We start from the raw sequence: 477,419 nt of genomic DNA, 5'->3' as shown, positions 1-477,419 counted from the left end.
AGAAGGAACAACTGGGGGCTGGGGGGCTGGGGGCCTAAAGCCTGGAACTGGGAGTTGGGGAGGGAGACTCTCAAGAAGGCTGCTTCGGAGGAGTTCGCTTGTGGTGCAGTGGGTTAAGGATCTGGCATTGTCACTGCAGCACTGCAGCGAAATGGGTTGCTGTGGTGGCTTGGGTTCTGTCCCTGGCCCAGGAACTTCCACATGCCTGCTAGCTCAAACAAAAGGAAAAAAAAAAAAAGGTAGCTGCTGGGGATTCAGACTCCTGGTTCCTGGTGGGGCTAATTTCCTAATTCTTTCTTTCTTTTTCAACGACAAAAACCCTAATACTTTAGAAAGGAGAGGCCTGAAGTTTCAGATGCCTAGACTTGAGGGAGCAAAGCTTGAGGCGATGGATTAAGGGGAGAAAGGAAATGGGTGTCTTGAACTCTTGGGGTCTGAGCTAGAAGGAGATTGGGATTTCTGAGCCTTGTGTCACCCGGAGGTAGGGGTGTGGGGGTCTGGATTCCTCAGCCTTTGGGAGGAGAGAGCTGTGGGGTAGGACTCAGGTCTCTGCTTATTGAGGATGGAGCTGGGGTCCCAAGGTCTCAGGGGCTGGCCTGAGAGCAGAGATGCCTAGGTCTGCAGTCAGGTCGAGGTGGGGCTGGCAGATCCTCAAATGGGACAGGATCACTTGGGGTTCTGGGGGCCTTACCTTCTCAGTGGGGTCCAAGATAACAACAGGTGAGCAGAGCTGGATACGGAGATCGGTGACTGCTGCAGAATGGCTCTGGGCGGGGTGGCAGGAGGTAGGGTCCCAGGAGTATAGGTGACGCATCTGACCCCCTCCCTGGGGATGCTGGGAGCCTAGCGACAGGCTTGGGCTTTTAAAGGGACAGAGGTAAAGGACTTTGACTCTGGAGTGGGGAAGGGACTTAGGGACTGGATCTGGCCAATCAAGCTGCCTTCTGTGGGAAAGCACGGGCCGAGCTCTCTGCCCTCTCCTAAGCCTGAACGCAAGAATCCAGGTCTCTGCTAGTCTCTCACTTCAAGACCCAGGAATCACACCTCAAGACATCTTTGCTCAGGTCCAGAAATCCAGGTCCCCAGGCCTCCTCTCTGGGGAACTAGGAGGCCAGGTTCCCATGTCCTGTCAATCACAGACCCAGACTGCTACTGCCCTTTGGGGTTTCCTTTGCCTACCATTCCATGTCTTAAGATCCAACTGGGGGATCTGGGCCTTACCTTCACACCACATCCAAATTTCCCCCGGGAAGGCCTTGGACACATTCTCAGGGTAGTCAGGTCCTCTCTGTCTCTTACCCCTCTTCGCAGTGTCTCCAAGACTTCCCAGATTTTGCCAGCACTAGACTTGCCATCACACCCACTTCCACACATACCCTTTGCCTTCTCTTGCACCCCCCATCTCTCACGCTTGCTGCATCTGCAAAATGCAGAACTTCCCAGGCAAGGGATCCAACCTGTGCCACATCCATGACCCTAAGCCACGGCAGTGACAATGGCAGATCCCTAACCCACTAAGCCACCAGGGAACTCCTCTCACACTCTCTTTAATCCAGGTTCTCGGCAGTGACAATGGCAGATCCCTAACCCACTAAGCCACCAGGGAACTCCTCTCACACTCTCTTTAATCCAGGTTCTCATCCTGCCTGGATTTATCGCTGGATAGCTCTGTCCAGGCTGCTGTCCTTCTCTGTCCTTCTGCCTTCCTGAGAGCACTTTACCTCATCCCTCCATCTCTAGCTGGTTCTCTTGGTTCCTTCCTCACTCTTTTCTCTCATCCTTTCTTTCCTTTTCTCTGTCATTCTTTGTCCTTCCCTCTTCTGGTTACTTCATCTCTTTGTTTCTTTGCTTCTCCTCATCAGTCCCTCCTCTGTTGCTTCCCCTCTCTCTCTCTCTGCATCTCTGGCTTCTGCTCTGATGGTCCTTCCGCCGGCCTCTATTTTTATCCCTCTGACACACCCCCTGTGTCCACTTCTCTGTCTGTCTGTCTCTCCCCCTCCCGATTCTCTCGGGTCCCAGCTCCTGGTCCCAATTAGTGAGTGGCCGCCAAGGCAGCGGTGAGGCCCCCACCCCCGGCTCATTACCGCTGGCAGCTCCTAATGAGCCTGAGGGGGGCTGACCCCGCGCCCCCGGCCCCCTGGTCTGCGTCATTGCCCACTGCGGGGGTTGTGAAAGCGATATAAGGGGGCTGCCAGCCTCGCTGCCTGCGGAGCCCATTGTGCGGTAGGAGGGGGCCCTGCAAATGGGCTGCTGGGAGTGGCTGGATGGTGGCGTAGGGGTTCTGGGCCAGAACGTGGGCCTCATTGAGCTCTTTCCTGTCTCTCCACAGGTGATGGAGACCCACCAGGTACCCAGGAGCCCCCGGGTGCAGCTGCTGCTGCTGCTCCTGCTGCTTGTGCCCTGGGGCCACCACGCTGCTTCAGGAATCGCCTTGCCCCCTGCGGGGGTCTTCAGGTACAGCGATGTCCAGGTCTCTCAGGAAGGGGTGGGGACTCAGTGGTGGGAAGAGACCCAAAGAGAATGGGGAGGGACTCAGTGGAACAGTGACCTAGAGGGAGGAGGACAGAGATGGGGGGTGGACAGGGAATGAGCAAGAAAAAGATACCAAAGGATTCTGAGAAGGGCTTTGAGAGACTTGAAGGCAGGAACAGATTCGTCTCTTGAGCAGCGTTTATTGGGTCTCCGGTGTGTGCCAGGCATGCGCTGAGCGCTGGGACCCGACAGGTGCATCAGATTCGATTTCTGTACTCAAGCAGCTCCAAACCTGGTGAACATAATAGAGACAGAGACCCACACAGAGAAAGAGAGAGACGGGAGGACAGAGAGAGACGGCGCAGTAACAGGGCTTCCAGTTAGCCCGAGAAGAGGACAGGAGGCGGCAGGCGGCGGGCGGCGGGCCGGGGGGCGCCGACACTCGGTAACCTCTCTCCATCTCCCCGCAGACTCCGCACCCCCGACGGAGCTTGGGCGGGTCCTGCTACCCCGCAGTCGAGGCGGAGCTTGGCGCTGGCAGACGACGCGGCCTTTCGGGAGCGCGCGCGGCTGCTGGCCGCCCTCGAGCGCCGCCACTGGCTGAACTCGTACATGCACAAGCTGCTGGTGCTGGACGCGCCCTGAGCGCCCTGCCCACCCCACCTTAATAAAGACCCTGCTGTTCGGATAGCGTCTCCTTCCTGTGCGTCCAGTGTGTGTGTGTGTGTGTGTGGGGGGGGGTAAGGAGGAAGGCCCTGTATCAGCTACGCTGGTGTCTGGTCTCTCAGTCCCCTCTCTTTTTTTCTCATCTTTCTCTCCACGCGTTCCCTCTCTCTCTGTCTCTGCTGTACATCACCGGTCCCCCCGCCCCAGCACTGTTCCTTCCTCTCACTCTGGGCCTCTGTCCCTCTCCACCATGCGTGTCTGTCCTCGTTCCTGGGAATCTGTTTTCTTCTCTTGTTCTCTGCAACCTCCCAGATCTCTGTCCCTCTCTGACTTACTGCCCCTTTCTCTGGGTCTCTGTCCTCTTCTGAGTCTCTATACTTCTCGTTCACCCTCCCGGCTTCCCGGCCCTATGGGGATCTTTCTCCTCTCTCTGGTCTTCTGCCTAAAACTCTTCCTTCCATTGTTAAATCACTCCCCCACCTTCTTTTTTCTCTGCCTGACTCCTTTGTGTCTTCCTTTTCTTTGTTACATTAGGTCTCCGTCTCTTTTTATCCCATCTCTGAATTTCGCTCTTTCTGCTCCCGTCACTTTCCCATTTCTCTTTGGACACAGTGGGAAGATGTGTGTGGGGGTGGGGGTGGGGCGGGCTCTAGAGATGCATCTGCCATTCAAGACCAGCTTCCCCTAAAGCTATCTTGTGCAAGTGGGAAGGGCTTTTAACCTTCTAGCCTCCTTTTCCCGTTTGAGACTTAAACCAGACACACCATGAGAAGACTAAGCACGGGACTCGTCACGAAGCAAAACTCATTATAAAAAGGTTTCCGCCTCGCGGTAGCGTGCGGCAGTTTCTTCAGGGTTTTCTAACTGCGCCCTCCCCGGGGGATCATCTGGGCGCCCCGTAGGGTGGGAGGAAAGGTGAGCGGGGACCAGCGTCAAGATCCGGGAGGCAAGGGGCGAAGGTTGGGAAACACCTGGGCCACCCATGAAAGAAGCGAGGAAGCAGCCAATCAGAATCTGCCTCTCTCTCTCTCCTCCTCTCTCGGCTCCGCCAGACCTTCAGCCCCACCCCTCAGTGGTGACCATGGTAATGCACTCACAACCAGGCGCTGAGCTTTCGGAACAGCTTTCCCAGGGAGCAGATCGTGCGGACCACGCTCTGATTGGTCTAGAGAAGAAGGTGGAGCTGGGCGCGCCGGCTTGGGGAGAGGGGGCCGGGCCGGCGCTTTGTGATTGGCACACTCTCCCGTAATTTGCATTCCGAGAGGCGGACCGTGCTATTATTGGCCCTTAGGCTGTGGGGTGGGGCCTGTTTCCCGTTACTCGGATATACTGAACTATGAGTAAGGGCATTTCTAACCACCAACCATCTGCAGTTGGCCAAATTTTACAAATAAACAAGACTATGAAAGTCATGAGTAATCTCCCCAAGTTGTCAGCACTAGCAAAGGCCAGTAAGATAATCGGAACTCCCAAACCTGTGCAAGTTGAGAAGTATAGACAATTCCACTACTTTCATAGAGAAATATAATTAAAATGTTATGTGCAATTACTATATTTTGGGCACACTTCCAAATACTGATGTATTGGTTCTTTCACCCTCACAACAACCCTGTGAGAAGCCTCATCCTCTCTTTTCTGGAGGGCCTAGTATCTGGATCTTGGCCTGTGCTCCTCCTGTATTTCCTCCCTAGATCTCTTGCCTAGCATTTGAGGCTTTTCACAAGTGGTGTCCAGAACTCTTCCCTTCTCACTCTACTCCCGTCCTCAGGACCCCCAGACACCCATCTCCAAACTGAGAACTCAAGGCTCAGAGCTCCAGCTGCTTCTTCTCCCTCCATCCCATATGATCTCAGAGTGTTCCCCCAAACCGACTTCATCTCATGGGCTCCCTATGCTGGGACTACTCCACTGTCTATTAGGCACTGGGTCAGATGCAGGTGCTGTCCTTGCCCCTTCTCTCCTCATCATCCTCCAGAGCCTGTCAGTACTTGGCTCCATCCTTCCTGCTCTGCCTCTCTCTATCCTTCCCTTCTTTCCATCCATGCACCTGGCCCAGCTCAGGCCTCATGCTCTCTCTCCTGGACCATTCTCCTCACCTCCTGCCTCAGCCTCAATTCATCATTCATCCCCTACACAGGGTCAGAAGGTCTATTTTCCACCCAGAGTTGATTCTTCTCCTTCCCTGCTCACAAACCTTTCTTGGGCACTTGTAGTAGAGTTAAAGCTGGTGTTCAAAACCTTTAATGGGAGTTCCTGTTGTGGCTCAGAGGTTAACCAACCCAACTAGGATCCATGAGGATGTGGGTTCGCTCCCTGGCCTCGCTCAGTGGGTGAAGGATCCAGCATTGCCGTGAGCCGTGGTGTAGGTCACAGATGCGGCTCAGGTCTGGCGTTGCTGTGGCTGTGGCTGTGGCTGGCAGCTGCAGCTCCAATTCAACCCCTAGCCTGGGAACCTCCATGTGCCTTGGGTGTGGACATAAAAAGACAAAAATAAATAAACTAAAAATAAAACCCTTAATGGGCTCTTGCCTCCCTCTCTACCTTATCTCTCACAACCCAAGCCTCAAATCCTTCTCTGGCTTCAATATTTTAAAAAATTCCAGCAACATGGTGCTACCTGTGGTTCTCCACACACAGAGGCTCTTTCCAACCACCTGATCTTTACACACTTTTTCCCTCTGCCCGTGACACCCTTCACTGCCTCTGCTCACTGTAATCAATCTCACCCATCTTTCAAGACTAAATGCAGATGTTTCTTATTTGGGAAGAAATACCCAACCTCCTGCACTAGGTTAGGTGCTTTTTCTGAGCTCCCACAGAGCCTGTAGCTACCTCTACGACTGTCCCTCCCTTGCTCAAAACTCTCCCAAGGAAGCCTCTGCTGAAACTGTTCTACATCTTGACCTGGATTTTGGTTTCTTGGGTGTTTTCATGAAATAATTTATCCAGCTGATACTTAAGGTTTGTCCGTTTATCACTGTATGCAAATTACACCTCAATTACAAATAACCAAAACCAAGTAATAAACATCCCCAAACTCTCATCATCCTTGGGAGAAAAATGCTTCTCAGCCTGGCATTGGAGGGTCTATTTTTCTATCTTGTAAGGTCTAACTGTGGCAAATAGATGACCACTAAGTGTTTGTTGAATGAACAAATGGCAGACCTTTTCTGCTGGCCATTGGCACTGCAGCGACAATCTGTGGTGTGTGACTGGTCCAAATCTCTCTCTCTTTTTCTTCCAGAAGAGGTGCTTGGTCTCCAGCTGCCCTTGTAGCAAGCGGTGGTCATGCCAAACAGTTCTGGCTAGTGAGACAGTCTCTTGCGGGCTCTTGGAAGCCTAGTGCTTTTCTTTATAAAAAGGAAGGGATGTGTCCCCTTCTCTCTGCACATATGACATATGAAGCTAAAATACCCACCATCTCCTGAGCACAAGAAAGGGGCCAAGAGAATCACAGAGAATTCACAGCCTGCTGGCCCAGGTGCTGTGGAAACTCTGAGCTGTGGGCCCACAGCTGCCCTCCTCCAGACTTGTTTTATGAGGAAAATATAACCCCTCGTGCTTAATCCATTATTGGGCGTTTTGCTATTGTTAAGAAATGTAGTTGCCAGTGTTAAAAAGCCAAGAGACTGAGAGTTCTCTGTGGCACAGTGGCTTAAGGATCCACCATTGTCACTGCAGGGGCTTGCACCACTGCTGTGGCGCAGGTTCAATCTCTGGCCTGGGAACTTCCACATGCTATGTATGGGCGTGCCCCCCCCCCCCCAGAGGAAAAAAACAAACAAACAAGAGACTTCACATTAAAAAAAAAAACCCGAAAAACAATACAGGGGTGTGGATTCTGGAGCACAGTGTCTGGGGTCCTAGCAATGGGTAATCCCAAGTCACAGTGGCACAACCATGGGAATAACAGTAACAAGAGCTCTGGGAAATTCATTGAGCCAGACTTTGCTCTGAGGCGGTGGGGAGCACGGCTCACACTGGAGGAGGCTGGAGGTAGCAGAGCTGGAGGTGGGGCCAGGTGGGGGGCGGAGACTGGCCCAGCAGCAGGACCGAGAGCAGCAGCAGCAGCAGCAGGCCCAGGACTGGTACCGGGATAAGTGGGTGCCGAGTGACCCTGCTGGGGGGCAGGACAGTGCTTGGGGGGGTGTCCAGGGGAGCCCATGGTGTCCCAGCAATGCCCTGATGCCTGACCACCACCCTCCTTCTGCAGATACCTTGGGGTGCACCTGAGATGTTGGGAGTGCAAGGGGCACAGGCAGAGCTGGCTCCAGATGGGCCTCCTGACTGGGACCAGCTCCCTCACCACCGGCACCAGGGCTAGCTGCGGCTCTGGCTCTGAGGGACTGCTGGCGAGAAAGGAAGGCAGGGCAGTGGCACTGGTGCCCCCAGGTCCCCTCCCGGGCCCTTGGGTCCCACTACCTCTCAGGAGGGGTTCCTGGGATGTCTGCAGGGTCTGAGTCTCCCAGAGGGATGGGTAGATCCACCTTGAAGGAAAAAGGAGACAAAGCTGAGGCACTGGGTCCTGGAATGGGAGAGGTGCTCAGTTCAGCCCAGGAGACAGAAGTGACCACACAGAAGGGGTGGAACACAGAGATTCAGTGCCTGAGCTTCTCTGAGCTCACTGCAGCGCTGGGCTCCCCGCTCTGCCAGCTGCCTGCTGTGCGTCCCTTGGCATGTCACCCCACCTCTCCAGGCCCCATTTTCCCATCTGCCAGACAGGGATGAGAGGGCACTCACCACACAGGCCTGAAGTGGAGAATGAATGAGTAAATGCAGGAAAAACCAAAGTATGAGGAGGTGGGCTCAGAACAGTGCCTGACAAACAGTGAGCCCTCGATAACTGCGTGAGCTCCTCAGTATTATTATTTCCATTTTCTATCTGATTCTGGAAGTATCCAAGCCCCTGAGGGCAGAGCCCCTATCTTCTCCAGGAGCCCAGGCCTGGGCTGGGCCTGGTCCAGCATGGGCCCTCCTCAAGCCCATTGCACTGCCCTGTGCCAGGTCCAGCAGGTGATTTAAGGTTAAAGCCCCAAATATTCCACCAGGGGCTTTGCTCTGTGGACGATGATTACGGCAATAGCAATAGATTTAGAACGGTAGAGTTCCAGCAACACCAGTCCGAGCCCCTCTCCTCGCCGTTGTTGCCTACCCTGCCTCTGCTCTGGCCAGGCTGGCCCTTGTGATGCGCTGTGACTCTGAGAGCTGACTACAGATCAAAATCACACCAGCCGTGAGGAAAGTGAGGTGGGGCCCCAGCCTCCAGGGACGGGAGCATGCTGTGGTGGGAAAGAGGTGGGCTTTGGGGTCAGGCTGCCCAGAGAGACCATCTCAGATGGTTTGGACCCTAGTCTCCCGATTATCTGGGTGCTCTCCTGGGCATACCTTGAAGGGTCCCGGACTCTCATGTTTTTCTTTCTTTCTTTCTCTTTTTTTGTCTTTTTAGGGCCACACCCTCAGCATACGGAGGTTCCCAGGCTAGGGATCCAATCAGGGTTGTAGCCGCCGGCCTACACCACAGCCACAGCAACACGGGATCCAAGCTGTATCTGCGACCTACACCACAGCTCAAGGCAACGCTGGATCCTTAACCCACTGAGCAAGGCCAGGGATCGAACTTGTGTTCTTATGGATGCTAGTCAGGCTCACTAACTACTGAGCCACAACGGGAACTCCTGGGCTCTCACGTTCCTTATCTGAGGACCACAGGCTTCTGGCCTCACCAAATTTCCTTTCCTCCCTTCCCTTGCCTGAGAATCGGGATAGTCGCCTGCGGATTTGAGGAGCAAAGGAGCCTGGGTATGTGGTGCCAGTGTGTGTGGTGTCGGACAGGGCAGCTGTGACAGGCGTGGTGCCCCAGGGGAGTTCTGGGGCTGGAGGGGAGGGTCCGGCCCTTCCTGTGCAGGGTGCATGTGCGTTTTTGCAACTTGGGGGTGTAGCATGACTGTGAGGCCTGTGGCATGGTGGCTGCAGCCCTGAGTGTGAGCTGGTGGCGGAGGGGGAGGGGGGGTCCCTTGGGAACATTCTGGCCACCCACTGGCTGCAGCCTCCCTCTACAGCATTGTCTGCTCTCATTAGCTACCGAGAGGGCATTGTTATCTCTTGGCTAAACGATTTTTCTGTCTGGTGGGTGGAATGGGGGTGGGGGTGGGGGCTGGGGAGGAGCTGTGACTACAGCAGCCTCGTCTGAGGGCCTGGAGTGGATGGTGCTGGGGACTGCCTACCGTCACCTGGCTCTCCGCTTCCTCTTCTTCCTCTCTTCTGGGCAACCTGGGGTGGTGACAAGAAAGCCACTGAACACATTTGTCATCCCTGCCTGGCTCCCTTTTGCCTGCCCTGTGGTGGAATCTTTAAAGCAGGGGCCTGGAGGTGGAGGGGCACCAGGGATGGACCTGGAGGGTACTCTGGACCCCCATGAGCAAACTGGTGTGTGTACGTCAGTGTCTGTATTTTTCAGGGGAATTTTCACCAAATTCTCCAAAGAGTCTGTGATTCCTGAAAAGGATCAGGGGCCTCTTCACCTCACTGGCTTTTTCAGCTGCTACTTTCCCAGCTGATCTCCCAACTGGGAACTGAGGCTTCTGTTCTCTCACACTAAACACCGGAGACTCGGACCCGAGACCCACCCACTGCCCCAACTTCCTGCCTGGTGGGTTGGCCATTTTCAGTGAGTCTCACTGAAACTCTTCTCTGAGGCCTGGAACTCCAGCTCAGACTTCCCCGAACCCAGCATCCAACTGTGTGAGCCCTACACCCACCCCAAATCATTTCTCTGAGGTGCCAGCCCCCAGCCTCTGTGCCTCCTATGGTCACAGCTGACTGAGCCCCTGAAAGGCCTCTGTGGGGACTCAGGCCTCAAGCTGCCCAGCCCCAGTGCCCCTTGGAGACTCTGCTGTCCACATCATCCACTGGCACCTTCACTGGGGAGCAAGGATCCAGCCCTCCAGCCTCGGCCACCAGCTGCAGACCCAGCACCCTCGGGATACAGCTGTCCCCTCAGTTCCTGCTCAGGAAGGCAGCTTGGCTCCTGGGCCCCCAGCCTCTGCCCCAGTCAGACACACGGCTGTCTGATCCTTTGGGACTTCTATTCAGGACCCCCGGTCCCTCTCAAAGTCCAAGCCCTTGGGAGTTCCCGTCGTGGCGCAGTGGTTAACGAATCCGACTAGGAACCATGAGGTTGCGGGTTCGGTCCCTGCCCTTGCTCAGTGGGTTAACGATCCGGCGTTGCCGTGAGCTGTGGTGTAGGTTGCAGACGCGGCTCGGATCCTGCGTTGCTGTGGCTCTGGCGTAGGCCGGCGGCTACAGCTCCGATTCAACCCCTAGCCTGGGAACCTCCATATGCCGCGGGAGCGGCCCAAGAAATAGCAACAACAACAACAACAACAAAAAAGACAAAGTCCAAGCCCTCATCCCTGGTGACCTCCAGGGGACACAGAATTCACCACTTCCCTCACTCCCAGCTTCCCAATCTATAGCTCATGTTGCCCCAGCATCCCCCTCCCCGAAATCCAAATGTCTAGCCCCCACACCAGCTTCTGTCCCCGCAGCTCAGCCCCATCTTCCTTCCTTTCTCTGATGACACAAGCAGAGGTCACAGCTCTGGGGCCCCCATCCTGCCCCATCTCAGCTTTCCCAGACAAGCCCAATTAGAGGCCGCGGCAGCAGCCTCATTAGTGGCCAAAGCTGGGAGCCTGAGGGAGGCCGGGGGCGGGGGGCGGATTGTGGGGGGGAAAGAGGCACCACAGGAAGGCAGAGGCCCCGAGGAGGAGGGGCGACCGGACATCTAGTGCTTTCTCTGTCCTCAGAGGTTGCACGTGAGCCTCTAACGGTCTCACCGGGCAGAGGCTCACCCCATCCCATCACAAAGCAGCCAAGCTGGGATCTGAACCCAGGCTGTCTGATTCCAGAGCCCCTGACGTCTCCCAATTGTCTGGCTGCTCTCCTAGGGCACAATCTGAGCCTCATTCATCCCAGGAAGCCGTGGGAGGGGTGTGTTCAGTGACCGGGACTGAGTGCCTGAGCTGTCCCCCTTGCCTGACAGCTGTATTCTTGTGTAAGGGTCTCCTACATGAATGCCAGCCCTGCTGGACCCCAAGCAGGGCCTCCCGCAAAGCCACCCCCTCTGGGTGTCCTCCCAGAACCGTCTGGGTCAGGGGCTGTCTCCTCCACAGATGGAAGGTGCTAAGGGCAGGACTGGGTCTGACTCAACCCAGTCCACGGGCCCAGGGTCGCCGCAGCATGAAGGAACGAGGGCAGGAGTGACCCACTGCTCCCTCAGGGCTCTTCCGGGCTCTGTACTCTATCCACTAAGAAGGTGGCGTCGCCCCGAGGCAGAGCTGTGGCTCAGGGAGGACCACTCTTCTCACCACATCGATTGCTCCTTCCTTTCGTCAGGAGGGTGTGCTGGTTCTCCCTGCAAGTTGTTCTGCGGGAAAGAAAAGCTCAGGTTTCTCAGGCTGCAACCCTGCACGAATTCACCGGCTGCTTCTAAGACCTGCCTCCCCCTGGGCCCCTTCTCAAGGATGGCTCTACTACCCCTCCGGGGGCAGAAACCAGACACTGGACGGTTGCTCTGGACCCCACCAAGCCTCCTTCCTCCTCGGGACCCGGGACCCAGGTCCTCCCAATCCTCTCACACTCACACAGGCCCCAGAGAGGCTCAGCGTTTGCCCTCCAGGCCCCTGCTCCTCCCAGGTTCCCAGTCTTGGGGCGGCCCTGCCAGCTGCTCTCCCTCAGGGCCCAGGTCTCTTTCCATTTTCTGACACCCAGCCTTGACTCTGTCCTCATCCACCCACTTGGTGCTGTTTACTAAATCCAGCCCTGAGCTCCCGCCTTGTGCACCCGCTGCCCCCAAGCAGTGCCCCCCACCCCTCAGGGCGCCCACCTTAGGAGGTCAGGAAAGGAAAGTTCAGCATCTTGCTGTCTACGCCCTTCCCAGCACCCAGGCCCTCAGCAGATCGGCAGCCCTATCTTCCCGGGCCCAATTCTCTCTGCCCGTCCTTTTTGCTCCAGCCCCAAGCCCTGGCCTGGCTCAAGCTTCATCCGCTATCTCTGGACCACTGCCCCAGCCTCTTTCCTGGCCTCCCAGCCTCCGGTGGGTGCCCACGTGGCCCTAGCCAGCTTCCCACATCTAGAGCTGACCTGGTGCTCCCCACTCACAGCCCTCCCGTGCTTTGATGGAGAACAGCGCAGTCTCTCAGCTTCAGAGACAGGGAACGCCTTTCTTGGTCTGGTCCAACCTCATCTCTCGCTCGCCACCCCCAGCTGCCCTCTACTCCCCAAACATGTTATGTGCTTTCACGCTCCCATGTCCTTGCATGTACTGTTCCTGCTGCCTGAGAGGCCTCTCCTTCCTCACCCCACTTAACTGCTCTCTCTCTTTTTATTTATGATTCACCTGCGCCATATGGAAGTCCCTGGGCCAGGAATTAAATCTGAGGCACAGCTGCAACACAGGTCACAATGCTGGATCCTTTAACCCACTGCGTTGGGCTAGGGATCAACCCTGCACCTCCACCGCCATCCCAGCCACTGCAATCATATTCTTTTTTCTTTTTTTTTGTCTTTTTAGGGCCGCACCCGTGGCATATGGAGGTTCTCAGGCTAGGGGTCGATTCGGAGCTACAGCCACCAGCCTACACCACAGCCACAGCAACACAGGATCCAAGCCTCGTCTGTGACCTACACCACAGCTCACGGCAACGCCAGATCCTTAATCCATTGAGCGGGACCAGGGATCAAACTTGCAACCTCATGTTTCCCAGTCAAATTTGTTTCCGCTGCACCAGGACAGGAATTCCTGCGGTCATATTCTTAACCCACTGTGCCACAGCGGGAACTCCAACTTCTCTCTTTTTCTCTTCAAAATAAACTCAAATGTCGGTTTCCCTGTAGAAACCTGTGGTTCCTTTGTGGTACAGCGGAAACAAATCCGACTAGGAATTATAAGGTGTGGGTTCGATCCCTGGCCTCAATCAGTGGGTTAAGGATCCGGCATTGCTGTAGTGTAGGTCACAGATGCAGCTCGGATCCCACCTGAATTGTTGTGGCTGTGGCGTAGGTCGGCAGCTGTAGCTCTGATTCGACCCCTAGCATGGGAACCTCCATACGCCACAAGTGCAGCCCTAAAAGGCAAAAAAAAAAAAAGATAAACGCTTAATGTACCTTTATGGTGTGTCAGGAAGAACAATTCACATACCCCCTTCTCACTGTAGTACCATTTTATATAAGGTGATTCCTGCCAGTGTTTTTGAAACAACCATCACCACCACCACCATGAAATCTATGTGTTTGCTTTGTTTACTTTTTTTTCCCCTCTTTTGGAAGCGCCCACGGCATGCAGAAATTCTCAGGCAGTGACAATGCCAAATCCTTAACCACTAGGCCACCAGGGAACTCTCACTATGTTCATTTTTATTTCCCACATCAGCTGGCAAGTGCCTAGAGAGGTGGTGTCCCGTTGGGCTTGGGGCTCCATGGCCAGCACCTAGCGGGCCCTTAGCCAACCTCCGCCCTGGGCTGGGGAAGAGGGATGCACATAGTGTCCCAGGCCCATTTCCCAGCCCCCGGACCTGGCCCTTTCAGCACCCTTCCCATGCTCACCTGCCCCCCAGGTGGGGCTTCAGGTGGAAACTCAGCTTCCTCATCGCTTTCATGGACGACCTCCTCCCACCGCCACACTCCACACAGAGGGCTGGAGAGACCTGAGGCTGCCACTTCTTGTTTCTGGGAGAGAAGTTATTTCTGAGGCCAGGGAGAGTCAGATTAATGCAGAAGATAGGCAAGAGGTGGGCTGGACATGAGCTGAAGTGTGAGGACAGGAGGTGGAAGGGAGCTGGTGTGAGGCTGGGTTGGGGAGTGGGTGGAGGGAGCACCAGGAAGGGTTTGGTGCCCAGACAAGGACTGGGTTAGGGATGAGGTTAAAGACGGAGATGGTCCTGGGGAACCGGGATGGGGTGAAAGTCAGGGGTGGGTCAGAGTTGCGGCTGGCAGTGGGTTGGGCGTTAGGCCCACCTGTTGAATGGCCTGGATCTCCACACCCAGTGATGGTGGCAGCAGCCTGGTCCAGTCCACTCTCCTCACCTGAGCCCCTTCGGGAGGCCTGGCCACACAGTTGGGAGGGGGAAGGCTACCTCTGAGCCTGCCCGCCACCTGTCAGTCAGCCTATGCTGGGGTCGCTGCACTGCCCATTCAGGGCTGGAGGCCGGGGGGCCCTGTCCTTGGGGTCCCCTTCTGCCTCCTCCACCCCTACTGTTTCACTCACTCATCCAGACCCTCATGGGTCTGACTCAGCTGCTCCTCCAAGTGTGAGATTTCCAGCCTCAGTTCCTGCAAAGGAAGGAGTGGGGGCCCACTGGCTCTCCATTCTTCCCCATTCCCCCGCCCCCAGGCTCCTCTTTCAAGGTCAGCAGCAATGAAAGCATCAAATCCCAGCCACCAGACCACCAGGGAACCCCCTCACTTGACCTTTTTGGGCTCCTCCAAACACCAAGGGAGAAGGGGAAGAAACAGGGACAGACACTTAGGAAGCCAAAGAGAGGCAAAGAGCAACAGGAACCCTGAAGGTAACCTACCCTCCAGGAAAATTCAGAAAAGAAGGCAGAGCTGGAAACACATGGAAAATGACACAGATGGAAACAGATTCACAAAGAGGCAAGAGACACAGGGGGTATAAGAGACTCTAAAGACCAGAGACAGAGAGGGGAGTCACCCCAGGAGACAGACTAGACCCAGGGAGATGCAGAGATGAGAACCTAAACAAGCCAGGCAGAGATACAGAAATAGGAGGCTGTGGTGAGAATTCACCCCCAGAGAATGCAAGTGGCTGAGATACGGAGATACAGAGAGAGAGAGAGAGAGATAAAGGAAGGGACAGAGGAAAAGTGAAAAGGCCAAGCGACGAGAGGGGAAGACACACAGTCAAACAGTAGAGACAGTAAAAACAAGACGTGGAGACTCTGAAAGAGACTGACGGAGACAGAAAGAGGCAGCAAACCCCAGAGACGGCAAAAGAGAAGTGAGGGGAGTGAGGCCGCCGGTGGGTTACCTGGGTTGTGGTTCTGTAATCCTCCAAGGTCTTGGCCAGACTCTCGGCATGGCGAGTGCGCTGGGAAACGCCAGAGCTGACTGAGACTGGGCCTAGGCCACCAAAGGCCGGTGCTCGGGGGGAGGGGTCTGGCAGGGCGGGCTTGGGGGAAGAGCTAGGGTCTGAGGGACAGCCCCGGTTTCCCGGGAAGCCCTCTGATCTCTCCGGACTGCTATCCAAGGATTAGAGCCAAGCAGGACTTCCCTTTTCAGACTCCAGGCAGGAGACACACAGAAGGCAAATGTTTCTCTGCCAGACCCCTCACCTCGGAGAGGATGGCATCTCGTTGGCAAATGAGGCGTTCACACTCATAGAGCTGCCGCTGCCAAGGCAAGAGTCAGTCTGTCTGTCTGGCCTGCCCTCCCTGGCCCGCCCTGCTCTCCCAAGCCCCTCTCCTCAACCCCCTCCATGTCTCTGGACATCAGCCACACTGAGGGGGATTTCAGCTGGTTTGCCCATGGGACCTGGGAACCTGATGGCTTGATCGAAGTCCCTGCTCTCTCCAGGGGTGGTGGGAAGTTGTCAAGGCACTAGGGAGGGGTGGCACCTTCAAAGCATCCTTCTCGGTGGCCAGCTCCTCACTCCTCCTCTTCACTCCATCACACTCAGCCAGTAGCTTCCCGTTCTAGAAGAAAGCACCCAGGTTACATTTATATCAGCAAATGGCCATGTTAATACTCTATTGACATGGAGTGTCAATATCAACATCTACTGAGCACTTGATGTGCACTGGGCCTCATGCTCATCTCTTTATATGTTGTAGCCTATTTAATCCCTCCATCCAACCATCCTATGGGATCCCAAGTTTGACTTGCAGATGGAGTTGGTCCTCTCCCTGCAAAAAGAGAGATACAATAGGATGCATGGGGTGGCTGGGAGGATTAAATAAGCTAGTAATTATTGCTAACATTTACTGAGCACCTTGCCAGGGTTAGCTTGTTTCTTATCCCCTATTTTATTTTTATTTGTCTTTTTGTCTTTTCTAGGGCCGCACCTGTGGCATATGGAGGTTCCCAGGCTAGGGATTGAATGAGAGCTGCAGCCGCTGGCCTACACCGCAGCCATAGAAACTCAGGATCTGAGCCTCATCTACGACCTGCACCACAGCTCATGGCAATCCCGGATCCTCAAGCCACTGAGTGAGGCCAGGGATCAAAACTGCGTCCTTATGGATGCAAGTCAGATTCATTTCCATCTAAGCCACGATGGGAACTCCCTTATACCCCATTTTAAAGATAAGGACAACTGACAGAAAGGTTGAGTAATCTGGCCCAGGTGGGAATTCATAAAAATACATGTTTCTGAATGTTAATGAGCACAAAACATTTGGAATAGTGCCTGACATATACCAAATGCTCATTAAATGTTATATATATATATATTTTTTTTCTTTTCTTTTCTTTTCTCTTTAGGGCCACACCTGTGGCATATGTAAGTTCCTGGGCTAGGGGTCAAATTGGAGCTGCAGCTGCTGGCCTACATCACAGCCACAGCAATGGCTAGGTCTGAGCTGCATCTGTCACCTACACTGCAGCTTGTGGCAACACCAGATCCCCAACCCACTGAGAGAGGCCAGGGATCTGCATCCTCATGGAAACTAGCTGGATTCTTAACCTGTTGAGCCATAAAGGGAACTCCCAGTACATGTTATATTAAAGATATTTCTAGGAGTTCCCTGGTGGCTTAGTGGGTTAAGGATCCAGCATTGTCACTGCTGTGGCTTTGGTTGCTGCTGTGGTTCAGGTTCCATCCCTGACCCAGGAACTCCCACATTCCGCAGATGCAGCTGAAAAAAAGAAAAAAAAAAGAAATTTCTAAAACTTTCTATTATGAATTTTTAACACACAAAAGTAAAAATGAAAGTGTGATGAACTTCCATTACTCATCACCCAGCTTCAATAACTATATACATTTCCTATTTGTTTCTTCTCTATTCACTGTTCTTGTTTTGATGAGGATGATGACAATGATTTTTTTGGCAGTGCCCACAGGATGCAGAAGTTCCTGGGGCCAGGTACTGAACCTACACCACAGCTGTTAACCAGAGCCACAGCAGTGACAGTGACAGATCTTTAACCTGGTGATACACAAGGGAACTCACTTGTTTTATATTAAAGCAAATCCCAAGCATCATATTATTTCTCCTTTGCACTGATCACTCTCTCTCTCTCTCTTTTTTTTTTTTTTTTTGCTTTTTAGGGCCACACATGTGGCATATGGAGGTTCCCAGGCTAGGGGTCTAATCGGAGCTACAGCTGCTGGCCTGTGCCGCAGCCACAGCAACATGGGATGTGAGCTGCGTCTGTGACCTATACCCACAGCTCAGGGCAACGCCGGATCTTTAACCCACTGAGCGAGGTCAGGGATCAAACCTGCAACCTCATGGTAGCTAGTCGGATTTGTTTCCGCTGTGACACGACAGGAACTCCTGCATTGATCACTCTTAACAAAATCATTAATAATTCCTTAATGTCAGCATTCCTTGCATGGCTCAGCAGTTAATGAACCCGACTACTACCTGTGAGAATGTGGGTTCGATCCCAGGCCTTACTCAGTAGGTTAAGGATCCGGCATTGCCATGAGCTGTGGTGTAAGATGCAGATGCCACTTGGATCCCGTGTTGCTGTGGCTGTGGTGTAGGCCGGAAGCTGCAGCTCGGATTCAATCCCAGTCTGTGAACCTCCATAAGCCACAGCTGAGGTCCTAAAAAGCAAATAAATAAATAAATAAATAATCCCTTAATATCATCACCCACTCAATACTCTTTGGGTTTTGGTTATCTAACAAATATCTTTGCACTTTTAGTTTGTTTGAATGAGGATCCAAACAAGGTCCACCATAGCTTTTGTTTGAAATGTCTCGTTTCTTTTCATCTGATGGTAACCTCCCAACTTCCCAATCCTGGCACTTCTTCATTTGTGGAAGAAACCAGGTTTTTTTTCCCTGAAGAACTGGCGCATTTGAGCTTGGTTCACTGCCTTGTTTCCTGTGCAGGATGTTCACCACGTTCCTCCCACCTCATTATTTCCTATAAACTGATGGGTAGATTCTGGACCTTGTCTAGACTCTTGTTCAATATTTCTCTTGTTCAGTTTTTTGGCAGCAAGGTTTCATGGGTGCTGCTATATGTGTCATGCTGTGCCATTCAGGAAGAATGTCAAGTCTGGCTGTCCCAACTGCTGATGTTTACACTGTCATCATCCCCAATTTTACAGAGGAAATGGTGCAGTGGAGGGGCTGAGGTCAGATAGTGAGTAAGTGGACTCAACCCAAATCTGATTCCAAGTCTGGCCCTTTTAACTCCCAGACTCTCCTCTGAGCCAGATGCAGTGCTGGGTGAGAAGGGGGAACTGGCTTCAGCCCTCGTCTCAAGCTGCTCATCACTGGACGTGAAGGCAGACACAGAAGCAGATGATAGCAATGCATGAGGTGGGGCTCTGAAGAGGACTAAGTCCTGGGCCTTGTGGGAGCCCAGATGAGGGGTTTTGCAAGAAGGCTATACCTGGGCTGAGTCCTCAAGGTTGAGCATTATCTGGGAAAACAAGGGGGCCAGGAGAGGGCAGCCCATACCAGCCAAAAAATGGGACCCGAGAATAAAGTGGACCAAATTCTAGTCTGGAGTTTCTGGGCACCAAAAACCTAGGAAGTTGCACTGAGTTTCCACATGAGGTGGTCACTGGGGGAAAGCACTCTGGAGCAAAGAGGCAGTCTGAGTTCCCTTTGCCACACCCCTCCTCCCGGCGCCCCTGGGGATACTGAGGCCGGCTCCTCCCTCTCTCCAGCCCGGCTCAGCTCCTCAGCTCCAAGTCCTCCATCGGCTGCCTCCCTCCTTCTCAGTCTCAGCGGGCCAGGGCTGCCAGGTGAAGGGCAGAGGAAGGACGGGCCAGGAATGCTGTGTCAACATCTGTCCACCTGGTTGGGATCTGCAAGCTGGATCCTGGGCCACTCAGCAGGGAACCTGGTTACTCAGCTGCTCCTGCCTTCTTCTGCAGTAACCTGAGCCTGGCTCTGTAGGTTAGGTTCTTGTAGGGAAGCTGAGTGTCTGCGTGTCCCTTACTCCAGCATTATTCTACTGTAACTTGAGAACTCCATCTATAGATGCTCTGTAGCCGGCAGGCAGCCGAGAAGGAAAAGGTGGGGGTAGGGAACCAAGAATAGCTTGTTTATCGAGCACCTAGGATGTCCCAGGCGCTGCTCAAGGCACGTGACCTGGCAGCAGGCCTTCTGGGCTGGGAGGAGGCCGAGACCGTTGGCTGCCATTCACTCTGCTTACACCTTCTCCTGCTTTCTTTGAGGGGTCCACTCTCTACATGGGTCCCAGCCCCAGCCCTGAAGGTGAATCAAGATGGAAATCTCTTGGCTGGTTAACTAACCCGAAGCCATTCTCGCCCCCTCTCACTCATTTGCCGCCCACTCGAGGCTGAGACGGTCAGAGATTCTCCCAGCCTCTCGTGTGGTATGGTTCAGCTCCATCCAGTGAGCTGTCAGAGGACTGCTGGTGTGTGTGTGAGGGGGTGTACTCCGGGAAAAGCTTTTCCCTCTGATGAAAAGAGAGAGCCGTGAGAGGAGCACTTGCCCCTCTCTGTCCTGCTTTGATTGAGAACATGAGGTCTGGGGCTGCTGCAGACATCTGTGATCCCGAGGCTACAGGCAGACAAAGTCAAAAAGCTGCCAAACTGGCCCAGAACCTTCAAAAATGTCTTAAGTAAATGACTGTCTTTCAGATTGAAGCCATAATTTCTTCCGTGTTTTCTTCCTTGGAGCTGAAAGTATTTCAGACCTATCAGTGGCTGTGTTACTCATGCCAGGGAGTGGTTTGGCTACAATCATTTGCTGTCACTTTGGCCAGTGACATCTAAGAGGGAGGTCCAGCCATGGGGCTTCAGGGAAAGTTTCTCCTTGTTCTTCAAAATGCTGTTCTACCTGTACCCCATGCTTCATACCACAGCAGCCATCCTGCTGCGAGATTGCCATTGCTCCAACAGGGAGAATTTCCATGGAAGAGCCAGAGAACAACTGTGGGAAATTTTTTGGTTTAAATGTAAAAGCCATAATACAGATGTAGGACAAAGAGACTTGGAGGGATCAGGCAGAATGAGTATCATTGCCTGGACTGGGCAGAGGTCCTTATGGCTGAAGGAGGGTTCAGGAGAGTCAAAGAAGAGAGCAATAGAGGGCAAATGGGCCCTGAGCCAGCCCCAAGCACCAGGTTAGCTATGAGAGGTGGATGAAGTTGAACCACAGAACCCCTGGGATATCTGGGAATCTGAGCATCTCAGAGCCAACAAGGTGTGCAAATAACAGAATAGAGGTGGCCGTGTGAGGAGTTGAGGCCCAGTAAGAGCCCAGTAAGGCCCCTGTGGTCTCAGAGTCACAGCTAAACCTCCTCTGTGCCCCTTGAAGATTGTGGAGGATCCCAAATGGCACTTGTGGGTTGTGGGGTGCAGATGAGGGCTACCACCAACAGATACAGTGAGGACAGTACGTCCAGAGACCAGAAGTCAATGTCAGCCTCCTGGTGGATGCCAGCGTGCAGTGGTGACTAAGGCTGAGGACCAGATGGGACAATGAACATCAATCTTGTGACTAGCAGAGAGGACAGACACTGAGTGAGGAGCACTGAGACACTGCGTGGGTCTCCAGCAAATTAGAGGCCACCTTGTCGTGTGTGAGGGGGTCAGTGATGAGCTTCATCATCGGTTGATGAGTTTCAGTTTCCACCTGAAAGGACTAGGTGGACCCAGAATGAACTAAGATGATGCTTCCTGTCTCAGACAGAATGGGGCTTGAATCAGACATGAGGTTAGACTGGGCCTGTTCATGTTATGTGCTAGGCTCTGGGCTAAAAGTGGCCATTTAATTCCCACAACAATCCTAGTGAACAGATTCCCTTCTCCCCTGTTTTTAGAGAATAAAATTAAGGCTGGGGACGGGGACATCACATGCCTAAAGGTTGTCTGATGTGTAAGTGGCACAGATGGGATTTGAACTCAGGGTTGACTTTAAGGCCTGTTTCTTTTTTTTTGGTTGCACCTGAGGCATGCAGAAATTCTCGGGCCAGGAACTGAACAGCTGTGGCAACGCCAGATCCGTACCCCGATGCACCACATGGGAACTCCCAAGACCTGTGTTCTTTCCACCATAAAAGATACTAGTATATGAACAATATCAGCTAACTTTTTTTTTTTTCTTTTTTGCCTTTTCTAGGGCTGCTCCCGTGGCATATGGAGGTTCCCAGGCTAGGGGTCCAATCAGAGCTGTAGCCGCTGGCCTACACAGCAGCCACAGCAACGTGGGATCCGAGCCACGTCTGCGACCCACACCACGGTTTACGGCAACGCCGGATTCTTAACCCACTGAGCAAGGCCAGGGATCGAACCTGCAACCTCATGGTTCCTACTCAGATTCGTTAACCACTGCGCCACGACAGGAACTCCAATACCAGCTAACTTTTAATGAGCTCTTCCTATGTGTCCTGCCGTATGCCTAGGACTTTATATAAGCATCCACTTGTTTAAATTTCACACAGTCCAACCAGGGAGATCCTATTATTTTGCCCCCTTTCACAGGTGAGCACAATGAGGCACAGAGAGGGGGCAGATTGCCTCGGGCCCCACACCCCACGCTCTTACCAGCTGTGAGGTTCTCACATGCAGCTGTGTAACCTTCAGGGCCAGCCCTACATTATTGGGATTCTGAGATGTCCATCACCAGACTGAAGGGTGTTGTCACAGGCTGCTGGGGATGTTTGGGGCAGCAGGAGGAAGGGCAGAGAAACTGCCGACTAGGGGAAAGGTCAGGGTGGACACTGGGCCTCTCACCTCCTCCTGCAGAATCACCATCTCAGCCACCAGGTGCTGCTGCTCCTTTTCCTGACCGAACCCAGAGAGAGAACAAAGGCTTCTTTTCAGGCTTCCTTGCCTCTATCTTGCCCCCCTGACCCCAAGAACATGACTCGGGCCTGGGTCACTGAGGAGCAGGACAAGGAGAATGGGTCTGGGGAGCCCGGATGGCTCCTGCTGCCTCTTTTGTCATGAGAGGATGGCAAAAAGATCTGGACCCAAATCTGGGGTGAGTGGGACCTGGACTGAGGGAGGAAGCCCAAGTGACCTCTGCCCTTTCCTGATCTATAGTCAGGCTCCGCTGCTCAGACTTCAAGGACGTAGGAAGAGTGCACTTTTGTGCCCCTTGCCCAAAACCCACCGTCTGCCGGGCCTGGGCCAGAAGGCTGCGGTTCTGTTCCTCCAGGCTCTTGGCCAGAGTCTTCAGATCCTCTAGCTCTTCATCCACAGCCTTGGCAAACTGCAGAGCCTGCTGGGTACTGAGTGGGTTGGGGGCATGAGAGAGAGGAAGAGAGAGATCACAGAGATAGACCTGTTCAGAGCAACAGAGAAATCGCAGGCAGAGGCCTGGAGAGAGAGGGACTTCAAGAAACCCAGACAGCAAAGGAGGGAAAGAGCCCGAAAGTGGGGGACGGAGACCCAGTTTATACCTAAAAGATGAAGGGACTGGGAGCAAGCCTGGGCCTGTGGGAGGTGGGACACGGGGGTGTGGGAGGTTGGCCAGGGGACCTGGCCTACCTGCGGAGCTGCTTCCGCAGGGCCAGAATCTCTTCCCCAAGGCGCGCGGACGCCTCCTCGGCTGTCTCCACACTGCGCTGCAGTTTGGCATTCTCCCCTGCCAGCCGGCGGTTGCTGAGCTCCAAATCCTCTAGGCTGCTCAGCAGGTCGGCAGTGGCGGGCCTGGGGGGAGGGAAGGTCCAGGGTCACTGCCCACTGCCCTGGCCTCCTTTCCTTGGGTGGAGGGGAGATGCAGCTCCTCTAGAGAAACAAGACTGCCCTGCTCTCCCTGAGTGACTGGCTCAGCCCTGTCCCTCACCCACTTCCCAAAGGACCCCAAGCCCCAGGCCAGGCCCGGGGCCCCGTGCAGGCTGGAGGGCACTGGCAGGGGCAGACAGGGAGGGGCTGAGGATAGGTACAACTCAGGTCTGGGGTCTTCGCCTCCAAAGCTCTCCAGGTTGGCTGGGTCCTCAGCTTCTGGGCATCCTGGAGGGGGAGAGACAGGGGGTGGTGGGTCCCAGGTGACCTCAGATGTTGGGCTGCCCCAGGACCCTGGGCTTGGTCCTTCTTTGGCCTCCACCCTCACAGCATTCTGGGTGATTCCACCTGCTCCTGAGGCTGCAATTACATCCGCCATCCCCAAAGCCTCGTGCTCCTATGGGTACCTTGAGCTCAGGCTGGATCTCCCTACAGCCTCCAACCACCCTGCATTCATCATGCCTGACACTGAGCAGCACCTCAAAGGCCCCAAACTTGTCTCTCCTCCCCGTTCCCTGGTCACTCACCCTCCCAGCCCCCAGGCTGTCCTGTCTCCCTCCCTCCTGCCTCTGGCCTTGCCTTTTCCCCTGGAGAAGAGGAGCCTCCTCCCTGGCCTCCTGGCCTCTACACTCTCCCTGGTCCTTTTCCCATTTGGCCCCACAGGGGTCCTTCCTCCCCTGGAGCCGACCTGATTCTCCTCTGCTCACAGCCCTCCCCTGACCCCCAAGCCTGATTAGAGCAGGTTCAAGAGAATGTCAAGAAAGCTGTATTTTTTTTTTTTCTTCAGCTTTTGTTTTTAATGAGACTGGAGAAATATAACACGAATGCTTTTTTTATGGAGCACCTCCTATGTGTGAAGGCTTTTGGGACAGAGTGGTGAGCATACCAACCAAACAGCAGCAGAGGTAATCAGATTTCTGCAGGGAAGGCCCAGAGGCCTGTGCTGAGGGCTGGAGAGTAAGGGACCTTAGCCTTCGCCATCCCAGGGCGTCTCCACCAGCTGTGGAGGCGGAGGGGCGGTGTGGAGGCAAGTTCAGGCTGAGAAAATAGCCAGAGCCAAGGCCCCAGGCGGGCCAGGCCAGAGGGACTAGAGTGCAGGGAGGGGCAGGCAGAGGACCAGGGCGCTGAGGCGGGAGGGCCTCTGTAACAGGGCTGGTGTTAGGAAGAGGAGTTGGAAACAACCTGCAACAGAAAAAAACCCAAACAAACCCCAAAGCTCAGGGCAGGGGAAGAGGCAGTCATGGAGGCACCTGGAAAAAGCCAAACTCACAGCACCGGGTCCCACCCTATTCCCTGCTCCGTCCCTGGGTGGGATGGTCCGAGCACTGCCTGACCTGGGGTCTGCCTGCTTCATTCTATATATAGCAATCTCACCAGATGGCAGTTGCTGGGAGGTCATGGCTCCCTCGAAGGCGGTCTCCTCTTCCAGCTCTAATCCCCTGTATCAAAGGGATGAGGCTTAGAGCCCCCTGCCGCCACCCCCTCAATCCTGACCAGCCCCGGTGGGGGGGTGGCGGGTGGCGGGAGGAGGGGCCGGGTCAGGTGAGAGGGAGCACTGTGGGGCGGAAGGTGAGGCCAGATGGCAAGCGCCTGGGGCCAGATGGAAAAGCAGGAGGGGCAAGGACTGGGTTTGCAGGAGGGATGGGGAGGGGCCCCTGTCAGCCCCTCAATATCCGCCTTCTCTTCCTTGGATTTCTGACCCCCAGACTCCCTCTGCCTCCCTTTGTCCTCAGACCCTTCACCCCTCCTCAACCCCTCTCTTTACTTTCCTCTATTCCTCAGCCTCCTTCCAACCACAGCAGGTCCCTGTGCCCAAAGGGTGCTGGCTGCAGTAGGAGGTAGGAGGTTAGATCTTAGGAAGGGTTTCCTGGGAGAGGGAGGTGTGGGGACCCACCCATTCAGCTGACAGGTGGCGATCCAGTCCCGCATGACGACCAGGAAGGTGTCCAAGTCCACGGTGGCCTGAGGGCCTTCTCCATGGGGGTCCAGGCTGCAGGCCAGTGTTTGGAGGCGTGCATCCTGGGGGCTCCGTCCCGTCACAGCCTCCAGGTATGCTAGTATATGGGTCACAGCCACAGTGCCTAGGGATCGAGCATGCTGTGAGGGAGTGTGGGGCAGGTGAGGGGCAGGAGATGGCGTCGACGTGGGACCATGGCTCTTGGGCAACTCCTTTCCCTCCCCGAGTTGACTCTTCCACCCCGCCTCAGAGGGTGGACCAGAGAGGACCAGCCGTGCCCCGCCAGGCCCACAGTGGCTGCACTTCCTGCCTCTCCCCGGCCCCAAAGCTCCCCCCTCCCCCTCCACTGTCAATGTCCCCCAAATTTTCCTCCCCCCACTGTCCTTGTCCTGAAAGACCTCCATTCCCTTATCCACGTCCCTCCTGGCACTTCCCACAATCACCTGCATTGCCCCAGCCCATCCCTCTCCCTGCAGCTCCCTCATTCCCAGCCCCCACCTCCATCACTTCTTATTTCTTGTCTCTCTGACCTGTCCTCTGAGGGTCACAAGCTTCGAACGTGGAGTTGAGTATTTGCTCCTCTAAGCTGAGTGTCGTCCCCAGGCTCCCCTCCTCCATCTGGTCCCAGAGGTACACTGTGGAGACAAGATGGCCAGCCTACCCTGAGGAGGGGGAGCCCAGGACCTGGGCTCCTGCTGAAGGGAAGGAATTCATTCTGAGCTGCCTGGAGTTCAGGCTGGTGGGGAACAACAGGACGCTTTGGGTTGGGGAAGCAATGTTAGGGTCTTTGAGTCACCTCCTCCACCCCCTGACCTGGGGATGTGGGCCCCTTCTTTGGGGCCAGAAATTGTCCCCTGTTGTATAATCCTTTGTGTCCAATCCACTCAGGAGCCCAGAAAACAAACGCTCTGATTACAGCCTTTTCTCCTCTCTTCCCCTGCTTCCCAGGCTTGGCTCAGAAGGAGTTAGGGGTGGAGGAGGGCAAAGAAGAGAGGATTCTGGGAGATGCGGAGGGTGAAAGGGTTCCCAGGAGCCAGGAACAATCCGATAACGCGCGGGCAGCCTGGATCGATCCTGCCCGCATCGTCTCCGGTCTCCCAGCCCGCCGCGGGCTGGGTATCTCTCCTCCTGATAGACACCTCTGAGACTGGCGTCATCAGGGGGCCAGAGCTCCCCCTTTCCGCCTCCCCACCCCCAGGTGAAGGTGGATGGGGGCAATTCAGGCAGGGTGGGTGGTGGGGGATCGATTAGAAGCTCAGAACCCAGTTGCATGACTGTGGGCAAGTTTCTTCTGCTTTGGAGCCTCAGTTTCCCCACCAGTAAAATGGTGAACAGAGTGCTCCCCATCCCCAGGGCTGGGAGGGTCGGGTCTGTGTGTGTAAAGCACCTCCCTGGCCCCCGCCACACACACACTGTGAACATCCTGGGGTCGGTCTGTCCACTGCTGTACCCACTGTGCCCACACATGATAGGCACCCAATAAATGCTCCAAGATACAGGAGGAGTCTATAGATTCTCTACCCCAGGAGCCGCGGGGCCAGCCCAGCCTCTTCCCCAGGGCTGGAAGTGACCTTGGAGCCTCCCTCCCCTGCCCTTGGACAGCTGGGAACCGCAGCAGCCGGTTGGGATCAAGCAGACCCCAGGGGGAACAGGGTAAGGGACTCAGCCTCTGAGGGACTCAGTTTTTTCCCTCTGGAAAATGAGGGAAGGTTACTTCCCTTCTAAAGAAGAGATGAAATAAAATCTGGAAAGACCCCAGCAAAGGGCCTGGCCCCTGGTTGAGACCCAGTAATGGAATTGAGCATTTATTCAGCATTTAATAGGTGCCAGGCCTCTTCTGAGCCTTTTGCATGGGGACCACAGTGGCTGCGATGATCAGCCCCACCTTACAGACAGGATACTAGAGAAGCTCCCAACCTGCCCAAGGTCGCATGGGCAACATCCGAGTGCCCTTTCTTCCCCCTTTAACTCTTCAGGGGTTCTCGGCAGTGAGCTAAAATTCAGCCCCCTTGGGCTTGAACCCACGCTCTTGGGGGAGGGGAGCGGAACAGGTGGGGCGACACCTCCTCTCACTGCGCCCCTCCCCATGTTACAGAGGAGGAACCTGGGGCCCAGTGAGGTCACCCAGGACCATCTGGCTCCAGTTGTTGTGGGCCGTGAGGATCTGTGAGTATCTGCAGTGCAGATGTGACATTGCCTCCTGAGGCCCCTCAGGAAGATGTCACTCTGCTTCTCTCCTGTTCTCTTTCCTTCATCTTCTTCCTCCGTGTCACTATCTCGGTGTCTCTGTGCCATCCCCTCTCGAGTTTTCTTTCTGGCTCTTTCTCTCCATCCTCCTCTCCATCTCTCTCTCCCCTGTGCCCCACCTCTGTCTCCATGTCCCTCACTCCCATTTTCTTCCCTGTCTCTGTGCTTCTCTTCCCCTAACTCAGCAACTTGCTGTTCCCTGAGCCTTCTCCCTCCTTCCTTCGCTCCCTCTCTCTCTCTCTCTCTCATCATCTCCATCTCTCCTGGGTGTGTCCCTTCCTTTCCTTCAGGAGCCTCTCAGTACTGGCTCAGCCCTTGGCCACCAATTTCTCGGTGGCCGCACGCCCTCTGCTGGTGCAGACAAAGTTTAGCTGCTGGTCACTCGCTCAGCCCGCCCCACCTTCCTGAATGCCGGTGTCTGCCTCTTGCCTTCCTACCTGGAGAGTGTCCTAAAGCCAGCATCCAGGTCTGCGGCCTTGAGAAAAGATGCAGGTTCTGCAGCTGGACGCTGGGAGCCCCTAAGAAAGGGGCCCTGCCTCCCATCTAGGCTGGGAGCCTCCTGCCCCATGGCAGTGGACTCTCTGATGAGCTTCAGAAAGGGCACAGAGCATCTTTCCCCTGAAGCCCCCTTCACACCCATTTGGTCTGCATCCATCCAATTACTCAAGGACTGATTAACTGCCTTTCTATTACATGTCAGACATTGATCTAGGGCAGCATGACCAACGGGGTAGCCATTGGCCACAGTGGTTCTTGAGACCTGAACTGTGGTGAGTAGGAATTGAGATGCTCTTACTGTAATGTATACACTGGAAGACTTAGTATGAAAAAAAGAGAATAATTCCAATACTTTCTGGGGGGCCGCGCTCATGGCATATAGAACTTCCCAGGCCAGGGATCAAACCTGTGTTGACCAGTGACAATACTGGATCCTTATCCCACTAGGCCATCAGGGAACTCCATCCATTTTCTTTTTTTTCTGTCTTTTTAGGGTCACGCCCTTGGCATATGGAAGTTCCCAGGCTAGGAGTCGAATCGAGCTACAGCTGCCAGCCTACACCACAGCCACAGCAACGCCGCATCCTTAACCCACTAAGCATTGAACCTGCTTCCTCAGGGATACTAGTCAGGTTCGTTACTGCTGAGCCACAATGGGAACTCCCCCATCCATTTCTGTATTTATTACAGGCTGAAAGGACACTGTTTTGGACGTATTGGATTAAATGAAATCTATTACTGCCATTCATTTCATCTGTTTCTTTTTTTCTTTTATTTTTATTTCTTTATTTTTGTCTTTTTGCCTTTTCTAGGGCCGCACCCGTGACATATGGAGGTTCCCAGGCTAGGGGTCGAATCGGAGCTGTAGCTGCCGGCCTACACCAGAGCCACAGCAATGCAGGATCCGAGCCGCATCTGCAACCTACACCACAGCTCACGGCAACACCAGATCCTTAACCCACTGAGCAAGGCCAGGGATCGAACCTGCAACCTCATGGTTCCTAGTCAGATTCGTTAACCACTGAGCCACGATGGGAACTCCTCTTTTTCTCTTTTAATGTGGCCACTAATAAACTTTATAATTACACATGCGGGATGGTTGTCCAGTGCTGCTCTACGGACCAGGAATACCAGAGTGAATAAAACTGAGCCTGCCCTGTGGAGCTCATGTTCTAGTGGGGGAGACAGAGACTAGACAGACAAGTGGATGGCAGTGCCGTGAAGAGAAGGAAAGCAGGAAGAGGAGAGAGGGCCATAGGGCAGTGGCCTTACAGGAAGCAGAGCTCTGAGTGAAGTGAGGGGTGAGAACGTGGGTCACCGGAGACAGGAAGGCGCACAGCGCATACAGAGGCTTCGGCTCTCGCGCTGTCCGGCCTCCCCAGGGCAAATGAGATACGGTGTCCAGACAGGTGGGGACACAGCAGGCACTTAATCAATGGTCACTCCTTCCCTACCACTCAGCATCAAGGTGGAGGCTCAGTCACCCCAAGCCACCTCTCCCAAGTCCCCGGGACACAGCTTGGTGTCCCCGTCACTCACTGCTTCCTCCTCACCCTCCCAGGGGACAGACAGGGACCCGGCTACTTACTTTTTGCAGTGGTGCCACCTGCAGGGCCCTCAGGCAGGTCCATGGGGCACCCCCGCTGCTCTGCAGCTGCCGGTGAAGCTAAGAGCTTCCCTCAATCAGTGGGAGGGATGGCGAGGGAGAGGCTGCTCTGAGAGCTCCTGGAGGGACAAACAGGGGAATGGCCTCTGCAGACCAGGCACCCGCGGATGGGGACCTGGCTGCCCCACCCCTGCCCCAGGCCATTCTGGGTTCTCAGAACCCGTTTGCCCACCCTAGCCTGGACCAGAGCAGATCCCTGGTCCGACCTGTTTTATGGATGCCGGGAAAACAGGGGCCCAAGGACTGGGCGGCAGACGTCAAAGGGGGGCTTGTGGGTGGGGGGGTCACTGCCTCTTGCCATCCCTCCTCTACACCATTTGTCAAGCTCCCCGGCCCTGTCCCTTCTGCCCAGTGACTCCACCCTGTCCCCTCCTCTCCTTCCCTCTGGCCCTGGGTCAGCCCTTGGCCTTGTCCCCCCCCACCAGGATCTTGACCCAGCCTCCTGCCTCTAGCCTCCTGCTCTAGTCCCTCCTCACAGGGCTCCAGAGCCGCCCTGCCCCTCAGCTGCCCAATGTCTTTCCATGGCTCCCAAGCACCCCAGGGACAAAGCCTCAAACCTGGACTTGATATCAAAGGCCCTGAATGGCCTGATATCACCACTTGCCTCCCCCAACCCCAAATCCCATGCGCTGTTCCCCAAACTGGACTGGCTCTTCCCACTCCAGGTCTCTGACTCGGACACCCTCCTTGCTGGCCCTTCCTGTCCAGCTCATCCCTCCTCTGGAAAACATTTCTTTCTTTTTTGTTTTTGCGTGTTCTTTTTTTTTTTTTTTTGTCTTTTTGCCATTTCTGGGGCCACTCCCATGGCACATGGAGGTTCCCAGGCTAGGGGTCCAATCAGAACTGTAGCCACCGGCCTACACCACAGCCACAGCAACACGGGATCTGAGCCATATCTTTGACCTACACCACAGCTCATGGCAACGCCGGATCCTTAACCCACTGAGCAAGGCCAGGGATAGAACCCGCAACCTCATGGTTCCCAGTCGGATTCGTTAACCACTGCACCACGACGGGAACTCCTGTTTTTGCTTCTTAGGGCTGCACCTGTGGCACATGGAGCTTCCCAGGCTAGGGGTCGAATGGGAGCTGTAGCCGCCAGCCTACACCACAGCCACAGCAACGCCAGATCCAAGCCACGCTTGTGACCTACACCACAGCTAATGGCAATGCTGGATCCTTAACCCACTGAGAGGGGTCAGGGATTGAACCCACTGAGAGGGGTCAGGGATTGAACCCACATCCTCATGGATAGTAGTTGGGTTTGTAACCCGCTGAACCACAACTCCCTTGAAAACGTTTCTGAATGATGCACGGTCCCTGGGCTCCCACACTGCCCTGGGGCACTAACATCCTTGCTCTATCAGCTTGTATTTGAACTGCTGGCCTCCGCTGTGAGTCTGACCCCTGTCTCTCTCCAGCTCCCAGCCCTCCCATGGCTCCCTAGTGCCCTCAGCCCCTCTCTCTTCATCCCAGCTTCTCAGGCTGGTGTGACACAGAGTGGTCCCTGCAGCTCCTGGCTTCTGTCACCCTTCTTTCCACTGGCCAACCTCTAGGTCCCTCACTCTCATCATGGCCTATGGGGACCCAGCATTCTCTGGACCCAGCAAGCTCCTCTGGGGAGTCTTCCCGGAGCCACTGGACGCCCTCCTTTGCGCCCTGACGATGCCCCGTCCTGTCTCATTCATCACCAGCTTGACCTATTGTCCCAGCTCCAAGAAACTTTCAAGAGTGAAAAGCATGCTATGAATAATTACATGGGACAATGGTGCCCACAGGGCTGAACTGGGCACGCTGGGGCTAATGGTCATCGCAGGGTTGCCTGGGGCCTCTCTGTCCTCACCCCACCCGCACAGCCCCTTTCCTCACCCAGTACTCCCCATACCCCCTTCTCCCTGGTGCCAGGCAACAGCTACAGCTATGGCATGCACGCTTCCTGGCCATTTTTAGAAGGTCCTAGAAAAAGGGATCTTTGAAGAGAGACCCTTTCAGGGTGTGGACAAGGCGGGGGGGGGGCAGAAGAGGGTCAATGGTTGTGGGGCCTGTGTGGGGAAGGGTCTCTGAGAGTCTCTGACAGGGTTTGGGGGACACACTCCTGGTGAGGGACCCAGGGAGGCTATGGGGTCTTTGATGGGGAGATTCTAGCAGGAGGACCTGGGCAGGAATTCTGGGGATATAAGGGGGTCTCTAACTGGATTTCAAGAGGGTCTCTGACTGGATTTCTGGGGAGTCTCTGGGTTTGGGGGGGCGGGCATTTCTGACAGGATTTTGGAGGGGAATCTGACATGATTTTTGGTGGATGTGACAAGACTTCTGGAGATCTCTGGGAGGACCTTGGGGGCTTTCTAGTAGGATTTACACAGGGAGTGAAATGGGACTTCAGGGGGGCTCTCTGACAAGCTCTGAGGGGGAAGACTACAGAATTTCTAGAAGATTCTGACGCGATTTCAGGGGTCATCTATAAGATTTCGGGGGGTTCCTTTCAGTAATTCTGAAGGAATTTGGTCAGGATTTCAACAAGGCTTTTTACAAGGCTTGGGAGGCCTCTACATTGGGGCTCTAGCCTATGATTTGGGGGCTTCGCTAGTCAAGAGGAGTTCTGACACGGCTACTCTGGGGAACCTCGCTAAGGCCGGAGCGCACCTGAGGCCACGGCCCAGTCTCGGGACACAGCTGAAGGCCACGAACGGGACAGTCTCGGGACACAGCTGAAGGGCACGAACTGGAAAAGGCAGTTGGGGCGTGAGGAGACGCGCGTGCGCTGTTCCCGCCAGAAAAAGCGAAGAGGCAGAGGCGTGACCGAGAGCAAACGCGGCGCCTAAACCACGCCCCTCCCGGGCTCCTCCCCCGACGCAGGCGCACACCGGGGCGAGGCGCGCGCTCGTGCCGGTACCTGCAAGGCTGCGCATGCGTAGAGATGCCCGCGGGCGAGCCCCGCCTGGTGGGGCGGGGCGGGCGCATGCGTATTGGCCGAGCGTCTAAGGCAGAAGGGGGTCCCAGCTGAGAGGGGGCGGCGGGGTCACCTGCGTCCCCTGTACTGGGTCTTCTCTGCGGGCTCAAGCTTCGTTGAAACGGACCCCAGTGAGGGAGAGCTGGACTGAGGGACCCCCTTGTCCATCCCCCACTTCTTATGAGCCACCAAGTTTTGCCCTCTGTTCAATGCTGGGCTGCCGGTCACCGTCACAATGCCGTCCTGCCTCACCCCTCCGGAGCCGTTTTGGGGCTCCAGTCACGAAGGGGTCATAGATCCCCGAAGGATTTTTTTCCCAAACCGTTTAATTCATTCCCTTTCGGAGAGAGTGGAGAAAAAATACCTTCAGCTTTTCTGGCTAGAGAGAGGAAGAGGATTACAGCCCAGATTGACTCCCTGGGAGGGGCATTTGGGGTAAAAGATGTTATGCCCACTCGGCCTCTTTGCTAGCCCAGACAGAGAAAAGGCATCCTTTTTCTTTAATTTTTATTTTTTGTCTTTTGTCTTTTTAGGGCCGTACCCCGAGGCATAGGGAGGCTCCCAGGGTAGGCGTCGAATCGGAGCCTACGCCACTGCCACACCAGATCTGAGCCGGGTCTGCGATCTACACCACAGCTCACGGCAACACCGGATCTTTAACTCACTGAGCGAGGCCAGGGATGGAACCTGCATCCTCATGGATGCTAGTCAGATTCCTTTCCGCTGAGCCACGACAGAAACTCTGAAAAGGCATCCTTTTGCATCCTCTTGTCCATCTCACCATCATGCGTTCAGCGGTCACTTCCTAAGAGAGGCCTTCCGCTGACACACTGTCTACACTTCAGATCCTCATCTCTATCCACTTACTGTTTTTTAGTGGTCCTCGTGGCACGTCTACTCTAAGTTTGTGCACTGTCACCTCCCTCCACCCCCACCCCCCACGGTCTCCCCCGTTGCGAGCTCTTAGCAGTAAGAGGTTGTTTGGGAACCAAAACATAGCTGGTCCAGTGTGGACACCCCAAAATTTTTTGTTGAATGAATGGACGAATGGATGGACAGTATCCTTGCCTCTGAACTGCTGGGCAGTGTAGAGTGATAAGACCAGAGTCAGACATTCTTGGGTTTGAATTTTGGCTCCATCGCTTCCTTCCCGTAACTTTGGTACAATGGTTTACTCTGAGCCTCAGTTTTCCTCCCGGAAATGGAGATGACAATTGCTTCTCAGGCTACCTCAAGGACTTAAGGTGGTAATCCTTGTTAATTGATGGTTATTATTTTGGCTATTAGATGGTGGTTTGTTAAAAATCTGGGAAAGAACCTGTTTGGTAGGTGATGTGGTGAGTGGTGAAAAGCATGAGATGTGGAATCAGACAACCCAGTGCCATTGCTGTGTGACTTTGGCAAGTGATTTCACCTCTCTGAACCTTCAGCATCTTCCCTAAAATAAGAACAAATAATACCCACCTCAGGGGTCTTATGAGATTCAAAAGAATGTTTGCCACGTGTTTTCTTAGCAGTGGCTCTCAAGTGGTGGACCCTGTTAACTTTATTAGTATGATGTAATTCTTTCATTTTATTCCTTCAGTATTCCTTGCTTTTTCTTTTTCTTTTTTTTTTCTTTTCTTTTTTTTTTTGAGGAAGTTAATTTTGTGAAAACTAAAATAATTAAAAAACTGTTTTAGGAGTTCCCATTGTGGCTTAGCAGAAATGAATCTGACTAGCATCCATGAGGATGTAGTTTCTTTTTTTTTTTTAAACGATTCTTTTTTTTTTTTGTCTTTTTGCCATCTTCTTGGGCTGCTCTCGCGGCATATGGAGGTTCCCAGGCTAGGGGTCAAATCGGAGCTATAGCCGACAGCCTACACCACAGCCACAGCAACGTGAGATCCGAGCCGCGTCTGTGACCAACACTGCAGCTCACAGCAATGCCAGATCGTTAACCCACTGAGCAAGGCCAGGGATTGAACCCAAAACCTCATGGTCCCTAGTCAGATTCGTTAACCACTGCTCCAGGACAGGAACTCCCATGAGGATGTAGTTTCCATCCCTGGCCTTTCTCAGCGGCTTAAAGATACAGCGTTGCTGTGAGCTGCGTCGTAGGTCAAAGATGTGGCTCAGATCTGGCGTTGCTGTGGCTGTGGCATAGGCCAGTAGCTACAACTCCAATTCAACCCCTAGCCTGGGTCTGCAGTAGCATAGGCTCCAATTCGACCCCTAGCCTGGGAACCTCCATAGGCCGTGGGTATGGCCCTAAAAAGACAAACAACAACAACAACAAACAAACCTGTTTTATAGTCACATAAGTAAAGTGCTAAATCTTGTTATAGCTCAATTACATTTTTATAGAGTAATGCATTAATGAAACCACCCAAATTAAAAAAAGAATATTACCTGCAGCACAGAAGCCTTCACACCTCCTCCTAATCATTGCTCTCTAAAGGTGAGCCATTTTTTAAAAATTTATTTAATTTTTGGTCCATACCTGTAGCACCAACAAGTTCCCTGGCCAGGCATCAAACTTGAGTCACAGCTACGGCAACGCCGAATCCTTAACTGCTAGGCCATCAAGGAACTACATCAAATCATATTTTAAAAAATTTCACCAAAAATCTTTTGTTGAGTTCCCATCATGGCTCAGTGGTTAATGAACCTGACTAGGATTCATGAGAATGCCAGTTCGATCCCTGGCTTCTCTCAGTGAGTGGGTTAAGGATCTGGGGTTGCTGCGAGCGATGGTGTAGGTTGCAGACAAGGCTTGGATCTCGAGTTGCTTCGGCTGCAGTGTAGGCCAGTGTCTGTAGCTCTGATTCAAACCTAGCCTGGGAACCTCCATCTGCCATGGGTGCGGCCTTCGAAAGCAAATACATAAATAAAATAATCTTTTTGTTCCTAATGTCTAGGGGTAGAATTGATTTTGGTTAATCTTTTTTTTTTGTCTTTTTGTTGTTGTTGTTGTTGTTGTTGTTGCTATTTCTTGGGCCGCTCCCGCGGCATATGGAGGTTCCCAGGCTAGGGGTTGAATCGGAGCTGCAGCCACCGGCCTACGCCAGAGCCACAGCAACGCGGGATCCGAGCCGCGTCTGCAACCTACACCACAGCTCACGGCAACGCCGGATCGTTAACCTACTGAGCAAGGGCAGGGACCGAACCTGCAGCCTCATGGTTCCTAGTCGGATTCGTTAACCACTGCGCCATGACGGGAACTCCGATTTTGGTTAATCTTATATACAGAGAAAGGTAGCAGACCACACCACTCCAAGATATCCTCCTATGGCACAAGGATCGTTTTTCTTTTCTTTTTTGGCTGTTGCGTGGCATGTGGAGTTCCCAGGCCAGGGATCGGCTCTGAGCTGCGCTTGCAGCAAAGTGGGATCCTTAGCCAACTGTGCCAGGTCAGGGATATAATGGAATATTTGTCCCAGGCCTCCCAAGACCCCACTGATCCTATTGCACCACAGCAGGAGCTCCACAAGGATCATTTTGAGCTGAAGACAGTTGAGAAGCAGATACAAGAAAAGCTCTCTGCGCTTCCCCTATCTGCCTAAAAGCTGGATATAGATTTGTAAAGGCATTCCCTCTTCTCTTCCTGCCAGAAAGGACAGAAGTTATTAATAAGTCTAGACTTTTTTTTTTTTTGGTCTTTTTGTCTTTTCTAGGGCTGCACTCGCAGCATATGGAGGTTCCCAGGCTAGGGGTTGAATCAGAGCTCTAGCTGCCGGTCTATGCACAGCAACGCGGGATCAGAGCCACGTCTTCAACCTACACCGCAGCTCACGGCAGTGCCAGATCCTTAACCCACTGAGCGAGGCCAGGGATTGATCCTGCAATGTCATGGTTCCTAGTCAGATTCATTAACCACTGTGCTACGATGGGAACTCCAATAACTCTAGACTCTTATCAACCCAGACACAACACCCAAAGAATCTGTATAATAACTCTACTAGCCAGCCCTTATTCTCCATTATTTCCCCTGTATATTGGCGTTCTTACAATTTGCCACCCTAGAAATGCAAGGTCATTTTTCTCTCTCTTGTAAACTGAGACATAGCAGTGATAATAATAATTTCCATGTATTTTATGACTGTCTAGTTATCTTTTTATTGTTGGTTTCTATTTAATTCCCTGTGGTCAGAGAGTATACTATGTATGATTTCAGTTCTTTGAAATTTGTTGAGACTTGCCTTATAGTCAAAGATTTGCTCTTTTTTAGCGAATGCTTCGTATATCTGAAAAGAATGCATATTCTGCAGGTCATGTCATGTCATGTCAAGTTTGCTAATCATGCTGTTCAAATCTTTAATGTCCTTACTGACTGTTTCTTTTACCAGTGACTGAAGTCTATGTGGCTTTTTCCATTTCTCCTTTCAATTCTGTTGGTTTTTACTTTCTATGTTTTGAAGCTATATTATTAGGTATATACAGGCTTATTTTACTTATTTATTTATTTTTATTTTTCTCATTTTTGGGCCACCCTGTGGCATTATGGAATTTCTGGGCCAGGGATCAGATCCAAGCTGACCTAAGCCACAGCTGTAGCAACACCACATCCTTAACCCTTTGCACAGATTTAGAACGCTTGTATCTTCCTGGTGAATTGACCCCTTATCATTATGAAATATCCTTTTTTACTCTTTTTGTTTTTCAGTCTTTTTGTCTTTTTCAGGGCTGCACCTGTGGCACATGGAGGTTCCCAGGCTAGTGGTCCAATCAGAGCTGCGGCTGCCAGCCTACACCAGGGCCACAGCAACGCAGGATCCAAGCTGCATCTGTGACCTACACCACAGCTCATGGCAACACTGGGTCCTTGACCCACTGAGTGAGGCCAAGGATTGAACCCGCACCCTCATGGATGCTAGTCAGGTTTGTTAACCACTGAGCCACGACGGGAACTCCTCCCTTTTCACTCTTAGCAATGCTTTTTGGTCTGACACTTTGATATGCAAAATAGGTACTCCAGCTTTCTTTTTGTTATTGTTTGCACAGTATACCTTTCCCATCTTGTAACTTTCCATCTTTCTGTGTCATTATACACACACACACACACAAGTGTATTTTTTTGGCTGCACTTGTGGCATATGGAAATTCCTGGGCCAGGGATGGAACCCAAGCTGCCACAGAGACAGTTCCAGATTCTTAGCTTGCTGTGCCACAGTGGGAACTCTTGTGTGATTATATTTAAGATGTGTCTCCTGTAACAGCATATAGTTGTTTTTGTGTGTGTGCTCTGCTAATCTTTGACTTTACAGAAGTTTTCATTGAAGTATATATCCATGTAGAAAAGTCCTTAGGAGTTCCCATGGTGGCGCAGTGGGAAGGAAACCGACTAGGAACCATGAGGTTGCAGGTTCGATCCCTGGCCTCTCTCAGTGGGTTAAGCTCAGCTGTGAGCTGTGGTGTAGGTTGCAGAAGAGGCTTGGATCTCACATTGCTGTGGCCGTGACGTAGGCCAGCTCCAATTCGACCCCTAGCCTCGGAACTTCCATATGCCACGAGTTTGGCCCTAAAAAAGCCAAAAAAAGAAAAAAAAGAAAAGCCCATAGATAATTGGTGAATTTTCAGAAATTGAGTGTACTTTTTTTTTTTTTTTAAAGGAGAAAAAGATAGCTGTAGTGCTTTGCCAGGCAAAGGGGGCCACAGCAGGCTAATGCCTCAAAGTCTGTGCCCAAGTGTACGTGTATTATCAGAACTCAGATCAAGAAACAACACGCTATCAGCCTCCAAGAATCTTCCTTGTGGCTCCTTCCATCTCTACTCTCTGCATGGGTACCCCCACCCTTCTTTCTAACAGTATAGATTACTTCTGCTTGTTTTCATACTGCATAGAAGTGGAACCACTTAGTTATAAACTGTTTTCTGATCTGGTTCTTTTACCCGGTATTTTGTGAGATTCAGCTATACTGTCGCATATAGTTTTATTTATTTATTTTAATTTTTTTAGGGACACGCGCATGCATATGGTAGTTCCCAGGCCACAGGATCCAACGTGCGCCACAGCAGTGACCTTAGCAGCTGCAGTGACAACACCAGATCCTTAACCCACTGAGCCACAAAGGAACTCACTCCCTTTTCCTTTTTTTTTTTTTTTTTGGTTTAAGAGTCAGCTGTCAGTCCTACCATTGCCTCTTTGAAGGTGTCCTTTTCCTTTGGTTGCTTTCAAGATTCATTGTTGTTTTAGGTTTTCATAGGTTTTAATATGCCTAAGAGTGGTTTCTTTGTGTTTATTCTGCTTTGAGTTCCTAAAGCTTTAATTTGTGAGTTGATGTCTCATCAATTTTGTAAAATTTTTTTTTTTTTGCTTTTTAGGGCTGCAGCTGTGGCATTTGGAGTTTCCCAGGCTAGGGGTCAAATTGGAGCTGTAGCCACCGGCCTACACCACAGCCATGGCACGTGGGATCCAAGCTGAGTCTTCAACCTACACCACGGCTCACAGCAACTCGGGATACTCAACTCACTGAGAGAGGCCAGGAATCGAACCTGAGTTCTCATGGATACTAGTCAGGTTCGTTACCACTCAGCCACGACAGGGACTCCCTGGATCACCTATGGATGCACACTTCCATTGTTCGATAGATGGGGAAATATCAGGTATGGTTAAGGTTTATGGAGTTCTTATCAACTGTCAGAGGGAGTAGACTTGTCAGAACATTCTACCTAATAAAAATAGGTAGATGGGAGTTCCCGTTGTGACACAGTGGAAACGAACCTGACTAGGAACCATGAGGACTCAGGTTCGATCCCTGGCCTCTCTCAGTGGGTTAAGGATTCGGTGTTGCCCTGAGCTGTGGTGTAGGTCGAAGATACGGCTCAGATCCTGCATTGCTGTGGCTGTGGTGTAGGCCGGTGGCTACAGTTCTGATTGGACCCCTAGCCTAGGAAGCTCCATATGCCACAGGTGCGGCCCTAAAAAGACAAAAATAAAATAAAATAAAATAAAAATAAGTAAATAAGATTTGGTGACTACTTGAAAAAAATTTTTCTGCTGTTTAAGACATAAGCCACCTAGTCTGTGGTGTTTCTTACAGCAGTCCTAGCCAACATATTCACTTACCAACAATACACATTAAGCATGGAAATCATTGTCAATGGCGGGAAAATGAATGGGCACGGGGGATGGGGAGAGAAGATATAAAAATACGAATCGAGTTCTCATATCGTCCATGAGGACATATCAATGTTTATTCGGAACAATCAAAAATCTGTTTCCCATCGTGGCTCAGTGGCTAACGAATCCAACTAGGAACCATGAGGTTGCGGGTTCAATCCCTGCCCTTGCTCCGTGGGTTAAAGTTCTGGCACTGCTGTGAGCTGTGGTGTAGGTCACAGACATGGCTCGGATCCCACGCTGCTGTGGCTGTGGTGTAGGCCGGCAGCTGTAGCTCCGATTGGACCTGTAGCCTGGGAACCTCTGTATGCCACGGTTGCGGCCCTAAAAAGAAAAAAAAAAAAAAAAGATGCTGTTAGCATATAAACTGAGAGTCAGGGAATGAGAAAATAAAGAGTGAAGATGGGGTGTGGTTGTAAGAGACGGGGCCGGAAACACAGACTTGGGGGCTGGAGGTGACAGGGTCTAGACCTGTAGTGGGCATAGTGGCCACCCAAAATGACCACCCTCTAATTCCTGGTCCAGATGGGCCCAATACAAACCCATGAGCCCTTCAAAGCAGAGAACCATCTCTTTCTGCAAGAGGAAGAGGAAGCCGTGGGGAGATGGGGCAGAAGGGAAATTCAGAGAGATTCCACGTATGAGATTTGAAGTGTGGGATCCACGTGCAAGAACCGGAAAGAGGCCTCTAGGAACTCAGGGTAAGTGGCCCCAGGTGACATCCAGCAAAGAGGCAGGGATGTCAGTCCAACCCCAAGGGACACGATTGTGCCAACAACCCGAATGATCTTGGAAGCACAGTCTTGCTAGAGCCTCCAGATAAGAACCTCTCTGTCCGGCTGTACAGCACAGGAAACTGTAGCTAATCACTTGCTATGGAACATGATGGAGGATAATATAAAAAAAATGTATATATATGTGTAACTGGGTCACTTTGCTGTACAGCAGAAATGGACAGAACATTGTAAATCGACTATAATAAAAAATTAAAAAAAAAAGGAGTTCCTATCATGGCTCAGTGGTTAACGAATCCGACTAGGAACCATGAGGTTGCGGGTTTGGTCCCTGCCCTTGCTCAGTGGGTTAACAATCTGGCGTTGCCGTGAGCTGTGGTGTAGGTCGCAGACGTGGCTCGGATCCCGCATTGCTGTGGCTCTGGCGTAGGCCAGCAGATATAGCTCCGATTCAACCCCTAACCTGGGAATCTCCATATGCCACGGGAGCGGCCCAAGAAATGGCAAAAAGACAAAAAGACAAAAAAAAAAAAAGAAGTCAGTGTCTGAATGAGAAAACTGAGCCTGGAGACAAGAACTAGTAGCTCAGCCAGAGGTCAGGCTCAAAGCTAGGGTTGGAGGGGACCTGCCATGGCTTGGTTGGCTGAGGCTTGGGACAGATTGCAAAAGAAGACAGTGCTGGTGGATATAAGAAAAAGTTTAATGGAAATGGAGCTTGGGGTGAAATCTGGTAGTGGTGGGGGGTTATATTATATGGATGTGTTCCGCTGTCCTTGCTCCTAAAACTGCTGGGAAGGTCTGAGGATATAAAGGAAGTGGGTCTTGCGAGCGGACAGCTTGGCGTGGGAGGGGCTCTGGGTCCTGTCTTTGAGGACATCCTCGTGGGTCCCCTCTCGGAGCCCATCCCGGATGGCCTGCAGGCGGTGTCGCTTCTCACTAAGCCATCGGCTGCCCTCCTGAGCATCCTGGTGGGACCTCCGCCGTGGCAGTTTCATGATCCAGAAGGCCACTCGGGGATGCGGTTCCGGGTGGAAGCTGTCCACGGCCTTCGGGACAGGCGCCAGGGCCTCCTTCTCCTCTATCTTGGGTACCTGGCGAAGAGGGACAAGGAGACCCTCTCAAATTCCAAACGGCAGCCTCAGGATGCTCAGTCCTCCTGGCATATTCAACCCACTTTTCCACCTATGGGATGCCTTGGGAATTAGAAGCTCGCTTTGCTGTTTACAAAGCACTTGGGTTTATAAGAGCTTTAGAATTAAAAATACTCTGAGGTTTATAGAAAAGTCTAGGATTGAAAGCACATTTTGGAGGCTTCAGAAGCACTTTAGGATTAAGCATCCCTTGAGGTTTAGAAAGCAGTTTGAAATGTACAAAGGACTTTGGGATTAAAAGCTCGTGGCTTTATTAAAGAATCATGACAGGAGTTCCCGTTGTGGCTCAGTGGTTAACGAATCCGACTAGGAACCATGGGGTTTCGGGTTAGATCCCTGGCCTTGCTCAGTGGGTTAAGGATCAGGTGTTGCTATGAGCTGTGGTGTAGGTTGCAGACACGGCTCGGATCCGGCATTGCTGTGGCTGTGGTATAGACCGGTGGCTACAGCTCCGATTGGACCCCTGGCCTGGGAACCTCCATATGACGCAGGAGTGGCCCAAGAAATGGCAAAAAGACAAAAAAAAAAAAAAGAATCATGACAATTGCAACATGTGACCCTTGATTGAACCCTGGATCAAAAATCAAATCAACTTTTTTTTTTGTCTTTTTGCTATTTCTTGGGCTGCTCCTGCAGCATGTGGAGGTTCCCAGGCTAGGGGTTGAATCGGAGCTGTAGTCACCGGCCTACACCAGAGCCACAGCAACGCGGGATCCGAGCCGCATCTGCAACCTACACTGCACGCAGCTCACGGCAACGCCGGATCGTTAACCCACTGAGCAAGGGCAAGGACCGAATCCGAAACCTCATGGTTCCTAGTCGGATTCGTTAACCACTGCGCCAAGCCGGGAACTCCCAAATCAACTTTTTTGAGAGTTCCTGTTGAGGCTCAGTGGAAACGAATCTGACTAGCATCCATGAGGACACAGGTTCAATTCCTGGCCTTGTCCAGTGGGTTAAGGATCCGGCGTTGCCGTGAGCTGTGGTAGCAGATGCAGTTTGGATCCTGAGTTGCTGTGGCTGTGGTGTAGGCCAGCAGCTATAGCTCTGATTAGACCCCTAGCCTTGGAGCCTCCATATGCCACGGGGGTGGCCCTAAAAAGACAAAAAAGAAAAGTATAAATAAAAAAAAGTAGCAATAAGGCTACTTTTTTGGACAGCTTTCCATCCAGCAGGGGCATTTGACTGTGGTCCTTGCCACTCAAGGTGAGGCTGTAGACCAGCAGCGTATGCAAATGAGCCCCATTCCATCCCGCCCTACTGAAACTGAAATCTGCATTTCAGTAAACTGAGGTTTGAGAAGCCCTAGAGCAGATTGTTAAGGGTTGAACTGTTTCCCCCCCACCCTCCCATTCCTATGTTGAAGTCCTAATCCCCAGTAGTTCAGAAGGTGATCCCATTTAGAAATCGGGTCATTGTAATTTTCATTAGTTGAGGTCAGAGTTCCCGCTGTGGTACAGCTGGATTGGTGGCATCTTGAGAGTGCTGGAATGCAGGTTCAATCCCTAGCTCAGCACACAGTGGGTTAAGGATGCCATGTTGGAGTTCCCATTGTGGCGCAGTGGTTAACGAATCCGACTAGGAGCCATGAGGTTGCAGTTTTGATCCCTGGCCTTGCTCAGTGGGTTAACGATTCGGCGTTGCCGTGAGCTGTGGTGTAGGTTGCAGACGCGGCTCGGATCCCGAGTTGCTGTGGCTCTGGCGTAGGCTGGTGGCTACAGCTGCAATTCGACCCCTAGCCTGGGAACCTACATATGCTGTGAGAGCGGCCCTAGAAAAGGCAAAAAGACAAAAAAAAAAAAAGGATGCCATGTTGCCAAACCTGTGGCTTAGGTGGTGGCACCTGCAGCTCGGATCTGATCCCTGGCCGCGAAACTCCATAAGCCAAAAAGATGAGGTCATTAGGGCGGGTCCTAATCTAATATGATTGGCATCCTTAGGCCAAAGGGAAATTTGGGAGTTCTCTGGTGGCACATCAGGTTGAGGATCTGGCATTGTCACTGATGTGGCTTGGGTCATTGCTGTGGTGCGGGTTTGATCCCTGACTGGGAAATTTCCATATGCCTTGGGCGCAGCCAAAAAATAAATTAAAATAAAATTAAAAAGGGACATAGAAATGCACATAGGGAGAACCTGTATGAGGATAAAGGCAGAGGTGGTGATGATGCACCTGCATGCCAAAGAACGCCAAAGATGCTTATGGAACCACAGGCAGCAAGAGGAGAGCCTGGAATAGATTTCCCAGGAAGGAAGGAACCAACCTGGCGGGACCATGATCTTGGACACGGAGCCTCCAGGAACTATGAGACAATCAAGTGTTTTTTGTTTGTTTATTTGTTTTTTGTTTTTTTTGGTGTTTTTAGGGCTGCACTTGCAGCATATGGAAGTTCCCAGGCTAGGAGTCAAGTCGGAGCTGTAGCTGCCGGCCCACGCCACAGCCACAGCCACGCTCAGATCAGAGCCCCGTCTGCGACGTACACCACCGCTCACAGCAACGCCAGATCCTTAACCCGGTGATCGAGGCCCGGGATCGAACCTGCATCCTCATGGATACTAGTCAGGCTCATTAACTACTGAGCCATGACAGAAGCTCCGAGTCAATCCATCTTTTCCTCCTAAACTATAGAAAATGTTTGGACTTGGATACTCTTAGGGGACAGGGGTGGGTCCTAACCTTCCAGTTACCCTCCAAGCTCCTCTCTTCTGGATCAATGGATGCTACTACCTTCTCAGAGATCAGCACCTCTCCTGTCTTGTTGTCGGTCACCTGTGAAGACAGAGCAGAGAGGGAGAACAAAGCCGCTTTCCTCTATTGCCCCTTTCCCGAAAGATACTGCAGCATGAGGGATCTTGGGGTGACTCCAAGAAGGACTTCCTGGCATAGACACCTTGTCAATCTGGAGGTGGCTGGAGAGAGTGTTGTTCCCCAGCCTGCGCTCCTGGTTCTCTTCTTGGTGGTAGTTCCTGGGGAGGCCCCGGAAGTCCATCGGGGCAGAGAAGAAGCTGTCCATGCCCCGCAGCAGGTCATCCTGGGGCCGGAGGAGGAAATCGGTGAGCTGCTGGAACTCCAGACTCCCCAGGACATCTGCAGCCTTGTCAGGACCCCCTTCCCTCTCTGCCCTCTGACTCTCAGGGCTTAACCAGCTTACCTCCTGCCCCCATCTGTCCCATTACTTTCCTATTCCTGCCCCCTCATTTGTCTTCTGTCTCTCTGTCCCCATTCCCCTCTCCTCTTGTCTCTCTCTCTCTGCTTGTCTCCCTCCCTTTTTTCCTCTCGGCCTCCCAGTCACTTGCTGTCTTTTGACGCGTTCTCTTCCTATCTATCTTTCTACCTGGCCGCGACCCATCTCCCCACTCTGTTTCCCGGAACCCCTTCCAGCCCTCGGTCACCATCTGCCCCTGTCCTTCTCTGCTTTTCTTCCCCCGCGTCCATGCCATCGCTCACTTTCAGAAAAAGCCGGGTGAAGCCTTGGAGTAGACTGTGGAGGCCTAGAAAACTCGAGGAGCTCTCCTGGGCGTCACCATCGCGGATCGGGGCTGCAGTGGAGGCGGGCAACGAGGCAGAGGGGAGCAGCAGCAACAGGACCAGCGGGTGCCACATGGCGGGGCGGGCCGGGAGCCTGTGGCAGGGTCAGGGGTCAGAGCCCCTCCATCCCCGATCAAGGCCCCGCCCCCTAAGCGCCCAAACCCTCGCCCTAGAGGACGACCCCTTCCGGGCCCAGGAACTCCTCGTACCCCGCCCATTTGCCCCCTCCTCTTACCTTCCACTCCAACCCCCTCCATGAGTCAGGCCCCGCCCCCCCTCCGAGGACCGCCTGATACTGGGATCTCAATCCTCTCCTTCGCCAGCGTTCATATCCACATCTCTTTCATATCCTGGTCTCATTCCTCCTCACCTTCTCCCACGCCCCGCCCCTTCTTCTGGGCGCCGCCTTTATACTACACCACAGCCTGGTCCACCGGACTCTCAGACTCCCGCAGTCCGCGGACTGTTATATCTAAACAGTTCTGGTCTCGAGCCCAGGCAGGATACCTGGGGCGTTGGGTGAGCTCCGCGAGCCTTGGACGCGGCCCTATTTGCTTGACCACGCCCCCACTTGCTGACCTCACCCAGGAGCCGGGCCCTCTATTGGATAGTCCCGCCCTTAAGGGAAGAGCCACACCCTTTAAGCCAAAGCCCAGCGTACTTTTCAAGCACACACCCCCATAGTCAGACCACGCCCCTGTCCGTTGACCTTGGCCTTGGAGACCCAGTGTTGCCCGCATTCTCCGATCGTGCCCATCTTGCCGGAGTCTTGCTCCAATTGCAGATGGCCCCGCCCCTGACTTAGAGCCACGCCCGCACACCTAGGCCCCACCTAAGAGCCCCAGATCTTGCCCCTAGTGCCCTCAGTTCCACTAGTCTGCTGATGAAATGCCCTACTCTGAACAGTCCTTCTGATTCGTCCACTGCTTAATTTTCTTTTTCTCTGTCTCTGAGTTTCTCCACGTCCCTTACCATCTTCTCCAGGTTTTGAAAGGATTAACGCGCTCAATAGAAGGCTATGTAGGGACGCTGAACACGGAGCCCTCTTGCTACCACTCGGGAAACCCTAAATCCAGTCCTAAGTTCCATCTTCCAAGGAGCCCGGAATCTCGGCTCCCCTCTACCTCAGGACCTCAGAGTCTGGACCAGCCCCTCTAGTCCCGTATTTGAACACTTAATCCTCATCTTTAAGGAAACCTTTTTTTTTTTTTTAATTTTAAGTGGCATGTGTAAATTCTAGGACGAGGGATCGAACCAGAGCCGCCATAGCAGAGACAAGGCATGTAGTCAGCCACAGAGGAAGCCCAAAGGGCCTTTTTAAGGGACTCTTATCTCTCTCTTCAGGCAGCGAGGCTCTCTCTCCTGGTCCTGAGATACCAGCTACCTCTAGTCCACTATCGCGTGTGCATGAGAGTCTCCATCTCCGTGAACCTCTAATAAACTCCTAGTCGTCTTGCCTTCCACCCTTAACTCTCAGGAAGTCACAAGGAAAGCAATCAATGGGGGAAAAAAAATCAATGGAAATCGATAAAAAAAAAAAATCCAGCCTTATACTTCAATCCTGAAAAATACACTTGAGGGCTGAACAGGAAAGTTTCTTTTGTTTCTTTTTCCTATCAATCTTCCCGCACACACACAGCTGGGTAGAGCCAGGCGTCCAGGCCTCCAGACCCTTCCTCTCTATACCCAGGAATCCTGGCCCCCAGTCCCTCCTCCCTCAGATCCAGGTTTCCTGGCCCCCATCAATCCTCCCTCAGACCCCTGAATCCAGACGCCCAAGACCCCTCCTCTCTCAGGGAATTTTCTAAGCACCAGAATCTGGACGTTCTCACCAGGCCCCAGCTAGACTTCACCTTTTTTTGCCAAAGCAAAAATCTTCCCCTAAATTGTCACCGTCGGATCCCCCTTCCCGCTGTCCGGCGCCCGGACCCGCCCCCCCTCCGGTCCCTCCCACTTTTCCCAAACAAAGCTCCCGGGCAACTTTCTCCCTCGCAGCGCCCCGCCCGCCCGCGGCTCCCCAGCCCCAGGCCGGGAGGTAGGAAGGCGCCGGCGGGAGTCGGGGATTCTGCATTGGGGTGTGTGAGTTGGGGTGGGCAATTATGCGTTACGCTTTGAGGTGTTTGTGGGCCCATCTCTGAACTGCTGGCCGCCCTCTTCTTTACCGGGGGTGGGCCCGAGGGTGCGCTCGTGACCGAGGCTAAGTGTGGAGTTGGAACTTTCGCCACACTCGGGGTGTTTGCTGATGGGTCTGAGTTGGAGACTGTGCGCCTGGGAATGGGTGAGGGCTGGGGACTCTGGCGGGTGTGTGCGCCTGAGTGTGAGTGTCTGTGGAGGTGTCGGTTTCACGTGAGAAAGGACCCCGGGTTTGTTTCTGACCGAATTGGTTTGTGTGTGTCATTTGTGGGCGCCTGGTTCTCCTCGTGGAGAACGGAGGCCTCCTGGGTAGCCGAAGGTGGGCTACGAGGTTTCTGGATCTTCAGTCTTGTCGCTTTGGAGGTTTGGGGCCTGGGGCGGGGAGTTAGGGGGGACTTTTCTGACTCGGCTCCTCCGTCCCTTTGTCTGGCCACATGGGGGAGAGCTGGGCTGGGATTTTGGCCTACGGGGGTCCTGACCGCCGCAGCGCCACTGGGCTCGGCCTGGGGTCTTTGTCTATCTCGGCCGGGGCTCCGGGGTCCGAGGGAGGAGGGGGATGGGGGTCTGGACTCTGGGGTCCTGGGAAAGCTGTGGAAGACGTGGAGCCGCCAGGGAGGCGGGATCTGACTGTATTGGAAAAAGTTTTCCCCCCGTTCCCGGCCCCCGGAAAGTCACTGGGAACTTGAGTTGGATCTGAGCCCACAGTGCCGGGGGCGGGGGGGTGGGGGGGAGGGGAACGGGGGGGAAGGGGCGGGGCTGGGGCCGGAGGGGAGGCGCCCTCGCCGGCCAGCCCCTCCCCTGATGGGGGTTGTGGGAAACTGGGGGAGGGGACGCCTGGGCCCTTTGTTCTGGCGCTCCTGATGGCAGAGCGCCTCTGCCCCCCAGTCTGTGGTGCTGTGGGTCTTTCCTGGTCTTGGCTGGAGTTTCTTCCCTGAGTCTCTGTCCCTCTCTCTCTGGGTCTCAGTCCTCCTCTCCCTGGGTCTCTGTCCCCTACTCTCTGGGACTCTGTCCTCTCTCTCTCTCTCTCTCTGAGTCTCTGTCCCTCTCTCTCTGGATCGCCCCTCAGCCTTACTCGGGCCTGGGCCCCTCCTTCTTTTCTGGCAGCTGCTGCTCACATCCTAGCACCTGTTCTGGGGGAGGGACTGAGCAGATTTCACCCACACCCCCCCTTCCCCTCAACTAGGCCCTGACGCCTGTCTTCTTTAAACCAGTAATCCATACCCAAAGTTTCAGCCCTCGTGGGCCCTAGGCATTCCTCCGGGGTCTTAAGACTTCATCACAACCCCGGCTCCCTTGAAAACACAGAGGATAATGTTCTCACCCTAAGCTCCCGAGAGATCCAGCCACTTTCTCCCCTAGGACCTAAAAGTCAAGGCCCCCCCCAGGCTCTTGCTTCCCTCAGACCTGGGAGTTTGGCTTCCAGCCCCCTCCTTTCTCAGATCCAGGGGTCCAGGCCCCCAGTCCCCTCCTCCCTCAGGCCCCAGGATCTGGGTACCCCTGCCTCCTCCCTCAGACCCAGCTCTCTGCACCCCCAGCCCCCCCAGCCCTGAGGTCCCTCTGGGTGGGTTGTGGGAACCTTGGTGACCTCTGTGTTCCTCCAGGCCCAGATGGGGGAACCCCGGGCTGGGGCCCCCCTGGACGATGGCAGCGGCTGGACAGGAAGTGAGGAAGGAAGTGAAGAGGGCACTGGTGGCAGTGAGGGGGCTGGGGGAGATGGGGGCCCAGACGCCGAGGGTGTCTGGAGTCCAGACATCGAGCAGAGCTTCCAGGAGGCCCTGGCCATCTACCCACCCTGTGGTCGGCGGAAAATCATCCTGTCGGATGAAGGCAAGATGTATGGTGAGTTCATCCTCTCTTTTTGCCTTGGCCCCCACTGGTTAATACAAATTTTAGATAACAGGAGTTCCCTGGTGATTTGACGGGTTAAGGATCAGGTGTTGTCACTGCAGCAGCTCAGGTCACTGCTGTGGTGTGAGTCTAACCCCTGCCCTGGGAACTTCCATATGCTATGGGTGTGGCTCCCCAATAAATTAAGCAACATTGGTGGAGCTGTAAACACTGTTCACATAAAAGCACGCTGTATCCTCACAGTGACTCAGGCAGGGGCTAGCATCACTGTTTGCACAGATGAGGAGACCAAGGCCCAGGAAGGCTAAATGATTTGTCAGAGGCCACACAGAACAAGCTGTGGCAGAACTGGGATCTGAATCCGGGCAGCCGGGCTCCAGAGTGTGCAGTCATAATTCCTCTCCCATATAGCTTCTGGGTTGCTGTGGATTTCTGGGAACTGTTCCTTCTTGCTCCTTCCTCCCGGTCCTCGCTGTTGGAAAGTTCTGCTGAAGGTCTAACTCTCTTCCATCTTTGACCCTTCAGGTCGGAATGAACTGATCGCCCGCTACATCAAGCTGAGAACGGGGAAGACCCGAACTCGCAAACAGGTCTCAGGACTGACTTGTGGGCTTCTGCTTGGGGTGGGCTTGTTTTCTCAGGGCCATCTGATTGGCAGATTCAGGTTGGAGGAGGGGTTTGCTCCTGTGCTTTTATCTCTCTTGGCCTTTTTGTTGGTTTGCTCTAACCATGCCTGTTCTGGTATAGTTCTCTTAGCAGTTGCATGAGAACCAGAGGGTGAGACCAAAAGAGCCAAAGAGAGGTGTTCTCTTGTGGCACAGTGGGTTAAGGATCTGGCGCTGTCACTGCAGCGGCTGGGGTTGCTGCTGTGGAACGGGTTCAATCCCTGGCCCAGGAACTTGTACATGCCACGGGGTCTGCAAAAAAAAAAAAAAAAAAAAGAGAGAGAGAGAGAGAGAATGGAGAAGAGAAATAAGACCTGGGTTTGCTGGGGCTGGGGCTGATCAGCAGTGTTAGTGAGAAAAGAATAGCCTTTATAAACACATCTGTGTTCTTATGCTCTAAGACAGCTCTGTGTTTGTCACCTGTCATGTTTCAGCAGCTCCGTGGGTCACCTGGAGGGAGCAGCAGGGAATGCAAGGGGCGAGTGGCTGTGGCCTGACTCTTCTTCTCTGTTACTTCCCTCAGGTCTCTAGTCATATCCAGGTTTTGGCCCGAAGGAAATCGAGGGAAATCCAGTCCAAACTCAAGGTAGGATCGTGGGAGGGAGACAAAGACCCTGAGAGATGGGGACAGGGACCCAGAGAGAGGGAGACAGGGACCTGGTTGGAGGGCTCAGAGAGAGAGAGGGCAACAGAGATCCAGAGAAAAGGGCATAAAGAGACCCAGGGTGGGGGACAAAGCCCCACAGATGGGGCCCGAGTCACACAGAGAGGAAGACAGAGTGGGGGAGCAGAGACTCAAGGTGGGGGTTAGCGGCCCAGCACAGGTGTGGATAGAGAGCCTGGGTTGGAAGGGTTTCACAGAGAGAGGGGGCCAAGATTTAGCTTTCAGACAGTCAAGAAGGGTTGGACGTTGGCCTTCTCCTCTGGCTCCTGCTGTCCTTGCCCTCCCTCTCCACTCCTCTCCTCTAACCATCCCTCCTTTTGCTCTGCCTGGTCCTCATGGACTGTTCCCTCTTGTGCCCTGAGGATCTCCTCTTCATCTTCCGGTTCGTCTTCCCATGCGACCTGCCTGCACTTCCGGTGCCCAGACATCTCCATTTCCGTTCAGAGATGTTCATATCCCTTTTCTTTTTTGCTTTCTCTGGATTTCCTGGTCCCTCTTGGCCTGAGACCCTCATTTTCTACTCCTCCAAGAGTGGGGTCTTTTCTGCCTCTTCCTCAGGACGTGGGGACCACCACTTCCTGTTCTTTTTGTTCCCAGAAACCTCTGCTTCCTTTTTTCTTTAAGTCTGAAAACGTTCACTTCCGGTCTTTGGTCTTTTCCTGGACCTCGCTTCCCCCCGCCTCTGTCCCCTCCAGACTGGGAACCCTTCACTCTGTCTTGTAGGTCGATCTAAACGTCTCACTTCCTGTTGCCTGTGTATTCAGAAACCGTCACTTCCGGCTCTTTCTGAACCTAGAAACCTTAGTGGCTGCCTTTTATTCTGGGCAGGGGGACCCCTTTCCCCTTCTAGGCCTGGCCTTCTCTACTTTCCCTATTCATCCCTTCCTTCCCCCGGCTCCCTTTGCCCGGCTCAGGGTGGCTGGGCTGTAGGGTTGGGAGGACAGGAAGGTGTGTGTGTGGGGAAGTCCAGGCCTCATTTCCTAAATCATGTTTTCTTTCCTCCTTTGGCACCCTCCCCCACCCCCATGGGCAGGCCCTGAACGTGGTAAGTCCCCCTGCCCATCCTCCCACCCCGTCCCTTACCCAGACGTCCCTGGGGAGGCCAGGAGGGGCAGGGGGCTGTAGTGAGTGGGATTTGGACCCTTTCTCATTCTTTTGCCTTGGCTCCCAAGCTCTGCATCTCCCCAGGCTTGCCCTACCCTGTCACTGTCCCACCCTTCCTGTATTCACTGGGACTCCCCAATAACACGGACCTCCACTGTTTCCTCCAGGACCAGGTTTCCAAGGATAAGGCTTTCCAGACAATGGCCACCATGTCCTCCGCCCAGCTCATCTCAGCACCTTCCCTGCAGGCCAAACTGGGTCCCGCTGGTCCTCAGGTGGCCTGGGTTGGGGATTGTGGGGTTCAGGGCTGGAGGGATGGCTTCATAATTTCAGCAGAAAATTGATTAACCCTGCCCCCTTCTTTGTCTCTTCTTCAGGCACCAGAGCTTTTCCAGTTTTGGTCGGGGGGTTCTGGGCCCCCTTGGAATGTTCCAGAGTGAGTACTTGTTTGTTTGTTTTTGCTTTTTAGGACCACACCGGCAGCATATGGAAGTTACCAGGCTAGGGGTCGAATTGAAGCTACGGCTGCCAGCCACAACCGGAACTCCTAGAGCAGGGGTCTTTATCTCCTCTCTGAGTCAGAGGAAGAAAATGGGGTCCAGAGGTACATGGAAATGTCCTTTTCAGCTGCTAGAGAGCTCTGAGGGTGACAGGATATGTTTCTAGTCTAGAAGAATAGAAATGGCCCCAGAGGCTCATGGGAAATGGAGCTTTCAGCCCAGAGAGGAGACAGTGGGTCCAGGCTGGGCATTGGTAGGGCAGTGTGGCCTCAGGATGTTGAGGCAGGAGCATTGAGGGTGTCATCAGACGAAGAATAAAGTGATGGGCTGTGGGATCCAGGCTGGGAGAAAGGAAAGTTCACTGGGGAAGTGTGGCTGGATTGGGACATGGAAAAGGGTCAGAGCAAGTCCCTGGGGGCCGAAGGAACCACAGGTTTGCAGGGGAGGGGCTTGAGCTGGAAGGAGGGGTACTTTAGCAAGCATCACACCGGGCACTGGGGTCCCACCTTTTATGGAGCTGATGGTCGATCCGGGGAGACGACTGTTAATTGAATCGTCACCTACATAAACGCAAAATTGAAATGTGCCGTGGTATGAAGAGCTGCTGCAGGTTCTGGGGTGAGGGAGAGAGTTCTAGGGCTTTCTCTGAACAGGTAACATTGAAGACTGAGTAGGACTTAGGTATTTCATGAGGTTGGGACTATTTTAGGCAGAGAAAACGGCAGGTGCCAAGGCCCTGAAGTGTGAAAGCTTGGTGAATTCCAAAAAACCAAGAGAAGTATTAAGCCATTGGCTGATCAGTCAGATGTTTATTGCTTTTATTTTTTCCTTTTTTATTTATCTTTTTAGGGCTGCACCTGCGGCATATGGAGGTTCCCAGGCTTGGGGTTGAATCAGAGCTGTTGCTGCTGGCCTACGCCACAGCCACAGCCACGCCAGATCTGAGCCGCATCTGCCACCTACACCACAGCTCACGGCAACACCAGATCCTTAACCCACTGAGCGAGGCCAGGGATTGAACCTGCAACCTCATGGATCCTAGTCAGATTCATTTCCCCTGCGCCATGGTGGCACCTCCTGCCTCTTTCCTTCTTGCTGACCCCCAGCTTCTTCTCTCCCTCAGCGTGAAGCCATTCTCGCAGACACCGTTCTCCCTGTCACTGACTCCTCCATCTACTGACCTCCCAGGTAAGAAAGCTGTTCTCCGCTCTCCCATTTTCCCTCTCTCTTCTCAGCCTCAACTGCCTTTCCTTCTACTTTCCATTAATTGGGATACTTTTTTTTTTTTTTTTTTGCTATTTAGGGCCATACCTGCAGCATATGGAGGTTCCCAGGCTAGGGGTCAAATCGGAGCTACAGCTGCCGGCCTACACCATGGCCAGAGCAACACAGGATCCAAGCTGCATCTGTGACCTACACCATAGCTCTGGATCCTTAACCCACACAGCAATGCTGGATCCTTAACCCATTGAGCGAGGTCAGGGATCAAACCTGCATCCTCATGGATACTAGTCGGGTTCGTTAAACACTGAGCCACAATGGGCGCTCCAGGGGATACATTTTTCCTGGGGTCCAGCTCTTGAGGCAGTGCCTTTGGCGGTATGGATAGATGAGTGGCATAATTTTAGTGGTGAAGAGCACGGCCTCTGTAGAGGCTAGATATACCGGTTTGTGTTCTGTCACTTGCTACCCTAAAGGACATTGGGGAAGTGTATTAATCAAGAGTCTTTCAGCTGCAAGTGACAGAAACTCAAATCAAGGTAGATGACCTCTCCCCAGAAAAAGGGAAATGTATTGGTTCAGGTAACTCGTATTTCAGGAGTTATGGCTTCAGGCATGGTTGGATCCAGGGGCTCAGATGGTAGCATTGGGACTTGCTTGTTTCTGTTTTTCTTCGTGGTGGCTTCATTCCCAGGCAGGCTCTGCCCATCCATGCTGATGTGGTTCTAAGAACTCGCACTGGTGAGCTCTCAGTTTCCACAGATTCATCACTTGGCTTTTGACTGCAAGTAGCAGAGTATCCAAATTAATAGTGCCTTAAATAGGAAAGGCTTTAATGATTCCACATAACAAAATGTCTGGAGGTGGGCTGCTTCTGTGCTGGCTCTGCAGTTCAGCAGTACCAGGGCTGGCATCTCTATAGATCTTTTGGCTATTATGACTCCAGGCATTACATCCAAGCAGGACTTGGCCAGGGCCAAAAGCTTTCTCCTGCCAAAGTTCTGTCTTTTTCATTCAGGAAGAAACTCCTTCCCAGAAGCCCCCCAGCAGATTTCCCCTAACGTCTCATTGGCTAGGACTGTGTCACATGGCCACCTCTAGCTGCAAGGGAGGCTGGGAAAGTGAGTATTTAGCTTTTTCAGCTTCTAAGTGGAGGCAGGCAAGAGAGAACAGTGCTTGATATATTCAGTAAATGTTAGCAATTTTTATTGTTTGCTCTTCTTTCTCTCTCTTTAGGGTACGAGCCCCCCCAAGCCCTCTCACCCCCTGCTTTGCCCCCACCTGCCCCATCACCTCCAGCGTGGCAGGCTCGGGCTCTGGGCACTGCCCGGTTGCAGCTGGTAGAGTTCTCAGCCTTCGTGGAACCACCGGATGCAGCTGACTCTGTGAGTGCAATTTTGGGACAGTCGCTGGGGGGTTTTTGAACGTAGAGGGTTATAGGAAGGAAAATCATAAAGCAGAGCTTCTCAGATTTCAGCATGTATTAGAATAACCTGGAGGGCTTGTTAAAACACAGATTGCTAGGCCCCATCCCTGGAAATTCTGATCTCAGGAGGTCTGGTGTAGGACTTGAGAATTTGCATTTCTAGCAAGCTCCCAGGTGATAATTGATACTGCTGGTCTGGGTACCACACTTTGAGAACTACTAGAATAAAGAAACTGGAAGATCATGGCGTCATGTGTTGGGTGGGTCAGAAAAATCCCCCAGGACATCATTTATTCATTCATTAAACTTTTCTGAGTGCCTATGGTGTGCCAGGCTTTATGGTGGATCCTGGAAACCTGGACAAGATCTGTTTCTAGGTGTGAACTTTCCTGGCCTAGGATGGAGACAGATGCTATATTAGGGTGGGCTGACTGTTAGAAATAACTCCCAACCCTCAGGGACTGAATGTCACAGAAGTTTCTCACTCCTTTCAGTGTGGCTGCTAAACAGCGGGAGCCTTCTGTGTAGTGATTTGGGGAATACAAGCTTCTCCCATTTTGTGGCTCTGCCGTTTTCTAGGGCTTCAGAAGATGCTGCTGGATGCTCTGCATCTGGCTGGCAGATGGTGGAAGGGAGAGAGTCAAGACTTGTGCAGATTTTATGAGTCTGGCTTGGAAGTGGCAACTGTCAGGTCTGCTCACATCCCATTGGACAGAACTTAGTCATGTGATCATGCCTGACTACAAAGGAGCCTGGGAAATGTAGTTTAGCTGTGTGAAAAGGCATTGGGGTTTGTGAACACAGCTGTCTCTGCCACAGCCACCTAAACACCAACGCTATCTATAGTGGTCCTGGTCAAACCCAATCCAATCAGGTTAAAACCCTCCCATCTCACTTGGACCAAAAGCTAAAGTCCTTTCAGTTGCCCACAAGGCTCTACATGATCTGACCCTCATTCCTGCTGTTCTTACCTCTTGCCTTCTCACCTTTGTTTACTCTGCTTTGGCCACATTGGCCTCCATGTCTTTTTTTTTTTTTTTTTTTTGGTTACACCTGCAGCATGCGGAACTTCCCTGGCCAGGGATCCAACCTGTGCCACAGCAGTAACAACACCGGATCCTTAACCCACTGAGCCACCAGGGAAGTCGCCTCCATGTCCTTTTCAAACCTGCCAGGCCCCCTCAGCATCTGCTGTTCCTGCCTCGGCATGTGCTTCCCCCCACTAGCACAGCTGCAGTTTCTCCCTCCATTCATTCAACTCTTTGCTTATCTTTTCACACTGGCTTTCCCAAACCACCTTGTGGAAAAAATGCCAGCTGCTGTCATTCTTGACTCCCTTACTACACTTTATTGGGGTTTTTTTTTTTTTTTCAGAGCATGTATCACTCTCTGAAGTTTATATTTTTCGTGGAATGATTTTTTTTTGTCTTTTTTTAGGGCCACACCCATGGCATATGGAAGTTCCCAGGCTAGGGGTTGAATCGGAGCTACAGCTGGTGGCCTACACCACAGCCACAGCAACCTGGGATCCAAGCCGCGTCTGTGACCTACACCACAGCTCACAGCAATGTAGGATGCTTAATCCACTGAGCTGAGGCCAGGGATCAAACCTGCATTCTCATGGATACTAGTTGGATTTGTTACCACTGAGCCATGATGGGAGCTCTGAGAAGGGGAATGTTTTCAGGGGTGGGACCAGAAATGACAAGAACAGGAACAAATAGAAAGCCCCGATGTGGGGAGTTACTGTCGTGGGGCAGTGGAAATGAATCCAACCAGGAGCCATGAGGTTGCAGGTTTGATCCCTGGCCTCTCTCAGTGGGTTAAGGATCTGGTGTTGCTGTGGCTGTGGTGTAGGCTGGTGGCTGCAGTTCCAATTCAACCCCTAGCCTGGGAACCTCCACATGCCACGGGTGCTGCCCTAAAAGGACAAAAAGACCAAAAAAAAAAAAAGAAAAAAAGTCTCGGTGTGGGCTGTGTGGATTCCCATCCTTCCATCCATCCGTCCATCCATGGAACATTCACGAACACCTGTTCAATACAGGGCCAGGTTGAAAGGGGGTGAGCTTTGGCTTAGGGGCACTGGGAAGCCATGGGGGATTATGAGCAGGAGAGGACCAGCTCTGGAGCCCTGTGAGTGATGAACTGGAGAGGAGAGATTGGAGGTTGGGGGGCCAGGGAGAAGGCTGGGGTGAGGCTAGGAGAGGGCAGCACTGAGGGGACGGAGAGCAGGGGACAGGGCAGAGAACTGGGCAGTCGGAACAGGGCTTGGGGACTCAGGTACTGTGGGAATGAACAGGCGGCAGGGAGAGGAGACAGGCCCCGGCAGCTGGGCCGAGTGGAACAGCCAGCAGGAGCCATGGTGATGGTGATGGTGTGGGATGGCTGGGGCGGTAGGCCTGGGGGCCCAGCCCATCTCCCACTCCTCACCCACGGCGGTCCCTCCTCAGTACCAGCGGCACCTGTTTGTACACATCAGCCAGCACTGCCCCAGCCCTGGAGCGCCCCCTCTCGAGAGTGTGGACGTCCGGCAGATCTATGACAAATTCCCTGAGAAAAAGGGCGGGCTGCGGGAGCTGTATGATCGTGGGCCCCCCCACGCCTTCTTCCTGGTCAAGTTCTGGGTGAGTCCCCCCCCCCCCCCCCGGAAACAGAAGTGCTGCAAAGTCATGTGATCCTAGCTAAGGCCTCTGGCTCTAATGGAGATAGACAGTCTCAGGACCTACCGGGGCAGCCTGGGCTTAGCAGTCCTCGTGGCTCAGAGTGTCAGCCCCCTTAGCAACAAGGAGTACAGTGGGGACCTTCAAGCACCCCAAATCCCACTAGACTTGGCTGTACCCGGTCACATGACTGACATGGCCCTGGGGATTGGATGGCATCCTTTCAGACGTCCTTATGCCCCACCTGACCACACCAAGCCTCGTTGCTAAGGAGGGGCCTCTTCCCCTTATCAAAGGAGTCCTGGTGTTTTTGGTCGCCAAAGAGGGGTCGAGAATTTGATGGGTTCCACCAGACCCTGCTGCTGGAGAATGTCTGGGCTTGAGGAAGCTGTGGAAGGAGCTAGGGGTTGGCTTTGTAAAGCCTTGCATTCATGTAACAGTCATTTATTGAGCACTTACTATATATATATCGACCCTGTGCCGGGGATGTGACTGTGAATGAGAGCCTCCATCTTGGGCCTTTCTCTAGCTCATTTGGTTCGGTGTCCAGTATACCGACTGATACTACAGGGGTTCAATACTTAGGGGGTGCCAATGCTTACGGTAACCCAGGCTGTGGAAGGATCTATATACTCTCTGAGAAAGCAAGCCTGTAGCCACCATGGTTATAAAGATTCCGATATGTGAAGTGGAGGCCAGATAGCTCTGGGGATGTGCTGCTGGGGTCTTAGGTGTTGGTTGGGCTTAAGACAGACCTCATAAGGTGCCAGGTCTGAAAAGCAACCCTTTAGAAGCCCAGTGTCTGAAGGGATGCAGGGGAGTGGCCGGGAAGACCTTTAGTTTGGCCTGGCTTCACAAGGCCCTGTTGTCTGGGTGATGGATGGAGTCAGGCCTCTGAGGAGAGGCATGAACCAAACTGGAGAAGGACCTGGCCAAGTCAGCAACTAAAGTTAGAAGGAAACTAAAGAAAAGGAAGAGCTGTGCCTCCCAGGAAGGTGACCAAGGGGCTCAGACCAAAGGTGTGATGGGGTCTTTGGCTTCTGTAGGCTCCACTTGGCCTAATGGATTACCGGTCCACTCAGCCACTGGGGTCATGGAGGGGTCTGACCTCTGAAAATCAGCTGAAAGGGCTTGGGAGTTTTCGAGTGGCTTCAGGCTTCCCTGGGCCTCGCCTGGCCCTGTTGCTAGGGAGTAGCCATGTGCCTTAGCAACCACCATCCTGAAGGGCTCCGAGCAAGGCCTCTGGTTGCTAGGGAATAATTGCTTCCTTAGTAACCAGGCCCTTGGAAGGGGCTGAACTCCTAAGCTGTGGGCTTCAGGAGAAAAAGTTGAATTCCAGGGCCTCTTTGGTGGGGCAGTTACCAGGGCGAGAGGGGCAGGGCCATTTGGGTACCCAGACATTTTTAACACTGATGGAAGGAATGGTGGGTCTTCTTCAGAAACTGGCCCAGGGAGAAGTGGGGGCTCTGAATATTGAGGAATTGAGATGGGCAACTGCAAGGCAACGGGAGACACCAGGCCATGGATAAGGGTTCCCACTTTAGAAGGGACATCCTGTCGTTTATAAGGGACATCCCCTCCAACTTACCCGTGCCTCCCCACCCCCCAGGCGGACCTGAACTGGGGCCCGAGTGGCGAGGAGGTGGGGGCCAGTGGCAGCAGCGGTGGCTTCTATGGAGTGAGCAGCCAGTACGAGAGCCTGGAGCACATGACCCTCACCTGTTCCTCCAAGGTCTGCTCCTTTGGCAAGCAGGTGGTGGAGAAGGTGGAGGTGAGGCTGGAGGGGTGGAGCTCTGGGCAGGTGAGCGCCCAGCCACCTGCCACTTTGGGGCTGCAGACTAGGTGCCAGGATAGCTCAGGCCTTTGGGGGTCTGCCCAGTGGGGGGTGGGGTGGGGGTTTCAGCCCCTTTAGTGCATGGGCTTAGAGCTAATCCAGAGTGTCAGAGTCACCGAGAGGTGTCACTTTGAGGGTTTAAAGATAAGGTGTGGCTCAGAGCTTTAGAGTCACTAAGAATCAGAAGGTCCTTGTGGACATGATATCTGCAGGGCAAGGAGGTTCAGGGGTCACACTTCGGGGTTGCAGAGGAGGGCCCTCATCTCATGGAGGGGTCTTTGGAGGTTTTTAAGGTATTTGAGGGCCTGGAGGTCAGGAGTTCAGAGTACAGCTTTTTTGGGGGAGTCTTTATATGGCTATACCCACAGCACATGGAGGTTCCCAGGCTAGGGGTCCAATTAGAGCTACAGCTGCCGGCCAACACCACAGCCACAGCAAGTGGCCAGGGATCGAACCTGCATCCTCATGGATACTAGTTGGATTCATTTCCGTTGAGCACAGCTTTGAGAATCTGAAGGGTGCCTGGTTGCAGGCTCAGTGACTCTGAGTTGGGCCCCTGAGGGTTCCGGGTCCCATCTCTAGTCTGCGGGTGGGGCAGTGGAGGGAAGATGGCCCGGAGTGGGGCTCAGTTTCTGGGGTGACCCCTGTGTCCAAGTCATTGTCCTCCCCACTCCCATGGTTCAGACGGAGCGTGCCCAGCTGGAGGACGGGAGGTTCGTGTACCGCCTGTTGCGCTCACCCATGTGCGAGTACCTGGTGAATTTTCTGCACAAGCTGCGGCAGCTGCCCGAGCGCTATATGATGAACAGCGTCCTGGAGAACTTCACCATCCTCCAGGTGATGTGCTGCGCCTGCGCCTGAGCAGGGACCCCGATGTGGAGGGGACCCTTCACCTCGGGAACTGACATAGTGGGCGCCTCACACTTGACCCTTAGCCTAGGGGACCCCTTTGACGAGGGAAGTGACATGATGGGAATGCCACAGCATCCTCATTAAGGGGATCCAGCTACACTGGGAACCCACCTGCCTCACAATGGATCTTCAGCCTGGGGGACCCCCTTCACTGGGAACTAAGCTTAGCCCAGGGGACATGATATGGTAGGATCCCCTTTAACTTTGGGGAGGGTAATGTGCTGGGGACCCCCTTGACCCTGTAACATGAGATACCATCTGATGGGAAGCCGCTCACTGCTGACCCTCAGACCTGGAACCAGCTGTGTTGGGCATCCCCTTTAACTGGGGGAACATGACATGGTGGGGACCACTCTCCTGGGTCCCCTTCCCTGCCCTCCCTTCTAAGCTTAAACCCGTTCTCCTGGCCTCCTCGGCAGGTGGTGACAAACAGAGACACCCAGGAACTACTGCTCTGCACCGCCTACGTCTTCGAGGTCTCCACCAGTGAGCGGGGGGCCCAGCACCACATTTACCGCCTGGTCAGGGACTGAAAGGGGACCCCCCAGAGTGGCTCACCCCCGGAATGCCCTCCTCCCGAGAAGGAACTTCCAGCTTTTCTCGAGCTTCTTACTTGGGGAGGGGGCTGCTCCCGGTTAGGGCCTTAAAAGCTGGGTGGTGAGTTGCATGGGCTGCGACTGAGAAGAGAGGATGGATCCTGATTTGGGGACCTCACAGGGGTGCCTGAAAGGACAGATCACTCCAGAGCATTAGACACTGGGGACAGGAGTGAGACAAGCCCTGGGACAGTCCTGCTTTCTGTCTCTGACAGGCGCCCTCCCCTCCTCTGTTTTGGAGGACCCTATTTACACATTGGCTTGTCTCTCCCTGTGTCCCCCCACCCGAACCTGCCTCTCCTTACCAGCCCTACCCCAGGGACCCTGATATCAAATATTGAAGGTTAACCCTTTCTGTGCAGGAGCAGAGCCAGTGGGCCCTGGAAATATTTTTTTTTTTTTAATATAACAAGAGATATTTATAAGTGGGTGTTAGGGTCGTGACTTTTTCTCAGCTGGGCAAGCAGGGAGTGAGACTTCTAATCTCATGCCCTCTTTCTTCTAAATGAGCCGTGGGGCTAGACTGTTGCCTCCCCCTCCTCCCCTCCCCTCAAAGTATGTTGGTTTGTATTTTGACAGAGGATAAAGCTATTTTACCAAAACGCAGGGGATTTATTTGGGGTTTGGGCGAAAAATAATCTCGTGGGAGATGGTAAGCTGATACATGAAGCAAGAAAATGGGGTATCTTTAGGGGCAGGAAGCTGGTGGCCGGAAACCCCAGGCCCCGCGGGAGAGCTGACTGCCGCGGGTCTGGCAGACATCTGGGCTGGGGATGGGGGTGGGGGAATGAGGAGGCAGAAGGGCCCAGTGGCTGGGGCGAAGTGGGGATTAAACTAATATTTACTGGCTCCAGGGAACTAAAGGCCCAGGCACTTGAGGGGGTCAGGGCGGGGCTTCGGGAAGGATGGGGCCTAGCGGTACCGAGCAAGCCGGTCGTAGACGTGGTCCAGGTTTCTGCACAGGAATATGGACAGCGTCATGAAGCTGAGCTATAGAGAAAGGAGACTTGGTCAGAGAGGTCGAGTGGGTGCAGGAGGGAGTGGGGCGGCATATTGGGGGAGGAAACGGGGTGGGGCCAGAGGAAGAAAACCGGGGCTGCATCCCCGGAGCGGTGGAGAAGGGAGTAGGTAGAAGATGGGCGGGACCAGAGGGAGAACTGGGCCTGGTTGTGGAAGTCCGGGTCAGGGAAGATAAGGGCAGTGGAGCGTGGGATGGAATTAAGAGTAAAAGGGCAAGAGGTCATTGGGCAGGACATCAGAGACGGCGGGCGGGCCGGGGAGGACTGGGAGCAGAGTTGAAGCAGGAAGGGGAGTAGGGTAGGGGGAACTCAGCTGCGTCTAGCGCAGGTCTAGAGTCTGAGAAGGAGTGAGATCTGGAGCACGCCCAGGGTCTTTTATTCCGGAGGCTCATCTATCTCCCTCTCCATCTCGGCCGCAAATTCCACCTCGGCTACCACCTCCGCGCCTGCACTCCCGGTCTCAAGATGTTCCTCGTCTTGATCCCAAAGCGGCCAGGGCCCCAGAGTCATGGGCAGCTTGCCCTGCGGGGCCCTGTCTCCCCAGTTGGGGCAGGCACCCGCCAGGCCCCAGCCACCCCACAGGCTGCAGCTACGCCCGCTGCTGCTCAGCACACCGCAGCGCCCGCAGCAGCCATCAGTGTTTGGGCCGGGCCTGGGGTTCGAACAGTAGGCACAAGGGACCTGCGGTTGGGGTTCCCGGTGGAACATGCTGCGAGGTACTAGAAAGCTCAGCCCCGCCACACTCACCTGCGGGGAAAGGGGAGGGATGTTGCGGCCAATAGCGGGAGACTGAACCGCCAAGGAGGGCCAATGGGAGCCTCGCGAGAAAGGGAGGGAACGCCTGGCCCCTCCGTGCAACCAATCAGGGCTCACAGAGGCTGGGCCTCCCTAGACCGCGGGGGCGGGAGGGTCTAGGTTGACTGACTTTCCATCACGCGCGCGCCTTTCCCCAGAGACTGGTTGGACGCGCAGCCTGGGGCGGGGCCATCTAAGCCAATCGCGAGTAGGGGCGGTACCAGATCACCTCGAGTAGACCGACGCCGAGACAAATGCCCACTATGGAGATGAGGTTGTTGTGCAACCAGTTGTTGAGGCTCCCCTCGCAGCCCTAGGGATGCAAAGAGACGTTATCGATAGGGTTCTTTTTGCGTTTCGTCCTCAAGCCCTGGTCCACTGTTCTCAGGCCAGCCCTAACCCCTCCTTAGGGCACTGCCTCGCTTTCCTGGTTATCGCCATGTCTCCTCTTCAGCGGGCCCAAGCCTTCCCCTCCCCAAGCATCAGCGTTACAGGTCCTGACTTTTCGCTTAGGCCTTTTCTTTAGACCTCGCCCTTCCAAAAGACCCCGCCCCATGTAGGGGCTCTGGCCCTCCCCTTGTACCCATCCTTCTAGTAACCCCACCCTACTGTCAGACCCCTCCAAGATCCTACCGCTCAGCATATAGGGACCAAGCCCCTCCCAGCGGCATTATCCCTCCCACAGGCTTCTTCCCTTTCTAATGGCTCCAAATCCTCCCCACCTCTCTGTAGATGTGGCTGTTTGCAGGGACCACGCAAATGTCTGCATTGTGTCGGGACTGCGCCTGTAGTCTGGGCCGGCTGAACTGGGACAAGTAGAACGTATCGGAGATTGCAGAGTCGTTGGTCGCGGATGAGTTATAGCAGGAGCAGGGCACGAGGTGCACGTCCGACTCGTTGCTCCTCAGGGTGGGGATACGGAACCAATCCCGAGGAGAGTTCCAGCCGCAGCAGCGCAGCTGGGGGAGGGACAAGAATCAGACGAACAGCGACTGGAGGGATGCAAGATGATTTGGGGGGCCAGGGGACTAGGTGATGGGTGTGAGATCGTATTGGGGAGTAGAGGGCTAAGTGGTGAGTGCAGGGTAGGGGACTGTGGGCTGCACTGGGGTCACGCCAGGCCAGGGGACATTAACGGAACATGAAGTTGGGAGAGAAGAGTCATGATGGGGTGAGGAGGTCAGGGGGCTGGAGGAGGAGCTGCAGAATCATGCTGTGAATGCGGGTAGGCAGTGCAATTCAGCCTCAGCTAGGGGACAAGTGGATGAGAGGGCGGGATCATGTGAGTGACCAGGGAATGGAGTCTCACTTGTGCCGGGTCCCTTGAGAGGCAGAGTCACAACTGGGCCTGGAGTAGGGCACGCTAGGGCCTTGGGGCTGAGGGCGGAGTCCTGTCGAGGCAGGGGGCGGAGCCACTGCGGGGTTTGGGAGCAATTGGGCCACCTTGGGGCCAATTCTGTCAGGCAGAAGGTACCTTAGGTAGGTAGGGCTACATTAGAGCCCTTGAGCTGGGGGCCCGGTCACGTTGGGGCGGAATCTTCCACGCAGAGAGCCGAGACACATCTGAGTCCCAGAGCTGGAGGGAGGCAGCCTCACGCACCTGAAACTGTACGTAGTCCCAACTCTCCTCGGCCGCTGTCTCCTCCGGGTGGACGCGGTAGTTTTGGATGGTCTTCAGCACGATGTCCTTCACTTTCCGCACCAGCTGAGAGGCCCAGAGTGAGGCTGGACCCCCCCACTTGCCTCCTCACAGCCATCGGCCCCAACCCACTCCAACCACTCAGCCTCAGGTGCTCCCTGAACGTCTTGTCTGCATTGATTTTTCAACGAATGGCTTGCTATGTCTCTATCCCTGAAAATCTCTGCTGGTTTCTTTTAATTTTTTTTTTAAAGTTTTTGAATTAATTATTATCTTTTGCTTTTTAGGGCCGCTCCCGCGGCACATGGAGGTTCCCAGGCTAGGGGTCTAATCTGAGCTGTAGATGCAGGCCTACACCACAGCTCACGGCAACGCCGGATCCTTAACCCACTGAGCAAGGCCAGGGATCTAACCAGAATCCTCATGAATCCTAGTCGGATTCGTTAACTGCCGAGCCTTGAGGGGAACTCCATGGCTGGTTTCTTTTTTTTCTTTTTCAGGACAGCGCCTGGAGCATATGGAAATTCCCGGGCTAGGGGCCAAATCTGAGCTGCAGCTGTGGCTTAGCAACCTACTCCACAGCCAGAGCAGCGGGATCTGAGCTGCGTCTGTGACCCACACCACAGCTCAGGGCAATGCCAGATCTTTAACCCACTGAGTGAGACTAAGGATCGAACCTGCATCCTCATAGATACTAGTCAGGTTGTAACCCGCTGAGCCACAATGGGAACTCCTCTCTGTGGGTTTCTACCATCTGTCTTTCCATTCCTCTGCTCTCCCCCACGGTCTCATTAGGCTTCTTTCTCTTTCTTGGAGCCTTCTGTTTCTCCAAGTGGTGGGTCCTTCCTTCTTTTTCTTTCTTTCTTTTCTTTCTTCCTTCCTTCCTTCCTTTCTTTCTTTCTTTCTTTCTTTCTTTCTTTCTTTCTTTCTTTCTTTCGCTCGCTCGCTCTCGCTCTCTCTCGCTCGCTCGCTCGCTCGCTCGCTCTCGTGTCTCTACCATTCTCTGTAAATGTCTCTCTCTGGGGAGTTCCCGTCGTGGCTCAGTGGTTAATGAACCCGACGAGCAACCATGAGGACGCGGGTCCGATCCCTGGCCTTGCTCAGTAGGTTATGGATCTGGCGTTGCTGTGAGCTGTGGTGTAGGTCACCTATGTGGCTCGGATCCCACATTGCTGTGGCTGTGGCGTAGGCCGGCAGCTGCAGCTCCAATTGGACCCCTAGCCTGGGAACCTCCATATGCTGCAGGGGCGGCCCTAAAAAGACAAAAGACAACAACAAAAAGTCTGTCTGGCTTTCTGTGTCTTTATCTTCACTATTTCTCGCTGTTATTTCTTTGTCTACGTCCGCCCCGTTTGTCTGCCTTTGTTACTCGCTTCCTCTGATGACCCCCCTACCCACCCACTAGCTGGGGGAGGGGGAGGAGAAGGAGAAAGTGAGCTCACCTGGACTCGCTGTGTGGAGATGAGGATTCCCAGGGTGATCTGCGTGGCAAACAGGAGCAGCAGTGCCCCAAAATACTGGCGAGGGGGGCAGAGTGGAAAGCTCAGGCTGAACCCCTCCCCAGGATGAAGGGGCTGCCAGGTCTCTCTCTACATATAGTTTTAATTTTATGGCCATACCTGAGGCATATGGAAATTACTGGGCCAGGGACTGAATCTGAGCCACAGCTGTGACCTACACCAAGCTGTGACCTATGCCCCAGCTATGGCAATGCTGGATCCTTTAACGCACTGTGCTGGGCTGGGCATAGATCCAACACCTCCACAGCAACCTGAGCCACTGCAGCTGGATTTTTTTTTTTTTTTTTTGTCTTTTTAGGGCTGCACCTAGTGGCATGTGGAGGTTCCCAGGCTAGGGGTCTAATTGGAGCTGTAGGTTGCAGGCCTTTGCCACAGCCACAGCAATGTCAGATCCTAAGCCATGTCTGTGACCTACACCACAGCTCACGGCAAAATCAGATCCTTAACCCACTGAGCGAGACCAGGGATTGAACCCGCAGCCTCACGGTTCCTAGTTGGATTGTTTCTGCTGTGCCACGAAGGGAACTCCTGCAGTTGGATTCTTAACCCACTGCACCACAGCAGGAACTCCCAGGGTTCTATCTGAGGGCAGGGAGTGATCTAGGGATGGAGAGGGGGTGGGGCACTCACCAGGCCCAGCAGGCAGCGGAACTCCTTCAGGGCCCCCACACAGCCCAAGAGGGCAAGGCCCATGGTGAGGATTCCTGAGATGGCCAGGGCCTTGGACCATATCTGCAAGGGCACGAAGGACAAGCCTAGGGGAGGCGAGAGGCAGTGACATTGGGCTCTGTGTGTGCAGCTCCAGGCAGCCCCATTCCCCACACGCTCCCGCCAGTGGGGAACAGTAACCTTGGGGGGGGGGGTTCTTTCTGGCTCCTGCCCCCTTTTCTCAGGGTCTGTGTTCCCTTCTTTCTGGGTCTCTGGCCCTCTTTCTTCCTGGTTTCTGTCCCTCCCTCTTGCTCTCAGTCTCTTTCCTCCTTCATCCCCCAGTAGTTTCCACCCCATCACTTGTTCTGTGACATTGGATTCATCACCTAAACCTTTCTGAGGCCAAGGGGATAATGATATCTGTTTCCTAGGGTTGTTCTGAGGGACACATGGGAGGCATGTGTTCAGTCTGGTCCTCTACACAGGGCAAATATTTAATACACAGGAGCTATGAGGATTTTGACTATTGTCCCAGTATTATTTTCCTACAATTATTATTAGTGTTAATCTGCTGTTTTACTACCTTGCTGTGTGACCTGCTGGAAGTGGCCTCCCCTGTCTGAACCTCAAGAGAGGTAAGCTTTATGGGAGAATCTTTTTTCTTTTTAGGGCCGCACCCACAGCATATGGAAGTTCCCAGACTAGGGGTCGAATTGGAGCTGCAGCTGCCGGCCTACACCACAGCCACATCCACTCAGGATCTGAGCCACATCTGCGACCTACACCACAGCTCACGGCAACATCAGATCCTTAACTCACTGAGCGAGGCCAGGGGTCAAACCTGTGTCCTCATGGATACTAGTCGGATCAGTTAACCACTGAGCCACAAGAGGAACTCCTTATGGGAGAATCTGATGGGCATGTGCATAAGAGCTGACATATAGGACGGGCCTGAGAAATGGCTATTATTAGTATTATTGGTATGTACACAATGCATTCGCCAGAGGAGGAAGCTGAGGTTCAAGGAGTTGTGGCCACAGCAAGTGGAGGAGCAGAGCCTGGGGTTAGACCAGGGAGCTGGGCACCACGGACTTCTTTGGGACAAGGGAGACCCCAGGAGGTGCCTTGGAGGGGAGCCCCGTTCACGCCTGCTCCAGGAAGTCCCCCCCAGGCTGCCCCAGCCTCCTTACCCACAAAGGACACGAAGCTGGTCTTATCAATGAGTATCCAGATGCCGAAGCAGAAAATAAGGCTGCCTAGGACCTGGGGAGAGGAGACGAGAATGTGGCTTCGGGGGAAAGGGGGCTGGGAGGAAGGCAGGTGGCTGCGACAGGGGCTGGGGAGCCGGGAGGCAACTCACGAAGAAGAAGAGGTTGAAAACGAACAGGAGGTACTTGATGAAGCTGAGGCAGCTGGCCTGGGCCGACATCTTCTCCTAGAGGGGACGAGAGCAGTGGGAGGAACACGACAGAAGGGGTGTTGGCAGCAGGGGACACAGGCAGAAAGAGAGGCCGGGTGAGAGGGAGGGAGGGAGAGAGGAGAAAGGAAGAACTCCGAGAAAGAGGAAGTCGAGCGTAGAGCCCCACCCCACCCTTGACAGGCGAGGCCACTTTCTTCGGTGTCTCCCTGTCTCCCTCACCTGTCCCACTGGGACGCACACCCCTACCAGAGGGGCCTTGGGATTTGTGGATCCCAAGGACACGCCGTGCAGTCCCTCCCAGGTCTCCATGGCTCAGGCTGGGGGTGGGGACCCACAAGAAATCCGGATCTACTTCCACCCACTACTCTGGGCACCAGGACCCCAGGCTGGCCCTGGACAGTGGCCGACCTCATAGACACTCTGACCTCACCGTCTGGAAAGCACTGCCACCTCTACAGCCACCTCTGTCCCCGCGGGGGCTCCCATCTCCTCTCCCTGGCTCTCTGTTCTTTTCTCTCTGGATCTTTATTCCCTTTGGGTCTTGTCATCCCGTCCCCCCCACCCCGTCCCCCACCCCCTGCCCAGGTCTCTGTCCCCTCTCCTCTGGGTTTGTGGCCCCTTCTCTCTGCCTGCCTGTCCCCCTTTCTCTGTTGATCTGCCCCACCTTCCCATCACTGGTCATGGCCCTTCTCTCCGAGTCTGCGATGTGCTCTTGGCAACCAGTTTGAAGACCAAGGTGCTCCTGAGCTGGGGCAGGGGCTGGGCACCTGGGGGAAGTGAAAGTGCAGCGAGCCCCCAGTGGGAAGGTCCCCGGTGTGAAGGGGGTGACTTGGCAGTACCAAAACACCCAGAGCGGAAGCTGAGCCTCGGGCAGTACTTCCTGCTTCTGCAGTGAGGCCCCAAGGGGAGGAGGCCCCACGGGAGTCAGGATAGAGCCCAGGACCTTGGCTTTTAGAACTGGGTTTGCAATACTCGATCCTCCCTAGGTCTCAGCTGCATTCCCAGCAGCCTTGGAAGGCTCTCCCGATGCCCTGCAGACTCCGCACTTTTGTCAGGTCCCCAGCACCCACAGATTCCCAACATTGTGGATGTTCCCAGCATCCTGACATTTGCCCAGGACCTGGAAAGCCAGACCCTCTTAAAGAGCCTGTACCCTCTCTCCCTTCTGAGCCATCTCATCCACTGTTTTCCCCCTGAAGGCTCCCACTGTAACTTATTTTCTTAAGAATGTCATCAAAATCAATTCATATTAATACCATTCTGATTTTTGACTCTGGGCTTTCTTGTCTCTTTTTTGGCCACAACATGCAATGGCTTGATATGGGATCTCGGTTCCCAGACCAGGGATTGAACGTGGGCCGCAGTGGTGAAAGCGGTGAATCCGAACCACTAGACCAGCAGGGAACGCCCTGGGCTTGCTTTCTTCCCCCAACTTTGTTGAGGAATAACTGCCAACCATAACTGTATATGTTTAAAGCGTGCAGCATGGTGATTATCAAGCTCAAGAGAATGGACACATCCACATCTCACAGAGGAAACCGTGGGTATGCGTATGTGTGGTGAGAACACTTAAGAGCTAAGCGCTTTCCAGCACACACTACTGTATCATTAACTACAGGCACCACGCTGGATGTTCGCTCCTCAGATCACAGCTTGCTTTTCTTATAACTGAACGTTTACATCCACAGACCTACGTCTCCCATTTTATCTACTCCCCAACCCCCGAGAACCACTCTCTGTTTCTGTTTCTACGAAACTGGCCTTTTTAATTGTCTTTTCTTTTCTGGCCACCCCATGGCATATGGAGTTCTAGGGCCACAGATCAGATCCAAGCTGCAGTTTCTACCTAAGCCGCAGCTGTGGCAACACCAGATCCTTAACGCTGTGTGGGGCTGGGGATCAAACCTGCATCCCAGCACTCCCAAGATGCCGCTGATCCTGTTGTGCCACAGCGGGAACTCCTGAAATTGGCCTTTAAAAAAATGGAGGAAAAAAAAGATGCTATATATAAACAGTACCAGTATTTGTCTTTCTCTCTCTTGTAATTTCACCTAGCATAATGCCCTCTGGGTTCATCCATATTGTCCTAAATGGCAGGATTTTCTTTTTTTATGGCTGAATAATATTCCATTGTGATACATAAATCATATATAATATATATGTCATATATATGTGTCATATATATATATATGGGTTGGGGGTGTGTGTATATATTCATCTAACCTTTCCTGATCCAGTCATCTGTCAAAGGACATTTAGATTTCTTTTTTTATCTTGGCTATTGTGAATAATGCTGCAATGTGCATGACTCTATGGATATCTTTTGAAGATATTGATGTCATTTCCTTTGGGTCTATACCCAGGAGTGGGATCACTGAAGCACAGAGTGGTTGACTTTTAATTTTTTTTTTTTTGTCTTTTTGCCATTTCTGGGGCTGCTCCTGCAGCATATGGAGGTTCCCAGGCTAGGGGTCCAATTGGAGCTGTTGCTGCTGGCCTACACCAGAGCCACAGCAACGAGGGATCCGAGCCGCATCTGCAACCTACACCACAGCTCACGGCAAGATCAGATCCTTAACCCACTGAGCAAGGCCAGGGATTGAACCCGCAACCTCATGGTTCCTAGTCGGATTTGTTAACCACTGAGCCAGGATGGGAACTCTGGGTTTTAATTTTTTGAGGAACCACCATACCGTCTTCTACGGTGGCTGTACCAATTTACATTCCCATAGCAGTGCACCAGCGTTCCTTTTTGCCACATCCTCGCCAACACTTGGTGTCTCTTATCTTTCTTTCTTTTGTTTGTTTTTTTGTTTTTAGGGCCACACCCACAGCATATGGAAATTCCCAGGCTAGGGGCTGAATTGGAGTTACAGCTGCCGGCCTGCACCACAGCCACAGCCACAGCCAGGCAGGATCTGAGCTGCGTCTGTGACCTACACCACAGCTCATGGCAATGGCCAGATCCTTAACCCACTGAGTGAGGCCGGGTATCAAACCCGCATCCTCATGGATCCTAGCTGGGTTCGTTAACCTCTGAGCCATGATGGCAACTCCATTATCGCTTGTCTTTTTGATAACAGCCATCCTAACAAGCATGAGGTGATGTCTCACGGTTGTGATTTGCATTTCCCTCATGATTAGTGATGCTGAACACTTCTTCATGTATCGTTTGGCAGTTTGTGTGTCTTCTTCGGAAAAATGTCTATTCAGGTCCTTTGTCCATTTTCAAGTTGAGTTATTTGCTTTTTTGCTGTTGAGTTACATGAATTTTTTTTTTTTTTTTTAATGGTTGCACCCATGGCATATGAAAGTTCCCAGGACAGGGACTGAATCTGAGCTGCAGCTGCAACCTACACCACAGCTATGGTCACGCCAGACCCTTAGTCCTGTTCTGGACCAGAGCTCGAACCTGAGCTGCCACAGAGACGATGCCGGATCCTTAACCCACTGGGCCACAGCAGGAACATGAGTTCTTTATGTAATTTGAATATTAACCCCTTATCAGATACATGGCTTGCAAAATTTTCTCCCATTTTCCATCGAAAAAGTTGCCTTTTCACTATATTGTTTCCTTTGCTATGCAGAAGCTCTTTTGTTTGATGTAATCCACTTGTTTATTTTAGCTTTCATTTCCTGTGCTTTTGGTTTCTTAGCCAATAAACTATTGCCAAAACCAACTTGGCAAAACTAGAGGAGGTGTTTCCCTATGTTTTCTTCTAGGACCTTTACAGTTCCAGGTCTTACATTTAAGGTTTTTTTTTTTTTGCTATTTCTTTGGGCCGCTTCTGCGGCATATGGAGGTTCCCAGGCTAGGGGTTGAATCGGAGCTGTAGCCACTAGCCTACGCCAGAGCCACAGCAACGCGGGATCCGAGCCGCATCTGCAACCTACACCACAGCTCACGGCAATGCCGGATCGTTAACCCACTGAGCAAGGGCAGGGACCGAACCCGCAACCTCATGGTTCCTAGTCAGATTTGTTAACCACTGCGCCACAACGGGAACTCCCACATTTAAGTTTTTAATTCTTTTCAAGTTAATTTCTGTGAATGGTGTAGGATGGTGGTTTGGTTTCATTCTTTTGCATGTGTACATGCAGTTTTCCTTTGCCCATTGTGTGTTCTTGGCACACTGGCCAAAACTTAGTTGATCAGGGAGTTCCCATCGTGGTGCCGTGGAAATGAATCCAACTAGGAACCAAGAGGTTGCAGGTTCAATCCCTGGCCTCACTCAGTGGAATAAGGATCCAGCGTATCTGTGAGCTGTGGTTTAGGTCGCAGAGCCGGCTTGGATCTGGCGTTGCTGTGGCTGTGGCGAAGGCCGACAGCTGTAGCTCTGATTCAACCTCTAGCCTGGGAACCTCCCAAGAAATGGCAAAAAGACAAAAAAGAAAACAAAACGAAACAAAAAACAAAACTCATTCATTGACTATATATTCTTCTATACCTCTGTCCCACTTCTTCCTCTTCTTGATAACAAAATCCATTAAAAATGTATCTATGCTCACTGCTTCTACTTCCTCTGTTCGAGTCCCCCCTCAATCTCCTCCAATAAAGCTGACTCATCCACCAGAGCTACTTCTGTCCAAGTCACCAATGATATCCACATGGTCAATTTTTTTCTTTTCTTTTTTTTTTTTTGCTTTTTAGGGCTGCACCTGTGGCATATGGAGGTCCCCAGGCTAGGGGTCAAATTGGAGCTATAGCTGTGGCCGACACCACAGCCACAGCAACATAGGATCCGAGCGGCGTCTGTGACCTACACCACAGCTCACAGCAACGCCAGATCCTTAACCCAGGGATTGAACCCACAACCTTGTGGTTCCTAGTGGGTCCTTGTAGTTTCTGCTGTACCACGATGGGAACTCCACATGGTCAATTCTTAGCTCCCATCTTACTTGACCTCTCTACACCATTGTGCATGGTCCCCAGGCAGCATCAGCCTCAACTGGGAAGTCGTTTACATATTCTCAGTCTTCACCCCAGACCTAGTGTAGTGAGTTGAAGGTGGTCCCCCTAAAGATATGTCTCTGTCCTAACCCTGGAACCTCTGAATGAGACACTGCTTTTTTTTTTTTTTTCCTTTTTAGGGCCAAACCCGTGGCATATGGAGGTTCCCAGGCTAGGGGTCTGTGCAAGACATGTTTCTACAATCTTTCTTAGCCTCTTTGCTTCTATTTTTTATGCTGAAAACTTCATCTTGTCCTGCCTTACTTTACCCCATCTTCCTGCTTGAAAAACAGTCCCAGTGCTGGTGAATGACTTAAGCTTAAGCACAAAGCATAAGTTATTCATAGGGTCAGCTGAATGGGTCTAGGCACGATGGACCTGTACAGATGGGCACGCCGTTTGCACGAGCATGATATGTCCTCTAAAGAATGAGAGAAAGAGGAACCTCATGGCCACAAGTGGTTTATGAGGGGTTGTTAGCAGAATATGCTTTAGCAAAGAGAACCGAGGTGTAAACCTAGGCATGCTGGGTTGCCGCAGATAGGCAGATAGGCATGCCGTTTGCTGCGGAAGCACAGTGAAGATTCTCTGAAATGCTCTACATAGATAGCTAACGCCAAGCTTCCTCAAATGCTAATGGCTATTAAATGCCTAAAGGTCAGAGCAAAAGCTTAACCATCTACCAGCTATGCGGCTTTTAAAATAATAGAAGAACTTATAAAATAATAAAAAAAAAAACCCTATATCCTCCACCTATAGCCCCCTCCTCACTTGACGTCATCCTCAAGAGCACAATAAAAGCAGTGTGGTTTCTTGAAGTGGTGCTCTTGGTCCCTGAGTCCCCCAGTTCCCACCTTTACTTAAGATAAATGCCGCTGTGTCTTTTTCTATGTTAACCCTTTTCCTTAAGTTTCACAGCACCCGTTCTTCAGACCCATCCTGATAAACTGGTCTCGGCAGGGGTCTAATCGGAGCTATAGCTGCCAGCCTACACCACAGCCACAGCCAGGCCAGATCCTTTAATCCTATTTGGGAAAAGGGTCTTTGAAGATGTAGTTAAGGATTTCAAAATGAGACTATCCTGGATTATTTATTTTATTTTTTTTTGTCTTTTTTTTTTTGCCTTTTCTAGAGCCATTGCCTTGGCATATGGAAGTTCCCAGGCTAGGGGTCTAATTGGAGCTGTAGCCCCTGGCCTACACCGCAGCCACAGCAACGCAGGATCCGAGCCGCGTCTGCCACTTAAACCACAGTTCACGGCAACGCCGGATCGTTAACCCACTGAGCAAGGGCAGGGATCAAACCCGAAACCTCATGGTTCCTAGTCAGATGTGTTAACCACTGCGCCACGACGGGAACTCCTGGATTATTTATTTTAGTGGACCCTACGTCTAAAGACCAGTGTTCTTAGAATAGATGCTCCAAGAGGAAAAGAAGACGGAGGCAGAGATTGGAGTCACGCAGATACAAGCCAAGAAACGCTTGCAGCCACTAGAAGCCCACACATCCTATTGTCTGCCCAGAGGTCAAAGAGATCCTCCTGCTAAAACATGAATCACTTCTTTTTTTTAATTTTTAAAATTTTTTTTGGGTCTTTTGGATATTTCTTGGGCTGCTCCCGCGGCATATGGAGGTTCCCAGGCTAGGGGTCCAATCGGAACTGTAGCCACCGGCCTACGCCAGAGCCACAGTAACGCGGGATCCGAGCCGCGTCTGCAACCTACACCATAGCTCACGGCAACGCCGGATCGTTAACCCACTGAGCAAGGGCAGGGATCGAACCCGCAACCTCATGGTTCTTAGTCGGATTCGTTAACCACTGCGCCACGACAGGAACTCCTTGAATCACTTCTTGACTCAGAACCCTCTAATAGCTTTTTATCTCACTCAGAAAATCCCCTACTTCCTACCACAATCTAGAAAGACCTCCATACAATACTCTGGCCCCTGCCCGTCTCTCATCCTTTTCCTATGGCTACTCTTCCCCTCAGTCACTGGAATCCAGCCATATGGGCTTCCTTGCTCTTTCAAGAACCTGTCAAGTACACTTCTGCCTCCAGGCCTTTGTCACTGCTATATCCTCTGCCTGGAATTCTCTTCCTCAGGCGGTTCCTAGCTCCTTTCCTCATCTTCGCCAAGACTGCCAAATGTCACTTCTTCAGAGAGGTCTTTCTTGACTACTGTCTACAGCTCTCTGCCCCTCATAACACGTTGTTTTGCTTTCTTTCTTTTTTTTCTTTTTGTCTCTTTAGGGCCGCACATGCAGCATATATGGAAGTTCCCAAGCTAAGGGTTGAATTGGAGCTGTAGCCACTGGCCTATGCCACAGCCACAGCAATACCAGATCCAAGCCGCATCTGCAACTTATACCACAGCTCACTGGCAATGCCAGATCCTTAACCCACTGAGCAAGGCCAGGGATCGAACCCGCGGCCTCATGGATACTAGTCAGGTTTGTTACCACTGAGCCACAATAGGCACTCCTGTTTTGCTTTCTTAATAGCACTCCTCTTCTTGGAAATTATTATTGTCTTTTTAGGGCTGCACCTGTGGCATATAGAAGTCCCCAGGCTAGGGGTCGAATCTGAGCCATAGCTGCTGGCCTACACCACAGCCACAGCAATGGGGGATCTGAGCGGTGTCCATGACCCACACCGCAGCTCACGGCAACGCTGGATCCTTAACCCCCTGAGCAATGCCAGGGGTCAAACCTGCATCCTCATGGATGCCAGTCAGGTTCGTTAACCGCTGAGCCACGACAGGAATGTCTATTCTTGGAAATTCTTATTTGTTTTTCCTGCTTTTTGCAAGTAGAATGTAAAATCTTTTCCCTAACAGTATCCTAAGGGTCTACGGCTGTGCAGAGCACATCATTCAGTAAACATTTATTGACTGGTAATTTTTCTTGATGGGTTGAATTCACAGATTGTCCCGCCTCTCAGTGCCTTTAAATAACCTCAGGGCCTGAGATGTTCATATTCCATTGTTCACCTATTAAATCATCCTTCAAGTCTCAGTTTCAGTGTTACTTCCTCAGACAACTCTTCTTGTAACAGAGAAGAACAAGCCTGACTCCATACTGGATCTATTCCTTTAGCTCTAAACCTTGTACTCTGTTGAATGTGCTTAGTCATGCTGGCTCTGTGTTTTGTAAAACAATGTTGTCCACAGCCTGAAGTATACAGGCTAACCCATTCTCAAGGCCCTGACCTTTAAAAGTACAACACTCCTCTATTTCATATAGAGAGAAAAAGTTGTAAAAACAGAAAGAACAACCGTCTTGCTGGAGGTTAATGGGAATATCATGATCAGACCTACAGGGAGAGCTTGCAAGAACCAAGAAGTCGGCAACGACCAGCCACAGCCCCTCACCTGTTAGTATAAAAGAAGTCTGATTTCCAACTGGGGTAAGATGGTTCTTTGGGACACTAGCCCACCACTTTCTCCATCTGCTGGCTTTCTGCTATTCCTTGCCCCCAAAACTTGTCTCTAGATTTATTGGCCTGTTGTGTGGTGAGAAATACGAGCTTGGACCAGTGACACTCTTTCTAAATGAGGTCTCTGTGTTGAAGGATTGAATAATTTCCCCAGATCGTGATGTATTCTTTCAGCCCCTGGACATTTTCCTTTCTAGCTCTTTGTTCAGTCATAATGATCTAAGCCTGTGGTTCTCAAAATGTGGTCTGGGGACCACTGGCGGTTCCTGAGACACTTTCAGGGGTTCATGAGGTGAAAATTATTTTCATAATCCCATTAATATGTTATTTGTCTTTTTACTCTCACTTTCTCCTGTGTATACAGTGATGTTTGATGTTGTGACAGCACAAGCTTTTTTTTTTTTTTTTTTTTTGTCTCTTTAGGGCGGGACCTGCAGCATATGGAGGTTCTCAGGCTAGGGGTTGAACTAAAGGTGAAGCTGCCAGCCTACACCACAGCCACAGCAACACAGGATCCTTAACCCACTGAGCTGAGGCCAGGGATGGAATCTGTGTTCTCATGGATACTAGTCAGACTCTCTTCCATTGAGCCATGAGGGGAACTCCAGCACAAGCTATTTTGACAAGCCCCCTGCAGAAGCAGATATGAGAATCAAACTGTCTTTTATTAAGCCAGGCATTAAAGAGATTCACAAAGATGTAAAATAGTCTCACTAAGTTATTTTTTGGGTGAAATTATAGCTATTAAAAATGTTATTGATGGAGTTCCCATCACAGCTCAGTGGTTAAGGAATCCGCCTAGGAAGCATGAGGTTGCGGGTTCGATACCTTGCCTTGCTCAGCAGGTTAAAGATCCAGCGGTGCCATGAGCTGTGTTACAGGTCGCAGACTCGGCTTGGATCTGGTGTTGCTGGGGCTCTGCATAGGCCGGTGGCTACACTCCCATTAGACCCTGAGCCTGGGAACCTCCATATGCCACGGGTGTGGCCTTAGAGAAAGGCAAAAAAAAAAAAGAGTTATTTATGCCTGAGTTCCTGTCGTGGCACAGCAGAAATGAATCTGACTAGGAACCATGAGGTTGCAGGTTTGATCCCTGGCCTTGCTCAGTGACTTAAGGATCTGGCGTTGCTGTGGCTGTGGTGTAGGCCAGCAGCTATAGCTCTGATTAGACCCTTAGCCTGGGAACCTCCATATGCTGCGGGTGCGGCCCCAAAAAGACAAAAGACAAAAAAATAAATAAACAAATAAAAATAAAAATTTTATAAAATGTTATTTATGTTAACAAAATGGATTTTTGATAATATATATTTTGGAAATTTCCCAGTTTTCATATTCATAGATATAACTCATATAAACACAATCCACATAAATTTAACCCACATAATTTGATTGGAGTTGTTCTTTTTTTTCCCTTTTTTTTAGGTCCACACCTGCACCAGTTGGAAGTCCTCAGGCTAGGGGTCAAATTGGAGCTTTAGCTGCCAGCCAATGCCACAGCCACATCAAGGCCAGATCTGAGCCAGTCTGTGACCTACATCACAGCTCACAGCAACTGCGGGATCCTTAACCCACTGAGCAGGGCCAGGGATCCAACACGCATCCTCATGGATACTACTTGGTTTCCTCACTGCTGAACCACAGTGAGAACTCCTAGGTCCTTCATTTTTAAGGGAATAAAAATAGTCCTGAGATCAAAAGTTTGAGAGCCACTGACCTAAGTAAATCTTTGGGCTTTCTGACTCTCTGCAAGCCCAGCAGATAGTGTAATGCTCTGAAGGCAAGGTCCCCGTCTGTCTTGTTCATATTTAAGGTTTGACTAGCGCTATGGGAGCCTTAAGTAAGTGTCAAAGCTTTGAAGGCAAGAAGGAATGAATGGGAAGAACAAGCCTCCCACCTCAGACTCACCTCCACATTGCTTGGGGGATCGGAAGCTAACCCAACGCTCCACACCAGGTACTCCTCTGAGAGACGGGGGAAGAGGATTGGGCACGCGGTCGAAAAGGAAAAGAGAGGAGGAGTTCCCGTCGTGGCGCAGTGGTTAACGAATCCGACTAGGAACCATGAGGTTGCGGGTTCGGTCCCTGCCCTTGCTCAGTGGGTTAACGATCCGGCGTTGCCGTGAGCTGTGGTGTAGGTTGCAGACACGGCTGGGATCCCGCGTTGCTGTGGCTCTGGCGTAGGCCGGCGGCTACAGCTCCGATTAGACCCCTAGCCTGGGAACCTCCATATGCCGTGGGAGCAGCCCAAGAAATAGCAAAAAGACAAAAAAAAAAAAAAGGAAAAGAGAGGAAAGATGCGAGCATGTGTAGACGGAGGACGTGCGTGCTGGAGGGTGTGCGCGTGTGTGCGCCTGCGCCGTAGGGTAGGCGTAGGTGTTAGGGAGGGCGGAGCTACGGACTCTGGTTAGAGGGCTCGCGAGGGGACCAGCGGCGCATGCGCAGAGAAACGCAGGAAAGGCGGCACCTGAGGCCGAGCGAGGAGCGTCGTGCGTTCAGGCCTGAGGAGACCTGAAAGGGCCGGAAATGGTCGCTAGCCTTCTCAGTTGAGCCTTCTTCACTTTCATTATCGCCTGACTGACCAGACTGGAGACCCCAGGCCTCGAGGCTACGGTGAAGGTGACTTGGTTCCCAAGGGCTCCCTGAAACTTGGGGTGTGTGAGTTTGGGCCCTGGACCCGGCAAGGGATAATTTTTAGGCCGCAAGACGGAGCCTCTCAGATGCCCTCCTTGGCGTCGGCCCCTTGGCTCATTTGATCTCACCCTGAGCCAGTTCCAAGGCTCGACCTTCCGGGGAGTCGCCTTCGGTCCCTGCCCAGTTGGGGATTCCCATTGGTTCAGGCTGCCAGGCGGTGGAGACCGGGCCCAGCCCTGTTGCTGGCCTGTGAGGGACAAGCAGTTACGGCCTGCTCCTTGAGGATGCACCAGGGACCCTCCTTTCAGTTTTGGAGTTGGCGGGTCCAGGAAGGAGGTAAACTGAGAGGCACGGGGCCTTTCCGGAGGCCCCCCCCAGCGCTCCCCAGAGGGAAGGATGCTGGAGGGTGTCACACAGTCAGCCACCCTCAGGGCGTCTCCAGCCTGCGAGGAAGGGTTTACCAGGGGACCAAGGGTTTTTTTTTTTTTTGGTTTTTTTTTTTTTTGTCTTTTGTTGTTGTTGTTGCTATTTCTTGGGCCGCTCCCGCGGCATATGGAGGTTCCCAGGCTAGGGGTTGAATCGGAGCTGTAGCCACCGGCCTACGCCAGAGCCACAGCAACGCAGGATCCGAGCCGTGTCTGCAACCTACACCACAGCTCACGGCAACGCCAGATCGTTAACCCACTGAGCAAGGGCAGGGATCGAACCCTCAACCTCATGGTTCCTAGTCGGATTCGTCAACCACTGCGCCACGACGGGAACTCCTAAGGGGGTTTTAAGTGTTACACGTGGCCAGTTTGCAGAATCTCTTTGCTAAAACTCAGTTCTTTCAGTGAGTCAAATTTACCGATTTACCAGAAAACTCGTTTTAAGGATACACTTAAATAAATTTTTAAAAATTGAAGTATAGGCGTTCCCATTGTGGCTCAGCGATTAAGGAGCCCTGCTAGGATCCAGGAGGACACAGGTTGCCTCGCTCAGTGGGTTAAAGAGGCCTGCGTTGCCGTGAGCTGTGGTGTAGGTCGAAGATGCGGCTCGGATCTGGCGTGGCTGTGGCTGTGGTGTAGGCCGGCGGCTACAGCTCCAGTTGGACCCCTAGCCTGGGAACCTCCCTATGCCGCAGATACAGCCATAACAAGACAAAATAATAATAATAATAAATAAATAAATAGGAGTTCCTGTCATGGCTCAGCATTTTATGAACCCGACTAGTATCCATGAGGACGGGGTTCCATCCCTGGCCTCGCTCAGTGGGTTAAGGATCTGGCATTGCCGCGAGCTGTGGTGTAGGTCCCAGATGTGGCTTGGATCTGGCGTAGCTGTGGCTGTGGAGTCGGCCGGCAGCTACAGCTCCGATTTGACCCCTAGCCTGGGAACCTCTATGTGCCCTGGGTGCGGCCCTAAAGAGTCAAAAAGACTACACAAACAAACAAATAAATAAATAGATAAATAAATTTAGATAAGAACCCAATTTAAAAAATTGAAGTATAGTTGATTTACAATGTTGTGTTAATTTCTGCTCTACAGCAGAGGGATTCAGTTATATATATATATTCAGTTTATCTATATGTATATATATTTTTTCATATTCTTTTTCATTATGGTTTAGCACAGGATATTGAATAGAATTCCCTGTGCTATACAGTAGGACCTTGAAAGGAGTCCCTTTTTGAATATGTTCAAGAAAGATTGATATATTTTTCATGAGTACCCCCCCCCCCTTTAAAGTGGAACGGTGGGGTCAGGGTCATTGTTAACATGAATGATGGGAATCAGAAGTACTTATTATTTTGAGTTATGGTTCATTTCAGCTGCTGGCAAACCACCTAGTAGTAGTGAAGATTTGTGTTTCTTAGGTAAGCTGCCAATTCTTAGATAAATGTCCCCAGCTTTCTCAACTTGATTAACTTTTGAATGAATTGAATTAAGATTTGGGGTTTCTTCCAAAGCCCAAAGGAAAGAATTCATTATGGACACACTTTAGAGTTTATCTTATTTGATTTTGTGTTGATTATCTGAGGCTCTCTGTTGCTTTGTCTTTAGCTTTTGTGACAGCATTTCCTTCTGGCATTTCTCCTTATTCTTGAGCCATTTCTTCTCTTTTTCTTTATATTTTATTTTTAACATTCTAAATCATGAAATATGCATCCACGAAAGTGCATAGAACATATAAACAGAGTTTTAAATGAATAATTATAAAGCTTATATCTGCATAACTGCCAACAGATCGAGAACTAGAATATTACCATGACTCTGGAAGATCATCTCAAATTGTCATTTCATAATCAAATACCTCTTTTTCTCTTTTAGAGATAACTTCTAGTCTGACTTTTGTGGTAATCATTTCTTTGAATTTCTTTTTACTTTTACTATGTCTATATGCATCCTTAAATTATTAGTTTAATTTTGCTTCTGTTTTGAACTTAGAAATATGGACTTATTGTCTCTGGAATATTTTATGTTGTGCTTTTGTTCAACACTGTGCAATTTTTACTGTTGAGTGTAGCTACAGTTCCTTTATTTTCTTCATATATGCGTAGTATTCTTTTGTTTGAATAGTCTATGATTTATTCATTTTACTCTTGAGGGGCATTTGCATTTTTCAACTTTATGACAATTATGAATAATGTTGTGGGGAACATTCTCTCTCTCTTTTTTTTTTTTTTCCGTGGCTGCACGCGCGGCATATGGAAGCTCCCTGGGCAGGGATTGAATCTGAGCCACAGATGCAAACTACACCACAGCTGTGGCAGTGCTGGATCCTTTAACCCATTACTTTGGGGCCAAGAATTGAACCTGTGCTTCCTGAGCTGCTGGAGTCTGGTTCTTAACCCACTGTGCCACGGTGGGAACTCCACTGAGAATGTTCTTGTGAGAAGTAGAAAAATGTTTAGTTGGTAAAGAGCTCTTTCTGGAATCAGACTATGTTAAATCCTGACTCTGCCACTCATGGGCAGTGTAACCTTGAGAAAGTTGTGTAATTTCTTTGTGTTTCAGTTCTTTCACTTTTGTAAAGTGGAGGTAATTATAGTACTTACCTCGTAGCGTTGTTGTGAAGAGTAATGTAATATAAAAATGAAGCATTTAGAATAGTGCCTGACACAAAGCAAGCACAATGTGTTAATTATTGTTATTGTTACTATATTCTGTTGCACAAGTGAAAAAGTTTCTCTGGGGAATATACCTAATATTGGGAGTTGTTGGGCCATAGGGTATGTATGCATTCGATTTTACTACTAAATTGTTCTCCAAGTAGTTTTAACAATTTATATTAACATCGAGGATAATTCTTATTTGCTCTGCAGCTCATCAATATCTGGTATTATTTGACTTTTCCATTTTTTACCAATCAGATTGTTTTGCAGTGGTATTTCTTTTTTTTTTTCCTTCTTTTTTGACAAAGAAGGAAAAAATAGCTTTATCACTTTGCCAGGCAAAGGAGGCCACAGCAGGCTAATGCCCTAAAGACCATATCCTCATTGTTATTTTAATTGCCTTTCACTGATTATTAATGACATAATATTTGTATTATGGAATTTTATATTGATTTGAATAATTTAACTCCATGATGCATGTCATAATTATTTAAATATTATAAAATATTTGTGAAGTGCTGCTCAAGCCTCTTGCCCATTTTCCTATTGGGTTATCTGTCTTTTTTTTTTTTTTTTTTTTTGGCTTTTCTCTTTTTAGGGCCACACTAGCAGCAGCATATGGAGATTCCCAGGCTAGGGGTCTAATCTGAGCTGCAGCTGCCTGCCTACACCACAGCCACAACAACACGGGATCTGATCTGTGTCTGCAACCTACACCACAGCTCACGGCAACGCTGGAACTTAACCCACTGAGTGAGGTCAGGGATTGAACCTGCAACCTCATGGTTCCTAGTCGGATTTGTTAACCACTGCGCCACGACGGGAACTCCTCATCGCGTCTTTTATAAAAAATCTTTTCCTCTACCAAGGCGTTGTGCTTCAAGGGGCAGCATTCACATCATCTGCAATTTTTTTGCCTGGAGTAATAGAAGACAGTGATCCTCCATTCCTTCATATTTTCTTGAATTTTATGCTATGGCTTTTCACATTTTCTTCTTTCTTCTTTCCACCTGAGACAGATTTTTGCATGTTATTTGAGGTAGGGGTCAGTTTCTTTTTTTTTTTTTTTTTGTCTTTTTATTGCTATTTCTTGGGCTGCTCCTGCGGCATATGGAGGTTCCCAGGCTAGGGGTCTAATCGAAGCTGTAGCTGCCGGCCTACGCCAGAGCCACAGCAACGCAGGATCCGAGCCGTGTCTGCAACCTACACCACAGCTCACAGCAATGCCGGATCGTTAACCCACTGAGCAAGGGCAGGGACCAAACCCTCAACCTCATGGTTCCTAGTCAGATTCGTTAACCACTGCGCCACGACGGGAACTCCAGTTTCTTTTTTTTTTGTTATATGGATACTCAATTGTCCTAACACCATTTATTGATAATTTAACCCTCTATTCACAGGTCTGCTATGGCATATCTATCCATGTATCAAGACTCCATATATGGGAGTCTAGTTTTAGGCTCTTGATTCTGTTCCATTAGTCTATTTGTCCCTGTCTCAATTCACATTGTCTTACTACAAATTTATAATAAGCTTAATACTTGTTAGAGTGTATCTTCTCATTTTGTTTTTATTCAGGAGTATCTTAGCTATTTGGGGGCTTTCGAGTTTTCAGGTAAATTTTGTTATCAAAGTTGAGGTGTCCTTATAAAATAAATGGAGGAGTGTTCCTCTTTCTGTTTTCTGGAAAAGCATATTTAATACTGGAATTATTTCTTCCTTAAAGGTTGGTAGAATTTGCCATTAATGATATCTGGTATTAGAAATGTTTGTATGTGTGTGTGTGTGTGTTTGTGTGAGTGAATATGTGTACGTGCATGTATGTGTGTTTGAAAGATTTTTTTTTTTTTTTAGATTGTGTCTGTAGCATACGGAAATTCCCAGGCCAGGGATTGAATTTGCACCACGGCAGCCATCTGAGCAGTGACAACACTGAGTCCTTACTTGCTGAGCCACAGGGAACTCCTATTTTTAGTTTTTTAAGGAAACTTCATACTGTTTTCTGTAATGGCTACACCAATTTGCATTCCCACCAACAGTGTAGGCGGCTTCCCTTTTCTCCACACCCTGTGCAGTCTAACATTATGTGCAGATTTTTTAATGGCCATTCTGATTGGTATGAGGTGGTACCTCATTGTAGTTTTGTTTTGCATTTCTCTAATAGTTATCAATGTTGAGCATCTTTTTGTGTGCCTATTGGTACCTTAACTGATTTTTTTTTTCTTTTTAGGGCCTCACCCACAGCATATGGAAATTCCGAGGTTAGGGTTTGAATTGGAGCTGCAGCTGCTGGCCCATGCCACAACCACAGCAACACCAGATCTGAGCCGCATCTGTGACCTATACTGCAGATTACTTCAATGCTGGATCCTTAACCCACTGAGCAAGACCAGGGATTGAACCTGCCTCCTCTTGGATGCTAGTCAGATTTGTTTCTGCTGAGCCATGACGGGAACTCCCCATTAACTGATTTTTGAATTTTTTTTTGTCTTTTTGCCTTTTCGGGGGCTGCTTCCCGCAGCATACGGAGGTTCCCAGGCTAGGGGTCGAATCAGAGCTGTAGTCACTGGCCTACGCCAGAGCCACAGCAACGTGGGATCCGAGCCACGTCTGCAACTTAACACGACAGCTCTCAGCAACGCCGGATCCTTAACCCACTGAGCAAGGGCAGGGATCGAACCTGCAACCTCATGGTTCCTAGTCGGATTCGTTAACCACTGCGCCAATATGGGAACTCCTGATTTTTGAATATTGAACCAGCCTTGCATACTTGGGATAAATCCCATTTGGTCATGATGTATAATTCTTTTTTTACATTGTTGGATTGTATTTGCCTTTTTTTTTTTTTTTTTTTTTAATGGCCACACCCACAGCATATAGTCCTGGGGCTAGGGATTGAATCTGAGTTGTAGCTAGCCTATGCTGCAGCTATACTGCCTACACCACAGCCATAGCAATACGGGATCTGAGTCACATCTGCAGCTTACACACAGCGCATGGAAATGCCGGATCCTTAACCCACTGAGCAGGGTCAGGGATTGAATTCAAGTCTTCATGGATACTAGTTGGGTTCATTATGGCTGAGCTGCAGTGGGAACTCCTTGCTAATATTTTATTGAGGATTTTTGGTCTATGTTTATGAGAGTTTTCTCTTCCTGTAATATCTTTGTCTGGTTTTGGTATCTGGGTCATGCTGATTTCATAGAATTATTCCCTTTGCTCTATCCTTTGATCATAGGGAACTGTATAATTTCATCCTTAAATATTTGGTAGAATTCATTAGTGAGCCCATGAAGACCTTGTGCTTTCTGTTTTGGAAAGCAATTAATTATTTATTATTTCTTTAATAGAGAAAGGCCTATTTAGATTATCTATTTCTTCTGTATGAGCTTTGGAAGATTGTGTTTTTCAAGGAATGGTCTATTTTATCTAGGTTATCAAATTGATGGTCATAGATTTTTTCTTGGTATTCCTTTATTATCCTTTTAATGTCCTTTGGATTTGTAGTTATGTCTTCTATTTCTGATGTTAATAATTTGTGCCCTCTTTCTTTTGTCATTACTCAGCTTGGCTAAAAGCTATCAATTTTATTGATCTTTTCAAAGAACCAGCTTTTGATTTTGTTGATTTTCACTACTGATTTTTGTTTTCAATTTCTACTCTAATTCTTTTTTTTTTTTTGTCTTTTTGCTATTTCTTGGGCTGCTCCCGTGGCATATGGAGGTTCCCAGGCTAGGGGTCCAATCAGAGCTGTAGCCACCGGCCTACGCCAGAGCCACAGCAACTCAGGATCCGAGCCGCGTCTGCAACCTACACCACAGCTCATGGCAACGCCGGATCGTTAACCCACTGAGCAAGGGCAGGGACCGAATCTGCAACCTCATGGTTCCTAGTCGGATTCATTAACCACTGTGCCACCACGGGAACTCCTCTACTCTAATTCTTATTTGCCTTTTCTTCAGAAGAAAAACTTTTAAATTCTTCTAGTTTCCTAAGGTGGAAACTTAGATTATCAATTTTATATATTTTTTTATTTTTTAAATATATGCATCCAATGCTATAAATTTCCCTCAAAGCACTGTTTTTGCTGCATCCCAGAAATTTTGGTGAGTTGTTTAATTTTTATTTAGTTCAAAATATTTTAAATTTCTCCTAAGGTTTATTCTTTGGCTCATGTGTTAGAAGTTTTTTTTTGTGTTTTTTTTTGTTTTTGTTTTTGTTTGTTTGTTTTAAAAGTTTGTTGTTTAGTCACCACGTATTTTGGGATTTTCCAGTTATCTTGTGTTATGTAATTCTGGTTTAATTTGATTGTGGACTGAGAGCAGGCATTGTATGACTTCTTGACTTTTACATTTGTTAAGGTGTTTTGTGGCCTAGAATGTGGTCTACTGTGGTGAATGAGCTTGAGAAAAGTACGTATTCTTCTGTTACTGGATGAAGTAATTGGTAGATGCTAATTATATCCTGTTGATTGGTGGTGGTGTTGAGTTCAACTATATCTTTACTGATTTTCTGCCTGCTGATTTTCAGTCTTTGATCTCTTTGCATTTCAGTTTTGGAGGTTTCCATTGAGATAGCCTCAAGATCAGAGTTTATTTTCTTTATTAGTAGAGTTTATCAGAGTTTATTTTCTTTATTAGTAGACGTTTCCAGTCTACTAATATACCTCTCAAAGATATTTCTCATTTTTGTTATGGCATTTTTTTCTTTGTCTCTATCAATTCTCCTTGGTTCTTTCTTAGGATTTACATCCTTCTGCTTACATTGCTCATCTGTTCTCACATGCTATCTACTTACTTAATCCATTAGAGCCCATAGCATATTAATCATAGTTGTATTAAATCCCTGGTCTGATGATTTCAGTGTCCCCGCCATGTCTGGTTCTGATGCTTGCTGTCTCTTCAAATTGTGCTTTTTGCCTTTTGGTATGCCTTTTAATTTTTTTTCCTTGATAGCCTGAACATGATGTAATGGGTGAAAGGAACTGCTGTAAACAGGCCTTTAGGAGTGCGGTGGTAAGGTGTAGGGACAGGATGTGTTCTGCAATCCTATGACTAGATCTCAGTCTTTAGTGAGCCTATTTTTCTGGACTGTGAATTTCACAAGTTTTTCTTATATTTTTTTCCCCTTCTTTTCTTAGGACAGGATGGCTAGAATGGGCTGGAGTTGGATATTTCTTTACCCTAGGTCAGTTTGACTCTGATATTACCCCAAAAGATTAGATTCTGGTTAACTAGTTTCTCCTGAGGACTGGAGCCATTCAGAATGGTTCTTTTTTCCTTCCCCCTGCTGGAAGCACAAGGGATTTTTCTCTGATATCTTCTAAGAAACTGGTCAGGTTCCTGGAGGTTGAACTCACAAATGGCTAAGTCCCCTTGCAGTTTTAAACTCTCAGAGTTGTCCACACAGAGCCTCCAGAAATTTGTCACTTATAATTCAAGTTTCCTGTCCTGGTACTGGTTCCATGGTGATTTGCGCTCAGGAGTCTGCTCTGCTCTGTAATCAGTGAATCTGTATTTGCCTGTCTTTCTGGTCTTGAAGGCAGTGATTTGCCCTGTATCCTCACCTCCCTTAGGGATCCAAGAGTTGTTAGTTTTTCAGTCTGTTCAGCTTTTTACTAGTTAGGATGGAATGGCAAATCCCCCCATCTTTAGATGGGAACCAGAAACTCACAGTCCAACTCATTTTTCGCATTCCACTTTAACTTCTTCTTCTTCTTTTTTTTTTTTTGTCTTTTTGCCTTTTCTAGGGCCGCTTCCTTGGCATATGGAGGTTCCCAGGCTAGGGGTCTAATTGGAGCTGTGGCCACTGGCCTGTGCCACAGCCATAGCAAAGCAGGACCCGAGCTGCGTCTGCAACCTACACCACAGCTCACAGCAACGCCGGATCCTTAACCCACTGATCGAGGCCAGGGATCAAACCTGCAACCTCATGGTTCCTAGTCAGATTCGTTAGCCACTGAGCCACAATGGGAACTCCTGAGAAACATTTTTATTCATTCATTTAACATATTTTTTGAGTATTTGATATGGGCCAGGCACTGTTTTAATCACCAGGGATACAGCATTGAATAAACAAGCATCCTTGTTGTTAGGGAGTTTACATTCTAGTGGTGGAGATAGGCAATAACCAAATGAACAAATAAAAATATCAGGAGGTGATAACTGACATGAGGCAAATCAAAAGGTAAGGTAGGATGATCAAGAGGAGGAGTGTGTGGGGCACTGATTTAGATAGGATCGCAGGGAAACCCTCTCTGACAAGGTGACATTTGAGCAGACTCCTGAATACAATGAGAGGAGGAACCATGACAAGATTTCGAGAGAGAGTTCCAAGCAGAGAAAACAGTAAGTACAAAAGCAAGAGGAAGCATCATGCCTGGAGTTTTTGAGCCACAAGGAGATAAGAGGAATAGCAGGTTAGGAGATGAGGCCAGAGAGATAATGGGAGATCATGTAGGGCCTTTTAGGCCATAAAAGTAGGACTTAGGTTTCTATGCAGAATGAGAAAGGAGGCATGGCAGGGTTTTGAGAAAGGGAGTAACATCAGATTTGTTTTTGAAAAAGATTCCTGTGACTGCTCTGTGGTGAATAAACTATGAGGAGTCGAGTGAATCAAGGAGAGTAGTTGGGAGCTATTCTGACGTCCCACATGGAAGCTAGCAGTGGCTTGGGCTGAGATGGTAGAGGTGTATGTAGGTTGCAAGGAAGAGCTAGCTACCAGGGAAGGGGAAACATGATATTCAGGGATATAGTAGACATCACTGTGGAAGGAAGAGTGGGAAAATCCAGATAAAATACAAGAAACTCCCAGGACCAGTTTTTAAACAGGCTGGTGTGTGGTCATCCAAGTAGTAGAATTCCAGGGCAGAAGGTTCAGGTGGCAGCATTTTCAGGTGATAGTGGTTCTTGGAGTCAGTTCACTTATTCATTAACTCACTCAGCATGTATTTCTTGAGATTTTCTTTGTGTCAAGAAAGCCGTGTGGTACTGAGATACAAATGGATAGAATAAGCTCCTCCTCTCAAAGAGCACAAAGTCTAAGGAGCAAGACATATACCAGCAGATAATCCCAGTACAAGGTGGCAAGCGTATAGTTGAGGTTGCCAGGGACATCTAGGAGCATCTGGAGAGTCGGAAAAGGCGTCTCAGGTGAGAAGATGGTTGGGCATAGTCTGGACAGATGAATAGGTAGGTGGAGGGAGAGAGAAGGATATTCTAGGCCAAAAGACCCCACTTATATATTTATTGAAATTGAGAACATGCGGTAAAGGAGGCTGGATACATAGTGTGAGAAAAAGGGTGAATATATACATGTATGACTGGATCACTATGCTGTACAGCAGAAATTGACTCAACACTGTGAATCAACTATACTTTAATAAAAAGGTTTTTTTTTTGGTCGTCTTTTTAGGGCCAGACCTGTAGCATATGGGGGTTCCTAGGCTAGGGGTTGAATTGGAGCTGCAGCTGCCGGCCTATACCACAGCCACAGCAATGCCAGATCCATCTGAGCCACATCTGTGACCCACACCACAGCTCACAGCAACACCGGATCCTTACCCACTGAGTGAGGCCAGGGATCGAACCCGTATCCTCATGGACATTAGCTGAGTTAGTTAACCACTGAGCCACGATGGGAATTCCTCCAACAAAAAGATTTTTTTTAAAAGTTAAAAAAAAGAAGAGGCCGGATACATAGACTGGAAGAACTAAGAATAGCTCCCTGAGGGTCAATTGTTAGCTTTTTTGGAGTCTGTGTTGTTCACTACGGATACTCAGCACCTAGCAGAATCCCTGGTACATCATAGACACTCTCATATTCATGGAACGAATGAAGGCGACTTGGCCTTTATCCTGAGGGCACTGGTACCCGTGAAAGGTTTTTGAGCAGTAGAGAAATGTTTGAAAATTTTTCTTAGCTTGGAATGAAAAATGAAAATTTTTCTTAGCTTGGAATGGAAGAAGTTAAAGAGGATGAGGCTTAACCTAAGACAGAGGTTTGGAGGTGAAGTAGAATATTGGAAAGATGCTAAAGTCAGGTTGACCTTGTCCTCCAAGACTGGGTAAGGCCCAAGTGTGCCTTCTACAGTCTCGTGGCCCTTCCTCCCAGTTTCTTTGCAGCCTCGGCTCTCCTGTGGGGCCACCCCTTCTACCCCATCATTCATGGGCTGTGGTCCTGTCTGTGCCTTCTATGTTTCATCTCTCTCTGACGACCATCATCTACCTGGCCTGGGACTCAAGTGCTGTAAGCCTCCCTCCCCAGGCCCCAGACCTTCACGGGGAGTGCGAACCAGATTTTTCCATCCATTCTTGGTCTAAAGACCATGTTATCTTCTTCTCTGACTCCCTGAAGACTCTTAGTCCTCTGCCCTGGTTCCCCTCCCACCCTTCCTTTCCACAGTCCTTCCTCTTCTGGGAACTTTGATGTTCTGAACCCCATTCCATCTCTCCACAGTCAAAACAAGTGGTCTGGAGTTCCCGTCGTGGCGCAGTGGTTAACGAATCTGACTAGGAACCATGAGGTTGCGGGTTCGGTCCCTGCCCTTGCTCAGTGGGTTAACGATCCGGCGTTGCCGTGAGCTGTGGTGTAGGTTGCAGACTCGGCTTGGATCCTGCGTTGCTGTGGCTTTGGCATAGGCCGGTGGCTGCAGCTCCGATTCGACCCCTAGCCTGGGAACCTCCATATGCCGCGGGAGCAGGCCAAGAAATAGCAGCAACAACAACAACAACAGACAAAAAAAAAAAAAAAAAAGTGGTCTGACAACACCCACCATGGGGCTGTTCACAGTGATTGCCCTTTCACTCACTGTCATCCTCCCCATCCCCACCTACCTTGTATATGGCCTCATCCGTGGGATTCCTGTCAACGCCACTAACTGGGGCAGGCCTGTGATAGCTTCCAAATCCCGCCCCCCCCCACCGAGTATCCAAAAGGAGGAAATCCTACAAAGCCATGTTCAAATTGCTGATTAACCTGGTGTGGGACTTTCTAACTTTATCGCTTCAGCCTGGCATCATATATCCCTCAGAACAGACCTAACAGGCAACTCTTAATACCAACTTGCAACTGATGATGTCCCTGGACCCGGAAATGCTTTTATTCCCAAAGATAGAGACATTTTTTTTCGGTGGGGGGGGGGGGCAGGGTGGGGAGCCCATGGGGCCTGGCTTTGCACTTCCCTTCCCAGGCCCCATCCTCCCTGGTTACCACTTTCGCTGTGTTTTCTCCATCCCCTTCCTCAGTATATACAAATGCCCATTTTATATGCCATCAGTGCTGCCTGCAGAACCTGTTTCTCAACTGATCTCCCTGGCTCCTGGAATGAAGTTGGGGAAGTAGGTGGTCAATAAATCAGTCCACTGGGATTCCAAGCACTGGGTGTGAGCAGATTTTTTTCTACAAATGTATCAAATGTTCAGTTTTTCTCTCATGAGTGTCTTTTTTTTTTTTTTTTTGCTTTTTAGGGCCGTACCTGCGGCATGTGGAAGTTCCCAGGCTAGGGGTCAAATTGGACCTGTATCTGCTGGTCTACACCACAGCCACAGCAACTTGGGATCTGAGCCGCATCTGTGACCTACACCACAGCCCATGGCAAGGCTGGATCCTTAACCCACTGAGTGAGGCCAGGGATCGAACTTGCATCCTCATGGATCCTAGTTGGGTTCATTAACTGCTGAGCCACAAAAGGAACTCCCAAGTCTTCCTTTCTTTTCCGAGCCAAATGTCCAGCCCTGAGTTCCAACCCTCCCCTTGCTGTGGCAAATTCAGGTGCTAGATTATTAGACTTGCTTTATCCTTGAGCCAAGAGAAACCCAGGAAATGGTGGCTTCAACAAAGATGGAAAGGATATTAATGCACTTGCTCATGGGATGTGGTAATCCTATCATTGGTCTAAAAATTATTTTTTAAAAAGAGGTTCCAAGACTGTTGTGGACTGTGTATCTGTGAGCTGAGTTCCAGGGAACTAATGCATTGTTTTGCTGAGCGCACCAGGGGCCCCTATCTGCTCGGTAAGAGACATGGCAAGTTTTACCACGGGGCTAAATCAAATGAATTTGCCTAGCGGATGATAACGGCCTGGGTGTCTCAGAACCTGTGGAGGAGTAAGTCCCTAACTGAGCCTCAGCACTTCCCAAAAGGAGGTGGGGTCAGTCAGCCACTGATGGAGGCTGTGGGTGGAGGTTTGGAGGACTTCCCCAAGATCCAGGGAATGGGTTTTGTTTCCCTTAAATGTGCAAGAGATCCCAGGACTTCAGATTGCTTAGGGGCCCTCTGGGAGGCTGCTCCTGTGTAAGTTTCCATGACGGAGAAAAAGCGGGCATCCCCCCACCTCTTGGAGGAGCGGGTCTGGCGAATGGAAAGAGCAGAGCCCCATTGTTTCTGGCCCTCTTGAGTTTAGAGCTCCTCAAGCTCGAAGATTGGAGGCCTCTGGGGTGGGGGGCAGTGAACCTCCGTGTCATCAGCCATTGGCTGGGATACCTCGTAGTCCCACCCTCTCATGCTCCTTCCTTCCTGTCACCCCCCCACCGCGTCCCCACCCTCCCCCCCAAACGATCAGGCGGCTTCAAGACCCGTGCTTTTGAGTCGGGTAAGGTGAGAATCAGGGAGGAGGCTGTTGCTTTCTCCCCTGATCAAATGGTCTGAGTTTTGGGAACCTGTTTGGGAACCCAGGAGCTCATCCTCCTTTCTGCCCTCTCCCCACTCCTCCAGTTCCGGCTTTGGGATTGGAACTTGTTGGGGCGGGTGCATTGGAGAGTAGGATTTTACCGAATAAACCGAAGGGAGTGGAATGGAGATCTTGGTGGGTCTCCACTTGCTACTCCAAAATTTTCTTTCCTCTGGCCACTTGTTGCATGTCCTTTGGCACCAAACTGCAGGGTTGTTTGAATTGGGAATATCTCGTTTTGTTGTAGGGAGCACTGATCAGCGCTAGGAGGCTGATTTCTATAGCAGGTACTTCTCTACAAAGCTCTGGGTCCTTACTGTCTGAGTTTAGTAGCACCCTTGTGTGTGATGCTCGGGTTTTCTTTTGGACTGCTGTTGGGAATCTGTTTCTTGGTAAGGTACCTTACACTTGTCCTCACAGGACTGGTGTGAGAAAAAAGTATTGTCATCCTCAGTTTTAACCAGGAGATCCAGAAGTAAGAGAGGTCCACACAGTGAGTCAGCGGTAGAGCCTGGCAAAGGTTCTTGTCTCAGCACTCCCTGTGGTTTTATTCTGGACATTTACAAACACATACAAAAACATAATGTAATGAATTACTTTGTACCTGTCACCCATCTTCAGTAATGACCAACTCGTGACCAATCTGGTTTTATCCCTCCTCCCCACTCTGCATGCCTCCCCATTATTTGGAAGCAGATCCCAAATTTACCATTTCATCTACAGGTATGTCAGTACATTCGCTAAAAACTAAGAACCCTTGGGGAAAAAAAAACTGACAAAACTATTATCACATCTAAAACAAATAACAGTAATCCTTTAATATCATTAAATACCCAGTCAGCGTTCAAATTTTTCTGGTTGTCTCATTTTTTTTTTTCTGGTAGCTTTATATTTTTTAAAACAGCTTTATTGAGACATAATTTATGTATCATACAACTCACCCTTTTAAAATATACAATTCAGGAGTTCCCGTCGTGGCGTAGTGGTTAACGAATCCGACTAGGAACCATGAGGTTGCGGGTTTGGTCCCTGCCCTTGCTCAATGGGTTAACGATCCGGCGTTGCCGTGAGCTGTGGTGTAGGTTGCAGACGCGGCTCGGATCCCGAGTTGCTGTGGCTCTGGCATAGGCTGGCAGCTACAGCTCCGATTTGACCCCTAGCCTGGGAACCTCCACATGCCGTGGGAGCGGCCCAAGAAATGGCAAAAAGACAAAAAAATGAAATAAAATAAAATATACAATTCAGTGGCATTTAATATATTCACAGATTTGTGCGTCTATCACTACAATTTTTGCATATTTTCATTACCCCTAAAAGAAAGCCCACATTCCTTAGCCATCACCCCAAGTGTCCCAGCCCACAACCCCAGCCTTAGACAAACACTAACCTACTTTTGTTCTGTAGATTTGCCTATTCTGGACATTTCTTGTAAATGGAATCATGCAGTAAGTGTAGTTGTTTGTGACAAGACTCACTTGTGTAGCACATATCAGTACACACTTTATTTATTTTTATTGCTGAGTTGTGCATTGTATGGCTATACCATGTTTTATTTATCCAGTTATCAGTTGGTGAACATTTTCTGTTGTTCCCACACTGGGACTGTTGTGAAACTGCTGCTGTGAACATTCATGTAAAAGTGGGGTTTTTTGTTTGTTTGTTTAGACATATGTTCCTATTTCTCTTGACATAAATTTAGGAGTGGAATCCTGGATCTGTGTTTAACTATTTGAGAGACTGCCTCATAATTTTTTAAAAGTTCATTTGAATCATCAGCCAAATAAAATTCATATGTTGCAATTCATTGCTATTCTTCTTAAGAATCTTTCAATCTGTAGGTCTTTCTCCTTCTTTTTTCCCTCTTGAAATATATTTGTTGATAAAACTGGGTTGTTTGTCCTGTGCAATTTCCAGCCATCTGAAATTTGCTGGTTATCTGCCTGTGATGTTATTTAGTATATTCTCTGTCCCCTGTATTATTTCTAATATATTGATAATTAGGTCAAGTTGATTGTTTTGGGTTCGATATTCTGGCAAGAAAAGTTGGTGAATGGTTTTATGTACTTCTCCTAGGAGGCAAAGAAAAAAAAAAAAAAGCCAAGTGCCTGGAGGTCTCTATTTGAGATGTTGACAGCTGTTGAAGATCACTGTCTAGATTCATATATTTAATAGAAATTATAAAATGCCAGTATTCTAAGTTTATTATTACCTCCTTTTTTTTTTTTTTTTTCTTCATTTTTGGCCACCTCGAGGCATATGGAATTCCGGGGCCAGGGATCAGATCCGAGCTGCAGTTGCGACCCAAGCTACAGCTGAGTCAACATGGGATCCTTTAACCCACTGTGTGGGACTGGGGGCTGAACCTGCGTCCCAGTGCTCCTGAGACGCCTCCAATCCCATTGCACCACAGCAGAAACTCCTATTCTTTCTTTTTTTTATTAGCTACACTAATTCTAGGAAGATACATCACTTGTCAAATATTCATTAATTATCCTGGCATACACTTTAAAAGGCACAAGAACAGTGAACTTTTTGATTTTTTTCTCTTTATTTGCCAGCTTATAAATGAGTTGTTGCCTAATATCCTTTGAATATGATCATTGAAATTTTTAACTTTTAAAAATTTTATTTATTTTTCCCTTTTCTTTTTTTTTTTTTTTTGTCTTTTTGCTATTTCTTGGGCCGCTCCCGCGGCATATGGAGGTTCCCAGGCTAGGGGTCCAATCGGAGCTGTAGCCACCGGCCTATGCCAGAGCCACAGCAACTAGGGATCTGAGCCAAGTCTGCGACCTACAGCTCACAGCAATGCCAGATCCTTAACCCACTGAGCAAGGGCAGGGACCCACTGAGCAAGGGCAGGGACCAAACCCGCAACCTCATGGTTCCTAGTCGGATTCGTTAACCACTGCGCCACGACGGGAACTCCTATTTTGCTCTTTTCTTAAGGACTGCTTTTCTCTAGAGCTCATCTCTGAAAGCTGTGAGTTCTCCTCAAAGGGCTCAGTCTGCTTTATGTTTTTCTCTCTCTCTTTTTAACATTTTTATTAAAGTATAGCTGATTTACAATATCATGTTTGTTTCAGCTGTGCAGCACAGTGATTCAGATATTTTTTTTCAGATTCTTTTCCCTCATAGGTTATTACAAAATATTGAGTATAATTCCCTATGCTGTAAGTAGGTCCTGAGATTTTTAATATCTCTTTGAACTCATTGATTTTAAACATATTTGTATTTCTCTGAACTCATTGATTTAAAAATATTTGATATGTTGGTTTTTTGTTTTGTTTTGTTTTTGTCTTTTTAGGGCCGCACCTGTGGCATATGGAGTTTCCCAGGCTAGGGGCCTAATTGGAGCTACAGCTTTGGGCCTACGCCACAGCCACAGCAACTCAGGATCCGAGCCGCGTCTGCAACCTACACCACAGCTCACAGCAACGCCAGGTCCTTAATCCGCTGAGCAAGGCCAGGGATCGAACCTGAAACCTCATGGTTCCTAGTCGGATTCGTTTCTGCTGTGCCACGACGGGAACTCCAGATATTTGATATGTTTAAGTCCCTTGCAACCATTCTTATTGATGCTCAAATCATCTCATCTTTGGTGTATTGGGAATGTCTTCAGGTTTAATCCTGAATCCTTTTGGTAAGACTCCAGTGTGTTTTATTTATTATTTTTGGCCACACTCCATGGCACGTGGAAGTCCCTGAGCCAGGGATTGAACCCAAGCCACAGCAATGATAAAGCCAAATCCTTAACCACTAGGCCACCAGGAAACTCGCAACCTCAGTATATTTAAAAATTTTCTTGCTTTCTGGCATGACTGTATGATCCAGGATTAACTTGTACATTTCATATGCCAGAACCGAAATCAGCTATTTTTCTAAGAATACCTAATTCCTTCTAATGAAAAATGGTATTTAGAGATTATTCCTACTGCATTGGCCATCATTTCTAGGCCTTTTCAATAGATAACAGCTAGGAAAGACTTTTTTCCCAAAGATAAAATGCATTGTAAATTCTTACTCATTTTTTCAATTCAAATTTAAGATCAGGAGTTCCCGTCGTGGCTCAGTGGTTAACGAATCCGACTAGGAACCATGAGGCTGCGGGTTCAGTCCCTGCCCTTGCTCAGTGGGTTAACGATCCGGCGTTGCCGTGAGCTGTGGTGTAGGTTGCAGACGCGGCTCGGATCCCACGTTGCTGTGGCTCTGACGTAGGCTGGCAGCTGAAGCGCCGATTCGACCCCTGGCCTGGGAACCTCCATATGCCGAGGGAGCGGCCCAAGAAATGGCAAAAAGACAAAAAAATAAAAATAAACAAATTTAAGATCATAGGGTTTCTACTTAGCTTCTTAGGTCTTACATGTATATATATTTCTCTCATGTGTAGTTTGAGGTTCTTTTTTTTAATCACCTTTGGCCACACCTGCAGTATGTGAAAGTTAATGTGGTGCACACGCACGGAGACTGGAATATTACTAGCCCTGGGATTTCCCTGGTGGTTCAGCAAGTTACGGATTCAGCATTATCATTGCTGTGGGTTGGGTCTATTCCTGGCCTGGGAATTTCCACATGCCATGGATGCCACCAAAAAAAATAAGATGAAATATTATTAGCCTTAAAAAATAAGGAAATCTGGAGTTCCCATTGTGGCTCTGTGGGTTAAGAACCCAAGCAGATCAATAACTTAAATCACATTGAAAGGTCACTTTTGCCATGTAAGGGACAATATTCACAGGGTTCTAGGAATTAGGCTGTGGCTCTCTTGAGGAACATTATTCTATCCACTGCATATGTTGGAAATATCTTCTACAACTCTATGGCTTGTCTGTTTACTCAGTTAATGGTAACTTTTTTGTTGTCCTTTATTTCTTTTATTTATTTATTTCCTTTATTTCTTTTTTGTCCTTTTTTTTAATAATATTTATTTTTTTCCATTATAGCTGGTTTACAATGTTCTGTCAATTTCTACTGTACAGCAAAGTGACCCAGTCACACGTATATATACATTCTTTTCCTCACATTATCCTCTGTCATGTTCCACCAAAAGTGAATACATGTAGTTCCCTGTACTATACAGTCAGATCTCATTGCTTATCCTTCATGTACATTTTAGAATTAGCTTGTCAGTTGCCACAAAAACCCTGCTGTGATTTTAGTAGGAATTGCATTGAATCTATAGATCAAATTGAGCTATAACATTGTTATGTTATGCAGACTTCCAATTCATGAACATGTTCCTCCCTTAATTTAAGGCTTCTTTATTTTCTCTTGATAACATTTTGTAGTTTTTGTGTACATGTAAAGGTCTTGCTCATCTTTTGTTAAAATTATTCCTCATAAAATTATTTAAATTTGGAGTTTCCGTTGTGACACAGAGGAAACCAATCCGACTGGTAAACATGAGGTTGCGGGTTTGATCCCTGGCCTCACACAGTGGGTTAAGGATCCGGTGTTGCTGTGGCTGTGGTATAGGCTGGCAGCTGTAGCTCAGACTCAACCCCTAGCCTGGAAACCTCCATATGCCGTGGGCATGGCCCTAAAAAGACACACAAAAAATTATTTAAGTTCTTGGTATTATTTTAAATTATTTTCTAGAGATCCTTTTCATGTTGGAGACTCCACATTAGGATAAGAGGGTTGGGGAGGCCTCCGGGGTGCTTGCAGGATAAATCTCGTCTTCCCTTCACTCCTATTCCTAAAGTCTGCCATTCTTGATGTCCTTAAGGTCAGCAAGGAAGGAGGTCCCATACCTGCAGACACAGGAACTAGAGTCCACCCAGGATGACAACTGTTAATGACAACATGGAGGCCCAGAATGAGGAACCTCAGCTGTCTAAACCCTCGGATTCCAAAACCATGGTTGTTACTACCTCAGCTTTCCAGTTCTTAGTGCCCGAGATGTTGCCTACTGAGGAAGTACCTGAGGAGAACCAGACTTTGGACCCTCTGTCAACATACCTTTGGTCCGAAGGAGAGAATGAAGACACATTGGAGACCCTAGACAAAGACGAGCAGAAAGACGAAACCCCCCATGACCGACCATACTGGACCAATAAAACTGAGTACTTCCTGGCCCAGGTGGGCTTCTCTGTCGGGATGAGCACCATCTGGCGCTTTCCTTATCTGTGTTTTCACAATGGAGGTGGTAAGCCTGGGGACCAGGAATCATGGACCCACAGGGGCTGGGGGGTGGGGGGGTGAGGAGTCAGAAACCTATCCTGGCCACTCCAGGGCCTTTGAGTCATGAAGGGGCTGAGGATCTGGGAAACTGATCAAGGTGGGGGCCAGGTACCTGAGTCCCTAGAGCCTTGGGAGTATGGGAGCAGGATATCTGAAATCTTAGTATGGTGGGGCTGGAGGCCTAGGTCAAGGGTAGAAGTGGAGACTAGGTATCTGGGTCTTCCTTGAACTGGAGATTGGACACCTGGGACTGTGAGGGGTGTGGGAACAGAGTCACAATGCCTGTAGCCCTGGTGGGGGGCCTATTTTCCTAGTCCTATGAAGATGTCCAGGCCAGATGGTTCTCAGAGCCCCTCCCTGAACCCCCTGCACAGGCAGTTTTCTCTTCATCTACATCCTCATGCTGTTCTTGGTGGGGGTTCCTCTCCTGTTCCTGGAGATGGCAGCTGGTCAGAGGATGCGGCAGGGCAGCATCGGCGTGTGGAAGGCCATCAGCCCCTGGATTGGAGGTTTAGGGTATACCAGCTTCATGGTGAGGAGCCCTGGGCTGCCCAGGCCTAACCTTTACCCCCACCCCCATCCCAGCCCGTGTCCCTCAGTCAAGTCCCTTCAGGTTCCCAGTCCGCTGTCAACCCCCTTCCCTTGGCTGGCGCACCTCTCTTCCTCATCCCCAGAACGCTTCATGGTCCCTAGGTGTGCATCATCGTGGGCTTGTACTACAGTGTGCTCCTGGCCTGGAATTTCTTCTATTTGGTCCAGTCTTTCCAGTCTCCACTGCCTTGGTTATTGTGCCCCATAGCCAACAACCTCAGTGCTTATGGTGAGAAGGGAAGGACGAAAAGGGCAAATGGGGGAGGGCTGAGAAACAGACAGGGGAGGGAGGAAGATCATGGGGAGACCATGGTGAAATGGGATCGGGGTGGGGGGGGGTAGATGTGAGGCCGGGGAAGCGCACCTGGTCTTGCAGTTCCCTCCGCGGCCGGTCCACCTCAGATCCCGAGTGTGCACGGACCACACCCGCTACCTACTTCTGGTACCGGAAGGTACTGAAGGCCACAGATGAAATCGAGATGGGTGGGTTGCCAATCCTGCATCTCAGTGTCTCTCTCTTTGTGATCTGGTTAATTATCTGCATCTCCATGATCAAAGGGCTCAAGTCCACTGGGAAGGTGAGCCACCCTCTAACTCACTAATCTAACGGACGTCCTTCTCTCTGAGACCCCCCCCCCCCATAGTCTCCCGACTTGATGCTTGTAGGTCTCCAATCTCTCATCCCTTCTAGTCTGACCTCTGATTCCCAGTAGCCTTTGAGCCTGCGGTACAAACTCCCGCCTCTGCTGAGCTCTGTTTCTGCATCACACTTCCCACACAGATGCTGTATGTCTCAGTACTCCTCCCCTACGTCATCCTTTTCTGTCTTCTTATCCAAAGTCTGAAGATGAAAGGTGCAAATTTTGGTCTCAAGAATTTGTTGGCTGCCAAGGTGAGGCAGCTGCCACCCTTTATTTCTCTTATTCAAATGGGGGCGTCAAGGGCCGGTAGGTTGTTTGTCTGCCAGTGGCCCTCCCAGCTCCCTCCTTCACTCCCTTGTCCGTGTATATCCCTCCTTTTCTATGCTAGTTTGCTTCTCCTCCTCAGGTGCCAGCCCTGTACTCTGTGGAAGTGTGGCGCCGAACAGGGAGCCAGCTCTTTTTGTCCCTGGGCCCCGGCTTTGGCAGCTTCACAGCAATCAGCTCATACATCCCTCGGTCCAATGACTGTGTCATTGATGCCTTTGCTGTGGCTTTTCTCAACTTGGTTGCCTCGGTGACTATCACAGTGTTTGTATCTGCCACCTTGGGCCACTTGGCCACAAAGGACAACGAACTCTGTTACATGATGTGAGCCTAACCTTTCATTCGGAGATCATCACAGAGACCAAAGTCTTAGAAATAGCCCACAGAACTCCAGGCTAGGCCCTCTTCCCTCTGGGACGTTGGCTGTCAATATGGGGCCCTCACATTGGAGCATCCTAAACTTTAGAAACACCCGAAGCTCACCACCTTTATCTCTTTCAGAGCTGCCTTTCTAAACTAGGAAGGCCCCAGAATTAGGTTTTCAAAGGTGGGTTCACCCCATTCTTAACTGGGGCTGTCAGGGAAAAATGAAAGGCTATCTTCAGCTGAACCATAGACAAAAAAAAGGGCCCGCTGCCCCAGAGTCCTCATGGACTCTCCTGCAACTTGCATTCCAAAGACGCTCATCAGACATTTATAAAATGTCTATCTGCCAGCCCTGTGTTGAGCTCTGGCGACACAGCCAGTGGTAAATTGGACCACCAGCCCTGACCTCAAGAGAATCACAGTCTTTTGAGGAAGTAAATACTAAACAGATAATCAGGAACTAGATAAGGCCTGGTAGCAGGGCTGGTGAGGAGATGGAGAGAAAGGAGCTATTAACTTCCTGGGGCCATCAGAGAAGTCTTCCTAGTAGAAGGACTTCTGAGCTAAGTCTGTCTCCTGACAAGTAATCACTGTTAGTGTTCTTTCAAATATCTCCAGTTCATAGACCTATATAAAAAACCATTTTAAAACATTAGATCATACCAAACTACTTTTCTGCAGTTTGTTGATTTGCCCTTATGAAAACAGATCATGAGGGTGTTCCCGTTGTGGCTCAGCGGAAACGAATCTGACTAGTATCCATGAGGACGCAGGTTCACTCCCTGGCCTCACTCAGTGCATTAGGATCTGGCGTTGTCATGAGCTGTGGTGTAGGTTGCAGATGCAGCTTGGATCCTGTGTTGCTGTGGCTGTGGTGTAGGCCAGCAGCTGTAGCTCCAATTGGACCGCTAGCCAGGGAACCTCCATATGCCATGGGTGCAGCCCCAAAAAAGACAAAAGACAAAAAAGAAAGAAAGAAAAGAAAAAAAAAAAAAGATTATGAAAAGATTTTCATGGCAGTAAATAGAGTTCAGTGAGCTGGAGTAAGGCTTTGTAGGTGTTTGCCGCATAGAGACTGCTTAGGAGATGGAACTGGGTAGACTGAATGGGGAGAGAGCAGGGTCGTTCTAGGCAGAGAAAACATCAGGTATCAAAATACTGAGATAACGGAGCGCATGGCAAGTTGAAGAAGGTTGAGTGGTTGAGTAGGGCTAACCTGCAGAAGGTTAAGAGAGTTGCGAGTAAAGAGGTTGAGAGGGCAGTGGGTCAAGAAAGCTGAGAAGCCATAATGTTACCCTGAGATTGTCTAGTAGGAGGTCAGGGTCCTAAATCCCTCAGTGATGCCGTAGGAAAGACCCCTCCAGGAGGCTACTCAAGTCGGAAATTCTCTAGCCTCCCACAGACATCACCGTGGTTATGAAAGTAGGTGTCAGGCAGTAAATGCCAGGCTCAGTGCAGGCTCTCCTTCAATCAGATTGAAACTTCCAGGCTAGTGATTTCCCTTTTCACCTAGGAGGCTGTCATAAAAGACCACATGGTTTTATAGAATTCTACCTCTGTCCCCAGGAATATTATGACATTGATAAACATGGTCGATGCTGAGATGATCCCCCCTGAGGCCAAGCCCCCAAAGAATGTGTATCAAGATCCAAGCTCTCTCTACCCCTCATGGCTCAACAGCCTCCCTGAACACATCAAAATCTCTATCCTGCCCTATTTGGTGGAGTGTGACTTATCTGAGCAATTGAATAAGGCAGGTAAAGGTTGGGGATGGGACCCTAGCGTTCCTCATCAAAGCCTCTAGTGCACCAGAGGCTTCCGCGCTGCTTAGGTGTCTGTAGAATTCCAAAAGGCAATTCTCAGAAGCATCTTGGACAACCAAGGCCAAGGCTCACAATATCCTGGTGCCTTAAGGCAACCTGCCTCTGCAGCCCCAAGCACAGGAGTTCACATCAGCTTGTTCACTCCAACCCCAAAGAGGGGCTAGACCAGCAGCTTGGATTTTTTGTTTGTTTGCATTTTAGGGCTGAACCCGCGGCATGTGGAGGTTCCCAGGCTAGGGACTGAATCAGAGCTACAGCTGCCGACCTACACCACAGCCACAGCAACGAGGGATCCGAGCCATGTCTGTGACCTACACCACAGCTCACGGCAATGCTGGATCCTTAACCCGATGAGTGAGGCCAGGGATCAAACCCACGTCCTCATGGATCCTAGTCAGGTTCATTACCCCTGAGCCATGACGGGAGCTCCCCAGCAGCTGTTTTAAGAGGAAGTCAACATGTCTCAAGGCCAGATGAGTGTGATAATGTCCACTCACAGTGCTGCAGACAATTGCCTAGGGGCAGGGATGGGAATGGAGTTAGGACTCTAAAGACTGAGCTCGGAGCCCTCACTCCCCCTCCTTTCATACGCAGGTTATGGTGGGTCCAGGCGTGGCCATCGTGGCATTTAGTAACATCATCACTGTGTTTTCTGGATCCACCTTCTGGGCCATCGTTATCTTCACGTTGCTGGTGAACCTGGGGCTGAGCACCATGGTAGGGATCATACAAGGCATCATTACCCCTCTCCAGGATACTTTCTCTTCCCTGAGGGAATATTCAAAGCTGCTCCCAGGTACTCTGACCTATGACCCCCATCCCACCTATGGCCATGGTTTAGTTTAACCCCACTGGGACTCTTCCACAGCCCATGATGAGTTCTGACCTTGATCTAAATCTGATGTTTGCCTCCAGTGAGCGTCTGTGTGCCTATGTTCCTGGGAAGCCTCCTTTTTGTGAGGCCCTCCGGCTCCTACTACGTGAACCTGCTGGATGATTACTGGGCATCTCTGGCCCTCTTCTTCATTGTCATCTTGGAGTCCGTGGCCATGGCCTGGATCTATGGGGCCAGGAGGTGATGTCCCAAGCCCAGGATCTCCTGCCCTGCACAGTTAGGGTTCCTATCGAGCGTTGGTTCCTCCTTTTACTGCCAGGTCTCTTATCCCAGGGCTTACAGAGCACCCCCAGGAGGGTGGGAAGGAGAAAAGCATGGGCTGGTTCCAGGGAAAATAGCTATAAAATGGAAAAGTGGTGAGCAGTCTCTCACAAGTCCTGGGGGCTCCTGAGCTCTTTCAGGGTATCTTGGCTATCTGAGACGAGTAATCCCTTGCTTCTCAAAGTGGGCTCTGAGGGAGTTCTTGTCGGGGCTCAGCAGAAACGAATCTTACTAGCATCCATGAGGATGTGGGTTCTATCCTGGCTTCGCTCAATGGATTAAGGATCCGGTGTTGCCCTGAGCTGTGGTGTAGGTCGCAGATGCAGCTTGGATCCCACGTTGCTGTGGCTGTGGTGTAAGCCGGCACCTGCAGCTCTGATTTGACCCCTAGCCTGGGAACTTCCATATGCCGCTCCTGCAGCCCTAAAAAGAAAAATGTGTGCTTTCTGAACTAGCAGTGTTGACATCAGCTAGAAGCTTATCAGAAATGCAGACCCTCAGGCTCCACCCCAGACATTTGACTCTATCTATCTGTATTTTAGCAAGAACTCCAGGTGATTTGTATGCATACTAACATTTGAGAATCACCATGTGATCCAAGAGTGGCAGTGGTTACAGGTGATAGTGGCTCTTGGCATCAGTTGGTTCATTCATACACCCAATCACTCTCAAATATTTCTTAGGGGCTCCTATGTGCCAGGCAGGCCTTGCATTGAATACCGAGGATACTGGGATAATTAAATTTAGTTCCTGCTCACAGAGTCCGAAGAGGAATATCCTTGGGCAGGGTGGTAAATCTGATAGAGGCTGCAGGGGAGGGCACTCTAGGAACACAGACTTTTATCTAAAGAAGATTGAAGTCAGCCAAGGAGAGGAATCTCGAAAGATGAAGGGGGGAGTTTGCCAAGGGAGAGAAAGAAGGGTGCTCCAGGCAGAAGAAACTGCGTAAGTGTTGGGATGAAGAAGGTGCACCACAGAAAGCTGGCTATGTGGCCTTGAGGAAACTACATTTAGGAAATTGGTTTTTATCCTGAAGGATGATAAAGGAGAGAGAAAAAATTATTTAAAAAATATCCTGGGGCTTGGACCAAAATCAGGCTGAAAGGAGATGAATTAGAGGGCAGAAGACTGGTTGTGGAGGTGAATAGAAAGGTTTAAGAAGTGTTAAGGGACCTCTCCCAGGCTGGGTTTGGACTGACCCTTACACCAGGCTGGGTAAGGCCTGGACGGGCCTCTCAAAGTCATGTGGCCCTTCCTCCCAGGTTCCTTGCAGACCTGAGTATCATGCTGGGCCGCCCCATCTCACCCATCTATCGTTGGCTGTGGTGTTTTCTGTCTCCATTTGTGCTGCTAGTCCTGTTCTTAAGCACCCTGATTCACCTGTCTGTAAAGAAGATCACCTACTTCGCCTGGGACTCAAGAATTGTGAGCCTCCCCTCCGCAGACCCCATATCCCCCCAAGGAGTGGAGAAAAGACTTTTCTTTTCTTTTTCTTTTTATTTATTTATTTTTTTAATTACTCAAATGAATTTATCACATCTGTAGTTATATAATGATCATAACAATCTGATTTCACAGGATTTCCATCCCACAGCCCAAGCACATCCTCCCACCCCCCAAACTGTCTCCTCCGGAGACCATAAGTTTTTCAATGTCTGTGAGTCAGCATCTGTTCTGCAAAGAAGTTCAGTCTGTCCTTTTTTCAGATTCCACATGTCAGTGAAAGCATTTGATGATGGTGTCTCATTGTATGGCTGACTTCACTTAGCATGATGGTTTCTAGGTCCATCCATGTTGCTAAAAATGCTTGTATTTCGTTCTTTTTTTTGTCTTTTTGCTATTTCTTTGGGCCGCTCCCGCGGCATATGGAGGTTTCCAGTCTAGGGGTCTAATCGGAACTGTGGCTGCCGGCCTACGCCAGAGCCACAGCAACACGGGATCCGAGCCACATCTGCAACCTACACCACAGCTCACGGCAATGCCGGATCATTAACCCACTGAGCAAGGGCAGGGACCGAACCCGCAGCCTCATGGTTCCTAGTCGGATTCGTTAACCACTGCGCCACGACGGGAACTCCTATTTCGTTCTTTTTAATGGCTGAGTAATATTCCATTGTGTATATGTACCACATCTTCTGGATCCACTCCTCTGTCAATGGACATTTAGGTTGTGTCCTCGTCTTGGCTATTGTACATAGTGCTGCAATGAACATTGGAGTACATGTGTCTTTGCGAGTCGTGGTTTTCTCTGGATAGATGCCCAGGAGTGGGATTGCTGGATCCAATCAATGGTAGTTCTATGTTTAGTTTTCTGAGAAAGCTCCATATGGCTTTCCACAGTGGTTGCACCCATTTACAATCCCGCCAACAGTGTACTAGGGTTCCTTTTTCTCCACACCCTTTCCAGCACTTCTTGTTTGTCGACTTTTGGATGATGGCCATTCTGGCTGGTGTAAGGTGGTACCTCAGAGTGGTTTTGATTTGCATTTCTCTAATAATGAGTGATGTTGAACATCTTTTCATGTGTTTCTCGGCCATCTGTGTGTCTTCTTTGGAGAACTGTCTGTTTAGATCTTCTGCCCATTTTTGGATGGGGTTGTTTGTTTTTTTGGTATGGAGCTGCAGAAGGTGATTATAAATTTTGGAGATGAATCCCTTGTCCGTCGATTCACTTGCGAAGATTTTCTCCCATTCTGTGGGTTGTCTTTTTGTGTTGTTTAGGGTTTCCTTTGCTGTGCAGAAACTTTGAAGTTTGATTAGGTCCCATTTGTTTATTTTTGTTTTTATTGTCAATACTCTAAGAGGTGGATCTGAGAAGATGTTGCTGTCATTTATGTCAGAGAGTGTTTGGCCTATGTTTTCCTCTAAGAGTTTTATAGTGTCTGGTCTTATATCTAGGTCTTTCATCCATTTGGAGTTTATGTTTGTGTATGGTGTTAGGGAGTGTTCTAATTTCATTCTTCTCCATGTGGTTGTCCAGTTTTCCCAGCACCACTTATTGAACAAGCTGTCCTTTCTCCATTCTATATCCTTGCCTCCTTTGTCATAGATGAGTTGGCTGTAGGTGCGTGGGTTTGATTCTGGGCTTTCTATCGGGTTCCACTGATCTATATTTCTGTCTTAGTGCCAGTACCATACGGTTTTGACGATTGTTGCTTTGTAGTATAGTCTGAAGTCCAGGAGCCTGATTCCTCCAGGTCCATCTTTCTTTTTCAGGATGTCTTTGGCTATTCTGGGTCTTTTGTGCTTCCAAACAAACTTTAAAATATTTCGTTCGAGTTCTGTGAAAAATGTCCTTGGTAATTTGATAGGGATTGCATTGAATCTGTAGATTGCCTTAGGTAGTATAGTCATTTTGATAATATTAACTCTTCCAATCCACGAGCATGGTATGTCTTTCCATCTATTTGTGTCATCTTTGATTTCTTTCATCAGTGTCTTATAGTTTTCAGAGTACAGGTCTTTTGTCTCTTTAGGTAGGTTTACTCCTAGGTATTTTATTCTTTTGGATGTGATGGTAAACGGGATTGCTTCCCTAATTTCTTTTTCTTCTCTTTCGTTGTTAGTGTATAGAAATGCCGTCGATTTCTGTGTATTAGTTTTGTATCCTGCCACTTTGCCAAATTCGTGGATGAGCTCTAACAGTTTTCTGGTAGAGTCTTTAGGATTCTCTAGGTATAGTATCATGTCATCTGCAAATAGTGATAGTTTTACTTCTTCCTTTCCAATTTGGATTCCTTTTATTTCTTTTACTGAGAGAAGACTTTTCAATCCACTCTTGCTACCAGGACACAGTCATCTTATTCCTCGACTCCTTGGGGATTCAGTTATTTAATCTCTTGCCTTGGTTCATCTCCTACCCCACCCTCTTCAGGCTCCTGCTTCAGAGAACCTGGGCCTTCTAAACTTTCCTCCCTTTCTCCACAGTCAGATGAAGTGACTCGAGCTTATCCATCATGGGCTAAAGTCTTGCTTACAGTCCTCATCCTGGTCACCATCCTGCCTGTCCCTGCCTACTTCTTCCACACCATCGTCAGGCAGCTGTCTTCTGCCACCGTGATCCACAGTATGACCACGGTAGTCTTCAAACCCGAAGCCAAAGGAGGTTCACCAAAGGGACTTCCACGGCTTCAAGTGAGGCAAAGCCTGAAGAAGATGAATAAAATGGATAAATAACCAGGGTAAAAACTTTCTACCATGTGAGTAATTCCTCTTGGAAATAAAAGACTTGGTTCTTTTGGCACAACTGTTCTTTATCAAAGCAGAAACTCCCTGGCTGGCAACTTGACATTGGAAGAGGTAAACGTAGCAACTGCTAAAGTAACTGGACACAGAGAGCTTTTGTTTTCCTGGACTGGGGAAGTTTTTCTGGCCTGATAGAGATGAACATAGCAGCCATTCCCTACATGTCCCACCCTTCCCCCACCAAACATGCAGTAATGCTGCTTGACTTCCAGTATTTGGTTACTGGCGGCTGCTGATCCTTCTTCTCCCAGGCTACCTTCCCCTGGGACTCGGTCTGTGCAAGATCTGGTCCCTGCGAAACTAGAGTAAAAGCGGTGCTGGTAAATGAATCTTGGCTTTTGTCATAAAAAGAATGTCTAATCCCCCGTCTTCCCTTCCATTGACTATCAAATTCAAAGGCTAGAGTCCCGGGTCTTCTTCGCCTGGCTTCCTGTAAGTAGACTGGACCAGATAGAGTGGAATCACTGATTATGGCAAAGTGGTTAACGCTGCTGGTTGGTGCAGATAGTTAAGCACTAACTGATAACTGTCTCCTAAATATCTGTTAAATACTTGGAATGGTCGATTGCTTTCCCCTGTACACCAGGGAGCTTACAACTTTACACAACATCATATTTTCTACTAAGGTGGTCTAGGAGTTTGGAGGAAGGGTATTTGGCAGAGAATAAGGAAGAGAGTACAAGTTGACTGCAGAGAATGAAGAAGACCCAGGGAGAGGACTTTATTTGGGGCAATGTGAAAATCAGTAAGACAAAACACACCATATTACAAGACCTTTAAAATGCACAATCCCCTTCAAATGCATAGATGAGCTTAGAAGAAATTAAATCTTTAAAAGGCCAAAAATTAATCTTAAACTTGAATTAAGATAGTTAAGCAAGTGTAAAAGCTAGTAATCCCTTTAGGAGAATTGCCACTCTGATGACTTATGGATTTTGGTTTTAAAGGCTAGGTGAAGACAAAGCCTTCAGTCGGATTTTTTTTTTTAAAGGAAACTCTTTTACATAGAAAGCTAAAGGACTGGGCTGTACATCCATGAAAGAGTTAGATAGCAGTAAAATGTGTATGTCTTATTCCTGTCTTTGATAAGAGGGAAATAGTGTCTTTTTTGAGAATTTGCAACTCTTGCATGGGATTTTGGTTCAAATTCACACAACTTGCATAATCTGAAAAATCCAAGTAAGTATTAACATAGGAGTGCCCTGGCGGCTCAGTGAGTAAAGGATCCAGCACTGTTACAGCTGTGGCTCAGGTCATTGCTGGGGCGAGGGTTGGATCCCTGGTCTAGGAACTTCCCTATGCCTTGAGTGTGGCCAAAAAAAAATTATTATAAAAAGTGCCTGGTGGATAGCATCTTGCCCCCAGCACCTGTATGTATAGATAATGTCTGGGGGAAACACCACCTCTACCATGCTTCCTGGGATTCCCACCAATAAACTATCAATGAACATGAGGTCACAAAAAGAAATCACAAAACATGCAAAGAAACAAGGCACTCTAAAGGGAGGATTAGCAGAATTAGACCTGCAAAGACCTTATATATCAGAATTATCATGATATATTATTATAATATAAAGTAAATATGCATAATGTATTTAAAGACAAAAAGAGGAAGTTAAAATTAAGAGCAAGAAACAAGAGATTCTCAGAAATGATCAGGTATTTGAAAAAGAACCCAGAAGGACTTTTATTGAATTCAAGCTGCAGTTCGAACCTATACTGCAGCTGTGGCAACGCTGGATCCTTAACCCTGTGCTGGGCTGGAGATCAAACACGAGCTGCCGAAAAGACAGTGCTGGATCCTTAGCCTGCTCTAACACAGTGGGAACTCCCCAAACAGAACTTTTAGACATGAAAAAAAATTAAGGAGTTCCCTTGTGTCTCAGCGGTAACAAACCTGACTAATATCCCTGAGGATATGTATTCGATCCCTGGCCTCGCTCGGTGGGTTGAGGATCCAGCATTGCCAGGAGCTGTGGTGTAGGTTGCAGACGCAGCTCGGGTCTGGCCTTGCTATGGCTGTGGCATAGGCCAGCAGCTGAAGCTCCGATTCAACCCCTAGCCTGGGAACTTCCATATGCCATGTGTGCAGCCCTAAAAAGACAAAAAAAAAAAAAAAAAAAAAAAAAGAAAGAAAAAGAAATGAAAGAAAAAGACCCTAAAAACATCAGTGAATGCAGAGTGGTTTAGCAGATTAAGGATCCAGCCTAGTCGCTGCTATAGCTCTGGTCACAGCTGTGGCCTGGGTTCAGTCCCTGGCCCAGGAACTTCTGCAGGAGAAGCCAAAAAATAAAGAGAGATGGAGAATGGTGGGAGAAAGTCCAACATATATCTAATGGGAATTCCAGAAAAAGATCATTGGAAGAATAGGGGAGAGGCAATACACAAAGATAGAAAGCTGAACATATTGCAAAATCAAGGAAAGACACAAATCCTTGGGCTGAGGAAACACAACAGATACAAAGGAGGATAGATATGAGGAAAGTGCAATACACTAAAAATAGCTATAAAGAGCAAGCAGGCAGAAAAGACATGAAGTGTCACCAAAAAGAATAAACAGTTTATATTAGGAGTAGAAAAGAATTTTATTTGAGCCCTACTGAAAACTAAAGCCTGGGAGACATAGATTCAAGGAGTGCTTGAATTGTGTTCTGCTAGACTACAAAATGGGGCAGGCTTATAAAGGGAAAAACTGCCAAATTACATAAGTTGTTTGTCAAGAATTATAATTGGAGGTTTTGTGAAGTAAGGGTGCTAATTAAGCAAGGATTGGGGTCTGAAATGGTTGCAGAGTTACAAAAGGAGAACTTGAGATCATAAGGTTGCAGCTGGCAACTGCTAGCAGATATTGTTTTTTCAAATTATCATTAATTTTTTTTGCCACACCCACAGTATATGGAAGCTCTCAGGCCAGGGGTCAAATCAAAGCCTCAGCTGTGACCTATGCCACAGCCACAGCAACACCAGCTTTTTAACCCACTGCACGGGGCTGGGGATCAGACTGGTGCCTCAGCAGTGACCCCAGCCACTGCAGAGACAACACTGGATCCTTAACCCATGCCATAGTGGAAACTATGCCAGGCTGCATCCTCGGCATGTGGAAGTTCCCAGGCCAGGGATCGAACTCAGCCGCTGCAGTGACAGCACTGGGTCCTTAACCTGCTGTGCCACAAGGGAACTCCTACCACATCCTGATTTTTTCTTTTTTTTTGAATTCAGATGTAGTTGGAGTTCCCATCATAGCACAGCGGAAACGAATCCCACTAGAAACCAATCCCATGAGATTGCAGGTTCGATCCCTGGCCTTGCTCAGTGGGTAAAGGATCTGGCATTGCCGTGAGCTGTGGTGTAGGTTGCAGACACGGCTCGGATCCTGCATTGCTGTGGCTGTGGTGTAGGCCAGCAGTTGTAGCTACGATTTGACCCCTAGCCTGGGAACCTCCATATGCCCTAAAAAGCAGAGAAAAAAATCCAAACAAACAAAAAGAGAGGTATAGTTGATTTACAATGTTGTATTGAGTTCCGCTATACAGCAAAGTGATTCAGTTACATATATATATATATATATATATTTTTTTTTTTTTTGTCTTTTTGCCATTTCTTGGGCCGCTCCCGCAGCATATGGAGGTTCCCAGGCTAGGGGTTGAATCGGAGCTGCAGCCACCAGCCTACGCCAGAGCCACAGCAACGTAGGATCCGAGCCGCGTCTGCAACCTACACCACAGCTCACGGCAACGCCAGATCCTTAACCCACTGAGCAAGGGCAGAGACCGAACCCGCAACCTCATGGTTCCTAGTTGGATTCATTAACTACTGCGCCACGACAGGAACTCCTATATATTTTATTTTATATTCTTTTCCAATATGGTTCATCACAGGATTTTGAATGTAGTTCCCTGTGCTATACAGTTGTTGGTTATCCGTTCTATATATAATAGTTTGCATCTGCTAACCCCAAACTCACAATCCATCGCTCCCCCGTCCACCCTCCTCCTTGGCAACCACAGGTCTGATGTCACATCCCGATATCTGTCGGTACCCAGGTCCTCTTCTAGAGTTTGTATTCTGTGCCATCAAGCTGCTTATGTAACTTTACTCCCTGTTTTAGATTTTGAAGCTGTACGCTATGTTGAATCTTTATAGCACCGTGGTTAAGAGTGTGGACTCTGAAACAGGTCCCCCGGGTTTCTATCTTAGCTCTCCCCTTCCCTCAGACCGCGAAGTACGGTAACGCTAAGCTCCTGGCCCTGCTGAATCTGCTTGGCTACCGGTGGCCTCCCTCCACCCACAGCAAAGCTGGTTTGGCCTGGTACCTGGGACCCCTAGGGATCCTCCTTGGAGAACAGACTTGGAGAGAAGATGCTCCAAGGAGGCAGGGATGTTGGGGTGAAAAAGGAGGGGGAAGAACTGAACTGTTCTTCCCACTTCAGCGCGAATCGTTAGGTTTCAAAGCTCTTGGGAAGCGGGAGTGCGGGGGAAGGAGGCTCCCTTCAGAGAGAGGCCAAGAGACACCCCCCCCCCCCCCCAGATGGGAGCATCTCCAGGGCAAATTGCCTAAATCACCTTCCGGCTACAGTGAAATGTTAAAGCCATGGTGGCTCCCACTGACCCTCGCATCTCGTCCTCCCGTCGCGCGCCCAGGCTGCCCGTCACCCCCACCCCCAAGCGCTCGCAGAAGCGACCGCTCTTGGGTCTTAACCAGACTCGCGCGTCAGTGACGGGTAGGTAAAGCGGGGTGCGGTAGTCCTGGTCCCTCTCCCGGAGTCCGGCTTCCGTTCCCCGGGTTCCCACCCCTCCGCCTCTGGACGAAGACCTCGGAGCTTCCCCTCCCATCTCCCTTTCTTTCTAGGAATTGAGGGATCCGGGCCGCCCCCGGCGGGCGGAAAGGGCGGGGTAGTTGTAGACAACCAGAGGAACCGCAGTCCCGTGGTCCTCTCGCTGCCTCCCCGCTCCACCCCCTTCTCTCCCCTCCATCGGTTTCGGAAGGGCCCACCCTGGAGACAACTACTTCCCCTGCCGGGGATGGGGGCTGAGGCCGGTGGGGTTCGGATGCGGTAGGCGCGTCCTTCACTGGCCGGCGGCTCCGAGGTGGCCTCCTGGTACTCTCCCGTCTCGATCAAAGAGTTTCTTAGCTGGCTCTCAAACAGGCTGTCGCTCCTTTGTTTCTCCGAGGGCCTGGCGGAGAGTAGACAAAGCAGGGGACACGGAGGCCAAGAAACATCAGGTGCACAGATCCTGACTGGGTCTGACTGGTGACAGAGACTATTATCTGAGGCGGGTGCACCCTGGGCTGACACTTCCCTGGGGTGAAAGGAGAGGGAGCATCCCCAACCGGCAACCAAGTAAATTGCAGGTAAGAACCCTCGAAAGGGTGACAAGGGACTGGCTGTGGTTGAAGGCAGGGGAGGGAAGCTCTGGGCTATTCCTGGAGGACCCTGGGTGCTATGCTAAACGGGGCTGTGAGGCATCTTCCAGAAGATTTCAGCAAGCGATAGATTTGGTCATGTTTATATAGTGACTCTGGAATATTAAGTAGCCATTAAAAATTATATTTTTAAAGAATGCTTTATTACATAGAAAATACTCAGGATATACTCATGACATAATGGATATCTATGTATGGTATATCCATGGTATATATGCAATATATCTCCAATCTTTAAGAAACACACACACATATATTAATATACAATTATATACTATACATTACATTTAACAGTATATCCAAGGTATATAATCTATAATCATAGCTAATTTTTAAGAAATATACTTACAGGAGTTCCTGTCGTGGCTCAGTGGTTAATGAATCTGACTAGCATCCATGAGGATGCAGGTTTGATATCTGGCCTTGCTCAGTAGGTTAAGGATCTGACATTGCCATGAGCTGTGGTGTAGATCTCAGACGCAGCTCAGATCTGGCATTGCTGTGGCTATGGTGTAGGCCAGTGGCTACAGCTCCAATTCGACCCCTAGCCTGGGAAACTTCTACATGCCACTGGTGCGGCACTAAATAAATAAATAAATAAATAAATAAATAAATAATGGTTATCTTTTAAGATTGTGTAGGCACCTAATTAGTTTAAACTAAGATCTCAAACTTAAACCAAGAGGAGGCCAAATGGTGCCCTCTTGCACATAGCATCTTCTCAAGTCCAGGTTTAAATGACCTCGATTGGAGTTCCTGTCGTGGCGCAGTGGTTAACGAATCCGGCTAGGAACCATGAGAACCATGAGGTTGCGGGTTCGGTCCCTGCCCTTGCTCAGTGGGTTAACGATCCGGCGTTGCCGTGAGCTGTGGTGTAGGTTGCAGACGCGACTCGGATCCCGAGTTGCTGTGGCTCTGGCATAGGCTGGCAGCTACAGCTCCGATTAGACCCCTAGCCTGGGAAACTACATATGCTGTGGGAGCGGCCCAAGAAATAGCAAAAAAAAAAAAAAAAAAAGACAATAAATAAATAAATAAATAAAATAAAATAAATGACCTCGATTGTGTGCTGCTTTGCTCCAAGAGCTGGCGCTGGTCCCCGCACTGCCCATGGAGGCTGGAAGGCGTTTGCAGGGCAGGATGACTGTCTCTCTGGCTGGAGTCTGTGCAGTGGGCTCTAGAATGGGTTGGGGAGGGGGGGGAGCAATTTTTCAAACCAGAACTAGAAACTGGTTACCTAACAAGAGCTATTCTAGTGAGAGTTGTGGGAGTTGTGATCTGAATGCCAAAATAGCAACATTTCCAGATTTCAGCAGTTGATGGAAGCGTTCTAATCAGGACTGCCCCCCAGATGGGGCCTATTGGGGTCATTACACTGGGCAGGTGAAAGGACTTTTGTGTGTAAGGTGCTTGTAATAGAATCTTAAAAGATCTCTAGCGAGCGCGAACTCCACATCAGGCACCACAACAGGGAAGTGACAAAGGTGAGCAAGGTTGGTTTTCTAGAGGAAGTTTGATCTGAGAGGAGACATCAGTGCTAAGTTGGAGTTATCTGGATGAGGGAGGATGGGAAGGAACAGAAGGAAGGGCATTAGTGTGAGAAAGAACAGCCAGAACAGCGTTCTCTACGAACTTCCATGCACATGTATAAACACTTATATACTTTTTTTTCGGAGTTTCTGCCTTGGCTCAGTAGTTAACGAACCTGACTAGGATCCATGAAGATGCGGGTTTGATCCCTGGCCTCAGTCAGTGGGTTAAGGATCCAACGTTGCCATGAGCTGTGGTGTAGGTTGTAGATGCAGCTCGGATCTGGCGTTGCTGTGGCTGGGGTGTAAGCCGGTAGCTGGAGCTCCGATTTGACCCCCTAGCCTGGGAACTTCCATATGCCGAAGGTGCGGCCCTAAAAAGGAAAAAAAAAAATCTATAGAACTGTACATTCAAAAAAAGAGTTAAGTAATGCATGTTAATTTAAAAAAAAAGAAACTTTTTTTTTCTTTTTGGCCACACCACTGGCAAGTGGAAGTTCCCAGGCCAGGGATCCAACCTGCACCATAGCAGCGACCTGAGCCACTGCAGTGACAACACCGGATCCTTAACTGCTGCCCGGAGAGGGAATTCCAGAAACATGGTTTTTTTCTTTGTGAACTTTTTTTTTACGTAAATGGCATTTTACATTTTATATTCTGACTTAACTTAGTGTGTTTTAATGACTTTATTATGTTTTTGCATCTGTATATGCTTTTATTATAAAACATAATACATATTGGAAAAAAGTGTACAAAATAAAAACATTCAGCTGAATGATTTTTTATAAAGCAAATTCCCCAACCATCCTATTCAAAAAAAGAGAACATCGCCTATATCCTAGAAACACTCCCTTGAGCCTCTCCTAACCACCAGTCCCTCCTGCCCTGCGCTGATACTTATGGTCGTCACTTCTTTGCTTTTATTTTTTATTTTACCACCTCAGTGTGCACACCTAAATACTTTAATTTTGCTTATTTTTTGGACTTTGATATAAACAGAGTAATATGATATGTAGTCTTTAGAATATAGCTTCTTTCACTCAATGTTATGTTTTTGAGATTCATCCATCTCGTTAAGCATCATCGTAGTTCATTTCTTTACTGTGCAGTAGTCCATTGTACTGGCTCTGTCGCTCCATAGTCATGCTACTGTGATGGATTTCTGGACTGTTTCCTTTTGGGGTTGTTGTAAGCAATGCTGTTAAGAAAAAGGTGTCCTTTGGTGCATATGTAGACTTTGATGCCTATGCAATTACACCTAGGAGTGAAATTGCTGTTCATGAGCTCTGTATACCTTCAGTCTTAATAAGTAATGGCCAGCCCATCTCTCAAAATAATTTTTGTCAGTTTCCATTCAATAGCAGTGCATAAGATTTCCCGTGACTCCTCATTTTTGCTGGTATTTGGGAATTCTTATTCAAGCAGTCTGGTCTTAAATTACCATTTCCTTGCTGTTGAAATAGCTTGAGCACTTTTTCACATGTTCACTGGCCAATTGGAAAAGCACTTTGGAGAAAGATCTCAAGTTTCCTGAGTGTTTTTTGATTGGGTTATTTATATTTTTCTGATTACTTTGGAGGAGCTTTTTATAGATTCTGGACAAAAGCCCTCTATCAACTATATGTGTGGCAACTTTCTTCTACTCTGTAACTTCTGGCTCTTTCTTTCTTTATAGTTGATGTACAATGTTCTGCCAATTTCTGCTGTACAGCAAAGTGGCCCAGTTATACATATATACACATTCTTTTATTCACATTATCCTCCATCTTGATCCATCACAAGTGATGGGATATCGTTCCCTGTGCTATACAATAACTTCTGGCTCTTTTAATAGCATCTCTGGATGAACAAATCACTGAATTCTAATGAACTCAAATTTACCTACTTTTTCCTTTATGGTTAGCACTTTCTTTAACTCTTTTCTTTTTTTTTTTTTGGTGTGTGTCTTTTGAGAACCACACCCATGGCATATGGAAGTTCCCAGGCTAGGGGTCAAATCAGAGCTGTAAACACCAGCCTTTGCCACAGCCACGCCAGATCCGAGCTGAGTCTGCGACCTACACCACAGCTCATGGCAACACCAGACCCCTGACCCACTGAGCAAGGTCAGGCATTGAACCTGCGTCCTCATGGATACTAGTCAGACTCCTTTCCACTGTGCCACAACATTGTTAAACTCACTAATCCTAAATATGTATTTATAGATTTTTTTATTCTTCACATGCATAGTCATATCTGTAAATAATGACAGTTTGACTTCTTTTTCCAAACTTTATACTCTAAAAAATCTTACTGGAGTTCCCGTCGTGGCGCAGTGGTTAACGAATCCGACTAGGAACCATGAGGTTGCGGGTTCGGTCCCTGCCCTTGCTCAGTGGGTTGATGATCCGGCGTTGCCGTGAGCTGTGGTATAGGTTGCAGACACAGCTTGGATCCCGCATTGCTGTGGCTCTGGTGTAGGCCGGTGGCTACAGCTCCGATTCAACCCCTAGCCTGGGAACCTCCATATGCCCCGGGAGCAGCCCAAGAAATAGCAACAACAACAACAACAACAACAAAAAAGACAAAAGACAAAAAAAAAAATCTTACTGTACTGTCTAGGACCTTGTGCCAATTATCTGTTGCCATCAAAATGCTGTACAACACACTACCTCAACATTCAGTGCCTCAGAGCAACAAGAATTTATTATTATATCTCATGAGTCATTAGGCTGGGCTCAGCAAGTATATGAGGGGATTGACTGGCTCTTGATTGATCTCAACTAGTTTGAGCTGGGACCACTGGAGTGATTCAGCTCTGATTTATATTCTCATTTTCCAGCAGATTAGCCTAGACACATCCTTATGGTGACAGCAGAAGTGTGACAGAGCAAGCAGTAACAAGGAAGGTCTTTCGCTGCTGGGGCTCTGAATTGGCACCCCGGCCCAGATTTGAGGGATGGGAAAGTAGATTACAGCCTCCCTTAGAGAGAGGATCTGCAGAATCATGTTGTAAAAGGGGTAGATACAGGAAAAATGGAAGACTTGGGGCCATAAATGCTGTTAATCCACCCAAACTTTAAATTTTATTTGACTAGAGGGGATTGTAGTGGACATTTTTGCCTTATTATTGAGCTCCAGGGGAAAGCCCTCAAAATTTTATTGCTAAATCTGATATTTGCTGTAAGATTTTTTTTTTTTTTTTTTTTCAGGGCTGCACCTGTGGCATATGGAGGTTCCCAGGCCAGGGGTCCAATTGATGCTGCAGCTGCCGGCCTACACCACAGCCACAGCAACACCAGATCTGAGCTGTGTCTGTGACCTACACCACAGCTCACGGCAACGCCAGATCCTTAACCCACTGTTCAAGGCCAGGGATCGAACCCGCAACCTCATGGTTCCTAGTCAGATTCCTTAACCACTGAGCCACGATGGGAACTGCGGATATTCCTTTTTAGTCCTAGTTTCCTAAGAGTTTTTTAAATGAATGGTTATTATCAACCCCACAGTACATTGCTATAATCGTGGCTTTAAGCAGTCCATGGTGTCTTTTTGTCTATGTATTCACCTCTTCTCGTGGTCATTATTCCATCTTGCATGCCTCTGCTCCATCTGGGATAATTTTTCTTCAGCCAAAAGGTTTTCCTTTAATATTTTGTGTAATACAGGTCTACTCATGACAAATACTCCCAACTTTTGTTTGTATGATAGCTATTATTTCACTTTTTAATATTTTAAGGTGAAATTCACATAGCATAAAATTAGCATTTTAAAGTGAAAAATTTGGGAGTTCCCGTCATGGCTCAGCGCTTAATGAAGCCGACTAGCATCCATGAGGATGTGGGTTCTATCCCTGACCTTGCTCAGGGGTTTAAGGATCCAGCGTTGCTGCAGCTGTGGTGTAGGCCGGCAGCTATAGCTCCAACTCGACCCCTAGCCTAGGACCCTCCATTTGCCGCAGGTGTGGCCCTAAAAAGACAAAAAAAAAAGTCTGGTATCTGAGACAGGTCCCTTAAAGTCTGCTATTCTTGCTGACCCCAAGATTCCCTCAGGAGTTAGTGGCCTATAAGAAGAAAGTCATGGAGTCCCTTGAAGAAATATCAGAGGAAGAGGTCCCCAAAGAACACCAGACTTCCTCGACCCCATCCTGGAAGCTCTCGGCCAAGGAGATTCTGGCCGCCAAGACCCAAAACTACTTTGCTCAGACTAAAAGAACCGAGAATGTCTTGGTCCAGGTGGCCTTCTCCGTTGGGCTAAGCAGCATATGGCGTTTCCCATACCTGTGTCATCGGAATGGAGGCGGTAAGGCCATGGGCCCGGATCCTGAGTTTGGGAAAAGAGTTTGAAGGCTGGAAGCCTAGACTCCGAGGCCCTGGGGGCGGAGACAATTGGAGGGGAGGCTCCCAGACTCCCTGAGGATGAGGAGGGGGCCCAGAACTCCTGGCTGCCTGAGCTCTGCTCCCGGCTCCCCTCTTCAGGCAGCTTCATCCTGATGTACTTCTTCATGCTGCTCCTGTTCGGGATTCCCCTCTTGTACATGGAGATGATCATGGGGAAGTGGCTGCGTGTGGACAACATCCGGGTCTGGAAGCAGCTTGTCCCCTGGCTGGGTGGCATCGGCTACGCGGGCTTACTGGTGAATGAGGGGCGGGGGCCAAGAGGCATCCTCGCTCACCCCCCGCGGTCTCCAGGTTTCCTGTCTCCACCCGCCCATCCCGCCCCTCAGGCCCCATGTGTCCACCCCCAGGTGTGCACCTTAGTGAGCCTGTATAACAGCAGCATCATCACCTGGAGCCTCTCCTATTTGGGCAACTCCTTTGATCATCCCCTGCCCTGGAACCAGTGCCCACCGATGAAGAGCACCAACGTCACCGGTGAGGAGAGGGAGAGAGAACGTGCTGGCAGAGCCGAGGGAGGCAGGGGCACCCCAGAGCCAGACAGAGGGTGTGAGATCTGAAGGGGAGGAAGAGCACAGGCGGACACCAGGCGAGGTGGTACCTGAGCGCCTGGGTCCCCCAGATGTCACCTGCCTTCGGACGGTGTCCCACCAATACTTCTGGTACCACAACACCCTGAATGCCTCCAACAACATTGAAGAAGGGTTCGAGGTCCTCGTCCTGAATCTCAGTCTGGGCATTTTTGCGGTCTGGCTCCTCCTCTTCTTAATCTTGGTTACAGGGCTCAAGATGTCAATGCAGGTAAGTCACCCTCCTCACTGATCCCACTGCCACCTCACCTGTGCAAGTCCGGAGACCCTCAGGCTCCTGGCCCCACACCACGCAGCTCTTCTCCAACCCCCATGACCCACCCACCTGCCCAGAGGGTGAGCTCTGATGTGAGCATCCAGAATCTCCATCAGGGGTCCTAAGGAACAGGCTGTGCTCTCCCTAAGCAGCTGTCAACCGCTCCTCTTGCAAAGAACTGCTCTTCACCCACCCTTGGCATGGAGGAGCCCCTGTACCGAGCCGACTCCCCTGCCCCATCCCTCATCTGCTGTCACTGCAGGTAGGGACCTGCACGGAGCCTTTTAGATGAAACCACAGCCTCACGCCCAGAGCCTGGCATACTCCACCTTCCTGCATTTCCACAGTGCCTGTTAACCCCTAATGCTTCTAATTGAGAGTACTTTAGCCAAAGTTTCTCATTGAGAGTACTTTATCCAGATCCATACTTCAGATCTAGCCCCCTGGAGCCTGGATATTTTCCTTCTGTGGAAAAGTTGTTTCAGTGTTTATTAGCTCATGTTGGTTCACTTTACCTGTACCTTCTGGCCCCGTATCTATGCAAGCAATCCACGCGCCTACCATGCATCCCCTGGGGCCCACTCACCATTTCTTTGCCGCCTTTAAAACAAACTGTTTAGGGGTCCCTGTTGGGGTGCAGCAGAAACGAATCTGACTAGGAACCATGACGTTGTGGTTTCGATCCCTGGCCTTGCTCAGTGGGTTAAGGATCTGGCATTGCCGTGAGCTGTGGTGGAGGCTGCAGATGTGGCTCGGATCCCACATTGCTGCGGCTGTGGTGTAGGCCAGCAGCTTTAGCTCCAATTCAGCCCCTAGCCTGGGAACCTCCATGTGCCAAGGGTGTGGCTATAAAAAGCAAATAAAATAAAATAAACCATTTACACAAAGGCAGATTTTACTAAAGGCTTAGTAAAGCACCCTGGGAGGGAGGGGGGCCTTCCCTCCCTTATCCCTGAGCAAAAAAAAAGAAGAAAAACTTTAATTCCTACTAAACATGTTATTTTCCCCCCAAGTCTCTCCTCTATTTCTTTCTTCCCCCTTCACCTATGAAGTTGTTCTCTGCAGCCTACAGCCTCAGGGGCTCCTCCCCCCTTGGCAGTTCCTGTCCCTAAGCTCACAGATAGGCCATAACACCAAGGCCCAGGAACTGACCAGCTGCACCACCACTAAAAGCAACCTTGACCGGGGGCCTCATTCTTCATCCTTGAGCAGCTGATGGGTGGATTTTCCCCAAAAAACAATATTATTGTCTCCCTAGAGTAACCCTCCCATAGCTCCCCCCCCCCTTTTTTTTTTAATCTTTTTAGGGCCACACTGGTGGCAAATGGAAGTTCCCAGGCTAGGTGTCCAATTGGAGCTGTAGCTGCTGGCCTACGCCACAGCCACAGCAACACAGATCCTTAACCCACTGAAGGAGGCTAGGGATCCAACCTGCATCCTCATGGATGCTAGTGAGATTCATTTCTGCTGAACCACAGCGGGAACTCTACTTCTTGTTACGCCTGGGCCACTCTGACACTGCTCACCTCCACGTCTCGACTCCTGCTGACCTGCAGTCCCCCTCGAATGCTCGCCTCTGTCCCATCCCCCATTCTCCTCCCTTCTCCTGACCTCTGGTTTCTGTCTCGACCCCCCTGGGCAGATGCTGGTGTTCTCAGTATTACTTCCCTACATCACCCTCTTCTGCTTCCTCATCCGAGGGCTCCTTTTGGAAGGTGCCACCACCAGCCTCAGACGTATGGTGACCACAGAGGTGAGGCGGCAGACTCCAAACCTTCCCCCCTGACGGCTGCCCAGGCCTTCTCTGCCTCTCCTTCCCCTACGTCTTCTTTCCTCCTGCTCCCTGCCTCCCCTCATGCCCCCTGTCTCCCACCCAGCCTGCCCCCTCTGCCAGCTCCCACCGCCAGACTCCTCTCACCCACTCTCGCCCACAGCTCTCGGCCTGGGCCTCGCTGGACCTGTGGTGTCAGGCAGGAGGCCACGTGCTCTACTCTCTGGGCCTGGGCATGGGCACTATCATCTTATTCTCCTACGACGCTGGAGGTGACAACTATGCCCAGGTGGCCTCTCTGGTGGCCCTGGTCAACCTGGTGACCTCATTGCTGACCACATCCATCATCTTTATGGTGCTGGGGTTCTGGACCACCACCAGTGGCCACGCCTGTGTCAAGCAGTGAGTACTCGCAGCCCCGCGGGTCCAAGAAGAGGTCCCCCTCCCTCTATCTTAGCAATCCCCCAGCCTCATGACCTTCACACTCAAGCCTTTCCAATAACAACAACAATAATAACAGCACTTCTCTTCTCAGAGAAAACAGCCAAAAAGGAATATTCTAATATTCATCACTTTATAGATAAGAAAATAGTCTCAGGAGTTCACACTGTGGCGCAGTGAGTTAAGAATCCGACTGCACATACTCTGGTTGCTGCAGAGGTGCAGGTTTGATCCCCTGCCCGGTGCAGTGGGTTGAAGGATCTGGCATTGCCACGGCTACAGCATAAGTCGAAGCTGTGGCTTGAATTCAATCCCTGGACCGGGAACTTATGCTGCAGGTGCAGCCATTTAAAAACAAACAAACAACAAATCACTTCCCATTGTGGCTCAGCGGTAATGAAGCCAGCTAGTATCCATGAGGATGTGGTTTGATCCCCGGCCTTAATCAGTGGGTAAGGCAGAGCAAAGTCTGTTCAATCTTTTTTCTCCATCTTTGAAATGACCTTTTCTCTTTTTTTTTTTTTTTTTGTCTTTTTAGGGCTGCGCCCATGCCTACGGAGGTTCCCAGGCTAGGGGTTGAATCGGAGCCATAGCTGCCGGCCTACACCACAGCCACAGCAATGCCAGATCCGAGCTGCGTCAGCATCCTACACTACAGCTCACAGCAATGCTATATCCTTAATCCCCTGAGCGAGGCCAGGGATCAAACCTGCGTCCTTATGGATCCTAGTCAGATTCGTTTCCACTGCGCCACAACGGGAACTCCGGCCCTACTTCTAAGTAAGATCCCATTCTGGAGTTCCCGTTGTGGTGCAGTGGTTAACGAATCTGACTAGGAACCATGGGGTTGCGGGTTCGATCCCTGGCCTTGCTCAGTGGGTTGGGGATCCCGCGTTGTTGTGGCTGTGGTGTAGGCCGCTGGCTACAGTTCTGATTAGATCCCTAATCTGGGAACCTCCATATGCAGCAGGAGCAGCCCTAGAAAAAGCAAAAAGACAAAAAAAAAAAAATCCTATTCTGAGGTACTGGGGAGGTTAAGACTTCCAACATATGAATTTGGGAGGGGTGGGCACATAATTCCATCCATAACACTGAGGAATTAGCTACTACAAATGTATCATCTGCCCCTCAGGTGGGATGCCCAGGGCAAGTCACCCAAGTTCATGTGGTTAGCTTCCGGTTCCTGCCCTGGCTGCTCAGCTGCACTCACCTGGGGCAACTCCCTTTGCTCTCCATCCTCAGTATCCCCCTTTGCTGATAGCAGAGGGGCCAGTCTCTTCTCTGCCACCTTTCCTCTTGTCTGCTTCCCCTTCAGGAGCGTCTCCAAGCTGATGAAACTAATAGAACAGGGGGTGCTGTCTCAGGATGCCACGCCCCCGGAAGACATCCTGCTCCTGCCCTCCCTGGACTACCTGGACTGGATCAGCAGCCTCCCAGACCACCTCCAGCACCAGATCGTCTACTTTTCCCCCTCCTGCAGCATCAAGGCACAGAAGGAGAAGGTGTGCCTCCCGCCGGCCCCAGAGGACCCTGGGAAATGTATTTTCCGGGGCCTCGGGGGCTGCCTATGCATCTTCTGAGGCAGGGAACATTTATAATCACTTTTCCACCACTGTTTTGTATGTGACAGGGCCTAAACTGTCATTCTCCTGGGATTCTCACATCAGCCCAAGGATCCTTATTTATTAGAGGAGGAAACTGAGGCCTCAAGAGATTGAACTCATGTAGCTTATGAAACCAAGAAGGGCAAATGCTCAGCACTCTGGCCACCCACCCACCCCTCTGTGCCTCACTCCTCTGCCCAAGACAGACGTGGCTAATCGATCAGTGCACCAGTTCCCGCCCCCATCCAGTCCTGCCACAGCCTCAGAGCCCTTCTCCCCCACAGTTCATGGAGGGCCCCGGCCTGGCCTTTGCAGCCTTCTCACAGATCATCTCGTTGTTCCCTGGTGCCTCTTTCTGGGCCATCCTCTTCTTCATGGGCCTGCTCATCATAGGGCTGAGCACCTTGATAAAGCTCTTGGAAGGCATCGTCTCTCCCATTCAGAACTCCATCTCCATCTTCAGGGATTATCCCAGGATGCTCTCAGGTATGGGGCTCCTCACCCCAGTGACCACCTTGCCCTGGCACCCCTCCTCACCAGGCCACCCCCAGTCTCCAGGGCTCACTTTGACCCCTGACCCAGCCCTACACACAGACCTCAGTGGGGCCAAACCTGCCTCTGCCTTAGCCATCGTCTGCTTGGGAGGTTTTCTGGGCAGCCTCGTCTTCACCAGTCGTGCTGGCAGCTACGTCATGTCATTGTTTGACGACTACCTGGTCCCAATAAGCATCATCATCGTTGTGGCCTTCCAGAACATGGCCCTGGTCTGGATCTACGGAGCTAGGAGGTGACGTCCGGGCCCTGGGATCTGCCAGCCAGGGACCCCATCCCAGGTCTTGGGGGAAAGGGGGGGATGGGGGCATGATCTGCTCTCAGATCATGCACCCTCAGCTGAGGGTGCAGGGGTGCAGGAGTGCAGGAGGGCCTACCCGCCCCCCCCAAGGGCTCCAGGCCCTGGTGGTTACAGTTGGGCTCCTTCCCAGACTTCGATGCCCATGGCCCCCACCCCAGGTTCCGGGAAGAGCTGTTCAGTGAGCTAGGCCACCCTCTGTGGCCCTTCCCCACATTCCTGTGGTGCTACGTGACGCTGCCGGGGCTGCTGGCCCTCCTTGCCCTCTGCCTGGTGCAGTTCTACCAGAGCACACACCTCTACTATATCGCCTGGGACAGCAGTGCGGTGAGACTCCCCCACCCTGGCCTCCAGCCCCCACCCTGGGGACCCCTTGTCAGAACCCCTCTGCCAGGACCCTAAGTCTGGGCTCCTGGCCTCCCTAGGGACCCTTTGACTGGCTCCCCAGCCCCCGGGGAATCTGATCCACAGCATCACGTGGACTGAAACCCCACCACCACTACCTCTTCATCCCCTCCTCTGCCCTCAGAGCCAGGAAGTAAAACAGCCCTACCTGCAGAGGACTCTGGGCTGGGTCACCTTTCTCAGCATCCTCACCTTTCTGCCAATCCCAATCCACCCACTTCGCCAGTGGTGGTGCCTCCCGGACTGTATGGCCCCTGATCCCTTAGAAAATCTAATGTCCAAGAAGATGACCTTGGTGTCCCCCCAGCCAGTACAGTGGCCTAAGCACCACTCAAAGTCCACCTTCACAGAGAGAAAAAGCGACATGTCATCAAGAGGCTTAAGTCTGCCCTCATTCAGGGGGCCGAACTGGGGCTCCTGGCACTTCAGCCCGGCCTCAAGTAGGAGTGGGAGTTCTTCCTGGTTCAGCCTGCCTCTCCCGGCCTCTGTGACATCGGCCTTGTCCATTAGGAGTGCCAGCCTCCCTGCCTCCAGGCAGGTGAGCCCAGTCTCAACAGCCATAGACAACAGCAACGAGGGCAGGGAGGCCAAGGAAGAAAATGCGAAAGAGAAATCTAGTCAGTAACTAGAACACCACTGGGTTTTTCCCAAGGCAGCAAACCTGGCCGATAACTGGCAGCATTAGTGACTGTTTGGCTACAGAAATAGTTGGTTCTGCCAGCAAGGGGCGGGGGGAGAACAGGAAAAACTTGCCTAGCAACCGATAATCACTCACCTGACCTTGGAAGGAAGTGGTCCGCCTAGGAGCGCCTTCCTCCCCTGGAATGGTACCGTCTCAGCGACGTGGAGCGCTGCTCTGGAACAGCGGAACTCAGAAGGAGCAATCTTTGCAGCTGCTCATGGGACTGGCCCTGGTGCCCTCTTCCTCCTTGCGAAGTGGGCACCATTTTGCTCGGATGGGATGGGCGTCACAGCACCTTCCAAGACCCAACCTTCCCAGTTATCCTGGAGATGGATAGTGTGTTCTCTCCAACTTCCCACATCCGTCACCAAACTGGATCAGTAGGGTGGCTCACTTCTCCGGGGCAGTCCTCTCAGAATGAGGCTGAGATGACAGGGCCATGGGTCAATAAATGGGTCCATTGGGACCCCACGCACAGTGTTCTTCTGGTGAGCAGCTCAGGCATCAACCTCCTCCGACACACGTACCCTCCAGACCGCCAGCCTCTGGCAAACCAAGCGTCTAATCTGGCGACCCCAATTTCCCCCTCCCTTTGAGACCCCTCCTTGTCTGGGAGTTGAGCTAAACTGTGGGGGAACAACTTTGCAGCTCTCTGTCACTCAGATCTAGAAAGTGTGTTAATCCCTAAATCTAAATCCGTCATTGGTGACCATACTCAGCCTATCCCATAACTCTGATCTCACTGCTCCTACCAGGAGGGAGTGTGCCTGGAACATCTAGATCCTCTCCAGCAGGCCAGCGGGCCTCCCTCCCACCTGGGTAGGGTTCCTCAGCCACTTGGGCATGGGAGGTGGGTTGCCTGGTTTCCATGGGCTCAGGACCAGGGAATCTGGAGAACCCGGGCTCTGTTAGGGTTGTCTCGGGAGTACCTAACGCTCTGCCTCTCTGAATGTCAAACAGTTACAGCAACATGGGTGGAGGACTGAAGCCCCTTCTAGAAGCTGTACCTCTTAGTGACTTCCTGGGCAAAAACTCTTCTCTCCTGCCCCCTACCCCCAAAGGTCATGACCTTGAGAATCCATGCCAGCTCCCCTTATCACCCACTCTGGTTCCCAGTCGCTTCTTGAAGCTTCACCTACTTTTTCACAGCTTTCATTTACCTCAAAGTCCTCTAAACATCTTTTATCACATTCCCCATCAGTGACAACTTTTGAAAAAAATACCGTCAACATATGTAGCAAATTTACCTGTGAACTGACATGCTACATACTTGATATCAGTAAAGTTTCATTTGTTTTGCTTATTGATTTTTTACTTTTTTTTTTCTAGAGCCGCTCTCACAGCATATAGAGGTTCCCAGGCTAGGGGTCTAATCAGAGCTGTAGCCGCCAGCCTATACCACAGCCACAGCAATGTCAGATCCAAGCCACATCTGCAACCTACACCACAGCTCACGGCAATGCCGGATCCTTAACCCACTGAGCAAGGCCAGGGATTGAACCCGCAACCTCATGGTTCCTAGTCGGATTCATTAACCACTGAGCCATGATGGGAACTCCCACCTTTTTTTTTTTAAGGGCTGCAGCTGCGGCATATGGAGGTTCCCAGGCTAGAGGTCTAATCAGAGCTACAGCTGCCAGTAGACACCACAGCCACAGCCACGCTGGATCCCAGCTGTGTCTGTGCCCTATACCACAGCTCACAGCAATGCCAGATCCTTAACGCACTGAGCAGGGACCAGGGATCAAACCCACATCCTCATGGATACTAGTCTGGTTCATTACCGCTGAGCCATGACGGGAACTCCTGCCTACTGATTTAAAAAAAAAAAAATAGATGTAGGAAGTTCACTTGTGGTGCAGCAGGTTAAGGATCCAATGTTACTGCAGCTGTGGCGCAGGTCCCAACTGCAGCTTGGGTTCGATCCCTGGCTGGGGAACTTTCGTGTGTAACGGACTCAGCCAAAAAATAAATAAAAATGTTTTTTAAAAAGATGTAAGTAGAAATTCTAAATTATTCTTCCTGCATTCCTGGTGTATTGGCTTCTCCAACTCAATTTTGAAAGCCCCCAAAAGGTCAGAAGCAGAGGCCCCCTGAGACGCAGCTCATGGCCTCTTGCCTCCTCGCTTCCCCTCCAGGGATCCTGGATCTAGGACCACCCAATTCTGGGAACTGGAGGTGGATAGAGTGGGTTTGGTCTCCCTTCTTCCCTCCCCCTCCCCCTCCCTCTCCCCTCTGTCTCTCCTCCCCTCTCAGAGTCAGGATGGACCACCATAAACCAGTGCTGCCAAGTGTCTGGTGGGGTAAGAGAAAGGCCAGCATAAACAAGTCCTCCCTGCAGAGCTGTAGCTGTGAGGTGGTGGCTTTGTGAGGCTGTGGGTGAGAAGTCCTGGCACAGAGGACACCTCCCCAGATGCTGTGAGAAGCCCTGCCCCCTTGTTCATACCTGGACAGTGTGCTAACGGATGGGCCCTCGGCAGGTCTCCTCCTCTCACCTCTCCTTTCAGGAAGCGGATACTGTCAGAGGCTTGGAGAAGAGAAAGGATGGGTCTGCCGTCAAACAACCCATGACTGAGCTGGAGATAAAATCGAGGTCTTCAGTCTGGCATCCTTTCTTTTTTTGTTTCCTCACCAGGTTAAATGCTTCTTGACCCCTGTGGCTAGGGTGCCAGCACGGGACCTCCATCCCCAGTCTGAGGTGCTCCCACAAGCTTGAAGGGGGAACCAAGGACATTTGCAGCGGCCTCTGCATATGGGGAGCTTGATGGCCTCGGTGAATGTGGGGTGGAAGTCTCGGTCCCTCTGCAGTAAAAAGGGCCAGATGCTAAATATTTTTGGCTTTTCAGGAGATGGTCTCTCTGGCATACACTTGTCCTCAGGATTGGTTCCAGGACCCCCTCCCCCAGATTCCAAAACCTGCAGATGCTCAAGTCCCATAAATAAAATGATGTCGCATTTGCATATAACCACACACTTCCTTCCCTTTCATTTTAAATCATCTCTAAATTACCTAACACCTAGTATGACATACATGCTATGAAGATAATTGTAAATACAATCTAAATGCTATGTAATATTAACCAGTGTGGCAAATTCAAGGAGTTCTCTGGTGGCTGAGAGGTTAAGACTCCAGCATTGTCACTGCTGTGGTGTGAATTTGATCCCTGGTCCTTCCACATGCTTCAGGCATGGCCAAAACAAAACAAAACAGTAGCTGGTGTGGCAAATTCAAGTTTTGCGGTTTGGAACTTTCTGAATTTACCTTTTTCGATCCACGTTTAGTTGAATCCATCGATGTGGAACACATGGATAAAAGGAGGCCAACTGTGTTCTGTTATTTGAATTTTCACAACTCTTTAAGAATGCAAAAACCATTCTTAGCTCACAGGCCAGATTTATCCCACTTACAACACCTATGGTTTGCCAACCCCTAATCTAGAGCCATGGCAGGCCTAAAAGAGCATGCTGGTGACTGAACCAGAATCTGGCTTGACCTCCCTAGTTGGCCCACTCTGGGCCAGGCAGCCACTTAGAGGATGTAACTTCCAGGATGTCCAGCAGAAAGGTGACCACAGAATGGTCGGAGGACAGAATCCTAAAATTTCAAAATGGTCTAAAACTCCCCCAACCCCTTAGATGTCAGGAGATCGATTATCCAGGAGGCAGCCACCAAGAGATGACACCTCTCTGGGGACACCCATATTTAGCCACCAAGCTGCCTGACCAGGAGGCGGTGAAAAGGTAGAGTCAGAAATCTATTTGAGGAGTTCCTGTCATGGCGCAGTGGTTGACGAATCCGACTAGGAACCATGAAGTTGCAGGTTCGATCCCTGCCCTTGCTCAGTGGGTTAACGATCCGGCGTTGCCATGAGCTGTGGTGTAGGTCGAAGACGCAGCTCGGATCCCGCGTTGCTGTGGCTCTGGCTTAGGCTGGCGACTACAGCTCCGATTCGACCCCTAGCCTGGGAACCTCCATGTGCCACAGGAGCGGCCCAAGAAATGGCAAAAAGACAAAAAAAAAAAAAAAAAAGAAAAAGAAATCTATTTGAGCTGATTTTTTCAGGAGACGGTTCCAAGAATCAAGAACACCAGAAGTTGGAGTTCCCCTCGTGGCACAGCGGAAACGAATCCAACTAGTATTCATGAGGATGCAGGTTCCATCCCTGGCCTCACTCAGTGGGTTAAGGATCTGGTGTTGTGTGAGCTGTGGTGTAGGTCACAGACTTGTCTCGGATCCCATGTTGCTGTGGCTGAGGTGTAGGCCAGCAGCTGCAGCTGTGATTCGACCCCTAGCCTGGCAGCTTCCACATGCCACAGGTATGGACCTAAAAAAAAAAAAAAAAAAAAAAAAAAGAGGCAAAAAGAACATCAGAAGTTCCCTGGTGACCTAGTGGTTAAAGATCTGGTGTTTTCACAGCTGTGGTGAGGTTTTGATCCCTGGCCCCAGGAACTTCTGTATGTTGCGGGAGTGGCTAAAATTTAAAAAGAAAATATTAAAAAAAAAATCTTTAGGGCCACACCTGTGGCATATGGAGGTTTCCAGGCTAGGGGTTGAACAAGAGGTGCAAGTGGAGCCTACACCACAGTCACATCAATGCCAGACCTGCACCACAGCTTGCAGCAACACTGGATGCTTAACCTGCTGAGCAAGGCGAGGGATCAAACCCACATCCTCAGGGATACTATGTTGGGTTCTTAACCTACTGAGCCACAAGAGGGACTCCCAGAAAAAAAGAGAAAAATCTTAAAAAAAAAACAAAACAAAAAACCTCCAAAAGTATAAAATACCTAGGAGTAAACCTACCTAAAGAGACAAAAGACCTGTACTCTGAAAACTATAAGACACTGATGAAAGAAATCAAAGATGACACAAATAGATGGAAAGACATACCATGCTCGTGGATTGGAAGAGTTAATATTATCAAAATGACTATACTACCTAAGGCAATCTACAGATTCAATGCAATCCCTATCAAATTACCAAGGACATTTTTCACAGAACTCGAATGAAATATTTTAAAGTTTGTTTGGAAGCACAAAAGACCCAGAATAGCCAAAGACATCCTGAAAAAGAAAGATGGACCTGGAGGAATCAGGCTCCTGGACTTCAGACTATACTACAAAGCAACAATCGTCAAAACTGTATGGTACTGGCACTAAGACAGAAATATAGATCAGTGGAACCCAATAGAAAGCCCAGAATCAAACCCACGCACCTACAGTCAACTCATCTATGACAAAGGAGGCAAGGATATAGAATGGAGAAAGGACAGCTTGTTCAATAAGTGGTGCTGGGAAAACTGGACAACCACATGGAGAAGAATGAAATTAGAACACTCCCTAACACCATACACAAACATAAACTCCAAATGGATGAAAGACCTAGATATAAGACCAGACACTATAAAACTCTTAGAGGAAAACATAGGCCAAACACTCTCTGACATAAATGACAGCAACATCTTCTCAGATCCACCTCTTAGAGTATTGACAATAAAAACAAAAATAAACAAATGGGACCTAATCAAACTTCAAAGTTTCTGCACAGCAAAGGAAACCCTAAACAACACAAAAAGACAACCCACAGAATGGGAGAAAATCTTCGCAAGTGAATCGACGGACAAGGGATTCATCTCCAAAATTTATAATCACCTTCTGCAGCTCCATACCAAAAAAACAAACAACCCCATCCAAAAATGGGCAGAAGATCTAAACAGACAGTTCTCCAAAGAAGACACACAGATGGCCGAGAAACACATGAAAAGATGTTCAACATCACTCATTATTAGAGAAATGCAAATCAAAACCACTCTGAGGTACCACCTTACACCAGCCAGAATGGCCATCATCCAAAAGTCGACAAACAAGAAGTGCTGGAAAGGGTGTGGAGAAAAAGGAACCCTAGTACACTGTTGGCGGGATTGTAAATGGGTGCAACCACTGTGGAAAGCCATATGGAGCTTTCTCAGAAAACTAAACATAGAACTACCATTGATTGGATCCAGCAATCCCACTCCTGGGCATCTATCCAGAGAAAACCACGACTCGCAAAGACACATGTACTCCAATGTTCATTGCAGCACTATGTACAATAGCCAAGACGAGGACACAACCTAAATGTCCATTGACAGAGGAGTGGATCCAGAAGATGTGGTACATATACACAATGGAATATTACTCAGCCATTAAAAAGAACGAAATACCGGCATTTTTAGCAACATGGATGGACCTAGAAACCATCATGCTAAGTGAAGTCAGCCATACAATGAGACACCATCATCAAATGCTTTCACTGACATGTGGAATCTGAAAAAAGGACAGACTGAACTTCTTTGCAGAACAGATGCTGACTCACAGACATTGAAAAACTTATGGTCTCTGGAGGAGACAGTTTGGGGGGTGGGGGGATGTGCTTGGGCTGTGGGATGGAAATCCTGTGAAATCAGATTGTTATGATCATTATATAACTACAGATGTGATAAATTCATTTGAGTAATTTAAAAAATGCTAAAAAAAATAAATAAAATAAAATAAAATATGGGGGAAAAAAAATACCAGATGCCTGGGCATGGGAGGAGAAATAGAAAGTCCCACCCATGACCTTAACTATCCATTGATGGTAATCTGTCTTCCCAAATTGGCTCTGAGGTTGGATAGCTGTGTGCTCTGGTGGACACCACTAGCTTTTAACTTAGCCCAATCAGCAGTGAACCAGGCCCAGCCACTTACCAGAACCTGTGTGAACGGAGGGCCCCATGGAGCCAGCAGCTTTGCTTCAGGCAGTGGAGTGAGGGATAGAGTTTTCTCCACAGGGGGAGCTGCTACTTTTCATTGCAAAACGGAGAATACCTGAGGGCCCGCCCAGCGGCGCCCTTCGCTGACATTTAACTATTTCAGACCTTACTCGTCGTCAAGTTCCAGGTGACCTACCGCCAAAGGGATGTGTCAGGCCAGGGATTCACAAGGCCTCTGCGGGCCAGGCACTCCCTAACAACAGAACTTAATAGCAATTAACAGGGGCCTTTTCTTAAAAGGGGCGTATGGAGCGGCTGTGTCGACAGGTGGCGCTGTTGTACTGGAAAATGGCTCCTGAGGATGAATGGAATGATTTTCCCTCTCTCCTCTAGGATCAATCGCTTCGGCAGTCTGTCAGGGGGAGCACCACACGCGCTGCAGTCCCTGGATGGGAGGATGCCCTGACATTTGTGGGACAATCACAGTATGAACACATGCAATATCAATACCAATTATATATTCAACAGAGGAAGCCTCGCGTTCCCACAGTGGAAATGAATCTGACTAGAATCCACCAGCACACAGGTTCCATCCCTGATTTCGCTCAGATCTGGCGTTGCAGTGAGCTGTGGTGTAGGACACAGAGGCTCGGAAATGGCTGTGGCTGTGGCGTAGGCCAGCAGTTACAGCTCTGATTCCCCCCTCCAAAATAAATAAATAAAAAGGCATAGGGGAAGCCTGAAGGGCACAATAAATTGGCCCAAATGCCCCTACCCTACAAGGTCAATTCTGCTTCCCTTCCACTGAAGGGAGCTTTATCAGTTGAACTCAGGTGCTTTTTCTGCCCAAGGATACACACCTGAGTCAGGTACTACAGTACCAGTTTTAGTGCAATTTTCACCTGGGAGATATACTGCCTGCAAGATGCAAAAAGGCTGATCCTTGTTGAACATCCTTTGTAGTTAGAGACTGCACGACCAGCAGTGTGTCTTTTCTAAGCTGTGAAATGTCTATTTGAGCCTAGATAGTCCTCAAGATGATGACTTGAATAGTGGGGGTCTTCATTTTTGTCTTCACTCAAGACCCATCAATTCTCAGTTAATGGTGACTGGGTGGGGAGTTCCCGTTGTGGTGCAGAGGAAACGAGTCCGACTAGTGTCCATGAGGATGCAGGTTCGATCCCTGCCCTCGCTCAGTGGGCTAAGGATCCAGTGTTGCTGCAGTGTAGGTCACAGATGCGGTTTGGATCCTGTGTTGCTGTGGCTGTGCTGTAGGCCAGTGGCCGTAGCTCTGATTCGACCCCTAGCCTGAAATTTCCATATGCTGCAAGTGCAGCTCAAAAAGCAAAAAAAAAAAAATGGTGACTGGGTGGCGGGTAGTCCAACACAAGAAGTGGAGGTCATTACTAAAAACTCATTCCTTCCTAAGATGTACAAATGGCCAAAAAGCTGGAGTTCCCATTGTGGCTCAGCAGAAATGAGCCTGACTAGCATCCAAGAGGACTTGGGTTCAATCCCTGGCCTCGCTCAGTGAGTTAAGGATCCAGCATTGCAATGAGCTGTGGTGTAGGTTACAGATGCTGCTCAGATCTGGCGTTGGCTGTGGCTGTGGTGTAGGCCGGCAGCTGAAGCTCTGATTCAACCCCTAGCCTGGGAACCTCCATATGCTACAGGTGTGGCCCTAACACAAAAAAACAATTTTTGGTTTTCAAATTGAGGTATATATGGAAATGAAGTGGAGGCCGTCTCTCTCCATTTTGATGACTCATGTCAGATTTCTACCTGCCAGCCCTGCTGCTGTCGTTGCCGCTGTCACCATTGTCATTACTGTTATTATTACTACTTGGGTTAGTGTGAATTGATTCGGTCTCTTCCAGAGAAATCTGGTTGCCACACAACAAACACTTGGCGATGCTTCAAAGCTGCTGTGCACCCAAAGTGGCAGACAGTCGGAATTCCTCCAATTTGGAAAAGGGATGTTTTGGTTTTCCTTTTTGGATGTGTTGGTTGTTGGTGGCTTTCTTGCTATTTTACTAATAATTGCTGTCGGTTCAGCCTTGTCATTACCGGTTTAGTTTGTTATGGGTTGTTTAGTTAAACGGCATGTATAATGATGCATATTTGCCTCAATTCCAAGTGTGCGTGCCCTGCAATTTTCCACTAATTAGACTTTTTAAAGACACATATGCAGTTATCTACTCTAATTTGCATCATCTGTTCCCCCTATTGCCAAAGCAGATGTACAAAGCGCCCACCCACCCCCACTCCAGGAAATAATTTGCTTTTTAGCACTAAGTTCTTTTTTCACTGGTAGACAGGAATGGGGAGAAAGGGGTACAGACGGTTGAGGTTCTTGTCCCCCCCCACACACCCGAAGTGAGAGTCATCCAAATAGTGCAGACAAGAGGTGCTGAGCCTGAGTCAGGCAGGAACAGTGGGGCTGAGAGGAGGAGACGGCCCTGGAGATAACTGAAATACAGCAGCAAATGGACCAAGGACCCCAAACAGCTCCCCACACCCCTGGCTTCAGCCCCCAGCCCCAAAGGATCTAGACACCCACCACTTCCCCAAGAATCAAGCATCCAGACCCTACTCTTCTCAAAGGGCTTTATTTCCCCAGTGTGGGGAACAGCGAGTGGGCTCTGTGGTTTCTATACCTTGACGACCCCGCGGCCTTCTCCAGCCCGGTGGGCTGCGATACAGCCTTCAGAGAGGCAAGGCCTGGGCTCCAGAGGCTAATCCACCCAGAGTGGGGCCGGTTCTGGGAGAAGCCGGGCCTGCTGTGGTTTGCACGGATGACACTCCCTGCAGTGATCCTGAGAGTATCGGCCAAAGTGGTGGTCCAGAGCCATGGGGTTCACCAAAGGACAAGGTTGCCAGGTACAGGGGTTAGGGACCTTCTAGCCAGGTGCAGGGGTCACAGACCAGCTAGGCCTTATTCTGGGAGCAAAACTCCCAATGGCTGCTACTCCTTGAGGTCCCCCAGCAGAGTTCAGTCTGAGGGAAGACAGAACAGGTCGTGGGCATGGAGGGGAGAACAGAAAAAATTAGACACTAGCAATAAGAAAGACGCACAAAAAGCCCAAAGGAGACCCGGAGGGAACCAGGAACAAAGGAAGGGCAGTAAAAGATTAAAACAATCAGATACAGGAACAGAGGCCCGGAAAGCAGGGAAACAGACGTAAGGAGTGACAGAGGCTGCAAATACAGGCAGGTAGACCCTACACACTAATCTTTGGGCCCAGACGGGCTTGGGGGCGGCGGTCCTCCTGGGGGAAGCAACGCAGAGCGGCTCAGGGCCTCAGCGACCCAGCCCAGGACGCGGCTACAGTGCTGGACCTGGAGAGCAAGGGGGGACATCAGGGCGCTACACCGAACCCTACTGCCCCTCCCTCCAGCCATACTCCCCTGGCGTGGCCCGGGATCCTCACCTCCTGTTCCAGCCCTTTCAGGCGCTGCTCATACTCGCGGATTTGTCTCAGCTGCTTCAGCGCTGTGTCCACCCTGGGGATCCAAAGGTTCAGGTCTGCGCAGCAGCCTAACAGCTCCGCCCACCTTGGAGGACGCAGCCCCTGGAACTCAGCTGTCCTCCCCAGCCTTCCAGGACCCTACCCCCTCAGGCTCCGCCTCTAGCCTGGGTCTTTACAGGTCCTAAATCATGGGATCCGCCCCTGAGGCCAGAAGCCCCACCCACACGCAGGCCCCGCCCTCACTTCTGGGACGTGCGCTTCAGACGTTCCGAGTCGCTGTCCCGATTGTCCCGAGCACAGGCCAGCAGGAAATTCTCCTTTTGCACTGACTCCCAGGTCAACAGCCTCCGTTCCGCTTCCTTCGAGAGGATGACCCCTGGGTGGTGAAGTCAGGATGGCGTCAAAGGGCCCGCTGGTCCTCGGGCCACGCCTGCTCCCAGACCCAGCTACCCCACCCAACACTCAGTAGCATTTGTGATCTCCCAGAGCACGCCTCGCTAACACCCCACGCCCCGCAGTGGTCCTGGCCGTCCCCCTCCTATGCATGCCCTTCTCTTTCTCCAGGTCCCACTCCCTGGGTTTCTTTAGGGCCAAGCCCGACTCTCACGAAAATGCTCGGAGTCTGGGGAAGATGGCAAGCGGGCCCAGCGCCTTCGCAGTCGACGGATGAGGGAGCGCACGTGCGAGATGACGATGAGGGGCGGGGCCAGCGCGGGCCTAGAGTGAAATTCTCGGATGAGGCTGTACCGCTGCGCCTTCCAGTAGAGGTCGCTGTTGCCCTGAACTTTGCCGAAGGTGTGGCTGTGGAGACCAGAGGTCAGGAGGTCAAAGCCCCTTCAGAAACCCAGGATCAGGGTTAGCTGTAAGGCAACGGCTGTTTGAAGTCCAAGGCGGCAGGTGGATCTCAGGATTCATACAGTCAGTGGTTAGTACAGGATCTAATCAGTAGTTGGGTTAGGAGGGTCCAGGGTCAGATGTCAAGTTGGGAAAGCTGTCATGAATTAAGGTAGAGGTTGGAATCGGTTCAAAAGTCAGCCTGGGAGTTCCCGTCGTGGCGCAGTGGTTAACGAATCCGACTAGGAACCATGAGGTTGCGGGTTCGATCCCTGCCCTTGCTCAGTGGGATAACGATCCGGCGTTGCCGTGAGCTGTGGTGTACGTTGCAGACGCGGCTCGGATCCCGCGTTGCTGTGGCTCTGGTGTAGGCCGATGGCTGCAGCTCCGATTGAACCCCTAGCCTGGGAACCTCCATATGCCGTGGGAGCGGCCCAAGAAATAGCAACAACAACAACAACAACAACAACAACAAAAAAAGACAAAAGACAAAAAAAAAGTCAGCCTGGACACCAATAACTAAAATCAGAAATGAAAATGGGGGAGTTCCCGTCGTGGCGCAGTGGTTAACGAATCCGACTAGGAACCATGAGGTTGCGGGTTCGGTCCCTGCCCTTGCTCAGTAGGTTAACGATCCGGCGTTGAGCTGTGGTGTAGGTTGCAGACGTGGCTCGGATCTTGTGTTGCTGTGGCTCTGGCGTAGGCTAGTGGCTACAACTCCGATTTGACCCCTAGCCTGGGAACCTCCATATGCCGCAGGAGCAGCCCAAGAAATAGCAAAAAAGACAAAAAAAAAAGAAATGAAAATGGGGACATTGCTATCAACATTATAGAAATAAAAGGGATTATAAGAGAATACTATCGATAATTGTATGCCAGGAAGTTCCCATTGTGGCGCAGCAGAAATGAATCCAACTAGGAACCATGAGGTTGCGGGTTTGATCCCTGGCCTCACTCAGTGGGTTGAGGATCTGGCGTTGCCATGAACTGTGGTGTAGGTCGAAGATGCAGCTTGGATCCTGAGTTGCTGTGGCTGTGGCTGTGGTGTAGGCCGGCAGCTGTAGCTCTGATTCGACCCCTAGCCTGGAAACTTCCATATGCCAGGAGTGTGGCCCTAAAAAGACACACACACACACACACACACACACACACACACACACACACACACATACACATACACACAAAGGCAGTCTTTATGTTACATTTATTTTGCCACAATAAAAAGAAATTAAAATATTCTAACGGGGCTCAGAGAGAAGATTCCAAAGTCCAGGTCAGGAGCAGACTTTGGCTGGATTTGGGGACAAGCCAGCATTAGATTTGAATCAGAAGACTTCCTGCTTGGCTCAGTGGTTAACGACTCTGACTAGCACCCATGAGGACGCAGGTTCGATTCCTGGCCTCGCTCAGTGAGTTAAGGATCTGGCGTGGCTGTGAGCTGTGGTGTAGGTCACAGACGTGGCTCAGATCTGCAGCCAGCAGCTGCAGGTCCAATTAGACCCCTAGCCTGGGAACCTCCATATGCCTTGGGTGTGGCCCTAGAAAAGCCAAAAAAAAAAAAAAAAGATTTGAGTCAGAGTTCAGAAACTAAAACTAGAATTGCTTAGAACGGGGGTCAAGAATCATGCTGGGTTCAAAAGTCATGCAGGGGTCAAGGGTCATGCTGGGTGAGGTCAGATCAGAAGGAAGTGGGGACTCACCTGAACATCGCGATGAGCAAATTGAGCAGCAGGATGTTGGCCACCAGCAGGAAGATGACCAGGAGGAGCACTACCAGCCAGTTGGCGTAAAGTGAGACGCAGGAGCCCGCCTGGGCTCCCGCTGGGCGCGCCCAGAAGCCCGGCTCACTTGAACAGTTGACATGCTCCATGAGGGCCACTGTGAAGGGAGATACTCAGAGATGGAGCCAGAGAGACCTAGACCTTAAGGAAGTCAGAAATCCAGGGGGGTGCGGGAGAGCAAAGACAGGGAGCGAGGGAGACAGATTCCCAGAAAGGGAAGAGTACCGAGACGCAAGGAGACAGAGGAAGAGTCAGAGACTCAGAGAGGGGGAACGAAGGCGGGGGGCCGGTGAGGGACGGGAGGGGGTCCTCAGAGGGAGGGTGTCAGGCACTCTCATCCCCTCTCACCATCCATGTCCTCCTGGGGGATCTGCCCAAAGATTTGCAGGTAGGGCCGGTAGAAGACGCGGCGCAGGATGCTAGGGAGACTACGGTCCTGGGGCCGAAGGAGCCCCTCCGTGGCCACCCCGTAGGCCATCAGCCACACGCCAAGGAAGAAGAGGAAGAAGAACACGTCCTTCATCTGCAGACGGGGACGATGAGACCAAGTCTGGCCCCGCCCCTGCCCCCAAAGCCCCGCGGCCATCCCTGACTTTGAGCCCCTGTGCTTCCAAGATACCTCCCTGGCTCCACCCCTTCCCTCCTCCGGCCCCGCCCACTCCTCACCATCTTGCTCACGATGACGATCTTGGGCCCCAGCTGCTTATTGACGGTGAAGATGTGCAGCAGCCTCAGCGTGAAGATCATGAAGTCGAGGCAGAGGACAGAGCGGCCCAGGTCATACAGGCCCGAGGTCAGCCTGTGGTGTGAGGAGACAGGGTAGGTTACAGACTCAGAGGTTACAGGGTGCAAAGGAAAACCCCGAGTCTTCCCAACACCAGGCTTAAAGCGAGGATGTGGCCTCCCCAGGGCCAGAACTGAGACCCTCCGATTCCCCTGGCATTCACTCAGATTTGAAATTTGGCACAGTGACGGTGACATTGCCAAGCTGCGCCACGCAGGGCGCTGGCACCCATTAAATAATGGCTGGATGAATGATGGCCTTAGCAGAAAGCTGGGAGGTCCCTGCAGCAATCAAGTTGGGAAAACTGTGGAAATATCTGTCCAACCTATAAAAGGCAAAATGCACAGAGTTCCAGCAAACCAATCAGCAGAAGACAAACGACCTAGGAGGAAAGCAGATAATGGACAACAACCCAGAATTCACAGAGGTAGGTCAAATGGCCCACCGAAAATATATATGCATGCAAGAGATCAATGAACACAGTAAATTAAAAACTGGGGGAGTTCCCGTCGTGGCTCAGCAGAAACAAATCTGACTAGCAGCCATGAGGACTCAGGTTTAATCCCTGGCCTCTCTCAGTGGGTTGAGGACTGGGCATTGCCATGAGCTGTGGTGTAGATCACAGATGCAGATCAGATCCTGTGTTGCTGGCTGTGGTGTAGACCGGCAGTTACAGCTCTGATTCAACCCCTAGCCTGGCACCTCCATATGCCATGGGTGCTGACCTAAAGAGACAAAACGGAGTTCCCGTCATGGCTCAGTGGTTAACGAATCCGACTAGGAACCATGAGGTGGTGGGTTTGATCCCTGGCCTCGCTCAGTGGGTTAAGGATCCAGGGCTGCCGTGAGCTGTGGTGTGGGTCACAGATCAGCTCGGATCCTGCGTTGCTGTGGCTCTGGCATAGGCTACAGCTCCGATTAGACCCCTAGCCTGGGGTGCGGCCCTAGAAAACACACACACACACACCAAACACTGGGGCAGGAGTTCCCGATGTGGCACAACGGATTGGCACTGGAGCCCTGGGGCACAGGCACAGCCCAGCGCAGTGGGTTAAGGATCAGGTGTTGCCACTGTCTTAGACGCGGCATAGGTCACAGCTGAGGTTCAGATTCAATCCCCGGCCCAGGAATATGCCGTGGGATGGCCAGAAAAACAAAGCAAACAAAAAACTGGGGCAAAGGATATGAAAAGACAGTTGACAGAGGACATGTGGCCATTAGATATAAAAGATGCCCAACTTACCCAACTAGGAGTCAGGGATGCATAAATTAAAACAAGGAGAAGTCATTTTTACCCGTAAGATTGGCAAAACATGTAAAGGTGAAAATGAGAGCTACAACATTTTAAAGATTCAAAATATCAGCTATTGTGAAGCATGTTCTTAAGAGGGTGTTGTCTTACCTGGCTGGTAGGTGTGTGGACAGAAGGTATTTTACAAGGAAACCAGTCCACATCAAGAATACATATACCTTTTGACCCACAAAGTATACATCTCGAATGTAAACTTTTTTTTTTGGCCACACCCGAGGCATGCGGAAGTTACCAGGCCAGGGATCAAACTCACAACAGCAGGGGCTGGAGTCACAGCAGTGACAATGCTGGATCTTTAACCACTAGGCTACCAGGGTTAAACTTTATGAATGGATGTAAACTTTATTAATTTGGAATCATAAACAATGAGAAACAATTGAAAGGCCCATCCAGGAGGGACTGGCAAGAAATGAATTAATATTATATAGCCCAGTCTGAGCAATGCAAATTTCTGAGGGTAATTCTTCACAATTTGTTTTTTATAAATAAGCAGAAAGAGCCCAAGTTTTACAGAGTAAAAATTTGGCAAAACACTCAGGCCTCCCTGATGAAATTTAAAACTAAGAAATTTGACCCAGGAGCACTGGGCATGAAAGAAAAGCCACAAAGTAAAATTCACAAACACAGATCCTAGACTTTGGAAAATCTGATATGGACAAAACCACAAATGATGGGCCAAATATTTGTTGTAAAACTTAACCTGAATCATAATTAACCTAGTTGAAATAATTTCAGAAACTTTTTTTTTTTTTTTTGTCTTTTTAGGGCTGCACCCTCAGCATTTGGAAGTTCCCAGGCTAGGGGTTGAATTGGAGCTACAGCCGCCAACTTACACCACAGCCACAGCAATGCCAGCTCTGAGCCTATCTGAGACCTACACCACAGCTCACAGCAACATCGGATCCTTAACCCACCGAGCGAGGCCAGGGATCGAACCCGTGTTCACATGGAACCTAGTCAGTTACTGCTGAGCCACGATGAGAACTCCAGTGTCAGAAACTGAAAAAGAAAATAGCTGAAGCTAATTTCACTGCCCCGCAATATAAAATTGATCAAGGAAGTTTAAAATAAACTAAAATACTTCCTTGGTAAGAATGTGTGGAGGTTCGCTTGTAGCACATAGTTAAGGACCTGGTGCCACCACAGCTGTAGTGCAGGCTGCAACTATGTCATGGGTTCAATCCCTGGCCCTGGGAACTTCCACATGCCTCAGGTGTGGCAAAAGAAAAAAGAAAAAAAGAAGAAGAATTCATTAGTACTGGTAAAATTCTGATTACAATATTATTTTATTTTAATTTTTTTGCACTTTATCATCATTATTATTTGCTTTTTAGGGCCGCACCCACAACGTATGGAAGTTCCCAGGCTAGGGGTCAAATTGGAGCTGCAACTGCCGGCCTACACCACAGCCACAGCAACATGGGATCTGAGCTGTGTCTGTGACCCACACCACAGCTCATAGCAGCGCTGGATCCTTAACCCATCGAGTGAGGCCAGGGATCAAACCTGCATTCTCATGGATAATAGTCAAGATTTGTTTCTGCTGCGCCACAACGGGAACTCCCCTGATTACAATTTTATAATTACGCAGATTCAAATACCGAGGATCAAAGTCAAAGCCACTGTCTTGTTTTGTTTTTTGTTTTTTGTTTTTTGTCTTTTTGCCTTTTCTAGGGTGGCTCCCACGGCATATGGAGGTTCGCAGGCTAGGGGTCAGATCGGAGTTGTAGCCGCCGGCCTACGCCAGAGCCACAGCAACTCGGGATCCAAGCCACGTTTGTGACCCACATCACAGCTCACGGTAACGCCGGATCCTTAACCCGCTGAGCAAGGCCGGGGATCGAACCCGCAACCTCATGGTTTCTAGTTGGATTCATTAACCACTGCGCCATGGGAAGTCCAAAGCCACTGTCTTGTGATGAAGGAACTGCAAGTAGCTCTCAGAGAGCCCAGAGTGTAGATGAAGAAAAGAGACAGACATCAGGAGGCAGCCCTGCAGCGAACGGTTGACCCAGACCAGATCTAGGGCCTGGGGCTCTGTCCAGGGGCTCTGGGGAGCCCCAAGAGGAAGAGAAGGACAGACCAGATTTGGGCATGAAAAAACCCCCTGTGGGGGACGGGCGGGAGGGAAGAGAGTGGAGTCCAGGCGGCTGTGGCAAGGTTCTGGCTGGGGGTGGGAGAAGCAGCCGTGGAGGTGGAGACGGGGATGGGACACGGAGAGTGAGGGGCCAGGAGGTCTGGACCTGGGACCACAGGCTGTGGATGAAGAGGAGGGATGAGGTGAGGGTGGCACCCAGTGTGCGGCCTGGTGTCTGGCAGCTGGGCCAGGCTGGGGGCTGCAGAAACATCCTGTAGATCTAGAATAAAGAGCAGAGCAGTGGGGTTCTCACCTTATCCCACCTGCCCTAGGAGCCAGACACCAACCATGAGCACACTGCTTAGACTACCTTCATGCGGTACTTTCAATCAAGAAAGGACTTTTGCTTTTTTGGTCCACACCTTTGGCACATGGAGGTTCCCAAGCTATGGGTGCAATCGGAGCTACAGCTGCTGGCCTACAGCACAGTCACAGCAACGACGGATCTGAGCCACATCTGTGACCTACACCACAAGCTCTTGCAATGCCAGATCCTTAACCCACTGAGTGGAGCCAGGGATCGAACCTGCATCCTCGTGGATCTTAGATTCTTAACCCACTGAGCAACAATGGGACCGCCAGGGTTTTTTGTTTTGTTTTGTTTTTTGGTTTTTGTTTTGGTTTTTAGGGCTGCACCTGCCTTATATGGAAATTCCCAGGCTAGGGGTCCAATCGGAGCTGCAAACACCAGCCCAGCCTAGCCACAGCCACAGTCAAGCAGGATCCAAGCTGCGTCTGCGACCTACACCACAGCTCACAGCAACGCTGGATTCTTAACCCATTGAGCGAGACCATGGATCGAACCCGTGTCCTCGTGGAACCTAGTCGGGTTCGTTACCGCTGTGCCAGGAAAGGAACTCCAAGATTCTTTTTTTAAAGAAGGTATTTCTGGGAGTTCCCATCTTGGCATAGTGGTTAACGAATCCGACTAGAAACCATGAGGTTGTGGGTTCGATCCCTGGCCTTGCTCAGCGGGTGAAGGATCCAGTGTTGCTGTGAGCTGTGGTGTAGGTCACAGACACAGCTCGGATCCCACATTGCTGTGGCTCTGGTGTAGGCCGGCGGCTACAGCTCTGATCCGATCTGACCCCTAGCCTGGGAACCTCCATATGCTGAGGGTAAGGTCCTAGAAAAGGCAAAAAGACCAAAAAAAAAAAAAAAGAAGGTATTTCTGTTTGTTTCTTAAGAATAACCAGGGTTGTTTTAAAATTGTCAATCACTAGATTGGACCCCTATAATAGTGTACCTCAGCTGTACTTCAATGAAAAAAAGACAATAAGCCGAGTGGGGCTTAGCGGCTGCCGGCCCCAGAAAAGCCACGAGGGCAGAGCCCTCTTGTCCCCACGCCCAGCCGGGTCAGGAAGGAAGAGTCGGGGGTTGCCGTGGGCGGGAGTGGGAGGTCGCAGGGACACTCACCGGCAGCCCACGCCCAGCAGGAAGCAGGTGAGGGCCACCAGGTCGCACTGGTTCCAGGTGTCGGAGAGGTAGAGGTGCAGGCGGCGGTGCAGCGGGGCCTGGTGGGAGTCTGTCCCGGAGCCCCCCAAGGCTAGGCTGCTCCAGCCGCTGCTCAGGCTCTGGCGGAACTCCTCACACAGCAGCGTGAAGGCCCAGAAGTAGAGCAGCAGCTCCAGGGCGCCGGGAGGCTCGGGCTGGAAGTCGATGAGCAGCACGCGGGCGAAGAGCAGCAGGAAGAGGAGGTAGCTGACCACGTTGCCCATGAAGGCCGTCACCGGCGCCCCCCAGAACTGGGGCCAGCGGCGCAGGCGCGGGGGGCACCCCCCACAGCAGCTCCTGTGGTTGGGCCGCCTCAGCATCCCCAAGGGCATCTTCTCAGGTGGGTCTGCTGGCCTGGGGGAGAGAAGAATGGACTTAACCTTCACCACTATCCCACCTCTAACCTTTTTTTTTTTTTTTTGTCTTTCTAGGGCCGCCCCTGCAGCATATGGAGGTTCCCAGGCTAGGGGTCCAATCAGGGCTATAGCCCCCGGCCCACACCACAGCCACATCAACTCAGGATCCGAGCCACATCTGCAACCTACACCACAGCTCGTGGCAACACCGGATCCTCAACCCACTGAGCAAGGCCAGGGATCGAACCTGTGTCCTCATGGATGCCAGGCACGTTCATTAACTGCTAAGCCATGACTGGAACGCCCCGCCTCAAACCTTTTCACATTCTCCTCATCCTCCATCATGTCTGACCCTGCTTGACCTGAAACTAAGTGATGTCTGCCATCTCCTTGACTTTTTTTTTTTTTTTGGTTTTTAGGGCCGTTCTCACTGCATAGGAAAGTTCCCAGGCCGGAGGTCAAATCAGAATTACAGCTGCTGGCCTACACCACAGACACAGCAACGCAGGATGATCCAAGCTGCGTCTGGGACCTATACCACAGCTTGCGCAGCAACACCGGGTCCTCAATCCACTGAGCAAGGCCAAGGACGGAACCTGCATCTCACGGATTCAAGTCAGGTGTGTTTCCGCTGTGCCACAACAGGAACTCTCATTTTCTTGACTTTTGACCCCTGTATTTAACTTCTGACCTCCGAAATCGGAAATCCGCTGTCAAGACTGCTGACCTTCCACCTCTGACGACTTCCATCCTTCTGCCCTCTGGTCCCTGGGCTGAGCTCTGACTCTTGTGTCGCTTTTGGCTTCTTTCACTTTTACAACTTCTGAATCTCTTGGTCGGACCTGGGACCGTCCACCCAGCCTCGGGCCCTCAAAGATGATCTCTGACTCCCTCACCCTCATGGCCTTGATTCCCCAGGTCTGACAACTCCATCCCTGCATATTAACCCACACATTCTGCTATCAGAATATCCAGCCGGATAACCGTCCTTTCCCTGTAGCTGATCTCCAAACACACAGTCATCTTTGGCTTCTGAATTCTAACTTTCTTGGTCCACTCATATCTCTGACTCCTATCTCCTCTAAGCTCTAAGCCTCTGTCTCAGTTTTATCCTAACTCTTCAATTCTTTTTTTTTTTTTTTTGGTCTTTTTGCTATTTCTTGGGCCGCTCCCGCGGCATATGGAGGTTCCCAGGCTAGGGGTCCAATCGGAGCTGTAGCCACCAGCCTGCGCCAGAGCCACAGCAACTCGGGATCCGAGCCGCATCTGCAACCTACACCACAGCTCACGGCAACACCGGATCATTAACCCACTGAGCAAGGCAGGGATCGAACCCGCAACCTCATGGTTCCTAGTCGGATTCGTTAACCACTGCACCACCACGGGAACTCCTAACTCTTCAATTCTGACCTCAAATCGGAAACTGCAACGTGAATACTACTACTTCCAATAAATTCAGTAAAGCTAAGAGGAAAAACAAACTGGCTTGGAGAAGCATCCTCTCTTTATGAATAAGCAGAAAGAAAACTCACAAGTGGAAACAACCCACATGTCCATCAACTGAATAGATAAAGAAAACGTGGTGGAGTTCCCATCGTGGCGCAGAGGAAACGCATCCAACTAGGAACCATGAGGTTGCGGGTTCGATCCCTGGCCTTGATCAGCGGGTTAAGGATCCGGCCTGGCCGCAAGCTGTGGTGTATGTCGCAGACGTGGCTCGGATCTGGCGTGGCTCTGGCTCTGGCGTAGGCCAGCAGCTGCAGGTCCAATTTGACCCCTAGTCTGGGAGCCACCATATGCTGTGGTTGCAGCCCTAAAAAGAAAGAAAAAGGGGGGGGGGAAGAAAGAAAGAAAAAAGAAAACATGGTAGATCCATACAGTGGAATATTATTCAGCAATAAAAGGTAATAAAGCGCTGGTACATGCTACGAAGCAGAGTCACTGTGAAAATATGACGCTAAGTTAACGAAGCCGGTCAAAAAAGACCACATCCTGTACCACCTCATTTATATAAAATTTCCAGAAGAGGCAAATGTGTAGGGACAGAAAGTAAATTAGTGGCTGCCTGAGGCTGTGGGGGAGGGAGGAGTAGGGAGTGACTGTTAGTGGGTTCAAGGTTTCTTGCTGCAGTGATGACAATGTTTTAAAATTCATTTTGTGGGAGTTCCCGTCGTGGCGCAGTGGTTAACGAATCCGACGAGGAACCATGAGGTTGCGGGTTCGATCCCTGGCCTTGCTCAGTGGGTTAAGGGTCCGGCGTTGCTGTGGCTCTGGCATAGGTCGGTGTCTGAAGCTCCGATTGGACCCCTAGCCTGGAAACCTCCATGTGCCGTGGGAGCGGCCCAAGAAAAGGCAAAAAAAAAGACAAAAAATAAATAAAATTCATTTTGTGGATGCAAACCGTTACATTTATTTATTTATTTATTTATTTATTTGGGAGGGGTGTGTTTGTTTTTGCATTTTTGGCCACCCTGTAGCATATGGAGTATGCACAGGCAGCATGAAGAAAACTGATTTCCAGTGAAAACTCCTTGGTGGCAGAACCACACCTCGAACCAAGCCTTGAGCTTGGCCTTTGGGAAACCTCCTCGGAATTTTCGGTGGCTTCCTGAAACCACCCTCTCTGGAAGCCGCACTTCTCCCTGGTCTTGCTCCCAGGACCTGGGGCTCCTGGAGCCGCCAAGGGTGCCCCTCCCCACCCCCAGCACAGGGCTGGTGCTTCACTCACCCGACAGGCCCTTCCCCATTGGTGCCCCCGTCCTCGTCAAGCGCCAGGTCCTTCTGCGTGGGCTCCTCATCCGACTTCCTGGCATGGAGGGACCCACAGAGTGAAAAATAGAGGGAGCGGAGGCAGGGAGAGGAATGCTCGACGGAGACCCACCCTCAGCCACCCAGAGACATTGCAGGGAAAGAAAGGCATCACCCCAAAGGGACCTTTCCCCAGAGCCATGGCCAGAAGGCTGAGGATACCACAGCGAGCACCCCGAAAGCTCACCTCCCCAAACATGCCCCCAGGCTGGAGGAAGGAGAGGATCCCCAAAGGCCAGGGAAGCTCTGGGCAGACGGAGGAGAAAGGCAGCCAGAGCGGAGCAGGAGGAAGAAGCTGACTCCTGCCCCCACCTCCTGCCAGTCCCACCCCAGGAACTGACCTGAAGGTGATGAGGTTGGTGTAGATGAGTGGGGGGCAAAAGAAGGTGAGAACCAGGGCCCAGATGGGCGTGGTGCTGTCCATGTGCCCCCACCACTTCTGTGTCAGCAGAGACTGTGGAGTGGGGCAGGATTAGGAGCCCTGAATCGCCCCACAGCCCCCTCCTGAAGCCCCCAGGCAAGGACGGGGCCAAGGCTCCAGAGTCCAGGGCAAAGGCTCACTAGGGGCCAGAACTATGGGGGGGTTGTCAAAAGCAAGGGTCACCTGTCTCAGATTTTAGAGGTTAAACAGTCAACATTTGTTAACACAATATACCGACTCCCCAGCTGAGCGCTTTCCACAGACGAGAGCGCTGAACCCTCGCCACACCCCCAGGAGGAGGACAGGTACTAGAATTTTCCCCTTTTTCATGGATGGAGCACGGGGAGGTTTCGGAAGGGGCAAAAGCTGGAACTCCTGACTTTAACCATCATTTAAAGCAAAGGACTCTGGGCAATTATCTGAAGTACCAGCCACATCACCCCAGCACGGCTGGGTGAGCGGAACGTCTCGTACTGAGGGTCAGGCTCTCTTAAGTCCCTGTCGCATTTAGACGAAGGAGACTGAGAGAGTTTTCGAAATGTCGGGACTGGCAGGATGGGAGAGGCGGTGGGGGCGAATGGGACCTCCCGCAGGAAAGGATTTCCCATAGGAAGGGTGGGAGCTCCTAAACCAGGGTTTGTCTATACCCCGGAACACCAGCTAACTGCACTGACGTCATTCTAACTGATGACACCTGGAAATGGGTCTCCTCTGTGGGAGCCTGGGCTTCCTCCTAAAGTCACCAGGGATTCCCCGATCTGGAATGGAACCTTTGAGGAGGGTGGGCTTTGCTGTGGGGAGCTTGGCTTTCTTGCTGCAGAAGGTGGAGCTTCACGTGGGAAGAACAACCCTTCCTGCAGGGGGCTTAGACTTTCCAGGGGAGTGGGGGGGGTCTCTGGAGGGAGGGGCCAGTCAAGGCCACAGACTGGAGTCCCCCTGAGACCCGTTTGGGATGTTGGTGTCTCAGATGCTCACCTGTACCCCATCCTGGGCGAAGAAGGCCCGGGCGTCCGCCTGCGTGGCAAGCTGGAGGCAGGTGGCATCTCCCCAGAGTGGGCAGCGCCGAAGGAGCAGGCGCGCGGCCCGGTCCTCACTGCTGCGGTAGCACTCGCCAAAAAGGTCTGGGTGCCAGAGCGAAAGGAGTGGGGCGGGGATGGGAGGGAAGAGGAGGGAGGGTGGGGGGAGCAGGGTTAGGGGGAAGGAGAGGGGAGCTGTACACCCCCTTCACTGCGGCTCCCAGGCCCTCCCCCAGGCACCATGCCCCACGCACCAACACCCAGCCCCTCAAACTTGGCTGCCAGGTCCTTCCTCTTTGCCGCCTCGTCCGCCTCAGTCTCCAGGCGAGCCAGCACTCGGAGCAACAAGCAGGCCCCAAGAGCTGAGGCCACGGAATTGGAACCCTGGAGAGACAGAGGTGGGGGGTCACAGGTAGGGTCTGCGTTTAGAGTGAGATTCCCGGAGGAGTGCAAGGATGGGGGCCGAGCTTGTGATCGAGGGAAGGGACAGGGCCACACGTGAGAAATTAACCAACGTCGGAGTTCCCGTTGCGGCAGAAATGCATCCGACTAGTCACCATAAGGTTGCAGGTTCGACCCCTGGCCTCCATTAGTGCGTTAAGGATCCAGCATTGCCATGAGCTGTGTGTAGGTCACAGACTCAGCTCTGAGCCCACACTGCCGTGGTTGTGGTGTAGGCCGGCAGCTGTAGCTACAATTCAACCCCTTGCCTGGGAGCTTCCATGTGCCACAGGTGTGGCCCTAAAAAGCAAAAAAAGAAAGAAAGAAATTAACCAAGTCATCAGAGGCCAAGAAGAAAGCAATGTTTGCAGGTGGATCTGGAAGAAACCCGACATCAGCAGGAACTGTCAGAAGTCAGGTGGTTCTGATACCAGGGGCTTAGCTGGAGTTAAAACAACATCGGGAGGTTACAGAGAGGCCAAGAAGCAGTTGGAGATGTCTCCTAAGACGGCAGAGGAGAGAACTTCAAGACTCTGTCTCAAACCACAACAAAAACTCCGACCCTCCATACAAAGCAACAAGTAAGCTGGCAAAAACTGTTGGAATCAACTTTTTCAGAATTCTGGAATCTAACATAAAATTTACAACACATGGGAGAACGCTTAAGGAAGAGAGAAAATGCTGTCTTTTAGTAGAAGAGCATTGTGGCATTCAACTCACCCACTTACCATTGCCAATTCCCCAGCTCAGTGGCTGCCTTGAAGGCAGCAGCCCATGTTCCTGCTGCAGGTTCTTGGTATCAGAGGGAGCAATTCAGAGCCTACTTTTTTTTTTTTCTTTTTGCCCGTGCCCACAGCACATGGAAGTTCCCCAGCCAGGGATCAAATCCCAGCTGCAGCTGTGACCTATGCCAAACATCAAGAACTCTCAGATCGTCTTCTTAAATAATTGCTATTGTGTGTACAAACCTAGCTGATCGTTCCCTGAAGGGACGGCTCAAAGGTTGGCCTTTATTGTGCTATAATTGGAGCTTCCCTAAAGCAGAAGTGGCTTCCCAGGTGGTGTTTGAAGGTATTTAAAAATAAATGTAGGATTTCCCGTGGCACGGTGGTTAACGAATCTGATTAGGAACCATGAGGTTGCGGGTTCCATCCCTGGACTCGCTCAGTGGGTTAAGGATCCAGCATTGCTGTAGCTGTGGCGTAGGCCGGTGGCTACAGCTCCAATTAGACCCCTAGCCTGGGAACCTGCATATGCCACAGGAGTGGCCCTAGAAAAGGCAAAAAAATAAAAAAAATAAAAACAAATGTATTAGGCTCAGCTACCTGAGGCAAGGAATAACAGTCTAGGCAAGCAACAGATATCCTGAACAGCTTGGGAGAGAAGAGGGATGTAGTTGGAGGAAGGAGATACTTGGGAGGAAAAGGGGTTTAAAAAACTCCTACGTGGGGAGTCGCCCTTGTGGCTCAGCAGGTTATAAACCCGAATAATATCCATGAGGATGCAGGTTCGATCCCTTTTTTTTTTCAGTGGGTTAAGGATCCAGCATTGCCGTGAGCTGTGGTGTAGGTCAGTAGCTGCAGCTCTGAGTTGACCCCTAGCCTGGGAACTTCCATATGCTGCGGGTGTGGCCCTAAAAAGAAAAAAAAGAAAAAAAAAAGTCCTACATGGAAGTTCTTTTTTGGCACAGCAGGTTAAGAATCCAGGGTTGTCACTGCAGAGGCTTAGGTCACTGCTGTGGCTCGGGTTTGACCCCCGGCCCAGGAACTTCCACATGCTGCTGTGGGCATGGCAAAAAAAAAACAAACAAACAACCTCCTACATGTACTAAGGAATCTAGAAGGCCATGCACATGCCTAAGACTGGATGTGTGCTCAGAAAAGACTAAAGGAAACCCTAAGCTTTTACCTCTGGCTGACCATTAGGCTTAGCAAAAGCAGGAAGCAGAAGCTAAAGCAGCACTGTAAAGAGCCTGCCTAAGTATTGATAAACATCTCCAACTAAGAGCCAATCTGAAAAGCTGGAGAGTGTTATTCCCTCAATCAGTCATTTGAGGACATCTCTGCTGCGGTACTAGCTAACCACTAAGCTGAAAACAGGACTTCGGTGGCCATGTATGACAAAGAACACAAATTTTACAAAAGTAGCTGAGAAAAGTCACTAAACAAACAACAACTCACAATAAGCAGCAGCAACAAGCCCTGGAAGGATTGAGCTGCTTTCCAGAGTTGTCATAATATTCCAAATGTCCAGTTTTCAACAACAAAAACATTTATAAAGCCTGCAAAGAAACGTGAAAGTATGACCGGTTTACAAGAAAAAAGGAAACTAGGAAGCTCAGCCACTGGGCTTACTAGACAAAGAATTTTTTCTTTTTTTTTCTTTTGGCTGGCATAGGGGGTTCCCAGGCCAGGGATCAGACCCAAGCCACAGTTGCAACCTATGCCACCACTGCAGCAATGCTGGATCCTTAACCCACCACACCAGGCTGGGGATCAAACCCGTGTTCGGGCACTGCAGAGAAGCCACTGACCCCTTTTTGCCACTGCAGGAACTGCATAGACAAAGACTTTAAATCCACTGTCTTAAATATGCCCCCCAAAATTAAAAGAAATCATGAACAAAGGAAGCCAGGAGAATGATGTCTCAGGAAATAGAGCATAGAAATAAAGAAAAAGAAATTATAAAAAGGAACCAAATAGAAATGCTGGAGCTGAAAAATACAATAATTGAAATGAAAATTCATTTAAAAGGCTTAACAGCAGCTTTGAAGAGGCAGAAGAAATAACTTGTAAACTTGAAGATAAGTCAATTGCAATTATCCAGTTTGAGGAGTATGAAGAAAAAAGATTGAAGAAAGAGCAACAGACCCTAAGAAACCTGAGGGACACCATCAGTCCTACAATATATGCATAATGGGAGTCCCAAAGGGAGAAGACAGGGAAAGAGGGACAGAAAGAATATTTGAAGATATAATAGACTAAAACGTCCCAAACCTGATGAAATACATAAATCTACACATCCAAGAAGATGAAATAAGTCTAAGTAGAATAAGTTTCAAAAGATCCTTACTGAAAAATAAAACAAAATAAAATAAAATCCACACTAAGAAACATTATAATCAAATTGCCAAAAGCCAAAAACAAAGAATCTTTTTTTTTTTTCATTGTTGGCCGCCCTGAGGCATATGGAGCTCCTGGGTCAGGGATCAGATTCAAGCTGCAGTTTCAATCTAAGCCACAAGTGCGGTAACCCCAGACCCTTAACCACTGTGCTAGGCTGGGGGGATTGAACCCACATCCCAGTGCTTCAAAGATGCCGCCAGTCCCAGTGTGCCATAGCAGGAGCTCCCAAAGAATCTTAAAGTCAGGAAGACAGAAGTGACTCTTCATATGTATGGAATCTCACTAAGATGAACAGGTAGGATTATATAATTATATATAATAGTTATAGAACTCTTACTCTTAGAATAAAATATAGGGATAAACTTAATGACCTTGTATTTTGCAATCATTCTTCGATACGATGCCAAAAGAATAAGCAAAGAAAAAATAGACAAATTGGATTTCATCAAAATGTAAAACTTTTGTCCATAAAAGGATGCTATCAACAGAGGAAAAAAACGACCCACAGAAAGGAAGAATCTGTTTGCAGATCATATATCTAATAAGGGATCGAGGGAGTTCTCTGATAGTCTAGCAGGTTGAGGCTCCTGTATTCTCACCGCTGTGGCTCTGGCTGCTGCTGTGTAGTGTAGGTTCAAACCCTGGCCCAGGAATTCCCACACACTGACTGTGTGGCAAAAAAGGAAAAAAAATACCAAAAAAAAACTTTAATAGGGATTAATATGCAGGCCATATGAAGAATTCTTAAAATTCATCAACAAAAAATTTGGATCAACAAGCCAATTTAAAAAGTGGGCAAAGGACTTGAATAGATATTGGTATATAAACAAATATTGACAGCGGTGCTAAGTCACAATAGCCCTAAAGCAGAAACAACCCATATACCCATCAACTGATGAGCAGATAAACAAAATGTGGTCTATCCAGACAATGGAATATAATTCAGCAACAAAACAGGATTAAGATAGAGGTGGTGGTTGCATAACATTGCGAGTGTATTAGAGGCTACTGAATTGTACCATTTTAAGTGAGTTAAATGCTTCAGCTTTATGTTATATGACTTTTATCTCAAAAAAAAAAAAAAATAGGCGTTCCCATTGTGGCTAGCAGGACATGAACCCGACAAGTATCCATGACAATGCGGGTTTGATCCCCGGCCTCGCTCACTGGGGTAAGGATCTGGCGTTGCCACAAGCTGCTGCGTTGCTCACAGATGTGGCTTGGGTACCACATGGCATTGCAGTGAGCTGCAGTGTAGGTCACAGAAGCAGCTCAGATCCCACAGGCTGCGGCTGTGGCGTAGGCTGGCAGCTGCAGCTTGGATTCGACCCCCAGCCCAGGAACCTCCCTATACTGTAGGTACGGCCCTTTAAATTTGTATATATATATAATTGTATGTATTATATATATTATATATAATTATATATATATTTATGTTATAGAAATATTTTGACAAGAGTCCTTCAGCCTTGGGTTGTTTTCAGCTCATCAGGTCATCAGTTAAACATAATAAGCTCTGTTGGAGTTCCCTGGTGGCCTAGTAGATTAAGGACCCAGCATTGTCACTGCTTGAGTCACTGCTGTGGCAGGGGTTCAATCCCTGGCTCCAGAACTTCCATATGCCACCGGTGGGGGGGAGAGGCTTTATCTTTGATCCTATTTGAATACCATGACTTTTTTTTAACTTCTCACGTGTGTCCCAACCCCTCTGTGCCACCTGCTTTAGTCCACATCCTCATCTTGGCTGCCTGAAAGATCCTAGCTTTACCTTCTTTTTTGTTTTGTTTCGTGTGTTTGCTTGTTGTTGTCATTTGGTTTGTTTGTTTGGCCACTGTGCCTGCAGCGTGTAGAAGTTCCTGAGCTAGAGAACAAACCCACACCACAGCCGTGACCCGGACCACAACAGTGACAACGTCAGGTCCTTAACCGCTAGGCCACCAGGGAACTCTGCAGCTTTATCTGCTTACCTGGTATTCTTGTCCGAGTTTTGCCCCCTTCTGCATTGCAACTACAATTATGCATCTAAATTGCAAGTGTAAGTATGATGAAATGACTCCCCATCAGCTGCATATAACGTCTGACTTCCTCATCCAGGAGACTATTTTGAAAGGATGAGATTGTTGCACAGGTATGTTCAAGGGGAAATGCCCAATACATATATTATGAACGGAAGAGGCAAGTTACAAGAAAAGCGTGAAATGGGGACGGGGGAGGAAGCAGCACCCAGAGTCATATATCAAGAATGGAGGGCGGGGCGGGGGGCGTCAGGGGACATTGTCAGGGCATCTTGCTCTTCAGGCGTCAGAGTCGGTAGAAATAAAGGACTGGCACGTAGGAGAGAGTAGAATCAGAGACCAAGTCAGCACTTACCATCTCCCAGAAGTACACGGCCATCGGAGCTCTGTTCAGTAGCAGCGCCCAGAGGAGCAGGTCGCTCCAGGGAGCCTGCCCGGGGACGGCTTCCAGCCGGGGTTCTGAGGTAGCCTTGTCCGACAGCAGGTGTGACTGCAGGGAGGAAGGCGTGGTGAGGGGTGGCCCCGCCCCACGCCCTGCCTGGCCCCGCCCCTACATCAGCTCTGCCCCCCCAACCCCCCTTCAGTCACACGCCGGGGTCCCCAGCCCCGCCCCCAGTCCTTTTGTGCCTCCCCCGCCCATCCGGTTCCTTACATTCTCCCGGCTGCCTTCACCGCGATGGGTGCCCCCGGCTGGGAACGTGGGCGCACACGTCTTCCCCAGCAGCATCCGCAGCACCTGCCCCACCCTGGGAGGTCGTGGCTCCGCAGAAGGTTTGACGGCTGGGGTTTTGGTGCCTGCACCGTGGGACACCTGGTCCAGAAGACTGCGGATGAGCGAGTTGGGGGGCACTGCGCTGTAGAGCTGGGCCAGGCGCGTCGGGGTCAAGAAGTGGCCCAGGCTAAGGCCGTGGGAGATGAGCAAGCGAACGAATTCCGGCCGGTCATTCAGGAGGGCGTCCATGAGGGAGGCCTCCAGGTGGAAGGACTGGCAAGGGCGAGATGAATGGGGAACAGATGAGCACGGAGACAAGACAGATGGCCAGGAGAGGTCAGAGGTTAAGGCCAAGAGATGAGGGCGTTCCTATCGTGGCTCCGTGGAAACGAATCTGACTAGTATCCATGAGGATGCAGGTTCGATCCCTGGCCTCACTCAGTGGGTTAAGGATCCGGCATTGCTGTGGCTGTGGTGTAGGCTGGCAGCTACAGCTCCGATCCAACCCCTGGCCTGGGAATTTTCATATGCCGTGCGTGCGGCCCTAAAAAAAAAAAAGAGAGAAAGAGAGAGAGATGGAGGCACAGAGCTGTGAGTGACGGAAGGATGGGCAGGTGAATGGACAAGTATATGGATGGAAGGATGGATGAGTGGATGGATGGATGGATGGGAACAAGATGGGAACAGATGAACATCGGGGATGGCTGGGAGTTCCTGTAAGTGGCTTAGCAGAAACGAATCCAACTAGTAACCATGAGGTTACAGGTTCCATCCCTGGTCTCACTCAGTGGGTTAAGGATCCAGTGTTGCCGCGGCACGGATTCCACGTTGCTATGGCCGTAGCCGGCAGCTGCAGCTCCGATTCGACCCCTAGCCTGGGAACCTCCATGTGCCTCAGGAGTGGCCCTGAAAAGCAAAAAAAAAAAAAAAGAGAGAGAGAGAGAGAGAGATCACGAGAGAAGGCTGGATGAGCCGTAATGGATGATAGAGCTGGATGTCAGAGGCATGAGGAGGGAGAAGAACGTACCCCTTTTGTCGGGATCCCCAACCCCTCACCCGCCATTGGATGTCCCCCCGGAAGAGTTCACTCTGGGCAATGTCCACACGGTTCCAAGCCACAGCCAAACGCAGCTCATCCAGGTAAGCTGATGCTTCAGAGCTTCCACAGGCTGCAGAGGTGAAAGGGAGGGGGGACAAGGGGTCAGGGGGCAACTGGGAACATCTGATGGCTGTATCGCTTCTACTGGAGATGCCTGATATTCAAACTCTGTGTAAGGGGAGCGTTATTGGGAAGAATCTGCCGTCTTTAAGAAGTCAGACTAGGAGTTCCCGTCGTGGCTCAGCGGTTAATGAATCCAACTAGGAACCATGAGGTTGCAGGTTTGATCCCTGCCCTTGCTCAGTGGGTTAAGGATCTGGCGTTGCCGTGAGCTGTGGTGTGGGTCGCAGATGCGGCTCGGATCCTGCGTTGCTGTGGCTGTGGTGTAGGCCAGCGGCTACAGCTCCAATTAGACCCCTAGCCTGGGAACCTCCATATACCACAGGAGTGGCCCAAGAAATGGCAAAAAGACAAAAAAAAAAAGTCAGACTGGGAAGTTTCCTTTGTGGCTCCGTAGTTAACAATCCTAACTAGGAACCCTGAGGATGCTGGTTTGATCCCTGGCCTCGCTCAGAGGGTTGAGGATCCGGCATTGCTGTGACTGTGGTGTAGGTCGGCTGCTGTATCTCCAATTCGACCCCTAGCCTGGAAACTTCTATATGCCATGGGTGCAGCCCCAAAAAGCAAAAAAAAAAAAAAGAAAGAAAGAAAGAAAGAAGCAGCCAGGCTAGGATTTCCCTCTGTGGCACACTGGGCTCGGCATCTCTGCAGCGCCAGAATGCAGGTTCAATCCCCAGCGGCAGCGCAGAGTGGGTTAAAGGTCTGACATTGCCACAGCTGCAGCACAGGTCACAAGCACAACTTGGATATGATCCCTGGCCCCCCTGACCTCCCTGGCCAGGGACCTCCACATGCCACAGGGTAGCCAAAAAAAATGAAAGAGGAATTCCCATCGTGGCTCAGTGGTTAACGAATCCGACTAAGAACTATGAGGTTGTGGGTTCCATCACTGGCCTCGCTCAGTGGGTTAAGGATCCAGTGTTGCCGTGAACTGTGGTGTAGGTTGTAGACGTGGCTAGGGTCCCGCATTGCTGTGACTGTGGTGTAGGCCAGCGGCTACAACTCCAATTAGACCCCTAGCCTGGGAATCTCCATGTGTCACGGGAGCGACCCTAGAAATGTAAAAAAAAAAAAAAAAAGAAAGAAAGAAAGAAAAAGAAAAAAAGAAAGAAAGAAAGAAAGAAAGAAAGTCAGGCTATTACAAGCATAAAGTCATTCAACTCAGGGACAGGCATGGTTTAAAGGCCCCCCAAAAAGGAAAGGGACCCTTTTATTCATTTAACACTTACTGAGGTAGAATAAGGGCCAGGCAGTAAGAGGGATGAAAGAGAAATTATATACAGTCCCTGCCCTGAAGGATCTCACTCCAGGGAAATATGTCCCAGGACCACATAACTGCCCTCAGTGACTGGTGACCTTGGAGATGGGCCTCGCAGGCGATTAGGACCCGGGGAGGCTACAGTCGCAGAGGTAGGAGAGATCCAGGGAGCCTCCCAGAGGGTGAGTACTGAGGTTGGGCTTTTGAAAGACTGGTAGGATTTGGCAGGCATGCTCCTAAGCTGAGAAAAGAACCTGCAAGGCAGCAGGAGCAGTCTGAGCAAAAGCCTGGCTGCAGGAAAACATGGAATATGAGGGCAGATCTGAGTTAGCCTGATTTCCTGCAACTTGGGAGTATTTGTGAGAAGAAAGAGGAGACAGTAGCAGAAAAAGCCCAAACATTAGAGGGACTCTGGAAGATCCTGGAGGTCATTCAAAAGCACAACAAAGGGAGTTCCATCTGTGGCCCAGTGGGATCAGCAGCATCTCTGCAGTGCCAAGACGCAGGTTCGATCCCCAGCCCAGCGCAGGGGGTTAAAGGATCTGATTCCAGGCCTGGGAACTCCATATGCCGTGGGGCGGCCGAAAAAGAAAAAAGGAACAAGGAAGAACAAGTGGCCCTTAAACTTACATCCAACTTTTTTTTTTTTTGTCTTATTAGGGCTGCACCCACAGCATATGGAGGTTCCCAAGCTAGGGGTTGGTCGGAGCTGCAGCCACCAACCTACCCCACAGCCACAGCCACAGCCACAGCAATGCCAGAATGGAGCCACGTCTGTGACCTACACCACAGCTCACGGCAACACAGGATCCTTAACCCACTGAGCAAGGCCAGGAATTGAACCCACATCCTCGTGGATCCTAGTTGGGTTCATAACCCACAGAGCCACAGTGGAAACTCCGGTTCCTAGACTCTTAGGTAGCACGCATCCTCTTTCCCCTTCCTTCCTCACCTGCTGAAACCCCATCCCTTCAGCTCTGCTCTCACGGAGCCCATCCAGCCGCCTCCGGTTTCCTCGGCTGGGGGTGACCGCTTGCATTTCTGCAGGCAATGGACTTACACCGCCACCCCCTCAAACCACATCTTACAGGGCTGCTGTGTTTTCTCCCAGGAGGCTGGCGAGTTAACTTCCGTACAGTGCATCACATTTGCCCACTGACTACCATCCTCTATTAAAGGATGTGTCCCCACCAGAAATGGAATCATACTAAGAAGCGCTCCTATTTCTTAGCTCCCCGAGAAGACCAGGCACTGCCTGTCAACCGCCTCCGAGGCTCACAACACTCCTGCCAGGTAGGATCTCTAGTCTTCAGAGAGAGAAACTATGGCCCAGAGAGGGAAAGTCTCTCAAAGTCACATAGCAGAGGGGGGCCAAGTTGGTATTCAAATTGCAGTTTCGGAGCTCCCGCTGTGGTGCAGCATGCTAAGGATCCAGTGTTGTCTCTGAGCTGGTGAGGGCTATCACTGGCCCGGCCCACTGGGTTAAGGACCCCACTGTGGTATAGGTCACGGCTACGGCTCCAATTCGACCTCTGGCCCAAGAACTTCCAGATGCCATGCTTGCAACTGAAAAAAAAAAATTTTTTTTTTCCAATGTTATCTGATTTCAAAGTCAAAAGTCCTTCTGCCACACCACAGAACATGGTGGCTGTATGGGGTGGGGACCTGGGGCTCAGAACACACTGGAAATTGACACTATGCCTCTTGGGAGTTCTTAACTAAGTGGGTGTTTTCCCTACAGAGCTACAGCTGCCAGCCTACAGCCACAACCACAGCAATGCGGGATCCAAGCTGCATCTTTGACCTACACCACAGCTCACGGCAACACCAGATCCACCACCCACTGAGTGAGGCCAGGTATTGAACCTGCACCCTCACAGATCGTAGTCGGAATCATTTCTGCTGCACCACAACAGGAATTCCCTCAAGGCCCAATTTAAATACCACCTCTCTGTTAAATTTTTCTCTCCTTTATGACAGCAGTTCCTCTCCCATGCTTTTGTCTTTTTTGTTTGTTTGGCCACGCCCAGAGCATACAGAAGTTTCCAGGCCACAGTGACAACATCGGACCCTTAACCCACTGAGCCACCAGGGAACTCCCCATACTTTTGTCCTGAGTTAAGGTTGTGTCCAAACAACCCTGGTAGGATCTTGGATCCTTGAGAGCAAGAAATGGGTCTGCTTTCCTCTCTGAAGTCTAGGATAATGTTTGTTGAATGAATAATGAACTCCATCCTCAGCCTCTACCATGTGGTCATCATGTTGCCTACCTTTAGGTTTTCATCATTCATTCCGCGACTGAGACGATCAGGAGTTCCTCAGTGGGAGTCAGCGCTCGGATTCACCTCTGACTCCACCACCCCTCAGGGCTTAAAACATATTGGAGGAGTTCCCATCGTGGTGCAGTGATTAACGAATCCGACTAGGAACCATGAGGTTGCGGGTTCGGTCCCTGCCCTTGCTCCGTGGGTTAACGATCTGGCGTTGCCGTGAGCTGTGGTGTAGGTCGCAGACACGGCTTGGTGGCTACAGCTCCGATTCAACCCCTAGCCTGGGAACCTCCATATGCCGCGGAAGCGGCCCAAGAAATAGCAAAAAGACAAAAAATAAATAAATAAATCTTTGATCCATTAAAAAAAAAAAACATATTGGAGGCACGTCGGAAAGGAAGAAAGCGTGAGTGGGTGGATAGATGGATGAACGGATAGATGGACAAATGGAAGCATGATAAGCGGATGGAATTGTCAATGAGTGTGTGAATGGATTGGTAGAAGCATGCGTGGATGGCAAGAGGGCTGGATGATTAGACAGATGGAAGAATGAAGGGTGAGTGGAACAATGGGTAGGTGGGAAGATCAGTGTACACGTGGCTGGATGGCTGGCTGGATAAAGGATGGGTAGGTGGATGCAACAGAAAGAAAGCAGGGAGTTCCCGTCGTGGCGCAGTGGTTGGCGAGTCCGACTAGGAACCACGAGGTTGCGGGTCGGTCCCTGCCCTTGCTCAGTGGGTTGGCGATCCGGCGTTGCCGTGAGCTGTGGTGTAGGTTGCAGACACGGCTCGGATCCCGCGTTGCTGTGGCTCTGGTGTAGGCCGGCGGCTACAGCTCCGATTAGACCCCTAGCCTGGGAACCTCCATATGCCATGGAAGCGGCCCGGGAAATAGCAACAACAACAACAACAACAACAAAAAAAGACAAAAAGACAAAAAGGCAAAAAAAATTTAAAAAATAAATAAATAAAAAATAAAGAAAGAAAGAAAGAAAGCAGTGTTGGAACATAATGAAAGCATCTTGGGAAAACTATCCAATAGTATCGGGCAAAGCCCCAAAAGGCAATGATAAGAGAAAAGAGATAAAGGGAGTTCCCTGGTGGCCTAGTGGGTTAAGAACCTAGTGTTGTCATTGCTATGGCTCAGGGCACTGCTGTGGCTTGGTTTTGATCCCTGGCCTGGGAACCTCCATGTGCCACGGGCTCAGACCAAAAAAAAAAAAGAAGAAGAAAATACAGAGATAAAAGGAGCACAACTTAGAGAGGATGAATAAAGTGCCAAGGCCAGGAGAGGTGTCTCAAGTTGAGCTGAGGGCTGAGGGAGTTCTTGTCGTGGTTCAGTGGGTTATAAACCCAACTAGTATCCATGAGGATGCGGGTTCAATCCCTAGCCTCTCTCAGTGTTGTTGTGAGTGATGTAGGTCGAAGGTGAGGCTTGGATCTGGCGTGGCTGTGGCTGGGGTGTGGGCCAGCAGCTGCAGCTCCAATTCACCCCCTAGCCTGGGAACCTCCATATGCTGCAGGTGAAGCCTTAAAAAGAAAAAAAAATTAAAAAAAAAAAAGGTTGCGCTGACAGAGAAGGAGGTTTGGGAGTTCGGGTCTTACCCTTGACAAGGGCCTTCAAAACGATTGTCTCAAATTCCTCAGGCCCATCTTCAGTTGAATAGACTGTCAGCAGCTCCTTCCGGGTCATAATCCTCTCCACCTGCAGAATACCAAATTCTGGGAGTTCCTGTCGTGGCTCAGTGGTAACGAACCCGCCTAGGATCCATGAGGACGCAGGTTCCATCCCTGGCCTCGCTCAGTGGGTTAAGGATCCGGCATTGCCGTGAGCTGTGGGGTAGGTTGCAGACGTGGCTCGGATCTGGCCTCACTATGGCTGGGGTGTAGGCTGGCAGCTACAACTCTGATTCGACCCCTAAGCTGGGAACCTCCACGTGCTGGGGTGCGGCCCTAAAAAAAAAAAAAAAAGCCAAATTCCGCAACCCCCTCACAACTCCATCTGGGCCCTGTCCACAGAGATTCAGGAGACCATTTCCCTCCAGGACCTAGTAGTCTAGGCGTCCATCGCCCTCCATTCCCAGAACGAGGATTCCAGGCCCCCAAGCCTCTCCTCCCTCATACCAGTCAGGCTGGGCCCCATTTCCCTTCTCTTGGATCCAGGACTCCAAATCCTCAGCATCATCAACTCTCAAGACCCAGGAGCCCAGGACCCAGTTCCCTCCCATCCCAGGATCCAGAGGTGGCCCCTAGCATCAGACCTGGGCCTGCAGGACCTCAGGGTCTCCTTTGGGGAAGAAACGCTTAATCAGATCTCGCGCTTCACGTCTCCTGCCCACTCCACTCCCCGGAACCAGAGTGTCTTCTAGAATCTCTGCCAGGCAGTCTGCAGCTCCCCCAGACCCGGCCACCAGGAGGCAGGGGAGCTGGACCTGGGTGGCATTCTCGATCCGCTACAGGATAAAAGGGGAGTCAAGTTAGGAAAGGAAGGTATTCACCCTACCTGGAGTCTAGATCCCCAGCCCCCTCCTCCCCTAGGACTCAAGACCCAGGGGTACAGCAGGGTCCACCGCCCCCCTTGACCCAGGCACCTAGGCCCCCATACCTTCAACATCTTCTCATCACCATCAATCAGGAGAAGGAGGACAGGGATGTCAATTCCAGTCCCTGAAGAGAGAAGAGAGCAGAGCAGAGGGCTTGGTCACCTCCCATCAGCTTTGCCAGGGATGCAAGAGAACCACATTTCCCAGGAGTCCCTGGGGCAAGTGCTGGCTTCTCCTAATCCTCTGTCCCCGAGGCTCCTGGGAATTGTCATGCCTTCGAGGACATTGGGAGGGGCTGGATCCTGATGACCATCTTGTTGGACTTCTCAAGGGAGGAGAGGGCTGGGGACCCGGACTCCTGGGTTCCTGAATGAGGCGTGAGTCAGTCCTGCAACTGATTAAACCTCCCAGGAGCCAGGAGAAGACGAAAGTTCAAATAGAAAATGAAGGAAATAAAGAAGGGAAAGAGCTATCCAAATATAATAAAGTTATTTATCAAGCCCAAGAGCAAAATCATGTAAGATAGTTTCCTGCTAATGCCATTCCCACTTAAAAGAGAAGTGAGACAATTTAGCTACTAAGCCACACGTAACCAGGAGTCTTGTGCTAATGTAATAAGGCAAGAAAATGAAATAACTGGAATGAAGACTTGTACTTTTTTTCATTTTGGTCTTTTTAGGGCCGCACCTGCTGCATAAGGAAGTTCTCAGGCTAGGGTTCGAATCTGGGCTGTAGCGGCTGGCCTACACCACAGCCACAGCAACTGGAGATCTGAGCCTCTTCTGTGACCTACCACAGCTCACGGCCACACTGATCATTAACCCACTGAGTGAGGCGGGGGTTTAGCTTGGATCTCTCATTGCTGTGGCTGTGGCATAGGCTGGCAGCTGCAGCTCCAATTCGACCCCTAGCCTGGGAACCTCCATATGCCTGGATGTAATTATGGATGTTCATACAAAGATATTTATTCAGCATTGTTTGTATTGCCAACCATTGATAGAACTTTAAGTATCCACCAATTGAGAAACATTTAAATATGGTACAACCATTATCAAGGAATATCATGCAACTATTAGAAGGAGATGCAAGATAGAGAAGTTTGGACCTAGAGGGAAGGTTGTAAAAAAAAAAATGATATGTATAATGTCTAGTATAAAAGAGAAAAAGAAACAGCATGGTGATGTAAATATAATTACATAGCATACTATGGCCTGGGAACTTCCACATGCAAAGGCAAGACCAAGAAAGACCCACAAATGGATAGCGTGACTCCATTCATACGAAACTCAGTCAGAACTACTTTATGCCAGGACGAGCAGGACAGGGTGGTACTTGGTGGTGGGCAGGAGAAGGCTTCTAGGGGCTGAGAGTCTGTTTCTGGATCTGGGTGCTGGTGCATAAACAGCCTTTGTTAAAAATTCATCAAGCCATCTGCATTTGTTGTGTGTTGTAGGTTTCAAGATAAAGTTTTTTGGTTTTTTTATAAACACAGCAAAGGATGACGAAGGCCACCACCTGACCACAGGAAACTCCTCCTGGCCACAACCCCCACATTGCAACCAGAATTCCAGATCGCACCCCTGGGATCCTGAGCCTCGGGCGGTGAGTCCCCCCGTGGGAGGAGCCACTTGCCTCCCACGCCCGTCTTCTGCTGGGCGACGTAGGACTCGAAGCCCAAGCGGAAGCGGTTCTCACCACCCAGGCGACCGTGCGTCCCGTCGTCCACCAGGAGAAAGGCCGAGTAGTTGTAGTCGAGGGGAAACTGGAGCTCATCCTCTGGTTCCCCGCGCCACTGGTACTTCGCGGGGAAGGAGCCCTGGGGGAAGAGGGGCCAGACCAGGAGTCTTTTCCTCGGACGACGCAGGATCCAGACCCCCAGCCCCCTTCTCCCTCAGACCTGAGATCCCCAGTCCCCCCTCTCTCAGACCCAGGATCGGGGACCCCAGCCCCCTCCTCCCTCAGAACTGAGACCCCCAGCCTCTCCTCCCTCAGACCCAGGATCCAGGACCCCAGCCCCCTCCTCCCTCAGACCTGAGACCCCCCAGTCCCCCCTCCCTCAGACCCAGGATCCAGACCCCCCAGCGCCCCCCCTCAGACCCAGGATCCAGAACCCCAGCCCCCTTCTCCCTCAGACCTGAGATCCCCAGTCCCCCCTCTCTCAGACCCAGGATCCAGGACCCCAGCCCCCTCCTCCCTCAGAACTGAGACCCCCAGTCCCCCCTCCCTCAGACCCAGGATCCAGCCCCCAGCGCCCTCTCCCTCAGACCCAGGATCCAGACACCCAGCCCCCTCCTCCCTCAGAACTGAGACCCCCCAGCCCCTCCTCCTTCAGACCCAGGATCCGGGACCCCAGCCCCTTCCTCCCTCAGACCTGAGACCCCCAGTGCCCCCTCCCTCAGACCCAGGATCCAGACCGCCAGCCCCCTCCTCCCTCGGACGTGAGATTCCCAGCCCCCAGCCCCCTCCTTTTCCAAGACTCTGGGTCCCACCTTGGGGTTGATGAGGTTGTGTCTATTCCGAACCACACCCCAGGGGGCCACGCCCATGGCCACCACCTTGTTGCCCCCAGTGCTGGCCGTCTGGTGGTCCCGCACAGCCACACCGACATGCCGGCCAATGCCCTTGTGCAGCCCTCCGGTGACGATCCAGGCCCCTACCCGGGGACACAGAGGGTGGGGTGAGATCCGGAGACCCACGGGCTTGTGGACTATCATGCAAGAGAGGGAGAAAGAGAGAGACAAAAAGCCACCCCGAGACGGGAGCGGGGAGACAGGATTCCAGAGGTGTGTGGGAGCCGGGCGGCCGCCCCAGGCCCCGGAGGCACCGTCCCCACCCACCCTCAGTCACCTGTGCTCTGGGCAGCCCGCACCAGCCCACGTCGAAGCAGGTCCTGCAGCCACGTCTGGAGGATGGGACTCCCCGACCCCCCCAGCACTGACACCACCAGGTTCGGGGCCCGGAAGCCCCATATGTGCGTGACCAGATTATAAACTGTAGCTGGATCCGTGCGGTCAGAGAGTCGGAGGAACTGTGGACACACGAGAGGCAGGGACACAGGGAGGGGGACAGAGACAGAAAGGGACAGAGATGCAGAGAGAGAGGAGGACAGAGATGGGGGAGAGGGGACAGACACCCAGAGAGAAAGGGACAGAGGTCCAGGGAGACAGACCGAGCCCCGAGAGAAGAGGACAGACAGAGGACAGACGCGTGGAGGGGACCGAGGTCCAGGAGCGGTGAAGACAGGAATGGGCAAATGGGGAGACACAGCGCTCAGCGGGGGCGCCCCCAGACCTGGCTCTGGAAGCCCCCGAGGTGTGAACCCCCCAGCCAGCCCTGGCCCTGCCCGGACATGCAGGCCTCACATTGCTGGCCCTGCGGCCGGAGCCCAGGAAGTCCAGGTCCCCGAAGGCATCTGTGGGCTTCTCCGTGGTATGCAAGTTACTGTCCCATACGGTCACCACAGCCGCCCCGAATGCATCCTCCACAGCCACTTGAGGGTGGGCACGCTGGGAGTGCCCACACTGGCACAAGGTGCCCCTGGGGGGAGGGGGGAGGGGGAAGATGAACCCCAGGGGTGTCCACACAGACCCTAAACATCCTGTAGAAATGTCCCTATTTCTGCATGTCCTCCCAGAGGGGGTCCCAGTCCACGCTGACCCTTCCCTGGTTCCGACCAGTCTGAGGGAGAGGCTGGGGCAGGGAAACAGTCACAGTCACCTCACCCACCAGCAGGAAGCCACAGTGGCTCAACGAAGCCTGAGCTGGGAGGTCTACAGGGCCCCAGCCTCGCTGTTGCTTCTTGTAGGGCCTGGAGTGGAAAAGCGCAGGAGGCTAAGGGGACAGGGTGGGGGCGGAGGGGGGTTGTCCTGGCTGCCTCCAGTCCAAACATGATATGACAGTCACCCAAAAAGAAAAATCCGGAAGTGATTCAGAGAGCAAGCATGCACTAGAGGCTGAGGCCGCTGTGTAACTTTGGGCAAGTGGCTTCATCTCTCTGCGCCTAAATTTTCACCTTGAATGCAAAGACAATAACAGCAGCACCTACGGGAGTTCCCATTGTGGCTCCGCAGTTAAGAACCCTACTAGTGTCCATGAGGATGCTGGTTCAATCTCTGGCCTCGCTCAGTGGGTTAAGGAGCCGGCGGTTGCCACGAGCTGTGTGTTAGGCCAGATCCTGCGTGGCTGTGGGCGGCAGCTGCAGCTCCGATTTGACCCCTGGCTGGGGAACTTTCATATGTCTCCGGTACAGCCCCAAAAAGAAGAAAAAAAAAGGACAGCCTACTTCATAGAACTACTAGGAGCCAATGAAAGAACACACATTTCTTGAAATGGGGGCCGCATACCAGACCCAGTCCCCGTGAACTTCAGACAGAGCTTTAAATAACCTTGAATAACACAGTGAGAAAGCCATTCCTTTTTGAGTTCTCCTGATTACTGTCAAGGAGAGAAGCTCAGCTGGGTGCCAGAATATTTTTAATGCCTAACTCTTTACTACGCTTTCTTTTTTTTTTGTCTTTTTTTGTTGTTGTTGTTGTTGTTGCTATTTCTTGGGCCGCTCCCGCAGCATATGGAGGTTCCCAGGCTAGGGGTTGAATCGGAGCTGTAGCCACCGGCCTACGCCAGAGCCACAGCAACTCGGGATCTGAGCCGTGTCTGCAACCTACACCACAGCTCACGGCAATGCTGGATCGTTAACCCACTGAGCAAGGGCAGGGACCGAACCCGCAACCTCATGGTTCCTAGTCGGATTCGTTAACCACTGCGCCACGACGGGAACTCCTACGCTTTCTTTTTAACAGAGAAAAGCTGGCCCCAGGCTCAGAAAACTGCGCCGGCAACAACATCCAATTGGAAGATAAGTATTTTTATTTGGTTTTCATTGTAATTGTCTTTTATGGCTTGTTTTTTTCTTTGTGTGGCAGATGGAACAGGTTTTCTCTTTATAGTGATCACAGATGAAACTTTTACTTTTTTGAAATAAATATACACGTATTCTTTCTTAGCTAATGTAATTGGCACCGGAGTTTATTTTATTTATTTTTCTTTTCCGGGCCACAGCTGTGGCATATGGAAGTTCCTGGGCGAGGGGTAAAATCGGAGCTTCAGCTGCCAGCCTATACCACAGCCACAGCAACGCAGGATCCTAAACCCACTGAGCGAGCCCAGGGATTGAACCCACATCCTTGTGGATACTCGTCGGATTCCTAACCCGGTGAGCCACAATGGGAACTCCAGAACCTGAGTTTTAAAGAGCAAGCAACATGGGTTTGGAGAATGAGGGATTTCTTTGAAAATGTGTCTAAATCTCTTTGTCCCTGATTCCAGAAGGGATTCAGATGTGGGCAGAGACCTGTATTTATATAAACAGAGTCAGCCATGATTTAAGGCCTGATTTTATAGAAAGAATAGCTCAGATGGTCTGTGAAGTTGGCAAAAGTTGTGAAGACACTAAAAGAACGGCCAACCCATCCACACAGAGTACACCGGCTCTTGGCGCAGTGAAAGCTACAGGAAGAGCACGTGCCCCCCCTTTCTGAGTCGACCTCCAGGGTCCTGGAAGGCCTCAGTTTACCCACTTGATCCTTTCACCCATCTCAACTTTATCCCTGGACCCCCCTGATTCCTGTCCATCTACTTCCCAGGAGACCTTCTGGCAAAATTTCTTCATGGAATGTTCCAGAACCTGAACTGTTCAATACAGTAGCCTCTAGCCACACAACACTTTTTTTTTTTTTTTTTGCTTTTTAGGGCCACACCTGCGGCATATGGAAGTTCCAAGGCTAAGGGTCTAATCACAGCTACAGCTGCTGGCCTACACCACAGCCACAGCAACTTGGGATCTGAGCCGCATCTGTGACCTACACCCCAGCTCACAGCAACACCAGATCCTTAACCCACTGAGGGAGGCCAGGGATCCAACCTGCCTCCTCATGGATACCAGTGGATTCATTTCCACTAAGCCACGTCGGGAACTCCTCACACAGCACTCTTTATATTCAAATATATAGAAAATTAAGTACAATCAGGAGTTCCTTTGTGGCACAGCGGGTTAAGGATCCGATGTTGTCCCTGCAGTGACTCGGTTGCTGCTGTGGCAGATTCGATCCCCGGTCTGGGGAACTTGCACATGCCGCAGGCATGACCAAAAAAAATGTAAAGACAAAAATTAAGTACAATTAAAAATTCAGCTCCTCGGTGGCTGTGGCCACAGGTCAACTGATCAGGAGCCACACGTGGCCAGTGCTGCCATACTAGATATAGAACATTTTCACCATCACAGAAAGTTCTGGTGGGTGGCACTGGAACTTTCCACCCTTCTCTGCAAGTCTCATCTCCTACTCCTCTTTCTTTCTCTGTGGCCACCAAAACTGAAATTGCTCCCGATAAAATCGGCAATGACCCACGAGTCCTCAAATACAAGGGCCTCTATTCAGGTCTCATCTGACTCTGACAAAGTGGCCCGGGTCATAGTTAAAGGGCTCTGATTCTAGAAAGCGCTTTCCTTGGCAGAGCGCACCCGTTCCCCTGGCCGCCCTGTCTCTGCCTCATCTGTGGCTTTCTCTTCTTCTGCGCCTCCCTGGGCGTAGTGTTCCCCAGAGTCAGAATCACTTGTCTTCCCTTCGTGGGGCTTAAACTCAGGGCCCCTGGAGGACCAGGCAGGTAACTTAAGGATAAGAGGCATCAGGTGGAAAATACAAGAGGCTGGAGGCTGTGGTGACTTGAGGCAGCATGTTAGTCTTTTGTTTTTTGGTTTTGTCTTTTTAGGGCCGCACCCCCGGCTTATGGAGGTTCCCAGGCTAGGGGTCTCATTGGAGCTGTAGCCACCGGCCTATGCCACAGCCACAGCAATGCAGGATCCCTAACCCACTGAGCGAGGCCAGAGATTGAACCCGAGTCCCCATGGATGCTAGTGGGGATCACTAACCGCTGAGCCATGACGGGAACTCCCTAGCATGTTAGTCTTGAGACATTCAGAGACAAGTTTTTAGAAATCTCTTCCAGGCCAAAAAAAAAATCCACCATAGAATTGCCAGTTTGCTGGCTCCTCTGACTTTACACGTTCTCAGCCCAGCACACACCCAGTGACGTCTCACCTCCTTCCCCAGGTTCCAACTACAGCTAGGACTTCTCAAGTCTTGGATGGAAGTCCCAGATTTTCCTGAGGCCCTGACCAGGTCTGCGACACTGCTGGCTCCCCCGGTGCCCCCCACCTACGAAATCCCACTCTGAGCTCAGTGACATTTCCCAAACCTGCTCATCCCCCTGGGTCCCCATCTCAGGGACAATGCCACGGTCTCCCAAGCTCCAGACCTGATGTCTGGGGTATCGCCCTCCCCTCTCCCCTCACTCCCCAAATCCATGGGTCCCCAGGCTCCTGCCCCCGGAATCCTCGCCCCATCCCCTCCTCTGTGTCCCCACAGCCCTGGCCTGCCTCAGGCCTCTTCTCCTCCCGCCTACCCTTGCCCAGCCTCTTCTCCAGCTTCCTGAACTTCTAGTCATCCCAGGAGGTCTTTCCATGCCCAGAGCTGACCCTGCCCCTCCCATAATTTCCTGGAACACCAGGACAGGGTCCCAGCCCCTTGGGGTAGCATTTGAGGCCTTGTGACCTCTGGCCCCACCCTCCTCCTCTGTCTCCTTTCTCAGATGCTCCTTGCACCCTGAACTTTGCCCCACTGGCAAACCACATGGCAATGTCAATAGGGGGCAGCTTATACTGCTGTTCCCACCCCTTCCAAGAGCCTCTCTTCAGCCTGCTTTCAACTGTCAAACTTTTTTTTTTTTTTTTTGCTTTTTAGGGCCACACCTGTGGCATACAGAAATTCCCAGGCGAGGGGTCGAATTAGAGCTGCAGCTGGTGGCCTACATCACAGCCACAGCCTCGCCAGATCCAAGCCAAGTCTGCGACCTACACGGCAGCTTGGGGCAATGCCAGATCCCTCACCCATGGAGTGAGGCCAGGGATCGAACCCACATCCTCATGGATACTAGTCGGGCTCATTTCCACTGAGCCACAAAGGGAACTTCTCAAACTCCAACTTTGTCACCTTTAAATGTCATCTCACTGGCCCCCCCTCCGGGAGCCATTGGTGACACCCCGAGGGCCTCCGCAGCCTCAGCCAGATGCCTCCTCTTGGCTCCCACCAGGCCCAGTGGCATGTCTTTGGCAGCTCCCATCCTCTCGCCTTAGAATCCTCTTCCTCCCACCAAAGCAGAGGTTCCTAAACTTTCTGGACCACACTTCCATCTGCAAAAGGTTTTGAGCACTCACCCCTAAATAATATATGTCTATTTATACATAATTCAAGCCATCCTCCACTAATAAATTCATAATAATACGCATACCAAGTTAGGAATGTTGGTATTTCCCACACCCCAAAGATCATCTTGAGGACACTAGGAAGCCGGAAACCCCTTGAGAAAACATTGCTGAAGGCCAGGAGTCCCTAAGGGTGGCCACCGCCCAGCCACGGAGCACCAGCTCAGAGCCTGCGCACACTAGGTAACTGCTACCTTCCTGGAGGAACCAGAGCTATTTTCCAGTGCTTACCATGTGCTGGGCACGTTCGGAAGTATCACAAGCATGAACTTGTTTAATTCGCACAAGAATTCCAGGAGGTAGAGCCAGAGCCTGTTTTTATGCCCAGATGACGGATGAGGCCCAGAGAGGTGAAACGTTTTGCCCAAAGCCACACAGCACGTGTCCCAGCCGAGATTAGAACCCTAGCAGGGCCTGTGCTCTTGAAAATCATGCCCCCCCTTGGACGTGCAGAGTGAGGGTTTCTTGGAGGAGTGAACGAATGAATGAAACAGCGACAGTCGAGAGAGAAAAACAGAGAACGTGACACCAGGAGGCGGAGACACACGGAAGAGACACGAGGAAGGAAAGAAACGGAACCCAGCCCTGGGGCTTTAACACGGACCCTGAGCATGAGAAGGATTAGTTGGATGTGTTTGCAGAAGGACCGAAGCCCTCCCCGAGGGAGAGAGCCACCAGGGAACGCCCTTGGGAGTGTCTGCGGTGACAGGACTGGGGGAGGGGAGGAGCCGAAGGGCGGGGTCTGAGGTGGGCGGGGTGGACATCTGGGGTCGGTCCCCGGGGTGGGCTCCTCACCCCGGATCTGTGGGGTCAACGATGAAAGTTGTGCACGTCTTCTTCTTGAAGATCTTGGGGATATAGCTCTGGGGACAAGAACAAGGGGTGAGGGGGAACCAGTTCAGTCCTAAGGGACATAGAGTGACTCACCCGCGCCCCAGCCTAGACCTAGGAGTCCAGGACCCCAGCGCCCGCCTCCCCCAAACTCAGGAGACTCGATTCCCCCCAGCCCCCATCTGTCCCCAAGGACCCAGGCGTCCGAGGCCCCAGCAGCCCCCTTCTTTGACCCAAGAATCTGGGTCTCCAGCGCCCTCCTCTCCGGGAACCAGGGGTCCAGGCCCCCAGCTCCCTGTTCCCTCAGACCCGGGGGCCGGCCGCTGTACCTGCTCCTTCTCCGCACCCACCATGCTGCTGCAGCCTCTGCAAACTATCCGACTCCCTGCATTCCCTCAACCAACCCGGGCTCTAGATGCGCCCGGGACAAACCGGATCCACTACGTCCCAGCCCAACCTGGGCGGGGCCAGGTCTAGGGGGCGGGGAATCTCGGAGACGCTGAGCGGGAGGCGGGGCAGAGGGTCTGAGGGGACCGGCAGGCGAGACCCAGAGAGAGGGGGCGGGGAAAACGGGGTGGGGGCCAGGGGCCCAGAGAGACAGAGGGGGACAGGGACTCGGAGAGGAAATGCCAGTGATGAGGGAGAGGGCACACAAAAAGGGGATGGGATGGGGACAGGAAGCCTTAGGTAGGGACAGGGAATCGGAAAGGGGGGACAGAGATTGGCGAGGGGCTACATCGACCCAAAGCGAGACGGGGGGGGGGCTTGGAAGTTGGCGGGGGGCGGGGGGGAGGGCGCGGCGGAGACACTCAGACTGAGAGGGAGAGACAGAAGCCTAAGAGTGAGAAGGGGACAGAATCCTGGGGAGGGGGACAGGGACTCCGAGAGAGCGGGTGAAGAAACAAGAACTGAGAGAAGGGAACCCACAGAGAAGGCTGGGAACCCAAAGAGCGAGGAGTGAGTGCAGCAGTGACAGGATGAAGGGGAGGTACTGATACACAGGCAGGGCCCCCATGTCTCCTGCTAGCTCTCCAGGGACAGGGACAGCTGCGGCCTCCTGAGTAACCTGAGCCCCCTGCACACACACACCCCCTGCTGTATTTATAGCCCTGGCCTGGCCCCATCCCCTGCCCCCAGATCTGAGTTCCAGGGACAGGAGGTCATGAGTACGCATGCTGGAGCACAATTCCTCTCACCCCTGTCCAGGGCTTCCATATGGGCATCCACCATCTCAGCAAAGTCGCCCGTCTGGCCGGAAACTCCCCATAATCTAACCCCCAATCCTTCTTTGGCAGAGGTCTCTCCCCTCAAATACACCCCTCCTGCTCCCCTTCTCCCATGGCCCAGGCTCCCCCCACATTGGCCCACTGAAAATTTGGCACCATCTTTGCAGCTGCCAAACCGGAACTTGTCGGCATTCAAAGTCAAGTCCCTCGGCCCCCTCTCCTGGCCAAAGAGAGACCCCTTCTCTCACCCCCTCCCCAGCTGAGAGGAGAAAGAGCCGGAGGGGGAGGGACAGGCGGGGCCTAACCCAGAATAACTCCGGACAGAAAGTAAATTTAGCCACAGAGAGGGGAGGGGAGAGACCCTATTGGCTGGGGAGCGGGAGGGAGGGGCGGAGAGGGGGGTCAGGGGGTTCTGGAGATTGTCTCAGAGGGGTGTCCGGAGCCTGGCAGTGAGGGCCAGAGGGCAGAGACAGAGAGAGACACAGCAAAGGAAAGACACAGGGAGAAAGAAAGAGAAGGACCCCAAAGGGACAAGGACCCCAGTATTCATCAACATAGCCTCAGCCACAGCGGAAGCCAGCCCAGGGAGAAGCTCTGCTGCTGGTCTGTCCCCATGGGCCACCCTGAGCCATGGCTGCAGGCGTCTCTCCTCTGGGCTGCCATGGCCAGCCTGCTCCTCCCCCCTGCTATGACCCAGCAGCTGAGAGGGGCTGGGCTGAGCCCCAGCAACTGGAACAACAATGCAGGCGTCCCCGGGCCCACAGAGGACGCATCAGGCAAGTTCGGTCACTCCGGGCACAGCCATAGAAGCCATGGGGATGAGAACAGCGATGTCTCCACAGAGAGTGGGCATCATTTCTGGGCCTCTGGAGACCACGGAGAAGAGGAAGAAGATGTCTCCAAAGCAGCCCATCCCCGCCAAGGCCACAGGTACCAAGGCCATGAGGTGGGAGATGAGAACATCTCTGAGGAGGAGGGAACCACAGAGCACGCTCCGCAGGCGGGTGGGCACAGAGGCCGTGGGAGCAAAGACGTGGATGATTCAGCTGAGCCCAGGCACCACTTCCCCAGCCGTGGGAGCCACGGCCACCAAGATGAGGATGAAGATGAAATTGTGTCCAGCGAGCGACACCATCGTATCATCAGGCATGTATGCCGAGGCCATGGAGAAGAGGGGGAGGAAGAGGAGGAGGAAGGGGGCATCTCCACCGAGTATGGACACCAGGCCCACGGGCACCGAGACCACGGGATGGAAGAGGACGAAGACGTCTCAGCTGAACGTCACCATCATGGTCCCAGCCGTGGGCACCAAGGCCACGAAGAAGAAGATGATGATAATGATGTCTCCACTGAGCACAGACACCAGGTCCACGGGCACCGAGTCCATGGGATGGAAGAGGACAAAGACGTCTCAGCTGAACGTCACCATCACGGCCCCGGCCACAGACACCGAGGCCATGAAGAAGAAGAAGATGACGACAATGATGGTGACTCCGCTGAGTACAAATATCAGACGCACGGGCATCAAGGCCAAGAGAAGGAAGAGGATGGAGACGTCTCAGACTCGCACCACCGTCATGTCCCTGGCCACGGACACCCAGGCCACAGAGATGAGGAGGATGAGGATGAGGTCGTATCCACTGAACACTGGCACCAGATTCCCAGACATACCCACCATGGCCTTGGAGATGAGGAGGAGGAAGGAGAGGAGATCACGGTCAAGTTCAGCCACCATGCTGCAAGCCCCCAAGGCCACAAGAGCACTGAGGAGGAGGAGGACTTCCCAAACGAATATACGAGAGAGAGCCCTGGTCGTCACCACCCCGGGGTCCCCAAGGAGGAAGATGAGGACATCTCCACCAAGCTTGGCCACCAGCCTGCCAGCCACAGGCAGCAAGGCCACAGAGGATCCATCAAAGAAGAGTCTAGCTCCCACCCCCGGGAACACATGGGGGTCAAGGATGGAAGCCATTTAGGGGAGGGTGATTCCGAGGAGGAAGAGGAAGAGGACCACAGCTCCCCTGAAGAGGATGATGAAGGTTCAGAAGAGGAAGGAGAAGGCACCCACCAGGGCAGCCTGGACCGGGAGGATGAGGAAGACGAGGAGGAAGGTCATGGCCTCAGCCTGAGCCAGGAGGAGGAGGAAGAGGAGGAGGAAGAGGAGGAGGAGGAAGAGGAGGAGGAGGAGAGGAGGGAAGAGAGGGCTGAGGTTTGGGTCCCACTGAGCCAGGACCACCAGGAGGAAGAGGACGAGGAGGAGGGGCTGGAGGAGGAGGAGGAGCTGCCCGTCACCATCATCCCCAACCCACTGGCTGGCAGGGAGGCGGGAGGTGCCTCCAGCGAGGAGGAGAGTGGTGAAGACGTGGGTAAGTGATCTGACTAGGTGGGGGTGGGGAGGAGCAGAGTCAGCCCGGGTCACTGCTGCCCTCTTTCTTGTCCCCCCAGGTCCCCAGGGTGCCCAGGAATACGGGAACTACCAGCCAGGATCCCTGTGTGGCTACTGCTCCTTCTGCAATGTACGTCCCCAACCCAGATCCATCCACCCAGCTGTCCTGAGAATTTCTTCCAGGGCTCTGGTGTGCCTTGGGAGGGCCTTGAGAAAAGGAGGGTCAGGGACAGTTCTGAGTGAACAGCGACACTTCTGGGGCTCTGTGGGGGACATCTGGAGGCCAGGAAGCTGGGGAGGAAGCTGGGACAATGGTCCAGGAAAGAGAGGGTGAGGCATGAGCTGCAAGGCTGTGGGAACGGAGAGGAGGGTGCAGGGAGGCAGTGGGGGCAGGAGGACTGGAGACTGACAGGCTGGGAGGAGCGCATGGAGAGAGGAGGTGAAGAGAGGACAGGGGGTGGGGGGCCCAGGCCACAGTGATGGGAGGCCGCGGTGGCGCCCTGCAATAGGGAAACGAGGGGGCGGAAAGCAGACTGGTGGAGATGCTGAGCTTAAGGTTAGAGGTAAAGAGGTTGAGAATTGGGAGTTCCTTTCGTGGAGGAGTGGTTAATGAATCTGACAAGGAACCGTGAGAGGTTGTGGGTTCCATCCCTGGCCCCGCTCAGCGGGTTAAGGATCTGGCGTTGCTGTGAGCTGTGGTCTAAGTCGCAGGATCCCGCGTGGCCGTGGCTGTGGTTGTGGCTGTGGCTGTGGCGTAGGCCGGGCAGCTACAGCTCTGATTAGACCCCTAGCCTGGGAACCTCCATGTGCTGCAGGTGCGGCCCCAGAAAAGCCAAAAAAAAAAAAAAAAAAAGACAAGAGGTTGAGAACTAAGTCAAGTCCAGGGGGCAGGTTGGAGGGCTGCCCGGCGGCTCCAAAACGCTTCCATTAACCAGGCTCCTCTGGTCCCCAGCGATGCACTGAATGTGAGAACTGTCACTGTGACGAGGAGAACATGGGAGAGCACTGCGACCAGTGCCAGGTGAGACTTCTCCCAGACTCAAGGACCCGCCAGGCTTCAGGATGGCTCGGGACCATCTGAGCACCCCAACCCCAGCCCCAAATCCTGGCCTCTGTCATCAAACTCGCCTAACCTTTCGGTCCTGTTGCAGCCTTAACTCCAACTGACCTTAACCTCCAAAGAGCTAGCCTCCTGCCCCTGTACCACCCACGTCCCATCCTGACGTCCCCTTGCCACCACCGCGTCCTACCGCTCCTTCTCTCTCCCCATCCCCACCCCAGCACTGCCAGTTCTGCTACCTCTGCCCGCTGGTCTGTGAAACAGTCTGCAGTCCAGGTGAGCATGGGCGGGGCCCAGGAGAAACCTTCCGAAGGGGCAAGTGGGGGCGGAGCCAACCTGTGGCAGGCCTAGAAGGCCTGGGGCGTGGCTACATGGGGAGGCGTGGCCAAGGCACGGCATCGGTGGCTCTCCAGGAGCACGGAGGGGCGGAGCCTGGGCCGAGGGAAAGTCGGGGATAGGTGTCAAAGCCTAAGCGTTTAGGATTGGCTGAAGGGTTGAGGGGTGGACCTAGAACCAAGAGGGTGGGGCCAAAGCAAGAGGAATTTGAAGGACGGGGCAGGGGGTGGGGCTATTGGAGAATGGGAACCCCCCAGAGCTAGGAGGAGGGAGGGGGACCCTCAAAGGACTTCCCATTGTGGCTCAGCGGAAACGAACCTGACTAGTACCCACGAGGACGCAGGTTCGATCCCTGGCCTCGCTCAGTGGGCCCTTAACCCACTCCAAATGCCGGTGAGGCCCTAATGAGACAGAAGACAAAAAAAAAAAAAAAAAGAGTCCCAGTGGAAGGAATTATCTTGACTCCAGTAATCAGGGAGAGGGGGCGGAGCTAGTCCTGATCCCAGACTGAGTGAAAAGTGGTCCCCTAATTTCACCCCCTCAAGCTTCTTCTTTCCTGCAGGAAGCTACGTCGACTATTTCTCCTCTTCCCTGTACCAGTAAGTGTGCGTGTAGTGGCGGGGCGGGGGTAGTTTAAGGACCCTGCCTAGGTGCTGTCCCGCAAGGAATTACTGGACGACCCTGGGAGAAATGGGCAGGTTAACGATCCTTAAGTGCCCTGGGGGAGCTTTGGACACTTGGGCTGGGTAACCTCTGCCTCTTACTCTCCAGAGCCCTGGCAGACATGCTGGAAACTCCAGAAGCCTGACCCCCACCCCCCCACTACCCCCGCCTCGCGGCTGCGGAGCAGACACATCTCCCTGGCCCTCCAGCCCCTTTCCAGAGCCATATTTATTTCTCTAAATAAACGTGCTCCCCGAAACCTCATAGTCAGGCCTGGGGTCTGGATCCTCTGGACACTGGGGAACGCGGGTGGGAACTGGGATCTTGGACTCTCGAGTCTGAGGGAGGAGAGGGGTCCTCGTTGGTGTGCTAGGTCCTGATAAATAAATCAGTCGACACGGGAGCTTTTTGAAATAGTTCTCTTTACCCGTGATCACTGAGTGACGCTTGGGGCAGGGAGGCCGATCAAGAGTCGGGGGCGAGGGCTCCCCCACGGTCCTTCCTCCCCTTGTGCCACGTCGCCCAGTGGCATCGTGGAAAGAGGATTCTCCCATGCAAACCCCGGAGCCGGAACGGAACGGGGAGCGCAGTTCGGCACCCCCCACCCCCGGGGCACGGACACGGCCACAGCACGGGGGGTGGGGAAGGGCCTCCGGGACACGAGACACTGGGAGAGGGAACCCCGCCCGCAGCTGACCCCAGGCACCGGCGACTGGACACGGCGGGGCAGGGCTGAGTGGCACAAGGGGCGAGGCTTTTAGCAGCGAGTCCCCCCTCCCCTCCTTTCGGATGAAGAAGGAAGACTTGGGCCCCGCGACCCGGAAGAAGGGGGGCAGCCTCTCCACGCATGCGGCCTGGGAGGGAAGCCCCGCCCCCTTCCTGCGGGGAAAGGGCACCCGTCTCCCACTGGAAACTGATCAATAAATTACAAAGTAGAGGAAAGGGAGGCGGAAGTTTGGGGCGGGACTTCTTCCTGCCCTTTTCTTTCCCCCTCTCAGTCCAGTGCATGTGGTTTGGTCCAGGCCCAGTCCATTTGTGAGGCGGGGACGCGCACTCCCCGCTTATCTGTACAGAAGGTCCAGTCCGTGGCGCGAGCTCCCCCGCAGGCTCTCTTGGCGAGACCAGACTCTGGGCAGGAGGGGGAGCAGCCCAGCCTCAGAAAGGTTCTTCCGTCGGAGTGAGGTCACCTGCATTGACGCCAGGCGGTACGTGCAGCTGTGAAGATCCATTGTGCTGCCCCAAACCCCAAGGTCGCCCAGTACAGTCCTCACCTTGGAGGCCCACACTAGCAGGAATAGGTCCGGACAGAAACGCCGTCTGCCCGGGAACTTCCAGAAGTCTGGCCTGGAGAGAAAGAGAACAGCAGCTCAGCCTGCAAAGAGCAAGTGTGTGCGCAAGTCGTGCCTGGGAAGCGCGCGCGCGTGCACACACACTCACACACGCCCAGTTCCTCCCCCCATTGTTTCTCCAATCCTTAACCGTCTGCCCTAGGATTTCGCCTCCCGAGATAACGAGGACTGCCTAGCTCCAAGCTGGTTTCCCTCCCTTCCCCACAGCCTTGGATTCCTCCAAAGTGCCCCAGGTGACACTGGAAGAATTCATTTCTTGCCCTGGAAAGGGGGTATAGGATTAATCCATTCCGGAGGAGGACGCTGGCTTATTGGAGTGGTCCATTTGTCATGGGTGGGGGAGAAAGGACTAGGCCATTTCAGAGCCCGGAGAGGGAGGCTTCTGGAACGTTGAGTTGATCCATTTCCCAGCCCCAGGAAGGGGAGGGGAGGAAGGGCTGTAGCATATGGGATCCGCCCACCTTCCGGCTGCAGCTTGCGGAGAGGGAGCCCCGGCGAGCCCAGGGCCCCTGCTGCGGCCGAACGAAAGTTGGGGGGCAACATCTCAGCTGAGTCGGGGGTTACGCCTCGGAGGTCCTTCTCTCGGAACATCTTCCGCCAGGATGGGGAGCGGCTGAAGGACTTGGCGCTGTCCTAGGTAGAGGGGCCGGCAGCCGGTGAGGGACTCGGGTGGTGTTTCGACTCCACCCCTCTCAGGGTCCCGTCCCTCCTCTAACCCCGCCCCTTCCCTGGCACCCCCTCCAACCCTAACTGGAGGGCAACGTCAAGCCCCACCCCTTCAGCTCGGAGCCTACAGGTGCCGCTGGGAGTGGAGTCTCCTATGCCGCTGCGGCGCCCACCTCGTCCAGCCGCCTGTCTGTGCCCAAGGAGATGAGGTTGCTGAATTCCTTCTCCAAGAGTTGCCGGGCCTGAGGAGGAGAGGTGGGAGAGGGGTCGCAACGTGCAGTCTACGAGATGGGGATGCCCACTATGCCCCGGGCCTAGCGGTTGCTCACCTGTGCATTCTGCGTGGGGATCTGCAGCAGCAAGGCCAGGTCGGAGTAGTCGAAGGTCTCGTCCAGGGCGAGCAGTGCCCCGTGCACCCCGCTCTCCGTAAGATTCGTGGCGAATTCCTTCAAGCCCAGCCCGGACACCCAACCCATGACCCGCTCATTGGACCACACCATGACGTCTGGGGACAGAAGGGACACTCAACCGCGCCCCTCCTGGGGGCCTGGCCCTTCCAATGTATTTCATCTCTCCACCCCTCTTCCTAACCATGCCCCCATGCTGGCCCCACCCCCTTTCCCCGGCCTTCCTCCCCCTCCCCTATTTGTTAGATCTCCTCCAGCCCTGCCCCAAATCTCCTCCAGCCCTGCCTCCACTTTTCTACTCACCTCGGATCTGAGTCTGACTCTCTTCCCGCCTCCGCTCCAAGTCCTTCCGGTCATAGTTGAGCCGTTTCAGACACATGATCCCATAATGCAAGCTCACCCTGAGCAGCAGAGACAGTGGAATCACAGAGGAGCCCTCATGACCCCACTGACTGCTGCTCCTATTGGGCCCCCCTATTGTCTGGGGTTTTCTCGGAGAGGTGGCAGAATTGCTCCATTGGCTCTGTCCTATTAATTGCTGACCCTCCCAAGAGTTGGCATATTTTCAGCAAGCAGCTCCTATTAGCCAAACGGTGAGCCAGCTTGGTCAACTGGCCAAGCTGTCTCAGGACTTCGACTGTTCCTAGTGGGCCATCTTATGAGTGCAAGGGGCACAGGAGTCTGGATTTCCTGACAGTCGGCACTAAAAGACCTAAGATAGTCCAAGGAATTCCCCAGCACTGGTCCAGTTTGCCAAAGACTCTCTAGGAATGGGGCTTCCCTCCTTGGACTGGCACCTGTTGGCCAGGCAGCCCCCACCTGTGGAAGCTGTCCACCATCTTGAGTTGGCCCCGGAGCTCCTTCTTGTTAAGGTGATCTAACATGCGGGCATCCACCAGCGACTCCATGAAGTAGCTGCGGTACTGGGGCAGCCCCAGGCTGGGCAGCCAGTCGTTCCCCACCCACTCGTGGTTCATGTCGCCATATGCCAGGATCTGGGGCCACGGGCAGGTGGGGGAGGGGTCAGGGCCTCTGACCCCTTCCCAGGTATGTATGAAAGGGTACATTCACCCCCCCCCATCCAAGGTTGTTCTTTCTCCATTCCACAGCAGGACAATGGCCAATCGCCGCTCAGGACAGTGGACAATCCAGAATTGTCTCTTTGTCCTTCATAACGACAGCATAGACCGTTGTCTACTGGAAAGTGTGGTCCTTGGACCCACAGCATCACTATCTCTTGGGAACTTGCTGGAATTGCAGAATCTCAATTCTAGCTACTAAATTCTAGGCTACTGAATCGAAAATTCTGCATTCTCACAGGATTCTCAGGTGCTCTGAGATGCATGTTAAAGTTTAAGAAGCACTAGTCTAGCATTGTCCCAACTCAGAACAATGGATTCACCCAACACCACTACTCCAAGTCAGGACAACGGATTCTTCCAACAGAGCTCTCTCCCCAACAAAGGATAGCATGGCTATCCACCACTCTGCACTGTCCCGAAAATACTAGGCTAATTGTCTACCTGACCCAGGACGATATTCTGGATCAACACTAAGCCCTTGATGCCTCTAAACATAAGGAAACAACCCAGACTCTCCCCTAATGGAAACAAAGACCCGACGTAGCTCTTCTCCCTCAGGTTAGTTCACACCTCTCCCCTCTTGAGAACAAAATATTGCTCCTTTTTCCCAACTTCTCAGCCTGACGGGCCGTCCCCTCCCCAAAGGCTTTCCCTTTTGCCCAGAGCCTGAAACAGCCCCTGGAGCCCCCCGCAACCCACCATAATGGAATGACCCGTGCACCACTATCAATGGAGCAGTTGCGCTTCTGCACCGACCCCAATGAAGCCACAAGGACCCGCCAGAGCGGAGCTCCGAGCAGCTCCCGCCCCCCACCCCCACCGCCCCGCTGTGGTGATGGAATAATCCGGCGAGGGTGGGGGCGGGGCTCGGAGAAGGAGGGGCGTCCATGCAGCGTGCACAGCCTGTTCATGCGCCCACGCCCCGCCCCGCGCCCCCTACCTGCTCCCAGCTGATCTCCTTGGTCTCCTGACCAGTTAGTGGGAAGAGGGGAGAGAAGGGGTGGGTTAAGGGGCAGGTGGAGGAGGGTGGGAGGGACGAACAGACGGACAGACAGCCACAGACTCCCGCCCACTCCTCCCGAGGGAAAGTTAGTGCCACCCCCAGGGCCGCCGGCAGGGGGCACTCACAGGCTTGGTCGTGGCCGTCAGGGACTCCATCTCTTCGTGTGTCATCCACACGTTTCCTGTGGACTGAAGGGCGAGGGGTGTTAGGGAGATTGAGAGAGGGCTTCTGGACTAGAGAGGGGAAGGGGGTCGTGCTCCTGGAGGAGACGAATCAGGCCTGGGAACACATATATTTCTATGCGGAATAAAATGATAAAATATTAAAAGGCAGTAAATGCCATGGGAAATAAGGATGGAGAAGAGTCTGTCTCCTGCGTAAGACAGACTGAGGGTTGGGAATAGAGGGGAGGCAAGGAGACCCCACTGCAGGGATAATCCAGTTAAGAGACTGCGGAGCTGGGTCGACCAGATGGAGCTGGAGGTGAGCAGGCCCATGATTGGCTACTCTGAGGACAGTAGGCGGAGCCCTGAGGCAGAAAGGGCTGCGATTGGCTCCTGGACACTCACCGTGCGGGAGGAGGCAGGAGCGGAGGGTGAGGTGAGTGAGACCATCTCCTGGATGGCGAGGCGCAGCTTGAGCCGGTGCAGTGGGTTGCTGATGCCGATCTCACGCTGGATCTCCGTGTCTGACAAGTTGGCCATGATGGCACCACTCTTGACATTGGCCCGGCAGGCAGCCACATACCACGCAGGCATGCCTACCCAGAGCTGGACCAGAGAGAGGCAGAGATGAGGGGAGACACACAGAGGTGCGAGAGAGATGGGGAGTGAACCGAGCAAAAGACATTGAGAGAGGGACATGGGGAGACCCAAAAGAAGGGGAATAAAAAAATAAAAAAAACAACAACACACAGAGATGGGAAGAGAGGCAGAAAAATAGAGACGGAGGATCCCGGAAAGAAACATGGGAAAATACGAAGAGACAGAGACATCAGGACCAAGGTGGACAATGGCCAGAAAGACACAGGCGAGGGGAGAAGGGAAAAAGAGCAACGGGAGGATGGACAAGAAGCCTGACCCCTCCGGGGACCTTACCCTCCCCCTCCCCCACCTCTGGGCTAGGAGGATGGTGTTTGGCCGGTTCCATCATCCCTAATGGTGGCATCCTCAAAAGGGCAGGGGCTCAAGAGTCAGGATGGTTCTGGGCCTCAGTACCTCCAGCCAGGAGACCACAGTGGGCCCATCCCAGGCAGCAAAAGGTAGGCCCTGGCGGCAGGCCTCTTCCAGAAGTTCATGCCTGGGGAAAGGGGGCCAGGGCAGGAGCTCTCAGGGGTAGAGACACCCAGCCCTCTTGGGTGGCCCCCTTTAGCAACCCCCCCACACACACAAAGGCACTGTATGAATGTAGAAAACATAGCAAAAGGTTCAAAAAAATTACACGGGAACCTCTGTGATCCTCCCCACTCCCCGCACCAATCAAGAGAAAAGAGAAAAAAAGGAAGAAGAAAGAAGGAGAGCTCTAGGAGTTCCCAAGTTGCCAAGCAAGTTGAGGAGCCCAGACTCTCTCCCCATCCCAGAATTTTCTTCTCACATATGAGCACCAACCCTACACACACACACACACACACACACACACACACACACACACACACACACATGCTCTCACACTCACTCACTTCCTCTTGTTCCTTCGATCCTTGTCTCCTGGGCCTGTCAGCTTGGCTAGTCCCAGAGGATCAGCCGCCAAGGTCTCATCCGAGGGCGTTCCAGCTGGAAGCAGGGAGGAGCCAAAATTTGGAGAGTCCATAGGGGAGGCAGAATCTTTGAAGCCGGGGGTGGGGGAGGGAGGGAGGATGCCAGGGAAGCAGAGGCCTGGAGGGATTTGCAGATGAGACCACACGGAGGGGGTGATAAAACAGACAAGGACCAATGACACCTCCTGGGCAAGGAATTGGAGAAACCCCCAAAATGGGGCTGGATTCACTGGGCTGGCCTTGGTAAGCTGGCCGTGGTGTGCTGGTAGCATTTCCTGATTTGTAGCGTTTGCCAATTTCCATGGCGTAAATTACCCCACCAATATCAAGCTACCAATGGGATGTCAAAGCAGCTGGTAAAATGCCTAAAAATGTAACTAACTTGGATTTCACAAGCCAGACAAGCAGGCGCTAGGTATATCGGGTGCCCTGCCTTTAGGATGCTCCTCCCTCTCTCTCTCTTTTTAAAAAAATAGGGAGTTCCCATCGTGGCTCAGCAATTAATGAATCTGACTAGCATCCATGAGGATGCAGGTTTGATCCGTGGCCTCGCTCAGTGGGTTAAGGATCTGGCACGGCCATGGGCTGTGGTGTAGGTGGCAGACGCGGCTTGGATCCTGCGTTGCTGTGGCTGTGGTGTAGGCTGGCAGCTGTAGCTCTGATTGGACCCCTAGCCTGGGAACCTCCATATGCTATTGGACCCCTAGCCTGGGAACCTCCATATGCTGTGGGTGTGGCATTAAAAAAATTTTTTTTTAATTAGGTAAATGAAATAAATTCCTTTGCCCACCAGTCACTCAGGCAGGCTTCAGTGTGCTGTTTCCTTGTCCCTTCTCCTCCCCTCTGCCTTGGCTGGCCGAGGTGCTAAATGAATTACCAAACTTTGAATGAAGACAGGAAGGAAAGTCAAGTGAGTATGTAGAGAGGAAGGAAGGATTAAAGGCAGCAGGGGAAGGGGCGAGGGAACCAGGGTACTCACCCAGAGAAGAGCTGTCCCGACCTGGTGGCCCCATTCGTCCCTTCTCCTTCTTGCCAAAGAGGCGTCCTATGGACGACTTGATGCTCTTCTTCTTGGGAGCTTTGTGCAGGGAATCCGGGGTGCCCTCACTGGGTGAGCAGGACAGAGTGATGGTAGATCCCATCTGAGATGCCACCACCTCTCATCTCAAGTCTTTTGTCCGCTCGCATCTCACCCTCTCAAGCAAGCGCCTCCCTTTCCCACCCCTTGTCCTTACTGACCCCCGTGAGGGCCCTCCATCTTCCAGGGACCCCGCCTGCAGCGCCAAGGCCTGGGTCATTCTCTCAAGCCGGGCGGAGCGGGGAGTGGGAGGGGGGGTGTCTCCTGGGATTGCTGGTCCTTCCCCTCGTGGAGCCCCAGCGTCCTCCTTGGGGACATGATTCTGGAGACAGAGAGGCACAGGTGCTAGATTGAGTTTGAGGGGTCACGTGGGCAGTTCCTCCCTGGCTGCCATGTCTACTAGGTGTCTGGGATGCCCCTGATTTGAAGCATCCAACCAGGGATCAAACCCGTGCCACAGCAGTGACGCAAACCATTGCAGTGACAATGCTGGATCCTTAACCCACTGTGCCACACGAGAACTCCTGGAGTACTGCTTCTAAGGGTAGCCTAGATTAAGTGGGGGTGGGGTCTGGAACTATAAAGGCAATAAGAGCATCCCCCAGAGCTTGGCAAGCCCATATTTATAGCATCTTAGCTTCAAGCGTCAAGAGCGGGATCTTCTCAGCCTTGAGGAAAGTTAATGAGTTACCGGTTCTGAAAGTAGGAAAGCTGGGTTTAGGGCAATGAAATGGGGCGTAGAGCTCTTGTCCCCTCCACAAAGGTCAAGGTGGAGGACCTAACACTGGTTCTCGATTGTACATTTAGTCACAGAAGCACTTAAATCCTACGCGGAAACTTAATATATAAAACAGGTAAAAGTAAATCAGATCTGATTAAAACACAAGTTAGGGTTCCGGAACCCAGGGGCTCAGCCTCCCCTTTTCCCTCTGCTTTGGGACTTTCAGGGAAGGCTAAGACTACTTTTGGACACTGCGGGCGAGGCTGTCACTGCGGCTGTTGGTCAAGGAGCCCTGTTTGTGACCCCCCCACTGCCACCACCACCAGGCTGAGGCGACTTAATACTCACAGCTTTGTCAGTGCCCTCCCGGGCAGGGCTAGGGGGGGCCAGACGGGGTGTTGAGTGGCCTGAGCTGGGAGGGGAGGGGCTGGCGAGGGTAGAGGTGGTGAGGGAGGGGGGCAGTGAGCAGCTACTGCGGTAGCGGCCCAGGGAGTCCAGGCCAGAACCCGACACCCGGCTCTCCAGCTCCTCTGCCCTTTGTTCTGTTGTCTCCTTCTCCTCTTGAATTAGTCTGAGGAGGGAAAGGAGGAGAGGGGGTGAGGGGACTGAGGCAGACAACGGGAGAGGGAGCCTGGGGATCCCAATGGGCCAGGAAGGCTTGATGGAGCAAAAATAATTCTGGGGAAGGCACAGCGAGTTCAGAGGGCCTTGGTGGATCCATGATGGCCTTCCAGCTCCAAAGGGAGTCAAAGGGTCATGGGAGACGCAGGAGGCAATGGGGAGATTAGGATGACATAATTGGGGTCTGCACCAGGGGAACCCTGAGGACAACCAAGGGGACCTGGAAAATCCTAAATGGATTACTGTGGGCAAGAGGTCACGTTCTGAAGAGGACAGCAAGAGCAGGGTCATAATAAGAGCATGGTGAGATCCGAGACTCTCAGGTCAAGGTTAGGCTCTGGGAAAGTCACAAAGTCAGATGGCCAGTCAATTTCTCAAGTCACAGTGAGTTTGAATGGAAGATGGTTGTCATGTTGATATATTTGCTGGGGCCCTTAGAAAGGGTGTCATTAGATAATTGCTAAATAGGGTGATGGCTGGGGACTCAGGTAGACTTTATGTGATGGAGAATTCTTAAACTGAGAATTTGTGTATCTAAATTAGAATTACATAAGATGGAATTCTTATATCTAAATTGAGGATTCTTGTTATATGAGGTTCTTAGATAGCAAGAGAAATTCTTTTTTTTTTTTTTTTTTTTCACTTTAGGGCCACACCCGTGGCATATGGAGGTTCCCAGGCTGGGGGTCAAATCGGATCTACAGCCGCTGGCTTACACTGCAGCTACAGCAACGCAAGATCTGAGCCACATCTGTGACCTACACCACAGCTCATGGCAACGCCAGACCCTTAACCCACTGAGCAAAGCCATGGATAGAACCTGCAACCTCATGGTTACTAGTCAGATTCATTTCTGCTGTGCCACAACGGGAACTCATGGGAAATTCTTGGTATCTAAAGTTGAGATGCTCAGGGTGTTTTGGATTGGGGACCTTGTGTTGTGTTGAGATTCTTAGGGTAAGGGGAGTGTCTGGATCCTGGTTACAGGATGCCGTGAAATCCACGATCCAAGGTTCTTGATGTATCGGATTGTGGATTTTGCTATTTGGGATGCAGCCTTGGGTGTGTTGGGAAATTGTGAGTACTGCCTGAGGGGTATATAATATCTATAGCACATAGGAGACATCTGGGTATTTCCTCAGGGATTCCTGGATAGCGGAGGGAGTGCTGGGCTGGGAGAATTCCCTGAGGATGGGAGGAGAGGAATTGGGCTTCAGCTCAGGCTCCAGAGCCAGAGGGGCTGTGGGCTTCAGCTCAGACGGGGTGGAGCAGAACGGGGCCAGTGCTCACTTGATCTCCTTGTTGATGGCCTCCAGCTGCTCCTGAAGCATGATGGCCAGCGTCTGCACATCGGCCTGACCACTGGGGGAGAGCAGCTCAGCTCCAAACATCCCCTCTGCCTCCTCTTCATCGGAGCCATCCAGCTCCCCAGGGAACGGAGGTGGCATGGACCCCGCGGGGGCAGAACGCTCCCACTCCTGTCTCTGTGTGGGGACAGAGAGAGGCCGGGTGGACAGGGGCCCACCTGCTATGGCTATGCCCAAGTCACCTGACACGGACAGCCCCCCACACTCTTCCCAGACCAGCTTTCTCTCTCGATGGCTCCCTTTTCTGCACCGCCCGTGACCCCGCCCCCTCCTAGGATGCTACACCCTGGGGCTGTTCCCCCAAACCCAGCCCTCTGCCCACCCCATCGTTCCTCTGGAGTTCTCACCAGGCGGCAGGACGTCCCCGTGAAGAGACATGAGGCAAGTGGCGATGACGGAGTTGTGGAAGAAGGAGAGAATACAATGTGAGGCCAGGGGACCCTGCTTCTCGATTCAGTCCCCTCCCAGAGCCCTGTGTATAGGGCTCCATCCCCCCTTCCCGCGCTGCTCTCTCAAGCCCTGCTCAGTCCCAGCCCCAGAAGCGGCTGCTGACCTTAGAGGGCTCGTCCTTGACCCCCGACCAGCGGCCCCTCTTGCTTGCTCGGCCACTGCCAGCCCCATAGGGATCCAGGTGGGCGCCAGAAGGCAGTGTGGGCGCCTGAGAGTAACGGAGCTCCAGGGCACTGCCAGGGAGAGACCTGCAGGCATGGAGAGGGCCATCCGAGACCAGGGGGTCAGGAAAAAGAAAGAGAGCACCGATCACGGGGGAGAGCTTGAGGACAGGGGACCCGGGGGAAGGATATGAAGTCAAAGGTCGGAAAAAGGGTCTGGGGTCAGGAGTCATGAAGGCAGGGGTCAAAAATAAAAGGGATGATGGAGTTCCCATCGTGGCGCAGTGGTTAAGGAATCCGACTAGGAACCATGAGGTTGCGGGTTCGGTCCCTGCCCTTGCTCAGTGGGTTAAGGATCCGGCGTTGCCACGAGCTGTGTTGTAGGTTGCAGATGCGGCTCGGATCCCGCGTTGCTGTGGCTGTGGTGTAGGCCGGCGGCTACAGCTCCGATTCGACCCCTAGCCTGGGAACCTTCACATGCCGCGGGTGCGGCCCTAGAAAAGGCAAAAAGACAATAAATAAATAAATAAAAAATAAAAGGGATGAGTGGAAGTCTCGGGACAACGAGTGGGGGTGGGAGAGACTTGGGGTCAGATGGGATGGAGCTTGGCCAAGGGGGCTCCCTGAGCAGAGGTAGGGCAGGAAGACATTGTCACCTCGAATAGGAGGATGGTGGCCTCCCCCGCAGCTGGTCAATCTCCATCTGCATCCGCTCCATCTCTGCCAAGAGCTGCTCCTGCGGGGAGGAGGGGGGAGAGGCGGGGTCAGAACCTGCCCCTCCCACGATGATCAGCCCCTCCCAGCTAGGCCGGTTCACCTGCTCCAGGGGCCAGGTCTTCATCCTCCCAGCACCCTCCCCCAGGCCTCTTCCTACCTTGTTTTTTGTTTGTTTCTTTTTTTCTTTTTTTCCTGCCTTTTCTAGGGCCGCACCTGCAGCATATGGAGGTTCCCAGGCTAGGGGTCTAATCAGAACTGTAGCCACCGGCGTACACCACCGCCACAGCAACGTGGGATCCGAGCCACTGGTCTGCAACCTACACCACAGCTCATGCCAACACCGGATCCTTAACCCGCTGAGCAAGGCCAGGGATCAAACTGGCAAGCTCATGGCTACTACTCAGACTCGTTTCCGGCATGCCAAGACAGGAACTCCTATTTTGTTTTTTGTTTGTTCGTTTTTTGTTTTTCTTTTTTTTTGGTCTTTTTAGGTCCACACCTGCAGAATATGGAAGTTCCCAGGCTAGGGGCCAAATCAGAGCTGCAACTGTCAACCTACTGCCACAGCCACAGCAACACTAGATCCGAGCCACGTCTGAGATCTACACCACAGCCCACCGCAACGCCGGATCCTTAACCCACTGAACGAGGCCAGGGATCGAACCCACATCCTCATGGATCCTAGTTGGGTTCATTACCGCTGCTCCACCACGGGAACTCCCTCCCTACCTTGTTGAGCAGCAGCTCATCCTGAAGCTTCTTCATGTTGGCGATCTCCTCGCTTAGTGAGTTCTGTGGGGGACAGGGGTGCAGTGAGGGGACAGAGCCTGGAAGCAGCCTCTAGGGCACAGAGACAGGTCTGAGGGGACCCCAAGGGCAATGGGGAGGGGCTGAATGGTGAGCTGGAGGGGGAGAAGATTGTGGAGCTGAAGATGAACTGGTGAGGGGGCATCTCAGGGAGCCCAGAATTCAGCATACTGTGTAACCTCAGAGGATCCAGAGTCTGAGGGCCAGGGAAAAGTCAAGAACTCAGGGTACGGTGGCCCCTGAATTCAGCTCCAGGGTGTTTGTAGTAGAAGGAATGGTGGTCCCAGACACAGAGCAGTCTGACAAATTCAAATTCGGGATGCTGAGACTTGGAGAGATCTCAGATAATGCTTGGGGGAAAGGCCTGGGGCCCCCAGATTCCAGCTTATGGGCGGCCTAGGATGGGGTGCACCTTCTCCTCCAGTGCCCCCATGCGCTCCTTGAGGTGAAGCTGCAGCCGTTCGTTGGACTCGCTCAGCAGCTTGTCCACCGTCTCGGACAGCCGCTTATTGTGGTCATCGTTCATCTTCTCCCGCTGCCGGGCCTGCCCAGAGGAGAGCAGGGCAGAAGGGCTCCAGCTCAAGGCTCCGCCCCTGGGCGGAGCTCCGTCCTCCCCACCCCTACCCGCAGCCCCGCCCCACCCGCAGCCCCGCCCCTCCATCTAGGCTCCTCCCCACAAGCCCCACTCACCCGCTGCAGCTCCTGGTTCTTCTCCTCCAACTGGGCCTCCAGCTGCCGCAGCCGCTCCTCAAAATTGCCGTGACGTTCCTCAGCCTAGAGGATAGAACTCTTGACTACGGGCTTTGACCCGCTGGGACCGCGTCGGGCTCCAAGCCCCACCTCCTCCAAGGCTGGCTTCCAGGCCCCGCCCTGGAGCTCAGGCTCCTCCCCCACAGGACTCCTGACCCCGTACTTGCGATTCAGAGCCCTGCCCTCTTCTCCCATCTACAGGCCCGTCCCTTTCTCGGTTCACGGTCCACCCATCCTTTCAGTCCAAACTAAAGAACACAACCCACCACCCAACGTCCAGGCCCTTCCTCCCCAGGTCACGTCCTGTTCCTAGACCCCAGGCCCTGCCCTTTTCTGCAGAAACCAGGCCTCAGGGCTCCTATCGTTCAGACTCAAGGACCCGCCTCCTCCAAGCTCCACCCCCTGACCCCAGAGACTGAAGATCCAGCCCCAGGCTTCCCCTCACCACGTTTCTTTGGGTTTGTTTTTTACTTTTTTTTTTTTGTCTTTTTGCCATTTCTAGGGCCGCTCCCGCGGATATGGAGGTTTCCAGGCTAGGGCTCGAATCGGAGCTGTAGCCCCCGGCCTACACCACAGCCACGGCAACGCCATATCCTCAACCCACGAGCAAGCCTGGGAATCGAACCCGCAACCTCATGGTTCCTAGTCGGATTCGTTAACCACTGCGCCATGACAGGAACTCCTGTTTTTTACTCTTTAGGGCCGCACCCGCGGCATATGGAAGTTCCCAGGCTAGGGGTCGAATAGAGCTGTAGCTGCTGGCCAGCGCAGGATCTGAGCCGCGTCTGCGACCTACACCACAGCTCACAGCAACATCAGATCCTTAACCTACTGAGCGAGGCCAGGGATGGAACCCTCAACCTCGTGGTTCCTAGTCGGATTCGTTTCCGCTGCGCCATGAGAGGAACTTCTCCCCTTACCTTGTTGAGCGCAGCCACACGCTGGGCCAGCTGAGCCTCTATCTCGGGCAAGGTCTCCGCCTTCTGCAGCGTCTGCTGCAGCTTCTGCTTGGCATCATCCAGCCACTCTGCCAACTGACGGCTCTTCTCTTCACTCTGGGGGACACAGACAGGGGGAGGGGAGGAGCTAGGTCACAGGGGCCACAGCCTCGCCCCCATCGCCCCTCCCTGGCCATGCCCCCCACCTGCCGGTACAGGGACTCTTTGCTGGCCAACTCGTTCTCCAACTTGTCGTTGGCATCATGCAGAGATGTGGCCTCGCGCTGGGCACTCAGATAGCGCTTCTCCAGCGTCGTGATTCGCTCCTCCATATCCTCTCGCTGCGCCAGTGCCTGCAGAGGTGATACAGGGCCACGTGGACTCCAGCTCCCAGAAGGCCCTGAGGGTAGTAGCCCTGGCTTAGAAGCCCGGTTCAGGCACCCCAGGGTATCCTGGGAAATGAAGTCCCCTGTCCTCTGGGCGTCAGAATGATGGAACCGCATCTGCCAAGAACTCCCAGGGATAGCCAACCTGATAGTTAAAATGGTGGTACAACCCCTCCCATAAGCTTCTGGGGCAGTAATGGCTTAGACCCTCCTCATATGGATGACCTAAGACCCATGGAATGGAAAGTCTCCACTCTTCTTGGCCCACTTGCCTCACAAATCCAGGCCATAGATTTTTTGGCAACTTCTGGCATGGCTCAGATTTAGAATCACAGAGCACGTGCCCTAGGGCCTCATAGAAAACAAAGGTCCCTTCCATCTGGGAGGAAATATCTCCTAAGAGCCCCAAGGGTAGCGCAGGCCTAAGCTACCAGAGAAGGTGCTCCAGGGTCTCATGGGTGATGGACTCCTGTCTGGGAGCCCGCGTGCTGAGACCATACTCCCAAGAGGCACCGGGGCCATCCCCACTTAAAATCCCAGGTAAAAGCCCCAGTGGATGATGAAAACGAAAATGCTCACTCTTCTTTCTCATCCAATGCCTTCAAGAATCCATGCCCTATATTTCCTAGCAGGTCCTCGAGTGGGGGAGTTAAGAACAAGGAGCCTCAGCCAGGATGGGGCGAAATTCAGACAATTAAGAAGTGCAAGAGGAGAGCTCCTGTTGTGACTCAGAGGATACGAATCTGACAGTATCCATGAGGATGAAGGTTTGATCCCTGGCCTCGGTCAGTGAGTTAAAGATCTGGCATTGCCATGAGCTGTAGTGTAGGTCACAGATGCAGCTTGGATCCAGCATGATCTTGGCTGTGGCTGTGGCTGGAAGCTGTAGCTCTGATTCGACCCCTAGCCTGGGAATGTCCATATGCCACAGGTACAGCCCTAAAAAAGCAAAAAAAAAACAAAAAACAAACGAAAAAACAAACAAACAAAATGTGCAAGAGAATTTCCCAGTGAAAATGTAGTAACTATGACCAGTTACTGGGCATGCCTACCATGTATGTGCCATGTGCCAACCCTTGGACAAGTCATAAATCCCATTTTACAGGTGAGAAAACTGAGGCTCAGAGAGGAGAAGAATCCATACAGCCTGTGGACTGAATCCAGGTTCATGAGCTCTGTGACTATGGGCAAAGGGGGACAGGGAGGGTTAGGGGGAGGGGAGGGACAGAGGGCAGCCCACCAGGGGTTCCGGCCTCACCTCCTTGAGGTCGCGCTGGAGCTTGGCATTAGCTTCCTCGGCCTTACCCAGCTCCCGGTGGGCGGTGCCCAGCTCCTCCTCCAGCTGACTCATCTGGCGGCACAACACCGCCAGGCGTTCCCGCAACTGGCACACCTCTGCTCGCTGCCGCTCCAGCGCCTCCTCCAGCTCCGCTGTGCGCCGGTTCGAATCCCCGCCAGGACCCAGGCCATTGGCAAGGGTCTGGAATGGGGACGGTGAGGGAGGAAGGGGCAGAACTCAGAGTGGGGAACACAGAGATGGAAAGGGAATGCAAGGAGAACACATCTGCGAGGGGGCATCAAAGATCAGTAAGGGCCACGGAGGTCACAAAGGTTAGTAGCTGACTTGAATCAGAGGTCAAAGGCCAGGCAGGGTCTTAGGGCTTCAGATGTCCTAGGATCAGTGAGAATCCTACCAAACATTAAAAGGGCCATCACCAAGTCACAGGGACGGGGACCAATGAAGGGCAAGAGGAGAGAAAGACTTCCACCTCTTACCTGTCCGTCTCCATCCTTGCCCGGCTCCTCTAGCCCCGATCGGCGCCTAGACAGCTGCTCCCGAAGACTCAGAGTCTGGCAACGGGAAAGAGATATCAGAGTAAAGGGGGTCCTAGAACCCCCCTTCTACTTCCCACTGGCTCTGGTTCTGCTGGGGCCACCTCCATCCCACAGTCTGCCCTTAGACCCTGTGCCCACTTTTTATCTCTCCTTAGCGGCTCGCCAAAGAGCAAACTCACCGTTATTCTTAACCTCAGCCTCCTCCTGGAGGTGCCTCTTTAGCCCTGACCTTCCCCCACCCTACCATTTCCTCCGCTGTCAATTCTGTCTCTTAGCCCCAGCCCTGCTTTATTCCTGAGTCTCGCAGCCAAGGGGCAGTACCCCCCTTAGTCCTGCCCAGTGAGTGCCTCCTTGGCAACCTCACTGGTTCTCTCCATAGTCCAACCCGGTTGGTCATCCGCCCTAGTCCTGTCCCTAACAGATTCTGGGACCTCCCCCCCCAATCAGCTCCACCCCATTAGTAGTTCTTTAGTCCCGCCTCCTTCTTGGCCACGCCCCCACCTCTTGATTACTCAGCTCCAACTCCTCCTCTAGCACTGCCACTCTCTCCAGGGCCATTCGCAGCCGCTCCCGGACCTGGGGATGGGGGCAAGTTAGTGAGATGGAGATCAGACCCAGTTGAGAACAAGTGAAGCAGAACACCTTTGAGACGGGCCTGATAGAGCAACATCAGCACTCCGCTATTTATAACAGTATGCAGCCTCGACCAGCAACCAAGGCAGCCTCACCCACTGGAATCCCCCGTCCTAGGACATTTTATCACCTGCTCAGGTTCCGATCTGCGTAGCTTGTCTAAATCAATTACAGTCAACATTCTCCCCCTTTGGGACATCCCCAATCAGAGCCAGAATTTCTGCCATTCGAGTCAGCCCTGAGAAACCACGAGTTTCTGTTCTCCAGGCTCTTCTGATTCTCATACCTTTTCATCCAGGGCCTTGTGGTGCTCGAAGAGGGATTTTAGAGCCTTGAGTACCTCCACCTCGGAAGAGACACCGCCTGGGGACTGGGCCTGGCGCTTCACCACGGTCATGCGCAGTGACCTCTCGTGCCTGGACACCAGGCACTCCAGGTGTTCCAGGAGAAGCTACAGGGATAGGGCACCGGGCCAAGGAAAAAAAGCCAAGGGAAGGGAGGCAGAGTAGAAGAGGATTCAGACAGGTGGCGAGGGCACGAGGAGGAGGAGCCAAGTAACGGAATATGGAGAAAGACAGGTTAGGAAAAGAGGGATATGGAGGTAGGGTCGGGGTCAAAGCAAAGAGTGTTACGGGATCGAGAACAGTTATGGAGATAGAGGAGGGGACATGGAGGGGACCCGCCAGAATGTGGGAGCATGGGGACAACAGGAAGGAGAGAAGGGAAAAAGATCCGTCAGGCTGCACCACCCGGGGCCCCGCCCACCATACTTAGGCCCCGCCCCCAAGGCTCTCACCCGCGTGTTGTTGCGCTCCGCTTTCAGCTCTGCAATTTCTTCTTCCCGTTCCAGTAGCTGCTCCCGACATAAGTTCAGCTCCTTTGTCAGAGCTGCGAACTCCTGTTCAGATATGAGCAGGATTGGGACCATCAGGTCAGTTTTTTCCCCATCTCCCTCATTCCATAGGACTGGGAAGTCTGGAGGCCCCGCCCTACCAAGCCACGCCCCTTTAGCGACTCAGGTCCCGCCCATCACCGACCGGCAACTCCCCCCTCTACAAGCGCCAAGTCCCGCCCCTTCCGGACGGCCCTCCCCGAGCCTTCGCGGGTCAGGGCCCTGCCTCCCGAAGGCCCCGCCCAGGCCCCGCCCAGACCTGGGGCAGCGCGATGCTGAGCTGGCGCTGCAGCGAGTCCTTCTCATGGCCCAGCTCGCGCAGCCGCAGCTGCGCCGTAGCCAGCCCGTCCTGTGCCTCGCGCAGCGTCTCCAGCAGGCGCTCGCGCTCCGTGAGCATCGTGACCATGAGGCGCTCCAGCTCGCCGCCCGCCTCGTCCGGGCCCAGCGCCGAGCCCCGCCGGCCATCCTCGCTGATGGTGGGCATCACCTCGCACATCATGGCGGCGGTGCTGGCCTGCGGGCACGGGGAGGGGGCAGGGAACCGAGAGCGGCCTCGTCAAGGCGCAGGCAGGATACTACCTAGGGAAAACTGAGGCAGGACAACCCCAGCACCGCACAGAAGACACTGAGGCCCATGATCCAGTCCGATCATGGCACAGGAGAAACTGAAACCCATTGCTCTCAGGAAACCAGGCCCGGTCACCTGGGTGAGTGCATCTGGGGGACCGAGGTCAGACTCCATCAGGCACTGGCAGCATATCTGGGCCCAGCCTAGTCAGAGAACCCGAGGCCAGGTGACCCATTGCCTGAGGAGATGTGGACAATTCAGCCTGCTTATTCTGGCCCTGCAAAGCATCCCCCTCAACCCGCTGCGTGAGTGAGACCACTCAGGTCCAGGCGAGAACCAGGCCTTTGCGAGGTCACAAAACCAGGGTCACAGAATTAGGTCACTGATACATAGTTAGCTTTATAAAGCCCAACTCCTGCCTCCTTCAACTTCCCAGATATCTAGAAATCTGGACACCAGCTGCAGGAGAATCTAAGGACCCACTCCATTTCTTTCTCTCTCTCTCTCTCTCTTTTTTTTTTTTTTCCTTTTTCTTTTTAGGGCAGCAGGAGGCATATGGAAGTTCCAAGGCTAGGGGTTCAATTGGAGCTATAGCTGCTGGGCTACACCACAGTCACAGCAACGCCAAATCTGAGCCACATCTGTGACTTATGCTGCATCTTGTGACAATGCCAGATCCTTAACCCACTGAGCAAGGCCAGGGATTGAACCCGCATCCTCATGGATACTAGTCAGGCTCTTAACCCACTGAGCCACAATGGAACCCCACTCCAAGCAGGGGAAAAAAATGGAGGAGGTCCTGCAAGCCATCTATCTCCGCTACACAGGAGCCCAATATCCAGTTCCCTTTCCCCCAGATCACAGGAGTCTAGGTCCCCCTGTCCCTTCCCTCCCCCAGACCAAGGTGTCTGAGCCTCCAGCTTCCCCCTCCTCCATCCCCCCCCCATCCCCCTCCTCCCAGGACAGAAGAGTCTGGGATTTTAGGCTACAACCTTAGACCCAGAAATCCCAGCCTTCGGACTTTTCCTCCCTCAGAACCCAGGAATCCAGGGCCCCAGGACCCAGGAGTCCGGGTGAATATGAGCTGTGGGTGGAGATGAGCCACTCCCTGACACACATCAGGTCGGACAGGTCCAGCTGGCCCTGCTGAAAGCAGGAGGGACTCTCACTCCGTTCCCCCTTTCCTTCTGTCCCTTCAGGCAGAGGCATAACCGGTTCTGAGAGTGGATAATTCCCAGCCCCACCCAATATTCAGACTATGTTCAAAGCCTGGGACAGGGGCCTTGGACTCCTGTGAGGAGAGGAGGGGACTGCGGGTCCTGGGACCCAGGGAAGAGGCATCTGGGGGCCTGTGCCTTTGGGTCTTTGAAGAGGTGCATCCGGGAATCTAGATACCTGAGTCCCAACTCAGAGGGCAGATTCATGAAAACATTTACAGGAGGGCCAGCCAGCCTTAGGCCAAAACCCAACATGGTATCTAAAACTCAGAACCTGGAGTTTCCTTTGCAGTTCAGTAGAAACGAATCCAACTAGTAACTATGAGGTTGCGGGTTCGACCCCTGGCCTTGCTCAGCAGGTTAAGGATCTGGTGTTGCTGTGAGCTGTGGTGTAGGTTGCAGATGTGGCTCAGATCCCGCGTGGCTGTGGCTGTAGTGGAGGCTGGCAGCTACAACTCCAATTGGGCCCCTAGCCTGGGAACCTCCATATGCCACGAGTGTGGCCCTAAAAAAACAAAAAATAAATAAACAAATAAATAAATAAAACGCAGAACCTACTCATTAGATGCAACACATAAGGAGGCTGTTCTAGAACTTCAAATTCACTGAGAAGGAAACAAAATTCACCAAGGCTGGGTAGAGAATCGGGAAAGCCACTGGCATGAAGACACAGCACGGAGCACAGAAAGGACAATTACAGTGCACTTGGGGTAGGATCCACACTCAGGGCCATTTAGAGGAGCACATTCTAGAACCCAGGACTGGAACCCTGACCTAGCCAAGAGCAATTCAATAGCTTAAAAGAGTATCAGCAGGTTAAGGATCCAGCATTTTCACTGCTATAGCTCAGGTCGCTGCTGTGGTGCTGCTTCGATCCCTGGCCTGGGAACTTCCACATGCCACCAGTGCAGCAAAAAAGAAGAAAAGTGTCTGGATCATCTTAGAACCCCAAACACAGAGGGGAAAATAATGATATTCAAGAAGAGGCTTAATGAAATGCATAACAAATCCACTCAGGAGACATAATCTAGGACTCAGAACCTACCAGGGTGAGGGTATAACACAGTATACAGCAGACATCACAGGCATGGCTTCACTGTGTGTCTAGATAATGCTAGAGCTCAGAAGGCAGACTCTATGCTCTAGAATTCAGAATATCCCCTGGAGGCAAAGAAAAACCTAGAAAGTAGCAAGGAGTTTGGAACTTAGAATTGCCTGGGGGAAGATGCAGAAGGAGGCATTCTGGGAACAGAGAATTTACTGGCATAAGGAGTGAGCTGGCAAAGGAGATGGGGGTGGGGATGTTCTAGAAATGAGGACGTTTCTAGGCTGAAAACTCCAGAAGAGGAAAGAGCCTAGAGCACGCTTAGAATGCTGAAGTGGCAGATGGAGAAAAAGCCACGATCCTTCAGGGGCACAAGTTCTAAGCCAAGGTCCCCCTAGGGCAAAAGATGGACACAGGACTTGGGACTGGAAGGGCCTAGAATGTAGACCCTATGGAAGACATAATGTATGACACTTCAGTGGGGATCCTTGAGACCTAAGGCTGTAGAATCGGATGGAAGCTAAAGTAGGGAAGAGCATTCTAGAACTGATAGCACAATTTAAAGTTTAGAGCACATATATGGAACACACACATTCTAGCACTTAGAGTGCCCCTAGGAAGAGAAGGGAATCTAGAACAATGCCAAGGATGTGGCTAGAATGTAGAACACACCCAAAAGGAAATTTTGGCAGGAAATAAGAAGGACCATCTTCTAAAAAAAAATGGGACATGTCTGAGAGGGGGAGGATGGGGATCGGAACCTGGGTTGGGGAGTTCCCTGGTGGCCCAGTGGGTTAAGGACATGGTGTTGTCACTGCTGTGGCTGGGGTTCAATCCCTGGCCCCAGGAACTTCTGCATGCCTGGGTGCAGCCGAAAAATAAAAATAAAAAGGAATTTGGCTTGGAAGCATTATCTAGATATTTGAATCTACCTAGGAAAAGCCATACCTGGACTTTAGCATCTAGCCTAGAATTTAGAACATACCTTGGGTGAAGAAGGAACAGAGATGTAGACTGGGAGTGTTCTAGGCCTCAGGAAGAATCTAGAACATGAAGCATTGCCAGGGCACATGTTTAGCTGGATATGTGGAATGGCAGACAGTTCTCGATCATGAAACAGGATGCATGTTTGGCTTGTCAGCCTGAGCATGTACATGAAGGATAGAGCATCACGCTATGAAAATGGGATGGGATCCTGGAAACATCTCAAGAGGCTGGATCTCAGGGAGAAAGGAGGGAACTCCAGGGAGCCTGGAACCTGAGATGATATGGGGATACAGCAGGGCTTCTTCAAGGCCGCCAGAGACATCCAAGCTGTTGGCCTGACATCTGGGGCCCTAAGAGCTAAGTGGCTAGGTTCTTGCGGGGAGGACAGAGTGGGGGGAACTGGATTCTGGATTCTTTGGGGAGACAAAGGACAGGAGATAGAAGTTTGGAGCCAGAGTCCTTGTTGGAAGGGAGGGCAGGGGTAAGATGGCTTTGGTGGCAGTACAGAAGTTGGGGTCCGAACTCCTGGATTCCCTGAGGGGAGGCAGGACCAGGGACAAGGCGTGTAGGTCTCCAAGGGGGAGTCAGAGAATTACATTAAGAATTGCATTCTGAGTCCCTGAAAGGGAGAGAGTCATGGCGCCTGAATCTCTAAGGGGGCAGATGCTGGGGTGCCAGGAGGCTGGATATATTTATCTGAGGGTCTCTAAGGAGGGGAAAGGCTAGGAAACTAGATTCCTAGATCCTGAGGGGGTGAGGGCTACCAGCCGGGGGCCTTTCGCCAGAGGAGGTGAGGATTGACAGGGCTTCCAGAGCCGGGTGGGAGCTGGATCCCCGGATGCCAAGATCCCTAAGGTGGACCAGGCAGGAACATTCAGAAGCTCTGACTCCTTAAGAAGCAGTTGGGGTCTCTGAAAGCTGGGGTGCTGAGGATGGAGCTGAGATCTTAGCCAGCAGAACCCTGAGGCCCCGGCGCCCAGTTCGGGGAGGGCCCGGGTATCCCCGGGTCAAAGGCGCGGCGGGGGGGATCCCCGCGCTGCCGGCGCCCCCTCCCCCGGCGGCGGCGGCACCAAGAGATGGGGGAGGCGAGGCTGCCGAGAACGGTGACCATGGACAGCTCCAGAGCGGGCCTGTGTCCAGGGCGGCCGCCAATCCGGCCTGGACTGAGGGACTCGGCCGGCTGTTCAAGCCGGAGGACCGGAGATGGGCAGACGGGGTGCACCAATGGGGGACTATGCGGACGCGACGGGGGGGGGCGTCCGGCCCTAGCTGGGGGAGTCTGACACAGCCGCGGCCGGCGTCTGGAGCTGCCAGGTCTGGGCCGAGGAGGAGGATCTAGGTCCAGGGGGGGTATCCAGGGCTGAACTGGGAAATTCAGGCTCCTGGGCCCCGGAGGAGGCACAAGGCGGCAGTACGCCTGGGATTCTAGGGTTCTGCTGGGGACTCTGAGAGCCGGGAGGGGCATGCCTTAGTCTCTGGGTTCGGGCTGTGAAATCTGGGCTCTGAGGTCCCCGGGGATGAAGAAGGGAATCCAGGTTCTTGGGAAGGTGGGGGAAGCTCGGTGAGGGGTCCCTGGGGTGGGCGCTGCCAAGCGGGCCGGGCTGGGCTCTTACCTACCTGGTCCGCGGCGGCTGCGGGCGGAGCTGGGCTGCAGGAGGGACGTGGGGTGGAGTGGGGGGACCGGGCGGGGCCCCTGGCGGCGGCCGGGGCCCGGATCTGTGGCTCCGGAGCCCTGTCTCCGCCGCTCGCGCGGGCTCCGCGTCTCTTGCTCCGGCTTAGGCGCTGGGGACCCCTCTCCCCTTCACGGTCTCGCAACCCTCTACCCCCTAAAACAGCCCCCTGCCCCTGTCACCGTTCAGCCTCCCCCCGCGAGGCCGCAGCCGCCAGAACCAGGGGCGCTCACCAGCGCCCCCCAAATCCCACCTTCCCCCGCCAAAAAATTCCTCCTCCCTCCTCCCCCCAACCAGCTCCCAGGCGGTCGTGGCCCCTTTAACAGGAGACTGACAGACGGCGCCGAATGGCCAATGAGAGGCGGTGTTGGCGCCGGCCGGCGGCTAAACCCCGCCTCCACACTGGCTGGGCGGGGCGGCGCGGGCGGTGAGCGGGAGGCGGAGCTCAAGGAGCGTGGGCCAATAGGCACGCGGCGTGAGGCGGCTGGGGCGGGAGGCGGAGCCCGGCAGGGGGATGATGTCACCTGGAGCGAGTGGCGCGCGGCGTGGAATACGAGTCGCGACCCCGGATTCCGGCTCTGGCGCTCGCCGGTCCTTACCCGGCACGGGATAGGAGGGTTGGGCGGGCGGCAAGGTGGGAGTAAAGGATGGGTTTTAAGGCGCAGGAGGCTCCCGGAGACACGCGTTTGGGTTGGAAGGTGGGGTGAAAGCCGGGTCGGCGTGCACCTTTTTCTGCACCCCTTGCGCCCGCCTCGGGAACTGCACGTGGCATCCCCCACCCCCGCCTCCCACGCAGACGATTGTAGGGCCGGCAGGGCTCCCCCGTCGGACTAGGCTGATGGTTCGCTCCGCCCCGCCCACACCGAAGCCGCCCACTGACTCGAGCAGAGTTTTAGGACTCTTCTGTCCGACCAGTTACGAAGGAAGGGGGCTTGGCCCCTGCCCTCAGGATCTTTGAGGGGTAGGGGCTACTGTCTGCCGACCCCCGCACTCATTCCCCGACTGGGTCCCAGCCGCCGTCCTTGGACTTGTCGCTCCGAAGCCGACCTGGGGAAAAGTCTTTACCTCTGCTCTTAGAATCTGAAAAGGGCTTCTTCAGGGTCTAGTCTCCACCTCAGCTTCTCTCCCTCCCCATCTCCAGACACTCAATCCCTGATGCAGGACAATCACAGACACTCAATGAGGGTCAAAGATCTTTAAATAAGGAGCTGGTGACAATAAATACTGTACAGGGGAGGGGGTGAGGGTGAGGGTCCAGATCTGTGGTTTCAGCCTCGAGACTCCAAGGACCTGCAAGTAGGGTGAAGAGAGGGGAGCTAGGCTCAGGGGAGGGGACCTGGGGAGGCACTGGGACAGAGCCAGGACTAGGGTTCCCGAGCCAAGGACCCAGGGAAGGGGGTTGAGGGATTCCAGAGAGAGCAGGCTGCCGATCTCGGGCTGGGAAGGAGCTAGGGATCCCCAAGGTATTCAGTTCAAGCAGCTTGGGGTGAGAGCCTGGGTCAAGGGTCAGAATCCCAGGGAAAGGAGCCAGGGAGGTGGGAGGGGGTGGGGGTAGCAACCAAGGTCTCAGAAATCATTGGCTTGATGTGGGAGTGTGGAGGTAGGGGAGGCAGTGAAGGCCCCAGGGGTATGGTGGCAAAGGGCTCACGAGTAGCTCTGATGTTGCTGGCGCCGGCGGGCAGAGCGCATCTTCTCAAAGCGAGCCTCCATCTCCTCCAGTACCCGAGGGGTGTAACGCACCACCAGCTTCACAGAGCCCTGGGCGGCCTTCAGCAGCTCCACTGCCTTCTCGTGCTGCTCACCCTCCACACTCTGCAGGGGCCGTGCAGACAGCTGGGCCTGGAGCCCACCACCCTCACCCCGCCCCCACCCTGGAAATGAGACCAGCTGTAGGTGAGCCTGGTACCAGCCCCAAGACACCAGGTCTTCATGTCAGAATCACTAACACTTGGCTTGACGTCCTTCTCCCAAACCTTCCAAATGCCCCATATGCTCCCAGTCACGGAGCCGACCGCCAGGCTCATCTTTATCTGCTCCCTCCCCACAGCTCGACAGCCCCCCGGCCCCAACCCTCCTGGCCTGACTCCCTCTTCTTTGTCCCCACCACCAGGCCCCAGCTCAGGCCTCGTCCTCTCCCCAGTGGACGCTCACCCTCCTTGCCCTTCTGGCCTCCAGTCTCTTTCCCCAGTCCATCCCCAACGAAGCCACAAAGGGACAAAGAGGTCTTTCTACAACTCGAGGCCGAGCATACCCCTCCCCTAGTCACAGCCCTCCCACTGGTCACGAGCAACCCTTGGGACAAAGTCCCAGCTTCTCAGGCTGGCCCCAATCACCTGTCCGGTTGTGCTTCCAGCTACTCTAACCACAGTGATTTGCATTGTCTGCCCCAGCCTTCCATCAGAACCAAGCCCCTTCTCTTCGGCACATAGGAGTGCAGAGTCATGGCCCCTACCTAAAACATCCCCAGCCAGCAACACCCTTTTCCCCTCTCATTTGCCCAGAGAACTCCTACTCATCCTTCAAAACCCAACTCAAAATGTGCCTTCATCTGCAAAAACATCCCTCATTTACACTGGTCTGGTGCCACACCCAGGCCCTCACAATGCTTTGTGCTGCTTCTTCATTATTATCTCTCCGGTTTAGGACTTTTCAGTGAGGGTCTGTCTCCCTCACCAAAGAAGGAGTCCTTGAATGTAGGACCAATTACTCTCAGGGTCTGCAGCAACGGCCAGCACAGGGCTGGTCGCAGCGGCAGTGCTCAGTGTGTGTTGAATGACTGTCAAAAAACGGGGACTGTGGGAATTCCCTTGTGGCACAGCGGGTTAAGTATCTGGTGTTGTCACTGCAGGCCTGGGTCGCTGCTGTGGCTCAGGTTCCATCCCTAGTCTGGGAACTTCCACGTGCTGCAGGCGCAGCCAAAACAAAAACAAAAACAAACGACTCCAGAACCACCACCACCCCCAAAAAAAAACAGGCACCGTGCTACCCTTGACAGACGGTGACCCCAGCCCCTCCTCAGCCCCCTACTCACCACACCATTCACTGACAGCAGCTGGTCCCCACGCTTGAGGCCTCCGTGGCGGTCAGCCACACCGCCGGGGATGACCCGGGAGATGTAGATGGGCGAATTCTGCTCCTTGCCCCCCATGATGTTGAAGCCCAAGCCCTCGTCCGTCTTGGGCAGTTCGACTACCCGGGGATGTGCGTGGCCCTCACTGGCTGTGAAGGCAGCCACCGTGGCCTGGGAGAGAGAAAGCCTCCGGAGGTTGAGGGCCACACCACCACCCCCGGCCCCATGATGGGCGTGCAGACTAGGGTGGAAGATCTGGGCCCTCGAGCTCAGGGCGCTTCCACCATTCAACACAAGAGCACTCTGTAGCGACCGTAAGTCCTCTTTAGTCCCTCTGGACCCCATCAAAGAGGAACGTCTCCACGTGGCATGCGTGAGTCTCGGAGACTCAACACTCGCCAGTCTCACTTTTTAACAGAGAACAAGGCCTGGACAGAGCCAAGAGCCTCCACGAAGCCGCAAGGGAACAGCATCTAACTGGGGTTTAGTAAGATTTCGGGGTTTAACGCTATTTCACTGTCGAAGGTCAGCTTCCCGTCAGGCATTTGGTACTAGTTTCTATTTCTAGTGACCAAAGACGCCTTTATATGACATTTAAGCGAAAGATGGGCGCGTATGTAAAATGCCTTATACTTAAGTAAGGCAGGTACACAGACACGGCAGAAGCCTGAAACACGGCTGACCGACGTGGGGAGGACGCTGAGCCAGCCCATCCCATTCGGAGGATGCCAGGCGCAGTGGGGCGGGGGGCGCCTACCTTGGCCGTGGCGTGGGCCCGGACCTCAGCACTGCCGGTGATGTCCAGCGTGTCATAGAGCTGCTCATACACCTGGTGAGGACGCAAAAGCGTCGAGGAGCCTCCAGCCCCCGCCTGCCTTCAACCCAGGAGTCCGGGCCTGCAGACCCTCCCACCCGCGGATCCGCCCCGCCCCTGCAGCCCGGAGGCCGCGGGAACCACAATTCCCAACGGACGCCTGAGCTGAAGCGCGGGCGCCCCAAAGGAAGGCCGGCCCGGTCGCTGCTGGGAGGCGTAGTCCCCAGGCTCGGGGCGACCCAGGAAGAGGACAACAGCCGCCCGCCCGCCCGCTCGTGCCCTGGCGCTGCGTTGCTCTCACCTCCCGGATGGCAGAGCAGAAGCGGCTCTGCAGGACTCGCTGGAGGGCCTGCAGCTTCTGCGGGGGCAGCTCCCCGCTGCGCTGGAGCCGCTCGAGGAGCTCCACCGCCCGGGACACGTCTGCGGGGCGGGGGCGGGGCGCACAGACACAGAGTCAGAGACTGGAAGACGCAGCGAAGCCCGGAGAGATGCGGCCGGAGACCGAGGAAGGGCGAGCGCAGACCCGGGGCAAGACAGCCAAGTCCCAGTTGGACACCCGCAGAGCTACCGGCGGCAGTGGAGAGACTGCCACCAGTCACCCTGCGTCCCCAGGATCCCCAGGCACACACGGGCGGAGGTGGGCGGCGGGCTTCCCCTCGCTGGCCCGCGGGCCCACCGACCCTCCCACGCCCACCGACGGCCTGACTTGCTGCGGCCCGCCCCGCCCACCCCCGCCGGGCCCGCCCACCCGCCTGGGCCCCGCCGGGGGAGGGGCGGGGCCCGGGGTCCGGGGCCCGGGGTCCCGGACGCAGGCCGCGGCCGGGTGGGCAGGGCCGCCTGGCGCACTTACCCCGCTCCAGCCCCAGAGGCTCCACCAGCGCAGCCATGTCCGCGCCGCCGCTGCGAGGCACCCGCCTGCCGGGTCGCCGGCGAGGAAGGCGGGGCTGCGCGAGGCCACGCCCCGGCGGCGAGCGCCCCCTGCGGAGGCGCGGCCTGGCGTGCGCGCCGCCCCACCGGCCTCCGCTCGGGGCTCGCTCCCCTCCCCTCAGACTCCAACGGTCCGCTGAGTTTGTGACCGTCCATTGCAGCGTCTGCACCACCGTTCATCTCAGTCTATCTGAGCTGCCCGCCACACCTGTCTGTCCCCTGTCTATCCCTTTCTCCCAGATTTATTAGACAACTTGTTAAACATCTCGGCCCAAGATGACGGGCGTGATGATGAGCAGGGCACACAAGTCCACTGCCGTCCTGGAGCTTAGTCCAGGAGGGAGGGGGGGGTAGACACTAAACTACGACCGTGATCAGAATGGGGATTCAGGAGGGACATTGACATAGAGTCCTTGGAGGAGAGCTCCAGAGGTGGCTCGTGAGTCACTTTCTAGACCGAAAGAGCCCACATGGTTGGATAGCAGAGTAAGAATTGGAGTTTTCTGGTTTTCTGTTCTGTCTTTTTTGTCTTTAGGGCCGCACCGGCGGCATATGGAGGTTCCCAGGCTAGGGGTCCAATCTGAGCTGTTGCTGCCACCCTACGCCACAGCCACACCAGATCCGAGCCTGGTCTGTGACCTACACCACAGCTCACAGCACCGCCAGATCCTTAACCCACTGATCAAGGCCAGGGATGGAACCCGCAACCTCAATGGTTCCTAGTCGGATTCGTTTCCGGTGCACCACCGGGGGAACTCCAAGAACTGGAGCTGTTTATGAGGAAGGTGAACAGGTCGGCAGGATGCGGTTGATGCACACAGCCTTGTGTGCTGGCATGCTCCTGCTGAGGATTTTGGACTTCATGGTAACCCCTAAGAGTAAAACGCGACATTGAAACATATATTTTAAGATCACTGTGGACACTGTGTGGAGCCTGGATTGGATGGGAACGAGAGTGGAAGCAGGGGGGTTGATCAGGAAGGCTCTTGCAGGAACTCTGTGATGGCTTGGACCAGGGCAGAGGCGCGGAGGAAAAGTGGACAGATTTGGAAATATTTGGACGTGTCTTGCTGATTGACTGTATCCGAGGACCGGGAGGTGGAGGAGAAGGGGGTACAGATGCTTGTGGGGCCTTTTGCTAACATGATCTATGCTAGTAGAGGGAGAGTCGATATTTCGTCTTTGAAGAGCTGGTGCAGTATCCAAGACCTGCAAGCAGTTTTGAGAATTTGCACAAAGATGGTAAATAAAACCCTAAATGCTGGAGGCGAGAGAATACAGACCAGAGAGGACCTAGGACTGAGTCTTCAAAACTAGCATTTAAAGGTCAGGAAGGGGAGTTCCTGTTGTGGCTCAGTGGTTAACGAATCTGACTAGGAACCATGAGGTTGCTGGTTTGATCCCTGGCCTCGCTCAGTGCGTTAAGGATCCCGTGTTGCGGTGAGCTGTGGTGTAGGTGGCAGACAGGGCTCGGATCCAGCATTGCTGTCACTGTGGTGTGGATCAGCAGCTGCAGCTCTGATTGGACCCCTAGCCTGGGAACCTCCATATGCCCCAGGTGCAGCCCTAAAAATGTGAGGAAAAAAAAAAAAAAAAGGTTCAGAAGAAGACAATGACCAAAAAGTAGGAAAATCAGCTGGGAGAAACCACGAGAAGAGAGTGTCTCTGAAAAAGGAAGTGGGCAGTGGTATCAGAAGTGCTACAAGAGGCCAAAGAAATGCAGACAGAGGCCAGGCTGGCGCGGTCTGGCCGTTGGCTCACCATTGGCTGGATGGGCCAAGTGTATCTGGGATTAATTTCACCATTAGCAGAAGGGAGTCCAGAAAAAGGCTCCTGCAAAGTGAGAGGACCATCCCTCTCCCTTTCATAGTGCTCTTCTTTTTTTTTCTTTTTTTTCAGGGCCACACCTGAGGTATATGGAAGTTCCTAGGCTAGGGGTCCAATTGGCGCTGTAGCTGCCGGCCGACACCACAGCCGCAGCAACGCCGGATCCTTGACCCATTGATTGACGTCAGGGATCCAACCTGTGCCTCATGTACGCTAGTTAGATTCGTGTCCACTGAGCCACGATGGGAACTTCTCCTTCTCATTTTAACAAAAAGTAACTGCCCCATCCCTGTCCTAACTCGCTCCATTGCAAGAGGCAACAAGATATGGATGTTTCACCTGCTAGTTGCTTCTGTAGCTTACATACCATTTCTCCAAGTTTGCAAGTTCAGATGTTAGCAATATATTCCACATCGATTTTCTGCTTTTACAACCTTTCTCCTCCTTTCCCATTGTAGTTCTATGGTACCAGTTTTTAGGTCAATCAATAAAGTACTCGCATTATATTTAAGTACTTACTCTTTACTGTAGAGTTTGTGTCCTGTGATTAAATTTCCTTTCTCAAACAGCTTCTGTTTTTTCAGTAACGTCTCTCTCTTTTGTGTCCTTCATCACTTTCCTAGTTTCTTTCGAAGTCTCCATCCCAAGAGATATTTTACTGAGTCTTTTCCTTCTGTAACTCCTTGGAAACGTCAGTCCTCTGACCCCGACCTGGACCAAATGCTCTCTTAAACTGCCATCCTGGGATTTCCCTTTGCTGCTCTGCTCAACTGGATACTCTTTTTTTTTTCTTTTTTTTTTTTTTTTAGGGCTGCGACCTGCAGCATATGAAGTTCCCAGGCTAGGGGTCAAATCAGAGCTGCAGCTGCTGGTCTACACCACAGTCACAGCAATGCTGGATCCGAGCCATGTCTGCGACCTACACCACGGCTCACGGCAACGCTGGATGGATCCTTAACCCACTAAGCAAGGTCTAGGATGGAACCCGAGTCCTCATGGATACTAGTTGGGTTCATTAATCATTGAGCCATGACGGGAACTCCAGGATCCTCTCTTATATCCATCAATTTGGTAAGGTATGTCTTCGGTTAACTTCCTAAAAAGATTGAGGTTTCTTTTTCAAGAAAGTTCCTTTAATTCTCCCCCCACCCCAAAACTTCTAGTATCTAGTCAATTGCAAAATGCATCTACTAATTAATTTTTTCTTTTTAGGGCCACACCTGTGGCATGTGGAAGTTCCTGGGGTAGGGGTGGAATCAGAGCTGCAGCTGGAGCCCATGCAACAGAGACACTGCATCTGAGCCACATCTGCAACCTATGCTGCACCATGTGGCAACACTGGATCCTCAACCCACTGAGTGAGGCCAGGGATGGAACCTGCATCCTCAGACACTATGTCAAGTTCTTTACCTGATTGAGCCACAGTGGGAACTCCAGTCTACTAATTAATTTCAGCTGCTGTTTTCCAGGTGTAAAATCTCCATTCCTTTTCTTTGGCTGCCTCTCTCTGCATGCACGAGAGTGCCCAGGCCAGGGATCAAACCTGAGCCACAGCAGTGACAATGCTCGATCTTTAATCCGCTGAGCCATGAGGGAACCCTTAATTTTTTTAAGATTCCTGTTAACTTTTAAACATTTAAAGTTCTCCTTTTGTGAATATAGTTATTTCAGTCTGATAATTCCAGCAGTGGAACCATGCCTGGGTCTGTTTCTATTGTCTAATTTTTTCTCTTTGAAGAGATGCTCAGCCTTGGTACTGAAAACCATACAGGTTCTGACTATCTTCAGCCAAAGGTTACGTTTTCTTTTGGCAGGCAGATCACCTAAATCCTAGTAAGGATTGATTTGGGGTTTTCTTAGACCTGGTCTCTCTCACTTGTAGCCTAACTCCAATATCATGGCGCTCTGGGGGTCTCAAGTGCAGCCCTTCCACCACTGCAGGCCTTGAACCCCAACCTGTCTCCCCTAGGTCCACATCTCTGCTCAGCAGCTTAGCCTGTTACTGCTTCTTTTTCTTTTTTTGGGGGGGGGGGGCTTTGAAGTTCAATTAGGTCTCATTTGTTTATTTATTTGCTTTTTAGGGCCACATGCATGGCACATGGAGGTTCCCAAGCTAAGGGTCAAATCGGAGCCACAGCTGCCAGCCTACACCACAGCCACAGCCACGCCAGATCCAAGCCACATTTGCACCTACACCACAGCTCACACCAATGCCGGATCCCCAACCCACTGAGCAAGGCCAGGGATGGAAATCTTCATGGTTCCTAGTCGGATTTGTTTCCGCTGCACCGCGACGGGAGCTCATTTTTGTTTGTTTCCATTACTCCACTCAGATCCAAAAAAAAATACAATTGTTTTGTTACAATTGATGTCAAGGGTCCTGACCATGCTTTTCCTCTACAGGTTTTATAGCATCTGGTCTTACATTTAGGTCTTTAATTCATTTTGAGTTTTCTCGCCTCTGGTGTTAGAGAAATGTTCTAATTTCTTTTTCCACATGCAGCTGTCCTCTTCTCCCAGCACCGCTTACTGAAGATTCTTGTCTTTTGTCTTCACCTTTCTATCTTGCTCTCCGGCTTCCTCACCCTTTCCCTGCTCTCCAACTCGGACTAGTTTCCCTTGCACACGTTCGAAGCTGCAGCTTGCACCGAGTGCTCTAGGGCCTCACACCCTGCCAAGAGTGGAGTAAGAAAAGCCCCACAGTGAATGGGCTGGAGAGGTAAAAAGAAGGAAAATACAAAAGGGATCTGTCAAGGACCCTCAGGAAGGGCTTCCTCAAGGCCATTTTAGACAGCCCCAATGTCCTGGGGCTGACCCCGGCCTTAGGTCACAAAGGTCAAGTCCTGGGCCCACAACGGAAACCAATCAAAACAAGGCTGTCCCACGTCAGGTGGGAGTTCCCGCTGTGGTGCAACGGGATCAGCAACATCTCCCGACACTCCCACGAAGATCTGATCCCCGGCCTGGCATCTCCCCAGCACTCGCACGAAGGCCTGATCCTTAGCCGTGGGTTAGGGATCCAGCGTTGCCCCAGCTGCAGCCTAGACTGCAACTGTGGCTTGGAGCTGATCCCTGGCCCAGGAACTCCACACGCCACGGGGCAGCCAGGACAGAAAATCAGTCGGAAGGTGACCACCTCTTGGGGGAGACAGTAGGAGCAGTGAGGAAGGCGCATGCCCGCTATCAACAAGAAATTAATTTTATTTTTAAATCTGAGACCAGAACAAATAGGAAGACTCCTACCCTTGGCTGGCAAACTTAGGTGGTGGCCAAGAGGTGGGGGGAGAGGTCGGCAGCAACAGGGAGGGTAGGAGCACGTCCCAACTGCTGGCAAGCGGCCCTCTTCACTCTGGTGCCGCCTCCATCAAATACCCGTTCTCTGGAGCGAGATACCCGTCGCCGCCCTCAGCCTCCATGTACATGTCGCGGCTGTCGTTGCCCAAACCCTCTAGCCCGTTGTCCTGGCCACCACCGCCACCCCCACCCCGGGCCTCATCCCTGCCCCGCTCTCCACCCCTCTCCCCCCGCTTGTGGTCCCTCTCCCGGTCTCGATCGCGGTCCCGACGCCGCTCCCGCTCGCTCCGGTGGCTCCGACGTCGTTCCCGGTCGCGATCACGGCCCTTCTCCTCAGGGCCCTCTGGGCCGTCGGGACCCAACTCCCCGGGAGGCCCGTCGTCAGGAGGCGCGTCGCCCGCCTCGGAGGGCTCCGCCGTGTCGCCGCCGCCGCCACCGCCGCCGCGGAGCTCCTCCTTGCGCTCCCGCTCCCGCCGCGCGCGCTCCCGGCTCCGGCTGCTCCGCCGCTTCCGTTCCCGGTCCTTGTCCTTGCTCCGCTCCCGGGAGCGCCGCCGCTCCTCCTTGTCGCGACTCCGCGAGCGCCGCCGCCGGTCCCGAGAGCGGGAGCGTCGTCGTTCTCGCTCCTTGTCGCGCTCGCGGCTTCGCTCCCTGCGCTCCCGCTCGCGGTCCCGGTCCCGGTCCCTGTGGGGCAGCGGGGAGGGCCCGGGCCTGGATGAGGGGGGCAGAGGGTTGCAGCCGGATGCCCCGCACGCCCGCCCTGGCCCAGGAGCCCCGCGGCGACCTCACCTCTCGTCGTAGCGGGAGGTGTCGTCCCTGCCCGAATGCCGGATGTTCACGTCGGCCCCACCTCGCCGGGTCCCGCCGAGGCCCCCTCCTGCGGCAGGGCGGACGCGCGTCAGGCCCCACAGGGCAGTGCGGCCCGGGGCCGAGGGACGGGCGCTGGGAGAGGCCCGCAACCGGCCTCTGCAGCGCCCTCCCCTCCGCCTCAGCGGACACTCGGCCCGCGGGCCAGCCTTGGCCGCCGGCACCCCCGGGCCTCCAGCCCAGCCCCGCAGCCGGCCCGCCGCGGCCCGCGCGACCCCTCGGAGCCTTCCCACCAGCCGCAGGCCGCAGGCCCGGGCAGGTGGCTCCTCCGGAATCTTCCAGAGCAAGGGGCCCGGCTCTCCACGCTCTGGGCGGTTGTTCAGATCTCCCGACTCTCCGCTTCCCTCCTGCCCCCACTTTTAAGATCATTCACCTCTTTCCCTAGAATCCCAGCTCCCTCGTCTATAGAAGTCCTGCTCCCCCCTTGCCCCTTTCCTCAAACAGCACCTCCTCCGGAAGCCTGGCCTGCCCTTCCCCAGGAAGCTGCAGCACCCCCCCCTCCCCCCACACCACAGCGCTCCCTCCCAAAAGGTCACGGTGAGTTTCCACTTTTTTTTTTTTTTGCTTTTTAGGGCCACACCTCAGCACATGGAGGTTCCCAGGATAGGAGTCGAATCGGAGCTATAGCTGCCGGCCTACGCCAGAGCCACAGCAACGCGGGATCCGAGCTGCGTCTGCAACCTACACTACAGCTCACGGCAACGCCGGATCCTTAACCCCCTGAGCGAGGCCAGGGATCGAACCTGCGTCCTCACGGATACAAGTCAGACTCATTTCTGCTGAGCCAGGACAGGAACTCCTGTGTGTGTACATGATTAACAGCTGCCTCCCCCACCACCCAAGTCAGAACAGGGTCTGCTTCGCTCACTGCGACGTGCACGCGGGGCAGCCTCCAGGATGTAAACTGACCGAGCGGCAGTTGGTCACTAACGACCCTGAGGAGCAGCGGAGAGTCTCCTCCTTCAGATGGAGAAGCAAACTCAGCTAAAGTCACTAGGGCACAATGACTCCAGGACCTGCCCGCTTGTGCGCCCCCTGTGCCTCGGTGCACAGGGGGAAGCTTCAGGGAGGCGAGCTTGGCGTCCACGACAGGAGTGACGCTCAGCAATGAGGGGGAAGAGAAAGAGGCCACTGGATGTCAGAGACACTCAGATTGGGATAAAAAACCGACCAGGCAACGGGACCAGCACAAGCCCAGGGCAGGTAGATGAGTGTTTGTTGGCCGCTCTCACAGCATGAGGAAATTCCCAGGCCAGGGATCGAACCCGAGACACAGCAGCCACAATGCCAGATCCTTAACCCCGAGCCACCAGGGAACTCCCTAGATGAGCGTTTTCAACGTTCAGGGCACAACCCACCAATGAGTCACATCATTAAATCTGATGAGTTGTAACCAACATATACAAAGACAAAACAAAACAACAGAATGTAAGATACTAGCAGGTACCGCCTGTAAAAAAGATAATTACTGTCTCATAAAATTTTCATTTGGGTTAAGGGTATTTCTTCACATGCACACTGGGTCAAGATGCAGCAGGCAGCACTACTGCGAAGTCTGAAGGTCAATTAAACTAGGAGATTCTGGGACTCCAGGGTTCTACCACGACGGGGGACAGCAGCTTCGGAAGGACTTCCTCCAACCAGAGAAACCAGACAGTGAGCTAAGAGCCCGTCTACCAGGCTCAGAGACTCGGCAGAGGAGCGTGCGGTCTACTCAGCACGCAGGTCGAAAGCGAGAACAGTGGCCTGGGAGGACAAAGGACGGACCATAAGGGACCCTCCTGGGACGTCCACCCAGGAAGATGGTTTTCTCTGACAACAGCTTCTCCCGTTCACAGGACCTCGTCCTCAACAGCCATGTCTGGATGGCAGGACCTCAGCCCAATGCTGAGCCATTTTGATTCACCCACCTGGAAACACAGACTCACCCAGGGCTGGGTGCAAAGCGGGCACTTGTTTTTTTGGGTTTTTTTTTTGTTTGTTTTTTGGGGCCAAACCTGCAGCATATGAAGTTCCCAGGCCAGGGGCTGTAATAGAGCTGCAGCTGCCGGCCTCCACCACAGCCACAGCAACGCCAGATCAGAGCTGTGTCTGCGACCTACACCACAGCTTACAGAAATGCCGGATCCCCAACCCACTGAGTGAGGCCAGGGATCCAACCTGTGTCCTCATGGATACTAGTGGTGTTTGTTAGTGCCCAGCCACAACAGGAACTCCAACGCAGGGAGTTTGAAACAGCACACTGGACCAGTGTAGGTACCAAAGAGTCTGGTTTACAGGAAGAGTGAACAGCGTGGAAGCAAGCTGCCACAGGTGGTTCCTGACAGTTAAGGTCTGGCCACGAGGCCGTCAGAGGACGGTCACAGGCATCACATACCTCTAGGCTCCAAAAGACACTAAGATTCTATATCAACAAGGCCCCTTTATACTTTAGGAAGCACAAATGTCTTTTTGGGGGGAGGACGTGCCTATGGCACATGCAAGTTCCAGAGCCAGGGACTGAACCCGTGGCACAGCAGTGACACCACCAGAGCCTTAACCCATTGTGCCACAAGAGAACGCCCAAGGAAGCACAAATTTCTCATACGTGTTATCCAATTGACCTTGACTGAGACGGTGACCGATAATCAGAGACAGTGAGGGAACTGGACGGAGGAGGCTTTGAGGACAGAGACGCCATCTGTGAACGTCCTGCTTTTGACTGGGAGCCTGGTACACTGCTGGTGACCAAAGAGGCGTTTGCTAAACCAATGAATGAATGATAGAACAATGGAGAGGAGGAAAGCATAAACAGATGAGAGTGACTCCAAGACCCAACAAATGCCCCGCGCCCAGCTGGGTATCTAACGGTTGAGCTCGGGGACCTGAGGTTAGCCCCACTTTCCAGGAGGAGGGAAAAGGAGGGATGAAGAGTGGAAATCCACCAGCCAGGAAGCTCAAAAGCCAGAATTCGATCCTGACTGGCTTCTTTCTCTAGGTCAGTCCTCCTGCTCCTACTGGGTAACCCAGAACAAGCAGATAGACCAGAAGAATGACGTTGAGAACAAAGGACGAGCCGGCGCGAGGGAGAAAGGATGGGCGCAGCCGGGAGAGAAAGAGACGACAGAGCACGGGAGGAGGTGCAGAAAAGAGCTAAGAAAGGAGCCCCCAAGGGCAGGACCCCGAGCCCAGCCTCAGCAGGACGTGCTCACCTAGCCGCCGGGGCCGCCAGCCCTTCACAGTTCGGCCCCTCTCCACGTCCACGAGGACTCTCCTACCGTCAATCTTCTTGCCGTCTGCGTGCTTGTAAGCGGCTGCAACAGACGCGGGGAGGGGGAGGGGAGGAGTCCCCAGAGGGTCCTCTAGTCAGGCTGAGGCCCAGCCCTGCGGCATCCCCGCCCCCCGGGTCCCCATCAACACACTTGCACACGTGCACACACACCCCCACACACACACCCCCCCACACCCACCAGACAGCCAGGCAACTGCCAGCCAGACCCATCCCTTCCCAAACAAGGAGGGGCCTGCTCCATCGGCAGCTGCTCATCACCCCCAGTCGCCACTGGGGGGGCAGACCACGCGCCCCCCCGCCCCCCCCCCGGCTCCCAGGCCGTCCCAAGTCCCCACTCCCATTCGACAGAGCAGCCCCCCCCTGCCAAGGTGGCCAAAGTCGCTGCAAAGAAACCAGAGGTTAACTTAAGGCTGGACTCTGCTGCGGGGGAGGGCTCCCCCACAACCCCAGGCATGCACCCTAAAACATCATGCTGGGGGAGGAGGCCCAGCCGGGCCCCTCCGCACCCCAGTTCACAACGGTTTCCTTTTTCTGTGGGTTTTTTTTGTTTTTTTTTTTTTCCGGGGAGGGTGAGCGTGGGGGGAACAGACATCAAAACAGAAAATGAACCAGAGGGGGAGGGAGATCTTTAGGAGATGGAGGAAGGGAGCAGAAAGGCGGGCTATGGGGCTCCCAGGGGGCCTGGAGGGGCCCCTACAGCAGGTGGGGCTGAGGAGCAGTGGAGGGAGATGTGGGAGACGTGCGGTGCTACTGCAATGTCCTGCCTTACCTGAAAGGCCTGCGCCCAGCCCCAGCCCCATCCCACCGCTCCCGCAACACCTCCAGCGCAACAGGCCCTGGGAGGCCGGCCCCAGCCTGAGCCTCCCGGGAGGCGGAGGAGCAGAGGGGAGCTGTGGGCAGAGGCCCCCTCCCTGGCCTATCTCATGGGGGGCGGTTGGGAAGGCCAGAAAAGAGTCCCTGTTGCCCACACCCGGCCCTGGCTAGGGGGCTGTCCTCAACCAACCACAATACCCTGCCCCGCCCCAGCCCTCGCCCCCCCCAAATAACAACCAGAGGAAGAGAAAAAGGTGCCATTTACCGATGCCGGCCTTGCGGGTGTCCAAACCGAGCGGGATGGGGGGGGCTCGGCAACTCCTGGGGGCCTGGCGAGGAGGCGGGCTTCCCGGGGGGGGGGACACGGGACCGCTTACCTGGAGCCCCCAAGCTTACCTGAGCACGCGCACAGACCCCACACCCACCACCACGGGGTCAGCTAAAGCTACAGGGAAGGGGAACCGGGGCCTCTAGGGAGCCACGGGAAGGAGAGGGGCCACACCTCCTGCACCACCTGGAGACAGGCAGAGGAAGTGGCGGACCCCAAAGAGACCTCGTGGAGGCCTTGAAAGGGGGACACGAGGACTCACGCCAAGCTTGGGAGCTGCAAAGCCAAAGGCCTATCTTGTTGGAATTTAAAAAGAAGGCCAGGGAGGCCTTACGAACCTGTGCACCTTCCCTTTCTCCCAGCAAAGTCCGAGCTACACTAGGCACACGCCCCCGCCCGGCACACGGAAGGCCTCTTCCGCCTCGAGCTCCGCACTCCCTCCCACCACCTGCTTCAGCCCAAAGGCTGGCCCGCAGCAGACAGCCCTGGGGGTCCAGGAGACGGAGCGCTGTCCGCGATCCGAGGAGGGGCCACGCGGCCCCTGCGCCCAGAGGAGGGGAGCAGGGGAAGGCGTTTAGGGACTGGGAACCCAGTCAAGCAAAGGAGCCCTGCTCTTGGTTCGGAGTCCCAAACCCCAGACGAGGCCCAACCCGGGAGTAACAGTAAAGAAAACACGTGCCGTGTGTATCTAGGCTTCTCTCGCTCTCCCTCTCTCAGGTCTCTCGACGGTGGAGGGGCCTTAGCTGTGTTCCAACACCTTCAGCGGTTTGTGGCCTGGTGCCTGGGCCCTCCCGCACCCCCGGCCCCAGTTCCATGCACTCTGGAGAACGGCTGGGCTCCACAGCCCCTCGGGAGGAAGCCTCGGCCACGACAAGGGAGACTGGAAGGGGGCAGAGCACCCTGAAGCCAGCAGCCAAAAAGACGCTCCGGGGCCACTGCACTGGTGGCCCGCAGAGGGCAGGGGGAGGGAGCGAAGGCCGGCCAGGTTCCACCAGGAGCCCGGGCCCTAGCGCAGCCCCTCTTCGGTGTTCCCGCCGCCTCGCCGCGGACACTGTGAAGCCAGGTGCCTCGGGGGGACTGGGGTGACGGAGCCCACGTGGAGAGGCCACTGCCTCTCCCGTCAGAGTTCATCTTTCCCCTCCTGGGACCGGCAAGACTACCAGAGAGCGTCTGGATGGGGACAGAAGTGACAAAGGGCACCCCAACGAGGAAAGGGCTCGGGGTGCGGGGCGGCTGAGGGGCGGCTGGGGGGAGGGAGGGGCGCCTCGCTGCTCCTGAGCTGCCTGGCTAAGCTGGGCTGGTGTGCGGTGCTGAGTGAGCTTACCCATGATACAAACCCTTATACCAACCATACACTGAGGTGTTGTAAGGGGAGCGTAAGCATCAGCTGCAAGCCAGCTGCGTGGTGGCTGCAGTGACAATAAGAACAGTCAATTAATACGGCGGCCCCTGGACACGCCGCAGCCCTGCCCGCCCCCACCCACCCAGCCCTGCCCATGTGGACGCCGCCGCAGCCTCAAAGGGGGCTTTGGAGAAGGGGGGGGCAGGCGCCAAGCACGCCCACCAGCCCACTGCCCGCTGAGGAACGGGGCCGGGGCTGGGGCGGGGAGGCGGAGGGTCGGGTGGTCCAGCCCCAGCCCAGCTGGGGGGAAGAGAGGGCAGGTTCAAAGGCCAGTCCTCGTTCCAACCTGGCCGTCCCAGCTCCGTGGGGCGGGGAATGGGGAGAGGATCCCCGAAAATCCGACCCCTCCCCCTGCCTCCAGCTGGCCCCAGCCCCCACCCGTTCCCTGCTTGCCCCTGAGGTTCAACGTGTGACACTTACCTCCCCAGGTTCACACACACACACACACGTTGTGGGGGATTTTGGTTTTTGGTTTTTTAAAAAAACACGTATATAAAAAAAAAGAAGATATATCAGAAACAGAGGGAGGAGGAGAAGAGACACGGCTGAGGTCAGGTTTGGCGGGGTGGGGGTGGGCCAGACGGCGGGGAGGGGCCGGGGCAGCAGAGAAGAGAGTGGGCCAGAGGGAGGGCGCAGGAGGAGGTACTCACAGTGCATGTCTCGCTCGTGTTCGTACTCGATGAAGGCGTAGCCCCGGGGCTTCCCTGACCGCTTGCTGTAGACCATGTGTATCTGTGGGGGGGGGGGGCAGGTGAGTTCTGACACAGGCAAGCACCCCCACCACTCGCTCGGCCCGGGGGCCAGGCCCTGGGCCGGGTGATGCCAGCAACAGATGCTCAGATGCCCCCTCTGTCCCTTCAAGGACCCAGAGTGACCGGAGCTCCCGGTCACGGACACAGCGGTTTTAAGGGAAAACAAAAAAACAAAAAAACCACCCAGAGGGACAGATGTGCTAAGGGCCCTGGGTGCAGCACTTCCCGTGCAGCGTGACCTCAAGGCCAGAGCACTGAAGTGACTTAAATTAAATGAAAGCATGTCAGTTAAACACAAAGCCTTGGTCTCCAACAAGAGTCGGCATCGTCTTCCTTCAAGGGCCTGACAGGAGCGACTCCCAGCTCCAAGGGCCAGTCTGTGCCGCGCCTGCTCGCCCCTCCCTCGCAGCGACAGCAGCCGCGAACACGCGGAAACGAGTGGCCCGGCTCAGCAGCGAGGAAAGTGGACTTGCAAACACCAAGTCTGGAGCCTGCCCACCTCTGCTCTGAATCGGCACCAAGTCGTCACTGCCTCTATCCCAAGTCACGCACGCAGGGCAGGCCGGACCCAGGCTGCTGACTCCGAACCCCAGAAATGACCTGCGGTGTCCTCGGGGCAGCGAGCCAGGCTTCTCCCTCCCCCAGCACACCTGCCACTCAAAATCCGCCGCCCAGGCCACTCACCCTCTTGATGGGTCCGTACACCTCAAACTCTCTGCGGAGCTTGGACTCTGTTGTGTCATAGTTCTATGAGGAGACAGGGGTGAAGTTAACCAGGAGCAGCCCTCAGAACATTCCTGAGACAGAGCCTCCTGTCCACAGCCAAGCCCCCAGCAGCCCAGGGTGCCAGGCTCTTCTGGGGCTCAGGGTTCAGGAGCTGGGGACTCACCACTCTGGCCACAAAGAGAGTCTTGAAGGCATCACCCTGAGCATTGGGATCATTGTGCGGGTCCCCTGTGCGGGAAAAGCAAGAATCTGTAAGGAGGAAGTGCCGACGGTCTCACAGAGCAAGACAGATACGGGCAGAGGGCCAGAATTCATGGTCCCCTGGTGACCTCGGCATGTCCCTCTCTGAGCCGTGTCCCTAAAGCACAACAGCTTTTATCCGAGTGGCCGACTTCGGCTGGAGGGCGGGGAGAAGACTGACTTCAAGCTGACAGGCCAGGGCCAGCCTCTTTCAGACCTGAGGCCCAGGTCCCTTCCAGGTGCACCTAAGTCCAAAGGGGCATCTCCAGAGAAACAGCCTGATCCTTCCCGGTACAGAGCGTCCCCCCTCACCCGCAGGGCCGCCATGCCACCCCCTGGCAGGGCCTGCAACTACAGCCCGCAGGGAAACCGGAGCTGAAGCCGCCTGAAGCCCGAGACGGGGAGCCTACTGGAGTCCGAGTCCTGCTTTCTTCCTCCCGAGGCCGCGGGGCATCGGGGAGGAACCCAGGGCTGGTGCTGGAGCTCAGAAGCGGCTGACCAGATTCTCAGGCCCAACCTTACTACCACCAGGCCACTGAAGAATTCCACCACCACAGACAGAAGCCAGGATCTATCTCAAAAACAATTCCCACAGCGGACTCCGATGGCTCAGGCCTGCGAAGAAGTCCTCTTTGCCAAGCATGGTGGCCCAGCATACACGATGGCTCTTGATTCCCACCAGAACCCCAAGGCACCCTGCCCACCGCGTAGCAGAGACGGTTCTTCTACAACACAGTGCCGCCCGCAGAAGAACCTGCCACCTCTGGGGAGAACGGGAGGCAAGGAGTTGTGCAATCATCTCCAGAACACACGGTGGGCCAGTCCTGCTCGAGACGGAGTTATTTACCACCATTTTTCAAAAGGAAGTAACACCAACCCCTGAGGCATGGGAGAGGGGCAGGCGTCAGAGCAGCACAGAAGCCAAGGCTGGCTTTCAGCCCTCACAGCCTAGCCCCCCACGGAACCCCCTGCCTTGGCCTCCCGGGAAGAGTGTGAGTGCTCTAAGAAGCCACTGCATTAAAAGTCACAGATCTGTTTCCCATGAGAGGATCTAGCTGCAAAGGTAAATGAAGTTCGAGACGATCTCAGGGAATTCCTCGAAAAGCAGAAGACTGAACCCAAACTTAAGAAAAACTACCCGGACACTGCTGGGACCTGAACGTGATGGTAACCAACACTGCCTGGAAACTGGTGGCGGCCTGTGACAGTAACCCCATCTGTGCCTGCCCCGCGAAGCCTCACCCTACCTCTTCCCTCCAGGCTGTCATTTTCTGTGCCCAGATGCCCCCACCTGCATCCATTCATCCAAATTATTCTTTGTCAGTGCTCTGCACCTGGAACTCTCGTAGGTGCTGGGGAACGCGACAAAGAGGCCCCTGCCTTCCCGGCGCTCATGTACTGCTGAAGGAAGACTGACAGATGCCACGAGTGCCCAGCAGATGAAAGCAGAAACCACGCAGGCGTACTGCACGAGCACCATGGTTTCTGCTTAACCCAAAGGTCAGGAGTGGGACCAAAAGCAAAAGCCAGCACAGCTGAGCCAAGAGCACCCACGTAGCTGAAGAAAGGCCAAAGCGCAGCAAGTTTCGGTACCTGGGGATGGAGGCTCTCAGGAGCAGAGAACCCTACTGCACTGGATCCCTCCCCCCTTTCTATCACAGGGACGTTCAAACAGCGAAGGAAATGGGTAACAGAAAAAATGAACCCCCGTGAACCAGCTTCAGTTAGCACCACATGGCTACAGCACTTGTGAGAGGCTCCCACTCTACCCCGATGGTTTTTTCATTTTTTGTTTTACGGCCGCACCCGCAGCATAGGGCAGGTCCCAGGCCAGGGGTTGATCAGAGCTGCAGCTGCTGGCCTGCGCCACAGCCACAGCCACAGCACCACGGGATCCAAGCCCCAAGGGGACTCCTCCAACCAGTATTAAAATCAAACCCGGAGTTCCCATCGTGGCGCAGTGGTTAACGAATCCGACTAGGAACCATGAGGTTGCGGGTTCAGTCCCTGGCCTTGCTCAGTGGGTTAAGGGTCCAGCGTTGCGTGAGCTGTGGTGTAGGTCGCAGACGTGGCTCGGATCCCGCATTGCTGTGGCTCTGGCGTAGGCCGGTGGCTACAGCTCCGATTTGACCCCTAGCCTGGGAACCTCTATACACCGTGGGAACAGCTCAAGAAAAAGGCAAAAATACAAAAAAAAAAATCAAACCCCAAGTAAGTCACTGTAGTTGATGAAAACTTTGGGGGGGGGGGAAGTAACCATACTACTGTTATGACACCTTAAAAAATTATGGTTAATTCCTTAACCTGAGACCCAGCGTCCAGTGTTCAAACATCCTGAGCTGTTTCAAAAACTGGATTTTCAGTTGGCTCATTTAAACGGATCCCCTTTAATCCATTTGATTTTCCTTAACCACTTCTTTAAGAGTAAAGAAACTGGATCACAAGTTTGTCCTATACAATTTCCCACGTTCTAAATTCAGCTGACGGCTTCTGCAGCATCACTTAACATGCCAAGACCCCATTCTTAAAGTATGGAAAACAATTTCCAACAAAAGCGATTTATCCAAGGCCACACAGCAGTAAGTAGCAGCAACGGGGTTAAAACTCCTAGGGATTGGACTAGAAGGCGTGTACCCAGCGGCAGAGCTGAAAGGTTCCCCTGAGTTAACTGTGCCAGCAGTTCTGAGTGCCAGGTCCTCTAAAAGCAGGGGCCACAGTTGAGAGCAAAATTCCATGCAAACCCTGCCTCCCCGGAGCCCCTGGAAGCCACTGTGGAGATACGTGCTCATCAGCGAACCTCTCCTGCAGACTGAAGTGATCGGCCTGCAGCAGGAACCAGGGTGTTCAGTGTACAAGGGGACCCCACCCGAGCAAGGGAGTCACAAAAGGCTTTCCTGAGGAGTGACTCGGGCAGAGACAAAGGGCAGTTCCATATAAACCAGGGTGTCCATCATCTAAGACTGGGGGAACACCCTGGGCAAAGACCCAATAACAGGAGAGCCCCCAGAAGGATGTGACAGGAGAAGAGGCCCGAGTTGCCTGGAGCAGGGGGAGCAGAGGCAGAGCGCCTCCTCGCTGGGCAGGGGCTCTGGTCTTTATGCTGGAAACAAAAAGCTGCTAGCAGAGAAAAATACCATCCCAGAGTTATTGTTTTTTTTGCCTCTTCTAGGGCTGCACCCGAGGCATATGGAGGTTCCCAGGCTAGGGGTCCAATTGGAGCTGTAGCCACCAGCCTACGCCACAGCCACAGCAACGCGGGATCCGAGCCATGTCTGTGACCTACGCCACAGCTCATGGCAATGCCAGATCCTTAAACCGATGAGGAAGACCAGGGACTGAACCCGCAACCTCATGGTTCCTAGTAGGATTTGTTAACCACTGGACCACGACGGGAACTCCCAGAGTTTTATTTTTAAAAGCGGTGGGGACAGAGATGTAGGTAAACCTGCCTGACCAGGCTGAGGGGCCCTGGATGGTGAGGGGCACAGACAGAAGGCTCAGATCGGTAACACTGAGAGAATAATGGGGAGAGGGCTGGGTGACAGACTGAGGAACAGTAAGAAAAAGGTGTTAAAACCAGCAGAATGGCAACAGCTGAGGTTATAACTCGCAAAGCTAGATGACCACGTTCCAGTGAAGGAAAGATCCAAAGACGATCGGCTTGGCGGGGAGAGGAAATCCTGACTGTGGTTTGCGATGCCTTTGAGGCATCTGGAAAGACAAGAAGGCAGTGAGTGCCAGGCTCAGAGAGCTCTCGCTAGATCTACCCAAGGCACTGGCATTAGCTCCCTGAGGAATGAGCAACTCTGGGAATGAGGTTCTTAGGGAAGTGATTCACCTCAGCCTCTCGAGTACAAGAGGAAAGAAAACCCAAGTCTTCACACTATAAAGCCCTCGCTCTAACAAGAAAGGGCCATGTGAGCTGACGTATGACCCTCTTGTAAAGTCTGATAAACAGCTGCCTATCCCGGACTCCAATTCCTCCTGCGCCTGGAAGGGAGGAAACACCCCCAGCCCAAGGGTGCTACGGTGGAGCCAGGACCCTTCACTCGGCCAGACCTCGCTGCCTTACGCTGGCAGATGCGGCCGGGCCGCGGTGGCCTGTCCGAGGGCAGGCCCCTGCAGGATGCAGCCCAAGGCTCCCTGGCTGTCCACCCTTACTCCACACTCGCCTGCGTAAACGCCTAAACCAAATACAGTGCTTGGCAAAGGGAGGGGGCTAAGAAAGTGAACTGAACTCACTTTCCCAAATTAGAGTCCTGGGGTGGACCTGGGGGAGAGAAACACAAGCGTGCTCGACTTGGACACATGAAAGGAGGAGAGAGAGACTTACACATTTTGAGTTCTGTCTCCACTTCCTGCTGTCGCCGTTCAATTTTTTCTCGTCTCTGTGAGGAAAAAGGCAGACCACTGAATACACAGAGAAGTGCCCTGATGTCAGGGAACACCCTGAAGGGAAGAGGCAAAAGGAAGATACGGGGCCACGAGGCAAACGTGACATACCTTCCTCTCCATTCGTTCCTCCCGGGTTTCTGCTCGAGTTGGAGGAGGGGCATCTCGAGGGTCCTGGGAACAAAAAGAGGTGACAGGGTGGGAGGGACAGGGGAAAATAGCAAGGGACGCCATCCAGGAAATAATGAGCATCTCAGCCACGCCCCTGTGCTTGTACACACACGCATGTGTGCAAACACGGCCAGTTCCTAGGCCAGTGGAGGTGGGGGAATGGTGCAAATCAAAGCATGATCCATGCCCCATGCTATCTGGGAACTGTTACTGGTCTGTGACAAGAGAACTACAGAAACTGGCATTAAGTATTCAGAAACCTCGACAGCAATCTGACAGAGTAGCTTTATATCTGTTGAACTCAACAAATGAAATTTGATTTGCTTTTTTTTTTTACTTTGTAGCCTTTCTCTAAAAATACTAGAAAGTGAAAATAATCCTTGTGTTTACCAAAAGCACCACTCTGCAGCAGACTTATCCTTAATTGCAGATAAGAATTGGGACCAGGCCTGAAGCAAAAGAAGCTGACAGTGCAGTGCTCGGAGGCAAACAACTGGACACCTTCTGAGGGCCAGGGTAGTTCCTGAAGGTCTCGGCAGCACTCATTAAACAGTAACTGTCACATGACCACATCTGCCGCCGGCCTGTAACTACTGCATTGGCTTAACTGGCTAGTCATATTTTCCAAATACCGGTTCACAGAGGCTGGCAAATACTACTATAGAGTCAACCTCCTGTCACCTCTGTACTAAACTTCTGCTCCACAACTTCCTTCACCTCCCCATTCCCACCTGATGCCAGAACTTTCTTCTTCTGACTCCTGTGTGCCAGCACTTCTTGGGTGTCCGCCGATGCACCTCAACAGGTGGATGTTGTTAACCCAATTTCGAAAATGAAAAAATTGAGGCCCATAGGCCAAAGCCATTTATCTCTGTTCACCCTGCAGGTACAAAGCTGCAATTCTCAAGCCTGTGGTCTTCAGTGCACCAATCACCAAGTGCTAACCCTTTACAAATTTCACCATATTAATGACCAAAATGGTCATTAAACATTAAGAAATAATTGATGTTTACTGACTGCTTGGCGTCAAGCCCCATAACGTTAAAAAAAAAAAAAACAGTCAATTCTCCATCAAATTACATCAACGACACTAATATTCCCCTGCTAAACATGGGGGGAAAAAATCACAGCAGTTAGAGGATACACCTCTTGCCCAAGATCACGCAACCAATAAATGGCGCACCAAGGACTAACTCAAGAGTCTGAATCCTCAACTGGTAGTTACTGAATTTTCACAAAAGTCCTACAAGGGCTGTGTTACCAATCCAACTAAGACAGGGAAACAGGATAAAAGTCACCTGCCTCAATCACACAGCTAGAAAATCGCCAGAGACCAGACTCTCCGACCCAGCCCACTCCAAGCCTCCTCAGTGAACTCACCTCAAACTCTCGGATGTAGGGCGCAATGCCACAGTAAGGTTGATTGTGGTGTTTTTCATGTGGCAGTTTCTCCAGGGGTGGCAGGTATGGGATGGGGTCACGGGGAGCAAAGAGGGCCAGAAGGTTGGGCGGCAGGAACTGGGTCATCGTGCCAAGTCTGAGAGCAGAAACAGGACCATCTTATGTTAGGGTGAGCTGGGGGAGATGAAGCCCCTATCAATCCCTTGCCTCCCAAGAAAAGAGAGAAACACGGACAAATATCTCAAAGTCGCTCCTGTAAGGGCACAGAGCGATCGATCCTTAATCACAGGGGCAAGCAGATTCTAGAGGGAGGGCTGTGTGAACGGGAGGGGAGGGGGAGGGCAAGAGAAGAGAAACAAAGACTGAAAACAGGTTTCCGAGCAGTGAAGTCCTGAGCAAGGAACTGTGGGGCTGAAGGTCCCTGCGGGCTTGTGGGGCATCAAGGATCCCGAGGAAGGAGGTCCAGGGCCGTGGCGGCTGGTGGTCCCGCACCTTGGATAAAAGGTTATAGGGGGAGGACCGCAAGAGGTCTCTAATCAGGAGAAGGGGTCAGTCATAAACAGCAAACCTCTCAAGCCAGGGGGTTGTGGGTAATAGAGCTAGGCCCCGCAGGCGAAGTGGATTGTGGGTAAGGGTCCAGGACGGAAGGGAAGCGAGGACGAAAAGAGGCAACACAGCGCAAAGGCCTGTGGGTAAGTGACCGCTGAGGGCGGGGGAGGGGGACTATGGAAAAAGCCTAAGTGACCGGAGAACTCTGGGTAAGGCGTGCAAAAAGGTGCTGTGGTGGCGGCGGCGCGGGAAGACGGCCCGGTCCCGGGGAAGGGACTGGGATCCACCGCAGGGGCTTGTGGGTAGCGGCCCCGCACCCGGTAAGGCCACTCAGTCATACTCACCCGCCGCGCGGCGCCCTCCTCGGCCTGGCGACGGTCCAGGAGCTCGCGGCGGCCCCACAGCAGCAGGTACTCTAGCTCTAGCTTCGACTCAGACAGCGACCGCGTCCCTCAGTCTCTGTCGCCCGCCCAGCGCGCGCACCAGGCCGCAGCTCACGAGCCCGCGCGGCCTCGGCTCGCGACAGGGGCAAGGGGGTGGAACCAGCCTCAAATCCCTCCGCCGACCCTACTGCGCACGCGCCGCGCGAGTCAAGTGCAACCCACACACAGGAACCTTGGCTCCGCTGCGAGCACTGCGCACGCGCGAGGCCACTACCCCCGCCTTCCGGCACCTTAAACTCCCTTGCCGCGGCGGGATGAAGGTCACAGTGCGCACGCGCGCTCCGTCCCAAGCGGTCCCCTTTCACCTCGCGCTCAGGGCTCCAACTGCCTCTGTCCGCGAGACTCTTGATGCTCCACGCCTTTTCTTACACACTTCCCGGATCTTGCGCGCATGCGTCTAATGTCTTTCACACTGAAATATCCTTCCGCCGCCTGGCAAAGAGTTCCTACGTGAACAGTGTGATTCCTTAACCTAGGAAAGCAGTAACTGTTCATTGAGCGCCCAATGTGTGCGTGGCGTTGTTTGGGCTCTGGGGATATAGCATGCGACTGAAGCAAAGTCTTTTCCTTTTTGGAGCTTACATTGTACTGAGGGAGACAATAAAGGCATTTAAAAAGATAAATTTAATTTCCGACGGTGGCCAACACAGTAAAGAAAAATAGGGCCGAGTACGGGAATGGGCGGGGATAGAGGGGTTATTTTAGAACTAGGTCCTTCTGGAGAGGTGAACAGAGACTGATGGAAGGGAGATCTGGGCGGGTTTAACAGCAAGTGCAAAACAAAGGTCCTGAATTGGGGCGGAAAGTGGGACTCTCATGTTGGCTGAGAGAGCAGAGAGCTGGCGGATTATTTAGGGCCCTGTAGACCTGTAAGAAGTTAAAATATTTGAAGTTTGGGGAATATATTCAATTGCCTGTTTGATAATAATTACAGAAATTACTACAAAATTTAAATGACTAATATGCTACTTAAAAAAAATATCTTGAAGCGTTCTCTCGTGGCACAGCAAGTTAAGAATGAGCATTGTTACTGCATTGGCTTGGGTTGCTGATGTGGAGTAGGTGCCACCTCTAGCCAGGGCACGTCGACATGCCATGGGCATGGCTTAAAAAAATAGATACGGGGAGTTCCCGTCGTGGCGCAGTGGTTAACGAATCCGACTAGGAACCATGAGGTTGCGGGTTCGGTCCCTGCCCTTGCTCAGTGGGTTAACGATCCAGCGTTGCCGTGAGCTGTGGTGTAGGTTGCAGACGCAGCTCGGATCCCGCGTTGCTGTGGCTCTGGCGTAGGCCGGTGGCTACAGCTCCGATTCAACCCCTAGCCTGGGAACCTCCATGTGCCGCGGGAGCGGCCCAGGAAATAGCAACGACAAGAACAACAACAACAACAAAAAAAGACAAAAAAAAATAGATACGTATACATAGACACGTTTGCTTTCTGTGTGTATGTATGTGCACTATTTTTTGGAACTTTTCCATAATTCTAAAATTACTTCAAAATTAAAAAGTTTGAAGAAAAATAAAGCTAAACCCACCTTAATAATGTATTTTTTTTTCAGTACCATTGGATAGATAGTAAATGGCTGAGACACTGCACCTCTAAATGCTTCAGCATGTCTCCTAAGAATAATGGCATCCTCTGCCCAACAACACAGCTATTTTCACCTCTTAGAAAGTTTATCCAGCCCCTATTCAGATTTTCCCAGTTGACCCATGAGAACTCTATCTTAATCTGAAATAGGAGCCAGTCAATGTTCACGCGTTTATTTGGTTATCATGTCTCTTTCGTCTCTTTAATATAGAATAGACACACACACACACCACACACACACACACACACATTGCGTTATGTTGTTGTTTTCCCCCGAGTTTGGTGTGCAGTCCTATGCCCTGCATTCTGGCTTTGTCTGATTATTTCCTCGTGGAATTTAGTTCGTTCCACTATCCCCATTTTGCCCATAAACTGGAAATTGAGTCTAAAGGTTTTCATAGACTGATATTGAACATTTTTGGCGAACATTACTCGGGTGATACTGCAGACTTCGTATTACATCATGTCTGGTATTTCATCACATCTGGAAGTGCCTGATGTCAGATGGTCCTGGTATTATGATGCTGAGTTAGTCACCTGGTCAGGGTGCCAGCTACCAGATCTCTCCTGGCAAAGGTACATATTCTTCTTGGTAATCTGAGCAGTGGGACTTTGCTACTGTTCCCAAGCTCCTCTTATCCTGGTTGTAGCAGCCATTGCGGATCCTTGCCTGAATAAAGTGTTCCATGAGAGAGAGGGCAGATTTTATTGGAAATGAAATAGGAAGTTACTAATGGGTTTTGATCAAGAGACGGACAGACCTAATTTGCATTCTTTAAAAAAAAAAGAACAGGAATTCCCGTCATTGGCTCAGTGGTTAACGAATCCAACTAGGAACCATGAGGTTGTGGGTTCGATCCGTGGCCTTGCTCAGTGGGTTCAGGATCTGGCATTGCCATGAGCTGTGGTATAGGTTGCAGACGCGGCTTGGATCCCATGTTGCTGTGGCTCTGGCATAGGCTGGCGGCTACAGCTCTGATTAGACTCCTAGCCTGGGAACCTCCATATGCGGCGGGAAAGGCCCTAAAAAAGACCAAAAAAAATGAAATAAAATATAGGGAGTTCCCATCGTGGTGCAGTGGTTAACGAATCCGACTAGGAACCATGAGGTTGTGGGTTCAATCCCTGCCCTTGCTCAGTGGGTTAACGATCCGGCGTTGCCATGAGCTGTGGTGTAGGTTGCAGATGCGACTCGGATCCCGCGTTGCTGTGGCTCTGGCATAGGCTGGCAGCTACAGCTCCGATTAGACCCCTAGCCTGGGAACCTCCCATATGCCGCAGGAGCGGCCCAAGAAATAGCAAAAAGACAAAAAAAAAAAAAGAAAGAAAGAAAGAAAGAAAGAAAATAGAAAGAAAGGAAGAAAGAACATTAGTGGAATATTGGTGAGATTCAAATAAGGTCTGTAACATTATTTGCTATTTTATTTTTATTTTTTTTGGCTTTTTGGGGCCGCACCCACAGCATATGGAGGTTCCCAGGCTAGGGGTTGAATCAGAGCTGTAGCTCCCAGACGATGTAGATCCCAGTAGACTTTCAGCCTACACCACAGCTCACGGCAACACCGGATCCTTAACCCACCGAAGCCAGGGATCGAACCTGCATCCTCATGGATGCTATTCAAATTGGTTTCCACTGAGCCACAATGGGAACTCCACATTATTGGTTAATAGTACTATACCATTGTTAATTTCCTGACAAATAATTGTACTATGGTTATGTAAGGAGTTGGCATTGGCAGAAGCTGGGCGAAGGATTTGTGGGAAAATTGTACTACTTTTTGCCACCTGTCTGTCACTCTGAAATGATTTCAAAATAACAAGCTTAAAGAAAAAATTTTAATGACGCTAATCCTCCATTAATAATAATAATCCTCTCTCCCAGATTTGTAGACTAAGCAGCTGGCTGATTGATGGCGCCAATGGTTTAGAGAGGGAAGCCAAGGGAAGAGTGGGATTGTTGAGGAGTTCTGGGTTTGGACATGTCAGAGATGTCTGTTTGGGAGTTCCTGTCATGGCTCAGTGGTAATGAACCTGGCTAGTATCCATGAGGATGTGGGTTCAATCCCTGGCCTCGCTCAGTGGTTTAAGGATCGGTATTGCTGTGAGCTGTGGTGTATGTTGCAGGCACAGCTTGGATCCTGCATTGCTAGGGGGCTTAGGTTTTTGTTGTGTCATGGGCTGGCAGCTGCAGCTGCAGCTCTGATTGGACCCCTAGCCTGGGAACCTCCATATGCCACAGGCGCTGCCCTAAAAAGACAAAAACCCCCCAAACCGGAGGTGTCTGTTTGCCACTCAGATGGAGCTGTGGAGTTGAAAGTTGGAAGATACGGCAATCATGGAAGAGCTTGTGACTGGAGACCTACATTTGGGAGTCACTGGAAGAGAGATGGTATTTGAAGCCATGTAACTGGATCAGCTCAGCTAAGAGAAGAGAGAAGATGGAGAAGGGAAGAAGTCTAAGGACCAAGTCCTAAGACCCATCAGAATCCAGATAAAGCAGGGAGACTGCAGAGGAGACAGAGTAGGCATGATGGCAAATGTAGGGGGGAAATCAGGAAGCCAAGAAGGCAAGTGCTTCAAGGAGGAGACAGTATCAAGATATGGAAGCAACCTAAGCTGCCATCAACAGATGCATGGATAGAGACAGTGTGATCTGGGAGTTCCCGTTTGGGCTCAGCAGGTTAAGAACCCGACTAGCATCCATGAGGATGTGGGTTCGATTCCTGGCCTCCCTCAGTGGGTTAAGGATTCGGCATTGCCACGAGCTGCTGCCTAGGTCTCCGATCCACTGATGGGATCCCACATGGCTGTGGCTGTGGCATAGGCCAGCGGCTGTAGCTCCAATTCAACTCTTAGCCTGGAATCTCCCATATGGTGCAGGTGCAGTCTTTAAAAAAAAAAAAAAAAAAAAGTGTTGGGAGTTCCTGTCATAGCTCCATGGGTTAAGGATCCAGTGTTGCCGTGATCGGTAGTGTAGGTCGCAGACGCGGCTTGGATCCCATGTTGCTGAGGAGTGGCGTATAGGCCAGCAGCCACAGGTCCAATTCGACCCCTAGCCTGGGAACTTCCATATGCCGCAGGTGCGGCCCTAAAAAAAAAAAAAAAGAAAATCTTCCATGAAGGAGGGGGAGTGGCCAGAAGGGAAAAGAATGATTGGGCGGGGGGCCAGGCCTGCAGCAAGTCGAAGTTCCAGGCCAGGGATCACTGAACCCGAGTCATAGCAGCAACCTGAGCCGCAGCAGTGACCACACCAGATGCTTAACTCGCTGAGCCACCAAGGAACTCCAGGGGTGAGTTCTTTAAGGAGGGCTGGGAACAGGTGTTCATGGATAAGCTTGAGCTTCAAAGGAGCTGAGGGAGGAAGAACTGCCTGGAAGGGGCAAGAAGGAGCACCCATCTTGAGGCTCAGAGGGTGTAAGAGATAGGGCTGCTGGGAGGAGGAGGAGGAGGAGGAGGAGGAGGGATCACTTCACACCGGGAGTTCAGAAACCCACAAAGAGGGGCCTCTGTGGGCTCTGAGAATGGGGAGAAAGAAGAGGGAGAAGAAAGGACACAGGGGCCAGAGAGAAGGGGAAAGAAAAAAACCAGAGAGATGTGGGGACAGAGGCCCAGACACAGGGAGGGCCAAAGACCATGAAAGAGAGGGACACAAACACAGAGACGGGGACACCAAAATCCGTATGGATGATTACATTGCATCTCAGACTGTAGACAGGAAGAGAAAGTGCCAGAATTCCTAGGGAGTTGAAACCTTTAGTGTCGCTCTCTACTCTCTCCAGCAGAGGGCGCGCGGGGCCTCATTTCCAGTAGTCCCAGTGACCAAGCCCCATCACTTCCCCCAAAGCGCATCCGATGGCTCTATTTTTACGCAGTGTCATAGGACACCGGTGGCTGGAAGGCCATCGTCTGTCTGTCCTTCGGTCCCTTCGAGTGACCCTGCGGCTTCTCCCAAGCCCACCCCTTTCCTGTTCCTGGCAGGCCCAGCCTCCTTTTGCACTATTCAGGGCTACAGCTCAGGCCTTGCTAGTTCTCGGAAAATCTGGCAGAGTATCTAAGTGGAGACCCTGGGGGGAGACCCGAGCGAGGGGACCGGGTGTGTGTGTAGGGAGGCGAGACGCGCGCGCGGGGGAGGGGGGGGGAAACATGCTCGTGGTTTGCAGCTGCTGGAGCGTCCCCAGTTTAGGGCAACCACCAGGACAGCGGCAGAGCCAACCTAGAGTGCCAGACAGAGAAAGATTCAGAGATACGACTCCAAGACCCCAAGTCATCCAGAAGCCCGGAGACAGAGAAATACAGAGAAAGACGCAAAGGGGAGCCCCGAAAATCCAGGGGCAGAGACAGAGAGCTAAGGCATAATGAGAGAAGAGTCCCAGTCAGAGGGGAGAGACAGAGACCAAGGGAGACGAGAGATAAACAGAGACAGACAGACAAGAATTAAAACGAAGACGAAGATCTGGAAAGACTAAGACTAGAGAAATCACCAGACACAGATGACCCTACAACGGCAAAATTCTGCTACATGACCCATAGAGATAGAGATAGATTTCTGAGATCAGAGATACAGAACGACACAAAACGAAGATAAAGCCAGTCGCAGGGACAAACAAGAGAAGGAGGTGGGAATTTGTGACTGCAATAGATAACTCGTTAAGAAATAGACGAGACACGCACACGGAAACTCGGAGAGTCGAAGGACAGAGATCCTAAGCGGCAGACAGAGGAAAAGGGGGCCCGAAGAAGGGATGGACCCAGAGAAAGCGCAGCGCGGCAGCGGCTGGGGGTGGGGGGTAGGTGGGAGGGCGGGCACCCCAGCAGAGGGCGCGCCGCCGCTCTCTGCCCCGCGGGGGTCACGGCGCCCCCTCCCCCGCGCCCTGGCCGCACGGCTGGGCTATTTTTACGCGTGGACATCGGACACCAGGCTGGGGCGGCGGCGGCGGCCGAGGCGGGGCCGGGCCGGGCCGGGTCGGGCGTCGGGGCCACACGTCCGCCCGCGGGTCGCCGGGGCAGCGCGCGCCATGGAGCCGTGCGGCTGCTGCGAGCGGCTGGTGCTCAACGTGGCGGGGCTGCGTTTCGAGACCCGGGCGCGCACGCTGGGCCGCTTCCCCGACACGCTGCTCGGGGACCCGGTGCGCCGCAGCCGCTTCTATGACGGCACGCGCCGCGAGTACTTCTTCGACCGGCACCGGCCCAGCTTCGACGCGGTGCTCTACTACTACCAGTCGGGCGGGCGGCTGCGGCGGCCAGCGCACGTGCCGCTCGACGTCTTCCTGGAGGAGGTGGCCTTCTACGGGCTGGGCGCTGCGGCGCTAGCGCGCCTGCGCGAGGACGAGGGCTGCCCCTTGCCATCCGAGCGTCCCCTGCCCCGCCGCGCCTTCGCGCGCCAGCTCTGGCTGCTCTTCGAGTTCCCCGAGAGCTCGCAGGCCGCGCGCGTGCTCGCCGTCGTCTCCGTGCTCGTCATCCTCGTCTCCATCGTCGTCTTCTGCCTGGAGACGCTGCCGGACTTCCGCAATGACCGTGACAGCCCGGGGCTCGCTGCTGTTGCAGCTGCTGCTGGCCCGGTGAGGGGGCGGGGCCTGGGTGGAGAGGCGGGGCTTGGGAGGAGCTGGATGGGATCCACGGGGTCCTGGCCAATCAAAAGGTGGAGTAGGGGCAATGGGAGGCGGGGCCCATCGGGAAGGTGGGGCCTTGCTGTGGGTGGGCAAGGGATTGGGCACCTAGGGAGAAGGACCTGGCCCATCACTGGTGAGGAAGGGGCGTTGAGAGGCTCTACCGTTAAAGGCTAGGTTGGAGGCCCCGGAAGTCATAGCTTCATGGAGTGGGGCCTGAGGATCTGAACAGGAGCATCTGACTTATGAGAAGATATGGTAGGTGAGAAACCAAGCTTGTGAAGGGCCAGGAGCACAGGAAGACAGGTGTACTCAGAAGTCAAAACTGGAGTTCCCATCATGGCTCAGTGGTTAACGAATCCGACTAGGAACCATGAGGCTGCAGGTTCGATCCCTGGCCATGCTCAGCGGGTTAAGGATCTGGCGTTGCTGTGAGCTGTAGGTCGCAGACGCGGCTCGGATCCCGCGTTGCTGTGGCTCTGGCGTAGGCCAGTGGCTACAGCTCTGACTAGACCCCTAGCCTGGAAACCAACCTCCATATGCTGCGGGAGTGGCCCTAGAAAAAAGGCAAGAAAAAAAAAAAGAAATCAAAACTGAGGAGTTCCCATTGTGGCACAGCAGAAAAGAAGCCGACTAGTAACCATGAGGTTGTGGGTTCGATCCCTGGCATCGCTCAGTGGGTTAAAGATCTGGCATTGCTGTGAGCTGTGGTGTAGGTCGCAGATGGTCGGATCCTGCATTGCTGTGGCATAGGCCGGCAGCTGTAGCTCCCATTTGACCCCTAGCGTATCCCGTGGGTGCAGGAAAAAAAAAGGCAAAGGAAAAAAAATCAGGGAGTTCCCCTTGTGGCACAGTGAAAACGAATCCGACGAGTGATCATGACGTTGCGGGTTCGATCCCTGCCCTCGCGCTCAGTGGTTTAAGGATCTGGCGTTGCCATGAGCTGTAGGTCCCAGATGCAGCTGGTATCCTGTGTTGGCTGTGACCGTGGCGTAGACCAGCAGCTATAACTCCGATTCGACCCCTAGCCTGGGAACTTCCATATGCCCCAAGTGCCACCCTAAGAAAAGAAAAAAAAAAAATTCAAAACTGAGCTGTAAGGAGATACTGAAACATCGGGGGGGGGGTGGTCTCTGCGGGTGGAGTTAACCAATAGGAAGGATGGGCTGGAGGCACGGAGAGCTGGGGACAGGGAAGGAGGGCTGGAGAAGGAGGAATCCATTTATCATAGAGTGGAACTAAGGGCAGTGAGAGGATGGGCCCGGGATTTAGCATAAAGATAAGGTGGATTCGGGCTGGGTTTGCGGAGGGCGGGGCACTGGGGAGTAGGGCCAGGGCTGAGACCCTCCCCATCTGGAAATTCAACGCTGGGAGCAAGATGATGGGAGGGAAAAGGTTGAGCCCCTCAGGCATCACTTCAGGAGGCCCTGTCAGTGAAGATCGGGGACCCTAAAGTCAGCCTTCCAGGGAGGATCCCTGGGGTCCTGGGAGGGAGTCTGTGACAGCTGGATCACTGGGGTTCTGGGGGCAGCAGCTATTGACCAACTTTTAAAGAAATGGTTGGGAGCTGCCTGGTGGCTCAGTGGCTTAAGGATCAAGCGTTGTCACCGCTGTGGCTCGAGTTCAATCCCTGGCCCAGGAGTTTCTGCATGCTGTGGGTATGGCCAAAAAAAAAAAAAAAAGTAGTTGAATATTTAAACAACAAATATGGCCATTCCAGTGTGTCTCAGCCCTGGCATGGTCCTCCCTGAACCCCTTCCTCCCTGCAGTTCCCAGCCCGGCTGAACAGCTCCAGCCCAGTGCCTGGACCCCCACCTCGCTTGCCCTTCGATGACCCGTTCTTTGTGGTGGAGACATTATGCATCTGTTGGTTTTCCTTCGAGCTGCTGGTGCGCCTGGCCACCTGCCCAAGCAAGGCAGCCTTCTTCAAGAACGTGATGAACCTCATCGATTTCGTGGCTATTCTGCCCTACTTCGTGGCACTGGGTACCGAGCTGGCCCGGCAGCGGGGGGTGGGACAGCCAGCCATGTCATTGGCCATCCTGCGCGTCATCCGACTGGTACGTGTCTTCCGCATCTTCAAGCTGTCCCGGCATTCAAAGGGCCTGCAGATCTTGGGCCAGACCTTACGGGCCTCCATGCGCGAGCTGGGCCTCCTCATCTTCTTCCTCTTCATCGGCGTGGTCCTCTTCTCCAGCGCAGTCTACTTTGCTGAGGTCGACCGGGCAGACTCACATTTCACCAGCATCCCCGAGTCCTTCTGGTGGGCCGTGGTAACTATGACCACAGTTGGCTATGGAGACATGGCGCCCGTCACTGTGGGTGGCAAGATAGTGGGCTCTCTGTGCGCCATCGCCGGCGTGCTGACCATTTCCCTGCCTGTGCCGGTCATTGTCTCCAACTTCAGCTACTTTTACCACCGGGAGACAGATGACGAAGAGGCTGGGATGTACAGCCATGTGGACACGCAGCCCTGCGGCCCACTGGAGGGCAAGGTCAATGGCGGATTGGTGGATGGCGAGGTGCCTGAGCTCCCACCTCCACTCTGGGCCCCCCCCGGGAAACACATGGTCACCGAAGTGTGAGGGACAGTTGAGGTCTGCAGGACTTCATACTTCCTCGGAGGGAGGGAGGGAGGGAGGGATGGAGGGAGGGAAGGGCAGAAGGGAAAGTCGGGGGGAGGGCGCTGAGTTTAGGAAGGACTAAGTGAAGTCAGGAAACACAAGGTCTTGTTGGCTCTTGAGTTGTGGTTGGGTAGTTCCTGCAGGTACCTACTTCGGTGACAGTGAACGGCAGTGGGTTATGCCCAGTTGAGGGGGAGGCTCCATTGGTCTGTATTGCATTGGATGGTGCAAAGCTTATGGAGTCTGCTGGGGTGGCCTTGAGGTAGGTTTGCTCACACAGTTTTGTGAGTTTCTAAGTTCCGCGTTGGGTTGGGTTGGGTTGCAAGTCAAGTGAGTCTTGTCCAATTGCCTTGTGCAGGATTCTGTGGTTTTAGGAGTCCCCTAGGGCCATGTCGGATCAAATAAGATGGTCACGCATGGCATTGTTGGCACTGATTTTGTGTTCATGCATGGTGTTGTGGAGTTGAGATGTTGGAAACTGCGTGGCTTTGTGATTCTTCTAGGGCCATGTTATTTTAGGTTCTGTGAACTTGTGAGTCATGTAGAAATACGAAGAGTCGAGTGAGAGAACGCGAGCTGTCTAGGTCACATTAGGTTAAGCTGGGTTGGAATGTATAACCGTAGGAGTCTTTCAGTGTTCCGTTGTGTTGAAATGTGCAGGGTTATGTGGCTGGAAGCTTTTCGGGGCCATGTTGAGTCGAGTCGTAATGAGTTGTCTAACCAGGTGAGTCTCGTACGGCCAGTTCAGTTGGCTCATCCCACGGTTTGAGTTTCGTGGGGCCCTACTGAGTTGAGTTACCGTTACATCAAGGTGTGTCATTGAGTCCTGTCACTGAGTCGGACCGTATCTGTGAGCTCCATAGGGCCATGTTGGTTTGTTTTGCATTTAGCGGTAGCACCAGTACCCAAGGATAACAGCACTGGGGAGGAATCATGTATCAAGGAGTGGATGTGGTGTGTGGACTCTGGGAGACCCATGGAACTGGCTTGTCCCGTGTCATGACACTCGGGACGGGGCTAGGTTCTGTATCCGTAGATTCAGCTGTTGACACAGAAGGCTTCTGGGTGAACTAGGATGACGGAGATGCCCCTTCCATTCACCCCTCACCTGCTTCGTTTTGACATTCAAACCCCTTCTGTGTGGGTCTTCCCCTAGGGCTTTGCTTCCAGACACGGAGATCAGAGCCACAAGGGAAGGGGGAGGCTGGAGGAACTGCTCTGTCCAGACATGACAGGGGTCGGGGGGGACAGAAACCCAAAGGAGGGGGGCAGAGCGCCAGGGAGGGACCCTGAGAGACCCCGAGAAAGAAGGACAGAAACCCAAAGAGGGAGCAAAGACCTAGAGAGAGGGGAAGACAGAGACCCAGAGGGAGAGGGACAGAGACCCAGAGTTGGAAAGAGACCAGAGCACCCCGAGAAAGAGAACTAAAAAAAGAAAAAGCCAGGGAGTTCCCGTTGAGGCTTAGGAGGTTAAGACCCTGACAAGTATCCATGAGGATGTGGGTTTAATCCCTGACCTCGCTCAGTGGGTTAAGGATCCTGCGTTGCCGTGAGCTGTGGTGTGAGTCGTAGAAGCGGTTCAGACCCTGCGTTGTTGTGGCTGTGGTGTAAGCCGGAAGCTGCAGCAGCTCCCATTCGACCCCTAGCCTGGGAACCTCCATATGCCACAGGCACGGTCCTAAAAAACAAAACAAAACAAAACAAAAAAAAGGAGAGAGAGAGAGAAAAGAAAAAGGCGGGAAAAAGTCAGTGCCCCTGAATCAGAGAGAGACACACGACACACAGTCTATTCCATGGAATCACAAAGGGATTCCCAGGCAGGGTGTGCCACCCCACCCTCCCGCAGCTCAACAAGTCCCTAAGACAAGCTACGGGGCCCACTCTCTTTCCCTGGGGGGAGACCAGCATCTTAGAGCATGGGAGTGGCTTCCCAAGGTCGCGTGGCAGGTGCCGGGGTGGGGGTGGGGCAGGACTGTGGGCCAGCTGCCTGACCCCACATGGCCCCACCAGCCTGCTGGTAGGCACGGGACCTCCCGAGTCCCACAGTCTCGTTTCTCGCAGATGAGGAAACAGGCTCAGAGGGGAGGGTGTCACCTGAGGTCACAAAGCGAAACCTTTTCAGAGGTCTTTCTGTGCTAAAAGGGCATATTTGGCGGAGGATGTGGAGGGGAGCGGTGAAATCCCTAACACATGTCCGGCTTCTTATGCGCCAGGTATCATTCAAAGTACTTGTATTAATTTATTAAAATCCGTTCAGTGGTTTACAGAGAGTTGTTATTTTTAGCTCTAATTCCTGCTTTTCTTTTCTGGTCAAGTGAAATCTTACTTAGAGCCACCAGTGTGGAGTTCCTGCCGTGGCGCAGCGGAAACGAATCCGACTAGGAACCATGAGCTTGCAGGTTCGATCCCTGGCCTCACTCAGTGGGTTAAGGATCGGCGTTGCCGTGAGCTGTGGTGTAGGTCGCAGACCGGCTCAGATCTGGTGTTGCTGTGGCTGTGGTGTAGGCCGGCAGCTGTAGCTCTGATCAGACCCCTAGCTTTGGAACCTCCATATGCTGAGGGTGTGGCCCTAAAAAAGCAAAAAAAAGAAAAAGAAAAAAAGAAAGAAATTCAGCTTGGAACCCCTGATTTAATCCACCACCTTTTTTATACAGAGAGATGAAGGTACAGATTGTGGGAAGCGTTTGGTAAAGGTCAAAAATAATATAACCTTTAAATAATATAACACTTCTCCCCGAAATGGAGAGAACGACACATTTGGATATAGAAACGGAGACGTTTGGAGACAGACCCCCCTCTCAGCGACAGACACTGAGGCAGAGTCTGAGAGGCAGGCACAGAGCCCAGCACCGGGACCCAGATAGGATGAGGCCGTCCAGGGAGGAACTGCAACACGGAGAGAGGACAGGGGCACCCAAGGGGAGGAGGGAGAGCAGGAGAGGAGAGGCAGCAGCCTGGGAGGGGGTGAGAGACACGCGGCAGGACCGAGACCCAAGGAGGGGGACGAGACCAGAGATCTAAAGAAGAGGCAAAGACAGGGACGCAGACAGGGGGGGGGCAGAGACCCAGGAAGAGGGGGACAGAGACCCAGACAGAGGGGGGCAGAGACCCAGACAGAGAGGGACAGAGACCCGGACAGAGGGGGACAGGGCTCTAGACAGAGGGCGCAGAGACCCAGACAGAGGGGGACAGAGCTCTAGACAGAGGGGGACAGAGATCCAGACAGAGGGGGGCAGAGACCCAGGAAGAGGGGGACAGAGACCCAGATGGAGGGAGGCAGAGACCCAGACAGAGGGGGACAGAGACCCAGACAGAGGGGGACAGAGACCCAGACAGAGGGGGGCAGAGACCCAGACAGTGGGAGAGAGAAACCTAGACAGAGCGGGACAGGGATCTAGACAGAGGGGGACAAAGACTTAGACAGAGGGGGACAGAGACCCTGACAGAGGGGGGCAGGGATCCAGATGGGGGCGGGGGGGGGGACACAGAGACCCAAGGAGAGAGGAGGGGACAGAAATTTTTTCCCATTTACTCTTCTTTGAACACTCACCCCCACTGCCCCTTCAGAGGCTGGAAGTTCCACAGAGTTCCTCTGGTAGGGGGTGGGGCATGTGGGGTGCTCAGGGATGGGGGGCATGGAGAATTCAGGAAAGTGACCTGAGTGGACACTCAAAGACTGGGAGGCGCCCGTCCCCCACGGCCAATAAACAACTGCTGCCGCCTTCTATGTAGCCTTGGCGGGCACTGGGGAGAGGTGAGGGGAACACCCTAACCCGGGGACACCCTTCCTGCCACCTTGCCATGCTATATTTAGGCTGAAGGAGGGGTAGGGATGAGCCTGCCCCCCCCCCCAAGGCAGTGTCAGCTTTCCTGCTGAAAATAGCTGCAGGGGGAGAGGTGAAGGGCCAGCTCCCCTCTGATCTGCTTCTGTCTTAAGGTCTCTCTTTCTCCGGGTCTCTGTCCCGCTTGTGGGATTCTGTCCCCTTTTCTGGGGCTGCGTGTCTGGATCCGTGTCTCGCTCTGTCTCTCTCCCTCTCGGGTCTCTGTCTCCCTCTTTGTCTGGAAATCTGTCCCCCTTTTCCCTTATCTCTCTGCCTTCCCCCGCATCTCCCTTCAGCTGTCACTTTGCACGTTCTTCCTCGAAGCAGGTCATTCTGTTGCCATGTCACCTCTTTGTCTACCTCGGGGCCCTAGATACCTTGAGTTTCTTTTATCTGAACTCAGGACGAGCCCCTCTCCCCAGTCCCCACCCAGGAAATTCCAGCAGAGAGGGCTGCTGTGGGAGAGCCCCCCACATCCCGGCTCCTCCTGGGGCGCGTCGGGCCTTATCGCTGCCCGAGCCCAGCTGGTTAATGTCTGGCTCGGAGCTCTTGGGAGAGTCGGGGATGAGCGCTGAGGGTGGGAATCTGCCCGGGATTGACACTTCACTGGCAAAAGAACGCAAAGGAATCTCAGGCCCAGACTCCTGGGTGTGAGAGAGGAGGGGGCTGGGGGGCTGCGCTCCCTGGGGCGGAGGGGGGAGGGGGCTGGGGGTCCAGCCAGACTCCTGGGGCGGAGGGAGGAGGGGGCTGGGGACCCGGACTCCTGGGTCGGAGGGAGGAGGGGGGGCTGGCGCCTGGCCTCCTGGGACTGAGGCGGACCGAGGGCTGAGCGAGCCAGGCCCGGCTTCCGAGGTCCCGGCACGCGTGTGGGAGGCGGGATCCCCCGGCCCCTCCTCCGCCGTCGGGCGCCGCCCCGCCCCCGCCCCCGACCCGGGCCCTCCGGAGCTTGTGCAGCGAGGAGCCGGCGGGCGAGCGGGCGTCCCTGCAGCCAGCGAGCAGGAGCAGGAGGAGGAGGAGGAGGAGGAGCCGCCGCCGCGCCGGGGGCAGCCGGGGGAACCGAGGAGGGCGCCCCAGGTAAGAGGCTCCGCGCCTCCTCCCCCGGGATGCGGGTGTCCGGGTCGCCCGGCCCCCGGGTGGGGAGGGGCGGGGGCGGGGCCGCGGGGGCGGGGCTTGGCGGAGGAAACTGAGGCAGGAGGGAGGTGTCCCCGCTGGACAGCCGGTCACCCGCGGCGCGGTCTCCGGCGTCCGGGCTCCCAAGTTTAACTTTCTGCGGGAGGACGGGCCTGGGAGTCCGTGTTTCTGCCTACCTGGGAAGGACGGGCTTGAATCCAGAACTCCGGGATCTGAAGGAGGAGGGCACTGGGGGGCTGGACCCCTGGGTCTGGGGAAGAGGGATTTAGGGGCCTGGACTCCTGCATCTGAGGGAGGGAGCTGGGGGCCTGGGCTCCTGAAGGAAGAGGCGGCCGGGGCCCCCGGGGCTCTTGGGTCGGAGGGAGGAGGGGGCGAGAGCCTGGACGCCTAAGGGTGGAGGCAGCTGGGGCCCCGGACTCCCGATCTTAGCCGGGAGTCGGGTCTCCCGATCTAAGAACAGAAGCAGCCGGGAACCCGGACTCCCGGTTCTGCTTGGGTCAGTGAGTGGCCCTCTTCACACTTCCGCCTTCCCCGGTTCCCCATCTCCCAGCCGGGGCAGGCAGCCACTCCAGGTATGTGCAGCAGAAATCTTGGACGGGCCCTGGCCTGTCCTGTGAGGAGAGAACATTCCAGCAAGCAGCCTCCGGGGACCCAGGGCTTCTTAAGTGTGGGCCCTCAGGGACCCGGGTGTCCAGGCCGGCTCCGCCCCCGCCCCGTCTGAGAGATGAATGGGCCTAGGAGGCTGTAATCTTTTCCAGCCTCCATCCTCAGCGTCTCCCCTCGGCGCTCCTCCCCCCATCTGCTTTCTATCCAGGAGCCATCACCTGAGCAGGGCAGGGGCCTCTGGGAGGGGGGTGCAGCCTTGAGTCTGGGTACCCTCTGCTTTAAGAGGAACACCCACAAGGGGACCTTTCAGGGGTTCAGGCCCCCTCCCCCACTTGCCTCTGTAACCTGCCTGTTCCCTTCTTCCCCTAGGTGGTTGCCCCCTCCGTCTCCTGGGATGTCAGGAAGGAGGGGGCCACCTGTGTCCCCCACAGGGGCCCCCCGGAGCCCGGGGGCCCCCAGCCCTGGAGCTCGGAGGCGGAGGAGGTGCTGACAGGTCTGGTAACCACCCGCCGCCGCTTTTCAGTCCTCTCCAGGCCACCCTGTCCCAGAACCCACAGGCTTGCAGAATGTTCGAGAGAAATGGCAACATCCAAGCCCCGCCCCCTGCCAGCATCTCCAGGCCTTGGGTCGTTTTCACGGACAGGGAAACCAAAGCCCCACCTGAGAGGAAGTGTCTTACCTTCTTAGTGGCCGTTTTAAGCTGAACGTGGGTCTCCCTGGGATTCTGGGACTTGATCTTTCTCAGAATTTTGGAACCTCAAACCTCCTCCAGGCTGCCGGGCTTAGGGTTCCTGGAAGCTAGAGAGAGGCAGGATGGCAGAGTAGAGTGGCCTGGACAGGCTGAGAGTCCCATCTCTGGCATTCGCTGGCTGTGTGACCTGAGGCAAGCCATGAACCTCTCTGAGCCTGTATGTTAGCGCTTATTGGCCATTCTCAATAATGGAAGAAGAATTAGCATGAATCTGAAAGTGGGGCGTTATCGAAGTCCTAGAATACCGGGCTCCAATACAAGGGCCTCCCCGTGATGGTGGCACGCAGGTCCCCCTGGAGTTCCCTTCGGTCCCTCCACTAAGCTATCTTCCTCTCTAACTGCAGGTTCCCTCTCTGTATCCTCAGGTGCTCAGCGAGATGCTCCCCCACCCCTCAGGCTCCCTCCCCATCCTCCTACTTTTCCTCCTTCCCAGTGTCCCCATGGAGCCCTACCCCCCGCCCTCACCACTGCCCCCATTTCCAGCCGCAGAATGGGACCTCTTGTCGCCCCGAGTAGCCCTGTCCAGGGGTACCCCCGCGGGGCCTCCCCTGCTCTTCCTGCTGGAGGCTGGGGCCTTTGGGGAGCCAGCTGGCAGCCCGGCCAACCGCAGTCGGCGGGGGGTGAGCGAGACAGCACCAGCAAGTCGCCGGGGAGAGCTGGCCGTGTGTGATGCAGTCAGTGGCTGGGTGACAGACCGCCGGACTGCCGTGGACCTGCGTGGGCGTGAGGTGGAGGTGCTGGGCGAGGTGCCTGCGGCTGGTGGCAGTCCCCTTCGCCAGTACTTCTTTGAAACCCGCTGCAAGGCTGACAGCACTGGGGAGGACGGCCCCGGTGGGGGTGGAGGGGGCTGCCGGGGCGTGGACCGGAGGCACTGGGTGTCTGAATGTAAGGCCAAGCAGTCCTACGTGCGGGCATTGACTGCTGATGCCCAGGGCCGTGTGGGCTGGCGATGGATTCGAATTGACACCGCCTGCGTCTGCACCCTCCTCAGCCGGACTGGCCGGGCCTGAGGCCTATGCCCAGGCACTGGGCAGGCAGAAGAAGAAGAGAGCTGGATGCTGAGAGACCTCAGGGGTGGCCTGGCTGCTGTGGGCCTCCGTTTGGGAACTTGGCAAATGGTCACAAAAATCACAGCTCTCTGATTTTGAGAGCTTACTCTGGGCAAGATAGATTGTGAAACCCACCGGGGTTTTGAAGGATGAATAGGAGTTCTCCTGGATGAACTTGAGGATGAGGATGATAGCCATTATTTTCTGAGCGCCTACTGTTTATCAGCTCTAATACACAACTTGTCAGATCAATGCTGGTGGATTTGACCATTGGAGCCCCTCAGCTTCTAAATTGCTGACCATGTGATCTGAGAGCCCACCACCTTGCCCACCATGGAGAGAGTGTCAAGAAGTTTATGGGGCAAGGTCTCGTCACGGCGCAGAGGAAATGAATCCAACTAGGAGGTTGCAGGTTCGATCCGTGGCCTTGCTCTGTGGGTTAAGGATCCGGTGTTGCTGTGAGCTGTGGTATAGGTCGAAGACTTGGCTTGGATCCCACGTTGCTGTGGCTGTTGTGTAGGGTGGCAGCTACAGCTCCAATTTGACCCCTAGCCTGGGAACTTCCATGTGCCACTGGTGTAGGCCTAAAAAGACAAAAAAAAAAAAAAAAGTCTGTGGGGGATGGAGTTCCTGCTGTGGCACAACAGGATCGATGGCATCTTGGGAGCGCTGGGAAGCAGGTTTGATTCCCTGCCCAGGACTGCAGCTTAGATCGAGACTGCATCTCGAATCTGATCCCTGGCCCAGGAACTCCATATCCTGTGGGGTGGCCAAAAGAAGGAAAAAAAAGAACAAGCGTGTGGGGGATGGAGTTCCCTGCTGGTACAGCAGGTTAAGGATCTTGCATTATCACTTCTGTGGCTCAGGTCACTGTGATCCCTGGCCCAGGAACTTCCACATGCTATGGGTGCAGCCAAAATATTTAAGAAAAAAGAAGAAGGAGTTCCTGTCATGGTGCAGTGGTTAACAAATCCGACTAGGAACCATGAGGTTGTGGGTTTGATCCCTGGCCTTGCTCAGTGGATTAAGGATCTGGCATTGCCGTGGGCTGTGGTGTAGGTTGCAGACGCAGCTCGGATCCCGCATTGCTGTGGCTCTGGCATAGGCCGGTGGCTACAGCTCCGATTGGACCCCTAGCCTGGGAACCTCCATATGCCACAGGAGCGGCCCTAGAAAAGGAAAAAAGACAAAAAAAAAAAGAGAGAGAGAGAGAGAGAGAAAAGAAGAAGTGTGTGTGGGAGCATAAAAGCTGGAACACATAACCAGCTAGTTGAGAGCTGTTTGAATGAGAAATCTTATTGGTCAGATGGGGCAAGTGTTGGCTTAGAATGTTCTGTTTTGAGGGAATGAGCTACTTGTCACAGTAGGTATACAAACAAGGTTGAATGATAGAAGATCAGGATGCTTAAGAGTTTGGCCCTGGTGGGGAGTTGGAGTCAGGTTTCTATCCCTCTTCGCTGTCCCAACCTTTGCCCTCTGCTAGGAAAGAAATCGCCCTTACTGTTGTCCACCTTGCGTAGGGCATAAGGTTTTGACCAACTGGCCTGCCCCCTGGCTTCGGTTAGGGGTGACTTGAAAACCGATCAGCTTAGAGTGAGCCAGAAAATTCCAGCAGATGTGGCCCCGAACGCCTGAATGAGGGGGTCCGAGGGGGTCGGGCGGACCCTGGACTGGGCTGCAGAAGCCAGCCTCAGTTTTCCCTGTCTGAAGAATGGGTTTGTGGGTCAAACTAAGGGAGGCTGAGGAGAGAGAGGCTTTATCCAAAATGGTTTTAAAGTGAGGAAGTGATGAGAGGTCAAGGGTAGACTCATGCCCCTTCATATGTATATGTCTATGCAGCCTCATGCCTTTGCCAATGAATCCAAACACACACTTTCTCTCTCTTTTGTCTTTTGTTTTTTATCTCTGTCTTCTCTGTCTGTGGTTCCCACTCCCTTTCTTTTCTTTTCTTTCTTTCTTTTTTCTTTTGTCTTTTTGCCTTTTCTAGGGCTGCACCCGAGGTATATGGAGGTTCCCAGGCTAGGCGTCTAATAGCTGTAGCCACCAGCCTACACCATAGCCACAGCCACGCGGGATCTGAGCCATGTCTGCGACCTACACCACAGCTCACGGCAATGCCAGATCCTTAACCCACTCAGCAAGGCCAGGGATTGAACCTGAAACCTCATGGTTCCTCATCGGATTCGATAACCACTGAGCCACGACGGGAACTCCCCCACTCCTTTCTTCCTCTCTCTCTCTTTGTTTTGGCCATGCCTGTGGCATGTGGAAGTTTCCCAGGTCAGGGATTGAACCCGGGCCATACCAGTGACCCAGGCCGCTGTGGTGACAGTGCCGGATCCTTAACCCACACGCCACAAGGGAACTCCCCGACTCTTCTCTACCACCTCCTTTTCTGTCTCCATTCCCATCTTCCCATCATCTCTGGGTCAGTAGCTCTCTTTCTGTCCCTGTCTCTCACTCACTGTCTCTCACCCCTTCTTTTATCTATTTCTTTCTCATTCATCAACGTTCTTTCCACACCCCTGTCCTTTTTGCTAAGTATTTCCCTGTGGGTCCCTCCTCCGCCCACCCCCATACCCAGGTGGAAGTTTTCAGCCAAATCAAAGGCAGGCAGGCCAGAAGAAGCCGAAAGGGACTCCTTCAGCACATACCGGGAGGGAGGCCGAGCGGGGGGATGTCTGGAAATCGTTACCCACCCCCTCACCACCCCCATCCGCCGCCGCCGAGGTGGGCTGAACTGGCAGAGGGAGGAGGTGGCCCAGAGCACTGGGACCCTATAGAAAAGGGGGATGTTTCTGGTGGATTCCCTGATGTTCTGGGTGACTCCGCCCTTCCTCACACTCTCTTCCTTTATTTCTGGGTCTCTGTCTCCCCTATCCTTGGGGGGGGGGGGTTCTCTGTATCTCAAACTCTCTATACTCTGAGTTTCTATTTTTCCCTGCCCTCCCCCCTTCCTGCTGTCCTCTTCCTCTAGCCACCCCCCCCCACCCCGTCTCGCTTTTTCTCTGAGTTTTTGTGCCTCTTTTGAGGTCTCTACTCATTCGTCTCTCAAAGTCCCAGTCCCTCAGTGCCTGGATCTCTTTCTCACTAGAGTGAGATCTAGCCATCCACATGCCTGCAGGCCCTGCAATTGGCTAGGCTCCGTGTGGGCGGGTTCTGTCACCCCGGGCAACGGCAACAACAAGCCGGCTTGTCCTAGGCTCTGGGGCGGGGCTGGGACCATGGCGGGTCGGACCCTAGCTCTGCGCTATGGTCCTCCGCAGTCCCCCGTCTCCGAGACCGAGGTGTCTGGATCCTGGCCCAACTGGCATCTCACCAGCAGTGGCGTCGCCCACCACTTCATCCCGCCTGTGCCCTTTCCCCCGCCCACTGTGCAGGTGAGAGGAGCACAGGCTCTTGGTCAAGAAGAGTCTGGGAGCCCAGTCTGAAGAAGGGGCCTGGGATTCCAGAAAGGAGCTGAGAGAAAAGGGGATTGGGGCTTGACTCCTGACTGACCGAAGAAGGGGATCCTAGGGTCTTGGGTCTGAGAGGGGAGGGGTCGGGTAACCCGGATGCCTGAAACTGGAGGGAGGAAAGGAGACTGACTGGGGGAGATCGCGGCTCGTGGGCCAGACTCCCGAATCCTTTAAGCCTACGTCCCCCACCTTCCGCCCAGTGCACGGTCACAGAGCCCCTGCCCCCGGCCCCAAAACAGGATTTGCATATCTGGGCTTTCGACGAGGTCATCAGCAGATGGGAGACAACCTCGGGCTCAGCTTACACGCCCAAGACCCTCGGCGGGCCATACGCGCAGCCGAAGGCCCCAGAACCTGCGGACCCCACGCGGGCTGTGGGGATCAAGGATTTGGGGGAAAAAGTAAAGTTCGGCGATGCCCCGGTCCGCGGTAGACAGGAGTGGGGTCACATTGGAGTTCCGTGCGCCCTCACGTTGGGTCCCTGCGTCGCCTTCCCGCAGCTCAGACACCAGGGCTGGCGCCTCCCTCGGATCACAAAGCACCAGTGCAGTGAGGCCAGGGCGCAGTACACCGGCTGGCCCGGCCTGGACGGGCCTACAACCTTCCATATCGGGCCCCAGCCCCCAGAGCTTGCGGACCACCACCGCGGGGGCCCTTCCCAGGTAGAGAAGACCGAGCTGGCGGGTCCGGCAGAACGTGGAGCGTCTGGGGCGGGGTCAAGGGCGCTCCGAGTCTGGGGACGGGACAGAGACCCGGAGGCAGGAGTCAGAAAGAATTTTGCTTCTGGGAGTGTCTAAAGCGTCTGGGGCCGAATCAGGGGGGCACATAGCCTGGGGGCGGGGCTTTGGACCTGTTGAGGCGGGGCCAGAAGGAGGGAACTGGAAACCCGAAATCGCCGCTCTGAGGCTGGGGGCGCAACTAGTAAATTCTGGGGTGGGTCTAGGAGGCACTTCTGAGGCTGGGGGGCAGAGCTAAGCAGTCGACTGTGTGTGGGCAGAGCTTGAATATTCCGAGACTAGTTTGGGGACGGGAGGCGGGGGTCGGCTTTCTCCTTCCGGCAAGGAAGGCAGTGGCTTATTCCAGTAGCGGGACCGGAAAGATTTGAATCTGGAAGCGGAGCGGGTTAGGATCTTTTTTTTTTTCTTTGATGTTTGGGGGCTTGGCTTTGCGTTCGATGACGGACAGAACGTATTTGGATTTTGGAAGTGAGGTTCGTAAAGGTTCCGATTTGGGGAGCGAATCTGAAGTGCCCCGGCAATGCGATTGGTCAGGAAGGGTTCTGATCTGGCGGCAGCCGTCAGCGCCTGGTGCAGGACTGTAGACTGTAGAGCCGAAAGAAGAGTTCTCAGTCTGGGACACAGGGCATGGGACGGGGGTGTGAAACTTTTCTTGCTCATCTCTCCTCCCCGGTCCTCCTCAGGCTCTCATCCCCTGGACGAAGAACCCCGAGCTGAGCGGCCGGCCTTTCGCAGCATCTGATCAGGGCATCCTGGACTGCCATCAGCTCTATATGACCACTTCCGCTCGGGACTTCCGAACCTACTCGAAGTGAGCCTAGGTCCTCACTTGGGACCGTCCCCTGCACAGCCCCACCCCCCGCTCCCCCCCGCCTAGGCTAGTGGGTCGCCGGGCCGCCTGGTGTGGACTCCCCTTCTCTGACTCAGTAGTCTCCACTTTCGGCTCCTGCACACTCAGAAGTTCGGACCTCTGCCCCTATCTCTTTTAGAGCCCTAGGATCCTTAGTCTCAACTCTCAGGAACAAAAAGGGCCCAAGAGGGAGTTTGGGATCTGGGGGTGTGGCCCTCAGGGTCTAGGGAGGGCCTCGTTTGGTATTTGGGTCCCCAGATACTTCTTTCAAGGATGCGAAAGTCCCAGATTTCAGGTCCTTGAATACCTCGAGGACCCAGGAATCCAGGCTAGGAGTCCCCAGTCCCTACAAATGTATCCTAGCCTCGAATCGCAGAAGTTCAGCAGCCTCCTCAGGACCCGGGGTCTAAACCTCAGCCTGGTCCAGAGGATCCAGCTGTGCCCTACCTATCCTGCCTCCACCCCGACTCCCAACAGGAAGGAGTTGTCAGGATACCCTCGCAAGGACTCGCTGACCTACTGGAGCTTCAAGGAGACGCCCCAGGCCTGGGGCCACGGCCCAAAGCAGCCGTCCTATCCGTATTCCTCTTGGCCACCCGGGCCGCCGAAAACCCGCGTGCCCCGCGCCCGCCCAGTGATGCCCGCCGTGCCGCACCGCGGGGCGCAGTCTCTGGCTCAGGAATCCTACGGCCCCCCGCTGCACCCACTCCGCCGGCTCGACCGTTTCTGCCCGCTGAAGCTCCCTTGGGGAGGCCCCCACTGCAAGCCCGTGTCAGGCATTTACACCGTGCCGCAAGCCTACGGCACCGAGAACTCCAACTACGGCAGCTTGAAGCCGGCGCTCGTCTGAGCGGGCGGGGCCGGCCGGGCCCCATACCCGCCCCCAAGCGGAGGCGGAGCCGAGCCTGGCCCGCCGCTACTGGGGCCACACTGGGCGGGGTCAAGATCGCGATCCCCGCCCTCCACGTGGGGAGGGGACAGCGTTCGGGACCCGCCCACTGAGGCCCTGGCCCACTCAGTTGCAGGGGCGGGACTGAACCTGGAACCTGTACTCTGGGGCTGTGGGGATCGGGAGGGCCGCACCCTCTGCGGCAGAGCTTATTTTAGTGACTGAGTTAAATACCCTAAACCACGCTCTTTGCTGGGTTTGGTTCAAGCATCCGGGCTTTCGAGGGCTTGAGCGCGGGGGAGGTGGGGGTCTGGCCGGATTCACCGTGGAGGCACGGCGCATCTGGGCCCGGGTAGACCCCTCACCTCCGGGCACAGAATCCAATAATGAATACAGGCGCCTCCTAAGAGGTTAGACTCAGCCTAGGACGGGTGGAGCAGGGTAGAGGCTTCAGCCAATCACCATTCGAGGGTTGTCAGAGGGGCGCTGCTCCAGCCTCAGCCTCCCTCAGGATGGGCAGAGGGGGATCCGCAGAGCAGGGGGCGCAGCTGAGGGCTTTCTATACCTTATTTCTTGTGCCCCCATCGCGATCTCTTTAGCACCAGTCTGTGAAGTCACCCTCAACTTGGCCGTCTTCTGCTTCTTGGCGAGGGAGCGCTCAGGTGGGCGGATGGGGTGCATCGCTGAGCCACTGATGCACCTCCCTGACCTTGCCTGCTTCTCAGCCCCCGGGGGAGATTAGTGTCCAGGTTACCCCACTTCCAGTGGCCTTGCCGCCCCCACAGCCTGCAGGTATAAGACCAGGTAAACACGGCTTGGAGACACCAAGGATGGAGATGCTCCAGGTAAGACTGTTGGGAACCCGCGGCACCTGGTGACTCCATGTAGCCCTCAGCTGGCAGGAAGAGGGAGAGTCCTGTGATCCGGTGAAGGAGGCCTCTTTCTAGAAGGCTGTAGACAGCCAGCAGGAGGGAAGCTGGTGGGGCGGGGCCTGAGGGTGGGCATCTGAGGTGCTGGGGTATCCAGGGTCCCTGGGAGGGGGGAGGGGAGATCCTTGAATGGCAGATGTCAGGCAGAGGAGCTGTGTCCCTGAGTGTCTGATGCAGAGGGTGGAGGTGGGGTAAGGACTGGGGGCGGAGGTCTCAGGCTGGCCCTGAGGCACTGGCCTTGTCCCAGGGACTGCTGTTGTGGCTGCTGCTGAGCATGGCCGGGGTGTGGGCATCCAGGGGGCCACTGCGGCCTCTGTGCCGGCCCATCAACGCCACCCTGGCTGCTGAGAATGAGGCTTGCCCTGTCTGCATCACCTTCACCACCAGCATCTGTGCCGGCTACTGTCCCAGCATGGTGAGCTACGCGGGGTGGGCACCTGCAGACGGGTGCCGCCTCCACCACAGATCCGGGTGGATTACTCAGGGCCAGGCCCACAGAAGACGGAGGTGGCACCGGGACGGCAGGGTGGCCTGCCCCTCTAGGCAGAGGCTGGGGAGTTGGAGTCAGAGTGGGGCCTGTGGGTGGGAGAACACAGAGGGTCCCCCGGACACCTGAGTCTGGGGTCTGTGGGGTACTGAGGGGGGACCTTGGGGGAGGGCTGGGCCCCAGGTAGACACCCAAGCCCCACCCCCACCCCCTACAGGTGCGGGTGCTGCCGGCTGCCCTGCCACCCGTGCCCCAGCCAGTGTGCACCTACCGAGAGCTGAGCTTTGCCTCCATCCGCCTCCCTGGCTGTCCGCCCAGCGTGGACCCAACGGTCTCCTTCCCCGTGGCTCTCAGCTGTCACTGCGGGCCCTGCCGCCTCAGCAGCTCTGACTGTGGGGGTCCCAGAGCCCAACCCTTGGCCTGTGACCGCCCCCCACTCCCAGGCCTCCTTTTCCTCTAAGGACTCCCGGCCTCAGCCTCCTAGGCCCACAGATGCTCCCCCCCCCCCAATAAAGGCTGCTCCACCTGCACTCTGGGGTTGTCTATTCTGGGGACTGGGGCGTGTGAGCATGTGCGTATGTACACACCCACACCCACACAGTGGGCCCAGTTTCGGAACCATTTTATACAAAGTCACAGTGTCAGAACTCTGGTAGAAAACAGGGGAGGTGGGGGAGAGGGTGACACGGGCTCAGGAGGTGTCCATGGTCTCGCCTTCTGTGGGGAGAAGGAAGGCCAGGTGGTCGGTGTGGCCCAGAGGGCAGGGCCCGAGCTCTCCAGGCCGGGCTCCCCTCCCTCTGTGGGCCGGCGGGCCGGCGGGCGGGCGGCGGGGCCGATACTCACTGAGCTCGTTGAAGAGGAAGGCGTCCTGGTACTCCTTCATGTACTGCGTGGAGCGCGACTCGTCCAGAAAGAGCGAGTAGACCCGCTTGATGTCGTCCACCTGGACCTCCGTGCCCTGATGGGGGTGCCAGACCTCAGAGAGGGACCCCCGGGGGCGGGAGCAACAACTCTGGGGCCAGGTCGCCTGGGGTCAAATCCCAGCGGGGCCACCGCCCGGCCATGGCCCCCACCTCTCCACCCCTCGGTGTGCTCATCTGTAAAAGGGACTTCACGGCATCCGCGTGCAGCCAATAGCTATTCAGTCGGCGCCTCCCGGGCATCCGGCCAGGAGACACAGCGACCAAGCGCAGAGACCGGAAGCTCCCTGTCTCTGAAACCCAAGTCCTAGGATGAAAGGCTGCGGCCCAGGGAAAGCCCCTGGGACCAGCGGGGGGGCCCCCCCCACACTGCTCCAAGCCCCCGGGGCGCCCTCAGCAGCTGACCTTGCGCTTGCGGCACACCAGGCTGGCGGCTGTGATGAGCTGGATGGCGTAGCGCAGGGAGGTCTCCAGCCCGATGCGGGTCAGCACCGTGTAGGCGTCTTCGCTCATCTCCACGTCCTCCTCCTCGCACCTACGGCGGGGGCGGCGGTCAGCCAGGGTGGGGACTCTGCCCGCAGAGCCCTCCCCCAAGGGGCGCTGCTGCACCTCCTGGGGCCACGTGGAGTCTCACCCTCAGAGGCACAGGATGCTGAGTGCCAAGGGCCGCTGAAGCACCGGCTGAGCCTAAACCTGGGGTGGGCCTCCCGACCCTCCCGCTCCCGGGCTCCCCCCCACCTCCCCCCGCCGTGTCACCAACACCCCCCTCCTTTCTCCAGCCCCCACAACCTCCTCAGAGGCCACTGCTTCGATGCCCAGCCCAGCCGGACTTCTGGCGGGCCCAGCGACCTCCCCTTCAGACCTCGGGGTCCCCATGAGCCAAAGAGGGTGGACACCAGCCCCGCCCGCACCGGATGCGGAGGATCTGCTTTGTGTCTTTCTCGCTGTAGGGGGAGGTGGAGACGATGAGCAGTCGGTCCAGCAGATCGATGGGGATGCCGTGGGGGCTCTGGTAGCTGGTGCCCCGGATCCTGGGCAGGAGGGGGAAGGGAGGGCGGTCAGGGTGGTGCTCTTAAGAGCCCAGCTCCCCATTCCCCTTACCCGGACAGCCCTCCCCACCCCTTCCGCCACGGCCCACTCACTGGGTCAAATACCACTCGCTTGGCCTTCAGCTCCCGGCCGGCCGGCGTCACCGCCTGACGGCACAGCTGGCCCCTGACTGCATCCCTCCCCCTCTAGAGCTGGGCTGGATTTAGCTAGAGATCTATGTCTGGGATTAGCGGCTCAAGGTCCCGCTTCTCTGCTTGACACAGAGCTCCACTGGCACAGTCCTGTCCCCTGCTGCACATGGCAGGTGCCAGGAAACAGCAGATTCCTTTTTTTTTTTGGCTACACCCGAATCATATGGAAGTCCCCCGGCCAGGGACTGAACTCGAGCTGCAGCTGCAGCAACTCTGGATCCTTAACCCACTGCACCAGACTGAGGATCAAAGCCACGCTGCTGCAGAGACAACACTGGATCCTGAACCCACTGCACCACAGCAGGAACTCTAGCAGATTCCATAGCAACACGGGCTCAGCTCAGAGCCCCATCTGCGACCTACACTGCAGCTCATGGCCTGAACCCACTGAGTGAGGCCAGGGATCGAACCCACATCCTCATGGATACTAGTTGCGTTCTTAACTTGTTGAGCCACAAGGGGAACTCTGTCAGGAATTTTTCCTTAGCATCCTTGGGCCAAGGGGAATAAGTTTTGTTCTGTTTATTCCTAAGTAGTTGGATCTAAGTGACTTAATTGGAGTGGTTTACAGAGCACCCGACTCATGTCACGAGGTGTCCCTCAAACACTTGAAAACACCCACAGCACTCCTGTGTTCTCTGCAGCACCCCGCGTGCCTGCCTGGGCACACAGTTTGGAATCTGTAACCTTGAGGCCTCTGGGAACAAGAAAAGACAGAGCATGCCGGGTCCCAGAGCTGCCTGTGCAGCTGGGCACCCACCGGCCCTGAGCGTTCGCCTGCTTTTGTTTGAGGGAAAGTACGCTGGCCGCCCAGGCCCCAGCACCCGAGGGCAGCCCACTACAGCAGCGCAGCTCCCCAACGAGGTGCTCCGCAGCCCTGGCCTGTTTACCCTGTGGCCTTCCTGCCACCCAGCGCGCCTGTTCTCACCGGGTGATGCCACGGTTGGTGGCCATGATGAGGACAGGTGCCATGTCACTCTCCAGGGCCCGGTTGAGGAAGGAGAAGCTCTCGATGTCCAGCATGTGGACCTCGTCGATAAACAGCACCTGGGGGCCGTCAGGGGGGACATGAAACCCACCTCCCGTGCCCCCTCTTCTCCTGCGAACCCCCGCGGGCCGCCTGCCGTGGCCTCGGCCAGGTACTCACGCCGGGGATGATCTCCGCCTTGCCCTCCTCCCGCCACTCGGCCACCTTGGCGTTGATCTGCTCTCGGACTTCTGACTTGATCTCCCCCGTGTCACCTGCCGGTTGTGGAGGGTGTCAGAGAGAAGACAGGGATCCAGGGCCAGAGGCGGGACGATGACCCAGAGAGATGGGAGGCTGGGCACAGAGGGAAGAGAGACCCAGACTGGAGTGGCTACGCGACATGAGGGCCGGGGAGTCGGAGGGGTCCCAGAGAGGAGGAACAGAGGCAGAGGGGGTACAGGGGCGCCCCCATCAGACCACCTAAGAGAAGGACTCAGGCAGGAGTGGGGAGGGGGCAAACCACACACCGAAGGAGAAAAAGATACAGAGGGAGACGGGGACGCCATGGGCACTGGCGGGTGGGAAGAGGGAGCTCAGGGCCGGGGGTCGGGTGGGTGGACAGACGGCCTCACCTGAGAAGAGGGCCAGGAAGCCCTGGGTGCGGGAGTTGATGACATCGATCTCGTGCAGGGACACGGTGTGCACGACTTCCTTGCGTTTCTGGAGCTCCCCATCCGGGCACTGCACAAACTTGGTCTGTGGGACCAGGGGCAGGGTTCAGGCGTGGACAAGGGCAGAGAAGGGCATGGGGGGTGGGGGCAAGGCGCTGTCTGGGGGAGACTGGGGCGCGCTGGAATGAGGTGAGGAATCCAAAGGGGGTTCTCCAAACCCCCAAGCCCAAGAGGTAGTCAAAACAAGGGCACGTTTCTTTCTTTTTTTTTTTTGCGTTTGAGGGCCACACCTGCGGCATATGGAGGTTCACAGGCTGGGGGTCAAATGGAAACCGATGCAGCTGCTGGCCTACCCCTCGGCCACAGCAACATGGGATCTGAACCGTGTCTGTGATTTACACCGCAGCTCATGGCAACGCTGGATCCTTAACCCACTGAGTGAGGCCAGGGATCGAAGACATAACCTCATGTCTGCCAGTCGGATTGTTTCCACTGTGCCACGATGGGAACTCCGAGGGCATTTTTCAATACTCTTCAAGAGCCCTGAGGGACATGGGGGTGCCTGGAGGACACCGGAAAGCCAAGTGCCAAGCTGGGCACCCCAGCTGTCCTAGAGGGTATGGGGAAGAACCAGGAGTAGCAGGGACACGGGGGTAGGGGGTGACAAGAGGATCCCAGGCCTGGCCCCCTGGGGGGAGATGGAGCGGAGAGAAATATCCTGGCACCTGATGAGGGGACCCCGGAGCCCAGCTCACCTGGGAGCCCATGGCATCATAGTCGCGAGCACGGGTGAAGGAGCGTCCCAGCTTGGATATCTTGCCCGTGGCTTTGTCAATGGTGATCACGTCCCTGCAGGGTAAGGGGGCGGTGGTGAGAAAAGGAAGGGCTAGAGTCCCCTCTACCCCCAGCCACCTGGTGCCACCCCCGCTGCTCACCCAGCCTGGACCTTGTCCTTGGTCAGGGACTCGATCATCTTGGTACCCAGGTCATATATGGTCTCCATCTCTGTGGTCTTGAGGGTCAGCTTGCCCACCTTGGAGCCCTGACAGGGGACACGCCAGGCACAGGGCTCAGAGAAGGCCCCACGTGTCTCCCCAACACAGCTTCAACATGGGCATGACAAAGGGCAGCTTTGGGGGCTTGATGGGGCTATTCATTGACAGCACAGCAGCGACAGTTTCGTGGGTGCACGAAAACCTAACATCCTACAGACCTTCAAGGGTGAGGCTTATTGGATGTCAATTGCTCCTCAATAAATCTATTACTAAAAGCTCAATATGGGAGTTCCCGTTGTGGCTCAGCAGGTTAAGAATCCGACTAGTATCCCTGAGGATGCGGGTTCGATCCCTGGCCTCGCTCAGTGGGTTAAGGATCCCCCACAAGCTATGGTGTAGGTCCCAGATGTGGCTTGGAGCCCCTGTTGCTGTGGCTGTGGCATAGGCTGGCAGCTACAGCTCTGATCTGACCCCTAGTCTGGGAACCTCCATATGCTGCTGGTGCAGCCATAAAAATTAAACAACAAACAAAAAACAATAAAGGAACAAGCAAAAACCTCAAAGACAAAGTGGATAAAAACAACAGGGACCTGAGGTCCCACAGAGCGGCCAGTGCCCAGGAGGGTCCCGCTCTTTATACCCAAATAAAAGGTGGTTTCTGACCACAAACCCAGAAAGTGGAGCTGAGCTAAACACAATTAAGAAAATAAAACTGCCAAGCCTTTCCCACAAGATAAGCTAAGACAATAAAAGTGCCACAAGCTCTCCCCATGAGATAAGCTAAGAAAACAAAATGCCTACAAGATAAACAGTCACCTAGCCTGGGCTTTTCCCAGAATATCCAGGTCTTTGCCGGTTCCCTGAATTGTTTCCACAGTGAGGTGCTCCCTTTGCAGGGACAGGTGGCAGGATGAAGGGATAGAGGTAGGGGTGGGAGTTAAAGGGAATTCTGCTGTTCATTTTTTGGTTTGCTTTTTAGGGCCGATCCTGCGGCATATGGAAGTTTCCAGGCTAAGGGTTGAACTGGAGCAGCAGGTGCCAGCCTACAGCTGCCACAGCCATGGCAACGCCAGATGCCAGTCATATCTGGAACCTACGATCCAGCTTGGCAATGCTGGATCCTTAACCCATTGAGAGAGGCCAGGGATCAAACGACATCCTCATGGATACTAGTTGGTTCTTAACCTACTGAGCCATGATGGGAACTCCCTGGCTGTTCATTTTGATTTTTTTTTGTCTTTTGTCCTTTTTTAGGGCCGCATCTGTGGCATATGGAGGTTCCCAGGCTAGGGGTTGAATCCGAGCTGTAGCTGCCGGCCTACACCAGAGCCACAGCAATGTCAGATCGAAGCTGTGTCTGTGACCTACACCACAGCTCAGGGCAATGCTGGATCCTTAACCCACTAAACAAGGACAGGGATCGAACCCACAACCTCATGATTCCTAGTCGGATTCGTTTCCACTGTGCCAGGACGGGAACTCCCTATTTTGATTTTGATTTTTGATTTTCAGGGACACACCTGGAACATATGTTAAGTTTCCAGGCTAGGGGTTGAATTGGAGCTGCAGCTGTTGGCCTACACCACAGCCACAGCAACGCAGGATCCCAGCCACGTCTGCGACCTACGCCACAGCAACACTGGATCCTTAACCCACTGAGAGAGGCCAGGGATCGAACCCACATCCTCATGGATACTACTCAGATTTGTTACCACTGAGCCACCCCGGGAACTTCCATAAAACAGGTTTTTTTCCAAGCCTGACTAGGAATTCACTGAGAGAAACTTCCAGACCTTCTCTGACATTCCACAGCCTGGCTATAACTGCTCCCAATATCCCTCACAAATGGACAAACTGCTGTCCGCACACGGCCATCCCCAATGTGTGGCATCTCAAATGTTCCATAGGATTCGGACCTCACCTCGGACCCCACATCCCCACCCTCCAGCCCCGGGGCAGACTCACCGTCCCGGTTGCCGGCCGATCGATCTGGATCTCCACCACCTCCCCTTCGATGATCTCCGTCTCCTCCCTGGCCAGAGAACAGACCTAAGGAGCGCGCCTGAGTGCGGGCCCCGCAGGAGTCTGTCCTCCCGTGAGCCCTTGGGCGCGTGCAGGACATGCTGGCCAGGGCCGGGGTGGGGTGGAGGGCTATCCCAGGGCTGCTGGGAGCGGGCAGCACCCCCTGCTTACTTGATGCGCACGCCGATGGAGCGCCGGAAGGCCTGGGTCAGCGCCTCCGTCTTGCTCATCTCCAGGGAGAAGATCTCACTGCCAGCGATGGCCGTGAATGGGGTGTCAGGGCCCAGGGCCTGTGCCATGCCTGCGGGAGGTGGGGCAGTCTGGGTCAGTGGGGCCGCCCAGGCCGCAGGAACCCAACACCCACTCCGGGGCGAGCCAGCTCCTCCTTCCTCAGGCAGGAAGAAAGGAGAGGGGCTGGGTGCTGCGTGCAGACAGGGAGACAGAGAGAAAGCAAGGCCAGCGGGCGGGGGCGGGAGGGCTCGAGCCCCGCGCTGCCCAGAGCGCAAGCACCACGACTCTGGCATCTGGCCAGTCCTGCCTCCCAGCCTCTCAGGGCTTAGGGCTAATGATCAGGGCCTAGAGGCCAAGGGGCTAGAAGAGAAGGTAATCGAGTCAAACGGCCTAGGTTCAAATCCCAGCGTCACGACTTAGCACCGAGTGATCTTTTTCTTTTTTCCATTTTCCTTCTTTTTTTTTTGTTTTTAGAGTTAACACAGTATATTTATTTCAAGTGCCATTTATGCATATCACTGGCAGCAACAATCCTAATGACACCTGAAATATTTCTTTATAGCACTAAACAGTTACAAAGAATGGGTGCCGTTATGAAATTGTGCAACAGTGAAACTGTGGAAATATTAAAACACTGACTGTCCAACAGCAGTATTTTTTTTCCATTTTCTTTCTTTTCTTTCCTTTTTTTTTTTAGGGCTGCACCCACAGCATATGGAGGTTCCCAGGCTCGGGGTGGAATTGGAGCTGTAGCTGCCGGCCTACACCACAGCCATAGCCACACGGTATCTGAGCCGCATCTGCAACCTACACCACAGCTCACAGCAATGCCAGATCCTTAACCCACTGAGCGAGGCCAGGGATGAAACCTGCATCCTCACGGACGCTATGTCAGGTTCTTAACCTGTTGAGCCACAAGGGGAACTCCTCAAAGACATTTTAATGTCTCACTCACCTGGGCAGCAGAGTGTGGCCATTTATTGCTCTAGTCAATAATATATGAGCAACCGTGTGTGGGAGGCCTAAGACAGCGGCTCAAAGGGAGCCACCTCCAGGAGGCACACCCTCATTGCAATTCCTCCTTCGCCTTCTATTTGGAGTATGGGTACGAAGGCTGGCATGTAGGCCACCTTCTTGCAACATGAGGTGACCCCGACATGCAACGCATGTTGAGGCAGGAAGGCAGGAGTGTCCATGGGACTGCTCGACAAGCCTGAGCTGGCCTACGTTCTGAATCCTCTAGTAAGAGAAGGAACCCTTAGGGGTGAAGCCGCTGCTGTCTTGTTGAATGTGGCTGAACCGGACCTTGACCTTCACGGGAGGGACCATCTGGCGAGACCAGGCGCGCTCTCCCCCCGAGAGGTCCCTTACCCATGGCGATGGCCGTCTTCCCGGTGCCCGGCTGGCCAGCAATGAGGACCGCCCGGCCGGCGATCTTCCCTTCGCGGATCATCTCCAGCACCACGCCGGCTGCTCGCCGGGCCGCCAGCTGGCCCACCATGCCCTGGGAAGCCTGGCGGGGAGGTGACAGAGCACATCAGGGGACTTCCTTGCTACGGGTCTACCCCTGTGTTTCTACGGCCTCCAGGCTAGTGAGCTCAAAGAAGACGCTGGTGGCTGAGACTTCAGAAAAAAGCCAAAACAGCCTTTTCCACCCACATTGTTTTTTTTTTGAAAGACCAAAATAAAACTCCACGCGTGGGGAAATTTTACAGACATGCAGCCAAAGGTCTAGAAAGTCAGAACACAGTCCCCACACCCCCTGGGGTCCCCTCCACCCCAGGCCTCCGGGGAGCAGCCTTCCCACCACAGCCCCCTGGGCTCTACCTGCCGTGGCTCCAAGGCATCGTCGAGCCCCAGCCCTCGGATGTGGGAGTGAGCGCCTGCGTGCGGGGAAGGAAGCAGAGGCGGTTACTGGCCAGCTCAACTGGTTACGGGCCAGCTTGCTGGTGGCCATGTGTGGCCTGAGGGGAGGGGTGCCCCTACCCAGTGCTGGTATCCGCCTTGGCCACAGTCCCCTCTCACCCCCCAACACACACGTCCCCACCTCACTGGGACGATGGCCAGACACGGTCAATGCTCAGTAAACAGAGTGGCTCCTAGGCTACATGGTAGCCTGAGGGACCTCCCAGGTTCTAATCATACTTCACGGGACCTGGGACTCGGAGAAACACGAATCCCAGCTATTATTATCAGCCTGGAGCCCTGCTGGGGCTCAGTAATCACCCCAGGCCCTTATTACTACCTCTCCTGGAAGCTGTGGATGAATGAGTGAACGAACAGGAATGAAGGAATGAATGAACGAATGAATGAGTGGTCTCCTCCCTGCAGGGCAGGCTCTCTGCAAAGGCTACACCCTGCTGAACCCTCTACACCCCCACTTTCTGCTCCCGGGGAGCTGGGACCAGGGGCTTGATTGCGTCACTGAGTCCTGGTCCCTTCAGCTAAAAATGGGATGACAGTGGCGGGAGGCACACTGCAGGGCTACGCCAAGGATTCAAAGGATGCAAACTCCTGTGTTCAGTGGTGACCTGTGGAGCCTCTGGCCTGCCAGGACCTGTGCCGGGGACACTGCTAGGAAGAAGCCGGGTCCCCGCCCTCTCAGAGCTGAAGCCCCAGTGTATGCTGGCTGGATGGGACATTTGCTGCGGGGCCAACCCCTGGAAGATCTCAGCAAAAACCCCCTTTCACGATTTCCAAGCAGGATGCTGGGGCACCCGGGAGGCCCATCAGGGCAGCCCAGCCAGCAGTGGTAGCTTGGGGTTGGGGCCTGACATGGTTCCCCCCCACCTCTGAGTCATCTGGGACTAAGGCCTCCCTCCTTACGGTGGGGTGGGGGAGTGTGCAGGCTGCCCCCCTCCAAGGGTCCCAGGTAGACTGGCTCTGGCAGGGGGCAGGGGACAGGCAGGGGCTAGATCCTGTTCCTGACCCACGCTTACTCACCGATACGCTCGATCCTTGTCACATCGCGGATCTCTGGGACCTTGGTTGTGGCTGTCTGGCGTCAGAGGAAGAGGCGTCAGTTGAGCTTTTGCGGTCCCAGCTTTCACCAATCCCTCCTCTGTCCCCCTGCCCACCCCACACGCAACAGTTCTTTCCTCTCCTCCCTGCGGGCAGGAGTTGTCACCCATGAAGGCTGGTGGGTTGATCCCATTACACAGTCAGGCTCAAGCGGCCAGAGACTGCGTCTGTCTTGTTCATAGCCCCGCTCCCAGGGCCGGGCACACACTTGGTGCATGGAAATTATTTGCTGAAGGAAGAATTCCGCCTTGTCCCCCAGAGCTGCAAGAACATACACAGAGCACAGGGCAGGCATCAACCTGGGACATGTTCTGGCCCCTGTTGATCTTCCAGTGCCACCTCCCCACTGCTTGTACCTCGCTGTCCCAGCTCTGTCACTAGACCTTTGCAGGTCCCTGGGTCCAGCTTGCTCTCTTCTCTGCCCTGACTGAATCGGATCAAGCATCACTCATTAAGGGAGGCGCTCCCTGACCTCAGCCCCTGCTTGGCTAGTTTAGGGTCTCTGGATGTATAGACTGAAGGAAGGGCCTCTTGGGAGTTCCCATCGTGGCGCAGCGGAAACAAATCCCACTAGGAACCATGAGGTTGTGGGTTTGATCCCTGGCCTCCCTCAGTGGGTTAATCATCCGGTGTTGCCGTGAGCTGTGGCGTAGGTCACAGACGCAGCTCGGATCTGGCATGGCTGTGGCTGTGGTGTAGGCCGGCAGCTACAGCTCTGATTGGACCCCTAGCCTGGGACCCTCCATATGCCGTGGGTGCGGCCCTTAAAAAAAAAAAAAAAAAGAAGAAGAAGAAAGAAGGGCCTCTTTGGGGAACCCACTCTCCCTGCCGAGTCTCAGATTCTCGAGGGAGACTGTGGATCGATGTCCTGGGCTCTAACAGATGGGAGTCCCATAAAGGGCGCGGTCCACATCTCACTGTTTCCCTGCAGGGCTCAGTGTTTGGGGTTGGACTAAAGGATGACCTGAAGCGTTGAGCTCATTCAACAAGCAGGTATGGAGGCCGCCTATGTCCCCAGCTCTCCAGGGAGAGAAGTCAGCCATCATTGCTTCTCATGTGAGGGAGAGAGATGAGTAAACTCCACCTGGGACAGTTCTAGAACTTCATGGAGTTCCCACTGTGGCACAGTGGGTTAAGGATCCAGCGTTGCCACAGCCATGGTGGAGGTCGCAGCTGTGGCTCGGATTCGGGATCCTTCGCCCGGGAACTTCCAAATGCCATGGGGGGGGGGGGGGCAAAACCCAAACCAAACCAAACCAAACCAATGGAGATGCATGCAAATGTTCATGGCAGCATCATTCATAACCAAACAGTAGCAACAACCCAATACATCTATCAATGGATGACTGGATAAGCCAAAGGGGGTTATCCATACAACAGAAAGTTATCCAGCCGTGAAAAGGGATGAAGTTCTGATCCATGAACATGGATCAACTTTGAAAACATGCTGAGTCGATGAAGCAGCCAAAAAAGGTCACGGGCTGTAAGAGTCCGTTTATATGGAATATCCAGAAGAGATAAATCCAGAGACAGAAAGAAAGGGAGGCCTAAGAAGCCAGTACACCGACCCAGCTCCTTGGCCACCCGCCCCCAACCCTCTTCCTCCCCCAGGTCTCTCTTCTTCCACCAGCCCAAAGAAACTCTCCTCTTGGAGTTCCCATCGTGGCTCAGCAGAAACAAATCTGACTAGCATCCATGAGGACACAAGTTCCATTCCCGGCCTCGCTCAGTGGGTTAAGGATCCAGTGGTGCGATGAGCTGTGGTGTAGGTCACCGACACGGCTCGGATCCTGTGTGGCTGTGGCTGTGGTGTAGGCCAGTGGCTACAGCTCCAATTTGACCCCTAGCCTGGGAACCTCCATATGCTGCGGGTAGGGCCCTAAAAAGATAAAAAAACAGAACAAAACAAAACAACCTCTCCTCTCTATGGAACCAAGAGTTCAGACTTCCTGGCCACCACATGGTCACAAGTGTCCTCTCTTTCTGTTTGTGACCCTCACGCCTATCCTTCCGCATAGGAGGCTGGTCACTGCACCCAAACCACTGTCAAGACGACTGAGAACAGACCTCCATCCACACCTCCCCAGCCTATCAGACTCTGAGACAAAAAAAAAAAAGACATTGATCCAGGAATTCCCAACGTTTAGCAACCCCATAAACAGACCTGCCTTCCTCAAAACTTTTCCTTTCACCCTAAGCCTCTCCCACCTCCCTCCTCCACACCCGGTGACCCCATGGAAACAGAGGTCATGTCATTACAAAACTCCTACCATCCCCCTCACGCTTCCACTGCTTCATCCATACCCGAGGGAACCGGGTCTCACTGCCCTTCCCTCTTCTACACTCTTGGCCATGACCACGGACTCACATTTCGCCCCCTCAGACACCAGTAACTGTCACCCCCACCCAAGCCCCATCTTGACCGGGGTCACCACAGGAATGGAGGCATCTAGAAGCCATGTAGCCACGTCCAACCCCCCAAGGTAAAACCACATCCCTTCTTCATTCAGAAGTCTCTGGAGAAAGAACTTGGTGCCTGGTCTAGTGTAACTTGTCTTTCCTCTACGGCGTTCACGTGCATTCATTCAAGTGATAACATCCTGATCATCACACTGAGCATACCTCGGTAAAGCGCTTGAAATACGAAAATGGTCAGAACAATCCCACGACAAGATCCCAAGATGCCCCGCGTTCTTCCCCTCTTTCTGTTAACACCCTCTGTGTTCTCAACATTTTGGCTCAAGACTCAGGAAGCAACTCCACGATCTGAAGCACACAGGACGGGTCCCCGCTGCCGTTTCATTCACCTCATCAACAACCCAAGACTGGATGGCTTAGAGCCCAAGACACTGCAACCCTCGTCAGTCTTTACGACAGCACAACTGGCCACTGACTGCGCCCAGAGACTTGGAAGGTGGCGATCCTATCATTAACATGATGGAATCAGATGTGACCACTGAGACCGTAAATATTCACTTGAACCTAGGAGTCCCTCGGATCCTAGCCCCTTTTTCTCTCTAGAAGCCCGGGCCCCTAGCTCCCTCCTTTCTCAGGCGAGGAGTCCAGGCCCCCAGCTCCCCCCACCCCGCTAAGATCCAAGAGTCCAGGTCCAGCCCCCTGCTGCTTGAAACGCCTCAGTCCTCCGCACGCCGACACTCACCACGGTTGCCATGATGCTCACCAACCGCCAATATCCTAGCGGAAACGGAAACGTGCTAGGAACGAGGCGTTCTGGCCCCTCTAGTCTCCCAAGTCCTCCAAGAAATCTCGGTGGTTCTTTATAAATATGCAAACTTCTCCTGGTGGGGCGCGGCGTCACTTTTAAGGCCCCGCCTACTCGCTGGAAGATGAGTTCCCGGAGCTTCGGGGTCCGTTCCCCACGCCTCCTGGCTCCTCCTCCTTTTACCCAGGCCTCATTGCTAAGGCCTATTGCAAAATTCTTAGCACTTCTTTGGGGAACCACACGTCCCCCACGCTTCCTTTCCTCCTTATCCACCGTCTTCCCTCCCCCGCCGACTTTGGGGCCTCAAGCTTCGTATTGACAGAGCTGAAGACCAATCAGCGGAAGCAGCGGTAAGCCCCGCCCCCCCAGAGCTCTTCCCGCCAGCCAAGGAGGTGGCGGGGCCGAGCGAATCCTACACTGTCCACCAATGAGGGGACTCCGGAGCCCCGCCCCCGGACGCTGACCAATGACACTGGCCCGGGGGCGGGCGCCGCCTCCTGGCAGCAGCAAGATTTCACTGCGGGAGCCCCCCTAGGCTCAGTGACGCTGCGGCCGCCTGCAGCACTGGTTCGAGCGCTTCGGGCGGGGGTGCGGTCGTGCAATAGGAAGCCGAGGGCGGTGCAAGCTTCCTGTCGGGCAGCAGCTACCTGGCCCAGCGCCCTGCCCAGGGCATTCCTCAGACACATCCTGGGCCCCCACCTGCGGCTCCCCGGAGCCCTCCTTTCGCGTCGGCCATGCCTCTAAACCGCACTTTGTCCATGTCCTCATTGCCAGGACTGGAAGATTGGGAGGATGAATTCGACCTGGAGAACACAGTGCTCTTCGAGGTGGCCTGGGAGGTGGCCAACAAGGGTGAGCACGCCGAGCAGAAGGGCCGGGACAAGAAGGGCAGTCGGGGATGGGGGCCCGGAACTCTTGAGTAACAGGAGGGTGAGGCTGCAGGACATGACTCTTGGGTCCTGGGCAAGGAGCCTATGACTCCTGTGTCCTTGGGGAGGAGCCGGAGTTTGTTTCCTGGGCCCTGGAGGGAGGTGTGAGCCGCCTGACTGAGGTGAAAGGAGGTTGGAAACCCAGGTCCTGGGTCCTAGGGGAGAGGGGGCTAAAATGAAAAAGACCAGAGACGTGGGTCCGCAATAAGGAAGGAACTGGGGGCGGGGAAGGTTGTCACTTCAGAACTGTGGCCCTAGCACGGAGGGCCTTAGGATACACTCCGGATTTGGGCAGGAGCCCACTTGGAGAAAGGATGCATGAAGCATGGTGGGAAAACTGCGGGAACTGGTCTTCTTAGATTAAAGGTGGGAGGAGGCTGGAGACCCTAATTCTTGGCTTCTAGGGTGAGAGAGAGTTGGGGCCTGGACGCCTGGGCTTTGAGCGCCTGAGCTCTGGGTTCCTGAGAGTAGCGGAGCCCGTGGCCTCAGACACATGCGCACTGGAATAGCGGGAGGCTGGGAAGTCCTAAGTTGGTCAGGGGCTGGGCCCTGGGATGGGAGTGGCTGGGGGCCAGGATTTCTGGGTCCCAGGCTCCAAAGGGCCAGAGCTTCTGGGTTTGCAGAAGGCTGGGACCGGACTCCCAGGAGCTAGGCAGTCTGGCTCCACAGAAGGAAGGGAGCTGAGATTTTGCTTTGCTGAGTCTTGGGAGAGACGGGGGGGGGGGGGGGCCTGTGAACACGGAGCCATGGATCTCCAGGGCCCAGGCTCCAGGAGGTAAGGAAGCTGGAGCCCCAGCCTCCTGGGTCTGGATGGGAGTCATGGGAGGGGCAGGGCCCTGCATTCCTGTGGGGACAGGTTGGCAGAGTCCCGGGGGTGTGTGGGGGGGGTGAGGAATGATAACTCTGGCTTCTTTCGGACAATTGTGGGAACCTACAAGAAGAGGGCTTCTCCCTTACTGTGTCTTAGAGCTGCACTGGGGATTTAACCCCAGCTCCTGTGAGTCAGGAACTCAGGAAACCTGGGTGTGGCCTCTTTGCCAGCTTCTGTCATCCTTGGCCCCAGCCCCTAATTCCTTGACACCTAGGAGCCCAGGCCCCCAGCTCCTTCTCTCAGACTCAGAAGTCTAGCCTGAGACCACTCCCCTCCTCCCTCCAAGTCCTGACCCTAGCCCCCTGCACTCACAGACCCAGGAGTACCACCCTGCAGCCCCCTTTCCCCTCCTTCCTCTGACTCGAAAGGAGGGGCTCGCCGTCCCCTCTTCCCTCTGAGCCAGGGGTCTGGGGCTCCTAGGCACCGCACCCCCATCCCCCTGCCTTGCCCCAGACCCCAGACCTGTTGGCCTTGGCTGAGGCCTGCCCTCACACACTTGGGCCCACAGTGGGTGGCATCTACACGGTGCTGCAGACGAAGGCGAAGGTGACCGGGGATGAATGGGGCGACAACTACTACCTGGTGGGACCGTACACGGAGCAGGGCGTGAGGACCCAGGTGGAACTGCTCGAGCCCCCGACCCCGGCCCTGAAGAGGACCCTGGATTCCATGAACAGCAAGGGCTGCAAGGTGGGACATGGCCCGGCCAAGGACAGGGTGGGAGCAGCAGAAGAAGCAGGGGGTGGACCGAAACTCACGATCGATATTAATGAATGGAGAGACAGACAGCAGGAACAAAACAGACTGAAAGATGGTCCCACGAGGCCAAGCTCCTCAGATCCAGAGAGAAAAAGAGCTAGAGGGACAGCCAGACACAACCAGGGGTGAGGCCGGAGGTCGGAAGAGGCGTTCTGGAACCTGAAGTCCAAGTTCACCTTCTCCGCTTCTTGCCGCCTGACCTTGGCTAAGTCACATGCTTATGGCATCTACCTTGTAGGTTTCTTGGTAGGATTAGTTCGTAACGTCTTCGGCCCAGGTCCCGGCATGTAGTTAGCCCTGTCTGTGAGCTATTTGTCACCAGGAGTATCATCATCATCCTTTTTACTAAAAACAGCCAAGCTTCCAGAATGAGGGGGACAGACAGAGAGCTGGATGGGGAGAGGCTGAGTGGCCCCAAAAGTGATGGTGGCCCCAGTAGTTAGAGCAGCAGGGAGAGAGACAGAGATACCGAAGGGAGGGGGCCCAATGTTATAGAGAGAAGGATCTCGAAGGAGACAAGAAAGATGGATGGTTGAGGAAGAGAGAGAGAGGAGAGGTAGGCATGCAGACCCAGGGAACAGGGCTTCCGCTGGGCAGCATCAGGCATTCAAGAGAGGGGGGGAGAGTCCCAGGCACCAAAGGAGGATTCAAGAGTGATGACAGAGAAATGGCTGGCCCCCAGGGAGAGGGCCATGAAGCAGCAGGAAGGAGGTGCACACGGGGTGGGGTCTGCGAGGGAAAGCTGCCGCGCTGCCTTCATTCATTCACAGCCTTTGGTTGGGGGTGCGGTCTGGAGTTCCATCAGGCAGGGCTGTGTCCCTAAGGAACCCTGGGGCAGCCCAGGCCCTCCCCCACGGCAGCTGCTGTCCATGTGCTGGGGGCCTAAGAATAGCCCCCCCAGCAAAAGGGCAGACAACAGCTGGGAGGGGGAGGGGCATCAGGGTCAGGCACCCAAAGCTGGGAAAAGCCAGGTTGGGGAGGAATAGGATGGCTTGTTGGCTGGATAGAGCTGTGGCAGCAGGCACAGATCCTGGGCCATGGTCTCGGGAGGAAAGCAACAGATCCGAGAAACGGGGCAGGGGCAGAAATGAGACCACAAGGCTTAGAAATAGGCAGTGGGTAGGAAAACATAGCCCCAGGGCAGAGAAAGTGGGTGGCCAGTGTTAGGAATGAGGCCACAGGAATTTCCGTTGTGGCTCAGCAGTAAGGAACCCGACTATAATCCATGAGGATGTGGGTTCCATCCCTAGCCTCACTCCGTGGGTTAAGGATCCAGTATTGCCATGAGCTGTGGTGTAGGTCGTGGATGCAGCTCAGATCCCGCGTTGCTATGACTGGTGTAGGCTGGCAGCTGCAGCTCCAATTTGACCCCTAGCCTGGGAACCTCCACATGCAACACATGTGGCCCAAAAAAAAGAAGAAATGAAGCTGCAGAGTACACGATGGGCCTGTGGGCAGAGGAAAGAGGAAGCGGGTGACAAATATATGGTGAAAGGATCAGAAGCAAGGCAGTGAGTGTGGCAGCAAGAACAGTACAAGTAGCATCCCATGGAAGGAGTCAGCAGCAGAAAGGAAAGATAATGGGAGAAAGCAGCGTGATGGGTGGGGAGAGAAATACGGTGGCAAACACAGAAACAAGGCGGCGGCTTGGAGAAATGATTAGCAGGATGGAAAAGTAAGGCAGCGGGGACACTGAGATAGGACATGTGCAACATGGGGTTATAAGTGATGGGAGGCGACCCAGCTGTTACAGAAACTAAGCAAGGGACACAGAGATGCTGCTTCGGAGATGGGAAAAGTTTGTGGTGGGAATAACCAACAGCAAATAGAGAAATAAGGCAGTGGGTGAGAAATCAGCAGCAGATTCAGAAACAGAAGAGGTTGGAAGAACCAAGGCCATGATATCTGCCCAGGGACTGGAGAAAAGCAGACGCTGTGCTCAGGGACATGTGGCCCAAACTCTAAGCCTCCTTATGGGTCCTCCCCAGGTGTATTTTGGGCGCTGGCTGATCGAGGGGGGCCCGCTGGTGGTGCTCTTGGACGTGGGGGCCTCAGCCTGGGCCCTGGAGCGCTGGAAAGGGGAGCTGTGGGACACGTGCAGCATCGGGGTACCCTGGTACGACCGCGAGGCCAACGACGCAGTCCTTTTTGGCTTCCTCACCACCTGGTTCCTGGGTGAGGTAGGCCCCACTGCCACTCCTTGCCACTCCTTTTGACCCCAGGCCACAAAATGACAATGGCTGTGAGCCCCTGACTGGAGTGTCTGTTTTCTCCCAGAGCTTTCTGGGAGTTGTAGTCCTTTAATCCAAGGATTAAAGGAACATAAACATACGAGGTCCCAGATTCTTCTTTCCTCAGAGATCTAGGCTCCCAACCCCACCTTTTTCTGCTCCAGTCTCCCAAATATAGGCATTCTAAGCCTTAGCTCTTGGAAAGGCAGGCTTGACAGGAAGGCTCGTCCCAGGGAATTCTGGGAATTGTAGTTCTCTAATCTGTTACCAGTTAGATGTGGCTCTCAGATGGGTTCCCAGGTATTTGGGAATCTGCAGCCTATCTGAGCACCAGGAATCCTGATTCTTCCCCTCTTTTAGGTTTTAAATGGTTCAAGAAACTTTGTTTCCCCTACCCTGGGAAAAACAGTTTATGAACTGATTGCTCCTAGGGCATTCTGGGGAGTTGTAGTCCTTCTGCCAGTATTGGGTACATGTCTACTCTTGATAGATGTAAAGCATTTCCAAGAATTGTGTTCAGGATTTGGGGCACCAAAACTTCAGTCTTTCCAACTCAGCCCTCTTGGGACTTGGAAGGTTGGCCCAAAATCCCACATCTCCCATCAGCCTCTGGGAATGAGTCAGCTAGTCTCTCCAGTGGGGATTGCAGTGAGCCACCCCACGCTGTGTAGTAATGGAGACAGATCTACCTCTCCCCTGCTTCCTCATCCATCTTGGGGATTGCTGGTTGTCTTCGCAACACACATGGAGACACAGTGGCCCTGTCCCTGTTGCCCCACAGTTCCTGGCCCAGAGCGAGGAGAAACCACATGTGGTCGCACACTTCCACGAGTGGCTGGCGGGCATCGGACTCTGCCTGTGCCGTGCCCGGCGACTGCCTGTGGCTACAATCTTCACCACCCATGCCACGCTGCTGGGGCGATACCTATGTGCTGGTGCTGTGGACTTCTACAACAACCTGGAGAATGTGAGCTGGGAGTGTGGCACATGGGGGGCTGCTGATATTTCAGGACAACCCAGAAGTGTCTGAAGTCCAAGGGGATCAAGCTCCCTCTTCCCCCAGGACCCAGGAGTACAAGTCTCCAGCCCCAACCTTCCCAAAGACTCTAGAGTCTGGGCCACCGGTCCTCTCCCCAGTACTTCTAACCTGATTGCCTTCCCTCCCGGCCCAGTTCAATGTGGACAAGGAAGCAGGTGAGAGGCAAATCTATCACCGCTACTGCATGGAGCGGGCAGCAGCCCACTGCGCTCATGTCTTCACTACCGTGTCTCAGATTACTGCCATCGAGGCTCAGCACCTACTCAAAAGGAAACCAGGTAGGAAATAGGCTGGGGTCCATAGACATGAATGAGGAGTCAGTCTATGCCAAACCCTGTCCCAATTTCTTTGCTGTAAAGAGCAGAGGACTACAACTCCCAAGAAGACCCATATTGGCGACCTGAATATGAAGCCCCTTGGCTGTATACCCTAGAGGCTAATGGGAAGTGTAGTTTCTTTAATATTTCAGAAATGGTAAAATTCGCTTATTGACTAATGTCAGTATTGCTCTTCTGAAAGAGGAAGGAAGTTCATTGGATTTTATTTTTGAGAAAAGTAGTATTGGAACAAGTTACTCTTCCAAAATGATAGCATCTACTCCCAATGGGTATAAATGAGAACTACAGCTCCCAGAAGGCCGTTGGCTGGTCAGCTCTTTATATTCCTGGAATTTTGTCCAAGGAGCTGATGGGGGTTATAGTTTTTCACTGACACGTGTTAATTTCTATGAGAATAGGAAATAGTTGGGGCCCTAAAAGAGGCTTGAAGGTAGAGAAGCAGGATGGAGATGTTAAACCGTTTCCCCGAGCTCAGAGTCGGCCAGAGGAAACAAAAGAACTACAACTCCCAGAAGCCCCAGTGTTGATCTGCTCCCTGTTTGGTTAGCCTGAATGGCTAGTGGGAGTTGTAGTTAGGCTTGTGAACATAAGCAAGAAATATTGGGTAGGAAGGCATCGGAGTGGCAGGGCATTTAGGTCACCACAGGAACACTCAGAGAAGCTATCAAAACAAAGCTATTGTGAAAGGGGTCTTTCCTTCATTTCTTCATTCAGCCACGTTGATCTGAATGAAGAAATGAAGAAATGAAACGCAGAACCTTCTCCCCCAATCCCAGATATCGTGACCCCCAATGGACTGAATGTGAAGAAATTCTCTGCCATGCATGAGTTCCAGAACCTCCATGCTCAGAGCAAGGCTCGAATCCAGGAGTTTGTGCGGGGCCATTTCTATGGGTATGTAGGACAGATACCTAGGTCTTGAGAGAGGCGGGGGTTGGGAGCTCAGACTTCTGGGGCCAAAGAGGTGACAGCTAACGGCTCGGACTCTTTTTTTTTGGGGGGGCACACCCGCAGCATATGGAAACTCCCAGGCTAGGGGTCAAACCAGAGCTGTAGCTGTCGGCCTACACCACAGCCACAGCCACACACCAGATCCAAGCCACATCTGTGACCTACACCACAGCTCAGGCAACGCTGGATCCTTAACCCATTGAGCAAGGCCAGGGATTAAACCTGCATCCTCATGGATACTGATTGGGTTCTTTACACGCTGAGCCACAGCAGGAACTCCAGGGCTCAGCCTCTTAAGTTCTGGAGCTCCAGAGCAATGGCTGAGTATTTAAGGAGAGCCCCATCTAAGGAGAAAAGAACCACAGTTCCCGGAGGTTCCCATGATGCCTCTGACTTAAGATGTTCTTTGCCCCTGTGCCTTCTGGGGTTTGTAGTTTCGAGGCCAGGGCTAGACGGTAAGGGACTGGGCTTCACCCTGCCTTGTGGCTTTTTTAGGCACTTGGACTTCAACTTGGACAAGACCTTGTACTTCTTTATTGCGGGGCGCTATGAGTTCTCCAACAAGGGGGCTGACGTTTTCCTGGAGGCTTTGGCCCGGCTCAACTATCTGCTCAGAGTAAGGCCTGGGGTGTAAGGGGACAAAGGCGGGTGAGAGAATTGGCACATGACTGGAGAGAATAGAGACCTGGGGAGGTGGGGGCAGGGACACCCCTGTGTGAAGCAGGAGTGTAGGGATCCAGGAAGAAGATCAGAGTCCCGGGGGGGATGGTAATTCTGTCCTATGATTCCCCTTGACAGGAAGGGGCATGGCAGGGTCCTAGCGGTCTTAGGGGCTGGAAAACAGGGGTAGGGGGCTCAATCTTCTCCCATGTGACTTTTTCACACTCACACACACACACACACACACACCCCTTTCCTCTGTCCCAGGTGAACGGCAGCGAGCAGACAGTGGTTGCTTTCTTCATCATGCCGGCCCGGACCAACAATTTCAACGTGGAAACCCTTAAGGGCCAAGCCGTGCGCAAGCAGCTTTGGTCAGCAGCCCTTGGCCCCGCATCCCTGCCGGTCCCACTCCCAGCTGTGTGCTCTGGGTCCCCTGTTTCTCCTGGAGTCTCTGTTTTGTCATCTGTAACATGATCCACCCCCCCCCCCACCAACTGATTTCTAAGTCACTTGCTTCAGTTGCCTCCAGCTCAGGGGCACGATGAAGTCACAGTTGCCGGCAGGATGAGTGTGACAGCACAGCCAGGCCCCGTTCCTCTCTGGCTTGTGACTTTACGCAGATCACTCCCTCTCTCCAAGCCTCAGTTTCCCCATCTGTAAAACCCATTCATTAGCCATCAGAGACTCAGTGAGCTCCGACTGTGTGCCAGGGGCTATTCCAGGCACTGGGAACATAGCTGTGAACGAGAAAAGATAAAATCCCAGCCCTCATTGAGTTCACATTCTAGAAAGTTCTATAGAACATGCTGTGACAAAAGAAGCAGGGCTGGAATATGAGACAGCGTTGACAGGACAGGCCACACTGAGCCCCGAGAGGAAACGAGGGAGGGAGCCCTGTGTGTATCTGGGGACCAGCATTTCAGGCAGAGGGAAAAGCAAGTGCAAAGGCCCTGAGGCATGTTTGAGACAGGCCTCAGCAAGGAGGCCAGCGAGACTGGAGCAGAGTGCCCAAGGGAGAAGGGGTGGGAAATGAGGCCAGAGCTGAGAGGACCATGAACAGAGGAGTAGCCACCAAGCTGTCGGGTGGCACTCTTTGTTCGCTTTACTTGTGTCCATACATTTTCCTCTCTCGGAACATGATTTTCCCTTTCTATAAACTGGGGCTTAGCATCGCCACAGCCGGGACTAGCACACGTCCTAATAATAGCCAACATTTCTGGAAGGCTCTCTGTGTGCCGGGCACTGTGCACTTTTTGTCATGACCTCATCGAATTCTCACAGCAAACTTTTGAGGTTGCTTCTATTTTTAATCCCCATCTGACAGATGAGTCACTGAAGTCAGAGAGGGAAGGCCACCTGTCTCTGGCCACACAGCTCAGGCAAGACGCAAGGGATTCCAGCTTTCCAGGGCCTATTCGCCGAGTCCCTGTCCTCCAGCCAGAAACCCCCCCAGGGCTTCTCTGCCCGCAGCTCAACTTCCCAGCTGCCCCAGAAGCCTAACAATAAATGGTAGCTGGTGCTGATGGAATGTTCTGCTTCTTCCAGGGATACGGCCAACACGGTGAAGGAGAAGTTTGGGAGGAAGCTTTACGAATCCTTGCTGGTGTGAGTGTCCCGCCCTCAACCCTGCATCCTCCCGAGCTCTGGTCTCTCCTCACCCATTCCCAGATGCATCCCCCTGCTCACCTTACAGGGGAAGCCTCCCAGACATGAACAAGATGCTGGACAAGGAGGATTTCACTATGATGAAGAGAGCCATCTTTGCCACGCAGGTATGGTTTGGCCTCCTGAGTAGAGAGACAGTGATTCCCGGCAGCCCCAGGACAAGCTTGCCATGTTAGCTCTGACCCCAGAGATTGCTGGGAGTTCTGCTTTATTGGCAGTTCTTGTTCCAGGAATCCACAGGAAGGTGTGAGCCGACTGGTAAAGGCTCAATTCCCAGAAGCCCTGAGGGCAGCCTGTTTTTCCCACAGCTTAGTCTCCTACAGGGCCTGCTGGGAGTTGTAGTTTCTTTGAGTCCTTGGGAGTCTATAACAAAAGGTGAAAAGAACTGTAGACTAACGGCAAGAGCCACAAAAGAAGAACTACAACTCCTAGCTGTCCTTAGGACTTGCTGCATGCTACCTCTGCCTCTTCCCCCAGAGACTACTGGGAGTGGTAGTTTTGTTGAGCCTGTAGAGACTAGAGCCAGGAGATCAGCTAAAACATTTATCTCCTGAAGAACAGTGAAACCTCCTAGCAGCTGCTGTTTCTTATCCTGCTGGCTGTGTCTCAGTCCCCAGACCCATTGAAAAACTGGCAGTCACTAAATGAGAACTACAACTCCCAGCAGGCCCTGGTGCTTTCTACTATGTTGACTTCCCTTGCCCCAGAGACTCCTGGGAATTAGAGTTCTTTTATTCTTTGGCGTCAAGGGTCTTTGGTACCCGTGGTCAAGACTGCTGATCCATTTCCTGGGGAATGGAAACCTAGACAGGCAAGTTGCATAAACAAGGTATGAACTGCTTTTAGCCAAATTATAATTTCCAATAGTCCCTAAGGCAGTTGGCGTCACTGAGGATGCTTCTGCTATGGGGCTCCTGGGAGTTCTAGTGTCCTGGGCTCCTGGAGTCAGACTGAAGATGAGAAGTATCTTTTAATGAGATGAAAAATGAGGAGTGATGGGACAGCTGCAAAGAACTGCTATCACACTCACCTTGTCTTCTCCAGTGACTTGGAAATTTTGGTTTCCTTGGGCCTCTTTTTTTGGCTGCATCTGTGGCATGTAGAAGTTCCTGGGCCAGGGATTGAACCCATGCCACAGCACTGACAATGCTGGATCCTTAACCTGCTGAGCCACCAGGGAACTCTGTCTTTCGGCCTCTTTTGAGGGTGAAGGTGCAGGGAATTCCATGGTGGAGAGTAAAAGGGACTTGGAGATAAAGAGATCCAGGATTTTCAAAAGGAAATTGTAACATCCAGCAAGCAGCCCATGAAGGGCACAGACTCTGGCCCCATCAACTGCTAGGAATTACAGTTCCTTTGGGTTTTTTTCTTTTTTCCTTTTTTGGCCACCCCATGGCATATGGAGTCCCCAGGCCAGGGATCAGATCTGAACCACAGTTGCAACCTAAGCCACAGCTGCAGCAACCCCAGATCCTTAACCCACTGTGCCTGGCTGGGGATCAATCCTGCATCCCAGCACCCCCAAGACACTGCTAATCCCATTGCACCACAGTGGGAGCTCCTCCTTTGCATTGCTCTGTGCATAGCCCAGAGTACAGAACAAGATAGCTCCCACTCGCCGTAGGCGTTTTAACACTGGCTCTGCCTCAAAGACAGCTGGGGATTGTAGTTTCTTTTTGGCTCCTGGTGGGCTAAAGGGAAAAGAAGACCTTGATGGAGAGAGCCAAGTGGGAAGTCCGTAACTGCTGGCCATCTCCTGGGTTTGTGGCTCCACATCCTGCTAGGGATTGCGGTCTCCTGGGATCCCCAGGATCCACATGGCTCATGGGGCAGTAGGGAGCCCTCTGCCCCTTCCCTAACCGCCCCGCCCCACTTGTGGCCCCTATAGCGGCAGTCGTTCCCCCCTGTGTGCACCCACAATATGCTGGATGACTCCTCGGACCCTATCTTGACCACTATCCGGAGAATTGGCCTCTTCAACAGTAGTGCCGACAGGGTCAAGGTGAGGGCACTGGCCAGGGTGGGTTGGGCATGGTGATACGGGCTCTTGGGGGCGGGGGAAAGAAAGCCTGGGGGGTGATGTGGGGGCAGAGCCTGGGGTGATATGGGGGTGGAGCCTGGGGTTGATATGGGAGCGGAGCCTGGGCCTCACATTCCCCGAGTCCCCTAGTTTATCAGAGGACTGCTATGTTTAGAAAGATTCCTAGCTTCTGAGGCAGACAGGCTTGGATTCCAGTTGTTGTCCTGACACTGACTTGGGTGACTTTCGACAATTTTTTCATCCTCTCTGGGCCGCCCTGGAATCCTCAGGGAGTAGCTGGGTGAGGTGCCTGGGCTGAGCCTTTGTTTTTCACTGCCAGGTAATTTTTCACCCGGAGTTCCTCTCCTCCACAAGCCCCCTGCTCCCCGTGGACTACGAGGAGTTTGTCCGTGGCTGCCACCTTGGCGTCTTTCCCTCCTACTACGAGCCTTGGGGCTACACGCCAGGTGAGTGCAGCATCGGGCCTGATCCCAGGACAAGGCACTCAGCCTCCCTAAGCCTGAAGCTTCTCTGCAAAAAAGGAACAAGGACAACAGTCTGTTCATGTGTTTTCGTGGCAAGGAGCTCATGTGATGAGTAATTAGAGGACTGATGATGTCAGGGTTCCCACATGACTTCCCCCTGCAGTTCCCTTTGTGGCTCAGCGGGTTCAGAACCCAGCTAGTCTCCATGAGGATGCGGGTTTGATCTGCAGCCCCGCTGAGTGTGTTAAGGATCCGTTATTGCCGTGAGCTGCTATGTAGGTTACAGATGTGGCTTGGATCCTGAGTTGCTGTGGCTGTGGTGTAGGTCGGTGGCTACAGCTCCGATTTGACCCCTAGCCTGGGACCCTCCATATGCCTCGGGTGTGGCCCTGAAAAGACCAAAAAAAAAGTTACTTCCCCGAGTTTGCTACTGCTGGGTCCCCCCAAGAACAGCTACACTCCTGTGTGACTCCTGACAGTCACACTCCTTTCCCTTTTTTTTTTTTGCTTTTAGGGTCGCACTTGTGGCATATATAAGTTCCCAGGCTAGGGGTCAAATCGGAGCTGCAGCTGCCAGCCTACACACAGCCACAGCAACACAGGATCCGAGCCGCATCTGCCACCCACCTACACCACAGCTCACAGCAACACCGGATCCTTAACCCACTGAGCGAGGCCAGGGATCGAACCGCATCCTCACAGACACTAATCAGATTTGTTTCCGCTGTGCCACCACGTGGAAGATCTTTCCTGTGTTTTTAATTGTTTCGCTTTTTAGGGCCACACCCACGCACATGGAAGTTCCCGGACTAGAGGTCCAATCGGAGCTACAGCTGCCGGCCTACACCACAGCCACACAGCAATGCCAGATCCGAGCCGTGTCTGCAACCTACACCACAGCTCTTGACAACACCGGATCCTTAACCCACTAAGCGAAGTCGGGGACCTCATGGTTCCTAGTGGAATTTGTTTCCGCTGCGCCACAATGGGAACCCCAAGACTTGTTATTTTTAGTGAAAGGTTTTTAGGAACACTCATATAAGAGTAATAATAAACTCCCTGAAACGTTTCTCAGCGTTATTTAAGGTAGTAAACAAGGCATAGTGGGCGCTCTGGACACATCAATAGTAATAACGAGAGACCCTGCCTTATCTCATGTCAAAACAGGCTCTAAAGGTATGACAAGTAAAACCGTTTAGTCTGGCACAAGAAAGTATCTTATAGGTTATGAGGAGTAATTGAAATGGCCCCCAAAGTCCCTTGTTAAATAAATTAGGATCCTTATTGCCCAGTTATAAACTCTTCCTTACCCTGAGGTCTTGGGGCAAGTGAATTAACTCCCTCTTCGCTGCCTCTTGGCTTCTTCTCTAAGAAACGTCTAAAGCGCAGCCTGATTTTTCTGGCTCGTGACTTGCTCAGCCCAGCACCACCCACCCCCGCACTTGGTAAAGGCACCAGTAGAGGGCGCCATTGCGGCTTTTACTGGGATTTAAGAGACGAAAGAGGAGGAAACCTTAGCGGGCCTTTCTCACGCCTTCCCGCAGCTGAATGCACGGTTATGGGTATCCCCAGTATCTCCACCAACCTCTCCGGCTTCGGCTGCTTCATGGAGGAACACATCGCAGACCCCTCGGCTTACGGTCAGCGCCCGGACTGAGAGCTGGGACTCTTGGATCCGAGGGAGGAGGGGAGGGGGTGGACTCCTGACTCCCACTGGGAGGAGGCGTCTTGGTGCCGCTGAGTCTCAGAGTGAATGGAGGTTTCCCCAGTCTGTTTTCTGAGACCCCCGTCCTGGCCCTGACAGGCATCTACATTCTGGACCGGCGGTTCCGCAGCCTGGATGATTCCTGCTCGCAGCTCACCTCCTTCCTCTACAGCTTCTGCCAGCAGAGTCGGCGGCAGCGCATTATCCAGCGGAACCGCACCGAGCGCCTCTCCGACCTTCTGGACTGGAAATACCTAGGCCGGGTATAACTCCCTTCCCTGTCCTCTGCTGCTGAATCAGCCGCTCTGGCTCTGGGTCTCGGCTTTCGCAGTACTAAAAGCCTGGTCTCTTTCCAATTGTAATGGTTGCGGCCCCTTTAAGAAATTAATCCAGGAGTTCCCAGCGATTTAAAGGTGATGAGAGTGGAGTTCCCGTCGTGGCTCAGCGGTTAACGAACCCGACTAGGATCCATGAAGATGTGGGTTCGGTCCCTGCCCTTGCTCAGTAGGTTAAGGATCCGGCGTTGCCGTGAGCTGTGGTGTAGGTTGCAGATGCGGCTCGGATCCCGAGTTGCTGTGGCTCTGGCATAGGCCGGTGGCTACAGCTCCGATTAGACCCCTAGCCTGGGAACCTCCATATGCCGTGGGAGCGGCCCAAAGAAATAGCCAAAAAAGACAAAAAAAAAAAAAGAAATTAATCCACATGGGTTGGAAGACCCTCTGGGGTGGTTCTCTATTTGCATAGGAGTTTGGACCGAGAGATTACCTGATTGAAGAGTTCTGCGTTCATAGGGTGTGGCTCAGAAATTTCTTTCGCAGCTCTGCTCATCTATATAAGGGGGTGGAGCCAGAAAGGGGCCAATTGAAAGACCACTCAGCGTGCACTCATCTGCATAAAAGTTGTAGCCAGCGTTTTCCCGAGACCCAAATCTGCCCCAGCGGGGGCAGATTTGACTCCAGCCCTCTGATGCCCGCTCTCCTCTCTCCCTGCCCCCAAGTACTACATGTCTGCACGCCACATGGCACTGGCCAAGGCCTTTCCAGAACACTTCACCTACGAGCCCCACGAAGCTGACGCAGTAAGTGGACCTGTGTTCTCTCTGGAGGAGAGGTGGGCCAGGGAGCTAGAAGGGTTGGGTAGGATGCCCTGGGATCCGGTGGGGTTTCCCTCCTGAAGTTGCAAGGGCTCAGGGACGCCGCTGGACACCCAGGCAGGCTGTAGGGGCCTCTGCTCACTCTGCGGTCTGTGACCACATCCCGCCCGCCCCCCGCCCCCCGCACACAGACCCAGGGCTACCGCTACCCACGGCCAGCATCAGTGCCACCATCGCCTTCGCTGTCGCGCCATTCGAGTCCACACCAGAGTGAGGATGAGGAGGAACCGCGGGATGGACCACCTGATGAAGACGGCGAGCGCTATGACGAGGACGAGGAGGCCGCCAAGGATCGGCGCAATATCCGCGCCCCCGAGTGGCCTCGACGCGCGTCTTGCACCTCTTCCACTAGCGGGAGCAAGCGCGGCTCCGTGGACACAGGGCCATCCAGCTCACTCAGCACCCCCAGCGAGCCCCTCAGCCCCGCCAGCTCCCTGGGAGAGGAACGCAACTAAAACCCCAGCCCCACACTCCCAGCCAGCCTTGCTTCCCTTATCCAGAGGGTGGCTGCAGAACGGCGCTGTTTCTAAACTCCACTCCAGATCCCCAACTCTCTGTGGGGTCCACGGCCCCACCACCTCCGCCACACACTCCAGCCCCTCTCTCCTCTCCCTTGGAATCCTCAATACTCCGGAATCCACAAAACTGTGCCTTTCTTGGGTTCCAGAATGCATAATCTGTGCCCTGGAGTCCCCTCCCCACCCCCACCCACCTGGCCTGAGTCCCAGAGGCCAGGGATATGCCATTATTACCCTGCTGTGGTGCCAGAGGTTTTCAGAAACCTGCTCTGTTGCCTTCTGTGCTGAGGCTCATAAGCCCTTTGAGCCTTGCTCCTTCTGCAGCATTCAGAACCTGCCACGCTCAGGCCTGACCTGGGGGCCGCCAAGCACTGGAAACCACGTGGCATCCCTTCTAATGAGACAATCAAGTCCAGAGCTGGGGCACTTTCAGGGACATAACTGATCGCGGGCGCTCCATTTGGACTCCAGGACTCGGGGTCCAGGCCAGTGCCCTCGTGTTTACTCTGATCTTGATCTAGCCCTCTCTGGGTGTTGGGCTCTGCCTGGAGGATCTCCCCCCCCCCCCCACTTCCTCCTTACTTTGGTCAGGCAAGTTGGTGCAGGAGCACTTGGCTTCTCATTCCTTCTGGAGAACATACTGACATTGGTCTGGATGCCTTTCTGGCCTTTTCTGGACCAGGCCCTACTCCTTCCCTGAGTCTGAATGCTTGCCCATATTTCTAGACTCCTGTGCCCTGCAGGAAATCCCTCTGCTGAGGACAAGTGTCTCTCTCCCCCCCCCCGCACCCTCCCCCCCCCCACAAGCCCTGTCTGCTAGACGCATCATGAAACCACTGGGTTCTAGGTCCCGGCTGTCGGATCTAGAACCTTGCCGCTGTGCTGCCTCCTGATCCCTGCCCCCTGGTCTAGAACTCAGCCCACTGGATTCTAGATCCTCCATATTTACCTCGAGGCTCTTCCATCCCAAGCTGTGCCTGACCCCCAGCTTTGGTGAGAGGGAGGGGCCCCTCACGTGTGCTGTGCTGTTTCTGCTGCACTTGGTTTGCAGTTGGGAGGGGGAGGGCGGAAGGGTTGCGATTGAAGTGTGTCCAGAGATGAAAAAAATACATCTATATTTAAGAATATCAGGTCTAGTCTGACGGGAGGGCTTCATGGGCCTCAGTCCCGGCCCCTCCCTCCTCTTAACATCCTATTCCAACCCCAACCAACAACTGGGTCCCTGATCCCCTGTCTCATCCTGCTGTCTTGGATTGCCATTGGATTTCAGTGTTACTCCCTTCTCTTTGCTTCTTTTGCTGTCTTTTTAGGGCCACATATGGAGCAGCATATGGAGTTTCCCAGGCTAGAGGGTGAATCAGAGCTGCAGCTGCTGGTCTACACCACAGCCACAGCAATTAGGGATCAGAACCATGACTGTGACCTATACCACAACTCACGGTAAAGCCAGATCCTTAACCCACTGAGCAAGGCCAGGGATTGAACCCCGCAACCTCATGGATACCAGTCAGGTTCATTATCACTGAGCCATGCTGGGAACTCCAGTGTTATTTCAAAGGAAGACACCTCTTGTTTTTTTTGTTTTCTGTTGTTTTCTGGCCATGCCTATAGCACGTGAAAGTTCCGGGGCCAGGGATCCAACCCTCCTCACCTTAGCAGCTGCCGGGGCTGCCGTAGAGATGCCATATCCTTAACGCAGCATGCCACGAGGGAACTCCTATATAGAACACTTCTATTAGTGCCAAAAGCTTAGAGCATGTGTTCAGGACTGTGACTTCTGGACTTTGGCCCTCCTCTTCTCTGAATGACTCTTGTTTTTGAGAAAAAAAATCTCAGTCCTAGTCTTCCCTCTGAACCAATTGCTTTTCAGGGGAGTCAAAAGCTCGATTGTTAGAATTTGGACATGTGATCATCCTTCCCCTTGGCCACTGTCTTTGCCAGACACAGGAGTCCCCTCCCCCACCAGAATCACCAGGCTTGGTGCAGAGCCCACAAAAGAACTGGTATCCAGTGGCCATTTCACCTACCAAAAACAGGATGGACCCAGCGGTTGCCTGCTAAGCTCTCCAGCTGCCATTTGGACAATTTCACATTCTGTTTCTGTGCTGAGCCAGCAACTCTTAGATCACTTCCTCTTTCATATCACGTGCCCCCAGCTGCTCAGAAGTGAGTCAGGTTTTACGCAGAGTTGCCTTGGATCTGCAAGGCAGATCTTAAGAGGTCAGACCTGGGGGTGCCCCCTGGTTGCTATGGGCAATTTAGAGTAATTGCCTCGGAGTTCCCATCGTGGCTCAGTGGTTAACGAATCCGACTAGAAACCATGAGGTTGTGGCTTCGATCCCTGGGTTCCATCCCCGGCCTTACTCAGTGAGTTAAGGATCGAGCCTTACCGTGGTGAGCTGTGGTGTGGGCCGCAGATGTGGCTTGGATCCGTAGTTGCTGTGGCTGTGGTTTAGGCCGGCTGCTACAGCTCCGATCAGACCCCTAGCCTGGACACCTCCATATGCTGTGGGTGTGGCCCTAGAAAAGGCAAAAAGACAAAAAAAATAATTGCCTCAACTCACCCATATAAGGATCTCCAAGCCGCCTTAGTTAGGCCAGACCTGGGTGTGCTCCCTGGTTGCCATGGCCGATTTAGTTAATTGCCTCAATTCACCCATTTAATAAAGCTCAGTCCTCCTTAACCTCTCAAGATTGAGTCAGAGTACTTTCAGAGGTTGGCAGTGCCTGGCAATATAATCACTCATCTGAACCAGTTTCCAGCTACTGTTATCTACCAAGCCCAGGTCTAATTAGACCCTCCCTGGAATCTGGGCTCTACCATCTAGTTGGAGCAAGATGACAGCTCCCCAAAGCAGAGAATCTGCTACTGCCATCTTGCTGTAAAAGACACAGCACCTTCTCTCTCCCTACCAGCCCAATCGGGCCAGAAGCTTTGTGACAGTAGATCCCACCTCGTATTATTTCCCCCATTACACACACAAAACCAAAACGAGCTGCTGCAAAAAGCTTTTATTGTTTCCATTTGGTCCAAGACTTGGGAGAGGGCTCCAGGGTGGTTAAAAACGGTGCCTCGTGGCTGCAGAAAGGGGCTTCTGGCAGAAGCCCAGGCACCAGAGGAGCGCCTCCAAGGCCCCTGGGCTCCAGAGATTCCTAGTCATGCTTGAGTGTGAGCCTTTCAAAGAGGTACTCGCCCAGCCCAGCCTGGGGACCAGAGAGCCTGCGCAGGTTGGTCAGGTGGTCTCCCATCTTCTTGATGAGCTTCACCTCCTCATCCAGGAAGTGGTTCTCCAGGAAGTCACAGAGCTGAGTGATAGATTTACAAATGGTAACATTTTCTCTTCTAACAATGTGATGGATGGGGGAGGGAGGCTCAGAAGGCAATGAGCCCAATCAAACGTGGCCAAGGTTAACTATTAACTCAAGACGCAGGCTTCCTGCCAGGAAAGGTCTTGGGATGGGTAGGGAGAAAATGGAGATACTCACGTGGGGGTCTGCGCGGGCAGAACCCAGCGCATGCAGATCCAGAAGAGCCTGGTTCAGTCCCTTCTCCAAGTGAAGGGCGGCTTCCATAGCGTCCTGGGTTTTACCCCACTCATCTTGAGATGGTTTCTATACGGAAGGCAGAGACCGCTCAGTACTAACCACGCACACACTGGAAAGGACTAAAAACTAATTTCCCAGTAGTGACGGGAGTTAGGGCTTAAGCCGAAAAAACGTCTAAGAGCTTAAATCGATCACCCTCAGTGTCTCACAACCTTACGCTCCAGGATACCACACGCTGCGGTCTGGACCGCCACGTCGTGGGGAAACTGAGCCCGCCTCCGTTTCCAGCCGTAATACAACCACCCACACAAAACTGAACTCCATCTCCCAGAAGCCTACGCCGTGCCTGAACAGCCCTGGTCAAGGGGCTTCAAGCGCAGGGACCGCTGGGAGTCGTAGTCCGCTGCTCACACTGTTTACCTGAATGTCCTGGAAGAGGGCGCGGCCACCGCGCTGGTTTTGCATTTTCAAGAGACGCTCCGAACCCTCGCGCTTCTTCTCGGCCAATTCGCGAAAAAAATGGCTCACGCCCTCCAGAGCCACATCGTCGCGGTTGAAATATAAGCCCTGCGGGAGAAGAAGGCGTGAACAATGGTTAGCCGGAGGCGAGGCAGGGCTTGTGGACTCCGCCTTCCAACTACTCAGTGGGACAAAGAAGGCCAGCGCGTGCGCAGAGGGCCAGAGGTGCGCAGCTAAGGGAAACTTGGGCCGGGGGCGTCTTGGGGACCCTTACCAGAGAGAGGTAGGTGTAGGAGGCCTGCAGATGCATGTTGATCAGGCGGTTGACGAAGGCCTCCACCTCGGTGGAATAATTCTGACGAACCTGGGAGCTCATGGCTGGTCGGCAATAAGGAGCTAAGCTCAAAAAATGGTGTTGGCTGGTCCCGGAGACTGAAGATAGCTGAGAGGCCGAGTCCGAAGGTTGCGACTGGAAAAAAGGTTGGAGGGTAGTCGGAGGCTGGAGCAAGGGGCGTCCCTGGGTCTGTTCCGTCCAAACACTGTTGAAGCAAGAGACAGCTCCGGGGGACCGCCGAGCGCACTCCGAGAGGCTGTGGCCAGGGCGGCTGCTTTTATAGCGCGCGGGGAAACCTCAGCAGTGGGGCGGTCGGGGAGAGGAGTCAGCCAATCTGCGGGGGCGGGAGGCTGGACTTGGAGCTCGCTCGTGACCAATCAGGAGCAGATAGGAGCCCCAGCCCCCCGCCCGGAGGTGGGGAAGTCACGCGCTCTGAGCGCGAGGTTGTTGTGAAAGGAGAAATTGCGGGATGGGGGGTTTCGTGGGGAGCAAGGGTTCTGGGACTAAATCTGGGAAGTGAGAGAATTCTAGGGGTACTTCCTGGTAGTGAAATATTAGTGAGAGCACTGGGAGCCCTGGAAAATAATGATTCCTGGTTCCTGAGGATGTCTCAGGAAAGTAGGTTGGATGCGGGGGTTGTGTCAGAGCGAGGACTTTTCTGGAGCCCTGGGGGTTCCTCAGAGGTGCAGAAACGTCCAGATGAGTGGGGCTGCCCTGGGAGATAAGGGGTCGGGTTGGGGGGGGCCCTCGATCATTGGGAAGTTTGGAAGGCTGTGAGATACTTCTAGATACTTAGGGCGCTCTCTGTGAAATGGGTTGGCTGGGGCACCTGGAGACTTGGGGTTCACTCAAAAGTGACTTCGGAAGACCATGGAAGTCCCTATTTTTCTGGAAACTTCCAGGAGGAAGTCTTATGCCCTTGAGGTGATCTGCAAGATTAAAAGAGACAGTTGGGGAGTTCCCGTCGTGGCGCAGTGGTTAACGAATCCGACTAGGAACCATGAGGTTGCGGGTTCGGTCCCTGCCCCTGCTCAGTGGGTTAATGATCCGGCGTTGCCGTGAGCTGTGGTGTGGGTTGCAGACGCGGCTCGGATCCCGCGTTGCTGTGGCTCTGGCATAGGCCGGTGGCTACAGCTCCGATTCAACCCCTAGCCTGGGAACCTCCATATGCCCCAAGAAATAGCAACAACAACAACAATAACAACAACAAAAGACAAAAAAAAAAAAAAGAGACAGTTGGAGAGCCCTGGGATTCAGCCTGGGAATAAGGGAGAGGGATGTTTCTGGAAGCCTAGTGGGATCTTCTTAAAGAGGTGGGGGCTCTTGGAGAGCCCTTTGGGAGCCCTCAAAAGATTGGGCCACTTGGAATCCTGTGGGGTTTTTTGAAAGCCCACTTTTTTTGTGGGAGCTGAGATGGAAAGGGGTGAAAGGACATCGGAACTTTGGAGGTTTCTCTGAGGTTGCATATCCTGGCTCCAAAGCAATCTCTCTGAAGCTGCCTCTGTCTTGCCTGACACATGCTCCTTCAAGATCACAGAGATGGGGGAGTTCCCATCATGGCGCAGCAGAAACTATCCAACTAGGAATCATGAGGTTTCAGGTTCGGTCCCTGGTCTCGCTCAGTGGGTTAAGGATCTGGTGTTGCCCTGAGCTGTGGTGTAGGTTGCTGACCCAGCTCGGATCACAGCTGTAGCTGACTCACATCCTAGCCTGGGAACTTCCATATGCCACAGGTGCCAGCCCTAAGAAACAAACAAAAAGATCAGAGACAGGTGCTGAGGACTGGTGGCTGGGATGTCTGTCTTTAACTAAGGGACATTTTAAAATTGTGTCTGGTCCAGGTTGGTGCCTGGGTGGCAGTGCCGGCTCATACAAAGGTTCTTGCCTTCAAGGAGCTCCTTGTTGTTGGGAAAAAGGAGAAACAAAGACAGGAACTTGACCCTATTTAGGCGCCCTTAATGCAGGCAGCTGGAGGCTGGGGCAGGGGAGCTGGAACCGCTGGGGGTCGTCGGGTGGGGGAGGTCTGGGCCTGCCTCGCGGAGAAGCCTTTCCAAGCAGCCCAGGCAGGACACCCCCTGATCAAGGGGGCTCCAGCCAGGCTGGTATCTGGGGTCCTCCAGGGGTGCCTGGGCCAGTGGCCAGGAGAGCAGCCATGCTGAGTCATGCTGAACTCAGCGCAGGAAGGGGCGCTGGCAGAGGAGCGGGGTGGGACCGGCTCGCCAGCCTCATCTCCACGGGGCGGCTGCAGCCTGGGCCAGGGCCCTGGGAGCTAGGCCTAGCCGGGCCCTAAGTCTGGCCCCCTCCCCCAAGGCACTGTATGGCCTTTGCTTTTGTCTCCGAGTCTTACTGTCTTTTTAGTGCCCGTGATGGTCTCCCTGGGCTCCCGCCTGTGGCCATAATGTCCCCTCTGGGCCGGTGACTCTGTCTCCCCTTGCTGTCTTATCAGACACCTCTCCCCAGACTGGGTGGCCCTAGGGGTGGGGCAGTGGCCCCAGGCACACAGTCACAATGGGGTCTGGGTTACTCATTCACCAAATTTCATCCCTCCACCCAAAGACCTTTAGCCTTGGGCGGCCCCGCTGGTGGACAGGCAATCTGGAGAGTGTGGCAGGATAGGCGGGGGTGGGGGGTGGGGGTGGGGGGATGAGACAGAGATGACCGAGAGAAGGATGACGATTGAGGGGAGATCACAAGGGCTGGGGACCCAGGGAGACAGGGACAGAGGTGGGGGAGGGGCAGAGGCTCAGAGAGGGAGAGAGAGAGACAGGAACAGAGGAGACACAAGGACCCAGGGAGAGGGGGACAGAGACAGAGAGACAGCCAGAGAGCTAGAAAGGGAGGTGGAGACAAAAACAGAGGGGGACAGAGACCCAGAGAGAAGGGAGCACAGACTGCGACACTCCCAGAGGCCTCATTCTCTGTAAGCCCCTTTTCTGACGCCTGCTGTCTCCTGAAGGGCCAGACCCCAGGGCTGCTCCTCCAGCCCCACCCTCTGAGGCCCGCCAGTCTCCAGCCGGGATCCCTCCTCTCTGGCCACACAGCCCAAGCTCAGGCCTCTCTTCCAGTTTCCAGAAGCTTCCCCCCAAGGCTTCAGGGCCTCTTCCTGCTCCCCAAGTCCTCCCAAGGTCTGCCCCACACTCCTCTGCCCTATTAGTCTCCAGTTCTCCACCTCAGTAAACGTGCGATTTCTGGCGGTCCCACACGTGGAAGCTTCCAGGTCCCAGTTGCCGGAGATCCAGGAGGCCTGCACCCGGCCACCCTGATCTCTCTCACTCCTATGCCGCAGCCCCCGCCCAGGCCCCGGGCTCATCTGCAGGCTTGGGCCTGACCCAGGGTCGCCTCTAGCACAGTACCCTGGGGCTGTGACACAAGACACACGTGGTCTCAGGTGGCCTCTCTTCCCCTGGGGACTGTGGGCTCCTTGAGGGCCGGGACCTCACTCACCACTTACCCACCGAGGGGACCGGGAAGCCTCAGAAGAAGATGCGGCGGCGGGTGAGGCCCAGTCTCCTGTGACAGCCAGGGAGGGGGCCCAGGGACTCAGACGCCAGAGTGTGGCCCGAGAGAGGTTTATTGTCCTCAGAGACCACTCCTCACTCGCCCGCCCTCCAGCCCAATAATTACAAAAGTAAGAAAAATGCCCCCGTGGCCCCCGATCCCCCCACCCCGCTGGAAAAATTCCATAATTTATGCAGAAAAGACACAGTCCAAGGCGGCTGGCGGCCTCAGCCCATCTTCTTCCAGATGGTGAGCGAGGCGGTGAGCACTCCGGCCACGAAGATGGTCACCGTCTGCCACGTGGGCGTCCCAAAGTAGGAGAGGAGGCCGTCCTGGGGACAGGGACATCAGGCACGTCAGGAATAATGTGGCCGCGGCCCACGCACGAGGGGTCAGGGAGAGGTCAGAGGGCATGAGTGGGGGGCAAGGGCCCACGGTTAATGTAAAGGTACCGAAGAGCTGGGGGGGGTCAAAGGGTTATCCTAGAACCTGAGCTCTTCCAGAGGAAGTGGAGGCACCAGGGAGGGCAGAGGGCATGAGTCAGGTCAAGGGTCACCAGGAGGTCAGAGGTCACCAGGAGGTCAGGGGTCACAAAGGGGTCAGCACGCACCTTAGGAACCAGGGACTGACACATACGGTCAGACACATGACAAAACATGTTATAGAGCAGATCTGGTGACCCAAAAATGAGGAGGGGGGCACCATCGTGTGGGGGCTCGAGAAGGCCCAGGGCTCCCAGAGGAATGGAGGATGGGGTGGGGTTAGGGCCTCACCCAACCACCCTGGTCCTGGATCCAGCCCAGCAGCCGATCTCGAAGGAAGTCCAGTGTCCAGCCCATGATGGTCCTGATCAGTTCGGGCACCCTGGTGCACAGGGCCTGTGGGAAGTGGGGTGGGCCTTAGGGACTGCGCCTTGTCCCCCCTGCCTGGGGACAGTGGCCCCCAGCCTCCTTTCTCAACTCTGCCTCCCCCCTACCCTTCTGCAGTCTCTTTTCCACTCAAGAGTCTGAACGAGCTTCTTGTCAGCTGGATCTCATCACTGTCAACTGCCCTGCTCACAAATCTTCTATGGCTCCCTAGTACCCCCCCGGGATGAACATCAAAAGCATGGCTCGGTAGGAGTTCCCGTTGTGGCGCAGTGGAAATGAATCCAAGAACCATGAGGTTGCGGGTTCGTTCCCTGGCCTTGCTCAGTGGGTTGAGGATCTGGTGTTGCTGTGAGCTGTGGTGTAGGTTGAAGATGCAGCTCGGCTCTGGCGTGGCTGTGGCTGTGGCCAGCAGCTGTAGCTCCGATTGGACCCCTAGCCTGGGAACCTCCATATGCCATGGGTGCAGCTCTCAAAACAAAAGACAAAAAAAAAAAAAAAAAAAAAGCACAGCTTGGCCCACCAGGCCCTGTGTGAAGGCTCTGACCTGATCGCATTCCACTTTCCAATGCTTTTGCTGTGCCCCGCTGCCCTTCTTCCAGATCCTCCCTCCCACCAAATTCTTCCCCTGCCTCAGGACCTTTGCACAGGCTGATTGTCCTCAAACGTGGGAATTTTCAGTCATCTCAGGTCTAACATCACTTCCCAAGAGAGGGCTTTCTTTTAGTTTTTTTTGCTGCTTTTTGGCCCCACCCACAGCACAGGAAAGTTCCTCAGCCAGAGATCACATCCAGCCTATGCACCGGGCCAGGCACTGAACTGGCAATGTCACAGAGCCAGGTCAGATCATTAACCTACTGTGCCACAGCGGGAACTCCCCAAGAGAGGGCTTTCTGACTTTCAGATCAGGTAAGAGCTGACACTCCCCATATCCTTGACCTACTCTCATCACCGCCTTAAGCTTCCCTTCCCGCCCGTTATCTGACCACTTCTCACCTGAGGTCCCCAGCTCCATATGCAGCCCTGCCATCATCCAGACTGCTGTCCCCTCACCAGCGGTCCAGCCCCAGCCGTTCAATTTTGCAAAGACATCGAGAAATCTGTGTCCCACCTCCACTGCAGCCACCGGAGTCCAGATTAGGCATCCTTACCAGGGCTATTATATATTTACATATATTATAGACCTATATCTTTATCTATATACTTATTCCTTTTTAAAAAGGGCTGCATCCAGGCCATATGGAGGTTCCCAGGCTAGGGTTTAAACAGCAACTGCCGCTGCCGGCCTACTCCACAGCTCACAGCAACACCAGATCCTTAACCCACTGAACAAGGCCAGGGATCGAACCCACATCCTCATGGATACCAGATGGGTTCTTAACCTACTGAGCCATGATGGGGACTCCCACCAAGACTATTGTAAGTGCCCTGCTTCCCAGTTTTTGCCCTTGTGTCCTATAATCCTTTTTTTTTTGCCCATGCCTGTGGCATGCAGAAGCTCCTGGGCCAGGGATCGAACCTGAGCCACAGCAGTGACAATGCTGGATCCTTAACCTCTAGGACACTAGGGAACGCCCCCATAATCCCTTTTTCTTTCTTTTCGACCTTTTTCTTTTTGTTATTCCCACCTGTGGCACATGAACGTTTCCAGACCAGGGACTGAATCCGAGCTGCAGCTGTGATCTATGCCCCAGCTGCAGCAACGCAGGATCCTTAACCTACTGCAGCACAGCAGGAATTCCCATAATCCCTTTTTCTACCCACAGTGGCCTAAACAATTTGTTGGGCTTCCCCTCCCACAATATTTTAGCATGAGAATCTTTATAGAAAAGTTAAAAAAAAATTCACAGTGAACAGGCATATATATATACAACCTAGATTCTACAATTAACATGTTGATATACTTGCTAGAAAAAAATCTTTTCTATTTAGGAGTTCCCGTTGTGGCTCAGTGGTTAATGAATCCGACTAGGAACCATGAGGTTGTGGCTTCGATCCCTGGCCTTGCTTAGTGGGTTATGGATCCTGTGTTGGTCTGGCATAGGCTGGCAGCTACAGCTCTGATTCCACCCCTAGGCTGGGAACCTCCATATGCAACGGGTGCGGCCCTAGAAAAGGCAAAAAGACCAAAAAAAACCCACAAAATAATCTTTTCTATTTATAAATCAGGTCTTATCACTCTCAGCATTCATCCCACAACCTGGGCTCCATGAGAGCAGGGGCCCAGCCTGTTCGGTTCCATGCCCAATGAACGTTTAAAACTAGCTGGGAGGAGTTCATATATTGGCTCAGCAGTAATGAGCCCAACTAGTATCCACGAGGATATGCGTTCGATCCCTGGCCTTGCTCAGTGGGTTAAGGATCCAGCATCGTCATGAGCTGGGGTGTAGGTCACAGATGCAGCTTGGATCTGCTGTTGTGCGGCTGTGGTGTAGGCCGGCCACTATAGCTCTGATTCAACCCCTGGCCTGAGAACTTCCATATGTGGCCCTAAAAAGCAACATTCAAACAAACAAACAAATCCCCCCAAATAGCTGGGAGTTCCCTGGCAGCCTACTGGGTTAAGGATCCAGTGTTGTCACTGCTGCACATGGGTTGATCCCTGGCCCCGGAACTTCCACATGCCGAGGGTGCGGCCAAAACAAGCCCCAGCCAATCACTCTTATCTCTCACTCAGAGTAAAGCTAGTCTTTACAATGACCCGTAGGACGCCTCGCACTGTCCCTGGCCTCTCACCTTCTCCCCCTGTTCTAACCACAGCGGCCGATCATGGCCCTCAACATACCGGGCTTGGTCCTACCTCAGGGCCTTTGCATTTGCTGTGGCCTCTACCAGATGCCTTTCCCCCATCCTTATATTTCTTGGCATTCCAACTTTAGCTTTTTTTTGTCTTTTTAGGATGGCACCTAAAGGCTCCCAGGCTAGGGGTTGAATCGGAGCTGTAGCTGCCGGCCTATTCCACAGCCTCAGCCACATGAGATCCAAGCCGTGTCTGCAACCTACACCACAGCTCATGGCAATGCCGGATCCTTAACCCACTGAGTGAGGCCAGGGATCAAACCTGCATCCTCATGGATCCTAGTCAGGTCCATTAAGCACTGAGTCACGACAAGAACTCCCCAACTCTGGCCTTGATGTCATCTTCTCTTAGCAGACTTTCCTGACCGCTTCATATCCCATCACCCTAGTTACTTTGCTCACCACTCATCCTACAACCTGGGCTCCGTGAGAGCAGGGGCCCAGCCTGTTCTGTTCCATGCTGTGTTCTGGGTGCTGGGTCTAGGCTGCACACACCATAGGCCCAATGAATGTCTGTTGCATGAATAAATGAATAAAAACACAGATAACTGGCCCACAGCGGACTCTCTCCGTTCCCCTCTGTGGTTCCTAGGCTGCCACAGGGCTTGGCCTCACAACTCCCAGGTCCTCACAGGTCTGAGGGGAGCCTCGCTGGGCTCACAGCCTTGCAATTGCCCACCTTGAGCACCAGTTTGCTGGCAAAGTAGAAAAGTGCGACCACCCGGCCCCAGTTGAAGTTGCCGTCAGCAAACATTTCGGCCGCCACTCGGAAAAAGACTTCTCGGGGGGAGTCCGTGTCCACGGCTGCGATCATCCTACAGGGGAGAGAGTCGTGCTGGGGAAGGAGGATCGGGCAACGTGTGGAAGCTCTGGCGTCCAGCCCATACCAAAGACAAGAACACTGAGGCCTGAGCCAGGCTGAAATCAAGAGGGCACCATGCAGGAAAGGGACAAGATGGACCTTTAGGAAACTGACTCCCTGAAGGAGGGTTTCCATATCTTAGGGGAGGGGAGGCCTGGGAGTTCAAAGCACTGAGCTGAGGAGTAGCGACCTGGACCCCTTGGGTCTGAGGGAAAAGGGGCTGTGGGCCCGGACTCCAGGCTCCCAGGGGAAGTGGCGATTGGGTTCTGAGGGAGAAGAGACCACTCCTGGGTCCCAGGGGCCACACCTCTGCAGCTCCATGTTACTGTCCAGTTCATCTCCAATGCGCTTGAGACACTCGCTCAACTTCTTGGTAGATGCATCCTGGGGCACCTGCTCCAGGCCCAGCTCAGGTGTCTCTCCCCCCATTCGCCCTGCTCGATCCTGGATGAAACTAGAGTGGGGATGGAGTTGCGGGGGGCGCAGAATCAGAATGGGGCATCACTCCTCAAATCCGCTCCGCAATAATCAGACCTCACACTCACCCCTGAAGCAAAAGGGCCCCTGTCTTCATGATCTGCTCAGAGCTGGTGGGCCCTAGAGGAGAAAGGAGGGAAGAGGTGCCTGGACTCTTGGGTCCTAGGGGATCCAGGGAACTAAAGTGGCTCATGATAACTGAGGGAGGACAACACTAAGGGGCCCTGCGTTTCTGGGTCCCTGCTAGATAAACTGAGTGGGGTCCCAGGCATCCGAGTCTCTGATGAAGAGGCAGGGGTCCTGGGCCTGTATCCTTCATTCTTCCGGGGAGAGGAGGCTGAGGAAAGACTGAAAGCATCCAAACCCCAGGCCTGAGGGGAGACCCGCCCCTCCCACCAGGAAGTGGTGCCGGCGACAAGCCCGGGCCTGCCCCGGGGCATGGATTCTGGGGTTCTCCAGCTTCTCGGGGTTCCGAGAGCGCCAGACAGGAAGGGATCCGGACGCGGAGGCCAGAGAACCGGAGACCCCGGGGAGGGAGGGGGGTGGAGCTGGCAGCGTCGGATCCAGGAGTTTCTGCCCCCAGTGCCTGGAGATCGCACGGCCCCAGACCGGCAGGAGGGAATCGCGGGGTCGGCCGGCGAGGGGCTCCCCCTCCTCCCGCCCGTCCGCCTCCCGCCTCACCCCCGCCTCTGGGTTGCTCCCCGGACCCGTCCATCACCGCCGCTCCCGCCGCCGCCTCTCGCCGGGTCCGCCCGGGCGGCCGCAGCACGCCCCCGGTCACGTGAGCGCCCCGCTAGGCGCGTCCTGTCACGTGATCGCCCCGCAAAATGGCCGCCACCGGCGGCTGCCCTGCAGAGCGGCCCCAACCCTGGACCGCACCTGCCGTACCTGCTCCGGGAAGGCTCGGCCCCATCACGTGACTGTTCAATCAGCACTTGCCTTCAGGAACTGGTCGGGGCGCCTTTCCCCCCGCCACGCAGTCAGTCGCAGCTGTAACTTTTATTCATTCATTCATTCATTCATTCCCGCAATATTTCCCCAAGTTTTCGGGCGGGGACTTGAGCCCTTCCCAAGGCAGGAGGAGCGTGACGCCAAAAATAGCATTCAGTGAGGCAGGCCGTTCCAGATGACTAAAGTCTATGAATGTTTATGTGTGTTTGTGTGAAATCCAAGGATCGATTGGTGATAGGTTGGCAGGGAGTGGACAGGGAAGGGCTCGTGAGGTGCTGGAAATGTGCTATATCTTGATCTGGGCGGTGATTACTTGGACATACACTTATTTAAAAATTCACTGAGCTGTACACCTAAGATGTGCACTTTTGAGAAAGCATTATAGCTCCTTTTAAAAAGAAAATTGTAAGAAAAAAATAAGTCCGATTAGAAAAATAAGCTGGGGGGGGGGGAAGCAATGAGATCCTGCTGTGTAGCATGGGGAACTATATCTAGTCACTTATGATGGAGCAGGATAGTGTGAGAAAATAGATTCTATACGTGTATGTGTAACTGGGTCACCATGCTGTGCAGCAGAAAATTGACAGAACACTGTTAAACCAGCTATAATTAAAAATAAATAAAATTAAAAAGAAAAATAAGCTGGGGTTAGATGATGAATGGTTTGGGCATATAAGAGAAGGGAATTTATGTCCCAAGGGCGGCTGGGAGCCATGGCAATTGCCAATTATAGGTGTGTCACCTTAGCACCACCAGGAACATAGTCTGAAAATGTCAAGTTTATTGACCCATTAAGCTATGGAGACCATACAAGAGAGAAATGATGGAGCCTCTTGACAAAGAAAAGACAGAGTTATTATAGGATTTGAAGGAAGAGTGAGGTCTAGGTGACAACTAAATGATAAGCTGAAAGCAAAGCAGTGTGTAAAGAGGAACCAGGGTCCTGTATCCTGGAAAACTATGAGACTGTAGATGTGGAATGTTGGTCCAGAAATTCTGCTCTGCACCTGGGTTGGAAATCCAGGCTGCTACGCTGTATCAAATGACTTAGCTCCCACAGGCAAGAGTAGGATGTTTCATTTTTACTGATAGAATTTCCAATACTTGATGATTTTAGAGAACAAAGTTTCTCTGTAAGTAAGAAAGCATGTCCTTGGGAGAAAGAGTGTTTCCTATTAACTTTGAAGCTGGCTTTATTTGTGTCTGTTATTCCAGCCCAGTGAATGAGCCCTCCCTCCATCCCAGTTACAGAGAAAAAAAAAAAAAAGAAAGAAAGAAAGGGCTTTTAATGCAACCACTTTCCTCTAAACAGTACAGCTGCTGGGAGTTCCAGTAGTGGCTCAGTGATAATGAACCCAACTAGTATCCGTGAGGATGCAGGTTCCATCACAGGCCTTGCTCAGTGGGTGAAGGATCTGGCACTGCCAGGAGCTGTGGTGTAGGTTGCAGATGTGGCTAAGATCTGGCGTTGCTGTGGCTGTGGCATAGGCCAGCAGCTGTAGCTCTGATTCAACCCCTGACATATGGAAGTTCCCAGGCTAGGGGTCAAACTGGAGCTACAGCTGCCAGCCTACACCACAGCCACAGCAATGCCAGATCCAAGCTGCATCTGCGACCTACACCACAGCTCACAGCAATGCTGGTTCTTTAACCCACGGAACAAGGCAGGGATTGACCCCGCAACCTCAAGGTTACTAGTTGGGTTCATCACTGCTGAGCCATGACTGGAACGCCAACAATTATTTTATTATCTTTGATAGGCCTGTGGGTAATGGGATTGGGAAAAGCTCTCTGGGCAGTTCTCACTGTCATTGTCTGCAGTCAGACAATGGCTGGAGCTGGAAGAGCCAAGAGGGACCTGATACAACACCTCTCTATTTTCACGGAGCCTCCACCGTTGCTTGTGGTTTCCTTGAGTGGGATAGTTTGGGCTTCCTTACAGCTTGGAAGCTTCAGGACAACTGTTTTAAGAGTATTTCGGCCAACAAAGAAGCAATTGCATTGCCTATCCTGATCTGACCTCGAATCACGCAGCATCATTTCAGCCATGTTGCAACAGCTACATCTGAGTCACGAGCACATTCTGCTTCAGGGGAAGGGGAACCAGACTCTACTCGTCTGTGGCCATGCCCGCAGCAATGCCAGGTTCCCAGGCCAGTGACTGAACCTGTGCCACAGAAGTTATGAGAGCCACAGCAGTGACAATGCCAGATCCTTAACCCTCTGCAGCGCAAGGGAACTCGAAGAAAGAATGCTTTCTGCCTGATGACCTTAGAACAAAGAACATCAGCTTCCTTCCTGCCCTTGGACTCAAACGGAAACCCTGGCTTTTCTTGGGTCTGGAGCTACCAGCCTTCAGAAAACTATGGTACCACCAACTGTCCTAGTCCTCAGGGCTTCAGTCTTGAACTGAAATTAAACAACAGCTCTCCTGGGTCTCCAGGTGGCCAACTCATCCAGAAGATCTTGGGGTGTGCCTACCTCCATAATCATGTGTTTCTTCTTTTTTTTAGGGCCGCACCTGCGGCATAGGGAGGTTCCCAGGCTAGCGGTCCAAGCGGAGCTGCAGCTGCCGGCCTACACCACAGCCACAGCAATGCGGGATCCGAGCCACATCTGCGACCTACACCACAGCTCATGGGCCTTAACCCACTGAGTAAGGCCAGGAATTGAACCTGTGTCTTCAAGGATTCTAGTTGGGTTCCTTAGCTGCTGAGCCATGACGGGGAACTCCTAGCCTTCTAGCTTGTTGCCTGACCGTTCATAACACAGGGCTTCCACCTCATCGCGCAAGATGGTCACGCCAATGTCCAACTCATCCCCACTACAGTAGGAGGAAGGGAGAGATTGAAAAGGGACGTCATCCTCCTTGCCTTAAAAGGCCATGATTCAGACACTGCAGACATCTCACTGGCCAGAAGCCATTCACATGGCAAGAAACGATTGCAAGGGAGCCTGGGAAATGTAGTCTTCATCTGCGCAGCCATGTGTCTGGTGAAACTTCCTTATCAGAGGTGAATAATAATAATAATACCACCTTTTTTCTTTGGGCTACAGCTTGTGAAAGTTCCTGGGCCAGGGAATAAACCTGTACCACAGCAGTGACAATGCCAAATCCTTAACCCACTGAGCCGCAAGGGAGCTCCATAGGTGAATAATTATTAAGGGGACCTCTAGCCCTCCTTGCCACACAATTAAATGATTGAAACCAAGCAAGCAGAGGACTGAAACCAATGCGGTGATAGCTGAATGATGTGTAATGGGACTCGGAATAAGCAAGCAACCGAAGACTCATTTGATGGCTAATCTCTGAATGTTCTGAAATTCCTACCAAATTGCTTATTTGCTCAGAGCGAGAGTTATTAGCATCATAGGCCCAATATTATCCATCTCTATCTTCTAGAATGGGTAGAATTGAATTTCGCAGACTCTTTGTGGCTTGTCGCGGTCACATGACTAGTTTGGGCCAATAAATTCTAAGAGCTTATGTATTTTTTTTTTCCCCACACCTGCAGCGTTCAGAAGTTCTGGGGCCAGGGATCGAACCCTACACCCTAGCAATAACTCAAGCCACAGCAGTGACACCAGATTCTTTAACTGTCAGGGAACTCCTATGTATATCATTTTTATGTCAGAGTGCTTAAGTGTTATTACAAGAGCTTCTGGGGGTTCTTTCCCGGTGACCTTGACCGGCCGGACTCTGTATGGTGCTGGCTCTGTCAGCATGGGTCCCAGACAGACACAGTCCAGAACCCTCAGCCAACATATAACACAAGTGAGGAAAAAAACTTGTGTGAAGCTGAGATCTGGGTTTTTTTTTTTTGTGTGTGTGTTTTTGGCTGCAGCCATAGCAGGTGGAAGTTCCCAGCCCAGGGATTGAACCTTGGCCACAGCAGCAACCTGGGGCTGCTGCAGGGACAACGCTGGATCCTTAACCTGCTGCACCACAAGGGAACTCTTTGGGGGTTGTTATGACAGCATAACCTAACCTCTACTCACTACTGTAGCAAAATTCAAAAGTTAGATCTTTCCTAGAGCACAGAGTTAACCCTAATTTGTTGACTAAGCAGCCACATATAGCCCCCTTCCAAGTGCTTGTCATTTGGGTGGGAATTACCTCCTACCCCTGCCACACAAATAGGCTTTGCCAGGGACCCAGGCTTTGCTAGTCAGGCCATGGGAATGCTCCGGAACACTTCCACTGAAATGCCTCTCTGTACCTTAATGGAGGCCTGGAGCTTCCAGAGGCCTGACCTCAAAGTGAATGGCAGGAGTTCCTGGCACGACTCAGTGGAAATTAATCTGTCTACTATTCAGGACGCAGGTTTGATCCCTGGCCTCGCACAGTGGGTTAAGGATCTGGCATTGCCATGAGTGTGGTATAGGTCACAGATGTGGCTTAGATCTGGCATTGCTGTGGCTGTTGGGTAGGCCAACAGCTACAGCTCTGATTGAACCCCTAGCCTTGGAACCTCCATATATTGCAGGTGCGGTCCTAAACACACACACACACACACAAAGTGAAGGGCCAGCAGCTAACATCTATTGAGACCCTACTGTGTGCTTGGGCTTGTTCATATACCATCCCATTTCATCCGCATGTCAGTGCAGTATCTCCCCTCTACTGATGAAGAGACAAAGGCAGAGGGAGGCTGGGGGCGAGTGCAGTTAGGGACACTTCCCATCCATGGACTATTTCCTGTTCCAGGTCACAGAGGCTGAGGCAGGCAAACTGGCTCTGCCCACAGATGTCTGCTCTGGGAGCTTGTGGGAAATGCAGTCCTGACCGCACCTCCCCACCCCCCGCCCCCCCATCCTTCCACCCAGTTATTCTCTAGTGATCCCTTTAATGGTGGGCTTTCTCCAGCTCCCAGCAAACCATCATGATCTCTGTGGAAAGCACGTCTTTATTTATTCAGGGTATATATCAGCATTTATCCTGGGGAAAGGTGATTCCAATAGCCTTCCTCACCTCCTCAAGGATGTCAGCCAGGAGCTCACTTTCAGCCAGAGTAATCATAGGACTTTCCTTCAGGCCTGGGGGAGAGTGCAATTAAGAACCTCTCCTACTCACGTCCCCAAAGAACTACAATTCCCAGAATCCCATGAGGTATGATGTGGGCATATGGATGCCCCCAAGGGCTCCTGGGAGATGTAGTTCTACATAGCTTCTTGAGTGGCTAAGGGGTGGGGAAGATACCCACCTCAGTATCAGGCTTGCCCTGCCACCCTGCCACCTGCCACCCCGTCCTCCACATTCTTACCCTTCTTCAAGCATTCCCGGACGTGCTTGGCCTCGTAACACATGCCCATTCCATTTGTATAATTGAACTCCTTGCCTGGGGCTGAGGGCAGTGGGAACTCCTTATGCTCCCCCTTCACCACCAGCTCTGTTGGGCACCAGCAGGGGTCGAGGATCTGAGGGGAGATAAGAGGTGGCCCTACTGCTCTCACCAACAGGGGGCTCCTGCTTGGGGATGCTCGGGAGCCTCCCCCTGCCACCTGGTGGCCAAGGACGGATCGCCCTCCATCCTCAAGGTTTGGGTCCCCACCCCACCCCTGGTTGCTGGGGGGTTGCTCCCTAGCAACAGTTGCCGCACTAGAAACCTGTCCTGTCTGTTTCCCAGGAGCAAATCCCTCTCTAACACCTTGCTCGGGTCTCATGAAGACGGCTTCTCTTCACATCTGTGTGAATCCCCTTTGCAAGGAGGCGGCTTAGATAATCCAGCACCTTCCTATCTACTAGGAGACTTTTTTGGGGGGACCCCCAGGGCTCTTGGAAACCTAAATTATTCCGTACCCAAGTCATGTAGGTCAAAATGGAAATATACCCGGGGCAAGGTCCAAATTCTGTTGAGAATAGAATTTCTGCCAGCAACAGGGCTCCAGGAAGATCAGTGAAACTGCTCTTTGGTCCTGGCCATGCTCCATGGTGAAAGCAATTCCAAAGGTTACAGCTGCTTTCCGAGGATGGTTGATAAAAACTGGTTTCTTCGAAGAAAGGACTAAAGGCTTTCTTTCTTTCTTTCTTTCTTTTGCCTTTTTGTCTTTTTAGGGCCGCACCCACGGCATGTGGAGGTTCCTAGGCTAGGATCGAATCAGAGCTGTAGCCACCAGCCTACACCACAGCCACAGCAACACGGGATCCGAGCCGTGTCTGTGACCTATGCCACAGTTCTCAGCAAAGCCGGATCCTTAGCCCACTGAACGAGGCCAGGGATCGAACCTGCGTCCTCATGGATGCTAGTCGGGTTTGTTAACTGCTGAGCCACGACGGTTAAAAGGACTAAGGGCCTTTGACAGACCAATGGTTCGCCCTCGGGAAGGAACCTAGAAGTCCAGACCCCATCCCACGGCCTGGTGGTTGAGGATGGGTTCCTTAGCAACAGGGCGGGGAGAGGTTAGTTCAGTCCACATCCAGCTGCAGCAGCCACAGCTGGGCCCTTCCTCGGGCTGAGAGCCATGGCACCCCTCCCGGCTTGACCAATCGCACCTCACCTGGGCCATGCCCTTGGTACCGCTCACAGAGACCATATTGGAGAGCTGGGAAGTGATGCTGCAGGTGAAGCTGCCCTGGACCCCTCCTGGGTACTGGAGTAGCACGCTGACCGTGTCGTCCACACCTGGGGAAAGGCACAGGACAGGGCAAGCCTGGCCTCACATCCTGCCTGCGGAACCTTGGCGGGAGATCTCATCTCTAGCATGGCCAGGAAGGAGACTGACATGGCGATGAGTGCTACCACGGGGAGGGACACGACCCCTTTCCACTCTTCGTCAAATGAAAGCAGACAGACGCCAAAGGTCACATGGCACAGGATGCCATCCCTGTGCAGTGGCCAATATTTGGCAAATCCACAGAGGCAGAGAGTAGATCTGTGGTTGCTTAGGGCCCAGGAGGATGGGAGAATTAGGTGTGAGGTTTTTTGGAGTCATGAAGATTTTTCTTTTCTTTTTTTTGGGGGGGCGGGGGGCTCACCTGCGGTATATGGAGGTTTCCAGGCTAGGGGTCCAATCGGAGCTGCAGCTGCCAGCCTACACCACAGCCACAGCAATGTGGGATCCAAGCCACGTCTGCGACCTACACCACAGCGCATGGCAATGCTGGATCCTTAACCCACGCATCGAGGCCAGGGATTGAACCTGCAACCTCATGGTTCCCAGTCAGATTTGTTTCCGATGCACCATGATAGGAACTCCAAGATTTTTTGAAATTGATTATGGTGCTATATGTTCCCTACTCTGTGACTCTACCACAGCCACAGAATTTTATATTTGTGTGTGTGTGTGTGTATGAGTGTGTGTGTGTGTGTGTGTGTGTGTGTGTGTGTGTGTGCTTTTTAGGGCTGTATTTGTAGCATCTAGAGGTTCCCAGGCTAGGAGCTGAATCAGAGCTACAGCTGCCAGCCTACACCCCAGCCACAGCCACACGGGATCTGAGCTGTGTCTGCGATCTACACCAGTGTTGCTGGTCACAGCTGCAGCTCGGATTCAGTCCCTGGCCCAGGAGCTTCCATATGTCACAGATGTGGCTACAGGGGGTCAAAAAATGGGGATAATAAGAGAATCTGTCTCATGGGGCCAGTACAAGGATTACATTAAATGATATAAAATGGGAGTTCCCGTCGTGGCGTATTTCTATTTAGGGACGGCCTGCCTACCATTTGCCTCAATAGTTCCTCCCCTCACTCCTTGCGGCAACCCTATTATTGACATTTTGCCAGGAACTGAGACTCAGAGGTGTTGTGTCTCCTGGCCATGATCACACAGCACGTCCCAGCACAGAGCCTGTCCACACTCAACTCTGATCCTCTTGGACTTCCTCTGGGAAGTTCCTCCAGCTGTCTAACCTGACTCGCATGGGTGAGGAGACTTATTCCCAGCTCAGTGCTCGCAGTAAGAGAGGATCAGTCCTCCCATCACCACATCGTCCAGGAGAGACCGTACCTGTTTCATAGCGCCTTCCCACCGCCGAGATCTTCTCTGGCTTCTGCCCCCCGTAGACCATGGAGATGAACTGGAGGCAGTAGATGCCAAGGTCTAGCAAGCTACCTCCAGCCTGGGCCCAGTCTACGGATCGGGGCACATCGGCGATACTCTTCCCAAAATTTGCCTGAACCACTCGTAGGTCCCCCAGAGTTTCCTGGGCCAGAACAGACCTCAGAGCCTCTACAGCAGGAAAGAAGCGGGTCCAGATGGCCTACGGACCAAAGAGGGAAGAGAGAAAGATGCAGAAAGGGAAGGAGAGAGGTCAGGACCCAGGAGTTAACGGACCACTTCTTTTCCTTCAAGGGTCCAATCTTTTTTTTTTTTTTTGTCTTTTTAGGGCCGCACCCCAAGCACGTGGAAGTTCCCAGGCTAGGGGTCGAATCGGAGCTGCAACTGCCGGCCTCCACCAGCTCACGGCAACACCGGATCCTTAACCCACTGAGTGGGGTCAGGGATCGAATCCAAGTCCTCGGCGATACTAGTTGGGTTTGTAACCCGCTGAGCCACAACAGGAACTCCCCAAGGGCCCAGTCTGGAGGAGGTACGTGTTGCTCCCCCGACTCCAAACATGACCCCTCCCTCTTTCTTCCACAGCCTTTCAGTCCGCAGGCTGTGTCCTGCCCCCCTCTTTCTGTCCTCCGTGGTCCTCTTCGTTGTCATTACCCCAACTCTGGTCTTAAGCTTTTCCATTTGGACCATTGCACCCATCGTCCAATGTTATGATCTGAATTGTGTCCCCACAAAATTCATGCAGAGGTCCCAGGCCTCAGTACCTCCCTGGCTCCCCAGGTGAGTGTATTTGGAGATGAATTTGTTTTTTGCTTTTTTTGGTCTTTTTAGGGCTGCACCTGTGGCATATGGAGGGTCCCAGGCTAGGGGTCGAATCGGAGCTGTAGCCGCTGGCCTACACCACAGCCACAGCAATGTGGTATCCGCGCTGTGTCTGCATCCTACACCACAGCTCATGGCAACACTGGATCTTTATCCCACTTAGCGAGGCCAGGGATCGAACCTACATCCTCATGGATACTAGTTGGGTTTGTCGACTACACCACAATGGGAACTCCCAAGGGGCAGCTATTGTGACTACTGGCAGAACCTACGGCAAAGTATGTTAGAACCAATATACTCTAACATGAAAAATAGCTTCCAGGGAGTTCCTGTTGGCTCAGTAGGTTAAGAACCCAAGTAAATAAAGAAAAGAAAGAAAATAGCTTCCAGAGCTCATCTGGTAGCCATTTTAACTGCTGGCATTATTCAATGCTGTTTGGTGGCCATTTAATTTATCATTTTTCCTTTTTATTTTTGGGCAGTGTCCTCGGCTTGTGGAAGTCCCCTGGGCCAGGGATCAAACCCATGCCACAGCAGCGACCAGAGTCACAGTTGTGACAATGCAGGATCCTTAACCCACTGAGCCACCAGGGAACTCCCTGCCTTTTTTTCCGGTGGCCATTTTAATTATTGGCAATCTGCAAGATGTCAAAGGCCCCCATAAGTAGACAAGTCTCAAAGGCAAAAAAAAAGGGCACTTTGACATTGAGGGATATTGGTAGGGGATTCCTCCGTACTTCTGACCTCTATCCCTAGAAATCCATCCAAACTAAGCTCACCGCCATTTTTTGCCACTTTCACTATTGGCATCTTTTTCTGAAAGGCTGACAAAGGATCCTTCAGGCGGCCATGTTTGCTAAGAGCCAAAAGCAGTGGCTTCTACCCATGGGAAATATTGCGAGCAGATTCCAAGGAGTAGCCCAACTACATCCTGACAAACCCAAGGACCTTGGTTCAATTTGTAGCCATCTTAACTCTTGGCAAACCCATGCTTGTGCTCCTCCGCAAATAACCACCAGTGACCTGCAGCCAGGTTGGGTAATAGCAAGTAGCGCCACGATGGGTGTTGGAAGGGCCCCTGCACCCTCACCTCCATTAGGAAGAGGCCTCGGGATCGGGCCTCGGCAACCATTTCACGCACTTCCGCGGCGTTCACGCCCATGGGCTTCTCACACAGCACGGCCTTGCCAGCTGCCAGGCAAAGCAACACCGTAGCCTTGTGCTGGGGGTGCTGGGTGCCAATATAGGCCACCTCTAGGGAGGGAGAAAAGAGGTCAGGAGATCGGCAGCCCCGCCCACCGAGCCTTCAGGGACCGCCCACCACTAAAAGCCCCGCCCCCAGCATCCCAGGAATCGTTTTCCCTCCAAGCTTGGCGGACGTCCTACAGCGGTGACCAAACACTAGCCTCCCTAATACGTAGAAACTAACCAATCATCCTCTACCGTCATTCTGTTTTCCTCAGATTATTTCCAGCCTTCTAGAATTAACGTATTAAATCATTTAATTCTCACACCACCACCAAGAAGTAGAGACGATTATTTTGCCCGTCTTTCAAGTGAGGTAATTGAGAAGGGCGAGCAGAGAAGAAAAAATACCACCTCAAGCCACCAGACTCTAGAACTGCACCGCCCCATCCAGGCTACTCTGGTAACGCAGAACCCGAGCTTAAGGTCATATTTAAACCCTGAAGGATTTCCTGAGAAATTCAAGCCTTGCCTTTAACCGCGGAGGCAAATCCTCCTAACGGTAATTTCACGTTAGACGCTTAATATCAGACAAAACTGATTCGTATCACTCCGCCGCCCAGTTCAAAGTTCTTCCAGAAGCTCTGAGAGAGGGGCTCAACCCGCCGCCAAGTCTTGCATCTCCCACGCAGCAGCCTAGAGGCAGCGTGCCAGTGGTGCCCGAGAGCCCTGGCAACTCACCCACGTTCGGGTCCTTGGCCAGCTCCTCATAGGAGCCATAGGCCTTGGGGATGTCGTGTTTCCGCGCAAACTCCTTTGCCCGGCTCAGATCCCGGGCCGCTACCGCCACCACCTGGAGGGGCGCCACGGTCAGACTTGAGGGGCTGGGATGGGTGTTAAAGACAGATGTATGGGGGCGGGGAGGAAAGAGGTGATGGAGACGGCCTCGATGCGGGGAGAAATTACAGCCCCCCCGAGACGGGGGTGCAGGGAATTTTAGGTTGTTTCACCGACTTGGAGACTCAGAAGTACAGAACCCCAGCTCCCTCCTCCCTCAGACCCGGGAGTCCCCCTCTCCGCCCACCCCTCGCCTGCTCTTCTCCGGGCCTCCGGAGGGAGGGCGGACCTGGTGCTCAGAGCGAGGCAGCAGCCGCAGCACCGTCGTGAAGTCACTGGAGATAAGGCCGGCTGACACGATGCCCCAGCGAAGCGCCATCGCCCCAACCCCGAGTCTCAAAGGCCCACACTTTCTCCCGGAGCAAGTCAAAGACCGGAGGCCCCTCGCTCTGAGGGTTGGCCCTTTTCTCCGCCCCCATCGCCCTTACGTTACTCCTCATTGGCCACTGGGCCGGTGCCCGCCTTCATTCCCAGAGCCAGGCAGGAGGTTATTTAATTCTCGCGTCCCCATTGGAAGAGCTACTGTTGGCTCCGCCCAATGGGGGGTGGGCCAAAAACACTTCGTTCTTCGCCCTGCGGCAGAAAGGGAGGGGGCTTTCTGTTCTTGCCAACTTCGACCCCAAGAGCCCTGTCGCCTTTCATCGCTCCGCCGACTCTTTTGCTCAGAACATCGTGTTTCCGTGCAAACTCCTTCGTCCAGGAACTGGGAACTGCCGGGCTAGAGAGGAAGAGGGAGAGGAGGGGGAGGAGGAGAGGGGATAGTAATAGCAAAGATAACATTTTTACTGATATTTATTACTTATTAATATTTATACAACTCCTGTGGTAACCCAGGCAACCGAGGCTCCCAGCTCCGAGCTTTACTTTCCTCATCCCCAATTTCTTACTTTATTTTTTACCTTCTGCTTTTAAGGGCCGCACCCGCGGCATATGGAGATTCCAAGGCTAGGAGTCGAATCGAAGCTGTAGCCGCTGGCCTACACCACAGGCACAGCAACGTCAGATCTGAACTGCGTCTGCGACCTACTCCACAGCTCACGGCAACGCTGGATCCTTAACCCACTGAGCCAGGCCAGGGATCGAACCTGCATCCTCATGGTTCCTAGTCGGATTTGTTTCCACTGAGCTATGACAGGAACTCCTTTTTAAAAAAATATTACTTTTCTGGAGTTCCCGTTGTGGCTCAGTGGTTAACCGATCCGACTAGGAACCATGAAGTTCCATTTTTTTTCTTTGCTGTCATGCCAGGGCATGTGGAAGTTCCAGACAAGAGATGGAACCCATGCCATGGCAGCGACAGGAGCTGCTTCGGTGACAAGAACCTTAACCTGCTGCACCACAACGGGAACTCCTGAATCCATCTTAAAGAATGAGGACAGAGTTCCTGGGTGGCCTAGCAGTTAAGGATCTGGTGTTTTCACTGCTGTGACTTGGGTTACTGCTGTGTGTGCCAAGTTCGATCCCTGGCCCAGGAACTTTCACATGCCGTGGGCACAGCCCCCCCAAAAATGGAGAATGAAGACGACTTTGAAGATGAAGCACAGATGGAGTTTTGGAAGGAACAGTATTTACAAAGAAACGGAGGCATTGATTTGTTCCAGAAAGTGTATTTGGATGGAACCAGAGTACAGAGCAAGACAGGAAGTCACATGAGGTAAGGCCGGAAAGGTAGGCAGGGTCTCCCACATGAGGCTGAGGGGCTGGAAGCCATCCTGGGGTGAGGTCAGCTCCGGGCCCCCTCTGGGGCTGTGGGGGAAAGGGCTAGGGGTCAAGTCGTCATGGAGGAGGCAGAGGTGGCTGGAAGGCAGGGTCAGGGAGAGCTGGCGCTCCTGGGATCAGAGCTGGGCAGCGCTGCTAAGGGCTCTTCTGGTCCTCACACCCAGCCTGGGGGAAGATGCTGTCTTTGAGACGTTGCTGGTCCCACAAAAGGTTGAGAAACATCATGAGGGACCACCCAAGCCCTGTAAACCAAGAGAAGTGAGCAGCCGGCAGGACTCCAGCAGCTGTGAGGACACGGGATGCTATGGTGGCGACAACCTGGGCGGTGAGGCCAAACCACGGAGAAAGGCAGGTGTGGAGCAGAGCCTCTTGGGTGGGGGGCGCTTCCCTAAGTTCGACTGAGCCAATGAGCGCTCGACTGGATGTGAGAGGGTGGGTCCCTTGGTGGGGGACAGAAAATGAAGGGACCACAGACTGGAAGGCTGCAGAAGCAGAGGCAGCAGAGATGATGCCTGGAAAAGCCATCCTGTTCCCCCTCCCCCAGGAGGCCACACGTGTTGCCAAGCCCCCAGAGGAGGTTGATTGTGACACCTCGAACCCATCAGCCTTGGAAGGAACACAGAGTTCTGGGGTCCCAGATGGATCACAGGTGCTGTGAATCCAGCTGGGGCAGCTCTGGGGTCTGTTCAGGAACTTTCTTTTCTGAAGCATCCACGTCCTTCTGGTCACCAGCCGGAGCTGGGACAGGTGCGTCATCTGGAAACAGGGGGAGGAAATGGTAGCACTAGACAGCCCAGCCCCTTCTCCCTGAGACCCAGGAGTCCGGGCACCCAGCTCCCTCCCTGTCCCCTGGGCCCAGGGCCAGCACCTGTGTCCGGGTGGAACTTGAGCTGTCCCTCGGGGCCAGTGGCTGGGTCCTTGTGGCCTTGCTGCTGCTGTTTCCTCTGTTCCATTTGCAGAACGGCCTGGAAGGGGTGGAGGAATCCCACAGGCAAGAGAGTATGACATCAAGTCTCCATGGCAACGTGCTAACAGTCACAGACCAGTCCTTGCTTGATGAGCCTCGATTTTCCTCATTCAGAGTTGGGCTTAACACTAAAGACCTAGTGGCCCCCACCCCGTTCCATGGCTTGGCTCACTCTTTGGGACAAGGGAGGCTTCTCTTCCCTCTTTGGCCTTTCCCCTCTCTCTGCCTTACAACCCCACTGCCCTTATCCAACATGGAAGCCACAGAGCCACAGAGCCAGGGGATGGGGACAATGTTTGCCCTTACTCAAGATGGCAGCTGCTACCCAGGAATCTGCTACCAGAGATTAACATAGTGGCTGCAGGATCTTCCCTGACACTGGACACACAAGGATAAGGACCACCAGGGTCTCAGAGAATGGACCCACTCCCCTGGCCAGTCACCTGCTGCAGCTCTCTCTTCTGGGCCTCCAGGCGGCCCTGGGAGCGCCCCAGAGCCTCAGTCTCCTGGCTGAGGCGCTGGGCTTTGGCATTGAGCTCTGCTTCCCGGGCAGCCAGCTCTTCCTCAAAACGCCTGAGCTCATCCTCCGTGTAGGCAGGGTGCATCTCCACTGTCTGCCGGGGTGAGGACAGGGGCCATCAGCCGGGTGACTCCAGCCCTGGCCCACCCACACTGGACAGGGCCCCGCCAAAGGGAGGAGGTTCAGGGAGGGCTGGGAGGCCTGGGCCGTGCATGTGGATGGAAAGACCAGAGTGGGAGGTGGGAAGGGGGAGAAAGACCCGGTGAAGGGAAAACAGACCCAAAGAAGGGAAGACAAAGACTCCGGGGGTTGGGGGGGGGACAAGGAGCTGGCATGCGGGAGGTCAGAGACCCAGAGAGAAACAGACATGGCCAGAGATGCTGCAAGAAGGGTTAGGCCTGGGCAAGAGACACATTCAGGACTCAGAGCATCCCCTGGGCTCACCTCCCAGCCCTCCCCAGTGTCCCCGAACTCCTTCCTCTGCGTGGATGCGAGGAACTCATCCAGCGTCACAAGGCGGTCCTGGTTGGTGTCCACCTGGGGAGCCAGGTAGGAGTAAGCAAAGAGCTGGACCTCCCTCCAGCCCGGCGCCCACCCGCCCCCATAGCCAGAGTCCTTCCTCGCACATTCTTCATCACGTGCTCGCGCATGCGCAGCCGCTCCTCCTCCATCTCCCGCATGTCGTCTTCCTCATTCTTCGGGTCATACACCTTCTCCAGCTGCAGGGGCAGATGACAGACAGGCTGTGCTGAGAGGTCCAGGGCAACCTCTTTCGCACCCTCCTTACCCACAGACAACTTCAACTCCCATCAACCTTTGGGGCACCTTGCCACTCCTGGCAGCCTCTTTGTGCCCCGGAGGCTACTGGGAGTTGTAGTTTTCCACTGAACCCACATCAAGGGGACCCGAGGGGACCGCTAGGATCCCTGAGGGGACATGTGACATATCCGGGCATCCTCTGAGCCCAGGGCTTCTGAGACACTCACCTCCTTGGTGAAGAGGGCCTCCAGCTCCTGCTCATCTAGGACACCATCGCTGTTGATGTCTGAGAAAGAGACAACAAGGGGTCTTGGGAAACTGAGGTCGGAGCGGGTGAAGACCCTAAGGCTGGAGAAGGAATCGGGCTGATGTGAGGTCTTGTCTTTATAGGACGGGTAACAACGGGTCCCCGACAGTAGGATAGCGGCCTTCAAGTTTCAGTGCTCCGCACGGCGGTTTGTTGCTAAAACAGCCCTTTCTTTTCCTACCAGGGTCCTGGGGACAGAGTAGGTAAGGGTCTGGCTCCATTCTTGGGCCTATTCTCATGCAGGATGACTTCATCCCTAGCACCTGGGATCCAGGGGTGTCAGGGGCCCCTGCCTACCAGGGCCAACTCCACTCCCATTGCCAGAGAAGGCTCAACCTGCCAATCAGGCTCCTCAACCCCTGAGCCTTGCTCACCTGAGGTCAGCACCCACACGGGTCCTGCAGAGGCGGCCTGGGAATGCTGATCTTGCAAATCCAATGGTTAATTTATTTTCATTTAATCTAATGTCATTTTTTGGCCATGGCATGCAGTGGCTTGGTGTGGGATCTCAGTTTCCAGACCAGGGACTGAATCCAGGCTGTAGTGGTGAAAGTGCCGAGTCCTAACCACGAGACCCGCCAGGGAACTCTCCACAGTGGTTGATTTCTAGCCTGCCCTTGGCTCTCAGCACATCCTTCTCTCCTCTCAACTGCCTGTCATTTTCCCTTCCTGGCTCTGTCCTCCTCCTGACCTCTATGGGCTGGGGTACCCCAGGGGTCAGGGGCCTCTTTCCTAGCAAATATTCAGATCTGTCCAATATGGTTGCCACTAGCCACACGGGCTGTTTCAATAGATTAGTACTCAGTAAGATTGAAATTTCGATGCATCAGTCTCATTTGTCCCATGTCGAGTGCTCCGTAGCCACATGGGGCTGGTGGCCGCCATACTGGGCAGCAGAGACCATTTTCCATTATTACAGAGTTTTAAGTGGTCAAGACTTCCTTAGATGGGTTCCCCCAGCTGCTCAGCTTTCATGTCATCGGCAAGCTGCCCCCTCACCTGAAGACTCCACTGCTTCCTCTCCATTTCCACATAAATATCTTTTCTTTTTTCTTTTTTTTTTTCTTTTCTAGGGCCACACCCGCGGCATGTGGAGGTTCCCAGGCTAGGGTTCGAATCAGAGCTGTAGCTGCCAGCCTATGCCACAGCCACACAAGGCAGGATTGGAGCCACATCTGGCACAGTGCACAGCAATGCTGGATCTCTAACCCACTGGGCGAGGCCAGGGATCGAACCCGCAACCTCATGGTTCCTGGTTGGGTTGGTGAACCACTGAGCTGCGACAGGAGCTCCTCCACATAAACATCTTTTTTTTTTTTTGTCTTTTTGCCATTTTTGGGGCCGCTCCCGTGGCACATGGAGGTTCCCAGGCTAGGGGTCTAATTGGAGCTGTAGCTGCTGGCCCACACCAGAGCCACAGCAACACGGGATCTGAGCCACGTCCACGACCTACACCACAGCTCATAGCAATGCTGGATCTTTCCTTAACCCACCGAGCAAGGCCGGGGATCGAACCTGCAACCCCATGGTTCCTAGTGGATTCGTTAACCACTGTGCCACGACGGAAACTCCCACGTAAATATCTTAACGGACATCGCTAATCTGACACAAGCAGACCCAGTGCCCAGTCTTCCCTGCCAAACATGCTTGCTCTTCCCTCCCCATGCTTCTAGCTGCCCAGGGGGCCTCGGGTCGCCCTTGACTCTCTTGTTCCATTACAACCCTCATCTAGTCCGTCTGCAAGTCCCAGCAGCTTGACCTTCAAGGTGAATCCAGAACCTCACCACTCAGCTCCACTGTCACGGTCCAGTCACCATCATCTCATGCCTTCTAACAAGGCTCCCGCCTTTGGCTCTCGGCCCTTCTAGCCTGTCCTTGACACAGCACCTAGATGGAGCCTTAAGGCAGAGGGTGCCAGGTCCTCTGCTCCAAATCCTTTTTGCAATGTCCCATCTGAGACGGAATAAAATCCAAATTCCTATAGGGCTACTTCGACCTTCCTAAGTCTGTCTTGGTTTTTGTTGTTGCGGTTGTTGTTGTTTTAGGGCTGCACCCCCAGCACATGGAAGTTCCCAGGCCAGGGGTCAAATTGGGGCTACAGCTACCAGCCTACAGCACAGCCATAGCAACTCGGGATCCAAGCCACATCTGCGGCCTACACCCTAGCTCACAGCAATGCCAGTCCTTAACCCATTGAGGGAGGCCAGGAACGAACCCACATCCTTGTGAATACTAGTCGGGCTCAGTACCACTGAGCCACAACGGGAACTTCTGTCTTTCTTTTCTTTTTCTTTTTAGGGCCGCACCTGCTGCATCTGGAAGTTCCTGGGCTGGGGTCAAATCAGAGCTTCAGCTGAGGCCTACACCACAGCCACAGCAACACCAAATCCAAGCTGCATCGGCGACCTCCATTGCAGTTTGTGGCAATGCCAGATCCTTAACTCACTGACCGAGGCCAGGGATCAAATCTACATCCTCATAGGGACATCAAGTCCTTCACCCACTGAGCCACAAGAGAACTCCTATGCAATCTTTCTTACCATTCTTCCCTCAGGCAGTCTGCTCCAGTGACCCTGGAAACCCACAGCTCTTTCTCCCCTGCCTGGGCTTGCTGTCCCCTCACCTAGATGCTCCTCCCTCAATATCTGCGAGGCTCCACCCCTCCCTTCACTGAGATCTTGGTTCAAATGTCTTCTCATCTCTCCAGACCTGTACTGTCCAATCTAGCAGCCACTAGCTACACGAGGCAAATGAAATATAAATTAATAACAACCAAATACAGCGAAAAATTCATTTCCTTGGCATTATGCTGAATGAAATAAGCTGGGTCACAAAAAGACAATTGCTGTAGGATGCCATAAGAGGTAGCTTGAAGAGTCAAATTCACAGAGACACAAAAGAGAATGGAAGTGGCCAGGGGCTGGGGGAGGGGTTGTGGGGAGTTGATTAATACAGAGATTCCGTTTTGCAAGGATGAAAAGACTGTTGCACAAAAATGTATGTGTACTGGGCCTTCCCACTGTGGTGCAGTGGAAACAAATCCGACTAGGAACCATGAGGTTGCGGGTTCGATCCCTGGCCTCGCTCAGTGGGTTAAGGATCGAGCGTTGCCATCAGTTATGGTGTAGGTCGCAGATGTGGCTCAGATCTGGCATTGCTGTGGCTGTAGTGTAGGCTGGCACGATTTGACCCCTAGCCTGGAAACTTCCATGTGCTGTGGGTGCGGCCCTAAAAAAAAAAGACCAAAAAAACCCCCCAAAAACTAAGTGTAGCTAACACTACTGAAATGCACACTTAAAAATGGCTAAGATGGTAGATTTTATGTTATGGGCATTTTACCACAATTCAAATTTTTAAAAATTTATCAAAAAAAAAAAAAAATCGGTTCCTTAGTTGTAAAACCCACATCAGGAGTTCCACGGTGGCTTAGTCAGTTAAGGATCTGGCATTGTCACTGCTGTGGTGTGGGTTAATCTTTGGCCCAGGAACTTTTGCCTGCCTGGGGCATGGCCAAAAACAAAACTAACAAAAAAACCCACCTGCATTTCAAATGCTTAGTTAATAGCCACACAGGGCTGGTGGCTGGTGTATGAGACGCACAGATGCAGAACAGGCCCGTCAGCATGGAAAGTTCTACTGCCCAATGCTGGCTTAGCAAAAACCTTTCCTGACCAGGCTATCTAAAGTCCTCACCCTAGGCTCTTAATCCCACTGTCCTCATTTCCCTGGTACACGTCACTACCTAAGCATCTACTACTTCACTGATTCTTTTTTTTAAGGGCTGCACCTGCAGCATAGGGAGGTTCCCAGGCTAGGGGTCCAATCAGAGCTTCAGCTGCCAGCCTCCACCACAGCCACAGCCACACAGGACCCGAGCTGTGTCTGTGACCTATACCACAGTCCACAGCGACGCAGGATCCTTAACCCACAGAGAAAGGCCAGGGATCAAACCCAATCCTCGTGGGTATTAGTCGGGTTCGTAACCCACTGAGCCACAACGGGAACATATATTTCACTGATTCTAAGATGTATTCCCCCCCAAGCCTGTATATCATTATGCGTGAATTTGGGAGGCATCTTATCATCAACAGTGTCAGTTTAATAGGCAGCTTATGTAAAATTCAAGTGTGTCTTACCCTCCAGGGTCACTTAAAAATACAGGATTATAGGATTATCTGTCTGCCCGATCACTGGCTCTGTGAAGCCAGAGGCTTTGTTTTGCTCACAGTTGTATCCACTGAGACTCCCTGAAGTTGGTCCTTAGAGGTTGCTTGGTAAACATTTGCTGAATGAGGAGTTCCCATCATGGCTCAGCAGAAACGAATCTGACCAGTATCCATGAGGAAGCAGGCTTGATCCCTGGCGTTGCTCAGTGGGTTAAGGATCCAGTGATGCTGTGAGCTATGGTGTAGGTGGCTCTGATCTGATGTTGCTGTAGCTGTGACACAGGCTGGCGGCTACAGCTCTGATTTGACCCCTAGCCTGGGAACTTCCATACGCCCTGGGTGAGGCCCTAAAAAGATTAAAAAAAAAAACTGCTGAATGAATCAGGCCCTGCTAAGCTCTACTGACAGGGTATAGCTTTTGGGTCAGGGCCCTGGTAAGAAGTAACATCAGGATGTAAGACCCAGCACAGGTGGAAGTTGGGCCAAATGCCTGGAGATTGGAATTAGGGGCTGGGCATAGAGGTGATGTTTCTAGACTGGAAGAGAAGGAAGAGGAATATGCCTCTGAATCACCATGGAGGAGGGGCTTCCCAGGGCCCTGAAGACCCGCCTACTAGGGAGCAGCGCCTCCTTAGCAACAGAGCTCCCGGAGGGGACCAGGGCTTCTAGGCTGCCATGGGAGGGGCTCCAGCCTAGCCAAGCCCAGTTTGCTCGGGTAGAGGATACCAGCCAGTCCTTAGAACCCAGAGGTCCGGTGTATCCCAGAAAAGGGGACCAGCTCGTCATGGACAGGGAAGGAAGGGCCTTCTAGACCACCAGCGGAGATAGGCCCAGACTTCTTTGGCTTGCCTAAGTCCCACGAGAGAAGAAGACCCCCTTCTTAGCATTCAGACCCCAGAAAGGTCGGAGCCTCAGGGTTGGCCTGGGTCTCGGGACTCCCTCCCCACCTTACCATGCAGTATGAAGAAGGTCTTGGGGTTAAACCTGTTGGGATCCAATCCATCCAGTTCCTCCCACACCTCCTTCAACTGGGCTTGGCTGCCCTGTGGAAGGGAGAGCCAGGGGCTCATGAGCAAGAAGTCTGGGTCCCACAGGATAAAGCTAGAGATCCCTTTACCCCCATCCCTCAGATGTCATTCCCCTAAAGTAAGAAAACTAAGAAAACTACAAATCCCAGCAGCCCTTGTTGATAGCTGGGAATGAAGAGGGTCTTTTTGGCCTCAAGGTCTGCTGGGAGTTATAGTTTTTCAGCTACTTTCTCACAGAGCTTGGAGAATTGGAGATGCGGGGGGTAGGAAGGAATGGGGGTCCTTACAGGCACATTAACTTTGGGGTGTTCTCGGTGCCGGCGCTGTTGCTCTTCCAGCTTCTTCTCTGCCTCCTTGCGCTGCTCCTCTCCTAGAGACTCCAGATAACGCCGTCTCTCATGTTCCTTGAGCATCTCGTAGCGTTTGAACTCTTCATGATGGGCAGCGTCGTACTGGGCAAGGTCCCGGGTGGCCTGGGGAAAGGGAGACCCTCACTCACCTTATGTCTATGTCCAGTCTCTAATTCAAACCCAAAATGCCAGGCCTTTGGCTCTGAATCTGGTCCGACTTCCACCTGTGCTGGGTCTCATGTCCTGACATTACTTCCTGCCCCATGACACACAGCCTCCTCTCTTTGTTCGAAAAAGATTAGGTTGGAGTTACCATTGCGGCTCAGCGGGTAAAGAACCTGACATAGCGTCCATGAGGATACGGGTTCAATCCCTGGCTTTGCTCTGTGGTTAAGGATCTGATATGGCTACAAGCTGCGACCATAGGTCACAGATGTGGCCTGGATCTAGTGTTGCTGTGGCTGTGGTGTAGGCTGGCAGCTCTGCGGCTCTGGTTTGACCCCTAGTCTGGGAACTTCCATATGCCGCAGGTTTGGCCATTAAAAAAAAAAAAAAAAAAATTAGGATGATTACATGGTAGCAATTTTAACTCACCTCTTTCAAGTCCTCCATAATCTCAAGATCTTAGAGGAATACATAATAAATAACAGCACATGAGGTGGACTTTATATGGAATATTAATATGGAAAGCAGTACAGCTAGGTGGTAAAGAACGTGGGATCTCTCATTATTCTTCCCAGGATTCAAATCTAGCCTCTGCCATGTGAACAAATCCCACCGGCTGTGTGATCCTGGGCAGGTTACACAGTCTCTCTGTGCCTCAGTCACCGCCTCTGGAAAAATGGAGATAACAACACTATACTGGGTTGGATAGGGTCCCCCCAGATTCATGTGCACCCAGAACCTCAGAATGTCACTTGACTTGGAAAGATCTCTGCATGTGTAAGAAGTTAAGATGAGATCCTCCTGGCCCTAATTCTTTCTTTCTTTTTGGGGGGGACCGCACCTGCAGCATATGGAGGTTCCCAGGCTAGGGGCAGAATTGGAGGTACAGCTGCCGGCCCACAGCACAGCCACAGCAAGGCAGGATCCCAGCCGGATCTTCAACCTACACCACAGCTCACGGCAATGCCAGATCCCCCACTCACTGAGCAAGGCCAGGGATCAAACCTGCATCCTCATGGATACTAGTGGGATTTGTTTCCGCTGCGCCACCACGGGACCGCCCTCCTGGCCCTAATTCTAACAAGTAATGTCTTTATAAGAAGGCTACAGAGGAGATGCAGAGACGCGGGGAGAATGCTGGGTGACGACGGAGGCAGACACTGGACTGAGGTGTCTGCAAGTCACAGAGTACTGGTGGCCCCTAGAAGCTGGAAGAGATGCCTCGAGGGAAAGCTTGGTTCTGGCCTAGTGGTGCTGATTTTGGACTTCTGGCCCCAGAACTGTAAGAGGATACTTTTCTGTTGTTTTAAGCCATTGAGTCTACGGTAATTTGTTATAGCAGCTGCACAAAACTAATACATGTAGTAAGACCCTTCTTGACTTCTGACCTACACTGAGATGATCAATTTGCGTTGTTTTAAGCTACTCAGTCTGTGCTTATTTGCTGTAGGGCAGCGGCAGAAAACCAATCCAGCTGGTGGGTGGGGAACAGTGGGGGATTTTCAACCTGGGGGAACTGCAGCCAGGAGACAGCTGTCTACATTGGAAGATATTGTTGGTTGTCACAGCTGGGGGAGGTCTACTGGCATCTAGTGGCTGGAGGCCAGGGATGCTGCTAAACATCACACAAGGCACAAACAGCTACCACAACAAAGAATTATCCAAATGCCAAGAGCGTCCAGTTGAGAAACCTTGCTGGTGAGCATGGACGGCAGAAACAAGAAGCCCGTCTCTGAAAGTGATAGGAATTGAGACCAGGAGAATGACAGTGGAGTTAGAGGAAAGCAGACAGTTTCTGGAATGTTCTGGAAATCAGCAGCAAAAAACCTCTGGAGGACTGAGCTGGGATCAGTCATGGAGCCAGTTGAATGGCTGCTATTATGTTCATGGCCACTAGATAGAGCTCCAGGAGGCCAGAAAAGCAGGCTGAGGCTCAGGCCAGGCTGAAGGGTGGGTTCTGTCCTGGGGGTACTGGGGAGCTATGGAAGGGCTGGGAGCAGGGCAGGGACAGTGGCGAGCCCGAGCATCCCCTCCCGCTCCTCAACCCTGAACTTGGCCTTCCCCAAGAGACAAGACTGTCAATCCCAATTCTCAGAGGAAGACTATATTATTAGCTGCTCTAACAAATGATCATAAACTGGGTGGCTTAAAACAACACACATGTATCGTCTCCTGGTATGGAGGCTGGGGTCTGACATTAGTTTCACTGGGCTGAAACCAGGGTGTTGGCAAAGCCGTGCTCCCCTGCTTCTCTAGGGGAGCCTCTTTTCTTGCCCTTTCAGCTTCTAAGCTACACCTGTGCCTGTGGCCCCTTTGTCGCCTTCTTCCTCCTCTTCTTCCTTTTCTGTTTTTTGCCTATGCTGTGGTGTGCAGCAGCTTAAGATGGGATCTCAGTTCCCAATCAGGGATTAAACCTGGGCTGCAGGGGTGAAAGCACTGAGTCCTAACAGTAGGCCACCAGGGAACTCCCTTTCATCCATCTTCAAATCCAGCAGCCCAGCCATCTGAGGCAGTCAGATCTCCCTCTTCCAAGGACCCTTGGGATGACACTTAGGACCCACCTGGATAATCCAGGATCCTCCTCCCATTTCCAGATCCTCAATTTAATCACATCCGCAAAGTCCTTTTTGCCATAGAAGGTCACATACATAGCCCCATGTTTGGCAGACAGGGTGTGGGTCTTTTTTTTTATGCCACACTCACGCATACGGAAGTTCCCAGGGCGAGGGATCGAATCCCAGCTGGAGCTGCCAATGTCACAACGGCAGCAATGCCAGATCCTTAACTTACTGCATCATAGCAGTTACTCTGGGTGTTGTGCCTTTGGAGGGACCATTATTCTGCCCACAAGGAGGTCACAGAGGGGATTCCTCTCCCCAGTCATATGGGAGGGACAAGACCAGGGAGGGATGTGGATCTAGGTGGGAGTGAAGCCAAGCCTTTCTTCCACCCCAATCCGCTCCCCCGACCCCAAAATGCCAGGCAGGGGTGAGTAGGCTCATGTCCCAGGCTCAGCTTCCTCCTCCTCCACTTTGCAAAGCCTTCTTCAGTCCCCTGCCTCCAGGTCCCCTGCATGCTACCGTCTGGATCAGCAGCTCCAGGTCCCGGGCCTCGAATGTGTGCTGATTTTGTGGGTCCAGGTGTTCAAACTGCTTTAGGAGGTTCAGGTGATCCAACTGCACATCTGGATGAGAGGGAAGAGGAGGGGGGAACAAAATGAACCACTCACGAAATGTTCTTTCTTTCAAAATCCCTATCCTGGGCTGGATATGCTCTAAAGGAGGTCCCACAGGGCCCTGGAGAAGCACTGGAGGCACTCGAATGAGCCTGGAGCCATCCGGGAAGGCTTCCTGGAGGAGGCAACGCCACAACTGAAGCTGATGCTCAAAATAATAACCATGACAATAACCAACATATATCAAACACATACAATACCAGATCTGAGCAGCATCTGCAACACAGGCCACAGCTTATGGCTACACTGGATCCTTAAACCCCCAAGTGAGGCCAGGGATTGAACTCGCATCCTCAGGGACATTATGTCAGGTTCTTAACCCACTGAGCCACCACAAGAACTCCAGTTATCCCATTTTGTGAACGCAAAAACTCAGGCCCAGAGAGGGGAAGGGACTTGGCTGGGTCACCATCTAGGACGTGGCAGTGAGGATTTGAACAGCCGTTGGGCTCCAGAGCACATGACACTCAATCTCTGTCACAGGTTGCAATGCATGACCCCAAATTCACACGGGGGTTGAAGTCCTAATCCCAGGACCTCAGAATGTGACATTATTTGGAGATAGGATCTTTGCAGAGGTGATCGAGTTAAGATCAGGAACTCATGAGGGAGCTCCTGTCGTGGCTCAGCAGGTTAAGAATCCAACTAGTAAACATGAGGATGTAGGTTTGATCCCTGGCCTCACTCAGTGGGTTAAAGATCCAGCATTGCCATGAGCTGTGGTATAGGCCGCAGACATGGCTCAGATCTGGTGCTACTGTGGCTGTGGCATAGGCCAGGAGCTGCAGCTCCGACTTGGGACTCCTAGCCTGGGAACCTCCATGTGCCATGGATATGGAAAAAAAAAAAAAAAAAAGAATGTTACAGGCCAAAGTCCCAGGGTGAGAAAGATGTGTTGCCTGGGGCATGTACCACGAATGGTGACGCCAGAGGGGTGGGTGTGCAGGGCTTTGGCTGGGGGGCTGGGGGGGGGGGGCGGTGGACTTGATCCTGAGGGCACTGGGGAGCCGTGGCCGGTTCTGGACAGAGGAGGGACAGGGTGGAACTCGTTACTACCATGGGCTGAATAAAGGCCTCCTAGAGCCCACATCCAAAGCCCTGTGACTATGTGACCTCTTGGGGCAAAAGAGACTCTGCAGATGTGATCAAATTAAAGATCTTCAGATGGGAAGATGCTGGATTATCTGGGGGGGGGGGCTGTCGTGGCTCATTGGTTAATGAATCTGACTAGGAACCATGAGGTTGCAGGTTCGATCCCTGGTCTTGCTCAGTGGGTTAAGGATCTGGCGTTGTCATGAGCTGTGGTGTAGGTCGCAGACGCGGCTGGGATCACTCGTTGCTGTGGCTGTGGCGTAGGCCAGCAGCAAAAGCTCTGATTGGACCCCTAGCCTGGGAATCTCTATATGCCACGAGAGCAGCCCAAGAAATGGCAAAAAAAATAAAAATAAAAAATAAATAAATAAATAAATAAATAAATATCTGGGGAGGGAACTTGTATGTCATCCATCTAGGAGTTCCCTGATGGCCTAGCAGTTAAGGATCTGGCATTGTCACTGCTGTGGCGTGGGTTCAATCCCTGGCCCAGGAACTTCTGCATGCGGTTGTGGCCAAAAAAAAGTGGTAAATTTATTTGGTACGTGAGTCTCCTTTCCTTTTTAAGCCAAATAATAATTAGACTATGAGATACAGCCTTACATATTAATGCCAGAATCTACATTAGGATAGTCAAGAGTTTTTTTGTAATACTATTGCAATGTTTCTGTAAGTCTGAAGTAACATCAAAAATTTAAATGACCGATTTTTTTTTTTTTAATGGTCGCACCTAAGCTAGGGATTGAATTGCAGCTGCAGCTGCCGGCCTACACTACAGCTCATGGCAATGCCAGCTCCTTAACCCACTGAGTGAGGCCCCGGATGGAACCCATAGCCTCATGTATACTAGTTAGGTTCTTAACCCACTGAGCCACAACGGGAACTCCCTGATTTCTTAACTGAAACAAAAAGTGAAGCCAAGTAATAACAGAGTAATATTAATAAATTGTGCTATTCTACAGGGGTGGGGAGAATGAGGCCCCAGGAGGCCCACTTGCCTAGCGCTAAATCACCTGGAGGCCCAGGAGGGACGCCGCCCCGCCCACAGCCGCCGGCCCCGCCCACAGCCGCTGGCTTACTGGGCTCCTGCTCTGCGTCCATCTTGGCCTTGAGCAGCATCCGCAGCCTGGACACTTCCTGCCGCTTGAGCTCGTCCAGTTTGGTGCGGACATGGTGGCTGACGAAGTCCAGCTCCCGGCTCAGCTTCCCGCTCTGCCAGGAGAGGGGGGACGCCGGTCAGGCTGCCCTCTCTGGAGCCTTCTGCAAGCTTTCTGATGCCTCCTAGGGCTCCCCGAAGCCCCTGAGATAAATTTTCAGCCCCGAAGTCTGGTATTTGAGGCCCCTCCCACCTCTGCAGCCCCATCTCTGCTCATCACATCACACTCATGGATCCGGCAACATTAACTGGGTATAGATGCCTGTTGCAAGACTCTTTCCCAGCCCTGGGCCTTTTGCACATGCTGGTCCCACCGGCCTCTCTCCCGCAAATGCTTTTCCAGCCTAACCAGATGCTCGCTGTCTTTCAAAACTCAAAGCAGGGAGTTCCTGTGGTGGCCCAAGGGTAATGAGCCTGACTAGTATCCACAGGGATGTGGGTTTGGTTCCTGGCCTCACTCAGTGGGTTAAGGATCTGGTGTTGCCGTGAGCTGTGGTGTAGGTCACAGACACAGCTCAGATCCTGAGTTGCTGTGTCTGCGGCATAGGCCAGCAGCTGCAGCCCAGATTCGACCCCTAGGCTGGGAACTTCCATATGCCGTGGATGCAGCCCTAAAAAGACAAAAACAAAACAAAAAACAAACTCAATGCAGATGGCACTTCCCTTGGAAAAATCCCCTAACAACATCCTCAACCCGACCCACACACACACACACACACACACACACACACACACACACACACGCTGGGCTTTGCATGCGATATTACTTCTATCGTCACTTTGGATTATAGCTGTTTCTCAATCAGAGCTGACCCCACCCTTCTCCTGCTCACAGCTCCCCGTGGCTGCGGGCCAGAATCTTGAGCACTCAAGACCCTGCAAGATCCTGCATTTACCCATGCCACCGCCTCCATTCCGGCTGCATCCCTCTGTCTTTATGTCACTTAGAAGGAGCTGCCAGCAGACAGGTGAAGGTACCAGAATGCTTTGCTGGCATGCACAGTTCCTGGTGTCTGAAATGTCACCCTTCTCCTCTGTCCGCCACCCCACATTTCAACTTCTGTCCCAGACCACTGAGAGTTCAAACCTCACTCGCAGCATCCTTTCCCTAGAAGCCTTCTCTCACCTGTTAGATGGATTGGGTCCCTCTCTGCTATTGTTCCCATGGCTTTCTCTGCCCCCTCCTGCCTCACATCTGGTCTCTCCAGCCTGTGAGGGGTGTGGCCTCTGCAGAGGCAGCGGGATAAGGGACCACAGTGCCAGTCAAATTAACCTCAATCAGTCAGGCACCTACTATGAGGGGCCAAGTCCTGTGGTGGCCTCATCAAGTTCGTCCTCTAACCCTGCCCACAACCCATTTTACAGATGAACAGACTGAGGCCCAGGAGGAGAAACCACTGGCCTGAGGTCCCTCAGAAGGGATGGGAGGCCAGTTTCCAGGCTGGTGACCAAGGTGGGGTCCCCAGAGTGGGAGTCCTGGGGCCTGGGTGCAGCCCTGGCATCACTGCACCGCGTGGCCCCTTTCCCTGCCCTGGACCTCAAAAACAGGGCTGCGATGATCAGCACCAATGACAAGTGGCATTGACTGCAGGCTAGATGGGCCCGGCCAAGCCCTGGAAGTGGTGGTCATCGCTGATTTGCACAACCGCCCCCTCAAGGCAGTAAAAGTGCTGCCTGAGCCTCCCCGGTTTCTGAGAAGGAAACCAAGGCCCAGAGGGGTGTGGCCCCTGGCCCAGGGGAGTGAGAGGTGGAGCGCTGTCCCCCTCCAGAACCTGCCTGCCTCCCTGGCCACAGTTTCTGATGTCACTTCTCAGCCGCATGACTTTGGGCAAGCTGGGGGGGCCTCTAGGGTGGGATGAGCTGGGCTAGTCTCTTGTTGGGGGCCAGGCAGGTGGGGACAGATGAGTCCCAGGGATGCTGGGAAGTTTTGGGGAGAGCAGGGCTCCCCTCTCCATCAGTCACAGGCCCTGGGGCAACCCCTGGGCCCAGGTGTTTGGAGAACTCAGGGTGGATCCCCCAGTTCACCCAAATGCGGAGGGGACTCTGGGTGGCATGGGTTGGGTTGGGGGAGGGGAGGCAGGCAGCCCTGTCTCCTCACAGGGACACATGGAAGGTGACAGCATCCTTTCCGAAGGACGCTGCCTGGGGGAAGGGGTGGGAGGCAGGCTCTGGGCTCAGCAGCCCTGGGAGGGAGCCTCAGGCCTCCAGGAAGGACAGACATGGCTACCAGGACCTCAGTGTCCACCTCTGGAAAATGGGGAAGATCATGCCAACTCTGGAGGCTTAAAGAGATTTAAAGGTGATGAGAGTGGAGTTCCCGTCATGGCTCAGCGGTTAACGAACCCGACTAGGATCCATGAAGATGTGGGTTTGATCCCTGGCCTTGCTCAGTGGGTTAAGGATCCAGCGTTGCCATGAGCTGTGGTGTAGGTCGCAGATGCAGCTCGGATCCTGTGTGGCTGTGGCTGTGGTGCAGGCCGGTGGCTACAGCTCTGATTAGACTCCTAGCCTGGGAACCTCCATATGCCATGGGAGCGGCCCTAGAAAAGGCAAAAAAATAAATAAATAACGGTGATGAGAGTGGAGTTCCCATTGTGGCTCAGCAGTAATGAACCTGACTAGTACCCATAAGGTTGCAGGTTCCATCCCTGGCCTTACTCAGTGGGTTAAAGATCCAGCGTTTGCCGTGAGCTGTGGTGTAGGTTGCAGATGTGGCTTGGGTCCTGTGTGGCTGTGGCTGTGGTCAGCAGTAGCTTTGATTTGACTCCGAGCCTGGGAATTTCCATGTGCCACCGGTGCAGCCCTTAAAAAAACAAACAAACAAACAAAAAGTTGACGGGAGTGATGACAGCCTCTCCCGTCGTTTCGAATTCTTCCTGTACAGAGAACACCATGCGGAGACCTTGTAGAACCAGCCCTCACACGGCAGCTGAGGCCTCGGCTACACACGGCCAAACCTTTTGCCCACTTACCTTGGAAAGTCCTATGAGGCAGGTTCAATTGTTTTCTTGGCCATGCCCACAGCATGCAGAAGTTCCCGGGCCAGGGATCGAGCCTGTGCCACAGCAGCAACAACGCCGGATCCTTAACCTGCTGAGCCACCGGGGAACTCCCAGGCCAGGTTCTCTTATTACCCCATTTTACAGATGGGGAAATGGAGGCACCGGGAAGCAGGAGACCTGAGACTTCGGGTCTGCACGTTTAACCACACATCTCTCTTTTCCCCAGATCCCCGCCCAGCCTGTGACCCCAAGAAGCCACTTCTCCCCTGTCTCGGTTTTGCGACGGCTGGACAGTCTCCCCTGAGGGAACTCAGTCTTTTTCTGAACTCTGCCCTCGGAGCGCGCCTCCCCTCCCCGGGCACGCGCACCCAGCCACACCTTGATGTCCTCGGCATTGGCGGCCTGCAGCTTTTCCCGGAAGTGCCCGTCCGTCTCCAGCACGTTGATGACCTCCTGGAGGTACCGGTGGTAGTACAGGCCTGTGTCCTGAGATCACAGGGAGGAACTCAGTAGCCCCAGCCCTGGCCCCCCTCTGGCACTCCCCTGCGAGCACCCCCAACCCTAAGTGGGAGGCCGGCCCCACACGACAAAGAACCTGGAGCCAGCAGACCCCTCCTGCTCTGCAACCCCAGGGCCACAGCTCTCACCTCTTCCCAGGTCTGACCTTAGGGAAGAGGCAGTGGCCACCACGTGGGTAAACACCCGGCCCAAGGCCGCCCACAGAGCCACACGCTGGTATTTGTTGGTGTGCAGTGAAATATACACTCATTCATTCATTCATTCATTCAAGGAGCATGCACCGAGCCCCAACCGTGTTCTAGACACTGTTCTAGGGGACACAGCAAGTGAACCAGACAGACCAAGATCCCTGGGCTCCTGGCCCTGCCGTGTGGAGGCGGCTGGTGCCTTCCTCTTCCTGGGCCTCACTCTCCCATGTGCAAAAGAGGCAATGCACTCCCTACCTCTCAGAGCTGGGGTCAAAAGTAAATGGGGAGCTCCCTTCGTGGCTCAGAGGTTAATGAACCCGACTAGGATCCATGAGGATGTGGGTTCGATCCCTGGCCTCACTCAGTGGATTAAGGATCTGATGTTGCCGTGAGCTGTGGTGTAGGTCGCAGACGTAGCTCAGATCCTGTGTGGCTGTGGCTGTGGTGTAGGCTGGCAGCTGTAGCTCCAATTCGACCCCGAGACCCGGAACCTCCATATGCCCCGGGTATGGCTCTAAAAAGCAAAAAAAAAAAAAAAAAAATTTATTGTCTTAGAATCCGGGAGGTCACAAGTCCAAAATGGGGCTGCAGGGCTGAGCTGATTTTGGAGACTCTTGGGACAACCTGCTTCCTTGCCTTTTTCAGCTTCTAGAGGCTGCCTGCCCTCTTGGCTCGTGGCTTCGCATCACTCTAACCTCTGCTTATGACATCACATGGCCTCTGACTCTTTTTTTTTCTGTTTTTAATTACTTAATATATTTTATTACATTTATAGGTGCAGACTCTTTTTTTTAATCGCCGAACTCATGGTATAGGGAAGTTTCTGACCAGGGACTGAATTTGCACCTCTACAGCGACCTGAGTGGCTGCAGTTGGATTTTTAACCTATTAGGCAACAGTGGGAACTCCTGACTCTGACCTTCTTGCCTCACTCTTTTCTTTTCTTCTTCTTTTTTTTTTTTTTTTTTGTTTTTAGGGCCTCACCCATGGCATATGGAGATTCCTAGACTAGGGGTTGAATCGGAGCTACAGTTGCCGGCCTACCCCACAGCCACAGCCATACCAGATCTGAGCCACATCTTCGACCTACACCACAGCTCATGGCAACGCCAGATCCTTAACCCACTCAGGCCAGGGATTGGATGGAAACTGCATCGTCATGGTACTAGTCGGATTCTTAACCTCCTGAGCTACAACAGACAATCCGATTTTAAAGGAGTCTTGCGGTTTCATTTGCCAAGTCTAGCAACCTTAGTCCTTGGGCAAGTCACTTCAACCTCTCTGTCCCTCAGTTTCCTCATCTGTAAAGTTAACACGTGCCCACCTCATAGGGGCTGTTTGTTGTGAGCATGAAGAGTTAATATCGATAAATATTTAACTCGGTACTTAGTACAAGTTTTAGGTTTACTAAACTTGTTATTGGTGTTTCTAACTCTCTGTGCTGTCATTCTTCACCCTGGCCCCTGGGATCTGCCTCAGCCCCTCTCTGATCTCATCTCCCTCTTGCTCTGTTTCAGCTCCACCAGCCTCCTCCAAGTCCTTCTACTCACTCTGCTCTCCTCCGCCATGCAGGCTTTGCCCAGGCTCTTCCTTCTGCCTGGAATATTCTTTTTCTTTTTTAATTTTCTATTAAAAAAATTTTTTTTTCCTTTATAGGGCTGCACCTGTGGCATATGGAAGTTCCCAGGCTAGGGGTCCCATCAGAGCTACAGCCGCTGGCCTACATCCCAGCCACAGCAGGACCCGAGCCGTGTCTGTGACCCACACCACAGCTCATGGCAACGCCGGATCCTTAACCCACTGAGAGAGGCCAGGGATCAAACTCGCATCCCCATGGATCCTAGTCGGGTTCGTTAACCTCTGAGCCACGAAGGGAACTCCCTGCCTGGAATATTCTTCCACACTCTTCAGATCTCACCCCAAGTGACTATACCTTCACCCTTGACCATCACTCCTGGTGTCCATTCTCAAAGGGCCCACCTATTTGCCTTCCCAGCGAGCTAGGGTGGTCTGTGAGGGCATGGGGCACTGTGCCTGGCTCAGAGAAGGTGCTCAAGAAATGTGTGGAAAGAATGAAGGGAGAGAGGATTCCAGCTTCCCGTCTGTGTCTGCAACGATTTCACAGAGCAAAGGTCTCACTAGTTGGGTGGGGACCTGCCACCCAAGAGCATGGCACGATCTGTTCCAGAGATAGTGATGTGCCCATTCCTAGTGGGAGCTGTAGGAGTCACAAGTGAGGGTACTGGCCTTGAGGATCTTTAAAGTTCAAAATTCCCTAAGACCAAAGGTTTCACACTGTTTGATAAACACACGTTGGAATAAATCAGCAGTGTACATGCCCATCATAATTTAAACTACAACTCCCATGAGTACCATGAGGCCAGTTAGCTAACACCACCTGCTCAAGGTGCTATTGGGAAATGTAGTTCTCCCCCCTCCCCATTCCTTCTTGAGGGGAGGGCATCTTAAAAGAGCGGAGAGGTTTTTTTACTAAGGGTGATGCAGATTTTTCACCTAAAATCTAAACTGATTTTCTAAGTCAGGGACTTAGGAATCTCACACAGACACGCACACAACCGCCCCCATGTTTTTCACCACGTCAAAGCCCTGGGACTGCAAAGAGTGGCTGGGAAACTCCAAGCCGCATCCGTAGCCACCCAGAGGCCACGGTGGGGGAGCGAGAATTGTAGTACTACTGCAAACACCTGGCTGGCAAGCAGGGCAGGGCCACTCACGGGGCTCTCGGTCGCGGGATTCTCCTCCTTGGACGCCCCCCGGTCCAGGGGCACGGCCAGAACAGCGTGCAGCAGCAGCAGAGGTGGCAGGAGGAGGAGGGCTGTAAGGGTCCCATAGGGTGGCATGGCCGCGTGGTCTGCGGGGGGCGGAGAGGTGGAAAATGTCTGTCCCAAGCCTCCTCCTCCCCTAGACCCGGGAGTCTGGACCCCCAGCGCCGCTCCCTGCCTTCCTTCCAAGAGTCAAGACTCAAAGCTTCTCCTTTCCTCGGACCCAGGATTCCGAGGTCCCAGACTTCCCCTCCTCAGACCCAGGCGTCCTGGCTTCCAGCATCCTCTTCGCTGAGACTCAGGAGTTTGGGATCTCAATCCCCTCTTTCCCCAGACCCAAAGGTCCAGGCCCCCAGCCCCCTCTCTTCCCAGGATCTAGAGGCACTGGTGGCCAGCCCATCTTCCTCGAGACGCTGGTCCCCCGCCTCCCTTGTCCCCAAGACCCAAGAAAGCGTCTAGGATCCTTCAAGCCCCTCACCTCTCCTTCGATGCAGAGGGCGTTTTCCTGAGCCAGGACCTCCAGTGCGTTCTTGGTGATTTCCCCCCTAGGCCGTGCCCACTTTCCCGCAGAGGACCCGCCCTCAGCAGCCTGATTGGTCCACGCTGGCGCCATGTTCCCGGGGGCATGTCTAGCGGCCCCGCCCCTGTGGAAGTCGCTGGCCTTTTCTCGAAAGCCTAGGCTTCTGGCTCGGAAGCCCTACCTCTTGACGTCACATTTCCTGCTTTTTAGGCGAAAGAACGGAGATTTTCAAAGAGAACTACAACGCCCTGCGGGCGGGACGAAAAGGAGTCCACTTTGGCGGACATTTTGGCCCCTCTGCCTCATGGGAGTTGTAGTTTTCTCATTTATTTTTCCCCCGAGAATTGGCTGTAAGTTACAGATAGGTAGTAACTGGCAGAGGTCACGTTGTACGTTTCTTTTCTAAGAGAGGCGCGTAGAGCGGGTCTGCGATACAACCTCTGTCAGGTCCCTTTAAGGAACACCTGCATGCGTTTCCAATTCAGAACCCCTGGCGCAGTGTTGCCTAGTTGCAGCAAAGGCCCAGAGTCATTGCTTTGTTAGAAGTGGAGGGTGGGGAGCCAGGAGGGAAGGGATTAGGGCAGGTCCCAGTGGGAATCCCCCTCCCACTTCCTGAGCCCTCTTTTTTCCCCTGCTTACTTCCTAGAGACCCAGAGATTAGCTCCATTAGCTCCCCGGCTCCCAAAGACAGGGTCAGGTATGTTCAGAAATTTGCCTGAGGGGCAAGACGCTGAAGTGCAAAAGTGAAAAGCCTCACCAGGCAGGAGAGGAACAGAGGGAGTCTCCAGGATCCCAGGCAGGTGGGTGCAGGGGGTCTGGGGTCACTGGGGGTGGGGTGTTTCGAGCCAAAGAGTCCTGAGTTCCCATGCCCGGGTATAGGAGAGAGTTATTTGGGGAAGAGAAAACTGGAATCCTGGGTTGCTGATAGTGATGACAGCTGGAATCAGGCTGCCGGGTCCCTAACAAATGTTGGTGCTGGACTTGTGGCTACCTGGGTCCAGGAGAAAATTTAAAATTTAAGATCAGGTGTTGGAAGACAGAGTTGGGATGTTGGGTCTGACTGCTTGTTTTGCTTCTCCAGAATGTCTCAGGAGAATAGTACATGGAAGAGAAAGTAAGTGGGAAAATGGAATGGACAGGGGTGGAGATGGGGGTGCAAGAGGGAACTCAGAGTTTGAGCATGCCCACACCCACTCAGCTCTTCATCAGCCTTGCAGGAAGGAGCTAGGGGCCTGGACTTCTGGGTCCTACCTAAAGGGAGGGAGCTACAGATGAAGCCTCCTGGGTCAGAGAGAGGAAGTGGGGGGGCTTGGAGCCCAGAGACAGGAGGGGCCTGGGATGTCTGAGTCCTGGATTCTAGACAGGCCAGTGCTTCAAGAAAGAGCTTCAGAACTGGTGGGGGCCGTTGTGGCTCAGTGGAAAGGAATCTGAATAGTATTCATGAGGATGCTGATTCAACCCCTAGTCTGGGAACCTCCATATGCTGCGGGTGTGGCCCTGGAAAAAAAAAAAAAAAAAAAAAAAGCCTGGTGCAGCAGGCTCAGGTTCTGCCTCTTCTGTGACCTCACAAGTGTTCAGAATCTTAGGCTGGGCAGGGGGGAAGGATGGGAGGGGCTCTTGGGAAACTGAGGTGCCCTGCTTGCCATCACCATAAGCCTGCACCTCTCTCAGGGCCCTGGGTGATGAGCTTGCTGCCCTGAGGCTGCAGAAGCTGGAACAGCAGGTACGGTACTGAGGAATCCTGCCACCCTCACTCTTCCAACCTCCGTTACACCCCCAGGAGCTCCATCCCCAGGACTTGCTCTGGAACTCCTGGTCCTTGTTGGTTTTCTCAGAGCCTCAAGTTTTGCAAGTGGAAATGAGAAACAGGAATTTGGGATCTTAAAGAGGCAAACCTTGGTGATGAGACTCCAACATTTCTAAAGAACAAGGATTCTGGAGAGCAGGACTCCTGGGGGAGGAGGGGACTGGATGCCAGTCCTCCTGGATCTAGAAAGAAGTTACTGAGAGTTTGAGGGCCTGGACTTCTGGAACTTTCCCACCCATGCAGGCCTCCCGTTGCCCCAGGCCCCCTTCACCCCTGTCTTCCGGTCGGGTTCCTGGCCCCCATGTACCCTTTTCCCGCTCCAGCAGTGGTGGCTGTTTGAGAAGAAGCAGCGACGGAAGCGCCTAGAGCCCGTCATGGTTCAGGCCAATCCTGATGCTGCCCTGCGGCCCCGGCGACCGTGGCGGCGGGAGGAGCGCCGCCTAGGCCGCAGAGGTGAGGAAAGGTTCCCAGGGCCTCCGAGGAGCCTAGGCCTGGGAGGGAGGGGTCTGTGTCAGTGTGGGGGCGGGGCCCAGAAGGCTTAGTGGGGAGGGGCCTGGTGGCGCCCTGGGGCGAGGACTTGGTCGAGCGCAGGGGCGGGGCCTGACGGAACCTTTGGGCGGAGCCTAGGAGGGCCAGTGCGCAGGGCCTGTGGGGGCCCAGGGGTGACGTTTTCCTGGGCTAGGATATCTAATGCGTTCCGTTCCTCGAGAGTTTGGGGGCGGGGCCGGGGAGAGTGCTGGTGTTAGGGTCCGGTGCATCCGGAGGGTGGGGCCTGAAACAATCCTGTGATTGGCCTGTTAGAGCTCTGGGGTGGAGCCTGGAACCGGGAACCTTTTGGAGAGCGTAGGGGCGGGGCCTAAGGAGTCTTGGGGCGGGGTCTGGCAGAGCTGGGGGCGGGACCTGGAAAAACCCTGGGAAGCAGTTGGGAAGAGCCTGAGGGCGGAAGTTGGCAAACCCTGAGGTCGGACGTGGGTACTTTAGAGTCGGGGTACAGGACAGAGTGAGGCCGGCGTGGGATTGTTTACACATGGAATCCGCGACAATTTAGCGGTAGGGCTGTGCTTATTTGAGCCTTGAGACCGAGTTAGGGTTCTGAGTGGTTCTCGGGGGTTCGGGTTGTCAGTCAGTCACGGGTGATGTCCGGGAGCCCAATGAGGAGGCAGATCTCAGAGGACTGGAGCTTGTACATCGTGTTAATGGGCTTTGCCGCACCTTCTCCCAGGCCCTGGGAACCCTTTCCTTCGGGAGAACGTGCCAGAGGCGCATCTGCACCCTGGTGCCCACAGTGTCCTGGGTACTGTGAGCTGCGGTGGAGATGGCAGTGGCGAGTGTGGCCCCCTGTCGTCGTCAACAGAAGCAGGTACTCTCAAGTCCTTGGGCCGCCTGTACCCTAGAACTCCACTCCCACTAAAACCCAGGAATCTGAAACCTCAGTCCTGGCTCTCCAAAGGACCCCCTCAGGCCCTCCTATCCCTCACACCAAGCGTCCAAGTCCTAAACTTTCTTCTCCAAACCCGGGAATCTGAATCTCCAGCCCTTTCCGCTCCCAGTATTCAAAAGTCCCTATCTCTGGTCCCCCTCCCTGTTCTGACTACCAGATGTTTCTGATCTGGAGTTGGAGGAAGTCTCCATGGAGGATGTTCCTGCCTTGCCACCTCCTTATGAAGAGCTTCCAGGGACTCGTCGCAGAGGCTGGGCAGCCCGCCAACATCCTGGTAATTTTGGTGACATTGGGTAAAACCTGGCTTCCGGGTCCATGTGGGAAATCCTTCCCCTTTTTGTAACAGCTTTGTTGAGATGTGTTTCATATACTATACAATTCAGTCATTTAAAGTTTGTAGCTCATGGAGTTCCCGCGTGGCTCAGTGGTTAACGAATCCAACTAGGAACCATGAGGTTGTGGGTTCGGTCCCTGCCCTTGCTCAGTGGGTTAATGATCCAGCGTTGCAGTGAGCTGCGGTGTAGGTTGCAGCCGCGGCTCGGATCCCGCGTTGCTGTAGCTCTGGCATAGGCCAGTGGCTACAGCTCCAATTCGACCCCTAGCCTGGGAAGCTCCATGTGCCGTGTGAGCGGTCCAAGAAATGGCAAAAAGACAAAAAAAAAAAAGTTTGTAGCTCAGAGTTCCCGTTGTGGCTCAGTGGAAACGAATCTGACTAGTATCCATGAAGACATGTGTTCAATCCGTAACCTATACGGATCCTGTGTTGCCGTGAGCTGTGGTGTAGGTCACAGATGCTGCTGCTTGGATCCTGCATTGCTGTGGCTGTGGTGTGGGCCAGAAGCTCTAGCTCTGATTCAACCCCTAGTCTGGAAACTTTCATATGCTGCAGGTGCAGCCCTAAAAAACAAAACAAAAATAATAAAGTTTTTTTTATTATATTTACTGAGATATGCAACATTACCACAATCAATTATTATTATTGCTTTTTGTCTTTTCAGGGCCGCACGAATGGCATATGGAGGCTCCCAGGCTAGGGGTCTAATCAGAGCTGTAGCCGCCAGCCTACACCACAGCCACAGCAACGCAGGATCTGAGCTGCATCTGCGATCTACATCACAGCACACGGCAACACTGGATCCTTAACCCACTGAGCAAGGCCAGGGATCGAACCCGAAACCACATGGTTCTTAGTTGGATTCATTTCCACTGCACCACCACAGGAACTCCCACCACAATCAATTTTAGAATGAATTATCATAACCCACAAAAGAAAATCCTGTACCTTTTTTTTTTTCTTTTTTGGTTGCCCCATTGCATATGGAGTTCTCTGGCCCTGGGAACTGATCACCACAGCTGCAGGAACACTGGATCATTTAACCCACCGTGCTGAGCCAGGAATCTAACCTGCATCCTGGTGCTGCAGAGATGTGCAGATCTCATTGGGCCACATCAAGAACTCCAACCCTGTATCTTTTATCAGCACCTCCCCCCCATTTCTCCCAGATCTAAGTAACCACTAATCTTTTTTTCTGTCTCTTTAAATTTGCCTATTCTGGTCATTTTATATATAGGGTAATACAGTATATAGGAGTTCCCTGGGAGCTCAGGAGTTTAAGGATCCAGCGTAGTCTGCTGTTATGGCACAGGTCATTGCTGTGCAAGGAATGGATCCCTGGCCTGGGAACTCCCACATGCCATGGGCATAGCCAAAAAGAAAGAAAGAAAGGATTATACAGTATATGGTCTTTTGTGATTGGCTGCTTCTGCTGCTTAGCATGTTTTCAAAGTTTATGTCGTAGCCTTATGAGTGCCCCATTCCTTTTTATTTCTTAGTAACATTCCATTGTAGTGGCATGATATTCTGGGATATCACCTTAAACTCCACTCCCCCTCCAACATTAGTTTCTTAGTCTTTTAGATGCTCTCTCTGGGACCAGAGGAAGGGAGAATTCTGACCCCTCCCTATCTTTAGATTCAGGGCAGTCAGAGACTTCTCAGCTTGTGTAGAGGGGAAGGGAGAGGGGAGGGGTAGGAACTGGCCAGTGAAGTTGATGAGAAATAGAGGTCAGAAGGCCAGGAGTTCTGGCCTTCTTCAGCTAGAACTGGTGACCTTGTCCCTAGCTCTTGCGACCCAGCCATGCTGAGTTCAGACTTCTTAGGGTTTCTTTCACCCTTTAGGGGGCAGTGCTGAGAATGAGAGCAAATCCCAGGATGTTGGAGATGGATACGAGGTGCCCAGCCTGAGACCAAACTCTGGAATGGATGGTGATGGGGGTCATGGAGACTTGGCCTCTGACAAGGTGGGAGGTGGCACAGCCAATAAGGATATAGGAGAAGGAGGGCTAATCTCAGACTCTAGGGAGGAGGGAGGGCCAAAATTCTGCAGCCCAGTCAAGGACCCCCTTTTAAAATTTTTTTCGTTTTTTTTTTTTTTGGTTTTTAGGGCCCCACCTGAGGCATATGGAAGTTCTCAAGCTAGGGGTCAAATCGGAGCTACAGCTGCCAGCCTATGCCACATCAGCAAGGGATCCAGATGCATGTGACCTACACCCCAGGTCATGGCAACACAGGATCCCCAACCTACTAAGCGAGGGCAGGGGTTGAACCTGTATCCTCATGGATGCTAGTTGGATTTGTTTCCACTGAGCCACAATGGGAACTCCAAGGGCCCTTTTTACTGGCGTGTGGAGTTATGTTTGGGCTAGCAGAAGCTCTTGTGTGCACCAATAAGTCAATCTAGAGGATTTGAATTGATGTGGGCGTATATACCCACCAAAAGGCAGAGAGCTTTGGAGACGGTGAAAGAGTGATACGAAAGGGCCCGTGGGCACTCTGGTATCTTAGTTGAGTAGATCCGGGTAGTATTATGTGTTATGCAGACCCAATGAACACTGGTATTAGCGGCACTGGTTTCAAAGGGATTCTCCAATCGGTCGGTGGGATGGGTGTGGCCACAGAGAGTGCTGACCAATGAGCAGGTGGAGAGGGCTTGGCTGGGTGGGCCCCTTGAACGTAGTGGCCAATCAGTAGGTGGCTGAGAAAACGGGCTTGAGAGAGGGCGTGATCCTGAGCTGGGCTGGCCAATTACTAGTTGGCAAGGTCTCAGCAGTCTTCTTCAACTTGAATTTGGCGCGTGGGCTAGGGCGAAGACCTGGAAGAGAAGAAAGAGGAATCGGAGTCTACAGGGAGGAACTCATGCTGCGTGGCCGACAAGGAGGTGTCCGAGGCCCCAGAAGGCATGGGCGGCGAGGGCAGCGGCGCTGCGGGGAGCTCGCCCGGCTTGCCTCCCTGCGCCCCAGGCCCTCGGCTGGGCGAGGATATGGCAGCGTATGTGATGCGGCCAGCGCTGTTCGGTCGCATGGTGCAGTGTCTCATCAGCCGCGACAGGCGCGGTGTAGACAAGGGCTTTTTCCCTTTCTACTATCTCTACCTGGAGGCGGCCGACGGCCAGAAGGTGGGGTCTGGCATCTTTGGGCTAAAAGTCCCACCTCCCAGGGGGCAAGCCCCTCCCCTTTGTGAGCGAGGTCAAGATTTTCGCCAATCCAGGCGTTGCGCGAAGGGAGCGAAGGCCGTTCAGCTCCAACGCCAAGCGCTGCCTTTTACAGACCTAGGCTCCTTTCCTTCCCGAGCTCAGTGGCATAGGCCCGCCCCATCCCCAGATCAAGTCCTGCCCCTTCTCGAGATAGGGTCGCCTTTCTCAGCGTTAGGCCACGCCCTCTCAGGGCCCCAAACCCCGCCCCTTACGGACCCTCTCGAGGTATTGGCCCCTCAACGAACCTTCTGTGCTATCAGCCCCCCCCCAATCCTGGGACAGGCTCCACCTCTCAGGAGCCAAGGCTCTCCCCTCGTGGATTTTCCATCCAGAGCCAAACGAGACCCCTCTCAATGTGGCCATTCTCTCGAGATTCTCTCCTCAAGGGGCCCCGCCTCTTCCAGAAAGAGGTTATTCCCTACTCAGTGCCAGCCTCAGTATCCCCGTTGAAGCACCTACCAAGTCTTGCTGCAATGTTCCAAGTGAGGCTCTTCCCTATTCTCCATAGCCAGGCCCTGCCTGGGATCAGCCCCAGCCCCTGAACCCAATGGTGGAAGGAATGAGGGGGAGAAATAAAGATGGGAAGTGAGGAGTTCCCGTCGTGGTGCAGAGGAAACAAATCCGACTAGGAACCGTGAGGTTGGGGGTTCAATCCCTGGCCTCGCTCAGTGGGATAAGGATCTGGCGTTGCTGTGGCTGTGGTGTAGGCTGGCAGCTGTAGCTCTGATTGGACCCCCTAGCCCGGGAGCCTCCATGTACTGCAGGTGCGGCCCTAAACAGCAAAAAACAAAAAAACAAAAAAAACCTTCCTTCAGTGAAAACTGCACCTCCCAGCCAGGCTTGGGACACTTATTGTTCCATTAGCCTTTCCTCTGTCTTGGGGACATGGTGTTTCCTTGTCTTTGGACCCCTAGCCCTAGCCAGATGCCAGAAATCTATTCTAATCTAAAGTGCTGTTTCTCACATCCACAGCACTTCCTTCTCTCTGGGCGCAAGAGAAAAAGGAGCAAAACCCCTAATTACCTCATCTCCCTGGACCACACAGACCTATCTCGAGATGGGGACAACTTTGTGGGCAAAGTCAGGTGGGCAGAGTCCTGATGTATGTAAGAAGCAGGTGGCAGTGGCAGAGGACTTGTACGGGGGTGGGGGGGTGTGAAGGAGACAACTGAACTACACTTCCCAGCAGGCCATAGGGTACAAGTTCCATCTGCTCTAGGACTTTTTCCTCTTATTGATTGATGAGCTTTGTTGCACCCCCAGGGTGGTTGGGAATAGAACTGAAGATTTTAGAGCAGAGGCTGGCATTTAAGGCATTTGACCTCTTCTTTGTTTTTTGTTTTTTTTTAACAGCCGCACCTGTGGCATATGGAAGTTTCCAGGCTAGGGGAGCTGCAGCTGCTGGCCTACACACAACCACAGCAATTCGGGATCCAAGCTGCGTCTGCAACCTACACCACAGCTCGAGGCAATGCTGGATCCTTAACCCAGTGACTGAGGCCAGGGATCGAACCCACATCCTCATGGATACTAGTCGGGTTCTTAACCCACTGAGCCACAATGGGAACTCCAAGACATTTGACTTCTTGAGGGGCAAGGGGCTGGGACAACTAATTCCTGTGGGAGAAGAGGGCTGGGATATGTGGGCTCTTTTGTCTCTTCCTAAAAGGCCTAGGCAGGAGGCTAAAAACCAGGGCTCACCAAAGAGAGAGGGGTCTGAGACTGAATCCATGAAACACACAGAACATGAATCTTATGTAGAGGATTAATTAGAAGAGTTGACAGGATGACATGGGAAAGCAGTTGTGTGCTGAAAAATAATTTTTATTCTGACCACTCCCCTCCTGGAGCAGATCTAATGCCTTGGGCACCAAGTTCACCATCTTTGACAATGGGGTGAATCCCGAAAGGAAGAATTTTGTCACAGAGACAGCTCGGATCAGGGAGGAGCTGGGGGCTGTGTGTTACGTGAGTGTCCGGGAGAATGGAGCAGGACGGTGGGGAGGGAGAAAGAAACAGGCCAAAAGAAGCATTCTACCCCCAGGAGACCAACTTCTTGGGATTACGAGGGCCCCGGAAAATGACTTTGATCATCCCAGGAATCGACGCCCAGAACCGGAGAATCGGTGTTCAGCCACAAAATGTGAGTGGGTCAGTGGGGATGAGCCATGGATCCTGGGCGGGAGACGAGGGGGGATGGGGTTCGATGCGTTGCGTAAAGTCCCATGTGAAACCAGGACTTTGTCAAACTTGTGTGTCTCAGGAAGGAGATCCTAGGGCCTCAACATTCTGGGTTTGGAGAAAAAAAGTCGGTTGGTGGTTGATTAACCACACTCGCTACTTTACCCTCTAGGAACAGGAGTCGCTACTGAGTCGGCTCCAACGGGGTGCCACCCAAGGGCTGGTCCTGATGCAAAATAAAGCTCCATTGTGGAGCGACGAGAGCGGCGTCTACGTGCTCAATTTTCACGGTCGCGTCACTCGGGCCTCGGTTAAGAACTTCCAGATCGTGCATCGGGATGACCGTGAGCTCCTAGGAACTGGTTTACCTGGGCAAGGGAGCGTTAGCGGAGAGAACTACTTCTCCCATGAGCACTTGAGCGTTTTTCCTCGGCGGGGCGAATTCCACGCTATTGCAAAGCCTCTTGGGAAGTGTAGTTCACACGGGACTCAGAGGGATTACTGGCTAGAAAAGGCGCTGCACAGCTTTTCGGGGGTCGTAGTTCTCGCGGCTCAGGCACGCCGCAGAGAAACCAGACCCCTTAGGTTTCATTTCTGACTTCCTCCTCAGCGGACTACCTGGTGCTCCAGTTCGGCCGCATTGCCCCAGACATGTTCACCATGGACTTCCGCTTCCCACTCTGCCCACTCCAAGCCTTCGCCATCTGCTTGTCCAGTTTGGATTGGAAGCTGGCATGTGGGTAAATTCAATGAAATCCTCTCATCGGCTTCTGTGCCTTCTCATTTGGAGAAAGGGCCCCAGCGTGGCTTCTTTTGCACCAGTTTTCTATCACCCAACACCTATGTAGATGCTGCCTGGGTACCCCATCCTAGGCTTTTCAGCAGCACTCGCTCTTTGGAATTCACAGTCTGATTGTGGGGGTAGGTCTTAACAAAAAATCAAAATGCTCATCGGCGGTGAAGTAGGAAGGCACATGGAGGCACAAACTGGCCGGCTGGGTCGGAGCAAGGCATGTCTGAAAAAATATCACCATACTACATCTGAGAAATCCTAGGGACCTGGCTGAGCCAGAGGGCTCAGGAATGGGAACATCATGCAGTGGCCACAGCTCATACCAAGGTCTTAAGGTGGAAGGGGGCTTGGTTTGTTGGGAATGAAAGGATAGCTTAGCAGGAGCCAGGAGAACCTATGGGGACGGGCAGGGAATGAAGCTGGATAAGATGGGGGCCACTCTTTTTGCTTTTGCTTTTTAGGGCTGCAGCTGAGGCATATGGAGAATCCCAGGCTAGGGATCGAATTGGAGCTACAGCTGCTGGCCTACACCACAGCCACAGCAACTCGGGATCCGAGCCGTGTCTGTGACCTATACCACAGCTCACGGCAAGGCCAGATCTTTAACCCACTGGGGGAGGCCCGGGATCCAACCCGCTCATGGTTACTAGTTGGGTTCATTTCCAATGCACCACAATGGGAACTCCCCTTTTATTTAAATTGCTGAGGGAGTTCCCGCGTGGCTCAGTGGTTAACGAATCCAACTAGGAACCATGAGGTTGCGGGTTCGATCCCTGGCCTTGCTCATTGGGTTAAGGATCCGGCGTTGCCGTGAGCTGTGGTGTAGGTGGCAGACGCGGCTCGGATCCCGCATCGCTGTGGCTCTGGTGTAGCCCGGTAGCTACAACTCAGATTAGACCCCTAGCCTGGGAACCTCCATGTGCCGTGGAAGCGGCCCTCGAAAAGGCAAAAAAGACTAAATAAATAAATAAATAAATAAACTGCTGAGAAGGGTTCCAAGCTGGAAAGGTGAAGTTTTATGACTTCTTTGGGGCCTTACTCTCATAAGGTGTGAGCAATTGTTGGCTGCATTTTATGGATAAGTCTGTGGACACAGGAATTATAACTGTGAAATCAGGCAGCTGAAAGCCTTGAGGAACTCTGCACCTGCCAGTGGAGGTTGAGTCTTTGTTTTCCAGGGACACACAGAAAACTGGAGCTTACCGTTTTTTAGGGATTAGTGAATCCAACTCCCAGCCCCTTTGGTGTGATACCTGTCCTAAGTTTAATAAAATTTGGTGGAGTTCCCGTCATGACTCGGTGGTTAATGAACCCGACTGGTATCGATAAGGAGGCGGGATGGGTCCCTGGCCTCGCTCAGTGGGTTAAGGAATTGGTGTTGCCTTGAGCTGTGGTGTAGGTCACAGATCCTGCGTTGCAGGCCGGCAGCTGCAGCTCTGATGCGACCGCTAGCCTGGGAACCTCCATATGCTGCGGGTGGGGCCCTAAAAAAGACAAAAGACCAAAATAAATAAAATTTGGGCAGAAGCTGAAGAAAAATAACAAAACCCACCACTTGGTTTAAAAGCAGCCTCAGGATGGGAAGAGGCAAAGTCAAGAGATGATGGGAAATGTAGTTTATCTTCTATTGAGGCACTTGTCTTGACGCTGTTCCCCCTAATTGTCTTGGGGACCCAGGAGCAGTGGCTGCTAGATAGTTCAGACACGCACGGAGAAGCACTCACTACAAAAAGCTTTATTCCTTACATCAATTCACACACGAAAATAGTTTTAAAAAAAACAAACCAAATAAATAGTTAATAACAGGGAAACTACTTCATCTCAGCCACGCCTCCCACTGAGGTCCAGGCCAGGAGACACCCAGGGACGGGAGGCGGAGGCCACATCATGGCTCAAGGGTGTGGCCAGGATGGGGGACGTTGGTAAGGTCTGGGTAGGGGCAGCTAGGGTGCCCAGAGAAGTGGAGGGGTTCCCGAGGCGTGCCCAGGCCCGAGCCCGGGCAGCAGGGGTGAGGTAGGGGCCCAGGACCTCTTCGGCCTGGGCGATGCGTCGGGCGAAGCGGCTCCGATCCCGGGCAAACTGCTCCCAGGGGCCTCTTCGGGCAGCCTGGGCGGGTCCGGCCCAGACCGCCAGGAGATGGACGGAGACCTTCTCAGAGAAGCGCACCTGGAGATGGACCGGCACCGACATGGGGAGACACAGCGATCCAGACCCAAGATCCGAAGGGCCGCAGGTGCAGGCGGGGAGGGAGGGAGGGAGAGAGAGAGAAGCAAACAATTAATTGCACCACAGCGCTTGTTATCAGGCTAGTCACCCGCCTGTCACCGGATTCTCTGTGACTCATCTGAAGCGGGAGGTGGTTCTCTGGGGTTGACATCAGCGAGACTGCTCCTTCCTCCCCACTGGGGCCCAGCCTCTTGCAAAGGATTGCATTACAGGGGACATGCCTCCCTGCGGAGCTCATGCGCAACCCTCTGCAACACGGGGGGACCCAGGAGTTCCAGCTCCCAGCCCTCTTCCCTGATGCTCAAGAATCTGAGCCCTCGGCACCCACCTTTCTGGTCTTTCGGGGAGGCTCTGGGTCCTGATGCCTGGCAGGGCTGGTGGGGGTTTCTGTGGGTTTGAGCCTCCGCTGCAGGCGGAGGGGCAGCCGAGAAGGAGCCCAGGGGGGTGGTGTCTTCTCTCCAGGTAAATAGATGGCCACTCGGAAGGGACAGGGCTCAGCTTCTTCCCGCTCTTCCGCAGCTTCCCCGCCCTCTGTTCCCTTCCCAGGCTGATACATCTGGTCCCGGCGGAGGGCACGCTGGGCCTGAAGGGAGGGACTTGGTCCCCAGTCAGCTGCTTCTGATTCCCCATCCTCTTCCTCCTCGTCGTCGTCCTCCTCCTCCGTGTCCTCTCCGGGTCGATACACCCAGGCCCTCAGGAAGGCACTTGTAGGTGGGACGGAAGGAGGACCAGCTTCTCCTTCCTCCTCAGCTGCTCCTGCATCACTGTCCCTGTCCTCCTCCTCGTCCTCCTCCTCTGTGTCCTCACTGGGTCGATACACCCAGGCTCTGAAGAAGGCACTTGGGTGCGGGCTGGAAGAGGGACCCTCAGCTTCTCTTTCCTCCTCAGCTTCTCCTTCCTCCTCAGCTGCTCCCTCGTCACTGTCCCCGTCTTCCTCCTCCTCCTCCTCTGTGTCCTCTCCGGGTCTGTACACCCAGGCCCTCAGGAAGGCACTTGTGAGTGGGCTGGAAGAGGGGCCCTCGGCTGCCCCCAGATCCCCGTCCTCATCCTTCTCTTCATCTTTCTCCTCTGAGATCTCCCTGGACTGATGCTGCCGGGTCCCGAGCAGGGAGCTGTGGGCTAGAATTGCGGAGTGGGGCTCTGGGCCAGCCTCTTGTTTCTCCACCTTTCTGTCCTCCTCCTCCTCAGGCTCCTCCCCTGAACAACACTCCCAGGCCCCGGGGTGGGAACCGAGGGATGAGGGGCAGGTGGAGGGCTTCGTGGCTGCTTTGTTCTCTGTTCTTTCTTCCTCTGTGGCTCCTTCCACTGCGCAGCACACCCAGGAGCAGGGCTGGGGTCCTGGAGCTGAGGGGGAGGTAGATGTTCTAGGAGCTTCTTTATTTACAGCTTCTCCAGCCTCCTCCTCCTCCTCCACCGCCACACCTGGACGACCCTCCCAGTGTGACAGAGGAAAAGTGAAGGTGATTACGTGTTTATCTTCAGTAACTGCTTCTTCCTGAGATTCTTCCTCCCTAGGAACGTCCTGCTGGACTCTCATCAGAAGGCTGGGGGACAGGGGAGCAGGAAGGCCATCCATAAATTCACTTCCGGGCTCTCTAGGGACGCGGGTTGCTGCTTCCCCACCACGCTCATCATCTGAAAGTCCCCAGGTTTCCAAAAGCAAACACTTGGCTTCCAGGTCAGGGTAGCTCCCCCAGGATGCTTCTTCATCCTCCTCAGTTGCTCTCCTCTCTCCAGGCTCTTCTTGTGGCTGGGTGGCCAGAGAAGCCTTTGTGTCTCCTTCCAGGCCAGGTTCTCCCGCGTCTGCCCTGGTTACTGCCTCCACTAGCCAGGGCTCTGGAGGGCCTGGGCCCCTCAGGTGGCTCCAGGCCCGGCTGAGAAGGCCCATCAGCGGGGACAGGAGAAAGGAGTGGGTAGCCCTCCAGGGGGCAGGCTGGTGGGGCACTTGGCCTGGGGCCATCTTTGTCTGCTGGGGAAAAGGGAGAAAAAAAAGGAAACGAGTTTAGAGGCCATTGAGGGGATAGCATCAGAGAGTGACCTTGAGTCATAGCAACACAAATAGTAACACGAATAGTAACACAAACAGCAACCAGAGAGGCCCCGCCCCACATTCCTTTCTCATCCCAGCCACACCCATCTCTGTCCCTAGTTTCCCAGCCTCTCTCAACACTCAGGAGTCTGGATCATCACTCATTCCTTCCTTAGCCCAAAGGGCTCCCAGCCCCATTTCCTCTCTGACCCATTAAATTCTAGTCCCAGGAAGCAAGAACCCAGGTCCTCTGCTTGCTTCCTCTGGGGACAAAGTCCTTGTCCCTTGCCTCTCTCATCCTCCTGAGGATTGAAAAATTAGGCGCCCACCATTCTCCTCCTTCCAAGACATAAAACTTCCGATCCCTAGATGGTGCCTTCTGGCTCCCAGACTCTTCCTCTGTCCGGCTCAGGACTCTAAGCTCCCAATTCCTCCTCCTTCCTAAGTCCGAGCCCTCGGGTCCGGCCTCGTCCCACCTCTCCAGAAAAAGGAGTTCAGGTTCCCAGGAGTCCTTAGGACACAGGAGTCCGAGCCCCGAACACCCCTATCTCGGAACTCAGAAGTTCGAGCTCCCTCCTCGTTATTGACCAGGATTCTAGTCCTTCGCCCCCAAACCCCTAGGAACCTAGATGTTCCGACCCCCTCAACTCACCAGCTCGGGATTGCGCGTCACCCTGGGGGCAGGAGCGTCGGCTGGGGCTGCCACAAGCGATCGCAGGTCCGGACAGCTCGGGAGTCCAGAGCGTTCATTTCGCCCTCCGGCGTCGGGCTCGGGGACTCAAGTTGTCACCGGCTGCTGCAAGCGTTGTCACGACGAATGGGCGCAAGGTCGCACGGAGAAACAAATACAAACACACCGGCTAGCCACTTAGGACATAAGGGTTGACGCGGCCCCCAGCGCTTTTATACACAAACGCAGCCGGACGTGGTGACGTCAGGGGAGGAGGCGGGGTTTCGAATCGTAATCATGACGGACGAAACGGAAAACAAGGTTGGACTTCTCGCGGAGATTCCGGACTTTATGATGTCACGGCGGTATTTCTGAGCGTGGCCACGCCCCGAAGCAAGCGAGCTGCCAATCAAACGCATGAACTGGTTAAGTTTTGAGCGCGCGAGCTCAACCTCTGTTCCAGGCAAACGCCGTTACTCCCCGCCCCCAATTTAGCCAGCCGGCCCCAGGCTAGAGTCTCCCACCCTCCAGTCCAGTTGGCTTCCTATCCGGTGTGGGAAGGTATCATTGTTTCCATTTCACAGATGGGGAAACTGAGTCTTGGGCATGAAATCACTTGCCCAAGGTGGGCACAGCGGAGTCTATATTCATTGCAAAAGAGAAAGAGAATGTGTAAGGGCCCTGAAGGCAGGCGCTTTTCTTTGCTCACTGCCTGTGTGACACATAGTAGGTGCTCAACAAATACGCGGTGAGAAATACTGGACCAAAACCTCAGATCCCATGCCTGTCTCAGGCACAAGGCGCCACTCCTAGGCTCCACCTACTTCAAATTTATACAGAACCTCCGCTTACACAAATTGAAATTCTAGCTGGGTATCACCAATATCAAGGGAGTGGGGGGGGGCGGTCTTTTGCCCCAAATTCCAGGCCTAGGGACATGGTTTCAGTCCCTGGCACCCCACCACCAACCTGGTCTGCAATCCTGTACCTCAAAATATGCCCAGGACCCAGGCCTCCCTCCTGAGAGGGCATCATCCTCAGTCTAGACCAGAGTTCTCACCTGGATCTGAGGTGGAGATTGCCACTGTCCACTTGACCCTCCTCTTGCCAGAACCCAGCAATCTGGGAGCTGCCCTCTCTTCTCTGGAGGACTTGGACCCATCCACTGCAAGCCACACCTCCAGACCCCAGCTCCATTCTCAAGTCCTGACTCCTGGCTCACACTTTGTCAGGTACCCAGTAGTCTGAGCCCCTACCCCACCCTTCCATTCCCAAGGTGCCAATCACCCAGGCTTTGGATCACAACCTGCCCCCTCAGGTCCTGGAGTCCAGGCCCAGCTCCTCTTCTCCAAACATGTAGGAATCCCAGCTTCAGCCTTGATGGGACCCCGTCCAGCAGGGACCTAAGAGCGTGTGGGTGGGTGGGTGGGGTGGAGGGTGGGAGGGTGGCCCCCAGCCCCCAGCCCCTCCCTTCAGCTGTGAGGGCAGCTGAACCAGAGGTCAGACTGTGGTGGGGAGGCCAAGAGGGGCGGGGTCAGCAGGGATTGGGAGCCGGGACAGCAGCGTGGGCGGCTGGCAGGGGGAAGGAAAGACCAGCAGAGGGGAAAGAGAAACTGGGAGAGCAGAGGAAGAGAGACAGTGAGAAGGAGCGTCCGGGAGAGAAGGAAACAGCAGACGTGGAGGGCCAGAGAGAGAGAGGGCGAGAAGGAGGGAACAGAAGGGAGACTTAAAGAGATTGTGAGCCCAGGAGAAGGATTTGGACAGAAACAGAAAGACTGGGACAGAAAGTGATATAGGGGGTGGGGGAGCTGCGGACGAGAGAGCGTGTAAGGGAGAGACGGAAAGAGACAGAGGTTAGAGACAGCGAGAGAGACAGGAGGGGAGATTGGAGAGAGAGAGACGGGATAGAAGGAAGGGAGAGGGCGAGGCAGAGACAAAGAGACGGACAGGGTGGGAATGAGCAGGTGAGCAAGGAGGGCTGTGAGAGGCAGCCCCTAAGAGGCAGAGGAGGGGGACTGTGGCTGGGGGTGTCCCTGCACCCACACTGCCCTCTTGTGCCCTCTGGCCTTGGGACCCCAGAGCTGGTAAGTGCCCTGGCTGGGCTGGGAGGGGCTGCCAGGCTGTGCATTCTGGGTGCCCAGAGCCTTGGCAGGGTTGTTCTGGGTGTGCCTTTGGGGGTGCAGGAGACAGGTAGCTGGGGGCACCCGGAAAGAGGCAGGGGATGGGGGGGGGTCTTGAGCAACACAGAGAGGGTCAAATTCCTGGCCAGAGTGCAGGGGGCATGAATAAAGGGGCCCCTATTCTCTGTCTCGGGCTGTAGACAGCTGCCCCCCTCCCCACAGCTGCCAGCGCCGCCCACCTCTCTTGGCATCACTGTTGGTATGTGGTCTCCAGGCCAGGGCCTCCCCCAGCCCCCCAGGCCCCAAACAACAGGCTCTTTCTCCTCAGCCTCCTCCGACCTGCAAGCCCCTGACCCTGTCTCTGTCCCCAGCCAGGTCATCTGCAGAGTGGCGCACACAGCCCCTTTCTTTCTGTCCCCAGCCCCTGATGGAGGAGGGCAGACCTCGGAGCAGCCTCAGCCTGGCCAGCAGCGCCTCTACCATCTCCTCGTTCGGCAGCCTGAGCACCAAGGTTTGAGCTTCTTGGTGGGGCTGGGGAGGAATGGGGCAGGGTGGGGGGAGTGGGGGCGGCTCTGGGTCGCCCCAACCTGCTCTGTCCAAGCGCTGGTTTTGGTGCCACCCTAGGGACTCTGGTTGTCAAGCGCAAGGATCTTTAGCAACAGGGTCTGCCAGATAGAGCAAGGACCAAATTGCCCACCCGCTGCAGCCAGGAATTCCGGGACACTCCCAGTCGTCCCCACCCACCCCTCGGATTTTCCTAATTTGAAGCCAGTGTAACAACCCCACTTGACTCTGGTTGCTAAGATAAGGCCACTCCTTAGCCATGAACCACCCCCCTTCCCCCGCCAAGAACTCAGAAGCACTCTTGCTTAGGACTGAGAAATTCGTGTCCTATTTCTAGCCACCCAACCTACCCAGTTCTGAAATCCAGCAAGGAAAGCCCCTTCTCTGAGCATAGAGCCCCATGAGGCCCGAGATACTTGTGTCCCAAATTGTCACACACACACAGACACACACACATACCAGAGTTCAGTGATGACATTCATTTTACTGTCCTCCAGCTATTATTCCGGTCACTCATTTCTGGCTTCCCAAGTTCAGAATCCATAGATTTGATTCTGACCTTGGGCAGCACTATCCCCAAGGAAGGGCATCCTGTGAAAATCTGGCTCTGGATGCCTGAGACGTCGGTGTGGACAGGAGGAGGGGGGCTGTCTTTTGGGCAGGAGGGATTTGGGGCTTTCCTCCCCCCACTGGACCTGGTCATTAAGGGATGTCATCTCTGGCACTGACGTGTCCTTTGATTCCAGTTGATCCATCACTAGGGACTCAGCGTAGATTCTCCCTTCCAGGCAACATTGCCAATTCCAATCCCAAAGGTTCTGCTACAACTTTGGCTCTGGCGGCCAAGGGCATCTTCTCCTTGGCAGTGGACCTTTGATTCCCAAATTCCTTCCCTGTTGGCCAGTAGCCTCTGTCTTGCCTCCAAACGCCGCCACCCATGAAAAGGATCTTTCAACTCTGCATGATGTACATGCAATTCTGCACCCCAAACACAGCAGCCTCCCTGACCCGGTTTCTTTCTTTCTTTTTTTTTTTTTTGGCTTTTTTTTGTGGCCACACCCACGGCATATGGACATTCCCAGGCTAGGGGTCAAATCGGAGATACAGCTGCTGGCCTACGCCGCAACCACAGCAACGCAGGATCTGAGCTGCATCTTCAACCTACACCACAGTTCACGGAAATGCCAGATTCTTAACCCCCTGAGCAAGGCCAGGGATCGAACCCGCAACCTCATGGGTCCCAGTCCGATTCATTTCCACTGTACCTCAATGGGAACTCCCCTGACCCAGGTTCTAAAGGCAGCTCATGGAAGGTCTCAGGCTGCCTGGGTCCCTCTGCACCGCCCCCCTCCAGCCCATCCCAAGGCCCTGTTCACTTCTGTTCTCCTTCTCTCCTCAGAAGCCCACTCGGGCTGTAAGCAAGGTGCACGCCTTCGGGAAGAGGGGCAATGCGCTCAGAAGGGATCCCAACCTCCCGGTGCACATCCGAGGCTGGCTTCACAAGCAGGTAGAGTGAACAGGAGGAAGGAACGAACACTCTAGGTGGTGGAAAGGGTGTGCTCCTGGCTGGCCACCGTTTCTCTCCTTCCAAGGCTCCAAGTATGTTTTTTTTTTTTTTCCTATCACTGTTTCATTGTTTCATTCATTCATTCAATGATTTTTGTTTTTTGTTTCTTTGGTTGTGTCTGAGGCATGTGGAATTTCCTGGGCCAGGGATCGAACCCATACCACAGCAGTGACTGGAGCAACAGCTGACAATGCTGGATCTTTAACCCACTAAGCCACCAGGAAAATCCTCAATGATTCCCCTCTCCCCACCTTTTTTTTGTTTTTTGTTTTTTTTTTGTTTGTTTGTTTTTTTAGGGCTGAACCTGTGGCATATGTAAGTTCCTGGACTAGGGGTGGAATTGGAGCTGCAGCTGTTGGCCTACGCCACAGCCACAACAACACCAAATCCTAGCCCTCTCGCTGACCTATGCCTCCGTTCAAAGCAACGCCGGATCCTTAACCCACTGAGCAAGGCCAGGGATCAAACCTGCGTCCTTGTGGATACTAGTCAGATTCATTTCTGCTGACCCACGGTGGGAACTCCAGGAATCTGTGTTTTGTTTTGTTTTTTTTTGTCTTTTTTGTTGTTGTTGTTGTTTTTGTTGCTATTTCTTGGGCCGACCCCGCGGCATATGGAGGTTCCCAGGCTAGGGGTTGAATTGGAGCTGTAGCCACCAGCCTACCCCAGAGCCCCAGCAACGCGGGATCCAAGCCGCATCTGCAACCTACACCACAGCTCACGGCAACGCCGGATCGTTAACCCACTGAGCAAGGGCAGGGACCGAACCCGCAGCCTCATGCTCCCTAGTCGGATTCGTTAACCACTGCGCCACGATGGGAACTCCAGGAATCTGTGTTTTAATAATCCCTCCGAGTGATTTTTATATACACTCAAGTTTGAATTCCCTGTAAGCCAGCAAACTAGTGTAGGGAATTGGAGATTTATTCTAAGTATGACGGTAAGCTCTGTTTTGAGCAGAGGACTCACATGATCTGATGGAAAATTAAAAAAAAAAATCATGCTGGAGTTCCTGTCGTGGTGCAGTGGTTAATGAATCTGACTAGGAACCATGAGGTTGTGGGTTCCATCCCTGGCCTTGCTCAGTGGGTTAAGGATCCGGCATTGCCATGAGCTGTGGTATAGGTCGCAGAGGTGGCTCAGATACCGCTTTGCTATGGCTGTGGTGTAGGCTGGTGGCTACAGCTCTGATTTGACACCTAGCCTGGGAACCTCCATACGCCATGGGAGCGGCCCTAGAGAAGACAAAAAGACACACATAAAAAACATCATGCTGCTTCTGTGCAAATGGGTTGGAGAGGAAAAGAGGGGCACAGAGTTGGAGATGGATCGGTTTTGGCGGAGGAGCTGGGAAGATGCAGGATTCAGAGTGTGGCTCAGCATCACTTTCCTGGCCTCTCTGTGTCTCTGACTCCATAATAATTGGACCATCTTCCTGTATAAAGCCCCTGGCCACGTGTGGTACAGTGACTGTCCCAAGCTTCCTGTAACTTCTCAATCCCCAGATGACAGATGAGAAAACATGAGGTTCCTAGTGGGGAAAGGACTTGCTTAAGGGCACAGTTTGAAAGTGGTGGTGCTGGGAGTTCCTATTGTAGCTCAGCAGGTTAAGAACCTGACATAGTGTCCATGAGGATTCGGGCTGGATCACTGGCCTCCCTCAGTGAGTGAAGGATCCAGCGTTGCCACAAGCTGGATCTGCAGCATAGAGTGCAGATACGTCTATGGATCCAGCCTTGTGGTGGCTGTGGCCTAGGCCGGCACCTGCAGCTATGATTTGACTGCTACCCTGGGGACTTCGATATGCCCCAGGTGCAGCTGTTAAAAAAAAAAAACAAGGAGGGAGTTCCTGTTGTGGCTCAGCCGAAACGAATCTGACTAGTATCCATGAGGATGTGGGTTTGATCCCTGGTCTTGCTTATTGGTTAAGGATCCAGTGTTGCTGTGAGCTGTGGCGTAGGTCGCAGATGTGGCTCGAATGGATCTGGCATTGCTGTGGCTGTGGTGTAGGCCGGCAGCTACAGCTCCGATTCCGCCCCTAGCCTGGGAACCTCCATATGCGGTGTCTCGGTTCCTCTCCATTCTCTGGGTCTTTGTTCACCAAGTGTCACCATCTCCATTTTTCCTCCCGGCTCTACTCCCACTCTCTCTCCCCAGGACAGCTCCGGACTCCGGCTCTGGAAACGCCGCTGGTTTGTCCTCTCTGGCCATTGCCTCTTCTATTACAAGGGTCAGTGCCCCCCTCCCACCCTCCCTTTCCTGTAACTTCCGGGCTTCCAGGACCCTGTGATCCCTGACCCCAGCCCTTCTTTTGCAGACAGCCGCGAGGAGAGCGTCCTGGGTAGCGTCCTGCTCCCTAGCTACAGTATCAGGCCAGATGGGCCAGGAGCCCCCCGAGGGCGACGCTTCACCTTCACTGTGAGTCCATCCATCCCGCATGGGTACTAAGGTACTAGGCAATGGGGGCAGGCCTGGAGCATCCATTACTGGAGATAGGGAATCTTGCCCACGGTCCGTGGCATCCTTCTTTTTAGAGGGCCCAGGCATCCGGGTCCCCCAGCTCTCTCTTCCCACAGGCGGAGCACCCGGGCATGAGGACTTACGTTCTGGCAGCTGACACGCTAGAGGACCTGCGGGGCTGGCTACGGGCACTGGGTCGCGCCTCCCGTGCCGAGGGGGACGAGTGGTGAGTATAGGTACAGGCCACGCCCCTGACGCTATACCTCCAATCTGGGTCCGGCTAATCATCCGAAAGGACCGCTTGTGAGGCCCTGCCCCCTAAAATGTCCAATCACTGAAGGAGACGCCAGCCGTTCAGGCCCGCACCTCCAATCAGTAAAAAGTCTCTTTTGTAAGCTCCGCCCACCATTTTGTCCATCAGTGTTGCTCACTCTCCAATTGGTTCTCTCAGAAGTCTCCACCCACTGAGGCCTACAGAATGTCAGATCAAAAAAACAGCTCGGGCTGTGTGTGTCTGCCTGCCAATTTTCAGGCTGGAGACGGAGAGTCTGGGACATTGGACCCAGCGACCCGGATGGACCTTGTGACCCTTGCACGAGTCACTTCCAACTTGGGCCTTAGTCTCCCCATCTGCAAAATGGGGACAACGATTTATAGTGCACCGTCTCCCATTTTTTTTCTTTGTAGGTCCCTGTGTCTTTATCTGTGAAATAGGAATAAGGACTCTTGTAAGGTTCAAAGGAGTGATGTCTTTTTCTGTGTCCGCTCGTTAGTGGGCAGCCCAGGTCACCTGCACGTTCCCAGGCTGAGGAGGGGCCTGGAGGCCCAGGTGGTCCCCCAGAGGTGATCAGAGCGGAAGTGGGGCACGGCTCGGAATCCCCGGAGGTGGCTCGGCTCTCCAGAGGTCGAGGGCGATCCGACCTGGTCACTCCCAGCCCCACCATCAATCTCCAATCTGGACACCGCATTCGGAGGACAAGAAGCCCGGAGTGAGTTGGGCCAGCGAGTCGGGAGTCGGGGCTGCGGTTATATAGGGCTGCGGTTATATAGGGCTGCGGTTATATTGGGCTGAGCCAGTGAGGAACAGAAACGTTGAGGGCGTGGCCTGTGAGAAGGGCGGGACTGAGACTGGTTAGGGGAGTGGCTCAATGCTTTCCCTCTGGTGTGTGACTTTCGGGGTTCTTGTGGGGTCAGGGCCTGTAGAGGAGAAGTCCTAAGGAGGACATGCCCCAAAGGGGGACGTTATTCAGGATCTGGCTAGTAGAGGCGGGTTCTCCAGAGAGACAGTGAGACACCTCTTTGAAGCTGGCTTGATGAGTAGAGGGGTGAGGCGGCTGTGGTTGATGCAGTTTGTCTATTCTCACCTTCCCACAGCCTCTTCACACCCCTCTCTCGCCCTCCCTCCCCTCTGAGCCTCCCCCGGCCCCGTTCTGCTCCTGCACGTAGACTCCCTCCCTCCTCTGGGGACACAGCACCTTCTGCCAGACCTCATACCCCCCTGAGTCGCATTGATGTCCGGCCTCCCCTGGATTGGGGCCCCCAGCGCCAGACCCTCTCCAGGCCCCCCACTCCCCGCCGAGGACCCTCCTCTGAGGCTGGGGGAGGAAGGCCCCCGAGGAGTCCCCAGCACTGGAGTCAGGAGGCCAGAACCACGGTGAGCCTAGGTGATGGGGAGGGGGACTACATCTCCCATATGGCCATGGGGTGGTCTTTCCAGGCTGGTCTCGAAGCCACTGGCCCCTGGGCCTCTTGGGGATTGTAGTTTAGCATCATCACAGCTGTATTTAAATGTGAAAGGGAGAATGGACTTTATCTCTCATTAGTTCTCAGGGCTGTCTTGGGCTGGTCTTTGGCTATTACCCCTTAAGCATTATGGAGATTGTAGTCCAGAATACTCTCCTCTAAGACAGTGCTGCGACAGGTAGTGTGGATTGCATCCGCCTGTGTCCCCAGTTTATCTTAAAAAATCCACAGCTAACCACAGATGTGAGAGTGAGAGTAGATTGCAACTTCCATTGGCCCCAAGACTGTTTTGTTAGGCTTGTCCATTTAATGTCATCGTCTGTGACTCCGTCACAGGCACCGTCAGAGGCACCCAGATGGGGAGCAGGTAGTTGAGGAAGTTCAGGGAGCCCAGTTCTGAACCTGAAAGAGTCTCCTAAGGCACCTCAATTCTGGGCACAGCCATTCTAATCTTTGTTACTAAGACAAGCCGATGTCTAAACATCCCTATTTCAGTATTCCCCCCAGGCCCCCTCTGGTTCCTCCACGTATCTCCAGCTCCCTCCAAGACCTCCAGGGACCCGGGCTTCCATGGTTTTATTGGTAGGTATCCTGGGGCACCATGAATCTGCTAGAGCCCCCACCCTTGCTTTTGTTGCTATGGTGAATGTCATCTCCTGGACTAGGGAGCTTAGAGAAGACTGGCTGATTCATAGCGTATAGGCGCTTATATTAGTTTCCTCAGGGCTGCTGAAACCAGGTGGCATACTTATAGAATATTCTCTCCATTCATTCATATCATCATCTAGGTCTTTCATTTGAATTTTCACGTTTTCCCTTGGAGATTTCATGTGCTGTTAGTGAGATAACTCCTAAATTCCTGATACTTTTGTGGATCTTTTTGCTTTTTCTTTTTTGGCTGTGCCCGAGGCATGTGTAAGTTCCTCGGCCAGGAATCGAACCAGAGCCACCTGAGCCACTGCAGTGACAATGCCAAATCCTTAACCCACTGTGCCACGGGGAACTCCCTAATTCCTGATAATTTTTATAGTTATTGGAATGGTATATTCTTTTTAAAAAGTATTTTCTAGTTATTGATGGTGTAGAGGTATGCTATTAATGTTTGTAGCTTTGTTTTACACTGTGGCATCCTTGTTAATTATCATCTTTGTTCTTGCTTTTTTTTTGTCTTTTTTTTTGGGGGTCGAGCCCATGGCATATGGAAGTTCCCAAGCTAGGGGTTGAATCAGAGCTGTAGCTGCCAGCCTACACCACAGCCACAGCTACACCAGATCTGAGCCACATCTGCAAACTACATTGCAGCTCAGGAAACACCAGATCCTTAACCCACTGGCTGAGGCTAGGGATCAAACCTATATCCTCATGGATACTTGTCAGGTTCATTACCACTGAGCCACAATGGGAACTCCTTATTTGTTCTAATGTATATATTTTTTATTCTGTTGGTTTTTCAGGGTAGATGAGCACATTATCTGTAAATAATGATGGTTTTATCATTCCCCCTCCTATCCTTATGCTTTTTGTTTTTCTTATCCTGCAGCATTGGTCAAGATCTCTAATACTGTATTAAACTGGAACAGTGGTAGTAGAATCCCTATTTTATTCTCAGTCATAAAGGAATTGTCTAAATTTGCTCCATGAATTATGGTATTTGATATAGCTATTTGACAGAAGAGCTCCATTGGATCCTCCTTTTTTTGGGGGGGGGGTGCTGCACCCGTAGTATATGAAGGTTCCCAGGCTAGGGGTTGAATCAGAGCTGTAGCTGCCAGCCTACGCCACAGCCACAGCAATGCCAGATCCAAGCTGCGTCTGCCACCTACACCACAGCTCACGGCAACACGGGATCCTTAACCCACTGAGCTAGGTCAGGGATCAAACCCACATCCTCATGGATACTAGTGTGGTTCATTAACCACTGAGCCACGAGGGGAACTCAAGATTTTCCTTGAGCCAAGAATCTACTGAGTTCTCTAAAGCTTGGGACAAAGCTTATAAGGACAGGGGTGTCTGTCAGTAGAAACAGGTCTCAGGAGTTCCCGCTTCGGTGCAATGGGATCAACAGCATCTTGGAAGTGCTGGAGGCAGGTTCGATCCCGGGCCTGGTCCAGCACAGTGGGTTAAGGATCCAGCATTGCCACACTGCAGCTTAGGTCTCAACTACAGCTCGGATCTGATCTCTGGCCCGGGAACTCCATATGCTGCGGGGTGGCCAAAAATGATTTAAAAATGTGTGCAGGGGGTTCGCAGCTCAGCACTGAGCTACAATAAGGATCTGTTTGGACATGTGACCCCCACTTTTTCTCTTTTTCCTCAGCCGGGTCCCCCCATGGACTCAACCTTCCATCAAAGCTTGGAGACAGATGTAAGTTCTCCCTGAATGCACCCCTGCTGGATTCCCAGAGTTGGGGAGAAGTTTTATTTTTTAAAAATTTATTATTATTATTATTATTGTCTTTTCACCTTTTCTAGGGCGGCTCCTGTGGCATATTGAGGTTCCCAGGTTAGAGGTCTAATCGGAGCTGTAGCTGCCGGCCTACACCACAGCCACAGCAACACGGGATCCGAGCTGTGTCCGCAACCTACACCACAGCTCACGGCAACGCCGGATCCTTAACCCCCTGAGCAAGGCCCAGGATTGAACCCGCAACCTCATGGTTCCTAGTCAGATTTGTTAACCACTGCACCACGAAGGGAACTCCACGGGGAGAAGAAGTTTTAGATGGGGGTGAGGTGACCAGGGAGAAGAGCCAGATCTGGTCCAGAAATAGCTCCTGTTCTCCTCTCTCGAGACTCTGTTGACCAAGTTGTGCGGGCAGGACAGGCTCCTAAGGAGGCTGCAGGAGGAGATAGACCGGAGGCAGGAGGAGAAGGTACAGGGCTCTGGGACAGGGGAGGGATGACGGGCCTCTCCACCTGCCCTTAGTCCGGAGGACACCGTTTTTCTCTCCCTGAGGCTAGATGCACTTTCCGAAGCCTAACCACCTTTCCTCCTGCTGCAGGAGCAACTAGAAGCAGCCCTGGAATTGACCAGACAGCAGCTGGGCCAAACAACCAGGGAGGCTGCAGCTCCCGGGAGGGCTTGGGGGCGCCAGCGTCTCCTGCAGGACCGACTGGTCAGTGTGCGGGCCACTATTTGTCATCTGACCCAGGTGAGCATCTGGGAAAGGAGACCTCGGCACTCTACAAGTTGTTCCTCAAGGGAACTTGTCCCCAGGATGTCTCGTGAAGGTAGTTCTTGAGAATTCCCCCCATTTGAAACCAATGACCTTGACAGTCCTAGAGGGTGACGGGCAAGCAGCCAAGAAATAGCAGATTTTTTTTTCAGGGCCACACCTACAGCATATGGAGGTTCCCAGGCTAGGGGTCTAATCAGCTGTAGCCACTGGCCTACACCACAGCCACAGCTACACAGGATCTGAGCTGAGTCTGCGACCTACACCAGAGCTCACGGCAATGCTGGATCCCTAACCCACTGAGCGAGGCCAGATATTGAACCTACATCCTCAAGGATACTTGTCAGGTTTGTTAACACTGAGCCACAATGGGAACTCTGAAATAGCAGTATTTAATATACTATTTAAAAGAGGGTGATTTCATAACTTTTTTTTTGGCCTCGCCTGCATCGTGTGGAAGTTCCTGGGTCAGGGACTGAACGGGCACCATAGCAGTGACCTGAGCCACAGCAGTGATAACCCTGGATTCTTAATCCACTCAGCCACCCAGGGAACTCAGAGAGGGTGATTATGACATGGGCTTCCTGGTTTTGAATCTCAGATCCCATAGCTGCTGTGTGACCTTAGAAAATTTACTTAACCCATCAGGACCTCAGATGCCTGTTATATAAACTTGAGATGATAAAAATAGTATTTACTGGAGTTCCCTTCATGGCGCAGTGGTTAATGAACCCAACTAGGATCCATAAGGATGTGGGTTCGATCCCCCCCTGGCCTCACTCAGTGGGTTAAGGATCTGGTGTTACGGTGAGCTGTGGTGTAGGTTGCGGACGCGGCTCGGATCCTGGGTTCCTGTGACTGTGGTGTAGGCTGGCAGCTGTAATTCCGATTCAACCCCTAGCCTGGGAACCTCCAGATACCACGGGTGCAGCCCTAAAAAGCAAAAAAAAAAAAAAGATAAAAAAAGTACTATTTACTTCAAGAGACCATTTCGAAGATTTCATAAATGTATGTAAATCAATCAATGAATATTTAACACTTATGTACCTGGCATATGGTAAGCAATACTTATGTTAGCTATAATTATTATTATCTATAAAATGGAGACAATAATACCCCTCACAGAGTTCCCACTGTGGCTCGGTGGAAACCAATCTGACTAGTATCCATGAGGATGCTGGTTTGATCCCTGGCCTCGCTCAGTGGGTTAAGGATCTGGCGTTGCCGTGAGCTGTGGTGTAGGTCACAGACAAGGCTCGGATCCCACCTGAGTTGCCATGGCTGTGGCACAGGCCAGAAGCTACAGCTCTGACTCGACCCCTAGCCTGGGAGCCTCCATGTGCTGCGAGTACAGCCCTAAAAAGCGGAAGAAAAAAAAAATCATTAGACCCGTAGACTGTGCCACCCTAGAGGAGGGCAGAGGTCAGCCAGAGGATTCAGGGAAAGCTGCTCTTTACCCTAGTGGCAGATTCTACACAGTCACTGGGTTCTCAGTTGTCTGAGCAAAGAGGTCTTGGGAATTGTGGTCTCTATACCCCCAGGGCACCCAGGGCCAGGCCACCCTTGCCCTTGCTCAGCTGGGAAAAGATAGACTGGGGAAAGATCTGGTGGTGGGCATGCTAACTCTGTGTCTCCCCTTTCTGGGACCCCAGGAGCGAGAGCGGGTTTGGGACACGTACAGTGGCCTGGAGCAGGAGCTGAGCACCCTGAGAGAGACCCTTGAGTACTTGCTGCACCTCGGGTCCCCCCAGGTACATCCCTGTCGCGTCTAGTGTCTAGCCCCACCCTCCACACCAAGTTCACTAGGCAACCCTTTTAGCATTTAAGCTCCTCCCACAGAATCAAAGCTCCACCCACGTCATCTTAAGGCCCTCCCCCGAATTCTTTTCCTTTCAGTAAAGATCTCTGGTAGTAATTAAGCTAGTACCCTTGATTTTCAGACCTATGTTCAGAACCACTCCCCCTTCTGGTCGGCCCCAAGTGTCAGAATTCCAGCCCTCGGCCCTGTCCCATCCTGCAAGTTCATCTCTCGCATTCTGCATCCTGACTCTTGCTGTTAATTGTCTCCTCTGGAGTCTCCCCTTCTAAATCCCAATCCTTTAGCTCAAGCCCCACTCCTAAGGAATAAGCCCCGCTGCTTGGCCTCAGACCCACGTCTTCCTTCTAAGCCTAGCAACGGAACTCCTACATCATATACCTTCAGTTAAAAACTCTGGGAGTTCCCGAGTAAGTTGTGGCTCAGATCTGATCCTTGGCCCAGATCTGATGGCTGGCCTGGGAACTCCTTTTCCCCAGGTGGTTGCCAAAAAAGGAGAATGAAACAAGACAAAAATCAATCTCTGGCTTCTAGTAACAGATTTAAGCCCCACTCTCTTCATTCTAAGCCCTTCCCGCGTCTTCCTAAAATCCGCTCCTCCACTCTAATCCCCCACCTATTACTCATCACCAGCAACATATGAAAAGAATATATCCCAAGCAACTCAGATTTATTGTAGGAATGCAAGGTTAACCTAATACTTGGAAATAGATCCCTGTCTTTCACCACATTTAATGAAATAAAGGATGAAAACCACATGATCACCTCAATAAAGGCAGGAAAATTTAAATAAAATCTCTCAACATGTAGGAGGATAAAGCAACTTCCTGCATCTTATAAGGCATCTGTAACACACCTACAGCAAATATTAGTGTTAGCAAATATTGTGAAATATTGAAAGCGTCCCCCCAGTATTTGGATGTCTGCTATTGCCAGGTCCAGTCAGCATTGTACCAGGGATCCTGGTCGGTGCGAGTGAGACTGAGAAGTAAATCAAAAGCATAAGGACCGGAGTTCCCGTCGTGGCGCAGTGGTTAATGAATCCGACTAGGAACCATGAGGTTGCGGGTTCGATCCCTGGCCTTGCTCAGCGGGTTAAGGATCTGGTGTTGCTGTGAGCTGTGGTGTAGGTGGCAGATGTGGCTCGGATCCTGCGTTGCTGTGGCTGTGGTGTAGGCTGGTGGCTACAGCTCCGATTGGACCCCTAGCCTGGGAACCTCCATATGCCATGGGAGCGGCCCAAGAAATAGCAAAAAGACAAAAAAAAAAAAAAGGATAAGGACCAAAGAGGAAGAAAGTAAAGCTGTTTTTATTTATAGGTGACATAATTGTGTATGTAGAAAATCCAAAATAATCTCCAGATAAACTGTTAGAATAAGCAAATCGAGAAAAGCAGTTGAATGCAAGGATAATATGCAAAAAGCGTTTGTTTTCCTGTACTCTACTACCAAATAATTAGAAAATAAATATTTATGGCGTTCCCGTTCCCTTCGTGGCTCAGTGGTAGCCAACCCAGTTAGCATCCATGAGGAGGTAGGTTCAATCCCTGGCCTCGTTCAGTGGATTAAGGATCAGGTGCTGCCATGAGCTGTGGTGTAGGTCATGGATGTGGCTTGGATCTGGCATTGCTGTGGCTGTGCTGTAGGCTGGCAGCTACAGCTCCAATTCGACCACTAATCTGGGAACTTCCATATGCCTCATGTGTGGCCCTAAAAAGACAAAAATATTTAAAAAAAAAAAAAAAGGAAGACTTACATAAATGGAGAGATCTACCATGTTCATGGATAGGAAAGACCCAAATGCAAAGATATGGTTTCCCCACATTGATTTCCCCAGTGGGGATCTATAGTCCCAATACAAATCCAGAAGGTTTTTATGTGGGGATTGAGAAGCTGACTCTAAATTGTATCTGGACGTGCAAAAGGCCAAGAGCAGCCAAGGCAACCTCTAAAAAAAAACAAAGCTGGGAGATGCACACAACTGACTGTCAAGTCTGACTGTAAAGCTACAGTTCATAAGATGAGAGTGTAGTACTGACACCAGGTTAGAGAAATGGACCAAAGGAATAGAATAGGGTATTCAGAAACAGACTCACATCTATGTATATGGTCACCGGTTTATAACAGAGATGACACTGCAGAACCGTACAGAAAAGCCGATGTTTATGAGAAATGGTGATGGGTAATGGGATAGCCGTATGGGAATTTCAGACCCTTGCCATGGCCTAGCAACGTGAACCCTTCTTGCATTTTTCCACCTTTGACTAACAAATTCCTTTCCTCTCCCCAGGACAGAGTGTCTGCTCAGCAGCAACTGTGGATGGTGGAAGACACGCTGGCTGGTCTGGGGGGTCCCCAGAAATCACCCCCCCACACTGAGCCTGACTCCCCATCCCCTGCACTCCAAGGCGAGGAGTCCTCAGAGAGGGAGGTGAGACTCCGACACTTCTCGCCCCAGCTTCCTGTCCCATCTGCCCCAGCTTGTTCCCCACTCGCCTCTTTCTCTCTGCCTTGATCAGCAAGTATCCAAAGCTCTGGAAGCCTTTGCTTTCTTTTCTTTTCTTTTCTTTCTTTTTTTTAGGGCTACACCGCAGCATATGGAAGTTCCCAGGCTAGGGGTCAAATCGGAGCTATAGCTGCAGGCCTACACCACAGCCACAGCAACGCAGGATCCGAGCCATGTCTGCGACCTATACCACAGCTCACTGCCATGCCAGATCCTTAACCCAGTGAGCGACGCCAGGGATGGAACCTGTGTCCTCATGGATACTAGTCTGATTTGTTTCTGCTAAGCCACGGTGGGGACTCCAGCCTTTGCTTTCTTTCTTTCTTTCTTTCTTTTTTTTTTTTTTTTTGGTCTTTTTGTCTTTTTAGGGCTGCACCTGAGGCATATGGAGGTTCCCAGGCTAGGGGTCCAAGCGGAGTTGTAGCCACTGACCTACACCACAGCCACAGAAATGCCGGGTCCTTAACCCACTGAGCGGGGCCAGGGATCGAACCCACATCCTCATGGATGCTAGTTGAGGTTCCTAACCGCTGAGCCACGATGGGAACTCCCAGCTTTTGCTTTCATATTCACTCTACTGTGATCCTAGTCCAGCAGAGTGCTGGAGCCAGTTCCCCACCCCCCCTGAGAGCCAACTGGCAGCGTCTCTTCTCAACTCCACATTCAGTGATGGCATGTTGGTAGCTTGAAATTGACCACGGTGGGGTATGTACACAGCAGAGATTGGCAAATGCTACAAACCAGAGCTCTCTTCTCCCAGAGAGGCGTTTGTTAAACATTTACCAGACACCGCTGATCTTAACTCCTACCTTGCAGGGTTCTGTGAGAAGGGGAAATTGTGAGGAGAAAGCGCCCCCCACAGAGTAAGCGCTCAGGAAGCTCGAGCCACTATTGTCACCGCTGGGTAGAGCTGCTGCTGGCCTTGATCAGCTGCGTCACGCTGAGCGTAGCCTTGACTAGCATATCCAGGAGATCTCAGTTTAGATCCCAGCTCTGCTATCTTTGGGACATCAGTTGTCAACCTCATTCTCTGAGCCTCAGTTTCCCCACATGTGAAATAGGGATAATAACAGCTGCCTCAGGCGTTCCCATCGTGGCTCAGTGGTTAATGAACCCGACTAGGATCCATGAGGACGCAGGTTTGATCCCCGGCCTCGCTCAGTGGGTTAAGGATCCAGTGTTGCCGTGAGCTATAGCGTAGGACACAGACACGGGTCAGATCCGGAGTGGCTGTGGCTGTGGTGTAGGCCGGCAGCTGCAGCTCCGATATGACCCCTGGTCTGGGAACTTCCATAGGCCATGGGTTCGGCCCTAAAAAAAAGACAAAAAAGTGGGAGAGCTGAGATTTGCAAACTAGTCTGGCTCCTCGTTTTCAGTCTTAATACCAGTCATGCTGTGTCTCGATGAGGAAGTGGCTGGAACATGATGCTACTGATGATAATTATAATTATTATCCACCTTTCCTGACCTCTCCAGAGCCTGCCTGAGTCCGTGGAACTGAGCGCGCCCCGGTCTCCGGAGGCTGACTGGGGGCGGCCCCCAGGGGGCGACAGAGAGCCCACCAGCCCTCGCTCAGGTGAGCATCCGGGTCTGGAGGGACTTGCTTGCTCTTCTCCGTCCTCATCAGTCCCGTTCTGCGCCTCCAGGTCTCGGATCTCCAAGGGTCTCCCGGGCTTCCAGCCCTGAGGGTCGCCACCCCACGTCCCCACAGGCAGGAGCCAAGGTAGGATGTCCAACCAGCCTCCTCAGGTCCCTCCTGCAACCCTCAGACCCCCTGCCCTTGGGGAAACACCTGGGAGAGGGGCGATCTAAAGCCATACACCGCTCCCAGCCGAGAGCACGCAAGGGTTGTTGAGGGCGCTGTGGTTGAATTCTGTCTCGGCCACTTCGGAGCTGAGTAATTTTGGGTCACTTGTGAAACCTCTCTGCCTCCATTATCTCATCTGCAAAATGGATCCAATAGCAGTGTCTGCCGTCTAAAGCTGATGTGAAGAGTCAAACTGGGAGTTCCCATTGTGGTTCATTGGGTTAAGAACCCGACCAGTATCCAGGAGGATGCAGGGTTCAATCTGCGGCCTCGCTCAGTGGGTTAAGGATCCAGTGTTGCTGCGAGCTCCGGTGTAGGTTGCAGTCGTGGCTTGGATCTGGTGTGGCTGTGGCTGTGGTGTAGGCTGGCAGCTGCAGCTCTGATTTGACCCCTAGCCTGGGAACTTCCATATGCTGTAGGCACGGCCCTAAAAAGAAAAAGAAAAGAAAGAGTCACACTGGATGAGTGCCCATAAAGCTTCATGTCAGGCTAGAGCAAGCATTTCATTCGTTAAATTTATCAATCATTCATCCAATAGATATTTATTAAAATATCCTCTTTCCTGTCTAATAAGGTAGCCAGTAGTCACATGTGGCTGTTTAAATTTTTTTTTTTTGTCTAGGTTATTTAAATGAATATAAAATTCTGGAGTTCCCGTCGTGGCGCAGTGGTTAATGAATCCGACTAGGAACCATGGGGTTGCGGGTTCGGTCCCTGGCCTTGCTCAGTGGGTTAAAGGATCCGGTGTTGCCGTGAGCATGGTGCAGGTTGCAGACGCTGCTCGGATCCAGCGATGCTGTGGCTCTGGTGTAGGCTGGTGGCTACAGCTCCGATTCGACCCCTAGCCTGGGAACCTCCATATGCCGCAGGAGCGGCCCAAGAAATGGCAAAAAGACAAAATAAATAAATAAATAAATAAATGAATATAAAATTTAAAAATTGACTCCGCTGTATAGCACAGCAAACTATATCTAGTCACTTGTGATGGCACGTGATGGAGGATAATGTGAGAAAAAGAATATATATATATATGTATGACTGGGGCACTTTGCTGTGCAGCTGAAACTGACAGAACTTTGTACATCAACTATAATACATTTTTTAAAAAATGAAATAAATAAAATAATGAAAATTCACTCTCACCACAATTCAAGTGTTCAGAAGACACACGTGGCCAGTGGCTACTTTCTTAGACAGTGAAGATATCAAACATTGCCATCATTCAGGAAAGTTCTGCTGCCTAGAACTGTTTAGGCCCTGAAGATCCAAATGTGAGTAAGATGGGAAAAAAAAAAAAAAAAAAAAACCCTTCTCCCATGAATCTGACATTCTGGTGGGAAGAGGCAGGTAGTAAACAAATAATTTAACAAAGATTATTGTAGGAGTTCCCGTCGTGGCTCAGTGGTTAACGAATCCAACTAGGAACCATGAGGTTGTGGATTCGATCCCTGGCCTCGCTCAGTGGGTTAAGTATCCCGTGTTGCAGACGCGGCTTGGATCTGGTGTTGCTGTGGCTGTGGTGTAGGCCGGTGGCTACAGTTCTGATCAGACCCCTATCCTGGGAACCTCCGTATGCCATGGATGCAGCCCTAAAAAGACAAAAAGACAAAAAAAAAAATTATTGTGTATGCTGTAAATAAAAGCAGACCACGGTGAGGGGGTTTGGGTGCTTGGAGGAAGGGTGTAATTATAGATGGCTTGGTCTGGGGAGGCTTCTGAGGAGGTAATGCTTTTGCAGATACTTGGCGGAGGCAAGGGAGCAAGCCTTAGGGATAGCTAGTGGAAGAGAGTTAGAGGCAAAGAGAACAGCATTTGCAAAGGTTCTGAGGCACAAGCGAGTCTGGTGTGTTGGAGGAGCAGCTAGGAAGCCAGTGTGATTGGAAACGAGTAACCGAACAAGGGGAAGAGGGATACTGATGAGGACAGATGGGAAAATGGGCGCAGATCGTGCTGGGCCTTGTGTCCAAGGTGATGGCTTAGTTTTGACACGTTGTGAGCTGAGAGCTACAGAGGCCCCTCAGCCGAGAGCCACGAGTTGCGGTAATTGGGAGCCGGCGCCCTCTAGTGGCCACGCGGGGGAACAGTCTGTGTAGATAAGGGCTGAGGCAGAAAAGCAGTGAGGGGGCGATTGGGATAGTCCAGGGGGAAGATGACGGTTGTTTGCAGCAGATTAGAAGAGAAGATGCCGGGAGTTCTCGTCGTGGCGCAGTGGTTAACGAATCCGACTAGGAACCATGAGGTTGCGGGTTCGGTCCCTGCCCTTGCTCAGTGGGTTAACGATCTGGCGTTGCTGTGAGCTGTGGTGTAGGTTGCAGATGCGGCTCGGATCCCGCGTTGCTGTGGCTCTGGAGTAGGCCGGGGGCCGATTCGACCCCTAGGCCTGGGAACCTCCATATGTCGCAGGAGCGGCCCTAGAAATGGCAATAAGACAACAACAACAAAAAAAAGACAAACAAACAAAAAGAAGATGCCAAGAAAAGAATCGGTTCCCACTTAGCTCATGGGGTTAAGAACTCGACAGTGTGGCCCTGAGGATGCGGGTTCCATCCCTGGCCTCACTCAGTAGGTGAAGGTGTAGGTGAAGGTTCCAGCGTTGGGGCAAGCTGCGGTATGAGTTGCAGATGCGGTTGAGATCCAGTGTCGCTGTGGCTGTGGTGTAGGCTGGCAGCTGCGGCTCTGATTCGACTCCTAGCCCAGGAACTTCCATATGTCGCAGGTGTAGCCTTAAAAAGAGAAAAAGAAAGAAAGAAAGGAGTCGGAGTCTATCAGTTTTACCTATATCAGTTTTAAACCCTATCCAAAACCCTTAGGACCCCAATGTTCAAAATGCAAAATCTTGCAGATTCAAGACTGATAATTCGGGAAAATTCCCATCGTGGCACAGCAGAAATGAAGCCAACTAGGAGCCATGAGGTTGCAGGTTCAATCCCTGGCCTCGCTCAGTTAAGGATCCTGTGTTGCCATGAGCTGTGGTGTAGGTCGCAGATGCGGCTCAGATCTGGTGTTGCTGTGCCTCTGGCAGAGGCTGGCAGCTGTAGCTCCAGTTCGACCCCTAGCCTGGTGACCTCCATAAGCCCGGATGCGGCCCTAAAAAGACAAAAATAAATAAATAAAAAAGAAGGGTAATTCGGTGCATATACTGTGTACACCTGGGGCTCTAGGGAGGCACCCTTAATCAAACACATTATTTCTCCAGTAAAATGTATGAATATGCATAGGAAATGGGATAAAGCTATAAATAACATCTCCATTTAAATGTCAGGTGTTAAAAAAATAGATAGCAATGAATTACCTAAACGAAGGAGTCAGTGGGAGAAAAATAGATTATAGGAGTTCCCACTGTGGCAACCAGGTTGAGGGGGCATCTCTGCAGCGCCAGGACACAGGTTGGATCCCCAGCCCCTCACAGCGCATTAAAGGATCCATTGTTGCCCTCAGCTGTGGCTTAGGTCACAGCTGTGGCTTGGATCTGATTCCCAGCCTCGGAAATCCATATGCTGGGAGGCAGCACAAAAAAAAAAAAATTAAAAAATAGCTTACAAATATCAGGCACTTTTTATTTCCAAGACAAAGGTTTAGGAAAGCATTGTGTCCCACAACCAAGTACAAAGGAAGCCAAATACCTAAATGCTCACGTGCAGTGAATGCTCCTGGCATCTGGTGGCTTGAAGATTCTGGAGACAGGGGACACTGGTCAGGCCAGCAATGCTAGCGACGAGCTGGAGTTGGACATCTGGAGCAGGGCCAGGAGCAGGATTCCCCAAGGATGAGGCAGGTGGCCTTCGTAGAGTTTCCTGCTGTGTCATCTGCTCCTTAATAAAGGGTCTTGCCTGAGCAGTGTCCTGTTAATTCAGTAAACCCGTAAGGAACACTTGGTCACATATAAGGTTGTACCTTTGGGGGTCAGCAATGTACTGATCGCCCCTTTCACCATTTTGTCCTCTGTCCCCAAGGTCATCAACATCATCAAATTGTAATCATCTCCCATTCCTTCCTTCCTTCCTTTTTAGAGAAACTTCCAGGCTAGGGGTCGAATCGGAGCTGTAGCTACCAGCTACAGCCACACCAGATCTGAGCCACATCTGTGACCTACACCACAGCTCCCGGCCACGCTGGATCCTTAACCCACTGAGTGAGGCCAGGGATCCCACACGCGTCCTCATGGACAGGCTCATTACCACTGAGCCATAATGGGAAATCCTAAAAAAATTTATCATTCTTTTTTTATGGCTCAGTAATATTACACAGCCACCCACATACATAAATACATACCACCTTTTCTTTATCCATTTATCTGTCAGTGGGCACTTAGGCTGCTTCCATATCTTGGCAATTGTAAATGGTGCAGCTGCGAACATTGGGGTGGAGATGCCATGATATCTTGTCTGCAGAATAATGCCCAGGAGTTCCCGTCGTGGCTCAGCGGAAATAAACCCAACCAGTATCCATGAGGATGCAGGTTCAATCCCTGGCCTTCTTCAGTGGGTTAAGGATCTGGCACTGTCATGAGCTGTGGTGTAGGTCACAGATGTGGCTTGGATCCTTTGTTGCTGTGGCTGTCGCCAGCAGCTACAGCTCCAATTTGACCCCTAGCCTGGGAACTTCCATATGCTGCAGCTACAGCCCTAAAAAGCAATAAATAAATCAGTAAATAAAATAAAAAGTCTACAAATAATAAATGCTGGAGAAGATGTGGAGAAAAGGGAACCCTCCTGTACTGTTGGTGGGAATGTAAATTGGTACAGCCACTATGGCAAACAGTATAGAGGTTCCTTAGAAAACTAAGGACAGGAGTTCCTGTTGTAGCTCGGTGGTAACGAACCCAACTAGTATCCATGAAGACATGGGTTCAATCCCTGGCCTTGCACAATGGATTAAGGATCTGGCATTGCCGTGAACTGCGGTGTAGGTTGCAGACACAGCTCAGATCTGGTGTTGCTGTGGCTGTGGTGTCAGCTGGCAGCTACAGCTCCAATTCGACCCCTAGCCTGGGAACTAGCAATCCCACTTCTGGGCATCTATCCAGACAAAACTATAATTCGAAAAGATACATGCACCCCTAAATTCACAGCAGCACCATTCACAACAGCCAAGACATGGAAACAACGTAAATATCCATTGACAGATGATTGGATCAAGATGTGGTACATATAGGGAGTTCCCATCATGGCTCAGCTGAAACGAATCCAACTAGGAACCATGAGGTTGTAGGTCTGATCCCCCCTGGCCTCGCTCAGCAGGTTCAAGACCCGACGTTGCTATGAGCTGTCGTGTGGGTCACAGAGGCGGCTCGGATCCTGCATTGCTGTGGCTGTGGCGTAGGCCGGTGGCTATAGCTCCAATTAGAACCCTAGCCTAGGAACCTCCATATGCCGCGGGTGCAGCCCTAAAAAGACGAAAAAGGCTTAGAAAAAACAAAAGATGGAATGGAATACTACTCAGCCATAAAAGAGAACAAGAAATGCCATTTTCAGCAGCGTGGATGAGACTCTATGAAACAAAAGCAGACTCAGACATAAGAGAACAGACTTGTGGTTGCCGTCGGGGAGGGATGGCTTGGGAATTTGGGACGAGCAGATGCAACCTGGTATACATAGAATGCATAAACCACAAGGTCCTACTGTATGGCCCTGGGAACTATATTCAATATCCTGTGATAAACCAGGATGGAAAAGAATATGAAAAAGCGGAGTTCCCGTTGTGGCGCAGTGGTTAACGAATCCGACTAGGAACCATGAGGTTGCGGGTTCTTTCCCCAGCCTCGCTCCATGGGTGAAGGACCCAGCGTTGCCATGAGCTGTGGTGTAGGTTGCAGACATGGCTCGGATCCTGCGTTGCTGTGGCTGTGGTGTGGGCCAGCGGCTGTGGCTCTGATGAGACCCCCTAGCCTGGGAACCTCCATATGCTGCGGGAGCGGCCCTAAAATAAGGCAAAACGACAAAAAACAAAAACAATATGAAAAAGAATGTGTAGCTATAAAGATATAGATATGTCTGAATCACTGTTCTGTACCCGAGAAACTAACACAACATTGGAGATTCACTATACTTCAATTTTTAAATTTTTAATGTAATTTTTTTGTTTGCTTTTTTTTTTTTTTTTTTTTTTTTTTAGGGCCGCACCTGTGCTATGTGGAGGTTCCCAGGCTAGGGGTCGAATAGTAGCTGTAGCCTCCAGCCTACACCACAGCCACACTCGCTGGGTCTGAGCCGTGTCTGTGACCTACACCGCAGCTCATGGTAACGCCGGATCTTTAACCCACTGAGCAAGGCCAGGATCAAACCTGCGTCCTCATGGATACCAGTCGGATTCATTTCCCCTGAGCCACAGTGGGAACTCCTGAGAACTGGATTTTTATCACAAGTAAGAGTGCTTCCTGAGTGTGGACGCCTAGTGCCAAGAGACTGGATATATCCAGGACATGGGGTGTTTGTCAGGCTGGGGCTTTGGGTTCAAACCGGGCCACTGATGGAGTTGAGGCTGGAGAGGCGGGGAGGGACCAGACCACCCACGGAGCCTCCGACACCCTTGTCCTGAGAGCGCTTGGCGGCCCTGGAGGGGAGATCCCGTCAGACGCAGTGGCAAACTTGCTGGAAAGGGCCAGACAGGAGGTTGAGAGGCTCAGGGAAGAGAAAGCGGAGGCCAAGGCTGACGTGTTGCCGTGTCGCTCATCTCGGCAGGTGCCCCCCACCCGGCTCCGCATGAGTGCCCAGGAGCAGCTGGAGAGGATCCGCAGAAACCAAGAGTGTGGACGGCCTCTCCCTCGCCCAGCCTCCCCCGGGCTCCTCAGCCTGCAGAGGGCGCTGTCTCCAGCCAGACGCCAACCTGACACGGAACCAAAAGTGAGGGGCAGTGGGGCTTCAGTTCTTGGTTTGGAGCCTCAATTTTCCCTTCTGTGAAATGGGGATGTTTCCTTTGTCCTTCCCCGGAATGGGATTCCAGATTTCCATGACTTGTACCTGTGCTGAAGTCAGCATCCTAGCTCCCTTAGGGAAGGAGAACAGAATGGGCCAGAGACAAGGTCTCGGCAGCCCTCTCCTTTCCAGGGGTGGGGGTGGGGGGGGGGAGGTCCACAGACCTGGATTGGGAGCTCAGTTTTGCTTTTCAGTTGCTATGTGTTATCAAAGGCAAAAAAAAAAAAAAAAGATTAAAAACTTGAGCAAGTAAGGAAATCAATTTTATTTCATTTACTCTTATTAGCTTCGGCCAGGCCTGCAGAATGCAGAAGTTCCTGGGCGGGGGATCCAACCCACGCCACGGCAGTGACAGTGCGGGATCCTTAACCTGCTTGACAATGCGGGATCCTTAACCTGCTGAGCCACCAGGGAACTCCAGGAAATTGATTTTTTTTTCTTTCTTTTTTGGTAGTCTCTGGACCATGGGTCAAATCTGAGCCAGAGCTGTGACCTACACCACAGCTGCAGCAATGCCACATCCTTAACCCACTGCCCTGGGCTAGGGATCAAACCGGCGCCTCCACGAAGACAAACTGGGTCATTAACCTGTTGAGCCACAGTGGGAACTCCAGGAAATCGATTTTATTCACTCGGTTACCAGGGGGAGAACCCTCCAGGTCTGAAGATCGGGGTGTCTGGGCAAGATGGTTTCATCATAGACTTTTCTCGGGAGAAATTAGACAAGTCATAGGTGGGGTGATTTTATTATTTTTATGGTGGGGATTGTTTAAAGCGCATCTCAGTCAGCTGAACAAGCATTTATCTCTATGTCTAGCTAGTTTGGGGGGACAGAGAGTTCAGCTAATCATTTACAACAAAAGGAATGTGAATTTGAAAGGTCTGTTTCTGGTCTTGTCACAGACAAACAAGGAGGGCGGCCATCTGTGAGTCTCTCCATGAAAATCCTAATAAAGTCAAGTTAACAAGAAAAAAATGGGAATTTTTTTGGAGCCCAGCAGGATTATTACCTGGGAGATAGACTCTCAGAAAGCTCTGAGAGGAGTTCCTGTCATGGCTCAGCGGGTTAAGAACCTGACATAGTGTCCGTGAGGATGTGATTTGAGCCCTGGCCTCGTTCAGTGGGTTGGGAATCTGGCCTGGCCAGAAGCTGCAGTGTTGGTTGCAGATTCGGTTCAGATCTGGCATTGCTGTGGCTGTGGCATAGACTGGCAGCTGCAGCTCCCATTTGATCCCTAGCCTGAGAACTTCCATATGCTGTGGGTGTGGCCATTAAAAAAAAAAAAAAAAAGCTGAGAATTGTCCTGTCTGTTAGAAGTCGAAGGTACAGTCATAGACATTTCCCAGACAAAGGATCTTACATAAAAATGACATTTTCTGTGTTTGGGGGGGGGGGCAATTTTCTCTCTTCTCTAAGCCCCTTCACTTCGTCCTCAAAATGAGGACGTGAGGGCTTCCCGGGGGAGGAATTCTAATGCCCCAATTCCTTTGCAGCCTGCCCTGGGACACTCAGGAGCCCAGAAATGGCTCAGAAGCTCTGGGTCCTGGAGCAGGTAAGGAATTGGAGATCCAAACTAGAAGCAAGAAAGTCAACAAAAGGGTGAAGAGTAGCATTAAGTATTAATGTCTCCTGAGTACTCTTGAGTACCAGGGTATGGATGGCAGAACATTTCAGAGACGCTTGAGTTCCTGGGGAATGAGAAAGCCCTAGTTCGCAGCGGTTCCACTGTTGCTGTCAAACTCTGCTCCTCTTTCGGGAAGTTTTCGGGCAATTGGACTACAGATCCCATAATGCATGCAGACTTTTAAAAAGAGGGTCTCGCCCTGTTCAAAATCCTTTAGAGCCATGTGCTAGGGACTACAACTCCCAGGACACGCTCTGCACCGTGGTCCTCACCTTACAGGCAAATTATTCAAGGCCACCCCTGCATCTTCTTTTTTCTAGTCCGAGGAACACGACCCCTTATTTACCAACATCTGAGGGTCACCGGGAGCGAGTTCTCAGCCTCTCTCAAGCCTTGGCTGCTGAGGCGTCACAGTGGCACCGAATGATGACAGGTGAGAATGGGCTGGGGAACTTGGGCTCCTGGGAGTTAGGAAAGAGGGAGTCTGGAGGCCCGGAATCCTAGGTCCTGGTGGGGAGGGGGTCTGACGACCGCCAGAAACCCTCTGCCTTGGTGAGGAAAGAGCTGGACAGGGCTTGGGAGTTCCAGACCCCAGTAGGTGGGGACTGGGCCCCAGGACTGCCGTGTCTGGGGGGAGGAGAGGACGGGGAGCCTGGACTCCTAGGTTTGAGAGGAAAGTCCTGGGTGTCGGGACTTCTGGGTCCCAAAGTTTGCCGTTCTCGTTCTCCGTCCTTCCTCTCCAGGTGGCAGTTTGGACTCTCGAGGAGACCCTCTTCCCCCTGCGTCGCCACCTCCGTCAGATCCCACGCCCTGCGTGTCCTCGCCCCCAAGATCTCCTCCAGTGGCCAGTTCCCACTCCACGGGATTCTCCCACCGAGGGACTGGGCGCGACGCAGGCCCGGCCTCGTGGGAGCAGACCTGGGATTCCGGGACCGCCCCTCCCGCGCTAACCCCAGACGAGGGGGCGTGGCCTCTGAGAGTCACGCTGCTACAGTCCAGCTTCTGACCCGCCCAAGCAGGGCAGCCAATCAGAGCTGGAGGGCGTGGCCTGGAGGTACTTCCGGGACAGATGGAGCCTCTTCCCTCACCTGAGGGCGTGATCTGGTCCCCTCTCGGTGGCCGAGGAGTGGCTTCTTTGGCCAAAGTTTGATTTTCCCAATACTTGTCCAAATTTGGATTAAAACATTGAACTCTTAGTCGATAACTTTCTGTCTGTTTGGAGTTGTGACACTGGTCTCGAAGAGGTAGAGCTGGAGTCGTGAACTCCTGGGTCCCGCGGGAGGAGGGGACAGCGGCCTCAGCTTTGTGTGTCAGAGGAACCGGGGGAGCTCGAGGTCTGGATTACTGAGTCTGAGGGAGGAGGGGGCCGGCGACGTGGATTCCTGGGTCTGAAGGAAGAGAGGACCCGGGACCTGGACTTTGGAGTCCAAGGTCCGGCAGAGGGGGCCGGACTCCAGGAATCCCGAGTTTGAGGGTTGGGGGACCGGCCTCCTGGGTCTGAGGGAGGAGGGGGCTGGGGCCAAGTTCCAGGCTTCTGGCTTTCCTGGCAACGCCCCCGGGGCCGGGCTTCAGGATCCAGCCCCTATTTATGGTTCGACCCCAAGACCTCACCGGACTTCAGAGGGGGATAGAAGCCTCGAGTGAGTGTGAGTGAGTGGCCGAAGGAGACTGTCTGACGCGGGATGGCAACGGGAACGCGCTATGCCGGGAAGGTGGTCATCGTGACGGGGGGCGGGCGCGGCATTGGAGCTGGGATCGTCCGAGCCTTCGGTGAGTGGGGTCTGGTCGGCTCTGAACAGTGGAGTCTGGGAGCGGAGGGACCCCGGGGGCTAATGGGTGTGGGACGAAGTATCTTCTGTACTGGAATCTAGATTCTTGTCTCATAAAATCCAATTTGCAAAGTTAACGAAGGGAAGGCAGTGGTGGCCTGGGACCTGAGATTGCAGGCGGATTTTCAAATGCCATTGACTCCCTTTCTCTGGGTCTCAGCTATTGCTACAGAACGGGGGGGTGGGGTGGTTGGAATATGTCTTTTGGAGGTTTAGGGTTTACTCTGGAACCCAGGGATGGAAACTCAGGAGCCCCAGAAGTCACCTGGAATAGCCAAGGAGAAGGCTAGGCTTCTGCCTTTTGCCCTGTGGGATCATCATGAGACTTTAGAGTCACGAGGGGAACAGAGCTGGGGTGGTGGGGGGCGGGGGGGATGGCCCTGTTTCGGGTGGCCACAGAGGGCAGCAGAGATCTTCACCAAGGTCTCTGCAGGGCTAACCTATTCCCTGTCTATTCGCAGTGGAAAGTGGCGCCCAGGTGGTGATCTGTGACAAAGACGGTGAGTGAGGGTCCCCCAGTCCTCAGCCCACTGCCTCCTCCCTTAGATCCAGGAAGAATACAGGCCCCAGCACCATCCTCCCTCAGACCCAGGAGTCCAGACCCCCAGCCCCTCCTCCCTCAGACCCAGGATCGATCCTGGGCCCCCAGCCCCTCCTCTCTGAGACCCAGGATCCAGCTCCCAGCCCTTCTCTTCCTGCAGGGTCCACTGGTCGGACCCTGGAGCAGGAGCTGCCTGGGTCTGTCTTTGTCCTCTGTGACGTGACTCAGGAGGATGATGTGAAGGTGAGCGCGTAGTTTCTGTCCCTCCCCGTCCCCCTCAATCTCCAATCGTTCTCTCTCTCCCTTCACCCCGGGCTTTGGACATGCTGTTCCCTCTACCCTTCCCCCATCTCCTGGCTAAATGACACCTGCCCCCAGAGTCTCAGCTCAGTTTCATCACAAAGCTTTCCTAACTTGGCTGGCCACGTCCTGTGTCTGCCGAGAAGATTCTCCTCTATCTCCCAGGCTTTCAAGGCCCCTGGTCCCTCCTATCACGTGATCTGGATCCAGTAAGAGTTTTCCTTCTCCCAGGGTTTCTCCCCCTTCCCTTCATCTGCTCTCCCGTCCCCCGCCCTCCTGGGTCTCTGAAGTAGTGAGCTCAGCGTGCTTGTCACCAGCCCTCTGGTCTCTGGCACCCCTGGTGTCCAGTCTCCTCATCTCCTGCCATGCCTGGAGATTTGGGGGCGGCCCCCACAACGTCCTGTCCCCTCCACGGTGACTCCGCTTCTGCCACGTCTCGCTTGGGGGAGCCCAGCAGGGGCGTCAACGCTGTTCACTCACAAGACAGCTTTCTCCTCAGACCCTCGTTTCTGAGACCATCCGCCGCTTCGGCCGCCTAGACTGTGTGGTCAACAACGCCGGCTCCCGTGAGTTGTCAACCCGCTTCCCGGGCTCTGTCCCATTGCTGCTCTGTGTCCCCAGGCCTGTGCCGCCACCTCTTTATGCCTCAGTTTCTACATTTCTAAAATGACAATGACCACCACCGTCCTTGCCATTACAGGGTGTTGAGAGTATTAAACAGTGTAACTGGGCGGAGTTCCCGTCATGGCGCAGAGGAAATGAACCTGACTAGGAACCATGAGGTTGTGGGTTCAATCCCTGGCCTCGCTTAGTGGGTTAAGGATCCAGCTGTGAGCTGTGGTGCAGATACAGCTCAGATCCCGTGTTGCTGTGGCTGTGATGTAGGCCAGCGGCTGTAGCTCCGATTCGACCCCTAGCCTGGGAACCTCCATATGCCACGAGTGCGGCCCTAAAAAAAAAAATTGTGTCACTGCTCAGCCCCCTAATCACCATAACTGTCTTGGGCAGACAGCGTCCATCTTGCAGCCTCCGTTTTGGTTTGGTTTGGTTTGGTTTTGGCCGTGGCATGCAGTAGTTCCAGGGCCAGGGATTGAATCTGCGCCACAGCAGCAATAATGCCAGGTCCTTAGCCTGCTGAGCCACCAGGGAACTCCAACCTCAGTTTCTTTAAAGCGAGGCGGATGGCTCTTCTCTTTTTCTGTGACTGTGAACAAGTACGCTTGGCCCAGGGCTTACAGGGCTTGGCATGGAGGCTTTGAAGGGAAATTGTCATCCGTTTCATGACTACCCTTTACAAGAATGCCTCACATTGATAAAGCGAGGCTCAGCGAGGTGAACTGATTGGACTAAGGTCACACAGCAAGGCTGTGATGGAAAGATGCCTTTCTTACTGGCTGGACAACTTTGAGCAAATTGACTTACCCTCTCCGGGCTGCGGTTTCCTTCTCTTGCTGTCAGGATATAAAGAGATGGCAGGTACTAGTTAATCCGTTCTCTCTATGTCCTTTGGCCTTTCAATAGATGTTTATTGAGCATCCGCTATGCCCCTGTTCTTTCCTAGGGACTGGGGAGGTAGCGGTAAACAAAACAGACCAGGCATTTCTGTCCTCGTGGGATTCATGTTCTAGAGAAAGGAAACAGATAAAAAAAAAGACAGCTATCTTTCATCTTCATTATTCACCCTCTGGCCCCAGCAGGACTTGGGGCGCTTTCCCAGTATTCACGGACATGCGCAGAGAGGCTGACATCTGCGTGGCCTGTAGCACTTTTTCCCAGCTAAGGTCAGACAAGGTGATACTCTGCCCTCCTGGGTTCAATCCTCAAACAGAATTTCCCAGAGGGGGGAGATGAGAGAGGACAGGGGCCGTTTGAAGAGCTCGCTCTGGGGCCAGTTGGATGGAATCCATCCCAGCGCTGACACCTGTGAGTGGGGCAGCCTGAGGCAAGTCACATGACATTCCTGAACCTGGTTTCCTCATTTGCAGAATAAATAAAATAGTCTTGCAGGAGGAGTTGTTTTTAGGATGTAGGATTATAGTTTGTGTTAGCCACAGGGCTCTCTATACGTATGTGCATGTAAACAAACACACATATGGCCCGTCTGATTCTGTTCACGCTGCCACAACGAAATGCCATGGACCAGGTGGCTTCAACAACATACGCATTTATTTTTCACGGTTCTAAGGGCGAGGAGGTCCAAGATCAAGTTGGAGGCAGTTGCTGGGACCTCACACAGTGGAAGAGGCAAGGGACGGCTCTAGAGTCTCTTATTTATTTATTTATTTATTTATTTATTTATTTATCTGTCTTTTTGCTATTTCTTTGGGCTGCTCCCACGGCATATGGAGGTTCCCAGGCTAGGGGTCGAATCAGAGCTGTAGCCACCGGCCTACGCCAGAGCCGCAGCAACGCGGGATCCGAGCCGCGTCTGCAACCTACACCACAGCTCACAGCAACGCGGGATCATTAACCCATTGAGCAAGGGCAGGGACCGAACCCGCAACCTCATGGTTCCTAGTCGGATTCGTTAACCACTGCGCCACGACGGGAACTCCTAGAGTCTCTTATTTTTTTATTTGTTTGGCTTTTTAGGGCCCACCTGTGGCATATGGAAATTCCCAGGCTAGGGGTGGAATCCGAGCTGAGCTGCCAGCTGACACCACAGCCACAGCAACTCAGAATCCGAGCCGCGTCAGTGACCTACACTGCAACTCATGGCAGTGCTGGATCCCCAGCCCAATGAGCGAGGCCAGGGATCGAACCCGACTCCTCATGGTGGGGTTCGTTTCTGCTGAGCCATAATGGGGACTCCTGGAGTCTCTCTCTGTTTGTTTGTTTTGTTTAGTTTTTTGTCTTTTTAGGGCTGTACCCGCGGCATATAGAGGTTCCCAGGCTAGGGGTTGAATTGGAGCTGTAGCCGATGGCCTACACCACAGCCACAGCCACGCGGGATCCGAGCCATGTCTGCGACTACACTTCAGCTCATGGCAATGCTAGATCCTTAACCCACTGAGCAAGATCAGGGATCAAACCTGTGTCCTCATGGATGCTGGTCAGATTCCTTTCCGCTGAGCCACAACGGGAACTCCCTGGACTTTCTTTTGTAAGGGCACTGATCCCATGCAAGAGGCCTCCATCCTCAAACCCAATCACCTCCCACAAATCCCCACCGCCAAACACCATCACATTGGAAGTGAGGATTTCAACATATGAATGGAGCAGCTCAAACACGCTGCCTGTAGCAAGTAGATATTGTTATGTAATATCATATTTATGTGTTTCCCCTAGGAGCAATGGGTCAGTATTCACTAACTCAGTGTTTGTCCTGACTTTATAGACTAAAACTGCCTCTGATAAGAATTGGTTGGGAGTTCCCGTCCTGGCTCAGTGGTTAACGAATCTGACCAGGACCCATGAGGTTGTGGGTTCGATCCCTGGCCTTGATCAGTGGGTTGAGGATCCAGCGTTGCTGTGAGCTGTGGTGTAGGTTGCAGACGCGGCTCGGATCCCGAGTTGCTGTGGCTCTGGTGTAGGCTGGTGGCTACAGCTCCAATGTGACCCCTAGCCTGGGAACCTCCATATGCCGAGGGAGTGGCCCAAGAAATGGCAAAGAGACAAAAAGAAAAAAAAGAAAAAAGAAAGCATTGGTTGTATATACTAGCATGTTCTGGAGTGATAAAGGCTATGAAGAAAAATAAAGCTCAGAGTTCCCTGGTGGCTCAGCAGATTAAGGACCCAGCATTGTCACTGCTGTGACTCGGGTCACTGCTCTGCTGCAGGTTTGATCCCTGGCCTGGGAACTTCCACAAGCTGGGTGCAGCCAAAAATAAAATTAAAAAAAGTAAGAAACAAAGCTGATGGAGGGCTTAGAGAATGACGGGGGCTCTTTCGGTCGGAGAATCTGGGGTTGCTTCTCTGAAGATGTTTGAACAGATCTCTGGAGGAAGCGAGCTCACAAGCCCTGGATCTCTGGGGAGGAATAAGCCAATATTTCCTTAACTTTCCATCATCATTTCCCCCCACTTCTCTGTGCCTTCATGCACTAGACCCCTAAAGACTTTGGAAGGTTCAGGGTCCATTTTTGCCACTTTTTTTTTTTTCCTCATTTTGTTCTTCTTCTTACTGTCTTTCCTGCTACTCTTCTCTTCTGAATGTTGATTTGCCGTAATGCCCCTCCTTCCCCATTCCTTCTATTTATTTAACAAACACACTCCAGTACTAAGTGTCAGGCACCATATTGACTTGTGAAATTGCGAAGCCCAAAACCAAAGCACTACCTTCATCTATCAGCTGAGGCACAGAGAGGCCAAGTGACTTGCCCAAAGTCACACAGCCAAGGCATGGCGGGCTGAGATTTGAACCCAGACTTTCTGGCCTTGAGACTGCTTTTTCTTCTTTTGCTGTTTCTTTTAGGGTTTTTTTTTTTTTTTTGGTCTTTTTAGGGCCGCACCCATGGGATATGGCAGCTCCCAGGCCAGGGGTTGAATTGGAGCCGCAGTTGCAGGCCTACACCACAGCCAGAGCAACGCGGGATCCAAGCTGCATCTGCAACCTATACCGAAGCTCATGGCAACGCCGGGTCCTTAACCCACTGAGTGAGGCCAGGAATTGATCCCCCACCCTCGTGGATACTAGTTGGGTTCGTTATTGTTGAGCCACCATGGGAAACTCTTTTACATTTTTAATTGAAGTATAGTTGATTTTCAGTTTTATGTTAGCTCTAGCTATACAGCTGCGTGATTCAGTATTTTTGCAGATCATATTCTGTTATAGGTTATTTCAAAATAATGGCTGTGATTTCCGGTGCTATATAGAATATCCTTGTTGCTTTTCTATTTTATACATAGCAGTTTGTGTCTCTTAATCCTATGCCCTTAAATTGTCCCTCTCTCCTTCCTTCTCCCCTTTGGTAACCACAAGTTTGTTTTCTACATCTGAATCTATTTCTGTTCTGCATATGCATTTATTTGTATTATCTGTGAGATTCCACATGTAAATGATATTGTACAGTATTTGTCTTTCTCTGACTTGTTTCAATAAGCATAATATTCTTGGCGTTCCCATCATGGCGCAGTGGAAATGAATCCGACTAGGAACCATGAGGTTGCAGGTTCAATCCCAGGCCTTGCTCAGTGGATTAAGGATCTGGTGTTGCCATGAGCTGTGGTGTAGGTCGCAGATGTGGCTTGGATCCCGCGTTGCTGTGGCTGTGGTGTAGGCCGGAAGCTACAGCTCTGATTGGACTCCTAGCCTGGGAACCTCCATATGCTGCGGGTGCAGCCCTAAAAGGCAACCCCCCCCAAAAAAATATATATATATTCTCTGGGTCCATCCACATTGCTGCAAATAGCAATATTTCATTCATTTATTTAATTTATTTTTTTATTCTTTTTAAAGGCTGAGTGATACTCCATTTGTATATAAACCATGTCTCCTCAATCCAATTGTGAGATTGCTTTTTTTTTTTCCCCTGCGGCATGCAGCGGCCTGAGGTGGGATCTCAGTTCCCAGTCCAAGGATTGAATCTGGGCTGCAGCTGTGACAGCACCAAATCCTATCCACTAGACCACCAGGGAACTCCTGGAGCACATTTTCTAGTACCCATTATGCTGCCGCCTTACTTTTTCAGGATCTCTGACCCTCTCGTCTGCCACTCCCTACCCTGTGTTCCCCACCCCCCACCTCTACACTGCCTGCCAGTGCCTGCGGCCCTGTCCTGTTCTCTGTCTTCTCCTGGCACCCTCATCCTCTGCTCCTCTCTCTCTCCCACCCTACCCTTAGATCCACCTCCGCAGTGGCCTGAGGAGACCTCCATCCAAGGCTTCCGGCAGCTGCTGGAGCTGAACCTGCTGGGGATGTACACGCTGACCAAGGTGAGAGCTGGGGTCCTGGCCACCAGGTCTGGGGGAGCCCTTGACAATCAGATTCTCAGACCCACTTTGTCTCAGAGCCAGAGGTTCTCTGTGTCTGCTTTGATATTATTCCAAAAGGGCTCATTCTCTGTAGAAAAGAAATGCATCTAGGAGTTCTCGCCAAGGCACAGTGGGTTAAGAATCCAACTGCAGCAGTTTGGGTCACGGTGGAGGTGCGGGTTCAATCCCTGGGCTGGTGCAGTGGCTAAAGGACCTGACATTTCTGCAGCTGTGGTGTAGGTCACTGCTGTGGCTCAGATTCAGTCCCTGGCCTGGGAACTTCCAGATGCTGAGGGTGAGGCCATAACATGTTTAAAAAAAGAGGAGTTCCCACTGTGGCTCAGCAGTAATGAATCCAACTGGTATCCATGAAGATTCAGGTTCCATCCCTGGCCTCGCTCAGTGGGTTAAGGATCTGGCATTGCCATGAGCTGTGGTGAAGCTTGCAGATTCGGCTTGGATCTGGCGTTGCTGTGACTGTGGTGTAGGCTGCAGCTCCAAATTGACCCCTAGACTGGGAATTTCCATATGCTGTGGGTGTGGCCCTAAAAAGCAATAAATTAAAAAAAAAAAAAAGTCAGGGAGTGATAAATGCTACTCAAAAAAAGTGAAGGGAAGGAAGGGGACCAAGAGTGATGGGCCAGTGTAAAGGCGATTCTATAAAACATTTTATGGAGTTCCCGTCGTGGCTCAGTGGTAGTGAATCCGACTAGTAACAATTAGGATTCGGGTTTGATCCCTGGCCTCGCTCCATGGGTTAAGGATCCAGTGCCGCTGTGAGCTATGGTTAGGTCACAGACGAGGCTCAGATCTGGTGTCGCTGTGGCTGTGGTCTAGGCTGGCAGCTGAAGCTCAGAATTAGCCCGAGAACCTCCATATGCCGCAGGTGTGGCCCTAAAAAGCAAAAGAAAAGAAAAAAACCTTTTATTATGTCATTTTGCAAGGACACACAAAAGCAGAGCGGATTATATACTGAACTCACATGCCCACCCCTCAGTGCTACAATCAACGTGCTGCCGTTCTCGGAGTTCTCTCCGTGCTGCAACGGGCTTGGGGGCATCTGGGGAGCTCTGGGAGGCAAGTTCAGCCCCAGCCCAGTGGGGTAAGGATCCGGCCTTGCCACAGCTTCATCTTTTCTTCACCTTTTCTGGAATATTTTAAAGCAAATCTCAGACATCCTGTGTCACCCAGCAATAACTTGGTATGAGCTTTACCAGGAAAAGGTTTTTTAAAAAGTGTATCTGCGGGCTCTTTGAGGAAGGGTGAGTACTGAGAAAGCTTCCTAAGAGGGGACATTTAAAAAAAAATTTTTTTTTGTTTTTAATGGCTGCACTGGCGGGCTTATGGCAGCTCCTGGGCCAGAGATTGAACCCCAGCCGCAGCCACGACATATGCTGGGCAAGGCTGCATCCTTTAACCGACTCTGCTGGGCTGGGGATGGACCCTGCTCCTCTGCAGCAACCCCCGCCGCTGCAGTCGGGTTCTTAACCCACTGCACCACAGCGGCAATAAGAGGAGGTATTTGAGTCAGGATCCCAAGGGCAACTGCGATTCAGCAGAACAGCCGGTGCAAAGACCCTGGGGTGGGATAGCTTGGCGTGTAGGGGGCACAGCGAGGAGGGTCAGGGTGACTGAAGCAGATGAAGCAGGGAGAGGGCAGAAGTTGAAGGCAGATGGTGCCGGGTCTTGGAAACCACGGAGAGGACTTGGCTTTGACGCTGAGCGAGAGCCGCGAAGGGGTCTGAGCCGAGGAACGCGAACGGGAACTGGTGCCCTCTGGCGGCCGCGCCGGGGAACTGATGGGACGAGGGCTGAGGCCGGGAATCCATAGCGGAGGTGGTGATACGGTGGTCCTGTCGGTCCAGGCGGGAGGTGATGTTGGGTCCCAACAGGCCGCTGGTCGTGGATTTGGTGAGCAATGGTTCGATCCTAGGTGCGTTTTACAGGTAGACTTGTTAGGATTTCCTTATAGTCTAGATGTGGGGCTGAACTTGAGAAAGAAAGGTGTGTGGGCTGGAGGGTGTGGACGGATTTCCCCAGGCCCAGCCCCATCAACCCGCAGGACCGCCTTGCCCACCGCGGCCCTGGGAAGTCTGGGGAGGGGTAGGTGGGCTGGGGGAGACTGGCATGTGAGATGCTCACCAGACGTGGGGGCTGTGGGTCCAGGGCGCAGTTAAGGCCTGGAGGCCTCAGTCTGGAACACTCAGCGTAGGGCTAGAAGGGCTCAGAAAAGCGAATGTAGGAATCCGCGCTGGGGCGCAGTAGGTTAAGGATCCCGCCCCGCTTGCTGCCGCTGGGACATGGGTCATAGGTGTGGCTCGGATTCCATCCCTGGCCCCCAGGAACTTCTGTATGCCAAGGGGTGCAGCTGAAAAAGGAAAAAAAAAAAAAGGGAGGAAAAAGTGAACGTGGATAGAGAGGCCACAGAGTGGGTCAGGAGTGGCCTGTGTGGGAAGGCTCAGGGGCCGAGCTCAAGATCTGATGCCGAGATGCTGGTGAAATATCCCCAGGCTATTGGAAAATACCACCCAACCAGTCTGTCGTGACTCCTGTCCCCAGTTTCTGTTTGCTTTCTATGCTTGGCACCTCTAAATAATAACACACATACACCGCAGCCCGTTAAAGGAGTATGTGTGTATGTGTGTGGATTTTTTCTCTGTCTCTCCCTCCCTCATTAGTTGCCAGCATTCAAAAAGAAAGAGAAGTTTCTCATAAACAACCAGATTTCTGGTTTCTCTCACAAAGTTGGCCAACCGGGCTTATGTGGGAGGTCTGCTAAGTGTACCCCAGGCCCCCCTCTCCCTATCGGCCTTCCTAACTCAGATTGCCTGCGTGGGCAGGTGCGGAAGCCCCATGTGGGAGTCAGGGGTCTAGATCTGGGGCCCACCTGCCCAGATTCTCTGCCACCTCCTGCTTGTAATATCGGGCGAGCCCATCCTGGGACACCTGAGTTCTCTGATCTGTCGACCGAGGCTCATCGTGGTAGCTAAGTTACAGCATTGTCCTGAGCATTGGATGCGATTAAATTAAACACCCGCAAAGCCCTTAGAACAAGCCTGGCACAGAGTTTACCAGCAGTGGGTTTTATCGTGTAATGTGACCCTTGCCCCGTTCTGTTTCTTGTGGCCAGTCCACCTCACTCTGTGGGCTCTGAGGGTCATATCGAGCAAAGGGAGCCTCGGAGAAGTGGAAGGGAAAAGGTGAGGTTTGAGCCAAACCTTGAGTGGGTTCAGGAAAGGAAGTAAAAAAACAGGGCCAAGGGTGTTTCACTTGCCGAAAGCGTGTGCAAAGGCCCTGGGGCAGAAATCACCCTTGTGTATTTTAAGAACGAGAGAACCCCCATCTCCATCTTCCCTTGGCAGTTACAAGCATTTTGTTAAGCTTGTTCTTTATTTCTTTCTTTCTTTTTTTTTTTTTTGGCTTTTTAGGGCTGCCCTCTTGGCATATGGAAGTTCCCAGGATAGGAGTCGAATCAGAGCGGTAGCCTCCAGCCACGGCCACAGCCACAGCAACGCCAGATCCAAGCCTCGTCTGCAACCTACACCAGAGCTCACGACAATGCCAGATCCTTAACCCACTGAGCAAGGCCAGGGATCGAACCCACAGTCGGATTCGTTAACCACTGCGCCACGACAGGAACGCCTAAAGACTTTGTTTTAACCTGACCGAGTTATGATTAGACCTCTTAAGAAAGTGAGCAGCGATTCCTTCATACCATTTCATACCCAAGCCCTATTTAAGTTCCCCCATGGAGTTCCCTGGCGGCACACTAGATTAAGGATCTGGCATTGTCACTGCTGCGGTGCGGGTCACAGCTGTGGTGTGGGTTCAATCCCTGGCCTGTGGAATTTTTGCATGCTGTGGGTGAGGCCAAAAAAAAAGGAAAATTCACCCAGTTTCCCCCAAATGTCTTATCCTAGCTGGTGCGTTCATACCAAGCTCTAGACAAAGCACACTGCGTTTGGTTTTTCAGCGGGCAACTACTTTTGTCTGCCAGTTCTTGCTTCTATTCCAGCTCCTGAAACGTGCCTGTGGTAGGAAATCTGTCCCCGTGTGTAGGTTGCTGCCGTTGTCACCGTCGGTATCACTATAAGCATCACCACCAGTACTGCCATCACCGCCATCCTCATTGCCATCCTCACCACCATTGTCAGTGCCACCCCCCCACATCCTTTCATCGCCATCACCACCGTCCCTGCCAGCACCATCCCCATGTCAGCATCACTGCCAGCATTACCATCTTCACCACCACCATCCCTTGGAAGCTCTTTAAATATCAATTCCGGACCCGATCCCGGGCTCCTGAGTCAGAATCTGGGTCTCTGGCCCCCTTGGGGGATGCTGACACCAGCCAAAGTTAGCCATTCTCCCAAGTTCCCATTGCGGCGCAGCAGAAACAAATCCTACAAATATCCATGAGGATGTGGATATCCTCGCTCAGTGGGTTAAGGATCCGGTGTGGCTGTGAGCTGTGGTGTAGGTCGCAGATGTGGCTCGGATCCCCAGTGGCTCTGGCTGTGGTGTAGGCCGGCCACTGCAGCTCTGATTCGCCCACCCCTAGCCTGGGAACCTCCATGTGCCTTGGGTGCAGCCCTAGAAAAGCAAAAACAAGAAACAAACAAACCAAAAAAACCAAGTTAGCCATTCTTGAGTTAGGCTAGAGAAAGCTATGGAGGAATTAGGGGGTGTTTATGTGGTGAAGGAAATGAGGTCTCGTGGGGAGAAGGGTCTACAGGAGGTGTTTGGGCACAGGAGTGTCTGCTATGGACTCTCAGAGCTGGATTGATTCTTGGAGACCTGTCCATTCATTCAGCTATTTATTCATCAAGGACTGAACGGGCATTGGTAGGTGCCAGGCAGCATTCTAAGTGCTGGGGTTACACCATGTGGTCCTTGCCCTTGTGGAATTTTCAGTCATGGGGAAGCCAGGTGTTACCACATAAATAAGAGACCAGTGTTTTCTGGTTTGTTCTCGGTGCCAGAATAGGCTTCTTGTATTCTTTTTTTTTTTTTTTTTTGCCACACCCATGGCATGTGAAAGTTCCCAGGCTAGGGATGGAACCCGAGCCACAGCAGTGACAATGCCAGATCTAAGGCATCTGGTCTTGATCTCAAGAGCAATAGGGAACCATAGAAGGTATACGAGCAAGAAAGGGATTTGATCCTGTTATCACTAACAGATCATTAATAATAATAGCTCACTCTGGCTCTTTTTTTTAAATTATTCAATGAATTTTATTACATTTATAGTTGTCCAACAATAATCACAACCTAAGTTTATAGCATTTCCATCCCAAACCACCAGCGCATCCCCCCCCATCTCCCCAACCTGTCCCCTTTGGAAACCATACGTTCTTCAAAGTCTGTGAGTCAGTATCTGTTCTTGCAAAGAAGTTCATTGTGTCCTTTTTTTAGATTCCACATGTCAGTGGTGTTGGTGTCTTATGGTATGACTGACTTCACTTAGCATGATAATTTCTAGGTCCATTTGCTGCAAATGCCGTTATTTCTTTCCTTTTAATGGCTGAGTAATATTCCATTGTGTATATGTACCACTTCTTGATCCACTCCTCTGTCGATGGGCATTTAGGTTGTTTCCATGTCTTGGCTATTGCATAGAGTGTGGCAGTGAACATTGGAGGACATGTGTCTTTCAAGTCATGGTTTTCTCTGAATAGATGCCCAGGAGTGGCATTGCTGGATCCACTCTGGCTCTTGTAAGAGGAACAAATCAGAGGGCACAGTGGGGTGGGGATTAGTATCAGGAGATGAGCACACCTGTGCAGGTGAGAAGAGGTGGCTTCCAGGACTCACCATCCGGCCCCTGTTGCTCCTCTCATCTCCCCTTGCCCCCCATTGCTGCCAAATGCACCGAGCCTTGTCCTGCCTCGGGGTCTTAGCACTTACTGTTCCCTCTGCCTGGCGTGATCGTCTCTAAGAAATGCCCACAGCACACGCCTGGACTCAGCTGCTCAAATCTCACCTCCCTGAAGCCCTCCCGGGGCGCCTTGTTTGAAACTGCACCCAGCCCAACACTCCCGTTCATCCTCATCCTGCTCTACTTCTTGTTTCATGTCCTGAGACACACTCTAGAACATTCCACAGTGCACTTGTGTTTGTTTTCTTGCTGCCTTCCCATGGGCTCCAGGAGGGCAGAAATCTCTGTCTCATTTCCTGTGGTATCCCCAGCACCTGGCACAGAGGGGGTCCTCCAGAAATGTTGGTTAAATGAATTCACGAGGCGGAGGGAATTGTATAGACTCAAGAGATCCTTGCTGATGGGTCTGATGAGAAGGTGAAGGAGAGCGAGGTTCTGGAAGAACCACAGGCCCCCTAGGTCTTGGCTGGAGAAGCCAGATGGGCATCGGAGGCTGGGAACCAGGGAGAGGGGCAGATTTTAGGTGGAGACAGTGGGGTGAGTTTTGCACTCAAGATACAGCACTGGAAATGCCCAAGGGAGGCAGGTCAAGAGCTCCAGAACCGGGCTCCGAGGGTGGCAGAAACCAGCCAAAGGACGGCTCCCTTGGCAGAGCTGGGAGAGCGAGAGACAGAGCCAAGAACCCCATCACTTAGGGCTGATGGAGTCAGGCCAGCGCAGGGCTGGTGCAGTCAGGCCAGCGCGAGGCTGCAGGACCTCCAGGACAGCCAGGCTCTTTCAGATCCAGTTTCGGAAGGGAAGCGGGGGGCGGCGGGGGGGGGGGAGGGAGAGGCAGGCTGATAAGAGCCCAGCGAGTCCTTGAAGGAGGGGTAGGTGACCTTGGCAGTCGGTGAGGGAGGATGCCAGCCAAAGAATTCATGGAAGGGTTGGAAAGGGGCCACGGCCACATGGGACAGATACTTATTGAGTGCTAGCTGTTTACCCAGGGCTGGGATGAGGGTGGCGAATAAACCTGTCCCAGCCTCCGTGGACCTCACCTGTGCCAGGTGGGGGTGGGGAGGGAGGCCAAGGGCTGGCCCAGGAGCAGTGAGGATTAAGGAGGGAAAGGGGCTGGGGCAGGGCCCGGGGTGGGGGCTTGGGGAGGTGGGGTTTCAAGCTGGGAGAGTGAGGGGGGGAAGGGGTGGATGAAGGGAGGGGTGGTCCCTGAGGAGGAGGCTGGAGGATTCGCCCCCGCCCCCTCCCCCAACCTTAGTTACTCCTGCTGATACTGTCTTCAAGTTCTTAGCACTTAGAGTAGTTGTCTGAATGTTTTGCTGTTTTTGTGTGTTTGTTTTGCTTTTTAGGGCCACACCTGCGGCATATGGAAGTTCCCAGACTCAGGGTTGAATTGGACCTACAGCTGCCAGCCTACACCACAGCCACAGCAACACCAGATCCTCAACCCACTGAGTAAGGCCAGGGATTGAATTCACATCCTCATGGTTACTGGTCGGATTTGTTTCCACTGCATCATACCAGGAACTCCTTGGTGGTGCGTTTTGGTCCCTGACTGCCAGGCCACATATACTGACTCTGCCAGGTGTCACGTGACACTCTGGACAGCAGTCACCCCAGTCTTCTCACCTGGGTGAAGGGGCTGTTGATGGGACCTCCTAGGGCCGCTGTGAGCATTAAATGAGCTAATCTGTACAAAGAGCTGAGAACAGGCTCTGGCACATCATAGATCCCCAGTATATTCATTCCTGGGAGTTCCCTGGTAGCCTAGTGGCTAAGGACCTGGCAATTGTCAGTGCTGGGGCATGGGTTCAATCCCTGGCTTGGGAACTTCCGCATGCCATGGGTGCAGTGAAAATAAAATGAATAAATAAATTCATTCTTTGATTCCAAAGATACTTATTGAGCAGCTACCACATGCCAGGCACCTTAGTATGGGGGGGATCAAAATAAATTTCAACTGTCTCTCCTGGGTTTTTGCATTCTAGTGGGAGAGATAGAGAATAAGCAAATACATAAGTAAAACATATATATGGCGTGTCATGGATGTGTGGCACAGGGAAAAGGGATCAGGGAGCAGGATGGGGACTCAGGGACAGGAAGGTGACAGGTTTAAATGGGCTGGTCAGGGGAAGCTCATGGAGAAGGTGACATTTGAACTGGACTTGAAGTTGCTCAGGGATCAAGAGTGTCCCACTTTAGCCCCTCTGGGCACTGTGGACTGAATGTCCCATGTGCCCAGAACCCCTTCTGCCTCGGTAAACTGGGAAAGTCGGTCGCCCTCAGAGCAAGTCAGGAAAGCTGCATCGGGAAGAGCATTGCAGGCAGAGGGAACAGCATGTGCAAAGCATCTGAGGTTGGGACACTCAGGTTGGCAGATACAGCACTGAGACAGGGAGGCTGTTTTGGAGGGAGTGGAGAAGGGGCTTGAGAAGGCTGGTGGGGTGAACTGGAGAGGGAGCCAAATTAGACTCCCACTCTCGAGCACCCCTTAGGGGAGCCGGCTTGTGCTCATTCGTCTTTAGTGGCAGGAACAGGCCCTGCCCAGCCAGCCCAGCTGGCCAAGGCAAGCGTGGAGGGGAAGGATAGAATTCGAGTTTATTCAAGGTCATGTGTCATGAAAGACTAGAGAGACGCAGTGGGAGGAAGAGAGAAGGAAAGGCAGAGGGAGAGAGTTGAGAAGAGCTAGTTTAGGGATTTCCTGGTGGCCCGGCAGGGGCGGGGGGGGGGGCTACCCTGGAGACTTTGGCAGAATATGGGGTACATTTCATGAAGGCTTCCCAGGTCAAGTTCGGACCACAGAGCTCTCCCGAAAACCCAGAGAGGAGTTCCCATTGTGGTGCAGTGGAAATGAATTGGACTAGTATCCATGAGGATGAGGGTTCGCTCCCTGGCTTTGCTCGGTGGGTTAAGGATCCAGCGTTGCTTTGAGCTGTGGTGTAGGTCGCAGACTCAGCTTGGCTCTGGCGTGGCTGTGGCTGCGATGTTGGCTGGCAGTTGCAGCTCTTGTTCAACCCCTAGCCTGGGAACTTCCATATGCTGCTGGTGCGGCCCTAAAAAGCAAATATAGATAAATAAATAAAACTCTCTTTCCTGGGAGTTCCTGTCATGGCACAGTGGTTAGCGAATCCAACTAGGAACCATGAGGTTGGGGGTTCGATCCCTGGCCTTGCTCAGTGGGTTAAGGATCCGGCGTTGCCGTGAGCTGTGGTGTAGGTTGCATATGTGGCTCGGATCCCACGTTGCTGTGGCTATGGCGTAGGCCGGTGGCTACAGCTCTGATTAGACCCCTAGCCTGGGAACCTCCATACGCCGCAGGAAGCAGCCCTAGAAAAGGCAAAAAGACAAAACAAAAACAAAAACTCTCTTTCCCTCCATGGTTGAAAGAGAGTCTCCTCATTTTTGTAAAATATGCAGCCATCTTGGTCTCTCTTCTTCTTAATTACTATTATTTTGGAGTTCCTGTCATGGCTCAGGAGAAACAAATCTGACTAGCATCCAAAAAGACACAGGTTCGATCCCTGAAGTCACTCAGTGGGTTAAGGATCTGGCATTGCCGTGAACTGTGGTTTAGGCTGCAGACACGGTTTGGATCTGGCATTGCTGTGGCTGTGGTGTAGGCTGGCTGCTACAGTTCTGATTTGACCCCTAACCTGGGAACCTCCATATGCCTTACGTACAGCCCTAAAAAGGCAATATATATATATATATATATATATATATATTATTTTGGCTGTGCGGTAGCTCCCTTCATGGCTTAGTGGTTAACGAACCCAACTAGGATCTATTTTGGCTGCACCTGCGGCCTATAGAGATTCTGAGGCAGGAATGGAAGCAGTGCCACAGCAGCTACCCCGGCTGCTGCAGCGACAGCACTGGATGCTTAACCTGCTATGCCACAAGGGAACTCCACATTTTTCTGTCTTGTTATGGGCAGGAGTTTGAGCAGCTTAAAATACCTAGAGAGGAGTTCCTGCTGTGGCACAGTGGGATCAGCGGCATCTTGGGAGCAGTGGGACGCAGGTTCGATCCCCTGCCCAACACAGTGGGTTAAGGTGGCTATAGCTGTGGCTTAGGTCACAACCACAGCTTAGATCTGCTCCATATGCTGCGGGGCGGCCAAAAAACCCCAAAACAATAACAACAAAAAACCTGGAGAGAGGGGGCAGAGACCCAGAGGAAGGGGGACAGGGACACAGAAAGAGAAAGAGAGAGGCAGGCAGTAGAAGAGACAGAGAGAAAAATCCCTTCCAGACAAGGAGAGACTCCTTAAGGGCTGAGACCGAAGGCAGACCAGAGAGGGTACCGCAGAGCCCAGGAGCTGTCCCTTCGAGGCATCCAGATTGACTGATCAGCACACCAGGGAGATGGCCCCGGCCCCAGACATCAGGATGTGTTTGAGCAGGGCGTGGGGGCAGGACATCCAGGGCTCAGCAGCTCCCTCTGCCTCTGTCTCCCCAGCTCGCCCTCCCTCACCTGCGCAAGAGCCGAGGCAACGTCATCAACATCTCCAGCCTGGTTGGGGCGATCGGCCAGTCCCAGGCAGTTCCCTATGTGGCCACCAAGGTACGCGGCCGTGGTACCCCCCTGCTCCTTCCTTCAGGGACCCCAGCCCTGAGGCATGGCCACCTGTGATGTGTTGGCCTCAAGCGTCTCCCAAGAAATGGTGCAGCCCAATGGAAACCTGCAGAGCGGGCGTGCCTTCCCCATTCCGATGGCCCTGCTTGATGCCCCCGGTTGGGAGGAGAGGACAAAAGGACCCTCATCTTCCCTGGTCTGAACCTGTCTCCCCGCCCGTCTTCTGCAGGGGGCGGTGACAGCCATGACCAAAGCCTTGGCCTTGGATGAGAGTCAATATGGCGTCCGCGTCAACTGGTGAGCAGCTCCCGGGGCCGAGTGTGGGGTGGGGTGGGGTGGGGGGAGCCCTCAAGACTGGGGGAGGCGGTGTTGTTGCAGCCAACTTCCCTGATCCCCTCTGCTCCCTCACCCCAGCATCTCCCCAGGAAACATCTGGACCCCGCTGTGGGAAGAGCTGGCAGCATCAACACCTGACCCCACGGCCAAAATCCGAGAGGGCACACTGGCCCAGGTAGGAGTGGGGGCCCCATCCAGGTGGAATGGGGGTGGCGGTCAGGTGAGGGCCCCTTTTGACCTGCTTTTCTCCTCGTCTCTCCCCAGCCCCTGGGCCGCATGGGCCAGCCCGCTGAGGTGGGCGCTGCTGCTGTGTTCCTGGCCTCCGAAGCCAGCTTCTGCACCGGGATTGAGCTGCTAGTGACTGGGGGCGCGGAGCTGGGCTTTGGGTGCAAGGCGGTGCAGTGCAGCGTCCCCGCAGGGGCGTCTGTGATCCCCTAATCTCCCACGTTTCCACCTGGGCCTCCCGGACCAGGGCTCTCCCATCGCAAACTCAGTCTCCCAAATTCCCCTTCCCACCTCTCAGCTGCTGCGCCCCCCCGCCCCCGCACCCCCCCAGACTTTAAGCCCACTTACCAATGTCCAGACCACCCCACATCTTTCCATAAAAGCACTTTGCAGCCAAGAGGAGGGCATCGTTACATTTATTTTGGCCCCTTAAAACCCTAATCCTCGGAGTTCTCATCATGGCTCAATGGTTAAAGAATCCGACTAGGAACCATGAGGTTGTGGGTTCGATCCCTGGCCTTGCTTAGCGGGTTAAGGATCCGGCGTTGCCGTGAGCTGTGGTGTAGGTCGCAGACATGGCTTAGATTCCGCATTGCTGTGGCTCTGGCCTTGGCTGGCAGCTGTAGCTCTGATTAAACCTCTAGCCTGGGAACCTCCATATGCTGCAGGTGTGGCTCTAGAAAAAGGCAAAAAAAAAAACCCACCAAAAAACCCTAATCCTTGCCCCACCCCCATTTCCACTGGAGGCCTGGACCCCAGGGATTACGATTTCCAGAAGGCCTTGCGGCAGGAGCAACCCGGGGGCTCCTGGGAAAAGTATTGCGGGCTGGCTGCTACTGAGCAGTAATTAAACAAGGGGAGAGTAAATCAAACTCTAATTTGGAAATAATGAAGGAGGTAAATCAAAAAGGCCTCCCTGTTTATTCTTGGCCCTTAGGGGAAAGGAGTTTAGACCTCTCTGCCAGCAGAGTAGGAGGGTGGCCAGCCCCAAAAGTCGAGAAGGAAGAAAAAGCCGGGGATTGAAAATCCGGGGTCCGAGGAAGGAAGAGCTGGTGTCTGGATGCCTGAATTTAGAGGACTGGGAAACTAGCGTGGAGGTCGGAGGAAATTAAGTGGCATGACTCCCCGGCTGGGAGGTACCTGGATTCCTCGAGGTGGGGACCCCCAGGCTGGGAGGTGGAGCTGCATCACTGCTGCGGATTCGCCGCGGCGGGGGTGTGTGTGCAGCAATCACCGACTGGCCTGGTCAGGGCACCGCTAAGGCTCCAGCCAAGGTTGGGGGGGAAAAGGGCTGGGGAGGAGGGAGGGAAGGCGGAGACACCTTGCTGGAGAGCGTTCAGATTTGACCACCTGGGCCTGTGACTGTTAAGGCTGCGGGACAGAATTTGGGGGCATGGTGTCGCAGGGTAGAATTACGGAGACGCAGTGAACCAGGGACTGAGTTTGAATACACAAGAGGAACAATATTTTGGTGTCAAAGTAACCCCGATGCAGGAGTTGGGGGAACTCCTGGAAGGTTGGGGGGGGCACAGTGGCCGCGTGGCGTGGCGTAGGGGACACCGATGCGGGTTTGACCTGCTGACGATTAGTGGGACCCTGCGGGGCTGTAATCGTCTAACTCTGCCTCTGGGGGTCCTGAAGCTGGGGAGACACTCCCGAAGGGGCATAAACCAGGAAATCCTATTCTAAGGGCTGCTCACGGAAGCTCATTGATGAAGTGGGGGATTGAAATTTTACCACTGGTGAAAAGAGGTGGTAGGAGGCAAGGTGAACAGTGTGGGTGTTTCTCTTTAAAAGTTACAAAGAATGCACACGTTATCTTCTCGTTGCAAAGAAAAACCTGTATTCAAATAGAGTATCCAGAGGGAAGCTCCTGCTCCATCCACACCTGCCGCCCTCTTCGGAGTCCCCTCCCTTTTCCCGCGCGTTTTTCCGTACTCTCTGCTCCTACCGACATTTAGAGCGGGGTTTGCTTTTCCCCAAGAATCGTGGTGCGTGAAGATCACTGCTTCCTGCGTTTCCCCTCTCTTATCTCAGGCTGCTGGCCTTTGTTAGCGCCCCGGAACAGTTCTGGATCTATTAAAACGCAGTTTGGAAGCCGTTGCACGCCGGCTCTTGCGCGGGGGCGGGGAGGAGGGTCCTCCCCCCCGGCCCCCCGCGGGCTCCAGCGCATGCGCTCTGCATCAGGGCCCAGTTCCCCCTCTAGCGCCCTATAACTGGGAAGGCCCGGGCAGCCTAGGGCGCTGGGCTTGTCGTCATCCCACTCGAGGGGGCGTGAGCGGGGCGGGGTCGGAACGTCTTTCTCGCCCGCCGCGCCCGGGCCGGGCACAGATCCCCGCCGCTCGGACCATGGCTGCAGCCGCCTTGAGGCAGGTGGGTTCGCGGCCGGGTGGGAGACCCTGCGGGGAGGCGCACTTCCGGGTGGACCCCTCGCTCCTGGCCTCTCCGGCGTGGCACCCGCTCCTCCCACACTCGAGTTCCGCCGCGGGGCGCCGAGGAGGAGGGGGCCCCCGAGAAAGCAGCACAAGGCCTTCCAGGCGGGGAAGGGGACCCAGATGGGAGCCACACGGAGGGGAACGTGGAGGAGGAGCCTGTAAGGAGAGAGCCGTGGGGTTGGGGTGGCGGGATGGGTTAGAAGGGAATAGGCAGCCGGTGGGGGAGCCGGGCTAAGACGCCCAGGACCTCGGACCCCTAGGGGTGGAGGTAGGAGGAAGGCATAGGGTTCAGTCTCAGGTCACTCATGGGAACTGGATCCAGCGCCCTGTTTTCTTGGAACTAAGGATAGATGTCTAATGTGTCTCTGGAACTCTGCACCCGGGGGCGGGGGGGGGGGGGGAATCGAGGCAGCATCTCCCTGTCAGTGACTGAGATCGTCCAGGCGAGAAGGGGACCCTCTGTTCTTACGGACAGGATGGCAACAAGCAGAGCTTCGGTCCGTGGTTTTAGAAAACAAGGTTACAATACTAATAACCTGGTGTGTGTGTGTGTGGCGGGGGGTGTCTTTACAACCCTTGACAGCTGCAGCCTGACGGTGGGAAAAGTGGTTTCTGTTAACTTTGTAGTTGACTTTATCTGGGACTCTTATCCCAGCCTGATGGAGAGCAGGGCAGACTTTTACTTTCTCAGAGTGACTGAGACAGGCTCGGACTGCCACCGAGGCAGGCTAGGCCTTGATGGTGACACTGCTGGGCTGTGGTGGGACAGTTCCGGGCAGCGATGGGGACAGTCTGGGGTGATGATGCGGAGAATCTTGGGCTGTCATAGGACAGTCCTGGTCTCTTGTGAGACCTTGGCTATGGTGGGTCAGTTCTGTATGTCATCGGGATCAGTCCTGGGCTTTGACTGGGTCACGTGCGGGTTATGGTCCAGATGGTCCCTTGCTGGGACAAGGACAGCCCTGCTCATGATAGAGACCTTTCCCGGGCTGTAAAATGGGGTCAGTCCCGAAGTGTGAAGGACAGCTAAGCTATGATAGAGACAATCCTTGGCTTTAATGGTGTCCTTCCTGGGCCACGTTAGGACAGTCCTGAGCTTTAACAAGAAGGCTCCAGCATGTTGGAGTCCTGCCCTGTGCATATCCACCCCCCCAGCCATTTCTCTTTTCTTTTCTTTTTTTGTCTTTTTGCCTTTTCTGGGGCCGCTTCTGTGGCATATGGAGATTCCCAGGCTAGGGGTCGAATCGGAGCTGTAGTCACTGGCCTACACCACAGCCACAGCAATGTGGGATCCAAGACACATCTGCAACCTACACCACAGCTCACGGCAACGCCGGACCCTTAACCCTTAACCCACGGAGCAAGGCCAGGGATCGAACCTGCAACCTCATGGTTCCCAGTCGGATTCGTCAACCACTGTGCCTCGACGGGAACTCCACCAACCATTTCTCTTTTCTTAATTCAGCCCCAATCCTTGCACACTCTTTGTCCCCAAAGCCCGTTTACCATCGGAGATCTCCTCTGGGCCCCATCCCCCAGGGTTTGGGGTATCAGGGGGTGGATTATAACCTGCATCCTCATGGATACTAGTCAGGTTCATAACCCCCGAGCTGAGGTGAGACCCTCGCTCCTGGAGGAACAAGGTCGCTTCTTCCAGGGGGCAGGGTCTCTGTGGCCAGTGCAGGCTTATAATCTGGAAACAGTGCCCGACGCTTTCCTCTCTGCCTTGTGGGTGTGCGGTCTTGCCTCTCCTCCCGGCTTCTCCTGGATATCTCAGTCTCTAAGGCTACCTGGGACTGTTTCCCTCCAGGTGCTGTCATCGCTCCGTTTCTCCCCATCTTTCCTCATTTCCCTCTGTCTCCTTCTTTTGCATTTGTGCTGTCATCGCAAGTCTGGTCTTTGTCTGTTTCTCCCCTTTTCCCTGTTCTCTCTCTCCTGGCTTCTCTTTATCTTGACTTCCATACTTTCTTTTCTTTTATTTTAGGGCCACACCTGTGGCATATGGAAGTTCCCAGGCTAGGGGTCAAATCAGAGCTGCAGGTGCTGGCCTACACCACAGCCACAGCAACGCCGGGTCCTTACCCCACTGTGCAAGGCCAGGGATCGGACCCGCATCCTCATGGATACTAGTCAGGTTCGTTTCCTCTGAGCCACAACAAAAACTCCTCTATCTTTTTCTTATTCTTGCTCTTCCCTATTTTTTTTTTTCCATTCTGAGGGCTGCTTTCCTGCCCACATGCTGGCTGTCTCTACCCTGCGTGTCTGTATTTTCTTCCTACGGTGGGTGTCCTGTCCCCTCCTGGGCAGCAGCTTGACCACAGGCTGGGGCAGGCTACACATCGCCACCTAGAGGCCATGCCTGGCACCCACACCCACACTGATCATCCCAGAAGCCTTCAGGCCCCACACCATCTGGCACCACTCCGCAGACTTCACGGCTTAGATTTTAGGACAGTGCACCCCTGCACCCCCCTCTCCCCATGACTCATCTACTGACCAGTGACTTCTGCCGTTCACGTCCGTCCTCCGTTTCCCCAGCTCACAGGGCAGGAGCAGGCTAGGCTGTTTTGTGTCCTCAAACCTTGTGACACAGCTGCCTTCCCACCGGGCTGGAGAAAGAGGCATCATGAGGTCAAAGACCACTGGGGAGAGGTCAGCCTCCTGGATACAGCCAGACCTGCTCTCCCCTGCTGGCCTCGTGTTCATCTGAGCAGTGCCCCTTGATGACTAGAATGGCCTCTAAGTCCATGTGACTGTCCCTCAGTCCTGGGATCCGAAGGGAATTAGAATGACTGGTGTCCAATCTGTGGGTTTGGGGCCTCAGGTAAACTGAGCCCAGCTGATCTAATACCCTAAAAGACTTAGCACTTGGAATCCTGGGTCTGAGGGAGGAGGGGCTGGGGGTCCGAGTCCTGGGTCTCAGGGAAGAAGGGGTGAGGGTCTAAACTCATGGGTCTGGGGTTCCCTCCCTCTGTGGCTCAGCAGTAACAAACCCAACTAGTAACTATGAAGACACAGGTTCGATCCCTGGCCTCGCTTAGTGGGTTAAGGGTCTGGCATTGCGGTGCATGGTGGGGCAGGGCACGGATGTGGTTTGGATCCTATGTGGCTGTGGCTGAGGTGTAGGCCAGCAGCTGTAGTTCCAATTCGACCCCTAGCCTGGGAACCTCCATTTGCCATGGGTATGGCCGTAAAAAACAAAAAAAAAAAAAAGAGAGAGAGAGCGAGACTCCTGGGTCCGAGGGAGCATGACCTATAGGCCCCTCACTTTTCTAACTCCTCTCAGGATTTGGGTGCCCCGGGAGGCCTTCACTTACCTGTGCGCCTTCCCCGTGGTCTTCTGTCTGAGCTGGTCTCAGAGCTGAGGCCAAAGTTCCCTGGGATAGGAGGCGCCTGTGTTTGACTTTGCCCCAGTGTGGAGGTGGGGGTGGGAGTTGATTCAGCTCCTTCTAGGGATGGTGGGGGGGGGGGGGGTGGACTTGGATTCCTTTGGGATCTCCTCCTGTTACTTGGTGATCAGGACGGGGGAAGGGACGTTGTCAGGGCCGAATGCCTTGTTTTGAATACACTGGGCCCGAGACAAAGCATCAGATGACCCTCCCGAGTGCAGGACGTAGCAAAGGTGGTGCCAGGGCCCCCTGTTCCCACTCCTGGCTTCACCAGCTTTTTTACTTCTATCCCCACCCCCAGATTTGGGCCCGAAAATTTCTCCCTGTTCCTTGGCTTCTGTGTGGTCCCCGAAGATATGCCTCATCCAGCTTCAAGGTGATGGGAGGGGACTATACTTTTGGATCTCACGGAAGAGGGGCTGGGGGTCTGGACCACTGGGTCTAAGGGAGGAGAGGGCTGGGGGCTGGATTTGGGCATCTGCGAAAGGTCTGAGGCCCAAAGGAGAAGAAGGCAGGCAAAGGGGTAGCCCATTTTCCTGCCGTCAGGCTGTGGGAAGGAGATGAAACTGCATGTCCCAGAAGCCTCTGGGGCTGCAGATCCCCTCTTCTCTCCTGGTCATAGCCTCAGGGGCTCATGGGAGTTGTAGTTTTTCAGACCAGAGGTTGTGATCAGATTCCAGGATCCCTGTCTTTTCTCAGGCTGCCGACCTGCAGCTGGAAATGACACAGGAGCCTCATAAGAAGCCTGACCCCAGCGAGTGCCTCCTGTTTGGGAAGACATTCACAGACCACATGCTGATGGTGGAATGGAACATGGAGCAGGGCTGGGGCCGGCCCCGAATCCAGCCCTTCCAGAACCTCACGCTGCACCCAGCCTGCTCGGCTCTCCACTACTCCCTACAGGTGGCAGGGCGGCTGCCCTCCCTCCCAGCCTCCCTCCACCTCTCTGCCCCCTCGCTGGGTTTCTTGCTGGCACTCCCTGCCTGGGTTTGCTTTCTGGGTGTTTTTCATTTCCCTGCGCACCTCATCCACATTCTGAGGGCTCCATGCTGGGTGACGCTGCGTACCCCAAGATGAGCAGCCCCCGTTCCTTCGTTTGGAAAGCCCACGCCTGGTGACAGTCCAAGGGGAGCCGACGGAAGCAGCTGATGCACCGCATGAGGCCAGAAGAGGGACCCCATGGACCTCTAGTTGACGGAAAGTGCCAGGGGTCTCTTCTGGCAAAGAGGGGAGCTTGGGCTATTAGAGGGAGACGGGACAGCCAGTCTGTAATACAGAGAAGAGCCTAGTATATTCAGGGGGAGTGCAGGTAGGAGCGTGGTAGGGAAGGCTGAGGATGTCATCAGGGCCACAGAGGGGCTGAGGGGCTGGGACCTTGTCCAGGGTACTGGGCAGCCCTGGAGCAGAGCCAGGGCTGGGTCAAGTAAAACCACTCTCAGGCCGTGTGGCTGTGGCCAGAGCTGGGATGGGAGTGCAGAGAGATTTGGGGACCTGAGGGATTGGCAGGCTGGGCCCAGGGAAGGACAGGGAGGGCCGAGGCTGGTGCTCAGATGCTTCACATGGGGACACAGGTGGTTTGGCGGGACATGGCGAGCAGCCTGTGAGGACAGAGGACCAGAAGGCCTGTGGTTTACGACTCTGAGCTGCGGCCAAGAGCACAGCCTTTCCAGGGATGCTTCAGTTGTGACAAAATTGGAACGAACCCTTTCGCAGTTCTAATAGCTGGTTTGCCGTGTGGGTCATTTTTGTCCCTGGGGACATGGTTCTGTGACATTAGGCAGGTGTTTCTTGTTTTCTTTCCTTTTGCTTTCGGAATTTTGGTGGTTTTTCTTCCTACCTACTCTGGACATTGGACTTGATGGGTTCTGTGCAGAGGCGGCCCGGTTCAGGGAGCAGGTAGATAGGATGGGCAGTCAGGATGTGTCCAGAGGTTTCCTGACCCCCACCTCCCACCCCGCACCCCCCACCGAAGGTGGTCTTTGGAGGCCGTCTTGTATTTGCCTCTCCTTCCAGCCCAACACGCCAGGGGACCCAGCACTTGTTCTTTAGTCAAGGGAGTGCAGATGAAGGGGTTTGAAGAAGGCCCTGGCAGTTCCTGTCGTGGCGCAGTGGAAAGGAACCCGACTAGGAACCATGGGGTTGCAGGTTCGATCCCTGGCCTCGCTCAGTGGGTCAAAGATCCAGTGTTGCCATGAGCTATGGCGTAGGTCGAAGAGGTGGCTTAGATCCTGCGTTGCTGTGGCGGTGGTGTAGGCCGCCGGCTGTAGCTCCAATTAGACCCCTAGCCTGGGAGCCTCCATTTGCTACTGGTGCGGCCCTAAAAAGACAAAAAGACCGAAAAAAAAATACAAAGAGGGAATGAATATACCTCTTCCACCCCCATCCCGGTGCCAGCCCCCATGTCCTTCCAGAGCTCTGGTTTCTGGGTATCTACACGGCGTGTATGATCTTTTCACTCCATTATTCCCCTCAAAAGTCAGCATACAGGCACTTCCCTTGTGTTTGCTTTTGTCTTTTTTTCAGGGCCGCACCCACGACCTATGGAGGTTCCCAAGCTCGGTTAAGGATCCTTGTTGACACTGCGGTGATGGAATAGGTTAAGGTTCCAGTGTTGACACTGTGGTGGCTTGAGTCGCTGCCATGGCATAGGTTTGATCCCTGGCCCAGAATTTCCACATGCCACTGGCACGGCCAAAAAAAAAAAAAAAGTCAGTGTCCATGACACTCACTGTTGGGCACCTTGCTTCCTTCTTCTCATGTAGCCCAGAGATTCTTGAGCAGCCCATGAAGAGCTTTTTCCTTCTTTTTGCTGCTGTGTAATATTCCATCCGCACAAAGGTAATCCCCTATTGTTGGACACCCAGGTCGTTTCCAGTCTTGTACTGCTATAAGCAGTATTGCAATAAACTAGTAAATGCATCGCTTCCCTTAACTGTGAGTGTATCTCTCCTCTCCATTTCTGCAATTGTTGGATCAAAGGGTATGCGTGCCTGTAATTGTGGCAGACACTGAGCCATATCCACCTCTACAGAAGTGTCAATTGCCACTCTTACCGGCCAAGCCGGTTTCCCCATGGCCTGCTTGACCTTTGTCAAACTTTCAGATCCCTTCCAACCTCCTGAGTGGTTTTATGTATTTTTATTTTTAAATTTTATATGGCCATACCCATGGCATACAGATGTTCCTAGGCCAGGGATTGAATCCAAGCCATAGCAGCGACAACACCAAATCCTTAACCACCAGGCCACCAGGGAACTCCGAGATAAACCATTTATAATAGGAGTTGTAAGTCCCCAGTTTGTTTTATTTTTATGCAGTCAAATGTATCAATCTTTTCTTTTTAGTTTCTGTGACTCGTCATATTCAGAACACCATCCCCAATTCAAGATCTAAAACGGTCATCTGGGGAGTTCCCATTGTGGCGAAGTGGTTAACAAATCTGACTAGGAACCTTGAGGTTGCAGTTTCGATCCCTGGCCTCGCTCAGTGGGTTAAGGATCCAGCATTGCCGTGAGCTGTGGCTCGGATCCCACGTTGCTGTGACTCGGATGTTGGCCGGTGGCTACAGCTCCGATTCGACCCCTAGCCTGGGAACATCCATATGCCGTGGGAGCAGCCCAAGAAATGGTAAAAAGAAAAAACAAACAAACAAAAAAAACCCAAAAAAAACAAACAAAAAAACGGTCATCTTGTGTTTTCATCTATAGCTTTTATGGTTTAAATTTTTTTTCTCATCTCAAATTTTAACCCACCTGGAATTTTTCTTTTTCTTTTTCTTTCTCTTTTTTTGTCTTTTTGCCTTTTCTTGGGCCACTCCTGCAGCATATGGAGGTTCCCAGGCTAGGGGTCTAATTGGAGCTGTAGCCGCCAGCCTACGCCAGAGCCACAGCAACTCGGGATCTGGGCCGCATCTGCAACCTACACCACAGCTCACGGCAGTGCTGGATCCTTAACCCACTGAGCAAGGCCAGGGATCGAACACTCAACCTCATGGTTCCTAGTCGGATATGTTAACCACTGAGCCATGATGGGAACTTTACCTGGAATTTTTCTTGGTGTGAGGTATAAGATAGGGATCTAATCCCCCCCCCCCAGACATGGATATTTGGTTGTCCCAGCACAATTTAACTGAATTAATAATGTTTTTAAGATTTTTATCAGGGAGTTCCCAGCGTGGCTCAGCAGTTAATGAACCCAAATAGCATCCACAAGGACGTGGGTTCAATCCCTGGCCTCGCTCAGTGACTTAAGGATCTGGGTTGCCGTGAGCTGTGGTGTAGGTCGCAGATGTGGCTTGGATCCTGAGTTGCTGTGGCTGTGGTGTAGGACGGCAGCTGTAGCTCTGATTAGACCCCTAGTCTGGGAACCTACATATGCTATGGGTATGGCCTAAAAAAACCAAAAAAAAATTTTTTATTGAAATATAGTTGATTTACAATGTTGTGTTACTTTCAGGTAGTCAGTAAAGTGATTCCATAATACTGTAATCCACTTTCTAGTCTCTGTCTTTGTTCGGTCTGTCATTTTACATGTCAATGTCACTTTGGGATTTTTTTTGCTTTTTAGGGCCACACCCGTGGCACATGGAGGTTCCCAGGCTAGAGGTCGAATCAGAGCTACAGCTGCCGGCCTATACCACAGCCATAGCCATGTGACATCCAACCTGGGTCTGTGGCCTACACCACAGCTCACGGCAACACCAGATCCTTAACCTTCTGAGCCAGGCTAGGGATTGAACCTGCATCCTCAGGGATCCTAGCTGGTTTTGTTAACTGCTGAGCCACAAAGGGAACTCCCTGTGTCACTTTATTTTAAGGTTGTAGGTTTATAATCTCTTTGAATATTTGATAAGGTTCCTTCCTACTCTTACCCCTTGCCCTTGCTTTTTTTTTTTTTTTTAAGGGCCACACCCGTGACATAATGGAAGTTCCCAGGCTAGGGGTTGAATCAGAGCTGCTGCTGCCGGCCTGATTCCACCACAGCCACAGCAACACCAGGTTTGAGCTGCATCTGTGACCCACACCACAGTTCAAGGCAACGGCAGATCCTTAACCCACTGGGTGAGGCCAGGAATCGAACCCACATCCTAATGGATACTAGTCACATTTTTTCCCCCCAAAATGTTCTATTTTTGTTTCTTTTGCATCCTTCATTCATCCATGTATTCATTCAAAAAAACCTATTCGGTGTCACACACTGTCCTGGGTATAGGACACCAGGGGGATTCTCTAGTGATATATCAGCTGTGGTCCCTGCCCCTGGCACTTTCAGTCTATAGTGAAGCAGACCCGAAAGAAGCAACATGAAATCATGGGGCAGGGGTCAGTGTGTCCTGAGTTGTCTGTCCCCAACCCTACCTCCCCTATGGTGCTGGTGGTGGCAATGGAGGCTCCATAGACCTCGTGGGGGTGAGCGAGGCCCGATCTCGTGGCACCTGGAAGTCCAAGCGGAGGATCTGGGCTTTCTCATGACAGCAAGAGGGCATGGGTGGGGAGCAATGTCTGGTTTTTTGTTTCTGTTTTGTTTTTGCATTGAAAAGTATTTATGATGAGACATTTCAAACATAAAAGAATAATAATACCCACCCCACCCCACCCCCCCCGTGCGCCCCTGCCAGGCTTCACCAGTTAGCACTGGTTGTTCACAGCCTTCTTGGATCTGGACTTCCACTAACTCTCCCCTTTCTGCAGCGTTTGGAAGCAAATAAATCCCAGACACCCTCTTCTTTCAGCCTCAGCTCTTTCGGTATCTTCTAAACCAAGGAACAAGGGCTCTTTGAAAACCGGTCTTCCTTCCTGAGAAATAGTCCTAGGAACGTGGAAGCGGCCCACCCCGCCCCATCTCTGGGTCTGTCGCTTCTGCTGTCTCAACTCAATCTCTTGGTCTCTCTGGATCTCATGTTCCCTTTCTTTCTCCTCCTCTCCGGGCTCAGCGGGTTCGTCCCCCGCCCCGCGCCCAGTCGCCCATCCTGGCGCTTGGCTGTGCCTGTATCTCTGCGTACCAGCCTCTGTCTCTGCCTCTGCCTGGCTGGCCGAGCTGGTCCCCGAGCTCTGACCGGCCGTCTGTCCCCGCAGCTCTTTGAGGGCCTGAAGGCGTACAAAGGCGGGGACCAGCGCGTGCGCCTCTTCCGACCTTGGCTCAACATGGACCGCATGCTGCGCTCGGCCCTGCGCCTCTGCCTGCCGGTGAGGGGCCCGGGGGAGGAGGGCGCAGGCCGGGCCAAGGGGCTGCGGGGTGGTGGGTGGCAGGGGCGGGGCCCTGACACACCGGCACCCTCAGAGTTTCGACAAGGTCGAGTTGCTGGAGTGCATCCGCCGGCTGGTGGAGGTGGACCGGGACTGGGTTCCTGCCAGCGCCGGCACCAGCCTCTACGTGCGGCCGGTGCTCATCGGGAACGAGGTGGGCCGGCTCTCAGGGCTGGGGGTGGGGTGGGGGCGCCAAGGGGCTTTTTGTGGGGAGGGGCGTTGGACTCCTGGGTCCCTGATGCCCGCTTCTGCCCTTCGCAGCCCTCCCTTGGAGTGGGCAGCCCCACGCACGCCCTCCTGTACGTCATCCTCTGCCCGGTGGGCGCCTACTTCCCTGGAGAGGCCTTGAGCCCTGTCTCCCTCCTGGCTGACCCATCATTCATCCGGGCCTGGGTGGGCGGGGTCGGCGACTGCAAAATCGGGGGGTAAGTGGTCCCTTGCTGCTCGCTGATGCCCTGGGCATCAGAGACACGGGCATCGTCTCTGGGTGTCCACCGTCCTTCTCGTCCTGTTGGGGACAGCTCTGCTTGCATGTTGGGATGTAATGCCATTGGCACCGCGGTGGGGGTGGGGTCTGCGCGAAGCGTTATGGACAAACCAGCTACAAACCAGCTCGGAGACCAGAAGGGCTTGGGTGGGGAGGTAAGTGGAGAAACTCGGATTGTAGCCCACCCCCGCCAGGAAAAGCTCCAGAAATGAAGTTTAGCCTTAGTTCACTGGCCTTTTCCCCAGGTAGTCCCCCCTGAAAACCCAGGCTCCACCAGCACCCCACCCTGCCCCCTAGCCTGGCTCCCATAGTCTCCTGGAGCTCCTGCACCTGTCACCCTGCGTGTGGACTTTCTGTGTAAGTCTGTCTTGCCCGAGGTCTTGGCTCGACAAGACCAGGCTGGCTCCCGGGTAGTGATAAGGCAGAGGGTGGGCTAAGGGTGTGTTGGGGCAGCCAAGTGTGGCCCCGGCTGGGGGTTCATTCAGGTCCTTTTGAAATATATCTTGCCGAGTTCTCGTCGTGGCTCAGTGGTTAAGGAACCCGACTGGTTTCCATGAGGACACAGGTTCCATCTCTGGCTTCGCTCAGTGGGTTAAGGATCCCGCATAGCCATGAGCTGTGGTGTAGGTCACAGATGCAGCTCAGATTCAGCGTTGCTATGGCTGTGGTGTAGGCTGGCAGCTGAAGCTCTGATTCAGCCCCTAGCCTGGGAGCCTCCATATGCATCAGGTGCAGCCCCCCCAAAAGACCCATATATATCTTGTGAGGTCTCCTGAGGGCCAGGACCTGTGCTGGGTGAGGCGGGGGACACGGATATGTAAGGTCTGGGCCCTGCCCTCCAGGGGCTCCCAGGCTGGTGGGAGCCCCAATATGGGGGGTGGCCTAGGCCCAGAGTTGACTGGGACATTGCAAAGTCTTCCAGAGGAGGTGGTGACACCTCAGCTCAGCCTGATGGAGGAGATGACTTCCTGGATACAAAAGACGGTGAACAATTTCTAATCCAGGGGACACGTGTGTGGGGACAAGGAGGAGGGGCAAGTCATGGAAGCTGTCAGAGAACAAAAATAGGTCTGATTTTGGCAAAAGGCTTAACAGGCAGCCCCAGACCAGGTCAAGCCCTGAACACCAGACTGAAGGGCTGAGGTCTTGTCCCAGAGGCAGTGGGGGGGCTAGTGAGCAGGTGCAGGGTAACAGTGAGTGTGAAAACAGGGTGATATGGCCTTGCTCAGTGGATTAAGGATCCGGTGTTGCCGTGAGCTGTGGTGTGGGTCGCAGACGCGGCTTGGATCCCGCGTTGCTGTGGCTGTGGTGTAGGCCTGCAGCTACAGTTCCCATTCGACCCCTAGCCCGGGATCTACCATATACTGCGGTGTGGCCCTAAAAAGTCAAAAAACCAAACCAAACCAAACCAAAAAACCAGGGTGTCTGGAAAATCACCAAGGTGGCCCAATTGATCTGGTGAGCTGAGAAGGAGAACTGAAACCCAGCCTGGAGGTTGGTTCCACAACGCCTCTCCGAGGTGACATCACCAGTGGTTTTGAAGCACATTGGGTGAGGAGGGAGAGGGGTGGGTTAGAGTCTTGACCCCCGAGCTACTGACCGGGGATTCACGGCTCTAGGGGCACTTGGGAGCCATGGAAGGGCTGTGAGCGGCGGCGGAGCAGGTCAGCCCTGGTCTGGAAAGACCCCTGTCCGGCCACGGTGGGGAAGGATGGGGGGGTCCCTGGCCCTGGTCCACCATGTCGCTCTCCACCAGGAATTACGGGCCCACTGTGTTTGTGCAGAAGGAGGCACAAAAAAAGGGCTGTGAGCAGGTGCTCTGGCTGTACGGGCCTGACCACGAGCTCACCGAGGCGGGTACCATGAACATCTTTGTCTTCTGGACCCACGAGGATGGGGGTGAGCCCACCCCTGATGCAACCCAAGTTCTGGCGGAAGTGGGTGGGGGCGGAAGTCTTAGCCGAGTGCGGGTCTCTGGGATTGGGGGGTAGGAGTGGGCGTGGCGTGGGGTCGAGGGGGGGTTCCTAAGAGAATGGGAGGGTTCGAGGTAACCTTCCATCCCTGACACCTGGCCCAGCGCTGGAGCTGGTGACCCCCCCGCTGGACGGCATCATACTGCCAGGAGTCGTCAGACAGAGTCTGCTGGACCTGGCGCGGACCTGGGTGAGGGCGGTGGTGGGAGGGATGCGGCCCTGCCGTTCGGGGGGGCTAGGGTGGGGGGTGCTGAGGCAAAATGGCATGGCACTGCCCCTCTCCCGGGGCGGTGGGGGGGACCTCTGTCTTTCTCACTGTCCTTCCGGAGGGAGGGAGCGGCAGGGCTCAGATGTATCTGACTTGGCCTGCAGGGTGAGTTCCGGGTGACTGAGCGTAAGATGACCATGAACGAGTTCCTGCGGGCCCTGGAGCACGGCCGGGTTCGAGAAGTCTTTGGCTCAGGCACTGCTTGCCAGGTCTGCCCCGTGCACCGAATCCTGTACCAAGGCAAGGTGAGGTGGGGGCTGCCCGGGGCCAAGAAAGAGAGGAGAAGGGGGCGGGGCCACCCTCCTCACGGCCCCTTTTCCCCCAGTTCCTCCACATTCCCACCATGGAAAATGGGCCTGAGCTGATCCTCCGCTTCTATAACGAGCTGAAGATGATCCAGGTGAGAGGCGCTTGCTTGGAGACAGGCTGGATGCTTGTGCCCCAGAGAAGTTCATGTCCCCGGAGCCTCTGGACTGAGGCTCCCTCCCTGCCCCCACCCCCACCCCCATAGTCCCACGAGCTGGTAATGGCTCCTGGCATCCGCCTCGGCCCAGATGGAGTTTCCTCTCCTCGAGCCACGGGCCTAGAACACTTCTTGGGGCTAAATGGCCCTTTTCTGTGAGCCTCCGGAGCCCTAGTTTGAGAAACCCCCTTCCCGTGAGCTTCTGGGACCGTGAGCCAGCCTTCTGGCCACTGAAGTCCACTCTCCAAGGATCCCCAGGGACCCTAGGCTGTTCCGCTGGCCTAAGAAATCATGCGTACAAGCCTCTGGACCACAGTCCCCTCTGTGGCCTAGGAGCGTCTCCTCTCACAAGCCCAGACCCCAGACATCTTTCCTTTCCTGGCACCTGATGGCACTTGATCTAGAGCTACCTTTTTTGTGAGCTTCTGTAAACGAACTTCTTCTTTTTTTTTGTGTGTCTTTTTAGTGCCGCACCCTCGGCATATGGAGGTTCCCAGGCTAGGAGTCTAAACGGAGCTTGCAGCCGCCGTCCTACGCCACAGCCACAGCAACGCGGGATCCGGGCCCTTTCCTCCACCTACACCAGAGCTCAGGGCAACCCTGGATCCCAGCCCACCGGGTGATGTCAGGGATCGAACCCGCGTCCTCATGGACACCGGTCGAGCTCCTCAACCGCTGAGCCACGGAGGGAACTCCTAGAGCTACATCTCTGAACTATCCAGGCTTGCTCAGCTGAAAACAACTTTTCTCAAGAGGCTTCCGGGCCTTGCAATAACTCCTCTGTGCAGGAGTTCCCGTCATGGCTCAGTGGTTAACGAATCCGACTAGGAACCATTAGGTTGCAGGTTCGATCTCTGGCCTCGCTCAGTGGGTTAAGGATCCGGCATTGCCGTGAGCTGTGGTGTAGGTCGCAGCCGAGGCTTGGATCCCCCGTTGCTGTGGCTCTGGCGTAGGCGGGCAACTACAGCTCGGATTCAGCCCCTAGCCTGGGAACCTCCATATGCCAAGAGAGTGGCCCTAGAAAAGGCAAAAAGACCAAAAAGACCAAAAACAAACAAACAAAAAAACTCCTCTGTGCAGAACTACATCTCCCTTGAGCCTCTGCGCCATCTTTGCCAAGACGCCCCTTCCCCAGGATTGTAGGTGGGCTTCCGGGAAGTGGACTACATTTCCCATGAGGACCAGGGGGCACAACTTGCCAGCATTTAGGCTGGGACGCCCCAGGGTCTGCTGGGAGTTGTAGTGTGGCTTCCTCTCACTTCCTCCTCTCTTATTCCGCTCCTCCCCCCGCCCCAGTACGGAACAAAAGCCCACGAGTGGATGCTCCAGGTGTGACGCTATGGACTGTGCGCGATCACTCCACGGATCCAATGACCTGTAGCATCCAGTCCCTGTCGAACCTTCGCCTCCATACCAATGACTCACCTGAAGTGCAATATGAAATAGAAAGAGGGATGGGGCGCGGGGACGTGGTGCCTGGGGCTCCAGCATCCCCACATTTCACTCCCAAAGCCATAAGGGCCCGACCCAGGCGTCTTGGCCCCTAGCCCCACCTCTCAGGCCTTGGGGACCCGGACTCCCCGCTGCTCCATGCTGTGGGGTCAAGGATACACCTTGACCCCAACTCTGCATCTCCGTTCTCAAGCCGAATCTCCTGGTGCTGCTGTTGACCTTTTTTTTCTTGCTGCAATTTTGAAATAAAATGCCAAAGAACAAGACATTAACTGCCATCTCCAATAGTGCAACTCAGGGACTCAAGGGTCTCAAACAGAAATCCTGGTCTTCAGCCCATTTCATTTTCAAGGGCCCAGCAATCCAAGCTCCCGATGTCCTGGCTGTTCCCTTGGGAGGAGGGGGGGACTAGTCCACTTCGTCACAAAATGAGCTTTGTATTGTCCCCCACTAACCGGTGCCTCCTCCACTCCCCATCTGGGGGACAGCAGCCCCATTGTACATTCCGGTCAATAGGCCAAACCTCTTGGCACTATACCCCTTCCCCAAAGCCCATCAGCCCCCACGCCCTGTCCTTTTCCCGGATCTGCCCTGTCTGTTTTCTTGGCTTTAGCCCAGATCTTGTCTTCTCCTGCCTGGTTCCTTATCCAGGCCTCCAATTTGGCCCCAAAGGGGTCTTTCTACACCCAGAAAGACTAGGACCCTGCAGGACCAGGCATAACTGGTTGTAGGTCTAGATTCAAACCTGCCTCTGTTAACCCGGGTACTTGGTGTGTAACCCGGGCTGTGCCATCTGAGCTCTGATCCAGCTTATTGGAGGGAGACCCTGAGAGACTCTTGGGTCAATTCCATCGTGGCCTGTCCAGCAGCCAGCAGCTTGGAGATTAGAATTTTGATTTGCTGGGGCAGGAGTCACCCCTCCCTGCACCCCCTGGTTCTCTTTTGTCAGTGGTTGCTTCAGGGGCTCCCACAGGCCAAGGGGACACAAGGGGAAATGTGCCTGGAGGCCTCAGGGGACACTCCAGAGGGGCCACCTCTTCTTTTCCTCTTTCCCTGCCTTGCATGGAATCACCTGCAAGTGATACCTGGAGCTGCTGCAGCCATTTCATGGCCAAGAGGTCCAATGCCCACTCACTGAGGGTGGCAGAGCACAAACACCCCAGGCTCCTCCAACCATGAAACCTCTGATTTCTGGATTGTTTTGTTACGAAAAATTTCAAAACAAAACCCCATTTAGGCCACTTCGGCTCTTTGTCGTTCGTTATTTGCCATTGTGTTTTGTGTGTGTCTGTGACTTGCAACCAAAAGTTTCTTTGCTTCCTTGTAACTCTTAATGGCCCAGGCTGATGGCATCCAGGGAGAATCCCTGACTCTAGTAGCCAGTGTCTGGGCCCCAAATGAAATCCTAGGTGAGATTTTTATCTTGGATTTGAACCCTAGGGAAATGACAAGCCATTGTTAAGAAATAAAGCCGAGGCCCTCCTGAGGCAACTGAGGCAAACTCTTTTTGAAAGTCACTTGGGGAGTTCCCGTCTGGTGCGGTGGTTAACGAATCCGACTGGGAACCATGAGGTTGTGGGTTCGATCCCTGCCCTTGCTCAGTGGGTTAATGATCTGGCGACTCGGATCCCGTGTTGCTGTGGCTCTGGCGTAGGCTGGTGGCTACAGCTCCGGTTCGACCCCTTGCCTGGGAACCTCCATATGCCTCAGGAGCTGCCCAAGAATGGCAAAAAGACAAAAAAAAAAAGAAAGAAAGAAAGAAAGAAAGAAGGAAAGTCACTTGGGTCAACAGCAGCTGAGATTAAACAGAGACACAGATTGACATGCAATAGGCTAAGTACTCTTTATTTACTTTTTTTTTTGTCTTTTTGCCTTTTCTAGGGCCCCACCCGAGACATATGGAGGTTCCAGGCTGGGGGTCCTATGCCACAGCTGCAGCAATGCCAGATCCAAGCCATGTCTGCAACCTACACCCCAGGTCACGGCAATGCCAGATCTGTAACTCACTGAGTGAGGCCAGGGATCGAACCCGCGTCCTCATGGATGCTAGTCAGATTGTTAACTGCTGAGCCACGACAGAAATTCCCAGTACTGATATTTTTAAGTGAATTAATATTTTGTTAATTTTCTGTTGTAATTTCGATTTCGATAACTACTGATGGAGGTAACCCCCATGAGCTGAAGCTCTTAAATTCCTCGCGGTCTTTTAAGAGTGTAAAGTGGGAGTTCCTGTCGTGGCTCAATGGGTTTAGAAACTGACATAGTGTGTCCGTGAGCGTGTGGGTTCGATCCCTGGCCTTGCTCAGTGGGTTAAGGATCTGACATTGCCACATGCTTCAGTGTAGGTCACAGGTGGGGCTCTGACTTGGTGTTACTGCACCTGTGGTGTAGACCAGGTGCTGTAGCTGCAATTGGGAACGTCCATACGCTACAGGTGCTGTCCCCCCCAAAAAAAGAAAAAAAAAACGGAAAAAAAGAGAAGTATGTAAAGTGGTCTCGGGACCAAAACGTTTGAGAACTGCTGTCCGTGCGCGCTGCCCTGCCCTTGGCAGGCTGATGTAAGTGGTGGTTAAATAACAAAATAAGCCCCAGCTCTGATAGGGTTGCAACTTATCCCATAAAAGAACTTTGTTTCTTGTTTTGCCCTCGTAGACATTTGAAAAGGTTCCGAGCTTGTTCTGGTGAGACAGACATTCCATAGGAAGATTCCAGCAGCCTCATTGACATTATTGTTTCATTTGATCACTTTTTTTTTTTTGTCTTTTCTAGGGCCGCACCTGTGGCACATGGAGATTCCCAGGCTAGGGGTCCAATCGGAGCTGTAGCTGCCAGCCTCCACCACAGCCACAGCAATGCCAGATCTGAGCCGCATCTGCGACCCACACCACAGCTCATGGCAACACCGGATCCTTAACCCACTGAGTGAGGCTAGTGATCGAACCCGCAACCTCATGGTTCCTAGTTGGATTCATTAACCACTGAGCCACGACAGGAACTCTGATTTGATCACTTCTTGATGTGAATGAGACACAGGGTGCAGATGAAAATTGCTGGGGTACACGCATTCACATTTCAAAGGACCCTCTTACGTTGACTAATTAGAGATGAACCATTGCTTTAAATGCCCTAATAACTCTGTGACCTTGAGGAATTGAGTGCACATTTCTGAGCCTTGGATTTCTCATTTAAAATGGGGATCGTGGAGTTCCCGTCGTGGCCCAGCGGAAACAAATCTGACTAGTATCCATGAGGACGTGGGTTCGATCCCTGGCCTCTCTCAGTGGGTTAAGGATTTGGCGTTGCCGTGAGCCCTGGTGTAGGACACAGACGAGGCTCGGATCCCGTGTTGCCATGACTGTGGTGTCTTAGAACGGGGCCTGGCAGGTGGAAACGTTATAAAACTGCTCTTATTGGGAGTTCCTATTGCCGCTCAGTGGTAACGAATCCGACTAATGTCCATGGGGAATTGGGGGAAAAAGGATAAAATGAAATAGCATAACAATATAAAGCAAAATAAATAAAGAAAATAAAAATAGGCTAGATGGTAAAGAAATTTCAGCTAAATTATCCAGTCACAGCGCGTGTCTCAGGAGCTGCTTCGAGGTACCTTTCGCGCCGTCTAGCGACCATTGTTGGGATAAAGTCTAAAGAGCAGAAAGGCAAATTTACAGTGAGAGCATCTCAACAAAATTTCAGCAGTTTTCAGTGTGTGATTGGCTAAAAACACTTCCATGGCACTATAAAAATTTACAAACATAGGGAGTTCCCGTCATGGCTCAGCGGTAACGAATCCGACTAGCATCCGTGAGGACTCGGGTCCGATCCCTGGCCTCCCTTGGTGGGTTAAGGATCTGGCATTGTCGTGAGCTGTGGTGTAGGTCACAGATGTAGCTTGGATCCCGAGTTGCTGTGGCTGTGGTGTAGGTCGGCGGCTACAGCTCCAATTCGACCCCTGGCCTGGGAACCTCCATATGCGGAGGGTGTGGCCCTAAAAAAGCAAACAAACAAAAAACAGACAAACATACACAAAGACTAGATAAATAAATAATTACTGTGGTCAGGAAAAGCCACACTTAGGTGCCATTTGGAAAACCTTTTCATTATGAAAAAAATCAAACATACAGCAGAGTAAAAAGAATAGTACAGCTCACGCCAATACCTACTAGCATCATTCAGCAACCTGCCACATTTTGCCACATTTGCTTTTCCTGATATTTCCATATTTGCCGATTCAGACTAGAGTCCATTTCAGACGTCTTCACTCACCCTGCCCAAGGCCGCCACACTTCAGCTTGTATTTCCAGCAACGAAGACATTCTTTTCTGCTATAAATTCTTTTACCACAGCTAATAAAATGAACAATTCCCTAATATCACCTCATTCCCGGTTTAAAAATGACATTAGAGTGGCCAGTTGAAGCAGGTGACAGATGAGCCCTGTAGGCTTCTGCTGGGAAGAGAGCTCCAAGCCAGGAGAACAGCCAGTGCAAAGGCCCTGTGGCTAGAGGGTGCCATCTGTGTCCTCGGAACTTGGAGGCGGCCAGTGTAGCTGGAATGGAGTGAGCGGGACAGGAGAGAGTGCGAGATCCTTCAGAGCCTTGTTAAAGCCACAGTGAGCCTTTAAGGTTTTCTAGGAATGAGCTTGGAGCCAGGGAAAAAGTTGGGAGCGAAAAAGGCCGGAGACCCTCTGTAGGTGGGAACGCGCGCCCTCTAGCGGCCGTGTGGGGGAACCGACAGAGGGCGGTGAGGGCGGATGATAAGAGCATCCTTCCCCCCCCCCCTTTTTTTTTTTTTGGTCTTTTTAGGGCCATATCCGTGGCATACGGAGGTTCCCAGTCTAGGGGTCGAGGAGGAGCTGCAGCTGCCGGCCTACATCACAGTCGCAGCAATGTGGGGTCCGAGACGCGTCTGCGACCAGCTCTCGGCAACGCCGGATCCTTAACCCACTGAGTGAGGCCAGGAATGGAACCTGCGTCCTCACGGGTACTAGTCCGATTCGTTAACCACTGTGCCACGACGGGAACACCGTGACCTTGACAATCCTGAAGAACATTGGCTGAGTGTTTTGTAGAAGGCCCTTTGGTTTCAGTCTAGTATTTCCTCTTGGTTAGACTCTGTAGCCATTGTCTTCTAATGTGTGTTGGGGGGGGGGCGTGGGGAGGCGGGGAGCAGTGGGCGGAGGCAATGCTCTATTGCTTAACCTGGGTGGTGGTGGTTCAGGAGTTTGCTTCATACTTATTTCTTAAACTGTACTTGGTGGGCTGAAAATTGTCTTTCTAAGTGGCACCCAAGTCCTAATTCCTGGAACCAGCAAATGTCACCTTATATGACAAAAAAAAAAAAAAAGACGGAAAATGTGATTTATATTGGGAGGGTTCTTTTTTTCCTTTTTTTTTTATGACCTCACCTGTGGCATATGGAAGTTCCCTGGCCAGGGGTCAAATTGGAGCTGTAGCTGCCAGCCTACACCACAGCGACAGCAACAAGGGATCCGAGCCACATTTGCTATGTACACCACAGCTCACGGCAATGCTGGATTCTCAACCCACAGAGCAGGGCCAGGAATCAAACATGCCTCCTCAGGGAGTCTGGTTCTTAACCTGCTGAGTCACAACAGGAACTCCTAAATTAAGAGTCTTATTATTATTGGATTATTATATTATTATTTTGGATTGTCTAGGCAGGTTCTAAATGCAATCATATGTGGAGTTCCCTGGTGGCTCAGTGGGTAAAGGATCAGGCTTGGGTTGTCTCTACTATGGCTTGGGTTCCAACCCCGGTCCCAGAACTTCCACATGCCACAAGCATGGCCAAAAAAAAAAAAAAAAAAAACAAGAAAATAAATAAGAGCAGCCATATAGATCCTTATAAGAAATAGCCAGTGCAGTATTTGACACAGAGGAGAAGGTGGCATTCCTGGTTCCTACTGTGGTGCCATGAGTTAGGCATCTGAGTGCAGGAGTTCCCAAGGAGGTCCAGCGGAAACAAAACCGACTAGTATCCATGAGGATGCGAGTTCCATCCCTGGCCTCACTCAGTGGGTTAAGGATCCGGCATTGCTGTGAGCTGTGATGTAGGTCACAGACGAGGCTCAGATATGGCGTTGCTGTGGCTGTGGTGTAGGCTAGTGGCTGTAGCTCCGATTCAACCCCTAGCTTGGGAACCGCCATATGCTGCAGGTGCGGCCTCTAAAAGACCAAAAAATACAAAAAATTTAAAAATTAAAAGACAAAAGACAAAAAAAAATCCGACTGCAGCGGCTTGGGTCTCTGCAGGGGCAGGTGTTTGATCCTTGGCCCCAGCTGTGGCTCATTCAGTCCCTGGCCTGGGAACTTCTATATGCCTTGGGTGTGGCCATAAAATTAAAGAGAGAGGAGATAATAAATGGAGCAGAGCCCGACTGGACGAGGTTTGTCTTAAAATTGGAGCCCTATGGGAGTTCCCGTCGTGGCGCAGTGGTTAACGAATCCAGCTAGGAACCATGAGGTTGCGGGTTCGATCTCTGGCCCCGCTCAGTGAGTTAAGGACCCGGCATTGCTGTGGCTGTGGTGTAGGCTGGCAGCTGCAGCTCCGATTCGACCCCTAGCCTGGGAACCTCCATGTGCCGCGGGAGCGGCCCAAGAAATGGCAAAAAGACCAAAAAAAAAAAAAAAAATTGGAGTCCTATGGCCGCAAGCCACGGAGTGCTGGTAACCATTAAAAGCCGGAGGAGGCTAAGGAACAGATTCTTCCCAGAAGAGCCTCCAGAGGGAGCATCGGCCTGCCCATACCTTGATTTCAAAACGAGATTCGGCGATTGGACTTCTAACCTCCGGAACTGTGAGAGAATATTTTTTGTGTGTGTTATTTCAAGTCACCTAACGAATCGTAATTTGGTCCAGCAACCTTAGGGAACTAATATGCTATACATTTCAGTTTTATTTATGTATGGTGTATTTCTGTGATGTCAAGATAAAAAGTTTAAAAATTAACCGAACAGCTTTCCCTTTTCTTTCATTGACAAAAGTAATGTTGACAGTTCTGGTGATAAGCCACATGGATTTCAACCCCCCCCCTCCGCCCCGGTTGAACTTTTTCCTGCTCTTTCAAGATAATAACTCTCTAATTGACAGCCCTATCTTGCCTAGTTAAAGCTGCCACCTGCTAGCTTGAGGCCGTGAAAGGGCAAAATGAATCAAACAGGCAGAATATCTGGTAGAGCCGGCTTCATTGATTGAAGAACAGGTTTTTACATTTCTGCATCAGGGATGCCTCTTATAATTCGTAGGGACTTACGAGTTTTCATTGCCTGCATGTGTGTGGACATCAAAAGTTCCAGCTTCGCAGTTTGCCGGGTGGAGATCAGAAACTTGGGGGAAAAGAATCCCAGAAGCAATACTGAAGCGTACCTTTGATGCCCCGGGAAGCAGGGTTGTGGGGAGGATATAGATGGATCCAGAATCAGATGTGATGCAGGTTAGCAGCAAACACAAGTCTAACCCCAATTCAGGGAGTCTTTAGCAGAGAGAGTTGTGGTTGAAGAGTGGTGTGAGCTAATAGGTTGAGAAAGTTCTCCTCAAGGAGGTAACATTTGAACTGTGACGTGATGGAGAGGAATTCTCCAGGCAGAAGAATGTTGGTGATGGAGATAAGCTGAGCCCCATGAATTTGTGGTCCCCGGCCATAGTGCCTGTGGAGAGACTACATTTCCCAGCCCTCCTTGCATGGAGGTTGGGTCATGTGACTGGTTCTGGCCAATGGAATACAAGCAAGGAAGCTCTGCTCCACTTCCAGGCCTGGTTTCTAAAAAGCTCTCATTGGGTCCATCTCTCCCTTCTCTACCTGCTGATTGGATATGGATGCTAGTGTATTCGTTATCTATTGCTGTGTAACGAATCCCGCCCCTACAAAAAAATGTGGCACAGCTTAAAATAACAAATACTGATTACCTCACATAGTTTCTGAAGGCCAGGAATTCAGAACAGCTTTAGCTGGGGGGGGGGTTCTGACTCAGGGTCTCTCATGCGGTTTCCATCAAGCTCTCAGGCAGGGCTGCAGTCCTCTGAAGCCTCAGTGGGGCTTCAGGAGTCAGTTCTAAGGTCGCTCACATGGCTGTTGGCTGGGGGCTTCTGTTCTCTGTCTGATAGTGTCTCCTTAGGCTGCTGGGGGGTCCCCAAGGCACAGCAGCTAGGGTAAGAGGGAAGAACAAATCTGATTCCATACTGGATACATTTCTTTAACTTTGGCTTTCTATTGCTTTCGCTACAAGTTAATCACTAAAGGGATGTTACCTATAAGCTTAAATTTTACATACTGGCCCATTTCTGGGAACCCTGCCTTCCAGGTAATGGGCATTAAGCTACCTTTGTTTAATGAGTTCCTGTTGTGGCTCAGTGGCTTATGAACCTAACTAGTATCCATGAGGATGCAGGGTCGATCCCTGGCCTCGCTCAGTGGGTTAAAGGTCTGGCGTTGCCATGAGCTGCAGGGTAGGTCACAGATACGGCCTGGATCCTGCATTGCTGTGGCTGTGGTGTGAGAGCAGCTGCAGCTCTGATTCGACCCCTAGCCTGGGAACTTCCATATGGCCCAGATGCAGCCCTAAAAAAAAAAAGAGAGCACAGCTGCCGTTAACCTGGCTTCCTGCCCCTCTTCTGCTCTGCTGATTGGACATGACATGAACAAGAAAAAAAATTATCAGTTGCCTAAATCACTGATATCTCAGAGCTTATCTTCCTCGGTGCTTTCACTAATTGCAGGGATCAATTGCCATAACGGACAAATGCGGAAGTTCAAACAGAACACGTAGCACTTTGTGACTTTACTGTGTGCATATATAACTTTTTTTTTTTGCTCTTTTTGCCTTTTGAGGGCCGCTCCCACGTCATATGGAGGTTCCCAGGCTAGGGGTCCAATTGGAGCTGTAGCCACCGGCCTACGCCAGAGTCACAGCAACTGGGGATCTGAGCCGCATCTGCGACCCACACCACAGCTCATGGCAATGCTGGATCCTTAACCCACTGAGCAAGGCCAGGGACCGAACCCGCAATGTCATGGTTCCTAGTCGGATTCATTAACCACTGTGCCACGACAGGGAACTCCTGCATATATAACTTTGTTTTAAAAAGAAATATGAAGGCGTTCCCATTGTGGATCAGCATTCACAAATCTGACTAGTATCCATGAGGACGCGGATTTGATCCCTGGCCTCCCTCAATGGGTTAAGGATCCGTTGTTGCCATGAGCTGTGGTGTAGGTCATGGTCGAGGCTTGTGTCCTGCGTTTCTGTGGCTGTGGCACAGGCCAGAAGCTACAGCTAAAAAATTTGAACCCTAGCCTGGGAAGCTCCAAATACCCAGAGCCCACGGCCCTAAAAAGACCAAAAAAAAAAAAAAAAAAGGGAAATAAAGAAAACCCCATTGGAAGTTCCTGCCCTGGCTCACTGGAAACGAAACTGACTAGGAACCATGAGGTTGCGGGTTCGATCTCTGGCCTTGCTCAATGGGTTAAGGATCCGGCATTGCCATGAGCTGTGGTGTAGGTCGAGGAAGCGGCTCAGATCTGGTGTTGCTGTGGCTGTGGTGTAGGCCAGAGGCTACAGCTCCGATTCGACCCCTAGCCTGGGAGCCTCCTTATGCCTCGGGTGTGGCCCTAAGAAGACAAAAGACAAAAAAAAAAAAAAGAAAGAAAGAAAGAAAGAAAGAAAGAAAACAAAAAAGGGAAAACCCCATCACCCATGAATCTAATAGAAGGTGGGAACGGAAAACATCATATGCTGAATAAACTCCAAATGGATCAAAGATTTCAAGGTAAAATATAAAACCATAAAAGAATGAAGAGTAAACATCGGACAATGTCTTTATAATCTGGGTGTGGAGAAATTTTTGAGCTGTGACTCAAAATCCAGAAGCCGTAAAAGAAAAAACCGCTGGTACCTTTAAATGCATGAAGTAGGATCAAAAGTTCTTCCTCTTTCTTTTCTTCCTGAACAGGCGGAGAAAGAAGCGTAACTTTGCAACTTATCAGACTGGCAGACGCCACCTTCATTGTGTGGGTGAAGCAAAGATCCCGTTTGACCACGCCAAAGAAATCGGGAGCCCCCCGAGGTGCTGTAAGGGAAGATCAAATTTTCAGCCATAATTCTGTGTTGTTTTTTTTCTTTTTGCCTTTTCTAGGGCCACTCCCTCAGCATATGGAGATTCCCAGGCTAGGGGTCGATTTAGAGCTGTAGCTACCGGCCTACGCCAGAGCCACAGCCACACGGGATCAGAGCCGTGTCTGCAACCTACAGCACAGCTCACGGCAATGCCGGGTCCTTAACCCACTGAGCAAGGCCAGAGATCAAACCCGCAACCTCATGGTTTCTAGTTGGATTCGTTAACCACTGAGCCATGACAGAAATTTCTCAGCCATAATTCTGAAAGTGGAAATCTGAGGAAACGTCAGACAAACACCCACAGAGGGAGAGATTCCAAGATAACTGGCTGCAAATATTCAAAAATGTCGAGGTCAGGTGTTCCCGCTGCAGTGCAAGGCGATCTGTGGCCTCTGTGGAGCTGGGACGCAGGTTCGACCCCCAGCCCTCACAGTGGGTTAAGGGTCCTGTGTGGCCGCACCTGCAGCGTAGGTGGCAACTGTGGCTCAGATCCAATCCCTGGCCCAGATGCCATGAGGTGGCAAAACAAAACAAAACAAAATGGTTAAGTTCAGGAAAGAGGGGGGAGCTGGGTTTTTGCTCGGAGATCTGACGTCGGAAGCATCGCATGAGTCTGAGCCGCACACTTTTGCTATAAAGGATATTACTGGGACAATTGGCAAGACTTGACTGAGGTCTGAAGATTCCCGGGATGACGGGAACGTGTTATTTTAATGCTTGTGTCGTGATTCAACAGGAGAATGGCTTTGTAGGAACTACGTGTCCAAGCAGATTGTTAGGGCGGTGGCAGGACTTCACGTGGGCATCTCATACCTAAAAAATCCTAGAACATAAGAGGTGCTTGTACTGGATTTCTAACCTTTGGTAGAAGTTTGCGAGTGTGTGCAAGATAAGAAAGACTATTGCTTTTTTATTATTCATGTATTTATTTTCTTCGGCTAAGATAGCCCATGATTTATCGTACATGCGTTGCATTCAGCCACAACTGAGTACAGAATTAGTCCAGAATGGAGTTCCCGTCGTGGCTCAGTGGTTAACGAATCCGACTAGGAATGATGAGGTTGTGGGTTCGGTCCCTGGCCTCCCTCAGTGGGTTGAGGATCCAGCGTTGCTGTGGCTGTGGTGTAGGCCTGCCTGGGAACCTCTATATGCTGCAGGTGCAGCCCTAGGAAAAGGCAAAAAAAAAAAAAAAGAATTAGTCCAGAATGTCACAGGTCCAGGGCAAAGAATGCAAGGGGATCGTTTTGATACTAGCAAGGCGGGTCTCACAGTGGTTGAGGAGACCAGAGTGGCAAAGGATATTCTAGATCCATGGAGACAATTCTGGACAGAAGGCATACAGTGCGACGAGCCAAGCCAGCACCCCTGGCCTGTGGACTTTCCTTGTTTCTGCTCCCAGGGCCTCTATGGGCAAAGTTTACTCGAACCTCTGCCTCATCTTTCTTCTTTTGTGCTGCAGCCTGTGCATGTGCTGCTTCCTCCACTTTACTCTCATGGTGCATAGGTTTCTCAGAAGATGGTACAAGGCCGAGAGTAAGATTATTGGGTTTTTTCGTTTGTTTGTCTTTTTAAGGCCACACCCGCAGCATATGGTGGTTCCCAGGCTAGGGGTCTGATCAGAGCTGCAGCGGCCGGCCTACACCACAGCCACAGCAATATCAGATCTGAGCCGCTTCTGCGACCTACACCACAGCTCACGGCAATGCCAGATCCTTAACCCACTGGGCAAGGCCAGGGATCGAACCCACAACCTCATGGTTCCCAGTCGGATTCGTTGCCACTGTGCAATGACAGGAAATCCAAAGATTATTGTTTTTTGAGAACAAATTTTGTGTGTCCAACAAAAACACCTGATGTGCATCCAATAGATCAGTGGCAAATGGGCAGAGATATTTACGGCTCAGATTCAAAGGGCTGATTTCTAACATATCAAGAGCTATAGAAAATCAGGGAGTTTCTGGTATGGCTCAGTGTGTTATGAATCAGACTAGTAAACAGGAGAATGTGGGTTCGATCCCTGGCCTTGCTCAGTGGGTTAAGGATCCGGCGTTGCCGTGGCTATGGTGTAGGCCAGCAGCTGCAGTTGCAATTCGACCTCTAGCCTGGGAGTGTCCATATGCCGCAGGAGCAGCCCTAAAAAAAAAAAAGTTCTCATTGTGGCTCAGTGGTAATGAACCTGACTGGTGTGTCCAGCCTGGGAGTGTCCATATGCCGCAGGAGCAGCCCTAAAAAAAAAAAGTTCTCATTGTGGCTCAGTGGTAATGAACCTGACTGGTGTCCATGAGGACATGGGTTCGATCCCTGGCCTTGCTCAGTGGGTTAGGGATCCACCGTTGCCATGGGTTGTGATGTAAGTTGAAGATGAGGCTAATATCCTGCATTGCTGTAGCTCTGCTGTAGGCTGGCAGCTACAGCTAAAAAATTCAACCCCCAGCCTGGGAACTTCCACATGCTGCAGGTGCAGCCCTAAAAAGACAAAAAAAAAAAGGCAAAAAAAAGGCTATAGAAAATCATTATGAGACCAACACCCCAAATATAGGCAAAAGATAAGTGCACGCAGTTCCCTGAGAAGGAAATTCAAATGGCTCTTATATCTAGGGAGAGATGCCATATCTTACAGCAAAAATTGACAGAACATTGCAAATCAACTAAAAGAAATTTTTTAAAAATGTGCCAGACCTCACTGAGAAAAGGAGAAATGCAAAATAAGGCCACATCTCAATACCATTTCCTGGCTTCAGATTGGCAAATATCCTGAGGTCTGAGAACACACTTTATAGGGGAAGAGGAATGCGGATCAGGGGTAAGTATGCCAAACTGATGCTACTTTTATAGAGGCTGACTCGGCAGTAACATAATCCTGCCCATATATTTATCCCTTGCTTCCGTCGTCCTCTTTTGGAGGTTTGAGCTTACAAGCTCTCTGCCTACACACCAAATGAAGGATTTCCAAACTTCTAAACTGTAGTATTCTTTGATACGGCAAGTAATTAGAAACAGCTCAAGCATCCATCAAGAGTTCCGTGGGGAGTTCCCGTTGGGGCGCAGTGGTGAACGAATCCCACTAGGAATCATGAGGTTGCGAGTTCGATCCCTGGCCTTGTGGCTTGGATCTGGCGTGGCTGTGGCTGTGGCATAGGTCAGTGGCTACAGCTCCAATTCAACCCCTAGCCTGGGAACCTCCATGTGCCACGGGAAGCAGCCCTAGAAAAAGGCAAAAAGACAAAAAAGAAAAGAAAAGAAAAGAAATCGCTCCAGGTATTGAAAATACAGGGATTTTGTTAAAGGGAATTGGTTACCCATGTGCCAGGAGGCTGGAAGAGCAAGATGGGATCCTTGAGGTAGTCGAGGCAGCAGGGACCAGGAGCAGGTCAATGCCCCAGGGCTGTGGGAGCTTCGAGGACGGATCTCCCAAGGGTAGAACTCAGACTTCCGGGCAGGGGGCTCCAGGCAGCTGGTGCTCTGATCTCCAAGAGGGTCTGGCCTATGGGGAGCGGGGGAGAATAACGCCTCTGTCCAAGGAGGCATGCAACCTCCCTGCCAAGGCTGGGACTGGCCGTGCCAAAAGTGACAGGCCGCTGGTGCCATCGCTGCATGTGGCTGCTGGCAGTTGTGACCCTCCTTCTGCCTCCCCATCTCCTGCCAGGTCCTCCCTGCCACTCTGATCAGTTGTCGCAAGGGGTCACAGAGTTGGAAGGTGAGAGTCAGCTAAAGAGACAGCAGCATGGCCTCCCCAAGAACGAGCAGGGTCGGGGGGCAAACGGGCTCAGGCTGAGTGCCAAAGAAAGAGCAAGTGTCCTGCCCATTTCATGGGGAAGGCTCCAGAACCCACAGCTGCCAAATAATCGCAGCCTATTAAAATGATAGGATGCATAGAACATGTCCTTCTGGCCACATGACAAAGATGTGACCAAACTGAACAAACAGCTGTGGGAAATAAATCAGAATCACCCAACTCAGCTTCCTAACTTATGTGGTCGCGAGAAAAATCTAATTGTCCTGGAACTGGAGCTTGGTGAGAATCAACGTGGAAGGGACCCCAGGGGTGAATCGTTAACCCTCACACTGTCGAACTGTTAACTCAGCTGGTGGATGAGCAAAGCCTCGCTCTCTTAGAGGTAAGAAAAACCATACGGGAGAGGAAGTGTCGAGATGCTTAAAATCTTTGATGGGAACAGAGGCAGTGAAGAAGCATTTGTATCCATGATGTCAGTACATGTGCAACCGGTTTAATGTAAGGAATCTGATCCATGGGATAAGCACTTACCTTGACTTGTCTGTCCTGGAGGGTATTTAAAGCATTCGTGAGAATTTATCGTATTAGACGTGAGAAATAGGATCAAAATTGCATTGCTCTCTTCCTCCTTGTCAAGGCTCTTAATTCATGTAAGGGAATCTGAGATCTCAGATTTGTGAAAACTTGTGTGTGTGTGTGTGTGTGTGTCTTTTTGCCTTTTCTAGGGCCACACCTTCGGCATATGGAGGTTCCCAGGCTAGGGATTGAATCAGAGCTACACCACAGCCACAGCATTGCAGGATCCGAGCCGCGTCTGCAACCTACACCACTGCTCATGGCAACACTGGATCCTTAACTCACTGAGCGAGGCCAGGGATCGAACCCACAATCTCATGGTTCCTAGTTCGATTCGATAACCACTGAGCCACGGCGGGAACTCCAGATTTGTGAAAACTTTGTTTACTAAATTTGCAATCAATGTTCAAATGTTTTGGGAAATCTGAAAATTGTGAAACTCACGGCTTGCTATTTTTAGCTGTCGAAGCAGTCAGAGAATGTTTAGAGGAAAGTTGATTCTTTGAAAATGAATTAATCATTACCAAAAAACCAAACAGTTGTGAATATTTGTGCCCACACTCAAAAGCTCTTCTGAAATTAAAAGATTTTAGAAGTTCTCGTGGTGGCACAGTATCTACTAGGATGCAGGTTCCATCCCTGGCCTCATTAAGTGGGTCTGCGATCTGGCGTTGCCATGAGCTGTTGTGTAGGTCACGGACGAGGCTCAGATCCTGTGTTGCTGTGGCTGTGGTATAGGCAGGCAGCTGTAGTTCTGATTTGACCCCTAGCCTGGGAACCTTCATATGCTGCAGGTGTAGCCCTAAAAAGCAAAACAAAAACAAACAAACAAAAAAGTTTCGTCACCATCATTTCAGCAAACGATGCTGGGAAAACTGGATACCCACATGCCAAAGAAAGAAGTTAGCCCCAGAGTTCCCGTTGTGGCGCAGTGGTTAACGAATCCGACTAGGAACCATGAGGTTGTGGGTTCGATCCCTGGCCTCAATCAATGGGTTAACGATCCGGCATTGCCGTGAGCCGTGGTGTCGGTTGCAGAAGCAGCTCGGATCCCGCGTTGCTGTGGCTCTGGCGTAGGCCGGTGGCTACAGCTCCGATTCAACCCCTAGCCTGGGAATCTCCATATGCCACAGGTGCGGCCCTAGAAAAGGCAATAAATAAATAAATAAATAAAAGGAGTTAGACCCTTCCCTTATACATTATACACAAGTGGACCCAAATTAAATTAAGGACCTAGAATTGAGATCTAAACCTCTTAGAAGAGAGCTTTTCTGAGGGGAAACGCTTCATGACAGTGGATCTGGCGACGATTTCTTGATATGACCGCAAACACGTGGGCAACCAAAGGAAAAAGGAATCAGGTTTCAGCAACATTAAAAGCTTTTGTGCATTGAAGGACACACTCGACAGAGTCAGTCTATGGAGTGGGAGAAAATATTTGCAAATCGCGTATCTAAGAAGGGGTTAATAGCCGGAACGTAGAAAGAACTGTTACAGCTCAATGACAACAAAAACAAACAAGCAGATTTTAAAAATGGGCCCAGGACTTGAATAGACATTTCTTCAAGGAAGATATTCATGTACATATATAAGATATATGTATGAAAAGATGCTTGAGGAGTTCCCGTGGTGGTGCAGTGGCAACAATCCCGACCAGTATCCATGAGGACTCAAGTTCAATCCCTGGCCTTGCTCAGTGGGTTAAGGATCTGGCATGGCCGTGGGGAGCTGTGGTGTAGATCACCGATGTGGCTTGGAACCTGAGTTGCTGTGGCTGTGGTGTAGGCCAGAGCTCCGATTCTGCCCGTAGCCTGGGAACTTCCATTTGCCTCACATTTGGCCATAAAAAGCAAAAAAGAAAAAAGAAAAAGAAGAAAAGAGAACAAAGAGAAAAAAAAAGAAAACATGCCCCATACCACTAATCATTAGGGAACCACAAATCAAACCCATGATATCACCTCACACCAGTGTTGACAACTATTTGGTTTTCTGCTAATAATTAATCTTCAAACAATCAACGTTCCTCTCAGCATTCCCTGACTGCTTTCACAGCTGAAATATACCAGGTGTGGGAGTTCCCACTGTGGCTCCGTGGTAATGAACCTGACTAGTATCCATGAGGATGCAGGTTCGATCCCTGGCCTCCCTCGGTATGTTACGGATACGGTGATGCCATGAGCTGTGGTGTAGGTCCCAGACGTGGCTCAGATCTGGCGTGGCTGTGGCTGTGGCTGTGATGTAGGCCAGCAGCTATAGCTCTGATTTGACCCTGGCCTGGGAACTTCCATATGCTGTGGGTGCAGCCCTAAAAAGCAAAAACAATAAATACTAATAAATAAATGAATCAAAATGAAATATACCAGGTGTATGTATAGTCCATATACCGCATTGGTTGTACCATAATGGGAATACACTCAAGACTACTGAACTGTACATTTGAAAGTGGTTCAGATGGTAAATTTTATGTTGCGTGTGTTTGGTTGGTTGTTTTGGGGGCTGCCCTGGCGGCACATGGAAGTTCCCAGGCCAGGGAACAAATCTGAGCTGCGGCAACACTACATCTTTAACCCACTGTGCCATAGTGGCAACCCCTGTGTGATCATCATTTTATTTAATTGTATGTATTTATTTATTTATTTGTCTTTTTTGTCTTTTCTAGGGCCGCGCCCGAGGCATATGGAGGTTCCCTGGCTAGGGGTTAAATCGGAGCTACAGCCGCCGGCCTACACCACAGAGACAGCCACGCCGGATCTGAGCTGCGTCTGCGACCTACACCGCAGCTCATGGCATCACCGTCTCCTTAACACACCGAGGGAGGCCAGGGATTGAACCTGGCCGGATCCTTAACCCACTGAGCAAGGCCAGGGACCGAACCCGCAACCTCATGGTTCCCAGTCGGATTCGTTAACCACTGCACCACGACGGGAACTCCCTGATCATCATTTTAAAGAAAGATCTTGCACTATCGTTTTCCTCCAAAGTTAGTATGAGGTGGGGCAGGATGAGGCTGTCTAGTCTTGTTGTAAATTATATTTGCCAGCCTCTACCGTGTGTGTTTTGTGACTTTGAATTAGGAGCTCTTTCAAGCCGTCCTCTGTGAGATCTCGGCTGAGTAGCTGTGCTTTGCTTTCGCCAAAAGCCCTGGAATCATCATCACTGGCCCAGCCGCAACTCCCTTGACGCTTCATTTGGGCAGCGCCTCCTCCACCAGGTTTGATTTTCTACCCGTGCCCCTTGAGACTGATCCGGTGGTGACAGTTTCAATAGACAATCATCTTTCTTCTATTGAGAGCCCTAGCAGCAATAGGAAAATCTTCTTCAGGGGTTCTGAATGCAGTTCGGTGGGTTGTTTTTTAAATGGCCGTGAGACGCCGCTCGCATAAAGTTGACCCTTTCGACTGCTTACAGCTGCTTGGCCCGCAGTGCCTCTGCATTGTTATGCCGCCGTCCTCCCCCTCCCCGTGGGGAAGGCTGGCATCACCTCAGCCTGGACCTCAGCCCCCACTACACCCCAGTGCTCCAGCCCCTCCCCGGCCACCACCATTCTACTTCCCGATTCTCCCAGTTTGCCTCTTCCAGGTACCGCTCATCGGTGGACTAATGCCGTCTCCCACCTTGTGTGATTGGCGGCTTTCACTTAGCAAAGTGGTTTGTTTGTTTTTTTTTTTTTGGTCTTTTTGCTATTTCTTGGGCCGCTCCCGCGGCACATGGAGGTTCCCAGGCTAGGGGTTGAATCAGAGCTGTAGCCACCGGCCTACGCCAGAGCCACAGCAATGCGGGATCCGAGCCACGTCTGCGACCTACACCACAGCTCACGGCTACTCTGGATCGTTAACCCACTGAGCAAGGGCAGGGATCGAACCCGCAACCTCCTGGTTCCTAGTCGGATTCGTTAACCACTGCGCCACGACAGGAACTCCAGCAAAGTGTTTTTAAGATCCATCCTTGTTTGGCATGCTTTGGAATTTCCTTCCTTTTCAAGGCTGAGTGATATTCCATTGTCTCCTCTTCTCTGATCTGTGCTCTCAGCTTCTTTCCTTCTGTTCATTTCTTCCTTCCTTCCTTCTCCTTCCTTCCCTTCTCTCTCTCTCTCATGGTGAGGCGGGGAGACAGTCTGAAGATTTTCCTTTCTTAGGAGCTTGTCAATGCATTTAGAAAGATGTTTGGGGAGTTCCTTTTGTGGCTCAGCAGTTAGCGAACCTGACTGGCATCCACGAGGCCTCGCGTTAAATCCCTGGCCTCGATCAGTGGGTCAAGGATCCGGCGGCGTTGCCGTGGCTGGGCGTAGGCTGGCAGCTGCAGCTCCAGTTGGACCCCTCACCTGGGAACTTACATATGTTGTGAGTACAGCCCTAAAAGGCAACAAACAAACAAACAAAAAGGCAAAAACCACAAGCAAATGATAAAATGCTTGTACAAATAATTCCGTATATCCTTTTCCCAGGCTCCCCAATTATGCCTATCCCCGCCCCCTTTTGCTTTCTCATTCGCTCTCTGTGTCTGTATATTACTACGTATTTTATTTACCTTTCCAGAGACATTTGAGAAAGCACTGGCGATACCATGCCCCTTTGTCCCTAACTGGTTCAGTGTGTATTTGCTAAGCATAAGGACATTCTTTTCAATAGCTGCAGTACAAAAATCAGAAGCAGAAAATTTACCATGGGAGTGAGTTCCCGTTGTGGCTCAGTGGTAATGAACCTGGCCCTAAAAAGAAAAAGAAAAAAGAAAAAAGAAAGAAATGAAAATTAACATAGGGTACATTTTTAATCTAAAGCACAGAACTCAGGAGTTCCTGTCGTGGTGCAGCTTAAATGAATCCGACTAGGAACCATGAGGTTGCAGGTTCAATCCCTGGCCTCGCTCAGGGGGTTAAGGATCTGGCTTAATCCAGTTGCCATGAGCTGTGGCGTAGGTCACAGACATGACTCGGATCCCACATGGCTGTGGCTGTGGCGTATGCCGGCGGCTCTAGCTCTGATTTGACCCCTAGCCTGGGAACTTCCATATGCCTCGGGTGTGGCCCTACAAACAAAAATAAAATAAAATAAAAAATAAAGCACAGCACTCATTCAGATCTTATCAAAGGTCTTGCTACTATTCAGGCTGTCACCTGGACTGCTCAGTGAACCGCATTTCCTCCGGCCGGCTCTCTGATCTCATTAATATAAACAGTCCTCCCAACGTTTTGTTCTTGACCTTGGCATTTGCCTACCGTCAAAGCCAGTGGTTTCACAGACAGCGTGGATTGGAGTTTGTTTGAAGTTTCCTCGTGATTCCTTTCGGGTGAGGGAACACAGTTTCTTAAATCTTCCCAAATTCTGCCCCACCCCCAAAAACAACAACCCCCCCCCCTCCCCATAGTAAAGCCAGGACAATAGCAGAGGTTCACAAACACACCTTCCAGCAAAAGACAACGTGCATCCTGGAAAAAAAAAAAAAAAAGAGTGGGTGGGGTCAAACCAGGGCGGGCAGAGGAAGAAACGAAACCGGCAAAAATGTCACACCCGCCAACACCTCGCTGTCAGACTTCCAGCCTTGGGAACCACGAGAGCAAATTTCTGTTCTTCTCAACCATTCAGTTTGTGACACTTCCTTGCAGCAGCCCTAGGATCCGAAGCCACTCCTCCTCGCATCCTCCCACGGTTGGTGGCAACGGCTCATCTGATTTCTGTCCCTTTGAATTCACCTTTTCTGCAGACTTTTGGATTCAATGGGTCCGAGTTCCAGAATGGGCATCTCTAGAGTTCCCGTTGTGGCACAGCGAAAACCGCTCTGACTAGTAACCATGAGGATGTGGGTTCCATCCCTGGTTCCGTCCAGTGAGTTAAGGATCCGGTGTTGCTGGGAGCTGTGGTTTAAGTTGCAGACCAGGCTCGGGTCCCTCATTGCTGTGGCTGTGGTGTAGGCCGGTAGCTGTGGTTCCGATGCAGCCCCTAGCCTGGGAACTTCCATATGCCTTGGGTGTGGCCCTAAAAAGCAAAATGTGCATTTGTTTTTGTTTTTTCTTTTTATGACCACACCTGTTGCATACGTGAATTCCCAGGCCAGGGGTTGAATCCAAGCTGCAGCTGCCGGCCTACACCACAGCCACAGCCACGCCAGATCCCAGCTGTGCCTGCAACCTACACTGCAGCTCAGGGCAACACTGGATTCTTAACCCACTGAGCAAGGCCAGAGGTTGAACTCAAATCCTCATGGATACTGGTCGGGTTCGTTACTGCTGAGCCACAACGGGAACTCCAAAATGTGCACTTCTGAAGTCCCAGGGATGCTGAAGTTTCTGGTTGACACCTTATTTTAACAGCCACCCTACAGCGTCTCAAGGGCAGACCATTTGGGGTGTAGGTTCCAGTCAAAGAGCAAACTAGCCCCTCCAGCTGTCACTGGAATCTGGAATCTCTGCTAACAAATTCATCTCCCAGGACCCCTTCTTGAACTGGCTGCCCAGGTTGATATCAATTTTAAGGGCAAATTCTTGCAATTCTTTTTATTTATTTATTTGTTTATTTTTGCTTTTCGAGGGCCACACCCATGGCATATGGAGGTTCCCAGTCTAGTGGTCTGAGCTATAGCTGCCAGCCTACGCCATAGCCACAGCCACGTGGGAGTTGAGCTGTGTCTGCGACCTACACCACAGCTCAGGGCCATGCCAGGTCCTTAAGCCACAGAGCGAGGCTAGGAATCAAACCCACAACCTCATGGTTCCTAGTTGGATTCGTTTCTCCTGCGATATGGCAGGAAGAGCAAGATCTTGCAGTTCTTTTGGTGACTGTCATAGCTTCTCTCGGGTCACACTTTGAACTTCACCCGATGGAATCTGTCAGGAGTTGGGCTGGAAGCCGTGAGAAATAATGGGGTGGGCCTTGAGGAAGATCGGCAGACCTGTGCCACGTGGCAATCTTAGGGGGTGGTCTTTGGACAAGGGGACACTGGCCTGCGACACAGTTGGGCCTTCACAACACAACTGGAAATTCCAGGTGCTCTGACAGAGAGGACAGGTGCTTGTGTGAACACATTTTGGGGGTTCTCTGTCCCACCTCCTTCTTTCTCTGGGTCTCTGCCCCTCCCTCTGGGTCCCCTGCGACCCCGTCTTTGTCCCCCTTCTCCCTTCTCCTAGGTCTCCGTCCTCCCCTTTCTCTGGGTCTCTCTGCTCCCTTGCCGCATTTCAAATTCTGTTTCCGGGGAGACCTCTCCCCTGAACGAGCCGGTCTGGTTCCACCGGAGTTTAAAGCTGCACTTTCAACAAGATAGAGGCCTTCATTTCTTCCAGGCATCGCTCCCTCCCATGACCTTCGGGGACCCACACTTGGAGTCCTTGTGACTGAGATGTCCCTTTCCCTTGGGGGCAGGAGAGAAACAGATCTCAGGCTGAGCAACTGGAATCTGTCCCGGGGGACTGAGGCTTTGAAATAAAGATTATGGCAGGAACAGCAAGGAGCTGATTCCTGGTTGGAGGAAAGATAAAGAAAGCACAATTTCCTCAGCCTTGAGGTCAAGGGAAACTCCTGGACCTCACAAGTGCAGAGACATTCCTCAGGGGCCAGAGAAGGGAGGGGCCAGACACAGCAGAGACACTGCAGCGCCTGCCAAGTTCCCAGAAACCCTTGCGCTAGAATCCATCTTGGCTGAAAGATGTGCAAGCACACGGGGAGGTCCTGAGTCAGGCCAAATACGGACTCAGGGCCGGAGAAAGCAAGGTGACTGGCTGGAGGAAGCCCAGAAGAGCAGCCCCTACATGAGACTTGAAATTACTCCCAAAGAGCATGGCTCTGCCTGTTTGCCTTCTTCTCTGCACATCCTCTCTCCTCTCTCTCTCTTTTTTTCTTTTTTTCTTTTTTTTGCTGCACCCACGGGATAGGGAAGTCCCCGAGCTACACCCCAGCCACAGCGACGCCGCTCCTTAACCCACTGCGCGAGGCCAGGGGAATCTTCGAACCTGCAACTTCATGGTTCCTAGTCGGGTTCGTTTCCGCTGTGCCACGACAGGAACGCCTAACCAGGAAATAACTTGAAGAGCAGTATGGACACCTAGGTTGTGGAAAGGGAGGGAGGATGGGCAGCTGGCTCACAGGGACGGGAGTATGAGACGGTCATTTCCCATCAAAGTCCACGAGTGTCTGAGTGGAAGAACTCGGATTCTCAGGTCCTTCTCCTGAGACCCAGAATCCCAATCTTCCATCGCTCCTCCCTCAGCCCCGGTCCTATCCCTCTGTTCTCCTGGGATCCAGGTGTCCAGATGTCCAGCCCCTGATCCCTCAGGACCCAAGAGTGATTTCCTAGCACGAATGACACCCCCGGGCTCCAAGCGTCTTTGCCCCAGCCCTGAGGACCAAGATGTCTTCTCATTCCTAGAACTAAGTGAACCCACAAAACTACATCTCCCATGAGGCTGTGGGTCTGCTGTGTCATTTTTTTAAGTGGCCCCTGGTATTGAGTTACCTCGGAGAAACAGTTCCACAACATGAGCACGAGGTTGGGGGCAGGGGGTGGGGATGGGGGAGGAATAACAAGTCCTGTCCTGTCAAAGGGCAGGGATAGTCCAGAGTCCCTGGGGACACCTTAGTGGAGGTGGGGGTGGCGGGGGAGGTGTAGAAAGGCTGGGACCTTCCCCCAGGCGTGTGACAAGGGGAGACAAGGCAGCAGACCCCAATTCCTCCCTCAAACACACATGCACACTCTGATCCTCCTCTCAGATGCTTTATTATCCCAAGTAAGAAAAATTAAAAAATAAATAAGATAAATAATACAATAAATAAAGAGGAGACCCAATCATACACAGCCTGTGGCTTCAGGAAGTGTAGCTGGGGCTCCGGCCGTGTGAAGGCCCCACCATGCTCAGGGGGTCCGCGGAGCCCACGTCGGGAGGTTCGGGGGCCAAGATCCCTGGCGGCTCCGGGGGCGCTGGGGGCAGACCTGGCAGTGGCAGGAAGCGAGCAGGTCCCCGGGGGGCCAGGTCCCGGTTGGAGGAGCGGTGCGGAGGCAGCCGGAGTGGGAGGCCAAGGGCCTCAGACTGGTAAATGTTGTAGCCATCCTCAAGAAGCAGCTCCCGGAAGCTGCAGGCCTCAGGGTCAAAGTGGAGCTGAGGCGACCAGAACAAAGATCAGAGCATGAGCTTCCCCTCTATCTTCCTGCTGCAGGACCTAGGCTCTCTTCCTTCAGACCCCCAGAGTCCTGTCCTCCACCAGGACGTGGGAGTCCTGGGGGACCCCCTCCTGCCTCAGCTGTGCAATCCAGGTCCCCAGTCCCTTCCTCTGGGACCCAAAATGACAGCAGGAGCCTCCTCCTTCCCCCTCAGGCAGTCCTGAAAGGCCCCCCTCCCTGCCCCCACCTCACAGAGAGGAGTATTCCAGCCCAGGCATCTCTAAGTCCTGGCAGGGATATCTGGCGAGCACCCAAGGTCATGTTCACTTTACAGGCCATTGATTCCCGGAGCGACCCTGCGCCCAGCATGAGCCAGGCATGTAGGAGCCCGTACGGTCAGCACGGGTTAAGAGTCAAAAGACTCGGCCTCCCAGGTCACTCTGTTATTCACAGGCCTTGTGACCTGGGGCTGGCGGGGGGTGGTCCTGCCTGAACCTCCATTTCCTCTTCTGCTGAATATTGATACCAGCAGCTCCTGTCCCCAGGGATGGAGGCGACGTCTAGATCAGCAGGCATGGAAGCAAGCCGGGCCAAGGTCACAGATGCAAGAAGTGGTCCCCAGGTTGTGAGGATGGTGAGAGCAAAGGCCGGCTGGAAGGTCTGGGGTCCCAGAAACTCACCGATCCGTACAGTCTCCCGTCTGGCCCTTGGCACAGGAACCGGGATGTCTGGACTCCCAAAATTTGAATGACCCCTGGCTTCAGGGCTTTCAGCTCCAAGAGACCTGAGGGGAGAAGTGGTCAGGGACTCAGCACCTATGCCCAGCCCCCTACTCCCTCAGACCCCAGGAATCTGGGCCTCAAATCTCTCCTCCCTCCGAACTGGGCCTTGGCATTCCCGTCGTGGCACAGGGGTTAACGAATCCGACGAGGAACCATGGGGTTGCGGGTTCGATCCCTGCCCTTGCTCAGTGGCTTAAGGATCTGGCGTTGCCATGAGCTTGTGGTATAGGTCGCAGATGCGGCTTGGATCCCGCATGGCTATGGCTATGGCTCTGGCGTAGGCCGGCAGCTACAGATCTGATTCGACCCCGAGCTTGGGAATCTCCATATGCTGTGGGAGCTGCCTTAGAAAAGGCAAAAAAAGGCAAAAAAAGACAAAAAAAAAAGAACTGGGCCTTAACCCCCATACTCACTTTCGGGGCTCTGGCGGGCCACCCCTGCCACGGTGCCATCAGCTCTGATCTCCAGGTGAGCTTCAGTTTCCTGGGCATCATCCGTGTAGAGGTATCGTTGGCGCACTTGGCCCCCAAATTGGAGGAGGGGGCTGGAGTCAGGAATGGGACGTGCCTGGCAGGCTCCCAGCAGAAGGACAGCCAGCACAGGGACCCACAGTCCCAGGCGCTCGAACTTGGCCTCGGCCCAGCCCATCAATGGCTCACGTCCTCAGGTGAGGTCTGGGGTCTGGGAGTTTGAACAGCTGAATGCTCTAGATTCTGCTGCTGCAGATGCTGCTGGTCTGGAAGAGCAGATTCACGCTACTTGAGTTGTCCAAATGCCCAGGTCCTCTTGGGCTTGAATTCACAGCTGACAGGAACACCCAAATCTCTTGGGATGGATACAGAAGCTCCAGAATTTATATCCAGACAGACCCGCCCAATCACCTTCCAGATGCCTGACCCATGATATTTGACCCACTTGGCAGAAGCTGGGATTCCACGGTGGCCAGGTCAGCCTGAACGGATGATGCAATGGGGGGGTCCTCTGAGCTGGGGGCCTGGACTCTGGGGTCTGAGGATCAGGGCTCAGGGGGCTGATGAACTGGGACCTGGGTGAAAGGGGGCCGGGAGCCCAGACTCTGGTCTGAGGGAGGAGGGGGCCAGGCCCGGACTTCTGAATCGGAGCAAGAAGAGGGCTAGGAGCCCGGTAAACCCACCTCTCTGGCTGACTGATTGCAACTACGCACAGCTGCTGGAATTTCTGCACCCCACCTGAATTTCTGCGTCTCTGGGGTGGGACACTGAGGTTCCTTGATCTTCGGGGAAGGAGCAGAGGCCACATGACCAAAGCGTCTGCTCCTCAAGGACCCAGGTGTTCCTGGTCTGGAAGCTTCAAGCCAACCTCCACACCAGCCGGAACCCAGGCACGCAGAGGCCAAACATCCAGCCTCCTCTGCCTGGATCCTGATGCAATCCCTGTGTTTCTTTCACCAGAGAAGCTACCCAGGATCAGACAGGTGCCCTTAAAATAGCCTAGGGAGGGGGTGTGGGGGTGAGAGTCTTTGACTCAGAGTTGGCAACGGACCCTGGGCTTCAGAGGCAGAAGTTAGACCCACGATCCCAAAGAGAGTGAAGAGGAGGGCAATTTCCTGGAACCCCAGGGTGCAAGAGACTGGGCATCAGATCTGAATGAGGGGGCGGTGGGAGGCCTGGGCTGCTCAGGGTGCTGAGGAGGGGGCTGGGGTCCGGGGTCTGGGGTCTGGGAATCCGGGGTCTGGAGAAATGAGGGTCAGATCTCTGGAGAGGGAGTTCCCCTTGCGGGGCAGCGGGCACAAATCCGACTAGTCTCCATGAGGACGTGGGTTCGATCCCTGGCCTCGCTCAGTGGGTCAGGGACCCAGCGTGGCCATGAGCTGCGGTGTAGGTCGCAGACGCGGCTCAGATCGGGCGTGGCTGCGGCTGCGGCGGAGGCCGGCAGCCGCAGCTCCGATTGGACCCTTAGCCTGGGAACCTCCGTCCGCCGCGGGTGCAGCCGTAAAAAAAAATTCTCTGGAGAGTCAAGTGCAATTCCAGCGTCTTTGCTTTGTAGAATGACAATGGTCCGACCGCCCGGGCTAGGGTGGGTGCGGAGCGGCCTTGGGCAAGGAAACTGCTTCGGGTCTGCCGAAGGGCACGGCCTTTGTTCCAGAAGTCGGCTGCAGCCCGGGCCTCTGCGGGAGGGGCAGGAGAGATCCACTTCCACCTCGGCTCTCGCCGTTCCCGCCCTGGGAAGAGGCTGGGGCCTCCGAGACGTGCGCGTCTAGAAAGTGGATTCCGCCGGAAGGAGAAGCCGGGAACCCGGACATTTTACGGGCGGAGGGGGTCGATCGGCGGCCCCGGTGCGCCAGACGCGCTCACGCCGGACCCGGAGAGCTGGGGGAGGCCTCGCATCCGCTCGCGGAGGAGCCTGGCGAACAGGTTCTGCTGCCCCCGGGGAGGACTCGGAGGGGGGCGGGGGGCCGCGCTCGACGCCTGGACCGGGTGTCCCCGGCGTCCCCGGCGTCCCTCCCCAAGCCGCTGGGGCGTGGCGGCACTCGGCGCATCCAGGTACAAGGGCGAACCAAGAAACTGGAAGGGAAGAGGGAGAGGTTGATGGACCGGAACATCTGGGTCCAGCGCTGCATCTGGACGCTGGATCTCCGCGGCCGCGGAGGGATGTGGCTGCTGGGCAGCCAGGTGGGCGCTGCCCAGGGCTGGCCAGTGCCGGGCAGGAGGGGGCTGGGGCGCGGGTCTCGGGGTCCCGGAAGGGCAGGAGGTGGGCGCTGCCACCCTAGGGGGCGGAGCTGGGGGCTGGGCGCCAGGGAAGGGGTGGGGCTCCGCCTCCGACTCTCGGCCTGGCCCCGGAGGGGCGGAGGCTGAGAGTCACCCGACCGCGCCCCTTCTCCTACCTCCGCTTCCCGAGCCTTTGCAGCCAGTCGGGGGAGGCGGCGTGGAGGGGGAGGGCTGTGGGGCCTGGGAACCTGGAGTTCCGGGGGCCGCCGGATGCGGGCTGCACTTACGACTGGGAATCTGCCACCCGCCAGGAGCTCAGGTAAGTGGGAGATGCGGATGCCTCGGACCCAGGAGCCGGGCCTTCAGTACCAGGAGGCGCACCCCCAACCCCTAACCCCCTGCGACCCGCAGGTGTCTCCTGCACCCCAACCCCCAACTCCTGCTCCTCCAGGAGTCCACAGCTCCCATCCAGACGTGGGCCTGGGGCTTCTCGCGCTCTACCCGACCTGTTGCTTGCTGTCACCTCCATGGTGGACTCTGCGCCGCCCACGCAGGTACCTTGAGAAAGGAGGTGGGGGGACGTGTTCAAGGTCAGTGGCCCTTACAGCCCGCGGGACGGAGATTCCAAGATGTGGGGACCAGGCGGTGGGCCTCACCCGTTGCATCGCTAACTTTGGAAACCACTCGTTTTCACCATCTCCCACCCCCCGGAATTCTGAGCCCCCAACACCTGCTAACTCAAACCCCAGAGCCCGGCTCCCTTTTTCCGACGGACCCAGGAGTTCAAAGCCAGAGTTTCCTCATGCCCACAGGCCTCTCCTCCCTGCCTCTTAGCCTCCTGCCCCGAGGATCTGCTAATTTCACTTTTCCTCCCTGCAGCCATGTGGGTTCCCAGCCGCCGCCACCTCTGTCTGACCTTCCTGCTAGTCTGTGTTTTAGCAGCAATTTTCTTCCTGAACGTCTATCAAGACCTCTTTTACAATGGCTTAGACCTGCTGGCCCTGTGTCCAGACCATAATGTGGTATCATCTCCCGTGGCCATATTCTGCCTGGCGGGCACGCCGGTACACCCCAACGCCTCCGATTCCTGTCCCAAGCATCCTGCCTCCCTCTCCGGGACCTGGACTATTTACCCGGATGGCCGGTTTGGGAACCAGATGGGACAGTATGCCACGCTGCTGGCCCTGGCGCAGCTCAACGGCCGCCAGGCCTTCATCCAGCCTGCCATGCACGCCGTCCTGGCCCCCGTGTTCCGCATCACGCTGCCTGTCCTGGCGCCCGAGGTGGACAGGCACGCGCCTTGGCGGGAGCTGGAGCTTCACGACTGGATGTCCGAGGATTATGCCCACTTGAAGGAGCCCTGGCTGAAGCTCACCGGCTTCCCCTGCTCCTGGACCTTCTTCCACCACCTCCGGGAGCAGATCCGCAACGAGTTCACCCTGCATGACCACCTTCGGCAAGAGGCCCAGGGGGTACTGAGTCAGTTCCGTCTTCCCCGCACAGGGGACCGCCCCAGCACCTTCGTGGGGGTCCACGTGCGCCGCGGGGACTATCTGCGTGTGATGCCCAAGCGCTGGAAGGGGGTGGTGGGTGATGGCGCTTACCTCCAGCAGGCTATGGACTGGTTCCGGGCCCGATACGAAGCCCCCGTCTTTGTGGTCACCAGCAACGGCATGGAGTGGTGCCGGAAGAACATCGACACCTCCCGGGGAGACGTGATCTTTGCTGGCGATGGGCGGGAGGGCGCGCCCGCCAGGGACTTCGCGCTGCTGCTGCAGTGCAACCACACCATCATGACCATTGGCACCTTCGGCTTCTGGGCCGCCTACCTGGCTGGTGGAGACACCATCTACCTGGCTAACTTCACCCTGCCCACTTCCAGCTTCCTGAAGATCTTTAAACCCGAGGCTGCCTTCCTGCCCGAGTGGGTGGGCATTAATGCAGACTTGTCTCCACTCCAGATGTTGGCTGGGCCTTGAGCCAGCCAGGAGCCTTTCTGGAATAGCCTCGGTTAACCCAGGGCCAGCGTTGTGGGTCTCTGGAAGCCCCAGTAGCTTCTGGAGATGCTGGTGGTCCTGTAGCAGCTGGACACTTATTTCAAGAGTGATTCTAATTGGCTGGACTCAGAGGAAACCCTGCGGAGGGGCTTGCTGCAAGGGTGGAACATTCTAGAAACAGTGGAAGAGTTTTCATGACGGCTGGCAATGTCTGGAGACGCTTAGGCCCACCTGTTCTTCCCAGCCCGTGTCCAGAGTACTTCTAGAGGGCTGTCTGCCCCCTTCCCCAGGAAACTCCTTGCTCCAGTGTTGACTGTCTAGAAGAGATATTTCTCCTCCCCCTGGGGTGTCAGGACTGAAGAAACTCTTGGAGGTTGTGGGGCAAGCACTCACCAACCCCCCCCCCCCCCCGTTTCTCCAAGGGCTCTGGGGGAAGGTTTGCTCTAGAGAGGGTCAGTGGTAGGGTCTGTAAAGAACCCTGCTGGCCCCTTCCAGAGGGGAGGGGATTCTGGAATTCTCGATAACCTCCGCCAAGAAGCCGATGAGGGTACAACCAGAAGCTCACCACCTCACCACTGCTAGAAAGGTTGATGGAAGACAAACTACCTGTGTAGCTGGGGTGGTTTGGGAGCAGGGCGGAACTTCCCCCAACCTTCCATCCCCCAGAAAACCACAAACCACAGATATGCTAAAATATGGGAGGAGAAGGAAAAGGATGGCTGCTGAATGGTGCAGGTTATGGAGCAAGGCTCTGCAGAAATCTAGGGACACTTTTTTTTTTTTTAAGCCCCCAAACTGCCAACGGTAGGTAGGCGTGCATATGTTGGCTCTGTGTTCTTTTCCTCTCCCACTGAAGGATATTTCCTCCTTGGCAGCTGGGCTGCTGAGGCTGATGGGGTCGATTTACCAAACGCCACTTGGCATAAGGGTGCCCATTGCAGAGATGCGCCCATATCGTGCCTCTTGCTAACCCCTATCTGCCCCAAATCCACACGACCATGAAATCTGGCTTTGGACAAGCCAGGAATGGAAGGCTCTGAAGGTATGTAGCCCATGGCCTGGCCTCCAAGCCAGGCAGGAGCACAGGGTCTGGCCAAAGAGGATGGGACACTTGACTCAGGTTTTAGGATCCTCCTGATGCGTTTTGAAGGGGTGAAGGCAGATGCTTTTATGATAGAGTTGTCTGAGAATCTAAGCCCTCTTCTAGTCTTCTCAGGGAATTTGTGGGCACCGGTCCCTACTCAGTTGCCCTAGGTGGGAGAGAGGGAAGTATGAATTAAAAGTCCACATCACCAACCCGCCTCTGCAGGTTTTTTGGAGTTCTGTGTACACGTGTGTGTGTGTGTGTGTGTGTGTGTGTGTGTGTGTGTGTGTGTGTGTGTGTGAGGAAGGAGGAGTAAAGGTATGGAGCTTCTACGGACTCGCATGACTCATGTCTTGGGATACTGTTCCTGCTCTCTTGTTGCTGCAGTTGTGTGGTCTCAGAACTTCAATTCTTTTCTTCCAGACTCTCAGTATTGGCCCCCAGACCTCTTCTTCCTCTGGGACCTTGGCATCCAGCCCCAGCCGATGGGGGAGGGTGCAAATCTTATAATTCTTGAACTACATTTCCCATAAAGCTATGTGATTGGCTGCGGTAATCTACTAGGGAGAGACCCTGGCGCCTTCTGGGAGTTGTAGTCCTAGAACTAGAAAGGGCCGCTTCCCGCATTTTCGTGGCCCGACGACTGGGTTCCCCAAAAGCCGTGGGCTTCTGGCCAAAAAGCCTGGGTCTTGGGGCCCAGAGAGGGGAGGAGACTTATGGCTAGAAGCCTTTTCCTTGGCTCTAGAGCCGACAGAGTACCTGGCCTTCGGTGATGCTCGGAAAGTTCTAGTCTGCGAAGGTGGCTGCCTCTGTGACATCATGGAGGTCTAGGCGGGGCCTCCTTTTGTTGCGGTCCAATCAGACAGAGTCGAACTTCTGGGCAGGGCGGAGGAAACCCTAGGGAATATCTCTTGGGAATTTGGGGCTCCACGTGGGTAGCTAGAAGGCGGATGCTGCCGGAGGTCCTAGTAGTAAGGGGCGAACCGTGACTGTGACCCGCAACAAAAGCTCTCTATACCACGCAGCCCACCTCACCCTCGCCCCCAACAAAGTTCTTAATTTTGGTCTTGGGAAAATATTAGAGTGGAAGGACCGGCCTGCTTCTCCCACCTAAAAGCCCTCAGAACCTAGACTCTTAGCGAACCCTAGCGTTCGAGGACATCCCTGTCAGGAGTCAAGGTCGGGAAGCGGCTGGCTGTTTAGAGTGCTTCAGGACTCCTCGGTTTCCTAATGAGAAGGGTGCTCCCTGCCAACTGGGGCTTCATTAGTCTCGGAGAAGGGCTTCTCTCCGTTTAGCGTTCACCTCCTCGGTTTAGGGTAAGAAGTCCTCCCCCGAGTTCCGTGCGGACTGCGAGCTCTGGCCGCAATGGGGCCGCAGCGGCTTCCGCTCCTGGTGGCAGCGTTGGCCGGCTGCCTGCTTCCTGCCCGGGGCTGTGTCATATGTGACCCAAAAGTCGTGGAGGCGCTGAGCTCCTTGGAAACAGATTACCTGCCTGGCCACCTGGAGGCCAAACATCACAAAGACGTGATGAAAAGGGTAAAGCAGGTGGTGAAGGATTTCCAGGATTTGCCGATTGATGAGGATTCCTACATGGGGGTCGTCGGTGAGGGCAGAGTGCAACTCCTGGGTCCCGTGGAAGGAGAGGTCTGGGGTTAGCATTGCTAGGAGGTACCAGGGAGAAAGGGCTGGAGGTAGAGTTTCCTGGGTTTGGGAGTGAAGAGGGCTGGGATGCAGAGTTCGGGGTTCCCCAAGGGCTGGCAAACACTGTTCCTCTTACCCCTTATCCTGCAATTTTATGTGATAAGACAATTCCCAGAAGGCAATGGGGTGTAAAAGCCCTTTTACTAGGCCTATCCTTGCCCATTGGCCCCATGGGTATTGTAGTTTCTAAGACGAGGCGCGCCAATGAGACAGTAAGGCTTGGAGTCTGAGGTTCTAATTTCCCCACAGATGAGGCCACTCTGGAAAAGGCATCCTGGAGCTTGCTGAAGGATCTGAAACGCATCACAGACAGTGATGTAAAAGGTAAATGCGCAGAGGGGGCAGGAGAGCGCTTCTAGAAACTCTCAGGGAAGTGATTGCTGGTGACACCTGGTCTGGTGATCAGGTACTAGATTCTGGAGCCAGACTGCTGAGGTTCAAATTCTGGCTCTGCTGTTTCCTAACCATGTGGCCTTGAGCAGGGACTGTCACAGCTTGAATTCCCTTGTGGCACAGCCAGCGGGTTAAGTATCTAGTATTGTCACTGCATGGCCCAGGTCGCTGCTGGCCCGGGAATGTCCACATGCTGCGCTGCGGGGGTGGCCAAAATAAAATAACACAAAGGAATTGCACAGCTTCGTTATCTCTGAAATGGAGACCATAACAGACCCTTCATCCCAGTCGGTGCTTTGCCCCGTGGCCAGCATCATGTTAAGTGGTCGTTAAATTTTACTGCCCTTCCCTAAAAAGACCCCAAAACTGACCGCCAGTTCTGCCAACTTGGCAAAGGCCAGGTAGCTGTACCGCACACTCGGGGGGAGCAGGAGGGTGGGGGTGGGGACTTCTCTGCGTCATCCTGCTTCTTCCCAGGTGAGCTCTTTGTGGATGAGCTGTTCTGGACGTTGCGCCTGGCAAAGGATACCTTCGCCAGTTATGCTGCTCAGTTTCAAAAACAGGGTGAGTGTAGAAGGGAGTTGGGAACCCCAGATTTCTCCTTCCACAGTCTAAGAGTCCCTGTCCCCAGCCTTCTGCTTCTCCGCCACGGATCCCTCAGCTCTCCCAACCCCCTTCTCCCTCAGACCCAGGGGGTACAGGCATCCAGGTCCTTCCTCCTCCCCATTTCGAAGGCCCAGCCCTCACCTGTTCCGCATCCCCTCCCTCATGCCCTTTAACTTCGAAATCTGATTATTTTTTTCTCCTTTCTTCCGAGACAGTTTTTTGTCCCAACAAATGTGGTGAGTCCGGATTATGGGACCTGGTCCTCTATCCCTCATCCCTGCCCCGTGAATATACTTTTGGGTCCATGCGATCTTTCGTTCTCTGCCCCCAGAGGTTCCTGGGTCTCCAGTATTCCTCTGCACCTTCTTGGGAAGCGGGTCCTAATCTGCTTGCACTCTTCTGAGCCTGGTTCAGGGGCTGTGTTCTAGCCCCGCCCCTCTCCGGCTGACCTCCTAGGGATTCGGCTCTTGACCTTGCCCCAGCCCTTGGCCCTGCCCTCTCCTTTTAGCCCCGCCTCCTAGTGAGAGAATACAGCCTCGATCCTGCCCCCTCAGGTTTGATGTTGCAGCCTCTGATCTGGTGCAGTACCTGCCAGAAGCAGGTTCACTCTTGTCGAAAGTCCCGGAGTTGCGGAGGTGAGCCCTGGACCCAGCAGGTGGGACTAGCGCAAGAGGGGTGGAGCCGGAGGAGGGACCGAGTCTAAAGAAGGTGGAGACTGGAGCCAGCCAACTGGAAACAGCGGGGCTGACGTCAAGTGGAAGGGTTGGGAGAGGGCCAAGAACCACGAAAGAGCATCCCACAGTAACTCCCCATTCCCAGAGCGCAAAGTCAAGGTCCATCAAATGGAAGATATGATTCTGGATTGTGAGCTCAACTGGCATAAAGTCTCTCAAGGCCTGACGGATTACAGCTTTTACAGGGTGAGGCCCTCCAACTCCTGTTAACCCTTGAAGTCCAAGGCCATCAGGCTTGTATGAGCCCCCCGGTGCCTGTACCCACAGGCCTGCACCCACCATGCCCATGACCCATGACCTACCAAGTTTCGCTTCTTCTGCTCCCCTGGGACCCTAGGCCCTGATCAGGACACCTTGGACTCCCACCTCACCACTGAAGCCCCGTGATCTTCTCACCCCTATACTCCCCCAACCCCTGAATTCCCCAGGCCTCTGTGACCCCTTGAGCTTGGATCTAGGTTTGGAAGAACAACTCTGAGACCTTGATGGCCAAGGGGCAAGAGCCCACCCTGACCAAGACCATGGTGAGTCCGAAGGATGCAGGCACATATCGCTGCGAGCTGGGTACTGTGCAATCCACTCCAGCCACCATCATCCATTTTCATGTCACAGGTCAGTGCTGGGTTGTGGAGAGACGTGGGATTCAGATGGTCCCTAGGTTGGGGGGGTCGGGGGGCGGAATTCCAGCTCCATGGGCCTGGCCTGCTCCGGGGCGTGGCCTGTGGGCGTGACTTTCTATCGGCCTGTGGTTTCAAGTCCCAAAGGTGTGGCTTCCTGGCCTGAGTGTGGCCTCTGGCGGCAGGGCCAGGGCCCCCCCCACTGGGTGTGTTCGGACTTCACGCAACTGGGGGTGTGATTTTTGTCCCGCGGGGCCTGGGTCGGGTTGCCATGAGGAGAGCTTGCCTGGGCCTTGGCGGGACCTTGATGCCCCCCCAGGACTGCTGCTTGCCCCTCCTCTCAGTATTGCCCAAAAGAATCGTGGAGGAGACACCGTCACCAAACACCGAAACCCAGGATGAGATGGCTCCGGGTGAGGTGACTTTGGATCGTCCCCAGACGTCCGCAACCCTCCAATCACAGTCTCCAGGGCCCGAGAAAGTGCTGAGACACCGCCTGGTAGGGTTGCTCATCGGGGCCATCGTGGTGCTGATAGCCGGCGTCGTGACCGCGTGAGCCGCCCCCTGAAGAAGGCGGGGCCTGGAGTGAGGGGCGGGGTTTCCAAGTCCCTAAGGCAGGAAGGCTGGCCTTCCTCCGGGAGCGGGAGCGAGGCTTACCTAGGAGGGCGAAGCTTGGCTAAATGCTAGAATGAGATCAAGCACCGGGGAGGCTGGGAAGCGGTGTTCCTCACTCAGCTGGGACCTAACCTCTTTCCGCTATTTGCACTCCCGCCAGGATACTTTTCTCTCAGTCTGGGAAAGTGATGAATTTCCTAAAGGCCTCCCCGCTCAGCCCTGGCAAAGGCACTGCTTAGGACTCCCGGAGAAGGAAAAGAGCAAAACATCAGGGAGAAAATAAAGATTAATGTGGCTGTCTAAGTATCTGACGCACTCCTCCGGACGGATTCTAACCTGGTTCCCCTAGAGACGTCTGGGGACTCTCTCCCGACTGAGGGAGGAGGGGCTGGGGACCTGGCCCCCTGGGTCCTGGAAGGGGCCCACTGGCTGCGATGTGATTCCAGAATCAAGGAGTGGGGCAGGGCCAGCCCTCCCCAGATCTCCTCCCCCAGGCCCGGTCCCCTCACAGGACGCCCCCTCCCCGCTCTTCCTGCCGGTTTCCTCTGCCTTTTCCTGTCCCCCACCCAGTGCTGGGAGCTGGGGCCGAGGCAGAGGCTGAACAGGAGCAGCGGGGTCAGGAACCATCCAGGGCAAGAGGAGCCAGGGGCCCCGGGTGCTGCCGGGACCCGAAACAGGGTAAGAGCCGGGGATCCCAGGGTCCAGACCCCTCCTCCTTCAGACCCAGGTGTGGGTCCCCATCCCAGCCACCCGGGGCCCCATTCCTCTCTCCCACCCAGCCCCCTCCTCCCTCTGACTTAGGAGGCCTGGTCCCCCTCCACCCCCATCTCTAGCTCTTCAAGCCTCGTGAGTGGGGGCCTTACCCACTCTCCCTTAGGGCCATGCTATCTGGTGAGCGGAAGGAGGGCGGAAGCCCCCGCTTCGGGAAGCTCCATCTCCCGGTGGGCCTGTGGATCAATTCTCCCAGGAAGCAGCTGGCCAAGCTGGGGCGGCGCTGGCCCAGCGCTGCCTCTGTCAAGTGAGTGTCCACCTCTGCCCGACTCCTGCCCCACCCCACCTGCCTCCGGTCTCGCCCCGTTTGGGACTCGGTCCCTCCACTGGAAAATGCCCAGGACCCCGAAAGGGTTGGCTCCAGTTCCTGTCCTGAAGGGGCAAGTGAGCTGGCAGTAGGGGACAGTGGGCCCCAGTGATACAGGGCCTGATGGGGCAAGTGTGGGTCCGGGAGGTGGGCTTAGGCCGGGTGGACACGGGGACGGGGGACCGGGACACAGAAGGAGCAGCAGCTTGATTCACCTTCCTTCCTCCCCTGCCTGCTCACCTCTTGGAATTTCCTTCTGTGGGACTTGCCTTTATTTATTTATTTATTTATTTATTTATTTATTTTCTCTCTCTCCCCCCCTCCCCCTCTGGCCTCTGCGCCCCCCCCCATTTCTATATACCCCGCATCTCTCGCCCTTCTGTGGGTGTCTGTCCCCCACTCGCTCTGAGACTCTGCTCCCATCTGTGTCTTTGCCCCCCTCCTTCGTTCTCTAACTCCCCACCCTGTCTCTGCGTGTCTTCTGGGGTCTCTCTCTCCCCCGTCTCTGCTCCCCGGCGGGCCCCCAGGTCTTCGTCTTCAGACACGGGGAGCCGAAGCAGCGAGCCGCTGCCCCCGCCGCCGCCGCACGTGGAGCTGCGGCGAGTGGGTGCGGTCAAGGCGGCTGGGGGAGCCTCGGGGAGCCGCGCCAAGCGCATCTCTCAACTCTTTCGGGGCTCGGGGACCGGCACCACGGGGTCCGGCGGCGCGGGAGGTCCCGGTACCCCGGGGGCAGCTCAGCGCTGGGCCAGCGAGAAGAAGCTGCCAGAGTTGGCGGCGGGCGTGGCCCCCGAGCCGCCACTGGCCGCCCGCGCCACGGCGCCCCCGGGGGTCCTCAAGATCTTCGGCGCAGGGCTGGCTTCGGGCGCCAACTACAAGAGCGTCCTGGCCACGGCGCGCTCCACGGCGCGCGAGCTGGTGGCCGAGGCGCTGGAGCGCTACGGGCTGGCCGGCAGCCCCGGCAGCGGCCCCGGCGAGAGCAGCTGCGTGGACGCTTTCGCGCTGTGCGACGCGCTGGGCCGGCCCGGGGCGGGCGCGGTGGGCAGCGGCGAGTGGCGGGCGGAGCACCTGCGAGTGCTGGGCGACTCCGAGCGCCCGCTGCTGGTGCAGGAGCTGTGGCGGGCGCGGCCCGGCTGGGCGCGGCGTTTCGAGCTTCGCGGCCGCGAGGAGGCGCGCCGCCTGGAGCAGGAGGCCTTCGGGGCGGCGGACGGCGACGGTGAGTTGGCGGCGCGGACGCTGAAAGGCGGGGCCAGCGGAGAGGGATGGGCGGGGGCTTGGGGGCGGGGCCAGCGTGGGCGGGGGCTGAGAAGCTGGTGGGACCGGACGGCGGGCTGGGGGCGGGGCCCGCGAGAGAGGTCTGGGTGGGGCCGATACAGCCCTGGGTCTAGGGGAAGACGAAACTGGGACAGGACTCGGGTCAGCCAGGTGGGCTAGGCCGGAGGTCGTTGCCCTTGGGATAGGTGCAGCGTCGCTGCGCAGGGCCTGCGATACTGGGGCGGGGACGCGGAATGGAGTAATGGGGAGGAAGAGATACAGGGCGGAGCAGGTGAGTGGTCCTGATGTCGGGAGGCCTGTCAGTAGTAGTAGGTTGAATTGGTTTGTGAGGGGCAATGCCTTTGTGGATGGAGGCTAGAAGGGGCACGGGCCTGGAAAGTGAGGACATGGGCTGGCAGATCAGAGCCTAAGAATGGGCAGAGTCTCGGAGGAGTGGGTCTTGGAACGAGTGGCCTTAGGCTGGGTTGGCTGCAAAGCTTGAGTGGGGGCTTGAGGGTGGTGCATGGGAAATGAAGAGGTATTGGTACTGGCCAAGGATCAGGCTACCTGGGGGCCTGGTCTTTGAGAAGGCCTGGGCTGGAATGGGAGCACAGGTGCACTGGTGGTAAAATAGCAAAGGTGAGGCAGAGCCTGGCAGGGGTGGCGCCTGCTCAGGGAGCCTTCTCACTGCTTTTCTGTTCCTGAGCCTTCCTTTGTGAGACAGAGTGGTGTCGCAGTTACACTCACAGGCTTCGAAGTCAGGGTTGGATTCCAACCCATTCTTTGCCAGTTAAACACAGCCAAATCCTAGGTGATTCAAGGAGATAGTGCAAATAAAGGGTTTTTAGCACAGGGCTTGACACATAGTAATTGTTAAATAAAGAACGGCAGGGAGTTTCCGTCCTGGCTCAGCGGGTTAAGAACCTGACTAGGATCCATGAGGATGCAGGGTCGATCCCTGGTCTCGCTCAGTGGGTTAAGGATCCAGCATTGCTGCAAGCTGCAGTGTAGGTTGCAGCAGACATGGCTTGGATCTGGCTGTGGCTGTGGTGTAGGCTGATTCGACCCCTAGCCTGGGAATATCCATATGCCTTGAATGTGGCCTTAAAAAGAAAAAGAAGAAAGAAAAAAAAAGTGGTTATAACCATCATTGTTTTTTTTCCTTTTTTTTTTCCCAAAGAGCATTCATGAAATGCCTACTATGGGTCACATAGGATTTAGGGCCCTGGGGGACTACAATGGGGACATTGACAGATGAAGTTCCTGCCTTCCTAGATTTCACAGCCCAGTAAGAAATACATCAGTTCACTTGTTCATTTCCACTGGGCACCTACTGGGTGCCAGGGCTGTGCTGGGCCCAGGCAGCATTCAGAGTGCCCAGTGGTGCCCTTCTCTGCTTCAACTTGGAAGGTCAGGAAAGGGTGTTCAGGAGGAGGTGGTTCCTTTTTCCCTGTGGGGAGGATCTTCTCGGGTTCACTGCAAAGTCCCTAGTGCCTAGAACAGTGCCCAGGTCATAGGAGTTGTTCAGAAAATACTGAGGAGTTCTCGTGTGGCTCAATAGGCTAAGGATTCAGCATGGGCACTGCAGCGGCCTGGGTTGCTGTTGTGGCGCGTGTTCGATCCCTAGCCTGGGAACTTTTGCATGCTGCGGGAGCAGCCAAAAACAAAAACAAAAACAAAAAACCTAACAACGAATTGGAAGAATGAATGAATTTATGAGCTGAAACTGCAAGATGGGTAAGAGTCAGGCAAGAAGTATGTTCCAGGCGCAGGGAACAGCATATGTAAAAAAACGAAATGTGGGAAGCATCCTCACATCCAGTTGGCTATCATCTCCAGCTGAGCCTCCTCTGTCTCAGTCTCATCCATCACTCCCCGTCTCTCTCCGCAGGCACCGGCGCCCCCTCGTGGCGGCCACAGAAGAACCGCTCCCGGGCGGCGTCTGGTGGGGCGGCTCTGGCCAGCCCTAGCCCGGGGTCCGGGTCAGGGCCCCCGGCTGGGTCCGGGGGCAAGGAGCGCTCAGAAAACCTGTCCCTGCGGCGCAGCGTATCGGAGCTCAGTCTGCAGGGTCGGCGGAGGCGGCAGCAGGAGCGCAGGCAGCAGGCCCTTAGCATGGCCCCAGGCGCAGCCGACGCCCAAATCGGACCAGTAGACCCCGGCGACTTTGACCAATTGACCCAGTGCCTCATCCAGGCCCCCAGCAACCGCCCCTACTTCCTGCTACTGCAAGGCTACCAAGACGCCCAGGTAGGCACATCCTCTTCTACCGGGAGAGTCCTATGCCGCATCCTCAGGTTGAAGGGCGACAAAACTACAACTCCCAGAATTCCGTGGGTCGTGTTAATCTTCCATATGCCGGAAAGTACGGTCCCAGCCAGGTCCCAGGGAAGGAGATACTGTCAGAGAAGAGAGTGGGGGAAGTGGAGATGGCTGAGAGGGATTTCGCTGGAGGGACAAGTAGGCGATGATTTATTTCGTTCAAAGTTGGGGGAAAGCACTGTCTTCCTTCAGGAAGAATGCGAGAGCATATTTTAGAAAGATCTTGGAAGCCTCTATTTCTTGGGGTAGGGTAATGGAAGAGTATCTTCTGGTGGAAGGGAGATAATTTGATTAATGCCTGGAATCTTTTCTGGGTAAGCCTATATTCTCTTGGGAGGAGAGGACTAAATCATTTGTAAAAGTTGATGGTTTTCATTCAAACGATTTCACCATCGTTGATGGGGGCAGGTGGCTCTTCTCGTTTACGTATTTGGGTGGCAATAGGAGAATTTGTTTGAATGTCGGGGGCAGAGGAGGAGAAAGGATTAGCAGTTGGGGGTCAGTTGGAAGTTATTTCATTGATAGTGATGTAATATTGGAAATATTTGTGCGGGGGTGTGGGGAGGAGAGAAAGAGAGAGAAAGAGGGAGAGGGAGGGAGGGGAAGTGAGGAGTATCCTTAAGGAGTTATGGTGTTGTCCACTTTTGGGTAAAAATGGTACAGCCAAGCTCAACAGGTAGCACTGGAATCAATGGGAAAGCCCACTCTGGAAGGTGGAGGAGTTTATTGAACACTTCCATTTTTACTCTCAGAGAAGGATCCAACTGGATGAGGTGACTTGGCTGCATATATGGGTGAGAGGTTAAAACTATTCAAAGAGCTTTCACTGAAGGAATTCATTGTCCTTGTTGGGGCAAGGGGACAGGGTAAGCTCATTGTAGAATGGCGATCATATTTATTACAACAGCCCATTCCTCCAGACACAGTTGGAGAATAAGAGGCTTTATTTTGGAAAGGTGGTCAAACTGGAAGAATCTATTCTAGGAGCATAAGGGAGGTTTTTTTGTTTTTTTTTTTTTTGTCTTTTTGCTTTTTCTGGGGCTGCTCCCATGGCATATGGAGGTTCCCAGGCTAGGGGTCTAATCGGAGCTGTAGCTGCCAGTCTACACCACAGCCACAGCAATCTACACATCTGCGATCTACACCACAGCTCAGGGCAATGCCCAATCCTTAACCCACTGAGCAAGGCCAGGGATTGAACCTGCATCCTCATGGATGCTAATCAGATTCGTTTCCGCTGAGCCATGACGGGAACTCCGTATAAGGGAGTATGTTATGGGAAAAGATGGAAACGTTGGAAACATCCATTCTTCAGGTGGGTTTCATGAGAAATTTCTTTGTAAGGAAGAGGCTTCATTGGAAGTGTCCATTCCTTGGGGACAGGAGTAAGAGTCTGATCTCTTGTAGAAAGGAATTTGATTGCATGGGTGTGTGTAATCTGAGAATTACTGTAGGTGCAATGGAAGCCGTGGAAGAATCCATTCTTAGATTAAGGAACAGGAGAGCCCACTCTAAGGAGGGGGGGTCGTGTATTTTAGATCATTCCATTCCCACAGACAGGGATGGAAAATGGGAGGGCCTACCTTCAGAAGGTGGTCAGGGAGTTCCCGTCGTGGCTCAGTAGTTAACGAATCTGACTAGGAACCATGAGGTTGCGGGTTCAGTCCCCGCCCTTGCTCAGTGGGTTAACGATCCAGCGTTGCCGTGAGCTGTGGTGTAGGTTGCAGACGCAGCTTGGATCCAGCATTGCTGTGGCTCTGGTGTAGGCCGGTGGCTGCAGCTCTGATTGGACCCCTAGCCTGGGAATCTCCATATGCCGCGGGAGCGGCCCAAGAAATAGCAAAAAGACAAAAAAAAAAAAAAAAAGAAGGTGGTCAGACTGGAAGGGTCTGTTTTTCTTGAGAGGCAGATGAGTGAATCCATTGTAGGAAGGGGACTTAGCAATGTCTATCCATGGAATACAGGCAGTGGGAGAGTTTGGTGTAGGAAGGGGATTTATGAGTATCCAGGATGACTGTTCTCTCAGCCATGAACGGGAAAGAGAAGGGTCTCTTTTAGGAGGGAGGCCAAACTGAGTGCTTCCATTTTAATAGGTTGCAGAGGGAGAGTCATTTTTAGGAAGGGTCTTCTGGAATGCTTCGTTTCATCTGCTGGATGAAATGGGGCACTCCACTACAAGAGGGTCTCCTTGAGAAATCTAGTTATAAGATGGGGTTACTAGAAGTGCCACTCTATGGAGATCTCCTTGGCAATGGGAATATCAAGAGCCTCCAGTAGCGGAAGGGAGAGTATCTTTGGAATCTTCCATCATGGGAGTAAGGAGAATAGGTGAGTCCATTGTAGGATTATGTCTCCTTGGAAGTTAAGTCACCATGGGGTGGGAAAAACAATGAGTCTCAAAGTGGGTCTCCTTGGAAGTGTCCATTCATGGGGTGGAGATAATAGAAGAAACTTTGATCAAAGGGAGAATCTCTTTAAAGGTATCTGTTCCTTGCCTTGAGAACATTGAAAGAAACTGTTATTGGCAGGGGAAATGTCTTTGAAAGCCTCCATGACAGGGGTGGAGGGATGGGCCAGTGGGGCCAGGGTAAGGGAATGGGAGCGTTCCAAGGAGAAAGAAGGTTTCCTTGGGGAAAGCCCATTCTTTGAGGGTGAGGGTAGTGGGACAATCCATTTTCGTAACGAGGATGTGATGTCCTTGGAAGCAACCCATTCTTTGGGCTGGGTGTTATGGGGGAGTCCACGCTAGGAAGGGACTGCCTTGAAGGAGTCTATTCAGAGGAGCTGAGACGATGGGAGAGTCCACTGGAAAAAGATCTGGGATGCATCCATTCTCAGAGGGAGGGAAATGGTAGAACTCATGGCAAGAAGGGAGTTTCCTCGTATCTAGTTTGCAGGGTGGATGTAATGGGCAGCCCACCACAAGAAGCGCCTTGGAAGAGTCCACTCATGGGAGGTGGGGGTAATGAGTGAGTCCTTTGGGGTCCCGGGACCTCTCTTTGGAAGCGCTCATTCAAGAGATGTAGGTGATGCGAGAGGCAGTGGTGGGAAAGCGATCCCTTTGGAAGCATCCTTTCCTCGTGGAGTGGTGTCCATCCTTTCCCTGCAGGACTTCGTGGTGTATGTGATGATCCCGGGAGCAGCATGTGTTCGGCAGGGGTGGGAACTCCTCGGCCCGCGGTGCGTCTCCGGCCCCATATGTGGACACCTTTCTCAACGCCCCCGACATCCTGCCACGTCACTGCACAGTGCGTGCGGGTCCGGAGCCCCCGGCAATGGTGCGCCCATCCCGGGGAGCCCCAGTCACGCACAACGGCTGCCTCCTGCTGCGGGAGGCCGAGCTGCATCCTGGCGACCTGCTGGGGCTGGGCGAGCACTTCCTATTCATGTACAAGGATCCCCGCTCTGGGGGATCGGGGCCTGCGCGCCCATCATGGCTACCTGCGCGCCCCGGGGCCACACCACCGGGCCCCGGCTGGGCCTTTTCTTGCCGCCTGTGCGGCCGTGGCCTGCAGGAGCGCGGTGAGGCCCTGGCGGCCTACCTGGACGGCCGAGAGCCCGTGCTGCGCTTCCGGCCACGAGAGGAAGAGTCACTGCTGGGCGAGATCGTCCACACCGCGGCCACTGGCGCCGGGGACCTGCCACCCCTAGGGCCCGCCACGCTGCTGGCGCTGTGTGTGCAGCATTCAGCCCGGGAACTGGAGCTGGGCCACCTGCCGCGCCTGCTGGGCCGCCTGGCCCGTCTCATCAAGGAGGCTGTCTGGGTGAGCGCCCCCTACCGCCAACCCGCCCCATCTGCGCCCCAAGTCCTTTCCTCAGCCTCCTCCCGCCCCCTCCAACCTTAGTGTCATAGTTGGGCAGGACGAAACTACATCTCCCAGGATACCTCAAGAGGGGCGTGGGCTATTAAGGGGCCCCACGGGATGCTGGGAGTTGTGGATTTATCCACAGTGGGTAAAGAGAAGGCAGTACAGTAGTACCTACTTTTGCAGCTGTGGGATAATGGGAAAAACCATTCTGGGAGATGCTGGGGGGAAAGAGCTCCCACTGGATGAAAAATTAGAAGAGACCATTGTGAGAAGTGAGGGGGGTGGCCCACTGGGTTTGAAGCTTGGAGCTTTAGTTCGGGAGACCCTTCTTGGAGGCAAGGGAGAACAAACCCATTGGACTGACAGATGGATGTGCCAGGGAGAAGCCATTCAGAGTTTTTTGAGGGTAGTTCCACCCTACTAAGCTGGGGGCTAGAGAAAAGGTTTAGGAAGTTTTGGGGGGTAGGAAGAAACTCCATTTGATCAGAAGCAGACCCAAAGGGAGACAGACCACTCATGGTCATAGGGGTGAGTGTTTTAAAAGGTCAAGAGGGCTGATTATTCTGAAGCTTGAGAATTAGACTCCATTTGAAAAGTGGGGAGAGTTTCTGCCAACAACAAAAAAATAGGGCATTAACTCACGGATCTGTCTTCCTCATCCCCCCCACCTTGATTCTGATCTTACTGTTCCACAGGAAAAGATTAAGGAAATCGGAGACCGTCAGCCAGAAAAGTAAGAGAATCTCTGGGGAGAAGGGCCTGGAGGGATGCAGGGGTCAGGATTTGCAGCCAGCTCTGGTGTTCACATTTCCATGCGCGTCTTAGTGCAAGCTTTTGGGGGACTCGAATTTTCCAGTTGAGAAATGAAGGTTGGACTTCATTCCTCATCGGACCCCAGATCTCTCCAGGTTTGCACATTGGGGTGGGGGTTGGGCAAGGATCACAGGTCTCTTCTTCCTTTCCTAGCCACCCCGAGGGGGTTCCTGAGGTGCCCTTGACCCCTGAGGCCGTGTCTGTGGAGCTGCGGCCACTCATGCTGTGGATGGCTAACACCACGGAGCTGCTGAGCTTTGTACAGGAGAAGGTGCTGGAGATGGAGAAGGAGGCAGACCAGGAGGGTGAGCTCGGACCCCAGGCCCGTGCTCATGCAAGCTCCCTGCCATTCTCGGCACCTGGGGACCGGGACTCCGGCCTGGCAGCCTCTGCTTCTCCCTCTCACTCCTATGCCTGTCCTCAGATCCACAGCTCTGCAATGACTTGGAATTATGTGACGAGGCCATGGCCCTTCTGGATGAGGTCATCATGTGTACCTTCCAGCAGTCTGTTTACTACCTCACCAAGGTTGGTCTTGACCTGTTTCCTGTCTGGCATAGCCGCACTTCAGGTTTGGACGTTGTCACATGGCTCTGATGCCACTTCCTATGAGACCCAGCAAGACTGCCTGCTTCTCTGACGTCACTTCCCATGTCTGCCCCTCGAACTTTGCTGTTCTGATACCACTTCCTGTTTGAGTTTACATCACCTCCGGCCTTTCTGACTTCTCTTCTTATCTCTTGTACTATCCCCTCTTGCCAGGGTGACTTCCCTGCCTGGTTCTGTCACCATTACCCCTTCTCCAGCCCCTGTTTTCCAAGTCCACTCTTTTTTTTTTTTGCTATTTCTTGGGCTGCTCCTGCGGCATATGGAGGTTCCCAGGCTAGGGGTTGAATCGGAGCTGTAGCCTACGCCAGAGCCACAGCAATGCTGGATCCGAGCCACGTCTGCAACCTACACCACAGCTCATGGCAACACCGGATCGTTAACCTGCTGAGCAAGGGCAGGGACCGAACCTGCGACCTCATGGTTCCTAGTCGGATTCGTTAACCACTGCGCCACGACGGGAACTCCCCTCCAAGTCCACTCTTAAGTCACTGATAGGTTTGAGAGAGAAAAAGAGAGATCAAATACTACTAGGCACTATCATGTAAACTAAACCTCTTTAATCAGGTCTCACTTCCTGGGTTTGCTGACCTTGCTTCCTGTAGCTCTGAATCCATTCCCTTTTCTGAGCCTTTTCTCCCTGGACTTCCCATCCTACAGGACCTGCTTTCTGCCCCAGTCCACCGCTACCACTCTTGACCACTATTGCGTCTTGAAACTCGCAGGATTCCTGGCTTCTGATGGGCCTGATTCTCTAGCTGCAAAATGAAAGGGGAATCTTTTGGGGTAGATGGTCTCTCTGTTCTTTGAGCAGCCTTGATTTGTGAAGCCTTTCCTCTAAGGCTTCACTTCCTGTGCATCCCTGCCAAGTGTGGTTTTATTTCTTCTTTGGCTCTGACCTCATTTCCTGTCCTTGGCCTGATCTCATTTTCCACTGGCTAACTGCCACCCCACTCCCACTTCCTGACTCGCCATTCTTTTCTGTTCCTTGGGGAATTCTGGATAAATAATTCTTTGATTGATGGGAGCCTCTTTGTTCAACGTCCTTTGTCCTCCTTGAGCTATCTCTGTGGAGAACTACAAGTCCTGTAAGGCCAAAGGTGGTCTTAAAACACCCAAGATGGCAGTTCCCATTGTGGCTCAGCGGGTTGCGAACCTGACTAGGATACAGGTGTGATCCTTCGGCTTGCTCAGTGGGTTGAGATCTGGTGTTGCCGTGAATGGCAGTGTAGGTTGCAGATGTGGCTCGGATCTGGCATTGCTGTGGCTGTGGTGTAGGCGCAACTCCTAGCCTGGGGACGTCCACATGCTACAGGTGCAGCCCTAAAAAGAAAAAAACAAAAAACGAAAAAACACCTAAGACACTTCTGGAAAGCTGTTCTTAAGACTTGAGGTGTCCAAGGCTTGGTGAATGCTAGAAACTCTTCTGGAAAATAGGAATTTGCTCATGGAGCACTCTAGGGTGTTTGAGGCAAAATGGACTACAATTCCCAGAAGACTTTGGTGGAGTTCCCCAGTGGCTTTGTGTTCTACTACTTTGAAGCTTCTAAGGAGTTGTAGTCTGATCACTTGTTTGCATCTCTGTATCTCCTCAGACTCTGTATTCAACGCTGCCTGCTCTCCTGGATAGTAACCCTTTCACAGCTGGGGCAGAGCTGCCGGGGCCTGGCGCTGAGCTGGGGGCCATGCCTCCTGGGTTGAGACCTACCCTGGGGGTGTTCCAGGCAGCCCTGGAACTGACCAGCCAGTGCGAGCTGCACCCAGATCTTGTGTCTCAGACATTCGGCTACTTGTTCTTCTTCTCCAATGCGTCCCTTCTCAACTCGCTGATGGAACGAGGTGAGGGTCGGAGTGGAAGGAGACCTAGAGGCAGAGATGGGAGCCACTGAAACCTATGTTGGTTAAGACCCTTTACAGGCTCAGGCCTCGTTTTAGGGACTCTGGAGCGCAAGCTCCAGACCTGAAGGTCAAGGATAGGAAAGGTCTGAGAGGCAGGAGGGTAGGGTCCATGCACCCACTGCCTCTCATACACTTCCCACACAGGTCAAGGTCGACCTTTCTATCAATGGTCCCGAGCTGTGCAAATCCGAACCAACCTGGACCTTGTTTTGGACTGGCTGCAAGGGGCTGGCCTGGGCGACATTGCCACTGAGTTCTTCCGGAAACTCTCCATGGCCGTGAACCTGCTCTGCGTGCCTCGCACCTCCCTGCTCAAGGTGACTCCTGACCCCTGACCTCTGACTCCCCGACCCCACTCAGCCGTCCTCTGTGTTTAGCTCACCCTTGAATCTCCTTGGACGTCATGTAATCTCCAGTCCCAGCTCAGACACCATCAGCAGCTAGAAGAGAGCCAGCTACACTAATGCCCAAACTCAGTTGCAGCTGAATCCCAGCGGGACTTATTAATAATAGTTTCCAGGGCCCTCTTCCTCAGACATGTGGTTCAGGAGGTCTGTGCGGGACCAAGGAACGTGGCAGTTAAAACATAAATCACATGCTGGACACTGTGCTTAGCCCTTCGTGTTGAATGCTGACCAAGCCCCATGAAGCAAGTTATCAACAATTTTGTTCAAAGACACTGAAAATCAGACACAACTGGTCACTTGATTTCATTTTTTACTTTTAAGTATCAAACTTTTACAGAGTATTTAATAAGCCCAGGCCAGTTCTAAGTACTTTACAATCCTGCCATATCGCATCTTCATAACAACTGTAATAGGTACTTGCTGTTCTCCCCCAGTTTGCTGGTGAGGAGAGTGAGCACAGTGGCTCAGTAATGAGCGGTCTGGGGCCCTTGAACCCAAGCAGTCTGCTTGGTTCAGAGTCTCTGGTTTTAACCACCCTGGTGATTCTGTTGCCTAGATCTAGGTTAGGTTCAGAAATTTTCAAACAGAGGAGTTCCTGTTGTGGCTCAGTGGTTAACGAATCCAACTAGGAACCATGAGGTTGCGGGTTCGATCCCTGGCCTTGCTCAGTGGGTTAAGGATCCGGCGTTGCCGTGAGCTGTGGTGTAGGTCACAGACGTGGCTCGGATCTGGCGTTGCTGTGGCTCTGGCATAGGCCAGCAGCCACAGCTCCGATTAGACCCCTAGCCTGGAACCTCTGTATGCCACAGGAGCGGCCCAACAAGTGGCAAAAAATTTTTAAAAATTTAAAAAATGAAAAAGAAATTTTCAAGCAGATCCGAAAAGTAGCCATAGTAACATAAATTAATGGTCAGTTTTGTTTCTTCTCCACCCACACCTACCTCCCCATGTATTCTGAAGCAGACACATTTTTCTTTTTTAAAGCCGAGCGTGTGCCCTTTCCCACCATCTCTTTGGTGACAACAGGCCTCACAGTGCCCAGAAGACACCGCACAGACACCACTGTCTACCCACTACATCCATGCCCTCTATGGAGGGCCTTCCTCAGGATCTCTCATCCCATTTTCCCACCAGGCTTCGTGGAGCAGCCTACGAACTGACCATCCCACACTGACCCCTGCTCAGCTCCACCATTTGCTCAGCCATTACCAGCTGGGTCCTGGCCGCGGGCCTCCACCTGCCTGGGATCCTCCCTCTGCAGAGCGGGATGCTGTGGACACAGGTGGGGAGAAATCGGGACACAGGCATTGGGACTGTCAGCTTTCTCTAGGTCCTGAGAACCTAGCAATCCACAGCCTTCTGATCAGGATTCTGGACCCAAACCCTTTCCTCCTCCCAGGATCTAAGTGCTGGATCCCAGGATACAGGATTCTCCTTCAGGATACAGGGATTCAGCCCTCAGCCTCTTTCCCCCGCAAATTACCCCCCTCACCCAGGAGGCCAAATTCCAGGCCTCTCCACTCTAAGGAATCTGTAAAATGAAGTGCCCAGCCCTTCCTTACGGATCCAAGAACCCAACCAGGTCGCCCATTTCCCAGGCCACAGTGGCCTTGCATAGTCTGAACCACAATTCCCATGATGCTTGGGCACCCCAAGGGTAGCCTTTGTGGGGACCCTGCTACAGGAGTTGTTGGTGGGGGGTGTTAAGTTTTTCCTTCCTTCGGGTGTGACGCAGCCTCGGCTCTCCCCGACACTGCTGCCTCATGCCCATTTTCAGAGCTTAACTCCTTGTTCTTCGGTCTCATAGGGGACATCTTCGAAAGCTTCTCCTCCCACCCTCCCCTCATCCTGCCCTTGGGCAGCTCGCGCCTCTGCCTCACCGGTCTGGTGACCGACGATGCCCTGCATCGTGAATTGCGCAGGCTCCGCCGCCTCCTCTGGGACCTTGAGCAGCAGGAACTACCAGCCAATCATCGCCACGGACCTCCCGTCACCACGCCTCCTTGAACACCCATATCGAACGAACGCGCGAACCTTGAAAATTCCTCGGCTTCTAGCCACTGGAGCCCACCCGAGCGCAAAGCTTTCTGGGAGTTGTAGTTCCCCCCCCCCGCGTGGAATACTGGGAGTTTGAGTTCTGGAGTAGTAGAGGATGGGACAATGGGAAGATGGGTTTGGGATTTGAGTACCAGCAGCAATAAAGGTATCTGTCGTATTGGCAACGTCTCACTTAAGACTTGGGAGCGGTAGTGATATTGATTTTCTGTGAAATGAGGCATCAGGGCCCTTGCCGGGAGTGTTGGGCTCCTGCCAAGTTCGCCGAGGTATTTATAGCCACGGCCTCAGCTTGCCCTCTTGCATGTAATCCAACCCAGGAGCACGGGGGCCTCCCATGCATTTAAGGACAGGGCTTTAAACTTGTTCTGCCAAAGATCAGTCCTGCCAGTGGGAAATAGCCAACACTCGAAGGGTGACCTCCGAAGCCCATACTCCTCTCTCAGACCCAGGTGTCTGGGTTTCCAAGTCTTTCTGGCCCTTTCTGCCTGTCGAGCACACCGATGAGTCTCAACACCTCTTGTCCCTATTCTGGAATCCCTCTTCCTTCACACCCCAGAGTACGGAGCTCCCAACCCACTCCTTCAGGCCCAGGAGTCCAAGTCCCCGGCCCTTTCTCTTCGAACGCAGAAATCAGGTCCCCAGCCCCCTCCTCCCTCAGAACCAGGAATCCAGGGCTCCAGTTTGAACTTTTCACTCCCCTGAATCCGACTCCCGCTGCTGCGTCAGGGAAAAAGTAAGCGACAGGTGGCACCTGCCTGCAAGGCCGGGGCACGACCACCTGCCGCTGCTGCTCACCCTGAGCCCCTCTCCTGGCACCTGCTTCTGTCAGTCCGACCCCCGCTGCCCCGCCCCACTCCGGGATGCGGAGGAGGAGGAGGCAGGAACCCCGACGTCAGCCCCGCCCCAGGCCCTCGCAGCCCGTGCTCCCGCCCCTTCTCAGGATGCCAGGAGGGGCTCCGGTCTCCCCCGCCCGCCTCCACCGCTCTCTCTCGACACGCCCCCTAAAGGCTGGTGGGGCGGGGCCTGCGGCCTCTGGCTTAGATCGCGGGACTGAAGCGGCTCCAAAGCACGACTGCGCAGAGCCCACCTGGTGAGAAGCCCCTGGGGTGCGGGGTGGGAGGGGAACCCGCCCTAACTCTTCTGTCACCTCCCTGATCCCAGTCCCTTCCCCATCGACCGTGGTGGCTGACACCCACCCACGCCCTTCTAAAAAGCAGGAGGAAAAGACCATTCTGCTCCCCTGGGACCTGCCCTTGATCAAGGCTGTTGGTTGGATTTTAGGCCCCTCGGAGTATTGAGTTCCTGCCCTTCATCCCCTTTTCCTTCCTCCCCTTTCACAGATCTGGGGTCCAGGCCACCAGTGCCCTCCTTCTTAGGACCCAGGAGCCCCAGACTTCAGGTCCTTTCTCCCTCAGGCTCCAGGATTGGGGCCCTCAGCCCCTTCTCCCTCACACCCAGAAGTCCTGGTCCCCAGCCCTCTGGTCTCTCACACCCAGGGGTCTGGGCCCCCAGTCGCCTCCTCCCCCAGGATCCAGAAGATACCACCCAAGGCCTCCCCCTTCTCTAAGTTCCTTAGGCCCTTTCCCTGCTGTGTTCACACGCGGGGGATGCCTTCTGACCTCCACTCTGACCCTGTCTCTTGTGGGGGCCCTGCCCTCCCCAGTCCAGGTCCCCGACCAGCCTTGGCAATGACCCTGGCGGCTTCCTCCCAGCGCTCCCAAATCATTCGTTCCAAGTTCCGATCGGGTGAGAAGCTTCTCTCCATGAATGTAGGGAAGGGGTCCTCCAGGTCCTGGGGACATACTCTGACTCTGGGAGTGTGCACGGCGGCGGTGAGATGGGAGGGGGGCGGTGACACCCAGGAGACATATATGTTTTCTGTGCAAAAGATCAGTTGTGTGTATAAAGGAAGCTCCAGCAAAGCGGTCGAGTTGTGGACAGTGAGTGTACAAATGGTTAGTGCGATGCTCACTCAAACAGTGGGGAGTGGACTCGGGGTGGGTGTGCAGAGGGCCAGGTACCGTAAAGGCACAGGGGTTTAAACTGATACTTGTGCAAAGAGGAGGAGCACCCAGCACTGGGACTTCAGAGTGCCCGGTGTGGAACTGTGGGTGAGGGAGGGGACAGTGAGTTGGGAAGCCTCGAAAGGGTCAAAGGGTGCACTGCATGTCCCAGCGCAGGTGGAAAAGTGTGCACGTGGGGATACCTGGAAGTCAAGTCCTGAGTAGACAGCGTGCTTGAGTGTGCAAATAAGTGTGCTTCCATAGTTGGGTGGGTACAAAGATACCAGAAACCAAAGAGCAAGGAGTGTGCAAGAGTGTACTTGCACAAAGAGCAGAAATGTGCAAAGAGAGATCTTTGCTCCAAAACTGGGGGGGGGGGGCAAATCGTGAATGTGCAAATAAGTGTGTTCACGTGGCTGGGTGTGTGCCAAGACAACGAGCTAAGCATGAAGAGGGGCAAAGGGTACCAGTGGGCAAAAACAGTGTAGGTGCAAAACCAGAGCCCCAGGAAATGCGTGTTTAAAGGTTGGTGTGCCAAGGGGGTGACTGAGGGGAGGTAGCACAGAAGGGTGTGTGCAAAATGGGGTGCACGGAGAAAAGGAGGCGCGGGACAAACACTAAGACGGTGAGGATGGGTGGGCATGGCTGGTGAGGGGGCAGGTGGAGCCGGGGGCAGGGCCGCCTCCCACCCACACGCTGCCTGGCTCCCAGCCCCAGAGCAGCTCTGGCCTTCAGCGCTGTGCTGGCAGGGAGCAGGCAGGAGGCCCGGGAAGGGAGCCGACTGCCCGCCCACCCGCAGCCTGTGCTCTCGGGGTTTGTAAGGGGGCTGGACACGTGGTCCCAGCAACAACTGCAGCTCACACCCGCCTGCCAGGCCAGGCTCTTGGACACTCCCTTCCCGCCTTTCTCCTCCCCCCTCCCTCCACAGTCCTTCAGCTTCGGATCCACAGACGGTATCAGGACCCGAGTAAGTGTGGGCCCTGAAAGGGCGGGGATGGTGGCCCTGCTCCCCTCGGGGCACCCAGGACTGTGGCCACCAGATATCCAGCTTGGTTCCCGAGCCTCAGTCCCTAGGCCCCAGGGGTACACTGAAGTCCCATCCTGTCCTTTCCCAGGACCTGGGAGGACAGGTCCCAGGGCTGCCCCACCCCAGGAGCTTTCCTTCCTGCTCTCGGGCTTTTCTCACTGCAGTGAAATGCATGAATCTTGTTTCTTTGGAGAAGACAGGCATCCCAGCCTCCATACTTGGCATGCATACAAATCTCAGGACACAGTTTTCAGCCTCTCTCTTCCCCAAGAACCAGGAGTGCTGGCTCCACCCTTGTCCCAGCAAAACCCCAGAGATCTGTGATCTCCAGCCGTCACCCACCACAGCCCTTGGTGACTGGGGGTGTCATTCCTACCTCTCTCTCTCTCTCTTCTTGGCTACTCTCCAGGCAAGTGGAAGTTCCCAGGTCAGGGACTGAACCTGCGTCAGAGCAGTGACCCAAACTGCTGCAGTGACAAGATAGACCCTTAACCAGCTGTGCCACAAAGAACTCCTCCTACCTCTCTTGAGCATACAAAAGACTGGGTCCCTAGCACCCTCAGATCCAGGAGTCTAGGCACCCAGCTCCCACCACTTGGGTTTCACTCGCTGCCTGTCCTTCTGCACCCTGGGGGAACTGGGACCTCCAGAGCCCTCCTTCCCACACAGCCTTGTTCCTCCCTGCCTGGCTTGTTGCCTGCAGACCTGTCAGGGTCCTTTGCCGCCTCTCCAGTCTCCGACCCAGATCCGTGGATCTCAGCCTCAGGCCCAGCTCTGGCTCCAGCCCCAGCCTCGCCCTCGGGCCCTGCCCCTTTCCTCTTCAACCCTGGGGTCCTTCCGGAGCCAGAGTACTGCCCTTGGAGGTCCCTGAAGAAGGTGAGTTTTGACCAGAGTGAAGGGAAGTCCTCCTAAGAGTCTAGCCTTGGTCTTCCTTGCTGCTGCTCATTTTGCTTCTTTTGGTGGTGACAAGCTAACCCCACACTTAGCATGGGGCTCAGGGGCAGGAAAGTGGGAACGAGCTATAGCATGTGACATCATACCTGCCTTTTCAGGAGTCTCCCAAGATCTCCCAGCATTGGAGGGAGCCCAAGCCCAAGGGGAACCTGACATACCACCAGTACATGCCTCCAGAGCCAAGACAAGGGACCAGGGCAGACCCCCAGGCTGAAGGGTCGGCCTTGGGTCCCCCTGGACCACCTCTGTGGGAAGGGACAAACTTACAGCAGCCACCTCCTAGGTATGACCCCCGTTTTGGTTCTCAGGGAGGTCCAGGAACTCCTCTCCCTCCTCCCCGAGGACTCAGGTTGAGGTTTCCAGCCCCTCTTACTGCAGGAATCCTGACCTCATACCCAGAGTCTGAGCCCCCCAGTTCCTCCTCGACCATGCACAGGAACTAGCCTCCTGTGTTTGAGCCCTAGGAGATTCAGAATTCGGGTCCCTCACTTTCCCGCATCTTCCTGAGCCCCTGTCATTGAGGACTCCAGAAGGCCTTTTCTTTCTGCTCCTTCTAACTTGTCTTTCCCCCTCCCAACTATCGTCAGGATGAAGCCCACTCCCTTCACTTCCTTCCCACCAGGAGTCCCCGGTCCCTCGCCCCCTTCACACAAGTTGGAACTTCAGACCCTCAAACTGGAGGAGCTGACGGTGAGTTTGGGGAGTAACCTCCTAGGTTGGCCCTTTCCCTCAGTGCGGACCCAGAAATCTAACCCTGCAACCCCCGCTCCATCAGACCCCAGTCCCTCCTCTCTCAGTTTCCAAAAGTTCAGCCCCGGCCGCGAGCCTAGCCAGGCCTCTCCCCGCCCCTCACCTCAGGTCTCAGAGCTCCGACAGCAGCTGCGCCTGCGGGGCCTCCCGGTGTCTGGGACGAAGTCGATGCTCCTGGAGCGCATGCGCGGCGGTGCCCCGCCCCGCGAGCGGCCAAAGCCGCGGCGCGAGGACAGTCCCCTGGATGCTCCCCGGCCACGCTTCAGGGCCAAAGCTTTGGGAGCCGCCCGGAGGCCCGGATCGGTGAGGGCGGGGCTATGTGCGTGTAGACCAATGAGGAGAAGACAAAGCGGGACGGGGAAAGGAAGTCGAGAAAAGAACAGCCAATGAAGTGTGGGGAGCGTAGTTAAGAGCAAAGGGGGAGGATCTTAAGGGAAGGGAAGCCAATGAAAGAATAGGGGGCGAGGCCGAAGGGAGGGGTCAACGAGTGAAGGGCCTGGCCGGGACCAGGGGGTGGAGCCACAGGTTGCGAGTGGGTGAGGTTGCTCCCAGTGGGCGCGGCTTATAGAAACTCTTCCTCTTGGCGGTTCTAGTTCAAGCCGAGTCCAACACCTCACTCGCCTCCTCCTCCTCCACATGCCGCGGAAACCGTTGTGATGGCTCCGGCTCCGGCTCCGCCTGCGACGACGGCTCCGGCTCCAGCGCCGATCCCTTTCTCAGCACCAGCCTCGACAGCCCTGACACTGGAGGAGGAGCTGCAGGAAGCGATCCGCAGAGCGCAAGTGAGAGAGCGCGGGCCTAGGGTCTCAGTCAGGATCAGGCTGGAGTCCCAGGTTCACACCGCCTCTGCTTGTCCACAGCTGCTTCCGAACCGGGGCATCGATGACATCCTAGAGGATCAAGTGAAACCTGAGGGTAAGAGCCGAACTCTGAGCTTTGGGCTGAGGTTCTGGACTTCGGGGTCTGAGGGAGGGACAGGTTGGTGTCTGAATTCCTGGGTCCTAAGGAGGAGTGGGCTGGATACCTAAACTTCTGGAAAGGAAGAATAGGGAGCTGGGAGGGATCGCTGCCTTCCTAAACTCACAATCCATTCCTTCTCCTGCAGACCCACTGCCCCCCATCCTCCTGGACTTTCCTGGCTCCTTCGACGTGCTGTCCCCCTCCCCAGACTCTGAAGGCCTCTCATCTGTTTTCTCTTCCTCAATCCCATCCCTGTCCCACTCTCCCAGGGGCCCCACAGACTCCTTGGATTGGCTGGAGGCTCTGAGTGGGGGTCCCCTGCTGGGCTGTGGCCCCCCAGCCTCCAGCATCTTCTCTGCTGACTTATCTGATTTCAGTGGCACTCGGCTGTGGGACCTGCTGGAGGACCCATGGTGATGGATGTTTGGATTTGCAGGGACTGTGAACTGGCAGGGCTGGGGAAGTCACAGACATGACTCCGCGAGGGAGGGGTGGGAACAACCAGCAGAGCCCCTCCCGCCATGGACACAACCTCAGAGACAACGCTTATCCCCACCTGGCCTCTGAACTGCTGCTAGCATGCCCACCTCTTGACTTTTATCTGCCTGACCCCCTTCCATGGTCATGTGGTTGGGAGCAAGGAGGTTTCACTGGTTGCTGGCCAGGGCAAACAAGCTGCTTGCTGCTGCCTTCAGAGATCTCATAGATGTTTTTGTCCCCACCTTTACCCCCCAACCCCTATCCCACCGCCTAGATGTCTCCCTGTTGCTGGGGAGCCTCGAAGGTGGTCTATGCTCTTTGGAGGCAGGGGAGGGGCAGGGAAGAGTGGAGAGGGAGAACTGTCTACCAGACCCTTAGCTTCTGATTGGAGATGAGACAAATCAGATGTGTCGTGTCTGAGGTCAGAGTCTTTGGGAGGCAGAGTCTGGGATAAGAATCGTGTATCTGTGATTTATTAAAGAAATGCCCTGGAGGTCCTGTCGTGGTGCAGCAGAAACAAATCTGACTAGGAACTGTGAGGTTTCAGGTTCGATCCCTGGCCTCGCTCAGTGGGTTAAGGATCTGGCATTGCTGTGGCTGTGGTGTAGGCGGGCAGCTGTAGCTCTGATTCGACCCCTAGCCTGGGAACCTCCATATGCAGCGGGTGTGGCCCTAAATAGACAGGCAAAAAAAAAAAAAAAAAAAAGAAAAAAGAAAAAGAAGAAAGAAAGAAAGAGAAAAAGAAAGAAAAGAAAGAAATGCCCCTTGGAGAAACCAATAAAAGAACAGATGAAATCTGACAGTGATGAGGAAGAAGACGAGCAAGACCATGAGTTCAGGTGAAGTCCCAACCTCAGCCTGATCCCACAGGGAGCTCTGGAAGATAAAGCTGCAGAGTCTTTCCCACCTTGAGGCAAAGGGAACTGGGCCTTTGAAGTGGAAGGAAATTCCTATTTGGGTTTATTATTACTGAATAACACCACCCCAAAATTTAGAGTCTTAATAACTGTCAACAATTGTCCACAATTCCATGGATTGACTGGGCTCAGTGAGGCCATTCCTTGGCACTGTATGATGCCAACTAAAGCTGCATTCATCCCAGGGCCTGACTTAGCTGGCCTATCCAAGATGGCGCACTCAGATGTGTCTGGCACCTTGGCAGGAATGGCTGGTAGGCTTCACCCTACGGTCTGTGAGATACCTGAACTTCTCTCATTCTCTGTGTAGCATTGGTGCTCTCCCTCTCCATGTGTTCCTTTTGCCAATAGAGAGCTGGACTCTTTACATGGTAGCTCAGGGCTCCCCAAAGTGAGCATTCCTAGGGGAGGAAGCAGAAAGGTCCAGTCTCTTACAGACAATGCTTGGAACTGGCACAATGTCACTTCCACCATATTTTATTGGTCGGTTAATGCAAATTAGGGCAGCCCAAGCTGACCATGGGAGAAGACTACACAAATGGATGAATATTGGAGCATGGTCATTGGGGATTATATTTGGAGACTTGCCACCACACCCTTCTAGGCAGTCAAGGGCCACGGGTCACGAGAAGGGGCAGGACATAAGCTCACTGGCACCTTGAGCCCAAGGGTGGTACTGGAAACAAGATTTCAGGGCAAGCCATTAGGAGCAAAGTGTTTTAAAAATGTAGGTTTCATGATTATTCAGATATGGTGAGGTCAACAGATCAGGAGACAATTGCTATTGAAAAGACAGTTTGTTATCTTCACAGATCCCAAAGGAAGGGGGCGCACCAAGCTATGCAGGGCTCCACGGGGAAGCACCAGGGTCAATCAGGAGGTGGAAGGGGAGAGGAGGAGCTTGGGCAAGAGTAAAGACTGTGGTTTCCTTGGGAAGGAACAGATGAGGCGGGGTAAGCTTGGGAGTGTCTAGTTTGAAGAATTTCAGCAGGCTCTGGGCATAGGGGCTGTCCTCAGTTGTCTGCAACTTTCTCTGAGGTAATTAGGCAGAGAGTAGTGGCCTGAAGTGTACGAGCTCAGTAAAGGAAGTGGTTGTGGGTGTGGGCTCTGGGCTGGTTGGCTGGCATGTGAAAGGTGTGTTTACATATGGGTCCATTTTTTTGGCCATACCTGAGGAACGCAGACGTTCCCAGGCCAGGGATGGAACCCCGCACCACAGCAGTGACCCAAGCCGGGTCCTTAACCCACTGAGCCACCAGGGAATTCCTGTAAGTCCTTTTTTTTTTTTCTCTAGCAATTGGCCAGCCCTGGGATGGGCAGGCCCTCCAATGTCAGCAAGGTCCCAGATGTCAAAGCACCAGCAACGCAGAAAATAAACAAGGCATGATTCATGCCTAAAGCACACAGAAGCAGGTGTTAGGTACACTGAACTGGCGAGAGGAGTCTGAGGGGACCTGGGCAGGCCGTCAGCAGTGTCCACTACGAGTGGGAATCAGTTATGTGTTACAGGCCTAGAGTCCATGACATCCCCTGTCTTGGCTGTCAGTTTCCTCCTCTGCACCTCCAGCCCAGTGTGAATGAAAGGGGTCACACACTGTCCACAAACCAGACCTGGCATGTGATATGTGCCGATGCAGGTGTGTCCTAAAAAGCAAACATGGATCTATTTGGGAACTCCACCTGCTAATAAATATTAATCACCATTATTAGCTACTGATTGATAATCCTAGTTCCTTGAAGTGTGTAAACTCTGACGAACATTAAAGATCCAAGATACGAGTTCCATGGTGGCTCAGAGGGTTAAGGATCCAGCATAGTCTCTGCTGTGGCTCAAATCACTGCTGTGGCACGGGTTCAATTCCTATCCCAGGAATTTCTGCACATGGCGGGTGCAGCAAAAACAACAAAAAATCCAAGATAAAATGAATGGAATGGAACAAATGATCGTTACCATGAGGCAAAGGGAATCTTGAGTGTCTTCCAACCCAATCAGGTATGAAGTGTCATCCTCACTTCCCAGAGGAAATAATTAAAAATCAGAGAAAAGGGAGTGACCTGCCCAGTGTCACACAGACAAGAAGTGTCAGAGTGGATGGAGTTCCCATCGTGGCTCAGTGGTAACAAACCCGACTAGTACCCATGAGGACTCAGGTTTGATCCCTGTCCTTGCTCAGTGGGTTAAGGATCCAGCGTTGCCATGAGCAGTGGCGTAGGTCACAGATGCGGCTCGGATCCTGCGTTTCTGTGGCTGTGGTGTAGCTCTGATTCAACCCCTTGCCTGGGAACCTCCTTATGCCGCGGGTACGGGCCTAAAAAGCCAAAAAAGAAGTGTTGGAGTGGGGTTTTAAATCAGATATGTCCACAGCCTGTGCCCTCACGGTTGAAAAAAATTAAAGAGCCACAATCTTTGCTCTGGTGAAACTCATTTGCAAAGAGGGGGTCCCAGTGCAGGGGGATAAATACTTTCACAGCAATGGCACAGGGGATAGGAGGGTCATGATTCCCAGAAAGTACCAGAAGCTACAGGGAAATGTGACTGGATGATCAGAGAAAGCATTTTTGCCAAGACTCAAAGGATGAGGAGGAGTTGGTCAGAGGACCCTTCTGGAACAGCACCCTCGTAGAGAGGAACACACACAGGTCTGGCAGTGTGAAGGGTGCTGCCATCTGGAGACCCTTGTAAGCTCAGGGTTCCTGGAGCAAAAGGTGGGTGCCAGCTGTGTGGCAGAATCCGGGGCTGGAGGAGCGGGTGGCAGCAGGAGCCTTCATGTCGGGCTGAACACCGGTGGGAAAGGTCAGAAGGGGCCTGGCAGGACTTCCTCTGTCTCTGCTTCCCTTCCAACGCTTCTGTGTGTCTCTCTCCCTATCAGTCTGTTCCCAGCTCTGCCTGCTTCTGTGTCCTATCACTCTGTCCCCATCTCTCATTTGTCTGGAGGAGGGCAGCCTTGGGCTGAGAGCCTGCGGGGCCCGAGGAGTTGGGGTGGGGGGCAGTGGCTGAGGCATTCCTGGGAAGGTGGAGATGTGGGTGAAGCATGCAGGTTTGAATCCAGAGGCTGAGGGATGGGTTTGCGTCCCGCACTCGCACTCTCCACGGTCTATCCCCTAGCTCTTCTCCAGATATTTCAGCGGCTTCCTCCAGCTGCCACCACCACCGAGGAGAGGCCTGCCCTCCCCACCCAAGGGGATGGGAAAAATGAGGGCTGGACTGATGGGGGCGCTGCCCAGGATGGATGAAGTCAGAGAGGGACCCACACCACCATCAAGCTGCCATCCCATGATTTCAGTGGAAGCATGAAAAAGACCAAGAATCTATGACATAATACCCAAATGACCAATCTATCTCATAGACATTCCCCAGAAGGATCCACTCATAGTCACTGGGGAGGCTGGAGAAGAATATCTTTTGTGTGCTTCCCCCCTCCCCGTCGCCCTCCTTTCTCTTCTCAACCCACCCAGCCCCTGTCTCTCTCCCTCCCTTCTCTGCTACCACATAGCTTGTTTGCTCTTTCCAGTCACTGATTTTTACCTCCACCTTGTTTTTTCTTTCTGCTCCACCAGTGATGACTACACCCCAGCTCGCAGCTCCGCCAACCACCCGACACCATCATCCTCATCCCCTTCACCCCCATCATCCTCACCATCCTCATCGCCATCATCTTTAAAACCCTTCCCTGAAAGCCATCAGGGAGTTTAGGTCTTTTATTTATTTGTTTGATTGTTTGTTTAGGGCGGCACCTGCAGCATATAAAGTTCCCAGGCTAGGGTCGACTCAGAGCTGCAGCTGCTGGCCTACACCACAGCCGCAGCAACGCTAGATCCTTAACCCTCGGAGCGAGGCTGCTCAAACCTGCATCCTCGGGGATACTAGTCAGATTCATGTCCACTGTGCTGCAACGGGAACTCCCTGCTTAGTCTGCGTTTAAAGAGATTGCCCAGATGGAGATGGTGGTGACTTGGACAGAATGGTGATGGCAGAGGAACGAAAGATCAGATCCAGAGTATATTTTCAAGGTCAAGCTGACAGAACTTGCTTGTGGATGAAATGTGAAAGAAAGAATCAAGAGTGGGGAGTTCCCGTCGTGGCGCAGTGGTTAACGAATCCGACTAGGAACCATGAGGTTGCGGGTTCCGTCCCTGCCCTTGCTCAGTGGGTTAACGATCCGGCGTTGCCGTGAGCTGTGGTGTAGGTTGCAGACGTGGCTCGGATCCCGAGTTGCTGTGGCTCTGGCGTAGGCCGGTGGCTACAGCTTCGATTCAACCCCTAGCCTGGGAACCTCCATATGCCATGGGAGCGGCCCAAGAAATAGCAACAACAACAACAACAACAAAAAAGACAAAAGACAAAAAAAAAAAAAGAGTGGGCTTAAGGGTTTGGTTGAAATAAATGAATAGAACCATTATCGAGATGGGGATAGAAAGGAGAATGAAATCAACGGGAAATGTTACTGCAGCCATTTTCGAAAATTCCAACCAACTACGATGTTGCTTTAATTTAGAAGCATGTAAAATGGGCCCTCCCCAAATACATTTTTAGGTGTACATTAAGAAAACAGAATGCGGGGAGTTCCCATCGTGGCGCAGTAGTTAATGAATCCAACTAGGAACCATGAGGTTGCAGGTTCGATCCCTGGCCTTGCTCAGCAGGTTAAGGATCTGGCGTTGCTGTGAGCTGTGGTGTAGGTTGCAGACGTGGCTCGGATCCCGAGTTGCTGTGGCTCTGGCGTAGGCCGGTGGCTACAGCTTCGATTCAACCCCTAGCCTGGGAACCTCCATATGCCATGGGAGCGGCCCAAGAAATAGCAACAACAACAACAACAACAAAAAAGACAAAAGACAAAAAAAAAAAAGAGTGGGCTTAAGGGTTTGGTTGAAATAAATGAATAGAACCATTATCGAGATGGGGATAGAAAGGAGAATGAAATCAACGGGAAATGTTACTGCAGCCATTTTCGAAAATTCCAACCAACTACGATGTTGCTTTAATTTAGAAGCATGTAAAATGGGCCCTCCCCAAATACATTTTTAGGTGTACATTAAGAAAACAGAATGCGGGGAGTTCCCATCGTGGCGCAGTAGTTAATGAATCCAACTAGGAACCATGAGGTTGCAGGTTCGATCCCTGGCCTTGCTCAGCGGGTTAAGGATCTGGCGTTGCTGTGAGCTGTGGTGTAGGTTGCAGACGCAGCTCCGATCCCCTGTTGCTGTGGCTCTGGCGTAGGCTGGCAGCTGCAGCTCCGATTAGACCCCTAGCCTGGGAACCTCCCACATGCTGTGGGAGCGACCCAAGAAATGGCAAAAAGACAAAAAAACAAAACAAAACAAAAAACAAAAAAACCCAGAGAATGCTAAATTAATAAATTAACATGTAGTTTATTTCCTTTTTTTTTCTTCTTGTTTTTAGGGCTGTAGGTGCAGCATAGGGAAGTTCCCAGGCCAGGGGTAAAATTGAAGTTGAAGGTGCCGGCCGCTACCACAGCCACAGCAACACCAGATCTGAGCCGCATCTGTGACCTACACCACAGCCTGAGGCAACGCCAGATCCTTAACCCACTGAGCGAGGCCATGGATTGAGCCTGCGTCCTCATGGATACTAGTCAGGTTCTTAACCCATTGAGCGGCAATGAGAATGCCTCCTTTTTTTCTTTTCTTTTCTTTTTTTTTTTGGCTGCCCAGCAGCAGATGGGAGTTCCCAGGCCAGGATCAGATCCAACCACAGCTGCAACCTACACCAAAGTTGTGGCAATGCCAGACCCTTTTAACGCACCATGCCCGCCAGGGGTTGAGCCTGCCTCCTGCCACTGCAGAGATGCTGCTGATCCCGTTGCACCCCAACGAGAACTTTTTTTTCTTTTTTCCCTTTTTCTTCTTTGGTCATGTCCATGGCATATGGAAGTTCCCTGAAACCTGCACCACAGCAGCAACCTGAGTCACTGCAGTGACAATGCCAGATCCTTAACCCACCGCATCACAAGGGACCTTACCGTTTTCTTTTTTTAAAATGGCAAAATCTGGTCCAGTGACCACCTCCCATTCCAGGTGTATAAAATAAGACTGGAAATTTGAAAGCGGAGTCCTTAAACAGAGTTATTGAGAAACCCGGCAAGTTATTATCCTAGCGCGTACCGCTGCATCCCATTCCATGGGTACCAGGCCACACAGAAGGGGCCCAGAGAGAACCACCCAGAGAGATGACAGAGGCCTGCAAGGAGATGTGAGGTAGTCATCGGAGCGTACGTGGGCACGTGGGCAGACTGCTCTTATTTGCCCTCTTCGAAATGAGATGTGACCACCTGACTTGCTGCAGTCGCTGAAATGTGAGTGGCAAACCTTTTTTGTCCTATGTACCCATTTTGGGGGCATCTTCCCAATTCTCAGGCTACTCTTTCATTCTCCTTTCTTGGAACCAACCGCCAAACACGTACGGCAGCCACGTTTGTAGTCGGTGACCCTCCCCGCCGTCTGATGGAGGCAGGCAGATCCTTTCTTCCAGGGATATGAAGCTGCCAGAGACACTCGGTGTCTCGGTTGGGCTCTCGAAATGAGACTTCTGCTTCCTCCATCAGCTCCCCAGCCCACCATCGCTGGGTGCCGGGGACGTCACAGGAGCCATCTCCGTGTTCTGCCTCCACCCTTGCCCCACAGCCCTGTCTCCGCGTCGCAGCCAGATATGCCCACACGGCAAATCAGATCATGGCCTCCCCTCATTAAAGCCCTCTGATTCCCACTGGCCTCAGACTAAACCCCAAAGCCCTCATCATGTCGGCCAGGCGTGTCTTGCGCCACTTCCGCCCCCTCTACCCGTCTCTCTGCTGCAGCCACACTGGCCTCACTGCGCTCTCACGTATAAACAAACTCTCCCCCGTCACAGGACCTTTGCACATGCGATCTCAAGTCTGGTGGGGAAGTTCATGTTGGCCCACCTTACGCCAAAGGCAGAAACGTTTCTGCAAACACAGAGACTAGTCTCTTGAGTTGGCTATCCAGTTATCTATGGCTGCCTACCAGATGATCTCAAAACTTGGTGACATCCGACAAGCAATTATTCTGCTCACAGGACTCAGGAATTCCGATATGGCTTATCGCTACCACACGTGGTCAGGAGCCTCAGCTGGGTCTCTCTAAATGCTGGGTTGACTGGAACTGTGGACTCATCTGGAGGCTTCTTCACTCACACAGCTGATGCCCGGCCTGGGATGACTTGAAGCTGGCCTCGGCCAAGATGTTTAAATCGGAGCACCTTTGTGTGGCCTCTGGTTGGGGTTGGGCTTCCTCACAGCATGGCAGCTTCATAGCTGGACCTGTCACGCGATGAGGACATCTGAGGACTCCAAGAGCAAGGGTTCCAGCAAACAACCTGCAAGCCGTGTCGTGAGGAAGTCCAAGCTATCCCACCCTGCAGGACACTCCAGTGGTGCTCCGCATACACACAGCTGCGTAGCAGAACCCAGCCACTGTTGCAGGGAGCAGTGAGTCACCCAGCTGACCCACAGAATAATGGGCAATAATGAACTGCTGTCATTTTAAGCCACCATGTGTCGTGAATGCAGTCCTGGAGAGCAGGGCTTCTGTCTGTTAGCTTCACCACCGCACGTATTTACTGAAAGAATGAATGTACTTTCATCAAGTTCCCTGAGCCACCCTGGCTTCAGTTTTTTTTCTTTCTTTTTTTGTTCTTTTAGGGCCACACCTGCAGCATATGGAGGTTCCCAAGCTAGGGGTTGAATCGGAACTACAACTGCTGGCCTACACCACAGCCACAGCAATGCCAGATCTGAGCCACGTCTGCAACCTACACCACAGCTCATGGCAACGCCAGATCCTTAACCCATGGAGTGAGGTCAGGGATTGGACCCTCATCCTCATGGATGCCAGTCAGGTTCTTTAACTGCTGAGCCACAACAGGACCTCCCTGGCTTCAGTTCGCAAGGATAATCATCACGGGCACCGGAAGCCAGGGTTGTAGAGGTGGAGCACATGGTCTAGGCTTCACATTAACTCCTAGCCAATACGGCTATCTTGTCAAAACTGGAAAAAAGGTCCCCGCTCTGGGTGGACTAACTAGAAAAAAGTGAGCCTGAGTCCCAAGGACATGTGGCTTGGCGAGCAGACTGGGGGCTCTATTTAAGCCCCACTTGCCTCCCTGGCCAGGTGCCTTTGTGTATGACCAACCTGCACAGCAATTCAGGGCTTCTCTGTTTTGTACCCTACAGCCCTGCCTCCCTTCCTCCTTGGTAAGAACACCCCACTTTTGTTTCTGCAAGCCATCATGTCCTTCGGAGGAGGCTGATCTACTCCCCAGCTGCAGAGGGCAAAGATTTATTGACCTGAGGCTAATCCAATCCCAGGGTCTCATTCGTCATGCTGCGAAAGGGGTCATGTGGTCATCTGACGCAGTTCTGGCCAACGAGACATGGGGCCAGTTGCTGGAGGTTTTGGAAGGTTTCCCACATTCTTCAAAAGGTACTTAAGCGCAGATCTCTCTTTGCTGCGCTGGGAAGAGGTTATCTGTGTGGGACACCTGGGAATGCGGCAGCCTCTCGGGGCCAGGAGGACCGTGTCGGAGCTGATTTAAGACATTATGGCAGCCCAACCAGATGGATGGAGCCGGGGTCACTGACGACATTTTTCAGTTACTAAAGTAACTAACCCTGGAGATGCGCTGCCTCTGGGCCCTGCCGTGTGACATACACGAACATGTTATTTACACAAGTTAGTTGGGACTTTGTTGCTTGTAGCTGGAAGCATTATGATACAAGAGGGAAGTGACTTGGAACATGGAACAATGTGCTCCCTGTGCCTTGGAAGTGATCTTGGGGGGAGCCAGAAAAGAAGAATGGGGAGCCGAGGACCAGCCGACATCAGTGCTTAAGGAGTGGGGACAGGTCTGCCTCGATCCCAATCCACTCGGGCAGGAAGGCTGCCTCGGGCTTAAAGAGTTTGAGGAAGGGAGAGTCCGGGAGCGTGTAATTGGCCAGGTAGATGGTCTCTCCACCAGCGAGGTAGGCGGCCCAGATCCCGAACGTGCCAATGGTCATGACAGTGTGGTTACACTGCGTGAGCAGCGCGAAGTCTTTGGCGGGGGAGCCCTCGATGCCATTGCCGGCAAACACCACATCGCCGCGGGAGGCATCGATGTTTTCCCGACACCAGGCCATGCCGTTGCTGGAGACCACAAAGACGGGGGAGCGGTAGCGAGCCCGGAACCAGTCCAGGGCCTGCTCCAGGTACCGCCGGTCGGCCACCACGCCCTTCCACACGTTGGGCATCACGTGCACGTAGTCCCCCCGGCGCACGTGCACCCCCACGTAGGTGCTCGGCCGGCTCCCGTTCACCCGCAGACCTCGCAGGAAATCCTGGGCCTCCTCGCGCACGTGGTTGTGCAGGGTGAACTCCTGGAGGATCTCGGCGTGCAGGTGGTGGTAGAAGGTCCAGGAGCAGGGGTAGCCCGTGAGGCGCACGTACTCCCCCGGGATGTGGCGGTACCGCTCCTCCATCCAGTCGTTCAGGTGGTAGTTCTGCCAGGGGATCCTGCGGGCTGTGCTGGCGTGCAGGACCGGGAGGGTGATCCTGAAGATGGGGGCCAGCGTGCTGTGCATCTCGGGCGGGATGAAGGCTGGCCGCCCGTTCATCCTGGCCAGCGCGTACAGGGTGGCATACTCCCCCATCTGGTTCCCCAGGCGGCCGATGGCATTGATCGTCCACATGCCCTTCAGCTGGGGGCTCGAGGGGCTCTCTGTGGTCACCTGCGTCACCATCTGTAACTCCCACGTGGGTTGAATCTTCACCATCCTCTGCTGAAGGTGAAATATGGTGGAAGCCGTGAAGACAAAGAGGATGAAGGGACCCGTGGGGAAGAAAGATGCCTGCATGCTGAGCATGGCTGTCAGGGGAGGGAGAACAGGGAGCGGTTAGCTTGGGGCTGGAGGCCCTAGGGGTGGCGCTTGAAGCTGGCAGTGCAGTTGTGCGTACAACCTTGTGTAGATGTTTCTGCGTGTGGATTTACTTTGTGGGTGCGTGGAAACCAATACTCAGGTGCATGTATGCAGGTACATCGCTAGATGAGTGTTTTGAGGGTGTGTTTCCCCTGGATTCATATGTGCATGTTTACACACGTGGATATATATGTGTTCTGTGTATACCCACAGGCATGGCATGTGCATCGTTTGACTATACCTGGGTATCTTATATATTGTGTATGTATGACTCTGTGTGAGGTTGTGTGCATACAAATGGACGCTGCATGTGTAGGGTACCTTGTCTTGCATGGCTGTGAGTATACAGGCACGCCTCCTTCTAGAGCACTTTGAAGATAGTGTGTTTTTTACAAACTGAAGGTTTTTGGCAACCCTGCCTTGTCAGATGAGGGTTAGCATTTTATTTTATTTTGCTTTTTAGGGCTGCACCTGTGGTATATGGAGTTGCCCAGGCTAGGGGGTCAAATCAGAGCTGCTGCCACCAGCCTACACCACAGCCACAGCAATGCCAGATCCAAGCCATGTCTGTGACCTACACCACAGGTCACAGCAACACAAGGTCCACTGAGCAGGGGCAGGGATCAAACCCGCAACCTCATGGATCCTAGTTGGATTCGCTTCCACTGCGCCATGACGGGAACTCCAGGGTTAGTATTTTAAAGAAATAGTGTTTTTTTAAGGTATTTACATTGGCTTTTTTTTGTCTTTCATCTTTTTAGAGCCACACCCATGGCATATGGAGGTTCCCAGGATAGGGGTCGATTTGGAGCTACAGCTGCCGGCGTACACCACAGCCACAGCAATGCCAGATCCTTAGCCCACTGAGCAAGGCCAGGGATTGAACCCATGTCCTCATGGATACTAGTCAGGTTTGTTAACCACTAAGACTTGACAGGAATGCCACATTATTTTTTTTAGCTATAATGCTGTTGCACGCTTAGAAGACCACAGTATAGGATAAATACAACTATTATAGGCACAGGGAAGCCAAAAACTTGGTGCGACTTACTTTGTTGCAATATTAGCGTTATTGTGGTGGTCTGGAACTGAACCTCAACTATCTGAGCTATATTTGTATTGTGTAAGCATAAGGTCGGGTACCACACACACACACACACACACACAACGCACATGTCATGTGCAGGTGGCTGTGAACCGATAGTGCGTGGATTTATATCCTGTGAGTGTACGTGTGTGGGTATCTGTATACTATATGATGAGCACAAGTGTGTGAAGCTGCTGCTTCCTGGGGACCCAGTTTCCAGAGGCGTCCATCGTTGCGTGCCCTCCCCATCCACATCCTCCTTGATGGGAAACTGCACTGCCCATCAAGAGCTCAACCGCTCGACCTGTCCACCGTCCTGGCCGCAGATGACTGACACCGAGGTAAACACCTAGCTCCACGGCGGCTTCTCCTTTCTTTGGCTGAGGTCCTGACCAGTGCAGGTTTGCTCTCAAAGAGGTGGTGACCAATTCCCTCTCTTTTTTCTTTGCATTGTGGTTTAATTCAGAATCCCTATGCTATACAGTAAGCCCTTGCTGTTTATGTATTTTAAATATAGTAGGTTTTTTTTGGGGGGAGGGTGCTGCACCCACAGCACATGGAGGTTCCCAGGCTAGGGGTTGAGTCGGAGCTGCAGATGCCGGCCTGCACCACAGCCACATTGGATCTGAGCCGCGTCTGCGACCTACGCCACAACTTGAGGGAATGCCGGATCCTTAACCCACTGAGTGGGGCCAGGAATCGAACCCGAACTCTCATGGACGCTAGCCAGGTTCTGTTACCACTGAGCCACAACAGGAACTCCTTAATAGTAGTTTGTATCTGCTAATCCTAAACTCCTAATTTATCCCTTCCCCACCCTCTTCTCCCTTTGGTAATCTAAGTTTGTTTTCTATGTCTGTGAGTCTGTTTCTGTTTTGTAAATAAGTTCATTTGTATCTTATTTAATTTAATTAACTTATTATCTTGCTTTTTAGGGCTGCGCCTGTGGCATGTGGAAGTTCCCAGGCTAGGGGTCGAATAGGAGCTGAAGCTGCCGGCCCACACCACAGCCACAGCAACGTGGGATCCGAGCTGCATTGGCAACCTACACCATAGCTCATGGCAATGCCGGACCCTTTAACCCATTGAGTGGAGGCCAGGGATTGAACCCGCATCCTCATGGATACTAGTCGGGTTGGTTATTGCTGAGCCACAACAGGAACTCTGGTATCTTATTTACATTCCACACATAACATATGGTATTTGTCTTTCTCTTTCTTACTTCACCCAGTATGACAATCTCTAGGTCTATCCAGGTTGTTGCCAATGGCATTGTTTCATCCTCTTTATGGCTGTGTAGTATTCCATGGTGTATAAATGAACCACATCTTTATCCATTCCTCTGTCATGCACATGTTGGTGGCTTCCATGTCTTCTATTGCAAATAGTGCTGCTATGAACACGGGGGTGCATGTATCTTTTCAAATTAGAGTTTTCATCTTTTACAGGTAGATGCCCAGGAGTGAGATTCCTGGATCATATAGTAACTCTGTTTTTAGTTCTTTAAAGAACGTCTATTATGTTCGCCATGGTGGCTGCACCAACTTACATTCCCACCAACACCCTCTCTGGCTTGTGTTATTTGTAGGCTTTCTGGCGGCAGCCATTCAGGCTGGTGTGAGGGGACATCTCATTGCGGTTTGGATTTGCCTGTCTCTAATAATAAGCGACGTTGAGCATCTTTTTGTGTGTCTATGGCCAAACCCTCTCGAGTATTTTCACTAAAAGGCTCAGAAGGCAGATGGCCGTGTTTTTTTCCTCCTGACACCATCTCAACGTCTAACAATTCAATTCTGACACAATCTACTTGGACTTACTCTCAGATCCTGCAAGTAAAATAGTACAGTTCCACAAGGCTGCCCCCAATTTCATTCGCCAATCAGCAGTCCTGGGCCATTCATACGCCGACAGACCAGCCACAGATGGGCAGTTCCCGTGACCCCTCCTCAGCCTTGGTTTGCTAGAATGGTTCACAGACTTCAGGAAGGCGCTTTACCTACACTTACTAGTTAATCGTAAAGAAAAATGAGAAGTCGGAAGAAAAGAGCCATAGGATGATGTCCAAAGGGTCTGGAGCACAGGGCTTCCGTCCTCTTGGAGTCTGGGTGGACCACCCTACTGGCTCATGTTTGCTGATTCAGAGGTTCCCTGAAACCCACTGCTTAGGGTTTTTATGGTGGTGTCATTGTGCAGGCATGACTGATTAAATCACTGGCCACCAGTGATTGACTCAATCTCTGGTCCATCTCCTCTCCCCAGAGCTTGGGGTGGGGGTGGGGAGAAGTGTTTGGAGCTGAAAGTGCCAATCTTCTTCTTCTTCTTTTTTTTTTTTTTTTTAGGGCCGCACCCACGGCATATGGAGGTTCCAAGGCTAGGGGTTGAATCAGAGCTATAGCTGCCAGCCCATACCACAGCCACAGCAATGCAGGATCTGAACCCAATCTGTGACCTACATCACAGCCCACGGCAACACCGGATCCTTAACACACTGAGCGAGGGCAGGGATTGAACCCGCAACGTCATGGTTCCTGGTTGGATATGTTTCCGCTGCGCCATGACGGAAACTCCATGAAAGTGCCAATGTTCTAATGAAGGCTTGGTGTCTCTGGTGAGCAGCTCCTATCCTGAAGCCATCTAGAGGCTGCCAAGAGTTGCCTGTCATCATAGGAGACACTCCTATCACTTGGCAGTCAGGAAATGCCAAGGATCTTGGTTGCTATGTGCCAGGAGCTGGGGACAAAGACCAAAGATCTTTCTGTGAAACCACAGCAGGTGATGCTGGAAGGGAGAGTAGGAATCGGTGTGGCTGGGACATGTCAGAAGCAGGCTGAAGCAGAGGGAACCAGTCACCAAGAGACACCGGAAGAGCTGGGCAGAGACCTCGAGACTGGAATTGCTTCAATTACCAGTCAAGAACTCCCAGAAAATCTGCTCATATTTGAAAAAGTACACAATCTGTTCTTCTCACCTCTGGCTACAACAGAAACTAGTTCCAGGAGTAGGGCGGCTGCACAGGACAGACCTTCTGAGAACATGTGGAACTCACTACGCTGTTACAGGAGGAAGGGGGCGTTGGGAAGATCCACCCTGGGACATCAATGTTGACCCAGAAGTTTGGCGAGTGAAGCAGGTGATTAAACTATTGGCTGGGATTCTCAGGATCAAGCCCCCCAAAGGGCGAGACTTTGAAGACGGGGTTGCTGAGCGTAAGCCAAGCAGCTGTAGGTAAAGCAGGAAGCGGAGTGGTTCTGACCCTCCATTATGTGGCTGGAAGCCAGGGAGGAAAAGCAGAAAAAGCATTACTTATGTCATCCCAGTTAACACATCATTATTATTATTATTATTATTATTATTGCTTTTTTTAGGTCTACACCCATGGCATATAGAGGGTCCTAGGCTAGGGGTTGAATCGGAGCTGTAGCCACCGGCCTCCACCAGAGCCACAGCAATGCCAGATCTGAACCATGTCTGTGACCTACACCACAGCTCATGACAATGCGGGATCCTTAACCCACTGAGCAAGGCCAGGGATGCTAGTCAGGTTCATTTCTGCTGAGCCGCAACAGGAACTCCCAGCTTTTTTTTTTTCTTCTTCCTGGTTGAACTACTGAACCAAGTGCCCACTGGGCAGAGAGCACTGGGGCTTAATCAAGCTGGTTGTGACCAGGCTGAAGCTGGGCAGCTGCCAGCAGCCGTGCAGGTGTGGCCCTCTGGGATTAATTATGGCTGATAAAAGCACAGGGCCTGCTGTATCAACATCCCCTCTTCTGATTTATTAATATATAGTCACTGAAACCCTCAGAGCCCATTAAGATCGCATGAGGGGTCTCTTTCCAGAAAAGACTCTGGCTTGCCAAGTGGATGTGAACTGAACCAACTCAGCTGGAGGCATGGGCCCTTTGGGTGTCCCCAGGTGTTGAGTCCGACCAGAAATAGACTTCCGGGTGGTAAACGACCTCTAGCCCCTTTTTAACCTGAAAGAAAGGAGCCGAATAAGCTGGGTTTGCTGAATAAGGTTTGTTTCGAAGCTCAGCTGCAGCTCACAAGTCTCAGCCTCATTGCCCACAAACCCCAGATAAGGCCCTGTCCTCATGGCCATGAAAGTGAAGCCTCCACATACTCAGCCCTGCATGGAATGAACCCGACTTGGTGACCTGGAGAGGACACGTCTCTCTGTGCCTAAGTGCACCATCTCTGGCTGTGGGCTGCTGATTCCACATTAGCTGTGAAATCCCTACCTCACCAGCTGTGTGATTCTGGACAAGTGAATTCACATCTCTGAGGATGCAAACTATGCCTGGCACATAGACACAGGCAGTACAATTTTGATATTATCACAGACAAAGCAGAAGGTGCTGTTTGTATGGGCTCTGGGCCAGCAAGCAGTGGGTTTCCACTTTTCCCATTGGGTGTGTGGGTCATGGTCAATTGTAGCCTTTAGACCAGATCATACACTGGGAGGAGTCGTACATGAATGTGACGGGAGCAGACCTAAAGGAGGGCTCGATTTCATCAGCGGTTGTGAATCCCGAGACCAACTAAGGCAGCGCCGTGTGGCCCCAGAAGCTGGGCTCAGCACGGAGCAGGCATCGGGACGAGCGCACAGAAGGAATGCAGCTCTCTACCTCTGTCGGTTCCATTTGCTCCCATTTGGGTTTTGTCTCCCTCTCTCACTGAGTCTCTGCCAACATCTCCCTGCCTCATTCATTTCCTTACATCCCTGGTAGTTTTCTTTTTTTGGTCCCTATTTCCCAACACCTAGTAGGTGAAAAAAGGAACATTGGAAGAACAGACCTTCGTACTCAAACCTCTTTGCCTCTGGACTGGCAGTGGGTGCCCCGAATACACCCCTGAAAATCTGTTTACAGCATACAGAAAGCAAGAAGGCTAGTTTCATTTGTTTTTTGTAAGAAGAAAAGCAGAATGTTCTAGAACAATGTCTCTCAGTCTCCCTGGTTCCCTCCTGCCTGACCCAGAAAGGGGGATGGGCAAATGCTGATGGGGCCTCACTGGCCTCCAGGCCTTGACCCCATGACCTTGACCGAGGCTGCAGGGAGAGGAGAAAGAGTTGGGGAGAGTATCACAGGGTGAAACCCAGTGTCTGGGAGCGGGGGCCTAACCACAGGCCTTTACCTCTCTGTCATCACCCCAAAAATGGGACAGCACCTCTCTGCAGGGCTGTGCAGTGAAGGCTGGGCCACATGGGCTGTCCTACCACCCGGAGCAAGCCTAATACCCCCAACTCACAATTATTTCTGGCTGGAACCATGTGTCCTGTTGTCATGCCCCGCTCCCCTTCCTCCTAGTTCCCACAGCTTTATCTTAATGAATTAAAAAAATGTTTATTTTTATGTCCACACCGTGGCATGTGGAAGTTTCCAGGCTAGGGAATGAAGCCGAGCCGCAGCTGTAGCAACGATGGATCCTTAACCCACTGCACCACAGGGGGAACACTCTCTTACTGAATTTTAATAGAGAAGCAGGTATAAAGACGCCTATTTGAAAGCTAAGGAAACAGAGGCTTAGGGAGTGGTGAGCAAGGGGGTGGGGGGGGCAGGAGTGGGGCAGGAGCTGGGAGGTTGGAGACTGGGAGGGACCCCCTGCGGGCAAAGGGAGCCCTGCCAGCAGAAAGGCTCTGCAGCTTCTGGCAAATGGAAGGAGCTTGCCTTTCCCTCTAGTCCTTAGAGGTCAGGAAATCCATCCCCTCTCCCTTTCGGCCCTCGGTCCTCACTGGAGGGCTCAAGGTCCCGTCCACCATCCGGGACCCCAGGGGGTCATCCCATGGTGGGGAGAAGTTGCCATAGGATATAGAATAGAAGAGAGCCCCAACTTTGAACCAAGCTCCAGGTCCCTCAGGAAAATGGGGGGGGGGGCCCACAAAAATCTGCCCAGCATTTATTTTCAACTTTCTAGTTCCCATCCCCTTCTCTCTGTTCCAGGCCTGGCCTCACCCTCTTCCCTCTTGGAGGCCAGCTGCAGCCTCTGTGCCTCTCCTCCGCCCCCCTCAGCCCCCAGCATCTGTTCCCAACCAGAGCTGGCCCTACCCCGCCTCAGCTCAAACCGTCCCCCTCCCCTTCCTCAGGCCCAGCCCAGTCACACCCAGTGATGAGCGAGTCCTGTTCCCGCAGCTCCGATGGCGCTTCCCCGCCCTCCTTCTCCCGCAGCTCAGGGCCCGCCCGGCGGCAGGTCCCTCCCCACCCACGCCGGCTCCCGCAGGTCCGCCCGGCTTCTCCCCCACCTGAAATTCACACTCTAAGCAGGAGCGCTGGGGAAGAGCCTAAGACAGAAAGTGGGGCTCCCACCTTGAAACCCCGAACAGAAAGGCTGAATCAGGATAGAACTGGGGAGTCAGAGAGCCGGCCACCTCCCGGGCGGCGCCAGGGCAGGCCTGCGCGGGGCGCCCACAGGGGCTCGGCTCTGGGCCGCTCCAGGGACTGCGGACCCTGTTCTGGCCTCTCACTCTCGGGGAAACCGAGGACAGGAAGGAGGGTGGGAGCTGGTGGCCTCGGGTGGGGATGGGGAGCGCGGCGGTGATGGAGGGGACTGGGTGCCAGCGACAGGTCTGCTGGGAAGGAAGGTGATGGGGGCTGAGGAGGGCGCTGGGGGCTGACCGGGAGGTCAGGGGGCCGGTGCGCTGGGGCAGAGGAGGTGGAGGCCCCGAGGCGGGGTCCATCCCAGAGCGGGTCAGAGGCCAAGGAGTGGCCGGTTGAGTCTCCACTTGGCCCTGAATCCCAGGGGTCAAGTCTCTTCCCAGCTCTCTGCGGTGTGTGAGTGTGTGTGTGTGTGTGTGTACGCGAGCGTGAGCTGCGGTGCAGGGAGCGCCCCCCACTCGCCATCTCTCACCTGGTTCTGGCCGGAAGGCAAAGTGGCGCTGCCAGCAGCTCAGCAGGCTCCCTCCCCTCGGGTCGACTCCTCTCTCCGAATCTCTCACCTTCCAGTACCAGGGGCCGAAAACCCCGCCCAAGATCTACTCTGTGGGTAGGCGGGGTGGCCAGGCTGCCCGAGCCAGGTGAGCCCAGAGCCCCTCCCCCTTCTTCCCTCCTCCCCCAGCGCTGCAGGGACTAGGGCGCCGGTGGCCAGGCAGCCTGGAGGAGGGCAGCCTGGAGGAGGGCCACCCAGGCCAACTGGGCCCGCTCCTCGGCCCGCAGTGATTTCTCATGGCAGACAACTGTTAGCACTTACTGGCCTACCAACCTCATCCCACCTTCACAACTCCGTGAGAGCCAAGACACCCTGTGCCCCTCGGTACAGCGGGGAGAACTGACAGAGAGAGGCC

General features: G+C 53.1%; 33 protein-coding genes and 1 long non-coding RNA gene across 80 annotated transcripts; 18 read left to right on the top strand and 16 right to left on the bottom strand.

Annotated features, from left to right (window-relative positions):
* Positions 1–2,296: 2,296 nt before the first annotated feature.
* PTH2 (parathyroid hormone 2) lies at positions 2,297–3,160 on the top strand. Its single transcript, XM_047789610.1, has 2 exons — positions 2,297–2,454; positions 2,943–3,160. The coding sequence occupies exons 1-2, from the start codon at positions 2,333–2,335 to the stop codon at positions 3,115–3,117; spliced, it is 297 nt and encodes a 98-aa protein (XP_047645566.1). The 5' UTR covers positions 2,297–2,332; the 3' UTR covers positions 3,118–3,160.
* Positions 3,161–6,973: 3,813 nt separating this feature from the next.
* KASH5 (KASH domain containing 5) lies at positions 6,974–29,444 on the bottom strand. The gene is made up of 19 exons (XM_047792583.1): positions 29,331–29,444; positions 25,528–25,632; positions 24,935–25,121; positions 24,415–24,479; positions 23,202–23,268; positions 22,804–22,965; positions 22,427–22,544; positions 22,045–22,095; positions 15,771–15,848; positions 15,489–15,545; positions 15,185–15,244; positions 14,402–14,466; positions 14,152–14,239; positions 13,741–13,863; positions 11,505–11,563; positions 9,363–9,408; positions 7,561–7,625; positions 7,368–7,484; positions 6,974–7,255 (listed from the first exon to the last, which is right to left on the bottom strand). The coding sequence occupies exons 1-19, from the start codon at positions 29,371–29,373 to the stop codon at positions 7,114–7,116; spliced, it is 1,698 nt and encodes a 565-aa protein (XP_047648539.1). The 5' UTR covers positions 29,374–29,444; the 3' UTR covers positions 6,974–7,113.
* Positions 29,445–40,873: 11,429 nt separating this feature from the next.
* DKKL1 (dickkopf like acrosomal protein 1) lies at positions 40,874–46,749 on the bottom strand. Of its 5 annotated transcripts, none has more exons than XM_047790023.1 (5): positions 46,725–46,749; positions 44,791–44,965; positions 44,234–44,374; positions 44,020–44,112; positions 40,874–41,285 (listed from the first exon to the last, which is right to left on the bottom strand). In XM_047790023.1, exons 2-5 carry the CDS (start codon positions 44,944–44,946, stop codon positions 40,974–40,976), a joined length of 702 nt encoding a protein of 233 aa, XP_047645979.1. In that variant the 5' UTR covers positions 44,947–44,965; positions 46,725–46,749; the 3' UTR covers positions 40,874–40,973. The 5 variants fall into 5 exon arrangements, with proteins under 5 accessions (XP_047645979.1, XP_047645978.1, XP_047645976.1 ...); XM_047790022.1 differs by lacking the exon at positions 46,725–46,749 and adding an exon at positions 45,379–45,433; XM_047790020.1 differs by lacking the exon at positions 46,725–46,749 and adding an exon at positions 45,242–45,431.
* A 77-nt stretch (positions 46,750–46,826) lies between these two features.
* Positions 46,827–61,036, top strand: TEAD2 (TEA domain transcription factor 2). 7 transcript variants are annotated; one of them, XM_047790014.1, is made up of 13 exons: positions 46,836–46,906; positions 48,606–48,843; positions 49,378–49,442; positions 50,041–50,103; positions 51,215–51,226; positions 51,453–51,560; positions 51,663–51,721; positions 52,909–52,973; positions 54,243–54,391; positions 56,883–57,056; positions 58,702–58,863; positions 59,611–59,763; positions 60,258–61,036. In XM_047790014.1, exons 2-13 carry the CDS (start codon positions 48,612–48,614, stop codon positions 60,369–60,371), a joined length of 1,356 nt encoding a protein of 451 aa, XP_047645970.1. In that variant the 5' UTR covers positions 46,836–46,906; positions 48,606–48,611; the 3' UTR covers positions 60,372–61,036. The 7 variants fall into 7 exon arrangements, with proteins under 7 accessions (XP_047645972.1, XP_047645970.1, XP_047645971.1 ...); XM_047790015.1 differs by having other exon boundaries at positions 46,894–46,946; XM_047790013.1 differs by lacking the exon at positions 46,836–46,906 and adding an exon at positions 46,976–47,149 and having other exon boundaries at positions 58,702–58,824.
* On the bottom strand, positions 61,026–68,310 carry CD37 (CD37 molecule). Of its 3 annotated transcripts, none has more exons than XM_047790019.1 (9): positions 68,140–68,300; positions 67,416–67,490; positions 67,246–67,318; positions 66,038–66,162; positions 65,330–65,404; positions 63,849–63,953; positions 62,971–63,207; positions 62,478–62,561; positions 61,026–61,424 (listed from the first exon to the last, which is right to left on the bottom strand). In XM_047790019.1, the coding sequence occupies exons 1-9, from the start codon at positions 68,155–68,157 to the stop codon at positions 61,347–61,349; spliced, it is 870 nt and encodes a 289-aa protein (XP_047645975.1). In that variant the 5' UTR covers positions 68,158–68,300; the 3' UTR covers positions 61,026–61,346. The 3 variants fall into 3 exon arrangements, with proteins under 3 accessions (XP_047645975.1, XP_047645974.1, XP_047645973.1); XM_047790018.1 differs by lacking the exon at positions 61,026–61,424 and adding an exon at positions 61,807–62,200 and having other exon boundaries at positions 65,330–65,368; positions 68,140–68,310; XM_047790017.1 differs by lacking the exon at positions 61,026–61,424 and adding an exon at positions 61,807–62,200 and having other exon boundaries at positions 68,140–68,308.
* Positions 68,311–92,125: 23,815 nt separating this feature from the next.
* LOC125133231 (orphan sodium- and chloride-dependent neurotransmitter transporter NTT5-like) lies at positions 92,126–107,912 on the top strand. Its single transcript, XM_047791353.1, is given in 13 exon segments — positions 92,126–92,179; positions 97,983–98,402; positions 98,812–98,969; positions 99,131–99,257; positions 99,431–99,606; positions 99,810–100,082; positions 100,085–100,317; positions 100,673–100,715; positions 101,906–102,142; positions 102,777–102,978; positions 103,098–103,257; positions 104,601–104,763; positions 107,266–107,912. Coding segments are annotated over 12 exon segments (2,364 nt in total). The 5' UTR covers positions 92,126–92,179; positions 97,983–98,059; the 3' UTR covers positions 107,515–107,912.
* A 3,621-nt stretch (positions 107,913–111,533) lies between these two features.
* Positions 111,534–126,828, top strand: LOC125133800 (orphan sodium- and chloride-dependent neurotransmitter transporter NTT5-like). 4 transcript variants are annotated; one of them, XM_047792359.1, is made up of 11 exons: positions 111,534–112,936; positions 118,559–118,818; positions 118,995–119,390; positions 119,536–119,714; positions 121,402–121,512; positions 121,694–121,932; positions 123,287–123,473; positions 123,860–124,061; positions 124,203–124,362; positions 124,587–124,752; positions 124,955–126,828. In XM_047792359.1, the coding sequence occupies exons 2-11, from the start codon at positions 118,596–118,598 to the stop codon at positions 125,453–125,455; spliced, it is 2,364 nt and encodes a 787-aa protein (XP_047648315.1). In that variant the 5' UTR covers positions 111,534–112,936; positions 118,559–118,595; the 3' UTR covers positions 125,456–126,828. The 4 variants fall into 4 exon arrangements, with proteins under 4 accessions (XP_047648315.1, XP_047648313.1, XP_047648312.1 ...); XM_047792358.1 differs by having other exon boundaries at positions 111,535–112,936; positions 118,995–119,152; positions 119,264–119,390; positions 123,860–124,362; XM_047792357.1 differs by having other exon boundaries at positions 118,569–118,818; positions 123,860–124,362.
* An 8,011-nt stretch (positions 126,829–134,839) lies between these two features.
* On the bottom strand, positions 134,840–172,635 carry TRPM4 (transient receptor potential cation channel subfamily M member 4). Of its 7 annotated transcripts, XM_047790793.1 has the most exons (25): positions 172,586–172,635; positions 171,354–171,421; positions 165,604–165,778; positions 165,089–165,269; positions 164,731–164,894; positions 163,874–164,057; positions 162,304–162,365; positions 161,960–162,151; positions 161,304–161,403; positions 156,009–156,121; positions 154,893–155,225; positions 154,596–154,730; positions 148,914–149,043; positions 148,619–148,764; positions 147,564–147,676; positions 147,143–147,220; positions 143,981–144,412; positions 138,998–139,130; positions 138,680–138,854; positions 138,251–138,428; positions 136,324–136,517; positions 135,960–136,092; positions 135,678–135,801; positions 135,472–135,585; positions 134,840–135,243 (listed from the first exon to the last, which is right to left on the bottom strand). In XM_047790793.1, the coding sequence occupies exons 1-24, from the start codon at positions 172,610–172,612 to the stop codon at positions 135,475–135,477; spliced, it is 3,681 nt and encodes a 1,226-aa protein (XP_047646749.1). In that variant the 5' UTR covers positions 172,613–172,635; the 3' UTR covers positions 134,840–135,243; positions 135,472–135,474. The 7 variants fall into 7 exon arrangements, with proteins under 7 accessions (XP_047646749.1, XP_047646748.1, XP_047646753.1 ...); XM_047790792.1 differs by having other exon boundaries at positions 134,840–135,585; XM_047790797.1 differs by having other exon boundaries at positions 134,840–135,585; positions 135,678–135,750; positions 172,586–172,634.
* Positions 172,636–173,022: 387 nt separating this feature from the next.
* HRC (histidine rich calcium binding protein) lies at positions 173,023–177,324 on the top strand. The gene is made up of 6 exons (XM_047790677.1): positions 173,023–174,981; positions 175,061–175,131; positions 175,954–176,022; positions 176,283–176,337; positions 176,960–176,996; positions 177,169–177,324. Exons 1-6 carry the CDS (start codon positions 173,229–173,231, stop codon positions 177,203–177,205), a joined length of 2,022 nt encoding a protein of 673 aa, XP_047646633.1. The 5' UTR covers positions 173,023–173,228; the 3' UTR covers positions 177,206–177,324.
* A 140-nt stretch (positions 177,325–177,464) lies between these two features.
* On the bottom strand, positions 177,465–200,291 carry PPFIA3 (PTPRF interacting protein alpha 3). Of its 2 annotated transcripts, XM_047790676.1 has the most exons (29): positions 200,115–200,291; positions 194,940–195,194; positions 194,585–194,686; positions 194,075–194,239; positions 193,657–193,731; positions 193,096–193,170; positions 192,578–192,799; positions 191,140–191,286; positions 190,916–191,050; positions 189,936–190,019; positions 189,658–189,789; positions 189,168–189,230; positions 188,378–188,457; positions 187,664–187,808; positions 187,034–187,221; positions 185,471–185,693; positions 184,563–184,723; positions 184,303–184,430; positions 183,246–183,339; positions 182,785–182,866; positions 182,137–182,337; positions 181,693–181,755; positions 180,302–180,477; positions 179,786–179,883; positions 179,405–179,580; positions 179,249–179,317; positions 178,871–179,042; positions 178,332–178,404; positions 177,465–178,247 (listed from the first exon to the last, which is right to left on the bottom strand). In XM_047790676.1, exons 2-28 carry the CDS (start codon positions 195,177–195,179, stop codon positions 178,346–178,348), a joined length of 3,555 nt encoding a protein of 1,184 aa, XP_047646632.1. In that variant the 5' UTR covers positions 195,180–195,194; positions 200,115–200,291; the 3' UTR covers positions 177,465–178,247; positions 178,332–178,345. The 2 variants fall into 2 exon arrangements, with proteins under 2 accessions (XP_047646632.1, XP_047646631.1); XM_047790675.1 differs by having other exon boundaries at positions 177,465–178,404.
* A 1,056-nt stretch (positions 200,292–201,347) lies between these two features.
* On the bottom strand, positions 201,348–204,987 carry LIN7B (lin-7 homolog B, crumbs cell polarity complex component). Its single transcript, XM_047792536.1, has 6 exons — positions 204,902–204,987; positions 204,353–204,471; positions 203,995–204,066; positions 203,199–203,408; positions 201,816–201,979; positions 201,348–201,457 (listed from the first exon to the last, which is right to left on the bottom strand). Exons 1-6 carry the CDS (start codon positions 204,936–204,938, stop codon positions 201,436–201,438), a joined length of 624 nt encoding a protein of 207 aa, XP_047648492.1. The 5' UTR covers positions 204,939–204,987; the 3' UTR covers positions 201,348–201,435.
* Positions 204,988–209,986: 4,999 nt separating this feature from the next.
* Positions 209,987–225,573, bottom strand: SNRNP70 (small nuclear ribonucleoprotein U1 subunit 70). Of its 2 annotated transcripts, none has more exons than XM_047789994.1 (10): positions 225,353–225,573; positions 224,439–224,595; positions 222,999–223,061; positions 222,829–222,883; positions 218,419–218,483; positions 218,214–218,276; positions 217,428–217,509; positions 214,155–214,256; positions 210,886–210,973; positions 209,987–210,780 (listed from the first exon to the last, which is right to left on the bottom strand). In XM_047789994.1, the coding sequence occupies exons 2-10, from the start codon at positions 224,583–224,585 to the stop codon at positions 210,150–210,152; spliced, it is 1,296 nt and encodes a 431-aa protein (XP_047645950.1). In that variant the 5' UTR covers positions 224,586–224,595; positions 225,353–225,573; the 3' UTR covers positions 209,987–210,149. The 2 variants fall into 2 exon arrangements, with proteins under 2 accessions (XP_047645950.1, XP_047645948.1); XM_047789992.1 differs by having other exon boundaries at positions 209,987–210,807; positions 225,353–225,572.
* A 6,357-nt stretch (positions 225,574–231,930) lies between these two features.
* On the top strand, positions 231,931–236,746 carry KCNA7 (potassium voltage-gated channel subfamily A member 7). The gene is made up of 2 exons (XM_047789991.1): positions 231,931–232,600; positions 234,418–236,746. Exons 1-2 carry the CDS (start codon positions 232,058–232,060, stop codon positions 235,231–235,233), a joined length of 1,359 nt encoding a protein of 452 aa, XP_047645947.1. The 5' UTR covers positions 231,931–232,057; the 3' UTR covers positions 235,234–236,746.
* Positions 236,747–239,956: 3,210 nt separating this feature from the next.
* Positions 239,957–242,882, top strand: NTF4 (neurotrophin 4). Of its 2 annotated transcripts, XM_047789998.1 has the most exons (3): positions 239,958–240,167; positions 241,200–241,323; positions 241,947–242,882. In XM_047789998.1, the coding sequence occupies exon 3, from the start codon at positions 241,959–241,961 to the stop codon at positions 242,589–242,591; it is 633 nt and encodes a 210-aa protein (XP_047645954.1). In that variant the 5' UTR covers positions 239,958–240,167; positions 241,200–241,323; positions 241,947–241,958; the 3' UTR covers positions 242,592–242,882. The 2 variants fall into 2 exon arrangements, with proteins under 2 accessions (XP_047645955.1, XP_047645954.1); XM_047789999.1 differs by having other exon boundaries at positions 239,957–240,167; positions 241,200–242,882.
* A 2,030-nt stretch (positions 242,883–244,912) lies between these two features.
* Positions 244,913–248,540, top strand: LOC125132573 (uncharacterized). Of its 3 annotated transcripts, none has more exons than XM_047789996.1 (5): positions 244,913–246,010; positions 246,328–246,489; positions 246,589–246,750; positions 247,509–247,636; positions 248,153–248,540. In XM_047789996.1, the coding sequence occupies exons 1-5, from the start codon at positions 245,855–245,857 to the stop codon at positions 248,523–248,525; spliced, it is 981 nt and encodes a 326-aa protein (XP_047645952.1). In that variant the 5' UTR covers positions 244,913–245,854; the 3' UTR covers positions 248,526–248,540. The 3 variants fall into 3 exon arrangements, with proteins under 3 accessions (XP_047645952.1, XP_047645953.1, XP_047645951.1); XM_047789995.1 differs by having other exon boundaries at positions 244,915–246,010; positions 246,289–246,489; XM_047789997.1 differs by lacking the exon at positions 246,328–246,489.
* A 747-nt stretch (positions 248,541–249,287) lies between these two features.
* On the top strand, positions 249,288–250,510 carry LHB (luteinizing hormone subunit beta). The gene is made up of 3 exons (XM_047790000.1): positions 249,288–249,409; positions 249,741–249,908; positions 250,198–250,510. The coding sequence occupies exons 1-3, from the start codon at positions 249,395–249,397 to the stop codon at positions 250,438–250,440; spliced, it is 426 nt and encodes a 141-aa protein (XP_047645956.1). The 5' UTR covers positions 249,288–249,394; the 3' UTR covers positions 250,441–250,510.
* Positions 250,511–250,586: 76 nt separating this feature from the next.
* On the bottom strand, positions 250,587–263,575 carry RUVBL2 (RuvB like AAA ATPase 2). Its single transcript, XM_047789990.1, has 15 exons — positions 263,209–263,575; positions 259,971–260,025; positions 258,855–258,910; positions 258,399–258,540; positions 256,968–257,097; positions 256,740–256,806; positions 254,715–254,821; positions 254,535–254,628; positions 253,741–253,864; positions 253,289–253,383; positions 253,070–253,188; positions 251,812–251,931; positions 251,306–251,435; positions 250,824–250,938; positions 250,587–250,697 (listed from the first exon to the last, which is right to left on the bottom strand). Exons 1-15 carry the CDS (start codon positions 263,218–263,220, stop codon positions 250,672–250,674), a joined length of 1,392 nt encoding a protein of 463 aa, XP_047645946.1. The 5' UTR covers positions 263,221–263,575; the 3' UTR covers positions 250,587–250,671.
* Positions 263,576–263,799: 224 nt separating this feature from the next.
* GYS1 (glycogen synthase 1) lies at positions 263,800–279,725 on the top strand. 2 transcript variants are annotated; one of them, XM_047789988.1, is made up of 16 exons: positions 263,800–264,123; positions 265,580–265,761; positions 267,819–268,010; positions 268,843–269,028; positions 269,234–269,378; positions 270,215–270,332; positions 270,885–271,005; positions 271,317–271,423; positions 272,598–272,657; positions 272,746–272,824; positions 274,606–274,719; positions 275,078–275,204; positions 276,767–276,862; positions 277,027–277,190; positions 277,925–278,005; positions 278,212–279,725. In XM_047789988.1, the coding sequence occupies exons 1-16, from the start codon at positions 264,006–264,008 to the stop codon at positions 278,533–278,535; spliced, it is 2,214 nt and encodes a 737-aa protein (XP_047645944.1). In that variant the 5' UTR covers positions 263,800–264,005; the 3' UTR covers positions 278,536–279,725. The 2 variants fall into 2 exon arrangements, with proteins under 2 accessions (XP_047645944.1, XP_047645945.1); XM_047789989.1 differs by lacking the exon at positions 265,580–265,761 and having other exon boundaries at positions 264,064–264,123.
* A 1,870-nt stretch (positions 279,726–281,595) lies between these two features.
* FTL (ferritin light chain) lies at positions 281,596–283,243 on the bottom strand. The gene is made up of 4 exons (XM_047792228.1): positions 282,878–283,243; positions 282,565–282,711; positions 282,085–282,210; positions 281,596–281,904 (listed from the first exon to the last, which is right to left on the bottom strand). Exons 1-4 carry the CDS (start codon positions 282,977–282,979, stop codon positions 281,752–281,754), a joined length of 528 nt encoding a protein of 175 aa, XP_047648184.1. The 5' UTR covers positions 282,980–283,243; the 3' UTR covers positions 281,596–281,751.
* A 3,247-nt stretch (positions 283,244–286,490) lies between these two features.
* Positions 286,491–292,209, bottom strand: BAX (BCL2 associated X, apoptosis regulator). Its single transcript, XM_047792005.1, has 6 exons — positions 292,121–292,209; positions 291,508–291,559; positions 291,270–291,416; positions 290,780–290,915; positions 287,209–287,313; positions 286,491–286,767 (listed from the first exon to the last, which is right to left on the bottom strand). The coding sequence occupies exons 1-6, from the start codon at positions 292,152–292,154 to the stop codon at positions 286,663–286,665; spliced, it is 579 nt and encodes a 192-aa protein (XP_047647961.1). The 5' UTR covers positions 292,155–292,209; the 3' UTR covers positions 286,491–286,662.
* Positions 292,210–297,279: 5,070 nt separating this feature from the next.
* On the bottom strand, positions 297,280–303,705 carry DHDH (dihydrodiol dehydrogenase). The gene is made up of 7 exons (XM_047792233.1): positions 303,519–303,705; positions 303,134–303,245; positions 302,298–302,461; positions 300,335–300,587; positions 298,889–299,013; positions 297,655–297,808; positions 297,280–297,427 (listed from the first exon to the last, which is right to left on the bottom strand). The coding sequence occupies exons 1-7, from the start codon at positions 303,606–303,608 to the stop codon at positions 297,318–297,320; spliced, it is 1,008 nt and encodes a 335-aa protein (XP_047648189.1). The 5' UTR covers positions 303,609–303,705; the 3' UTR covers positions 297,280–297,317.
* A 1,175-nt stretch (positions 303,706–304,880) lies between these two features.
* NUCB1 (nucleobindin 1) lies at positions 304,881–325,873 on the bottom strand. The gene is made up of 13 exons (XM_047789977.1): positions 325,724–325,873; positions 325,198–325,334; positions 322,134–322,241; positions 318,677–318,809; positions 316,351–316,454; positions 313,043–313,228; positions 312,680–312,770; positions 307,482–307,540; positions 307,122–307,214; positions 306,940–307,032; positions 306,419–306,589; positions 305,877–305,973; positions 304,881–305,764 (listed from the first exon to the last, which is right to left on the bottom strand). Exons 2-13 carry the CDS (start codon positions 325,321–325,323, stop codon positions 305,652–305,654), a joined length of 1,374 nt encoding a protein of 457 aa, XP_047645933.1. The 5' UTR covers positions 325,324–325,334; positions 325,724–325,873; the 3' UTR covers positions 304,881–305,651.
* Positions 325,874–325,916: 43 nt separating this feature from the next.
* TULP2 (TUB like protein 2) lies at positions 325,917–336,005 on the top strand. 2 transcript variants are annotated; one of them, XM_047789979.1, is made up of 13 exons: positions 325,917–326,565; positions 326,847–326,879; positions 327,437–327,488; positions 327,899–328,025; positions 328,795–328,932; positions 329,171–329,287; positions 331,192–331,313; positions 332,156–332,467; positions 333,518–333,630; positions 334,399–334,513; positions 334,590–334,688; positions 334,899–335,070; positions 335,337–336,005. In XM_047789979.1, exons 2-13 carry the CDS (start codon positions 326,848–326,850, stop codon positions 335,468–335,470), a joined length of 1,533 nt encoding a protein of 510 aa, XP_047645935.1. In that variant the 5' UTR covers positions 325,917–326,565; position 326,847; the 3' UTR covers positions 335,471–336,005. The 2 variants fall into 2 exon arrangements, with proteins under 2 accessions (XP_047645935.1, XP_047645934.1); XM_047789978.1 differs by lacking the exons at positions 325,917–326,565; positions 326,847–326,879; positions 327,437–327,488; positions 327,899–328,025 and adding an exon at positions 328,506–328,622 and having other exon boundaries at positions 334,899–335,402.
* A 1,234-nt stretch (positions 336,006–337,239) lies between these two features.
* On the bottom strand, positions 337,240–340,665 carry PPP1R15A (protein phosphatase 1 regulatory subunit 15A). Of its 2 annotated transcripts, none has more exons than XM_047791979.1 (3): positions 340,427–340,665; positions 338,074–339,714; positions 337,240–337,685 (listed from the first exon to the last, which is right to left on the bottom strand). In XM_047791979.1, the coding sequence occupies exons 2-3, from the start codon at positions 339,703–339,705 to the stop codon at positions 337,341–337,343; spliced, it is 1,977 nt and encodes a 658-aa protein (XP_047647935.1). In that variant the 5' UTR covers positions 339,706–339,714; positions 340,427–340,665; the 3' UTR covers positions 337,240–337,340. The 2 variants fall into 2 exon arrangements, with proteins under 2 accessions (XP_047647935.1, XP_047647934.1); XM_047791978.1 differs by having other exon boundaries at positions 338,074–339,711; positions 340,427–340,664.
* A 1,391-nt stretch (positions 340,666–342,056) lies between these two features.
* PLEKHA4 (pleckstrin homology domain containing A4) lies at positions 342,057–367,937 on the top strand. 5 transcript variants are annotated; one of them, XM_047790979.1, is made up of 20 exons: positions 342,057–342,528; positions 342,986–343,075; positions 344,528–344,635; positions 346,853–346,925; positions 347,013–347,113; positions 347,272–347,381; positions 347,929–348,144; positions 348,602–348,809; positions 349,394–349,480; positions 351,216–351,263; positions 351,691–351,771; positions 351,901–352,050; positions 353,727–353,825; positions 356,180–356,320; positions 357,872–357,971; positions 358,042–358,118; positions 364,883–365,044; positions 366,611–366,669; positions 367,062–367,174; positions 367,485–367,937. In XM_047790979.1, the coding sequence occupies exons 2-20, from the start codon at positions 342,992–342,994 to the stop codon at positions 367,745–367,747; spliced, it is 2,280 nt and encodes a 759-aa protein (XP_047646935.1). In that variant the 5' UTR covers positions 342,057–342,528; positions 342,986–342,991; the 3' UTR covers positions 367,748–367,937. The 5 variants fall into 5 exon arrangements, with proteins under 5 accessions (XP_047646935.1, XP_047646934.1, XP_047646931.1 ...); XM_047790978.1 differs by having other exon boundaries at positions 348,530–348,809; positions 349,406–349,480; XM_047790975.1 differs by having other exon boundaries at positions 348,530–348,809.
* On the top strand, positions 367,826–386,731 carry HSD17B14 (hydroxysteroid 17-beta dehydrogenase 14). Of its 2 annotated transcripts, XM_047790980.1 has the most exons (10): positions 367,826–367,985; positions 368,346–368,511; positions 369,032–369,070; positions 369,272–369,354; positions 369,911–369,977; positions 375,193–375,284; positions 385,657–385,761; positions 386,003–386,070; positions 386,188–386,284; positions 386,374–386,731. In XM_047790980.1, the coding sequence occupies exons 2-10, from the start codon at positions 368,424–368,426 to the stop codon at positions 386,545–386,547; spliced, it is 813 nt and encodes a 270-aa protein (XP_047646936.1). In that variant the 5' UTR covers positions 367,826–367,985; positions 368,346–368,423; the 3' UTR covers positions 386,548–386,731. The 2 variants fall into 2 exon arrangements, with proteins under 2 accessions (XP_047646936.1, XP_047646937.1); XM_047790981.1 differs by lacking the exons at positions 369,272–369,354; positions 369,911–369,977.
* A 1,786-nt stretch (positions 386,732–388,517) lies between these two features.
* BCAT2 (branched chain amino acid transaminase 2) lies at positions 388,518–404,287 on the top strand. Of its 4 annotated transcripts, none has more exons than XM_047790026.1 (11): positions 388,518–388,707; positions 392,460–392,534; positions 392,858–393,061; positions 398,233–398,343; positions 398,438–398,557; positions 398,665–398,828; positions 400,647–400,789; positions 400,968–401,053; positions 401,236–401,376; positions 401,457–401,531; positions 402,891–404,287. In XM_047790026.1, the coding sequence occupies exons 1-11, from the start codon at positions 388,684–388,686 to the stop codon at positions 402,927–402,929; spliced, it is 1,182 nt and encodes a 393-aa protein (XP_047645982.1). In that variant the 5' UTR covers positions 388,518–388,683; the 3' UTR covers positions 402,930–404,287. The 4 variants fall into 4 exon arrangements, with proteins under 4 accessions (XP_047645982.1, XP_047645985.1, XP_047645984.1 ...); XM_047790029.1 differs by having other exon boundaries at positions 388,551–388,703; XM_047790028.1 differs by lacking the exon at positions 388,518–388,707 and adding an exon at positions 388,835–388,927.
* A 21,891-nt stretch (positions 404,288–426,178) lies between these two features.
* On the bottom strand, positions 426,179–429,143 carry FGF21 (fibroblast growth factor 21). Its single transcript, XM_047792949.1, has 3 exons — positions 427,772–429,143; positions 427,257–427,360; positions 426,179–426,574 (listed from the first exon to the last, which is right to left on the bottom strand). The coding sequence occupies exons 1-3, from the start codon at positions 428,004–428,006 to the stop codon at positions 426,284–426,286; spliced, it is 630 nt and encodes a 209-aa protein (XP_047648905.1). The 5' UTR covers positions 428,007–429,143; the 3' UTR covers positions 426,179–426,283.
* Positions 429,144–429,298: 155 nt separating this feature from the next.
* On the top strand, positions 429,299–433,338 carry FUT1 (fucosyltransferase 1 (H blood group)). 6 transcript variants are annotated; one of them, XM_047789944.1, is made up of 3 exons: positions 429,299–429,751; positions 430,497–430,599; positions 430,925–433,338. In XM_047789944.1, exon 3 carries the CDS (start codon positions 430,927–430,929, stop codon positions 432,022–432,024), a length of 1,098 nt encoding a protein of 365 aa, XP_047645900.1. In that variant the 5' UTR covers positions 429,299–429,751; positions 430,497–430,599; positions 430,925–430,926; the 3' UTR covers positions 432,025–433,338. The 6 variants fall into 6 exon arrangements, with proteins under 6 accessions (XP_047645900.1, XP_047645898.1, XP_047645895.1 ...); XM_047789942.1 differs by having other exon boundaries at positions 429,299–429,880; XM_047789939.1 differs by having other exon boundaries at positions 429,299–430,009.
* Positions 433,339–433,451: 113 nt separating this feature from the next.
* On the top strand, positions 433,452–438,046 carry IZUMO1 (izumo sperm-oocyte fusion 1). Its single transcript, XM_047789947.1, has 8 exons — positions 433,452–434,730; positions 435,078–435,152; positions 435,699–435,785; positions 436,043–436,063; positions 436,382–436,462; positions 436,647–436,747; positions 437,020–437,173; positions 437,523–438,046. Exons 1-8 carry the CDS (start codon positions 434,493–434,495, stop codon positions 437,732–437,734), a joined length of 969 nt encoding a protein of 322 aa, XP_047645903.1. The 5' UTR covers positions 433,452–434,492; the 3' UTR covers positions 437,735–438,046.
* A 45-nt stretch (positions 438,047–438,091) lies between these two features.
* On the top strand, positions 438,092–452,190 carry RASIP1 (Ras interacting protein 1). The gene is given in 13 exon segments (XM_047789932.1): positions 438,092–438,471; positions 438,671–438,811; positions 439,399–440,084; positions 442,014–442,369; positions 445,551–445,571; positions 445,573–446,205; positions 446,946–446,983; positions 447,217–447,368; positions 447,488–447,591; positions 449,265–449,508; positions 449,713–449,885; positions 451,110–451,257; positions 451,783–452,190. Coding segments are annotated over 12 exon segments (2,892 nt in total). The 5' UTR covers positions 438,092–438,471; positions 438,671–438,674; the 3' UTR covers positions 451,983–452,190.
* LOC125132550 (uncharacterized) lies at positions 441,818–457,005 on the bottom strand. Its single transcript, XR_007136274.1, has 3 exons — positions 456,871–457,005; positions 449,378–449,532; positions 441,818–442,518 (listed from the first exon to the last, which is right to left on the bottom strand). It is a non-coding gene; the product is annotated as an uncharacterized LOC125132550 (long non-coding RNA).
* MAMSTR (MEF2 activating motif and SAP domain containing transcriptional regulator) lies at positions 452,302–462,825 on the top strand. 5 transcript variants are annotated; one of them, XM_047789937.1, is made up of 10 exons: positions 452,321–453,123; positions 453,697–453,779; positions 454,965–455,003; positions 455,767–455,939; positions 456,116–456,300; positions 456,605–456,707; positions 456,876–457,070; positions 457,361–457,549; positions 457,628–457,682; positions 462,683–462,825. In XM_047789937.1, exons 1-10 carry the CDS (start codon positions 452,894–452,896, stop codon positions 462,784–462,786), a joined length of 1,356 nt encoding a protein of 451 aa, XP_047645893.1. In that variant the 5' UTR covers positions 452,321–452,893; the 3' UTR covers positions 462,787–462,825. The 5 variants fall into 5 exon arrangements, with proteins under 5 accessions (XP_047645892.1, XP_047645893.1, XP_047645890.1 ...); XM_047789935.1 differs by lacking the exon at positions 462,683–462,825 and adding an exon at positions 457,873–458,700 and having other exon boundaries at positions 452,352–453,123; XM_047789936.1 differs by having other exon boundaries at positions 452,302–453,123; positions 457,361–457,682.
* A 4,599-nt stretch (positions 462,826–467,424) lies between these two features.
* On the bottom strand, positions 467,425–477,200 carry FUT2 (fucosyltransferase 2). The gene is made up of 2 exons (XM_047789946.1): positions 476,987–477,200; positions 467,425–469,004 (listed from the first exon to the last, which is right to left on the bottom strand). Exon 2 carries the CDS (start codon positions 469,000–469,002, stop codon positions 467,983–467,985), a length of 1,020 nt encoding a protein of 339 aa, XP_047645902.1. The 5' UTR covers positions 469,003–469,004; positions 476,987–477,200; the 3' UTR covers positions 467,425–467,982.
* Positions 477,201–477,419: the final 219 nt, after the last annotated feature.

Source organism: Phacochoerus africanus, chromosome 8 (assembly GCF_016906955.1).
Source record: "Phacochoerus africanus isolate WHEZ1 chromosome 8, ROS_Pafr_v1, whole genome shotgun sequence".
Taxonomy (NCBI): domain Eukaryota; kingdom Metazoa; phylum Chordata; class Mammalia; order Artiodactyla; family Suidae; genus Phacochoerus; species Phacochoerus africanus.
The sequence above is the reverse complement of the archived record's forward strand: the minus strand, read 5'-3'. Positions and strand labels throughout refer to the sequence as shown.

Coding starts and splice junctions, on each gene's coding strand:
- DHDH (XM_047792233.1), bottom strand. CDS start 303,608: ATGGCGCTTCGCTGGGGCATCGTGTCAGCCGGCCTTATCTCCAGTGAC. Junction 303,246..303,518: donor TGCCTCGCTCTGAGCACCAG/GTCCGCCCTCCC, acceptor GCGCCCCTCCAG/GTGGTGGCGGTAGCGGCCCG. Junction 299,014..300,334: donor GGGAAGGCGCTATGAAACAG/GTACGGTCTCTC, acceptor GCCTTTCCCCAG/GTGTGGACGACACGGTCAGC.
- HRC (XM_047790677.1), top strand. CDS start 173,229: ATGGGCCACCCTGAGCCATGGCTGCAGGCGTCTCTCCTCTGGGCTGCC. Junction 174,982..175,060: donor GGAGAGTGGTGAAGACGTGG/GTAAGTGATCTG, acceptor TTGTCCCCCCAG/GTCCCCAGGGTGCCCAGGAA. Junction 175,132..175,953: donor GCTACTGCTCCTTCTGCAAT/GTACGTCCCCAA, acceptor TCTGGTCCCCAG/CGATGCACTGAATGTGAGAA.
- NTF4 (XM_047789999.1), top strand. CDS start 241,959: ATGCTCCCCCACCCCTCAGGCTCCCTCCCCATCCTCCTACTTTTCCTC.
- BCAT2 (XM_047790026.1), top strand. CDS start 388,684: ATGGCTGCAGCCGCCTTGAGGCAG. Junction 398,558..398,664: donor CGGTGCTCATCGGGAACGAG/GTGGGCCGGCTC, acceptor TGCCCTTCGCAG/CCCTCCCTTGGAGTGGGCAG. Junction 398,829..400,646: donor GGCGACTGCAAAATCGGGGG/GTAAGTGGTCCC, acceptor GCTCTCCACCAG/GAATTACGGGCCCACTGTGT.
- LOC125132573 (XM_047789995.1), top strand. CDS start 245,855: ATGGCGGGTCGGACCCTAGCTCTGCGCTATGGTCCTCCGCAGTCCCCC. Junction 246,011..246,288: donor TTCCCCCGCCCACTGTGCAG/GTGAGAGGAGCA, acceptor CCTTCCGCCCAG/TGCACGGTCACAGAGCCCCT. Junction 246,751..247,508: donor ACCGCGGGGGCCCTTCCCAG/GTAGAGAAGACC, acceptor GGTCCTCCTCAG/GCTCTCATCCCCTGGACGAA.
- FUT1 (XM_047789939.1), top strand. CDS start 429,926: ATGGACCGGAACATCTGGGTCCAGCGCTGCATCTGGACGCTGGATCTC. Junction 430,010..430,496: donor TGTGGCTGCTGGGCAGCCAG/GTGGGCGCTGCC, acceptor CTGCTCCTCCAG/GAGTCCACAGCTCCCATCCA. Junction 430,600..430,924: donor ACTCTGCGCCGCCCACGCAG/GTACCTTGAGAA, acceptor TCCTCCCTGCAG/CCATGTGGGTTCCCAGCCGC.
- MAMSTR (XM_047789934.1), top strand. CDS start 452,894: ATGCGGAGGAGGAGGAGGCAGGAACCCCGACGTCAGCCCCGCCCCAGG. Junction 456,708..456,875: donor TCAAACTGGAGGAGCTGACG/GTGAGTTTGGGG, acceptor CCCTCACCTCAG/GTCTCAGAGCTCCGACAGCA. Junction 457,071..457,360: donor CCGCCCGGAGGCCCGGATCG/GTGAGGGCGGGG, acceptor TGGCGGTTCTAG/TTCAAGCCGAGTCCAACACC.
- PPFIA3 (XM_047790675.1), bottom strand. CDS start 195,179: ATGATGTGCGAGGTGATGCCCACCATCAGCGAGGATGGCCGGCGGGGC. Junction 193,171..193,656: donor TGGAGCTGAGTAATCAAGAG/GTGGGGGCGTGG, acceptor TCCCGTTGCCAG/ACTCTGAGTCTTCGGGAGCA. Junction 190,020..190,915: donor GTGTGGCTGCGCTCAACAAG/GTAAGGGGAGAA, acceptor TCTATCCTCTAG/GCTGAGGAACGTCACGGCAA.
- CD37 (XM_047790017.1), bottom strand. Junction 66,163..67,245: donor CAGCTTCGTGTCCTTTGTGG/GTAAGGAGGCTG, acceptor CGCCTCCCCTAG/GCTTGTCCTTCGTGCCCTTG. Junction 63,208..63,848: donor GGGACTACGTACAGTTTCAG/GTGCGTGAGGCT, acceptor TCCCTCCCCCAG/CTGCGCTGCTGCGGCTGGAA.
- PTH2 (XM_047789610.1), top strand. CDS start 2,333: ATGGAGACCCACCAGGTACCCAGGAGCCCCCGGGTGCAGCTGCTGCTG. Junction 2,455..2,942: donor CCCCCTGCGGGGGTCTTCAG/GTACAGCGATGT, acceptor ATCTCCCCGCAG/ACTCCGCACCCCCGACGGAG.
- IZUMO1 (XM_047789947.1), top strand. CDS start 434,493: ATGGGGCCGCAGCGGCTTCCGCTCCTGGTGGCAGCGTTGGCCGGCTGC. Junction 435,153..435,698: donor CACAGACAGTGATGTAAAAG/GTAAATGCGCAG, acceptor GCTTCTTCCCAG/GTGAGCTCTTTGTGGATGAG. Junction 436,463..436,646: donor AAAGTCCCGGAGTTGCGGAG/GTGAGCCCTGGA, acceptor CCCCATTCCCAG/AGCGCAAAGTCAAGGTCCAT.
- FGF21 (XM_047792949.1), bottom strand. CDS start 428,006: ATGGGCTGGGCCGAGGCCAAGTTCGAGCGCCTGGGACTGTGGGTCCCT. Junction 427,361..427,771: donor GGCCCGCCAGAGCCCCGAAA/GTGAGTATGGGG, acceptor TTCTCCCCTCAG/GTCTCTTGGAGCTGAAAGCC. Junction 426,575..427,256: donor ACGGGAGACTGTACGGATCG/GTGAGTTTCTGG, acceptor TGGTCGCCTCAG/CTCCACTTTGACCCTGAGGC.
- PLEKHA4 (XM_047790975.1), top strand. CDS start 342,992: ATGGAGGAGGGCAGACCTCGGAGCAGCCTCAGCCTGGCCAGCAGCGCC. Junction 346,926..347,012: donor TTGCCTCTTCTATTACAAGG/GTCAGTGCCCCC, acceptor CTTCTTTTGCAG/ACAGCCGCGAGGAGAGCGTC. Junction 348,810..349,393: donor GTCAGGAGGCCAGAACCACG/GTGAGCCTAGGT, acceptor TCCCTATTTCAG/TATTCCCCCCAGGCCCCCTC.
- DKKL1 (XM_047790023.1), bottom strand. CDS start 44,946: ATGTGGCACCCGCTGGTCCTGTTGCTGCTGCTCCCCTCTGCCTCGTTG. Junction 44,375..44,790: donor TCACCCGGCTTTTTCTGAAA/GTGAGCGATGGC, acceptor CTCCGGCCCCAG/GATGACCTGCTGCGGGGCAT. Junction 44,113..44,233: donor GCCACCTCCAGATTGACAAG/GTGTCTATGCCA, acceptor CTGTCTTCACAG/GTGACCGACAACAAGACAGG.
- PPP1R15A (XM_047791979.1), bottom strand. CDS start 339,705: ATGGCCCCAGGCCAAGTGCCCCACCAGCCTGCCCCCTGGAGGGCTACC. Junction 337,686..338,073: donor CTCCCCGAAAGACCAGAAAG/GTGGGTGCCGAG, acceptor GTCCATCTCCAG/GTGCGCTTCTCTGAGAAGGT.
- FUT2 (XM_047789946.1), bottom strand. CDS start 469,002: ATGCTCAGCATGCAGGCATCTTTCTTCCCCACGGGTCCCTTCATCCTC.
- LHB (XM_047790000.1), top strand. Junction 249,909..250,197: donor CCGGCTACTGTCCCAGCATG/GTGAGCTACGCG, acceptor CACCCCCTACAG/GTGCGGGTGCTGCCGGCTGC.
- TRPM4 (XM_047790792.1), bottom strand. CDS start 172,612: ATGCCCATATGGAAGCCCTGGACAGGG. Junction 165,270..165,603: donor CCGGCCGCAGGGCCAGCAAT/GTGAGGCCTGCA, acceptor GTGTGTCCACAG/TTCCTCCGACTCTCTGACCG. Junction 149,044..154,595: donor CCGTGTACTTCTGGGAGATG/GTAAGTGCTGAC, acceptor CTGTCTCTCCAG/GGTTCCAATTCCGTGGCCTC.
- LIN7B (XM_047792536.1), bottom strand. CDS start 204,938: ATGGCTGCGCTGGTGGAGCCTCTGGGGCTGGAGCGGG. Junction 204,067..204,352: donor TCTGCTCTGCCATCCGGGAG/GTGAGAGCAACG, acceptor CGTCCTCACCAG/GTGTATGAGCAGCTCTATGA. Junction 203,409..203,994: donor GGGCCCACGCCACGGCCAAG/GTAGGCGCCCCC, acceptor TCTCTCTCCCAG/GCCACGGTGGCTGCCTTCAC.
- NUCB1 (XM_047789977.1), bottom strand. CDS start 325,323: ATGCCACCCTATGGGACCCTTACAGCCCTCCTCCTCCTGCCACCTCTG. Junction 318,810..322,133: donor CCAATGCCGAGGACATCAAG/GTGTGGCTGGGT, acceptor CTCTCCTGGCAG/AGCGGGAAGCTGAGCCGGGA. Junction 307,033..307,121: donor GCGAGCACGTGATGAAGAAT/GTGCGAGGAAGG, acceptor CTGGCTCCCCAG/GTGGACACCAACCAGGACCG.
- LOC125133800 (XM_047792357.1), top strand. CDS start 118,596: ATGGAGTCCCTTGAAGAAATATCAGAGGAAGAGGTCCCCAAAGAACAC. Junction 123,474..123,859: donor TCAAGGCACAGAAGGAGAAG/GTGTGCCTCCCG, acceptor TCTCCCCCACAG/TTCATGGAGGGCCCCGGCCT. Junction 124,363..124,586: donor TGGATCTACGGAGCTAGGAG/GTGACGTCCGGG, acceptor CCCCCACCCCAG/GTTCCGGGAAGAGCTGTTCA.
- RUVBL2 (XM_047789990.1), bottom strand. Junction 253,865..254,534: donor ATGATGCCATGGGCTCCCAG/GTGAGCTGGGCT, acceptor CTGGTCCCACAG/ACCAAGTTTGTGCAGTGCCC. Junction 253,189..253,288: donor AGGCGGAGATCATCCCCGGC/GTGAGTACCTGG, acceptor GACGGCCCCCAG/GTGCTGTTTATCGACGAGGT.
- TEAD2 (XM_047790009.1), top strand. CDS start 47,114: ATGGGTCTGAGTTGGAGACTGTGCGCCTGGGAATGG. Junction 49,443..50,040: donor AGACCCGAACTCGCAAACAG/GTCTCAGGACTG, acceptor TACTTCCCTCAG/GTCTCTAGTCATATCCAGGT. Junction 54,392..56,882: donor CACCGGATGCAGCTGACTCT/GTGAGTGCAATT, acceptor GTCCCTCCTCAG/TACCAGCGGCACCTGTTTGT.
- SNRNP70 (XM_047789992.1), bottom strand. CDS start 224,585: ATGACCCAGTTCCTGCCGCCCAACCTTCTGGCCCTCTTTGCTCCCCGT. Junction 218,277..218,418: donor CTCTCTTTGTGGCCAGAGTG/GTGAGTCCCCAG, acceptor GTCTCCTCATAG/AACTATGACACAACAGAGTC. Junction 217,510..218,213: donor TGTACGGACCCATCAAGAGG/GTGAGTGGCCTG, acceptor CCCCCCCCACAG/ATACACATGGTCTACAGCAA.
- KASH5 (XM_047792583.1), bottom strand. CDS start 29,373: ATGGACCTGCCTGAGGGCCCTGCAGGTGGCACCACTGCAAAAA. Junction 22,545..22,803: donor CTGCGGAAGCAGCTCCGCAG/GTAGGCCAGGTC, acceptor CAACCCACTCAG/TACCCAGCAGGCTCTGCAGT. Junction 15,546..15,770: donor CCGAGAAGGATGCTTTGAAG/GTGCCACCCCTC, acceptor TTGCCTTGGCAG/CGGCAGCTCTATGAGTGTGA.
- KCNA7 (XM_047789991.1), top strand. CDS start 232,058: ATGGAGCCGTGCGGCTGCTGCGAGCGGCTGGTGCTCAACGTGGCGGGG. Junction 232,601..234,417: donor TTGCAGCTGCTGCTGGCCCG/GTGAGGGGGCGG, acceptor TCCTCCCTGCAG/TTCCCAGCCCGGCTGAACAG.
- BAX (XM_047792005.1), bottom strand. CDS start 292,154: ATGGACGGGTCCGGGGAGCAACCCAGAGGCGGGG. Junction 291,560..292,120: donor GGAGCAACCCAGAGGCGGGG/GTGAGGCGGGAG, acceptor TTTCTCCTCTAG/GGCCCACCAGCTCTGAGCAG. Junction 286,768..287,208: donor TCCAGGACCAGGGTGGTTGG/GTGAGGCCCTAA, acceptor CCCTGTCCCCAG/GACGGCCTCCTCTCCTACTT.
- GYS1 (XM_047789988.1), top strand. CDS start 264,006: ATGCCTCTAAACCGCACTTTGTCCATGTCCTCATTGCCAGGACTGGAA. Junction 271,424..272,597: donor GCCGTGCGCAAGCAGCTTTG/GTCAGCAGCCCT, acceptor TGCTTCTTCCAG/GGATACGGCCAACACGGTGA. Junction 276,863..277,026: donor CGCAGACCCCTCGGCTTACG/GTCAGCGCCCGG, acceptor TGGCCCTGACAG/GCATCTACATTCTGGACCGG.
- HSD17B14 (XM_047790980.1), top strand. CDS start 368,424: ATGGCAACGGGAACGCGCTATGCCGGGAAGGTGGTCATCGTGACGGGG. Junction 369,355..369,910: donor CTCAGGAGGATGATGTGAAG/GTGAGCGCGTAG, acceptor CTTTCTCCTCAG/ACCCTCGTTTCTGAGACCAT. Junction 375,285..385,656: donor GGATGTACACGCTGACCAAG/GTGAGAGCTGGG, acceptor CTGTCTCCCCAG/CTCGCCCTCCCTCACCTGCG.
- FTL (XM_047792228.1), bottom strand. CDS start 282,979: ATGAGCTCCCAGGTTCGTCAGAATTATTCCACCGAGGTGGAGGCCTTC. Junction 282,712..282,877: donor CCTACACCTACCTCTCTCTG/GTAAGGGTCCCC, acceptor CTTCTCCCGCAG/GGCTTATATTTCAACCGCGA. Junction 281,905..282,084: donor CTGCCCGCGCAGACCCCCAC/GTGAGTATCTCC, acceptor TCTATCACTCAG/CTCTGTGACTTCCTGGAGAA.
- TULP2 (XM_047789979.1), top strand. CDS start 326,848: ATGTCTCAGGAGAATAGTACATGGAAGAGAAA. Junction 328,933..329,170: donor GTCGTCGTCAACAGAAGCAG/GTACTCTCAAGT, acceptor TCTGACTACCAG/ATGTTTCTGATCTGGAGTTG. Junction 331,314..332,155: donor GAGACTTGGCCTCTGACAAG/GTGGGAGGTGGC, acceptor CGCGTGGGCTAG/GGCGAAGACCTGGAAGAGAA.